General features: G+C 45.8%; 18 protein-coding genes and 4 long non-coding RNA genes across 83 annotated transcripts; 13 read left to right on the top strand and 9 right to left on the bottom strand.

The window, feature by feature from the left end:
• The first annotated feature begins 5,106 nt into the window (after positions 1-5,106).
• Positions 5,107-17,234, top strand: ATP6V0C (ATPase H+ transporting V0 subunit c). Its single transcript, XM_074841257.1, has 3 exons — positions 5,107-5,480; positions 14,965-15,148; positions 16,400-17,234. Exons 1-3 carry the CDS (start codon positions 5,405-5,407, stop codon positions 16,602-16,604), a joined length of 465 nt encoding a protein of 154 aa, XP_074697358.1. The 5' UTR covers positions 5,107-5,404; the 3' UTR covers positions 16,605-17,234.
• Positions 5,287-24,568, bottom strand: LOC141930436 (uncharacterized). The gene is made up of 3 exons (XR_012625294.1): positions 21,706-24,568; positions 6,076-6,203; positions 5,287-5,527 (listed from the first exon to the last, which is right to left on the bottom strand). It is a non-coding gene; the product is annotated as an uncharacterized LOC141930436 (long non-coding RNA).
• A 171-nt stretch (positions 24,569-24,739) lies between these two features.
• Positions 24,740-33,183, top strand: AMDHD2 (amidohydrolase domain containing 2). Of its 3 annotated transcripts, none has more exons than XM_074841255.1 (11): positions 24,742-25,102; positions 25,612-25,748; positions 26,444-26,583; positions 26,955-27,009; positions 27,434-27,646; positions 28,772-28,860; positions 29,182-29,350; positions 29,611-29,718; positions 30,449-30,517; positions 30,963-31,064; positions 31,443-33,183. In XM_074841255.1, the coding sequence occupies exons 1-11, from the start codon at positions 25,020-25,022 to the stop codon at positions 31,529-31,531; spliced, it is 1,254 nt and encodes a 417-aa protein (XP_074697356.1). In that variant the 5' UTR covers positions 24,742-25,019; the 3' UTR covers positions 31,532-33,183. The 3 variants fall into 3 exon arrangements, 2 of the variants coding, with proteins under 2 accessions (XP_074697356.1, XP_074697357.1); XM_074841256.1 differs by having other exon boundaries at positions 24,747-25,102; positions 29,206-29,350; XR_012625293.1 differs by lacking the exon at positions 31,443-33,183 and having other exon boundaries at positions 24,740-25,102; positions 30,449-30,749.
• A 239-nt stretch (positions 33,184-33,422) lies between these two features.
• On the top strand, positions 33,423-41,355 carry C15H8orf33 (chromosome 15 C8orf33 homolog). The gene is made up of 7 exons (XM_074841328.1): positions 33,423-33,923; positions 34,659-34,749; positions 36,587-36,724; positions 36,907-37,634; positions 39,093-39,183; positions 39,300-39,446; positions 39,583-41,355. The coding sequence occupies exons 1-7, from the start codon at positions 33,423-33,425 to the stop codon at positions 39,777-39,779; spliced, it is 1,893 nt and encodes a 630-aa protein (XP_074697429.1). The 3' UTR covers positions 39,780-41,355.
• A 31,063-nt stretch (positions 41,356-72,418) lies between these two features.
• Positions 72,419-89,179, top strand: LOC141930445 (uncharacterized). 2 transcript variants are annotated; one of them, XM_074841277.1, is made up of 13 exons: positions 72,419-73,447; positions 77,272-77,488; positions 79,067-79,224; positions 79,584-79,685; positions 80,486-80,683; positions 81,067-81,626; positions 82,636-82,909; positions 83,597-83,807; positions 84,981-85,123; positions 85,906-86,019; positions 86,861-87,067; positions 87,830-87,923; positions 88,897-89,179. In XM_074841277.1, exons 1-13 carry the CDS (start codon positions 72,577-72,579, stop codon positions 88,958-88,960), a joined length of 3,213 nt encoding a protein of 1,070 aa, XP_074697378.1. In that variant the 5' UTR covers positions 72,419-72,576; the 3' UTR covers positions 88,961-89,179. The 2 variants fall into 2 exon arrangements, with proteins under 2 accessions (XP_074697378.1, XP_074697379.1); XM_074841278.1 differs by lacking the exons at positions 84,981-85,123; positions 87,830-87,923; positions 88,897-89,179 and having other exon boundaries at positions 86,861-86,990.
• Positions 89,180-89,934: 755 nt separating this feature from the next.
• On the bottom strand, positions 89,935-103,649 carry LOC141930422 (uncharacterized). Of its 6 annotated transcripts, XM_074841220.1 has the most exons (6): positions 103,513-103,632; positions 103,033-103,186; positions 99,978-100,105; positions 92,547-93,585; positions 92,231-92,409; positions 89,935-90,741 (listed from the first exon to the last, which is right to left on the bottom strand). In XM_074841220.1, the coding sequence occupies exons 4-6, from the start codon at positions 92,953-92,955 to the stop codon at positions 90,364-90,366; spliced, it is 966 nt and encodes a 321-aa protein (XP_074697321.1). In that variant the 5' UTR covers positions 92,956-93,585; positions 99,978-100,105; positions 103,033-103,186; positions 103,513-103,632; the 3' UTR covers positions 89,935-90,363. The 6 variants fall into 6 exon arrangements, with proteins under 6 accessions (XP_074697321.1, XP_074697318.1, XP_074697319.1 ...); XM_074841217.1 differs by lacking the exon at positions 99,978-100,105; XM_074841218.1 differs by lacking the exon at positions 99,978-100,105 and having other exon boundaries at positions 103,033-103,244; positions 103,513-103,631.
• A 4,618-nt stretch (positions 103,650-108,267) lies between these two features.
• RNPS1 (RNA binding protein with serine rich domain 1) lies at positions 108,268-117,898 on the top strand. 3 transcript variants are annotated; one of them, XM_074841036.1, is made up of 7 exons: positions 108,268-108,333; positions 111,962-112,117; positions 112,419-112,610; positions 113,830-113,932; positions 114,726-114,879; positions 115,336-115,477; positions 116,776-117,898. In XM_074841036.1, coding segments are annotated over exons 1-7 (855 nt in total). In that variant the 5' UTR covers positions 108,268-108,331; the 3' UTR covers positions 116,882-117,898. The 3 variants fall into 3 exon arrangements, with proteins under 3 accessions (XP_074697137.1, XP_074697136.1, XP_074697135.1); XM_074841035.1 differs by lacking the exon at positions 108,268-108,333 and adding an exon at positions 108,377-108,487; XM_074841034.1 differs by lacking the exon at positions 108,268-108,333 and adding an exon at positions 111,427-111,603.
• A 215-nt stretch (positions 117,899-118,113) lies between these two features.
• On the top strand, positions 118,114-146,096 carry TELO2 (telomere maintenance 2). Of its 8 annotated transcripts, none has more exons than XR_012625231.1 (22): positions 118,114-118,397; positions 118,958-119,235; positions 119,772-119,840; positions 120,487-120,634; positions 121,020-121,122; positions 121,900-121,968; positions 122,897-123,038; positions 124,327-124,463; positions 125,224-125,312; positions 126,341-126,451; positions 127,073-127,158; positions 127,455-127,546; positions 128,584-128,700; positions 129,696-129,767; positions 130,309-130,479; positions 131,192-131,283; positions 132,087-132,186; positions 132,585-132,649; positions 133,279-133,394; positions 136,547-136,657; positions 138,403-138,496; positions 145,914-146,096. XR_012625231.1 is itself a non-coding variant. In XM_074840722.1 (21 exons), exons 1-20 carry the CDS (start codon positions 118,114-118,116, stop codon positions 136,648-136,650), a joined length of 2,445 nt encoding a protein of 814 aa, XP_074696823.1. In that variant the 3' UTR covers positions 136,651-136,657; positions 145,914-146,096. The 8 variants fall into 8 exon arrangements, 2 of the variants coding, with proteins under 2 accessions (XP_074696823.1, XP_074696822.1); XR_012625230.1 differs by lacking the exon at positions 145,914-146,096 and adding an exon at positions 138,974-139,708; XR_012625228.1 differs by lacking the exon at positions 145,914-146,096 and adding an exon at positions 138,722-139,708.
• Positions 137,938-229,549, bottom strand: IFT140 (intraflagellar transport 140). Of its 4 annotated transcripts, none has more exons than XM_074840685.1 (30): positions 228,997-229,546; positions 224,287-224,462; positions 222,857-223,078; positions 219,089-219,210; positions 218,288-218,430; positions 214,068-214,243; positions 211,562-211,653; positions 210,286-210,392; positions 209,392-209,540; positions 203,772-203,975; positions 203,333-203,405; positions 201,746-201,837; positions 200,760-200,887; positions 199,830-199,947; positions 199,249-199,376; positions 196,715-196,865; positions 192,067-192,198; positions 189,554-189,750; positions 147,127-147,304; positions 144,298-144,488; positions 143,244-143,339; positions 142,754-142,886; positions 142,526-142,669; positions 141,983-142,111; positions 141,610-141,792; positions 140,437-140,643; positions 140,002-140,214; positions 139,765-139,931; positions 139,301-139,442; positions 137,938-138,508 (listed from the first exon to the last, which is right to left on the bottom strand). In XM_074840685.1, exons 2-30 carry the CDS (start codon positions 224,431-224,433, stop codon positions 138,311-138,313), a joined length of 4,362 nt encoding a protein of 1,453 aa, XP_074696786.1. In that variant the 5' UTR covers positions 224,434-224,462; positions 228,997-229,546; the 3' UTR covers positions 137,938-138,310. The 4 variants fall into 4 exon arrangements, with proteins under 4 accessions (XP_074696786.1, XP_074696787.1, XP_074696789.1 ...); XM_074840686.1 differs by having other exon boundaries at positions 196,715-196,862; XM_074840688.1 differs by having other exon boundaries at positions 196,715-196,862; positions 229,419-229,489.
• On the top strand, positions 157,238-189,250 carry TMEM204 (transmembrane protein 204). The gene is made up of 3 exons (XM_074840723.1): positions 157,238-158,355; positions 174,494-174,649; positions 187,052-189,250. Exons 1-3 carry the CDS (start codon positions 158,076-158,078, stop codon positions 187,294-187,296), a joined length of 681 nt encoding a protein of 226 aa, XP_074696824.1. The 5' UTR covers positions 157,238-158,075; the 3' UTR covers positions 187,297-189,250.
• A 4,261-nt stretch (positions 229,550-233,810) lies between the features above and the next one.
• Positions 233,811-283,007, top strand: CRAMP1 (cramped chromatin regulator homolog 1). 3 transcript variants are annotated; one of them, XM_074841427.1, is made up of 21 exons: positions 233,811-234,201; positions 236,623-236,972; positions 243,670-243,860; positions 245,517-245,670; positions 247,380-247,463; positions 250,214-250,262; positions 257,937-258,022; positions 258,765-258,888; positions 259,977-260,058; positions 261,115-262,380; positions 264,757-264,934; positions 268,203-268,384; positions 269,050-269,124; positions 270,345-270,426; positions 271,181-271,285; positions 272,316-272,494; positions 273,068-273,148; positions 274,480-274,714; positions 275,002-275,166; positions 275,820-275,965; positions 278,405-283,007. In XM_074841427.1, the coding sequence occupies exons 2-21, from the start codon at positions 236,624-236,626 to the stop codon at positions 278,567-278,569; spliced, it is 3,978 nt and encodes a 1,325-aa protein (XP_074697528.1). In that variant the 5' UTR covers positions 233,811-234,201; position 236,623; the 3' UTR covers positions 278,570-283,007. The 3 variants fall into 3 exon arrangements, with proteins under 3 accessions (XP_074697528.1, XP_074697529.1, XP_074697527.1); XM_074841428.1 differs by having other exon boundaries at positions 243,667-243,860; positions 259,977-260,049; XM_074841426.1 differs by having other exon boundaries at positions 243,667-243,860.
• Positions 278,627-284,781, bottom strand: LOC141930501 (uncharacterized). Of its 2 annotated transcripts, none has more exons than XR_012625323.1 (3): positions 284,677-284,781; positions 280,559-280,690; positions 278,627-278,763 (listed from the first exon to the last, which is right to left on the bottom strand). It is a non-coding gene; the product is annotated as an uncharacterized LOC141930501 (long non-coding RNA). The 2 variants fall into 2 exon arrangements; XR_012625324.1 differs by lacking the exon at positions 284,677-284,781 and adding an exon at positions 283,917-283,991.
• Positions 284,782-285,318: 537 nt separating this feature from the next.
• Positions 285,319-296,803, top strand: JPT2 (Jupiter microtubule associated homolog 2). 3 transcript variants are annotated; one of them, XR_012625322.1, is made up of 6 exons: positions 285,319-285,474; positions 290,965-291,113; positions 291,603-291,745; positions 293,580-293,625; positions 294,360-296,463; positions 296,501-296,803. XR_012625322.1 is itself a non-coding variant. In XM_074841430.1 (5 exons), exons 1-5 carry the CDS (start codon positions 285,431-285,433, stop codon positions 294,542-294,544), a joined length of 567 nt encoding a protein of 188 aa, XP_074697531.1. In that variant the 5' UTR covers positions 285,319-285,430; the 3' UTR covers positions 294,545-296,803. The 3 variants fall into 3 exon arrangements, 2 of the variants coding, with proteins under 2 accessions (XP_074697531.1, XP_074697532.1); XM_074841430.1 differs by having other exon boundaries at positions 294,360-296,803; XM_074841431.1 differs by lacking the exon at positions 285,319-285,474 and adding an exon at positions 286,117-286,203 and having other exon boundaries at positions 294,360-296,803.
• Positions 296,804-301,317: 4,514 nt separating this feature from the next.
• Positions 301,318-314,394, bottom strand: LOC141930335 (lysosomal dipeptide transporter MFSD1-like). Its single transcript, XM_074841031.1, has 13 exons — positions 314,350-314,394; positions 314,091-314,191; positions 311,664-311,788; positions 311,514-311,569; positions 310,617-310,760; positions 310,003-310,161; positions 307,650-307,765; positions 306,644-306,744; positions 304,723-304,834; positions 303,986-304,123; positions 303,272-303,411; positions 303,014-303,125; positions 301,318-302,740 (listed from the first exon to the last, which is right to left on the bottom strand). Exons 1-13 carry the CDS (start codon positions 314,369-314,371, stop codon positions 302,624-302,626), a joined length of 1,443 nt encoding a protein of 480 aa, XP_074697132.1. The 5' UTR covers positions 314,372-314,394; the 3' UTR covers positions 301,318-302,623.
• Positions 314,395-318,606: 4,212 nt separating this feature from the next.
• LOC141930420 (uncharacterized) lies at positions 318,607-328,892 on the bottom strand. Of its 2 annotated transcripts, none has more exons than XR_012625291.1 (3): positions 328,440-328,892; positions 321,437-321,505; positions 318,607-318,844 (listed from the first exon to the last, which is right to left on the bottom strand). It is a non-coding gene; the product is annotated as an uncharacterized LOC141930420 (long non-coding RNA). The 2 variants fall into 2 exon arrangements; XR_012625292.1 differs by lacking the exon at positions 328,440-328,892 and adding an exon at positions 326,999-327,053.
• A 180-nt stretch (positions 328,893-329,072) lies between these two features.
• On the top strand, positions 329,073-405,497 carry MAPK8IP3 (mitogen-activated protein kinase 8 interacting protein 3). 28 transcript variants are annotated; one of them, XM_074840710.1, is made up of 33 exons: positions 329,073-329,466; positions 350,383-350,503; positions 351,181-351,251; positions 352,008-352,099; positions 355,903-355,926; positions 359,496-359,544; positions 364,924-365,170; positions 368,153-368,255; positions 370,916-371,034; positions 375,199-375,210; positions 376,584-376,601; positions 378,948-379,005; positions 379,972-380,124; positions 381,693-381,774; positions 383,553-383,704; positions 384,320-384,376; positions 384,857-385,027; positions 388,224-388,350; positions 389,199-389,294; positions 390,787-390,948; positions 391,852-392,017; positions 392,476-392,661; positions 393,278-393,464; positions 394,260-394,382; positions 394,658-394,738; positions 395,270-395,337; positions 396,770-396,918; positions 397,746-397,917; positions 398,032-398,145; positions 399,574-399,612; positions 401,416-401,595; positions 401,854-401,997; positions 402,562-405,497. In XM_074840710.1, exons 1-33 carry the CDS (start codon positions 329,149-329,151, stop codon positions 402,681-402,683), a joined length of 3,963 nt encoding a protein of 1,320 aa, XP_074696811.1. In that variant the 5' UTR covers positions 329,073-329,148; the 3' UTR covers positions 402,684-405,497. The 28 variants fall into 28 exon arrangements, with proteins under 28 accessions (XP_074696811.1, XP_074696791.1, XP_074696812.1 ...); XM_074840690.1 differs by having other exon boundaries at positions 359,496-359,637; XM_074840711.1 differs by having other exon boundaries at positions 359,493-359,544; positions 383,574-383,704.
• Positions 405,498-408,110: 2,613 nt separating this feature from the next.
• MRPS34 (mitochondrial ribosomal protein S34) lies at positions 408,111-410,233 on the bottom strand. The gene is made up of 3 exons (XM_074841205.1): positions 409,833-410,233; positions 409,712-409,754; positions 408,111-408,835 (listed from the first exon to the last, which is right to left on the bottom strand). Exons 1-3 carry the CDS (start codon positions 410,148-410,150, stop codon positions 408,558-408,560), a joined length of 639 nt encoding a protein of 212 aa, XP_074697306.1. The 5' UTR covers positions 410,151-410,233; the 3' UTR covers positions 408,111-408,557.
• Positions 410,234-412,134: 1,901 nt separating this feature from the next.
• GLYR1 (glyoxylate reductase 1 homolog) lies at positions 412,135-439,360 on the top strand. 7 transcript variants are annotated; one of them, XM_074841447.1, is made up of 17 exons: positions 412,148-412,213; positions 413,821-413,980; positions 414,367-414,403; positions 415,615-415,694; positions 423,207-423,345; positions 423,930-424,172; positions 427,201-427,287; positions 428,195-428,251; positions 429,327-429,377; positions 429,500-429,573; positions 431,366-431,465; positions 432,631-432,741; positions 433,046-433,147; positions 434,214-434,376; positions 434,793-434,972; positions 435,471-435,595; positions 435,949-439,360. In XM_074841447.1, exons 5-17 carry the CDS (start codon positions 423,259-423,261, stop codon positions 436,021-436,023), a joined length of 1,455 nt encoding a protein of 484 aa, XP_074697548.1. In that variant the 5' UTR covers positions 412,148-412,213; positions 413,821-413,980; positions 414,367-414,403; positions 415,615-415,694; positions 423,207-423,258; the 3' UTR covers positions 436,024-439,360. The 7 variants fall into 7 exon arrangements, 6 of the variants coding, with proteins under 6 accessions (XP_074697547.1, XP_074697545.1, XP_074697546.1 ...); XM_074841446.1 differs by lacking the exon at positions 413,821-413,980 and having other exon boundaries at positions 412,135-412,213; positions 432,649-432,741; XM_074841444.1 differs by lacking the exon at positions 413,821-413,980 and having other exon boundaries at positions 412,135-412,213.
• A 1,228-nt stretch (positions 439,361-440,588) lies between these two features.
• On the top strand, positions 440,589-453,989 carry ROGDI (rogdi atypical leucine zipper). 3 transcript variants are annotated; one of them, XR_012625286.1, is made up of 12 exons: positions 440,589-440,653; positions 442,995-443,066; positions 444,380-444,462; positions 445,851-445,905; positions 446,456-446,536; positions 448,973-449,068; positions 450,321-450,419; positions 450,897-451,010; positions 451,766-451,815; positions 452,360-452,486; positions 453,033-453,151; positions 453,727-453,989. XR_012625286.1 is itself a non-coding variant. In XM_074841109.1 (11 exons), exons 1-11 carry the CDS (start codon positions 440,612-440,614, stop codon positions 453,072-453,074), a joined length of 861 nt encoding a protein of 286 aa, XP_074697210.1. In that variant the 5' UTR covers positions 440,589-440,611; the 3' UTR covers positions 453,075-453,989. The 3 variants fall into 3 exon arrangements, 2 of the variants coding, with proteins under 2 accessions (XP_074697210.1, XP_074697211.1); XM_074841109.1 differs by having other exon boundaries at positions 453,033-453,989; XM_074841110.1 differs by lacking the exon at positions 450,897-451,010 and having other exon boundaries at positions 453,033-453,989.
• Positions 453,990-484,536: 30,547 nt separating this feature from the next.
• On the bottom strand, positions 484,537-492,556 carry LOC141930366 (galanin receptor 2b-like). Its single transcript, XM_074841074.1, has 3 exons — positions 492,497-492,556; positions 487,480-487,879; positions 484,537-485,275 (listed from the first exon to the last, which is right to left on the bottom strand). The coding sequence occupies exons 2-3, from the start codon at positions 487,851-487,853 to the stop codon at positions 484,537-484,539; spliced, it is 1,113 nt and encodes a 370-aa protein (XP_074697175.1). The 5' UTR covers positions 487,854-487,879; positions 492,497-492,556.
• Positions 492,557-498,701: 6,145 nt separating this feature from the next.
• LOC141930318 (uncharacterized) lies at positions 498,702-509,978 on the top strand. The gene is made up of 3 exons (XR_012625269.1): positions 498,702-499,521; positions 506,829-506,881; positions 508,630-509,978. It is a non-coding gene; the product is annotated as an uncharacterized LOC141930318 (long non-coding RNA).
• Positions 509,979-511,001: 1,023 nt separating this feature from the next.
• On the bottom strand, positions 511,002-512,792 carry LOC141930411 (ubiquitin carboxyl-terminal hydrolase 17-like protein 23). The gene is made up of 4 exons (XM_074841186.1): positions 512,724-512,792; positions 511,921-512,121; positions 511,373-511,483; positions 511,002-511,299 (listed from the first exon to the last, which is right to left on the bottom strand). Exons 1-4 carry the CDS (start codon positions 512,737-512,739, stop codon positions 511,193-511,195), a joined length of 435 nt encoding a protein of 144 aa, XP_074697287.1. The 5' UTR covers positions 512,740-512,792; the 3' UTR covers positions 511,002-511,192.
• Between the last annotated feature and the right edge of the window lie 22,803 nt (positions 512,793-535,595).

Here is a 535,595-nt window from a genome sequence, read left to right as displayed (position 1 = left end):
AGCTTCATTCACCCACAAGCATGGCACGGAAAAGAGGAAGATCAAGGGTTTTATATGGGGCAGGAAAGTCCTGGACAGAGACATGGGAAGGGAACAGGAATAGATGAGGTTAGGTTAGGCTAGGCTAGGCTAGGCTAGGCTAGGCTAGAATAGAATAGAATAGAATAGAATAGAATAGAATAGAATAGAATAGAATAGAATAGAATAGAATAGAATAGAATAGAATAGAATAGAATAGAATAGAATAGAATAGAATAGAATAGAATAGAATAGAATAGAAGGCCCCTAATGTGCCTTATCAAGAAGTCTAGCACCAGATACTGTCCCAGATAAGAAGGAGTTAACAGCTCAGGATGGAAATCAGTTAATTCAGACTCAAGGAGAGCAAGAGAAGCCTCATTTGCAAATCGCCCAAGGTCCTGACCTCCTGGGAGATGGTGTCACCCCAGGGACATGAGGAGCAGGGAGGGCCTAGGGAACAGTCCCCCCTGAGCCCCATGGCTCTGGCCGTGTGATTTTGGGGAGACACCACAGGAGACACCAAATGAGGAAATGCTCTCTCTGGGTTTGCTCCACTGCTGGCAAGTGTTTGCTGCTGAGGCTGTGGGCAAGGGTCTGCTGTCAGCTCTCCTTTTCCCTTCCCCACTGCCGGCACCAGCTCAGCTCTGCTGACCCCGACAGACCCCCTACCCCCTAGCTGAGAGCCCTTATGGGCTTGTCATGCACCAAGCTGTGGGGCCCTGGAAGGTATAGAGCATTTTTAAGACATTGACACCAAATCCGCCGAGGAGGACCGGGTGGCTGGAGCATCCCTGGCTGATGCACCACTGTCCCACAGCAACACACCTCCATGCCAACACCTCTGTGCCCGGGCCCGTTGAAGGGGCAGGGTGCTTCCAGCTGGCCTTCCAGACCCCTTCCAGCCCTGCTTCACAACACGGGCAAAGCCGCCAGCATCACTGTGATGTTTGGAAACGGGAGCTTGGAGTGGGTACAGATCCCCTGGCAAACAGCTGATCCAACTTGCCACAAACCAGCCGGGGTCAGGGCAGAGAAGCAGCCCTGGTGTCCTGGAGGCAGCGTGGAGCAGCCTGCAGCCAGCTCCTGCTCGCTCAAAGCAGCCACCTAAAGCTGGAGCCCTGTGTTAAATCCCTCTGCAGCACATCGTGTCTGTGCAGAGATGGACACACGGTCCCAGGGTGGTGGGAAAGGCACCTGCCATAAGGCCACTCAGAAAGTGCCCCCTAAAAAGGTGGTGGCACCCAGAGCCTGCATGTGCTGGAAAGCCCATCCCAACCCTCTGCTCCCTTCCTCAGGATGGGAACGGACACCATAAGACCACCCTTTGGTTGTGTTTGGTGTGGTGCCGTGCAATACCACCAGGCATGCACACGGAGCAGGGTTAATCCAGCCCAAAATTAAATGGCAAAACTGGAGATGACAAACTCACAGCCTCCACGGCGAACGTGCGCATGCATTCGGTGGCAGCCTGGTAAGCGTCTGCCTGGCAGTGTGAGGAGGATGAGTGCGAGTTGCTGTGGGAACAGTAATTTGGGTTGTTCTGCCTCTGGGTTTCTGGCTCTTTGCCTTTGATATTGCATTTTTCTCCTGGTTTTGCATTAAATTTTGTTCCCTCCTTTCATCACCCTTTTCTTGAGGAAAAAAGCATCCCTGCACCTCCACAAGGCAGAACCAGCACTGGCATGAGAGCCTCGGGCGACCCCGCTTAGGCCAGTGGCAACCTTGGGGTGGCTGGACGGGGTGCAGCACCCGGGGCAGCCCCAGCTCTGAGAAGCAGGATGAGAGGGACCCCAGCTGAACACTGTCTGGGTCTGCATGGGCCAGGAGCCCAGCTGCAGCAGCAGAGTGTTAGTGGTGGTGGAAATACCCTGCTTTTAAACAGTAATAATGTAGAAAGGATTTAATAGCATTAAATTACTCTTGGGTACCCCCTCCAGCTCACCTGGGCACAACAGGGAGCCTGAAAAAGTTACACATGCTGTCATCAGCATCCAAATGATCCTTCCCCTCCTCTGGCCCAAGTGGGCGTCACGCATCCTCACGTCCCTCCGTTGTCCAGGGTCAGTCCAGGGTCGTGTGGGGCGAGTGGAGGAGGACCAGGCGGTCCCAGGCAGATGGAAGGAGGTGGATGCTCCTGTTTCCAGCACCCAGACCTTCCCCACATGCGTACCCCAGAGAGAGGAGCACGTCTGCACTGGGATGTGTGGCAGTAACCATGCCAGCTCCACTGTGACCTCATCTTGCCTCTGCCTGGACGGTTCTAGCAGCAGAGGAATGAGCAGGGCATAGGGGGGCTAAATAAATACAGGGCACTGGAGAAAATGTAAAATGAAATATTTTGGAAGAAAGCGTTGTCAAAAGCATAAAAAAAATCCTTTTTATGAATCAGCAATTTCTGACAAAAACCCAATCAATTTATTAGACCATTAGTGCTGGAGAACTGAGACCCAGAGAGATTGAATGAGTTGCAAATGAAGAGCAGGGGAGGAGGAGAAAGGGGGAGAAGGACAAGAGGGCTTGGCTCAAAGTGCTCGTGCCCTCCAGGATTTTGGCTGCGACCGCAGCGCAGGGGCAAGGAGGCTCCTGGCATCCTGCAGTTCCGAAGGAGAGAAGCTCAGCCCTGAGGGGTCCTGCAGAGCCAGCACTCAGCCCTTCTGGAGACACGGCGTCCCCAAAGCACCGCCGCCGCCACAACTCATGAGCTTGCTGCTACAAGGAGGCTCTTTGTTCACCGGCGATGGCTGTTCAGCGGGTGGATGGGAGCAACAGCGCGGAGACGGTGCGGGATGATTTGCGCTGAGCCGCCAGGCAGCGAGGAGCGGTGGGGCTGGGGCGGCCTGCGGGTGTGGAGCCGGGCACAGGGAGAGGAGGAGGCAGAGTTACAGCACCCGGGGTAACAGGAGCCGCTTCAGGCAGCTGGGGCTGCGCAGTGGGATCCGGGATGGCATGGGGAGACCTCGGCGTCAGCGAGTGTCCGGAAGCACAGCGGGAAAAGCATCCTCTGAGGGCCCCTAAAATCCACCCTGCTCCCTCGGTCCCTCACCAGCCCAAACTTGGTGAACACACTGCCAAGGCCACCGGTGTCTGAGGGGTGAGAAATTCACCCAACGACCAATTGCTCTGGACCCCTGGGGCAGGGATTGTCCCCACCCTAGTGAAAGGCTTCCTGATGTTAATTGGGCCTGCTGGAAATGCTCATTAGTAATAACAGCCGCCACCACAGCAGCAATGACAGTAGCACGCTGACAAACTACACATCCCAGAGTGCAACACTGCAGGAAAAGAAGCGTGGTGGTGGTGGTGGGGTGGTGGGGTGGTGGCGGGGATGGTGGTGGTGGTGGTGGGGTGGTGACGGGGATGGTGGTGGCGGGGATGGTGGTGGTGGTGACAGTGGTGCTGTGCTCCACATGTGGGACCCAGAGCCCCTGCACCCACCTCTGCCAGGGCTCAGGGTGGGGTCCCCCTCTGGGGCTCTGACCCCTGCAGTGCCCCACAGCCCTGTCCTCCCCTCCCGCCAGCTCTGCGCTTCTCAGCCAGCCCCCGCCACAGGCCACGTGCCGAATGCCTCCATGAAGACCTGGCGACAGAGCCTGCTGCAAGCCCCTCTCCTCCGCTGAGCCCATGTGCCCCGGGGCTGGTCCCCGGCAAGTGCCTGTCACCTCTGCCTGCTGCTGCAACCCGGCCGTTCGTGTTCAACCAGCGGGCAGGGAATTTGCCAAGCAGGATTTCAATCCTGTTCTCACCTTCCCTGTGAGCTTTGACAAGGCTGAGGTGTCCGGAAAAGTGGCAACAACGGGAAAAGGCAGGTGGCTCTCAGTTAATTAAGAGATCTGGTATTTCAGGAGATCAGAAGATCAGCAGGATTTGTAGCAGCAACAAAAGCAGGCGCAGGCAACTATTAATGAACACCCCAAATCCAGAATTAACGTGAGTTTATTCTAGAGTAGCCTGGGGAACAGAAACTGCATCAGTCATGCTTTTAGGACAGGCTGTAGTAGTGTCTCTCTGGGATGTTTCAGGATGGGGTTAGCTCAGAGGGGGTCACCTGCACCCTGCCTGCAGTGGTGTCTGGGTGACAGTGCCTGTGGTGGGGTGATACCGGAGTTTGAGCCCAGCCCACCCATTCCCCTGCAGCCTCGGGGGGCAAGGATGGGCCAGGGGCACCAGCCACCACCTCGCAAGAGAGCAGGAGACGCTGGGGAGGGGAGCGGGGGAGATGGGGAACACCAGCAGGATGCTGCCAGCACCGGACCCCGGGAGGAGTCGGGGTGCAGGGGACCTCAGACGGGACCGAAGGCAGCAAGGCCCCGCGGGCACCGGTACATCCCCTGCGGGGAGCCCATGGCAGGTCAGCGCAGGGGCCAGCGCCCTGCATGGGGGTGGTGTATACAGGGCACGACATGCAGACAGGGCACGGGGGATGTGGCACACGGCGGGGACACGGCACACGGGGGACACGGCACTGGGGACACGGCGTGGGCGCTGTGACACCGTGGACACGGCGGATGGCAGGGGGACACAGCGTGGAGGACGTGTCAGAGGGGCGGGGCACACGGCAGAGGGGACAGCCGAGGGGACACGGAGCGGGGAGGATGGCACATGGCGCGGGAGGGGCCGCAGAGGACACGGCACCGGGGCCCGTCCCGGCCCCACCCCGCGGGCCCAGCCCCAGCGCCCCAGCCCCGGGGGGACCCTCCGCCGCGTGGGCGGGGCCGCGCCTGGACACGCCCCTTATGCTAATGAGCGCTGAATCACGCTCCGCGGCCCCGGCCGCCGGGCGGACTGACCCACCGGGGCGCGGGGGGGGGGAGAGCGGGGCGGGGGGAGGCAGAGCGCGGGGGCCGGCGCGGCCCAGCGGCCCGCTCGGGACATGGAGCGCGGAGGGAGCGGAGGGCTGCGGCCGCCCTCGGGGGCGGGACCCGCCGCGGGAGCGGGCGCCGGGCGCGGGGGGAGGCGGCGGCGGGCGGGCGGCCCCCAGGCGCGCGCGCGTGGTGGCGGCCGCGGGGCGGGGCGAGCGGGCGGTGGGCCGGATCACGTGACGGGCGGGCCGCCGCCATTTTGTCCTGCGGAGGCAGTATTTAGGGCGCAGCGCCCGGGCCGCTGCGCACTCCCGCCGGGACGGAGCTCTGCGCTGCCGCTGCCCCTCCCTCCCTCTCCCGCCCGCGGCCGGCCCCCTCCCTCCCACCCTCCGCTGCCTGCAGCCGGCCTCCACCCCGTCTCCCTCCTTTCCTTCCCTCCCCGCCCGCGCTCCCCTCGCCTCCGCCATTTTGTGGCCGAGCGCTGCCTGCGGAGGACCGGCGCCGCGGCGGAGCCTCCCGCTTCCCCCCCTCGCGCTCCCGCTCCCAGCGGCGCCTCGCTTCGCCCCGGCGCGGCCCCCGCAGCCATGTCCTCCAGCGCTAGCCCCGAGTACGCCTCCTTCTTCGCCGTGATGGGCGCCTCGGCTGCCATGGTCTTCAGCGGTGAGCACCCGTCCGGCTTCCCCGGGGGAGGGTGTCGGGGCTTGGAGCTGCCAGGGGGGGTGGAGGGAGCATGGGCTGGCTCGCCGCCGTACCGGGGAGGGGAGAAAGGCCCCCACTCCCTTTCCCGTCCTCCCTCTCCCTTGCTGGGGCGGGATCCCCGGTGGTGGGCCTGGCGCCCGGCTGGACGGGGCGTCCTCCTGGCCGCGGGGGACGGAGGCGGCCCCGGGCCCGGGGGTGGGCCGCAGCCTCCACCCCCCCCCCCACCCCCCCAGCTCCATCCGGGCTACCGGGGCGCGCCGGAGGGGGTCTACGCGAGTGACGTCACCGCGGAGCCTGCTGCCGCCGGCGGAGCCCCCGCTCCCACGTGACTGCGGCGGCGCTGCCGCCCGGACCGGCCCCGCGGGGGCGGCCGTGCCTCCCTCCCCCGTGCCACGCCGCGGGGACTCCCGTCCCGCGGGGGCCAGGTCCCCCGTTAGCCACGCGTGCGGGCTGACCTGCCGGTACGTTATCCAGCCAGAAACCCGGTGTCACTGTAGGCCCCGGTCCCGGCTGTACTGACGTGTGCCTTAGCGTGTGCTGCGGGAGGGTCTCGTACCTGCTGCCGTGCCCGGCTTCCCCCCGGGGCTTTCTCGGGGCCTTTCGGCGGTGAGTCAGCCTTTGCGAGCTCTCCCGGCAGGGAGGGTTGGTCTGGCTCTCCTGGGGCTGGGTGTAGCACTTCTCTTGCTGTAAATAGGACAAAGTTGCTTTTTAAAACATTCCTTGGATAACGCAAGACCAAAGTTTAATAGGATTGAAGCCTAAATGTGCAAGCATTTCAGGAGTGAAGTCACCTTTACAGATATTAATGACATTAAAAAGAACTGATGGGCTCGTGACCTTCCCTTTAAAATGGGCGATGTGTGAAATACAGAAAAAGGGAAGCTCTTCTAGTGGCCATCCATCTGCATCCTAAGTCATTGAGGTTCAGTGAGGAGTAAATTGGGTCAGTCTGTGATATCACTCTCCCTATTGAAGAATGTTTATGCAGAGACCTATAAATGCTGTTTTACACTAGAAAGATCATCATACGGTGCCTTGTCTCTCTTGGAGCCTGAGCAAACCTTCTGCAGAAGATGACTGCTGTTCCTGGCTGATGATATACTGTTTCCTGATAGGTGCAGACGTGCTGTTGTGTTTGGGACATAACATGGGGAAGTCTCCAGCTAGTTTTTTTTCTAAATGCAAGTGTTGCAGTAACTAGAATACAAGAACTAGGAATCAGTCCGTTTCTCCCTTCTGAAGACTTAGCCAGTGTCTCCACATGTGTGAGCATACTGACTTGTCTTTGTCTACCACCTAATTTGGCTCCTGGTTGAGGAATCAAAACACTCAAGTACTGAATTGGCTGTAACTCAAATTGTATATAGCTGTACGTGTGCTTGGAGTCTCATTATGTTAAAGTAGCCTCTGAGATGGTAGCTAGGTCTGCAAGACAAATTTGTGGAAGCTGCTCTTGATTGATTAGTGTGGTAGATTTAAGCTGTGTAAATAGCTAAGTAGACAGTTGAGAGGAAGCAGTCTAGCCATGCTTGTGATTTCACACCAGCCATGTTCATGGCTTTAATCTTGGCTGAACAAAGCCAGTCCAGCTTTTTTGTCTTGCTCAGTTTGTACCTAGTAGTGGAATGCAGAGGTCCAGAGTGCTGAGGGCAGTTAGTGGCCTGCCACCTCAGAGTTAAAATGTACTTGTATTTGACAGTTAAGGACTTTCCTGAAAAGAGTATGGCTGGAATGCTGTAGGAGCCAACGTTGGGACTACTGACCTACTGCCTCTTGGCTAATGAAGGTAATGGAAGAGTAGACTAACAGCTAAGTTACCTGTTGGAAAAAAGTCAGCTGATCACTGCCTTTTGCAGAATAGCTCGGAAGCAAAAGAACGTGGTTGGATGGCCTTTTAGATGCTAGTTTTGTGATATGCAAGCTTGCTTCAGTGGAAACGTGAGGGATGCAAACTGGAGTCAGCATTTTAATAGGAATTCAAGATGTTGCTTGCCATGTCTAAACCAGAAGTGAAGCGTTTCCTAGAAGCCACAGGTTTGATAGCATGGTACTGTGGGATTGCAAGTTAAAGGGGAAGGATTAAGTAATTAATTCAAAGTGAGTGCTTAAGCTATTTTTCTGACTTGGTAACTATGGTGTTGCTGCTGGTACATGACTGGTCTTTGATGCAGAGTCTGTGTTAGATGGTCCTAATACCAGCAGGTCTGAGCTATGAGGTTAGTCTCTTGCTAGGGCCTAAGTGCATCTGATGGGTTCAGTCACTGGAACAACAGGTTATAGATACTGCTGATGAAAAATTATTTCTTAGTGAACATTACTGAACTGCTTGTTTAGTGAAACAACCTGGATTTTTAAGGCAATATGGCAGAGGTGTCAAGATAAACTAAAACTTGCAGTGTCATGTAGCTTCCCTAAGAGGGATGTGACACTACAGCATGTTCTGATGTTAAGTGAACATTAGTTTTTTTAAAAAAAACCAACCTTGATTTAGAAGGAGCTGAGTCAGTCTGCACAAGCAGTGTAAAACTACCTAAAAAGGTCCTAAATCAGTGTTAATTAGTGCAGTGATCATGTCTGACATGCTGTATCTAAAGATCAGATTCTTGTGGAGCTTGTAATTCAGAGACCTGTTTCTAGTAAACATGTTCAAGTTCTATACTGTCCAGGCCAGTTTGATGTGAAAACAAGTGACTTTATGCAGTACTGTTTGATGTTTGAACATTAACTGCTGATGGTAAATAGATAGCAGAACTTGTTCTGGTCAGCTAGTACTGATGACAGCTAGAAAGACTAAAGCAGGCTGCTGTGACCTTGGCTGTCTTCGAGCCTGCTTATTCATTTGCTGATTACAACTTGTTCTGATAGCTAAAGTTCCCTTATTTCCTATGTAAAATATGTGGCTGGCTCAGTGTCAGGTGCTGTTGAGTGATCAAATTATTGCAGCTTTTCCATGCAACTTCGGCATGCCAAAATGGAAAAGCATGGTATTGGGCAAAGATGTCTGATTATGCACTTGCTGATGCTCCATGTAGAAAAGCATGATGTCCCAGGTACACCTGACTGTGGCCTTCTTCGTGTGGTAAGGAGTTTTACTTAGGCCTGTGCTCTGAATGGGCATCCAGTGCCTTCAATAATGCTTCACTGTCAAGCATCTGGAAGACTGCTAATGAAGAGAACTCTAGCCAGCAGTGTTAAGGTTAGTCTTTGTTTTCTCGTTGTTGCTGCAGAGCTAATGAAATAGTACTTTTTATTTTAAACTAGAGCTGCAGATACTGTAGCAGTTGGTTAGCTATTAAGGTACCTCCGTGGTGAAATTGTTGCCTCAGAACATCTAGCTTGATGCAGCTGACAGCCCTGTGCAGTCTGATTCTAGAAGACATCATGACTGTAAACAGCTTGCAGCCTTGAAGGCAAATTACACCTGTGCTTCCTGAAATACTGTCTCTTGAGGAGTGGGGAGGTGGTAGAGAGGAGAGCTGCTTGCTTCTTGATAAGGAGCTGTAGACCTCATCCTTACAGGGGCTTGTAGACTTCTTAGCTCTAGCTTGCAGGTCAGAATGAAATGACAGAACAGAGTGTGGCTCAAGGTAGTCTTCTGTTTCAAATCACTAAAGAGTACTTCCAAGGCATCATGGTATGTGCAAGAAAACTCAATGGGTCAGAGCTACCAGGCTGTCTACAGTAAAGACTAGCTTAAGCATTCATCCTTAACAGCAGGTAAATTAGTGGGCTATTAAGACATAAGTGTTGCAATAGAAGTAAACCACATAGGCAGTATTTCTACAGTTAAGTTTAAGGAAGACATCTCAACAAGGGCATCATTTCCACTCAGTAGATACTAGTCTTAGGATCATCTGAAAACCAGATTGAGCATCAGGATAAACCATTGGCTCTACAGAACTTGGCTCAAGCAGATAGGCTGCTGCTTGTACTGTGGCTTCCAGGTGTACACAATGGGACTCCTGTCTTGTCCTGAAGTTACTGTAGACTACAAAGTCTGCAGGTACTTCCCCTCTGGGAACATTCAGAGCAGCAGTGGAGATGAATGCCAGCTGCCTCAAGACCTCTTAGTCAACTTCCCTTCCTAAAACTAGCCTCTTCCATCTGTCCAGAGCCTGACTGATTTCAAGCAGTGGTTGTAAGCTGAAAAAGTCTCCAGCCTGATCAGGCTGTTCAGTGATGCTTGAAACAACGGTTTTATGGAAGTGTGTGTGCTTCCGCCTGCTTGCTGTCCTCTCCAAACGGTAAGGCATAACTTGCTGAACTCACTTCCTTCAGACAGTGAATCTTGTGAGCATGAGGCTTCAAGTCACGGTACTATGGCCACAGGAGTGTCTGCTGGATGCAGTCAGATGACCTTGGCTTTCCCACGCTTCAGAAATGAGGCAGCTTAGCTGTGGATGCCTGCTGGTGAGTGGTGTAAGCTGCTGTTAGACCAACTAGTTGAAAAGGGCTCCTGCTGACTGGTGTAACAAACTACTCTGCCAGTCACTACCTGGAATACAGTGGTCCACCCAGTCTGTGAAATGGGTCATCTTTAAGGTTGCAGGGGAGCTTGTATGATGATAAAGATAAATAACAAGTGACTGGACTTTATTGCTTGCAGAAGAGCAAGCCTGTACTGTGGTGTAAAGTGTCAGCATTACCATACTTTAAAAAAAAAAAATTGGCTTTGTGTGCTATGTCTGGCAATCCAGAGTACCAGTTGCAGCAGTCCTAGCTGCTTGGACAGTTGACTGGTAACTCCTTTGTTCTTTGGACTGTTGTTATTGCAGCAGCTTCTTGAGGAGCTGATAGATTTTTAAGTTCTCAAATTTACTGAATAAAAGTAAATGGCCTGCTAGCCTTGTGGTGGTTTTTGATAATGCTGTAAGGTGATGGTTCTAGGCTTATTTGAACTCCCCACACATCTTCAACATTAGGGAAGAACAAAGTGTGCTGTCCCTAATGCTGTAACAGGTGACTCATTAAAGATTTTCAAAGTCTACAACTTCCTGTAGGACACCTTATTTGTGTACCCTTCCAGTTATCGCTGGGGACTGGCTGTAGTCCCCCAGTCTTCGGTCAGTGTAATCTGAATTTGCATAGGTTCTAGATACAGTTCCTTTAATGTGGCTGTCTCTTCTGTGGAGGTGCAACTGGACATAGCAACAAGGTTTTTCCAAGGCAGACATGGAGTATCCATTACTGTAATCTGAGGTAGAGCTGTGTTTGTCTTATTAAATGTGGTGGTGTGGGAGGGGCCGTAGAATACTGGTGGGAAGAAGCCTGTTTCCTCAAAAATGCCCACGTTTCTGGCATGGCAAAGCAATGACTGTATTTGACATCGATATCAGTGCTAACAGTTCTCCAGCCAGTTAAGAACAACATGCTCAAGGATGAACAGATTTGAGGTGAGTTGATGCCTGCTGTCTGGTTTGAGGGAAGCCTACCTACTGCAGAGAGCAGCCCATTTCATAATGGAATAATTATAAAAGGCTCTAGATGTAAGTGCTCATCCAGAATGGTCTTTTATACTTGTTGTGATAGTAACCCATGGTATCTTAATTGAAAGTTTGAGTTGTGTTACTAGCTCACTTCCAGTAGGCAGAATTTCTCTGCATTAGGGGCTCTGGAAATCTTTCACATACTGAAGTGTGAAAACCTGCTTCCCCATGGTGGGACAGAGGAGGAATCACTGGCTCTGAATGAACCAAATGCTGCTGGTGTGTGTGTGGCTGGTTCTGAACCTCTGTATTCTTGGGCTGAGCGTGCCTGAATGTATTGCAACTGCTGAAACTGCATCTATGCAAATGGTTCCCTGGCTTGAAGGCCCCTGATGATGTGCTCACTGTCCATAGGTGCGTATCTGTCTGCACAACTGCTGCAAGGCCTTTGATAATAGCCTCTTCCTATATTGAGGGAGTGTCGCATGAAGTGACTTGCAGCTAAATAGCTGCAAGGTTAATGTTCTCAGTGCGTGACCTTACTGAGCACTGTAACTATAGCTACAAAAGATGGGCCCTAATTCTTGGACTGCCACTTGATCTAAACCACGGGCTGCTTGACTACTGACAGTGAATATCAGAGGCAAAGCTCTCCTGAAAGGTCTGACAGTGGCCAGACTGCAACTAGTCTTCAGTCCTTACTGAAGCTGTCACCTACATGGCAAGTTACTTTTTAGTTCATCTTGGAGCTGCACAGCTATACTACCTCTGCTGCCACTTTTGACTAATAGAGAGTAACAGCTGTGGCAAGGTGCTGTGCAGCGTATCCACAGCCCTGTGGGAGTGTGTTTTGCCCCCAGGAGCAGTACTAAATCAGCTCTGGTTTGTGAGTTCAAGGAGTTACTCTTCAGAAGTATTTCAAAAATCAAGTTAAGCATTGAAACAAGCTTACTGGAAGTAGTCTTGAATGATGTGTAAAGCAACTTCTTTGTATTATAACACCATTGAACTTGTAAATGACACGGTTCCTGGTTACAGACCAGAATGGCTTGCTTCTGTGATAGAGCTAGGTAGGCAAAGTGCTGCTTCTCTGACTGCCAGGTAAATGTTTTCATAGCTCTGTATGCTTTAAAGGTAGTGTTGCAGCTTAATTGGTCTGTATGTTAGAGGTGATAGAGCTGTATGATCTGAATATGTGGTGTCTTGGTGTGTAACAGTGGTACAGGTCTTGTTCCATTTTCACTGTCTTCCACTTAGATCTTGTCAAACCCTATTCACTAAAAAGATTTTGAAAAATGCCCTTCCAACTCATCAGGGGTATTTAAATGTAGCATATGTGCTTCAAACATTCGCAGCTGCCAAGAGGTAAAAGTCAAGATGTGCAGGAGGGTTGACCTAAGTGCCAGATAGCCCATAACTGAATGGCTGTTGCCATTAGATGGCTATGTCATGGTGGGAAGTGGCCATCTTTGGGGTATTGTCAAAGGTGTGAGGAGAACTTCGCAGGCCAGTGAAGAACAGTAAGACACGCTGCTGTGTAAGATATTGGAGACGCAGCTGCAGGGGACTCCAGTGTAAACCTGTTGGCCAGGATGCTGATAAAGACTTCACTGGGAGCAGATACACAGCTTCAGAGCTTGGCACTTGTGTAGCACCTGTGACTGTCTGCCAGTGAGAGTGTAATAGATCTTCAGTGCCATCTAAAACTGTAATGTGAAAACTAGCTGCCACAGAGTACATGTAGATGTTATTTGTTAGTGTGTCTAGACCAAATTCAAGGCACAAGCTCTTGCCTGTTCCCTTGAATTGGGATTTGACAACTGGGAATTGACAAACTTGTGCTTATCTGCCCCCTCCCAAAACCTTAAGCAGGCTGACTTTCTGTAAGTGGGGTTACAAAATCAGGTTCTGTAATCCATCAGTGCATTAATTGCAACACTTCAGACTTGGAGGAAGTAAAGACTGATCTAATTTTAAATAGTGAACTTCCCTCATGAGCCTCTGTTTCTGGAGAGGTTTATAAAAGATTCCAGACAAGGGAAGTGGTTTCTTCTAAATGCTATAGCCAGTCTAGAAGTATAGATAGCCTGAATCTAAGGACTGGAAGTAAGTGGAATCAAGATGCTTCATCTGACAGAAAAGGTTTCTAATTTAAGCTAGTGATTTCTTTCTAGACTTCCTAGGGGCTAGACCCTTAAACAGTACCATCACTGAAATTGCTAGCTAAGCCTGTATGCTAGTTTGCAGGCTCAGTTTACATTTGCAGGTAAAACCTGTCTTCTGCTCTTGGCTCAGGCTTCCTGCTAAGTTGGATTCTAGTTCTGAATTGAACAGCCCTTTACATCTGGCTCAGAGACAGTCAAGGTTCAGTATTGGAGCTTTACTAGTACAGGACCAATTTGTAGTTGATAATTATTCTTTCCCTTCAAGTTTTTGTAACTAAAACGGAATTTCCTTTTGATAGTGAGTCTTATGTTAGTGCAGGAGCGCTGTCTTTATTAATCTTCTGAAGTTTCCTAGTGCAAAGCCAGGAGGATTACTTCTCCATTCTTGACTGCACAAAGATAGGCTTCATGTAAATGCTGAGTGAAAAGCAGGAAGGCACAATATCCTAAACCCTTTGAATACCTCCTAGCAACTCTTTTGGGCAAGGTGCCCCATCTCACACTTGGATGCTGGTGTAAGGCAGCTACAGATTTTTGTGGAACAAGCAGCTCTCTCCCTTGTAGAAACCTTACTGTTAAGTCTGGAGCAAACTCAAATAGTAAGTCTCTGAACAATGCAGATTTTAAGTTCCCATGGTTTTAATACTCTCCAGTAGCCTTTTAGAGCAGGCAAGAGCATTTTTGTGCTAAATAGGACTGTAACCTTTGAATATCAGCCTGACTGTCTGAAAAGGGGACTTAGTCCTGGATGGCTGCTGACCTGCATATCGTATCTTGGGTGATGGTGAGTGCAGTTCAGACTTAAGCTGTACCTAAAGTACTCCAGAACAAGGTTGGAAGAAAAGGGGTCTTTCAAAGTGCTTCAGAATCAAAGAATGATGTATTTGTGGAAACTTTTGTGAGACTAACACAAAGTTTTCAAGGCAGAAGTTACTTTTTGGGGTAGTGCTTTGGGACTCTTACAGCAATTCTCAGTTGTAGGTGGTAAGCCCATGTTCTTCTTTGAAAACCAAGCTTTGGATTCCTTTGTTGGTCTCTCCATGGTCAAGTATTTGCACAGGTGGTCAGTGAACCTTAGGAGTAAGGTGGTTGTAGTCCTCTATAACCTAGAAGCCATACTCCACTTTGTGGTTCCAGTGGTTGCATTAACAAGTGTTTGGACCTGAATCCTTCACAGGTGAGGCTATTGACACATGAAGAAGGTGTCCTTTCCCCAAGGAATGAAGTGTGGCAATAATATGTGAGTTTGTTGCTATCTCAGACTGTGTCCGAAGCTTAAATGGCATGTGTTTAACCCCAGGCCAAAGCACAGGTTTTGTGAAAGAAGAGGCCATTTGAAGGTGACTTGTTAAACACTGGGTGCATCTGAGAACTCAGCCCAAGTGGCTCAAAGTTCAGTGACTGAAACCTGGCTTTCAACTGAGCCTTATTCTGCTGCAGCAGAAAGACATCCTTCGCTGTGTTTCCTCTGCAGATCAGCTGAGCAGAGCCTCGCAGCGTGGGCTGTGTGAGGGCACAACCTGTGAACTAACAAGTTAAGGTTTGGACCTTGGGTTTTGATTCCTAAACAGGGAACAAATGTCTGCTAGGGAGTGAAGCTAGCTCAGAGGGGGTACTCTGTTATCAGTACTGTTTGAACAGCACCTTTTTATTGACCTAGCTTTGATCTAGGACTCTGGATAGGTCACTTCCTCATCCCTTAGGGGAATATTCGTGGCTGACAAACCAAGTAGTCAAGTGACTATGTTAGTTTTGCACAATTCTTCCTTGTGCTGACTCAACTGTTCTAATGCTGCAGCCTAGTGAAGAAGATAGTATTTGGGGATGTGTCTAATGCATTTTTTTGTCTTCCAGCCTTGGGAGCTGCATATGGAACAGCAAAGAGTGGCACGGGTATTGCAGCCATGTCTGTCATGAGGCCTGAGCTCATCATGAAGTCAATCATCCCTGTTGTCATGGCGGGTATTATAGCTATCTATGGCCTCGTAGTGGCAGTCCTCATTGCCAATGCCCTCTCACCTTCTATCACGCTATTCAAGTAAGTTGCTGCATCTGTCAGTTTTGTTGAAGTTTGTCCTGTCACTATTTTGATGCTGCTGGGTGGGTTTTGCTCAAGACCCCAGGAAGGACTGTTGATGCTAAATGTTCCTAACCTGGGCTTACCAGCATGGACTGAATTTCAGCTGTCCTTCCTGATGCCTTAGCCTCAGTGGTAGTGCTGCCTGATTAGTTTGCTGTATTAGCTGACAGATCAGACATCCCACTGCTAGAGATAATGCAGTGTTTTACAGCTTGAAAGAAACCATGTATGGGCAGTACTGGGATAGGAGGCTAAGCTTGTTTCCTGGTGCCAAATTCTAGATCTGGAATACACAGGTCTTTCCAAGACTGTCTAATCAGACTGTCTAAATAGTTCTCCTGTTGCCTGGGAGATGCAAGTGAATAATTAATACTGGTGGTTGCTTTATGTGCTGGTAAACCAATCCTCACGCTATACATCAGGCTTCTACACCAGCTACAGTCTGAAACTTAATATACTCTTGGCTTTTGAGAATAGCTGAACCAGCTTGAGACCTCTCAGAATAAAACAATGCTTCTGAGGTCTAACAGTAGATATCTGTGTCGCTGTACAGGCTATAGCCGATGAGCAGGTGGTTGGCCTAATAAGCCATGATCTAAGAAACGGCAGGTACAAATGCTCCTTTGCAGTTACCAGGTGGCAGGATACTGATAGGTACCCCTGCCTGGAAAAGCAGACCATTCCTGTCCAACTCCTGCAGTGCGAGAGACCTAATAATCACCTGGATGTGCTATGGCTGTATAATAAAGTTGCTAAAGGTGAAGACCTTTAGCACTATTAACAGGCTACACAGCACTGGGACAGGCATATGGCAAGTGCTAGCCCACATGGCTGGAGTAAGTAGAGTGCTGGCAGTGTGCTAAGCCTGCAGCTGACTGAAGTGGCTCCAGGCAAGCTGGGTGGCCATGTGAACTCGCAGGCCCAGTAGCTTAGCTTAGTGTATGAGCCATACTCGAGTATCAGCTAAAGATCTTGCATAGCTGCCCATTTTTTTTTAAGTATCAGAGCTAGGAGTCTCAGGAATCACCTGCTTTGTGAGACATACTGTGCTTGCTTTAAGAGCTCTTTCTGCAGGAAAGAGGTTCCCTTTAAATGTTTGAATGTTAATTCTTACTCCCTTTGGGGAGAGCAAAAAAAGACTAGCCTGAAGTTGAAGGGTTGGGTGTCCTGTTGCTTGCCACTGAAACTCTTTTCATCTCTGTCCTACAGGAGCTTTCTTCAGCTGGGTGCTGGCTTGAGTGTGGGCCTCAGTGGTCTGGCTGCTGGCTTTGCCATTGGCATTGTGGGTGATGCAGGTGTACGGGGAACAGCACAGCAGCCCAGGTTATTTGTGGGCATGATCCTGATTTTGATCTTCGCTGAAGTGTTGGGTCTCTATGGCCTCATTGTTGCCCTTATCCTCTCCACAAAGTAAACGTCGTGGTATGATGTAAAGAGATGTAACAAATCCACGTTTAAAAAAGCTCCAGAATGAAAATGGTCTCTCCAATGTGTACAGTTGTCCCAATTTGGTAGTTGATCTCTTGTAAATGCGCAATGTATGTTAGTGACTTGTCTGTCCTGTGTGTACTTCAATATTAAATTGGATGGGCTGCTCCAAGCCTGCTGCATGGCTTGGGGTGGCCTGTGTGCAATTTTCCACCCATTGCTGTTAGTACTTTATGTATAAATATGAACTAGAAATGTAATTTTTTCTCTTCACTGGATGTTTATTTATAAAAGACTTGACATGTTCATACATCTATGGAGCAAGGATTTTCAATTTCCCATGCTATATATATTAATCTTATATATAGGTAGATTACACTGTGGGGTCAATTGTAAGTGCAGAGAATTCCTTGGATGTAACTTTGATTCTAAAGATTGCTGTAGTGTCCTGGTATTGGAGTATGAGAATTTTGTGTTTTATTACAGCAATTGTCCGAAACACTCCTGTGTTTCAGTAGTAACTGCGTATGCTCCGGCATCAGAGTCGTGCACCCAGTGTTGGGTTACAAACTTATACCATGTTTCCAAATAAAAATTCCTCACTACATTGCTGTAATGAGTCCTCTGCCTCTGATTTCATGCTTTTGCTGCTCCTTTAGAAGAGGAGGGGTTCCTTTAGGGGGAGGCAAGTTCTTCAAGTGTCTGAGCACCATGTAGAAGTAAGGCTATCATCACTGCTAAAGCATTCCCTTTTTCTCCTGGGCAGGTAGCAGTGCTGTTTCCAGCTGCTGCCCACGGGCAGTACCTGTGAGCAGGAGGGCAAGGCTCTTGCAGTGCTGTGCTCACCCTGATGGAGCAGCACATCTTTGCTCTGGCACATGGTAATGCCATGGCATAGGCTGAGCAGGGGCTCAGGGAACAAGGGTGCAGGCTTCAGCATGTGACTAGGAATAGGAGCTGCTCAAGAGCCTTTAGGCAGTTTGTCCTTGTGATGGCTCTGCAGAAACTTAGCTGGTTGGAAAGCTGTGCTGTTAGCAGCAATTGCCTCTGAAGTACCTGAACAATAACCTCATCAACAGAATGGGTTCATTCAAGAACTCACATTTTTAACTTGTAAATCAGGAGTGTTTGAGCTGAGAAGTTCTGCTTTTGCAGCTAGTGAGAGCTGTAGCAACCTCCTCTTGTCCTGAGGGTTTGAGTGTTGCAAAGCAATGCTGAAGTTCATATGGGAAATACATGTTGGACCCTTTCAAATGTAGAGCTTGTTCCGAATTGCTTTTGGGAAGCATATCACCTTAATCTTAGTTGTATAGTTCAGAGAACAGGTCAAGCTTTCTCGTGTTCAAGCCAAAATGTTAACGTTATGCAGACACCCAGTGCTAAGTGGTGCCTTTGTGATCAAACTTGCCTGAGGAATCTGGAGTGATGTTGTCAAAACCTCTCCTGTCACCCTGGCTGGGAATGGAGATGTGGTGCTGCTGTACATGTATTTTACTGATGTACCTGTGCTGCAAACAAATCTGGTGTAAGTACCATGAAGAGCTATGGTCAGAGCACTGAAGCTGTGCCTAACCTGGCAGGGGCATTCACCAGCCCAGGCCTGGTGGCACCTCGTGCACCTTCTGGGTAGCTGGTCTCTAAACAGGGGACTGCTTAGGAGACTTCAGCTATGTGTTTCTGCTGGTATGTATCATTCTGTATTTTCACAGACTCTTGTGAAGGTGTAGCTTTAACAATTGTGGAATGATAATTATTAACTAATTGGTTTATTCTGTTTGCTAAAAAGCTAATCTGTCTGCATTCATCTAACAGGCTGTCAGCTGCTTGGCTTTGGGGTGGGCTGAACTAGTGGTTTTGTGATTTGGAAGGGCTTCATGGCAGTCTGAGCTGTGGTGGTGCTTGGGCTGTAGAGATGTGTAAGCTGGTTTAAGGAAAATCCTGGATGTCTACTGAAGCATTACCTGGGGTAGAATTCCTGATCTGAATTGTGTTGATCATTCTTTTTTTCAGCAAAAGTAGTAGACACAACTTCTGAATTATATTTTACCCGGGGGTCGTAAACATTTATGAAAACTATAGCCTAATTCTGTCAGCACTGACTGCAGTGAGTGCCTTCCTGGTACTTCTGTGCAGAGTCTGATAGAGCTTGCAGCTGGGAGGGCATGAATCACGAATTCGGGCTCTCTGGAAAGCACGCCACGTACATCTTGCAGTTCTGGTGAGAGGAATTGTATTTTGCTTATGTAGCAGGACAGGCGAAGGTCTTGGCTGGGGCTGCAAATATGTTAAAGATTTGGTTTTACCTTCTGTGAGGGGAACCTGCTGCCAGCCTTGTTTTTTGCCAGTTTACAAGAGTACGAGCAAATTGCATTTAAGAGAGCAACTAAATGCTGGTGGTAGCCCTCATCTCTGAAGAGAAATAAGCAATTTAAAGGCACCCATCTATAGGAACTCTTAAGATCCCACTGTAGCTTGGTGACACCTTGCAGAAGGCAGTTACTAGGCTCAGGACGGTGACTGGTACTTATGTAACCGAATGCAGGCAAAATCCCATCAGCACTATTTTGGTTCATGCCTTGGAACATCAAGCCTTGCTTGTAAACCCATGCAAGTCAGGGGAACAGAGCATAGGACAGAATCTGGGGGTAGCATGCATAGGTGGAGGAATGATTTGTGCTGAGTACCTGCAGATACACCAGGAGTAAAATTTAAATCTGAGCATGTTGCCTCAGCCAAGCATTTTCTGACAGCAGTGCTCTAGATCCTCACTGATGACTCCCAGGTGAAAACTCGCATTTCAAGTCCTTCACTGATGCTATTGCATCAGCAAATTTCTCAAGTGATTCAGGGCTTTAAGAAAATTACAGACCTTTTGGTCCCTTTCCTTCATTTACTGACAGCAGTATGCTAGATCAGAGTGCAGTCCTGTCTGGCAGGGATTGACTTTGTATTTGGTTTGGAAGAGGGGAACAGCCAGCCTCAGAGTGTGAAATGACAGACTCGGAGAGTGCCTGATTAAACGAGGTGGCGTCTGCTGGCACATAAATAGTCCTCTGTAATGTGGTGGATTGTGTGACTGTGAGTGTGCACTGCAGAGTGAGTCAGCCCTGCAGAGAGAGAACAGAGCAGGGTGGTTCTGCAGCAGCAGCAGAGGGTAAATGTCCATTAGCAGTTGGTTTGGGCGAGGTGAGGTTAAGGAATGCCTGCTGCCAGATGCTGCCTGCATGGACAATGCCTTCAGAGAGCTTGCTGACCTGTCTCTTTTTTAACTGTTTCATACTGGCTTTTTGTTTTCAAAGGCTGCAGATTTTTTCTGGTTTTCATTTTTTTACTGCTCTGTTGGAGAAGCATTTTTAAGTAGTAGGATTTTTATGTGATTGCTCAGGGACTGTATTTTCCTTGGGAGACCTGGTTTACAGAGAAGCATAGTAACCTGGAAAAGTCAATAAGCTTCGGGGAAATAACCTCATTAAGAGAAACGGATCCCAGAAACTAAGCTGCTGTTTTCACCTACAGCAGATCTAATGAAAACGACTCTCTCAGTAAACCTTGTTTCTGTTGCAGCCTAATGATGGGGATACAGCTTTTTTATGGCTTTTTGCTGTTTCCATCCAGCCTTACTGTACAAACCATCACTGTTCCTCAAGTGAGAATTATCTCTGTCTCTGACACACAGGACTTGCCACCTCTGCTCTTACTGTATCTCTTTCTGCTCTACAGGTATTAACCATCTTTTTCTCTTGACATAATTAAATTAAACCCAGAGTTAGTCTTCCCAGTACGCCTTATCCTGAAGTGGAAATTTTCTGTTTCAGTGTCAAAGGATTGTATCCTGAAAAGCTTCTCCATTTTAGTTCCTCTTACTAATGAATGCTGTTCCTTTTCTCTGCAAGCCACGCTTCATTTAGCTCCTGAGACAGTCACAGCTTTGGAGCTCATATCAGCGAGTTTCTTTCAAGCTAGTTTCTGCATCACAGTGCCAAAGCACACAGAAAAAGATCTTCCCCCAGCCTTACAGTGTGTCAGGCCCAAAGCTCTCCTAGGGGCCAGAGTGCAGGGTTCTGAGTGCCTCCCAAAAGGTATCCCCAGACCATTGCTGGTTCTTGCTGACCTGTGAGAGTACGAGCTGGGTAGCAGGAGGGCAGGACAAGGCTCCTGGAGAATGAGTGGCTCCTGTTTGCCATCTTCCTTTTGCTGAGGGGACAAGATTGGCTCACCACAGGCTCAAGTCCTGGCTCTTCTGGATTTACCAAGGGGATATTGGTGGCTGTTGCAGTGCCAGACCCTTTTTTGGCACTTTGAACTGTCCTGTCCTGCTATTAGATCTGCGCTTTCCTGCTTTGCCTTCGGGAGGGGCTATAGGGGTGATCTCGAGTGGCAGGGAGTGGATATGACCACCTACACCTCACTGGTCTGCCTACCTAAGGTAGGCTGAGGACTGTCACGTCTTTCTTCGATCAGCCTCAACTTTTGCTTTCTCAGGCTGTTTTTCTTAGTTTCTCGCAGGCCTGGTTTCTTGTCCCTCACACCGACAAATCTTAGGAAATCACATATATTCCCAAGATTGGCAGTATGTTCTCAACTCATAAACAGCCTACCTGGCTCTTGTGTGCATTAGGACAATTTCTTAGACCTCTGTGAATGCACATGAAAAATTAGAAGCCAAAGCTGCATCTCTACAAGCACTTCATTTGGCAGCAATGCTAGCCCAAACGCTCCCTCTGGACACCCAGACCTTCTTTCACATCTGTTACATGCCCTCCCCGGTTTCTCCCAAGTGTGCTGGTACTTCTCATGCTGCCAGGCAATGAATCTAATTTGGGAATCGAGCCAGGTCAAAAATAACTCAACCTGGGATAAAAAACCATTTGCTGAAGAAAGTGCAAGTGAAACTACAGCTTGTGATTCCCTCAGCCTATTACTGAAGCAGTAGAGAGAAAGAACATGCAGTTATTAGAGAAGGAGTGCAATTATTAGTGACGTAAGCCAGGGTTAGTTTAATACTGAGAAATAAAAGGAGAACATCCAAAGGGATAAGACTTAAAACAGGATGGATACATGACATAAAGATGGGCTGGGTGACATACCTACAGCATCGATGAGACAAATTTCTATACCTTTCCCCTTGACACAGGCTGTTCTGTTCTTCCCAGGAGTGCAGAGAGAGTTCTGAGCCACTTTCCAGTTTTCTGATTCCGTGGCTCATTCTGGGGATTGCAGCCTAGAAAAAACTGTTGGATCTCTTTGTCACTGAAGGGTTGGTGAAGCTGTGTCAGTGGGGTGAACCCCGTGACAGGATCTTTTATAGTGGATGTTACTATCTGTAGGCATTTACTTAGATATCTCTTCCGCTGCCAAGAAATGTTACTGTCACAAGTCTGTTAGGGCACCTTCATAGGAATGTACAAGCTGTTTTGGCCACAGGCAGTTCAGGTGCTGTGTATACCTTTTGACATCAAAATTAATTTAGCAGCTTGGAAGGGTACTTCCTTGCAGTCATTTGCTCAAATAAGCAGGCCTGAGATCTGCTTTTAGGATTCATTTTCTAATTTTCCATATTTGGAGTTTCCTCGACTTCACCTGTACTGATGCCACAAATCATTCCCATCAATACGCTGCTTCATGCCCCAGATGTGGATTATTTCCGCCACGATGAGGAAAACCTGCCTGAAGCTGTTCTTGGCCTCAGTGTCCCCAGACAGTGCTGCACAGAGTTTTCCTGGCCTCAACCAGAATCATTCCCGGTTCTCCATTTCATCCTGCTGACAAGTAAGAGGCAGCTTGTAGTGTGGACAAGCACTGACATCATGGAATGATAAGTACAGCATAAAACCTCATTAAAATTCAATTCCTGGCCAGACGGGGATGTTACGTTCATGCACAATTACATTCCCCATCGTTTATCTTTTCTCGGTGTGATTCATTAGCAGAGCTCACATCAGCACCCTGCCCAGACACAGTCCTTGATGAGACACTTGACTCTCTCTGTGATACCACAGGACACCAAACGGGGTAAACACGCGAGTGAGAGCGCTGGGTGGACTGCTGCAGCACACAGCAATCCCCGTGGAGCAGACGGGACCGAGGGGAAATGGAAGCATCTGCCAGCAGATGTTCAGGAGTAAATGCTTGGACTGTGGAGGACACTAGCTTTAACTTGAACGATGCATAGTTCTTGCCACAGAGACTGCAGACATAAGGACCCTTGGTGGCATGGGCTGCTGGGGAGAAAAGGCAGGGCCCTGGCTATAGAGCACAGAACAAGCTTTCTGTCTTCTCTCCCAGGCTGCTGCTGACTTGTCAAACGACCCTAGGAGCCTGCCTACAGCAGTGCTGTCAGCTTAGAAAGTAACATTTAAAATAAGTAATGACTTAGCTGTCCAGGTTGCAGTTAACTCTTTTTTCCTGTAGCTGAGACTCAGAAAGATCCAGTGAAAGGGTGGGTGCATAAACCTTACTTTGCCTGAGCCAACAGTTCAAATTTAATTTTGTTACTGTAATTATTGTGTCCAGCCAGATTTCCAAGCAGGTACAGGCTTTGCAACACCTGTCTACCAGCTCTCAGGGGCAAGGATCTGCCAGTCCTTTATGACCGGTCCATCCAGCACACCTGGGTATGCCTGGGGTTGCCCTCAAGAAGTAAATAATCATGGGTCACATGAAGCAAGGCCTGCAGGGTTGCTTCCTTGCACAGTGGCCCCTCACGGTACGACGTGCGTGCTGTCCCGTGCACATGCGGTGTGCCACAAAGCAAGCTGAGCAGTTTCTCCTGGCAGAGTCATTCCCCAGAGAGAAACAAGTCCATTGTGGCCATTCCAGCCAAGGTTACTTATTCACAAATTCACAGATGTATAAGCCATTAGGAACCACTAATTGATCTCGTCTGACCTCTCAAGCCTTTCAACTTTGCTTGATAAAAAGTAATACTTAGTGGGTAACATTTCCTCCCCAAAAGCATTCACCTGTTGGCATGTGACATGGCTGCCCAGCTGGCGGTGACAGTGCCTGTACAAGAGCTGCATCTTGGCTTACTGAAGGCTGCAAAATCCTTGGCTGGAAGATGCTGGGTAGTAGTGAACTTGTGAAGGTGGCTTGAGCTTACTCTGGTCTGTCCTGGGGCTGAGTAATGGTTCTTGAGTAATGATATTCTAGACCAGCTGTGCTGAGGAGCTCCAGTTTGGGGTCAGTGGACTCCAGATTCTGCCCCAAACATTTCTCATCAGAGCATGAGGCAAGAGGCAGCAGGAGGTGTGTGCAGACTGGTAGGAAGGTGGTCTTCGGGAGATGGTTGTGACGAACTGAGACGTGTACAGTCAGCACAGCAGCCCTTCCGCACCCCTCTCCAGCTTCCCTGAGCTCACCACATCTGGAATTTCCCTGGATGAGACAGGTTCCTTTAGGACGAAGGTTGCTCCCCACTGGTATCAGACCTTTTCAGGAGCATTTCGTCAGCTCCACATTACACGCTGCGGCAAAACACCAGCATATGCTGCTGCCAGCCCCCACAGAGGCTCTGATAGGGAACGTTATTCATTTCTATTTAACGCTTAGTGTGATTAAACCAGATACAGAGGGTGAATTCCCTGAGACACTTGCTGCAAGGAGCAAGACGGCTGGCCTGCAGGGCAGGGTGGCCTGCCACCGTCCCTGGCTTCCCGGGGAAGTGCAGGCATCCCTCTGTGGCATCATCCCCACTGCCACCTCCAAGGCCGTGCCAGTGATGATGTCGGGCCGCAGGCCCAGCGGCCTCTGTGGGCTGGCAGGAGGCCCCAGGCCCGAGGAGCAGCCAGGGCTGAAGACAGCTGTCGAACAGAGCTCCTCCGCCGCCGGTTCTCCTCCACCACCGGCGTTCAGAGCGAGGCCGTGGCGGCGGGGCCTGCCCGCTCCCCTCAGCCCTGCAGCCGGCCCGCCTCTGCGGCGCTGCCGACCTCCTCAAGATGGCGGTGCCCTTCCCATGATGGCGACTGCGGGGTGGGGGGTGGGGGTGGTCACGTGGGCGGGGCGGGTGGGGAATCCCGGCGCGTCAGCTGAGCGGGTCACGTGACGGGGAGGCGGTGGCGCTGCGCGGTAACGCCGGCGGCCGCGCCCCGCCCCCTCGCCCCGGCCCCGCCCCCGGGTGTCCCGCGGAGCGGGGGCTGCACCGGGCCCGGCCCTGACCGGGCCCCGCGGCGGGACCTTTTCCTCACAGCACCGGTCCGGAGCCCCGGGGAGGGGCGGGGCCTATCCGCCGCCTGCCCCCGAGGCGGTGCTCCGGCCCCTCCGCCCTTTACCGGTTCCTCGTAGCCGCTCGCACCGGAGCCCGCGGCCTTGCCCTGCTCTGCCAGCTCCGGTCCCCACCCCGTGTCCCTGACCCCGGTCACCGGGGGTGTTCCCCGTTCCCTCCGCCTCCCGCGGCCTCGCGATGCCGTCCAACAAATCCGTCTCAGACGCGCCCATCGTCCAGTTCACCAACTGCCGCATCCTGAGGAGCCACCAGCTCCAGAGGTGAGGGCTGCTGGGGGGTACCGGGGGGGTGCCGGCGGTCGTGGCCAGGCCGCAGAGCTGACCTGGAGCCTGGAGCACAGGAGGGACTGTCCCCAGGTCCCCCAGTGCATCAGCTCTCGCCCCCTGTGCTCCCACTGTCCCTCGTCCCCTTCGCCTGATTTCTGAAGGAGACAAGGTGGCCCCTCTCTGCTCCCCTCTCCCTTTCCTTTGCCTCCTCTGCCAGCCCCTGGGCCCTTTGGCCAATGCCACCACATTAGATGGGCAGCCCATGAAAATCCCACTCCCATGAGTTTTGTAAAGCCAGAGGCCAGACAGAGAGAGGGCTGCCAGTCATGCTGCTGCTGGAAGAGCAGCTTTGCCCTAGGAGACATCAGAGAGCCAAAGGTGGAGGGTGCTGGGGAGGGCTGCTGCACCTGAGACCACCTGTCACCGGGGCCGTGGCCACCCGCTCCCATGTGCTCCACTGCAGACGGCACAGGAGCTTGGCGTGTGTGTGATTGTCCCTTCAGGGAGGACCTGTGGGTGCGAGAGGGGAAGATCCTCAACCCGGAGAAACTCTTCTTCGATGAAAAGGGATCTGCTGACATCCAGCTGGACTGTAAGGACAGCATCATCGCCCCAGGCTTCATCGATGTCCAGATCAACGGTACGGTGAAGCCGTGTGTGCTTGCAGAGGGGTGGGGAGTCCCAGGTTTGTCCATCCCGGACCTTCAAACCCTGCTGCATGCACACTGCCCGTGACCAAGTGCGTTTCTGCCGCTCGAGGGAGATATGCCGGGAACTAATGATAAAGAACAGTTTTGCCTATGGTTGCTGCTGTCACGTCATTGATCCCCTTTGGGTGGGGGTTTCAGCCCAGCTTTCCTCTTAACCTCATTTTTATCAACATTTTGTCCCACCCCTGTGCTGGCAGGATGCCCAGTTTCCAGCACGCAGGGAGGACAGAGCAGGACTTCTCAAGGGAACAAATATTACCTGCGATAGTTCTTTCCTGAGGGTCAAGAGGGGCTTGTTCTGTGATAGCTTATGTTGGAAGTCTGGTCCTCTCTTTAATGGGGAATCCTCAGATTTTGCTCTGCATCAAAATAAAACATTGGTGCTTGAAAAACGCTGGGATGCTGCGGGGAAAAGCACTTCATCAGGATGGCGTTGGTGGGGTTTGTACTCGCGGAGCCTCACGAATGTAGGACAGAACTGCCCATGGAGCCCTCTGCTTCTGGCCAGTGCTGTACAAATGGAGTGGCTCACTCCGGTCACGCAAAGTGTTTCTTTGGCATTTTTGGGTGGGAAAATGTCCACTGGGGAAGCTGCCGTTTCATCTCTATTTTGATCATGGTGCAGGAGGCTTTGGGGTGGACTTCTCTCTGGCTACAGATGACTTCAAATCAGGGATTGACCTGGTCAGTCAGAAAATCCTCTCCCATGGAGTGACGTCCTTCTGTCCCACTCTCGTGACCTCTCCTCCACCTGTGTATCACCAGGTAAGTGACTTTCTCCCCCTCTCATCTGCAGGGTGATACAGGGCTGAGGTTGGTACCAAGAGGTGAGAGGGCAAAGGCTGGGTCAGCAGAGACTGGGGTAGCTCCTTGCTGGAAGAGCCGTGGGCATGAGGAGCTGGACTCCACCCCTGGATTTCTTGCCCTTAACCTTTAGACTGCTGAGACAGCGATGGCTCCCAGGCCAGCTTTGCACAACAGGGCTTGCAGCTGGCTTTTTCTTTGCAGGCTGTGTTTGGCTGATGGTCCCAAGTGGTCCAGCTACAAATCTCTCTCCAGACCTGACATTTGGGTTTGTTTTGGCAGGCTGGGGTGCTGTGTCTGAGGTGCCACATCTGACAAACCCCTTTCTCTAGGTTCTCCCTCAGATCAGTATAAGAAATGGTGGAGCCCACGGAGCAGGTATCCTGGGTAAGTGGTTTTGTCCCTCACTATCCTCTCTGGTGTTACTCTAGGCAGACAATTATCTTGTTTGTTGTTAAGGGGAAAGAAGCTACTGTGGGGACAGCACAAGTGGGGGCTGGAGCTCTCTCAGTGGGAGGGATTCACAGGTGGGCACAGACTGCTTTCTCCCTCAACCTGTGCCTGGTCTCTGTCATTGTACACGCACCGCTCCATCCCTTTTGGGTCCCATGGGGTAATGGCAGTGGGGTGGCTTGGCTTGGCCAGTTGCCACCACTGCATCTTCTGCTGGGCTGAGCTCAGAGTTACCTGAGCCATGTGTTTTGCTGCAGCAGAATGGCAGGAGCTTGGCTGGAGCAGGGTGGACACAGCAGATTTCTTGGTCCTTGGTGGGGAGAGGAAGAGTCATGGCTTTGTGTTCCTCTTTGGGCAGGGGCCCATCTGGAAGGACCATTCATCAGCAAGGAGAAGAAAGGGGCACACCCGGAGCATTGCCTCCGCACCTTTGAGGCAGGTGCCTTCCAGGACCTGCTTGCCACCTACGGGTCCCTGGACTGTGTCCGGATAGTCACGCTGGCCCCAGAGATGAAGAGGAGCAGTGAGGTGATCCAGGAACTCACCAAGCAGGGCATCTGTGTCTCGCTCGGTAAGGGCTGGGGCGGAGGAGGCTCAGGGAGGCTCCGTCTCCCTGTGCCACACGGGCCAGGCAGCCCCTCTCTTGCGGCTGTGGCGTCTCTAATGGTGTCTCAGTGCGATTGGATGGGGTGGGATTTTCTTTTGCCTGGCCTGTATGGAGGTGACAGACCTGTCACAAATGGGAACCCTGCTTGATGCTGCTGATCTGTGCCCTTTGTACAGTAAGGGCCAAACTTCATCTTGATTGAGGAGCCCCTGCCATTTAACACAAGGTAGCGTTTGGTGCTGTTCAAACACAGGAAAGAACATTAATCTTAATAAAGATGCAGTTGAGAGTTAACAACGTGGAAAGGTTCAAACTCTGAAGTTCAACTGCTTTAGGCCTTGACAGGTGAAATAATTTTCCAAAGGTTACTGCTGAGTTTTGGTAACTCTGGTTTTCAACGGGAAGTGCTGTAAGAGACCTGTCCCTCCAGTGTCTTGCTGGCCACTGACTTAAAACTGGCTACATTTGTCTTGCCCTCTGTTTCACAAACTCTTCTTTGCTTCAGATCATTGAAGAAATCCTTTTTTTCTTTAAAAAAAAAGGTGGGAAGGGAGTTATTCAGGGTGAAATGAAACCTTAATTAATTTCATTAAATTCATACAGCAGAGCACCTCTTATCTCACAGCCACATAAAGCAAAGAACTACAGAAAGGCAAGGTTTGGCTACGGAGCATTAGAGCTGCTGTCAGTGTTGGCGAAAACAGAATTTTTTTTCCGGATAGTTTTATCCCCATATTCTTTCTTGGCAAAGTCCCCACTGTTTCTACTCCCTTGACACCTCTCTATAAAGCCTTTAAATATCTGAGGACAGCAGAAAGGCATGTCCTTGCATCTTTAACCCAGCCTGAAGGCAACTTTCTCTGAGCGAGGCAGCATTTGTGATGGTTGTGATGTGAACAGTGAACATGTTCAGGTGAAACAGCCACTGCCAGTCTCCCACGGTCATGGCCAGACACCTCTGTGCCGAGGCTGGCATCTCAGACCTCAGCCCCGGGTGGGCATCAGCAGAGTCCTAGTAACAGAGCGTCTTCATTAGGGAAATAAATGAAGAGATGGGCAGAAAAATCATGCGTTGATCTTTGTTCCCAGGTCACTCGGTGGCTAATCTCTCCCAGGCTGAGGAGGCTGTGCAGCACGGCGCTACCTTTATCACTCACCTCTTCAATGCCATGTTGCCGGTGAGTAGTCAAGGGCACTTGCCCTGCACTGGTGCTGCTCATGGTGCTTTCTGTCCTGCTCCCCACAGATGCATATTCTCCCCAGCTTGTTTCATAATAAGCCTTGCAATGAGGTTTGAGCACTGAACCTCTGGCTTCACATTTCTACTGCCTGATCTAAAAGAGAGTCAAAGCTGTAGCAGACTTGAAATTGGAGGAAATGCCCAGATTTGTCTGGTAAAAGATGGAGCACAGAGCTGCCGGGCACTGTTTGGTAGAGATGGCAGCTGTGTCCCCTGACGGGAAGGGTCTCAGCCCACAAGTCCTGGTTATGCTCCACAGCTTGTCCTCTCTCCCCTTGGGCAGTTCCACCATCGCGACCCTGGGATCGTGGGGCTGCTGACAAGTGACAAGATTCCTCCTGGGCGGAGGGTCTTCTACGGCATGATCTCTGATGGCATCCACACCAACCCAGCCGCCCTGCGGATCGCCCACCGAGCCCACCCCAAAGGTGAGCCGTGCCGGGCCCACGCAGCGTCACCAGCGCTGTGCCATCTCCCACAAAACCCCCGTGCAGTGCTGTGGTGTACTGCCCTCGCTGCCTGAAAGAGGTCACAGCCACGCGTGCTGATTCACCAGCCCACTTGCTTTGGTCGGATGTGGCTAGAGACACCTTGGCCCCTCTCTGGGAGGGCCGGTGTGGTGCAGAGCTTGGAGCTGCAGCAAGATCAGCTGCAGAGCTAACGCAGCTCCTTTCCTTGCGTCCCTCAGGCCTCGTGCTGGTGACAGATGCGATTGCTGGCATGGGGCTGGCACCAGGTCGGCACACGCTGGGTCAGCAGGTGGTGGAGATCGATGGGTTGAACACCTACATCGCAGGTAACTGCCTCTTGCTAAAGAGCTGGTGACAGCGCTGCCACTCATACCCGTTCCTGGAGAGCTCAGCACCCCTTGCAGTGCCTGTCAGTGTGAGGCAGCGCTGGTGCCACCCTCTTTGGTTTTGGTGCCTGATGGCTCTGCAGTATCTTGGCCCTGGCAAGAACGAGGCACCTCATAAAGAGGGGTGGTGCCCCATCTTCTTGGCATGAGGAGGACTCTGTCCATTTGTAGCTGTCTGCAACACCTTTAAACACCTCATTGCTCAGAGTCATGGATGTCAGAGGTTCTAGTGAGGTCAGAAAGGATGGAGAAATCCTACAGATATTTATTGTCCCTCATCTTTACTATAACAGTACCACTTCTCGCTAACTAAGTTCCCTAAGCTGCAAGCAGTTGGAGACTGGGAAGGTATTTCAGAGAAGGATCATTCCTTTCTCAGTTCTCTTCCCCTGTGGCAGCAGTGCCTGCGTTGTGAGCTAGTTTCACCCAGTCCAGCTGGTCTTACAGTGGAGCTGCGGGGTAGCATCCTGGTACCTCTCCCTGTGCTGCCAGCACAGGCTCCCTCTTGCCTGGTTCTGTCACTCAGCAGCAATGGTTGTGGGCCCTTCAACTCGATCCTTGTGCAGCCCAGGATTTCTGCCCCTTCTGCTCATGTTATGCATTCCCACCCTGCCCTTCTCCTTGCTGTGAGTTGTGGGACCTGCTCAGTGCTATCCTGCTCCTCTCCCAGGCACAAAGACCCTGAGCGGTAGCGTGGCGACCATGGACACGTGTGTGCGACACTTCCAGGAAGCCACAGGTGAGTGAGCCTTGTCCACAAGCTGTTGCTCCCTACGCTGACACGGGAAGAGGTCTTGCTCTTGCCAGTTGTGTTCGCTCCACCAGGGAATGTTCCCTCTCGCCTGAGACATGATGAGGAGGGCTGGGATCAGCAGCACTGGCCTCAGATGAGCACCTTCCCTTTGAGGGGAGTTTTCATTTTAAGCATAGCACTAATGAGAGGTGAACTCTTCTGCTCCTTTCTCACAAAGGTGAATGTTCTTCCCCTCCCCATACCCTAGGTGTTTGTCTCTTCTTGCTGTCTCCCGTAGGGATGTTTCCCCTCCCCAGCTCCATCCAGCTCTGGCGAGGGTGTTCCAGCTCAGGTCCCTGCCAGGCTGACAGTTGCCTTAGCCAGGGGGGGTTGGGCTGCTCTGGTAACGGGGCTGTTTACTGTCCTAATGTCTCCCCCTTCTCTGTCCAAGGGTGCTCGGTGGAGACTGCATTAGAGGCAGCGTCTCTGCATCCTGCCCAGCTCCTGGGGATTGAACACCGAAAGGGGACACTAAATTACGACTCTGATGCAGGTACTGGTATGGATGGGGACAATGGTGTGAGGGCTGCTGGGTGCTGGAGCGAAGCAGGGGCTGCTGCAAACGTATCTTCATCCTCTGCTTCAGCAGGAGCTACAGGGAGACTCTCTCTGCCTGGGATTTGCTCTGGGCTTTTGCTCCAGTGGTTTTTCCTTTGGACACGGGTGGTGTTTTGTGAGCCCTTTGGAGAGACCCCACGTCTCAGCCAAGCACGGAGCACAGCTGCCATAGCAAGGATGGCACTGCGCTGCTGTCCTGCTGCTGCGTCTGGGGTGGGGAGAAGCTCTTCCCCACTGAGCCCAGCTTTTCCCAGCCAGCTTCAGCTGCTCCATTGCTCTGACAGCTGCTTCCTTTCTCTCCTGTCCGATGCAGATTTCCTGATGCTGAATGACGGTCTGTACGTGCAAGCCACATACATTGCAGGCGAGGAAGTCTGGAGACAGGATGTGTTAGGCATGTGACGCTGGGCTGTCCTGGTGCCCTCTGAGGCTCCCTGGCACTGTGGTTAGCAGCTTTGGTAACCACCCCACTTCTCTCTTTTTTTTTTTTTTCCCTTTTTTTAATTCCTTCCTGCAACTCCCTTAAAGGAGCCTCATACCAAAGAGCTGCGTTTTCCAGCGCAACCGCTGCTTCCAATTACAGCCATGCCTGCAACAAATTTGTTGGTGCTCAGTTGGTGGAGTGGGGAAAGCAGGCAGATCTGTGTTGAGGGGGACTGTCAGTCCCTGGAGGGACCTGAAGAACTGCACAGCTGTCCTGCATGGAGTCCCCAGAGGTGCTCCTGTCGCCGTCTGACAGCAGTGTGAAGCTGTCCCAGCCTTTGCACTGTTTTATACAGCACACACTAACCTGCCCCACGCCTGAGGCAGGCTCAAGCCATTTCCATTCCTCTGGCTGCTGTTTGCCTCACTCCCAGGCAGTCGTGGCTGGTTAGACATCAGCTTCCACCAGCTCAGCTCGCAGCTCTTCACGTTAAAAGGTTCCTGTTGTGTCAGCAGAAGTTGAGGATCATGTTCTGATCCCGCGGCAGTCCCTCTGTCATGTGTCCTTGGAGCAAGGCTGTCACAGCTCGCCGACCTGGTGCCATTGTGGGGCTGTGAATCCATGTGGGCTGAATCCTCAGGGCAGAGATCAAACCCAGGAAAAATGAGGCATTGCTGGTCCTTTGTGCCTTTTCCCTGCATGGGCATTGAGTCCACAGCACGTGGTTTCGGCTGGAGACATGGACAGCATCCTGCCACAGAAAGCAATGTTCCTCTTAACGCTTTGTTCTGGCTAGATGGGTTCTGCAGGCTCCGTGCCCAGCCGTACCTGGTAGAGCCTTTGCATCGTCTGATGGGTTTGTGCATTCCTCAGGCCACAGATGGAAGCTTTTGCTTTAGGGGATGCATCCAGACTGGTGGTGACGGGCTCACAAGCCCTCGGTCCAGCTCAGGGACTGAGGGAGAAGAGAACTGCAGTGGGATTCTGGCCTTTCAAGACAGTTGCTGATAGCTCATTATTCCCATGCTCATTATTACCTTCTCCAATACTTGACTGTCAGCTCTTTTCCTGACACTTGGACACTTCTATGTAAAGACTGATGCTGATTTCAAACCTACCGCAGTCAGAAGGGCCTTGCGATAAGTCTTAGACAACCTCTGATAAACCTCAAATCAATTAGATGTTTTTTGTAGTGAGGGGAGGACTTAGACGAGGGCTAAGTCTTAGCAAGGGTGGAGGTTGTAAGGCGAGTCAAGTCTGGTCGGGATTGTCAGAAGTGTGCCGATTTTTTTCAGTAACTTTTTATAACCTTTAACAGCAACATTTGGAAGTGCTTTCCTAGCACTTTAGAGCCCTGCTGAAATAACTGGCAGCCTTGGAGAATTTCTAACATCAACTGCCAATGTCAGCAGAAACTATAACCTCCACGATTTGAAGCATTTGAAAGAGACATCAAATGCCGTGCTGCGCAATGTGACGTGCTGCGGCACTGCAAATCTCCGCGGGGGCGCTTCTGACTGCTGTGGAAAAAAACCCCAAGGGAAAAACATGCGTACGAAACAAGGTGTCTAACTTTTTTTTTAATTTACAAAATTAAATAATCAAAAGGAAATCTAAAATAGAAATGGAATTACTACCTGTGTATGTGTATGACCCGGTTTTGCCTGCTGAGAACGCGCTGTGCCCTTCCCTGGGGGGTGCAGGCTGGGGGGCGCTGCCAGCCGCCCCCTCGGCCTCGGGTCTCGGTGGGGCCGAGGCTGATGTGGGCGCTCAGGGGTGGGGGCCCGCAGCGGGACACGTGGGGGGGGACGTGGCCCAGCAGCTCCCTGGGGGGCTCAGGGAGAGGGCGCCAAGCCGGGGGGAGGGCTAATGCCCCGCCACGGTGGGAACTCGCCTCCTCTGAGCCGCCTCCCGCCGCGGCCGCCCCAGCCGGGGCCCACCCGCCCTCGGTGGAAGGTTCCGGGCCGCGGCACCCCGGGCGGCGCAGGCCCGGCGCGGGCCCTGGGGGGCCGGGCAGCCGCCGCGGGGGGGCCGGCGCTGGTGCCGGTGGCCTCCCCGGGCCGCACGGAGGGGCCGCCCCCGGTGGCGGCCTGCGCCGAGCCCCTCGGCCCCGGCCGGCAGCGGCGAACCGGCGGGCGCCCCCGCTCCCCCCTCGGGCGGCAGGCGGAACGGAGACGCGAGCGGAACGGAGGCGCGGCCGCAGCGCGGCGCGGGGAAGCGTTGGGGCGGTGCACGGCGGCTGCGGCCTGCCCGCCTTCCCCGCCCACCCCCCGGCGCCGGGCCGCCGTGCTTGTCCCAGGCCCGGCCCCGGGAGCGGCAGCCCGGGAGCCCACCCGCGGGTCTGCGGGCGGAGGCCGCGGCATGGAGCGGGTAAGAGCTTGGCCCGGCCCCTCGCTCCCGTTCTGGGGCGCCCTCCCCGAGAGCCCCCTCCCCGGCCCGGGCTCTTCAGCCCCAGCAGGTTCTCGTTGAAGGATTCCCAGGCCCTTGGCCCTGCCTTTCCCAGGGCCTGCTCACCTCCTCCTTCTGCTAAGACAAGATCTTTTCATTTTTTTCTAAGCCTTACTTCCCACCTACTCAGCAGAAGGCAGACGGGGTAAAATACAGCAGAGTCTTAGGGACTGGTGTTTAGCATAAAGATAAATCCTGTGTATTGCCAGAGCTGTGCTGGGGAGAAGTTACCTGCTGTGGAGACATGTTATGCCATAGAATAAGCTTCAGAAAAAATGACAAATCTTCCACTTGGGGCCTTTAAAAAGGGAGGAGGAGAAAAAAAAAAAAATCTGTGGGAAGTCCTGGCTCGCTAGGAGTGGGTGGTTTACTGCTAGTAACAGTTTATTGTCTAATTTTTGTAATGAATTTGGTGCCCCCCAAACAGGGAATATTGCAGGACGTGTCCCACCCTGTGCTGTGTTGATTTCTGGTATAAACTGAGCTGTTACACAACACACCTCAAGTGTAAAGCCAGAGAAGGGGTTTATGACCTGCTAGTCTGATCTCCCATAAAAGGGTAAAGGACTTCAGAAAACTCAGTTTTGGTATCGGTTTTGCAGGTGAGAGATTTGTGTTTCTTTTAAACATTGTGCCTTCCCCCCTCCCATGTCCAAGGCTCCCCAAGGCACGTTCCAAGATGAGCTGGAGTGGTGCATTTCGCAGCTGGAGACAAACCTCCTTCGCCTCAACCCAACCCCAAAACAAGGTATGTTGCCCCTTTCACAGTCTGAACCCATATTCCAACCTCAGTTCTGATTTAGCAGACCTGGACCTCTTTCTTCTCTCCCATCTGATTCCTATTCTTGTGTTATATGGGATTTGTTCTAAATACAAGACAACATAAAGCGTTGAACTTTAAGAACACTCTGTCAGGAAGCAGCTTTATCTTCCATTCCTGTGATGTTCGTTCTCCCTGTTCTCTGTATTCTTTCTCATGTTCTCATTTTCCTCTCCCAACAGCTTGCTGTTTGGTTCTGCTACAGCTATGCTTTTGTTTTCCAGTCTTCAGGAAATACCGTGTCAGTGCATCTGGCCCTTAAACACCACTAGGTTTATTTTTTTGAAGCTTGTTCCTCATTGTTCTTGTTCCAAGGAGAAATTACATGAAAGATAAAATCCTATAAAATACTTTTCAGAAGATCAGATTTTGATCTAGTCAGCCCAACTTGTAAATAAATGAAGTCACATGTCCTGCTCCTACTGATGGCTAGTATTCAGAGGAGGGGTGTGGCTACCCTTTGTAAGATGCCTAGAGGAGTGTTTGCTGGTGCACCTGAGGATGTAACAGTGATTAATACGTGCCCACACACCATGCTTGAGAATCAGACCATTTTGTTACGCCCGTTATCTTGTGCTTGGTGCCTGGTGTCCAGCAGCAGCAGGGGAAGGCTGCTCCTGGAGGGGAGGCAGGAGCTGAGCGCAGTGACAAGGCCAGCAGAGGCAACGACTTGGCCAGAAAAGGGCCTGTTTGCACAGTACCTGACCCACGAGAGCAAAGCAGTACTGATGATGGTAACTGGACTCTGCCTGGAATCCAGATCGCCAGAGGGGTCTGCAGTGATGAGCCAGATCCAGGCTCTAACCAGGAATTCAAGGTTTGGATCAATGAGGTACTGGCTGCAGCAGTGCTGTGCATGAGATCCTCAGCTTAACATAACTCCCATGTGAGGGAGGGGTTCCCCTGAAGCTTTTTCTAACTCTTTGTAACAGCTCTTACTAGCAAGCAGACGAATGCAGCCAGCTGAACTCCTTGAAGAATGGGGGAGATGTGTGCTCAGGACCCTGACACCCAGGTGCTATGAAGATACATCCCACTTTTCAGGTGGCTACAGCCCCAGGGCAGCATTTTAGCCTCACTCACACACTGTTCCTAGCATGGGACAACATCAGTGTTGGATCTGCAAGATACACCTCATTTGGAAAGTCCCAGAGAGATGCACTGCAGCCAAGAGAGATGGGTGTGTGCCCAATCCAAAATACTAGTCTAGTACATCAAGCTTTTCTGTGGCTTGAAATGTGTGAGACAAACACTAGAAGACTATGCGTATCAGGAGAGAATTTGCTCAGACACAAAGAACTGGTATTAGTGTTGTGGTCAGGCCTGTTTGTATGAGGGTCAAGCAAGAGTCCTGCTTTTCAGGGTGTGCTTACTGCTCAGATTTTTTTTCCAGTTTTCCAGAGAAGAGATACTGAGCTAGGCTCTTGGATTTTGGATTTGTCAGATGCTTTGGGGGAAGGGTTTTTAAGCCCTGTGTAGCTTCTGTGCCCCTAGTAATGCACTTACTGCAGTGTAAGATTCCTAACATATATAATAAGCACTTAAGATCTGTTGTTTTTTTTTCTTTAAGAACATTTCATGCTATTGCATCTTCTAGAAGCACTTGGAGTTTCCTTTCAGTTGAATGCCAGTCATGGATTAGTTAGAGGTGGTATGAACATAGAACATGTTCAGAGGAGACCCAGTCATCAGCATCCCACAACATGGTTTGTAAGGCCCACCATAACCTGTTTCTTGTCTCTCTTGGTCTTTTTCTTGAGAGCAGCAGAGGAGACACAGCACATTCTCAAGGTCCTGCGCTCCCGTGAGATTCCTTTTGTGAAGAAGCAACAAATGATAAGCCAGGTGTTTGGAGATTACCATCTCAAGATGGCTGAGGATCAGAAGAGCATGGAGAAAGCAGGTGGGCTTGAACTGTCCCTTCAGGGAATGGTGGTATTTTGTTCTTTTCTGTAGATTTCTTATGCTGCAGCTTTTGATTAGCTTGCTTCTCTGTGGCAGTGCCTTACAAGTTGCAGTAGCAGTGGCATCCCCGTAGTAGGAAACTGGCATATTGATAGAAACACTGTTCTTTATCTTTTCTAGACATGAAACCTGGTGATGTGGAAGGGCAGCAAAGCAATGGGCAGACTTCAGATGATGTGGTAGATGGGAAACAATCTGACCAAATCTCTGAGGCAAAGCCAAAGTGGTTCGTGTCATCTGACAACACGTTCCGATTTGATTTTGCACTTTCGGAGACTGACCCAGAAGCAACTGGCACAGCTTTGGAAGCAGTGCCTGGTGTCAGCGGTGCTGAGCAGATACAAACCAATGTAAAAGCCACTGAGCAGGAGAACTGGAATGGAGCCTTGAGTTTTGCTGCCTCTGGACAAGAACCCAGGTTTGCTTTCAACTTTGCCATCCCAGATGAAGACAGTCCTCTGGTTCAGTTAGTTCCAGCAAGCCAACATATAGAGCACACCGCGGATCATGAAGTGCTGGGAAATTCACTGCCCACTGAATCAGCAGATATGCCACAGATTTCAGCCTTGCAGAAGCCTGAATTGACTCCAACTCCAGGTAGTGAACCCAAAGCGGATAGAAGCCATGTCATGTTAAAGATCCCCCAACCAGAGACTGCTCCTGGAGATGAGACAGTGACAGAGAAATCAAGAGCAGATGGGGCTGCACAGAAGAAGAAAAAGAAGAAGAAACAAAAAACATCTGTCAGTAAAAAGGAGATGGAAGAAACTGAGATCAACAGGAAAGCAAAGGCAGAAGCTAACAGATGTCAAAATAAAGATACTTCTCACCAGGATGAGACCTCTCAGGTATTTAAATATTGATGGGAACCCATAATTTATAAACCCTTGAGCAAAAGAGAAGCTTTACCTCTTTGCATAGTTTAACAGTTAGTATACTGGCTTGAGATGAAACTGGAAAGACAAAGATTGCTGCCTGCTTCTTATAGCAGCTCTTTCTTTCTCTGCTAGACAATGGAGGAACCTAACCAGTGGAAAAGAAGTTAATGGTCCTTCATTGTCTTCTTCAGACTTGTGCTGAAACATTTCGTGTTTAGACTTGTGACAGCTAATCCTGGGAAGCTGGGTGCCACATTTTCTTAAAAAAATAAAAAATAGAGGTAACTGTCCTCAGTCAGTGCCACGCTGGTATATGTGAGTGCTGAACCAGGCACTGTACCCCTAGTCTGCCTGTTACCGGGGAGGATGAATTGCTCACATGATGCAGATCACAAAGCTGCTGTCTGTGGTAGCCGAGGCTGCGGCAGGGTCTGGTGCAAAGCTTAAGAATGCTTCTGAGAAGGTTCCCACTGTAAGGCATGACCCAGAAATCGACTGAAGTTGCAAATTATGTGTAAACACACCATTAAGGCACACCTTGAGGTTTTTTAATGTTCTGTTTAAGGTCCAGGTCTTCATTTCGTTTTTCCTTTCAGCACTGGTTTAGTCATTATTAACAAACAATGCCAGCTGAGTGATACTGAAATACAAAATTAGGAAAAACTTGTTTATGTTCTACATGGAAGTCACACTCAGTGTTCACCTGCCTCTTGAAGCATTCCATCCAATAAGCACTGATGAGTACCAGAAAGGTAGAAAGATTTGAAGGTGATGTAAAGCCCTTCCAGTCTGTTGGAAGGAGACCGTTGTAAGGAAAAGGAGACAGCCTGAGGGCTTCTGTGTTTACACATTAAGAATTGTTTCAGCCCCAGCGTGCAGCCATGCTTCCCTCTTCCTTCCACTGCTCAGTTAGCCAGCTGGCTTTGTTCGATGGGACTTGGCTTCTTCCATCTTCATGAGCTTCACCTTCCCTCTCCTCATGCACTTCTGGTTGTGCAGGCACACAGGAGCTGAGACACCAAGACTCAGCTTCTGATTTTGTCCATTGTTTGCTTTTTGATCTTGGACAGGTTTGGGGGTAGAGGTTTTTTGCTGTTAATGCTTATCCCTCCCATCTGTAACTTGATTTGACAGCTTCTTTCAGAGGAAAGGCCCTGGACAGCTTTCCAGAAAACAGCATAATCTGAATGGCAGCCAAATATTAAATCCATCAAATAGAGGCAGTGAGTTGCAACTAAATATTTGTCCAGTGCTTTAAGTTTATCCAGTGAGAAACGCTATAGACTGAAGTCTATAGAGTGATCACCAGAACATGAAGTTTGGAATAGTCCTGACTTTATGCAGATACCTTTTTTCCTGTGTAGCAGCTGCTGCTCTAATTTTTCAATGACTTGTTTCCTCATGCTCACTCTGGTCCATGTTGCATAGCAGTCAGATGACCAGCTGTGGAAAGAGGTGGACTGGTGTGTGGAACAGCTGGAACTGGGCCTGAAGACACAGAAACCCACTCCAAAGCAGGGTAAGCATTCAAGTAAATGAGAGATCTCCCCTGTGGGAAGGGTTGGAAGGCATGCAGGAGCAGAGCCAGTGGGGAGTCTTTAAATTGTGTGTTGTTTCTCCTTCGCGCTGCTCCAGCTGAGGAGGCTCTCCGTGCAATCAAAACACTGCGCAGTGACAAGGCTCCCCTGGTGAAGAAGCGTCAGCTCATGAGAGCCATGTTTGGAGACTACAGGAAGAAGATGGAGGAGGAATGGTGCAAAGAGCTGAAGCTCATGGAAGCAGGTAGGAGAACTTTGCATGGTGGGGGAAGAGAAGAAGAAAAGGCTTTGCTCCTGCCCTCCGTATTGCTTTGCAGAGTGGCAGCTCACTATATGAGATGACTGAACATCTCTTACTGCTCTTTTCTCCCCTCTTTAAGCTGCAAAATCTGCCAGGATCGTGGAAGTGAAGAAAAACATCCGCAACAAGAACTGCCAGTTCATCCGGAAGCGCTCAGGAGCTTGCAGGCAAAGCCAAGGTTCAGCAGGATCCCCTTCAGAGCCACCCAGGACACTTAACACAGGCTTATTCAAGTGCACAACTTCCCAAGAAGAGTTTTTCTTTAATTTCTTCTAGGAAAGTCTTTTAGACTAAAACTGTGGCTGAAAACTGTGCCAAATCTCCTGTAAACTTAAGAATGGTGGAAAGATGCTGTGCAGTAGACAATGTTACACAAGAATCTCCTAAAGAAAGGATCCTCTTTCAGAGTGCCTTATGTAGAGGTTTAAAACAGATCTGCTTACTACGTGTATGACCCCAGGACTCAGTCTGCATAGTACTGCTGTGTTCTCACACAGTAGAAAGGCTCCTTTGCAAAAGATCAGCACAGAGTCTATAGAAGGAAAACCAGATCCTTCCAGAACTGACATTAACCTAAGAGTCTGTCTTATACTGGGAGATTTTCCCGTTCTCCTATTGCTTTTAAATAGAGCAGACCTTTTGTAGCAGATGAGGCAGCGATGCATACAGAAGGGAATGATCTGTAGTGAAGATCCAGCTTATGTGAAGATGCAGCAGTGTAAGCATAATGGATAGTTGAATGCTTCCACACCGTATGAGTCTGTGTGGATGCATATTCTGGTATCCAGAGAGCACTGGAGTGTGCGTGTCATCGCTGCCATCTAGAAAGTATGAGTTCAGGATCTTGGAGGAAAACGGGTGAGAACCGTCCTTGTTCATTCATCTCTTCATCTGACAGGTATGAACTTAGATGAGGACTGCAAATGCTGATTTAATCTAGCCTAGGGATGTAAGGACAGTTTCCAGACAGGGAAAGATTTTTGTGGCTGAAGCCAAGTTCTGGCCAGCTAGGAAGGATGTACAATCAGTTCGTGAAAAAGGAAGTTTACTTTATAAGCAGCCCAGTTACAACCACCAGTGGCTCAGGGGATAAATCAGCTGCATGCCAAACCCTGGGTGGCAGTAAATGAACCGTGAGAGCCCAGAGACTCTCTTGCGTTTGATTTGTATTGAATGTTTGCTTTCTGAACACTGAATGTGTCTCCAGTGTTTCGATACTGCTTCAGCCACTGAACCCATCTCCTGTGTTCATGCAGAAAATCTTCCCCACTAAGCCTAAAAAAGCTGAAGGAACAGAAGTCCTTTAAAAGGAAACATGGTATCGGGTGTCCGTAGGGTGCAGTGCTTTCCTTCCTTTTTATAGTCAAGTCATCCTGTCTGAGAAGTGAGAAATGGGAGTGTAGGCAGATTCCAGGGTGTACTGAGAGCAGCTGAAGAGATGGTGGAAAACATTTGATGAGAAATACTTCAAAAAACCTGGTGTTGGCTACAAAAAAAATTATTTTATTACTAACCTCTGATGCATCTGCAAGGATATTTATTTTTAAATATTTTAATGCCTGTCTAGGCATAAGGAGAAACGAAACATGGGTAACATATCTGATGAGGAGAAATACGCAGAGAAGACTGTAAGTCTTCTGGAAATCAACAGGTTAAGACTGAAAATCAGTAGGTTAGCAGATTGTTGTTTTACTTGCCAAGGAGCACTGCTGTTACTTTTACTGTATTGAACAATGCTATACAGTATTTCTTGGATTTCCAGGATTTTATATTAAACACTCAAAAGCTGTCATTGTCAAACTTCTAGTGTTTTCATTCCATTTACTAAGATTAAAGAGCATCTTGTACGTGACCTTGGAACTACAGCTGTTTTCTTTCCTAGCTGGTTATGCAGAGTATGTCTGGGAAATAGTTATTTTTTTAACTTGTCTTGTTTCAGGTAAAGCTAGAGTTGCTAAAGCATTATAAAATTCTGTGCTGAGGGAGGCTGCAGGAGTATTCTGGGAAGCATTCTTACAAGCCTCGTGCTTATACTATTTGTTAGGCATTCACAATTAGAATAAAAATACCAGTGAGGTGGATGTTTGCTGTAACCTAATCCAGACAGTTTATCTCTAAAGAGGTCAGAGAAAAATGCATTCTAATATGTGAATGGCTCCTGTGTTTTTTCAGAGGTCTTCACGTAATGCTGACCTGCAAAGCCAGCCCATATTCCTTTCACAGTGCTTCATTACCAGCAGAAGCAGGGAGGTGACAGTCCCCCTGTGCTCTGCACTGCTGAGGCCACACCTGGAGTGTTGTGTCCAGTTTTGGGCACCTCAGTACGAGAGAGATCTCGAGGTGCTGGAGCGAGGGCAGAGGAGGGCAACGAGCTGGGGAAGGGCCTGGAGAATAAATCCTGTGAGGAGAGATTGAAGGAGCTGGGACTGTTCAGTGTGAGGAGGAGAAGGTGAGGGGAGACCTCATCACTCTCTACAGCTCCCTGAAAGGACGTTGTAGAGAGGTTGGTGCTGGTCTCTTCTCACAGGTGATTAGTGACAGAACAAGAGGGAACGGCTTTAACCTGAACAGGGGAGGTTCAGACTGGACAGGAGGGAAAAATCTTTCAGAGAAAGAGTGGTCAGAGAGTGGAATAGGCTGCCCAGGGAGGGGGTGGAGTCACCATCCCTGGGTGTGTTTAAGGGTCGTTTAGATGAGATGCTGGGGGATGTGGTGAGGGGAGAACTTTGTCGAGTAGGGCTGAGGGTTGGACTCGATGATCCCAAGGGTCTTTTCCAACCTGAATGATTCTGTGATTCTGTGACTCTATGATTATTGGAGGTCTCAGAAGGCAAATGTTCATCAGTGCCCGGAGTGTCATGTTTGACCTGTGCAGTTGAATGCAGGACCAGAGTTGTCTGGGTCAGTTCCCCGAGCTGGCTGTGTGATCTTGCACAAGGCATTTTGTCTTTCCATGTCCACTCTGTGTTTTCATAGTCAAGGTGACACCTCCTGCATTTTTGACAGATGTGCTCAAGTTATTTCATTAATGATCGGGTCTTGAAGATGCAACTCTACTATTTTTCATTTGAAATTACAGCAGTAACTTCACTCTTAAGCTTTCCAAAATTTGGAGCATCTCTGCTGCATTATGATTTGTTCAAAAGGAAACAAGCAACATTGTTACAAGTTAGTAAATGTTGTCACTGCTCCATCAGTCTGTTGCCCTTTATAGGAGCCACATTACAGCCTTAATGACATTTTTTTAAAAAATTGTTTTCCCCTTTTAGCATTTCTTTCTTTAGGATTTCAATGCTGTTCAGGGTTTCAGTGACCCTGCTGTCACTCTTACAGCAGTGACAAGTTTGGGTCAGGGCCTTGCTCTACTAGTTATTGTAATACATGTGGCTGGAAGTATGGTCCATGCCTGAAGGCATTAATGATGTACAGCAGTGAGGAAGAAAGGAGATGTTCTCATCTGCTTGGAGTTCTCTGTCCCAGTGTTCTTGCATTAAGGAAATGTAGCTCGGTTTGTAGAAAATTGAGCTCAGTTCTGACCTGCCTTTCTCTTTCTGCATCCTCTTCTCAGCTTCGTGCCGTGCATTTGAGATCAGTGCGAAAGGGGTGGCTGGATTCGCAGTATCTCTTCAGTGACTGACCACCTAAAGGTAGTGCAGCAGTGCCAGGCCCGGGCTTGCAGGCAGCAAACTGCCTACAAGATCTTCCAGCATGGTTGTGACCTCAGGAGTGAGTTAAAGACAAGGCAAAAAGGGAGTGTGAAGTACAACAGTGCCTCTAGAGCAGAACTTGCTTAATAGCATTGGTTCTGAAAAAGTAAAAGCTGAGGCTCAACTTCTAAGGTGGGTAATAGAATGAAGGAACTCTATAACTTTTCTCAGACCGTTCACTGTAGCAAAACAGATCTCACTTTTGGGAACAAAGTGAAGAATTTTAGAGTTGTTTCTGTGGCAGGGTGATCCCAAGAATATTTCCACACAGAGGCAGCTGAAATCCGGGTGTGATCTCTGCTCCTTTTAGGCTTGGCACCCTCATCTGTAAAAAGATCCCCTGAGCAAAGGTTAGGAAATGCAATCCCATTCCAGACAGACCCTGCCTCCGGAGAGCAGGCGATGGCCAGCCTCCCCCGTCGCAGACTGGCCCTGTCCTGGTGGCTGCTTGTCCCTGCTTGCATTTTGGCTGTTAACCCAGATGCTGGACACTAATTGGTAAGTTCTTCCAAGCCCTTCCCTTGGGCTTGGTCAGTGGAAACACATTTATTGGTCCCTGGGCTGCCCATCTTCTGCTCTGAGTAATCAGGGGGCAGAGTCACTGAGGAACAGCCTACAAAGGATCTCCAAGGGATCCCCACAAAGTTCAGCTGAAATTATCTCCTGAGTCCCGGCAGCTGCTTCTACGAGGACATCCTTTCCCAAGACCAGCAAAGACAGTAGGAAGCCAACAATTTGCTCCTGCTGAATCTCTAACTCGGGTGACTAACATTGTCTTCTGCCACTTTTTTTTTAAGAGTGCTGTAGGTAGACTGCAGACTCAGCATCTAATGACCCCTACAGGATAAAATATTTTAGTACGTTCCTTTGGGGAAGAAAATCTCAATCCTAATTTATCTTTTCTTTGAATTAGAAAGAAGAAAAGCTTACCACTTCAAGCAAGACAATTCAAACGCTGTAAGAGAAGGAAAGTTATTTGAAGAGCCATAAGCATTGAATCTGCAGTTCCTTAACAGAAAAAGAGAAGAGATACTGCTATTTTAAGATCATATGGAGCTGTGACAGATGATCTTGTATCTTTCTGCTGAAGTTATTTTACTCTAAGGACAAAGTTGTTTTATTTTCTTTGCTTAAAATTTTTTGCTGCCCACTGTGCTGCTTTCATATTTAGAACTGCAGGAAGGTTTGTGAGCCACACTGCTTTAGAAAATCGAATTTTTACATCAGCTACCGCAGTGCTTTGATTACTGGCACCAGTCCTTCCTGTGGATGCTGACAGCTGGGAAGCGTTGACCACCTACTTTACTTGGTCCACCTGTCTTCTTCCCTTTGAATACATCAACAGGCGCTACCAGGTCCTTGGTATCTCACCACCAAGATGGAAGAAGTCTGGGTTGTGTATCTCTGCCTGTTCTTGCTTATCATAGTGCTTCTTCTAATGAGGCATAACCCGCATGTGGAAGAGGCTAAGAAAGACAGGGAAAGCAAAATGCCCCCACCATCCTCTTCCTTTTTCCCCAGTAATGTTGGCAAGCAACTGGAGCACACCCAGGAAGAGCTGGAGCACTATCTGGAGAGGCTAACCCATGTCTTGTTTGACACAGAAGCTAGGAAAAGGGATGGCCACCATGATCAGAAGTCCCACCATCACCATCACAGAAGTGCTGATGTTATGTCTGAAACTAAGAAGCATTCAGGAAAGGAGGCAGCACACTCTCAGTATCTGTCAAGAAACACAAGGGTTCAGGTATGAGGCTTATAAAGACTTTCAACCAGACTTAGAGCTCCTGGCTGAGGTAGTGAATCCTGTTGACGTGCATAGTCCATGAACTTGAATGGGGAAGAGGTGGGGGTGAAGTCTTGCTATTCTGAAGTATAATACATTCCTATTTTTGCACTGTGCATTTCAACATTAAGTAGTCACTCAGAGGCAGCTTTATGTGACACGAGTTGTATGTACGTTACATGTGTAAGACGTCAATGTGCATGTGTGTGTATCTATATGTAAATTATTCCTTCCTATATTAATAGAAACAGGTATCATTTCTTACCTCAAGAAATTATTGTGCAGCTCTTCAGCTGTTATAAATCTCCCACTTTCCCCACATACAGCAGGGATTTGCCAGTTTGCCCAGCTAAGGATCTGGCCCGGTAGGGTACAGGAGCTCGGCAGACACCTATCTAGTGGTGAATGCATGGTATCAAGCCATGGAAAATACTTCTGTAATTCTTCTGCTGTGCGTGATGATCATGCATAATGTACTCTGTAAACACGAAAGTCGCTATTGGCAACCTGCAAAATTTTCTTTGCCTTGGCCAAGGCCCTTTTTTAGGTGATGAAACAAGATGCATGCCTTTATATTTTTATCGTTATCCTCATTGCAATACATCAGATTTTGCCCTTGAGATGACAGAGGTTCATGGCAGCTATGCGAGGCTGTGTTACTTTATGCTAGCAGCTGTTTATATTCTTCATTCTTGAGACACGTATCGTGCAGTGCCAATGCCTCGCTCTGCCACTGAGCATGTTCTAGGTCCAGGTGGGAGCTCCAGTACGAAGCCTTCACCTTAGAGGGGAGAGCCAGACCTTGATGTCAATAACTGCGCCCTGCCGAAGAATCAAGAGACAGATTTCTTAGCAATGAAGGCACTGCTGTAAACAGCCATTTCAGTGAGCCAGGACATTATAACTTCTTAAGTCTTCAGGAGCTGCCTGGGGGAATCAGTATGTCCCGTTGAAGGCAGAGGGGCAAATATACAAAACGTGAGAATGTTGTGCAGAGTACATGGGCAGAAAGAGTAATTCAAGTGGTTATTTACTTACTGGCATGTTTCATTTACTGAAGAAGGTGCTAGTTTATTAGACCTGTCACAGATCATAAAATAGCAATGATTTTTCATTATGGAAATGGATCATGTTGCAAAATAACAGTGTTAGCTTATTTTTCTAGTATGGTTAAAGATAACTGCAGAATGCTGATTGGGGAGAAAAGGTGCTGTGGTCACTATTTTCTTACAGTTTAATATGCTAATTAGCTACAGGGAACATTCACTTGCTTAGAAAAAGGGAGTACACTTTTTTCACAGACTTGATGCAGCAGATGATCCTCCTCTGGACAGTTGAAAACTTTAATATAAGTTCATTTGACATATGAAATAAACAGGAATCATGCAGAAGCAAAGTAGCGACATAATCCTTTGTTTTACCTCATTTTGTGTTTTGGGAGCAGTGAGAAAGAAGTCATCACCTAAACAAACCTAAAAAAGCACTTGTCAATAAGTTGTCCAGTGAAGTGAAACGGGAAACTTCAACTTTGCATGGAATAGTATTAGTGCCAAAACTGCTGGGAGGAGCAGGGTTTTTTTATTGCTCAGGCAAAGGCTAAATGTTGGGATAGTTTCAGGAGCTGTATTTGAGCATGGTTACATGGGTGTATGGCATGACAGAGATGCAGCCAGCTCATAACGTGACTTAGGTGCCATCCACAAATATGACATCATGTGGGTACGTACAAAGGCTTTTGGGTCTCTCCCAGGTCAAGGAAGGACAGGGATGCTTGTTCATGTTCAGGGAGGGGGTAACGTTCTCTCCCTTCTTCTGAGAATTTGTCTCTCTTTCAGAATGAATGTGGGTTGTTTGGATGTGCCAAGTTAGGATCTCTGGAAAATTAAATCCCCAACATTGTCTAGCAGAGGTAGGATGGCTTGCAGCAGAAGCTTCTTCAGTAAGTGTGCCAGTCTTCTCAACCAGCCACATCCAGCATCTCTGCTTGCTTTTCCTGCCCAGTTCTGAAAAAGCCTGCAGCTCTGCTGGCACTACTGTGCCACAGATGAGTGATCTAAAAGCTGTTATGGATGGAGAAAGAGCAAACACCACCAAGCTGGAGCCCTGGGCAAGGACATTCAGGAGCAGTATCTGTGGAAATTCAGAGTAATGTGATAGTATTGGCAAGAGGCAATACTAGTTGCAGATTTCTCAGGGGGCATTGGACTTATTCAATGGACTTTGGCCATAGTTGGTCAGTTATCAATGTAGACACCTTTGATTATCCTATTTTTCCACTGGAGGAAGCTGTTTTGTCTTGAAAACAGATATTTAGGAGGAGGTAGGGCTTTTCTTGTCATTAACTGCACTTATCTAAGCCCTCGCCTCGTAGGGTAGAATCCATATTTCCTTATGAATTTCAATTTGTTGCTACACATTAAATTATTAAATTATCTAAAAGTAATTTCTAGATTTCCCCTCATTTCCCACTGACTTCCTGTTCTCATGGAAACTGAGCAGTCCACTCATTACAGCCAGACAGGAGCAAATGAATGGATTCAGAAGTTCAGGAGGGTAAAGGCAGTAGGTATGACAGAGCAGTAAGCAGATTATTTGGGGAAAAATGTACTCAGAGGGTTTCCTGCTTCATTAAACTTAGAGCAGGGTTATTTTCAGGTTGTTTTCAGAAGCAATGAAAAATGAATGGTGGCAGATGGCAGAGAGGTGTGCACCTCCTACACGCTGGAAAAATAGATTGCCAGCCAGGCTGCGGTACGTACCACGGGTGGTAGAGCACATGTGCCTGTTAGGACAAGGCAGACGTTGGAAGTCTTTACATAGCCATGGATTTAGAAAACCCACAGTGCCAGCTTTGAGCCAGGCAGTGCAGGAAAAGCCAGGGCAAGGCCCCAGCTGATGGTGAGTTGAGAGCTGTTTCCAAAGGGGCTTGGCTGAGTACTGGTGCGTGCCCTGTGACAGCGAGAATTTGAGTTCAGAAGGAGCATGTGGAGATGTCTGTCATCAGTGGTGTGTGAGATACCCGCTGGGTACATTCATGGTAACTTGCCTCACTCTGATGGACCTGTATTTGTGTATGATGCGTTCGACACGGGTCAGGGTTCAGCAAAACCAGTGCTTCTGCTGACAGTGATTCCCATAGTCAGTAATCTCCAGTGCTGTCCTTAACCTGAATGTCTTGGAGTCGTACCCATGGAAGCTCTTGTGATGACACATCAGTGCTAATACAGCCACGGTTCACGTGAGCATGGCACGAATAGGCAGAGCTGCAAGGGAAAATAGTTATTATTCATCCACACAAGGTTGACTTCTGTGGTGTAGTACTGGGCATCCTCACTTCTTCAGGTCTGGCAAGAGTGGCAGTGCATCCATCATGGATTTTGGGTGGTTTTAACTATGCTGCAAAGGCTCTGCTCCTTCAGTCCGTCATCTGATTCAGTCTGCTGCTTCAGCCCATCACGGGCCCTGAAAACCACATAGATGGCTAACGCAGTCACGTGATTAAATGTCTTTGTGGATCTCAAGCTGCAGTGACAGACACCTTAAATGACATTACCTGAGATAATACTGTTAGGGCGTGTTTCTGTAACCCTCTGAAGACCTGCCATCATGCTGCTTTTTAAGTCTGTGTTGCAGCTGTGACTTTTCAAGCGTAGAGGTTTGTAGGCAGAGAGGATATCTGTCATTACACCTGTGGAGCTCATGTGCCTGCAAGCTTCTCTGTTGTTTTGGGGTTTTTTTCCCGGTTATATCATTTGTTCTCAGAAAAGATGATCTGTCTGTCACATCTGTGTTTCAGATCTATACCGTCCATTGTAGAACCACAGAGTGGATGAGGTTGGAAGAGGTATCTGCTGCTCAGCTAGTCCAGCCCCTCTGCTCAAAGCACAGTCAGCTAGAGCAGATGGCCCAGGAAGGACTATGTCCAGTCAGATTTTTAGTATCTCTCTCTAGATACTTGGATGTCCTCTGACACAGAAAAAATTGAGCATTTGGGCAAGAAAAACAAAACACTGTTTCTTTTGAAGTCTCTGCTTCCACCCAGGTCCTCCATCTCTGTATTGCATCTAGGTATTTCCCAATCTCTTCACTCCCTAGCACACCCTGTAACACCAGAGAAGTAACTTAGGCAGATATCAGGATGTCTATCTGAAAATGGAAGTTTCACATTTGTGCTTCAGCCTTGACTTTTAATCAGGTATATTCCAAGCAGCACATGAAATACGGTGAACTTCTAAGTTTCTCTCTTAATGTGAGGACACAGTTCTGCCTCGCTTTTCCTTGCTGGTCAGGAAGCCCAGGATGTTCCAGCAAGATGGTCAGAGGTTCAATAGGTTTCAAGCCTGTCGTCAGTAACAAGCATTTATTTGCAGGTACAGAATTTCCTTCTCCTTGAATCACTTTCCTTACCTCAACAGCTGGTGACAGTTAAGTAACAGCTATATTTGGAGTCTAGAAGATTAGGGGTTTTTTTACTTGCAAGATTTAACTTCCAGTTGGCTGAACAGTTAATTGTGGCATAGTCTTCATGTGATCCACAAGCTCTGTAAGAACCCAGCATGTCCCAGCAGTTTGTAATGTGAGCCAGCACTCAGCAATGTAGATGTGCGTGTGGATCCACCCCATATATTAGGAGAGAAGGATTGATACAGAGTGAAGAGGAGCAAGAGGAGAAGAACATGAATTTAATCATTTTGCTTTGTTAGACAGCATGTAGGAGTTGTTTTGTGGACATGCTGTCCAGGAGTTGATAGAATAATGTTCAGAGAGTGAGTCAACATTGTCATTCTGTACACATTCCCCTTTTTAGGCTTGTTGAATTGATTTCCCATTTTAGTAGCGAGTGTAAGATACAGGTTAAAGGGGATAAAAAGAAGGGTATAAGGTGACAAATTAGTAGGAATATTAGAATGGCAAAGGATAGATATTTACAGTCCTTTGTGGACCTTTGCTCTCAGAAGACTGTCCCTGCTTGAAGTTTCCAAGAGCTCTGCCCCGGCTTTTATTTATCTGAGGACATTTCAGCCTTCGGGTTATTCATAAGCTGACTGTATTGCATATGTTATCCATTTGGGATCACCACCATGCTGAGGCATTTTTAATCATGTGGCACTTGCTCATAGAGCTGGGTGAGTCAAGATGAAGAAAGACAAAGAGGGCATATCAACCCAAGAAGATATTTGGTTCTTTGGGAAAAAGAGTAGAAAGAGTTGATGTTATTTTGGGGAAAACTAATGAGGAAGAGTTCATTGTAAGAGTCTTGCCAGCTTCTGGTGTTTCCTTTCCCAGCTGTTTAAATTAGGCAGTGTTGGTGAGAGCAGGTACCACATCTGCTGCAACTGAGCTTGTGCTGAGCTTTAGACTAAAGTTTTGCCACCTGCTCATTGCCACCGTTGTCACTACCTGCTTACTCTCTCACAGCTATGGTTAGGAAGGTCATAGCATCTGTGTCATATCTGCCATGTCAAATCTGGGGATCCTTTCAGTGCTTCTGTCTTTGACCCTGCTTGTTAAACACCACTTGGGTGGGGTTTACAGGTCTCCAAAAGGCACAATCAAGATAAGAGCAGCAGAAGAAAATTACTATAAAAAAGCATATAATATAAGCAAAATCAGCATGGTTTCATCCTCTCAGCTAGCTGTGCCTACCAGTGCTGCCTTGCTGGTTTTCACTTCAGCATTTCAGTTTGTCCTCAAAGCTCTGCTTTACAGTGGCAGCGTCCCAGCCATTGAAAAATGGGAATCCGTTTAACTGAGAGGAATTTTTGATCACCATGTTCTCTGTACTCTGCTCGAAGCGTTACCGGATCTGGAGCTGGATCCCTGCCAGACTCTTAAGGTGAGCAGGAGTGACCTCAGGGGTATTTACAGTATCTAACAGACATTTAACTGAGGTGCCCTGGGAGACAGGTGTGCTTTGGAGCATTGAAGGTAGGAGCAAAAATAAAATGCCTAAAATAACCTCAATTAATGATGTGATTAACCATACACCACCTCCCTTCCATTAGCTTGTCCCTAGCTTGAACCGCTCTGACAAGCCATGACATCGCCACTGAGAAGGAGTTGAGTTGGAAGTCTTCAACAGTGCCATGCCTGCGAGTGCTTTTAAGAGTCTGACCCTAAACCTTTAGCTTGTCTAACTTGAGACGTACGTGGGAGGAGAATTCCTGTGCCCAAACTTAGGCACCTAAAAGATGTCTAAACCCTGAGTTAATTAACCATGGCTCTGTCTGTAGTCAAGGGAGAGAAACAGGCATCCTCGGAGACTGACTCATTTTGTGCATCACCGTTTCTGTTTAGATGGATTGCCCAAGCTGGGCAATGAGTCCCCTCCCTCTTTATGGCACAGCATCAGAGATCTGAGTTGGTGGTGGAAAGAGGTGGTGTGGCTCTGTAGGAATGGTGCTCCACTCAGCATTTTCCTTAGCAATTATTTTAAATTGGTAGATTTTAGATTGCTCCGCAATTTGCAGGTCACCATTTTAGAACTCTGCTTATTTCCTAGGCTCCACAGACTCTCCTGAAAGGGGCAAAAATCCCCAATATAGCTGCATAAATGACTCAGCCCACAGGCTAATGAAGGAGTAGGAGTCTTCCCATTAAGTTCAGGGTCTTGGGGACAGACTCATGTTCTGGAAAGAACATTTGATCCCAGTTAAAGAAATTACAAAGAGATTAACAAATGTATACATTAACCTTAAAACAAAATGCCTATTACTTGGTCAGGGTAGTTCTTGTCATTATTCCGTGGCTTAAAAGCAGTAAAGTAGTGGATCTTCAATGTCCTTTGTTGAGGTTTTGCTGTAAACTGACAATCGTACAAAGAGAAATCTCTTGAAGGAAAGAGTTACAAAAGCTAATGTCCTTGTCACTGATTACAGAAGGAAATAGTGGAGTTTTGTCATTTCTCCTTTGTGTGTGAACATGTTTACATTATCATAAGGTGATGAGCTGTTGCAGCTTGATGAATTCCTCCTTATCAGTGAGCTTTCTACAATGGCAGTCCAGAGCACGTTGGCTGAAATTACCCTGATGTGAACTTCATTAAGCTGTATTAACACATTTGCTTCAGGCTGTTCAGGCAGACCCTTAGTTCTGAAGGAGTCTTTCTCAAAGCCAGTCCTGCCTGAAAACACACCTGAGCACGTGCCTGAACATTTCAGGAAATTGTATGTGGACAGTAGATAGTCTTCAAGTGGATGCCTTAAATAACAGCTTCTCAGTAGTGATTGAATACTCTTGCATCTGATTTTCCAGTGGCTTCTGTGACATCTTTTTTTATCCGGTCCAGTTGTTAGTAAACACGTGTTTTTATCATGATTTGTTACCTTCCAGAGTCTTGGCACAAGCTGTGGAGTGAGCTGTTGCTGTCCGTGCCATGACTGCTTTGTGGACACACATAGGACTTTGCTCTCCGACGCTGTTGATCTTTGTGCTTCTAAGCAAACGCCAAATTCAATTTAGTTTCAAAAAGCATGAATCTAAATTTTAAATGTGTCTTGGGGAAAGTCAGATGAAGAGAATATGGTAAAGTCTGTAAAACCTGAAGGACAGAGAAGGTGAGATGGGAATGACTGTGCACTAGCTCACTTTCCCTGCAAAAATGTGGGTTAGCCAACAAAATTGCCAAACATCAGATTTAAAGCAGAGCAGCAGTCACAGAGCACATAGTTTAAGTGTGAATTTCTGCCAAAGAATGACCTGGAAACAAAATGTGTTAATTGCTTGCTAAAGGATTAAATGCATTCATAGAAGTCGAGGCCATGACAAGCTCTTAAACACTTTTGTCCGTGAATCCCTGAAACCAAAAGGACAGCTAATTGTCCTGCATGTCCTTAGTTTAAAAAAAACATAAAACACACACAAAAAAATTGTTACCTTGTGTATGTTATATCTTGGATTTGGACTGAAAAAGACTTTTCAGTGTCCCCTTAGAAACTGGGATAGTTTAAAAGTAGACTATTTCATAGGCTGAATGGAGGCAGGCCATGTCAGGTGTGCTCAATATTTAGGCTTTGGAGTCCTGCCCAAGAGGGAGGAGTTTCCTGAGTCCTAGCAAACATATAAGGTAAACTCGCAGATAAACCAGGAGAGCCATTTGTTTCATCTTTCCTCACTCCTGACAAACCAGTTTTCAAGATCTTCTGGCCACCAGAAGGGAATCCATCATGGTTGCCAGCTATCCAAATCTCAGTAATGAGCAATGCTACCAGCATTTAGAGTGACAGATTTACTGCTGGTCATATATCTGTCCTCAGGTCTGAGACAGCTGAAGGGCTTTGTGAAAAATGCTGGTGCATTTACAGAGGTGCTCTGAAAGAGCACACAGGCCTACAGCAAGGTGTGGAGCCAAGCTGGGTTAAACCCTTTGAGGAACCATTCTAAGCCTAAAGGTAATGTCCCAGACATGATAATGGCTTCTTCCAGTGAGCCAAAGGTATTGCGTTCTCGAGACTGAGGAGGTGGGACTGACCTGTCAGGATTTGGGAGCTGATGGTAAGGTATTAATATTTAGTTCTTTTTAGATTGCTGCTCTTTGGTGAGTTAGGATAGTATTGATAGTAAAAAGGATACTCGTAGCTTGGGTAAATCTGACTGTAGGCTTTATTTAGCAGAGCACTTGAGGGCAGCCCTCAAGATCAGGTTCACAAAGAGAATTGCATGTTTTCTTTTCAGATAAACACTGAACAGCCATTTGGTCACTAGTAAGTATATGCACACAGGTTGCTCATGGGCCATCTAAAGGCTTTGAATGCATGGGAGGTAGGTTGGGGAGTACACTGTGCTGCTGGGAGGCATGACCTTAGCCTGCATTCTGAAAATGAAGCCACTCTTCCCATATGTAAGAAAGCCTTAAGGAAAGGGTAGCATGGGGCTGCAAGAGGAGAAAGCATAAAGGCTCGTCTGTGTCTTTTAGCTCTTCAAAGATCAGATGAGGAAGGTGAATGACCAGGACTTAATGAAAGATTGTGTGCAGAGGCAAAGATGAGAGTTGCTAATTAATATGCTCAGGTTGTGGAGGGAGTCTGAGGTGACTGGGACGGAAAGGAAGTGGCACAAGTTCTCCCTAAGAAAATACAGGGTATGTCTATGGTACATCAGATTGACAAAGGTTATGTAGACATCCAAGAGACAATGCCTTGGCAGAGACACTAAGAAAAAACATCAGTGTAAAGGTAATAGGTGGAAATCAAAAGACTCTCCTGATTTAGCTCATAACTGATGAGAAGCAATTCAAGAGTAGAGAAGGTGGTTGCTGGCACTAGGGCTTCCAGCAGGAACTGGAAGAAAATAATTGAAGGCAATATGAGTATAGAGAGGTCTAGAGGTCTATGAGGAATAGAATAGAATTGGGTAGTAAACTGGAAAAGCAGATGAATGTGAAATGTGAACAAGAGTGTACCTGAGGAAGAATGAAAGGGGAGATATTTCAGGACAGCAAGCCAGATAGGACCAGACTTTATGGACTGGCAGACTGGTTTCATCAGGGATGGAAGAGAGGAGTCATAAGATGAATTTGAGGAGTCATGGGACAACAGGGATGGAAGGAGGAGGTCAGGAGTAGCTAATTGATCTTCCCCAGGCTGAGCAAAGAGGGTTGAAGGCCATCTCTGTAAAGGACAACTTGGACAAGGAGCTGTTAAATCCAGACAACTTCCTGGACAGAGAGAACAGAGCAAGCCCAGAGTGGTGAAAGGGACAGTGAGAAGTGATCAAAGAAGAAACTCAGTGAGGGAAATCACAAAAAAGCGTTGAAAGATTCTGTAGGTTTTACTAAAACTCCCCAGCAAAGACGCAGGAGCTATCATGTGGATGCTTTTAGCCCACCGCAAGTGTGGATATCTGGATGTTAGCTTAAATCACTCTCAAGGTGTTCTAGGTCCCTTTTCCTTTCCAATCAGGTTCAGATGCAGTAAGTTAATCTCTTGTAGTAAGTCTGAGGAAGGCTGAAGCAAAACCACCACTTGCGCTTGGCTGCGTCCGGTGACAGTGGTGCATCCATGGGTGCCACTTCTTGGCAGATACCCTTTTGGATTTAGGAAGCACAAGTTCTTGCCAGCTGGGGTAGCTATAGCTACATAACACCTAGTTACACCCTACTGAGTGAAAGGGAAGTGTTAAACCTGTGTGAACTTGCCTGGCAACGGGTACTGCTGTAAATTGTTTGCACCTGGGGGAGCTGGCTGTTTGGAGTTCAACACCACCAGTGTGTCAGACCCTCTGATCCACTCTTCCTGACTGTTCTTGTTCAACGTCTGCTCTCAAGCTTCTCCACCAACCGATGTTCCCAGAAAACCCACAGCTCTTTGGAAAAACCTTGGAAAACCTGTCAGTTGTTTAAAACCTGTCTTTGTTGTCCGAGTGTCGCCCTCGCGTGCTGCTGCCACCTGCCCTCTCCAAATGACGTCCATGCGGCACACGGCCTCTGAGCAGGAGCCAGGGGTCTTGGACTCCTGCTTCTGAAGGCGGGTTGGTGCAGTATATGGACTGCCTGACCTGGACAGTATTGATTTACAGTCAGGCCCCCACAGGAATGCAGGACCGTGCCAGTATGACCTGTTCAGATATCCCAACTGAGAGCAGGAGCCGTTGGCAGTCCTTAAACCAGAAAGGTCAAGTTAATGTCACAGCACACCTTTGCCAAAAGGAAGGCTTCTGAAAGTGTGGTCTGGGAAGCTAATAGGATATGTTTTTCCCATCTGTTCTGTATTTTTCCATTCCTTTGTTTGGTTGTTCCCTCTCCCAGATCAGCTCTAACCTGCTGGAAGAACATCAGGTTTTGGATGCTGGAGGGCAGCAGTGAAGCCCAGCCTCTCCATTGGGTGGCTCGGATGGTCTCCCTGGGTTGTTTAAAGCTCTTGGATGGGTGGCAAGGTTCAAAGACGCCTCTGGAGGGCAGGTGGCGTTCAGCAAAGAGCCCACATAGCAGTTTGGCAGTAAGTCCTGCCTTCAGGGAGGTCTGCACATTGAACAGGAGTTTTCTCAGCTCAAAGGTCAGGTCCTGTTCAGCTGCTCCAGCTTGCCATTCAAGTAGGAAATAGGAATCCTTGCACCAGCTCACATAGAAGGAAACCTAATAAGCCACAGCTGTGCTTGGAGACAAAAGAAGCAGATTAACAGGAGCTCCTCTGAGTTCAGAGAGGTTCATTTCACAGGCGTACAAGGAGTGACCGCAAAGGGTACCTGCTCACAAGAAAGCCCTGTCTGCGAGCTGACCCAAAATGCAAACCAGCTGTCAGTAGCATCAGCACCTAGGCAGCTGGACTCACAGCCCATTCAGTATAATCCATAGGCTAGGAAAACAATCCAAAACAACCTTGACACTAAATACTAGCGTGAGAGCTCAGAAGTCACTCGTGTCCGCGGTTTCTGGTTCGTCGCTCTGGTGTGTGGTTTTGTTGATGTGCTGCAGGACACTGCGCAGTCGGTGCTAGCTGCAGTCACTGAGAATGAGCAAAGCAAAGGGAGTTGGCTGGCTTCAGCCAGCAGCCCTGCAACCTGACTCCCAACTGCCTCCATCTCTCTTGCTCCGACACAGCTCTCTTCCTTTCATACTCATGTACAAGTTTACAGCATAAGCAGGGTGAGTACAGAAGATGCAAGACATGGTGGAAAGCCCACAAGAGATTTTGTGATCGATTAAAATATGATTTCTGCACCGCTTTCAGCTTCTTTCCACCCAAGGCATGAGACTCTGAGCTGGATCCTGTGGTGAGCAGGGGAAGGACAGCAAACATGCCAAACTAATGGGAGAGGAGTCACGGTGAGAAGCTACCAACAGCAGAGGGCACAGAAGATAATGGCATCATATACTTGACACGTGCACAGGACCAAAAGTGATAGCTTGCACTTGAATTAAATCAAATCAGTTTTGTTACTTTCTCCTTATGATCGTAAAAAAAGGGGGGTTCTTTATGCTGATTTTCTAAAGCTTCTTAAATCTTTTCTCTCTAGATTTTTTTTTTCTTAATATTTAAAATCTCTGTGGTGTGATTTCCTTTGTTATCTCAAATAACAAAGCACCGAATACTCCAGCACCTGTGGGATCAACGTGGTCAGTGTTTCCACTGATAAACTCTGTGAACTCCTAAGGAAATTCATAACATCATTTCACCCCATTTCCTTTCCTAGTTCATCTTTTTCTATATACACTGTGGTACCTGAGTTGAATAGATTAGAAATGACCTCTGATGTTTTGAGGTATTTGCATTCATCATTCAGCTGGGTCAAGGAAAGCCTCATCTGGTGTTACAGGTCCAAGTGAGCAGAGCGAGCGGATTCCTGGGTCTGTTCTTTTGGAGCAGGAGGGTGAGATCCAGCTCCTGGAAACCTGAATGTGTCTGGAGGCAGCTCTGATGGGTGCAGCTACAGGGGATAGCATGTGCTTAGCTGGGCTTGCAGTGCCAATGGCTGTTATCTTTAGGGTTTAAATCTTTTGTGTACACAAATCTCTAATATTTGGTTACTCTAAATAAGTAAGTATGTGTTTGCAGGTCTGGCAGCAGCATTGTTCTTCGTCGTTTCTCTGTGTGCCTGTCAGTCATGTTAGCAGTGTTTTTCAGAATAGTGAACAGTGGCTGTTCTTGCTCTTTTTCCCAATCTCTGGAGCAAACTGCCAATTTGCACAGTTATCTGAATGTTGCTTTTTTTAAGGAAAAAAAAGCCCTGAGGAGAAGGACTTAGCTCTTGAGATGGTGCATAGCAGCATAACTGAAGTACTTGCACTGCATGGGATGGACACTTTGTCGGGTGGAGTGGCTGAAGCCAGCAGCTGCTGATGTTGAGAGCAGGAGGGCAGCAGTTCTGTCCCCATGGTGTTCGTGGTGTTAATCACAGCGGTGACCAGGAAAGCCTCAGCACTTCCTATTCCTCTCTCAGAGCAAAAGGGCAGGTCAAAGGGGCATCCACCTGAGGTTGTTATTCTTTTTTTGTTTGTTTTGTTTTGTTTCTGAACAGGAGAAAACCACTCCTCCTGGAAGCACTGAGAATATTGTGGAAGAGATTGGTGAGTTGGGCCAAACTGTGAGATAATGGCTATAGAAGTCTCCTTCTCCCATGCAGGCATTTTCTTTTGCCACTTCAACCAGGAGTGACAGGGAAAATGCTCCTGGCTTTGCCATCTCATGCATGAACATCTGTACACCCAGCCAAATATTCAGGTTCCTTCTTAGCACCCAGGGTCTGGCTGTGAGTGCTGTGTATTATCTGCCAGGCAAGTGGGCATTTCCCTGCATCTAGTTTTTGAAGAAAAACAAACCTACAGGGAAATCAAGCCCAGAGCTGTCTTTAGGCATTGGTTTCATGAGGTTGTATGCCCAGAACATTCTCCTGAACACTGTGTCTATGCCTGCAGAGCCCTGGAAATGGGGTCAGTAAGCAGAAGAGGCTCCCACTGCCCTAGCGGATAGTCCTGGGGAGGCACGGCTCTGCGGCTGGCACGCTCAGCCACGGGGCACCCAGCAGGCTCTGGAGGATGCTCTCTGGCCATGCCTGAGGTCACATACGAAAGGAAAAGAGCGTGGTCCTTGCCCTGACCCACCACCACCAGGGACCTCCAAGGCAGCAGATGGGAGCGAGGATCTGGATACTCTCAGTCTTGCCTTCCCTTTCCTCCCACCAGTCTCTTCCAGGCCAGCCCGCTCCCTGGGCTCCTACTCAGTAGTGCCCTGATGCCCTGCTCTGCCCTAAAACCCTTCCCTAAGCTTTTCCCTCTCAGCCTGATTTACAAATACATCACTGACTTCAAAATCAAATTTTATATTCTCCCCTTACAAACTGACCCTTCCTTCACGCGAAGGCAGTGAGCCCAGAAGTTGAGTCATTAGTGGACAGAGCTGGTTAAATAAATGAGGGTTTGCCAGGACGAGAGCAGAGGGGGTTCATGCCCACCCCAGCCCTTCCACAGTCAGTGGGTTTCAAAACTGCCCTCCACAAAATGTCGCTGGCAATTACTCTTGATAGGAGCTTTTGGAAACTTATTGCTTCTATCCACAATTGTAACAAGCATTTTTGATGAAAAAAGAAATAATTAAATCCATGCTTTGTTTTACAAGAAATATTCAGTTGCCAAAATTTGATTTGACCGGCTCTACAACCATTTAGTATTGTGTGTGTTGAAGGGAAGGAAGCCATCCTAATTTTAGTTTCCTCTGTTTTATCACACGCAGGTAAATCTGCTTTACCCACTTCCTCATTCTGCAGTCCCTGCAGATTTATGTTTGGAAACCACAGCTTATTTATATACCTCCTTATTATGCTAAATGCACACTCATATTTAACATAATAAATATGTATACCAGTTCACAATGGACCGTGAGACACAAAAAGCACAAGGCCAGACTTTCAGCTGCGCCAGCTGGCAAGGAAGAGTCTGAACAGCAGCGAGCTGATGGCGATTCTCCAAACAGGGAGTGATTTTTGGTTTGGCCATTTGGTTTTGTGCTCTTCTGAGCTGTCTGAACCTTTATGAGAAATGCAGCAGGTAATGTGCTTCCTAGGAAAGCAGGAGGGATGGCTTCAGGTATTGAAAGAGGATGCACTGCCTTCGTATGGTGTAAGGCAGCCTTGCTGGGCAGCAGGGAGGAGAGGGAGACCAGAAGGATGTCCATGAAGTCATTTGGAGACCATTGTGCAGACAAGAGCTGTGTTTGTGCTGGAAGCCAGTGACTGTCTTGTACTGGTGGTGTGGGGCCAGGTATGACCCCGGTTGAGGGGTCCCTCACAAGTCTTGGAGAAAGCAGAAGTGATGGTCTCCTGCACTGTGCAGCAGTTGTGATCTTCAGGAGGTCAATGTGCTGGATTTCCAAACATGCCACCCAAAAAGCACACCAAATTTAAAAAGTTTAGTCCAGCTTGAGAGGATAAAGGCATTTTCAACTGAAAAAAAGAGAGGGCTGCAGTACAGGTTTTCTGGACCGTTGTACGGGATCCCAGCGCTTGGAAGTGCCATTCCATGGTGCTTAGCTCCCACTGGCAGCTGTTACCAGGCAGTCTCCTGCAGGGCTTGCTGACAACTGCGAGGAGCTTATCAACAGAGGTGTATCTTTCTTTGTCCTGCTTCCAGAGCAAGCGGTTCAGGAGACGGTAGACACAGATCTGTATGTGAGAAGACAGCGCCCGACTGCTTCCAGGAGATACCGTGAGGGTTACCGGTAAAGACAGTTCTCCATGGGCATCTTGGTTTGGCTGTAGCTCTCCTTGCCTCTTTCTTCCTTTCTTTTTCTGCTCTTCTGGACTCTGTTTCTGCTAAGCTCAGCTGTGTCATTACCAGGAGGGGGTGAGAGGACAACTGTTGGCAGCTCCTCATGGTGTTGGTGGCTCCCTGTGGGAGGTGTGCGGTGGCCCTGGGGCAGGAGTGGGCTGAGGATGGGTGAAGCTGTGAAGATGGGGGATGTGGAGGAATACAGGATGGTTCTGGGATACTTTCCCCTGTTAATGTGGGACAGGAGTTCTGGCCATGTGGGAGGAGAATTGCGGAGGAAGAGGTGGCATCATTTTCTTTCTTGACACGGGCCAGTGAAGAGACTGTCTTGTGAGTGGCCTGCATTGGCTGACATGTCAGCACAGGCCCTACTTGGCTTCCATTGTTCCTCTGCTGTGTGTGAGTGTCAGGGGGATGGGACAGTGTCTCATCTCAGGAACCTCAGTAGAAATGGAGAGGCCTTTCCCAGTCCGTTGTCTCTGGGTGGCAGCTGAGCCCTTGACAGGGCCCAGAGTCTGGCCAGCATCCTGACAGGCTGCAGCGGCCACGCCAAGGAGGACCCCGGAGGCAACACTGCAGCTTGGTCTTGCATTGTCCGAGCTGTCCTCAGTTACCATGCAGGGACGCTGCGGGCTACACCTTTGAGGCAAAAAGGAAAGATTTTATTTCTGCTGCTGAGCCGCTTCACTGCAGGCTCAGAGACCTCAAAATGAGCCATACTTATGGAGCAGAGCTGAACAGCCATTTCACAGTGGGCTTGGTCCAGCTCCAAAGTCTACCATGACCTAAGTGACAGGAAAGGAAGAAATGGGACCTATGGAAACTCAGTGTGAGCTCCTGGTACCAGGCAGCTGGCTGTCCAGCTTCTAGCCACTTCAGGAAAAGGAGGAGAGCAAGGGGATATAGGATTTATGAAAAAACAAAGAAAAAAAAAAAGGTGTGGCTCTCTACGTAGTTCAGCCATTAAAAAGCACCTGCTTGGGATTTTATTTCTCTTCCATTTGAGCGGTCAGTGCTTACACAGTCCGAGGGTGGCCCTGTAGTCCATGGCTTGCGGGAGTTTTGTTTCACACCCTGTAGTAGTGCTCGTTGTCTGGCATCATGCACAGTGTGTGGATGAAGGTATGTGTGAATATAGACGTGTGTGTATGTGTTTATCTGGAACATCCTCTGCGCAGTTCCACCTTCTTCAGCACATGTTAAACATTTGTGCTGGTTTCAGGGAATTAAACATAGTTGAAGACAGTTTACGTATGCACACTTATTGTTAGGTATCCCTGTAGGGGCATTAGCTGTATACAATATACTAGGTCATACAGAGCATATGTTGTGTGTGTGGTATGTGTATGCAATGACATGGTTTAACCTTGCTTTGGCTCTGCGAGGTAGGTCACACCAAATGCTCTGTCATGGCAATTTCAAGCTGACCAAGGGTCCCTAAGCATCAGGTTATGTTGACAGCTGAAATAACCTTGCTCAGACACGCGAAGCATCTGCTGGTTTATAATTAGAGCCCTTTCCTCAGCAGCTGCACCAGTGCAGTCAGTTCAGGGGAAGATGGGGAGTGGGGAGGAGGGATGTTCATGCCTCGTAGTGTGGGATCCTGGTTAATCGTGTCAGCCACCATCCACCACGTCAGGGGGAAGGTGGCTTGGTGGGACCTGCTCCCCCAGAGCGTTGCTGCTGACAAAGGCATGTCCTGGTCACAGGGCTGGGTCTCAACAGGGAGCAAGGGCCTGGCCCTGCCACTCCATGGGAAGATGCTCAGCTGGTGCCCAGGACCAGGCAGATGTTCAGTCAGCTTCGCCTTTTTGCCTTGAGAACATAGTAAAGAAGGGAAGTAGATTGAGAGAGTCCATCTCCCAGGAGCTGATGAGCAGGGAAGAAGATGTCCTTTTCTGTCAGGGTTGCATGTAGCTGAAAGCAAGAACTTCTTGTGCTTCTCAGTGTCAAGGGTTACGTGCATGTTTCAACCCTCTTTGATGTGCAAACATTCAAGCACTCACTGGACAAGAAGTCTCAGCTTTTCATAGCTGGGAAGCTCCTCAAGAGTGGACACCGGGCCCCTGCATGCTGGAAGGGCCTTTGACAACCTGATCTGCTGTGGCTGCTGGTTTGCTCATCTGTACTCTGTCACAGCTCATTCTGGTGTAGAGTCCAGCTTGGGGCACTGAAATCATTTGGGCTTTGCACTAGGGCAAGGAAGATGAGCATTTGGGCTGAAGCCATATGTGTGCAAAGAGCTCTGCAGCTGGGTTGACCAAAAGCTGCTCTGCTGTCCCCAGTGACCTTGGTTTGAACTGCTGCATCCTCAGCCCGTGAGCAGCATCCGCAGGTCCCACCTGGAAGCACTGGGCTGAGGACCATTGCTCTACCCCACAGAAAGTGTCCTTCCCTCCAAGGGTGACGCCACTGTTTAGTTTCTCCTCTTGCTTCAAGATGCAGTTGTCATCCTCTCACTGACTGCCGGCCTGTTTCAGTTTTGTTCTTTTCTTGCAGGCCTGAAGCAGCTGTTCAGCCTGAGACCGATACTACTTAGAGCAGTAGCTGGTAAGTGTCCCCCCATCACTCACTGCCCATTTTATATAACTCCATCAGGCTAAAGGTGTTAGGTGGCCACAGCTTGTGACACCCATCTGCAAGCGGTACGTGTGGCTGTCCTCTCTATCTGCCATGCCCAGGCATCTAGAAACTGCAGAGCACAAGGGCTGGGCTGATGTCCTGAACCTCAGATTGTGCTTTGTATTGCACCAGAAGTCCCAGTGGGCTTGGAGTCCCATTGCATGCCTCTTCCTGCCCAGCTTGTCCCTGCCTGGATGCCACCAGAGAGGAGGACTGAGGTTGAAACCCATCTGCCTGCATTGCACCACCACCACAGGGTTCCCGCCTCAGCCTTGTGTTTAGGTGGTTTCCGTGGGTATGATCTATTCACCAGTTTGAGACTCTCTTGGTGCTGCCAAGACACAGCTTGGACCTCTGTAAGAAACGCAGAGCTGACAGAGGTGTTGCTGGTCTTCCTGGAACCACGTGAACCAGCAATTGAGAAACAGTCTTTGCCACCATTATTGTCACCTGCCTTGAAGTGAAGCTGCCCTTGACTAGTTGCTTTCCTACCAGAGCATGGCCTGTCAGTGCTTACTCCTGCTCCTTCTCCTCCTCCTCCTCCCAGAGTCTGTCCACATCCCACTCCTGTGACCTTCAGCCATGTCTCATTCCCTTTTCCGTTCTGTTCCCTGACAGCTCCAGCTTCCACGGTGTGTGGCAGCAGCTTGCAGAAGTAGTGTCGTCGCAGCCCTCCTGGAGGAGACCTGGAGCGAACCAAGGGGTTTGGTGGGGTGGGATCGGGGCATCTTTGGGGGCATACCTGGGTGAGGGGAATGCTTGATGTTGCAGTTCTGTTGCAGCCAAGACAAAAAGCTTTCCCTGTGTTGAGGCCAGGTCAGGTACATTTGCTGTTTCTTGAGGGTAGACATCCCATCTTGTTTGTACAGCTGCAGTCTTCACCTAACCAGACATTTACTGGCTGAAGACAGACTGCTCCACAGCAAGCCCTTCCCTGCTCCTCTCAGCAGCTGTAGCTTCCCACCCAGCTGGTGCCCCTGGTCAGCACCACGCACACTGAGAGAAAGGGCAGTGCCTAAAAAGAGAAGGCAGCATCTCAAGAAACACCAAACTGTCTGGCCTGGCCAGTCTCTGAGCACATCAGAGCAGTAGTTGGCTGTCTCAGGTCACGCAGAATCCAAAGCTATCCCACCACCTGAGGACTGCTGGCATTTATAGCTGGTGGCTGCCTGGCCTGACCCTTCTGGCTAAGGGGAGACAGGGTTTGTACAAACTCCAGTGGAACCAGGAGGCTGGATGTGCTTCCCACTGTCGGGGTCCAGCCCAAAGCTGTCACCTGCACCTGTGAACAGAGAACGAAGCCAGAAAGTTCTGGGGCTGAGCACTGGCACACATCCTTCTTTGAAGCACTTTTTCCCTGTTCAATGGCTTTGTAAAGCCCACTCCCACATGGCAGCACTTGGAAGTCAGAGGAGCTGGATGTAACTGGTGACACTGGGAGACAGTAGGTAGAGGCTCAGTGGGGAAGAAGAGCCAATACAGCCAGTCGAAATGCTCCGGGCTGCTGATCCATCCCATCTAACCTGCTAAACCACATCCAGTGGCTTTTTCAGTCCCTTTTTTTGCAATGTAAAGGCTGTCCACAAAGCACTCTCACTTCTTCAGCATGGATCTGCAGTGAGTATTTGATGTCCTCAGGCTTTTTGTCTTGTGCCATGACCTGAAAGGGGAGGGAAGAGAGCCTTCCGCAAGGCTGGTACGGTGATGCTCCTCCAAGGCAGACTTTGACCCCTAAATCTCCTTGGCTTTTCGGGGCTGAGCTGCAAGTCCTGCGGGGAGTCTTACCCTTAGCAGAGGTGGGTGGGAGGCAAGAAACGCCCTCCACGGCTGGGCTGGAACACTCCACCAGTTAAATATCGCTGCTGCTGGGCTGGCAGAAGGGTACACAAAGGAGCATTTTCTAACTGCTCCACACCCACTGTCCTTTCACTGGGACATGTGCCAGTGAGACCCCATGGGAAGCACAGCACCGATGAATGTGGTCTGCCAAGAAAAGAAAACAACTCACAACAGATCTCTCAATTCATAACTGTTATAAGCAGTGACTGAGGAAGGAAGAAAGTTGAAGTGGATAAATAGTAAGGATTTCCTCAGGATTTTGTCTGAAGTGGATGCAGGTGAGCAGCATAAAGATGCTCAAAATAACCTCCCAGCAGACAATAACTGCTCACCCTCAAGAGTGCCAGGACGGGAGCTCTTGGGGCAGGGGTGGGTTCAGCAGAAAGGACAGGTAAGGGCCACAGTCTCACCTGGGGCAGCAGATCCCCCTGGAGGGACAGTATCCCCCAGAACCAGGCTGATTGGCTTGGGAGCAACACCTGGGTCCCATGGGACAGCATCAGTCACATGTTTTTATTCATTATCCTCTCGCATGCCAGCGCCAGTGGCTGTCAGAGTCACCTCGTGTTTGGTGCTGTCCTTTCAGGCAGGATACTGGTGGTGTTCAAAGCCACCCACCAGCCCTTTGCAAAGGGGAAGGGGACAGGGGCAGGCTGCAGCTCGCCTGACTCTGCTCCTGCGGTCTCCCCAGGCCGTGATACCTGATCCTAAGGGTGGGGAGCATCTCCCAGCTGGCTGCTCATATCTTGTCCCCCTGATGGGTACATCCCCCCCCACCCAGCAGTAAATGCCTGGTGTCTTTCAGCCTGCAAGAGGCAGTTCAACAGCTCCAAAAGCACTTTGTTATAAGCAGCAAGGAGGTCTCCAGGTTCAGGAGGGCAGCATGTGTTAGACTTGCTTTCAGCAGCAGCCTTAGAGGCAGCACTCGCTAGCTGAGACGTATCACCGCAACATAGAGTAGTGATGAAATGGAAAGGTCCTGTTAACGGCGGGGCGGGAGCTCTGCGATGTCTCTGTGGTGACAGCAGAGCAGACGGTTGGGGAGCACTGCTCCCCACGCAGGCTCAGACCGTGTCAGGTCCTTTGCCTGAGCCCCTGGTGACGGGGAGATCCCGGGCTGTGCCCCAGCCAGCACCCGCAGCGATCACCAGCACGTGTCTGCGCAGGCACCGCCATCCCTCGGCAGCGCTGGCTGAGGGGCTTTGGTACAGCCCCGCTCTGCCTGGTTGAGCAATGCTGCTGGGATGCCGGGAAAGCCTCTGAGACAGCCTGCAGCCAGGGGTGTGTGCATCTGCATGCGCAGCAGCGTCAGCTTGTTCCTTGTACAAACCATTTGGAGTGAAACCAATAAACACTGAGCTTTCTTTGCCTGCGTTAGCGAGCTGAGCCTCCTTGTGTGTCTCTTCTCTTCGCCTCCCCTCGCCCTGTCCCTGCTCCACGTGCTCGGTGGCAGCTCAGCCATGGCCACCTGACCAGCAGGACAGGGCACCTATGGCCCCAGCTGGCCATCCACACGCAATGCCCACAGCCACAGGGACGCGTCCACACCCCTCAGTGGTTCGGTGAGCACCCGCCCCACGCAGGCTCATGGTGGTTGCTGTCGCCGCAGCCACCATCCTGGGCCACGCTGGGTCTGACCACATCCCTGCCTTACCCCCAGCCCAGCGTTGTGCATCCCACAGCACCCAGTCCAGCCACGGGGTGGGAGTGGTGGGGGCCATGGGGCACCATGCTGGGCATGAACTTGGCCAAATACCCCCAGGGGCTTTGCTGGAGAGAGCTGGAGCCAGTTCTGCCCTGGCTGGTCCCACACGGGTCCCACACGGGTCCCACCAGTGTCCCTCAGCCTCAGCGGCACCAATGGGTGCTCCCGCTTGTCCCCCACACACTCAGGATCAGCCATCTCCAACCTCCTCCACTGACTGCAAGTCCCACCCCACAGTAAGACCCGTCTACTCAGGTACAGACTGGGCATGCTCCAGCACCTGAACAAAGCAGCTTCCTCTGCTGAGGGTGTATTTTTGACATGAGAAAAATGTGACCTCATACAGCATCTGACCCTTCCAGGTATTTCCTGCCTTTAACAGGCCTGTCTGAGCTTATTCAGAATAGAGGTAGGAAATACATTCTGACAGCAAGGTACACTTTTCTACTGAAGTGGTTAAAGCTTTTGCAGGGCTGTACAGGCTTGTCCTGCTGAGCTCTGCCTTGGCAAAGCTACGTCACGCTGTGCTCACTGTAGGTTGGGGACCGTAGATGTGGCTGTGCCCAACACACCCAGCCAGCAGACACAGACCCCCCAAAAGCAACAAGAGCTGCAACTTTCCTCCTGGTGAATCCTGGTGCCATGACCCAGAGTTGCCCGGTGCTGCGGACCCACCTCCTTTAGTCATCAGCCATATGTCTGAGCACGGTGGCCACAAACGGCAGGTCCTGCCCTGTCACCCCTGCACTTCTTCTGTGTGGGGGTCAGGGTCTCCCCCACCAGTTCCCGCTCACTGCATGGGCAGCAGCTCCACAGAGCCTCCCTTCATCTCGTGGCAGGACGTTTGGTCTTCTGTCCCCAAATCCCCCCTTGCTCTGCTTCCTCGCAGGCTGGCGGGCTACTGCATGGCTGGAGAAGGCACGAATGGGAGGAAGGAGCTTTCTGGGGTCCAGGCTGCGCTCCCCATCAGAAGGACAGGAGCCTGGCGGTACAAGGCAGCAGCGGGTGAAGCGAGCACCAGGGCTGAGCACGCAGCGGAGGCGGGAGGGCGTGGGAACCTGAGAGGGGCATGGGGACCTCGGGGACAGGCGTGACAGGGAGTCACTTGAGCCCGATTGCGCCACACAGATCCCAGCAAGGGATGAGTCAGGGCCCCTTCTGGGTAAGGGTGTTTCCTCTCCCCACAGCTCTCCACCTCCCTTTGTAATTCCAGAGCCTCATGATTGCATAAATCCAATGTCTCTAAAATGAGGCGGTTAAACTGAATAAACCCTGTCAGGAGGAACACTGGCTTTACTACCCTGTGGATGAGCAGCCATGCGGAGCACTCAGGCCCTGCAGTCAGCTCTGCATGCTCTGGGGGTTTGTTTGCTCAAGTCCCTGTGGGAATTGCCCCAGTGCTGCTCTGGGGACACGCACGCTGCCAGGGTCCACGCTGGAGTCTGGGGGAAAGCTCATACTGCCAAGGTCCCCCCTCCCTGCATTGGTTTACACCCCAAGGAGGACCCCTCGCAGCACAGCCTCTCCTCCAGGAGTAACTGCAGAGCCTGTGAAGACACTGGGGCTGTGGGGGCACAGGTCCCCCCAGCCGAGCTGGCAAGACCTGGGGCAAACGCAGCCCCTCTGGCAGAGCTCCCTTGCTCTGAAGCACTGGTTTCCAGTTACAAGAGAAAGGAAGACACCAGGCTACTGGGTCACGAGCAGGAGCCCACATTTGGCCCAGCCACGGGAGCAGCTGCTTTGTCAAACAGGTGTTTGGCACCAAGTCCAGCCCAGAGGCGGATCTCCGGGACCTCCTCCTGCCACAGGGTCCCTGTGTTTGGAGGAGGGGGGCAGTAACCACACACATCTCCCCATGGGAGATCCAGGGAAGGGGGACTGGACAGCCCCGTGAACAGGTCTGGGGGAGCAGGAGCCAAGAGTTGATAGGGAGGAAGAGGAAGGCCAGGCTTGCCTCCTCCCAGTCGCCCAGGCAGCAGGGTCACAGTGCAACTTAAAGCTTAAAGCTCCTCCCGGCCAGGTGTGCTAGAAAATGTGCAGTGGCATTTGCTCTTCCCTCTGCATCCAGGCAGGCTGGTGATGTGCGGAAACAGACTCTACAACTCAGAGAGAGTTATACAGCAGGTATGGTTACTCCAGCCGGGGTGCAAGGGGATTTCTCCACAAAGCTTGCACCCCAACAGCACATTTTACCAAAAACTTATCGAGTGTGGATATACATATTCATTGGATTACATAACACAAACATACATATGCATAAGGGGGGCTGGGTGAGTTCTAGAGGCTGGTGTCAGCAGTTTATGTTCTCTTTGCACCTGCCCATTGCCTCCTGGGGGGCATCTCTGGGGTCTGTTGGAGGAAGGCTCACAGTCCTCCTCTCGGAGTATGCGCAGATTCTTGTAGCCAATTTCTTGAACAAGAGTGGTTCCAGCAGGTTTACTCCCTCTATCTTATCTTTGCCGGTCAGAGAGGGACCTGGGGGTGTTGATTGCCAGCCGGCTGAACAGGAGCCAGCAGTGTGCCCAGGTGGCCAAGAAGGCCAATGGCATCCTGGCTTGTACCAGCACTAGCATGGCCAGCAGGGACAGGGAAGGGATCTTACCCCTGTGCTCGGCACTGGTGAGGCCACCCCTCGATGAGTGGGTTCAGTTTTGGGCCCCTCACTCCAAAAAGGCCATTGAATGACTCGAGCGTGTCCAGAGAAGGGCAACGGAGCTGGTGCAGGGTCTGGAGCACAGGTCTGATGGGGAGCGGCTGAGGGAACTGGGGGGGTTTAGTCTGGAGAAGAGGAGGCTGAGGGGAGACCTCATGGCCCTCTACAACTCCCTGAAAGGAGGGTGCAGAGAGGGGGGATGAGTCTCTTGAGCCAAGGAACCAGCGGCAGGACAAGAGGGAATGGCCTCAAGCTGCGCCAGGGCAGGGTCAGACTGGCTCTTAGGAAGGATTTCTTTGCAGAAGGGGTTGTTGGGCGTTGGAATGGGCTGCCCAGGGCAGGGGGGGAGTCCCCATCCCTGGAGGGGGGTTGACCCAGCGCTGAGGGATCTGGTGGAGTTGGGAACGGTCAGTGTGAGGTTCATGGTTGGACTGGAGGAGCTTCAAGGTCCTTTCCAACTAAACCCCCCCAGTTCCCTCAGCCGCTCCCCATCAGACCTGTGCTCCAGACCCTGCACCAGCTCCGTTGCCCTTCTCTGGACACAAAGGCCAGCACAGAGGCGTGCTCAGGTCCTGGCCGGGGGGTCAGTGGGGTGGGGGAATGGCTACCCAAATGGCAAACATCTGTCCGCTTAGTCTGTCCGTCTCCGTCTGTCCATCCACCCATCCCGCCCCGGGAGAAGAGCTGGGAAGAGCCAGAGAAGGATCTCCTGGGACACAGGGACCAGTGAACTTATTTTGGGGATGGAGCCTCGTGAATGACTCTCCCTCCTCCGCCTCCCCATCCCGTCCCGCCCCGACCCACCCTCCGCAGCGGGCGGCGGGGCCGGCACGGCTGTGGCAGCGAGCGGCGGTGAGTGCGCCCCGCCGGGGCACCGGCTGCGCGGGGGCTGCGCGGGGGCTGCGCGGGGGGTGCGCGGGGGGTGCGCGGGGGATGCGCGGAGGATGCGCGGGGGATGCGCGGGGGCTGCGCGGAGGATGCGCGGGGGATGCGCGGAGGATGCGCGGGGGATGCGCGGGGGCTGCGCGGCCGGCGGGGCTGGGCAGAGCCCGCTGCCGGCGGCCCAGGCTGAGCCCCGAAGCTCCGCTGCGGCCGCTCCGCAGAGCCCCGCCGGCAGCGGGCGGTAGCCCCGGACGGTAGCCCCGGACGGTAGCCCCGGGCCGCGCGGAGGCCTTGCCCCACCCCCGGCCCTTCTCATCTCCCTCCGGCCGGGGCCGGGCTCCCGCTGCCTCCTCGCCTCGGAGCCGGTTATCCCGCCCCGCCGGCCTGTCCAGCTTTGGGTTTGGGTTTTTTTTCCTGCTGTTTTCTCACATTTCTGGTGGGTTTTTTCTGTGCAGCCCCTGGCCAGGAGCTCCCCCGTGTGTTCCTCCTCCTCCTCCTGCCTGTGGCTGCAATGGGGGAGCTGGTGGGACTGGGGCACCGGTGGGGATGGGTCCGGCAGGAGAAGCCGGTGCAGGTTCTTTTTTCTTTGGAGGCTGGGCAGGAGGAGGAGTCTGCCAGAGGGCGGCTGTTGGCAGTGATTTTGGGGCTAATCTGTGCCTGAAAGGGAACACAGACCTTTTTAATAGCGACCGACTGACAGAAGAGCGAGCAGTGCCGGGGCTGCTCCTGGCTGGGAGAGGCACAGAATCACAGAAGCGTTTAGGTTGGAAAAGACCTTGAAGATCCTCCAGTCCAACCATTAGCCTAACATTGACAGTTCCCAACTACACCACGAGGCGTGTGTGTGCTGCTCCATCTCCTGCAGCCTGAGAGCAGGTGAGCGTGGGGCTCAGCACAGCCAAGGGGGGGCATTTGGAGGCAGAGTGGCTCGGGCTCATCTCTCCATCAGGGTCCGTTCTGTTGTGGAATCACTGTCCCCTTCACACTTTGGAGTTATTGCAGATTCCTCCTGTTGGTGAGGAGATGTCTGTGCACTGGCTTCAGCTCAGGCAGCCGCAATAAATGGGACCATAGAGGCTCGCTCGCAAGCCCGGGCGTTTACATCCGTAGCTGGAGGTTGTGGTGATACGGTCCCACTGCGGCTGGCACGTCACCTAAAAAAGACCGCAGGTACCACCCACACAGCTGTGAGCATCAGCCCTGACTTTGAGCAGCCGGAGGGTTGGGTCCCTTGCTGACCCGTCAGCCCCACGCAGATGCAGCACAGGAGGGGGACAGGCCCCTGGCTCCGTGCTGGTGGGCACTGCACGGGCTGGAAGCCTCCGCGTGGCTGATCGCAGCATGGCTGAGCTCAAAGGCTGCAAGGAGGGCATCTGAGCTCCGCAGGTGATGGTACGGCTGTGCGTGGAAACATCTCTGGACATGGGAAAACAAATCAGAGATTTTCTTCAAGCATCTTAAATTGTCAGTTCCTCCCCACGGCTTATGCTGCAGGCTGACTCTGCATCTGCCGGAGCCGTGGCGGTGCTGGACATTGAATGACTCGAGCGTGTCCAGAGAAGGGCAACGGAGCTGGTGCAGGGTCTGGAGCACAGGTCTGATGGGGAGCGGCTGAGGGAACTGGGGGGGTTTAGTCTGGAGAAGAGGAGGCTGAGGGGAGACCTCATGGCCCTCTGCAACTCCCTGAAAGGAGGGTGCAGAGAGGGGGGATGAGTCTCTTTAATCAAGTAATAAGTGATAGGACAAGAGGGAATGGCCTCGAGTTGTGCCAGAGAAGGTTTAGACTAGGTATTAGGAAGGATTTCTTTGCAGAAGGGGCTGTTGGGCGTTGGAATGGGCTGCCCAGGGAGGTGGTGGAGTCCCCATCCCTGGAGGTGTTCAAGAGTCGGGTTGACCGAGCGCTGAGGGATCTGGTGGAGTTGGGATCTGTCAGTGCTGGGTTAACGGTTGGACTGGATGATCTTCAAGGTCTCTTCCAACCTGGATGATTCTGTGATTCTGTGGTCGGTGTGGTGGCCAGTGGAGCTGCTCTGTGATGCATGCGACAAAAATACAGCTGAACCCATCTGTCCTCTTCTTCCCCACCCTCACCTTGATGGGGAAGATGGTTACTATCATCTGTAGTGCCATTTTGTGTTAATACCCGTGGAATAAATTGCACTCGGGGAAATAACTATTAACACAGACACCATACAACTTTCGATGTTCACACAAGTCTCAGGGTTTCCAACACTGAAAACTTCTGGCTTCGCCCCATTGCAGTCACTGTTATGCATCTTGATAAACCTCTGAAGAAACACAGGGAGGAAAAATTATGGGGCTTTAAAGCTGTTAAATGTCACTGGTGTGTTTCTGTGTTTCCTAACAAGATTCTTCTTTTCTCCCCCCCACCCCCGACTCTTAAAGCAGCTGAGCTGGGGAATCTCTTGATCAAGCCGTACTCTTCTCAGTCTGATTTTTGTGGGACTGCTGCTTTGCTTTGCAAACCAGAAGTCCCCAAAGAAGTGTGCCTGCCTCTGCCAGTGCCTCTGCCAGTGAGCATCCAGGTCAGAGGCCTTGTGTTGCTGTCCTGCAACAGCCAAGTGGTGGCAGCTTCCTTCTGGGCTCTATTTGTGGCTGTGAAAAGGACAGGTCCACTTTCCTCTAGATTTGAACTGAAACAAAAACCCCAGCCTTCATCATGGGAGATATCTGGCACATTGGATTGATGGTACTTGTGTACGTCTGGTTTCCCAAAGCTGCTGCTCAGAATCTCATAAAGAACCCCAGGGACCAGAAAACAGAGCAAACCCTCTTGATTAGTGAAGTAAATACTGACAGTCCAGGAGAGGACACTTCTGAGTTTGTGGAGCTCTACCACACCAGCGGTCAAACAGCCCGCTTGGATGGATACTACCTGGTCTTCTACAATGGCAATGGAAACCGAGCCTACAAAGTTTTAAACCTCCAGGGCAAAGTTACTAACAGCCAAGCCCTCTTTCTTGTTGGCTCCTCTTCTGTGAACCCTGCTATAGTTATTCCTAAGAACACTATCCAGAACGGCCCTGATGCAATTGCTCTATACTACGGAAAAGGGAACTACAAAGAGGGCATGAGCGTCACAAGTTATGGACTAGTAGATGCCTTGGTCCATAAGACTAAGAAGACAGACGGAGCAGATACGCTGGTCAGGGTACTGACCCCTGGCAGAGATGCTTTCTTGGAGGACTCCTCCTTCAGGACCACGGATGAATCAATAGAAAGGTGCCGTGGGGCAGATGATCAGTGGATCTTCCAAATGGCCATGCCCACCCCAGGCACAGACAACCACTGCATCCTAACTCCTCAGCTGAACGCATCTGCTGTCCTGATCAGTGAGGTCCTTGCTGCCTCTTCTTCTGAAGAGTTCGAGTTCATAGAGCTTCAGGGTCCCCACTCCACCATGCTGAGGGACATTGTTCTGGTGCTGATCGATGGTCGGACCAAAGACATTTATTTCACCATGGATGTTTACGGCAAAACCTCACTGGATGGGCTACTTCTGATTGGTCCAGCACAAAGCAGAACCCCAGGTAAGGACTGCATTTTGATAACTACCTCAGAGCTGGGGGGGCGATCAGCCAATTTGGAGCTGGAGGATGCTGTCATTTTTCACTGTTGTTTGGTGTTCTGAGAGACCAATGAAAATGTGACTCGGAGCTCAGTGGCAGATAAAAAAGCAAATCAAATGTTAGAAGTTATTGGAAAAGGAATTATATAAAACAAATAATTAAATATTAGAAATTATTAGGAGAAGAGGAAAGAATGGAGGGCATCTTTTAGGCCACTGTATAAATTCATGGTTTGCTTTCATCTTTAATTGTGTCTTGTGTGGTACAATACCTTAATCTCAGAAAGACATATTGGAATTGGAGACATTCAGAGAAGGTCAGCTAGGATGGATAGTGCTCTGGAAATGCTTCCACAGAAGAAATAACTAAGTACACCTAGAAAAGGGAAAGCTTAGGAGGGCCCTGACACAGGTTTCAGAAATGGGAGTAGCCTGAAGAAAGTGGACTGGGATCAATTGCCAACCCTTTCTCCTGGTACAAGAAATAAAGGGCATCAGAAGAAGGTAGAAGGAGGTGGTTTCGGGACAAACAAGTGGAGGTGGCATGTCTCGAAGTAGTGATAGACCTGCAGAGCTCCAGGTGAGGGACCTCGTGGAGGTCACAATACCACGTGTGCCTTTGCTGCTTGGGAGGACACGGTTCTGCTCCCAGCCCTGTGGCCAGCCTGGCGCAGGACCCTGACTGTGCCGTGTCTCCTTGAGGTGTCCCCCTTCTCTATGTGCAGCTGGGAGGTCATTCACAGCAGATCACTCCCTTCTCAAAAAAGCACAAGGGTTTTTCCTCCATGGCAGCATCTGCAAATGTAGGTCACGTGTGTATTGGCTGTGTGAAGCTGCAATCTAAACTTCCTCTCAACATTCAAAATTTCTTCCAGGCCACCAGAGGAGGAAGAAATAACTTGTTATTTTGGGCACCTCAAAAGAAGATTTTGGCATCTGGAGACACTGACTCTGCAGATGTCTTGTGTAATTCACTGACTCATGATTTCTGAGTCAGGGAGTATATTCATGCTCACAAAGCTGGTTCCCATAAAAATAAAGATACTTTTGCAATTAAAACTTTCTTTTTTTTTAAAGAAGTTGAGCTCCTTTTTACAATTCAAACTGCTCCAAATACTCTCTCACCACAAGTAGAAGAGCTGATTGTCTCAGAGCTGAGCTCTGCCTTTCTCACCGGGAGAGGTGCTCTGCTCTTACCTCTGGGTGAGCTGGGGCTCTTAGCAGTCAACAGCTAAGGGGGTGTCAAAGAAAGTGATGCAAAAGCACGACCAGCTTTCAGAATAAGCAGGAAATTGCTAACGATTATGTTTAACTCTTCCTCAAGACTCACTCAAGTCAAGAAGGTGACTGGAGATATGCTTTGGCATTTTTTTCCAATGAGGCTTTGTCAAGATGTCTCAAGCATACTGCACACACATTTTTGTGGAAGATTTTTCCCCCAAAAACACCCAATGACACTGTGTGATTAAAAAAATCATCTTAAAAGGATACTTTCATAAGTGACTCCATGCTGAGCACTATGTTAGAAGTTGATTTAACCCGACCACTTCAGATTTGGGACAGGAGCTGTTAAAATGGCCCCAGCTGTTAGCCCTGTATTTGTACGGTTTGTCTGCCTATCGCTGCAGAGAACTTCAAGCTGTGAGAGCACTAGAGAAAAAGTCCTCCCTAGACAAATGCCAGTGTGAAAACTTTCAGTTGAATCACAGACTGGTTTGGGTTGAAGGGACCTTTAAAGATCATCTAGTTCCATCCCTGCTGCCATGGACAGGGACACCTTCCACTAGATCAGGTTTTTTCAAAGACCCATCCAACCTAAGCTTGAACACTTCCAGGGCAGAGCATCCACAACTTCTCTGGGCAACCTGTTCCAGCATCTCACCACCCTCATTGTAAAACTTTTCTTCCTTATTCTTCTAATCTAGATCTACCCTCTGTCAGTTTAAAATCATTACCCCGCATCCTGTCAGTACAGGCTCTGGTAAAAAGTCTGTCCCCACCTTTCTTATGCTTGTAAGAACCTTTAAGTATTAAAAGGCTGCAAGAAGGTCTCCCCAGAGTCTTCTCTTCTCCATGCTGATCAACCCCAAGTCTCTCATCCTTTCTTCATGGGAGAGGTTCTTCCAGCCCTTGGATCATCTTTGTGGCCCTCCTCTGGATCTGCTCTAACAGGTCCACATCTTTTTTGTGCTGGGACCCCCAGAGATGGACGAAATACTCCAGGAGAGTGGAGTAGAGGGGGAGAATCACCTCCTTGACCTTTTGACCACTCTTCTTTTGATGTTGCCCAGAATATAATTGGCTTTCTGGGCTGCAAGCGCACATTGCCAGCTCACGTCCAATTTTTTATATACCAGTATCCCCAAGTCCTTCTCTGCAGGGCTACTCGCTATCCATTCATCCCCCAGTCTGTACTGATACTGGTGACTGCCCTGACCCAGGTGTAGGACCTTGCACTTGGCCTTGTTGAACTTCATGAGGTTCACATGGGCCCACTGGCGTCAAAGTCCCTCTGGCATCCCTTCCCTCAAGTGTATCAACTGCATCATTCAGCTCAGTGTCATCCACAAACTTGTTGAGGGTGACTCACTGCCCAACATTAATGAAGATACTGAACCGTACTGGTCCCAGTACAGACCCCTGAGGGACACCACTTGTTACTGATCTCCATTTGGGCACAGATCTGTTGACTACAACTGTTTCGATGTGGCCATCCAGCCAATTCCGTATCCACTGAATATTCCATCCATCAAAACCATATCTCTTCAACCTAGATAGAGACAAGGGTGTTGTGTGGGACCATGCCAAACTTGCAGAAGTCAAGATAGACGACATCAGTTGCTCTTCCTTTATCCTCCAACGCAGTCGCTCCATTGTAGAAGGCCACCAGAGTAGTCAGATGGGGAGAAATAGTCCCCTGGGCAGGGGTGCAGGAGGGCTGAGGCACAGGACTGTCCCTTAGTGTGCAGGTGCCCTGGTGGCACTTCTCAAGGAGTAACCACTTCTCCTTACCCTTCGGCCTCTCATGTGATTCCTCCTTTAATGTTTGTTCCCTGGAGCCATTTACACAGGGAGAAGTATTGAAATGTCAGCAGTCTGCTGCTTTTTAATGTCCTCAGCAGTTCCTACTGGGTGCTGGGGAAATAGCTTGTGAAGGGAACATTAAAGACGAGGAAGGAAATTGGGAAGCTCATGATATTGGGAAACTCCACCAAACCTCAACCTTAATTTTGCACGCTGGTGTCTTGGGCCTTTGCTGAATATGTGTGCATGTGTATGTGTAAGAGTGTTTGCAAAAAACATGGACTGCTAAATGGTGGAATAAAATATAAATTCTTAAATATTTTGTGTACTATTAAAGTAACTGCTACCTGAAAGGTTAGTGGATTTTGCAGATCTCTTTTAGAATTAAAAATTTCCTTTACTGCAGACGAAGTCATATCAGCACTTGCTTTCCAGCTCCTCTGCTTACGCATGAATCAGCTCCTCTGTTCACAGAACCAAAATAGCAGGATGAACTCTGCTCAGATTTCCCCCTCCATCCTCCTCTGTATCTTTGTGAATCTAGCCACAAATGGGGAAATTCAGGCTGAGCAAACATAAGAAATGATAGTGAGCAGAAAGATGGGGTAGCAGATGCCAAACCTGCAATAACCAAACAAAACCACTTTCTGAGTTTCTGTGTCCTGCACTCCAGGACCGAAGTGATGCTGGTTTCCTACGTGGTGGGTATCTCTCATGTGTTGCTTACGTGCCATTGTTGTTCCTTTCCTTGCTGGTGTGCAGTGGATCTGCCATTCCCAGAGACCACCACCCGCCCTGTCCTCAGAGGTGGCCCCAATGCCATTGCCCTCTACAGAGGCAACAGCAGCAGTCTTGTCCCAGGGAAGGCGCTGCCAGTGACCGGCCTGTTGGATGCCTTCGTGTACACGAGCAGTGAGGAACCGAACCCTGAGCTGCTGGAGATCCTGACCCCTGGCAGACCTGCCTACAAGGAAAAGCGGTGAGAGGCTGCTCACTGGGCAGGGCTGGGAGGAGAGTTTGGCACCAGAGTCACCCTCGTCTGCTGGGGTGACCCCTGCCTTGTGCCCCACACCCTGGTCAGGACTGGAAGACAAGTGCCACCTGCAGACCAGGGTGTCCCTGTGGCAGTACTGAGTCCCAGACTTTCCCCACTTCCTCATTTACGTTTGTAGGTGTCCCCCTCTCCACAATAGCCCTGGTGCAGCAGTTCAGTTGCAGAATAAAGTACTTGAGGAGGAGTTTTCTGACCAAATGATTGCTGATTCTTATTTTATAATTTTAATTATTTATTGTTTATAAAAGTGTAATGGTCAATATAATAAATTTTCCAGTACCACTTTCAACAAGTAAAGGTTATTCTTAGGTTCAGGATGGAATTTCAGGTCAAAATTAGGGTGAGGGAGGGACTTCAGTATCTCTTGCCTGACCCAGGAGGAACTCTCTGCCCTGCTTCATCCAGACCAAGGACTGGAAGCAGGGTTACTGTTCATTCTGGGTTGAGAAACTTTCTTTTTGGTTTTGGGGTTTGTTTTTGTCTTTGGGCTGAGGGAAATGTTACTAACCTCAGACTTTTGTGAGACATGAGAACTGTTTCCTTCCCATTTGAGGCATGCTCTACTGATGGGAGAAAGAGGATGACAGAGTGGGTAAAAGACAGTGGAGCAGGTGGAGGAGCAGAGGCAGCAAGGTGCCATGCATGTGAAGACGGGGTGGGGTGTGTAGAACTAGGCAATAAGCAAAAAATATCTGAGCAAGCTCTTGTCTGTGGTTTTGATGACAAAGCACCAGACTTGGCATCCGTGTAATTGTCAACTAAATAGCAATGTCCTGGCTCTGTAGCTGAAGGAGATTCACCCTTCCTGGATGGGCCTGTGAAAGGACCATTTGAGACCACACCACATCAGGAAAGGGCATAGTTTACTCCCATGACAGGGTGACCAGTTACTCACAGCATATTCCTATTCCCTTCTTTGCTCGTCTTCCTCCCACTTGCGAAACAAAATCTGCACTTGTCCCGTAAGGAGGCGGTCTCCTTCCCTGAGGAGCTCTGTGCAGCTCCTCACATTGGGGCTTCACAGAATCATAGAGTAGTTTGGGTTGGAAGGGACCTTTAAAGGTCATCTAGTCCTACCCCTTTATCCTCTTCACCTTGGTGTTGAGGGCTCTTACTCAAGCATTTCATCCTCAGGTGCTGCCTTTCCAGTTTCTCTAGCTGCACCCCACCTTTCTTCCCAGTGGTCCCAGGATGAGGACAAATGTGTCTGTACTGTCTTGCCTGTCTTCAGACCAGTCAAAAAAGCAGCCAGGGCTAGAAGAGAAAGGGTTGGATGAAGCCCATGCTTTTCTCTCTCAAGATTTAGTGAGCTCTTGGGCTTTTTTTTGAGACAAGGAGGTACTGAGGAGGATGGGATATCTTTCCAAACTTTGTGAAAGGAGAAGACTGTAAGTGCATGGTTTCTCCCTCTGATGCAGGCAGGTGTGACTGGCAGGTGAAGAGCACTCAGGTCTCTGGCTGGCAGCTCATGTTTTCTTTCATTTACATGTCTGTCTCTTGCAGGCACCAGCTGGGAGATGTGTCCATGAACCAATGCAACTGCTGCTCTGTGACCCGGGACTCCTTGTCCTACGTCCTCAGCAGGCCCACCCCTGGCAAGTTCAATGATTGCCCCAGGAAACGCTTCAGCCAGACTCTCTCCTTCTGCCTTCGTGTAGCAGGTGACCATTAGTTATTTCTGCTCCTGTAGGCAGGACCTCCTAAGGACAAGAACACAAGCACAAAGCCAGAGCTGTCCAGGAAGACCACCCAGAGTCGTGCTGGGTTGTGTGAACGTAACACCAAAGGAAACATAACTAGGACATCTGACAATTTTCTGCAATATTTTTCTTCATGGCAACCCGTGCCAAGCTGAGCTTCTCCAGGCTTCATCCCCACACCCAACTGCTTGGGGTGAAGAGAAGCCTTTTCAGGCCCTCTGAGTGATAGGCAGGAGCTGAGCTGCACCCATCCCAGAATAAGCTGGATCCCATGATGGAGGTTGCACTGTCTGGGTAACAACTGGCTTTTTGTTTCGTAGATTGCCAGGAGTGGTTGCTGAAGTCAGAGGAGATTCTGATGACTCTGGTCCAGGCGCTTGATGGATCCTGCAGCTGTGGAGTCTCTGCCGCCTACTTCAAAGGTGAGCTGGGCAGGAGCGGGGCAGCCCAGGTGCCACCAGTGGTTAATGCCCATTTGCTTCTCACTTTCAGCCTTGTGTTCCCTGTTGCATTGTGTTCTGCTGGCCTGGATCCCAGCTAATTTGAACTTGGTGCTGATGACAGCAATGATGAGTGTTAGGCAGAGCGTGGTGCTGTTCTTCCATGTTACACAGAGTGCTCTTGTCTGCAGGTCCACCAGCACACATCAGTGCTCATCTGCAGACCACCAGCTATTTTGGCCTTGAGCATCTGCAGTCAGACGTTTGTGACAACAGGGCTGACATCTCGACTAGGAGTCTGTTGCCTGCTTGAACTTATAAGCCTACTTGACCAACTAAGCCAAGTTGCAGCAGAAATGCAAGCGGACTTACTGGTCTGTGTGGCTTTGCTGCTATCCCTACTAGGTTAGTGCGTGAGTGTGATGAGCACATGCAGACACATGAAGAGAAGAGCCGTGACCTTGCACCTGCATTTGCAGTAGCGTTATGTTTAACTTGTGTTTAGGCACCCCCCAAAGAGACCGTTCTGTTCGCTGTTGGGACTGCAAGGCTTCAGAAGGGTGAAGACAGTATCTGGGCGTGCTGTGTGACTTGTCACAGGATGCCCCTTGGCACAGGCAGAGCTCACAGCGTTGTGTGGATGTCATGAGCTGCCCTGAGTCAGCCTGACCAGGAGGGCAGTGGTGGTAGAGATGAACTGGTGAGCTCTGTGTCTCTTCCAGGAGAAAGTGGGTCTTTGGCAGCATGGGGAAACTGAGGCAGTTCTCTGCTTGCCTCTGCAGAGCCAAAGGCAGCCTGCCAGGACCTGGGGCTTGTGTTCACCACTCTGCTAACTGCTAAGTCAGAGGACCAGCTGAGCAGCCTGCTGCTAGCCTTCAAGACCTTCCTAGAGACGCCCAGACTTGCACATTTTGACAGAATGAACATCACAGCAGAAAGCTCCTGCTTCAACGATATTAATGTGCCAGACTTCCCTCCAGGTATCAGTCATCATTCCTGCAGGCTGGGGATACAATGTGTTTGAGGGTGGACATGTGGGTCTAGCTCTCCTAGAGGAGGGAGATGTCCCTCCCTCCATTTCCCCAACTCTGGCAAAGATCCCTTCCAATTTCATCACATCCAGTTACTAGAGCCCATATTGCTCATTGTCTGGAATAACAGCAAGCTCTGTTGTTACAGCTGGTATTAGCCAGAGTATTGCCTGTGCTCTTCTAAGGGGTATAGAGCACACAGATGATAAAAATCTGGTCCAGCATCCTCAGTCTTCTGCTGAATTTCATCTCACCCCAGCAAAATAATGTACAACATTGTTTCCTTGGGGCTCTTGCTTAGGCCCATATTTATGACAGTTTTGCTTTCTAAGGTGTCCCATCAGAGGTACCAGAAGGGACTCAAGAGCCTGCTGTGCATGTGGCCAAGCTACTCATCAATGAGGTGAACCCAGACAACCCAGGGGGAGGAGAGGATGCAGAGTACATTGAACTTTTCTACACTGGACAGACACGCTTTGACCTTCAGGGATACTGGTTGGTCCTCTACAACGGTAAAAATAGCCGGGCCTACAGGGTGTTGGAGCTGTCTGGACACCATACAGACGAGCTGGGTTACTTCTTGGTGGGGAGCAGCACCATGAGTCCAGCACCTATGATCAGGCTGCCCCCCAACACCATCCAGAACGGGGCAGATGCTGTGGCTCTCTACTACAGCAACACCAGCCTCTACGCGGTGAACATGGCTGTGACGGCAGAGGGGCTGGTGGACGCTGTGGTGTACACGTCCCGAATGCCGGAGAGGGCAGAGCAGCTGGTCAAAGTGCTGGTACCAGGGCAGAGCATCCTGTACGAAAACGATTCTCACAGCACTGAGGATGAGTCTCTGAGCCGCTGCCACAGCCTGAGCACAAAACTGCAGAGCAGCTTCCAGGTGGGTTGGTGGCAGATGTCCTTTCTCCGTCCATAGTCACTGGGAGGGCAGCAGTCGTGTTTCAGTATGTCCTTTATTTGGGTGAGTGGCGTGTTCTGGTGAGCCACATCTACCTCCTGCCATCTGCTGATGCTCTCACCAGCCCTCACCTCCCTGGTCTGTTCACCTGCCTGTTGTTGAACAGGTAACAGCTCCCTGCCCTGTGCAGCGTAGCTCTGAACCAGGAGATCCCTGAAGACAGCTCACATGTCACCAACCCCAGACCAGGGAGTCTGCTTTTGGGCAGCATCCTGGACTCTCAGGTTACTCCGAGCCAGATGTGGAGCTGCCTCTTCACCCCGGCTTGTTTGGTGTGGGATGTGTGGTGCAGCACATCACATCCCTGAAACTCAGCTTCCTGCAGTGCCTTGGCTGCTGGTGGGATTGATTTGTGTTAATTTGCCTGAACTGCTTTCTTTTTTATTTCAAAATATCTAGTTTCAGACAGTTGCCCTGAAGGAACATGACAGAGTACGTATGCTTGTTCTGCACAAAGCGGGGTAAGGGAGGGCTTTGCTGCTCCACTGCTGGTGCCTACTGGAATCAGGCCAACACAGAGGTGTGCTCAGGTCCAAAACTGGCACAGTAAAGCTGCTTTAGAAGCAGAAGATGTCTGCTGGCAGGAGGGAGGTGCATTTGCAGTGGGAGAGGATCACAAGGAAGCGATGCCATGGACTGGAGACACAAGTGTAGAAGTGCTCCCCACAGTAGGGCAAGAAAATGGTTCCTAGTCCTGAGAGTGGGAGTGAAGGCAATGATGGGGATGTGTGGTGAGGGGACCACCACACAGGACAACCCTTGAACAGATGGTAGGAGTCAGGAGCAGCTGATCTAAGGCAGAACCACCACGTCCTCTTCAAGCCTCACCAGGGAGCCATAGGAGGCTCTTGGTAACACCATGAGCAGCTGTGGCTCCACCTGAAGGAATGGGAGCAGCAGTGGTGGCAGCAGCTTCTGTGTCTCCCTGCAGGTGACTGTGGTGACGCCGCTGGGGGAGAACTTCTGCAGCAGCTCCTCGGCGCTGGTCCCTCCTGCCATCCACATCAGTGAGCTGTGCTTGGCCAGCAGCACTACCCCCCACCGCTTTGTTGAGCTGGAGGGGATGCCTGGCACCAGCCTGGGAGGGCTCAGCCTGGTCTTCTTCTCGGGGAAGGAGGGCGAGGCACGTGCCAGCATCCCACTTAAGGGGACCATTGGAGCCACAGGGCTGTTCGTGTTTGCGCTGGATGGAGGACATGGGCACGGTGAGGCTAATGACATGGACCTGGCATATGGTCTGTCTTCAAACAAATGGGTTCAGTGGCTTTGAGGAAAGGGAAGGAGGAGGGTGCATGGCATGGGGAACAACTCTTTCTTGCCTTTTCTGTCCTTTATTCTTTTTTTTTTCTCTCTTTGTTCTGCATGGGCTGTTCCATCACACTCCAGCTGAGAAGGTGCTTAATCCTCCTCAGTGCTTCTGCTGAGCTCCCGGTGCAGGGCAGAGGGACCAGGAGGACTGAAAGCTCCTCCTGCTGGTACCAAGACAAGGGGCTTTCAGGAGAAGCAGGGTCCACCAGGACCGTTGGGTCGTTCACTGATGCCATTTCACTGATGTTCACTGAGCCCTGCAGTGCTGCTGTCTCTTCCTGGTCATGAGGTGGTGTTTCCTCAGCACATTTGTTTATCTTGATTTATTTTTTGTTCACCTTAAATTCTGACTGGGCTGCATGAAGAGGACTCTGCATCTCAGAGGAAGCTTGATCTTTTTGGAAACCTGTGTTCACAGCAAGCAGTCACTTCTTTACAGCTTTACTTGACCTCAGTCACCACCATTATTTTGTCTCCCGTTTCTGTTCTTGGAGTTCTCCTTGTTACCAGCTTGTCCTGTCAGGCTCAGGCTCAGTCTAACACTATCTAGATGTTCACCCCATCTATTCCCCTGGCATTTCCAGATGGGACTAACCTGACTTTCAAGGACATCTCTGCTGCTAGTGAAGGCTTCAACGCTATTGCTGTGTACAGCACCAGCTTGACTCCTGGTGGCACAAAGGCAACATCAGGGAACTTGGTGGATGCCTTGGTTTACACGTGTGAGCCCAGCACAGCTGCCGTACACTTGGGCTTCCTTGGACCATCTTATGCTGTGCCCTGCAAGGATGACAGGTGAGGTCGCTTCTCTGGGAAAGTCTTTGGGTTCCCTGAGCCCAGAGCCTCTGGCTGGCGTGTCGCTGAGCTTGCTGCCTTGTCCTGCCTCTTGTATGGCTGAATGCACCCACCAGCGCTGTGATGAAAAACAGAGAGGTACGTAGCACATTGCAATGGAAAGGGCTTCCCTGTTTTTGGCGTAGGGAATTGAACTTTGTTCCTCCACTGCTCACTTAACTTGCTTCCCCCAAGGGATGTGTATGGCATCCCACGAAGGCATGCAGCCTTTACAGACAGCAGCTGAATATGCGTCTTTGTGAAACTTTTTCTTTAAAGAAAAAAGCCCAGACAACAAACCAAACAAATCAGGATATCTCTGTGAGCAGTAGAACAAAACAAAACCCAACTCCCTTTCGCTCCTAGGTGGACTCAACAACAAATAGGGCTGAACCTTTCTCTTGGTGGGACTACTAGCAGAGTTCCTCCTGTCCACTTCTGTTTGTTAATTAAATCTGTCCTCCTCAAGTCCTCTGCTCCCCTGTCCCACCTGGTGTGACAGGAGGTTCTGTGTTTGTAGCCTCCGCTACAAGCACATGTGCACAGAGCACAACCCCATGTGCATGGTTTTCCTGGGAAACTCAGCTTCCAGCTGGCTGAAACATTGTACTGAAACCTCACCGGGGTGGTTATTCACGAAGTCAGGGCAGTGGTTTGGTGGGAGATCTCACATGGGCTGACTCCAGGCAGCTCTGTCAGTCCAGTCCTAAACGACCGCATCCAGAAAAGCTGCTTCCTTACACCAGGACCGAGTTTCTAAGCTCTGGTTTGGGAAAGGAAACAATAGCTTAGTGAAATGCAGGGGCAGATATTGTGTAGCTTGGAAAACATCCTGGAGGACAAACTCCTAATTTTGGGAGGCTGGCTGTAATGAGGCGGCAATCTTACTCCTACAGAAGCCAGTCAGACCAAATAGATTAGCTCTGGCCAAGCCCAGGTCTTCTCCAACTGGTGGAGTTGGCTGGACCCATTTCTGTGATGGCTCGGTGAAAGCTGATTTCAGCTCTAGCTCCAGCAAACTCTCCATCATTCCCAGCAGTGTCAGGAACTGGAGTCCAGGGGGGATTTGTGGTTGGAGGTGGAAAGAAAGGTGTGTGATGTGTTGGTGAGCTCTGACTCCTCTTCTGGGGACAGGCCCATGTCCCTGAGCCGTTGTGCCCGTGGCAACGACAGCGCAGAACTGCAGTTTGCCGTCTCGGACCCTACCCCTGGTCTGCAGAACAGCTGTCCCCAGGAGGCCTTCGCAGTGGACCTCCACCTCTGCCTCCTGACACCCAGTGAGTGGAGCTGGGTGCCCCCACTGGTGCAGGGTGGGAGGGCTGGGAAGGGGAGGCTGACCCCAGCTTCCCATGGCATGGAAGGGGGATGCTGGTGGGGACCCTGCTGCCTCCCAGCTGTGAAAGGGGACGTGCTGGAGGAGAGCTGGTACAGACACCCATGTGTGATGTGATGCCACCATTCCTAGACAGCAGCTTCACTCACAGCTTCAGTGTGTGCTTGTATGAAGGTGGCCACGTATTTCATTTGAGATGTCTCTGCTCAGGCAGGGCCAAGCCCTGCTCGGGATTTCTCTGGAACAAAGCAGTGTGGCTCAGTCCTGACTCTGGCGCCAGCAAGCAGAAGTACAGTGGGTTCTAGAGCCCCTGCAAAGGCCATGCTTGGGGCAGTCAGGACCTGGGTAAAATGAAATGGAGGTTCCTCCTCCAGTCTCCTGAGGGGGGCAGGCAGTGGACCTCTCTCTCCTCTCCCAGCACAAGAGACCCTGTACTGGCCCGTGTGGTGGGAGCTGTGGGGCATGCCTCTTCCCCACGCCCCTGGGAGGATGGTGAAGGAGTTAAGCTGGCGTACATGGTGGTAGAAGGCCAGAAGTGAAGACTCACCATGCAGGAGCGGGGGGCAGAGGAGGATGGGATGCAGAGGAGGGTGGGATGCAGACTCTGGAGGAGCTTTGCTCCTGAGCTCAGGGGTGAAGGCAAGTGTTTTGGAGGGGGCACAGAGTTGGGAGCTTATTAACAGCACTAAGCTGCACCCAGAACCTGCACCACTCCTTTTCCTCTAGACTGTTCCACGTGGACCCTGCACCACAGGAGGTTGCTGGAAAGCTTGGGAAGGGCCTTGGTGAGCTCCCTAGAGGAGAAGTGCTCCTGCGGCATCTCTGAGCTCTACCTGCAAGGTTGGTGCCCCGCTCCGCTCGGCCGGTTTGCAGTGCCCTCCTCCCTCAACCACCCACAGCTGCTCATCATCAGGATGGTCCCTTCTGAAGCCAAACTTGCGGGCTTGCACTGGAGTGAGGGGAACTGGAGGAGCAGCGGTGGGTACATGGGTTTCAGTGAAGAGAGCTGGAGAGAGCCTGACACAGGTTGCTTACTAGTGGAAGGGCAAGCTAGAGGGACCGTGAGGCATGGGAGTCTCTGATAATGCCTGGAGACATCTGCTAGCCAAACTGAATATCCTAAACCTGCAAAGCAAAATGTCATTTGCACTCTAGAGGACTCCTGTGCTCAACTCTTTTTCTATCAGACTCCTTCAGTATCCTATACTTATGCAAAGTACCTGGACCAAAAAGTCACTTCTTGAAGTTTTAGGGACCTAGAGTTTTTGAAGGATAGGAAGAAATGTTTCTTATATTTTGGCTGGTTTTGTAAGGAAATGAAGGGTTCGCAGCCATGAGTTGGCTCTCTTGCCCAAACACCTTTTTGACCCTTTGAACAATTTCAGACAACTCTCATCAATGGGTAGAGATCATGAAATTACCAAATGTAGTACAAAATAGTCTGCTGGGTTGGGAGGACAACTCCAAGTCCCTTTTGTCACTGAAAGAGAGGTTGAGCATGTGCTCAAGTTACCTGCAAGACAGCATGGCAGCGTGATTTCAGAGAGGTGAGGAGAAGAGGTTGAAGAGCATGGGAGCAGGAGGGTGTTACTGGAGCAGGGCATGAAGTCATGGGAGCAAGATGTTCCCAAACAGCTGGAAGGTTTCCGACCACCTCCCACCCGCTGTTGTTTCTCCGCAGAGCTGAACCTGACATGCACGGACTCTCTGGTGAAGGTCTGGGGCCAGGTGTGGGCTCGGCAGCCGGAGCAGCAGCAATCCATCAAGACCTGGCACCAGGGCTTCCTGGCCAGCCCCCATCCCTTCTCTGTGGATGGGAGAGTCCTGAAAACCAGTCCTGAGTGCATTGCCCCAAAAAACGCACCATCCATGTCGCAGGACAGCAGTGGTGAGTAGGAGCCAAGCACAGTGACCTGCTTCCAGCACAGTGAGCAGAATCACAGAATCATCTAGGTTGGAAAAGACCTTGAAGATTGTCTAGTCCAACCAGAGCTGGGGCTGGGGTCAGGCCATATCTCCACATGAGTAGGGCAATGAAGGGCAAGCCACCAGGGACCTCTGGTGATGCTTCCCAAACACAGCTGCCTTCTAGAAACTGGTGGGTCATTACGAGAGAGGTAACGATGGTCAGTTCCTCCAGTGTGATGGGGTAGTCAGCCCTGTCACACCAATACCACTGGAAGTTTGGGTGTCTAAATCTTCTTGTGAGACTGGGCTTCACTGAGGAGCCCCTTGCTTTTCGAGCTGTTGGACAGACAGCCCAGAAGCCCTGAAGGCCAGTTGCTTAGAGCAGCAGCTGACACCCAGGCTGGAGCTGGCCAGAGCCGGCACACCGCGGAGGATGCAGCAGGGGGAGTGGAAGAGTGGGAGGCTGGGGAGCCCAACCTGTTGTTGCCTAGAGAAGTTGTGGGTGTCCCACCACTGGAAGTGTTCAAGGTCAGGTTGGAGAAGGCTTTGAGCAACCTGATCTAGTGAAAGATGTCCCTGCCCATGGCAGGGGACTGTACTAGGTGACCTTTAAAGGTCCCTTCCAACACAACCCAAGCCAAGCCAAGCCATTCCACGACTGTGAGTCTATGACCTCCTGGTGGCACCCTGTGGTGGGAAAGGTCATGGCTACAATTTTCTGTCTCTGCCTTTGTACCCTCAGCTTCCTTTCAGGGCTGGGAAATCGCCCTGTTTGTCATGGGATCTCTCCTGCTCGTGTTCTTGTTGGTCAGCCTGGCATTTTATGTTATCAAAAGGTGAGAAACCACCTCCCCATCTGTCTTGCATCTCTCACGCTCTCCTTCCCCAGCACTTCCCTCTCTAATCGCTGCACAGGGACCTGCTCCTTCACCTACAGATGTAGGTGAACACCTACATTCAGATGCTGCACCCAAACACTCCAGTATGTTGCTCCTAATTTTTGCAGCAAAGCCCCTTTGCTTTGATGCGGCAGATTGCAGGTTCTGCGGGAGGTTAAGACAAGCACCAATAAAACCATGGATAATGCCAGGCATGTCAGTGGACACAGCGTAAAGGCCATCAATCTTACAACGTGCTGTGGTGGGAGAGCAGAAAGCTGAAGGCACATGGCATACAAGGGGCAGTGAGAGGTGGTGCTTCGGCCGCAGGGAAGAGCTCTTCCTTAGAGCAGGGTGGAAGCAATGGCCAGTTTAGGATTACCTTGATGGGAAACAGCTTTCATATGACACCACTTTAAATAATTACTTGTCATTCCCTAATGTTTGCCAGCAGGCAAACAACAGCTTAACACTTAGGCTGTATGTTTCTCTGAAATAAATGTTGCAGTGGATGGGTTATTTAACCAGCCCAGGTGATTTCTTTCCAGTAATTTTTACTGGTCTCTCATAATTGGATACGGGGCTGATGTGCAAGAGTTAGAAATTACGAAAGGTCTTAAAAGAGATTTGGGGAATAGAAAACTCAACATGTATTTTTTAAAAGAAATTTTAAAAATACCTTAAGCCAGATTTAGGGAAGCTCTTTCAGAAACCAGGGTGGTTTTAAGTTGATGTACATGTGCCAGGTGATGGCAGGTGTTCTGCTCCTGTTTTTCCCCAAAACGTTAACAGAGACCTCAGGAAACTCCGTGCCTGCTGCAGGTTGGTCATCCAGCCTCTTCATTTTAAGTGCAAAGCTGAGATGCAGATTAGCTGCTTGGTGCAACAGAGCAGAGCAACTGATCTTGCGTTTTTGTCTGTTGCTTTTCAGACATCCCCAAAATTACACCAACATCGAAATGAATGACCGTGGGGAGATTGCAGCAGACTTCTAATGCTCCTGGGCACAGCTGCAGCAGCAGGCTCTAACAGCACTGGGGCCAAGCGTGTGTCTCTGTGAGGGGCAGACTGGTTGTCCAGCTCCCCCATCCACGGGGGGTGCTGCAAGGACCTGCAAAATGCCCAGATGTATATATACATATATGTGTGTGTATACAGCTCTGTGTGTGTGTATGTATGTATACAAATACCTGAATTATTTTTACACTTCTAAATTTTGACCTCTGACTCAAGGTGTTCAAAGAAACAGGCTGGGGACCTCTTCTAGGCAAAGTTTGTGCTAAGTGTGGTGACCAGAAAGAAAGAAGCCTGCTTGGCTGATGCAGGATATCCCGTCTCCCCTCAAGTTGCACTGCTGGGTGATGAACCAAGGCTGGCAGATCTTTCCACCCAGCAGGCAAGTCCAATTTCTAGTCCCTCTGGACTCCACTGCTGCAGTGAAAGTACATCAGCCTCCCTTGAGCCCTTCTTGTCTGGGCAAGGGGGTTTTCAGCATTGTGCCCCTCTCTGCTTGAGCAGTTCTGCACCACCAGCAGCCTGCAGCAGGGAGAGCCCTTGATGCTGGGGACCACAACCCGTAGGATGCCCTGCGCAGGAAAAGAGGTTAGGGGAGAGATGCATACTCAGCTGATGACCAGGTACAACTCTTACTCATGGGGTCCTGCCCGTCTCCTGGCCAGACAGTGGGCAGGACCGGTGCCAGACTCCAGATCTACTGAAAATTTGGGGTGAGGAGGGTGGCCTAGGTGGAATCTGCTCAGTAAAAGATTGTTTCCTACACAAGTGTGATATATCCCTAACAGTGCAGCAGCTGATGTCAGGCCTCCAGTAGGATCCTTTGTGTGTGGAGTGGTGGTCTCACCTCATGGGTGCGACCCATAACAGCTCCGTGCATGGTGACAGCACCCAAGACAGATCCAGCCTGCTCATCGGTAGGGCAAGAAAGAGATCCCACACTGTTTCTAAACCATGGTGTACATAGAGTTTTTACTGAACAAGGCTCTGCAGAGGGAGGGCACAAAGCGTTTCTGTGATTGCTCGTCACAGCACTGACCCTCATGAGAGGAAGCCTTGCCTTTTCTTTGAGACCCACCTACCTGTTGTGTCTCTTAGTTGCATCTTCTGCTTGCAGGGAGCCTGTCTGTGCTGCTGAAGTCCATGGGCCACCAGCCAGCTTCAGCACCAGCCGGGTTGGGCAGCACAGGAGAAGTGAGGGCTCAGCTCTGCACTGCCCTGCCTCTTGTGCCAGGCAGCCCCTTGCAGTCAACAGGGCTGAAAACATGAGGCACCAGCGACCTTCTCTGCTGGCTGCCCCACATAATCCTCAGAAAGGTGGTTCTTCCCCGCTTCATCCCGCCCTCAGTGCGGCACTGCTAAAGCACAGCGGCGTGGCCTGAGCTCAGATGAGCTCCATCTTGAACTGGCTGAAGTTTGGCACAGTGGGCGAGGGCTCGGCCATGCTGCTGAAGGGGACGCAGGGCTGGTTCGCTGGCACGGCCCCGTGGCTCACAGTGGAGCTGAGCTGCTGCAGCGTCATCAGCACCTCCTGCTGCAGCCGCTGCTGGTGCTCCTGCTGCCGCTCCAGGCGGCACTGCCTCTCCAGCACTGCCTGCAGGGCCTGGCTCAGCTTCTGGATCTCTGTCTGGACAGCATCCAGCTTTTCGGCAATGGCATGGGAGTTGGGAGCAGGGGGAAGCGCTGGTTGGCCCCAAGCAAGGCTTTGACTGCCAGGACTCGCGGGGTTCAGCAAAGCAGTCTGAGTGCTGGCGTCTTTGACCTGGAGTAGCAGGAGGCAGGAGAGAAGGGAAGGTGAAATGTTTATCAGCTGCTCCTTCAATGGCATTTATCAAGATTTATTCTGCACTTAGCTACAAGGCATGAGAGAAAGCCATCACCTTGTTGAGGACCTCTAGACCTCACCATGCTCTGAGCTGCACTTCATCCCCACCCAGCCCCTGTGCCGCTGCTCCGCAGGAACTCCACGCTGCCCTGCATGCTGCCAGCACGTGCTCAGCCATCTGCTGGAGGATGCTGCTCGATGGCAGCTGGGCTGCCCATGCTGATGCGAGGCCTGTGTTTGCTCTCTGCAGGGACAGAAATAGAATATCTTGGGTTTTTCTTTCCAGCCCCTCCATTTTTTGTATTGCACCTTGAAGCAAAGGGCTGTTCTGCTCCCCCAGAGGATTACATGCTGGTTTTGAACCCCAGGAAGCCTTTCTCCCGGAAAGGATGTTGAACAACCTGTGTCCTCTCAAGCAGCTGGCAAAGGCCCTTGACAAATACCTGAGTGGGCTGGAGAAGGCATCTGCTGTGTCTGAGCAGAGACAGGGCTGTGGATGAAGGCTCAGCCTGATTCATAGCTGTGTTTTATACCCAGGATGAGAGAGGCAGGTGCCAACCATCCTCTGTGGGGCAAGAGCATTGCCCGTAAGTGAAGTCTTCAGAGGTCAGAGCCTGCTCTGAAGGGGTAAACCTTGAGCACTGGGGCAGCCCCACGGCCACACTGCCCTGCTGGCAGCCTACCCAGGGCTAGTCCTGGGACCGATCAGTCACGTTCACCCCATGGCTCCCCATGGCTACCGGCAGAGTTGGGCTTGGCCATAGGGCTGGCCAGCCAGCTGCATGCTCACCATGGTAGGCAGGATGGCTACAGGACAAGGACCTTCTGGGACAACACATGCATGGCCATAGCCTGGAAGTCTCATGGCACGGCGAGGCAGGGGTGTATGCATTAGGGATTACGGCAGCTGGACATGTCCCAGAGAATGGCCATCCTGGCTGTGTCACCCCGTCCTGGCTTGTCACAGCTCTTCATCTCCTGGTGTGACACCAAGCTGCTCAGCTGCTGGTGTCCTTGCGGCGGCTTGGGGAACCTCCTGAGCTGGTAGTGAAACCAAGCCTTAAAGAGGGGGTCTGTGAGCTGCAGGTTGGAGGCCAACGTTGACAGAAACCGGCATCGCTCCAGCCAGCATCGCCCAAGGGCAGCAGCGAGTGCTGGCTGCAGGCAGGTGGGCAGCACGCCCCATGGCCCGGGCGGGCAGAGGGGCTTCCCAGACGAGCTCACCAAGTGCCAGGGTCAAGCATCGCTCAAGAGTGCAGCTAGCAGAGGTGGGGGAGGGTGTTTCAGGAGCCTTTCATCCCTGATAGCCTGCCCCATCTGCATAGTTGAGATGCAGAAGGTGCTGTGTGGGGCTGCCCCAGCAGGCAGCACCGCACTGGCTCCTGCCCGAAGCAGATGGGCCCTCCCATCCCGCCTGGTATCCCACCTTTTTCTGCAGGAGGATAGCCTTGTCCATGATCTTCTTCTTCACCATCAGAGCTGGGTTCCTGGCTGAGGGTGCAACCAGCCGCCCTCGGCTGGTCAGGGCCTGTGGAGGGGTGGACGGGACCCCCAAAGGGGGGCAGCTCCCCAGAGCCGAGGGGGTGCCTGTGGAGCCATCACCGCCTGCAAGGGACAGCAAGAGAAACGCCTCGAAAGGAGACCCTTGGGGGCTCCACGGCAGGGGGTAGGGAGCCCTTTCCCCACCCATCACTGCCAGGGGTGGCCATGGTGGCAACCCCCCACAGGGAGCCAGGCCTTACCGTTCCCAGGGGGGAGTCCTACGGGCAGGGCCTCCCCGAGCTGCCCGCCGTCCTTGCAGAGCGAGGCCATGCTGACAATCTGGATGCTCTCCTTGGTGTCTTGGCTTCCAGCAGGGCAGGGTGCCCGGCTACCCACAGGGCCCTCACCCAGCACCGCGGGCAGCCGGGCGCTCGGCAGCTTGGGTGGCTCAGCCTCGTGTCCCTGCAGCGGGGGCCAGGGCTGGTCCCCGTCCCAGCCAGCTGCTGCCAACCCCGGCTCCACACTCTTCCGCTTGAGGAAGAGGTAGACGGCCTGCGGCGTCACCCGGATGTCGTCCAGCTCCAGCACCTTCTTGATCTTGCGGAAGCTCAGCCCAGCCCTGCGCAGCTCCACGATCCTCCTCTTGGCGTGGTCGTCCAGCCGCCCCATCGCTGCCGACACCGCTCCTGCACGCAGCACCTACATCCCCGGAGCACGGCCGCTGCGGGGATGCCGGCAGCCCCCCCAGGGCAGCACTCAGCCCCGTGATGATGCTGGGGCTCTGCTAGTGCTCTGCCAGGCTGCTGGCCCCAGGTCCACACCGCACCATCCCCAGCTTCCAGCAGCGACCCGGTTCCCAGACAGAAAGGGGGCACAAGGCAGCTTTTCCCACCAGAGTGACTAGGGACAGCCCCAAACCCCTCTCTTGCTCACACGGAGCCCCCTTGGAGCAGGGGGTCCAGCCTGGTTCCCCTGGTCTGCCAAGGGCACAGAGAGTGGGAACAGGCTTGGCTCTGCCCAGTGTCCCGAACTGGACATCGACTCCTCACTGCCAGCAGCACAGTGGAACCCGGAGCGGTCAGAAGCCCGAGCAGCAGCTCAGTATCCCTGGAAGCTCAGTACAAGTCCTAGCAAGCAGCCGTTCGTCGCATGAGACTGGCAGGTCCCCACCAGAGCCTCACGTCTCCTTGGCAGCCTGGAAGGTTACGGCGAGCAGAGCCGGGGGTGCCCACATTGACAACTACTGCGTGGAAACTGTTGGTGCTGCCCTTCGGGGCCGGAGACAACACTGTCCCATACCTGTGGGAGAAGCAAAAGAAACCATTTATATACCAGTTGTAAAGAAGGCACAATTATAAATGTAATGACTGTACCGCCTGTACTTCCCCTTTCTCCCCACAAACACAGCCTTGGCTGGCGGTGTCAGCCAGGGGACAGTGGCTCAGGACACAGTCACACTCACTGGGTGCGTGGCTGTGTAGCGGGGACTGCACTGCTGGTACTGCCCCTGCACGGCACTGCCTCTGGGTCATGCCCCGGAGCGAAGCAATGTGGCAGGACCAGCCCCTTCCCTTGCTGCAGGCACCACAGCAGGGCCAGGTCAGCACCGACAGTGCTTGGAGTTGTGTGTATGTGTGTACATACACGCTTACATGGGGATATATACATAAACATGTATGTGCATATACAAGTATGGTGGAGGGTTTTTTCCACTTCACAGAATCATTCAGGTTGGAAAAGACCCTTGGGATCATCGAGTCCAACCCTCAGCCCTACTCGACAAAGTTCTCCCCTACACCACATCCCCCAACAGCTCATCTAAACGACCCTTAAACACACCCAGGGATGGTGACTCCACCCCCTCCCTGGGCAGCCTATTCCACTCTCTGACCACTCTTTCTGGGAAACATTTTTTCCTCATGTCCAGTCTGAACCTCCCCTGTTGCAGTTTAAAGCCGTTCCCTCTTGTTCTGTCACTAATCACCTGTGAGAAGAGACCATCATCAACCTCTCTACAATGTCCTTTCAGGGAGCTGTAGAGAGTGATGAGGTCTCCCCTCAGCCTCCTCTTCCTCACACTGAACAGTCCCAGCTCCTTCAATCTCTCCTCACAGGATTTATTCTCCAGGCCCTTCCCCAGCTCGTTGCCCTCCTCTGCCCTCACTCCAGCACCTCGAGATCTCTCTCGTATTGAAGTGCCCAAAACTGGACACAACACTCCAGGTGTGGCCTCACCAGTGCAGAGCACAGGGGGACTGTCACCTCCCTGCTTCTGCTGGTCACACTATTTCTAATCCAAGCTAGGAGCCACCTGGCCACACTGCTGGCTCATGTTCAGCTGCTTGTCAACGAGAACTTCCTATCAGCTTCCTTCACCTGCAGGCATTTCTTGGACACTCAGTGCTGCAGCTGCTGCCTAAAGGACATCATTTTGGGTTTCACCTCACCAAAATAAATAGCCTCCAAGAATTCCCATAAAACAGCAAAACACTTCTCGGATTAGCAATGTATAATTGAGGCTACCTCAAGTGGTCGCTGCCAAGCCGATACAATATAGGAACCTTTTCCAAACCCCGCTTGCCCAGACACATGTGGACCTTAAAAAGGACAATAATGTGTTTTGCTGGCCATGGAGGCACAGAGACTATTGTACATCAGCCACAGAAAGCCACAGGGAGAAATGGAGCCACTTAATTTGACACAGGAGTTGTGCCCCTCTGCGTTTTACTTCTTCCATGGCAAAAGAGGGAGACATTGACTCCAGAGATATAGATTGTACTTCGATCCAGATCTCTTTACATCTAAAGGCTGCCCCATGCCCTGCTATGTGCATTAGGGACCTTGTGGATAACAGCTAGGGGAGACAATGTCCCTGGATGCAGACACCACAATTGCAGAGCAAGAGGAAAAGGTGAGAGATACCCAACCTTCCCCATGCCAAGGGGAGATGCTACAAGGAAACCTCCACCTTGAGCTTCCAGCGGCTGCAGGTACAGGAAGCTCAGGCCCTGGCAAGGTACTCTGCCCTCCTCTCAGAGTGTTTCAAGACACGACCAGAGGACACTAGAGCAAAAGTAAAGCAGTGCAGCTATCTGAACAGTCAGTGACAGAAACATAAGGTTTAAATAAATGCCAGGAAAGCCAGCACCCCATGCCTGCAGCCTTCATCAAGTCTCCGCTTGGGAGGAGAGATGATGAGAGGACCTTGGAGATGGTACTGACTCCACGCAGCATCTCCTCCAGCTCACGTGGTACCATCCCCAGGTGCCAACTCCTTCCTTCTTGACCTGCTCATTCCCTCTGGACCCTCCCTAGCCCTCCGCAGAGCTCCCACTGCCCTGCCTTCCCAGGCCTGGGGACAGCCCATCCCTGCCCTGCTAATCCATCAATTCGACATTCCCAATGCAGGGAGTTCCCCCGCAGCCCCCCCATTTCCCGGAGGGGCAGCAGGATGAGGAGTTTGGCTGGGACCGCTCCTCCCTTCAGCACATGGCTCCACAGGATGGCTCCGTGCCAGCAGCACACAGTTGCAGAGCCCCGTATCATCAGCACCCCAGGGCTCAAAGCTGGCTTCATCCAGGCTCCATAAGCTTCAAGAACAGTATTTGCCTCTGCAGCAGGGCTTTTTAAAAATATGTACGTACTGACCAGAGATAGACCGAGATCTGGAAACCCATTTCAGAGAAGACACTGAAAAGCAGGCTGTGGGGTCAGAGTCCAGCTGGCAAGCAGGAGGCGAGTGCAGGCAGAAGGGCAGGGCAAAATCCAGCTCAAATCCCGCTCACTTAGGCCATGAGGCTATACAAAGCACACAGCAGCTACTCTCTACCCTGTCGGGTAGGAGAAAAGGGTGGCCAATGAAAGCAACAGGTCACCCCTCCAGACAATATTCTAGCTATTTCCTCCAAAATCACAACAGTCAGCCTCTCTGACAGCTTGGGTCTGGCTCCATCTCTAGTTACACCTTTATTTACCCAGGTCCTGCTGCGAACTCACAGGTTTCCTGTACTAAACGTGTTCCCCATTTCCACAGGTGAGTCCATCACCTTCTCCTCTTTCTCCCTCTCCAGAGCAGATGTTCTCAACAGAGCTGCAGCCTGTCATGCTCACTCACTGCTTATGCAACACAGCTGCTCAAGTTACACATTCACAGAGATGAGACCTTTACACTCACCTGGCCTAAAAGATGTTTGTTACCCTCCAATAATTTTTCCACAAGGTAAAAAAAAATAAATATCAATCCAATGAGGGAAAGACTCAGGGATTTTCCTAGACTTCAGGGATTTCACATCAGGGATGGGGTTCCCTTCACTTGCCAGAGCCAGGCTAGGGGTGACACGGTTCCTCTGAAGGTTTCTTACACCACTCAGAAGTCAATTCAGTGGTGGCTTTACAGGGGGACAGGAAAAGGGAGCGCATCAGTGGAAAAAAATTCACAGCACTGCAATCATGTGAGCTTACTCTCTGCCTTTAGCCCTCTTCATTTCTGTGCATATCAGGAAAACAGAAAGGTTTCACCTTCTCCAGAAAGTCCCTGGAATAATCTCATCTGGGCTGACTCAGCCTTTGCTGTTTCTACAATAGAGCAGCACCACAAAGGCCGCTTGGCTTGGAGGTTTCCATACAAAGTACAGGCGCTGTGAGCTGTGTGTGAGCACTACAAGTCCCCTCTTCCAAAACCGCAGCTTGCCTCCACCTGCCTGGCTATCACACTGTGCACCAGCCACAGCTGCAAGTCATTCTGCAAGCCCTGATTCTGCAGTCATGCCTGTGCAGACACATCATCATTCCCCTGTGAGCTACAATAGCTTCAGTTTGACTCCTCATGGGTCTGCAAGTGTGCTTCCCCCACCACAGCCCTTGGTTTGTAGTGGGAGGGATACTCACAGGGAGAAGATGTGACTGGCACTCTTGGCTTACAGCTACAGCCAGAGAGAGCTGTCACACCGTACCACAGGCTCCACGTTTTGCCCTTCGGTGGGCTGGCTTTCGAGACCTTACCCAGCCAGCTGGACACACACATTTGTGTGAGCAGCTGCACGTTTTGTTATACAGCCAGGCCTGCAAAAGGCATTTCACTTCAGCCTGCCAGTTTAGGCATCTGTCCAAATTTCACATCAGTCACCCTTTCTTCAGCTGCTGCTGAACCCCTGCAATGCCTAAAGTCATTAAGTACTTCGTTGTAGCTGAGAAAGCTCCTTTAACCAGGCAGTGCTGCTGGTAACACTTCTATTCTGTAACTCTACACACAGTAATATCCACAGAAACACAGACCAGAGCCTGGAGCAACCCTCTCATCACCAGACTTATTTCCTTAGCTCCCCTACTGTCTGGCCCAGAAAATACTATATACAAAATGGAATAGCCTCAAGAGAGAAGGAAAAAGAAGGCAGCACTCATGCACACCCCAGAGTTCTCTTCAGGGCAGAGTGGATTTAAGGTCTGAGGAGGAGGAAGAGCATGAATCCAAGTTTCCTACAGCCCAGGTGAAGTTACCTAACCATTAGCCTTAGGGCAAGCACCAGGCTTTTCCTCTTCACCACTTGTTTCTGCACCAGTGTCGGGAGGCAAACACGAGGAAGAGGAGTGCTGCAGCATCCCTCCCGCAAGTCCCTCTGGGTAAAGCTCCCCTGCTTGCCTGCACACACAAACACCCGCTGGCTGCACTGCTGCCTGTTTCTCCCCCAGTGTTTCTGCAGCCCTGATTACCTGGGTTTGAGCACCAAGTTCCCCAAGATCAGTCGTATGACCACAGAGTTGACTCATGTCTGGGAAGATTGACCTCTCTCTTCTGTCTCACAGCTGCAAGTCTGCTCTTGGACACAGGCAGTTTTCACCCTGAGGAGGTGCAAGCAAAGCTTCTTCTGAAATTCATGCTGGGTGAAGCAGGGAAGAGTCAGATCCCTGCAGAGTTTTCAACAGGCAGCAGTGCCATGCAACTGCTTTACCCTGGGGTTGTAGTTTCTCAATGGCTATTTAAGTCATCAGGGTCAGCAGCATGACAGCACACCTGTGCTAGCCTGGCCCTCAGGGGTGGAACAGCCTTAGAGAGATGTAGGCTTAACCAGAGCAACAAGCTCCAATCTATCATTTCAGAAGCAGCACAGCCACAAGGGTAGCAGATACCAAGGTGGAGCAACATGTCTCACCAGTGAGACAAACTGTTGATGATGAGAATGGCTGTGAGCGAGGAAGAGGAAGGAATGGGAGAGGGAAAAGCTGCAACCCATGTGAGCAAGAAGGTGCAGCTCATCCTGTCCAGTCTCAGCAACTGAAAACAGACGCTTTATGATGTTAACATCCCAATGCACATTGGACTCGAGAGCTTGCTGTGCTGCAGAGAGTGCAAAATACTCTGGCCCTAACAAGGACCATGTAGGGCCATGCAGGACAAAGATGTGGGTATACCCCTTTCCTTTCAACTTCAACTGCCTTTGTACAGTGCAAGGCCGGTGTACCAGGGTATGGGACAGAAAACAGTTTGACTGATTCATAATGGATGCGCAGGGCATCCCAGGCTATGCAAACACATGAAAATAAAGAAGGGGAAAGTGTTATCAAAAGAGGATTGATCCTCATGGACCTTGTAAGGAGCCACAAGCCCAAACTGCCAGACCTCCCTTCACCCTGGGCATTGACCTCATGACCCTGGGGTCACTCCTGTTTAACATCTTTATTGATGATCTAGATGAAGGGATTGAGTGCACCCTCAGTAAGTTTGCAGAGGACACCTGGTTGGGTGGGAGTGTTGATCTGGCTCGAGGGCAGGGAGGCTCTGCAGAGAGACCTGGACAGGCTGGAGCGATGGGCTGAGGCCAACTGGGGGAGTTTCAATAAGGCCAAATGCCGGGTGCTGCCCTTGGGCCACAACAACCCCCAGCAGCGCTACAGGCTTGGGGAGGAGTGGCTGGAGAGCTGCCAGGCAGAGAGGGACCTGGGGGGGGGGGGTGATTGCCAGCCCCTGAACAGGAGCCAGCAGTGTGCCCAGGTGGCCAAGAAGGCCAGTGGTATCCTGGCTTGTATCAGCACTAGCGTGGCCAGCAGGGACAGGGAAGGGATCTTGCCCCTGGACTCGGCACTGGTGAGGCCGCCCCTCGATGAGTGGGTTCAGTTTTGGGCCCCTCACTCCAAAAAGGCCATTGAATGACTCGAGCGTGTCCAGAGAAGGGCAACGGAGCTGGTGCAGGGTCTGGAGCACAGGTCTGATGGGGAGCGGCTGAGGGAACTGGGGGGGTTTAGTCTGGAGAAGAGGAGGCTGAGGGGAGACCTCATGGCCCTCTCCAACTCCCTGAAAGGAGGGTGCAGAGAGGGGGGATGAGTCTCTTGAGCCAAGGAACAAGCGCCAGGACAAGAGGGAATGGCCTCAAGCTGCGCCAGGGAAGGTTTAGACTGGATATTAGGAAGCATTTCTTTACAGAACGGGTAGTCAGGTGTTGGAATGGGCTGCCCCGGGAGGTGGTGGAGTCCCCATCCCCGGAGGTATTTAAGAGTCGGGTTGACCCAGCGCTGAGGGATCTGGTGGAGTTGAGAACGGTCAGTGTGAGGTTAATGGTTGGACTGGAGGATCTTCAAGGTCCTTTCCAACCGACCGGATTCTGTGATTGTGGCTGGTAGCAGCTCGATGAGGTCCTCTTGCCCGCCCTTCTCTTTCCCTCTGATTTCCAGCCCTCCTTCACAGATCCCCAGCACACCTTTGGGAAGCTGGAGCAGCTGCAAGCAGCTGGGGAAGGACACTGATCCATCCTCAATGGTTTTACTGCTTTCCCACAGCATTCTAAATAGCCACTGCAAAAGCTGGCAAGATGAGTCCTTCTTCACTCTGCAGCAGCTCAGAGGGGAAAAAAAAAAAATAAAATTAAAAAGATCCTCCAGAAGCACAGAGTATAGTGCTGGTTTACACTTGATTCAGATATAGAAAAGAACTTCTTGCAACCAAGAAAGCAAGAAGCATTTCAAGTAGAGCAGAGGCAAAGATACTGTGGAAGGGGCCAGTCTGCTGCAGAAATGCCCAATGTCTTCTCCCCCTGCAGAAAAATGTGCTTTGAAGACAGCCATGCTGGACTGGAAAGCCAAGCTGATATGCAACGCTCCACTTGGTTTCTTGCCCTCAGGGTCCTGTTTCAGAGCCTGCCCAACACACCTTTGAAGGGACACAGATAGTTCTCAGCTCTTCACCTAGGTAACAGTTTCACTGCTGTACGAACAGACTGGAAAGTCTTGGCTCCATGGAGACAGGTAATCAGAAAGAACTGGCAATGTGGTTTAATGGTACTAAGCTTGGAGGAAGATTAACAGTAGTAGGTGTCCTATGCTGAAATGTTGCCAAAGCAGGAAGATCTGTGCCAGGGAAGAATGACCATTCCTCACAGGCTGCAATTGTACCCAGTGTCACTGCTTTGCAGGATCTGCAAAGCCTCATGGAAGAAATAACGTCTAACCAAATTGACTGCCACCAGCCATCCAGACTGCTGTATCCCATGTTACAGAGCCCTGCTTTTCTTTGCAAAATCAGTGAAGGAGCAGCTCTGTTACAGGTTTTATTAAGGGGAGACGGACCAGTTGAATTTAGATGGTGCTGCTGTTACCTGAGCTGTGCTGACTCCCGCTCTGAAGGGATAACCTCATAAGAAGCTTTTTAATGAACTTGGACTCCAGCTGTCAGAACAGCAGAGAAGGAGGGTTGTATTCCTGGCCCAGGATTTGGAAGTGAGCTATTGAGAGCCCAAACCTAGCTTTGCTCTGTCACCCTTGACAACTGACCAGTTCCTTTCGGCTCTGCTTGCAGAGCAGTCGAGGAGCTAGCACCCTGCCAGGCCACACTCTAAAAATTAGATTCTCAGATGGAAAATACAAAACTTTAAGGTTTGCAGTACATGCAAATTGAAGAAAGTTGGGTCCCTGCAAGGTTTCTTTGACAGTTCTGGGGTTTGCAAAACAAACTGTGAGTAGGATGATACACAGTTTGCTTTTGACCCAGACGATGCCACTACAGCTTTGTGCTAACTGGGGACGAGGGTATAAAGATAAGGTGATAGGATAAATAGGAGTGTGTACATGTAATGAGTATTAGGATTGTTTAGAGCATAGGGTAACAACTGTATAAACATAGTTTTGTTTGAGGGGAGGAAAGGAGGCATTTCAGGAATACTGAAAAATCCACCCTGATGGTCAAAGGGTCCCAAGACACACAGCACAAAGCAGTGACACTACAAAACCACGCTGATGGATGGCTTTATACAAAAAGGTTTTGCACTCAGCTGTCCTGCAGTTCAAAAACCATAGGTCAATGCCAACGCCATTTCATGGAGTCTGACAAATTCAGCATGGTTGTGATGCTGTGCCTGTACCTGGTAAAGGTCAGATTTGTATTAAGAAATGATCTGAAGGGTTCCACCCTGTTATTAAGGGCTGTGAAACCACAGCTTGAAGGAAGAAAAGGCTTTCACAAACCACCTGGAAAGGCCTGAGGGAGAGGGACAGACTGGATTTCACATCCAGGCTCAGAAATCCATCTCTGCCCTTGGACTGAACAAACTCATCAAGCTGAGCTTAAGTATTCAGACAAGAACAATAAATGCCCTGCCTTTACCTGTACAGTCAACATTAGCCTAGCCTCTCTTTAAAGTGTTTTGCAGCTTTAAGTCTCTGTTCTCCAAAGATGCAGCCCTTCCAGCAGAAAGTTGCAAAGGCTAAACCACAAACATACCTTGAATTTCTAGTGTCTTTCACATGCCTGAAGATGAAACAAATAAATGACTGCAAAGTGTACTGTGATATTTGTTCCTTGTGGTGAAACCAGGACTTCTGAGGAAGGTTGACACTGAGCAGGCATATTCCTACAGCGTCAGGGCACGCTTTGTAAGTGTTGCAGGAAAACAGAGAAAAAGTGCACCGTGGTACAGTTTTTAGGCTAAGAGCCCCGAAATACAAATGTGTGTATAGGCACACTCAGGTGCAGACAGTCCTGAAGTCTTGAGCTGCCAGTGTGCACTGCAAGAATCAGCCTCAGACCTTGAGAGAGGGCAGGGCAGATGTTCAGAGACTACAGCTGAAGACTTAATTCACCTAGAAGTTTCAGCTAAAATGCTAAATTCACCTCCATCTTCAGATTAGAGAGGAACCCCCAAAATTTCCTTTTTCTGCTGTTCCAAATCTATATAGCGACTCAACGGCGCAGTCATTGGAAACTCGGGCTAATCTCAACTCTCTGCGGAGATAACCAAGGCTGTTAGGATGAAAAATTTCCAAGCTCTCAAAAGACAAATCCCCCATCCTCTAATTTCTCTAATGAAGTCACACAGACTGTATTCTCTGAAGCCAGAGACACATCAAACCCTACACTAAAAGAGGTGCAGAAGGTGTGACAGGCTGAACAGGGGGATGGACCAAAGATCTTATTACAGCAACAGGGAAAACATCAGCATGAAGGGCTGAGCACTGCAGTGCAATCCCTACAGGCACGAAGTAATGCCTGGTACCCCTTGCACCTCACCACGATAAATGAACGTGTCGTTTAGTGCTGCTGTTGGCAGAATAACCCACGGATCACCCGGATCTTCTGGGGCTCAAGGGGAGCTCTCTGGAGCCACGTCACCATGGCTCTGCCACCCAAAGCCAAGCAACAGGAGGGGAAAACGAAGCACTCGCTTGCAAGGTGGTGTGACACACAGGGCAAGCACTCTCAGGGCATTTAGAGACACTAATTAGTCCTAACCACCATCGCCCGCCGCCAGCTGAGCGGCTCACCTGCAGAGGTGGCAGTGAATAGCACTGTTCTCAGCACCAGCCTGGAGCTGCAGGAGCGAAGGGGCAGCAGGACACAGAGGCAGGTCCACGGGCAGCGCTGGTGGAGCTCCGTTCCCTCCTCCTCCGCTCAGCCCCGGTGCCCCGGCTGGAGCAGCTGCGTGAACCCAGCACGGGCGGCTTCTGGAGCGGGTCTGCGCCTCTGCTGAGGACCGCTGGGGGGTTTCCGAGCTGCAGGAGCAGCCCGAGGGCAGCGCCCCCGCCGGGGCTCGGCTCTCCCGGCGCTCCCCCCGGGGCCCCGCGCGGCTCCAGCCCTCCGCCCCGGCCCGCGCAGCCCCGGCCGCTGCCCCCGAGCTGTCCGCCGGCCTCCTGCTCCCCGTCCCCTCCCACCCCCGCTACGGGAACCGTCTCTCCGTCCGCGCTCCCACCACCCAAGCCCGTTCCCCGGACCCCGCCGACACCCTTCCGGGCCACGGCACCAACCTGCCACCGCACCCCCCCGCCGGCCGCGGCCAGCCGGGTCCCAGCGCAGCCCCGCTCCGCCACCGCCAACTTTTCGGAAGGCTGCGGTTTGAAATGCTCCTGCCCCTTTGTTTGGTTGGGGCAGCGCCAGCGGAGGCTGCCGGGAAGGTCACCGGGAGGGGCCGGGAGGGAGGAGCCCTCCTCTTAACCCTTTCGGGGCAGCCCCCCAGCCGGACCTGCCGGCCGTCCCACCCCGGGGCCCAGCTCACAGGTGGCCGCTCGCCCTGGGCAAAGCCCGCAGGAGGCGGCGGTGCTGTCCCGAGAGGTCCCATCCAGACCTGGCTGCTCGCGGCTCGGATGGGCACACGCTTCGCTGGGTGAAAACTGGCTGATGGCCGGGCCCAAAGAGTGGTGGGGAATGGGGTTAAATCCGGTTGGCGGCCGGTCACGAGTGGTGTCCCCCAGGGCTGGGTTTTGGGGCCACTCCTGTTTAACATCTTTATTGATGATCTAGACGAGGGGATCGAGTGCACCCTCAGTAAGTTTGCAGATGACACCCAGTTGGGTGGGAGTGTTGATCAGCTCGAGGGTAGGGAGGCTCTGCAGAGAGATCTGGCCAGGCTGGAGCGATGGGCTGAGGCCAACTGGGGGAGTTTCAATAAGACCAAATGCCGGGTGCTGCACTTGGGCCACAACAACCCCCAGCAGCGCTACAGGCTTGGGGAGGAGTGGCTGGAGAGCTGCCAGGCAGAGAGGGACCTGGGGGGGTGATTGATAATGAGCCAGCAGTGTGCCCAGGTGGCCAAGAAGGCCAATGGTATCCTGGCTTGTATCAGCAGTAGCGTGGCCAGCAGGGACAGGGAAGGGATCTTACCCCTGGACTCGGCACTGGTGAGGCCGCCCCTCGATGAGTGGGTTCAGTTTTGGGCCCCTCACTCCAAAAAGGCCATTGAATGACTCGAGCGTGTCCAGAGAAGGGCAACGGAGCTGGTGCAGGGTCTGGAGCACAGGTCTGATGGGGAGCGGCTGAGGGAACTGGGGGGGTTTAGTCTGGAGAAGAGGAGGCTGAGGGGAGACCTCATGGCCCTCTCCAACTCCCTGAAAGGAGGGTGCAGAGAGGGGGGATGAGTCTCTTGAGCCAAGGAACAAGCGCCAGGACAAGAGGGAGTCATTCAATGGCGTTTTTGGAGTGAGGGGCCCAAAACTGAACCCAGCCATCGAGGGGCGGCCTCACCAGTGCCGAGCACAGGGGTAAGATCACCACCATCCTGGGGCTGCCCCGGCTGCTCACAACTCTGCAGGGAGCTGCTTCAAGGAGACAACTGGCAGGAAAGTGGGTTTTTTTTCATGGTAGTATTATTTTTTTGCTGGTCCAGTGAAGTCACCTGGCCACCATTGGAGAGAAGAGAGCCATTATGAGAATAAGGGCGTGCATGGCTTTGAGATCAGCCAGCCATTATGGCTTTGCTACAGCTGAGAGAGATGAAAATTTTACACATTGTGCCCTAAGCCTAAAAGCAGTGAGCACAGATGAGTGGGAACAAGCCTGTCCTCCAGCCCTCCTGCCCAAGGAAGCACGGCCTGTCCCGCCAGACCTTCTCTCTGCAGTAGTACTTGGGGTGCAGGCTAGGCTGGGACTGAGCACTAAAAGGCTGTCACTAAACAGTACAACCTGCTGAAAGCCATAGGTCCTGTGGGTAAGGCAGGCTGAGACTTTGGCTTGTCTTTGCAAGGCCTAATCTTTAATCCATATTGCCATTTATTGAACCAAGGTAGTGATACTTGCTGTCTTCCATAAAGCAGTTTTCAGATTTGCAGCTAAAATGTGGTATAGAAGAGGTTTGGATGTATCATGTCTTGCTCTTCAGCTGTGGCTGCAGTTGTTATCTAATGGGCACGCTCCTTAAGTATTCTTTCACTCAGTGGTTACTCTAAATATGCACAAAAATGGTTAGCACAAAAACAGGCAGCACAAAATTGCACTGAAGGTTTCAATAAAGCGCCATAAAATTCAAGAATTAAAGCTACAGTACTCAGAATTTCATGTGTAATGAGTTAGTTGGAAGAAAGGAGAGAATAACACTGTGCTGGGTCAGCCCACGGGTTCCTTGGGGTCAGCACCCCATCTTCAGTAGGCTGACTAGTAGATACCAGGGTAAGAATACAAAAGCAGTTCAAGCACGTAGTGGCTTTTCCCAAAATAAACTCCCACCAGTGCAGCACTTTACAAGAAGGCCAACAGCATCCTGGCTCGTATCAGGAATGGCGTGGCCAGCAGGACTAGGGAAGGGGTCATCCCCCTGTACTGAGCACTGCTGAGGCTGCACCTCGATTACTGGGTTCAGTTTTGGGCCCCTCACTACAAGAAGACATTGAGGTGCTGGAGCGTGTCCAGAGAAGGGCAACGAAGCTGGTGAAGGTTCTAAAGCACAAGTCTTGTGAGGAGCTGCTGGGGGAACTGGGGGTGTTTAGTCTGGGGAAAAGGAGGCTGAGGGGAGACCTTATGGCTCTCTACAGCTACCTGAGAGGAGGTTGTAGCGAGGTGGGGGTCAGTCTCTTCTCCAAGAACAAGTGATAGGATGAGAAGAAACAGCCTCAAGTTGCACCAGGGAAGGTTTAGACTGGATATTGGGAAAAATTCCTTCACTGAAAGGATTGTCAACTGCCCAGGGAAGTGGTTGAGTCACCACCCTGGAGGTATTTAAAAGATGTGTAGATGTGGTGCTCAGGGACATGGTTTAGTGGTGGGCTTGGCAGTGTTAGGTTGAGGGTTGGACCTGATGATCTTAAAGGTCTTTCCCACCCTAAATGATTCTGTGATTCTAAGGTCATCATGATAGTCCTCAGTAGACACAGTCCAGTTTCATTTTGAACCCACATAAAATTTTAGTAGGCTACAACATCCTATGGCAAGGAAATCTGCCCTTCAACAAGATGTTGTGTGAAGAACAACCTCCTTTTGTTTTTTTTTTTTCCGAACCTGCCCATCCTAGTTTCATGTAATACCACCATGGTTTTGCAGCAGAAGAGAAAATAAACCAATTCTTCTCCTTGCCACACATGATCTTACAGACACCTGCCACGTTCTCACTCATATTCTGCAGTGGAAGTAGACAGGGTATATTCTTACACTGCGTTCGGGAGGTGGAGCTGTCTTCCTCTCAGAGAGGAGCACAAGGATTTAAATCTTAGGAATTTAACAAAAATGCCTATGATCACACTTCAGCTGACTAGGACGCCTACTTCTTGGAAAGGTTTGTCATGTTTATTAAGGCCCTGCATTAGGAATGAGGTCAAAGTACACTTCTGACTTTGTTCCTTTGAAGTCAGGCAGCCAGTACAGCTGGAATCCAACGTGACCAGGTCAGAAGATCAACGCCTCCCGTGGCAAATTTCCTTCTAAGTTCACAGGACACATTATGGAAGAAAAAAAAACAAGAGAAAATGTCCTTCCCACATAAATCTTTGGATTTATGAAACGCCACTGGATGGTGCTCCATCTTAAAGATTTCATTTTTCTCCTTTTTCTTGCACTTCTGCAAGTCAAGCAGCAGGTGAGTCCCCTCTCAGTGGTACACACCCCCTTCTGCTTCCCGTCCCCGAGAGGACACATCTGCCACATCTCCAGTTACAAACTTGTATTGTGAATCTGCAACCTGGACGTGACACTGCTCCCAGCATCTACCAGTGAGGGCCTACAGCTTGCTGCGTTGTCACTTACAGAAAGTCAAGTGTTGAGGCCCTGGCTGTTATTAAGTTTGTAGGAAGACTTAACAACTTTTATTACACCAATAAGTGTAGCTGCAAAAATGGGACAAGCAAGCCCAGTACCAACAGGATAGTTGTTCACCGTTCCACGGGGCTGCACAGGTCAGACATCCCTGACTGAAGGGGCCTGGCACCCCCAGAGCTGAGGCACCTCTAGCCTAGGGGAACATCGGGTGCTCCAATAAATGAGATCAGACTTTTCCAGCCACAGAGTTTGTCCTGCCAGTCAGTGTCCTTTGATCGCCATGGCCACAGCCCATTATCACTGGAGCTCTCTGATGAGCAATTGATTTCTTTCTCTGCAGTAATGCACTGTCTGTTTTCTTCTCTTCCCACTCCTGCTCTCAGCCTGACTGACCCGCTCCCTTCCTCATCGTCAGCAGACACCCTGCCTGACCCGCTCCCCTCCTCACCCCGTCACGGACACCCTGACTGACCTGTTTCTTGTCATGTCACAGAATCACAGAATTACCTAGATTGGAAAAGCCTTTGAAGCTCCTCCAGTCCAACCATGAACCTCACACTGACCGTTCCCAACTCCACCAGATCCCTCAGCGCTGGGTCAGCCCAACTCTTCAACCCCTCCAGGGATGGGGACTCCCCCCCTGCCCTGGGCAGCCCATTCCAACGCCCAACAACCCCTTCTGCAAAGAAATCCTTCCTAAGAGCCAGTCTGACCCTGCCCTGGCGCAGCTTGAGGCCATTCCCTCTTGTCCTGGCGCTTGTTCCTTGGCTCAAGAGACTCATCCCCCCTCTCTGCACCCTCCTTTCAGGGAGTTGTAGAGGGCCATGAGGTCTCCCCTCAGCCTCCTCTTCTCCAGACTAAACAACCGTCATGTCATGTCATGTCATGTCATGTCATGTCATGTCATGTCATGTCATGTCATGTCATGTCATGTCATGTCATGTGACGTCCCCACTGACTCGCTCCTGCTCTGTCCCTTTAAGCCCGCCCGCCCCTCTGCCCCGGAGCGTGACGTCATCGCTATGCGCCGCGCGGCGCTTCTTCCCGCCCGCGCTGCGTCGATAGCGCGCGCCGGGCTCGGGGTGGCGGCAGTGGCGGGCGCTGAGGATGTGAGTGCGGCCGGGGCGGGGGCCGGGCTGGGGCCGCGGCCGCGGGGGATCGGCCTCCATCCGGCTCGGCCGCGGCGCGGAGCGGCCCCGTCGCCGCGCGGGGGTGCTGAGGGGAGCGCACCGGAGCCGCCGAGGAGGAGATGGCGGGGCGAGGGTCAGGGATGGGGCCTCGGCGCCGCGGCCTACCGCGACCGGGGGCGGGGAGGGAGGGAGGCTGGGCCGGGGAGGGGCTGGGAGGGGCCGGGCCGGGGCCTGGACGGGAGCCGGGGCCAGGGGTCTCGGCGCTCCCCGCGGCCAGGGCGACGGGAGGAGCGCTGTGCGGGCCCGGGGGCGGGCGGGCCGGCGGCGCCGGGCCTGGCGGAGGCGGCGGGCGGCGCGGGCCCCGGGGTGCGGGCTCTGCTCTGAACCGACTCTGTGCATGGTCTGTGCTTTTCTCTCCCTGTTCCTCAGCCCGCGCCTTGGCTTCGCTCATAGTATGGTGACACGTACGGTGCGGTCAGCAGCGACAAGCCCTCGGTCCGCCCGGCGCCGTAACGTACCCCATGGCGTGCGAACCGGGACGCGGAGCTGGCTGCCCCTGCGCTCCTCCGGCCCTGCTCGCTGTAGTTAGCTTGGGCGAGCGGCCGTAACTTTGCAGAGAACTGCCGAGCGTTGAACCCTCTCCTCACAGGAGGAAATCTTTTCCCCATTTTGCAAATGAGGATCTGAAGCAAACTGCCATTAAAGGACTTGCATGTAGTCGTGCAGGAAGTCCGGGGGAGAGCTGAGTTTGCTTCCTTTGCTACAGAATTGCAGCTCTCTAAGAGTGCAAATCAACTCTTTAAAGCAGAGAGGTGTGTGTGCGTGTGAAATGAATGTTTGGCCTGTGTAGATTGCGCATAGACTTTCTGGTTTGGGGTGGGTGCTGCAAAAATACTGACTTGTTAGGGATTGAGAGGTTTTTTGATTGTAGGAAAGAAGCATGTTGCTTAGAAATCCGTTGTTATGCGCCCTTGTGTGAAAACCATGGTTTTATTCTTTCCGCATTGTCCAGTGAATGAACCCATACAGGTGAAAGTGCCCACAGGCTGTGTCTCTTAGGCTGAGGTTTTCAACTGAAGCTAGGCAAGTGGCACTCTTGAGAAAGGTCCATATATTTTGATGAAAACAGTGGTTGGTTTGGAGGCTGCTTAAATGCTGCATGAACCATCATATGGAAGCTTGCTGAATATATGAACATCGTATGGCTAATTTGTCTAGTAAGTGCCTGCCCTGAGGAGTGGGGGCTGTTTAACTGAAGTATCACCTACTACTCCAGCAGCAGGCTGGATGACAGTAGAGCATGTGCTGGTCTTCATCTCTGCTCTTCTCTCTTCCCTCCTTTCAGTAGGGGTAAAACTGGAGCCAGCTATCAGACAATAATAGATAGTTTAGCATGGCTGAGCTGATTGCATCATCACTGTGATAGTCCACAGATGCAAGAGAAGTTGGTGTGTAGGAAGAGATTACACAAACCTGGCTATGGTATATTTAGGAGAAGAAAGGTGGGAAAGGAAAATGTCAAGTTTTTTGGTCTTGTGAGTCCAGAAACTTGTCTGTTCTGTTCTTCCAAGTGAATCAGCTGGTCTTATGCAGTGGCTTTCAATTTTTGAACTGCAACCCCCTCCCACTCTGCACTAGAGGCATAGAGCTGCTTAGAAATGACGTACACAGGTTTGCTTTTTTTAGTCACCTTTGCACCTGTGGCACAGTCTGTGGGCTGCCTTCTTATCACCACTGGTGTTAGAGAAGACGTTTCCTCTCCCAGCAAGCCCAGCTGGTGTCACAGTTGTGTTGTGGGTTTCTTGTTGTCCATGCAAAAAGCCATGAGTGTTTCTTGACTTCTGGATCTGCAGAGAGCTGAGTTTGCAAATGTTCGTTTGTGTTGCTTTTTGGAGTTGTATTAGGGAAAACTGTGAAGTTGAAAATCAGGAAAGCGAGTTCTGCTGTTCAGAAGTGATCTCTTCCCAAACGTAAATTTAATCGTGATTTAGAGAATAAAGTAATTGCTTACCAGAAGCTGGCACCAGAAGCATAGAAGCAACAAGACTGTTGGATGCAGTGAGCTGGAGAGTTTTTTCCTTTGTTAACTAATTTGCATGTGGAGATAAAGATGTTTCCAATATCATGCAGTACTGTGAATATTCAGTGCCACTTCAGAGAAGCCTGTCAGTTCAGACATGCTTGTGCCCACTCTTTCATTTCATGAATGTTTTGCTCATGGGTAGATAATGGTGTTACAGCAAATCAAACCTGTCTCACTCTTAGTGGTTATTAAAACATATATTGGAGGCAGCTTAGTGATGCAGGTGTGAAACAATCCATGTGGAATAGTCAAAATGCAACGACGTGTTTAGGCAGCGCAGAATATGTGATGGATGCAGCCCTCTCATGGGAAACATCTGGAATTCAACTAATGCCCAGTATTTCAGTGTTAAATAGTGGGGTGTTAAATTTGTCTTGTTTTGGACTTAAAGAGGGAACTGGTTGGGGCTAGATGAGGTCAGAATCCAGTTTAGACCTTCTGCTAAGAAGTTAAAAGTGGGATCTGCTGTTGCAGCAGTGCAGCAAACTGAGCCCTTTAATCTCGTCTTTCCAAGGCTGACAGAGCTTTGGAAGCAGCTTGTTGAGGCTGAAAGCAGCTGTAATTCAGTGCAGGGGGTTGTTCTCAACAACCCTTTCTTCCTCACAAATTGGCTTTGGAGAAAATCAGCGCTTACCCCTCTTGAAACAAGGCTGTTGTCAAGAGGCATGAGCTGCATGTACATCTTGCAGAGAAAATGGATGTCCTCTGTCTGCCATTTTTTGGGTTGGATGATTAAGGTCCTTTGTACTTCTGTGAATGTCAAAATGATAGCTTTAAACATGGTTGCAGACTTTTAGGAGGCACAGGGTGCCAGTGTGAGCAGGCACAGAGACTGGCCGTTAAGGGCCGTCTAACTGAAGTACTCTGTAGAAGTCAGGTGATGCCCAGTGTGCTGCCATTGTTGCAAAGCAGGTTTGTTGTTTTATGCCTATCTGTTAACTTCTTGTTTCTAAACCCTTTTATCTTGTCACTAGGCTGTTCTTTGGAGTTTATTGCACTCGATTAGGGATCGGTTCTCAGAATCGAGGAGTTAGAAGTGAGATTTGAGATAAGTGAGGCCCATTCGGTGCTGCTTTGGACGCCTCCGAAGGGGAAATGGAGTTATCAGGATTGAAAAAGAAGAGTTTGCTAGGACTCAAAGAAAATAATAAAAAATCCAACACTAGGTAATCATTCTGTCCGAATTTTCTAGGCTTAACAAACTGGGAATGTCATAGGGTGCTAGGGCTCTCCCAGTGAGGGTGAGGAATTGGAAATGTACCTCTTCCAGCGTGAATTTCTGTATGTGAGAATTCCTGTATGCTATAGCTGTCTTCTTCAAAGCTGCTCTGTAATGTAAAATATTTTCCCTTTTCTACAAAGTCCAAACTTGCTTATTGCTTTAATTCTGCAGTTATGGTGATCTTGAGTAACATTTGAAGTTCAATGTTTTGTGTTGCTGTTCTGTTCTTTGTCTGGGTGTGGGTTTTTTATTGTTTGTGTTTTTCTATATTAAACATTGTCTTCTGTGATTTATTCTTGAAGGGCTCCCTCACCAACCAAGCGCAAGGATAGGTCTGAAGAGAAATCGAAGGACCGGTCCAAGGATAAAGGAGCCACTAAGGAATCGGGTGAAAAGGATCGTGGTCGAGACAAGACACGCAAAAGACGCAGTGCTTCCAGTGGAAGCAGCAGTACCAGGTAGTTATTCTTACAGGTAGTAACAAATTACAGTGTTTTCAGAAACCACCAGCTTGATTTCTGGTACATGTCATTCCCTGTGTCCTGGACTTGTTGAAAGCTTGCATTGTATTAGTCACGGTGCAGTGTTGTCTAACTTCAGGGATTTTGGTTTTTTTTAGCTATGAATTTCCTTTGGAGCACCCATTTTTATTGTTCTAACTCACAGTTGCTCTCTCCGTAATTGTCAGAAGTTTTTCAGACGTTCTTTTTCTGGATACTCCACTCATTTTTATTCTGTACACACCCTGCCCCCCAACAGATCCCGTTCCAGCTCAACTTCCAGTTCAGGGTCCAGTTCCAGCACTGGTTCTAGCAGTGGCTCAAGCTCCTCTTCTGCCTCAAGCCGCTCTGGGAGCTCCAGCACCTCCCGCAGTTCCAGTTCCAGCAGCTCCTCTGGATCTCCAAGTCCATCTCGACGGAGACATGACAACAGGAGACGTTCCCACTCCAAGTGAGTTTTATTTGCCTTCTAGGAATTACCAGATGGCGGGTTAATTTCCGTGTAGAATACAAGATTGATCAGAATAGGTTGTTTTCTGAGGACCGTTTGCTTTCTCCATAACTTAGAGATCTGAATTTTCTTAGATTGGGTGTGCCTCTTTTGGTTACAATCAAAACATATGCCCTGTGGAAGAGAGATTAAAAACCTTATTTTAAAGAGTGATTTTAAATATTATATTCTATAGAGGCAGTCTTAATCAGTGTTTTCCCAATAATATGTGACTGTATGGGCACTAGATGAGAGTAAAGCTCTTTGATTCCTGTAAACTACTGCCGAGACTAGAGAAAAGTCAGGGCTGAAAATGGTGTATATGTATATTATGCATAAAAAAATAAAATTGAAGGAGGGGAGAAGGAAGCATTTTCCTGTAAGGGTAGGAATCAAGCTATGTTAATGTCCATGCGGTTTTTCCCTTGGATAATTCTGTAGGTAAGGTGCTGAAGTCTGATAAAATCTACTAGTATTATAAGCCATTGCAGGGTTTTTTAGTATATCACTCAATTTATGGACAGTAAGATTCAGAAGAAGCATAAATACAAATTTTCTGTATACTGAATTCTTTACAGATTAAAATTCCATTCCAGATTTCTTTTTTTTTTTTTTTGAAAACTACAAAGAAATTGTGATATGCAGTTACTTAAATAGTGGGGTTTTTTTTTTTTTTAAACTGTGGCATTTCTGGACCTCTGTTGTGAAACGAAGATACAGAAACACAAATCATTGGATCCATTAATTTGCCTGATTGTGATATGCTTTGGTGTTTATGTCCTCATCTTGCCACTCTAATTGTTGAGGCAAAGAATGTTTGGGCTTTTTTTTTTTTAACAACTGGTAAATTCTTTAACTATGGCCAAGGACTTTATAGCAATGTTTGCTAATTTCATGTTTGTTACCCTAGTTGCAGTAAAGTTGAAAATTCACAAAAAAAGGCTCTCAAATTCCAGAAGGTTCTAAAGCAAAAGCACACAAGGCAAATGCAAGTCCTGAGGTGTTTCTAAGTGGAACACCATCACCATCACCCCAGCACTTCCTAGCCTGTAACTTCTTAAGAAAAAAGATGCCCTCCCAAGAAAAATGGTACTTTTTAATCATGTGATAATGACTGGCTTCTTGGTTTTGTCTTGAAAGTTCCCCAAAAACTGTAAATGTTTTCTGTTGTCAAAACCAGGTCCAAGCCACCCAAGAGGGATGAAAAGGAGCGGAAGAGGCGGAGCCCGTCACCGAGACCTACAAAAGTGCATGTTGGAAGGCTCACTAGAAACGTGACCAAGGTAATGGCACTCTCCCGTGTAATATCAAGCTTGTATATCTTTTGTGAGGACGTGTGAGTGGCTCTTTTAAAGCTCTCAAAACTTTTTTTGTTGCTGGAGTGCTGCCAAGTTGTTGCTGTTGGAAATTCTTGCTTTGTGTCCAGATTGATCAGTGAGGAAAGTTTTAGTAGGATTTTACTGAGTCAAATACAGTGCAGGCTTCTGAGACTGTAGCACTTAAGAGGTCTGTCTGCTTTGTCAGCGTTCCAGACCTCGTATCCTGCCTTACTAGGAAGAAAACTGTAGAAGTTGGGACAAAGTTGAAACTACCTTGAACACATTAAAGGGTATCTGGAGGTTCTTGATAAAGAATCTGAGGAGAGCTGGGCTGGCTTCAGTTGCCTTTGCTAAAATGTAGCTTAAAGGTCTTCAGAGGTAAAAGATTTAGGGTGCTGCAGAAATGATAGGTTTTAAAAAATAATAATTGCACCTTAAGAGTTTTCAGCTGAGGGCGTTAAGTTCCCTTTTCAGGTTCCCAAGAGGATCCTTACACTAGTTGTTTTTTTGTAGCCAGTGTTGACATGCAGCAGTAGTGCTGCTAGAACTGAAGGTTTGGAATAATCTGAGGAACTGTATAGACAAGAGTAGAGAAAGCAGCAGTAATCTTTTCCACATCTGGCCAGTGAAATGTGTCCCTTCGTGACAGTGGCATTGATTTAAAGCTAATCTAATGCTGTGGATTTACTACTCTGCGCCAGCCAGACCTGGTCAGTAAGTGTGGTCTGTGTCCTTAAGACTTGCTCTTTCTCTGCAGGATCACATCATGGAAATTTTTTCCACTTACGGAAAGATAAAAATGATTGACATGCCAGTTGACAGGTTAAATCCACACCTCTCTAAAGGGTATGCTTATGTGGAGTTTGAGAACCCAGATGATGCTGAGAAGGCCCTGAAACACATGGATGGAGGTAGGTATCAAATGCTGCAAGGAGGCTGAGTGCTTTTAAAGATCTTTGGAGCAGATGAGTTTGATCTGAAAATGAGTTAGAGGTGATGGGGGAAGCCTTTGGAGAACTGATCTGATCTGTTTTCAGCCCAAATGGGTTTGGCTTTTGTGTGGTTCAGGACAGATACAAAAAAATCACAGAACTATTAAAACCTGAGGGTTTTTTCAAAACAGTAATAAAATTCTTTTAAGTTTCTGTGAAGATCTTTCCCGGTTAACATCTGAACTGCAATTTGATGGGATATTCGGTTAAGAAGTCTGGTATGTATGTGGACTTTGTCAAAGTAACCCCTGAGCGGGTGATGGAAATAGCACGTTTCAGTTCTTGTGACAAAGCTGTGAGTTGCAGTAATGTGATGTGTAGATGTTACTCTTGGAAAATACTTACTTCTTCCTGTTTCTGTGATTCTCTAAAAAGGCCAGATCGATGGTCAGGAGATCACTGCCACAGCTGTGCTGGCACCACGACCTAGGCCGCCTCCCAGACGCTTCAGCCCACCCAGGAGGATGCTGCCGCCACCCCCGATGTGGCGTAGGTCACCCCCTCGCATGAGGAGAAGGTGAGAGCTGTGACAATTGGTATTTCTTTCTCAGTGTAACAATGTTATCACTGAAAGACTTGGCATGGGGACAGTTTTATCTTGCTGGACTTGACTTTCCCCTCCAAATGACAGTAACACCTTTTGGGCATCAGTTGAACCTGGATTGTACTACTTAACTCCGTAGCACCAGGGTGACCTGTGAACACAGTCTGTCAGAAATGTCAGATACTTTCCAGCCTGTTTCCTGGAGCCTTTTCTGCCTAAATGCTTGGAGGTGAAGTGCAATGGACTTCTGGCTCCAGCCACTTGCTTTTCTGAAGCCTTTGCACCTCCCTCCCTTATTTCTGTGAATGGGCACATGACCAAAACGCAGTCCCCCTGCATCAGATGAGCAGCGTACATTGACCCTGCGATGTGAGCTGACACGCATGCAACCGTTGTGTGACTTGGGGCTGCCTGAACGTGCTCAGATAAGAAGTCTTTCACAGTCTTCCTCAGCATCTAGATGGGCTCTTCTGTCTTGGAAATGTGCTTAAACTCTTGTCACTAGTAAAAGCAGCTCCCTGTTTGAGCCACTTGATTGCTGGACAGCTTACAAACTATGGGTTTAAAAATGAGAACTAGTTGACATGGCACAAGATCCACTGCCTGTTGGTCTTCCTTTAAACATGCCATTTACTGAGGCCTGGAAAATGATTACTGAGGCCTGGAAAATGATAGATTTGGCCTTGCCTCCTCATTGTTTGCTTCCCTAGTCTAATTTTTATTATCCTGTTCAGGCTCTGTTAATATTCTATGCCTGGAACCTTAGTGTCATACTGGTGGCTGTACAGATTGATTGTGCTGCTTGAAGAGCTTGAAGCTTAACTATTTCTTTAGAGTTATGCTTCCTCTAAGATAATGTCCCTGTGGTTTGAAAGGGCTTATATAAATCCTTTCCCTGAATATCAGTGTATTTCAGGAGTCAAAAGCTGACCTTTCAGGTGAAGGAGAATCTGATGCAGAGTGAACATGAACTTGTTTTGCTTGAGGAAGAAAAGATTCTTGTCTGTCTTTGGATATTAAACATTTCTTTCCACTTCCTGAAGCAGAGGGAGAGTAGCCAGGATATTCCTGCTGTGTAGTCAGTGTTTGAATTTCCTTTTTCCTCGCTGGAGCTGGCTGTATTTCACTGGAACTCTTTTAGCATGGTGTGTGAGGGTTTTTTGGAGGGGGGTGGGGAAGTGTTTTTTGAAAAGTTGGTAGATGAGTTGACAAATTACTGGAGCCTGTTGCTTTTATCTCCTAATGAAAGCTTTCCCCTCCTCCTCTGTCAGGTCCCGGTCTCCGAGGCGCAGATCCCCTGTTCGCCGGCGATCGAGATCCAGATCTCCTGGACGAAGGCGCCATCGCAGCCGCTCCAGCTCAAACTCCTCACGATAAAGCAAAAAGACTGAACAGCTTTTTATTTTTTAACTTAAATCCCATCAGACTAAATATTGTACCTTTTTTTTTATAATGGGTCTGGGTGAGGAGTAAGAGAGAGAGATAATCCTGGCAGTGAAGGCAACCTAAGAGGAGAGAGCAACAGTTCCCGGCCGGTAGATAGCCTTTGCTGTGGGGCTTCTAGTTTCCTGGCATTGAATTGAAATTATTTAAAAATGGCTTTGATTTTAAAGGCTGCAAAAACCATCTTTTCCAGATAAGCGGAAAGAAAGATGTTACAGCCTCTATTTCTCCAGTTAGCAGGCTGCTGCTTGGTGATTTCTAAATGCTTCGCACGCTGTACAGACGAGCATGTAAATCTTGAGCTATTTCAGAAACCCTGTAGAGTAAGGCAGGGAGGCATTTATCTTGATCTCTGGGTGCCAGCACAGGATTTTTCAGAGCAGCTGGAGTCCAGATCTGCTTGAGACTTAAATACTGAGTTGTCACTTTATTCCAATTCCCAAACAGATTGTTAGTTTCTGCAGAATAAGCTTTTTCTGCAGATTAAGCTCTTCTGTAATGCATATACCAGGCAATCACCGTGGAAACAACAGTTGAGCCCACTCAACATGATACTTTAGAAAAGAAGCTGGAAATCTTTAAGAACTGATTTGTAGCTGCCCCTGTAAGTGATTTCTTTCACCTTTTCTTAAAGGGTTTTGGTAAAAACTTCCTATGCAACCCCGCAGTGAAATGGTGTGAGTGCTTCTGCTTTTACAGATCTCAAATTAGCGCCTGACCGTCACCCCCCTGGCAGCTGCCGGGCAGAGGGAGGCTGGGGGCCACGATGCTGGCTGGATTAACTGGGGTTCACATAGGCAAAGGCAAAGAATTTACCACCTGTTGTACAGTCAATACTATAAAGATTTTTTTTTGTTTTGTTTTGTATAACTTTGTAGCCTTTTGGGCCATGTTGTGTTTGTACTTGTGTAGGACGAGCGACTATTGAATAAAGCAGTAGGGTTGACAATAGCCGGCCTGCCTCGCTCCCTTCCCCAGCCCCTCGCCCCGCGCACAGGCGGTGGGGCCGCCCGCTGCCTTTACCGCCAAGGGCTCCTGTCTCTTTAAGAGCGGCGTGGGCGGGATTTACGCGCAGCGTCGAGCGGGCAGGCGCCGCTGATTGGCTGCCGCTGAGGGCGGGCGGAAGCGGGTCGCTGCCCCGCCCCGCGCTCTTGCCGCTCCGCGCCATGGCGGCGGCGCTGGAGGGCGCCCTGCGGGAGGCCGCGGCGGCGCTGGAACGGGGCGGGGAGGCGGCCGCGGCGGCGCTGGGCGCGGTGCGGGCCGCGCTGGCGGCGGCGGGGGGCCCGGCCGCCCTCGGGGAGCGGGAGCGGGCGCTCTTCGGCGCCTTCCTGCGAAGCCTGGCCCAGGCGCCCCGCGCGGCGCGCCCCGAGGGCGTGTGGCAGAGCTGCTTCCTGGAGGGGCCGCCCGGCCTCGCCCTCTGCGTCCTGCTGGAAGCCCTCGCCTCCCCGAGGTCAGTCCGGCTTGGGCCGCGGCGGGCACGGCAGGGGCTCCGGGGGCCTGAGCTCCGGGGGCCTGCTCCCCGGTGGGAGACGGGCGGGCGGGGTGGTGCCACCCGACGCGCTGGAGAGCTGAGAGGGGCTCGTCCTTCTCAGAGTCTGTCTCGGAGCGCAAAGGGAAGGGTGTCTGAGGATGCCCCACCGGTGGCATAACGGGCCGCAAACGTGCGGGTGGATGGAGATGAGCGTGAGCGTGGGGAGGCCTTGCTCTGCCCTCGGGCCCCCTGAATCCCTTCGTTTCAGAACCCACATACACTACTCATGCTTCCCGCAGAGGTCACAAAACTGTCTTCAGTCATGCTTATTGGATATCCTGAAATGTTAGAAACCGAGGAAACTATAGCGATACAAAGACGTTAAAATCGCCTTGTTTTGAATTTGATTTTGGTTAAAATTCTGTGTGATGGAGCAGCAGCATTGTAGTCATGAGACCACAACAGGAAAAACAATGGTGTGCGCATTTTTTTTTATCAGTTAGAAGGGGCAGGGACTCATTCCTGTTACTTTCTTCCAGCCCTGGCTTTCATCTGAGGGAGGTCGTTGAGGTGCTGGAACAGTTCGTGCAGGAGGGACGGATTTCAGCTGTCATGTGGGAGGTCTGTCAGCAGCAAGCCCAGGCTGGCTCACCTGACCTGCAGGAGGCCCTGCTCAACAAGATTGTGTGTTTGCCTGATCATGTGAGCAATAAACTCCAGGGGAAAAACCCACCAGTATTCTTCCCACAGAACTACTTTCCTTTCTTGGGTGGTGCAGTTATCCAGGTGCTGCAGAAGATCTCTGATTCTCTAAGAGGTAAGACTGTGCTATAGAGATGGGTTTTCTGAAGAAGTGTTTTGTGCATGGACCGCTTTGGCTGGTGCAGATAATGGGTATTGCAGAGCCTCGCGTTCATCCTTCAGGCTGAAATTTGTTGTGCTTAAAAGCATAAGATATCAGGAACGAGGAAGATGGCAAAGGCTTTTTAAAATCCCACTGAAAGCTGCAGTCCTACAGGTGGTTAAATAGCATCATCTGTTGCCAAAACTGAATTGTGGTCACTTGGTCTGTGCTGAAGGAATTGTGTGGAAGATTTAGACTGTACTGAATGAACCAGTGGCTTTGTTACCATTGAGTTAAAGTGGGACTGAGCTACTTTAGTCTTCTGACTACTGGGTGTTGTTTTGTGCCTGTAGGCAGGTGGTGGAGGGAGGAAGAGGTGGTGCTTGAAGAGAAAAATTAATCTGTGATTTCAGGCTTCAGTACTTGTAGAAGTGTATGCACCTCCTTCTGAAGGTTGTTTGAAAGATCCTGGTGATGCTTTTGTTAAGCTTGTGTCTGTTTTATTCCAGGTGGCTTGGATTGCTCAATCTCTTTTGTTTCTCATGTCCTGGGGAAGGTGTGTGTCCATGGGAGACAAGGTGAGTGTTCTACAATACTATTTGGGGGAGCTGTATTAGTGTGGAAGGATGGCTATGATGATGATCAACAGAGGGAGAAGGAGACTGACCAGTTAATACTTTGGGAGCTGGACTGTACAGGCTGCTCTCTGCTTTTTGAGGCTACTCAACTATGTATCTCATAGATGTTGATGCTTTTCTGTCGGCTCATGGAATGTGATCTGTTCTCTCAAAACTTGATGAGGTTATTAGCCTTCTCATCCTGCCATTTGGGGCATAACTGTTAAGTGCTCTTCTAGCGCTTTTCATCCAGTGGTCTGAAAGTGCCTTGTAAGTACCAGCATAAATCCCTGCCCATATGTATAACCCTCTCATGTGAGTAGCCTTCAGTCTGGCTTTGCTTAGGACTTTGAAGCCACTGAATGCAGAAGTAGTTAACAGGGCTAGGGAAGAAAAGATTTTTCTAGCTGTTTACTGTGATGAGGAATACTTGCAAGTTCCTCAGGCTGCTTAGGTTAGTTCTCACCACAGGAGCAATTTAGAACAGCAAACTGTACGTTGCATTTCTTCATCTTGTAAGGATCTTGAAATTTGCAGGCTGACCTTGAGTATCATTGCACCAGTTCTGTCCATCTGGTGTATTTGCCTGTTTTCTCTTCCACTTCAGAGGAAATTCTGAGCGTTTTGCTACCTCGCCTGACGGATCTCACCAAGTCAGACTGCATCTGGCAAAGAATATGCTGGCGATTGGTTGAATGTGTGCCAGACCGCTGGATGGAAGCAGTGCTGCTTGGGTTTGTGCAGAGAGCACCTGGGTAAGAACTCTGCTTTCCTCCCTGATCCAGAGCAAAGGCTGGAATTTTTTCACAAATACTTGCAGAATCAGCTTCTGAAAGGTGCTGATGTGTGCGTGTGTGCGCAAGCGGATGGGTGGGCGGTTTCTTACGGTGCCATTTCCTGGGAGACTCCGGGGGTAAAATAGTTGATTGTTCCCTTTCAGGTAGAACCTGCACCATTCCTTAAAAAGCTGCATCATGCCATGCAGTGAAGAAACAAGTGAAAACATCCTTTGCAATTAAGGGTTTAGAGGTGTTTTAGAGACGGTTGCAAATAGCTGCTCACAGAATTTCCTGTGATTAGTAGCAGCATGACAGTAATTACATGGATTCCTAATGTTTTGCTATTGACCTGTCTTGCTAGGGCAGATGTCTTGTCTCGGTTGCTGGGGAACCTGGTTGTGAAAAACAAGAAAGCTCAGTTTGTGGTGACACAGAAGGTGCTGCTTTTGCAGTACAGCCACACGGTAAGGACTCTGTGTTGAACAGCGGTGTAGTAATGCCTGGTTTTCCCAAGTGCCAGTGTGTTTTTAGCTGAACTTCAGGTCTTCTTGAGTAAGATTTAATTATTCATTCTGAAATCAGCCTTCAGTCTTTCCACATGTACCTGAGCTACACATCCCCTCAGCTCAATGTAATGAAGAGGGAGTGGTAGGTAGTTGCTTTGAAATCATGGGATTTGTGTGCGCTCTCAGGGTTGATGACAATTAGCAGAATTACTGTACTCTTTTTCTGGAACCAAAGGGTTATTTGCACATAATTTCAGTGTTCTGGGGAGTTGGAGACATCTAGTTAACTTACAATCTGAAAGAAGAGACTGAAGAAACCATGATCCACCCTCAGGGATAAGAATTAGATTGAAGAGATGAGACAGGGACTGGTTTGCTTTTTTCCTGTGTACCTAAGTTTGTCACAAGGTGTTAGGAAGTGTTTTGTGGGTTGTGATGATGTTGTGAGAGATGTGCTGTAGACTTTCTGTGTTCCATGTTCACTTGGGACTGTGCTGATCTGTTTTTGATGGTAAAAATACTGTACTGTGTTCCTGTCCTGTTTTTCCATGTATTTCATCAGCAACTGCATGTGTGTGTTTGGTTGTTTTTTTAAATTTGCTTACTTTTCTGTCTCTGAATGTTGTCAACCAGTCCCTCAGAATGAAAAGTTTAAGGTAGTAAAAATACACACTTGTCATTGCTGGATGACAACTTTATGCCCAGTTAAAGCAAGACTCGTGGTTTTCATTGCAGACTGCAGTGCTGCAGAACCTCCTTGGCTACCTGTCCCTGGATAGCCTTCGGCGTGCCTTATTGATCAAGGTAAGGATGAGTAACAGTGTTGGTGAGCTAGCTGATAGAAAAAATTCTACTGTGTGAGTGTGTGTATGTGTGCCTGAGGGGGGTGCACACTTTTGGTACTTCTCTAAGATGCTTCTGTTGCTGTTCATGAGAGTGAGGGAAGCCCTACCATATCACAAGTAAATTAAGTAAATTGTGATATGCAAATTGAAGACTTTCTGCTGGTGTTAGTTTTTCATAGTGAATTGGTAAATTGTCTTCCAATTTACATTGCTGCTTCCAAGAAGCAAAACTAATGAGGCTTTGATTTTGACAGATGTCCCATGTCCTCCATCCTTCTCGGCTTCCTCTGTCATCCCCTATTTGTGTGGCTGGGCAGATGGCAGCAAGGGATGAAGTTGGCTGAGAGCTGTCTCTGTGCCAAATGGGTGATGCTTCAGAATCTCTCTCACCTACCTCCTCCTCAGGAGGGGTGCAGATATTTCCCCTCTCCAAATCAGTAGGGTGATGGAACTTCTAGAAAATTTGTCTCTGTGGAAGACTCTACCATTTTATCAATTTATTGTTTTTTTCCCCTGGTTACATGTTCTAAAATTATCTGGAAGTACTGGCAGCTATATAAGATTGGACTAAAACCATATAAAACCATGTAATGCTGTTTTTTGACAATAATACATATTGCCTTGCATATAATATGTATGAAAGAATAACATATTTATCACTTTTAAATTTAAAAAAACATTATCTTTAACCACATATTAAATGAAGGTGGTGTGGAGTTCTCAGTTCATCAAACACAGTATGTTTTGGGCCCTGAAACAGTTAGCTCTGTTTGTAGGGAGTGTAAAGTTCACTGACCAAAGGGCCATTTCAGAAATGTGCTTGAAAAAGAAGATTACTTACATGTAGAAAAGATCCCTTTCAAGTCAACTTGTGTCCTCTGGTTCAGGTGCTGCTAGAACTGTTGGAGACCTGGGGCAGCAGCAGTGCTGTGAAACACTCTCCACCTGAGCAGCAGCAGTATATTAGCAAAGCCATCCTTATCTGCCTCTCCCACCTGAAGGAGCATGAAATTGAGAGCTGCAGAGAAGGTGAGGCAGTGGGAGAAGCCAGGGGTTAGATTTGTTTAACACAAGATCTGACTGTGAGTAGAAAAACATCTTGTTTTGATCTATGGATAAACAAAATTTTCCCATCTTTATCTTGGCAAACTAGGTAGCCTGCTGGAATCCTCTTTAGCACTGATGATACATAATTTCAAGTGCCTAGCTTTAGATTATGAAATTGGAGAAGCATATTTTTGAACTAAGGTTCTTCCCTGAACAGTGGTTAAGGAACCCTTAAGTTTTGTCACAGAAAGACAAGGACTGAGTGTGGGACTGGTTAGAGGAATGGTGTGATTTGCAATTTATAGGCTTACTGTTGGAGCGTTAGTAAGGCTCCAAGGGGGACAGGGGAAAGTACATCAGGGTAAAAAGCTATCTGGCTGGTCTCTGACTATCCGTGTGCATTCCTCCCTGTCATTCTGCTCCCCTCAGTGTGAGGTGAGTAGGGGTAGGGAGTTACTGGCAAGGTAAATTTCTGATCTAAAATTGCTGTTGCAGTAAGAAAAATTTCTGTCCAGTATCTGGAGTTACTTCTGTGTGTGTGTGTGGCTTTTGGTGGGAGAGAAGGTTGACTTACAAGATCCATTCATCTGCTTCATTCTAGAATTAATTCTTCTTCAGGTGAATGAGTGAGTTGTTGTTTACTAACAGTACTGTAGTTTTATAGTCTGTCTTTTATCTGACAGCTGTTGAAAAGATAAGCTTTTCTGAGTTGAAGGAGGTAAGTCTAACAGCAGTAAGCCTGCCTGGTAAAGCTGGCAACCATCATTCTGTGTGAGCTGAGAAATACTGGTATTATCTGCCTGTTTCAAATCTAGGTGGTGAGGAGAATCTCTCCTTCTGTGATCGATGTACTGGTCAGAATTTGTAGCACAATAATCCCTCCGTGGTTGTACTAGCCAGAATTTGTAGCTTCCTCAAAATGTGACTTTTCACTTAGGTGTCTTTGAAGCACTGTAAAAACAAGCTAAAGATTGACTTGACTTACCCTCTTTTTTTGTTTCAGTGAAAACCAAAATACTCTAAATTTAGAATATACTGTAATGTTTTGTTGACTTCGTAGCCCATGGAAAAGCAGGGCTTTATTATGTTGGTGCTGAAGGGCAATACTGCTGTTGCAGAAAGAGAAGTCCCAGTTGCATGGCTCCTTCCTAACTTTCTACCCATTATTGGGTGGTGAGTGGCTAAAGATGCCCTCGCAGGGAACCGGCGTAAAGATGCGGGTTTGTTTCTGTTACTGTTTCATGCACTATTTGTTGTGGGTTTTTTTCAGAGCTGCTCACAAGCATGATGGAGGGTGTGAAATGCCACCTGGACAGCAGTCTGCCACAGATACGGTGTCTGGGAATGATTGTGGCAGAGAGCATTAGTTCGAAAATAAACACTGATGGGCCTGTCCTGAAGTTTCAGGTGAAGGTTATAATGAAATTTATGTCTGGTGTGCAGGGCTTAGAGGAGATAAAAGCTTTAAACCAGATGATGCAGGGCATTATAGCAAGTTCTAACACTGGAAGTAAGGAGAGGCAGCTCCACTTTCAAAAAGAGAGGATACCTGTTTACAAAAAACAATTGTATAGAACATAGCTAGGTGGCTGAGAGTGATCTTAAGAGTGTAATCTGATGGCAAATTCAGGGTAAACTGATGATAATAAAGGACTACTAGGGGGCTCTCTTATTGCGTGAGGGAATCTGACCCATGGAACTTGAGAGGGAACTTCAAACCTAAACCAATGGTGAACATTCAGTCCCTGACATGGTGGGAAGACCTGCTTTGAGTTGAGATTTTCAAGACTGACATGGGGATATATGCTCTGCTCTTTCCAGTAGAGTTTGTAAGAATTACATAATTAAATGACATTAATTCTTTAAAAACCTGCATCATCCCTCATGTCGCATTGCCATTTACTTTAAAGATTGTAAGTGACATTCAGGCAAGGTCTGATCAGGTACTACTGTTAAATATAGGGACAAAGATTGCATATGGCACAGTTCGCTGTGCAGCATAAATACATTACTGCTGGCAGCACAGTGGTTGATACAAATGGGATTTGTGTGGGTTCATCTGCTCGTGATTCAGTCTTCATTTGCACGTAGTAGAAGGGTCAAGTGTTGAATGTTGGTCATATTTTTAATGAAATAGAGTGCAGTAACAGTTTTTCTGAATGCCTAGTATGAAGAAGATGATGAAGCTAGAGAACTGAAGTCCCTTCTGGTGCAGACTCCACCGTTCCGTGTTGTCCCCAGCCTTCCAGATGATGAGTAAGATATTGCTACTATTCATCTGCATGCCACCTTTTTGCCATTCTTCATACCTTTTTTTGAATTACACACTAGAACTGTATACAGTATTCAAGATGTCTTATATACTCTTAAGCATTATTATGCACCTTATTCTTACAATGCAGTGGAGTTGTGTTAAATTCATAATTAAAATATATTACAATTGCTTGTTTGATAGCTGCACGTGGTGCATCCATGCTGCAGGGGTCCTGTGTGCCCCTGTGTAGAATCAAACGGGCCTTTCTGTTCGCATCTTGTAAATCTCACATTTGGGCCATATGCCCCCAGCCCATTCATCTGTGACAAAAATCTAGCATATCTGTTAGTCTAAAGACTGGTTCTTTGGTGCTCTTAACTTCCATGGTATCTGCTGAGGCTCTTCGAAGCACTTAGTTTTATCAACAGATGAACGATGGGCTTCTTGTAATTAGCAAATGAAACTGTCCAGCACACCAGTGAAGTACAGAAGATTTATTGCTCCCATTTTAGGGGCATAATCAGCATAGACAGCTGTTTGAGACAGCATTTGAGAAGCAGGGAGATGAAAGGACCATGCCAAAGCCCACAGAAATAGGTACAGAGACAGAAAAAAATTTCTCAGTTATTGTATTCATCCTACTAGCAATGGTTAAAGCTGTTTCTTCCCCATTTGTTCAGTTTCATTCACAGCTTCAAATATGGTGCAGGCCATTGTGATCCAGTTATCACAGATGAGTCTTTCCTTAGCAGTCCTACATAGAGGTTAGTGCAGGGGAACACAGCAAATGAGCTAGCTTAATTTTTGTTATCCATTCTTCTTCTGTTAAGAGATTCTGCTTCTCTTCTCCCCTCATCCCATTCTCCTTCCCAGGACTTAGTTCCTTGTGTCAGCCCAGCTAGGGAGACTTCAGCAGAAAAAAACCATCTGCCATTCTGTTTAGGCAGCAAGGGTTGATAGTGCGGGTAGTTTCTTGCTTGTGAGTAAGGACTGTTACTTCATTAGTTTTAATACTTCTTGTTCCTCACAGCAGGAATGAGAAGGCAGATGCTGCACTGCCATCAGTACTGGAAAGTAACAAGAAATCATGTACAGCAGCCCCTGTGATGCCAGATGATGAGTCGGATGCTGAGCTTGACAGGTATGGGGTAAGAAACCGGCAGGAAACGGAAAATAAATGGCAGGTTCTTAAGAGCAGACGTGGGGAGAAAGGAGCTATTGGTAGCTGCATTTCTTGGAAAATCTTGTGCTTTCTGACTTTGTTCAACTGAGTGGTATGTGGCAGAGTAGGACATTGTGTAGGAAATTGCATGCAAATATGTCAGTCAATAATTTAAGCAAAGCCCACATCATGTACAACCATTGTATTTATTCCATTTGACTTAGATACATGTTTCCTGAAATTATGGATATATCTACCTATTTTAATAGTGGACCTGCCTTGTTCTGTCACTTTACCAATATATAAAGAAATCTCAGGAACCAACTTGTGTGTGAGTCCCCTGACTCCTTCCTGCACTTCACCAGGGGATCCAGGTCCAGATCTGGTCACAGAACTGCTCTTTCACTGAGCTTCAGAGTAATTCACAGAACTTCCTGAGGAGCCCTTTCAAGCCAAGCTTCAACAGTGCTGCTGGATGATGCAAGAGTGATGGTGTTATGGCAGCATGTGTGCTGGTTCTTTCCCTTTCGTGTGGATAACTGGGGAAGGGAAGAACATCTATACCCCACAGACTAACTCCTACCTTTATTTCTTTTACAGTGATGATGACCTCATCCCTTATGACATGTCAGAGGACAAAGAACTAAAGGTTAAGGCTCCTGTGTATATCCGAGACTGTATTGAAGGTAGGAGATCTTGGGCTGAGGCTTTATTTGTTTCTTACTCGTTTTGGAAGAGTCATCTCTGTAGGTTTATTTTTTCTGAGCTAATTTGAAGAAGCTGTAGGATTTCAGTAATCTGGGCTCAAGTGTTGAACTGTAATTTCTGAGTAATTTCAATTCAGTTCCTAATGCCGGTCATGCACTGGGTCAGTGATCCCTGCCTATAACAAGACCAGCTATTGGCAGAAGAAAGTTGGAGGTATAGACCCAAGCACAACCATTCTGTTAATAGCTTTTGTTTGTCTTTTGATTACCTGCAGTCCTGGCAGGATCTGAAGATGTGGACAAATGGGAAACTACAGTCAAGGCTCTTGAGAGCTTGGTTCGAAAGAATCCAGCAGCAACGAGAGAGGTGAAGTAGTATGAGCTAAGTTACCAGTGGGCTGTAATACAGCGTTATCGCATTGCCCTCATGAGGAGACTAAACGTGCCAGGAGAGCAGCAGGCCAGGCTAATGTGTACCTGGAATTAAAGCTTTCAATTTGGGAAGGGAAATAGAAGGAAATAGTTGCTTTGGAGGTGAGGCTGCAGAGCACAAAAGAACAAAGAAGCGGGCAAAGGTGTTGGCAACAGTGTGGCATTTAGCAGCTCCGGTGCTAAAAATGAAATGCATTGCAAGCAGAGCTTGTCAGTAACGTGAGGAAGCAGAGGAAGCTCCGTGCTTTGTGCTGAGCAGAAAAAAACATCAGAAATGCAATTTACAGAGCAGCCACAAATTCCACAGACCAATTGATTTTATTTTTGGATTTACTTGATTTTGAATTTAAATTGAATTTAATTGTTATTCCCCAACAAAAAGGGAGATAAAATCAAATGGACTTTCCCTATTTGCTTGTACAAGCACAATGTCTTCCCGAGGGAGTAGTTGGATTGTACTGGTCAAGATGAAAAGCTCAGGTGAGAGGAACTTGGGACAAGCTCAGTGGTGTGATGAGTGCTCACCTCCACTTGTTAGTGAACACTCGAAGGTGGCAGAGATACAAGCCTCTGCCTGCTGAGAAAGGGAAGGGGTGTAGTCTGGTAAACAATGGGTGATCTGCTGCTGCCTATCAGACATGTTACTGAGCTGGATGGGCTTTGGGTCTGGTACCGTACCCTGCAACCCGAGTGCCCCTGTATCATGATGCCACTACTTGTCCAAAAAGCCAAAGTGAACGTGGACACAGAAATCAGCATCAGGGTTTGTTCAATGTTTTGAGCAATCTGTCCTGATGGCATTTAGCTTATTGTGTTTTCTCTCCCTGCTAAGCAATGGACATGTTGCTTGTATTCCATACCCTCATTGTCTTTGCTTAAACATTAGAAATGGAAAATGGATGCTGTTGTGTAAATCCTGTGAGAAAGAAAACACCTGCAGGGATTTGATTCATTTTTTCATATTTTGAGCAGGTTAGTGTGGAGCTGGCAAAAATACTATTGCATCTGGAGGAGAAGACCTGCATTGAAGGCTTTGGGGAGCTCCGTCAGAGAGCTCAAGTAGCTGTTTTAACCACTGATCCGATACCTGTGAGTCCCTCATACTGCTTTCCTTTTTCCAGTTGAGGCACAGGCAAAAAATGAAGCAACTGAAGTCTCTTGCTAGCCTGATAGAAGCAGCTATCAGAGTGTGGTAGGATAGCTAGTTCATGTCTGACAGTATTTATGCAGAGATGGGCTGTGTACTGAAAAATCTACAATGGATGACTGAAACAATAGGCAAGAGAAAACTGTCAGAGCTGTTACGGACTGGAAGAACTGTTTGGAGACTGTTAGTATGAGTATACCTGACAAGGCAAGTTAGATAGGGACTTACTGCACTGCAGGGAGATTATTTCATATGGGAGGGAAGCTGAAGCACAAAGGGCTTCTCTAGAAGAAGACTTGACTGGGGATTGTAATCACAGAATGGTTTGGGTTGGAAGGGACCTTTTAAAGATCATCTCCTTCCAACCCTCCCTGCCATGGGCTGGGACACCTTTCACTAGATGAGGTTGCTCAAAGCCCCTTCCAGCCTGACCTTGAACACTTCCTATGATGGGTGTTTACAAGTTCTCTGGGCAACCTGTTCCAGTGTCTGCCCACCCTCATAGTAAAGAATTTCTTCCTTAGGTCCAATCTAGATCTGTCCTCTGTCAGTTTGGGACCTTTACACCTCATCCTATCAGTACAGGCCCTGGTAAAAAGTCTCTTTCCATCTTTCTTATAACCCCCCTTTAAGTATTGAACGACCGCAGTAAGGTCTTCAAAGTGCCAGAGCTACTGTGGCAGTTGTTTGGGTACCTCTGCATAGGAGGGAGAGTGGAATGGCAAAGTCCCTTCTGTCATTTACTTCCTTTGGGAGAACCTAGAAGTGGAAGTGTCTGAATTTCCCCTGTTTGCACAGCATGTGTCTTCCCTTGGAGGCTTGTTGTTAACTAACAGGAAGCAGAGCCTCTCCTGAAATGGAGTGCTTTTAGAATTAGTGGGAATGTTGTTTCCAGCCTGGGTTTGTGTTCACTGTGCCTTGATTTTTTTCTGTACAGGTAGCAAAATACTTGACCTCCCAATTCTACTCTCTGAACTACAGTCTTCGTCAGCGCATTGACATTCTCGATGTAAGTGCTCTTCTCTTCACTTCTCAGTTTCCTTGTGTCTTTGTTGCACCAGTGCTGTTTCCCTGAGATGTAATGGGGTTACCTTTTATTCCTTGTAGGAGGAGGCAGAGGCATGGGAATCTCTTACATTAGTATTTGTGCCTGGCATTCCCCCCTTGTTCATAACCCTTTCACACTCCAGTTGTACAGCGATCCTCCCCCACAGAATGCAAAACATATGATGGTCATTTGCCTGGGAGAAGCCACTGCTTCCTAATGTGTCATCAGTCTGTTATGTCTTCACTTTCTGAAAGACAGTAATCTGCCTGTGACTCCTTCCACATCATTTCACTTACTGTGTCTGAAGGAGACACGGTTCTGTTTCAGGCCTAAGTGACCAAGTGCTTGGACCCCAGAGCCAGATGGTTGGTTGGGGGTCTGTTACCTTGCTGTTCTTCGTTCTGAACCTGTTGTGCCTTGCTGTTCTTAGCAGTTTGGGTGCAGGTAACTCTCTTGTTCCCTAGTACAAGGATTAGTCCTTTTCTCCCTCTTTTTCATCTAGGTATTGGTTTTGGCAGCTCAGGAACTGTCCTATCCCAAATCCCATGGGAAGACCAAGCATTCTGGTGCCCAAAAACCTTGTATCCAGCTCCTTCCTGGAAGTGACAGCTCTAAGGACTGGAGAAGAATTGTTGATGAGAGGATCAAAAGCAAGACTCGGAGATTTGCTATGGTGAGGCCAGGGCAGAAACAAATGTCAAATGCAGCAAAAATAGGGACGCTAGGAGGTGCTGTAGTTCTATCTGGAAAGAGCAAAATACATGTGAAATTGGGCCCAATCCAAAGGAAAGACTGTGTAACTTCAAATACAAATTTATCTTAGTATCTGGCTGAATCTTTCAGTGCAGAGTACCAACTCCTGATGTACTCTCCCAGCAGGAAGAGGAAAAGAAAGCTTTACCTCCTTGCCCTGCCCTGAGGGATAGTTGTTGCTGTTCTGTGATTGTTCTGAGCTTGTCTGGCTGCTGCAGGGAGCTGTGACTGCACCTCATGGATCCAGATCATCAGACTGGTTGCCTCTGGACTGGACTCTCTCATCCTTCCTATTTTTCAGGGAGATAAATTGATGCCAGTTTCCCAGTTCCCAGAACTCCTCTGTGGTTCATCCTGGAGAACTTGCTTTCCAAAATTCCTTTATCCCTTGCATGTTCTTGTTTCTTATATCTAACCCAGCAGTACTGAGCTGTATTGTACCGAAATATTTAGATGTGGAAGAGGATCTGAAGTGGGAAGTGAGCAGTTCAGTCTGGAAACTAGTAGGTGTAGGCATAAAAGCAAGCAGTGGCTGACATGGCTGCAAGGAACCCATAGTCTTGACAGTGTCCAGTGAAGTGGAAGAGTTGGATGCTGCATCTGTGTCTATAGTTCGTTTTTCTCTTGGACAGGGTCGGTCTCAAGTGGAAGTGGCTGCTGTCCCGAATGAGTTCAGTTCTGTTGCTGGGCACTTCTTCTTTCCATTGATTCAGCACTTTGACAGGTGAGTGTGCACACCTTGGGGTGTGGGCATGGCACTGCCAGTGAGCCCTTCTGCTTGCCTTGGAGCAGCAGGCTAAACCCCAGAGGCTGTGTGGGAGGCCAGTGACACCACACCGATGCCTGGCTCATGCAGAAAGCTTAGAGAAGAGGGGCTTGTGGTCTCTTGGACTTACCCTATGAAGTCTTGTTGGGCAGGAGTACATAAGACCCTACAGAAGTGAAGATACATTATGAGGAATAACCTGTCACCAGGTACACGGCAGATGATTTTGGCAAGTACCAAACCAGTTGTCTCGGCTGACCCTCCACCTTGGGAGGTTTACACAAAACTGCAGAACTCAGACTGCAGTCTTTATCCAAAGTTAACTGTCTCAGGTTTGGGCCTGTCACCACGACTGGGCCTTGTGACCATGTTATAGGGCACAAGACATGATTTATTGTCAGTCATGTAAGTCTTTGCTTACCTAAGGAAGGCTGAGTAATTGATTCTTTTAATACCAGTCTTAATGGTTTGTTTCTAGTATGGCAGTGGTGCTACCTTTTGCATGCAGTTTTTTCTAAGTAAAGCCTCTTGGTAGAGTAAGTGATACCAGCTGTAAGAGTAGAGGATATTACTGGTCTGGGAGCAAAGATGAGAGCAAAGAGCTTGGCCAGTGTTAAATTGGGAATGACTGTATAATGACTGTCGTTGGAGGGATTCAAGCTTGTGGGGGACAGTTTGCCCTGCATAACTATCCTGCTTGTTCCAAGGATGCACTGATGGGTCTTCTCACTGCTATAGGACTGTGTATCTTGCACTTGCAGGCCTTTGACAACGTTTGATCTCCTGGGGGAAGATCACCTTGTCCTTGGAAGACTGGTCCACACTTTAGCAATCCTGATGTACTTGGCTGTCAACACTGTGGTAAGAAGGGCTGCATGAGCTTGCAGATAGCCGGGGAGACTTCCAGCCTGGGAACTCAGAGGTGCCTTCTGAAATAGCAGCGTGCTCTGGGGCCTGCTACAGCAAGTTCGAGTCGTACATGCTGAGGAGTTGTGAAAAGGGCTGGGAAAAAGTGGTCAGAAAAGAGACATGGGATTCAAGACACCCCTGCACTATCTTTTGCTGCTTCTGGCAGAAAAACTATCAACTTCTGTGGGAAGTTGGGCACATTGTTTCACTTTACTGCTTAAATTTCCTCATCTGTAAAATAAAGTTAATTGTAACCATGATCTTCACAACAGTATATCTCAAGATTCAGTTCTGTGTGGCAGTGTGAATGGGAAGGTATTCAGTGTTTCTGTCATGATCCTGTTTTGCAGGCAGTTACTGCAATGGGAAAGGCACTGCTGGAGTTTGTTTGGGCTCTGCGTTTCCACACTGACTCGTAAGTTGTAGTTGTATGTTTTCATTTTTAAAGATCAGCTGTGAGCCAGTCTTCAGCCATGGTTTGCTGTTGTCCAAGACTAGCACCTGACTGAGAATGTCAGTGACTTAATGCATTAACTCTATGCTCTCCTCCAGCCTTGTGTTCTTATGACTAAGCATTGCAAGGATATGTAATGAAGGCATTGCTTTAATGTCAGACCAACATATGAACTTGACTAGTGTCTTCTAGTGTGGAGGTATAGTAGAAAGCATGACAAATTTCTTAAGCAGCTATCCATGTGATAGTTTCATCTGTGTTTACTCAGGGAGCTCTTAAAACTTTAGATTCAAATCCAGCATTCAGCCTGGAAAGAAACTCATGTGCAGCCAAAATGCTGTAAACATCCAATTTCTGTTTTGATCTCAGGCTTGTTCAGGACTCTGAATTATGCCCGGCTCCCTGCGCCACTGCATGGCAGGGGCTCTGTATGTGGGCACTCTGCCAGCTGGTGCGTGATTACACTCCTAATCAGTAGGAATATGGCAAAAGTCATCACAGTCACAAACTTTTGAAATTAGAGAACCCCTGAGGTGAGGAAGCCAAGGTGGAGCATGAAGCTGCAGACTAACCAGTTCAGTCTTCAACAGGTATGTGCGCCAGGGTCTTTTGTCCTGTATCTCCTCCGTGCTCCTCAGTGTCCCTAAGGAGCGTCTTCTGGAAGACATGACAGAAGAGCTTTTGGAGACTCAGTCCTGGCTGGGAGGTAAGATGGGGTGGTGTAACACCAGTGGTTTTGTGGCTCTGGTCTTTGTGCAGTGTCTCTTTAATTGTGATGGTAGCAGTAATGTCTAATGTTGTGCATCAGAGATTTGCATGATAAGCATATTTCTGACTTGCCTTTAAGTTTAGGGCAAATAACAGACCAGGCTGTGTGCTGTACAGATGTATTACTGAGGTATCTAAAGCATAAGCTGAGAGCTTTTCAAAGTGTGACTATCCTCACAGACCAACCAAAAAATCTCAAAATGTAGTATGTGCCCCCTTTCTCTGTCTAAGCATCCAACCGCCCACCTCATGAAGCTGCAGAAAGTATTGTCATATTGCATATTACATCCAGGCAGTGACTTTGACCAGCAGTAACATACAAGGCTTGTATGGCCCGTGCACACGGTGTGCACAGAAAATGGGTTTCATTAGTGCTAAAAATAGGAGGAAGAAGCGCACGGCCCCATCTCCTAACTTCCTATTGCTGATGGAAAGAACAACCTATGAAAGACAGCAGATGACTTTGCATGCTGCACCCTACATCGACAGGGTTTGTGGGTTCTGGTAGGCTGGAACTGCACACACTGGTGGTCAGGTACCGCGGTGTGCTGGAAGGACAAGAGGAAATAATGCTGTGTGCCTTGTGGCTCTGAAGCCTCCGATGTATTCCGAGTGGACCTCATGTGACTCCCTGGGTTGGTTTCCTTCACCATTCTCACTCTTGGTGAGTTGGCTTCCCACGGGGAGCAGGCAGGAAGTGACAGTGTCACAGCCAGCCTCTGATCCTTGCAGGTTGTGGAGCTCTCTGCCCTGTAAAAGGAAGAGAGCTGCCTTGTGGGGCTGAAAACTTTACTTTTCCCATGATGTGGTGTGCTCTGAGGAATCTGCTTGTCTCTGCAGTTAACACCGCTATTACCAAGTAAAGCCTTTCCAGGAATGTTATAAATGTCTTTTCAGCATGAGGGTCTGCGTAATCTGTTTTTAATGAGGTTTTTTTTTGGAAGGAGGAGGACGACAGAGCTAATAGCATCTTCATATGCCTGTAGGTTGTGTAATAGCCATCCCTTTACATGTAGTGCTTTTCCATGAAAATTGCGTGGTAGATCCTGGTGGGAACGAGAGCAGGATAAGATCACAGCTGTGTGGATAGTAGAGAAGGGGAAATTGTTGTAGGAGCCATTTAGAAACCTTAAAGGATGCAACTCCAGCTCCACGTCTGGTCAGGTACGATTTAAGTGCAGTTGAAAAGGGCTTCTAGAGCTGCTTCTTGAAACACAACAGCTTCTTGGGCTATGCCTTTGCTGTTTGTTGTCAGATTGCTGGTAAAACAGCTATCACAGGGAGGCACTGGGCTCCTCCTTGCTGCTCCCAACAGGTGAAGTCAGTCACTAGGTATCTACTTTTGTGACTGAATCATGATTTTGAGCTAGCGGGCTTGCTGTTGCTTCAGGATCCTTACAGACCAGATTTGCAAGAGGTGTCATGTATTAGATCTGCTGTAGCTGGGAAAAATGACAAGCTGTCAAGCATGCAAGCCTTCTGCTACCGTGCCTAACGGCCAGAAGTCATCACTTTGGGTTTCAGCTTAAAGCATCTACATTTCTCCTGCTATGGCTAAAGCACAATGAGGAACAGTGGGCTAGAAAATGTTATCCATGAAGCATTGAGTAGAAATCTACAAATCTGCTCCGGTTTGTTACTGTATCACAGCCTGTGCAGATTGCTCTAGTTCATTATGTGAATATGACTGACTGTTCCTGCCCTTCAGCCTTTGGGCTGTAACTAGAACTGTTCCCTGTTAGAAAGTGTTCACAGTGTGGTGTAAGAAACTACTCAGTCACTGTCAGGGTACTGTCTGCTTAGTGGATGTGCTGGGACATTTCAGCTGGGGAGAGAGGTGAGGATCCACCCTGTGCTTGCTTGTCATTGCCCTTAATGCCATGCTGGACCTACTACTAAGTAGCCTAATCTTTCCTGGGGGAGGGAGGGAATACCTAAACACTTCTAGGAAACAGTTCCTTTGATTCCTCAGCAGCTGCCTTTGAGGGAATTCCCCACCCCTTGCAAGTGCTGTAGAGCTATGTCATAGGTAAGTTTGTTTTATGTAAGGACCTGAATGATACTCTGGTGCCCTGTGCCTCCCTTTCAGTGGCAGCAGTTCAAGTCCATGCTCATGGCAATCAGAAACAGTGCCAACATCAGTTTCTTAGCTTTCAAGTTTATACTCATCTGTCTTGTAGCCTCCCCCTTTTTGCCTTCTGTAGAGGGAGTGTGGAAACACCACCGTGGAGCTCTCCCCGAGGTTATAAATAGCGCTACTCATCGGAGTGAGTCATGTGTTTGGGCTGACAGTGCTTGCTCTGAGCACACCGCTTTGCGTACAGGATATCCTTACACAGGCTCTCTGCTCTTCCAGGCTCCCCCTGCTCAGACATCCTGCATGCATCCTGGTTTTCACTTTGCAGGCCCATTAAGGGCCCCTGAAATAACAGCTGCTGGAAGCAGCTTCATGCCCTCCCTTACATGCTTCATAAAGTGTGAAAGAACTGCTAGTTTATCAGAAGACTAATCTCTCGGAATGGAGAATGTGTTGAAACTTGGGGCCTGCCTCTTCTTTTCACCCATTTGAAGGGCAACGTGACCACAGATTTCAGGAGGGAGCACTGAGCATTTGTTTAGATTGCAGGAATTGACAGAGTGGAGGCTTTAGGCTTTTGAGTAAGTGGATTTCTAATTGCAAACTGCATTCATGCTAGTAGATCAGCTGTAGAAAGGTTATGTATAGCTCAAGGGCACAAGTACAAATTCCGGCATGGAGGTTATCTCATGGAATGCAAGGTCACACAGTTTCTGTAGTGTTTCAACCCAACTGACAATATTTATTTCTGCTACAAGAATGAACTGAGCGTTATTACATGTGACAGTCAGGGCTTAGCTAAACTCATACTGTTTAAGACGATTGATCTGGTTTGTGCATCTTTGCCTTCTGGTCTAACATCACTCCTGCAAGTGCTGATGTCCAGCCCAGACTAGTTGCATTTGGTGTTGCATTTAGTGCCATTCTGTGATGGTCAGTGAAACAGTAGAGAAGCAGTAGGTAAAAGGCAGTTTCTCCCCTTTTCCAGCTAACAGTGGCTTCTTCTTTTACAGATGTGGTGGAGAAAGATCCAGATGGGGACTGCAGGAGGCAGGCCTTGCAGAACTTGCTACTAATGGAGAACCTGAAAAAGAAACTCAAAGCTGTCCCTTCCTAGCTGAAGGGTAAAAGAAATGACCTTTACCTCATACTCTTGCCAGCTGGATGTGTGTAGGCACTGCTGGGGCCTCTTCAGCCGTCACCTGGCTAGAGAAGAGGAAGGAGGGGGGAAGGGTGCAGAGCTGTAAGCCAGCAAACCTGACTTGACATCTGGACTTTGTAGTGGAGGCCAATTTAGTGAGCTATTGCTATCCGGTACGGGGTGTACAGATGCAGGAAGGTAGGCGAGCTCTGCCATCCTCCCCACACCTCCCCAGCCCCCACCCTCAGCTATTTATAACCTTGGCAGGTTTGAGTGCTCTGCTAAAAATACAGGGAAGATCTCATACCAGACTTCTTGTCAGAAAAACAGGAGGGCTGGAGAGGGCCACTTACCTCCCAGGGCTAAGTCTGACATGCCCATAACAAAGGCTCCCGTGCCTTCCAGCAGCCAGCGTTTGGCAGAATATCTGCTGTCCGCAGGGGTGGCATCGTGTAGCAAATGACACCACTGATGAGGTGTAAGGACTGAATAGCTACACTAAAGTTCTGAAAATGTGCCAGACCTTAAAGGCTTGAGCTAGAGCTGTGCTGTGGTTAGGAGGGAACAAAGCAGGAGTTCTTTTATGTAATCTTAGTACAGAAATAAATTTCTATTAAAGGATAACTAACATTCAGAGTTTCACCTTAAAGTCTCTCCCCACCCTTCTTCCCTGAAAGCATACAATTTAAAAACTTCATACTCACCTCAAGTTTTGAAGCAAGTCACAAAACAGGAAAAAGAAAAATCACTAAACAGAAGGGCTGGTTGGTATGAAATGTATGAGAGTGATTTTATAAATACGCCTTCGTGGGGCAGGGTAACAGGCTTGGAGGGGAGCAAAACCTTGGTTGATTACGTTGGGCTTCACTTCTCGTGGTCCTACCTCTGCCAGGGAAGAATTTGCATCCTGAAATCTGACTAGTAGTAGCTTGACATAACTGTGGCGGTTGGAAAAGAAGCTTCAAAGTGAGAAAAAAGCTTCGCTGGCTCAAAGTGACCCAGCTTGAGCAGGGAGGATTGGATGACTTCCAGAGATCCCTTCCAAGCCCAACCATTCTGTGATTCTGAGGTTTAGTCCAGATTTCTGTAAATGGGAGTTGTAGCCCACATGACCCTATGAGGTATTTAAAAACAAAAGCTCTGGGTTAGGGGAAGTCTTCCCTTCATTTTGCAGTAGGGGAGTAGTTTTGACTTTTACCCAAGCTCCTACCCAAATGGGACAGAGATTGTTGACTTCTAGGGAATGACAAAACAGTTAGCACCTTAGCAGATCAAAGCTGTACTTGAAAAGTTTGCCAGCTCTGGAGTTTCCACTTCAGTTACTCAGCTCTTTTCAGGTGTTTTTCTGAGTACAGAAGTTACAACATGCAGTTCTTGTTGGGTTTTTTTCCCCTCCAATTTATTAAAATACTAAACCCAGCTTCATTATAGGATATACATTTTTATCTTTGTACATAGTGTTTGAGATACTAACTTCAACACTGTTGCTTGTACCATCAAGCAGGCAGAATAGATTTCTTGGTAATAACCAAAAAGCCTAGTTGCAGCAATGTGTTGACTGATAGACGACCCCTAACGAGGACAGAATAAATGACCTAGTATTAAAGTCAGCTTCGCGTTTGGGAAGTGCAGGTTGTCAAGGGTCCTCCACTTCATCAGCCACTTCTTCCACCTCCTTGTTGTCCATACTGCTGTGGCAGATCTCTGGCACCAGGGTTTGTCTTACAGGAATGCCTACTCCTCGGTGAACTGCCTCCATGGTCTGCTGGGTCACGTAGTAGCTCAGGTTCTTGGGTGGAATTCTTTTCTGCATCTCTTCCAGGTACCGGTAAGCCTAAAGTAATGCACAGAGATCACTGCAGGGGAGGGAGGGGATGTTCTGCTACAGGAGTCCCAGCAAATGGGTGGAAAGCATCCACCCTTAGTGCCTGGCTGCGCTCCTCCCCGGAGCCCAGTGCTGAAGGGTGCTGATGCTTAGCCAGGAGCTGTAGCCTTTGCTAATGTGGTGACCTTTCATAGTGACTTGTGTCAATTCTGTCTTTTTCAGATTAAAAAATAAGGGGGCTCAAAGGCTGGGTTTACATTCTCCTGACAGCTGAAGCACTGTCAAAACATGTTAAAAATAAGGTTAATGAGCACAGCTGGAGAAACTTGCACTTGGCATCCTTGTGTTTCATAATAGTGGCAGGTAACAGTTTAGTCCAGATGCTCGTGTGTGTGGCACTCCTGCTCTGAAGAAGTGATTCATCATTTCCTCAAATGACTGTAATTTTACAATTTTATTTTCTTCTTTGGCCAGGTGGCAAATGAAATTCAGTGTAATTGCTGAGATATGCACCAGACAGACCCTTCTGTTCTTATCTAATAACTGGGAATGTTTAAGACTCCACCACTATTTATGCTGTGTCCTGTGAGCTTGCTTTTTCTCTTTGGTCCCATGAAATAAAAAATATATGAATATGGATATAGTTCCTGGGGTCTACCACACCCTGCTGAGCAGTTTAGCTCCTGTAAAGGAGCCTCTACAATGGAATGTCTTCCTGTATGAGAACCATGCTATACCAAGCTGCCCTGGTGTATATGTGTGACGGGCTCTGTAGACTGGAAGAACTAAGAATTCACTTACCGTGTGGAATTCCTCCACTTGTACATAATGTTCCACCAGAAATCCCAAGACATCGCTGTGACGGACGCCGCTGTCAAAATCTTGCTCTGCTAGGAGAAGTTCACACTGTCTGACTGCTTCTTTGGGATCTTCAGAGTAAACTCTAGTAAAGAGCAAAAGGAAACTGTTACCAATCTGAGGGAGAGCCTTCAGCTTGTCATGTGAAGAGCAGGGAAGATTTCTTTACTGTGTTATCGCCTGTTGGCTACGCTTTCCTTGGTCAATACACTTGCTTATATTTCAGGTTACCTTTTCATCCTGAACGTCAACAGCACTTTTACAAAGCACATAATGCTTTCCCTGCTGCAAAAATGTAACAGCAGCTTTTAGAAGTGAGTCTGCAAATTATATACTAAACTGTAGGCACTAGTACAACGTCTTGACTTTCTGTCATTAGTTTACATGCTCTAAATACTGCAGCTCACCTCCGAGCGTGGATGAACCGCTTAATCAGGGTTATCTTGCTTTGCAGATGGGCTAGTTTGCTCTCCTGTTCCACAGGGCTTCTAGTCTTTGCTTTTGAAAGGCACTTATATGCTTCTGTCAGTGCTCCTTGTGCTTTCTCATAGTTCTGATACTCATCAATTTCTACCTGCAGGAGGAGAAAGGAGATGAATGTCTTGCTCCAGAGCTAGCAAACGAGTCACCGAAGGGGGATGTACCTGAGCACATGCATCATAGAAACCTGCCAGCAGGTCAAGGGCCCTTCCTTTAGTATAGAAGCTAATGATGTTCTTCATAATCGCAGGGTCCTTCCGCCAGTCCAGTGATTGTAGGTAGTTGGCTGCCATGATATAAATCTCTCTCTGTCTGGAAACTCCCGCAAAAAAGACAATTTTCTCAGTATCTCCAGATTTCAGCAGCGCCCTCATAGCCTAGTAATGGAAAGCAGGGCACAGGGGAAGAGGAGGAAAAATATCATTGTGAATGGAAAAACACAAGCTGTGCTAAGATGGCTAGGAGACCTCATCTGGATAGTCTACTGTATGAAGACTGTTCCAAGATTTACTTCTCAAAACACCCTTGTTTAGAGAAATCTTAGGAAGGTTTATAGGCTCAGCCTCTTCAGATTTTTTTCCCCATGTATCCAGGCTGACCTTTAGCTTGTTTCCTGCTTGTGTGTATTTCTTGGTTGCCATGTGGTAATTGCCTTGTCTCATGCAGCAGTCGGCGATTTGCTCCAGCAGCTCTCTCCGGGACTCCTCAGGTAGATCCTTAGAGTCCTTAGAGACCGTCATCTTCTCAGCCATCTCCTCTGTGATGGTCAGGTTCTGCTTCAAGCAAAGTTGCAGAGCTTCTTCGTACTAATGGAAGTGAGAAGAGACTATAGTGATACTTCACATTGCTTGTGGTGTAACCTACAGAAATTAGCTGTATGAAGGCACAAATGTGAGCAGCTGTGGATCCTCTACTAGAATGTTGTGTAGTTAAGCATCCTGACATTAACTACATGCTGTCTCATTTTGTTTCCTAAGAACGCATTTGTTCTTCTGTGAAGACCATTGATTCTCAGAGGACACTAGTGTGGCATTAAAGGTTCATCCATTTCATCTCTTTGAACATGACATTCTCAGAGAGAGACATACCAGTCAGATTCATTAGGCATGGTTGATAACATTAAGGTTTTCAGCAAATACAAATAGAAGACAGGCATTTGAAAGATTTTGTTAAATACTATCCTACTTCCTCTGTAGGAACAAATTATGAGTAGTATATGCAAATAGCCTTTTGTTCAGGAAAGAGCTATTGTACCCTTGCAAAACATGGAAGAAAGTAAGACGTAGGAGGAGCTCGTTAGAGAAGAGTGGGTATAGGACTGCTTTGGTACCCGGCGTTTCAGTAAAGGCTGAGTTGCCAGCACAATCATGAGGGCAAGGTAGAAGTGTGTAAAAGTTCAGGTGTGTAATGAAGCGCCTTAACTACGCTGGTGGTATGACAAGAGGGACAGCATTGGGGTTTTTTGACTGATGATGCTATAATTTCCCTGTCTCCAAATATGTTAGTTTAGAAAGTAGGCGTTTTTCTTTTCCCAGGAGTGCAAAATCTGCAGGTTTTAAGCCAGAAATAAGACAAAAAGTCAGGAATCCACTTTTGGGTTGAGCCAGTGGGCTAGCCCCTGATGAGTCACTGGCATGAGAGGAAACTTTAAACCTTAAAAATGTCTCTGCACATCTGTCTGCCAACAAAGATAAACGTATGTGCGTGCGTGTACACACCTGTTGTGCTCCTCTGTACCCGTGTGTGGAGGGACTGCAGAAGCTGGAGCTTACCTTTTTGGCTGTCAACAGCAACTCCATTGCCTTCTCATATTGGGCATGTTCAATAAAAAAATCAGAACAGCGGGCTAGCAGAGCTGGGTCTGATTTCTCATCCAGGTCTTCAGCAATTAGCTGTAGGGCCCCAAACTGCTGCGTGGCAAAGGCTAGTTCCAGTGCTTTGGAGAAATGTCCTGCCTGCAAAATTAAGAATGAGTCTTTAAAGGCTAGAATAAGCACTGCAGAATCAGTTTACAGGACACCCTTGAGTGGACTAATAAAGCATCACCCACCATGAAGAAATTACTCATAAACAGTACATATAGAGTAAAAACTACAGTTCCTCTGCTGTTAAAGTTTGGGGTTTTTTTACTAGAAAGACATTTACCTTGTGGTATAACATGACAGCTCTGTCCATTTGCTCCCCCTTTTCCTCATAATAGCAGGCTGCCTCTATCATGTCTTCTGGAGAACTCAGAAGAGCCAGGTTCATCAGCTGATCATCTAAATTGTTCTCCTGTTCAGAAGCAAAGATTTGGCTCTAGGTATGCAGTAAACACATCTCATAATTCTTTCTTCTGGCAAGCCTACAGCTTTATACTGTCACGCAGTAGCCCATCAACCCCCTTCTGTGTAAAATCTGTACCAACCCAAGTAACTTTGAGCTGCAATGATGACAATTTGTTTCAGGCAGTTTTCTGTTGAGATATACGAGAAAATAATGTCCCATACAACCAAGCCTTTATTGATGCATCTTTGTAGAAGATGAAGGCAGAAAGCAGGAGCATCTTCATAGTGGGCTGTCTATGAGCAGCAAGCAGTGTCTCACAAGAGGGAACGGGTACAAAAACTTGTACGGCTTTCATTCTGTATGCTGCCTAAGGATAGAACCCTGCTTTGCTTTGGGACATAAATGTACCTCTCTGCACACCTTACACAAGCGGATGGCGTTGTTAAATGCCTGGGCCCTGGTGTAGAAATGTACAGCCTGCTTGATTTCATCCTGACTCTCGTACTGGCGGGCCAAGTGATACGATGCTGCCCAATTCCCCGTTTCATTTGCTATTTCGGCGGCCTGAAAAGGAAATCATATAGCTTCACTTTGTGCCCGTACTCCTCCCAGGAGTGAGAACTCTCTGGAAGCAGATGGGAGCCTTACCTTCTGGATGTTGCCCTGAAAGCAGTGGACACGGACCAGGGAAAAATAATCCTGAGCCAGTGCGTAGTATTTTAGTGCAGATTCCATATCTGATTGGCTCTCCAGATACTGTGCCCACCATTTCCACAGGCTCCTAGAAAAGCAACAATATTAATTGCAGTAATGAGAATTGCCAAAGACTGCATTTTTCACTCCTGGAGATGTTGAATGCTAGATAAATTTTTTTAGAATGTAGACGAGGCTTTACCCCCAGCTCAAGGGTGACGTTCAAAGGTCTGTGCTATAGGGAGGTCAGCCTCGGTATCTAACGTGGCAGTTCTGGAGCAAGATGTAGCCTAACCCTGAAAAGCTGGAGGAGGATCATAATGGGTAAGGCAGGGGCTGAACTTGTGGCTGAGAGGATTCATACTGCTCCTTCCCTGCTCTCTTCACAAGTTGTATTTCAGACCTGAAAGTCCCATTTGAGAGAAGGAACAAGCACAGCACTGACTTGTCTTTCATCTTGTTGACGTAGTTCTCCAGGGCTTGTAAGTCTTCGGAGAGCATTCGGGGTACCTCAAACCTATGCGTGTCTGACTTCTCATAGCTGTAGAGAAAAAGAACGTATTAGATGTGAAATTACTACCGTCGTATCAGCTCACTTCCTGCGTAAAATTTAATGTTTGACAGCCATAGAGTGACAACGCTGGTGATGCTGCTTTGTTTGTATTATTAAATTCCTTGTAAGACCAGTTGCAGTCTGCCAGCACCATCAAAAAAGTTCAATGGTCTTGCAAGGCACCTGGAATCAGGGAGGCAATGGGATCACAGGACAGTAAATACTTTCAAAGTGCCAGTGATGGTCCAAAGAAATATCCCAGGAAGCTCCCCAGACATCAAGCACATCCCTGTCCTTCTGCCATCTGCTGCAGCCTCAGCCCCTCTGCCACTACCAGGACATCACCACACTTCTGCCACCATCTACTGCTGGAGTCCCTCCTCACCTCATCTAATGGGTCTGGCTGATCACATCAGAGCTCTGCTTTGAACAGGGTGACCTTATATTATTATTGTTGTTATTATACTGTGAGGCTTCATATGATAAAACTTACATAAAAACAAGATTTCAAACAACAAATACAACACATTAAAAATCACCTCCCCTAACTTCTCTAGGGACTTATTGGTCACAGGAGAGGACCCGGCGCCAGAAGCACCCAAGTCACTAAATCCTGCCATAGCAGTTGTGTCTGAGAAGTAAACAAGTGATTTTGTCATGGAAAAGGAAGGAAAAGAGGGCAGTGGTCTTCCACAGACAAGTACAGGATTGGCTATTAGTGGGGTTCAACTACTGGCCCTGACAAGACGCTTAATCTGATGCTAAGCTTTATTAGCCTGGGAGGGTGCTGGGAGGTTTATTGTAACAGTGCATAGAAAGCACCAGAAACAGGAAAATACTTTAATTAATTATTAGTAGATGTCACCAGACATCCTCCTTAGCCTGTCTCCAGTTTCACAGGAGAACAAGGCTCCAAACGCCCTGGGTGCAACAGGCTGGTGCTTACTGGGTGAGTGCAAGACTGTGCTCTCCGGTTGCTTCCAGGTGCTTGGCGTAGTTGTAGTAGGTGGTGCGTAGGTGAACCCGGTCGTGAGCTTCAGCTGTTTCAATGGCTTTCTGCCACTGGTTGGAGGCTTGGTAGAACTTGTTCAGAAGGTCGTAGCGTTTGCAAGCCTTGTACAGTCGCTCTGCATCCTCCTGGAAGCAGAGTACGAACACCCTGTCAGCTCCGACCGGTGTCCCAGAGGTGTCCTTCACAACAGACACTCCACTTCGGAGTAGTTTATTAGTGCAGGTCATTGTAATGCAATTAAACTAACAATAATTCAGGCAGGGGGGTTAACCAACTAAATATACGTAGCCTGGAATAGCACATTACTGGGAAACAGGATGTTTATGTGAAAATAAGGAAAGCACTCAGATCCTGGCATTTACTGCACCGTATCAATGGGGGGTGACATGAGCAAGCCATCAACAATTAAATGCTGTCATCAGGAGCGTAAACCATTCCAGAAAGGGAAGATACGCTCCTGTGGGGCTACAGTTAACAGCCACACTGCCTACCCCGAGGTGACGTCCCGCAGAAGGTCCTAGGCCAAAACTAGGGGTTTTGGTAAGAAGGCATTAACGTGCCAGGGGACCCCCTGCGGCCTCCGAGCAGGCCTCCGAGGTAGCGATGCTGTTCGTGGATAACTGAGGCCCATTCCTGTGAATAAATGCTATTCATGTAAGGCAGAATTTAAACAGGAGGATTTTGCTGATGCTGACGCAAGGGCGAGCTTATTTGGAACTATTATTTTTATGCTTTGAGAGGTACTCCTGTGGAAGGAGCATTTTCCTGCTCCACCCAACTGCTGTCCAGCTGAACACTATATTTAGTAAATTGAGATTATCTGTCCAAGACAGAAAAATAGTTTCTGTCTTTTATTGTTTCAAATTCAACAAAAGCATAGAAAGTAGAGAAGGAAGATGCCTGCACTATGATTCTGTATGAGATTAAAAAAAAAAGCAACAGAACTGCATTTGTTTTGCTACAGTTCCCCTCCACCTCTGCAAATAGATCTAAACATTCAAAAGAAGGAGGACTGACACTTCCCAGCCTCACAGCTTTCTCTGCCAGGAAGCTTTCCTAAACATTTAGTTTGAATTTTCCTTTTCTTCTTTACTTTAACTAAGAACTGTTACTCTATCTCTCTAGCATTCATATTCTTAAAACAGTTGTAGATTGCTAAACACCTTTTAAAGCCAAATTCTAATTATTCAGCTATCTTAAAGATTTCCTTGTCTGTGAAATCTTTCCAAGAGCTTAACAATTTCCACTGATTTTCTCTGAACTTTTTCCAGTTAATCAACATTTTTTTTTCTAGTACTGAGATACTTAAGGGTGAAAGTCAATGTTCCAAGATGCAGAAGTTACCAAATCAAAGCCCCAGAATGTGGTGTCTCCTCAAACACAGCCTAATGTTTGCTGTCATAGCACCTTACCATTTTTTATCTAATTTGTGATTTCCTATGAACTGTGGGGTATTTAATCAATTCTCCTTTCCCAGGTTTTCCCTCTTACAGATCATATGCCTGGATCTTTTATGGTACCCAAACTAAAAATCTCTGCTTTTCTTACAGGTCATTGATGAAGACATTAAATAAAGGTGAACGGAGTGGAATACATGCTCTTATCATTCATCTGACTCGACAGTGCTCCAGTCACTTTTTGATCCACATGATAATGCTGGTCTCAAATCCACTTTAGGTCTCACTCCAAGGGGAGTGGGTTCAGGCTACAATAAAGACACATGGGAGAGACAAGGTCCATTTTGGTGTGTATTTGGTGCCTGGTCTGGCTCCAGATACAAGTACAAGGGACAGTCACCCCGTGCACCAGAGTACAGGGAGAACAGCTTGACCACGTCCTCTGGCTGTGCTGGATGCAGGCAAGTTACTGCTCCCAGGAGAGGAGAAGCCAGGATGGAAATCTGGGTGACTGTAGTAGAGCAGGCCAAGTACAGCTGCAGTAGAGACAGCACAGGCAGCAAATGTGACTGGCCAGAGCTCTCCAACCCCGCAGGAAACATCAATTTTGCCTAAACTGCTTAAATGCCTTGAGGCAGCCCATGCTCTCTGGGAGAACACAGCTTTAGCCTTTCACTCTACAAACAAACATGTCAAAATGGAACATGAGTTTCCCATATTGGACCTTAAAATATGTTTGTTGAAACATTTTAGCTAGAAGACTTTAAAGTACATGTCAAACCTAGAATGATTAAGCTTGGAAGAATTATGCCCCAAGAAAACACTTCTTCTGTTTAATGTTTCACACATAAATCATCCTTAAAAGATGTTTCCTTCATTCAGCAGTTTCCTTCATTCAGCAGTTTTTCATATGCGAGTAGAACTCCCACATAAATTCTGTACAGCAGTTAAGAAAACAGACCAATTAATCTGCTGTACCCTTCGGCAGCTCTGGCTCTTGGTACTCTTATTTCCAGGCATCAGATTCTGCCATGCTCACTCCCATCTACTTTTTGAGGAACACAAAAAGGGCTCGGGGGGCTGCTGAACCTCTGGAGTTGAGGCAAAGCCCCTGAGGAGTGTCACGTGGGAATCGCACAGCTCGGGGTTGTGCAGTGCTGAAGGAGATGCCTGTGTCCCTCGGATAAAAACCTGACAGCAGGAAAATAATTGTCAGAACTATTCTTCATCACTCCCTGGAAACCTGGCAATAGGTCTTACTCCCCTCCAAGGTTTTTGCACCTCAGAATTTTTAAAAAATGATCAGGTTCTCATTTCTGTCCCTAGTTCAGTGGGGTGGGCACTCCTGGATGCGGGTGGGGTTTACCAGCATGCCCAGCTGAATGGCCAGCACGGCCACCCTGGCCTCCTGCTCCGGTTCTTGTTCAGCCTCCCGCAACGCCTTGGCTCCTCTTGCGTGACCCATGTTTCCGAGGCAAATTTTGGCAACATCGAGCCTCTGAGTCTTCACGCACATGCGAGCCATGCTCTCCCAGACAGCCTCACTGTGAGAAATGGGAAAGAAACGGAGAGCTGTTATGGGGTCACAGGTAAGGCTTGGGTGCTGAGCGGGCAAGATGCAAGGAAAGAGGAGAGTGTTAAAAGGAAAACCATTAGTACATGGGACACTTGCTGAATGTAACGGACTGTGTGAAGATTGAAGAGGAACAGAAATAGGCCTCAGACATAAAGGTTAGTTCTGGAGCTGAATGCCCACAGCCTTAAGGAAATACTGTGGCATTTGTTTAACCCCAATGTCTGAACAAAAGCAGTTACGCTTGCACATGTATGAACAGTTACCATGCACCCATCACTGTGGTTCTTGTGGTAGCTGCAACCTATTCACAATATCCCCATGTCGATGGTCATAATTTGAAAGTAAAACGTTAAGAAAAGTCTTATATATGTAATCCCTACACTGGACATGTCCTGCTACTGCCCTATGTAGTTCAAACACGGAACAGCCATTAGGAGCCTAATAGTTGCACTCAGGAACAGGGAATGATGCGTAGGGAACAACTGACCAAACTATCATGGTCTAATTTAAAACTTGCATTAAAAATAGCACAAAGAAAAGCTTTGTGATGCTCAGAATGAGAACTCCTCAGGGCTAAGAGCTTACACTTCACATCATTGCCAAATCCTCTGCCAAGACAGAGGCAGGGACTGGCTGAGCGCCGTGCTCCCATGCAGGAACATCGGGTCTCAGCAGGCAGCACTGCTCAACGCCAGGACCACAACACAGCTGACCATTACATGGGGTGACAAGCAAAGATTTTTGTAGATTCCCTTTACATTTGAGGCTCTTCAGAATAAAATGCAATATGTTTGACTAATAGAAACCATAAGCATTCAAAATACGGGTTTTTTTTCAGTGTGTGAACCTCAGCAAAAGTATGGTCCATACAGTTCCCAGACACCAACGCAGCATAAAATATCTCAATGATAAAAGCAAGGAAGAAAAAAAAAAAAGTTGAATGACACTTCAGGTCCTGCATCTGCAAGCAAATCCCCTACCAGTTTTCCCATGATTAAAATGTTTTTCTCTTCCCAGTTGCTGTGGGAAAGCCCTGCACAAACCAGGAAGCAGCAAAGCAGATGAGACACGACATGCTGTCAAATACACACAGTAAAGAAAGGCAGAGAAAAAATGCTTTTCCTAATTTACTGTACAATTAGATCAGCTTTTATCTGCAACTACAACTGGTATAAATTTTCCAGGTAGTAATCAGGATGGATATAGACATAAACTTCATTAAGGCCAAACAGTATAGAGAAAATACAATAGGATCAGAAGTGATAAATCAGGGGCAAAATTCAGACAGTTCAGAAGTTTTGTTTGTTTAGAAGAGCAAAAATGCATGTCTGAATATTTTACTGAATTTCTTACACGCGCATGTCCATGCTGAACGTGGTTCAAGCACAGCCTCCTCCCATGTGCTGCTCTGACATGTCCCAGTACCCCAGAATGGGAAGCCAAAAGGAACACAGAAACAGAGCGCAGTCGTTTCTGAACTGGAAAGGCCTTACATAAACTTCAGCGCTAGATCCTGCTGAGTGTAAGTCTATGCATCGCCACTAATACGGAAATGCTGACCTATATCAGCAGAAGATTTGACCTTGATAATTTTTGAAAAATTGGAATTGGTTTCTCTTTTATTTCAGCCACTGCCTGTACCTGGAACTGGGAAAAGCACAAACCCCACCTTTAAAGATCATTAAGGTTGTGTTAGATATTGTCACCTGGCTTTGATCAACAAGGACAGCGAGTTCTGTCTTTAGTAAAAGATGTCAAATCTTGTGCACGTGGGCATGGCTGTGCTTCTCCATGCATAAGGAAAAGAAATGTATTTTCCAAACTCTGTAGCATGCCAGAAGAAGTTGCCAAAGCCGTTTCACTTGGAGCGAAGGAACACGCGCCTGTGCTGCGCTTTGTCAAACTGACTAACAGCAGGTTTCTGAAAGGAAATCAAAATGTTCATTTTTCAGAGCCTTGGCAGCTTGCAGTTCCCTCAGTGCAAGATGAGAGTTCATGGGCTTGAACAGATGAACGGATGGGAAATCTTATTTAGACTACAGGGAGTGGAAACTTTTGAAAGGAAATAGACCAAATAGTGTATTTTAAAGTACAAAAATTAAAAGATAACAGAGACACCCAGCAGGACTTAGAAGATGCTACTCATCCTCCTTTGGCTGTATTATGCTTTCCTGAGTGGCAATGGCTCCTGCCAACTTCAAACCTTGGTGGGAGCTGCTGCCCCTGGGATTCCTCTTTGGCAGCTCTCGCCCCGCTCACAGCCTGCCCGAGGGCCACTCTGGCACCCATGCCAGCTGTATGCCACGGACCACCCAGATGTACCTCTGCCCTGAGGAGCTAGAGCTCTGCCCTCCCACCTCTTTTGCCTCCACTCCAAACCATTTGCAAAATCAACCTGAGAGGCTCCAGCAGCGGGGTACCGCTTGGGTGCCACAAATACAGAGGAAGAATCGTGTCCAGTTGATGTGCTCTGCATTTAGTTTTCCTCTGGCAAGCACTGCCTCCCCAACAGTCCCGGCTGGGCAGATGGTGAGCGCACATCAGAATTCAGCACTGTGGTCAAACCAGGCCAAAGGCACCGAGTTTGGGATTGTTCACAGCAGAGCAGTGCTTGTACGGGCTCACTCAGCGCAGAGACCAAAGCAGGAGACAGGCTGAGAGCAGCTCACCAGCACAGATGCCTGAGAAATGGGAAAACAGTCTCCTCTAACCATCCCTTCTCCTGCCTCTGCCTTCCAGAAGCACTTGAAGGAATGATTCATCTAACGAACGTGGCCCTGCTCTGCACAGGGGGTCCCAATCTCCCACCACTTTGTCAGTGGCTGTACGGGGGGAAGCCCACAGACAAACCTCCCCTGGTCCCTGTGGAGCTGCAGCAGAGGCTGGTTCTCTCCAGCAGACACACCCCTCACAAGAAGGACACTGCTCTGATAAGGTATTATTTCAATTTTCCTGCTGCAGCAAAATATTAGAAAACTGTTTCTGCTTTGAGAGACCAATCACTTCAGCACCACACTCCACATACTGCTGCCAAGGTATGCCAGTATTTCTGACACAGCAACATACCGTTTGCTTGCAAAGACCATCTTCACATGCATATATGATATACTTATTAAGGTATTTGTAGTTATTATTTTCACAGAATCACGGAATTGTCTAGGTTGGAAAAGACCTTGAAGATCATCCAGTCCAACCACTGACCTAACACTGACCGTTCCCAACTACACCAGATCCCTCAGCGCTGGCTCAACCCGACTCTTCAACCCCTCCAGGGATGGGGACTCCCCCCCTGCCCTGGGCAGCCCATTCCAACGCCCAACAACCCCTTCTGCAAAGAAATCCTTCCTAAGAGCCAGTCTGACCCTGCCCTGGCGCAGCTTGAGGCCATTCCCTCTTGCCCTGGCGCTGGTTCCTTGGCTCAAGAGACTCATCCCCCCTCTCTGCACCCTCCTTTCAGGCAGTTGTAGAGGGCCATGAGGTCTCCCCTCAGCCTCCTCTTCTCCAGACTAAACCCCGCCAGTTCCCTCAGCCGCTCCCCATCAGACCTGTGCTCCAGACCCTGCACCAGCTCCGTTGCCCTTCTCTGGACACGCTCGAGTCATTCAATGGCCTTTTTGGAGTGAGGGGCCCAAAACTGAACCCACTCATCGAGGGGTGGCCTCACCAGTGCCGAGCACAGGGGTAAGATCCCTTCCCTGTCCCTGCTGGCCACGCTAGTGCTGATACAAGCCAGGATGCCATTGGCCTTCTTGGCCACCTGGGCACACTGCTGGCTCCTGTTCAGCCGGCTGGCAATCAACACCCCCATTTAATATATTTTATTAAAAAATATTTTAATATATAGTTTATTATATCTTATTTAAAAACTAGAAAGGTACCAGAATAACACCACCCTGTGAAATGCAAAAGATCTGAAATACTTTACAAAAATAAACTACCACACAACACACAGAAGGTCCCACTGCTTAACAGAGGCACAAAGCCCAAGAGCTACTGCCCCCCACGGAGCACTGCAGCCAAGCCTTGGCCAGGCAACGGCCCGGACCGCAGCCCCCCAACCCCACGGGGGGGTAACGCAGCCCACCAGTGCTCCCACACCCTGGGCACTGACCCGCCACAGCTCCTGCACAAAGACCAGGGGACCTTTAGCCAGAATCTCAGTTCTACCTTCACCCTGAAAGGACACCTCCAGTCTCTCCACACCACGGCTGAGCAGAGAAAACAGACACATTGTATAATGCCAAATTCTTTTTTAGAGATTTCCCTTGCAAAACTATTCAGCTCGAGGCACCCAGCGGGTTTGTGGGCAGGCCTGCTGGCAAGGGATGGGTTTAGAGAAGAGAATGGTTCTAGAAGCATCAGCAACACGCTTCCACGTTTCTCTGTGGCTCAAGAAGACCAGCCTCAGCCTCAGCATGGCACAACCTCCCTGGCAGGCGGACACCTCCAGCACCAAGTCCTGCCCATCGGTTTTGCTGCCCCTCAGGAATGTGGGCAAATTAATGCAGGTCTGGTTAAGGAACAAGAAACAGGAGGTGCAGAACAGGCTTAAATCCCAGGCAAAACCGCGGTTTATTTCTCAGCAGTTGTTAGTGTAGGGCGAAGGACAAACCTGCCCTTGCACCCCTAAAAGGCAGCAGCACTTCTTCCCAGTCCTGGCCCTGCTGTTGCATATAAAATGCCAAGTAATGATTTACCCTGCCCCCAGCTCATGCTCTGGGAATTTCCTGTTCTTCCCCTCCTCCTCCTCCTTCTCTCCCCCCTGGAAAGCTGCTCTCATCTGCACTTAATCAGCCAAAGCTGGAAACCTAACGAAGCCCAGACGCAGCGCAGGGCGAGCAGAGCCCTGGGAGAGCGCTCCCCAAGCGCTGCGGGGGGGCAACGCCTCCCCAGGAAACCCAGACATAAATCTGCTGCTGCTGCACCCCAAACTCCCCAGGCCACAGCAGCAGTGCTGTGGATTTGGAAAGCAAACTCCCACACTTCTTAAGACTGGACACAAGTTTTACCACGTATTTGATGAAAGACTTTTTGTGCCTTTATAGCGAATATTTTGCATCTGTTTTTCCACGAAACGATGCTTGTAGCATCTAACAGTCTGACTTTACAAACCCTCATGTTCGTATATATTTTTCATTGTCCATTTTGCACGAAAGTTTGAAGAAAAAAATCCAGTAAATGGAGTATTATTTAGAAGTGCTGGAGATTTATATGTCTGAAGCATCTCACTACAAAATCCCTCTCCCTCTCGTTAATGGGGTATATTTGGAAAATGAACATATGTTCTGTCTCTTGCCTCTAAATATCTTAATCAGGAGAAAAAAAGAATCTCCTTCGGATTTGGGCCCCACTTTGCTGAACAGGCCCCTGAGCACTCTGCTTTAAATGATTACTGTATAATGCAAAGGGAAATACTAATATAATATCTACAGCACTAATATAATATCTATAACACTATGATATATATATAACAATATATTATTACTTTCCTGTAACATTATATTATAGAAAATTAATATATAATTATGTCCCTCAAGCATACATCTACCTGGAGTGGGGGGTGTCCCCTTGTGCCCCAGGCACCGCCTGGGCCGTCAAAAATGGAAATAAATCCAGCAACAGGAGAGCTTTTGCTGAGCCTACAGTGGGGACAAGGAAGCTTCACTTCCCTGTCAAGAAATTCCGAGCAGATTCTCAGCAGCTTGGCCAGCCGGCCCGCTGCAGATGAACCGTTCTGGTGCGAAGGGTTTGCTACGAGACTCCCCCTGACGTGATGTGTCTGGGCTGGCCGTGACAAACGCTGCCGGGCACTGGGCACCACCCTTCCCCAGCCCCCAGCTGCTGCCTACGTGCTGCTCAGGGGTGTTTTCTATGCAAAGGAATTTTCTGTGCAAAGGAAAAGGATGGGACAAAGCAGGTGCTACTTCCTAAAGGAAAATTAACAACATCTATTACTATTTTTCAAATGTGAATTCTTTGCCTGGATTGCAGAACTTAAAAGTTGCACCTTCCAACCCCTGAGAAAACATGTTATAATAATGTAGTCTGGCTGAAATGTGTAACAGCAGGTGATTCTGACCAAATAATTCATTTATGATCAACTTTACATATATGTGATTTAACAGACCAGTCACAGGATAAAAGCATCCTGCTGTGGACCATAACGGCTACAAGAGGGCTTGGACATGGTCAGACAAGACAAACTACACGACACCTAAGGTTAGCAGGGATGAAAAGCTGATCATTTGGATGTGCTATGTAAAGTTTTAAACACAGCTATATAAATGGACACTGATCTTGTCTTCAAACCACTGCAAAATAAACAGAGAGTTAAAATGTCAAAATTGGTGGTTTACTGTTTGTTCTCTCGTAACCCGGAAAAAACTCAGGACTTGAAAAAATGAAGTTTTCTCTGATGTAGCTAAATTATGTTAGGAGCTTTTAAAATGTGTTTATTGGATTCTAGTTATGCCTGTTCAGTGGGACTAAAAGATAAGGAACTAAATAATATATGAAAAGTTGTAACAATTCAATGAGATCCTTGATAGCATTATTCATATCAAATGAGTGTTTCTCTGTGAAACAGGTCAGGCGTTTCTCATGTAGGAACAAAACATTGACAGCTGTCTGGATTATTCCTAAAAACTCTTCCCTGGCAGAAACAGAGTATTTGATAAAGCAACAAAAGCTTTACAGAGCAGTATTTATGATATCATATTAAATCCACAGCTTTGTCTGTTCCAACCTTACCCTGATAAACCCAACACCAAGCTACTGCTCAGTGTGAATTGCATCAGACAAAACTCGTGTGTCCTGTGGAACGCAGCAAGCACAGCAACTGAACATACTGCTGCACACTGATTAGTGGAGAAGTGTTCGTTAAGGTGCTGCTTTTTTTTTTAAGGATCAGAAGGATTGCTGGACTGGTTTGTCCTGGAAGCACGAGATTTCTGAGTGAGGACAGAGAATGTCACTGACTCTGAATGTGCCAACAAGAACCATTTGATTAAAACTGTAACAAAAATGAATAACTGAGCCATTTGGGTATGAGCAGGGTAGGAAAGTTTACCAGATCTTTGAAAATCGTGTTTAATTTTGACTTAATGTGATCTATTCATTTGGGGAATTCTCCAATTTTATATCTTTAGATGTTTTTATTAGTTGAATAGAACGACAAAAAGCTATCTGTCTATTAAAAAACAATAGAAAAAAAGATTATGCCCTGCATAAACAACTGTAAACAGAATTTATTAGGTAGTAAACGGACAAATTCAGTATGGAAGCAACTACTTATCTGATATAATCTAGATTATTAAGATTCTGAAAGTAAAATTACTTTTACATAACTGATTTCTCACCCAGAAAGACCCAAAATGCTTTATAAGCCGCTATGCAAATTGTATGGAGTAATTTAACCTACCCCTGAGCAGAACCACTCTCAAGCATGGAAGAAACAATTAGCAAACAACTACTTCCAGACAAGAACAACCACCAGAAATTTTGCCATGGGAAAAAAAAAAATCATGTGCTTGCTGAATTACTGCAGCCAACAGCAGTTCCTACGCCTTGCACTGCTCCTCAGACACCCCCAGTGCTGCATTACCCGGGCGAGCTGGAGGCTGCGGTGCTGCTGGCCTTTCTGCTCTGTAAGCCATGATGGGGGGTCCCCGAAAATTTTCCATTATCACAAAAAGTCCCAAATCATTTGTGATGTGGCAGTCCCCATCAACAGAGACCACAAGGACTTAAAATTCTGCAGCCTTTTTGGAGATGGCCACCTCGCCAGAGCTAGAGGGGTGAAGCATCCGATCGAAAGCCAACTTCTGACACCAGTCCCAGTGCCACCTCCTGTGTTTTCTGTGGCAGTGAACGGATCCTCTTGACTCATCCACAGCTGTTCCCAGCTGCAACTCCCTACACAGCCACCCACTCGTCTGCAGCCACGAGAAGAGGCAGTCTGGGAGACAGAAAGATTTTCTTCCTCTGGGAAAGCTGCCCTAAATGCAAACTCATTGACTTGCATGGATTTGCCTATGAAACATGAAGAATTTCTCAAGTATCATATATCTCAAACCACAAATTAATGCCATATGACGTTTAGATCACCTGGTCCCTTTGATGCTCAAATACAAGTATGACGTAGGAAGAATTTTTTTTAATGTTGCTGGAATTCAAAAAAGAGGTTGAATATTCTCACACCAAATAATTGGAGTGGAAAGAGGAAGAGACGTGACTAAGTCTTAAATTATTACACGGATTTGTTCAGCCTTTGTAAAATACAATTGCCTTTTTTTTTTACATATAACATGCGAAGAAAGTTTGTGCCCTTCTGAAAATACATGCTCAGACTTCAACAAATCACAAAAATCAAAGACAGGAGGGGGCAGAAGCAAGGGTGCAAGTGGGTAGAAGAGATTTTCCCTAAAGATAAATCTCTCCTGGCATTAGCTGTATATGAACATCATCTGTCTTGCTGCTGAATCACAGGCTTAAAATAATGACAAATAATCCATGGGTTATAAAACACAAAAATACAGTCGTCGTTGTTAGGAATTTTCTTTGAAGAATGGCAGACACCAGTGTGTTATTTATACGGAAACTTCTAAAACCAGAGATGTACAGGAACATGACCAATCACAGGAAAAAAAAAAAGAAACCAAAGATGCTGTACTGCTGTCAAAGTACGAAGATGCTCAAAGTACCTAAAGCTTAACCCATTTAAGGATTAAAAAGGAACCAAGCGCACAGAGGAGGGGTGAATTCGTAGCCAGATTTGTACATTCAGTTCCAATAGCTGAAAACTAATTATAGGGGCATATGAACTGCACTGAAATATTTTCCACTCCTCTCAGCAACAAGTCTTAGAAAATAAAATGTTGCTTTTCAAAAAATTTCCAACCAGTTTGTCTACATGTATTGGGGCCAAATAACTTAGCAGGTAAAACAGAGATGCTATAAAATTAAATCAGTTTCTAATCTAATTTCATTAATTCCACTGATGTGAACTCTTGTCCCAACACCTCGGGTGCTGCTGTGGTGCAGATGCACCTGGTGATGCGGGTGCTGTGCCACGGCTGCTTCCTGCTCCCTCTCCAGGCTGTTGACAAGAACGTCACACCTTCATTTCACAAGATACTATTTAATACTACACCTGGTAGAGTATTTTTTCAGCCTAAAGAACAGGCTCAGCCCACGGCAGGGCACAGCCACGGGCAGTAATGGCCTGGGGGGCAGCAGACGGCAGTGGCCACCGCAGGGCCAGACCCCCAGGGACGGTGACCTCTGGCCCGTCCGGCCAGCGGTGGCACCCGATGGGAACAGCCAACAGCCGTTTGGGAAGCCTCTCTGCAAGACCCCTCTGGAAACATCCGTGCTGACAGTCTGAAACATCCTCGTAACTCTTTTTGAATCTGTTTATTAGAGCAGCTTTCCCTTCAGCTTTGCAGTACCAGTGCTGCAATGCAGCGATTTTCAACTTCATTCACATCGTGACACTTGCAACTGCCTTTTCAGACGCCTCAAATTCGTTTATCAGGTTGAGAATCTCGAGATTTTCTATTTTCTATTTATCTGCCATGCTCCCTTCTAGGGTTGCAGAGCAGAAGGGGAACGCCAGTGGACCCCCCCCACACACCACTTTCATCATGCTGTTCAACAGATAACCCCATTATTGTTTTGCTTTCGGTAAAACGCATTTTAAAATCCCTCTCCGCAGTCCGTGTCTGCAGACCTATGTTCCAAGGGTTGAGGCTGGGGATTTCTTTTTTCCCTTTTACAGAGGACTCCGATCTGCTCCCCAGGCTCCTCTGCAATGTGCAGCCCCGTCCTCCCAGCCCTGCTTTGTGCTGCCGGGAGGACAGGAGGGGAGAGGCGGGGAGGGGGGCTCTCCGAGGGGAGGAGGTACAACTTTAGAAGTCTCCATAGTCCTTTCCTTTCAGGAAACACATCCTGTTAATGTTTGACTGCCGTGGCACTGGCTCTGTTTGTTGCAGTCGACTACGCCCTGACGCTCACCAAAACCAGCCACAAAAACAGCCATTTCCTCTTCGTGGAGAGGTGGGGGGGCCTTTTCCTCACAGCAGTGGCTGTTCTCCGGGCCCTGCACTCGCAGCTCGGATCTTCAGAGAGGGACACGGCAGAGCAAACTCCTTGAGATACTCCAGACTCGCAGAGCTCCTCGGGGATGACAGCATTCACCTCCAGTTTGGCTTAGTTTTGAGAGGATGACATTTGTCGCGCTTTGCGGGATATTCTGAAGTTTGCACTTGAAAAAAAGGTTTTCGGAGCGGCGCTGGTTGACTCGGAGGACTTGGCCCGCTGCTGCTGAGCATCCCCGCCTCTGCCCCGGCACCAGCTCAGGCTCCCAAGCATCGAGTCTGGATTCTTTCTGGATTCGCCTCGTCTCACAAGGAATGGACCTCCCTATCGTTCAGTTCATCACAGGACTGGCATTACTTATCAAAGTGCAAGAAGGTGGATAAGCCAAAGCTGGGAAGGACCTAAAAACCTTCTTTGTGTTCTTATTTTATGGAATTCTCCTACCTACCTCGCAAAATTCTCATTTCCTTGATCAGAAACACCTCTGGAGTTGACTTTGAGAATGAACGGTGATGTCCTCTAGCCCTTCGTAACATCCGAGCAAAGCTGCCTCTGTTTCAAGTCCAATTTCAATGTGCTGCAGCTGATCGAGACCTCGTGTCTTCTGCAAACAGAGACTGGCAGCAAGCTGACAGTCAGATATGACTGTCCAGAAACTGGTAGCCACAGCTGTGTTGGTAGCCCTGGTCTCACTTATTCTTAACAACGCAGCTGCCTTTACTCCCAACTGGGTGTACCAGACCCTGGAGGACGGACGTAAGCGCAGCGTGGGGCTCTGGAAGATGTGCTGGCTGGCAGAAAAGAGCAGAGGAGGTGCAAGCACCAGTGCCAGGCATGGGCAAGGGGAGGAGCGCGAGTGTGAAGCCCTGGGCTGGGGTTCGGAGTCAGCTGGGTTCCAGGAGTCACGCAGTACTGTCAAACGTAAGTTCAATCTCTTGTCTTCTCTGCTTACACCAGGTCGCAACTGAGACCGTGTACGTGGTCCCCAGGAGATTTATAGCCTAGCAGAGCATCCTGAAAGCATTGTTAACCATCTGGTTCTAAACATCTCTTAACACTCATCCCCAAATAAATTAATTTGGAAAAATAGTAATGATGATGTCCACCAGTGATGAACTAAATTCCTCCTCCTCCCACCCCAAAAGCACTGACCTACATTGTCTGGTTTAAACGGAATGAGGTACTTTGAAAAAATCGTCAGTGAAGTGTAAGTGTAAAGCTTTGAGACTGCTGCTGCTCGCTTCTCCCTGCTGGGTTCCTGCTATAAGCATATCCTTTCCTGCTCAATACATTAAACCCCAACCCCAATTGCTCTCAATACCATAAAATTAAAAAAAAAATCCCAAAGAAAGTATTCAGATGCCATGCTAAGTTATTTCTCCCTTCTGTTTACTTTTGTTGGAAGTGCCAGGAACAGAAAAGACAAATAGTTTTGGTAAAAACATGTAAAATTGAGATAGGCCTTAATGTATGCAACTGTTCTTCTTGATGAAAAAACACAATTAGTATACTACTTGGGGAACATGAAAATCCCTACGCATGGTGTATTTCTCATTTTGTGAATTCACAGACACAGGGGATTTGAAGGATGCATATAGCTTAAACTGAGCTAGTTAAATTGGGTTTTGTAAGATGAGACCTGTAAGCCAACGTTGAGAATTATAAAGATGAGTAATACAAAAGTACACCTTGCTTATCACGTTCGTAATACTAACGGTGCAACCCTGCTCTCCCTAAGAAAGTAGAGCAGAACTGGCTTGGGATGCTTCCAGCAGCTGGCTCCTACACCCCTACAGAGGTCAGGGCTGTGAGCAACAGTGCCCGGGGTCCTTTGTTCAGCCAAACCAGTGCTTTAACTGCATCCTCCAAGGAACTGAATTTAATAGAACAAATGTCTGTAACGTTCATGCCTTGACAGACACTGGGATTCTCCAGAGATTTTATCATGAACAGCTCTGGGGCCTCTGAAGGACACTAGCATTAGTAACATGTGTGATTTCAGACAGATTTTTTTTTCATGATTTGAAATGTGGAGAAGGAGCAAAATGCTCTGCCTCTCCTCAGAGTCTCTTATATCCCTCTGGAGATGAAAACAAAGAAATATGAGAGGAATTTCTTTTTAAAAAATGCTTTAATGTAGACCCATTTCATATCATGGTTTCCAACAAAACTGTGCAGTAACATCTTTTGCACATTCGCTAATATTAAACCTGCATAAATCACAACCAGAAAACTTCTAAACTGTTATAAAGCCCTAAACCTAACTTTCAATTCTTTTTTAACTGAAAGAACTTTTGTAATGACAAATAATTATAAAAAGGATTAGATCGTTGGAAAAGTTCCTTGATGTGTATCTGCAGTTTCTTCACTGGAATCACTGACCCAATTAATATTTATAAGCCATGTTCTAACTTGAAAAACATGCATACCAGTCATGAATTTTAAAAGGACATGCTCTATATTCAACGGCTACAGTGAGCCCCTGCATATTGAATTTGGCTCCTGCAGCATTTTAAACGCACAACCTTGTATTTCTTGCTGTGCCCGGGTCAGAAGATGGGTGGTGCTATAAAGACTGGCACAGTGGTATCAGTTTCATGGCAGAATTGTATGGGCAGCAGTTTCTTACATGAAATGGAAGCAAAATGTGATAGAAAAATTTAAAGTTTCAAAGTAATAATTATACCATGATCAAGTCCCAGAAGAATTCTCTAACAAACACTCTTAAAAATTCTAATTTAAAGGAGGACTTTGAAGCCAAATGACTCAATTTGTATAGGAATGAAGCATTCCTCCACTATTTAATCTGGAAGCAAATAGAAAGCAAAAGGCCAATTCTGAATCTTTATGAAGCATTTAAAAGAAGATCTCACCTCTGCAGGTGTCGTGACAATCTAAGTAGGAAACAAATCTGTTGCACGTATCTTAAATATGTTTCCATGGATTGTCACATCATCAATATGAGCCTGATGCTGCATCATGGTTTTGTAATTTTAAAGAATTTCTCTAATGAGAAATCACATGTAATATATATGGCAATGCTTATCTGCCAGTTGTAGATAAATCACAGACATATATGTGTGTCTGTGTATATACATCCATATAAAAAGAATTTTCTAAACAAAGACATTCCTTCCTCAATGGTAAGAGTTAACATGGAGTATTTTGGATGCCATTTGTGGAACAATAAATAGGAAATGTGTTCTTCCAATAGCAATGCTAAAAAGTCCACAATCTTGCTCATATAAAATAAATTATATATATACACACATATATATATTTGGGGGACAAGTTATTTATCTCACAGTTCAACAGAAAAACTAAAACATTTGAGAATTTGCTTTTCCATATCCTGATGAGTTCTGTACAAGGAGGATGTAACTAACAGCCAACTAAATCACAGAACCACAGAATCGTCTGGCTGGAAAAGCCCTTGAAGCTCCTCCAGTCCAACCATCAACCCAACATTAACAGTTCCCAACTCCACCAGATCCCTCAGCGCTGGGTCAGCCCAACTCTTCAACCCCTCCAGGGATGGGGACTCCTCTCCTGCCCTGGGCAGCCCATTCCAACGCCCAACAGCCCCTTCTGCAAAGAAATCCTTCCTAAGAGCCAGTCTGACCCTGCCCTGGCGCAGCTTGAGGCCATTCCCTCTTGTCCTGGCGCTGGTTCCTTGGCTCAAGAGACTCATCCCCCCTCTCTGCACCCTCCTTTCAGGGAGTTGGAGAGGGCCATGAGGTCTCCCCTCAGCCTCCTCTTCTCCAGACTAAACCCCCCCAGTTCCCTCAGCCGCTCCCCATCAGACCTGTGCTCCAGACCCTGCACCAGCTCCGTTGCCCTTCTCTGGACACGCTCGAGCCATTCAATGCCCTTTTGCACTGCTGTAAGCAGGCTCACTCGCTGGCAGAGAAGCACATTCTTAAAACCTATTTTTCACTGACTTTCACTGCCTGCTCCTTCTCCCGCTGACATCATTGGCAAAGCTCCTTTTCAAGGGACACAGTAAAGCTGGGGTGGGTTTTTTCTCTCATCATGTGCACAGCTCAAGCAAAATCATTTGCAAGAAAAATTATGGAAGTAGCTCATTGTGTCAGGACTTGCATGTGCTTAAACTAAAAATAAACTCCAGCAAATTGAAACAAATAATAATTGAAGTTTTGCATATTTTGGGTAAAATTCTTAGTAAACGATCTGTCAAAAGATTGTGCAGGAAACAAGCAGGAAAAGTCGATGTGATGGACCATGTCTGCCAAAAGCCTCTCTGGAAACGCTAAGTCCAAATACCAAATAACCCTCTGATACAATTCCCCACTAACAGGACATCTGTGTGAATTATTTCACCGTAACACAAACCACTGGAAAAAGAGGAAAACTAAGGTGTTTTGCATCCTGTGATGTAAACGCTGTATTGAGAATATTAAAGTGTCAGTAAAGGCCCACTGGGATAAAGTGACATAAGAGACAAAGGGGGATGGTGACAGATGCTGCAGCAAAGACACACCATGAGAAAAAAAGATTAGAAATAGAAAAAAAAAAAAAAATCCAGGGACAGGAGTAAATGATATTAAAAATATTATACAGAAACAAAGTGTCTCAATGTGAACTATTTCAACAAGGCACAACACAAGAAATGTGGATGACCTGGTCCTAGGGGAAAGCACCTCAACTCTGTTCTTCAAGCTCAAGCCTCTCTGCTCCTGGAAGGGGGAGCTCTCAGGCATTTGTCTTTATCCACTTCTTTCTTCCTCTCCTTCTCACTGCGCAGTCCTGCACCCTTCATTCAACCGTCTGTGATGCTAAAAAGCTTCTGTGAGACAGTTCAAATGACTAACAGCAAGAAAACAGCCAGGTTTGGAGTGGAAGGTTGCAGGGGGAGATGGCGTTTTTGCATGGTTATTTCTGTGTTGGATTAAGTGGTGGTATCGAGTCCAACAAGTACTGCTTCTAGCACAAGCTAAGTGATGCAAGCGCGGTGACGGGTGAGATAGCTCTCTTTTAGTGGCAACAAACTATCAGATCTGAAATCTCTGTTTATGCTGAGAAGCAGAGCCCAGTTATGAGGACACCAATCAAAGTTTTTCTAACGTGGACAAACCACTAGATGAAACAAACTTGAAGGCTTCACCAAGAACTCAGATGGTACATCCCCCCTTCAAAATACTTGAAGGAAACCTAGCCAGGTAGCCTAACTCTCCTGTCATCTGAGTGAGGGCAAAGAAATTTGCCAAAGTTTATGGAGATGCAGTTTCAGAGCTGTCGAAAAATTTCAGAATATTACGCTCTTGTCTGCATCTCTTAACCCGTCAAAAAAAGACCACATGTAGTAGAAGCATCCACTTAGTAAGATCTTGGCTAAGACAGTGTGTCTTGAGTACTCAGTACTCAGCTTTGTGCCCACTTAGTGCATGAGCAGACACAGCAAGCGGAGCGATGCAGCATCACACGGGGACACACAACCTGCTTTGAGTAGTGAGAATACATAGCTACACCCCCAGTGATGCCCCTTCTCAGAGCTAACCAGACCTACCCAAAGCCACCATTACCTACATCCTGGCCCAGCACCAGGCCAGCACTGTGTTACACTGTGTGAACACACCAGATTGCTTGGAATCAGCTTAGATATTTTTAACCACGCTGCGCAATACAAATATGCCCTTAAGGCCTACTGTGCTAGGAGGCTGTCTCTGGGTGGACAGATGGAGCTGATTTATTCATTAGCCAAGGTCACAGTCTGTCCCTTTGTGTCTAAAGAACATTACGAACAATGTGGAGACACAGGAATAGGGAGGGGTTTAAAAAGATATAAAAACCTTGCTCGGTTCTTCAGGGCTCCAGAGGACATAATGCAAATCTCAACAGTGGGAAGCGTGTATCAACTACAGATGCCCAGAGTAAGATAGTTCTCATTAATTGTAGTTCTTACAAGGAAGTAAAACCAGTGCCAGGGAGAGGCACGATATCACGAGCAACTACGTGACTGCCATAGGGACCAAATATAAACACCTGTCCAGCCTAAACGTATGATTTATGTAAACACATGTACACTGTGAAATACGGTGGCTAAGGCAGGATGCGGCTCAGTGTGGGAATCAGGAGCTGACTTTTGCTTGCAGAGGCAACAGCTAATGTCCACTGTATTTCCACAAATTTCTCTGAAATTTGGCTGGATGGAAGCCAGGCTGAGTCAAGCACAGAATCACAGAACCACAGAATCATCTAGGCAGGAAAAGACCTTGAAGATCCTCCAGTCCAACCATCAACCCAACATTAACAGTTCCCAACTCCACCAGATCCCTCAGCGCTGGCTCAACCCGACTCTTCAACCCCTCCAGGGATGGGGACTCCCCCCCTGCCCCGGGCAGCCCATTCCAACGCCCAACAACCCCTTCTGCAAAGAAATCCTTCCTAAGAGCCAGTCTGACCCTGCCCTGGCGCAGCTTGAGGCCATTCCCTCTTGTCCTGGCGCTTGTCCCTTGGCTCAAGAGACTCATCCCCCCTCTCTGCACCCTCCTTTCAGGGAGTTGGAGAGGGCCATGAGGTCTCCCCTCAGCCTCCTCTTCTCCAGACTAAACCCCCCCAGTTCCCTCAGCCGCTCCCCATCAGACCTGTGCTCCAGACCCTGCACCAGCTCCGTTGCCCTTCTCTGGACACGCTCGAGCATGTTGTAGACACATTATTTTTTCAAAATATACAGATGAAGAAAGGAGGCCCACTGCATTTGGAGAAGACAGGAACTACCATCAGATTTTTAAAAGCCCCAAACCTTATTGTATACATGGTTGCCTGGTAAACTGCTCAGGCTGTTACCCAGAGATGGAGGCAGTGCAGACAGCTGGCAGCTCAGGGCTTGTGATTTCCCCTCCTAACATCTGCAATACAATCAATATTTAAGTAAGTTAAATTACTAATTTCAATATTTAAATAAGTGAAATTACTAATGCTCATTTTAACATGGATTTTACTATGCCGTGTACTTATTTTGGAAAAGTTCAAAACTTTGGGGGATTCAGGATAGAAAAATGAACCTAATATATGTTTTAATACAGTACCTCCACAGGCATTGCACAGAAACGTTCTCAGAGAAATTCATGTTTTATTACTCTCACTATCAAGACTTTGAATTCAATTAAAGCATTAAGAGTGAAAATGGCTATGGAGCTTTTGAAAATTTCAGATTAAATGCATTTATTACAGCCACCAACAGCCTAGTGATCCTTGTAAACAGGCAAACTACAACATGTAGACAACAAACATCTCAACAGGAACTATGCGACAGCCTTGTCAGTTAAAATTGATCACACTGCATAGGAGCGGTCTAAATGTTGAGTTTGGAAGATCCCCATCATTAAACAATAAGCACTTGTTTATGTTGAAAATAGTTGATGTAGCTATGTCTTCACTCCAAAAGTAACTACTGAAGCTGTTAAAAGAACCCACGCAACCAACCACACTCTTCTTCTCTCCCCAAACAAGATATGTGCCTTTCAAACTAAATAGTCAAATACAAAGTTTCACACTCAGATGAGCTCCATCGTAAAGTTCCAAAATAGACTGGTTTCTCCTCCCTCCCCTCCTTTTTTAAATTACTATTTTTATGTGAAAAAGTACAAATGGCACACTTCAGGAAGCTAGCCAGTAGATGACACCAAGCAAAGTAAGTGACTGTTCTCATTTTTCAGATATCCACCCAGCAACAGAACGTATTGAGGACTCCTTGTACCTGAAAGCCATATGGCTGCTTACAGAGATGTAAAAAGGAAAGAGAGAGGGAAAGACTTTCCTTTTCAGGATAAAGTCCTGTCCTTGCAGTAAGACATGCACATAATTCCTTATGTGGAAAGGGTGAAAACTGATGAAGAAAAAACTAGATTCAAATCTGTTTCACTTTTAAGAAATCAGCGTATATTCAGACAATCAAAATATATCTGTATCAAAGAGGCAGTGCTTTAATTAAATCTTCCCACAGTCTCAGTTACATAGTCATGCAAAGGTGCACTTAGATACTGCCAGCATTTGTTTTAGTTTTTTTCCACAAATTTCAACATATTTTCTAATTCATATTCCAAAAAGCAGTTCAAGAGATTAACAACATAAATACCACAAATTTAAATCAACAGAAGAAATTAAATGTCTAAAGACTTCATTAATAGAGCACAAGTTTGGGAGGTGTAGCATGATGCTGTCAATAAATAATTACAGTGATTCTATTTATTGTTATCTCTTAACTCTTTTAACAGTCAGTGCTGAATCTCCTGTGTCTACGTCGTAAAATGAAACGTGGTTGTACTTTGCTTTTTCATAGTGCTCTTGATATTCAAGGCACAGCTCCAGCTAATTTCCATGTCAGCTGCAGAGACTGTTTCTGCACATCTGATCTTTGCTGACAATGCTGACATCCAAAACAAGAGGAACACAGAATTAGTTGCCGAAAGTTTAGCTAAAGTAGATTTTTTTTAGAATTGTAAAGAAGGGTTTCTTCTAAAATTATTAATACAGAATTCAGTTCTCCAGGTTGGAACTCAACTTCATTTACAGCAAGACCATAAGAGTTAGCAAGACAGAAGTCCAGCAGAGAGCCGGTCTGAACAGCACCACTTCCATTTTTTGCAGAGCACTATTTCATGGGTTGAATGAATCAGAGCTCCCGTAAAAAATGGTATAAGCCTATTTAGGTAAAAAGTGTACTATTCTGGCTTTTTCCAGTGTTTGGATGCTTGGCTTTGCATTTCTGAAGTCCCTATAATGTGGTTTTTAAAAATTACTCCAAAAGGCTGAAAAAGTAGAACTCTACTATACAAAACCATGCACTGAGCCCAGCCTAAATCATGGGCAGGCTGCAAATCTTTAGGTTAAGGCACAGGCATAACTGTTACTTATTTTCCAAATGGCTTAGGAACTGGGGCAGGAATGAGAAGTGAGTTCCCCAGAGCCACGCAGCAAGGGCTCGGAGCTTGGACAGAGCAAACTCTCTGCTCTCGAGTGTGGTACCGCAGTGCAAAGACTGTCCATTGCTGGGACAGCAGAGCCATGATGTGATGAACATGCCCAGCACTGCTGGGCTTTCAGAGGATGGAGTTGCCACTGTACTGAGGCTTATCAGACTACCTACTGGAGTGAATATGAATAGAACAGCAGGAGAGCATCCCTTATCTCAGCATAACACCTCAGCAAAATGTCAAGTTCCAGAGGAAAACTGTGCACTCAGAATCTCTTGATTATATTAGAAAGAATCTAATTACTGACCTAGTTAGATTAAACTTTAACAGCAGAGCATGATCTCAGCCTGCAGGCACCCAGCCCAAGAAGATGACGTCTAGCAAAGTTAGAAGCAACTGAAAACAGGTTCTTACAAAAATTAGTGAAGCAACTTAAGCATAAGAAGCATTACCAATTCTAGCCATAATTATTTAGAAATCTCTATTTCAGAAACGCAACCATTTATGCTCCTTTCCAGAATAAAGTCACGTACGAACATTAAGCATTTATGAAGACAGTCAAGTACATCTCAGAATGTACACTCAATAACTCACTAAGTAATCAATAAACCCAAGAACCATAAAAAGGAAAGAGCACCGATAAAATACATTTTTTAAAAAATTCCTTTCATCACAAACACAGCAACCATTGAATTCCTCCTATAAAGTCTGCATTTTTATACTAACAGTGAAAAAAGGTTAGCAACTGAGTAATGTTTGAAAAGCAAGTCAATGATGAAAAGGTACTCCACTCAAAACGCTGGTTGGTTGGAGTAATTTTTAAAATCTATACTTGAAAGGGTAGCTTTTGGTTAAAAGAAACCTGAAGTTAAACACAACTAAAGTAGTTAACACCAAAACAATCAATAGAAACAAGGAAGCAAAATTCCTCGGGAGATTTAAGGTATGGATAAACTGATAGACGTAACCAATTTAGGGTCAGCCTAAGGTGGTGCTATCCTTCAGCTCAGCATAGTGAAGCCCTGCCCATCTAAGTATAAAGTTCAAATAGCATTTTTTAGATGTAACACATCTTGTGTCCCACTGCAGGGACACGGTAACACCATGCTCCCAGCCAGCTTCAGCTTAGGCAGCAGGCAGGCACTTGTGAAGCCATGGTGAGATGTTTAGAGCCACTGCTGTTCCTACACAGTGAGTAAACGTGCAGTCACTAGACTCTTCCCAGGACGGGTAAGTTAATAAGTTACACAAGCTGGACTAAAGTTTACACTAAAATTTTTGTTCACCAAAAGTGACATTCCTCAGGGGATGTTTTAAACGAATATTAGGATATCTTGGGCCATTTAGTTTCTTTCATACACAGCTTGAATTCCCACATACGATTGTTTTTCTCTATATGCAGACAGAAGAGGGGAAGCAAACCTCACAAGCAGTAAGCAATTAGCATAATCTGATTTTTCAGGGAGATCATCCTTCCTCATTATCTCAAAACACTGCAAATTAGTCTTCAATATGACTAAACTACTTCTGCAAAGCACAAAGAGTCCTGGGGCTATCATGGAATATAACAAAACAAAATTGCTGCTTGCAAATCAACATTTCTAATCCAGATGGATACATCTGGTCTAGGAAGTGAGCAAAACAACAAGGAATTTGAATTGGTCTCATCCCTGGAGTTTGGGTTTTGACCCTTGACTGATCGCTGTGTTTTAAACAAAGCAGAATTCATTAGCCAGTACCCCCAGCTGTACAAGAGACCCAGCTGGATACCCTGTCCACCAATTAACTACTTCTCAGAGTAAACTGGGATCAGGATGGGCTTCCAGAAGGAAAAAGTCAGAGACTAGCATTTTATATTAATGAACAAAAGCCACTTAGAGCAGTGTTTTGGAGCCATTCAGTGTCTATTCCCTTTCAGACCTCAACAGCCAAGCTGCATCTTAAGGGAGGTGAAGGAAAGGTGTGTATAAAGCAGAGATATACTCTGGATTGCCCTCCCTCCTTCACCTGTGTCAGACCTTCTGTATAAACACCTTCTGCAGTGTCCAGGTCTGTTCTGCTGGAAGCATCCACCTCTAGCTGTAGGAAACCCCTTTCACAGTTAAACTTCAGGAGACAGGTGACATTAACAATAATGAGTTCAAAACAAAAAAGGTAGGACATCCAAAATACAAAATACCTACGTCATGACAGTCTTAGACAATAGATTCTAGAAGCTAATGGTTAACACAAATGCTACCAGTAACTGTGCAGACATTATAACATTATAACCATTAGGAACCTCTTGTTTTACAAATTGTGGCTAACAAATCATTCTGCAAAAGCTGATGAAGTTTGTAATGGCCACAGAAAGTTACAGTGGGATCACGGCTGCTGTAAATGAAGCAGAAATGTTTGAAATGGTTGAACAAATCACCTTAAATTCATACTAATTATAAAGTCTCTAGAAAACACATCAGGACTGAAGCTGGCTACTGAGGAATTTACAACAGGCAGAGTAAAAGAGCACGAAGGTAAACACTGAATTTCACAGGTCTTACAAAAACAACATTGCAGCCGATTTTATAAGAGATGAGAAATATTTATTGCTGGATTGCGAAGTCATTCAAGCAGGGAAAGAGCTTTGTGGCTTGGCCTTCCTCAGTATGACTTACACCTTCAACGTCTTTGGGTACAGACTCTGAAGAAATGCTTTGAAATTACACACTGAACTCCCTTCCTTGATCAGTGTTGTCCGTGGGTTGTCCGCAATAGAGAGAGGCCAGAGCAACTTTCCACAACTCCCACCTTTTGGGCTGGGAGGTTTCACGTCGCAGAAGCTCGGCTTAGGGCTGCACACGTGCAAGAGAGAATTACCATGTGCTGAGCTGACAACATGCCGAGTTACAATGGCTGTGAGTAAGAAATCAGCCGTCTGCAGGGTGGCGCTTTCAGGCTGAATATAATTAACAAGCTCCACTGCAAGAAGAATGGAGTTTCTAAGAGTTACACATTACTAAAAGTTTGATCTTTTTCCCCTCTGAGGAAGAGGAATCAGTACAGTTCTAGAACAAAACCAAAAGGTGACAGATCGTACATTAAACCTGTTCAAATAAAACAATATCCTAATAGGAAATATGGAAGGGCACTCAATTCTTGTAATACCTTGTTCCATAAAAACAACTGTCTTCACATTCAGTGAAATCCTACCAGCTATTTCCTTTATTCTACCTATCATCCTCTTGCAGTTCCAACCTGGACGATGTGCAACCTTCTTTTTGGTTAGAAGATGCAGCTATGCAAAGTATCAGTTGGATTCCTACATCCCTCTGAACAGCGAAGTGTATTCGGCAAATCAGCATCCCTCAGTGTGCAGTTCTTAGAAACAGCAGTGAAGATCATCAGTGTTACACGTCCAATGCTACTGCACTCTCCAGTTGCAAGAGAGGACAGTGATCATAGAACCATTATTTAAAGACTAAATTATTAGAAATTCTGTTGGAATTCAGTTGAGTCACAGTCATAAGCTTACTATTTGTGGTATGCTATATATAATATCGTCTATGGCAAAGCCAAAAGGATTTATAACACAATTAAGTGTTACAAAGAAGTCATGAAGAACAGTGAAGGCAAAAATTTGGTGTTTGTTGCTCTGCCAAGGGGTAGTATGTATTTCTGGGATGAGCTTCACCCATTTAGAGTATATAATAACTGAGGCTTTCTTTTCTTTTTTAAAGCTCATGCATACTATATACAGACAAGGCAACAGAATTCATTATGGCTGTAAACCAACTATTTTTTTGACACTACAGATAGCTCTGTCAACAAATTAAAGAACTTTAAAAATAGTGGCTGCGAGCCTGCTCTTTACTTCATACATTTCTCCTTTGAAAGTCTTTGCTATCTCTTCAGCAGGCATTGGTCCTCCAAGTATTACAGAAGTCCATTGCAGTGGAAGAACAGAAGAACGCCCCAAATACTCAAAAGTTTTACTGATATTTACAAAGTTCAGATGTCTGAATGTGATTCTGTTACCAGCCAGTGTGCTTCACGACCTGTAAGCATTCAACATGGCAAGAGATCTAAATGCTCCCAATGCTAGAAAGGACAACTTTAAAAGTTAAACACAAAATCTTTGAGCAAACTATTTTCTTGAGCAAAATAATTTTCCTCTCTGGTCAGAGATGAACTCACTAGGAAAAACCAAAAATACTTAGTATGTTATAACATTTTATTCAATATGAAAAAGTTTAATGGACTATGGTTCTTAACTATTTCAGATACAACACAATATTTCATTACATTTTAATTAAATCATGAGTTATTACTTAGAACACTGGAAGCTAAAGATGACCTATGAGGGGAAAATAAAAGGTAAACTCATTTTTGACTCACAAAAGTAGGCCAGACTCAATGATCACCATGATGCAAGTTTACTTTTGCTTGTTTATATCAAGTTTTGTTTTCTGCACTTCCTAGCATTCTCCTTGAAAGATCAGGAGTCAAATACTGGTGGTCAGTGCACCCACTAAAAAACCAGTTAAGTCACTTTTGAAAATCTGGTGGATATTCATGTCCAGAGTCTTTCTTTTTCTAATATATGCCAGCTTAAACACTGAGCTGCTTCTATTTCAGAATAGCAACGACATATTAGCAAGAGATGTTGAACTGGCACAATGATATTTACAAATCCCACCTTTTGCTAGAGAGGAAGGAAAAGGATGAAAACAGGACATCCATCAGGTTAACAGGAAAAGTAGGAAAAAAGCCTGACTAAAAGTACCCAACTTTGCAATGAATATATTCCACTCAGTAGCCAGCTGGAAGACACATTTTAATCAGGTTTCTAGCCAGGACTCCAGATATCTATATCTGTAATAATTTCTGCATTTGTTCTTTATATTTAATTTAGAATCACAGAATATCTCGAGTTGGAAGGGACTCATAAGGATCATCAAGTCCAACTCCCTGCCCCTCACAGGACTACCTAAAAATAAACCATATCACTAAAAGCATCCTTCAGACACTCCTTGAACGGGCTTGGTGCCGTGACCACTTCCCTGAGGAGCCTGTTCCAGTCACCGACCACCCTCTCGGTGAAGACCCTTTTCCCAATGTCCAATCTGCGCTTGCCCTGACGCAGCTTCCTTCCATTTCCTTGTGTCCTGTCACTGGTCACCAGGGAGAGGAGATCAGCCCCTCCCCCTGGGCTGCCCCCCTTGAGGAGGGTGTAGACTGCGATGAGGTCACCCTTCAGCCATCTCTTCTCCAAGCTGAACATCCAGGTGACCTCAGCTGCGCCCTGTAAGTCTTGCCCTTGAGGCATTTCACCATCTTGGTCGCCCTGCTCTGGGCACACTCTCACAGTTTGATGTCCTTCCTGTATTGAGGCACCCAACACTGCACACAGTGCTCAAGGTGGGGCCGTGCCAGTGCAGGGCAGAGTGGGACAATCACCCTCCTTGGCTGGCTACTGACGCTGTGCTTGATGCACACCAGGACACAGCTGGCCCTTTTGGCTGCCAGGGCACACTGTTGACTCATATTCAACTTGCCATCAACCCAAAGCCCCAGATCTCTTTCCACAGGGCTGCTCTCCAGCCCCTCATCCCCCATGTTGTACGTATAACCAGGATTGCCCCGTCCCAGGCAGAGAATCTGGCACTTGCTCTCTAGTCTATCCAGATCTCTGTAAGGCCTCTCCTCCCTCGACAGAGTCCACAGCTCCTCCTAGTTCAGTGTCATCGGCAAACTTACCTAATGTACATTCAATTCCTGCATCCAGATCATTTATAAAAACATTAAAGAGCCCTGGCCTGAAAATTGAGCCCTGAGGAACCCCACTGGTGACTGGTCACCACCGGGATGTAACCTCATTTACTAGAACTCTTTCAGCCCAACCCGTCAGCCAGTTGCTCACCCAGGGTATTATGGACTAGCTGTGTGCTGGACAGTTTATCCAGGAGGATACTGTGAGAGACAATACCAAAAGCTTTGCTAAAATCCAAACTCACCACGTCTACTGCCTTCCCTTGGTCAACGAGATGGACGTAAGCTGGTTAAGCAGGACTTTCACCTCGTGAACCCATGCTGGCTATGACCAGTGACCGTTGTCTCTCAAGTGTTTTTCAGTAACTCCCAGAATAACCTTCTCCATAATTTTACCAGGCACTGAAGTGAGACTGACAGGCCTGTAATTACCTGGGTCTTTCTCCTTTCCCTTCTTGAAAACTGGGACAACATTTGCCAGCTTCCAGTCGACTGGGACCTCTCCAGGCTCCCAAGACTATTGAAAACTAATGGAGAGAGGTCCCACGATGACATTGGCCAGCGCTTTCAGTACCCTGGGATGAATCCCATTGGGCCCCATAGATTTATGCAAATCCAGCTGGAGCAGCAAGACTCGAACAGGTTCAGGGTTGGCTGGGAGTTTGTCATCCCCCCTCAGTCACGGTCTCCCAACACCGGGTGCCAGCGGTCCCAGGGCCCATCACCGGTGTTAAAGACAGAGGCCAGGAAGGCATTAAACGTCTCCGCTTCGTCTACATCTCTATTTGTGAGGTGACCAACCTCATCAAGTAACAGACTATTGCTATCTCTGATCCTCCTTTTGCTGTTAACGTATTTTAAAAAGCCCTTTTTGTTGTCCTTCACGGTGCTGACCGGCTTGAACTCTAATGGAGCTTTGGCCACCTTCATTTTCTCCCTGCAGGGGCAAACAGCATCCCTGTAGTCCTCCCATCTTGCCTGTCCTTATTGCCAATGTCCATACACTTCTGTTTTCTGCCTAAGCTCTAGAAGAAGATCCCTGCTCAGCCAAGCCGACCTTCTGCCCCCCTTGCATGACCTCCAACACTCTGGAAGTGCCTGCTCCTGCACTCTTAAGGCTCTTAAAGAGTGACCAGCATTCATGGACCCCAAATGCCTCCAAAAGCAGATTCCCAGGGGACCTTACTGACTAGCTGCTTCAGCACCCTGAACTCTGCTCTCCCCATATCCAGGGTTGAAGTTTTACTGGCAGTTTTCCCTCTATCACCAATGATTTGAAACTCAACTACTTTGTGGTCACTGTGACCAAGACAGCCACCAATCATCACTTTGTGCATGAGTCCCTCTCTGCTTACAAACTACAGATCTAGGAGGGCACCTTGCCTAGTCGGCTCCCTCAGCACCTGCACCAGGAAGTTCTCTTCAGCGTGGTTCAGAAACTTCTTGGACCTGTTTGTGTCCGCTGTGTGATATTCCCAGTTGATGTCTGGGAAATTAAAATCACCCATAAGGACAAGGGCAGCTGATCTAGAGATATCCCTTAATTCCTTGTAGAATAGTTCATCGGTGTCATTGACCTGGCTGGGTGGTCGGTAGTAGACTCCCACAACAACATCCACTAATATATATATATAAAAGTAACTTTTTACTTACACATGTAAATTATGCCATAACACCTCTGTCTGAACTGTCAAGCACTGACATCTTTGTAACTGTTTCCCTCATCACACAGATAGAAATATGAGGGTCTTTCTAGTGCATCCAAAAGATTAATAAATTTAAAAGAAGGAAAAGTTAAGAATCTTCTATACAAATCTCCCTTAAGCAAATAAGATGTTAGCATTAACATCCACAGGGTGTTTTCTAGGACAATACAGATGGACTAGGTGAAAAAGAAATCCAGGCTGTTAAAGATTTGTCTTTGGGGTAATTATTATTTTAGGGCCTTGAAAACCTATTTGTGAACTGAGGTTCCATTTCGGTCAGTACCACACAAATGCAAAACAAATACCATTCCTGCCCCAAACAGTTCTGGCTACTACTTACAGGTAGAATCTTCACAGGGCAAAAGTCAAGCACCTCTGGTGAGTCATCCTTTGAAATTAGCTGCTTGTTTCATAGAAGGTTGTTTTGCACTGAAGCAATGCTTACGGGATGCTGTGTAAGTAAAGGATTCAGTACACACCCTAAAGAAAATCTTTCGTTAATCAGACCACAGGGAATGCAGTTAGAGCAGCAGGCTGCTGGGAGCAGGAATAGTGTCTGAGAATCATTTTCTGTGGACTGACAGATTTCACATACCTGCTCAGCCAGGATTTTCTTTTTCCCAGTTTTATATCATGTTAACTTTATGCTTACTTCTTATGTTTCCCTAGTGCAGTTTGACATGATGCGTGCTTGTAACCTCATTGCCACTGTTGCTCTGACTGCTGGCCAGCTCATCTTCGTCCTGGGCCTGATGGAGCTACCTATCATTTCTCAGGATACCCAGTGGTGGGAGGAGGCCATAGCTGCCGTGTTCCAACTTGCGAGTAAGTCCACTTCTTTTTACTCATGGAAAATTACTTAGTTTCTATTAAATTCAGGTGGAAAAGAGTTTCTTACTTTATAAATCTTTCAAGTGACAAAGAATAGCAAAGAGGCCTAAATCTAAAAGTAAGCTCATTGTCTCTTAAAAGCTCTCCCCATGAGATTCTGCAGTACATGAATAGAAGCTTTTATCTTGGATATATCAGAATGAGTCTTCTGCCAACCATGAAAAACAAGCCTTTATTATTTCCTATGGAACCAGGAAGGCAAACATGAAAGAAATCAACTAGATGCAATGTAATCCCTCAATTTAGCAGGACAAAATATACCAAAGGAACTGTTTGAAAGCAGAGCAGAATGGCCAAGCAAATTTTTGAAGTCTTGCTGAAACATGGTTACTTGCTTTTAGCTAACTGATTTTACTCAGTGACCACCAGCTGGATTTTGATAGACAGATACGTCTGCAATCTAGCAAAGCTGAAATCAATTCATAACATTGACTGCTGTAAATAAAATTCCCACGGTAATTCTCATGGATGCAGACTGTATACAGAAATGAATGAGGAAAGGAGGAAATGGTTTTATTACAAATCCATCTTGACAGCAGTGGCAACAAACTGTGAACATTTTGCAATCACACTTTTCTTTACTCCATAAGTCACTCAGTATTTATTACACCGAGTCCAATCCTATAAAATATTCATGCATGAAACTGTCATTAATGGAGTATAACATTCAAGCTGCTTACAAGATTGGATTAAAAATATATCATTATTGTTAATGTAAGCAACAGGTTATAATAAAGGAACACAGTTTTATTTAAGATTTTAATTTCAACTTTAAAAACTCAGAGTATTTAGAATGATATAAACCTGCTGAGACCTCAGGTTTGCAATGCTGCGAGATCAGAATCTAGCCTGGGTCATTTAAATATGGTCCTCACAGCAGTAAACACCCATTAAGGATGATGAACCTGAACTCCAAACAAGAGGAGGAGTCTGCAGAGTTTCTGTAACTCTCAAAGCATCTGATCCAGCTTCCAGGTGCAACAAGACCCTCATGCATCAGTCATAGCCTTGCCCTAACAAGACCTCCCTACAGCCTCTTCATGTACACCATGGTCTTTGTAACTCTGGGTACCTTCTGGATAGCTCTCCCTGATCACTGGTGTGATGCCTGCTTTACTCTCATTCCCTCCCATCCTCCCCCAAACTCAACATGCCTGTTTTTTCCAGAGAGGAAATGCATTCTGGCCCTGTTTAGTTGTGTTGTTTCATTGACAAACAGCACAGTGGACAGCCATGTGCCTTTCTTCTATCAAGGCTGCTAATTTTAGACTGGGCGCTTTTTTCCCTTTTTTTTTTTATTTTTTTTTTTTCCTGTGCTGGAGTCTGTTTTAAACACAGTCAGAGAGAGACTGAAGGGCGCCAGGATATCCCGACACAGGAGAAGGAAATGCCTGCTATTACCTGTTATGCAAGCTGAACCTTGAAATCCCCAGTGCTGGGAGGGGAGAGGGGAGGAAAGCCAGAGTCAGAATGATTAACAAAACACTAATGAGAACGGCTGAAGAAGCTGTTGAACCAAGAAGTTCATCTGCCTACCTGTGTTCAAAAGGTGTGAAGAGATGGATCTGGCAGCTCGTGACAGTTACAAAGACAGACATAGCACTATATGAATCAAAGGTCTCCCATCTGCAGAAATAATGCAATGACTGGTTGCTATTCCTGCCCCCCTTCCTCATCCTCCTTTACAATTACGCCATGCTCTCCTTCACCATCTCCAGATGGTTTTCTGCCTTGCAGTCAGTAACATGACATTCATTTTTACATCTCATTTCTTAATAGCATGAAGTTTTATGTTTAAACAAATTCCTCCCTGATGTCTAGAACAACCAGCTGAAGTCTTCTGGAACGTATATGTTTGAAAAAAGAGGGAAGGAATCATCATATCTGTCATTATCCCAATATAAAATAAACTTCTTGAAGACCTCCCTAGTTTTCCAGGACAGTGGTACGTCAGCTGCTGACTACCTGGGTAATCAAGGGTCTGCACTCACAGGACAGGCAGTTCAGAATACAGCTTGTATGGACAAAAGAGGCTGTTTCCTCTTTCACAGAACCCAATGTGTGGTCTGTAATGTTGAGCCACTCAAACTGGCCATGAAAATCAGCCCCGTCCACCAAATTCCCTGGATTGGGCCCAGGTGACAGCATTTTATACATTAGCACTGAGATGTCTCTGATGTCAGACAAAACTCTGAGCAAGTCCAGCATTCCTGTTGCTCTGATGAAGGACTGCTGCTACCTCTAAAGACCAACATTTCTTTATTGAAGGGGAGGAGAGCGGCCGCCCCTTGTCCTATAAGCCACAGGTAATACTCAGCCTCAGAGCCTCCACTCCGAGATGGTAACCTCTCATCTATTTTCAATGTAAAGTAGCAATATTAGGCAAAACCATCAGAAGAGTGGATACAAAGCTTGTTATTTAAAAGCACTTCATCCATGCAAAACAGCCCAGGAGAAATCGCTGTGATGCTCTCCCCTACTTCATTTTAAGGATTAAAGCCAATGTACTTTAGGCCAGACAGATCGTTTGTGTGAGAAAAGCATACAATATTTAAGAATGTTTAGAATGTTAAGAATGTTAAGAATATTTAACATTGCTTTAGTACTGGCTGGGTAATTTCCATTTATTACACTTTCAAATATGTTACTGAAAACACAAGCACCCACCTCCTGTTTTTTCCTTTTCAAAATCCAAATGATCTGGAGAATTGTTCTGCAATACCTCATCCTGATAGTAATTTCAGAAAGAATTATCTTGAATCATATCCCCTCTAATTCCAACTTCTGTCTGATCTCTAACTTTTATCCTGAAATACGCCAGCAAGTGCTGAAGAGAACCGCAATGGTCATTGGTCATTCAATCCTAGAATGAAACCTAGGATTGTGGAGGGAGGCTTGGGTATATGGCTCAGATTCACAAAGTCAGCTTAGAATTTTATTTTTCATCGGAGTTTACCCACTGAAACATTATGTGTGGGTTTCATTGCAGTTTCCCAAAGTCTGAACAAAAGTCCTTTTTGTTTCAGAAAACTTAAGTGTACTAAGTATGATCTTCCAACCCCCTATCACAAGTTCAAATCAACCATCTCTGATCACACTGGAGCTTGTGATGACTCCAGGCTCCCCTGCTTTTTCACTTCTGCCACCTGCACAAGCATTTGAGAGTCATTCAAAAAGGATGGACCTCTGACAGAAAATAAAGCCCCAGGAAGCAAAGAGGAAGGAAAGAAGAGAGGAAACAGCATTGCTCCTGGGACAGCACCGGGATTCACACAGCTCCAAAGCTCTGCAACCTCACACCTTCCAGTTAACAGGAAGCTGAGCTGTTTGCTTTGGAAAAGGCATGTGGTGAAAATGGAACCAGCGTTGTATGTGGAATTTTGTGTCAATGCTCAGAAATTTCCCTCTAGAGGGTTTTGGGTTTTCTGTTTTTTTCCAAGGAACTGTTACAAACTCCATGTGCTGAATATAGGATGAGTAACAGAGCTGACAGAAGAGCAGTCAGAAAGGGAAATCCACAGGGAATAAAGAGCACTTCAGAGAATATTAAACTACTACAAGCAGTAACCTGCTAGACTGGATCAGACCTTAAGGGTCTCTAGCCAAGTCTCCGATCTTGTACAGTGGTGATTATCACAGACTTTAGAATGAAATGTTAGAAACATAATGGGGAAAATCAGGGATAAAATATGCCCTACATTAGGTCTCCTCCTAGTTTCTGGAAGTCCAAGATTAGAATAAACCTAAATCATAATGATTAATATTCTTACCAAACTGTTTTCAGCATTAAATGACTTTAATACATAATATCCTGAACACTAAGAAGTTTTGTGTTCCTGCTGAGCTTGTCACTTATGGCCAAATAAGTTACAATCTCAGCTCTCTCTTGAACATCAAGCATTGCATTCCATCTTTTCGTCCTGTGTTTTTCTGCTGACGGTGTGTTTCACTCCAGACCCCTAACGCACCACAGGAAGTCTGAGTTCACGCATACTCTCATTTCTGTGCTATTAAACCTACATCAAACACTTGTTAGACCATTTACCTTCTCTCTTCTTTCTGGGTACTACAACTTTAGATTGGTTGATGTCCAGAAAATCTTAAAGCAGAACAGACCAAGCAAAGCAGCCATTGGAGAATATAGCTGAAGATATTCATGACAGCAATGTGATTCTGATTTCTGTATTACTTCCTTCCACCTTTTTCCTTCATGACACCCTCAAGCCAGATCTGTTCTAAGATGAAATCTGTGGAGCTGTAAACCTAATACTTCCTGAAAAGGAAGCAAATAAATGAGACATTGTAAATAACCTAAAATCATAACAAAAAGAGAGAACTTGACTGCTTGATTTGTGCTAAATGTTTTCATTATTTCTCAGTTTTATTTCACCAAACTTGCTTGTTCTTTACGTGCACTGCAAACCTCACAATTTTTCACACGTTTGCAAAATGAACCACATTTGCAAAGATCTTAAAATATGAAAGCCTATCCCACTGTATGACTGCAGCAGGGAGAAGATCTGCATGTATTCTTCATGTCTAAATACTGATACGAGTAGCAGGCGATTTGTTGTAGCATCTCAATGTCAAGGGCACATATTTTGATTAGAAATATGGTAGATAAATATCATTGGGATATGCACGTATAAGGAACATGCTTTATAACAGACACAGCAGTAATGCAGAAAGAAGCATGTGAAATGAAAAGTTCTTTAATTCAAATATTCACTTTATTGCTTGTGAATATACATATTATATATACATGGAGATGTCTCCTAAAATGTCTGAAACTGAGTTGCCTACCTAGATCCACAGTTATGCAACTCCTACCCTCTGACACATCAGGAGATGGACAGAGCACCTGAAAAATGGAAGCAGAAGATGACCACTGAAACTTCCAGGAGGATCATTTGTCAGTGACTCTCTGCACAAGTTGCTTTTGCTCAGGCTGAACACGGCTCTTACTGTGTCTGATAGGAAGTTTACTGCAATCAAAAGCAGAGCTTTCATTGACTCCAGCTGCCTCTGAATGTGAGGTGCCAAGCAATGTTTGCAGCTGACTTTGAGTGTGAAAGTCTGCACATTTAGTCTTATTTAAACAGCTGCCCAACGGGAATGATGTCCAATTCATAGGGAATGCTTTTCAATCTTCAGTTCAAGGACTGGCATCATTTCTAAGGAAACCTCCAAAAAGTAACCAAAAAAAGCAAGTTCACTGTCAGTATATCTAAACTTGTTAAAACAGTGCTCTGCGCCTCCCTTTGAAGATTTCCAACCCACTTAAGTAGAATTCACTGCATTACACTGAATAAATCTCCCAGCTTATCAAGTTAAAGACAAAGAGGGACTGACAAACTCGAAGAACACCACAAGTGGAAAGCCATTGTAATTCAGTGGGGAAAAGCGAAGGACAAGAGGGTCCTATTGCCCCTGAGAAGCTTTGCTACTCATAACTTGTTTAATTCTAAGAGGTGCTACATTCTACCAGGATCTTTGGAAGGAAATTTTTGTTGGACTCAGCACAACTGTACAACTGAAAACTCAAAGGCCACCAAAGTCTTTGTGGCATCACAAACCAAAGCAAGCATACTTCTACAGCTTTCAGCCTGGTACTACAATGACTATAACACTCTATTTTGTGCCAAGCTGACACAGGAAAAAGTGCAAATTGATTAATAATTTACCTAAGTCCTATAGCAGTCACACTTTGGGAATCTGTCTCACTTTGACAAATATAGTTGAGCTCCTACAAGTAGCTTACTCAGGCTTGTGACTCATTGCAGCTAAATCATTCCCTGTAAATGTTTATGGGGTGCATAGAAAAAGGGGGTGAAAAATTTCCCCTCTCTGTTTGCAGTTCTGCTGCACGAGCGTGGGTTGTGAATTCTCAACAACAGTCTGTCTGCTCTGTTTTCCTTCTCCCTTTTCCTGGCAGCAAAAGTAATCCTATAGGACAAGCTGTAAAGAGGAGGAGTGTAACTCCCAATATAGACTTTCTACCAACCCTGAAAAATCATAATGTAGATTTCTTCAACTGCACTATCGCTGTACTAATAAAAAGGAGGAATGCAAATCAAGGGGTGCCTGGGAAAAACTATCACAGAAATAAAAAAGTGACAGCGAGAGTTCTTTTAAAATGCTAAAAATCTGTAGCTGGCTTGCAGCCAGCTACAGTCAAACAGGAAATTCAGTATATAGATCTGAAATGTAAGTTCAAAAAGTAACATTCTCCCAACCCACCCCCACTCACACAGTCAATACTGTCCCAACCAAAAGTCTTCCTAGTGAATTTGTTATCTGTTTCCTTCCCTAGCGGAAAAGCCCCCCCCCCCCCCCCCCCCCCATCCAGGCTTGTTTTGCTACGGATGGGAAACAACTAGAGATAAACAGCAGCTCTATGGGAAAATAAAGTACTTTAAGTAATCTCATCAGGATTTTTAGTAAAGATGTGGCCTCTGTGCAGACTTTAGACAATACACAATAAAATGATGTGAAATTGATTGACATACTAATGAAATTAATTCAGGGAAATTCAGCCATGCATCTAAAAGTCTTGTCATTGCTTCAAAACAGAAATGAAACTAAACCAGATGAAAATGTTTAATATTTTCATAACTAAATTTTGAAAATATTTCCCATCTGCAGCCCTCCTCAAACTGTATTGTAAATTAAGAGATCAAGAAGACTGATGGCAAGTAGAGCAATCTTCTGGTTATTTTAATAGAGTTACTTATGGGAAATAGTCTGGGAAGTCAACTGTCTCCCTCCAGGTATTTTATTGAAATACTGAAAGTTCAGCCATTTGTGCTCAATGGTACAGATATCTACCTAAAAAGTGAAAAGTCACCACAGTCAGTTTTAGTCATGGAGACAGAAGCTATTCTTAGTACAAGGTTCAATTTTATAGGTGTACTTGTAACTGTTCCGAATACAGAGCCAAATTCTGCACTGGTATATTTACATTAACAACTGAGTTATACCCATATTACACAACCATCAGCAGGAGTAGAATTCCAGCACCATTTTTCCTACACTAAATTCTTACCAAAGTGATACACTAATTGAATATTTACCAGTATTCAAAGACAACAAATTAAAATGTTGTCAAAGACTTCCTAACGCTAATAACACTCACAGTGAAGGCAGTAAGCACAACAGGAGATACCAATATCATGAAAATACTCTGCTTTAGCTGTGTTAGTAAAAATAAAACATTAGTCAAACTTCAGTTTCATTCTCCTTCCTTACAGAAACTATTATTGCATCAGTACACTAGGCTTTGCAACCAAGTGGTGCGTACACACATTCACAAGATTTCATCCAAACTAGGAAGACACTACTCCTCAGATACATTCATATAACAAAGGAATAAAAAAAAATAAAAGTTCTACTTTTCCTAAGGAAGAGGAACCACTGAAGGAGAAGGGCCAGGCTGGCACAAATAAGTGAATTGAATGTGTTTGCCCAGTCATTTAGAGAACAGACTTGCTGCCAAGGTTTCCATCTCAATTCTTGGCTGGTGTACAAGACCACTCTTAAGGACAAGGAAAACCTAAGTCACACATTGGAACACTTTGCTTCAAGAAGTCTAATTTTGATTATTACAGACAAAGTCTCTCCAAGCAAACTTTGGGGGTTTTCACACAACATCTTTACAAAAACAGCATTCATCGAAATTCAAATATCATCCTATGCAAACTCAGTCTTTTTGGATCAGTATGATTTTTTCACCCGTTGCTCTTGAGTTCCTACATTTATAAATCCAGCATCAGGTCATGCTAATATGAAATAAGAATGCTGGAAAATAATGTTCACAGTGACATTTTAATTCTGAAGCTCACACTGGCAGAACTGTAAAACTAATTATGGAAACTCTCTACAGTAACATGTTTCCAACTCTTGCACCTCTGTCATGTTTTTCTGTCTTCTTAAATGTCAGTTCCTGTCTAGCCTGCAGCAAAGTATTCCAAACAGATCCTACGTTTTTCACTCAACAGCTCCAGTGACTCACTCCTGCTATCTGCCAAGTCGGGGAGCTCTCAAACCCGTTGTCTCCCAGTTCCCCCCTGCTCAGACACTGGTGCAGAACTGCAAAAGGAGAGAAAACCTCTTGCATGACTGGCTGCTCATCTGATCAGGGTTCAGGCAAAGGGCCTGCGAAGGGAAATAGGCATGCTAGCACAAATAGTTTTATTTTGGGACCTGTAAGGAAGCCTTAGTGCTTTTTCCTGGTGGATAATTGCTCCATCAAATCGAAGGAAGCTCATGAAGGTGGCTGGTCTGGCATGGAGATGTGGAGTCATTTAGGACAGTAATTGGCCATAAGGGATACATAAGCAAGAAAGAAAAATCTAAGTAATTTAATTAAAAGCTGGGTATTTGGAAAAAAGTTTAAATATTGAAAATATTCCTACAGCATTTATTTACTTCTCATGTGCCGTAAAGGAACGTGTATAGACTGCTGCTGCTTACCTGGGCTAGATGAGCAAAGAATGGGGCAAAACTCCTGCCCAGGGGAGTACAGCTCTCACACACACCAGGAGCCAGAAGGGTTTCTCCCAGCAGATTTGCATAGCAGACCTGACTTTCAGTAAGGAAACTAGAAATGCTAATCATCCGTTGCTTCTCTAAGCTAGAGGTAATGATAGAGTAAATACCTGTAAACCTGCAGTGGGAAAGCACCAGTCACAATTCAGTAACCACAAATGAAGCTGCAAGACACAACATAGCATCAGGGTTACTCTGTGTAACTGGTGTTCCTTGAACCTAGCTCCCTCTGCCAAGAGGGCCTCAAATAATGCAAGACAGTGTAAAGTGGACTGTTCTTAATATTTATAACTACATATAAATATTATAACTAATATTTATAACTGTTAATATCTGTGTATAAACATTATAACTGTTAATATTTATAACCTGTAAGTGGTTACTAGTACAAACAGCTTAGGTTCAAAGTTCTTCCTGCTTAAGGTTTTTATGATTTGCTTCATACTTTTTTTTTATTTATTTAATGCCTTTTGGATTCCCTGTGAAAGTGTATGTAAACTGGAAAAGAGTTCTGAAAGGAAAACTGAGAAGGAAAACTGACCACACAAAGTTTTGGCATGTGCCAGACTCATCAGTAAGATGGGTCTCTTGATTTGTACCTCAAGACTCTCCTTCTTGCAGATTTTAAACCAGAAGGAAAAAAAACAGGTCCACAGCTTGGCTTCAGGAGGTGCAAGCAATCTCCCTTTCTCTCAGTTTCCTACCTTCATGAGAAATTTGGTATCTAGCATCCTTTGAAAAGTGTGCTGCAACCTGTGGAAAAGCAAAGCACTATCAGTGTTTTATCTGTATTATAAGACCTAAAGACCTCAAACGTAGATGTAGAGGCAGACATTCTCTATAAGCACTTTACAACTAACATGCTCTGCTCCCAAAGCCCTGAAATACAAAACAAAACACAGGAGAAAAAATAAGTTTTATCATCTTGGTTCCACAGATGGGGAACTAAGACATCTCAGAGAAGAGTTTAAAAAAAATGATGTATTCCACAATACAGGATCTGATCTCTCTCCTCTAGCATGTGGCTCAGGACAAACTGAACCCAAAGAATGACATGGGAAATGAGGGAAAACTATTTTGTTTCCCAGCTCTGCTGCAATCTTCTTGTATGCTATTACTGCTAACAATAAAGAATAGATAAAAGTCATACAAGACCCAGATAACACAAAACAGGGAAGTAATGAGAATTCAAGAAAACATCACAGAAAAGGAGAGCACAATTAACTGTGGCTTTGGGGACCAAAGTAGTGTTCTGTGAATGCTGAAAAAACAGGTACAAACTTCAGTGAGGATTTTGAACGCACAAAGAGAGAACATTCACACTTTCACGTGGTGATGAGCTAAGCATATGAAAATACAGAAAAATTAACTCCTTCAGAGACAGATGACTTCCCTTCAACAGCCCATCCAAGGGCAGAGGTAACATCTGCCTGGCTTCAGGAGATCCGGATTTTAAAAAGCATGCATGAACTGATACAAGGTGTGTCATCCAACAGTGATTACTGAAAAAAATGAAGATTCAAACTTAATTTGTCAAAAGCACAACTTCACAATTTTTCTACCTCAACTGTAACTCAGTATTTTTTTGAACAGGAGTCAAGAAGCAACTTTCAAACCTGTTGCTTTGAAATAACACTAGATGACCACGTGTGTATTTGGGATCCCATCTCCAACTTGGCTAACATTGAAGTGACCTCCTAAGTCTCAATCTGGGAGTGCTAGTGAACAATTATTGTATAGATCAGTGATTTCTGCAACTCAATTAAGTCAGTGTGCTTGACGTGGCCTTATTTTTCCCAGATTAAATTTGTTCATTTATAACTAAGCTGAATCATTAAATAACTACTAGACTTACTGACAAAATCAAGGAGTTATTAATTGATGTCCTCACAACTGACTCAACAGCCTAAAACCCATCCAGAATACATTAGACTTTTTTTCACAGCAAAGGCTACTGCAGAGTGGCAAAAGAGCAGGAAAAAGCTACTCCTCCTCTAAGAACCTATTTCCTCCTCGTACATCCTTAGGAAGAGACGCCTCACTTCAAACCCTCCGTGGTACATGCCATCTGTGGGACAGTGCTACTTCAGGAGGAGATGGTGTAGCAAACAACTGAGTTCCAAACCACCTTCTACGTAGACGCAAGAGAGCTGAGGATGCCAGACATCTCCTGAATTAATACTGAATTGCTTGTTTTATTAGGAGGGGGATTCAGCCTTCACAGGATTGACTCTCAGAATAGTAAAAGTGTCACACCTACTTAAGAAGTGGTTGATTCTTTTTCTCCTATTTGTATTTAATTTCCATTCTCTATTTTTTTAATCTGTATATAATTTGTGTCTTTTCCATCTTCACTGCATTACTACTACTCTTTTTACAAAAAAACTTCATACAGTGCATACTCAGGATGTGCTCTTTCATGGAAAATCAAGGACCAGAGCCAGGTGTCACACCATTTGAGAGCGTTGCCATGTATGTGTGGGAACAGTGTTTGCAAGCAGCGTGGCTGGGAAAACAGCATGGAGCCACTGGAACTTACTTGCTCTTGACATCTCCTTGCCCATGAACTTAGGAAGATGGTATCTAGGAATCCTCTGGCTGTTTATGGGCCTTTGTTTATTCTAGTCTTCCTTCATGAAGGGGTCCTTTTGTCAGTGATATTTCTTGTGTTATGGTGGTTGTTAAGGAAGTGTGTAGGAGAACAAAGAGAAAACCTTTTTTTGGTTAGTGAGACATTTGCCTCTTTCTGTATTTCTATATTCAATCTAATCACATGTATAAATTACTTCTCTTCAAAAGCTGAAAAGTAGTTTTATTTGAGAATAGGGACAGAAAGAGAGATTAATACAATAAACAGAGGGCAGAAAAGTAATTGCATACATTCTTCAGGGCAAGGGCAGTCTTAGTAACCTGAAAAAGCAGGAGTCAAGGGATCCAGATTCTGCCCCTTGTTCTAATACGGACCTCCTGGATGACTAGGAAAGTCACCCCACCTCAGCTCTGAAATGACATTACTATGTATCAGTGGTGACTATCAAAAAGAATGTGGAAAATATTCTTTTCAGTTTTTTGCAAATCACATTGTGACATCTGGATGGAAATGCTAGACAAGTGCAGTGTTATCACTCTAGTATTACCCACTTTTTAGGGAATTTACTACTGTGCTTAAGGTTAGGGAGTGGAAACATTGCCTTTGATAGCTTCTGAAGGCATGATATTAGTCCTGTGTCATATCACTTTTTTCCAGTATAGAAAAAGTAGGACCATAAAGTCCCATTTATTTCACCTTCCCTTTTTTTTAAGCTTCTGTACATTTTTTTTATTATTTCTGTAAGATATTGAACTATTCACGTTTGCAGTTTACAATAGTGGCCTGCTTTAAATAGACATTTTAAAATTTCAGAATAAGCGTACCGTATTCTGAATAACAGATTTTTATTATTATCATTAATATACCAGTTTTCTGTGTTGGCAACTGAAATAAGACGACATCTGTGTAAGTGAGACAGGAGGATGGGGAAAAAAACCACAAAGTGAAATACAGCCGAGTGGGAGTAATAAATTTAAATCAGAGTGAACAGGTTTAAATCTAACATTGAGACTCCATTTCAGGCACCCACTCCTTGCACATATCATCACGCCCAAATGTGCCTTCAAGAACATACACAGCACATCACAACAGGGATGGAAAGGCTTTACAGACTCATGAATGTTGGCCTAATGCATCTTGCCCCTAGAGAAATTCAAGAGAATAACTCGTTAAAAATAATTCTCACGTTCTCCTTGCAGGTTTTGTTCTGGTTATCGGATTGGTGACTTTCTACCGCATCGGACCATACACCAACCTCTCCTGGTCCTGCTATCTGAACATTGGAGCCTGTCTTTTGGCCACGCTGGCAGCTGCCATTCTCATCTGGAACATCCTTCACCGGCGGGAGGACTGCATGGCGCCCCGGGTCATTGTCATTAGCCGTACCCTGACCGCTCGGTTTCGCCGCGGCCTGGAAAACGACTACGTTGAGTCACCGTGCTGAAAGAGCAGACTTGAAAGGGGAAAGATCTCCAAGGAGATCTGCATTGGAGTTGTTTTCTATAAATATATGCTATAATTTAAAACTAAGGGATGAAAGACATCACAAAGCTCACTCTTGTGGGCAGAGGCCCTCAATTATTATTTGGATGGGCTCCATCTATATACATATGTATAAAACACATAATTTTATATATATTATATTATATTGCCCTCTCCCTCTGCTGTACAGCACAGAATGTTGGATTGTCAGAATCCTGACAGAGCATCACAGCTATATGTCAGCAGGGTCAGCTGCAGCAGACACAGAGTATATGCGATGAGAATATAGAAAAGAGGTAACCAAACACATTTTCTCTGTCTGAATAAAGTTATCCTCCTCCATAATAATAATGTAAAAAGCTATAGGAGACCAGTGACAATAGCTTTGGAGTTAACATGCAATCTGAGAAAGCAGAAAACTCACTATAGAGTAAGTGATGATTTTAACAGCTGTTTAAATTTAATGAAACTTTAGTCCTTCCCTCCACCTCTCTTCAAGGAACTTCTCATTAGCTGCAACACCTGCTCCCCAGCCACAGCACAGCCCAGACAGTACAAAGACAAAGCAACTCTAACCACTCGAACTGTAAAGTAAGGGAATGCAGAAGAATTAAGTTGCATTTTTTCAAACACTTCTTTTGTGTCCTGAGACAAAGGTTTGGGTTTATCCTAAATGTAAACAGACATGCCATTAAAAATGAAAAGGGTACGCAGCTACAACAGGCCATACACGTTGCTGAAAAATCTACTTCAGTGTTACAATGAGACCAAACATCTGCAGAAGGTTACCTGGGCTCCCTAATGATCACAGATACTATTAGCTTACATTATTGGAAACAATTAGTAAGCACAGATACTTCAGCCCAAATTAATTTCTCTTCTTCCCAGCTTACTTTAACATTTGCTGTGACATTTTCAGATTAGTGCTATGTCAGGACACCCAGCTCTGCCCAGCAATGCTCAGAGGCACGTAACACAGTGAATACTGGAGAGCATAACTGCCACTCAAGCACCCAAATTGGAGAATAAGACACATATACAGGACTCAAGCATGAGATTTTCAGAAGACCTGCCTGGTAACTTGATATGGTAATGAAGTAAAAATAATTAGCACCTTTGGAATTAGGCATAATGTTTCTAAGCCAGACGCGGAGAAGCACATGGGGCTCACAAAAGTCATGTGCATGTAACTTTCAGGAAGAAAAACAAAAGGTCAATAACTATTACGCAGAAATACTTATGATACAGGAACTCTAGGCAATGACAGATGTTTAAAAACTCTAAGGATGCTACTCTGAGCACAGTTACTGACAGGTTTGAAGGACCATGAGCTGTGAATATTACAAATTCTTTAGGACTGTTGTGTCGCTCCCAGCCGAGTACACTGCTTTTCTGCTTTATCAGTATTTCCACCACACTTTTCCACACTACGTTAAAATGTGATCATCAAGCTGGCTCTTGACTTCTGTTCTGCACTCAGTTCTGATGTAATAAGAAACTCAACCCCAAATGCTGCTCTGCACCATGTTCCAAGTGAGCAACACTGCAGAGACTGATGCTCTAGAACAACTGCATTGTTCTAGACTATCAGGGTAGAATACCATAAAGCTGACAAAGAGTTTCTTCTAGCAGTAGGTTTGTAAAAACCAACTAAGATTTTTATTCATTTGCCTGCATTACTTTCTGGAAAATACTTTCTAGAAATAATATGCTATGATTCACTGCAGGGTTTTTTAAAAATAAAATATTGGAATATTTAAAAGACATTATTATTATTTCTTCTAATATTGCAATATCCATATTATAATAATGTACATTTAAATTTAAAAATCAGCTATGTGGTCAGTAAATTTGTAATACTCGGTATTACTGTGATTATTTTAGATGTATAAATAAAGTTGTGAGTGTTCATTTTCTTCTAGTAATAACATGAGATTTTTTCCATTCAGATACAGAATAAGGTTGCTTGTTGCCAATTATTTTTTCCCACTTAGTGAAAAAGAATCCACAGAGCTTCCAACATCTTGTAGACAAAGAATAAGCAGAGAATACATTAAAATGTCTGTAAGATAAAGATATTTCATCTTGTTAAAAATAAAAGGGAGAATGAAATCAGAGAGGAGAAATGTAAGCAGAATTTAGGAGGATCAAAACTTCATACAAACTTTTAACAAAAATAAACTGTACCCATAAATAAATACATACAAATACTTTGGTACCTTTTTATCAGCTTGATGGATTTGAAGGCCTCATCCATATCTCCAGCAGTCAGATAGAAGCTGAAGTTCAGCATGGCATCCCGCGTGGTCTTATCACAGTCTCCTAAGCCAATGAAATCTCTCATGGGTCTTCTCGCAACCATCTGGGAGATGTTTATTGAGCCAGACTCTGCTTGTCCTTTCTCAGCTTCTCCCAGCTAAAATGAGAATGTATTTAGGTATCAAGTAGGTTGAAACTTACTCCTCTGTACATGTAATTACATTATTTCCACTGCACTCCGAGTTTTCTATTTCTGCAGGACCATGACCAGTAGTGACAATAGTTGCAATGTTTCAGAACTTCCTAGAAAATGCCCCAAAATATGGAATGTCATAGAAGAAATCAGCATATCACAACAATCACAGAACGTCAGTGATAGTTTGGAGATCGGTAAAATACCGCAGGAGAGGCAGCATCCTATTATTAGAGTCATTATTATTTTTTATATATTATTAACAATTATTACTATAATAGCAACTATTATTTTAAGTCCCCGGATTTCTGGAGATTTCAGATAAACATTTCTCTAAGGTTAGTGTCTTTTCACAAATGAGTCTGCTGTTCTGAAAGTTAACCATGTAGACCCAATTCTTTTATTTTTGTTTTCACAGGAAGCTTTCATAAATACTAAACATTTATAATACTAAAGCTCAGATTCAAACACTTCCCCATACAGTTGGCAGGTCTGGAGCCTCTGGAGCTTCAATGATACTTTTACCAGTCATTGAAAGGCAGTTCAAAGCAATTTAACCATTATTAGAAAAAGAATAAAGTCAATCCTCAATATCCAACGATCTGTCTAGAGTATAACAATGAAGCTTTCACAGGCCAAACACATCTCAGTCATGAAGGACACCAAATTTCACATATACTCTACCCCGATTGTAGAGTTAGATGAGATAACTAAATATTAAGGTTTACAGAAGCCAATAAAATATAGTAATATATTATTATACAGTGAAAGTATTAGATACAGTAAAAGACAGAAATCAAAAGTGCAAATGTGTTTGACTACAATTTGGGAAATTTCTTGAAGCAGGACAGAAAAGACATTATAATGAATAAGGAGAAACCCCAGGATGAAATTCGGTCAAAACAGACTTGTTGCATCAACTAGATTTGCTATATTTAAAGCAGACTCAGTTCACATACTAAATCACATTTCCAAAATCAGTTATTATATAACAAGTAACTAAGATACATTAACCTACTGAGGAAAGAAAATGAAAACAGAAGAAAAGCAGAGAATGAAGGAAGAGGAACAAAATAATGCAGCTACTTACAGGTTTACAGACACATCCCCTCCGAAAAAACAACTAATGGCAGCAATAATCCATACAGAATTAAAAAAAAAGAGGCATAATATCAAAGTAAAATTGCATGACACATGATGGGGGGAAGTGTTAAAAGAAAAATTAGAAAAAGCAGCAGATCACGTTTGACCTTTCAAATTAAGGGAAAAAGTAAAGTAAAATAGAGTGCAACTGTAAAAGCTAGATCTGCACAGGAAGAGTGACAACAGTCAGTTCTTTGGAAGGGGGTTAAATTGCAAAGTACTGCTCTGAAGCTAAATACATTAAATAGAAAAACATCTAGATACATTCTCCCTCTTTAACACTGCTCCTAAACTACATGAAATTAGATTTACAGGATCACATTGGCCTAGCTTATTCATAAAGATCCAGAGCATTAGAAGTCTCGTTAATATTAACTTCCTGCAGATTTTACAAAAATAAATGCCTTGGTAGAATAAACAGACTCTGTTAAGCTCTCCCTACAAGAAGGGAGCAGTGCAAACCACCATCCTAACAGGCACTGAGAAACTCAGGTCAGAGCTTAACCAGAAAACCAATCTGTAGGTAACAGGCCTCATTCATTCCAGTACACATGCTATTATTTACCTAAGATGCAACAAATTTTGGATTCATATTCAAGTTTAAGAAGTTAAAGCATGCTTTCCTGGTATTTGTAGCACATCAGGATTTGGTGATAGTGCAAGATGAGTATTCTTCCTCTCTTTGGTACTCTATGGGGATTAAGCTTCATTCCAGTAAGGAAATGGGTTGCTCTTACTGAGGCTGGTAGGCAATGTCCCCTCTTATGGCCTACATGAATGTGACACACACACACACACACACACTCACTCACTCCTTACTTGCAATAGGCACAGTGACTTCATAAAGTAGAAAGAGAATTTCTTTCACATTCCTTTTTTAGCTGCATTCCCTGGTAATTACTGTGTTTCCTATGTTTGTACATCACATCCAGTTTGCAATACCCATGAAAAGCCATTTCCACAGTACTGCCAAGTACACCCCCATTAGAATTATCTTTATGTCATTTCTCTACGTGATGCAGCAACTGCCATTGGAATTGTTCTACTTCCCCAGACGCAATTTGGTTAAATTTGACCCCTATACAGTGAAAAGTCTGAACTTACGGGAAAGGAAGGAATTGTGAAAGATTTCCTCACCTTTTTTGCAAAGTAATAGTGTGGCACCTCTATACCCAGAAGAACCTGGTAGGATGAAGGCAATGGAAAGCTGTCCTGAAGCAAAAGGCCATACTCTTCAGTACTGAAGAATGATATAATCCAAGCACCCACCTGGAAAAGGAAGCAAAGCTTTATTTTGTTTTTATGCTGCAATATCCTTCTTTCATTTTGTTTTTATTTTCCATATCAACTTGGCAGAACCTTCTCTTGAAAAATAATATGACATACACATTCATATGGACACCCCTTCTGGAGAGGGCAGAGCTGCATGCTTCCTGTAGTAGGTAGCCAGCAACTCATTCTACATTACAGTGTTCCTACTGCAATGGCACCACCTCTGCCTTTCAAGAACCAACTTCACTGCCCATAAAGAGCGAAGTCCCTGGCCACAGGCTGCTATTCCAGAAGTCTCTCTGACAGACCTGACTCGGGCCAAAGAAATACTCCCAACTGTTTTCAACAATTTTTTTGTTTTTTAATATTCTAATACTATTATTGTCTCTATATATTGTTTCTATTATAATTTCAGCAGCTCACTGACTGTTTTGAGTTCCCAAGGAATATACCAGCCATTTAAAAATAGTTTCTGGAACAGCTTAAATATTGACCTGACTCAAGTCAAAACGAAGCATTTATGTCCAACTAAAGTTAATCTGACTTCTCATTTCTTAAAGGATAAGCACACAGTTAAAAGTTCTGTTGAATAAAGCCCAAAAAGTAAGTTGCACTCCTTTTATGGCTTTTTATTTTTCAACTTTATGTAGAAGCCAAACGTTTCTACTTGTTTAGATTAGGACTATCAGGTTGAAGTGTTCTTCTCTTTACTAGAAGACCCTAGCAAGGTCTTTTGAGACATCCTTCCTTCATTCCTCCTTCCTACCTTGATCTTCCCATGGTTTTTCTAAAGTTGTTTCAACAAACAAAAGAAACAAAGATCTATCTCTAACTGGAAGAGGTTTAACTTAAAATCATGCACAAATCAGAAAAATTTAAATCAACATGGACATTTCAAATCAATGGAATATTTACGAAGAACACACAGTTCTGTACAGACAAAATGGTGAGCACCGCTACAAGCACATCAGCAGGGGAAGCAGGGAAGAATTGTTGGCCTGATGAGAGAAATCTTTGTTTAGATAATTTCTGATCAATAAAAATGAAATCTTTTTTCTAATGTAAGAAAGACCATAAAACACAACTTAGGAAGTACTATGCTGACTACAGGTCAGCAGGAGACAACCTGAAGAACAGCACAGAGGAATTCCAGCCAGTAAATCAGCTCCATCAGCAGCCCAACTTAAATGTCTCCATGAAAACAGATGTAGCATGGGGAATAAACAAGAGGAGCTGGAGATGTGTGCATGCCTGCAGGACTACAATCTTACTGGTGTCATGGAGACATGGTGGGATGACTCCTATGACTGCAGTGTTGGAATGGAAGGACAAGCAGGAGAGAGGAGGTGTGGGTGTCGCCCTCTATGTCAATGACCAGCTGGAGTGCAGGGAGCTGGGGATGGTTGAGGAGCCGACAGAGAGGTTATGGGTCAGGGTTAAAGGAAGGGCAAAGACACGTGACATTATATTGGGGGTCTGCTACAGGCCACCTGGCCAGGAAGACCAAGTAGATGAGGCCCTCTATAAACAGACAGGAGCAGCTTCACATTCACAAGCCCTGATCCTCACGGAGGACTTCAACCACCCCGATATCTGTTGGAGGGACAACACAGCAGGGCATAAGCAATCCAGGAGGTTCCTGGAGTGCACTGACGATAACTTCCTCCTCCAAGTGATAGAGGAGCCAACAAGGACGGGTGCTATGCTGGACCTCGTTCTCACCATCAAGGAAGGGCTGATGGGGAGTGTGAAGCTCAAAGGCAGCCTTGGCTGCAGTGACCATGAAATGGTGGAGTTCAAGATTCTGAGGGCAGCAAAGAGGGCGCACAGCAAACTTGCTACCCTGGATGTCAGGAGAGCAGACTTCGGCATCTTCAGGGATCTGCTTGGCAGAGCAACATGGGATAAAGCCCTGGAGGGAAAAGGGGCCCAAGAAAGCTGGTTGATATTCAAGGATCACCTACTCCAAGCTCAGGAGCAACAAAGAAGTAGACAGGCAAAAACACCAGGAGGCCTGCATGGATGAAAAAGTTGCTCCTGGACAAGCTCAAACATAAAAAGGAAGCCTACAAAGGGTGGAAACAAGGACAGATAGTCTGGGAGGAATACAGAGAAATTGTCCAGATAGTCAGGGATCAGGTTAGCAAGGCCAACACCCTGACAGAATTAAAACTGTCCAGAGACATCATGGGCAAACAAAAAAACCTTCTGTAAGTACATCAGTGATAAAAGGAAGACTAAGAAAAATGCGGACCCTCTCCAGAAGGAAGCGGAAAACCTGGTTACCCAGGATATGGAAGAGACTGAGGTACTCAATGACTTCTTTGCCTCAGTCTTCCCTGGCAAGGGCTCCAGCCACACCACCCAAGGGGCAGAAGGCAAAGGCGGCAACTGGGAGAATGAAGAACCACCCACTGTAGGAGAAGATCAGGTTCAAGACCATCTAAGGAACCTGGAGGTGCACAAGGCCATGGGACCTGATGAGATCCATCCACAGGTCCCAAAGGAACTGGTAGATGAAGTGACTAAACCACTACTCATCATATCTGAGAAGTCGTGGCAGTCTGGTGAAGTTCCCCCTGACTGGAAAAGGGCAAACATAACCCACATTTTAAACAGGGAAAAAAGGAAGACCCAGGGAACTACAGGCCAGTCCCACCTCTGTGCCTGGCAAGATCATGAAACAGATCCTCCTGGAAACTGTGCTAGGGCACATGGAAAATAAGGACGTGATTGGTGATGTCCAACACGGCTTCACTAAGGGCAAATCATGCCCAACAAATTTGGTGGCCTTCTACAACGGGGTTACAGCACTGGTGGATAAGGGAAGAGCAACTGGCATCATCTACCTGGACTTGTACAAAGCATTTGACATTGTCCCACACGACATCCTTGTCTCTAAATTGGAGAGACATGGATTTGATGGATGGACCACTTGGTGGAGAAGGAATTGGCTGGATGGTTGCACTCAAAGAGTTGCAGTCAACGGCTCAATGTCCAAGTGGAGAGCAGTGACAAGTGACATTCCTCAGGGGTCGGTGTTGGGACCAGCACTGTTTAACATCTTTGCTGGTGACACGGACAGTGGGATCAAGGCACCCTCAGCAAGTTTGATAATGACACAGAGCTGTGTGGTGTGGTCAACACGCTGGAGCGAAGGGATGTGCCATCCAGAGGGACCTGGACAGGCTGGAGAGGTGGGACATGCAAACTTCATGAAGTTCAACAAGGCCAAGTGCAAGGTCCTACACACAGGTCGGGGCAACCCCAAGCACAAATCCAGGCTGGGCGAGGAGTGGATTGAGAGCAGCCCCAAGGAGAAGGACTTGGGGGTGTTAGTGGATGGAAAACTGACTATGACCCAGCAATGTGTGCTCACAGCCCAGAAACCCAACCATGTGCTGGGCAGCATCCAGAGCAGTGTGGGCAGCAGGGCGAGGGGGGGATTCTCCCCCTCTACTCTGCTCTCCTGAGACCCCCCCTGCAGTGCTGTGTCCAGCTCTGGGGGCACCAACATCAGAAGGACACGGACCTGCTCAAGAGGGGCCTGAGGAGGCCATGAAAATCATCAGGGGGCTCGAGCACCTCCCCTGTGAGGACAGGCTGAGAGAGTTGGGGGGGTTCAGCTGGAGAAGAGAAGGCTCCGGGGAGACCTTAGAGTGGCCTCCCAGTATTTAAAGGGGCTACAGAAAAGCTGGGGAGGGACTCTTTATCAGGGGGTGTAGAGATAGGATGAAGGGTAACAGTGTTAAACTGAAAGAGGGCAGATTTACATTAGATACTAGGAAGAAATTCTTCCCTGTGAGGGTGGTGAGGCCCTGGCACAGGTTGCCCAGAGAAGCTGTGGCTGCCCCCTCCCTGGAAGGGTTCAAGACCAGGTTGGATGGGGCTTTGAGCAACCTGGGCTAGTGGAAGGTGTCCCTGCCCAGGGCAGGGGGCCTGGATGTAGATGATCTTTAAGGTCCCTTTCAACCCAAACCACTCTATGATTCTATGAAAGATGTACAATGTCTGTCCAGCAAAGCAGAAGATGGTAAGAACTGGGTGGGAAGAGTGTACTTCCCTGTTCACCTTAACAGTAGGGTCCCTGTTATTCTATCAAATTAATTCTTGCTGCTAAAAGAGGATTCAAGATATAAAATCAGCATTATTTTTTAAAAAACAAAAATAAGTATCAAACCTCTAGATTATCAATTCACCCATTAATGTCACCTGAAAAACTGTAGTCCAGATACAAGCTTGCATTATGATCATCCTTGAAATTCTAGCATAGATAAAGAAATGAACTGTTTTTCTTTGTCACTGTATTCAAGCAAGGGCTAAAACAGAAAGCTCATGTGTAGTGACTGCCTGAAGCCACAGACACCATACACACAGTTTCACTCCTCATTATTGTACAAGATAATGTATACTACCTACTCCCACATCCTTAATGAAGGACCGATGATTTGTTACTTGGACAGGGAGAACTCCACATAAACCCAGGTAAAACAAACAAACAAAAAGACCATACTGTGCTCTCAGTCTGGTTTTCCTTCTGGTCTGGAGATTGTAGGCCTGTTTCAAGAATTGCTTCACATACAAAAAGTCTTGGTTCACTCTGGTCCCAGAAATGGCAAGCAGGGATGTGATAGTGCAACTCTGGGTACTCCACAATAGACCTACTGAAAGACAAGAAAAGTAAATGTAGAAAGGGAGGCAAAATAGTTTCAGCCCATTTGGTTCATGAATGTAAATAAAGGACTAACCAAGGGATAATTTTTGGATGATGATCAGTTATCTATACCAGTACCTCTGCATTGTAGCATTAACCATATACATCATCCTACCTCCTAACACTTTATATGTGGCAATGCCACTTTTAATTTGTTCTCTATATATTAACCATGACTACAGGACACAAAGCATTTCAGCAGAAAATAGGTGGTACTGCCACAAATACAAACAGGCATCCAAAAATCTGTCTCCACTAAGATTACATGCCCTGCAGAAATACTGGAACATCCTTCAAATTATTTACTTTAGCAACTGCTACCAGCGTAGGTACTGTAACATGGGGACTACCTCAGCTCTGTCTTCTGGGTTTTACAACCTGCCCCAAGGTGCTTATTGCCAGCGCTGCTAGAAATGCCCAGCCAGGTTAAAGATAGCTTGAGTATGTGATGTGCATTTAGATAAGCAGTAAAGAGAGAGTTTCCAGTACATATGCCTCACGTTCAAATCCAGCTAAGCAGTGGTCATAGAAGATCATAACTAGACAATTGTGCTTAAAGTGATGGGGGTAAAAAATAAGAAATTCTCAGGCAACAGATCTCCTTCTACTGAGAGTTTGGCAAAGAGACCTGGGCATGCAGTGTGATTGATGCTTTGAACTGCTGAACTTCTCAGTGCTGAGGGAAACTCGAGAGTTGCAGCTGAACCTGACCTGCAGCTGGGGGACTTCAGTCTCTAGATATGGCACAGTTCATTCCCCTTCCTCAGTGCAGTGCTTGAACATCATACTGTGCATGAACAATTCCAAGGCACTGTGAAATAGCACATTAAGCACAAGGACAGCCTTTGGAAAGCCACTCTCTGGCAGCAGTTTAAATAAGAAACATTTTACTGCCTCCTCCTTCGGGCATTTAAATACTACTTCAGTGCCAGCCATGTTAAGACTCCAGACATACAGAATCAGACTATTAAGGAAGAGATTCAAAGAGCTGTAGAAATACACAATGTCCTATCCATGCCACCGAATTCAAAATAAATTACTAGCAAACTGAAAAACAGTATTTGTGTAAAAAAACTGGGCGTGTTTAGATTCTGTCTCAGGAGAAGAGAGAGAGAAGGGGAAGAAGTGTAGATTATTATTATTTTCTGATGAGTTTACTTATTCCAATTTCAAGATACTCTAAAGTGAAGCACAGATAAATGGATTATTCACAACACCATCTAGCACTTAACAATCAGTGAAATAGCATTACTAGCTTGTGGTGGCCTCTGTTGGGTTACACAAGATACTACACCTGAAAAAAACCTCCTCACTACTCATTATTATGCTGTTTGCATAACTGACCAAGACATAAGACCCCAAGTTTGCACTGTCCTTTTTTGATGAGCTGGGCAATTTCTTCTGTTTTTTGGTGATAAGAAGTGTAAATCCTTTTTTGCTTGGGATACCTATAGCAGATAGTTGCTAAAAAAGCAAACCATCTTCTATTCTAATGCTGGGTTTTTTTAAGAAAAATACAGTCAGAAAAATTATTGCAAAACAAGATGGGAATTTGTACCCTAACATTCCACCGTACTTCCATGAGAATTCCTAGTTCACTGCATTTTGCTGCCTTGCTACTAGGATTTCTAATGTATTCACCACAGAAAAGCTTGTATGAAAACAAAGCTGGCAGTTCTAAATAGTTATTTCATGAGGTTTTATCCATACAAAAACATCCTGCATTGGACTTAAAAATTAACTTCTTTCCTAGGAGGAACTTCAGCATATTCTCTTTTCAGTTTCTACCCTTCATGGGTAAACTCTTCATAGAAGCATAGCTTTCCAAGATTTTTCTTTATTTTAAGATCCAGATCCTGATTCCAGTCATATAATACCTCTCTACACATACCCCCCCCCAACACCCAGTCCTCCTCCTCTCAGACACCTCTTGAGCCAGATGTGGCTGCCGCATATCTAATAACTCTCACTGCATTTCTCTTCTATGAATTTGTCCAACACCTCCATGAACCCTTCCTTCATCATCTATAACTTCCTTGGGCAAGGAGTTCCTTAGCTCAGCCGCATGTTGTCTGAAGAACCACCTCCTCCTACTTATTTTGAGCTTGCTTTTTGATACCTTCATTTGACACCCCCTAATTGGAAGAGACAGGGATGCAGGCTGATTGACATAAAATGCACCAGTTTTAATCAATTCTTTAGAAATAATTAAATTCATACAAGCTCCTACTCAAAGACAGAAGAATGTCAGTATCAAAATGTTGCCTGTCTTCATAGGGCAGATTCCTATCTTAAATCCACAAGTAATACTTCTCGAAATAAAAGCTTCTTACTTGTCAATGCCTTGTCCAGAAGAAAGCTTCTCTCTACCATTCCCCTGTTCAGCCTTGAAATCAAAGAGCGTAACTTTGTCCATTTCAACATCATAGAAACAGATCTTGGAATCAATGTTTCCATCCACCTACAAGAAGGGAAAACAGAAGTGGCTGAAGCATGCAGTCAAAAGAAATAAAAGGTATGTTTACCTCACCTGATTCATGCTCTCAGTTTTGTTTACTGGTAATCACACAAGAACATTCTTTGGAAGAAATATTAGGAAATTTCTTGATGTTTTTCTATTCTAGCAAGTTAGCCTTTGATTCCTTTGAAATGCTACAAAGTAGCTTTTGTAACTAAAATATTGCTTCCTTTTCTGCGTCGTTGTTCTCACCAAATGTACAAAACTTTAACACACCTTAATTTTAGTGTTTAGTTATATGCTCAAACATGACGTTTCAAGACCAATACACTGCATAGAACATGTAGGTTTAATTCTGAGAAGTGAACCTTGTGTCTTCAGCAATCTTCTTGAACTGCACCAGTCTATTAACTGATGGTCAGGTCCTAGGGGGGTAAGTGAAGAGCTTTGCCTCACCTTGCTAACAAGGATGCTGACTTTATTGCCATTAGCATTGCACTTGACGGATGCAATGCCTCCAAGGCCAGGAAACAGCTCAGAGAAATTCTTGCTATTGCAGTGCACTTTTGCCTCTCTGCGGAAAGAAATAAACTTAAATCATATGGTGGCAAGCAACTGACAATACAGATCAGCCGAAACATTTTTCAAATTATGGGTAAGACTTTTAAAAACAAACTCTTTCTACCTTATGACACCACTGCCCCAGACTCCAGCTTCCTCTCCAGAGAATTGCTGCGACCTGCCTTTCTTTCAGGAAGAAGTTAATGAGACACTCTTTCCTCAATGAATCAGCAAGAATAAACTTCAATCCTCCTACAGGATTCCCAAAACAGGGCTATACAGAAAGAACATCCTACCAGAATTTTGAATTTAGAGGTCTGTTTTTCCTACCTAAGTTGAACAGTACCATGAATGTTGAATACAGCCCATCACATAAAAGTTCTGTGTATGGAAAACACACTATAGAGCAGAAATAAAGACATGTCATTGGGGGATGGTATTTATATCATCTTACTGGTCACTCTTCCTCTGTACTAAGTTCCAAAAGACTGTATCATTCACATACTTAAGTTACCCTTCACCAACCCACACTCACCGATGATCCTCCATAAATTCTCCACCCACTTTCAAATACACACAAATATCCCTCACAATATCCTCTTTCAAAAATTATTATTGTTACTTATCCCATGTTTTGTCTAATAATTCTGTGGGTCTTCCCTTGCTTTAGGGATAGGCCATCAGTTCATACAGGCTGCATGTATTGCCTCAAGATTCAAAGTGGCTATCACTTTTCATCAGATCAAAGCCAACTAAAAATTGCCCCCTCCCCACAAAATATACGCTCAATTTACAAACAAATGTTTTTAAAAGGCTTATTAATACCTGCGAGAGAGATCAAAGATTTTAAAGTGAGCCAAATCAGTTCCCACAGCCAGGAAATTTCCGCAGACATCCAAGAGGCACGGATTCCCCTCTGCCTCAGAGAACACCAGCAGCTGTTTAACGGTGCCCTGAGGAGAAACGTATAACACCAGGTTTGTGTGGTCAGGGTCTAAGTAGAAGGGACTTATTTTGCCACCAAGCTAAGTCACTAACTGCTGAACTTCTGTGTTAGACAAATCACTACCAGCAAAATGAAAGAAACTACACACACACATATGCATGGTCTCTACAAGTGCAATCTGTGTTTCCGGTTGAAAACTGGATGCATAGCCTCAAAAAAAAAAATTTAGAGGCATCCTTCTGCAACAATTTCCTCTTCAATAATACAACTTTTTCCAACTAAGAGGGATACAGAAATACAGATCCCTGAAGGTCCTTTACTATACAGCTGCAAAAATAAATATATTAATTAAATCAGTCCTTATTGTGATAAATCCCACCCATTCTTGAATACAATATTTCTTAAATAAAATTATGTATCACAGAACTCTGCTAATTAGATTTCTCTTTTTGGTTCTCATGGAGTAGCAGAGGCTGCAAAGGTTAAGCAAAAGATTTTTCAGGAACACATGGAACGTGCAGGGGATATTTTTCATTATCTTATAAGAATATTCAACATGTTCATTTTCCTGTTAGTAATATACATATACATATTCAATCTGCATGCAGTGTTGATCGTCTTAAAGTCTGGCCCCTACAGAATTCTGTTTTCTTTTATAAATACTAGTTACAGTGCAGTTGTGTTTAAACTTTTTAAAGAACACAAAATGTCAAAGATCTTTCTGCTGAAATGCTCAAAGTATTTTTTCTATGGCAAAGGTAGAGTTAATAGATTTATAGAACATCCATTTAACTATTAAGCTGTAACGCCAGTCTTTCAGAACAATAAGACATACTCATCACTTCATGGTTTCACCAGACCTTACCTGCCAGGTGCGGACCTGGACCCGATATGGCTCAACTGTGTACAGATTTTCTCCATGTACAGACAGAACTGGAGAGTCACAAAGAAAAGAGCCTGGACCAAGCACAATAAAGCCATCATTACAATAAACACATCTTTTAAAAGGAAAAAAAAAAAGAGTAATTTTGACTTAAAGCATTTCCACTGTCTTGCACCAAATCCCTATTTTAATTCATCAGTCTCTACCGATTCCCAAACTCCTTGGTGTTGCAGCCTTCTTCCATTCTGCCACTACAACCAAAAGCTGGGATTCCTACTGAAAACAGATGTTTTGTACACTCTGCCCATGAAAACAAGTGGGAGAGGAAGGGCACAGAGTTGATATGGGCAGTAAAGGAAAGAAAAAGACTAGTGCAATGTGAGGTTCTGTTAAGAGAATTCACTCCTTCCTTCATTGAACTACAGTTGAAGAGTGATAAAAGAAACTGTCGGAAAAGAAGAGTGGTTCTTAAATAATTCCATGATTATTGTAGACTGTTGGGACCTTGGTGGTAATAACGCATTGATTCGGCATGGAAAAGTTATACAATAAATGAGTAAATACAGACAAGAGAAGCCATTTCTTAGAAAGCACTTGAGATGGTTTTTAAAAGACAAAGCCTAAACTCTCAAGATTTTGGATGGGATTGATGGAATCCTGCATAACCTGTTTCTCAAGGCAGAAATATTTAGGGAGAATTAATCATAGAAAAAAACTAATTTACTTGAATTAGCTGTATATACAGCAATTTATGAAACAGATTTTCCTGACGGCTGGGACTAAAACCTACTCCTTCCCAGTTCCTATGTAAGTGCCATGTAACCTTTATTACACTTGCTCCCAAGCAAAGTAGAAAAGCCTTTAACAGCCATCGTGACCTATCTGTAGAAGGCAACAGGAGCTCTGGCTACAAAAGTAAGAAAAAAATTATGTTCTTGATCAGCTGTTGGAAGGACTTATTTAAAAGATAAAAAAAGGGCAGACTTATAGCATGTTTTGTGCAAGGCCCTATATGACACGCTAGCTCTGAGGATACCTTTCACGTCTAGGTGTGACAGTCAGGTATACATCTAATCTGTGAGAAACAGCACCAAAATGCTTGGTTTTGTCAAGGCCAGGCACACACTTGGATACCTTAGGAACTCTATGAATGAAGCACATTTAGTCTTTAGGTACTTCCAAGATTAGATTGTTGCTGAACAGAGGTTAAGAGGATATATACGTTAACTTTATGCCTACAGATGCACATCACCTTTGGTTTTACCTGTTGCCACACTGCTACTCGTATACAGAAATACCAACACAGTCTGAGGTTAACCCACACATTGTATCCCAGCATATTTAGTGAATAAAGCACAGATGTAGGAGTTGGCATCTGAGTTCTGGTTTTGTTGATGACTTTTATACACTAATCTTTCTGTTCTGCAAAATGGGAATATGAAGTCTAATTAGCGTTAATAATATTTTTCACTTTGTACTTATGATTACAGTCTGTCAGCTATCATGAATGAATGTATAACTTTAGAGGAAGAGAACCACTGCCACTCTGATCAGTGTTCTAAGTCATACCTGCACTTCTGAAGGTATCTCCCAAGAACTCAAAGACAGTAACTTGCTTCCCATTCCAGAACACTACAGCATCCTAAACCAATCAAAAAAGCAAAAGTATATATACATTCAATTTCTTTTGGAATTGTACAGAAATTCATGCAATAACACAGCAAGACCTTCCACACAATAGCCACCATTCACTAGTTCTTCTGTGTATTGAGTTGGAAGGCTTTTGGTAACCCAAAAGTTCTCTGGTCAGCACCCAGAGAATTACTGAGTCACTGTGCTATCTGAAAGTCACCTCCACCACAGCATCACTGCTACTATCATAGCAATACCTCCATTAGACAATAAATTGAATATCAAAGAAGGGTTATATTAAAGACTTAGAAAGTTTGGTTTCCCTACACCTAACTAGGCAAATGAACAAGCAAATAAATGAAAAACCCAAATTAACCTTAGTAGCGAAGACTCCATTAACATTCATATCAACACGAAGACTGTGTGTGGTTCCTGTGCTGAAGACGGTCACATTAAACAGGTTGGGAGACACCTGTACAACGGCCACTTGCTGATGAAAATGAGAAGACATGGCCTGCTCACTGAGGATCACCACTGAGCTGATGTTATTCACTGCCAGCAGGTTTTTACGGGAACCCCACTGCACACAATGGGAAGAGCAAAAAAAAAAAAAAAAGAAAAAAGGCACAACACACAATTTAATCTAAGATCTTGATTAGTCACTGCCCCCAAGACTGATGACAAGGGGTAGGATAGAATAAGCATTTTTATACATATACAGAGTCCTACTATTATGTTTGTTACCCAGGTACTCAGACACCCTTGGTCTAAGGGAGGAGCTGTTTTTTAAATTAAACCCACTTTTCTTTCCTAAGATATTATTGCACCACCTTACATTTACTACTGCAAGACAGAATCACATATTTAAAGGGCTTAATAATGCTGCGATCTATAAAAGCAAGTTGCATGCATAGTTTCTTTTCTGATTACCATATTCTTTTCTGCAGTTTTGATAGCCCTTTCAGTCAATGTAGTTCAAATTCCCCAGCAAAGAGTGCTAAATCAGATGGATAAAGGGGTCCAAAAGTACACTTCTCCCATTATAGAATCATAGAATAGTTTGGGTTGGAAGGGACCTTTAGAGGTCTTCTAGTCCAACCCCCCTGCAAGAACATCTTCAGCTAGATCAGATCGGTCAAAGCTCCATCCAACCTGACCTTGAATGTTTCCAGGGATGGGGCATCTGCCACCTCTCTGGGCAACCTGTTTCACCACCCTCATCGTAAAAAATTTCTTCCTTGTATCTAGTCTGAATCTACGTTCTTTTAGTTTAAAACCATTACACCTTGTCCTATACTACAGGCCCTACTAAAAAATCTGTCCCAATCTTTCTTGTAAGCCCCCTTTAAGTACTGGAAGGCTGCAATAAGGTCTCCCTGGAGCCTTCTCTTCTCCAGGCTGAACAACCCCAACTCTCTCAGCCTTTCCCCACAGGGACAGTGTTCCATCCCTCTGATCATTTTTGTGGTCTCCTCTGGTCCCAGTCCAACAGGGTATTGATACCAGGGGCTGCCCCGACTCAGGTGCAGGACCTTGCACTTGGCCTTGTCGAACCTCACAAGGTTCATGAGCCCACTTCTTAAGCTTGTCCAGGTCTCTCCGGATGCCGTCCTATCCCTCAGGCGCATCAACTGCACCACTCAGCTTGGTGTCGTCTGCAGATGTGCTGAGGGTGCACTTGATCCCACTGTCTATGTCATTGATGAAGATATTAAACAGTGCTGGTCCCAATACAGACCCCTGAAGGACACCACTCATCAGTGATCTCCATCTGGACATTGAGCCATTGACCACTACCCTCTGGATGTAATCATCCAAACAATTCCTCATCCACGGAGCAGTCCATCCATCAAATCCCTCTCTCTCCAATTTAGAGAGAGGGATATTGTGGGGGACCATGTCAAAGGCCTTACAGAAGTGCAGACAGATGACATCTGTAGCTCTTTCCTTGTCCACTGATGTAGTCACTCCATCACAGAAGGCCACTAGGTTGGTCAGGCAAGACTTGCCCGTGGTGAAGCCATGCTGGCTGTCTCGAATCCCCTCCCTGTCCTCCATGTGCCTTAGCACAGCTTCTAGGGAGGATCTGTTCCATGATCTCCTCAGGCACAGAGGTGAGGCTGACAGGTCAGTAGTTCCCAAGGTCCTCCTTTTTACCCTTCTTAAAAATGAGTGCAGTGTTTTTCCAGTCACCAGGGACTTCACCTGACTGCCATGACTTTTCAAATATCATGGAGAGTGGCTTTGCAACTACATCAGCCAGCTCCCTCAGGACTCTGGGATGCTTCTCATCAGGTCCCATAGGCTTATGGATGTTCAGGTTCCTCAGGTGGTCATGCACCTGATCTTCTCTTACAGTGGGAGGGACTTTGCTCCCCCAGTCTCTGCCTTGAGGTCCATCCATTCAAGAGGTGTGGGAAGAGAGGCTGCCAGTGAAGAGTGAGGCAAAAAAGTTGTTGAGTACCTGTCTTTACTCTCTGCCTGACCTATATCCCTCAGGACTCTCCAGTGCACGATCACTGCAGTCCAGGCTGCCTCCAATCCTGATGTCTCCAATTAGCTCACCTGCATTGGTGACCACCAGGTCCAGTAACGCACCTGCTCTGGTAGGGCTGTCTATTACCTGGCCTAAGAAGTTATCCTCAGTGCTCTCCAGGAGTCTCCTGGACTGTCTACAGCTCACTGTGCTACTTTTCCAGCAGATGTTGGGGCGGTTGAAGTCCCCCAGCAGGACAAGAGACTGTGAGCATGTGAAGCCCTCTGTAGCTGGAGTAAGAAGGCTTCATCAATAGGCTCACCTTGATCAGGCAGCCTGTAGTAAACACCCACCACAAGGTTCCCTTTGTTGCCTCAGTCCTAATTCTTACCCATAAGCTTTCAATCTGGTCATGGCTCTTCTTCAGAGACAGCTCTTCACATTCTATCCATTTCTTGATGTAGAGAACAACCCCTCGGCCCCTCCTTCCTTGCCTATTCCTTCTGAACAGCATGTAGTCATTGATAGCTGCACTCTAGTCATGGGATTCGTCCCACCAAGTTTCAGTAATGGCAACTAGGTCATAGCTTTTTAGCAGCATGGTGACTTCCAACTCCTTTCTTCTGGAGGAATCTCCATGTTCCAGCTAACTCTTTTCAATGAGTTCTATGAAGGTTATCTTTTCCTCCTTTTAGGACTGAAAAATGGCACCCACACAGAGCAATTCTAAAACTGAAAATACCTTACAAAATTCAATGGGAGAAAGATAAGATCTGTTTCCAAGATGGCTTGCAAAGACAGAGTTTCTAACATGCAGCTGGTGATTTCTATTATTAAAGAGAAAGCAATGCTCCCATTTTCATTCTTTCTTTCTCTATTCACAGTTAAACAAGCATGGCTGACATTATTTATGTTTATTCCTACCAAACGATGATTCTGGCCAGAAAGCATTGTGGCAACCAGCTGACTACATGTGAACTCTTTGCACACACCACGTTAACCAGAAGCGATCCAAACTCCAGTCTGGAAGCCATAACTACGTGTGGGGGCGCAGGGGTACCACACACCATCAGTAACGCTCCTTGATAAGCACAGTCCATAGTTCACTGCACAGCTTCAGCATAGGAGCTCTCTCAGGGCTGGGCCAGGGAACAGGCAGAGGAGTTTGGGGTTGGTTTTTTGTGCTTGTGGTTTTTTTAATCTACTAGAGACCATTCATACAGATATACTTTCATGAGCCAGATAAACTATAAAGTTTCTTGGAGCTGCAGAAAATCCCTTTGAAGTCCAAGAGCTTCTCTGTCCTTGCACAACTGTTACCAGCTCTATAAACTCTAGGGATATGCCAAGTCTCTAAGGTCTCTGCTCCCCTCAAAGTTATTCAAAGTTTCACATTAATTTCCTGACATACTGATATTTTGGTGGCTATACCTCTCAAACAACACTGATTTAAATAGTTGTGTTTGAAAATAATTTCATTTTATTCCAGAGCATGATCTAAGAAATAAAGCTATTTTGCATGGTTTGTTTGGGGTTTTCTTTTTAATGGTGCTTAGTTACAATTAACTAGATATTATGCTGCACAACAGATAACCTGGAGTGTATTTGCCAACCACCTCTCTTTTGAAGCCACCATATCAGGTTGAAAAAAGATGAAGTTGGCAAGGAGTCAAATTAAGTTATTGCTGCCCTTTGACCTCACCATGGTATATGACTTTCTATTCTGAGTTTTTCACGGTAATATAGGAAAAGGTTTTTATAGGAATTACTAAAAGATTCCATATGTAACAATTTTTAAAATCTTTTACAAAATATTTTTTGGAATACAGGGATTACAATAAAAAATAATCTAGTTTCCATAATTAACGACAGTTCTGTAACATGAGGTAAAAATGCAGTGACAATTGTTTGGCAATGCTTTTGTTTATGCCAACAAACATTAGAACGAGGGTTCTTTCTGGACAGTGCTCCATATTCTGTTATCTGGAACATGCCTGGATGGTCAAGCTGACATAAACACCTGTATCTCTTCCCTTCCCTCAACTTATTAGCAGATGTATGATACACCAATGGCACACACTATTTCCTATATCCTGGACCTTCTGTTACTGAAGCATCTTAACAAAAGATCTGGGTTCTCCACTTTGATAGTACTTATGTTTTAAGTTTGTAAGCAGGACTCTGAGACAGACCCTTGCTATATGCCAACCCAGAGCAAGCAAATGCCATTGCTTTTTACTTTCCATCCTTATGTGAAAACAGAATAAAACATAAAATTACTTTCTCTTGAAAGGCACCAGATATATTTATTTGATTTTCATTCCTTCCAAAAAATAATGGGTATTATTCTCACATATTAAGCACAGCAACAGAATAATCTAACTTATAACAGAAACTCTAAAAAAAAAAAATGGAAAAAAAGTAATCATAGGGTATAACAAACAAAACAAAAGATGCTGGAGAACCTAAAAGCACAAGCTTTGCCTTTTAGCAGAAGGGTGGTGGTCAAAAAAGCTGTTTGTTAATGTAAAACTTTTTAAATTTAAATTTACAATTGTAACGCTCAGCATTTCTCTTCTGCATATATCAAAATGCTAATAAGCGTAGAATGACAGTGTTTAAGCTTACTGTGACAAATGAAACTATTTCAAATATATAAAAATGCTGCACCCTGACACTTAACAGACAATGGGTTAAAAAATAGATATTATAATTCTCTGTATTGTCATAACCACCAGCATTAAAATATTGTAAATAGCAGTAGAAATGTTTTAAAGCATTGGTTTTGCAAATTTGTAAGAGAAAACTTATCAGCCACATTGAGTCTAATGCTGGCACACATAAAAATATTATCTAGCAAACAAGAAACATTTTCTGACAAAAAAAGCAGCTGAAAACATCATTATTTGTGCAAAAATATAGCATTCCCTTCTAGATGGCACATCTTCTCACCAGAGAATATTTGGTTGTCAATCCATTGTTTTATTTTTGCAACTGCCAGTAAGAGCAAACTTTACGTTGAGAAAGTGACTAAAAAGAAGAAAATTGCCTACAAATAAAATCATGCATTTAGTCAGATTTTTTTGCCTGTTATTTTAATAAATTTATATAAATTTGACATTTCTGACAATCTATCTCCCAGAAAATAATTTCAGGCTGCTGAATGCAAAGAGTTTGTCAGTGAGACATATAATGGAGAGATGTTTGGATTTAAGGATGCCATGACTGCTAATTCTCCCAGACAGAGAGATGTATTTACATTTCAGTGTGTTATGTTGCTGAGCATTTCAACCCCGCCTGTAATGGAATAGCTACAAACAGGTAATATTTCTGCCTATTTCAATTTTAAAAGTTATTTGATCCTGATGGTTTATCCTCCTTCTTCTGAAGGAGGACCAGCCTCTACTGGTGCACCTATCTGTATGATAGTGATTGTCTTCATCTGTTTCACAAAGATGATCCATTCATCTGATGTTTGTAAAGTCCTACTAACATGCAAGAAGACTCTTTCCCATCTTACCTTTATCTGAGTGATGTTTCCTTCAAGTTCTGTAGGTGCCTGCAGCTTCCACTTCTCCTTGCCCTCCAAAGCCCGTACGCTCTGATCGGATCCTGCTGCTTTCCTCCACATGGCTATTCTCCCTTTGTTTGTACCAGCTGCTAAGAGACCTGCCATTCACAAACCTTTTAGGCATTTTGTATCTTAAACTTCAGAAAAACAAACCCACATTATACAAAGTAGCAAGCAGCCTAGCTCTGGTTCTAAGGTTCCAGCAGCATCCATTTCTTTGCCTACCTGCAACCCAGCATCCTAGTCCTGAACTGGAGAAAGTTTCTGGAGAAATAATGGCAGAAGTTTCACATGGCAAGGCCCATTTTCTAAGGTACCAGATGAAGTTATCTTTTAAATTTATCAATGATTACATTTTAATCACTTTTTAATAGCTGGTTTTGTAGTCACCATGGGCAAGTCACCATTAAACCATTCTAGTGGACACTAGCTATGGCTACACTGGCAACAAGGTGACATGCTGGAGTAGCTCTGTAGGAAACATCCATTTTAAGGACCATGCTCTATATGTTTGGCATTAGCTCTAGTGTGGGCTTGTAGACTGATGCCTGTAACATCTTGGAGTGCATTAGGTGTGCTACAGGAGTACTTATACCCGTTCAGCGTCATCAAAGGGTATCCAGCTTGTGTGCCAGAAGACAACTCCACACCGAGACAACCAAATTATCTCACTGTACCTTCAAAAGCACACTCCTGATCTGAACTAAAATGCTTCTACATCACATGCTGTTACTGAAACCCTCAGTACACGAGACAAATATACTGAAATGACTACAGGCACTGAAGGCTGAGGTTTGACAAGGTTTAGGATCCAGAGATCACAGCTGCCACGTTATTTCTCACCTTTAGCACTGCAGTAAGAAACACAGTTAATACATTCTCCTCCCTCAAAGCCAAATTGAACATCTGGGGAGAGCACATAGTTCTCATCTCGGTCCAAATCCCAGAACCTAAGGCACACAAAACAAGAGTGTTAACAATGCTTTTCCTTCCAGGTGTCTTGCTAAACAGAGTTAATAGGATGCTGTACATGAAATTAATTTGCTATTTCCACAATGCCCAGATCATTCAATTTTTAAAATTAAATTGCCAGCAGCTGCCTCTGGAATGCGAATTTCTTAACAATCTCCTTCCTTTTCCTTTGACTTCTTAATCTGCAGCATGTTTTGTGATATTCTCCTATGAAGAAAGGAGTCAGAAGCAAACCCAGCTTTAAGAAAAATAGAAAACAAAAGAAGTGAGATCTAGCTGCAATTTTCCTCCTGCCTACTTATGCTTCCTCCTCTATTTTAAGAATATTCCTCAGCTAACCAGTAGTCCTTTGGATTCCAGATGTATTTTCTAGAACTAAACATTGTCATCAAGCATATTCCTTCTTGATACTTGGTCTTTATCACACTCTTACAAAATTAACAGAAGACTTTGTCTGATAGTAGTAGATGGAGACACAAGAAAGTGAACTACTGATGTTACCCCCACCCTCCCAGAAAAGTTAGAAGAAACAGGTAGAGCAAGTCATAGTAAAGACAGGGAGAAAGAAGATTTAATACCTTTTTTAAAAAGATGCTAAAAGGTAAAAGCTACAGAACATGGCACCATAGCGGCATGGCAAAGTAACATACTTGGTTTAAAGAATTAGGGATAAAAGTAACCAAAATACTTGCCTTATACTAGAGTAACAGAGAAACATCCTGAAAAGCAAGCACTTTTTTTCCTGTTGCTGATGCTATGACTGTCCTAACAATCAGACAATAACAATGGAAAGAACAGCAAAGTGGCTACCTTTTTCATGCAAAAAACATAAATGGATATATTTTCAGAAGAAAGCAATAACAGCAATCAGAAAGGAAAAGGTTTGGGTAGCACTGCCTGACAAAACAAAATATAGATATAGAGAAACAAAGATTGTATAGAATTCATTTTTATCCTCAAGGAAACAGATCGTTCATTTTATTTTTCTATTTATTTTGAGGAACAAAATTAGAAAATATTGGGAGTTTTTTTCGTTATTGGTTAAGAAAAAACAGTTCAGTAAAATACGGTCTGCAATGCAGACCATAAACCTTTTAGCTGGCACTTCTCATGGGCAACCAGAACAGCTTTAAAATAGGATCCTTACCTGATGACTGTCTCGCCTAGTGCTGTAACAACAAGGCTATGGCCTATTAAAATGATGTCTGCAGAATGACCTATCTTCCCACTCAACTTCACCTGTTAATGATAAGTAAATAAATAGATTTACAGATGGTAGGAATAACACACTGAAAGACAATAAGCATCTGAATTTCCTAGTTTGGCTAAAAAGTTAAAATATAAGAATAGACAGACATCTCTGTCAGTTCAGATAGACCAACAGTTTCTCTCAGGCAGTGTTCATCACTAAATGCATCAAGTATATGATGTATAAATTCAATAAAAGAAACCTTGTGGTGGGTTAATGAAGTAGGAAAGAAGCAGTTTTTTCTCCTGTACTAGATACTCTCTTAGAATGTGATAAAGATTGCTTTAAAATATGAAATACCAAAGCTTACTTCTACAATCTTAGATAAAAGGAAAAAAAATCTTAGGAAGGTGAAGGTTTGGGTTCCATCCCCCCAAGCAGTATTCTCCAACAGGACAGGATTTTGTTTGAGCCAAGGTAATTCTAAGTCCTGGATGAGGTCAGTTTGGGTTTTGTCCCTATACAACACTTTCTGGGTCAGTACGTTATTTTGATTCTATGACTTGTGGGTTGTTATTTTTTAAAAGCTTCCTTTTAAAAATACAGCAGAATACAGAGAAATTGTCCAGATAGTCAGGGATCAGGTTAGCAAGGCCAACACCCTGACAGAATTAAAACTGCCCAGAGACATCATGGGCAAACAAAAAAACCTTCTTGTAAGTACATCAGTGATAAAAGGAAGACTAAGAAAAATGCGGACCCTCTCCAGAAGGAAGCAGAAAACCTGGTTACCCAGGACATGGAAGAGACTGAGGTACTCAATGACTTCTTTGCCTCAGTCTTCCCTGGCAAGGGCTCCAGCCACACCGCCCAAGGGGCAGAAGGCAAAGGCGGCAACTGGGAGAATGAAGAACCACCCACTGTAGGAGAAGATCAGGTTCAAGACCATCTAAGGAACCTGGAGGTGCACAAGGCCATGGGACCTGATGAGATCCATCCACAGGTCCCAAAGGAACTGGTAGATGAAGTGACTAAACCACTACTCATCATATCTGAGAAGTCGTGGCAGTCTGGTGAAGTTCCCCCTGACTGGAAAAGGGCAAACATAACCCACATTTTAAACAGGGAAAAAAGGAAGACCCAGGGAACTACAGGCCAGTCCCACCTCTGTGCCTGGCAAGATCATGAAACAGATCCTCCTGGAAACTGTGCTAGGGCACATGGAAAATAAGGACATGATTGGTGATGTCCAACATGGCTTCACTAAGGGCAAATCATGCCCAACAACTTTGGTGGCCCTCTACAACGGGGTTACAGCACTGGTGTATAAGGGAAGAGCAACTGGCATCATCTACCTGGACTTGTACAAAGCATTTGACATTGTCCCACACGACATCCTTGTCTCTAAACTGGAGAGACATGGATTTGATGGATGGACCACTCAGTGGGTAAGGGATTGGCTGGATGGTTGCACTCAAAGAGTTGCAGTCAACGGCTCAATGTCCAAGTGAGACATGGAAATGATCAGGGACTGGAGCACCTCCCCTGTGAGGACAGGCTGAGAGAGTTGGGGTTCTTCAGCCTGGAGAAGAGAAGGCTCCGGAGAGACCTTAGAGCAGCCTCCCAGAACTTAAAGGGGCTACAGGAAAGATGGCAAGGGACTCTTTATCAGGGGGCATAGGGATAGGACGAGGGGTAACGGTTTTAAAGTGAAAGAGGGTAGATTTAGATTAGATAGATGGAAGAAATTCTTCCCTGTGAGGGTGGTGAGACACTGGCACAGGTTGCCCAGAGAAGCTGTGGCTGCCCCCTCCCTGGAAGGGTTCAAGGGTTGGACAGGGCTTTGGGCAACCTGGGCTAGTGGAAGGTGCCCCTGCCCGTGGCAGGGGGGTTGGGACTAGACGGTCTTTAAGATCCCTTCCAACCCAAACCAGTCTGTGATTCTATGACCCCAAGCTTTTGCAGTGTGAAGAACACTTTCACTATGTGAGAACTAAACCATCTTTCAGATTTGCAAAGACAATATCACCAAGAGAAGGTACTGCTCCTACTAGTATGAAAGACAAGACAGCTCTGAGCATCTGATGATAATAAAACTGAGGACGCAGATTATCAACCATTTATCCACAAGACGTTTTAACACATATTTGATTATACTAGAATTTTTAATCCTTCTCTAATTCACTAAATCAAGTTAAATGAAGTGTGAAAGGATTAACATAGGGTCAAAATTAAAGAAACTAAGAGGAAACAGGAAGGCAAGATGAAAACCTTCCTTCCAAGTTCAGTAACACACCACTCTATTCCCCTTTCAAATGAGGACATATTTTCTCATCAAGGTATGATCTGAGAAACAAAAATGAGAGTTGATTCATTTGTAAGCAAAAAAATGATAATCAAAATACCCTAACAAATACTTATAAAGATTAAACATTGCAACTTTACCCTGTAGTCTGACTCTTACCTTCATGAGCTCTTCTGCCTCTCCCTCAAGAGTAATTGCATGCAAGGACAACTGCAAGTTCTCTGTTATTACAACTAAAACATCTCTTTTCTCCATGAACAGAAGCTTTTGGACCAGACTGTCTGTGGACAATACATGCCTTGGCTTTCCTTTCTCATTCACATAATGCACAGAACCTGTAGTACATATAAACAAGGTATAGTTTTACTTAACAGTTTTTAGCTACAAAAATCAAAGTTGCTTCTTTCTACCTTAATAAAATATTCCTCAAGTGCTGAAAAGTTAAAATAACCATAATTCTTTCGTCTTCTAGTTTGTCTCAGGACACAGACTACAATAGTTGACCAGAGAAACAAACCTAAACTTACTTACTTTTTCCCCATCTAGGAAATCCAGAGGGGAATCATTTAAATGTCATCATTTAAATAATTTTAAATAATTTTAAACTACAAGTAAACTTTCTGCATCTGTGTGCATGAATGATGGCTTCTGAAATCTTCAGTATTAATAATAATTTGTGAAGGAAGAACGGCAGCTAAGAATTGGTGCGATTTACAGCAGAGTCTAGGTTACAGAAAACCGTGGATATGAAGTTTTTCATTGTTTAGAAACACTCCACCACACACTAAATACAGTTTTTCTACATTAATTTCACAAGTAAATGGGTTAGTGTCTTTCTGAGAACACTAACAACAGTGTGTGCGACTTGGCAACTACAGCACCTATCAACATTTTAAAAGCCATTCTCATTTTATTGTAATTGTAATTAATTATTGTAATATTCATTAAATTGTAATACTGTATCAATCATTCATAAATGTACCCAGTGAAACACCCCTGAATTAGTAGAGCAGTTTGCAAATGGTATTATAGAAATCACCCAAACAAATGAAGTAATCCAAATCAGACAGATCTCATGCCACACACACATACATAATTTCTTAGCAAATCATGACATTATACAAACGTGGCATTTCAAACCAGTGCAAATCAAAAAACCCTATGAAATGAAACAATATTTTCCCCCAGAAGCTGAAGCAGAAAACACAAATGTAGAAGAATGAACATTAAGGATTCACACTAAAATGTTGTACCCAAGACACAATATGATGTAACTAATTAAAAAGAATGTTTTCATTTCCAAAACTCTTGCAAATATATTATGATCCACTACATTTCAACTACATAAAAAAAATTCAAACTCCTCTCCCACCTTCTCCCACATGGCTTCATTTTCTCCCTGATACAAATCAGGTAACTTCATTCATCCCTCTTGTTAAATCACAGAATGGTTCAGGTTGGCAGGGACACCTTCCACTAGCCCAGGTTGCCCAAAGCCCCGTCCAACCTGGCCTTGAACCCTTCCAGGGAGGGGGCAGCCACAGCTTCTCTGGGCAACCTGTGCCAGGGCCTCACCACCCTCACAGGGAAGAATTTCTTCCTTAGATCTCATCTAAATCTGCCCTCTGCCAGTTTAAAACTGTTACCCCTTGTCCTAACAGTACAGGCCTTGGTAAGAAGTCTCTCTCCATCTTTCTTATAAGCCCCCTTTCAGCGTTGAAAGGTCACAGTAAGATCTCCCCAGAGCATTCTCTTCTAGGCTGAACCCCCCCAACTCTCTCAGCCTGTCCTCACAGGGGGGTGCTCCAGCCTCTGATCATCTTCGTGGCCTCCTCTGGCCCCGCTCAAGCAGGTCCGTGTCCTTCTGATGTTGGTGCCCCCAGAGCTGGACCCAGCACTGCAGGGGGGTCTCAGGAGAGCGGAGCAGAGGGGGAGAATCCCCCCCCTCGCCCTGCTGCCCACACTGCTCTGGGTGCAGCCCAGGACACGGTTGGCTTTCTGGGCTGGCAGCGCACTTTGCTGGGTCACATCCAACTTTTCATCCACCACTACCCTCAATTCCTTCTCCACAGGGCTGCTCTCAATCCATTCATCACCCAGTCTGTAGTGATACTGGGGATTGTTGGGATAGTTCTCCAATGTGGCATTTTTTATCACACAGATACCTGTTTATTGTAGTAATACTTTGCAGTAACCAATCAGCTACTGAATCTCGGTTCTATGGGATCTGTTACAAGAAACGGACAGTCCTTTGATTTTATTTGCCATCTGGTATTGTTTCATAAGTTAAATTAGCCTTCTGTACTTGGATATTACCATACAAAGTATCACATATCACACAGATAATGCTACCCACTATTTTGAAGCTACTTATGTGGTTAGAGAGAGAGTTGTAGCTTTCTGAGCAACTTCAAGAAAGTTTTCACACTGTATCACACAAGAGACTAATCTCAAAAGTTAACAAATCTGAGCTAACTAAGTAGAGGACATAACTCTGAGATTCAGAAAACAAAAAGCACCAGAAATTGTACGCTGTTTAGGAAATACAAAGGGGACCAGAACAGGATTATTACTCATGACCTAAATTGTCTGCAGTCAAGACAAACAAGGGTGTATTCAGTAAAAATCTCAGGATGACTTCCACTACTCAGGTTATGTCCCAATACCTGTGCCAGTCATCTCAAATGCTCAGTAATGAAGATGATTCATTGTGCTCACGAAACATGTTGCAAAACAACCTCTGAAAATTATCAGTTCAGGTATCTGCTCTTCAGATAAGCATCTCACGTAACATATTACCTGAATCGCATCTATTGTTTTACTGCAATGATCAGTGTTTTGGAAGCATCAAAAAATATCTAGACTAATAGAAACTTGGGAGGTTTTTTTGTTTCGTTCTGGCCTTTTATGAGGAGCTTAATTGTTTATTTAGTTTTGCTTTAAAAGATGCTATATTGTCTTTAGTCAAATTTCTTTTGATATATTTAAAAACATGCAATAAGAATGTTTAGGGGTTTTTTCATCATTTTTATTAAACAAGTTTGGACTGAGAATCCATACTTTAGAGGAAATTTGCAAGTCACATTTAAACACTATGAAAACATTAACTGATTCTGAAGTTATGACAGATCACTAAGTAGATTAAGAACTGGGTCCAAAACACATGTGCCCAAATCAACGTAGGCAATGAGTCAGCTCAAAAGAAACAGTCAGTGTCATTTGACTGAAATTTGGGAAGTTTGAACAGGAGGCCCAAGAAACAAGATGTGGACACCTACCTGCAGGATACATAGTCTGTCCCTAGATGGAGCTGTGCACCACCACAACAGTTTCTTTGAACGTGAGGGTTTAACAGGCACAGCTACCCAAAGATTTTCTCCTTGTACGTTTAACTTCCCTGTGCCCCTTTTTCATTTAAATGGTTCATATCTAGTAAAGAGGCTCGTAACTCATAAGTCAAATGAAGGTACAGCCCACTGCTGTGCAAAACAAACATACAGCTGGACAACGCCACTCCTGCAATCATGTGGAAGTTATACTGGTGTAAATGCCAGGTCTCATTCTTGATAACGTAAACACTGAATCAAACTGTAATTGAGCTGCAGAACCTGCATAACTTAAATGTTTTTCGGATTAGTAAACACTTGAATCGAGAGGATTACATACTCAAATCACCTACCAGAAACATACTCATTACAATACTTGTCACACACATTCAGGCTCCAGTCCAAAGAGTCAGCAGGTTAGAGAGATAGAACGTATCATGAGAACAACTGGGGTAGGAAGAAAATGAGCTCAGAGCAAACTAGTACCCAGAAAAGTAAAAGGGAGAGGAAAAGACAAATGGCAGGAAGAAGCGGTATCAGGAAGAAAACTAACAAAACAGAGACTCAGACTTTTTTGCTTCCTTAGACTGAAGCATCGTTTCAAAGCATGAGAAAAAAGTGAAAAAGTAAATTTATAATTTATTTTAAAAGTTATGTTCTAGCAGCATTTGCGTATTTCTAGAAAAAAACCAAAACACGTGCATCATTTTGAAGCTTTGTACAAAATGCTGACAACTTCTTATTTACACTTAGGTGTTACAGATCACTTTCCTTACACTCACTTCTTTGGGAACCTGACTAATCCAATACCTATGGTGTCCTTTTGGAAAGGACTCACCCTGAAGATGCTAAGATTTTAATAATTTTATTTATTTCTTCTTACCGAACTTTCTTTAACTCCTATGGATACTCTATCCTGTTGGATTTATAAATATGATGGATATATGGATATAGATGTTGGATATATGAAAACAGGACTCTTGTGTACTGAGCTATTTTGAAGCATTAAGGAAACAAACTTCCAGCAGACTGGAAAAGTGGTTTTGCTCTTACCATCTGTCAAAGAGATAAAGAAGGAGAGTCCTTCCTGGAGTCCCATCTTCAGAAGTGCTCCCGTTCCAGCTTTTCTCCAGTTAAACATATCCAATGCCTTCTCATCACCACTCACAGCTGCTTTTGCCAGCTGTACAAAGTCCCTGCAAACAGAGATACTTGATTTCCAATTCCTTACAGAACAGAGTACTTTGCACCTCAGAGAATGGATGAGTAGTTAATAAAACATATGGTAAAGAGAGAATACAGACACTTCATACACTGACTGGAAAAAGGACAAACTCAAAAAGATACAAAGTAAAATTTTAATACTAGTTTTCATTTGCATTGTTTCACCTTTATTTCCATAAGCATCATTTTTACAGAGACGTGAAACAGAACTGAGCCAGACAAGGAAAACTTTTTTTTACTAGAGCTGTTTCCTATTTCTTGCTTGGCGAGGAAAGAAATAATAATTTTTAAGAACTGACTTTTAATTTAATTATTCTTGCCAATAATTTCACGGATAACTGTGTTTTCAGTGTGCTTTCTGCTGTTCACAATCAGCAACATTGCTAATGAGAAGAACTAAAGGAAGAAAAGTCAACAGCAACAGAGAGAAAAGTATGGACAAAAGGAAGATGTGTTGCTGCATACAGGACACAGCTACCAGAGTGGCAGAAGAACCTGGAAATAAAGGACAGTTAGGAGAACCTTTTTTTATATCTATTTAAAAAAAGGTTTGTCTGTGAGTAGGCTTTTCTTTCCGTGGAACAGAGAACGCCCTGCTCTCCCGGCGCTCTGATACAGCACAATACTTACTCGCCAGGCGGGGGCGGTCGAAACACAGAGTGAGACAGACACTTCCCATACTCCTGTTTCAGCAGGGCAGGCCCCTGCACTCTGCCTCGCTGGTCCATTCTCCATAGAACCAAGACACCAGACTAGAAAAAGGTAACAGATCCTTCATTACCCTTTGCACACAGATGAGAATCCAGATTCCAAGTAGTCAGTGCACTTAAACATTTTATCGACAGAGCAACACCTTTCCTTTCATTTAGCTGACATATACAGTTACTCCCACTTAAAACTAAGCCACAAGGAACAAGTATTATCTTTAACGTATTATTTGCTTATTTAAAATCAAGTTGCCTAAAAGAGTTACCTAAAGGTCATATCCATTCTTAGTAAAATTACATTGCCAGAGCAATTCAATGGAACAGCCTTAGTTTTCCTCTCAAGTAGCGTATACAAATATTTGTTTAGGTAACTGCCTTTCAATTTTTTTGTTGCAAGTACTCTGCTAAAAAAAAAAATGATAAAGGATAGTAAAGCGTAAGATATGCATCCCTAACTATCGTACACACTGATATAGATGAGCATTGGTGTATGATTAGACACATGAAGTCACAGGATGCAGATAACCCAAGGAAAGAATTTCAGAATTTCTGCAGCTTTCCTCTTCTTTCAGAGTAGACATTCAAGTACAAGAAGGATTAATTTTTAGAAACAGAACTTAGTAACTAGAAGAATCACAGACGCGAAAGAAAGAAAGACTGGTTAGCTAATTAACTCAACAGTAGTCAATATGTTGAGTTACTGCCAGAGCCTGGCACGGGTGCTGAAGGTAGCGCCCGTTCTGCAGTGCCCCCTCAGAGTGTGCACCAAACCCCTGCTGACTGGAGAGAATGGAGAAGGCCCAGAAGCAAAACCAGAGTTCAGCATGACATAGACATTAACCACCCCAACAAACTGACTTATGCTACAGCCTCACAGCTGGGATTTTAAGATTATTATTTATTGTTGTTATTATGTTAGTGCTTAGGAGGAACAAAATTGCATTTGGGGGCCTTGTGTGTAAGCTTTACATGAAAAAAACAGCAACAATTTGCAATATGAAGTTCAATCTAATTTTATTTCATTAAGATAGATAACAATAAAGTGGCATTATAATTTGCTCTATTTTTCTTTATTGCTTTCAGTGGAGTATAGTCTTTCTAGAAGTGAAAGACTAGTAGCAGTGTACACTCTAAACACTTACTCTTCACAATCCTAACTAGAAGCCACACGAGATGCAGCTGAGGCCTTCCAAGGTAACATTTCCTTCTTTTTTTCCCAAGAATCAAATTTCTAACTTCTTTTCAGGAATAAGATGAGAGTATTTATACCACCCAAAACTGTTTACTAAATGCAATGCTCCTACAGTTTAAAGACTGTGACACAGCTGTGCATCTGTGAAACTGCTGTAGTCCTGTTCCAAGAGGCCACTTGTGGTTCATACACTTTTGCTGGTTACCTCTGGAAACCACAGGACCCTATCATCTGAAAGTTCATGTCCTGTTGGCTCCTTCTCTCACTTTTCTCTCAGGTTCAAATGCCACCAAGTTCCAGGGATCCCAACGAAGAATATCTGCACCATTTATAAACTGGAGGAAAAGCCTGCAGCTTTATAAAGCTGCTGACCTTCCTTCCATCCCGTGCTAGATATCCCATCCTGTATCCAGATAATCTAGCTGCAAACTCACTTCTGAGTTTTGAACATGTGAGATTGGAAATTAAAATGCTCACTACCTGTTTTAAGTGTAACTGGTTATAGAAAGGATGCAGAACTGGTCTGTTTTCAAATGGTATTTGAAAAGGACAAAGGACATTGACCGTATCATCTACAAAATTTACTCTTAAAGTACCCTGTATCTTCCCAATCATTCTTAACAACCCAAAGCTTTAGCTTCTTGTTATAAAGCCTATTTGCCTTATAAATACACTTTCATTACAGAAAGCACCTAGATCCTTAGTATTCTTGTGTGTGATCAAAACCTGGAAGTCATCCATGTTATTTGTTACTTAAAACACAAATTAAGAGCTTCTGATTTTCACAGCATCCTATTGAACTTTAAGAAGTTATTTTCAAATAATTTTCTTGCAAGCCAGGATTTATGATGACTGAATGTTTTCAGCTGAGCACTCTCAGTTATGAAGTCCCACTGGAGATCAAACAGAAACCAAAAAAGGGCCCAAATATTTATTTTCTTTCTAAAGGAACTCCTCTAATATGAGCGGAGTATGATCCTGGCAGCCCTCACCTAATGAAAGTTTCCTGAATATAAACCTTCATAGGAAACATTTTAAAAAAAAATGTAAAAGTTATTGGAAAAGATGTAGGAAATAGAGCATATCTATGCTGCACTCGGACCATGGTACAATGACGCTGAGTGTGCAACACAAGGGATGAGTGGGCCGGACACCACCTTGGAGCTAGGCCTGGGATGCTGAACGAGCTGCCTGGGCTCTGAGCAAGGCTAATTAGCTCAAGCTGGCCACTACATACACAGCTGCAGGTTTGTAAGGACCCACATTTCATTGGCCAGGGACATCAGGCAGTTCTGCTACTCCATCTGTTGAGGTTGGTCTTCCAACTACAGCGATTGAAACTACACGACACTGAAGAGCATTCATGTTAACACATGCATAGACTTTGTTTTGTCATGTATTTCCTTGAAACCACTGCTTATTCTACTTTGATTAATACTGTCATCAGAAGAACAGTTAGGACAAGTCTATAAAATTGTTAAATTTTACTATAAGGACAGCTACATCTGTTTTAAGATGTCTTCATTACTGTGATCTGATGCCAAATAAATCAATTTGAAAAACGTTTGTTGATAAATTTAGGGTTAATGTAAGCTGTGGCATCTCCATATAAATAAGACCTCGGTTATACTGTGCGTCACCTTCTTTTGTCTGGGCAGCATTTTCTCTTTTCTAATAAAGAAGAGGATAAATTCAAATGCAGCAATAGAATTTTACAAACAATGATTTAAAATTGTATTTTCCTCTGACTCATGTAGGTAAGAATTCTCAAAGAGCAGGAATTAAATTCTTGGACAAGCTCAAATTTACATCAGGGAAAATATAGAAAAAAAAATTTTTTTTTTTTCATTTGCTCACTCAGGAACTGGAAAAAACAGAATCTTCTATGAATACTTAATCCTGAATACTAAATATTCAATAGCTAGTTTGTCATTTCACTACACAAAAAGGCAACCACCTCATCAAGAAATAAAGACTGTCACATTTCAAGTATTTCCACAACATATTTTCCATACAGTAAGGCTGACTCATTTTTAGACTATTAATAAAAACAGAACAAGAGAGATTAACATGGGTTTTTTGTACTTAGGTGACCATTGCTATGCACTCACTACAGATTATGATGTTGTAGCTGGAATGCAGCTGTAGTCTGCTACAAAATTCATGCAGAGACCGGAACAAATAATTCAAATTGTCTATGCCTCAATTACCCCATCTATTAAATAGCCCTAAACCCTAACCTACTGTTCAGCCCATGCTGAGATAAGACTCTTATTTAAAGATAAATTGATAAAACAGCAACAAGTACTGTAGAAAAAGTTAAAACACTGAGATTTGATTTTACCCCCTAACAGTTTTAATTTGTACCTAAAGCGTGGAAATTTATCCCCCTTGCAACTATCCCTTCCGCTAACAATCCATTCCATAATCCCTTCCCATCAGAGGGCTTGCAACACTGTGTTCCACATCAAACACACGTTTGGCATTTCAACTACTCACCCTATCACCAGACACAAGGTGGGTACCATTTGCACTCCAGTTCAGGACTGTAATTTTGGCGTTATGATTTGGTGGTACAGCGTGATGCTCCTTGTCTTGTTTGTTAAGTATCACAACTTCTCCCGTCTCCCAGCCTGCTGCAAGAATCGGTCTGGAAGGGTGCCAGGCAAGTGATGTGACCTGAAAGCTTCTCTCAACATGTGCATCAGACACATGTTCTCCCTGCAAATCGAAATAAAGTGCAAGTGCAATCGAAACTCAGTACAAGGATGCAGCTAAAGATTTGCTCCCCAGTCAACAAGATATTTTTCTGTGATAAAGGACTGGCATGTAATAGAGCTTCCTGCAAGACATATGAAGTGGCTACACAAATTCTCTTCACAGCTATTTCACGTGCATAAAAACGTGCTACAACATGCAGTACATCCACTTGAAAATTGCTAATGAAAACACAGCAGTGCTAAGTGACTGCCTCACTCTGCTTTGCCAGGCTATTCTTCCCTCACAGCACACACAAGCAGCTCTCACTGAATATCAAGCTTTTACTCCTGCATGAAGGATAAGAAGCATTTCAAGGTAAAAAACCCAACTTTTGAAAAAGACTAAAGCATCTCACTGAGCACACAGAATAACCTAATGCTTGAAGAGCTCTTAAAAGTAGACCCTCCTTTGTGCATGGTTTGCAAAAATCTTTCAGGCAAATCATTTCACTTCTCTATGTATTTATTTTTCCATTTGTGAAATTTAGATGACAATTTTTCATAATATACTTTGAAAAGTATATATTTTATAGGCTACTTGTATTAACAGACTTGAACGTTCCCAGTACGTCTGCTGCTAGATATCTTGTAGTACCATTTCCCTAAATAGCACACTTTTTCCTGAAAATTATGCAAACCAAAGTCCTACGCAAGCCTCTTGTGTAAAGTTTAGAGTATGCAAAGGAAATATCTGTCTACAGGCAGAAACCATACTAGGAAACAACCTACTCAAATGGAACAAGCTTTGTCTAGCAAATCAGTTCAGTCTCAGGGTGGAGGAATTATTTTTTTTAATTTACACTTCTTTGTACTTTTTATTTTAAAAAAAAATTTAAAAAGCAGCATGTGTCCATTTTACTTACAGGTCTGAAATTCTCATACTATGAGAAAAGCAAGTCAGTAACCACCACAAACAAGACTTTAAGGCTGCAAAAATTAAATTTCAGTGGAAAGATCGATTTAATTTATGAAGACCTTTTTATAAAATACATTTAATTAGTAGCTGATGATTCTGACATGGCCTAGATAGCACAGGAGATGGATAATAATTAAAATCCAGAGAGAGGGATTCAGGAGAATAAGTAAGGCTGCAAATATATAGATAAAAACGTGAAGTTTCAAACCAGCAGAATTCTATCAAGCCCAACAGCCAAGTTGCTGATTATTCACCTGTTCCAGGTAGATATCCACACAGCCCCCAGATGCTGTGCTGATGGAAGCGACTGCCAGGAGCGGATGAAGTGGGTGCCATGCTATGTGAGAAGGGGAGGCAGCTGAATCGGGAGCTTCTGCTCGATGATCCACGTACACAGCCATAACAACAGAAGCTGTCACTGACTGCAAACCTGGCCAAGGAAAACAAACATTTCTAACAGGTATGTTGAAGTATATAATATATATACACTATATATATACACACACACACCATATATATATATGCTATATTATATATACTACATATAGTAAAAAGTATGCTTAAAAATGGGGAAAAAATAAAGCTACATCATCATCTTGTTAATACGCACTACACAGCCATGGAAAGGGTCACAGTGGTATTTTTAAAAAATACAGAGGAATACTGAGCCTTGTAGCCTGTAGATTCACAGTGCTCCTAAGTTAGTATGAATCTCTCACCAGTGGCTTGTGCTAACTTCTATCACAGGACTCTGAAATAACTTAGAATTCACCAGAAAGCTAACTCCAGCACCTCCTATCCAAAGGATAATGTACAGAGTGATTTTGTGTTGTAAGTCTCATATCTGGACTTTCAAAGTGAGTTTTAACAGTTGCCACCACTCTGGAGCATGTACTGTTGAAATTACACAAGATGAGTTTAACTCATACTGTTATCTGCATTTGAACTGTTACCTACATTTGAATGAAAATGCTCCATAAGTGCTGATGTTCCAAGGAAAAGAACCGGAAAGCGATGCTCTTTTCAGAGTCATGTGTCAGAAATGGAGAATGTCACTAATAATCTTTAATATCTTAGATTATTAAGATAATAATAATCCTTTAAGATTATTCTGGGTATCTGCACAGGCTGCGGAGAGGGAATTGAGGGTTCGCAGCAGCAGTTAGATTTGCCCAAGTCACCAACCGGACACTGATGCGGAACGTAAAATTGACATAAACAGACTTCTCTTTACTTCAAATATTCTGTCAGTGCTTAAAATAAATATTTTGCTTTAAGAAGGCTGTCTCCCCACCCAGAAAAAAAAAAAAGAAAAAATCAATCAGATTCAACACTTTTGATTTGACAGGTTAGAAAGGTGGGTAACATTTTTAAATAAGTTGGTAGTTCTGTATCTTGCCTCTGGTATTACAAGGGACAACATGAACTACCAGACATGAAAACAGAAACAAGTGTAGTTAGCCTAAAAACAAGCAATTTCATCTTTCAACAAGATCCATTCACCTTTATCTTCACCCTCCTTCAAAATCCTCCACGTTCCCATAGCAGCATGTGGGTCTAGTTTCATTGCCACACAAAGAAAACCCAACAAAGCATTCAAAGAAAAATTGACGCAGTTTTCATCTTTATTTCAAGTTTTTTAATAGTTTTCTTAAATCTCCAGTTGTGTTCCAAAATACCACACCCATTCTACCACTTTTGTTCTTATTTCATCTGTTTCATTTTACTCTAACAGAAGAATTTAGTCCATATTTGAATATAAACTTTAGATGGGCTCAAACTTTGAACTAATAGAGAAATTAACTTCAGATTCAAATAAAAATTTGAGATGCCTAAATGAAAAAAAAAAACCACATTTGGTATGAAATAATGGTTTTATCACACAAAACCACACAGCTGTAATGCCTCTTCTAGAGCCATCTTTTTCTGCTGTTAAGTGTTCCTTGCATCTGTAGTCATAAATATTACTTATTATTATTATTTCAGTCCACTTCAGAGAGGGAAAAAAGTTTGTCAGGCTTACAAACTGCATCTCTTGATCAGCTCATCATGGGTACATCAAGCCACGTTGTCTGCTTTGCTACAGGTGACTGTCAGCTTGTTCCAATTAGGATAGCTATGCCTTTCAGCATTAATAGACAGCAAGAACAATTTTTCAATCAATACTGTATATATTTTAAAAGGTAGTCTAGCACTTACTAAAACAAAATTCAGTGATATTGTCATGTAAATTATGGACAATCCCTAATAGAAAATACTTTTCACCATCTCAATAACTATAGAAAATTGTGCAGGAGACTGCTATATACAAATAAATAAATTGCTTGTGTAACTGGATTACTCAGTGGTATAAAAATCACTAAACCAACCTCATTTGCTTGCTGTAATCTTGGGAATTGATTATTCATGTTTATTGTTGCTTCAAGCTCATGTATTTACACTCTCTAGCTTTGACAGATGTTTCTTCAAAAAACCTTCACAGAAAAAAAAATTAAAACCCAGTAGCAGTACCTCTACAAATTATTCTGGCACCACATGTTCTATTTTTTCTAGGTTTAATAGACAAGAATTTATGAAAAAGTTAACCGCTTTGAGGCTGGGAATAGAACATGACCAAGTCCAGATATCTGATCTCAGTAGATACACCTGATGGACACTTGTGAAACAACCCACAAGCACTTCATAAAAACTGTAAGAATTCATAGAATCGCAGAATGGTTTGGGTTGGAAGGGACTTCAAAGATGATCTAGTTCTACCCCCCTGCGTGGGCAAGGACATCTTTCACTAACATCAGTTTGATCTAAGCCCCATCCAACCCGACCTTGAAAATGTCCCATGATCCACAATTTCTCTGGCCAACACTGTTCCAGTGTCTCACCACGCTCATCATAAAACCTTTCTTCCATATGCCTAAACTAAACCTACCCTCTTACAGTTTAAAGCCATTACCCCTTGTCCTAACAGTACAGGCCTTGGTAAGAAGTCTCTCTCCATCTTTCTTATAAGCCCCCTTTCAGTGTTGAAAGTTGCTCTACGGTCTCCCCAGAGCCTTCTCTTCTCCAGCTGAACCCCCCCAACTCTCTCAGCCTGTCCTCACAGGGGAGGTGCTCCAGCCCCTGAGCATCTTCGTGGCCTCCTCTGGACCCACTCGAGCAGGTCCGTGTCCTTCTGATGTTGGTGCCCCCAGAGCTGGACCCAGCACTGCAGGGGGGTCTCAGGAGAGCGGAGCAGAGGGGGAGAATCCCCCCCTTGACCTGCTGCCCACACTGCTCTGGGTGCAGCCCAGGACACGGTTGGGTTTCTGGGCTGTGAGCGCACATTGCTGGTCACATCCAACTTTTCATCCACCACTACCCTCAATTCCTTCTCCGCAGGGCTGCTCTCAATCCATCCCCAGCCTGTACAGATACCCAGATGCAGGACCTTGCACTTGGCCTTTGTTGAACTTCATGAGGTTCATGCAGGCAAACATGAGACATGACACTAATGTGTGCCCACAGAGAAAAGTTAAAGAGAGGTTTAAGGTCCTTCTCTGCTCCTGTTCTTAGCTGGCCAGACATAAGCCAGGTCTAGTCCAGACAACACACACCCATATTAATGTGGCCCTGTGCTTGGGCTATCAGGTCCTTTGGGGAAATCAAGCCTTACTTCAGGGTTTACCAGCTCACAGGTCATACACCACCAATACAGGGACCAATGCAGACTGACAACTGGCCATGGGCAAAGGATTCTGTTTGTCTGCACCCAACACAGACATGCGTACACATGAGATTTCACAAGAAATCAGTAACTTTATGAGTAGGGGAAGATTATCCTTTGATATGGGATGATTTACCTCCAGGCAAACCTCTAAATTCAGTACTTACAAGTTGACAGAGTATTAAAATAAATTACAAACCAACTAGCCTTTATTTGTTTGCTTTGAATTTTCTTCAAATTTTCTTCTTCAGGTTAGGTTAGGTTAATGGCTGGACTAGATGATCTTCAAGATCTTTTCCAACCTAGATCATTCTACGATTCTATGATTCTGGGATTTACATAGGTAACCTCAAGATTCCTATTGCTACAAACGACAGCAGTGAGCCAGAATACATGCACGTATTGCAAAAGACAATCATCTACACCCAGGGGGGGAAAAAAAAAAAAGTAATTATTCTGTCTTTGGTGACAATTCTTAAAAACTAACTTTAGTGCTCTGTATGTCTGCCGTCAGCACATTTAGCAGCTAATGGAGGCTGACTGCAGTTAGGTTTGCTCTTCTGGTGGAAATGCCACCAGCCACGAGCTTGCCAGAAAACCCATCACCAAACACATTCATAAATGAGTTTTCTGTAGGCACTGCCGTGATGTTTCCCTGACAAGACTTGACAGCTACCTATGCAAAACCAGTTTTTTCTTATAATCCCTGTCAGAAATGCTATTTTTTAAAATTTTTAAATGTTTAAAGTAGCTGGCCCCAGATGAAATTTAGAATACAAAATTGAGTTACACTTCAAAAAGATGGCTCATGACTAAATACTAGCTCCTCTAATTCGTAAAACAGTAACTAGTAAAAATCTGATTAAATCCTGACTCCACAACAAGGGGGGGGTGGACTGAGGAAGCTCGCCCAGGGCCGGGCCCAGCCGCTCCCCCAGCCCGTCTCCTGCCCGCGGGACAGCGCCTCGCGCGGGTCACCCCGGCCCAGCTGCGATCGCCGTTCGCCAGCACACAACAACCGCGGCCCCGCGCAGCCGCCGCGGCCCGGGCGCGGTAAACACGCGGCTCCCCCCGCTCCCGCCCGAGCTCGCGGCGCCTCAGGCAGCGGCCCGGCCGCGCCGGCGCCTCAGGCTCCCCGCGCCCACCGCGCTGCCGCAGGCCGGGCCCGGAGCGGCCGGGCAGAAGCCGGCCAAGGCCGCTGAGGGCTCCCGGCGCCTTCGCTCGCGCCGACGGCAGCGGGCCCGCGCCCCCCGCCCGCCCTTACCTGCCGGCAGCCCTGAGCGCGGGCCCGGCGCCGAAGGCCGCGACTCGCTGCGAGATGCTTTGCGTTACCCCTGACAACCGGGAGAGCCCCGGCGCGGAAACGCCCGACCCGGAGCCGAAGAGTCACGGAAACAGCCGAGGCGGCCGCCGGAGAGAGCCGGGAGGTGCCGAGCGAGCGCTGGGCGGCCCGCCGGGCCCTGCTCTCCGCTCGGGGCGAGCAGCGGGACGGCTCCTCCTTCGGCCCCCGGCAGCGGCGCTGGCAGCGGCCCAGCCGCCCCCGAGCACGGTACCGGAGGAGGGCTGCCCCTTCCCCGGGCAGGCCCCGCGCTCCGTCCCACCGCCCTGCCAGCCCCTCCTCGCCTGGCCACCCGCCCGCGGGGCCGCGCACCACCCCGGGCAGCTCTCGGCAGCTGCTCGCAGCACCTTGTGCATCAGCCCATGAGGAACTTCTCCTGCCACAGACGATGGACTGTGCAGCTCCCCAGCGCCCTGGAAATCACCGTTCCAACACCAGCTCTTCAGGTCCCTGAACACGTACAAACAGAGCCTGATCCAAGTGAAACTTGATGGAAAATAAATGCATATTGTAACCGTGTGTGATGATAGAGCCCACAGCTCAGTAGCCCTTTCAGCGCTTTTGCTGAAAAAGTGAGTTGGTAACATTTTAAGACCAGGTTTCTCTAGTACCACCTAAGCGAATGCCTCCTGCCGCTGCCCTCACACCCCAGCCCTGCTCTCCTCCGGCACCCCTGGGTGCAGCAGGGACAGCACAGCTCCATCTCCCGTCCTCACCAGAGCTGGGCCTGTGTTCAGCCTCCACAGCCAGGTCTACCCAACGCATTCAAGAGAGACACTTCAAGACTCAATCCTCATACGGCTGTCGACTCCACAATCATTTGTAATTCCTCTGAAGTCACAACACTACCACCCAAAGAGGTGAAAAGACACACCTCTAGCACAGCTGTGACCAAGAGTTTCTGCATGCGCTAGCTATGTTGACTCTGGCCACGTGTAACATGGATGATTTATGCAGCATTTCACACTGTTTCCCTTTTCCAAGTATTCAGCAGTTAGTGGGACCATTCTGACAAAAAAAAAAAAAAAAGGTCAGTTTTGTTAGCAAGTAGGAAAAAGTACTAGTTGGGAGGCAGACTGCATTAAAACATGCTGTGTCTCTTCCAGAGCTTAAAGACAGGCTTTAGGTAGGGAGGCAAACCACCGGCTTTAGACCTTCTTGCTACAAGCTCAGCAACCTCTTCTAGAACAAATTGTTTTCAGAGCAGTTGAATTTACAAAGTCCTGTTTCCTGTAGCTTTTTATCTCATGCTTCAATTCTCTTCCCCTTTACAAGGCATCAGCTCTAACTGTCATTTATGGCAGCTCTTCTTGGTGGGTTCTCGGACACGTAATAACACTGTTAGCTCACTCAGGTGCCACTCCCAAAGCAGAGTCAGTAATTCATTTCTTGGTTCTGCCCAGCTGACTATTTTCAGTTTGTGCCCATAGTCTTTCTGAGATCATAAGACTTGACATTGAGTATTGGAGCAGACCATGTGTGCAGATGCCCTGTTTTCTCAGCCAACCAGGCTGAGGGAACTATTGCAACTACATAGTACAATCAAGTCAGAAATACGTGGCCAGCAGAAGCCTCAAGCAATCGTCTAGTCTATCATCCCTTTCTGGACTGGAATAAAAATAATCTAAAAAACCCCCCACTGACTGTCTCTGCTCAAGTGACCATTTTTACAGCTTTCATAATTGCCCAGTTCAATGTTACACAAAATTTTGCCCAATAACTAAACTACATATCCCTACTTGTGCAGGTTCAGCTGGAAATTAAAGTTCCCTCTCCTCCAATATTCCACAGAGAAGCCCTGCTGCTGTAAAGGATTTATATCCTAAACAGACAAATGAACAGGGCATCCCAGGATCTTCCCTCCTGGGTACTACGCTCATAAAAGATGCCTAACAGCTCTGAGTCCCTAAAGTCCCCCAACAGTCAAAGAACAGGCTTCAGCAGTGTAGTCGCAACAGTTGCATTTCATCCCTTCCTCTCAGGGCTTGACCTCAGATGCTGAGAAAAAAAATAAAAGTTGCATGATTAGGTGCTTCCTCTTTAGTAAGCCATAAAGGATTAACACTAGAAGTCTGACCTTTGGTTTAAATCTTCTTACCTGAATGGGAAAGAACTTCTTTAGTAACACAAAGATCATCCATTATCATTTGCCAGATTAAACAACTTCGGAGCCTTGTAAGAACAAATGAGTTACGAATGAAATGTTTCTAAGTAACATCAAAGGAAAATACAGGACAACATCCACTATATTGGTGGCTTTTACATCTGAGATCTTTGGAAAAGTGTTTTTATGTTATAATTAGTGTAACAATCATGCACACTAGATGCAAAATTAAAACCACCTCAACATAAACCACAAGTATTAACTTTGCCTTTCTGCTGGACAGTCCTGCACTGCTTGCTCCATTTCTATTAAACATGCAATTTGTTATTCATACCTTAAAATACACAGGATGTACAAAAAATCCAAGTTAATGTTCTTGCCTAGTCTAGAAAACCATGGCAACAAACACTGAAAAATTATTTGCATCTGTGCAGGTCTGCCAAAGCATGATCATGGACCCTCCCTACTACTAAAAAAACTTCCAAAAAGTTCTTTTGACATCTCAACCTAAACCTACTCCCCTGCCTCTCAGCTCTTGTCCAACTCCTTGTTATTCAGTCTTCCTCAAACATTTACACACAGGAGCAATTTCACACCTTAACAGTCCACTCGAGGCAATGTGGCTATTTGCATACAGAGAAAATGGAAACCTTCAAATCTGAGCTCCTTGGGGTGCTGAAGATACTTTCATGTCTCTTGGTAAAGCGCCATGGAAATATATGGCACTGTAGATGCAGAATGCATCATTTCCCGTCAGTATTGTTACATCTGCTTGTGGGCAAATCAAGTGGCAAAAATAAGCCATGTGATCTTGCGCTACATTATAACAAAACTGCAAAATACTCTACCAAAAAAACCAAAGTGTAGATTTACATACAAAGCTCTACAGTGACAACAAGACCATTAAGCAATGTAGTTCTTTGTTTACAGAGTCCATTTATAGCAATACAGTTGGTTCCTCACAGATATGCTTTGCAGCGTATTTATAGGAAACGACGCAGAGACCAAGGCACGTTCAAGTTTAGTTCACCATAAGATGATCACTTGCAACGCTCTCTATGGGTCTGCCAGAATTTAGATGCCATCATGAAATTTAAATTGTTAAGACATTGATTTCTAAGATACAGTTTACAGCGTTTTTCCTCAGGAGGACTACAGCATCCTTTCCTGCTATGAGAGCCACAAAGCTTCAAAAAGAAGATGATCTAATGTTCTTTCAACAAAGAATTTATTAAAATAAAAATCTCCCACAATACTAGTTGTAAGATTTTTGAAAATCTTATCAGTTAACATGAAGTCAAGTATCAGAGCAGTCACTGGAAAACAGGCCAAAACATTAGATTAGTAAATTAAATTCAACCCCTTTAACTCAGTACATCACTGAGTAAAGCTTCTTAATCCCAAAGACAGTTTGTTTAAATTAAAAAAAAAAAATCCCATTTAAGGGTACATACACAAGTGCAAACTCTGCAAGAAAACCCCAAGTTGTGAAGACATTAGACCTTCCCAGAAGGCTTCACGTTTGTAATTGCATATATGCTATTTGTAACCTTTACGAACCATAAAGAATTTATTAAGGCCCCTCATTCTGCAGGGGCATGTTCGCGGCCTGAGGACCCCGCTGAGCTCCGAGCGCCTCGGAACACAACCAGCCCCTCGGGCGGCCTGGCCTCCCCCCACCCTCCCTCCCCTCACGGCAGGCGGGCCCCTGGCACTCAGCCACGCTCCCTGGCATTGTTTTTCTCCTTAATAGCTGCGAAAACCACCACGGAATTAGCAGGAAGCGCGTTCTCTAGCCGCCCCCACTGCGAAGCGCTGCTCGGTACCGAAGCCGCAGCCCCGCGCAGCCCCTCCCGGCAGACATCCCTGCCGGTGCCGAGGTCCGGCCCGGGAATGCACAAGGAGCCCCGCGGGACAGCGGTCCCAGAGCTCCCCCGCACACCCGCCGGGCGTCAAGGAGCGGGAGCAACGATGCGGCTTCAGCGGGCAGCGAGCCCCCGCTCCGCGAGCCACAGCTCGCCTGGGCCAGCGGAACCCTGCGGGCGAGCGGGCGCGGCCTCGGGGGAGCCCCCCGCTGCTTTTCCCGCCTGGGTAAGACCCGAGCACAGGAGCCGCGGGGGAGCCCGGCGGGGCGGGGCGGAGCGAACAAAGCAAAGCAGCAGCCACGCGCGCCGCGCGCCGCGCCCCGAGGAGCACCCAGCCCCCTCACCCCACCCCCAGCACGACCCCTCTGGGCGAGAAGGCCGCCGGCGCCAGGCCCTAAATACAAGGCCGCATGCAAATGAGCACCGCCCTGACCAATGGAGCCCCGGGCCGCGGCCGGGGCCCCGGCTATAGGGCCCCCAATTGGTTTTTCTTTCAGCCAATCAGCAGCCAGCTTTCAGGATTCGTCTCCCCTCTGACGGACACCGGCTGCGGCCTCTTCCTCTGCGTTCCGCTGTCGTCACCCGCCCCGCGCCGCGCTTTGTTTGGCTTGAGCGGGGGCCCCGGCCCCGCCTCCCGCCTCGCTCCCACTCGCCGCCAGCCAATGGGGCGCCTTGTTTGGGGTCCCGGGGCGGGAGCGCCGGCGCGCTCAGCTGGGCCCGCGCGCCGCGTCCTGCCCCGCCCCGTCGGCCCGGCGCAGGGTGACGAGGAAGCGGAACCGCCGCCGCCAAGAGCCCATCGCCACCCGCTCCGGGGCCGGCGGAGCGCGGCCGAGCCTGGGGTGCCGGGGAGCCGCGGCTCCGGCCGGGGGCGCTGAGGCCCAGCGGGGAGCCGGCCGTGCCGGGACCGCGGCCGCGGTTTCGGAGGAGCCCGGGGAAGAGCGGTCGCCTCCCCGGCCGGGAGCGGGGCTGCCGCCGCCGCCAGCAAAGCTGGGAGGGCCGCTGGGGTCCGCGGTGGTCGTAGGGCGCGCCGGCCTCCTCCCGAGCTGGCGGGTCTGGGGCGCAGCCTGGGGGTGCCTGGGGCTGCGGGTGCCGGAAGACCCGAGGCAGCCGCCGGCGGGGGAGCTGGAGCGCGGAGGCTGCGCGGCGGTATTGATGCGGCAGGTGAGACTTGGGGCGGAGGCTGGACCCTCCCGCGGGGGGGGGGGGGGGGGGGGGGGGGGGGGCGCTGCTGGGGTGGGGGGAGGAACGGCTCCTTGGGCCCCCGCGGGGCGTCCGTGTCCCCGGCGGGACGGCCCGGCCCCGCTCTCCTGGCCGGGCCGTCGATCAACGGGGCGCGGCGGCGCTGGGCTCTGCGGGGAAGAAGCATCTGAGGGGAGCCGGGCTTGTGTGGGGGGCGGAGGGAAGGGAGGGCGCCTCAGTGCGGAGGTCTAGAGGGCCAAAGCAGCGAGGTTGAGAAGAGTTTCCCTTTGGATGAAAAAGGAAAAACAGGGGTAACGTGAAAACGAAAGGAGAAGGCAGCTGAAATGGGTAAACTGGGTGCAGGGCGCTGCTGGGTGGTTTAGGCAGGACGCTGGAAGGAGCCAGCTCTTGCGAAGTGGGGCAGGTGCAGGGATTGGCTGCCCTGGTCTTGTCCCCGAGATGTGTTTCTCCTGTATCCCCTTGCTAACTGTTGGGGGATGCCAGTGGATGCATCGTTCAATATGCAGCAATAAAACTAAACTTGAAATCAAGGAGATTTAAGCCTTGCTTAAGTGAAGCTTTTGAGCACAGACTGTCAGAGCTGGAAGGTTTCTGTCCTCAAAATAACAGAAAACACTGTAATTTTTGTTGTGTGAACAAGTTTGTGTTTGTAATTAGGGATCTGTCAGGTGAATAGTTAACCGAGTTTTAATACGAGTTTAGATCCACAGTTCAAATCAGTTTATTGAGCGTTTGCAAAGAATGGAACGTTGCCCAACATAATTCTGAGTTGGTAGATTCAGTGGTTTAGCTGAAAATCATTCCAGGGAAAAACATCATTTTAATAGTAGGAATACAATCCATAAACTGTAATCACACACATTTGTACGCCATATAATGCTGATGCATCTTGTTTATTTTAAACCACGTTATTCTGGTGTCAGCCTAATCAGTAGTCATTCCCTTCTTTATTTGTGATATTCAGAATTTCATTCTCTTGTTGGCTTTTTATCTTTTCCCTTAATTAAAGTTGGACTGTGGCTCCTGCTCTGGTGATAAGGCAGCTGCATTGCAACTGCTACTTCTTTCTGTTTTGCTGGAAGTGGTTTCTTTCTTGGAAGTTGACTTCTTTTAGATATAGTGTCAGTAATAGTTTTACACTCTTTAAGAAAAAAAAACCAACCCCAAGTGTTGGGTTTTAGCAGATAGTAGGATTTAATGCCTTAAGCTTTATTGTGTGTATCTGGCATTTTGTTCCAAGTACTTAAACTACAGAATGGAGAGGGTTTATGAAGTTAGGCAGAGTGAGGGGTCACTCCAGTGGCCGGTCCAAACGTCAGATTTGGAATTAAAGTTGTTTAGTGATCCCTCTCAGAGAGTCCAGGAGTGGTCCTCTAGCAAATGATGTTTTAAAACTTTTTGCTTGGCCAAGAGGTCGCAGCATCGCCATGAGTTACATGGTCCCCACCGAGGCGAGGGGGGACAAGCCGCTGCAGACGCCTGCAGGGTTTGTTGCCCTTCAAATTAAAAAAAAAAAAATAATCAAGGGGGTGGCGTTAATTTAAAACCCCTCGGCTGGAAGGTGCGGAGCGGGGCAGGCAGCAGCGGGTGGCGGTGGGAGCCAGGCCGTCGCCTGGCGCGGGTCGCGCTGCGGCGGCCGGCGGTGACAGGCGCCCGGCCCGGGCGCGATGCTCCTGGCCGAGGAGGCGGCCGGGCTCGGGGCTGCCCTGCGGGGAGCAGCGGAGAGGTGCCGGGGCTTCGGCGGGGGTGGGGGCGGAGGGGGAGCTGGAAATCTTGGTAGCCTCGGCCAGTCCCAGCCCCAGAGACACACACACACACAGAGAGGAGGAGAAGCCGCCGCCGCCGCATCTAGGAATATGAATCCCCCCCCCGCGGCAGGTCGGATCACCTCGGCTCCATGGTGAGGAGAAAGAAGAGCCCCCCTGGGCCCGAGGAGCCGCGGAATGGGTAGGATGGGGGGCGAGCAGCCGCCCCGGCCCGGCCGCGCTGCCCCGCTCCGCTCCGCCGGGCTCGGCCGCTGCCTTTCCTCTCAGCGGCTGTCGAGCGCTTCCACACGCCCGAGTTTGGCTGGGCGATTTCTCCGCCAAAGGCGCCCCGAACCCCTTCGGGAGGGTGCCGGAGGGCTGCCGGGGGAGCCCGGCTGCCTTTTGGGCCCGTTTGGGGGGGGTTCCGGCGGGGCTTTCCCCCTCCCGCCTTCGGCACAGGTTGTTGGGTCGGGACAGCAAACGAAAGGGGATTTAGTAACAAACAACGGCGGCCATGTTGAGAGGAATTTCTGCAGCTAAACTTCTCCCCTCTCAGCCCAGGGATTTCTCTCCCTCTCTGGGGGGCTCCCTGGCCTGACTTTGTACCCCCCTCTTTTCTCTCTCTCCTCCCCAACAGGATGACAGTGAAACTGGGAGAGAGCAGCGGGGAGGAAGGGGTGAAAAAGCTGGGCAAGAGAGCAGGAGGAGATGAGGAGTCCCTGGAAGAAGAAGGGGCAGGAGGAGGAGGAGAGGCAGCTCCAGGCAGCAGCAGCACAAAGAAAGAAGAGAAGATTATTAACAACAACACTAACAGCAGCCCCCCACCGAACCCCAGTTTATCGCAGGCCCCTGCCTCCCTCCAGCCCTCCCACAGCCAGGACCAGCATCATTTTCTCAGGTCCAGCGTCAGACCTCAGAGCAAGAGGCTGAAGAAGGATTCCCAGGCATCCTCTTCAGTTGGCAGCAGTACTGCTGCAAAAGGCAAAGGTACTGTATTTTGGCATCCTTAAAACATGCAGGCGGGGTGGGGGGAGTCACCTGTGGGTTTGGGGGTTGTCATTCTTCTCCTGTAGATGCCATCTTTTGTTTGGTTTTGGGGAAGGTGTTTTGGGGCTTGTTTCTCACAGTAGCTGAAATCTTCTTTGTGTCCCAAGGCTTCAGCTTCTCTGCTGCCCACTATCCTCTTTGCACTTGCAGAAATGGGAGGTTTGGATGTGTATGTGGAGGAGGAAAAAAATTCTCCATTATTGAAGCAAACCTTTAATTCCTTCCTGCCTTTCATCTCTCGTGAGTTTTAGGCAATTCCTGTATTTTGGTTAGGAAATTAGACTCCAGCTAGCTGTGTAATCAGGTGGCCACACTCAGAATTCAGTTCTTGGATAATAACAAAATTCACTGGGTGCTAGTTAAATAAGGGAAAAAAACCCACAAGATATTGGTGATTTCCCCCAATTATTTCTAATGACCTTTTTGCCCAAAGAACTATTTTGGAAACAGCTGTGAAGTACACATATTAACATATATGTTTCTGAGATTTCATGAGTCCTGCATTACTGTTTCAGAACAGTTTGGGCATTTCCATGTAATTTGAGTTTTTGAGATTGCTTTGTATACATCTGATGTCTGTATGTACATACATGCATACACATGCTTTTTCACTTTAACATTGTAGGTAAGAATTTGATTTTTTTTTTTGAAGCTGTTTCTTACTTGGGTAGCTAGAAGGCAGCAGGGATATTTGAATATCTTGGTGCTATTGTGTGTGCTCAGCAGTTACTGGATGACACCTGGCACTGTAGTTGAGCTGTACTCGAGACTAATTTTGGATACCTTGTGCAAAAGTACTCAAACGTTATTTTCTGTTAACTTCTGAGAAGGACAACACTGAGAGATTTCTTCAACATTTGAAATAACAAAGTTTACTTGTCTGCTAAAACGAAATAAAATTCCATGTAGCATAAGCACGTCTTGGAGAGAACCTCACTCTTTGGTCCATTACAGTGGTATGCACATGCTGGACATCAGGTAATTGTTATGAATTACGATAGTTTTTTGTTGCAGTAATAAAGCAGTGCAAATTTTGATATTTTAGTTATTGCCATATCATGAAGAAATTATTGAGCTCAGTTGCTTGACAGTTAGTTTATATAATTGACTAAAGTATTTTTTAATAGTAAGTTCTCTTTAATCTCTTAAACTTTTTGTTTTAAGTGAGAAACTCCTCTGTGTGATGTTGGAGGATAGAACAGAAAGGCCTACATAATTTTTCTCCCAGTTGCATTAAACCAAATAAAAAAACCCAGATGGAATGCCCAGGAGTGTTTAGCTACAGATAATTATTTCAAGGGCTGCAAACAGTATTAAATGCGAGGAGGTGTTTCGTTGGAATACATGTTGTTCAAAGTTGACAAGCCTTTGAAATGATTCCACTGCTTTGAAAGTGTATACATGTGTGAACAAAATACATGTATGCACACGTGCACATGTATATTGGTGTTTGTATATTTATGTGTAAACATTCATTTGCAATTTTAGAGCAGCAGAACAATTTTTAACTAGGTGTATTGACACAATTGAAAAGCAAACTTCGTTTATTTTGCAATTCAGATTCCAAAATACCCCTAATAAAATTATATGCAGAATGGAAAATATTATTTCAGTAGTTGGTCATAGATAGTGCTTGTAATCACTGCACTTGACTCTGTACTTGACTGTGTTGTCAGGTTTGGGGAAACTTCTTAAATCATTAGGGGTGACAGCTGATGGCAGAATTATGGTTATGCTTTCACTTTTTGAATTGTAAGACCAGCCACAGCTCTGCCTGGCTAATTTTGATGTGAATCCATTGAAGTTGATTTCTCTGATACGGTTGAGATTATAACTGTCAGATCTTGGAGAACAGAGCTACCGAGTGGGATCCTTGCTAATTTGAGTTCTTTACATGCAGGGATGCATACTGAGAGGTTTTCCAGGCTTGTCTGAATTCTCCCTAATGGAATGTCTTGTGATCAGAATTTATAGGGCTTTGCATTCCGAGTGAAGCGTCTCACAGAGCTAGCTTCCAGTAGGGAACTAATTGGAGGGCGAAGATTACTAATAAAGATAGGACTTAAATCCTTCCACTTGCTGTCCCATCAACTTTCTCCTCCTCCTGTAAGTATAAAAATGATAAAAAGCTCAAATGCATGTGCTTTGGATCAGCTATGAAAACTGGAAGCTTTTCCATTTTGCATGTCACAGTCAAGGTGATAGCTGCAAAGGTAATTTTCACATTGGCCAGCAGGAGTGGTTAGACCAAACTTAGACTTGGTTCAGTGAAACCAGAAACTTGCTTTTATCATAGTCTTTCAACAATGCAATAATGTAGTCTTGAAAATTTTATTAAAGTGGTCCTGCTCTTAGAATCCGTGTTTTCTAAAGTGAAAACTCTTTCAAAGGCTATTCTTAAGGAGTGTATTCAGTAAACTTAATTTCTTTTCAAACTGTAGTTAGTCAGCAGGCATTAACTTGCCCTAATCATGTCTTTAAAAGAGTGTGAAAATAGTATTTTTCTTCTGACTGTTGCAGATCCCTTTTTATTTTTTGGCATTTGTGCTTTTAGGATGCTTCATTGTAGCAGACAAATTATTGATAAACTTTACTGTAAGCTGTAGGAAGAGTTTGCCCACTCAGCAGCTGCTGACTTTTCAACTTTACCTTACTGTGGTTCAGGGAAGACTGCTCATAGCAACTCTCAAATTCTGCCTAGCAGAATGTATAAGTGTATTGCTAATTTTCAGATTATGCTGATGTAATCTTTAATCGCATCTTTAGAGTCTCTTGCCTTTTGTGTACTGAGTTGTACTTTTGAGTTTAGGTCAAAAAGGTCGTAGAAAGTAGCATAGTAAAATAGTTTGAAAACTGTTTCACTTCAAACAGCCAATCCATTTTGAATTGCTGAGAGGTTTATCAAATTTCCTGCATAAATATCTGAATCTGCTTTTTTCAAGGATTATTTTTATCTTATTCTCAGGTGTTGGTCATCTCTTTATTGTATTTTCAAGTTGTAGTCTACACCTCAACTAATGCACACCATTTGAAGTATGAATGCTTGGAAGTAATTATTAAAGTAACTTGTTTGAAATCAGAGGAGGAACTTGAAGGAATAGTGGGGTGGAGGCAGTTTATTGTGAGAGTTCAAAAGCAGGGAGGTTCATTGGGGGAGAGGAAGCAGACCCGTGTAAGATTGCTGAAAAAGAAGGATTTCTGAATGTTTACTTCTCAAATATAAATAAGCCACATAGTTGCTGAGCACAGGTTTTAAGGTGTGTTTTGGGGCTTTTTCCCATGAAGTGAGGGTGGTTAGAACGTGCATTTGTATGTTGTGACCACATCGGTAAAAGCAGATGTGAAATACATTGCCATCATGTGCTGTTTAAACTAGAGTGTTCCCATTTCCATGTTTTTATCCATTTTCTGAATGAAGTCAGGAGGAAATAATAACAAAGTCTAATGGTGATGAGCTGAAGCTTGAAGATGTCTTTCACATCATTGCTCTAGATTTATTCATAAAAGGTTTAGAATGGCCCAAACAAGTATTTGGATTTGTTTTGTGGTAATAAGTAGTTCCTTCTCACTGAGATCCAGTAAGCTCTAGGGTGGATTGTGGTAACCCAATGATAAATATTACCATGCATAGTAGTAAGAAAGTTGATGCAAAGGGATGATGTAGCCAACTCCTTTATTCCTGGAAGAATTAAACAGCATATAAGATCTCTGTAGAGGTGACAGGATATTAGAATTTTTAGATCTTCATATATGATAAACAGTTGTCTGGATAGTAATATATTTGTGTTTAAAACAAGAAAGACTGTTATAAACTTCCCAGGATTACATTTGTCTTGTAGAATAGTAAGTATATATAAAGGAACAAAAGAGCAGTTACGAGCTTTGTAGGAGTGGAATCAGTGGAGTCCTTAGCATGTCCTCGATAGAACTGTTAATTTCATCTTTTACATACACCCAACTTTATAGTCTTATTAGAAGTTAAAGTCCTCACTGATACTTCTGCTTCTCATGCCTTTTAATAATGAAAACTTCATGTGTACCAAGCGTACTGCACAATCTGTAGAAAATCCTTGATAAGGTCTGAACTTCAGGCAGCTGACTTCAGGTTTTACTTATTTGAGTATGTATACAGTGATGCAAAAAAACCCCCAAACCAAACCCAACCACCCAACAAACAAACCAACCCCCCAAACCCTGCATTTGTTGTTCCTCTGAATGAGTTCTCAGAAAGTTAGAGGTCTGTGATCAGAATAGTAACTCGAATAGAATCCAGTAGCTGTGTTTTGATAAAGGACGGCTTTTGCCTTGGGAGCTAGTAGCAACGGGAGATTGTAGATTGAGATTAATGGGGACTAATGTGTTTGAGTTCCTCCTTCTCGATCGAGGATTTGAAATATTAAGATCTGCATTTCTTTACCATGCAAATTGTGATATTCCAATCTCCAGAATAAAGGAGAAATTCTGTGTCTTAAAGTTGTTGGTTTTCTTCTCAACCATCTATTAAAATGTTCAGGTTTTTCTTATGGTTTCCCTTTTTTAAAAGGATTTACCTTCACAGTACCAGAATTAAATTGCTTAACTTTCAGTTACTTTACCAGTGGCTGATGAAGGCTTTAGGAAGTAAAAGAAGCTGTTTATTTGAGAAGTTGTTTTTAAGGGCATTTTCTTCTAGATGTCAGACTCTTTTTCATGTTTTGCCTTACATGCTTCCCTGTGGTGACAGTAATTTTCTTCAGAAGGATCAAATAGTCATTCCTAGAAATAAAAGAAACATTAACCTTTTAATGGTCACAGTGTCATATTTTATATCAAGTAAATGTTTATTGTATGCAGGAAAAAAATGTACTTTCATGCATCTTACTCTCTTCCAGGTTTAATTTCAAATGTTCTTCGTAACTTGAACAAACAGCTTTTTTAGGATTTGGAGAAATACGGTTTTGTCATCCAAAAGAATTACTTTCAAATTGCAACTGAATAGTTACAGTTAAGATTTACATACAAGTCCTTCAAATCTCTAAAGCATAGTAAGCCTCTAACAGTTGATTCTTCTGACAGTATTTTTTAAATAATATTAGGATTATCAAACTGGTTCTTGAATGAGAAGGATAAAAACACTGACTTTGTCAGGCAAACAGACTGCTTCATGTAATTGAATTTGAACAGGTAAGTCAACTTTTTAAGCCTAAATATGAAAAAGAACTGTGCTAATGTGTGTAAAAGTTTGGGAAACTAGTTGTGACTGCTGTATTGTACAAGCTGGATTTATAAGCAAATAAACTAAGGCAAGCCAATTTATCATGAGATAAAACACAAACCATAAAGGTCAGTAACTGAAAAAATGAAAATGGTAATAAGCTTTCTTTTTAATGAGCAATGTATGTTCAATGTTAAAAGGCTCCCGTTCTATGAAGTACACGCCTGCATTGCTAAGGGCAGTCAAATCTTAAATAATACTTCTTAGCAAAATTGAAGAGAATGTATTTTGGAAACGCAAATTACTGAGAATGGTTACATTTTCATGAAAAAAAAAAGTGCACTTTTTGGGAGGTCTCCCTGGTTTCTGGATTAACATTCTGATAATCTGTTACAGTGTCAAACCAAGCATGATGTTTGGTTTGATTTCTGTTGTGAATAAATCACAGGTTTAAGGTTAGGGATAATGTTTTTGCTGATTAAAATGTCTTTGAAAGACTAATAATTTCAGAGGTGATTAAAAAAAAAAAAAAAGAGGTTTTTCCTTCTGAATTAAGGTGAGGGAATAGAATCTTACTGCATTATATGTAGCTCTCACCATCCTGCAGTTTCTTCATCCTATTTTCTTCCCTGTTCCCTGCTTGCATGAACAGCAAATTCTCTTAGTTCCATCAGGGTTTATTCTCATTTTAGCATTTCTGATACTTTTTTTTTTCCTGATCCATGTTCTTTGGGGTGCCGATAACTGACAAAGGTACAATCAAGATTATACTTATGTGCCTTTTTCCAAAAGCCACACCAGGATTTGGGGAAGGAGAAGGGGTTGGTACTTGCCGTCCTTGGGATACCTTGAAATATCCTAGATGGGCTAAGTGTCAGAGATGGTGCTCTTTATCCTGAGGATCAGATTCTGGAGAATACTGATCCGTTATCATGTGATGAACTAAAAGTAGACATCTTTCAGTCCTTTCTTTACCACGGTTATTTTGGAGGCAGTAAGATCAAGACCAAAGACAAGGATATGAAATTATGTATATTTTCTCGTGGCCATTAGTTTGCTTTATTGGTCACATCAGTGTTCAGCATCGCTCAGCAGTTCCTCGCAGCTGCAAGGGGCAACTGCAGAGTGCACCAGTGTATAAGCGTCAGAGTGTGTGGCCTTTTAGAGGTTGCTTTGGTATATTCCTGCTTATCTGTCTTATTTCTGCAAATACAAAATTAAGCCTTTGAAACCTTCCCCTTGTTTTTTGCTCTTTGAGATCTTAGTTCTCTAAAACAAACCTTGTTATTTGCCTGTTGTATTTCAGGTGAAATATCTTGGAAAAAACCCGATATAGATGGGAGTAGTGAAGAAGGAGAAAATTCAGAGTTCCTCCCTTATCTCTATCCATGAAATCTTCCTCTTGGTTTAATATTCACTCTGGTCATGTTTTTTTTGCAGCAGCAGATAATGGAGGGACTACATCTGGTGGCACATCAGGGATTCCTCCCAGCAATCCTGCTGGAAATTCCAAGTCAGCAGCAAGGAACCTGGGTGCCTCAGCTGGAGAGAAGGAGGAAGGGAAGAAGGTCAGACGGCAGTGGGAATCGTGGAGCACAGAGGACAAAAATACTTTCTTCGAGGGACTGTATGAGGTAAGCCTAGAGGAAAATAACAAGTTTTGATGGCTTCATTTAGTATGTGGATATTCCTAACGAAGGTTGATTCAGTTGAGATTTGCAGGAGCAAAATGCATCCATACACATACACATTTGTTTGGGTATATGTGTCTGTACACTTGGCTGTAAACCAGCTGTCAATCAAAGCCACATTTCAAAACTGTCAAGCTTTTTTTTCTCTTGAAATACTCAGGAGATATTTGTGAGTTTTATTCACGAATGTTTAATGTAATTTCAATTACTCTTCAATTATGGTTCTGTTTCAAATGAGAAATAAATAAATAATGTCCCTATCTCAGCTTTCGAAAGCAGCACACTTGTGCTGTAATTTTACCAAACAAAAAAATCTGTTCTATTCTAATAAGAATTGTAGGCACTGTGTTTAATCTTTGAGCATGAAAAGTTTTGAGCCAGTTCAGTACTAGGACTGAGAGCCAAAGAGAAGTTAGCTCATCTTATCATTTATGTCATATGATGTATTCCTGCTTGTCCTGTTCCCATGATTATTTTAAGGGTGCTTCTGTTACAAAAATACATACTAAAGGCAAAAACAAAGGATGTGGCGGTAGATTTTCTTTGCGTGTGTACATCTTTTAAATATACGGTTTTTTAGTGGTAGGCATGCTTCATGCGTATGTATTTTGTGGACAAAATGAACACTTAAACCCTTTTCTTTTTTAACTCCTCTGATTTGCAGTGATATTCCTGGGAATCATGTAATTATTAAGTCCCTTTATCACTAAAAGAAAACATTTTTTTGAATGCTGAGGAAAAAGTTCAAAAATGTGCTCTGTATTGATGGATTTGGGATTCAGTTTGGTCCCCAAATTCCATTCATTTTGTGTCACTACCTTTCAGAAGAGGTTTTCATGCTTTGTATTTAAATCAATTCCAAGCTTTTTTGAATACTAAGAAATTTTATGATAGCAGGAGTTCAGTGATAAGGTATATAAAATTAAGTTTTCTTCTTTTGAACTGCAAAGATTTTACAGGAATTGGCTAATTTTAAAGGGACACTTAAATGTCTCATTTTTATTTTTACACTGAGAATGAACTTCTGAATGACCTACAGTGTAAAAATGTGTTTTCTGTAAGAAGTTGTGGTTTGGGTTTTTTAAAATGTAATATTTTCCTTCATTATTTGAAACTCAAATTTTGTACTCCTAATAACCAGAACCTGAAACTTACTGTAAATAAAAGTGAAGCTGTTAAATATAATAGGGTTCTCATTCACCTTAGTCAGAAATGGAGGTAGGAGGGAGAGGGAGGAAAATGCAGAGGAAAGTAAAGAAAGCGAAGTGAGAGAGTCTGAATTTTACTTAGCACATTTATTAGTAAAGTTTGGGGGGGGTTTAAAAGTTTGCTAGCAACTTAAAATTTTTGATTTGAAACAATTCAAGAAATTGGAAAGTAATTTATTTGGCATCTGTAATGCATTTTATATAAAATAAAGTAAACCAGTCTCATTCTTAGGATGTTGAATTCTGATACCCAAGAATTTTGTTTATGACCACTGAAATCTAGTTTCCCACAGAGAACCCAACCCCACAGTCTCTCGTGTTGTTTGAGTGGTTGTATGACAAGATATAAGTTCGGTTTAGAGTATTTGGATTTATTTTATTTGTTCTTCAGCACGGGAAGGACTTTGAAGCTATCCAGAACAACATTGCCCTGAAATACAAGAAGAAGGGCAAACCAGCAAGCATGGTGAAGAATAAGGAACAGGTCCGCCACTTCTACTATCGCACCTGGCACAAGATCTCAAAGTACATTGACTTTGATAATGGTTAGTATGAAAAGAAATGGGCTTAGCGTAGAGCTCACAGTCTCATGAGGGTTGGAGTCCTCCTTGGAGTGCCATCGTGGAGGGTAGGAAAGGTGGAGATGAGAAAATACATACTGAATAGGATGTCTGTGAACTTGGCTTATTTTCATTAGCGTGGCCATGCGGAGGTTCATGTTTTTTGACAAGTACTTCTTAAAAACTGGTATTTGTGTCATTGCTTTTATATGAATTCACCACACCATTATAAATGCTGATCCTAGTATTAATACTGGGGAGAAGCCAGGTTCAAGGAAATGTTCTATTCTCTCTCTTAAGCTGCCTAAATCTTAGTCAGGCATGACTTCATCGAGCAAATTGACTCCAGCACTACTTTGCACTTCTTGGGGGAAAGTAGAAATAAATAAATAGTCTGATACAAGTGTAAATGGTGAAATATTTGCTCACACTTTAAATGAGCCTGAGATTATATCGTTGGTTCAGTAACTTAAGATTCTCAGTGCCATAGTCCCCTCTTCCCATTCTTTTCCCTTCTTCCCTGACTTGCTGAGTGAAATGGGAAGTCATACGAACTGCTAGTGGTGTTTTGTAACAATAATAGTAATATATGATCATTAATAATCGGTTTTTATCAGATGCATACTATTCCTTGAGAATTCAAGTCAGTTTGCGGGTAGCCTAATCTGAATAATGGGTTAAAGAAATCTATTTCAGAGTGAACAGATTTTACTAAGACACCTCTTTGGACTTTCAGGTTCTCCCATTAGCTTGTTGGCAAAGGTCTCCAAGGCTTTCCTATCCTGTTGCTATATTCGAAGCTGTATAAGTCATGGCGGTTTCATGGTGGTTGAATTTTTTGGTCTATAAACAACGCTCTTTAACATCAGGAAAAGTTTGGATAGTGAATTCATGTATGTGATTTGTGGCCAGAGCCTCATTAATGAGAAATGGGTATGACTAGAAAGAAGCTGAATGAATGCAAAGATAGTGTATGGTATAATCTCTTTATGAAATTGACATCTAAAACACCTCTCATAAGGTGTATTTTTGAGTTCCTTCTTCAAAACAAGACAGCGCTTTAAGATGAAACAAGTCATTAGTATTTTATTTAAAACAAAATGTTACAGCAAACACAGGATGGAAAAACTTCAGGAAAAAAAAAATGTCATGGAGGAACTTCATCTGTTTTCTGGATAACATAAAGTTCTGTATGTATACCTCTGAGGTCTGATATCTCATTAGCTGAAGGAATTTAAAAACTAGTGCAGTAGTCTGATTAGCTTTAGCATTGGTGGAAATATGTGTGCCTGGATCTTGAGATTAAATGATTCTGCAAGTCAAAGAGAACTGAATTATTTATGAATAGACAAGAATAAATATTTTGATCTGATTTGTAAATCTTTCCTTGCTGTCTTAGATATTTAGATCTATTAGAAATAATGTCTACGTCACGTGTGTTAATGAGAAAGGAGAAAAAAACCCTTGTAAAGTTGAATAAAATCTGTGCAATTCTTCATATAAAAATTTAGAATCTGAAATTTGCATTAAATCTCTAAAGGGCATTCATAGTGTTTGTTGGAACAGAACTTGGTCTTCCTTTCAATGAGATGTTTGTCTCATCATTGAAAATGAGTATCATTGAAATGAGTATCTACAATGTAGCTGTGTATGTGTATCTGCAGTCTGTATCTCACACCTCTTCTACTTTTCAGTGTTTTCTCAAGGGCTGAAGAAATCCTCCCTGGAGCTTTATGGCTTAATCTGCTATGGGGAACTAAGGAAAAAGATTGGGGGATGTGAGTATGAATTACTTAAAATTATTTTTATATGGTGGTATCAGAAGTGTCTACCCTTGAAGTTGGCAATGTCTAGTACAGTTTCACCTTTGAGTTATTCAGAATTTGTGTTCATTGTATTCTATTGCAGTGCCCTTTGGTATTGTTTTGTCATTAAATGTATTTTTATTTTTAAAGACATTCTTAGTCTGTTGCATTAGTCCCCTTTTTCTTTGACAGATTTCTTTAGCTTTTGCTATCTGTGAAATGCAGTGCATGTAATACCCACAGATGACAGGTAAATGTATATGCATCTTAGATTATCTGTCTGATTTATTATTCTTGAACACTAAGCAATTAAATGAGTAAACGATATCATCTACACCCACGATTATTTCTGCCTGTGCAATCAAAATCTGGGATGGTGCCTTTCTCTAAGTCATTCTCTAAATCTTTACTTATTGAACACTGAAGATGAAAAATCATTATAAATCATAGTCAGAAATAACAACTTTACTGGCTAACCAAGATGCATTCTGACCTTGTAATCCCTGAGGATGGTTTTGTCCGTAAGGATGAGTGTAGACAAAGGAGTATATGCCATACCAATGCTCCCCCATTTTCTGGGAGTCAATTAGTTGCATTAGCAAGATATCTGAGCTTAGGCTTGCTACCATGTTCATAGAATCACAGAATGGTTCGGGTTGGAAGGGACCTTTAAAGGTCATCTAGTCCCACCCCCCTGCCATGAGCAGGGACATCTTCCACTGGATCAGGTTGCCCAGAGCCCCGTCCAACCTGGCCTTGAACGTTTCCAGGGATGGGGCATCTACCACCGCCCTGGGTAACCTGTGCCAGTGTTTCACCACCCTCATTGTAAAAAATATCTTCCTTATACCTAGTGTGAACATCCCCTCTTTTAGTTTGTAACCATTACCCCTTGTCCTATCACTGCAGGCCCTACTAAAAAGTCTGTCCCCATCTTTTTTACAAGCCCCCTTTAAGCACTAGGAGGCCACTCTAAGGTCTCCCCGGAACCTTCTCTTCTCCAGCTTGACCCGCCGCAACTCTCTCAGCCTGTCCTCACAGGGGGGTGCTCCAGCCCCCTGAGCATCTTCGTGGCCTCCTCTGGCCCCGCTCGAGCAGGTCCATGTCCTTCTGATGCTGAGGGCCCCAGAGCTGGACACAGCACTGCAAGGGGGGGTCTCAGGAGAGCGGAGCAGAGGGGAAGAATCCCCTCTCTCAATTTGCTGGCCACGCTGCTTTTGATGCAGCCCGGGAGATGGTTCCCATGGTCTTTATGACTTCCGGACTAGAAAGAGCTCTGATGCTGCTAGCTTGGAGAATGGGCAGAGGAACATGCACTGCATGTGCTAGTTCAGGCACATACACCTTCTTACCTGTGTGTTTTTTTCATTTGTCCCCAAGCTTTTTGTAGAGTCAGTGTTGTATCATAGTGCATCTTCTACATGTGTTTTTAGTTTGTGAGACATGGAAAAATCATCAAAATACCTTCACTTCTTTGTAAAGTCATACTAGGTGCAAAGTGAAAAAGGCAAGAAAACTTTAATGAGTAGATATGTACAATTCCTAATAGAACCATGGTATTTTGGCAGATTGTTTTTTTACTATATTATTTCCTCAACTGGATTTATTGTAATGTGTCATGAGCGAGACTGTTGTGAATGTTCATACTGACTTTATTCTGTTTGTTCAAAGATCTCCAGTGTGCTAATTCATATTGGAGAAGCAATTTTGAACTGTTTCATGACAAAGAAGGTGCAGAGGCAAGAAAGATTGCATTGTCAGTAGAAATCAGTGTTAGTGTTTCTTCCCTATATCCACATCTTGTCTTAAAAGCATCAACAGACCCTCCTTGCTATGACTGGGAATAAGGTTTCACACAGTCACCATGGCAATGCATGCACACTTTGTGCTTCTGTCTTTTTATAACTTTGGTACTTGGTTACATATTTTACCCACTATCACTTGGAAGATTCTAGTCTCCAAGACCAAATGGGCTTAAGCTTCAAGCCTCTACACCCAGTTGATGAGAGGTCTGCTCTGCAGCTGGTGAAAGTAGTTTCTTTCTCTCGTGTTTTGGTTTGTTTTTTTTCTTTTTTAATTTCTCTTGTGGTATTCACCCAGTCCCATCTTCCCAGAAATCGAGATGACTTACATAGAGCTATTGAGACACGAAAGCATGTCAGGAATACTTTCAGCATTGCCAGAGGGAGATTAATTGTTCAGTAAATAGATCTGGGCCTAACTGTTATGGGGAATATAAATCAAGTTGCCATAATGTCTATTTAAATTTGTGCTGTATAATGCATAGAAGAAAAGTGTGGGTTACATGTGCATTTTATTATTTTTATTTACTTTTTTTATTGCATTCAGGGCTGTGAGGGCTTGATGCTTTCATTATGCTGTGCTGCCTTAGCAACAGAGATTGAGCAGGAAGATGAGGAATCTTTTTTTTTTTTTTAATACTGCAGCGTCAGATTAATGCCCAGCAATGCAAGATGACTGTAGCACCTAAACTAGGGTCATTTAATCCATGAGTGAAATACAATTTTCATGGCAAGGATGTAAAGCTTGCACATTATGAAAATAGAAACTTTTCAGAAAGGCTATGTTACAGCACATTTATGCACATTAATCCTATGTGAGAATAAAATGTAATAGCTTTGAAAACTGAACAGGACATGTAAAAAATCATGATTCTATCACTTTAAATCCTAATTCACTGTGTTATCCCATTTCATGTAAAGGTATGGATGACAAGAATGCAGCTAAACTCAATGAGCTCATTCAGGCTGGGTAAGTAAGAATTTATTCCTGAAACTCTTAAAACTGGGCTATTCAGCAACTTGATTGTTGGTCATCCAGAGTCTAGGGAGCATTTTGTACTTTTTTTGAACTGCAGTTTGACGTTTTCCATTCTTAGTTTTGTATGGGCTTTTTCTCCCCTTTTCCATGAAGCCATTAAATATCATTAGTAGGAAATGATGGGTGAAGAAAATAAGGTAATGAAATGAGAATTATTTACAGAAGTTGTGGCATTATAACTGTGTTGATTCACTATAGGGAATATAGAATCATTTAGGTTGGAAAAGACCTTTAAGATCATCGGGTCCAACCCTTACCCTAACACTGCCAAGCCCACCACTAAACCATGTCCCTGAGCACCACATCCTTCAAATACCTCCAGGGATGGTGACACAACCACTTCCCTGGGCAGCCTGTTCCAATGCTTGATAACACTTTTGGTGGAGAACTTTTTCCTAATATTTAATATTGGTGCAACTTGAAGCCGTTTCCTCTCATCCTGTTGCTTGTTACCTGGGAGAAGAGACCAACCCCCACCTCGCTACAACCTCCTCTCAGGTAGCTGTAGAGAGCCATAAGGTCTCCCCTCAGCCTCCTTTTCTCCAGACTAAACACCCCCAGTTCCCCCAGCAGCTTCTCACAAGACTTGTGCTCTAGACCCTGCACCAGCTTTGTTGCCCTTCTCTGGACACGCTCCAGCACCTCAATGTCTTCTTGTAGTGAGGGTTCATCTTCAAACAGCTCTCCCAGCAGTGCTGATGAGTCCAGACTTCCAGACCTGAAACAACACTTCCAGTACACCATAGGCCCCAGCCCTCCAATTGCTTCTGTATCTATTTGACTTTAAGAACAATTATTCTATTTCACTCCAAGAAAGAATTACGGGATTTGGGGGTTCAGTATTGGCAATGTACTTTTAAAATACAGAAGGGGTTAGAAGTTTCTGTACTATTAGAAATGAGGAAATACCTGATATATTTGTATGTAAAATTTTCTGAAGTAGTCTTGCTTTTAGAATTTGTGTATTCTAAAGTGAAATTTCTTTCAAAGGATATTATTTTAAGGAGTGTGATCAGCACTCAGCAGGAATTGGTCTACCCTAATCATGTCTTTAAAAGCCATTTCAAAACAGTGTTATTTTCTGTTACAGATGCCTTTTTACTTTAGGCATTTGTGCTTTTAGGGTGCTTCACTGTAGCAGACAAATTATCAATGTAGTAAACTTTACTGTAAACAAGAGGGAGAGTTTGCCCACTCTGCAGCTGCTGACTTCTTGACTTCACATTATGTAAAATGAATACTTCTTGTTGCATCTTTCTGTTGTTCACAAACTGAGTTTCCAAATGAGTGCTTTACAGTTTATTAACCTTCCATCTCCTGGGAGATGGCACTTTGTGCAGTGTGCTGTTGTGTTGCAGGTCTTGAATGAGATTATTTATGAAATCACTTGTTCATTCTTTTGTTAACTGTGAAGTTTGAAATTAGAAGGGAAATTGCCATTTGATTTGGGTTTTGTACAATTAACAAAACCTTAGCAGTAAGTTTTTTCATATAATAATATTATTCTTAAAGCAAATGATTTCTTTCATTTGGAGTTATCAGTTAAAATGGGCCTGAGATGAGCCTTTTTTTCCCTAGTGTCCTGAATATCTCTAGAGTTCAGGTTATAGGCAGTCATTTTGGTCTTGTGCTGGAGAGCTTTTCTAATAATGTGTCATCCAAATAGACTAAACCATAATAAATGAGACTCTTCTAATTAATTGTTAATGGAGGCTCATGATTTCTATGAAGTCTAGGTGTGTATTCTATAAAAGGCAGTGTTGTAACAAACCATTTTGAAAACAGGAGTCTTTGCATTGAAAATATTAATGCTAATCTTCTAATGAAAAACTAGATTGTACATAATATTAACATTCTTAGCCAGTTCAGAAATAGTTGCTTTTGTATAGGCTTTTTGTCTCCCAGATGGAAGACACATCTTTGCGTCCATTTTTCTCCTGCATCTCTTAGGCCATTTGGTGGCTAAACCTTGTCAGTTGAAGAAGAGTGAACTGTGCAGGGAAACAATGTTCACATTTTCGTCTTTGTTACCACCTGGATGTTGACACCATATGAATTAATCCCCTGCACGTGCAGGGCAGCCTCATATTTCACACAAGCAAACACATTGCCTATATCTCATTAGATTAAATTTTTCATCTTGCTCAGTGATGTTACAGTTCTATGATCCCCCTCTCTTATTTTTAAGCAGTTACTTTTTTCATTTCCTAAAGCGTTTCTTTCAAGTGTGATACTTCTTTTCCTCTGAGTTCAATGTGCTTTGTAGGGCTTGTCACTGTGTTGAGAGTCTTGAGTGAAAGTGAGTCCAAAGTGATTAAAAATAGGGAACGTGAACATGCATTATTCTGATGATCTTCTGAAGTACATAAACATTAGCCTCATTTAATTGGTAAAAATGTCAACAGAGGCTAAGATTGTGAGGAGCTACCTGGCAATTAATTTCCAGGACAACTCTAGACCCTGGAGTTACACATTCTGATTCAGTGCTTATTTTGTTTGTTACATATAATTTCTGGCTTTCTGTAATAATTACATGGTGTATGGAGAAACAAATGACCCTGTGAGGTGCTCATAAGAAAACCATATTTAAAATTGTCCTAGTTGAGGTTATAACCCAGGTCACAGATACTAAATAGTGCCTGAAAACTTAATCACTTGGCTGTTCCAAGTAATGGCAAAATCTTTAAGAAATGTCCCTGTTTGGTCAGTGAAATTAAGGCCATTCATTGCTGTATGTCTCTACTTGTCTTCAGAATTGCAGTAACATGTAAAATCAGGCTAGACAATAGCCTTTGTTACAGTTGTAGTTTAATGAATTGGGGATCTTTTAGAAAATAGATCAAAGTTTACATATTTATAAATGCAAGGAGAAGGTAAGAATTCCCTCAGTTGTTGTAGCTGGTCTGAGTAGTTTAGCATACTCATGTCAACAGTGGCCCACATGAGCTGCTTAAAAAAGTTTTCAGAATCACTAAGCAGGACAACTATGAAAACAAAGCTCCCTTAGAAATTATAGGGAATCTGAATCACTTTCTGTCCAGTCCTTTGTTGATAGTTTTTTATTACAGCAACAATATGTCGCTGGATTGTGTGATGAGGATGTATAACAAGAAACAAAGGTTTGTGGAAGTATATCAGAACTGCTCAGAAAGCCATTTAAATAAACCTAAGCTTCTTTGTTTTGTTTCATTTTTAGGAGTGAAACATTTTTATTTAGCTTAGGTTTTGCAACAGTCTCTACATTTAATAAAAAACTACATTTGAGGAAATATAAATATTTTCTGGATACCTTTGTAAACCTGTAGGATTTGTGGATGAGTTAAAAAAACCCCACCAACACAACAGACATGTAATTAGAGAAATACTGTAAATATGCAATAGTTAAAGCACAGTACTACTCGGTGTCTGTTAGCATATGTGGTTTTGCCCCCCAAGCTGAGAGGTTCTTAGTATCACAAGTAAGACTGTTAAAGACAGAAACTTTTAACAGGTATGGATTGATCTGTCTGGTTCAGTTCCTGGGTGTTCCTTGTGTGGAGTGGGAGGGATCATTCATGGCTTTTGATTGCCTTGTAACAGCTGTTTGGCATACTGAGGGGGAATTTGTAACTCCTTAAAAATCTTGATAATAAAATAGCAATTCATCTTAAAAAAATTGTGTACAAACCCAATTGTTTTAAGTAGGCAGAATAGGCTCTTGGTGTCAAGTTATACTAGTAGTTCTTAATGCATATTCAGTAGAATAAGATTTACCATTTTCGGCATTTGAAAACATCCAGAATCTAGGTAAGAGAAGAGGAGGAGATAAGTATTTTTAAGCTAAGAGTAGTTCTGTTGCACGCTGCCTTCTTTTTACTGTGCTTTTCTTTTTAAATTAGTAGAACTATTCTTCTTCCAGCCTCCCAGCCATGGATTTCAATTAAGAAACTATAGTCTCTGAATATATCTAATTTTATTTTCGTTTAAAGAATAACTTATTATCAGACTCTCCCAAGATTGCTTGAAGCCCATCGTACTTTATAGAAAAGGGAATTAGGGCAATTATTCCTGACTCTGCAAGCAGAACACCTGAATGCAGAGAACTGGGATGCTAGTTCTAAACATGTTTTAGGGAACAATGAAAATAAAAGTATTGATTGCTGCAGTCATGGAAGAGTGCTGTAGTGCCAGGGCAAAGACTTCATTGTGAAGTTTTTAACATTGTTACGTCAAATTTATGTGTGCTCTGTGTTCCTTCATTTACTGGACAGTGTACTTTGCTTGCTAACTTCTAAACTCAGCCATTCTCGCTCGGTACTTGGGGAAATACAGCAGTTCCTGCTCTTCTAGGGCTATCAGCAGTTTTGCATTTGGTTTTTTTCCTCCAATATGATTTTTCTCCTCGATTTTTATATTTTTTTAATCTTTTCTGTAATATACTTATGTTTTTTTATTTATTTTCTGGCTTTTATCCTAGGTTTTGGTGGGTGGGGTTTTTTTCCCCCCTCTGCCCTTTAAGCACAGCTACAAATGCAGCCAGGAGCTTATGATGCTGATCTGTTGGGTTTTGTGAGCTGCTCCGTGGTAGTAACAGATAGTGGGTATCTGTAACCCAAGGTGTAGCTGAGCAGGTGGTGGACAAACTGATCAGGAACAACTGCGAGGAAGCCTGACTCAATAATAAATGCTTTATGACCAGCTAGTTAGGCTCTTTAAGGGAAATAGAAAATATGAAAAATGAACAGCAGTGCTTTTCTTGCTTCTTGATCAAATTAGCTGAGCTGTTCTAGGTGGATCAAACAGCCTTTTGAGCATGCAGGCCCTTCTTTCAGTCACCTTCAAGTCATGTGATGGAACAATTTCCACAAAGCATGTCTGTTTTATATAGTCATACAAGTTAATCTAAGCAGAAATAATGTTTCTCACCACAAACCCCTTCTCACTTACGCCCTTACACTGTCACAGTTACAATAATAATAATAATGCTATTTCTGACTCTTCACTTGCATGCAGCTACTTCAAGGGCACATTTAAAAGGTGTTGCAAAAATCAAGATGCAGAAGGAGAGTCTCAGCTCATACAAGTAGTTAAAAGAAGTTGATGTCCTAAAGTAGTGTAAATTTGCATATTAATAACCTGTTTGAAGATGCATGGAATTACTGGATTTATTTTCACTGGCTTTACTGGATTTTTGTATGAGGCTACTATGAAACTGTGTCTTCCCCTGGAACAGGAGAGAACATCTAGGCATGTCTTCACTAAGTAAGGAAGTCATTGCAGCAGTTCTGGTTGCTGTAATGCTGTAATCAACTGCTTGCAAGAACAAAGACGACAATAATTTTGGCATATTCATGCAGCAGCATTGTTCTCTGTACAACCGTTCTATCATGTTCCCAGACTTTGCATTTCTAGTGGTTGGGTGCATTTGTGTGTCCTATCATCCCAACATGAGCTTTATAAAATCACTTACAATGCTGTGACAGACAGCATTAGTGGTAATAAACATAGCTTGCATTGAATCCCTGTAGTTAAAGGCAAAAGGTATTTGTGGTGAATTGTGAGGGATGTGCTACTTCAGTGTAAAAATATGTAACGGGAAGAGAGATTTCTAGGAGCTATAGTAAAAGGTGAAGACTTTTAGTCCTCATATGTTTTTTTCAGTTACTGTTCTTGGAGGAAATAATGATAAGCACCAGACAAAAAAATGTGTCTCGAATTTTTATTTACTGCAAATTCTCTAGGTTCTGCCCAATCCTTCCAGTTTTGTACCAGGCACTTTTAGACTAGGCTGATGTTTCTGGCTGCTGGATGAGACCAACGTTTGGATTCATGAAGAAAAGTGGAGATTCTCCACCTAAAGATTCAGACCTGAGAGGGAAGTTGTCCAAACACTGACCAGCTGAATTTGAGAGCAGCATCTGTAGTCAAGTTTCCTGTCTTTATACAGTGCAGTCCCCGTTAACTTGACATAAGTGAGTTTGGGTTGATTCCTACTGATCTTGTCCTCACTTACATTGAAATTTGGTTTACACAAAAAATCCAAGAGGGTGCTAGCTGCATAGGATTAAACTTGTTTTCAGGAGATCTATTTTCTAAAAAATGCTGATTTTCTGATAAAATCTTATCTGCACTTCAATATAATGACAAGAGGCTATTGAGCCTCACGCATTAAGGCTGAGGTGTCCAGTGCAATGACCAGGAGGAAGTTTTACCTTTCATGTCACTGATTAGCTATTCACGAGTGTTACTATGTTCTCCTCTAAGGGTCTTTCCACTGGCAGAGATTGTCTGTTGTACTTGGTGGGACCTACTGTCTTCAAACAATTCAAGTTAGAGTTAAGTTGAAAGAGGAGAGGTAACAACAGGAGAGGTAACAACAACGCTTCTGTTGGAGCAGCTATAGTGTCTGCTGTTGCAGACATGGAAATAGGAAGCACTATTTAAAGCCAGGCAATAGCTCTTGGGACTTTTTTATTTTCTCTTTAGTACTGTTGCTAGTTTCTCCACAGTACTTGAGAGCCTTCTGTTTTCATTAGTTGGGTCGTCACTACTTCTGTGTCAGAGATCGTTAGAAAGAGGGAGGGCTAACATATTCCCTTTAGCTTTTGGTAGCTCAGTGTGCATTGAGGGGATCTGCCCTTCCAGCCCTGGGATATTCTGAATCTGTAGAAGTTCACAGTTTAGTAACTGAAACTTTTGAGCTGCTTACCTTATCGACCCCTTCTCAGGTCTGGCTTCACTTCTGCTGCCCTTCTGCAAATTTCCCTCTTAGCAGTGTAGACAAGCACTCTTTCTGCCTGATGTTGTCTTCCTTACAGCATAGGAAAAAATGAGATCCTGCTGTAGGAGTATTCTCCATAATTTCTTTCATTTTACTTACAAGGACTTGTGTTCAATCCTGCTGCTTCTATGCTAGCTGATCCTTATTGCTTGAAGTATTAGGTAATAAATACTGCAATCAGTAACTTTGTTGGTCTCAATGCCTGCCTTTTAAGTCTCTTAAAAGAAAACAGGGCTGACTGAGTGAAGAAATCAAATAGTTCCACTGTGTGAAAACAAAAATGGCCTCTTGCTTTTAGGGATCTTTATAGCTGTTAATGTGGTATTGAAGCTAAAAGCCAGTGAAATCATACTGTAAAAGTTACTTTGTTTAGATTCTGCACAAGCTGTTAGACCTCATTTTTGCAACAGATGTGGTGTTGATATTCCAGAATGGAAGACTCTTCAAAAACTTCAGACTTTTTCTTCCCATAATTAAGAGTTAGGAGTATAAAGAGGAGAGAAAAGCAAAACCACTTGTCTTTTATGAAGCTGTCTCTGAGGGTACTCTTAAACTGAAGTAACATAATTCTGTTCCGCTTTATAAAATAGCAGTCTGTCTCCAAGTGGACAGCTCAGTGTTTCATGAAAGTCTGGAAGAGGAGGGTCACAAGAATAGTATTTCTATAATGAAAAGTAAAGTGATAGAAAAGATTGAATGCTCTTGTGAATTTGTGCTGCAAAACCTTACATTTCTTTGTTCATGCCTATAGCCATGATTGTATTTGACTCAGTGTCCCTAATAGGTAGGTATTCACAAACTTTTGCTAATGGTGCCTGTAAATACTTCTCTTTCAATGTATTCAGGGCTACGACCGTTCGTTACAAAGGCAGAAACCTTCGTATCAAAGCTCCGATGTGCAGGGCTTTGAAGAAACTCTGTGATCCAGATGGTGAGTAAGAGATGCTGGAACTTGAAAGCACTTTAACAGATGGTCGGCAGAATATGAGAGAGAGTAGGTCTGTTTTGATGTGTACATCACTGGCAGGGGAATTTGTGCTATTTCACATTTGTGTTGGGCACAGATATGTCCCTATTGTTTTACTTATCCTGTTTGCTTGTATAAACCAAATCACTTTAGGACCCGCCCAGCTCTCTAAATCTTGGAGTATGTCACTAGCTAAATTGAAAAGGAAATAGCTACACTAGGCAATATCACTACTGCTTTAGCAGTTGTGCTTTCACTGTGTGTGAAGTTTAGTCCCTTATGCCGGTGCATAAGCTGGCATTGAGCATTTGAGGCTTTTTTTTTTTTTTACCTTCCCTAGTTCAGCTATGTGTGATTTTTTTTTTTTTAATTGTTTTTATTCCTCTTGTTTCCCCCCAATAAGTAGAATCAGTGCAGTCTAAAGGTCTGAAATACTGTACTTGTTCAAAGTTTCCAGCCACCTGATTTTGACACTGCTTGTTCACCTGGAAGCTCCAGTATCACTGCAGTGTCCAAGGAAAAAAAAATAAACATATTGGACCAGGAGGTAATCTAAGGAAGCAGGCTCCACCAGTGGAGCTGAGCTGCCTCGGTTGTCTGTAGGTGATGCTAATGCCTGTGATGCTTTTTTTCATGTAACTGACCATATAACGTTCTGAGTTGTCCTTACTTTGACCGATGCCCTTTGTGTTTCATCTCTCTTCAGGTGTTAGTGATGAAGAGGACCAGAAGCCAGTACGTCTTCCTCTCAAGGTCCCTGTGGAGTTGCAGCCACGAAATAATCATGCATGGGCTCGAGTACAGAGTCTTGCCCAGAATCCACGGCTTAGGTAAATGAAGAACTGATTGTGGTGCTCAGACTAGAATAGGGAGATAAATGAGCAGCATTCTAGCATCATCTTCTCTCTTCAAGGTTCTTTGCCACCTGTGCAGTTTATCTCTGATAATGCAGTTTGCCTAAATGTACTTATTCTGAAGGCTTTGTCTATCCAGAGTACATGATTGTTGTAACCATGAGATACCAGACTCGAAAATTAGGTTACCATTGTTCTTTATGTCTTTTGAGTAATGATAGGAGCTACTAGAGTTGGAGATTAATGTATTTTGTGCCATGTGCACCCAGTTGTCAGAGCAGAGTGCAAGTAAAATAGTTCTACTAAAATTTGTATTGAATGTACCATGAGACACAGGCAGAGGGAAGTAAAACAATGGTCAGAGTTGCCTGCACCAAGACTCTGAACATGTCAACTGCAACACAGTGATACTAGCAGAAAGGAGGAATTTATAGCTTAATCTCCTCCCTGCAAAATGTAGCTGGTGCTGTTGTTTCAGTGTCATCAATGGCTGTTCATCCTAGTACTTACATCTAGTCCAAAACTCAGGGCAGAAAACACAAGACCTCTGTGGTGTTGATTGTTCTTTCAAATAGTGTACTTCAGTAGAATGGCCAGAGATCATGCAGAGAGGAGAATGAAGATTTTTAGCATTAGGTTTATTTTGTAAAATGATTTAAGAGCAAAAAGTACATGTTTAGGGTTTCTTTCTCTTTCTTTCTATACTTTATGAGATCGCTTTGTGCCTTGTCTGCACTTCTGCAGTTTAGCTAAATCTTGCCATCTTTTCCTGTCTTCTTCCATCTGGAGAAACTAGTATCTCGAATCATGGCAATCAGATTTATCTGCTAGGCTTTTAGATCTTTCTCAGTTGTGAGTTATCTAGATTTTAAAGTTGCTGGATAACGCATGTTTTTGTTTTTCTTGGATTTTTTCTTAGAGCTTGGGAGTGGTAGGTGTGTTGCCTGTGCTTGTATTAAAGAATGCCATTTTCTTCCCTTAATTCCCATTCTAGAATCAAGGCTGTGATTTGAACTTCTGACATTTTTTTGCCTGTTCCCTTGCTTTGTTTATCTTGCATACAGAATGATTGTGGAGTTACATCGGAAGGTCTCCAGCCTCATTGAGTTCCTGAAGCAGAAGTGGGCTCTCCATGAAGTGCGTATTGTATCCTTTTTCTGCTTAGTCTGTTCTGTATGCTGTGTCCTGGGAGCAATTCCCTTCCTATTCTAAGTTCATTTGTGCATCAGAAGTGTGGTTCTACCTCAGATTTACCAGTGGTAGAGGTAGAGGTCAGTATCTCAGCATCACTAATGGAGACTTCCATGGGAAATCCCATCATACTCCACTTTTACCTCAAGTCTTCTCTGCTATAATCCCCTGAAAAGCTAGTTAGTAGTAAATGAAGCTCCCTCCCTTTATTTCATTTCCTTAAACTGTGAGGTTACTCTCTTTCATTATAGATGAGTGACCACCGTAGTAGCCTGGGTAATAACTGTGACAATTTTGTTTCCAGTTTCTGCGAAGAGATTAAGGACAGATCTTTCCACTTGCTTTATGCAGTTTCACCAAGTGAAGGCTTAAGCTCCTTGTCTAGGTAGCTGCTGCTACCTGTTACGTATCTCTATGCTGTCTGAGCCATACGACAGTAGAGATAGCCCCGCCTCTGAGCTTTGATCCATGGAGTAAAAGGATTTGTGAGTTAACAGCCATTCTGTTCTCCTGTTGGCTAATATGCTGTATCCTGTTCTTAGTCCGTTAATTCAGGCTTTTCTTTTTAATTTAAAGAATCTGGGAGAAATATCAGCATAGCACTTAAACCTAGAAGGATGTCAAAACATGTAAGATGGAAGTTACTGCACAGAAAGGGGAGTCTGTTTTGCTATGCAGTGACGTTGGAGTTTTTTATTTGGTTTTGTTGGGGTTTATTAGTTGGTTGGGTTTTTTTATAATTACAATGATGTATGAAGCAGAGATAAGTAATTTTGTCTGGAACAGAGGTTTAGTTTGTGCTTGTAACAGCTCTTCATTGTAGTCCTTATCACCACAAAAGGACTTAATTTCTGATCATAGAGTCTTCGTATCTATGTTGAATAGAGAACATGTCCTTGATCAGCTACTGTTTGGTGGTTTTTTTTGGTTTTTAAACTTGCAAAATAGGCTACCAGGTGCTTATTTGTAAGGGGCAGATGATTGTTCTATTCTTTGACACATCTTTTGTAGCGTAAAACACTAGAAGAACGGCAGCTTCAAGACTCCAGAGACTCAGAAACAAGAGGCAGCTTCTCAGAGGAGAAAGTGATGCTCCATCTCTTTCCGGGAGAGAACTGTACACTCACTCCGCTGCCTGGGGTAGCCAGAGTGGTCCACTCCAAGGCTTTCTGCACAGTGCATTGGCAGGAAACTGGCAAGTGCAAACAGAACACAAAAGACTCTCACTTACTCCCCCCTGCACAAATCCTAGGCATACAGAGTGGTCAGGGGACAGCTAGGGGACAGCTAAAATACATGCGGGGAACAGAAGGTAAAGGTGTTGGAAGGGCAGAGAGCACTACAGAGTCAAGCAGAACCTCTCAGCCCACAGCTGAAGTTTCTGCAAGCACTGAAGATGGTGCCCCAGAGCCTGGCCTGGTGGAAGGAACAGCCTCAAATCTTGGCATCACTAATTCTCTCCAAAAACTGCCTTCTGGACTTCAAGATCCAGGAGGGAACCACGAAAAGCTGAGTTCAGTGGCCTTCTGTGTGGAGGGCAGGGAGGCCCTGGCTAGTGACCAAGCAACTGTGCTACCATCGTGCAGCACAGCTTGTGCTTGCAGTAAGATCCCTGATGTGGAGGAACTCTCTCTGCTCGATCCATTTCCACGGTACATGAAGTCCTGTCAGGACCTGATCGTCCCAGAGAAATGTTCTTGCACAGACAAACTGCATGGGAAAGACTCTACTCCAGCAGCTGCTGATACTTCTCCTGTGGCTTTTCCAAGCGGAAGGAGCACAGAGACATCTGACTCCTGTTCACAGCTACCAAGAGGTGGTGTGGTTTCACCTGGCAGTGGCCCATCCAGATACGAAACTCAGGCTAGCCACAGCCAGGGCCAGCAGCTTGATGCTAGTACCAAGGATATAACAGATGCAGTAATGGAGGATTCTCAAGAGAAGCTGGGCTCCTCGTTTCCACCTCCACCTCAGGGACAATCTAGTACAAAGTCTCTCAAGGATGACCCAAGCCGGCTCTCTCAACAGGTTAGAGAAGAAGGATGGAGTCTACGAACTTCTGAGAGCCTTACGCTGGCTGAAGTCTACCTCATGATGGGCAAACCGAACAAGTTGCAGCTGGAATATGACTGGTTGGCTGTCTTGGAGCCAGAAACCCAGGATGCTAGGGAGCAAACTTCTGAGTCAAGTGCTGTTCCCACATGTACCACCTTTCACAAGCAGAGACTCCTAAACTGCCTTTTAAAACTCATCTCTACTGAAGTCAATCCCAAACCAGTAAGTGGCTCTTGTTCATGTTGCAGATGCTAAACTCTTATTTGATCTGGGGAATAACTGCCCAGTCATGTTTTCTTAATAAATCAACGACCAGCCTTGCCATCTTGGGGATTCCTGTGTTTAAAAAAAACCCTAAACAAACAACATGACCTAGCTTGCTACAGAGCGGACTTTTCCTCAATATGCTGCATTTGCTTTTTTACACTACCTTTTAGTTTCTGGTTTGCTGTGAGTCTCAGTGGTATTACAGTGAACGTTTAATGTGACTGCTGAAGAGGTCGCTCATGAGGTTAGGTTAGGTAGATGTCTTCTATTCTGTCTCAGGTTCACAGAACCATAGAGCAGCCCAGGTTGGAAGGGACCTTGGAAGATGATCTGGTCCAACCTTTTGTGGGAAATGAAGCCTGGATGACAAAGGGAACCTAGACGATATCAATATTCGACGTGAAAACCACAACCCTTAATTTCCAGTGTTTATGTAGTTCAAGTTGCACTAAGTGTGTGAAAAGAATTTATTTCTTTGGGATAGCATAGCCAGTATAACTACGCCTGCCACAGTGATTTTCATAAAAGTTCCCTGACTCTAGGATAGTTGTTTAACAGGCCCAGAAAAATATCTTCTTCCTTAGGCAGACAACTGGGAATGAACTTGCTTTCCTTCTTGTGCATTGTAACCAATGTTTAAGATCTGCCCCTGTGATACCTGGGCAGCCATTTCCACCTAGTGCAACCCATTGAAACTTAGTAAAACATCCTCTTAAAGACCAAAAAGACCCTGAATTCGACAGATCTGGCTGAATGCCTGGGATGGAGATTTGACGAGTTAAAGATACAATTTGTGTCGTATTCCAGCATAGGATGCAAATGTATCACTGTTCCCAAACACACGTAGTTCTTTGATCTTTCTTTGTTGGTGCGGACTTAACCCCCCTTGAAGCTCCTTTTGATCCTGATTTTATAGACCTAGAATGTAGGATCTTATAAATTTAAAACCATCTTTGCTCAGATACAGCTCCAGATATAGACTTTGTTTGAACTGTGAAGACTTTTGGTCTGACATCTCACAGATCTGTGACAATGTCTCCTCTTTGGCATCTACCTCTGGTAACACACGTGACAGCCAGGGATGACATGATTAAACAATCACAAACTAGAAAGAAGAACATCTCCTTAGACTTGGGGGGAGAGGGGTAGAAGAGGTAAAAAAACCCAACAGTTACTTTTCAAGTGTTTTCCTGTCACTTTAGCACTCTTAGTGTCTTAATCAAAGCAGTGTAGTGCTACTGAAAAATAAAGGAGCTCTTTCAGATATGTACCATATCGTACACTCAAATAAAAACAAGTAATGTAACCTTTTATTTGTCAAAAACCACTTTATACTCACCGTGCTTCAAAAAAAAGAGATACTCATCTCGCAGCAGTGAATGTTGTGAGACTGATACATATTGAAGAGGTGAGGATGATATTTACTGCCTAATTGAAAGTACTGTAGACTTTCTGAAAGTTTTATCTCTTAAATCCTCTGCATTTCATCAAATAATGACAGGAACCATAATATCTTTGCCACGGGGTACTTTAACAGAGGAAGGATTGATTGTCTAGATCCCTGCTATTTTCTCAAGATAATATGTAACAAAGCCAAATGGCCAACTGTGCTGTGGTTCATTCCTTTAAATGAAGATGACCAGCATAAAACAAACTGTAGCAAATTGCATTGCACTCAAGTGTGGGTGGTAATATTATGCCTGTGGTTGCATAGAGATTCCTTAAAAAGGGAGTATTTTCTAGAAAAGCGTTTAAACAACTTAATTAAAATAACTGGATATGCCTGGAAAATGAGTAAAGCACCTTGCCGCATGCCTCTTGTTATTGCTGTATTACAGTATGAAATAGGAGAAGGGATGGGGAAAACTTCAAAACTATGGTCTCTACTTGGTTGGAATTAAGAGCAAAATATTTTTGTCCAGGTATACTTCCAAACAGAGGAGCCCTCTGCATGGCTAGAGTTTATGAAAATCAGTTTTGCACTGAATCAAAAACACCTTTTCCATTACTGTGACAAATCTCTTTACCTCTTTTTTTTTTTTTTTTTCAATTAAATCTTGGGGTGGTCCAGCACACTGTGTGAAGCTTGTTGAGTATTAACCCGATCATAACATAAATTACTGGTAGTGAACCGATGACATTTAACACTGCTAAATGCACAGGAGGGGAATTTCAGCTGCCCACCATGCACACACAGAGGTATTGGTTAGAGTACTTAAAGATATTGTAGTATGTCAGATTTCTTTTTTAAAGCTTCCTAAGTAGAGTGGGTTTAACAATACGTTTGCTGTAACAGTACACAATATTCATTTCATGTGCCTGTGTTTGTAGATGCCCGAGATGAGCTCTGTTGCCACATCACCTATAAAGCCTGCTCAAGAGGAGCAGTCACTGACTCCTCCGGGTAAGGTGATTGCCATCAGCACCAGGAGTCCAGGTTGTGCACGAAATCAATCTGCCCTTCGCAACAACAAGACTTTTTCTCCTGGTGCTGCTTCCAGCTCCTCAGGTTAGTATTCATAAAAATCCATTTCAAGAGATCAGGCCATTAGTACCTCATTGCGTGATAAGTACATCCCAGTCATGTGACACTGGCAGAATGAGTGGTTTTATTCTTATAAACTTAACTGTTTAAGAACATTAGTATGCGTTAATTTGCTTGAGAGTTGTCCTAAATTCAGTACTATGAATCTTGAAAAACAACACGTGTCAATAATGCACTTTAGAGTCCAGAAGAACTCTCACAAGTCACTCTTACAGAAGTTGCTGCTGGCATTCGTTAGGAGCTGGATGATACAGGGTTTGGGAACTCAGGAGAGTGAAGGCTTACAGAACAGGAGAGTAAATACATGGTGTAAAGTTTGTTGATGAAATAATTAGTGAAAATTTTCTGTGCCATTATAGAGTATGGAATGATGATGAATTACCTTTTCTTTTAATAGAAGGTACAGCTTGTGAGCCCTGGCCATGCGGACCAAGGATTTCAGTTCTGTTATTCAGTCCAGTTGCATTTGCCAGCACATGTTTTATGACTTCAGAAAAGTCTGAAGGTGTCAGGGTTACTGGGAACAATTGTGATTCTTACGCTGTGCTTTTCACACCTCTGCTGTAAGAAGCAATGGGCCATGAGCAATTTAACTGATGCTGTAAAGCATACTTGGTGCTCTGTGTGGTTTTCATTTTAAAATGGCATTATAGCAATTTCATCTTTGTCTAAAGCTTCATTGCACTTACTTGCAGACAAGGACATACTTACTTAAATATCTAGTAAAAAGCCAATAATTTAATAAATCAGATAAATGGTTATGTTTCAGTGAGATACACAGGCTTGAAGGACATATCTTTTTAAATTAGACTTGAAAGTAGAATCAAACTTCCTTAGTTTGTGACATTCATCTTTATGAGATTATATTTTATGCTTCCCTAATGCCTTGAAAATCCTTTGTGCAGCATTTTAAGTAAGGGTAAGGATCATCCACTGAGGATACCAGACAGAAACATCAAGAAGATAACAATACTTTGTATCTGATCCCCTAGAAACAGATAACTGTTCTGATTATGTAGAACTTTGCTGATTCAAAAACAAATACAATTATCCGTGCTGGTCTTTGATTTGCATCACTGAATTACAAGTGGAGTTGTGTAGCACTATGGTCTAACATATTATGAAGCACAGAGTCTTTAGTGCAAAGTCAGGATGTGAAAAATATAGACTTAGCTATTCCTGTTTTGTACAGTACCAAAGATAGCCAAGGTGGCTTCAGCCAAGCTGTTTGGCTTGAACAGAGGAGCAGTAAAAGTGTGTTCAATACAACATTCTGCCTAGTTAATTAGTTTAGCTTCTTGACAGTTCTGACTGGGTCATGCACTCAGCTTAGGCCTCGGGGAGTGGCGTTCCGATACCCAGCAAGTCTGATATCTTCACCCTGAGTTGTGTTGTTTTGGTAGACAAACTGAATCCCTTTGATCAGCCCTGATAAGGGTGTTCTGGATTGTTTGTGCTCTGGATTGCAACCTTCAGTACACAGTAATTGTCAAGCTTTTTTCTATCTTCACATACAGTGCTATTAAATGACTGCAGTGATTTGGTTGTCAGCAAACTGCTAGGTTCCTTTTGGTGATGAGTCTTCTAAGTGTGTTCCCTCATAGACGTTGGTCCTGAGTCTGTCTAGGTGCTAGCTGCTTTTTTTGGTTTTGTCTTTTGAGTTTTTTTAATTAAATTGATTTGGTCTTCTCAGTAGAAAATAAAGATTAGAAGATAGCCTGTGTCCACTCCAGAAGTACTGAAAGTGATGGCAAACTGACAGCTCTGCAAAAGCCACACAGCTAGCTGGAGAGACAAAAAAGAGGATACAAAGAATCATGAAAAGAGATTTAGAAAAAGTGAAGCAACAGCTGTGATGCAACATCACCCATGGTGCTTAAAATATCATTACGTAATTATAGTTGCATCCCTTTATTTTTTTAAAAAAAAAGATAATATTGTGTGTATTACTTTTAACAGTTCTCTCTTAACTCCTGGTCAGGCAGGAGGCACAAATTTTTATGTTGTTCTGCATTTAATTGATTTTTAGATACGTTGGCACACTGTAATTTTAACTAACCTTTGGAAGAACAGCAGAATCTAGAGCAGCAGGGTGGAGATGGCGATTTTGCCTTTTAAATAGGAGGATAATAAAACCTGCAGGTTTACTTGTTAGGTAAATAAAGTTTGATGTTCTTCAAAACACTTCTTGAATGCTGTTGCGTATATCTATAGCGTGGCCTCAGCTTGTGCTGTATTGTCTTCCTGCCCAGGGAGGCAGCAGGCGTGACTGGTTGTTGCCTGCATTGCTGCTTCCCCCTCTGGGCTCTGCTGCCTCCCAGCTGGGATCTCCAGCCTCCACTTCCCCTGCTGCCTCCCAGCTGGGATCTCCAGCCCAGCAGTGGAGGCTGGAGTACTGTGACAACCGTCAGTGCAGTATGACTCTGAAAATAGCTGTTGTTGTCTGTTGTAGCAAAACCCAGTGTTAAATGCACAGCGAGCACTTCCTTGGAGGAGAGGCAGGTACGCTTCTTGGTTATCTCAGAATGACATGCTAACCACACTGGTTTTCATCCTAGCTGGATGCCTGCAGAGTGGGCACAGCACTGTGAAATCCTACAATATTTTTAAAAGTTAAATGTAAGTGGAGAAGTTTTACTCAGACCAAATGCCATTATTTCAGTGTGCCAAATGTATTACTAAGACAATCCATCTTTTGGAAGGTGTTTTGGTAAATTGATCCCCACTCTTTCATTTCTCTGTCACCAGAATAATTTTATTGGGGTTGCCCATTGAATTATTACGAGGAAGGGGTAGGGAGCGTAATTAAAACAGGAACACTGTAGAATGAGTCTGTGTTTGTATTATCTTCCCCTACAAAAGGAATGGTGGATATTTAGTTTGCTTAGTGGGAAGGACCCTCAACTATTTCTACAAGCTGAACAGATAAACTGGTTAACACAGTCTGTGGGGGGCTTAAAACTGGGTTATTAAATTCTAGTTTCTTCAGTAGAGTAAAATTGCGTTTAACCCCCTTCTTTCAAGGATTTCAAAGCAAGTGAATGTTTGCAGTATCCTTGTGAAGCAGGTAAACACTGCCAATTTGCAGGTGGGAAGATTGAAGTGTCCAGAGTTTCATGATTTGAGATCACAAACAGGTGGTGGCAGAGCCAGAATCTCTGTATGATCCTTCAATTACTAGTTACTTTCTTTTTGTTTTCACTTCATTTAAATTGCTGTTAAAATCTTCTAGGTTTGAGAAACCTCCCTAGACCTCTTTTGGTGGCTGGGCCTTCAAGTTCTGGAAGCACTGATGCTGATGGTGGACTCTTTGCAGTTCCTACAACTCTACCCCCCAATAGCCGCCATGGGAAACTGTTCTTGCCTAGCAAAGAAGCAGAACTGACCTTCCGGCAGCACTTAGACACAATCAGTGTAAGTGGGGTGACTGAATGAAAAAAGTAGCATATTGTGCCTGAGCCAGCTTCCAGTAGGTATTACAGGGGCTTTTTGGCTCATCAGAAAGTATGAGCTTCCCTATGAAGCAGTGCTTCTACTGATGCTCAAGCATAACATTATATTAGCTGAGATTAGTCAGGTTTTGACTATATAACTATGCTTTGAAGTGACATCACCTCTTCAGTCCTGAATCTGAATGCCATCATGCAGCCTGATGAAACTGGTTCACTCTCTAATTAAGTTGCTCCAGCAAATATGTTTGCCAGGTTTAGCAAAACTGATATCCTTTTTATTGTACAGCTACTTTTAATACAACCTCCTTGCTGTGTTTAATCCAAATACTCATTTTGTTTTTATACGTACAGTCTCAGTAACAATTTCATAGCAAGCTACAGTAGTTAAGTAGTGAAAGGGCCTTTTTGGGAGAAAACTTTATCTCCATGAAACAAGAAGAAAAAGGTAAATACATTCCTGGTGGAAAATTTTTGTACTGTAGCAGAAAGAATATTCTACTGTCCAAAACAAAACAATATTTTCATAAATAGTTCCAACTTTATTGAAACCCGGAGTTTGGGAGGTATAATTTATTCTGTGTCTGCACACTTAAAATACTTTCTAACACATTTCCTGTTCTTGTCCAGATGCAGTCAGACTTCTTCTTGCCAAAACCAAGAAAGTTACGGAACAGGCACTTGCGGAAGCCATTAGTAGTACAGGTCAGAACAATTTGCAAAGTGTGAAATGCCTGTTTTGCTTCCTGAATAGATATCAGTAAGGCTGTAATGATTGGCAGCTAATTGAAATAAAAAACTGAACTTCCCTTATATATCCACTGAAAAAATGAAGCCAAACATATGAAGGAACAAGCTTTTTAGTCTGTATTGTAACCAGCCATGTTATATTCCCTGTATGAGGAATGTCAACAATAGTAGTAGTCCAGTGCATGAAGTAGTTTCAGAGAAGGGGCTTTTTTATTTTTTCTAAAGTAGGTTCTGCTGTTTGGGCCTGCTGGTACTGATGCACAAGCAGTGGGTGTTCATGTGGTGTCCTGGTCTGTCACTGTTAGAGCTGTCACTGCTGTTGCAACAAGATCTCCCTTTAGATATTTTTTCCTGCTTCCTACTCACTAATGACTGTTCAACTCTGTAGTGAAATAAAATATAACATTATTTGAAAGAACAATGATTTCTGGAAAAAAATGGGACTTGAAAAGAGAGGTATGGAAGAGGTAGCCTGCTGTCATGGAACTTTGGTGGCAGGCAGGCATTAACCTCCTTTAGACTGATAACTCAGCAAAAAAGGCACATGGCACTGTGAAACCAGAAGCAGGTGGAGAACATAAAAGAAATCTAAAACCAAAATAATGGAAACTTGTTTGGGGGAAACAAGCTACCAAGTGTCAATGTACCCTTTTGTCTCTTCTGCTCTGTTTAAGAGTAGAAGACCTAGAAATAATGTACATACTATTTTCTGGTGCTGAGATATTCTGGTCTATGCAATTCCATTTGTTTTAAGAGCTCCCAAGTACATACAGCTGCCTCATTAACTCCCACTTGGTTAATTGGAATGGAAGATCAGTTTGCACACAGACTAGATCCCATCCTTAAGATCAGTTCTGTAATTCTGTGGGAGATTTGAAAATTATTGCAAGTATAATTGGAAAGGAATATAGTTCTAATTAGCATTTCTCTGAGAATTGTCCATGTGGAAATTTTCCCTTATAGCAGTTTACGGAGAAAACACATGATTCATATCTGTAGCTTCTTTCTCAAGATTACACAGATTTTATTGCTGTGTCTGTTGCATGATAATCATGCCATGTAAATATTCTGCTTATTCTGGGAGGTATCATGAACTTCTGTGCCTTAGAAGATGAACTTTACCCTCTGTTCTGTGTTTAAATATGTTCTGGTTTATTGTTGTTTCTCTCACGTAGAGAACACTGCTACCCAGGCCATCTGGAAATCCGTCCCAGCATGTCTGTTCTTTTTCTATCTTATCCAACTCATCCATTACAGGTGAGTCTGCATATTTTTCTATCACTTTTATGCTGCTGTGAGAGATGGACTGAAAAGTGTCCCTTAAAACTGCGTAAAGGAGTAATGTTAAAAAGAGGAGAATATCCTTTCAAAGCTACAGAAGCATTTAACAGTTGCTTGAGTCACTTCCTACAGGATGATGGGAGTGTTCCTCTGGATCATTGTTAAGCAAGACATGATTATGATAGAAATTTTTTTCTTCCATTTCCCAGTATTGAAAGCAGGGAAGAGTAAGAAGCTAACTACAAGGAGACAAAACTTAGGTATAAAGTACTTAGATGAGAATTTTTTTGCTGTAGGGTATAATCATTTGTATAGATTTTATAATGGTCTTTTCCTAGTACCTGGGATACTGTTTAAACTTCATAATGGTATAATCAATATACTGCCCATTTGTCCTTTTCTACTGATACACTCATGAGTACAGTGGTGGTACAGACGATCCCCCATCTCGGCTTGAATCTCAAAATCAACATGAGGCCTTAAAGGTTGTCTTCAATGAAAGTAATGAAAGCAGCTTCACTAACACAGCAACACTTGCTGTTGCATTTTTGTGATAAGGCACTGGTTAGCTTGCAGTACTATTTCAAGTTTGTTTTATCATCTCCACTACTTGCATTTCTGGAGCTTGCTACTGTTTGGAATTTCTTTGCTTCCATTGAACTGTGTTGTGCTCTGCTTTAAAAATGTTAAGATTTCATTTGCTTGAGAGGTATTTAATCCTTCACCCTAGGGAGAGGTTCGTTTCGGCCAATCCAGTCCTCACTGACTAAAGCTGCTGTTTCTCGTCCAATTGTGCCCAAAGTTCTTCCAACACAGGCTACCAACCATCTGTCTAGTAAGTAATTTCTTAAACAGAATGAGAGTCACAGTCTGTTGTGATCTGTATGATGTTAAATCGTTAGTTTCTATTTCCCTAGGTAAAATTGTTTAGTGCCTTTGGAAGTTAAAAAAAATAGCTGTGTTAATGATATCTTACCTTCTGTGGCTTTGTGTGACTGCAGAAAGGGAGCAGTCAGTGGTGGGACAGTCTGAACTAGGTTCCTTCGCTGAGTCTGACCTGCAGGCAAAGCAAGGGCTTAGAATTTGTAACCAAAGTTGAGCACTTTTGTGGTGTTCTGTTGTAAGACCACTTTGAACAGGGGTTGTGACATATTTGGAAGAAACTTCTAAACAGTTTATCTACTAACGTGGGATTATGAATTCTACAAGAAGAAAACATGTCGGTGTACCCCAAGCAAATACTGTCTTGCAACAAAAGAATGGGTCCCATAATTAGAATGATTAGTGAGGTGAAAACAATGACTGCCTCTGTGTTTTACTTAGAGGAGTCTCTGTGATGGGAAGACATTCAGATGTTTTAAGTGGACTTTAAAAGATCTGGGTGAGGTTGACCCTGCAATAACTAAGGTTTTTATATTGAGTCTAAATGGCTGCTAGAGGCAAGATAACAAAATAAGGCTATGTTGGTTTTGGAGCTCCTCTAGTAAACCGTAGGAAATTTCCTGAAATTGCACAACTAAATACTTAACAATTCGCAGGACAAAAAAGGGAAAAAAAAAAAAAAACAAACAGAAGGAAAGGGCAGAGGGGGAGAACTGGTATTTTTCTCTAAACTGATTTGATATACCTGATAACATGTTAGAACAGGGCAGAAAAATTAAACATTTTAGCGAAAAGAAATGTTATACTTTGTGAAGAGGAACAACTGATACAGCTGATCAGATAACTACCATTTCGCTTTTTGCACATGTTAAGTTTTGACTGAGCAATTTAAAAAAACTCCCATCTTTTAGATGAGTCACAACAAAGTAATTGCCGGAAGAAAAGGCTTGTAATGTGTTTTTTGCTTTTTTGTTTCACAAAAGGTGCTATTGACTTAGCCGCTAAAAGTGCTGGTATTATCCCTGGTAGCCCGATGACTGTCCTGGATGCAGATGGTTTGTCAGGTGTGTCTCCACTGTCACCAGATGGAGTGACCACAGTGGTCACAGGGCAGGAGTCAACAGCAGCACATCAGAATGGAGGCTCCATCGCCACTGTAGAGGTCAGAGTCTCTTGAGCATGCTTTTGAAAGTAGTTAAGTGTCTTGCTTTTCAGTTGTGTAAAAAAGCTGTATTATTAGTGACTCCTCAATGAGCTGTCTCCTGGAGCTTGCTGTTAGAAACGTTTATCATGGCAAACACAATCTATATTGTGTAGTGTGTATTTTGGGGTTGAGGGATCAAATCATCACCACATTGAACAGATTTCCATCCCATAGAATAGCTTTCAGCTGTCAGACTGTTGAAGTTGGCTACCTGGAAGTCTGGGCTTGAAAAGAAACAGCAGCATTTCAATAGACAGTAATTCAGCAGGGAATCTGGGGCAAAACATTGACTTTTAGGGATATATTTGGAATGTAAGCTGTGACTTGTCCTTGCCATTTTTTTCATTGAGACCCAGATACATGTTAGTCCGTGTCATTTTCTCAGGGAGTTGATGGGTGACTTTGAAAGGCACAATATGTAGAAAGAGCATGCATAAAGGGAGATGTGCACTTGTCTCTTATCTCCCCAGCTATATTTGCACCATCTCATGTAAACATTTGTCACTCACATGATTTCTGTTGTGCTTCTAGGGCTCGGGCCCTGGGTGTCGTGTTCCGTTCATCAGCCTACCAACACGGCATGAGCAGGAGGCAGTTCCTGATGGTTTCCAGGTAAAGTAGTGTTGAAAGAACAGTTGTATGAAATGGGTAGTGCTCTGAAAATGCCACTGGTATTACTAGTTAAAACCCCCTTGTTACCATTGGTACTGTTTTGTGGGAATGGAAATCTCTAGCATCTGAAGAAATTTAAAGAAATTTAGGAAAGCTGCTTAAATTTACGTGGGTGCCATTCTCTAAAAAAGCAAAGCTGACAATTTCTGACCTCTGAAGGACAAACAGGTTTTATGTATTTCTTGATACATTGGAGAAAGTTATACTTGCTTTGCTGTATCATACCTGTGTATTTGAGACATCACAAAGAACGATTTCAGCAGTTGGCAGCCCTGATGCTTGTGTGTTGCTGAAGGAGGAATATTAAGACTAAAAGTGTGATTGTAATGCCACCATCCTCTTCAGAGAATCTTTATGCTGGATCTCTTATTTATGCTGGATCCAAAAGACATAGATACTTAAAAAGTAACTGTGGCAGCACCTAAGTTGTAAGAGTATTGTCATCCTATCCCCACCTTCCTTCTCCAGTGGGACCCAGGACCTTGCATTAGATACTTAAGCCTCAGAGTACAGGCTTTTCTTTTTTTTCAGTGGAAGCCTGTTCCATCCTCCCTGTGACAGGTACATGCGAAGGTGGTCAAATTAATTTGATTGGAGAGCATGAAGGAGAGGAAGATTTATTTTTTTTTTTTTATAGCACAGATGTTAGGACATGAACCTACTGGGCATTTATTTGTGTTGACAGGGCCTTAGGTTCTGGTTATTGCTCTCAGGACAGCTTTGTATATATTACATCAGAAAAAAAATCACAAACAGTTCTATGATGAGGTACTAATAACAAGACTCCTTAAAAAAGATCGGTTGAGTTTTGGGAAGTCTGGCTGTAAAGAGGAGTGAGTTAGTACTTAAAAATATTTATATACTCTTCAAGCAGTTACAGGGTTTTTTGCCTATAGAAAGGCAAACTAATGCTTAAGACCTATCTTGTATGTTCATCAAAATTAATTAATTTTATTATGCTTGTTTCTGTTATGTAGGCTGTATTAAATTTTCTTTGGAATGTTTTCATGTGTTTTCAGAGGGTATGGGCTGAAGCATTTTTTTTAATGCTTACGGATATTTTTCATTAAAATAATATAAATGTATACAATAATATATACCTAAAATTTTAGGAATATTATCTGCTGAATTATTAGTCCTCTTTTTTTTTTTTTCTTTTTTCCCCTTGAAGTCTGACTTTAATCTGATGCTTAGGAGCTAAGCTGTTGCTTTTCAGACAGATTTCCAAGTCCTTCATAAATTTATGAAGTTAACTCTGTTTCTTGTAACAGGGCACATCAGTCCTTTCTCTGTCAGAACTGACCAAGACTCCCCTCCAGAATGGTCTTTCCACCCCTCCACTTCCCTCCTCAGAGGCTTCCAGCACCCGGCTCTCTCCTCCCAATGTTTCCGCTCTCTTGGATATTTCTCTGCCTGGACCACCTGAAGATGTGCTTTCTCAAGGAGAACCTGCCACTCAAATCAGTGACTCTATCATTGAAATAGCTATCAGCTCTGGTCAATACAGTAAGTTTGAGCTTAGCTAAGTCTTCCTATTAACTTGAAATAAAATCCCTGTCATCTTACATGTCAGCAGAAACTTTTCCAGGAAGCAGTTCTTGGTTTTTGGGGGGTTTTTTAATACCTGTTGGAAATAAAATCATGTGCCTAGCCTTTACTTTGTAGCATATATAGGTAGGGGGGTTTTTGTTGGGGTTTTTTTTGTTGTTTTCTCTTTCTAAACATAAATTGGTGCAGTGTCCTGTAACTTTAACGCATTGACTGAATCGGTGATTCCTGACATTGGCTCACAGGTGAAGGTGTTTCTCTCTCACCTGCAAAGCTGAACGGCAGTGACAGCTCCAAAAGTCTTCCATCCCCATCCAGTAGTCCTCAACAGAACTGGATTGCCTCTCCCAGCCATGATCCCCAGTGGTACCCCAATGACTCCACAGACTCGTCTCTCAGCAGCTTGTTTTGTAAGTGTCAGTATGCAGAGAACTGCAACGAAAAAGCTCTTTTCTTTAAAAAAAAAAAAAAAAACAAAAAACAAAAAATGCTGTTTAGTAGAAGTGAATCCTTTGGAAAATCAGAAACCCAGTAGGAGTTTTGTAAAATTCTTCCCTTCTGCTTTCATTTCAACAGTGTTACCTTGAATACACTTTCTTTCTCTTTACAAGTCTGTTCCTGAAAAGATCCTGTGCTAGATTGGGGCCCATACCTTGAGACAAGTAATTCCTTGGCAGTTCTTTGTAGTCTGTTTGGAGCTTGACTCATCAGTTAGGTTGAGACATTTTGGTTGTTCTGCCAAAGTGAAAAGATGCCCTTGGCTCAGCTTTTGGAAAAATAGGCTTCGTTCTGTGCTTGGTCAGCATAATCTCAAAAGACATGAGATCACTGGGTTTGTTTGGGGTTTGTTTGGTGGGTTTTTTTAATTAATATTTAATGGGCCTGGTGTAATTAGTCTCTGTACTCTTAGCAGTGTGCTGATGGTGTTCATGCTGGTAACACATAATTTTTAAGAGACAGAAGAAATACGTATGTTCTCCATTTTATATTTTCTTGTCCTTCTTTTTATGCTCCTAATTGCAAACATTCAGTGCAGTGACTTACTGATGTCTGTTCTTTATAGCAAGTTTCATCTCCCCTGAGAAGGGACGAAAAATGTTGCCAACTCCTGTTGGGACTGCCAGTGGCACCTCCTTACTGGGACCCAGCCTTCTGGATGGAAATTCACGGGATTCTTTTGTGTCACGGTCTCTGGCAGATGTAGCAGAGGTATGTCATCAAATTACATTCAGCTGTCTGCTTCCTTTTTTTCATGCAGTGTTATTGTGTATGGTCCTGAGATACTTAAGGCGAAGATGTGTTGACATCTGCACTTCAGCTTAGTAAGGCAGGGTTACAGTCTTAACGGAAAGATATAAATGATTTGAGGGTATACGGCACCGGAGCTGATGCAAGAAGCTGTTGTGTGCACGTTCGACCCAGGTTCTTTTTGTGGTGACAGGTGATGTTTACCGTGGTGGATGTATCTTTGATTTGACAGAGAGAGTTGTAATCCTGTTTTGTATGTCCTGCTTCATAGAGCAGGAGTTGAAAATACTGAAGATGAGGGAAAAGTTAATACTGATGCAGCTACAGTACAGTTGGAGGACTGCTAGAAAAAATAAATAGGTCCAGAAGGAAGAAGCAGGAAAGGGTTAATACTAAATTACCTGAGGGAATGGCAGAAGGACCTGTGCTGCTGAGTTATTTTCTCTGTTGGTAGAATTATCCTCTTGTTTTGAAATCTTTTGAAGGGGTAGAGTAAAGAATAGCAGTTACTAAGGCTTTGGTATGCTTGAGGACAGAGACATGCTGGAGGAATGAGCAGGAACATTATGGAATTCAGCAAGGACAAATGCAAAGTCCTGCCCTTGGGAAGGAGTAACCCCAACAGCAATATAGGCTGGAGACTGACTGTTTCAGACACAGCTCTGCTGAGAACTACCTGGGCACGTTGATAGGCAGTAAGCTGAACATGAGCCAGCATGTTGTGCGGCAGCTAGGATGACCAGCAGTGTCATGGGCTGTTTCAACAGGGGCATAGCCACTAGACTGAACAGGGTGATGATTATCCCACTCTACTCAACAGCTGTGAGACCATGGCTACAGTATTGTGACCAGTTTTGAGCATCCATACAGGAAAGGCAGAAATAAACTGGAGCAAGTTCAGCCAAGGGCCACTAAGATGATTAGGGGGCTGAAGTGGGTGTCTGTGAGGAAAGGCTGATGGTGCTGGGCTTGTTCAGTCTGGAGAAGGCTTCAGGGTGGGAGGGACATAACTGCCTGCCTGTACTTGCAGGGAGGTCATCAAGATGATGCAGCCAAGCCCTTCACAGGGTGGTGATGCATCGTGGGAGGAACAGGCAAAAGCTGAATTGAGAAAGGTTCTGACTACGTACAAAGAAAAACCTTTTCACCCTGAGGACAGTCAGGCAGGGGAACAGGTTGCCCAGAAATGTGCAGTGTCCATCTTCAGAGCTTTTTACAACTGACATGGATAAAGCCTTGAGTAAGCTGGTCTGTCCTCCTAGGTGACCCTGCTTTGATCAGGAGATTCAACTAGAGACCTCTTCCAGTCTTAATTATCGTACAGTTTATAGTTGTTGACTCAGTTGTTGACACATGATGTTTCATGTACATTGTAACTTTGGGAGGGCTTGCCCTGATGGAAGGAAAACGTCATTGCCCTTTGGATTTGGATAAGGAGGTTCTGAACAGCCCTTGTAACCAGGAGCTGCAGCAAGCTCATGCTGTTTTAATGTGCCTTTGGCAGCTTCAGACTCCACACACAGCTCCACTTCCTGGCATAAATGTGAAGATACTGCTTACTTGGTGGTGAGAATCTGTCAAGGTGTGTGTTAATTAAAGTAATATATAATTTATTTGTGTGGATTTGAAATGCCATTGAAGCCCTTGATCTTACAAAGTGCCTTCAGAAGAAAATGGGGTAAGGCACCACTTCAGGCACACGAGAGCGGCTGTTGTGGCAGATGTGGGTTTGCATGGGCGTCTTCAGAGGAAGCAAGTATCATTTAAAAATGGCTTTAATGATGGCAGAATTTTGAAAGGCCTTTTAATGTCCTGCAGAATTAGGTTTTATTTATAAATGCATTTATAAATATTTATTTATAAAAATCTATAGAGTTCTTGTACAGTGGATCTACTAGTGCACCTTAATGCTGAATTAAGGATAGGCAGGTAAGGCCCATTGAGACTATAAGTTTTTGGGGTTTGGTTTGGTTTGGGGTTTTTTTGAGGCTTTCATTTAGCCATGGATAAGAGCTATTCTCTAACTCAGATAAAGTGAGATAAAGTGTATCTTTCATATGAGGAAAGGCTGGAAATGAAGAGGAAGCCAAACTCTTCTCAGGACAAGAGGCAGCAGGCACAAATAAAAACACATGAAATTCCACCTGAATACAAGAAAACTCTTTTAATGTGAGGGTGGTCAAACACCAAAACAAGTTGCCCAGAGAGGTTGTGGAATCTCTGTTCATGGAGATAATTCAACACCTGGCCGGACACGGTCCAGGGCAACCTGTCCTAGCTGTGACCCTACTTGAGCAGAACAGTTAGACAAAATGATCTCAAGATGTCCCTTCCAGCCTAAACAATTGTGTGAAATTTCCACTAACATGTAGCTCTTCTTTGCTCTCATGTCTCTTCTAGGTGGTGGATTCCCAGCTGGCTTGCATGATGAATGAGAACAGCATAGATTACATATCTCGTTTTAATGACCTTGCCCAGGAACTATCAATACCTGAGCCAACTCGCAGGGAAATTCTGTTTGATGGAGGAGGTGGTGGTCCCCCAATTGGGGATCTCTCACAGTGAGTGTACGAGACCAGCCGGCTGGTGTAGACTGTTCAGCTAAAGTTGGAGCTTGCAGCGCTGGATCATGGCAAGGACAGGTTGTAGAGAAGCAGCTGAGGCTCAGTTGTCCCTGTCTTGTGTGCTTCTTTCGAAAAGAGGAGCATTGTCTTCAAAGGTCTGAAGAAGTACTTGCAAGTCCTGGAATGTGCAATATGCTGGGAAAAACAAAACATGGAATTAGTGTGTCCCCTGCATCAGTGATGGAAGATGGCAGGTTTATGGGACAGGCCTGGACTTGTACTTTGGAATGGCCTAAGCAAGAAGCTCAAGCAGGGAAGAGTATTGCCAGCAGCTCTCCTACATTAATTATTTTTTGTGTAGTAATCAAATTGCTATGATTTGGGATCCACACTGAAGTTGTGGAGGATGAAGGGTGGGGGTGGGTATGGGAACCATTTTGCATCTTGACATGTCCTAGTTGGCACTGTTTTATCAGTCAGGCAAACTGAAATTTCTTGCACTCTCTTTAAAGGCGCTGCGACTCTACCGATGCTTCGTTTTTATAGACCATTCTGTTTCTTTGGTTATGTTTTGTTGTTTGACCATTCCAACAGGGGCACGTACCCACTTTCTTATTTTGTAGGGGAGCTCTGATTTACGCTAATCCCAGACTGCATGGATCCTTGGGGAGTTTCCTCAATTTTTAAACCCCATGACATGTCACAATCGTCATTATCCTGACTGCACTCATATTCTCCACCTTTAAGATTTTTCATCACATTGCACAGCTCATCCCATGAGCTGGGAGAGTGCTTTCTTGCTTTCCCTGAAGAACGGTTGCTTTATAAGTCAGGAAACACTGCAAAAGAGCTTACTGGAATCACTATGAAAGCTTTGTCATAATTAGTCTTGGCTTTGCTGGAAACCTGTATATATTGCCATCTTTCTTCACAAAAACTGAGGATTTACCTGGGAGAGGAAATAGGAAAGAATATTCTAATGTATAGAAACAAATAATACGTTAACGCTAAAGTTGCTGAGATCTCTTTTGTGTCATGAAGAGGAGCGGTGTCAAGTCCTAGCTTAATCCCTTAGTCCTTCCTTATTTCCTTCTTGTTCTGTGAATTCCAGGTGCTCTGTCGTACCTCAGGGCATCATTTTTCATTATAGTCACTCCCAGGCACTAGTGGATCTCCCTCTACTAAATCCCTATGCATTTAATGTTCGTGTTTTAGCATTTGAAAGACCCAGATCCTGATACCAGCGGGTTTAAAGGAATATAAAGTTACTTTCCGTAGAACTGGTTGTCCATTGATTCAGCCTTTATAACTCAGGAGACTTTTCCTATTTCCTTTCCTACGGGTCATGAGAGAGAATACCTTTATTGTGCCCCCTTTTTTTAAGCACTTGTCTGCTTCTCCAGAAAGAGGATGTCCCTTGGCTATTTTAAGTAGCTCTGAACTTATCGAGGGGGCTAGTTCTATATAAACCTCAACTTTATATTATTAATAAACAAACAAAACTTCTCCATCTCTTAGGCTATTATCAGGGGTTCATTTTCCCAACTTGCACTATATTTGGTGGATATAGTTCTGCCTGCCTCTGGCTACCTTTACAAGGCATTTGACTGGGAGTTTTTCCTTGTAACTTTGCTCACAGTGCACTGATTGGATTTGCTGTTTTCTCAGTCACTTTACTTCATGTAGATTTTTTTTTTTTTAAACTGCTATATAGTTTGCCTTATGCTTTCTGGTATTAAGAGAAAATGTAACAAGTTTTCTGATGTACCTTTTGTGTGGCCCAGAGCAGCCTTCCTGATTTCACTCAGAGAGTGAGATTTGGATGACATTCCAAGACCCCACGTATCAGGTTGCTACATCCTCCTCTTTGACATAGGAACCATACAGATGTGTAGAAACAGCATTAGTACAACTGGATGTTCCAACAAGGAGGCAAACTTGTATTACTAGCAAGAAACAGTCATGACTAGAAGAATGGAGAATTTCATACCTGTGGGCTAACTTCCTATTCTGACTGCTCATCATGTGGTATATTAAGTCCTTCTGTCATTATTTCTCTTCCACTGTTCTTACAGAGCCTTGTTTGAGCATTCTGATGCAATTATCAGGAAATCATGTAAACCTAGAATATAAAAAGTTGAAGGCTGTCAGAAAAATGAATGCTGAGGACTGTATTGTTCTGAGCATTCACCCTTGGTATGGAGAGGATACCCATTACTCTCAAGAGTCACTCCCTCTAAAATTTTTTAAGTTTTGCTTAGAGTTGAGCTGTATTTTGGTTCAGTCTTTCCCAGATTGTTTCCTCTTGGTTTTGGCTTCTTACATTAGTAATCATAGTAATTATCCTGTATGCTGTACCTCCAGAAATCCTTCAGACTTGCAAGACAAAAGTAGAGGGCTCCTACTGTGGCTGTGGATTACAGGACATGCAGGAGATGTGATACATTCTAATTAAGTACTGTATTAAAAAAAAATATGAACTCTCATTCTTAAACTTCTAAATGTTGAAAGACCAGCCTAATGGTCTCCAGTGTATTTAGGTAGCTTGACAAATATTTTGTCATCTTTACCCATGCTGGTAATGGAGTGGATGTGACACTGGGTTTGACTCTTAGGTTGTCTAGAATAAGTGCCAGTGTTGCTGCACCTGTATGGCAGAGCACTTCATCACGATCCGTGAAGACTTTCTGCTGATCCAGGGGGCTGTCAGGCTGCCCTTTCTCAGCACATTCAGTTGCCATAGGGGAATAACAGAATTGCAGAATGAAGTCAGCATGGTGGCTATTTTCAGTGATGCCATGAGATCCTGAATGTTTGCAATTAGGGTTGGACCACCAAGTAATAACAAAGTGGAAATGACAGAGGTCAGTTCAGCATTCAGAATTTTGTGGTTAGAAATCTGTTTGGCATCGGCCTGTCATTATGGAACAGCATTTGATTTCAGAAATGTAATGCTTTGCAAACTGCAGTTAATAATAAAGCCCTTTCAGGACAAGTAAGTCTTATCAGGGAAAAACTTGAAAATAACTTAGATCGTTGTGGTAGTTTTGAATTGATGCAGAATTTGTTACCCTTGTTATGTGAAAGGTCACTTAAATGCACCTCTGATTCCACCAGCCCTAGATTTTTAGGTGGATGTGCTTTACAATACCAGTCATCATCAGTTTGTGCCTAAGACTGCTAAGTGAAAAGTTGGGGGTGGGGGGCGTATATACACACACATATATATACACACATACCTCAGTGTATGCTTATGTGTGTGTATATATTGATTTTTTTCTTACAAAACACAAGGCTTTTCCAATTTTAATTATTTCAGCTTCCCCAACAGAAATTGGTATGTGTCACAATGTCAGCCTGTTGTAAGCAAACATTCATGCAAGTTACACTGAAATGCACACAGGATTGGTTTTGAGGTAAATGTGACTTTGTTAGCTTAATAGCTTCTTGGGGCACTGTAAGGTGGTTGGAGAAGACAAATGGACACTAACAACCTCCAGTTCTAGTATTAATTGCTTTAAGCTTTCCCCGTGTTGGTTTAGTGACACATATATAATAAGGAAGTTCTGAGTAGTTCAGCAAGGTGAATGGCAGAAAATTCAGTATTTGTTGTCATCATAGTCTGGGTGAAAAGCAGTACTACATCCTAGGAATTCTATCTACCTGTGTGTGCATGTGTGCGCTAACTGGGTTTTCTGCTGGGTGTTGCATCCTGATTACCCACACAATTCATTTAATCCTTTATCACTAAATCTACTAAGCATAGGAATACTAATTGTTTTTAATATGGCATTGTTAAGCCTTTTTTTGACACCCCTCTTTATATTTCTAAATTGAATTAAATGGCTTGGATCTAATCTATAAAGACATCTCATTTACTGACTCCACAGATCCCAGAGTGGAGATTAAATTGCATTTTGTTTTTTACACTCAGACTTCGGATGCATTTATAAGGAAAGTACTGCACTTTTTTTTAACCTTTTCAAACCTTTGACTCTCTTAATTTCACAGCAATTTGTAAATGTTAACTAAGTGAAACCTTGGCAAGCACTACAGCAATAAGTTATCATTAATTATTGAAACATGATAACTGCTTTAGAGCTTATGGTTCTGGCAGCAAAATTTAATGCTGTTTCTTTTAATAATAGTTAAGCCATATCATCTAAGGTCTCTGGCTTGTTTGAGATGTGAATTTGTTTTATAGATTATAAATATACCTATATAGTGTATGTATAAAGCAGAATGCCTGTCCTTACTGATTATTTTTTGTACCATATTGTAAATTATATTATTTATTCTTTACCAATTTTGGAAAAAGGTGTTTTGGTTATTTAATATAATATACAAAAGCTGTTAAACTTCCTCTGTTTAAATTTCCAATTCAACTTGTAAAGCTGTTTTTATTCTTGTGCATAAATACATACTAATACTTGGTCTAACTTATGTCCAGTGTGTTACTTGCTGTTCATGCCCTATCAGATTTTTCTATTTAACCTTTATTTACATAATGATGGCCTCTTGGGGGAGGGCTAAAAACTTGTCCATAAGGCCAAGCCTTCCAAGGTGAGATTCTGGTTTCGGTGAAATCAGTGGCATAACTTCTCTTGACATCTCCCATCCCAGAATTTTCATGATTTTCACCATGGTGAGAGAAGGTTTTGGTTGGGTTTTTTTGGTTGGGTTTTTTTTTTTTTCTTTGCAGCTTCCATTCCCAGTAGTGTCTGCTAATAGTGAGTGTCAGAAATGGGTCAAACCAGAGGGCTGGCTGTCTTGAATGTCCTGTCTTTGTCTGTGGTCACCAGTACAAGGGGAAGAAAGAAAAAAAAAAAAACAAACCACCACACCAAGGAAATGGGAGCAATAAAAAGGGTATTGTATCTTGGTCTGTATTTTTTTCCCTGAGCTTTTTTTCCTTCACACCTTCAGATAAGCAGGAACTTAGATGTAGAGGTCGTATTCAGGCCATCATGTTTTATATAGCCACTACCAGAAAAACTTTGTCACCCTGAGGACAATCGGGAAGAGGAACAGGTTCCCCAGAGAGGGTTGTGCAGTGTCTGTGTTCAGAGCTTCCCAAGGCAAAACTGAATAAAGCCCAGAGGAAGCTGGTCTGATCCAGCTCACCCTGCTGTGAGCAGGGGGTTAGACTCTAGGCCTGAGGTGCCTTTCAAGCTGAATTATCCTGTAATCTATGTCACTAATGTAACTTAATTCCTTTTTGTACACATTTAGGACTTTGGTCTCTGCAATATACATGGCAGCTTTAATTTTGCATTGAGAAAGTGAAGAGTGTTCTTAAACTAGATGATAAGAAATGGAAGTTTTGAAAAGCTCGACAAAAACCTTACTAGTAATATTCTTTGATGCTTCCTTTCCATCCAAAGAGGGTGGACTCCTCTCCAGCACCTGTACACTGAGAAAACTGGACTCTATGACCAAATTCGAGTTCTTTCTGTGCAGCTGTGACATGCTGTGACAGAGGCTCACAGCTAAGGGACCTTCAATTCTTTTCCACCTTCTGTCAAAGCTGGTACTGAATCCTACCACTTTTTCTCACAGATTATCTAATTTTGCCCTTAATGACCAAAACACTGTAAAACCAGAAGGAATGAGTCAGAAGTAAAGAATGATCTGCAAAACAAGAAACAAAACAAAGCAAGATGTTGCAGTTACAGTATGTATTTTGGGTGTGTGGTAGGGGTTTTTTTTTAAAAATCCTTCAAGACAAAAGCAGCACTACGGCTGCCTCTACATCTACTTCTTGACATACGGAAAGCTGGGGAGCCATTAAATAAAACCTTCAGCTGTAAATGTTAACTTGTAATGTTGTTATCAATTAAAAATATTTGGTTAGAAAGGCCATGCAGCTGTTGGCTCCCTGAGTGTAACTCCTGATTCTCCAGGAAAGCAATGGCTTCCACACAGCAGCTGCCGAGCTGCAGCCTGCAGAGCTCTGAGCAATTCACAGCCACCATTTCCTGAGAGAGGGGAAGGAGGTGAGTTACAGCAGATGGATTATGATCAGGTTACATGCTGGGGTGGATAATGGTGTGTCCGCTTTGCCTCCCCCCCCGCTGTGCTTTGTGAGACTGAGGTGCTCTGACAAACCTGGGTGAAGCTTTGGAGGTTCCTGACGGACACGATGCTGAAGTTACCAGGTTATAAAGTTGTCTCTGAGGTTACTCCTTATGATGGTCTTTCTCGTGATTTTTGCTTTACATTGACGTTTTGGGGGTAAAATGCCCGTACGAGGCCCCCAGGGGCCTGGCTGCACGGCTGAAGCACGGGCCGAGCCGTCCCCTCTCAGGGCCGTTGCAGCCCTTTGCCGCACCCCTCCGTGGACAAAACCCGGCCCTTTTCGTCCGAGAGGCAGGGACGGCTGGGCTTGTCCATGGGGAGGGGACCATCCGCTTCGGAGCCCGCCCTCGGGAGCGGTGGCGGCAGCCAGGCCGCGCCCCCTCAGCGAGAAGGCGGCCGGAGCCACCGCCCGCGCCGCGCCCCTCAGCTGGCCGCTTGCCGCTGCCTTACCTGGCCCTTTAAATACCCTCCCGCCGCTCGCCCCTCTCCTCTCTCAGCCAATGGCTCTGCAGTTCCCTCTGACGGACGCGTGGTGTTACCAATGGGAGGCGGCCAGGACGAACGACGACGCGAGCCCTTTTCAAGCTTCCCTCCCTCTGCGAGGCTTACCGGATAGGCGGGATATCGAGAGGGTGGGCTGCATGCGATAGGCTGCTCGACATGATGGGCAGCTGAGTCAACCAACGGCAGCGCAGGGCGGGCCCGTCGGCGCTACCTGCTGTCCAGGCGGCCGCGGAGGAGCGCCGTGCGCGGGGCTGCGGAGTCGAGCTCGGCGTCCGCCACCATGTTCCAGGGCCCCGAGGCCGATTCGGCCAAGCCCAGCTCCAGGTGGCGCAGCGGGGGTGGATCGGTGGTGCGGGGGGAAGCGGGAAGCGGGAAGAGCCGTGGGGCGGTGCAGAGCCGGCGGCGGGGCTTTGTTCGGGGCGCGGGAGAGGTGCAGGCTCCGTCTGGGGCGCGGCGCTGAGGGGAGGGAGGCAGAGGGGGAGCTCCCGCTGGGGCGTGGCGCTGAGGGGCGGGAAGCAGATGGGGGCTCCGGCCGAGGGGACGGTGTCCCTGCTGAGGGGCCTCTTCAGCCACGGTGGGCGGGAACGCGGCCCTCCCTCCCTCCGGTAGCCCTGGGGCAGAAGGCCGGCGCAGGGCGGTGGCGCTCGCCGCCTGCCCGGTGACCTTCCTGCGCCTCAGTTTACCTCTCCCGCGCCCCGGGGCTTGGGGTGGGGGTGATGCCGCCGCCGCGCCGCGCTCCCGGCGGGGCGTGTCGCCGTGGGCTCGGGGCCACGCGTGGGTCACGCGGAGAGCGAGCGGGCAGGGCCGGGCCCCGTGGAGTTGCAGCGCTTGCCTCCTGCCCCGGCCTGCTGGGAGGGGGGTTGAGCTGCTGCCGGCGGTTACCGAGCTGGAGAGGGGGTCCGGATCGTCCTGAGGGGGTTCCCGTGCCGGAAGAGAGGCCTTGGCGCTGTGGAGGCCCTTCTTCCCCCGTGTTGTACCTCCTGAAGGAGGGAGGAGGGCCTGGTTACGCAGTGAAGCTTTGAGAGGATCCAACACAAACGCCTACATCAGCAGGTGTTAGCTTGTTTTTACCTTACGAAGTTGAAATATATTGTTACACTTGGACGAGGGCATATATCCTAATAACTTGGAGCTGGAGTGATTAATCCATCTGCTAGGTAATCACGTGCTCGGAGGGGAAGGAAGGAACTGTTTCGAAATTGTGTAAGGGTGCTTTAAGTTTGCCTTTTATTCCAGTTGCTCTAAGCTATGACCTGGTTTTAAAAGACTTTCTGAGGATGCTCTGCCCTTAGTATAGTCTTTGAGAAGCTTCTGTTCTCATGGTGATTTTGAAGCCATGTTAAACTCCTAAATTGCGTTTCTGGATAGAGTCTGGAATCATAACTTTTTCGTTAAGAACCATCATAACTTTTTTTCAAGAGCAAGCAAAGGTGGTCTTGTTACAGCTTGTCCTCTGTCATTGTGGGTTTTCATCGTGCCTGGGGACAACTATAGCAATACACACAGCTACATAAACAGACCCAGCACAGCAAGCATGCATACTGGAGCGCTGCAGTATGTTACATTATTGGATTTTATAGAGTGGTCTCTGAGATGGTGACTATTGACATACAGCCTGTGCCATCAAAAGCGAGAAGTAGTTGGTTTAAGGACACTTTTTCCAGAGTTCATTCTATTAATTCCCTAAACAAAACTTTATTTGATGACAATGGAAATCTTTTTGCAGTTCTTGATGTGTAGAAGTTTCTCTAATTAAAACAGCCTAATTCAAAATCCCTGCAGCAACCACAAATGGCTGTGGAAGTGGGAAAAAATAACTCTTCCTAATGTGAAAATCTTTGTGAGGAAATTATAAACAAATGCTTTGCATTTTGAGAACTTCATAATACTGTATTTCTAACAAAGCTTCCACTTAAATTATTGTCCAGTGAGATATATCTCTCACGATCCAGTTACTGTGTACAGTGATCTAGCGGACAACTAGTTTGCTGAATCAAATTAACTGCCTGGTTTTATTTTATTAAACTTTAACAATGATGCTTTGTATTTTTAAGGAAGTTTTGCTTTTCCAAAATAAAACAAGGAATTGCATGTCTAAGAGTTGCTGTTGCTCTGAAAGCAAAACAGGGCAGAATTCTAACAATTCTACTGGTGGTGCACACTCTAAAGAGGGATTGCTTTTATGTATCCTCAGTTCATCTAGTGTACCAGCAGTTTCACAACTACTGTCTAGAGCTGAAAATGTTAAACACAGCCATCTTGGAAGTGTAATACACATGTTCCCCTCCTCCCCATCAGTGTTATTGCAGAACACTGCAGAGATTTCAGACCAAGAGCAAAACTGACATAACAAAGCATGCTGTTTGTTTATAAGATGAGTGAGCTATTTAATGAGCCATGAGTTTATTGATCCAACAGCAAGAGTGCCCCCAGTCACTTTCTGGTCTTTGCTTTAGAGCCTGGTGCTCCAGACCTTAACACCTGCTTTCTCGTAGGCTTTCTGCTGTGTTGGCGTTCTGTGCTGGCTCTATGGCTTTCTGCTCTCCTATTTTACCTGCTTTATTAGTACTCTCTGAAAACTGGTAGGACTTCAGTGTTTAACTTTCAGGAACAATTAAAAAAAAATAATATTTATATAGCCAGTGTCTTGAAGTAATGGATAAGTCTTGGCACCTCTTCCACAGGTCGGCTGAAAGGTTTAATGAGGAAAGGGCATTCAAATTCAAGTGTGTTAGAATGTAGGAAAAAAAGGCCACAAGGACTAATTAAAATTCTTCAAGCCTGCCAGAAAAGAACAAAGCAATTAGTAGAGGCTTTTAAATTTACAGGGTAGGGTTCTTAATTTAGCTGTTCTAGATGAATTGACAGGCTTCTAGTCTACTGGAGGGGAGGGGGAAGAGGCAGGTTTAGATTGCATAGAAGACTAAGGGTTTGGGGTAATTACTGTTTGAAAGAACAAAACAACTGATTCCCTTCCCCCCCACCTCCTCCCAAAGCAAGAAAAAAGATCTAGCTTATCTGGCTATAAGACACAAAAATATCTCTATGTAAACTGGCATAATACCAATATAAACTAAAATGACTATAAACTAGAATTACTATAAAGTGCACGTTGAATTTCCTTGTACTCTTGAAGCAGCTCACACTGGCTTATCACGTTTAGCATGCTGTTTTACTTTGGTAGGATTCACAGGCTAAAGCTTATTTTCTTATTTGGTTTGGGACACCTGCACATCACTCTGATGTAGAACTGAGTGACACAGGAGTGCAAGGAGGTCAGCAATGCTCTAGAGGCTACACACCTTTGTATTCTCCCCAGTTTTTGGCTGAAGCAAAGGAATGCAAAACCCTGTCCTATTTGCTATCATAAACTGGAAGACTTTGTTGCTGTACTTCAAGATTATTTTGGGGAATTCCTGTGAATTATTTAGACTTTTGTGGACCTGGTGTCACAGTCAGTTGAAAGTTTCTGGAATAATTGGAAGGTTGCTAGCAATTAGAAGTTTCTGAAATTGAGGCAAATCCACTTTGTGTGTGTAGAGTCAAGACATTCTTTTGGGGGATGCTGACAGAAAAGATCACCTATTATGCTGATTTCAAAGTGCCTCGATAGCACCTCAGGTGATGCCTCTGATTTATTCATTGCAACAGTAGGGTTTTCTTACTGAAAATGGGAAGACAACGGAAGATTAATTTCTTACACTGGATTTCTTCTGATGCTTAATTAAGTTTGTTAACCGAACAATAAAGACCTTTAATCATAAAATGGTTTGTCACTAGATTTTTTTCTGTAATGGATCTTAAACCCAGTTGCAGGAATGAGAAATAATTTGATTCTTATGACTGGTTGTTTTTCTTAAACAAAAAAAATCTGAGCGTAGTTATTTTGTTATTCCCCCCTACGCTTGTAGGCATGTGCTAAGAAAACAGTATGGTCAGTGGAGTGAATCTATAGTGTAAGAAACTCCATCTGTATAAATGACATTTCTCTTCCTTTCAATCTCTTTGATAGTAGACTTAGAACTCAAGAATGACTAGATGCATTAAAAAAATAGCTGAAAAGAATGGGTAAAGGCAGATATCACTTAAATTATATGAGGGATACTAGCAGACCTAGTTTTTTAACAGGACCCCCTTCCCACGCTCCTCTAGGTTTTCTTTATTGTTCCCTTTTCCTTTCATCTCCCAAGTTTAAATGCTGAAATTGCCTCATTGTTTCTGGACCATTGTGAATGATCGAAGTACATAATATGCCTATATGATGTCTGTTTTAATAGTCTTCTAAGATATGTGGAAAGCATGGTTGGATCTGTAGTCTGTTGAACACTGAACTGTTAATAAACCTTCTGCTTGGCTATGATCTTACCTGCGCGGTGGACAAGACAGTTGTCCAGTCTGCTGAAATTCTGGTTACTCCCTCAAGCTAAAGGGGTTCATTAAATCCACAGTTGTACAAAGGATTAAAATATTGAAATTGGCCATAAAGACAGTCTCTCTGAGGCTGCTTCTGTCTACATAAATTACTCCCAGACTAAAAGAGGAACCTTTTTCTTCTTCCTCCCAAGGAGCATAGAACTGCTTTCTGCATCTTGAGATCTGAAATGCTGAAAAAGCTCATTTTCTGACAGGGCAGCTGAATATCTCTGGTTTTGGAAATTAAATCTTAAATTGGAGTAGATCTTGGCTCTGAGAGGAACCTCTTTTTCTGCCTGGTGGATATCTAACCTGAAATGGTTTGCTCTGTCACAGATCTATGGAGGGAATATGTTGTATTAGTTCACTGATGTTTGAATTTTGTTCAGGTAGAGTGGGATAAAGATCCTGCAATTTACAACTGTTCTCTTTGTATAAAAGTAAAGATTAGTTTAGGTCCCAGATCAAGTATTCAGATTAGAAGAGGTATAATTCAGCTACTACTTTTGCTCAGCTGCTAAGATTGTGGGTAATTGGTCAAGTAGACATAACCATAAAGATTATTTTTGGTACCTAGGCATTCATCGGTTTCCTATGCTTTTTCTGTTAATTTTCCAATGAATTACACTGATTCTACTCCCAGGTAGTGGTTCAGTTCCTTTTCAGGGCAGGACCTGAAGTCTGTTGCACAAGGCGTAGGTATTAACTGGACTTACTACTCCAGGACGAACATGACTTTTGGTAGGTGTTAAAGAAGTCAGTCCATTCCTGCTGTAACCTCTGATTTTTATGAGGACCTGTTTGATATACCTCCGGTGCAGAGCTTTGGTTGTGATGGATTTGCATCCTGACCACTAAAAATTTGCCTTTTTGACATTCCACCTTTCTACAGCAGTTAATATGATAACTGATGGTTGAAACTCGCGATTCTTTAGTACTTATGAAATGTCTGCTTTTATTTAAAAGTCAATGGGTTTGAATTGTGTAACATGCAAAGTTGGTATGTGCAGTTTAGCAGAAAGTCTGATTCTGTAATGGTTATTTTTAAAATGCTAACTAGAGTCATATGTCTTCTCTTAATCTCCTGTTGCTTCTGGAACACCACAGATAGCACTGCCAGTTGCTCTGGTGGCACTGTTATGATGATTCCAAGTAATCGTAGATAACATAATGATCAAGTTCACTGACCAGGAGGCTAGCAATATTTGTGCTGAACTTGAGAATATTTTGTTAGAACAGCTCTTGAAAAGTAGACACTTCATGGACACAGCAGAATTACCTGAATAATCAGAATAGTTATTCATAACATACAAGGGAGAATGGGGAGGGGACGTCAAATATGTTGAATGCTGTGAATTTCAAATGAACTTTTGTCTCTGCTTCTCTCATTCTGCAATGTAGGGTATTGAAGCCCCCAGGAGGAGGTTCAAGTAATCTCTTTGGGAGTACAGAAGAAGTTTCTTCTTCAAGCAGGCCACACCGGATGGCATCCAATATCTTTGGAGCATCAGAAGAACCTCAAAACATTCCAAAAAGAACAAACCCTCCAGGTAAGAGCAGCCACCTCCTTCAGCACCACTGGGGCTCTGAATTGCAGCACAGGACTGGTTTCCTATTCCTAAAGTGAAACACTGTGATCTGTCTGTCTTTTTATGTTGCATTTTTACAAAGTGAGTGGGCTTGAACAATAAATCTATTCAGACTTCTGAATATATGAATATTTCAGTGATCTGCATGTTCACAGACTTTTTAGCACATCATCCAAGTTTAATTCTTTCCAAGTTGAGGTCTAGGAAATGATGAAAGGAAACTGCTTCTATTCTGGAGGTGTGTCATCAGTTAGCTGCAGTGAGTGCAGCTGTGAACCTGAGATCCTTTAGTGAATTCTTGTAACAAAGGGTTTCAACTGGTCTCTTCAGGCAAACAAAAGTAAGTGTCTAGGCAGTAGGGCTCTAGAAATCTTTACGTTCTTATATATTTTTTTAATATAGTGTGGTAAAGCTAAGTCATCTAGAAAAAAAAATCTAATTGCCTTTCAGGGGGAAAAGAAAGTGGTATCTTTGAGGATTCTAGTTCTGCTCAGCCTCGTCCACGCATGAATCCACCTGGTGGGAAGACAAGTGATATCTTTGGGTCTCCTGTGTCAACCAGTGTTGTGCGAGCACACCCAAACAAGCCTAAGGTATTTGTACTTCTTTCACTGTCTAACCAAGAAGCTAGCAGCTCAGTGTGTCGTCTTACAGTCTTGTCACAATTCAATGCTTGTATTCTCTTTAAGATGACAGACCTGAATTATGCATAGGGTAACTTCAAGTTAGGCAGTTATACCCAAAGTCTCTTTTTGATAGCCTGTTATCTTTGGTATATCAGATCTCAGCACGCTCTGTAGTTTGGACTGTGAATGTGTGTTCAAAAGAAAAAAAAAAAAAGAAAAACAGTCTTCTGAAACCTTTGGTCTTCCTTGTAAGTGAGGTACAGCTGGAGTTCCTGGTGCACAGCCAAGAGGCATTTAAGCTCGATAGGGAGAAGATATCTCTTTATTCTGCAGTTTGGCAGAGGTGATCTTGATGCCAACTCTGGAAAGTTGGTGAACACCAGTGAGCTACAGTCATAAATCTTCATGTGGCCTGGCTGTTCCCTTCACTTCTTAAATCTATGTACATTCAGCATGAAAGCACTTTATCAGGAGATTAAGCTTGAAAAAGTGAACTCAAGATCAGCTTTGAGTGTCAGGTCCACCATGTACTTGATTTTGTGATGTCAGACAAAAGGGTGTCATGCTGTATCAGTTGTTATTTTTTTATTTTAAAGCTGGGATGTGTAATAGAGAGACTTGTAATTTTGACCAAATCTGGTTTTGGAAAAAAGAGGGATACATTGCCAGTTACTTTGTTTTTGTGTTTAAATGCTGTATATCTGGATTTACAACCTGCTGCTTTACTCTGAGTAGATCCTATTAAGTGAGTGGCTACTATGTTGGCCATGTTTTTGACATGGCAGATAGCATGGAAACTTAACATCCCATGAAACACAGCTCACTGTCTTTGTGCTGAAAAAGTAGTAGCAGTCTCATTTTTCCTGGAACCTTAGGAAAAAAAGGTTAGTCCAATTTAACTTTTTTTTTCCCTTGTTTCCCCTTGAATTTGAAGGTGCTGGTAGTGTGCTTTTGCCTAACTTTATATGCAGACTCTGGAGTGTATTTGGGTCATAAGAAAGGAGGACAAAAAAAAGACTTTGAACTAGCTTTTTTCAGGAGTCGTACTGTTGGTGTAGGGAAGGGGCTTCGTTTTGTTCCTCTGTACCCCTTTATTGGGCTGGTCTCTGATTCTTTTTAGTTGCTTTTTTAAAAATGTAAAATGTTAGTTCCTGTGAATTCCTGACTAAATGGAGGACAACACTTTGGAAATTCCTATGTCTTCATTTAGAGCATTGCAATTGTGGGAAATACTGGGATGGAAAAGAGCATATTCGCAAAAATTACCGCAAGTTGAATTTCATGGGATTTCATGCAAGCTTTTCTGAAGTATCGCTGTGTATTTCCGACAACCAGTTGGGAAATGGTCTATAAAGGTTTTGTTAGGGTTCACTATGGATACTCACTGAAGGCAATAATTGCTGAATATAAATAGGGTGCTCAAGGGCTGCTTGTGTTCTAGTTGTGAGTACCAACTTCTGGGTGGTGGTGGGTGCTTGACAAGGATGGTAATTCCTGACATCTGGACTGCACTGTTCATCATAGACAAAGTTTTAAGCATCTCATGAACTAATGTAGTGTCTTCTGTGTTTCGATTAATTGTCTGAGATGTGCACCTTGGCATAACATAGGAGTTATCTTCTACCACTGCTTTCGGGATTAGTGGAGGGGATGAAGGGCTGCACACAGAGTCTGTTGGCTTTTACCATGATAAGTGAATAAACCGAGATTAGAAACAAAGCAAAACTTTCTGAAGGGTTTTGGGGCAGAGTTACTGTTTGAGAACGATAATATACTAAGATAGTTTTTGGTTTGTTTGCAGGATCACATTGTCTTGAAAGAAGATGAAACACCAAAGAAGCTAGAAGGTCAGCAAGAGAAATTCCTCTCTCTGTTCTCTGTGAGAAGATAAACTGAGGAATAGCTTATTATGCTTCCTCTTGAAAACATAAGGCTAAGGCTGGTGTTTAGGATAGCATAGCTGAGAAGTTTTCCTTCTGTTAGTCAGAAAGTGTCACTTATCTCAGGGAAATGGTTCTCTTCCTCTTATTGAGGAGAACACAGGCATAGGTCTTGATACTATGTGGGTGTGTATATACGTTGCTTGATACCATGTATGTGTTTATATAGATATATATGGAATATGTATATACAGGAAGACACCCTATCAGATTGCTTCGTCCTCCCTTGCAATTGCCTTCAAGTGTGTAATCTCGGCCTTCTGTCCTTGTAAATAACAAAGAGCTGACTGACAGCTAGTTATTGTTAAAGAATGATGGGAATGCTGCTTTCAAGCTCAGTGTGAAAGGATTCCTTGGTATGTTGCAGCTCTTAATTGCCTGAAACTGCCAAAGTAATTCTGAAGGTATATTGGTTAGCCTACATATCCTTGTTAGAAAGATTGCTGAAAGAAGAGAGGAGTTGTTACGAAAAGTGAAATTCTTCCTCAGCACCTGTTTCCTTCAGGAAAAATGAACAGATATAGAGAAACCTTAGGGTGCTATGGGTGGGAGATGTGGGAAATAATGCAGCCTACAGAAGATGAGGCACTTTGTGCACTACAGAATAGCAAGTTGATCTAATCCCTGTTCTTTTTATTTAGCTACAGAAAATATCAAACCACAGCTGGAAGATGGAGGCGAGAAAAAAGATCTGGGCAAAGAGGAGCGATGCAAGGACCCAGAACCCAAGATAGACAATCATGAGCCCCGATTAGGGCCAAGGCCACGCTCACACAACAAAGTTCTCAATCCGCCCGGGGGGAAATCCAGTATTGCATTCTATTAGGGTTATCCGTTCACTTTCACTAACGGAGTCTGCACAGAAACTCTTGTCTGTGGTTGCGAGGTCAGTTTATAGGTTATTGTTGGTGGATAGATTCTTAGGCAGATGGATGAGGGTTATACTAAAGTGTGTAGGAAGGATAACCTGATGATTTGGGGAGGGAGGGCTGGGGAGGGAAAGGGTGCCCTGTGGAAGATGTGAGCATTGGCCTGCCTGGGTGGGTGGCAGAGGGGGGCAGTACTGTAACTTTGTGACAGATCAGTGCTACTTTGTGGTGAGTTCATCAGACTGTTAGGTTCTTAGCTAGCTAGTGGCTCAGGACACTCTTGTGGAGTCAGGCTTATCCCTACAGTCAACACATAAAACGTTGTGAATGGGTAGGGGCCTGGAGGTCATATCTGAAAGGTTCTGAAGCACGGCAGGTAGGCCGTGCTTCCCTCTAGGCAGCAGGGTGCAGCTTCACAGTGTGAGTTGACTTGCAGTCACTGTAGTGTAAATATGTTTCCCTGGAACAAGTAGTGCTACTGTGGTTTTGAATGTCTTCAGTCTTTGGTTCTCTTTTTCTCCTTTCTTGCTTTGCAGCACATTATTGCTGATACAAGGGCAAAACATGCTGAAAGTTTTTTATACTCATAAACCATCATATGTTAATAAATATTGTGGGCTTCCCCTCCCCAGAGTATTCAGGCCTTTCTGATGCCCTCAGCAATCTGCTGATTACTACGACTAGCTCTTGACAAGTGATAGTGTCAGTCCAGCCCACTGTTTCATGTAGGTGCTTCTAGAAGACTTTTATTTAAAGTATCCTGGTTGAGTGCTTGCACATTTCTGGTAAAGATGTGGGTGCAGACTATAGCTTGATAGTACTATTTGAACTTAAAGTGTACAATTACCATAGAGAATATGGGGAGGTGTCCAGCCAGCTAGCTTTGACCCAACCTGTATAGAAATGCCTTCGCTTCTGCAAAGGTTTTCACTTTGTACCCTGTGGAAACCAGGACTGTTCTACTGTCTTCACCACAGTGCATTTTTTTGTTGTTGTTTATCTGTGCTGACTCTGTTAGTGAATTCTCTCGTCTTTGGTCAGCCTTATGTTTGCCTTTGGCTGCCTCAAGATTTTTGTTGGTAAGGTTGGGAGAACTGCGTGGATTCTCCCCAAACCACAGTTGTAATTGTTTTGAGACATGCTGTAGACTGTCCTAGTTGGAGAAACAAAGACTTTAGCAATACAAACCTTTTGGTTGTGCTGACTATCTTAAATCATGTTTGGAAGATGTGCATATTTTGCACGAACATTTGTTAGGGAGGGTAGCTCCCATCATTTGTTCTCTGAATGGACTTTCTGATCATATCTAGGGCCTTGATACATGAATGTTAACATTAGGTGCTTACTGTTCAATGTATTTAATAGTGACTTTTTAAATCTGACATATCAAAACAGGAGTTGTTCAGGTACACCAAAGAACAAGTGGCCTTATCTGCATATATCTGCTGCTGTTCTAGCCCAGGATCCCTGGGAACTGCCACTGTTCAGAGGGGACTGTCTCTGGGCCAGGTGCTAAAACACTCTGTGATTCCAGTGCTCGCTAGACTGCTCAGTTCAGCTGATGTCAGAACTGGTGGATGACTGCATGAAGACTTAGTTGCCTTTTCAGACAGGGAAAGTGAAATATATGGGGCAGTGCTAAGGGCAGAAATAGCCATGGAAGGTGGGGATTTCAGTGCCCCTTCAGAGATTTGGACCTCCCTGTTATTTGGCCCCCTAGGAGGACAAGATGGTGATTCTCACTGCAACTCTGGAATGGATTTATGTTACTTCCAAACATGTATTTCCTAGCAGCTATTCTTGAGTCTGTGCTGTCTAGCCTCTGAGTCTTGGACACATCTATTTGTTTCAGTTCCTTGTTTCAGTACTTGACAGGGTTTTAAGAGGCCACCATGTGGAAAAGTCAACCAGAGGCTGATTTCTGCATTGAAGGGCCTGGTGTAATTGATGCTGTCTGTAATACTGAGCTTAGACTTGGCATCTTTTAGTACCTGATGTGCATTGGCTACAGTGCCTGTCTTTTAAACAGCAACTTCCAACTAGGCCTTAAATTTGTTAAACTGTGTTCATTCTCTTGTATTTCTTTTTGGAATCTAAACCATGTTTTCAACTCATCAAATAAGATTGATAAGAGCATTTCTCCGGGACAGAAGGGGACTGGAAATCAAATGATAAATCATGCAGTTGTCAATAAACCTCTGTATTTTGTTACTTCATTGTGTGCTGTAGATGTCTGCTTTTATAAGTTAATTGGTAATCTAGTTCCGTGTAGATACACTGGTGAATTTTGTTATCTGAAACTGGAAAAATTGCACAAATCTTTTTGGGCCTTCTGTACTGGGGAGTACGCTTTGGAGATGCGACATCCCGCTCAAAGTTGCTCATGAGACAAGCACCTCTGTCCCTGGGAGTGTGCAGGGACGGTAGCAAGGGCAGGTTGGTCAGCTCGATGCCTTTTTGTGGGCAACATTCCGTGGTGCTCCGTACAGTGCAGGGATGCTGTTATGCTCTTCAGCAATATTGTAAATAGACTTAAATATTTTAAACGTTTAAGTCTATTTGTAGAATAGTGTAGTAATTCCCCTTGAGCAGGGGATGCTCTTTATGTGGAGAAGTCACACCCCCACTTCCACACTTCTGGTGAGTGCACAGAACTCTTTGTGCCAGACTGTCTTGGCTGACAGAGGGGAGGTAACCACGCTGTGGAAATTCCAGTTCTGGGTGAGTTGGATGTGGTGGCCTCTCCGCCAGGGTGTTCTAAATCTGCTGTGTTCATCCCTTAATGTACAGACTGTGATGCCCTGCGGAGCTCTCAGCAGTTGTTTCTGCAGTGACTTCTGTATTCTGTCTGCTCTGGGAGTTCTGCCACTTGTGGTTCAGAACTCTTCTTTCAAGCACGCCCGATGCTTTGGGTGGGATCTGCTTAGTGTGGGAACTGTGCATATCCTTGATAGATAACACATTAGCCACAAAGGATTGTCCTTCCCTTGAACTGCTGCCAAATACTAGACTACAGTAGAGTTTCACTTTGCAACTCTATACGTTACCTCATTGCCTTGCCCCTAAATTGAAGGTTTGTAGCTGGAACACTTAGGATAGGATATTATCCAGGTTACTTTTGAGTCTTGGAAGGAAAATGGTTATATCTGTTACACTGAGCTTAGCTTGGGCAGTGGCTAACAGATGACTTGCATGCTTTCCTAAGTCACGTGTACAGTTCTAGGCATAGCTGCTGCTTAGTTCCGAAACAAGTCACTGTGCCTGACCAGTACAAGACACTGCTGCTCTAATGAGCAGCCCAGCTGCAATGTGTCACCTCCTGGTCCCCTGGGAACCTCGTTAGCCCACATCAGTGCCTGTTTGCCCCTATTAAGACTGTGGGCTTCCAGGCAATACCTTTTAAGCAAGTGCTGTCTGATATTGTCCTTCTGTTCCATCACTGCGTAGCTGTTGATAAACAGCCCACGCTGCAGTCTCAATGAGAAAGATTAATGTCCTCTCTCTGTGTTTTAAGTAGTATTACTGTTGTTTTGCAGGATTTATAGAGGTTGTTTTGCAGGATTTGTAGAGGTTAATCAGACTTGGGACATCTAAAGTACATTCTTGGGACTTGTCTAGTGAGAGAACATACATAAAGTAGTGTTGTGTGGAGACAATTATTTAAGCACCAAATGAGTAACTGTCGTGGTGTGGTCCCTGAAAAATTCTGCCATTTGCTTACGTATACCGCGATGGCCCTGTGCGTGGAGGCCCAGCTACCCCGCTGCCTGTGTGATCGTCGTGCAGGGCAGTTTGGTGCTCGCCTGTCAATGCAGGGAGTGTGCTCAGCTGTCAACCTGCATCTTCAGAGCTGGGAAGCCCACTGGCCACCCAGCGTTTTGTTCAAGCCCTCTGATGAGTCTCCTGTTGCATTTCAGCTTGAAGCCCTACTGAAATGCTGCATCACAGTCCTGTCCTGGGCTAGGGAAAGCAAAAGGATACTGACCTCTGTGCGTAGGCTGTCTGCTGGTAACCAAGGGCAGGGTTAGAGAGACTTTGGCACACGATTAGCCATTTAGGTCATTACTGGTTACCAGCTGTGCAAGCAGACTGGGTAATGATTTATTGCTGGCCAAGAACTGATGCACAGGACCCCTGCAAACAGCCAGCAGACTAAGCTGGATGTCCAGGCTGCTGGTCCAGCTTGCCTCTGCCTCTGAAAACACAGTCAGTGAGCAGAAAGAGCAGATCTTAATTATTGAGCTAGATTTGCAACCCTGATCATTGTTTTATTGTGCTTCTGGGGATGAAGATTACCCTCTCTTGAATCTGGCTTTCCCTTCTTTCAAGCTGCAACTCCTGTTATTAACAGGACCTCCTCTTCTTCAAGCAGGTCAAAATGCTGGCTGTAACCAGCAAGAACACAGTAACGTGCTTTGCCCACCAGCCTCTAGCTCCAGCCAGCTTCTAATTCTGGTCTCTTTACCCTGCCACCTCCCTCCTACATAGACATGTATTTTAAATAGTAGCTGTGCTGCCTGCGGCTTCTCAGTTGTCCCTCCCATGCAGCTCCTAGGTGTATGCCCCATGCTGCCAAAGCACAAACAGCCCTGTGTCAGTGTAGCACAAGCATAGAGGTCCATCAGAAGTAACCAGGAACTTAATGTTTTGCCCCTTTTTTCACAAAGATAATCACTTTTCCCCCACTGCCACCTCCCACAAACAGGTAAACATGGGCTCCACTGCGTAAAAGTGTTTAGTGTTCTGGCTTCTGGGAGCATGCTCTGGATTAGGGTGAGCAAAAAAAAAAATTCACCTTGGTGTGAGTTGCCTGAACTAATGTCCACTTTCACGTTTCATAGTTTATATTTTAAGAGTTGCAATCCACCATGTCTCATGCAAGAGGAAGGTTCTGCCAAATATTGTTGAGCTGCTCATTTCCAGGGTTGCCCAGGGCTAGGGAGAGGGTGAGGGGTGGGGCTTTGTTACCTGCATGACATGATCGGTGCAACACTACAAAATTAAACACAACCAGCTGATCGTTTCTTTCCATTTCTTGCAGCACGTTCACCTCTGTGAATGTTTAAGCTTGTCATGAAAATAAAAGGGTGGCAAAGCAGACTGCCGTGCAATTACTTTGTGAAAGGTTTCTCCAGACTGAGCACTGGCATCTCAACAGCAGGTCTGAAGCACGAATTGGGAAGACAGGCAAAGCTGAAGGTGGCTTTCTGGTCATCAGTGGAGTAATTAGTGAAAACAGCAGTTAGGCAGGAGTAACAGGAAGCTGTTGCTAATGGAGATGAGCAGGTATAGTTGCAGGAAAACTCATTCTCTGCCTCCTTACTGTTGTTACATCAGCTTCAAGCTTTATTAATCTGAGCTGGAAGACATGAGCAGTCTTTTAAGAACAACTCTGCCTGGAAGAGGCTCCAGTAGAATCCTCCCAGCCTAAAGCTGGTCTCTGCTACAGACTCTCCCATCTTCAGATTATATGAAAGGGTTTTAAAAGCATCTGCAGGGATCTTTGTACAACGGGATCTCCCAACCCCTCTGTAGCCAGCAGAACCCTGGTGGAGTCGGCAGCAAGCCTTCCAGTGCTGCGTCACCAGGACCCTTGGTAACCGGTGGCAGATTTTAAGGAAAGTATGTCACAACTCTTCTTCAAAACAGAAGAGTTAAATTTATTTTCTGGTAATTTGGAAGTAGATTACAGGATGGCAAACAGGCTTTTGAGCTTTTACTATGAAGAAGCAAGGACAGGACTTCCAGTGGGTGTCCCAGCACTCGTCACAGGCCCAACGCCACGGAGTTGAGCTGCAGCATCATGTGGTGAACAAAGAGCTGATGACTTCCTGCCAGCCAGGCTGAAGTCACTGCTTTAAGCCAGGTGTCAGTAGTATTAACACAAAAAATCAGCTGCTGAATACTTTCATCATGCTTTCTTCTGTACACAAGCCTCCAACACGAGTATATAGTACTGCTGCGTGTGGTTTTTCATAATCACATTTGGAAATTTGCCATGGGATTGTTCCACTACAAAAAAAAATGCAACTGCAGGATTTCAGCACGGAAGAGTAGTACAGTGGCTGTAGGCTGCGGAGGGTACTTAAAGCCACAGAGTAGCAGGAGTCTGATTTACCAACACGCTGGTGAGGCCCCACACGGAGTACTGAGTCGTTTTGGGCTCCCTAGTATGAGAGAGGTGACTTAGGGAGGGTGTGAAGCGAGAGGGCACAAAGGGGGGAATGAACTGGAGCATCTTTCATAAGAATCACAGAATCATCTTGGTTGGAAAGGACCTTGAAGATCCTCCAGTCCAACCGTTAACCTCACACTGACAGTTCCCAACTACACCAGATCCCTCAGTGCTATGTTGACCCTACTCTTAAACCCCTCCAGGGATGGGGACTCCACCACCTCCCTGGACAGCCCATTCCAACGCCTGACTACCCGTTCTGTAAAGAAATGCTTCCTAATATCTAGTCTAAACCTTCCCCGGCGCAACTTGAGGCCATTCCCTCTTGTCTTAGCGCTTGTTACTTGGTTAAAGAGACTCATCCCCCCTCTCTGCAACCTCCTTTCAAGAGGAGAAGCTGAGAGAGCTGGGGCTGTTCAGCCTGGAGAAGAGAAGGCTCCAGGAGATCCTACCAGCGTGTTTCAGCACCTGCGGGGCGGCAGCGAGGACGAGGGAGCCAGACTCTTCTCTGGACAAGAGGCAATGGGCACAAATTAAACCACACAAAATTCCATCTGAACACAAAGAAGCACTTTTTTACTGCGAGGGCGGTCGAACGCTGGCACAGGTTGCCCAGAGAGGTTGTAGAGTCTCCATCTGTGGAGAGGCTCCAACTCGGACTGGACACGGTCCTGGACAACCTGCTCTGGCTGATCCTGCTTGAGCAGGGGGTGCTGGACTACATGATCTCAGGAGGTCACCACCAAACGAAAGGAGTCTCTGATCTTGCAGTTCTGTGAGTTACCACCCCACCCACCAACTTCTACATACCAGACTCCAACAGGGAAATACTTTGTCTGGGGGGTGAAATGAATTCACAGTGTAACTACAAACTCAGACAACCTCGCTCTCTGAACAGTCTCTTCAGTAAATCAGTTTAAGAAAACTTTGCTTTGATGCGTGGATTTGTCTTCTGTGACATCTGTTTAAAATGTGACTTTACTGGATGCTGTCAGTGCCTAAATTGCTTTCAACCTACTAGTGTTTATATTAAATGCAACTTGAGCAGAGCTGCTCTTTCTCTTTAGAATTTGTAATAATTTACATAAGTCATTTCTTGTACTTGGCTGTGTTAAAAGTTTACTTCATTCTTAAAGCATCCTTTGTGCTTTTGTAAACACTGTGGGAGTGTTTGTGAGCATTTTGCATAGTGAGACGGGCAGTTGGCTGAGTCAAAGAAGCCTCTAGCGTTGGTGAGTAAGAGCACCCTGGTTTAAAGGACAGAATTTCAGATCAAAACCTTTCATGCTTTTGAAGGCAAATGGCTTACAGAAGCATTTCTAGTAAAGTAATAAGCAATTAAGCTAGGCTTGTGTGCAAAAGATAGTCAACTTGATTAATTCAGTCTCCTGCCTAAACAATACTGGTGGTGTCACTTGCATGGCTATGTCATTTGTGACAGATGTGTGCTCATCCAGAGCAGTAACTGAAAGGGGAGGCCTGCCAAGGCATGTGGGTCAGCAAGTGCTGATGTACAGGGTTCTCATGCCAGGAAACTGTGGGCCAGGCAGGCACACCTGGTGGGGGCGGGCTGGAGGCAGGACTGAAGAGCAGCTGCCCCATGGCTCGTGAAGCAGCTGCAGCGCAGTTAGTGTCACTGACTGTAGTGTGGCTACTGAAGTGCCCCGTGCAGGTTTCTGTACGGTGGAGAACAAGCAGACACTTGCGTGCCCGGCGTAAGAAAGTGGAAACATTCCCTTTCCATACACAGTCCCCTTCAAAATTCCCTTTAAAGATGTTTGAAATAGGCTACAAATCCCGGGTGGGACAGAAGGCTCAGCGCGGGGTCTGGCCGCCAGCGCTGTCCTCACGCCGCAGAGGTTCAGCTGCCGGAGCCCTCGTGTCCCGTCTCATCCTGGAGCAGCGGCGCCGCGTCCGCAGGGCTCCCGCGCCCCCGCTCCAGCGCCGCTCCCTTCCGGGTGCTGTTCAGTGTGCCGCCCTGCCCGGGCAGAGAAGCCAGCAGTGACCAGAAGGAGACTGTTCTTCCTTACACAGATATTGCTACAGCTGCGTCCTGCCCTTCCCCTCGCCCTCCTGCAAAAACACCCAGCTGCCAGCAGCTCCAGCCCAGCTCGGACGCTTTAGCAGACAGTTCTCTTAACGCAGTCCCATTTTTACATCGGGGAATTGCTTGTACACACACCCAACAGCTCCGCCGTCAGTACCAGCAGCTCGTGATGCAAGGCTACTCTGCACCTTTCAGCACACTCACCTGTTTCTTGTCCACAACATTGAGGCTAATGGAGGCAACAATGCAGGCAATGGTGTTTGCCAACATAAAGATCATCATCTGTTGCCAGCGCCACAGGGGGATCTTTAATTCACTAGAAAAAGCCAAAAGAGAATAGAATAACTAGTCACTTGCTGATATTTAAGGCAGCATCAAGTTGCAGGCACTGATTTCTGTTCACACTGTTCCCCTAAAGCACTGCTGGTGTCTCTGCTTGAAAAAAAGAAAAAGCACTCTCACCTGGACTTTGTTCCTAGAATGTGTCCAACGACCAGATTCGAAAGGCCAACTCCAACCATCTGCACAGAAGTTGCAAGCCCCATGGCTGTCCCTAAAGTTGCCTGGGGGACCACGAGAGGTATGGATGGCCACATACTAGCCTGGCAGGAGTAAGGAGAAGAGGAATTAACTCAAAGCCATATTTAAAGGATGGGAGATGGTCATTGGTTTAAAAAGGAATTTGCATTAAATGTACATTTATGCTTTCTCTTCAAAAAATCTGTCGCTTATCCCTCCCAGTGTATTGGCTGGTTCCAGACTGTTCCCCATCCTTTTCAAGCAGCCTGAGACAGCACAGACAACATACGTTATCTGAAACAGGAATAACCTGATTCCAGATTTCTGAAGGGGCGTTAGACCTGATGATTTAGCTGATAAGACTCACAGGAGATTCAGGTGTTACATTCAAGGTAAAAAAGCACTAAGAAAAGCACAGATTAATGCTTCACTCTGTAGCAAATGGTCCCTTACTCTGCTTTTCATTTTGCTCCATATTGATTCTTTGGGGTTATTTGTTACTAACCAAAGTCTTCAGGACTGGGGCTGAAGCCTGGAGTTAGGCTGTGGCTGCTAAACCCGCTCATCAGGACACGGGGCAGGGAGATGTGCCACCCAGGGTGTGGAAGGAGCACAGCCACAGAACACTCAACTGCAGCAGCGGGGCTGGGAACTTACGGCAGCAAAGGAGTAAGTAATCCCCAACCAGATGGTAGAGACTAACGGAGGCACAAACGTAAACGCCAGGAGGGCGAAGACGGGCAGAGTCAGTGCAGCACAGCCAACGGCAAAGACACCCCTCAGTCCAACGTAGTCCTGGCAAAGGAAACACACAGGCGGCCTCTGACAAGGGACCCCCGCAGGGCCTAGGGACAGGAGTGGCTGCACAGAGTGGGCTGCCCCGAGTGGCGTTTCCTAGTTGTTGACTAGTTCCTCCTGCGTACTTCTGAACCGAGCCTGAAACCCCTGTCAGCAAATCGGTGTCCAGCACTCCTGTAAACCAGCAGGCTTTAATAAAGGGCGGAGCGGGGAGACACACCACTATGCCCTGACAATTAGAGAAATAAGGAAGGGAAGAGTTTGAGAAAACAGGGACTGATTACTTGCAGGTTGTCTTTTCCCATCTACTTGCAAAGCTTACTGTGATCCCTTCTGTTCCAGGCTCAGGTTTCTCAAAACACAACAGCCATTCGCCATGGTCTGAGCCTACCACAGCACAATCAAGGGACAGAGGGAAAAACAGGTTAACGTTATTTCTTGTCATTTCATTCAGACCAGTGCATCTTGCAGTTTGCAAGGAATTAAAAGACTGCTTATTCAGCAACAAGCTAAATTCTGTTGAGGGGGCTGTTACAAAGACATTTCAAAAAATCAGGGAAAAGTTATCAGCAAACACTTTGGTTTTGGGTACTCACAATTAATATGCCAACTGCTGCAGAGAGAACCAGGGAGCTGTCGTACACTGCCCCAGCAATATAAGCGGCTGCCTGCTGGCTGTAACCAGAATATTTATCCTGGATAAACTTGCTAAAAATAAAATGAAGGGGGGAAAAAATTACATAATTAGGATTCTTGATCTGGTTATTTTGACAGAAAGTTAGTCTGAGCACAAGCATATGAAACTGTGAACAAGCCTTTATTGTTTTATTTTTTTTGAATTGGTGCACACCATAGAGAAGCTGGTAGCTTAAATGGCCACTTTCACGATGCTTCTGCAAGTGCAGAGTAAAACTGCAGGTTGAAGTTGGGCATATGTTCAATTACATCAGCACAGCTCACAAGCAGCAGTTTGCTGTCACCTGTCCAAAACACAGGGATGGAGTTTTTTACGTTCCCTTTGAAAGGGCAGAAAGCATTATCAAGCCAAGGGTGAGAACGCTGAGGGACAGGAATAATATTTTTAAATAATCCATCAGCAAGGATCAGCATTTAAATTGAACACCTGCATCTCAGAAGTACTAGGAATTCCCCCCTGGCATCTTTAAGGAGACCTGGTTAAAGCAGAAAACATGTTTCCACTGTCAGAAGTCAGCCTTTCCCCTTTCCTAGGGACACGCAAAAAGGGCGTTAAAACTTAGTCAAATTCTTCACAGCATTTACAGTCATACAGTCCTAACAGCTTAGAAAGCCTCGTTGATTTAGAGATCTTGTAGCTATTTAAACCCGGTTTGGCTACTTGCACGGCTACTTACCATTAGTAGTAACGAGCCTTCATAGCCTGTGCTGTCAGCACACTGTGAAACAAGACACTGTTCCCTGAAGATTTACTGCAACAGAGTTTGCCAAAGAGCAGTGGCCTTGGCACCATTGTTTTTCAAACTGGGAAGCAATTTTTGCCAGAAAAGATGTGTGAAACATGACTCTTCGTGTCTGAACTTTTGTTCCACAGGGAGCAAAAAAAAAAAATAATTCTGCAGAGAGGCAGAATTGCAGAAATGAGGATTCTGTGTGATCAATAGACACCGTTTTCAGTTAAAATGAGAGGACAACTGATATACAGCCCATCTCATCAAGGCCTTGATGATCCTTGCCACCTTGAATGTCTGTATTGTACTAATAAGAGGTCACTTCTACATTTGTTATGACAATGTTGATGACATTTCTTCACTCCCCATTTCACAGTGTGTTACTATACACCACTAATGAAATACTACCAAAATAATTTTCTTTTTTCCTGCAGGCCTTTGCTAATATAAAAGTTCATATTCATTAGGTGATAGAAGCTGCATCATCCACAAACAGGAAAAAAGCAGCAAAATTACGAGTCTGTGGCAGAGCTACAGGACAGAAGCAGGAGTCCCAATTCAGTTGGGCAGGTTGCTTCCTTGTTTTAAGCAAATGAAGGCATAAAAAAGGCAGTCTGCAAGCCTTGCACTGGGATGCAGACGCTTCCTCCCTTACAAAGGCTTAGCTTTGTTCCATACACAGCAGACAACATGCAGGAGCTGCAGGACAGAACTGCCCCAGGCCTGTGAAGCTCACGCCCCACCCAGCTCAGAAGACAGCCACTTTGTTGGACTATCACAAAGGTGGAATGTCTACAGGCCATTTTTTGAGTAATGTATTTCCTCCCCTTCTCCCAAATCCTTCTGATCCTCCTTTTGCCATGTTCCAAGCTTTAAAGATTGGATGAATTATTTCCCTTTAAGTTATTTTTGCTTTCCTTCAGAAGCCTCCCTCATCTCTGAAGGGAAAGAAAGGTCAAAGAACCCTCACATCTTTAACTAGGTGTTAAAGACATGTTTCTCTGTGTTTCATGAGTGGAAGGAACAAGCATTTACCCTCATATTTCCCCGGCTTGTATCAGTCAGGGGGACTACAGCCACAGAGCAATACCTGGCGTCTGCCACAAAGGGGAAGACTCCGTTGTAGAAGAACATGATGGTGAGGACCAGGAGCCAGTAGCGAAGGGGAAGTCGCTGGATGTCCTGAATCCGCTGCAAAGATAAAATGTGCCCTCACTCACCAGGAAACAGTCTTCAACTTCACATTAATGTCACTTTCTGCAAGCCATTGAGGGTCACAAAAAATTTCAGTAACAGCAGGTAAAAGAGAATTGAAAGGCAGCTCATGTACCTCTATGCAAAATTTGGCACGTGCTGACTTCAAAGCACTCCTTCTTTAATGCTATTCAGCAAAGAAAACAAAAAAGCTTTCATCTTATTTCTATAAAGGTTATGGCTGCAGGAGCATATTCTAAGCAACCTCTATTAAGAGCCTACTGCAAAACTTTAAGTGAAACACAGTGGAGAGACACAATATAAACAGGAGTCACAACACTGAGACCGGGAAACCAGTAAGAATGCTGTCACGAGAAGGAAGCTGTCTAATAGATTTAAGTGCCATAAAAATTGCAACCTCTTGCCTGTAATGCTTGCTCCTAGACAGAAGAACGCAAGGAGGAATGGAAGATAAGGGCTGGCAAACAATAGTTCAGTACTGACCAGATTAGCTATTTTCTATCAATGACCGATCCTGTGAGCCACAGAGCAGTCCCAGAGAGAGGCTACTGCCTAGTTTTATGCACAGAATCCTCCTCTGAGCCGTGTACAGTCACAAGTGACTGGCTCAAAAAAGTAACGCCGTTCAGAGTGCTAACTCGGCTCTCTGGGAGGCTGCAAATACATAAACAGAAAATTCACACTTGCCCGGTGGCTTGCAGATGCAATATCCTCAGATGGACCTGAAGAATTGCTCTGCAAGATTTAACCAGGGGTGTTAATGCCACCTTCTGGCCGGGAGCAGCTCTCACTAGTGCAGCCCTCCCTGACTGCAAAAGCCGAGCTCATGCACCCCAGGCTCCCAGAGGCCGAGATGGCAAAGCTGTCTGCACACCACATACCACTTTTTTGGATTCTTGCTGGATAACCCCGTCCAAGCCCAGTTGCTTCATGCCCACTTTATCTAGTACGCTGACTGTGAGGGCTGAAACAAAACCAAGCACACAGAGCAGGGTACCTGGAAAAGACACAAGAGGTGTTAGAAATTCCTCAGTGTGGAGAGAGCTGAATGACAAAACCAACTGCATGTAATACGTGGAATTCTCTGTGACTCCCACTCCTGGCTTCTCTTAATGTTTAAGGGTCTCCCTTACTGCAGCCATATAGTGAGACCATTTAACTCTTACCACCCCCTCAGAGTCCGTGAGCTCTTTGCCCACTAAGCTTCCAGTGCCCTGCAGAACTGCCTGAGGCCAGTGAAGCTAAAGCCCTACTGGTGTCCAAAGAGAGCCACTTTGTTGGACTACGGGCAGAATGCTTTCTAAACTGCAGCAGGCCTGTGCCTAACAAACCAGACATTAAGAAACTTCCATGGTCCCCTGAGCAGGAGAGGTATGACACACAGGCTGGTACTGGAAGCCAAGTTACACCTCTTCGTTTATGTGACCTACTGCAGTCACTCCAGCAATCTGACCTGTTGGCACACTCAGCTCCACAGAAGTGAGTCAGATTATGCTGGATATGCCAGAAGCATATTTGGCAATGGGCATCTGCTGCGGACGTTCTTCTTTCAGAAAGAGATCTGTATCTGTTTTGTTTTCTAAAGAGCCAGAACAATCTCTGTGATGCATACACACTTTGTATGATGTATTTATCCCCTCACGGACTACTGAAGTCACGGTGCTGTGCTTGCAAATGCTGCCTGAGCATGAAACTAATAGTGTCAGATGGGATGTAACACGCCATGCTCATGTCACTGCACTGAAAAGAGGACAGAAATTCCAATCTTCTAAAAATATGAGCCCTAGAACAGATTCACACTAGGAAACGTGTAACTCAGATCCTGCTTCTCATAGTAATTTATACGTACAGTTTTGACCAGTGCATGTGCAAGGCATCTTATGCTGAGACCAATACAGACGCTACTACAGAACCAGCATGTTCTGCTAGCTAAAATATGGAAGAAGAAACACATTAGATTCCTCTTTTGTTTCACTCTGAAGTTTCTGTTCTATGGGATTAAACCTACATTAAGTACTGACTACCTGTGGCTGCAGAGTGGTGTCCTTAGGGGTCGGTACTGGGACCAGTGCTATTTAACACCTTTGCTGGCAACATGGACAGTGGGATCGAGGCACCCTCAGCAAGTTCACTGACAACACTGAGCTGTGTGGTGCGGGGACACACTGGAGGGAAGGGATGTGCCATCCAGAGGGACCTGGACAGGCTGGAGAGGTGGGATGTGCCAACCTCATGGAGTTCCACAAGGCCAAGGGCAAGGTCCTGCCCATGGGTTGGGGCAATCCCAAGCACAAATCCAGGCTGGGCAAGGAGTGGACTGAGAGCAGCCCCAAGGAGAAGGACTTCAGGGTGTTAGGGGATGGAAATGAGCCAGCAATGTGCGCTCACAGCCCAGAAAGCCACCCGTGTGCTGGGCTGCATCCAGAGCAGTGTGGGCAGCAGGGCAAGGGGGGGGATTCTCCCCGTCTTGTGAGACCCCCCCTGCAGTGCTGTGTCCAGCTCTGGGGGCACCAACATCAGAAGGACACGGACCTGCTTGAGCAGGGCCAGAGGAGGCCACAAAGATGATCAGGGGCTGGAGCACCTCCCCTGTGAGGACAGGCTGAGAGAGTTGGGGGGGTTCAGCTGGAGAGGAGAAGGCTCTGGGGAGACCTTAGAGTGGCCTCCCAGGACTTAAAGGGGCTACAGGAAAGGGGGGAGGGACTCTTTATCAGGGAGTGTAGTGACAGGATGAGGGGTAACAGTTTTAAACTGAAAGAGGGCAGATTTAGATTAGATAGACAGCAGAAATTCTTGACTGTGAAGGCCCTGGCACAGGTTGCCCAGAGAAGCTGTGGCTGCCCCCTCCCTGGAAGGGTTCAAGGCCAGGTTGGACGGCGCTTTGGGCAACCTGGGCTAGTGGAAGGTGTCCCTGCCCAGGGCAGGGTGGCTGGAAGTAGATGATCTTTAAGGTCCCTTCCAACCCAAACCATTCTGTGATTTATGATTCTATCTTAAAATATCTCAAGAAAACTGCAGATAAAACTGTCAAGCTGACACTACAGCTCTAGAGAAGGTTTTCAGGCATCAATGAAGAAAACACCACTCCATTGCATACAGAAAGCAACAGGAAAACCTGGAAAATAATGTGCCTCCTCCTGCTAACTTCCCTCTTTCAGGTACTTTTCATAACTGGACAAAACAGGCTACCCTCAGGTCTAGAAAACAAAAGGCCAAAGCACCAAAGAAACTCACCTCCCCAAAGTGTCCACTGCATTCCAAATTTTGCCTCAAACTGCTGGGTGAAGAAGAAGTTGAGGACGCTCCCAAGACGTGAGAAAGACAAAGTCAGTCCAAATGCCAGTGCCAGTTCCTTCCCCCTGAACCAGAAGGCTGTGATACGATTCTGCACAACTTGGAGGAGACAAAAATCCTTGTGGCCAAGAGCATTGCATAAAAGGAACAAACACAGCCTCTCGATCTAGAGTACCTGAGCCGGGGTAAGAGACCTCCATGCATCAAGTGGAGGTAGTGTCAGCTTCGCAGTCCATTTTAAAACATACTAAATCATGCTGAGACATGGGAGGTGAGCTTAATAAAGCAAGCAAAAATACCTCTAAAGGCATAGCAATCACATGTGAGTCCCCACCCCTGGGAGAAGGATAAATTTGTTAGAGGGGAAGACTTTTAAACATCTCAGCACACATTAAATCCATGCAACCCTTCAAGGAGCAGTATTCTTCTCTTAGCAAGGTAGGTTCCCAGTGCAAAGCAGGTGAAGCTGACTGGTAGGACAAGGGTCTAGGTGACAAATTAAAAATGTATCATGACCCTCTAGTGAGGCGTAATTAAGAATGTGAATTCCTTACTAGTAAGTGACCCATTCCCAGAGCCAAAGAGCAGTCTTCCTGTTAGCATCATTGGTAGGAGGTATGGCGACCCCTTGAAATGTGAGCCTAGAGCAAAGATTGATGATCCCAGCACAGTCATAAGAGAGAAAACAAAGACACCAACTAGGGAGAAAAAAAATACACAAACCTCAACAGACATGCTGAGATCAGGACAAAAGCATTCTTTGTCAAAAAGCAAAAGAGCAACCTCAAAACACGCCAGTGAACCTGTGAGCTCCCATCAGTTTACTCTCATTTTAATTTTGTAAAAACCGGTCTCTTTATAAAATGACCTGGGAATCCTCAAAATAATGATGATTTTATCATGGTGGAAGGTTAGAGAGGCAGAATAAGTCAAATAGGGGACTCTGAACTCTATATAGAGTCCCTGTTCCCATCCTGAGCTCCACTGCAGACTATGGCCTAGAACAAGCAATGTCCTTCTGTGTGCCTCCGTCTCCTCATCGGTAAGATGTTTACCTCTAGAGACAGAGCATAACTCCATTTGCTGGGACTGCTGGGTCTTAGATTATGGCACACGCCAGAACAAACATCAGAGCAGGGAACAGAACACTATTTTGTCCGATCAAAACCAGATAACGCTACTCCCTGTTATGTGCATGCCAGAGGAAAGCAGGATTACTGCACTGCCGTGTAAATTCAGGTAAGTCAGTGGTCAAAGGATGAAAACGTCTCAGTTGCCTTCATGGAGCTGCTCAACTAAGCATCACGCACTCTGTACACAGAGCTGTCCCTCCTCTCCCATCCCTCTGTTATCTTCCTGAAGTGGAACCTTTGACCGTCCCTTTGCACTGAAAGAACACCCTGAAATCCCACCTCACTACAAGAATAAAGGAATCAGTCCTCAGAACTTACAGCGATTTCCTAGTTTATCAATCAGGAATCCAGCCAGAATAACCACTACTGCATTTCTAGGAGAAAACAAGAACAGAAACATTTGTGTCTTGCTGCTGGGAAGCAACTAGCAAACTATCCCGCCCCACCAAAGCAAGAGAAGTGACTTACGTCCACGCGTAGATCGCGTACAGCAGGTTGTACTGGGCAGGTGTCATTCCCAAGCCTTCCACACAGCCCAGCAGGCTGTCATGCCCGGTGCTGTTATGATGGGTTCCATTGGGGCAGGTCAAGTTCTGCGTAACAAGTCACAGAGCCTGTGTTAGGCAGCAGACACAGAAACCCTACACATTCCTTTAAAAATAAAGTTAATTTCTTGCTTACTAGATGCCTATTTCTCCTACTCTGTTCCCACTTCCATGACCAGGAATTAGTGGACTTGTGTCTTCTCCCAGGACGCCAGCCCTTGCCAAATGAGAAATGACTGGCCATCAGCACGTCACACCCTCCCTTTCTCTTTCTGCGGCAGTAGTGGCAGGAGCTCAGCACTTTTATACACATTTCAGTCCAAAAGAAAACCCAGGAGACTGCACCACGAGGTTTATCTGATCCCTTAGTTTCTTGCCTATAGTTTAGTTTGATCTGACTCTTCATTATACTATAAAGTCTTAAGCAGTGTGTAAATATGAAACTTAGTAGTAGGCCATATTAATTCACAGCTATAAAGTATCTGCTGAACAGTAGGAAACTGGTAGTCCTGGCTTGATTTCATAACATCATTTTTGCCACTGAAAAGCAGCATCTCCTCAACACCATATGATCAGGAAGAAACCCTAGATCTTCCAGCTACTAAAAATGTACCTACATTAGGAAACAGACGCTAAGTTTTCCACACCAGTAGGCACAAGCTTAACATCTTGAATAAGCACAAGAAAAGCGTGATTTTAACCACATGGTTTTTATATAGCCATCATATTTGCAAACCTGTCAGATCTGCTGTAGGGAGTTGTCTGAGGCTGCAGGGAACAGTTCTCTAGAACAAAGTGTTTTCACTGCAAGCACTGGTGTTAGATGTCTGACTACCACTGTACCTCTTGTGTAAGGCAGGTAGAGACTAAATTCGCCAGAGTAAAAATATGATGGGAGTGTCAACAGATAAAAACATGGTTTGCACAGTACCTAACAGAAAAATATGGCTTGGCTTCACTACCCTATAAAGTTACCTAGGCAACGAGATATGACATAACCTTCCCTTTACTCCATAAATAAACAACTCTTCTCCCACAGACCTATGAAGTTGTGGAGGATCAACGAATAAATACTGCCCTTTTTTTTCTTATTAGTGCTGTTTGCAATGACAAACTGCGCCCAACTTAGCCTGGACATCACTGTCTGAATGATACGGATTAATTGCATTTAAAAAACCCCCAAAAGTTACATGGAAGCTAATAGGTATTTCTGCCCTTGCTACTGAAGCACAGAACTGTGAATCTCAGCCTGCACATACTAACCTACCAGCAGATGGCACACACGAGTAAAATCACCTCTCAAAAGACGTGAAAGAAATGCAATAATGAGATAAAGGAGTCAAGAATTTGTCAGGAATTCAGGTAAGAACTCTGAGACTTCGGCATTCCTGGAAAAATCCCAGAAATAACTGGGATGTCAGTCTGAACCCTGAACAACAAAATTTTGTAGCATTTGAGAATACAACTAGTTTTTATACAACGGTTGTCCTGTGATCTCCCTGCACAGCTCTCTTTCGGCTAGCAAACTAACACATTATGGGATGCCTGCAGTATCAGGAGGTATCTGAAGGCCCAGAAAGCCTTTTTTAGTCTCCTATATACAACATCACTAGGCTTCCAGTCCAGCGTGGGACTAATCATAGAATGATAGAATCACAGACTGGTTTGGGTTGGACGGGACGTTAAAGACCATCTAGTTCCAACCCCCGTGCCCCGGGCAGGGACACCTTCCACTAGCCCAGGTTGCTCAAAGCCCCGTCCAACCTGGCCTTGAACCCTTCCAGGGAGGGGGCAGCCACAGCTTCTCTGGGCAACCTGTGCCAGGGCCTCACCACCCTCACAGGGAAGAATTTCTTCCATCTATCTAATCTAAATCTGCCTCTTTAAAACTGTTACCCCTCATCCTGTCACTACACCCCCCGATCAAGAGTCCCTCCCTCCTTTCCTGTAGCCCCTTTCAGTCCTGGGAGGCCGCTCTAAGGTGGCAGTTCCCTCCCTGGAAGGGTTCAAGGCCAGGCTGGACGGGGCTTTGGGCAACCTGGGCTAGTGGAAGGTGTCTCTGCCCAGGCAGGGGGGTTGGGACTAGGTGATCTTTAAGGTCCCGTCCAACCCAAACCATTCTGTCACTGTCCCGGGTTCGTGCATCTTCTTCACAGCAAACACACCAGCAACAACACACACCCCACACCCCCCCCGCTCCCGGAACAGAAGACCCAGAGTGTGACTCCTATTCCAACACCGTAAGAAAAGGTTTTGAAACTCCACCAGGGAGAGCAAACTCTCCGTTTTGCTGGTTCTGCCTTTTTTTGCCCTCCCGCTGCCAGGCTGCAGCCCGACGCCCAGCACTCACCCCCTGGAACTGCTCCTGCAGGACGCTGGGGATGTCGAAGCAGAAGTAGGAGCCGAAGGTGAGGAGGCAGTTGAAGAGGAGCACCACGAACCTGAAGGCGGCTGCGGGGCAGAGAGGAGCCACCTCAGCCCACCCGGCACCTCGCAGCGCGGCCCGGCCCGCCCGCAGCCCCCGGCCGCGCCTCTGCCGGGCGGGCCCAGGGCTGCGCCCGACCCCCCCCTCCTCCGCCCGCGGGCCCCGCGCCCCCGGCCGCGCTCACCGCGCTCCGCCGCCGCCGCCATGCCTCAGCCCGCCCCTCCCGCCGGCCCCGGCCGCTGCCCGGCCCCGCCCGCCCGCCGCGGGGACACGGCCCAGGCCCCGCCGCCGCGCCACGGGGGGCGCCGGCGGTAGGCCGCGGTATGAGCCGCCGGTAGGCCGCGGGACGACCCCGCGCCGGGGCCTCCCCCTCGGGGTGAGCCAGAGCCGGAAGGGCTTGAAGAGAGGCTGGAGGGAAGGATCCGGTTTTGAAAAGCAGCGAATTATCCTCAGTCAAAAAGAGGAAATGTAGTCAAGAGAGTTAAAGCTAGTGCATGTAAAAGGAAGAAGTCAAATGGGTAACTACGAGATGGGAAAGAGCCGACTAGGGAGCAGCAGCACAGAAGAAACTGGTTTGTAATGCATCATAAACCGAAGACAAAAATGCAATGTTTGGGGGGAAAAACAGGGCTATCTTTGAGGGTGTGTTAGTAGAAGTGTCTCATGTAACAAATGGGGAAAGGGAGCAGTTACTTAAGCTAGTAAACAATACTGCACAGAACAGAGAGAAACCTGCCAAGCATAAACTAGAATTTTCTAGTTATCACAAGAGCAGAGTCCTGGTAACAAAAAGAGGAAAAGGAAAGAAGAAAGAAAAAACCAAACACACACACACACCCCAACCCCCTATATGATTGAAAGGGTTAAGTATATTTCTCTTCCTGTTTGAATATATTCTACCTGAACAAGACATGAAGAGCCATCAAATAAGGCAAACCTCACAATGGCAACAGCGAGGGCCAGCACCTTACCTCATTTTAAAATAAACCTTGATAAATACACAAATAAAGCTATGTGGCATGGCTGTCCACAGCAAGCAGCAGGACTTGAGAATCCCTAAGTTTCTTCCCATTCCTGTGTCAGTGGGTCAGGGGTACACACACAACAGGAAAAGGTACAGGATGAAAAAATAACCTTGAGCAACCCGGATACAGGTTGTAAAATGTTCATTGTGCTCACGTTACAGGTTTGGTAAGCCTAAGTTTATTTGGGTGGCCAGTGCAATGCTAAACACAAGTTTTGCAGCAGTGGTGTGTGACTGAAAATAGTTCAATAACTAACAATTTTAGGAGCATCTGATTTGTGGACAGAGTCAGACTACAAGATACCCTTTAATTTTATCCTACCCTATGATTTCGCACTTTCTTGGGCTGCAGGTGTGGAGGATGCTGAAACAGCATCATTCCCTTATGTGCAGAGGATGCTTTACGTCGCTGGCCTGTGTTTCCTTACCTAGCAGTGGTGGGCTGACCCCGACGAGCAGGTGAGCCCCCACCCAGCTGCTCACTTCCCCCAGTGGGATGGGGGAGAAGATCGGAAGGGCAAAAGTGAGGAAAAAAACACAAAACCTTGTGGGTTGAAATGCAGACAGTTTAATAAGTGAAGGGGGAAAAAAACAAGGGAAAAAACCCAGGTGATGCACAAGCAGTTGCTCACCATCAACAGACCGATGCCCACTCAGCCCTCAAGCAACCTTGGAAAAAACTACACCCCCCAGCTTTCTTGCTGAACTCGATGCTACACAGCATGGGGCATCTCTTTGGTCAGCTGAAACACGGTTGTGTTACCAACGTTGTTTTCCTCATGAGCCTGAAGCACTGCACTGTATCAGCTACTATGAAGAAAATAAACTCTTTTCCAAGTAAACCCTGCACACTAAGAACTGGGTCCTGAAAGGCATTCTTTTGACCAAATAAAAATGTTTTATAGCAGCATTTAGCAAAAATAAAAAGTGTCTGGATAGCAATAACGTTTTTATGTACTTTTCTATGTGTGTATATATATGTGTGTATACAAAAATATGTGTGTGTGTATATAAAACATGTAATTTTGTGTGTGATTGATTTGAAAACTAGGGTTAGAGCTTTCCTAATGATTTGCAGGTTTTCAGAAACTAGCTGGGGTTTGATTCTAGGTACTTCCTTACAAAAGCTATGAAATGCTCCCAAGCCCAGTTCTAACAGTGCTGCCCCTCATTTCATTTCTGATTTATGTCTTCATGAAGGACGCCGGCTGGCAAGTATCGTTAAAATGGCATCTGGGAGAGACTTTTCAGCTATCAATATATTGCAACAGCACTGCTTTTTAAATTCAAAGAATGAATCTAAGATCCCAGACTTGGAAACAATACATCCGTGCAGGGTACTAAAGCCCACAGATTCTCAGGTTCTATAACCATTACTAGCAGCAGCAGGGGTGGGAGCAGCAGCAGGTTCCTGGGCTGTATGAAGTTTTGTAGCACCTCTAAGATGTGTTTGTGCCACTAATGGTTGGCACACACCTCAGGAACCTGTGTGGCAATCACATTGCTAATGAAAAATGCTATATGCTGGACAAAATTCACTGTGGTGCCAAAGGGCTGGAAAGGAAAAATACTGTCAGCATCCTGCTATGTAAATAATAGGTTAAAGATAGTGGATTCCTTTGCATAGTGAGTCTGGACACACACTTCCAATTTTCTCCCTCAGAAGTGTTTTGTTTTCCATATATGTATATATGAAATATCTTCTGTGTATATATGGAAATATATATATTCTATATATTTCATAATATTCCATGTTATATATATGGATTATATATATTTTCCACATATATGAAACACTTCCCCCTCCTTCCTTTCAATCTTTGGCTAACAGGCTATGTGAATTTGATGTGTTAGAATTAATTAATCTTTTCAATTTTACTCTTTTCCCCCCTTTTAGCTCCAGCTCGTAAATGTTCTGGAGTAGAGATTGGAAGTATGTTCAATTCCTGAGCCCTTAATACGAATTAGTATATAGGACTACTGATGGTGAGATTTGCAATGGTGGCATGAACGTTTGTCCAGATGCAGGTTACTGCATGTCCAGAAGAACCTTTAGGCTGTCTTGAGGAAGAAAAGGGACAGGCATTAAAATACTTTAGGTGTCTTGTCAGTTAAAGATAACTTTCTGAGCATGGTCAGGTGAAATACTTTCCTGCTGAATCTGTATGTCAGCAGCTCTGGTGGGTCTGCTGTTGCTCAGAGCTTCCTAGAAGAGAACCAAAACTAATAGACATGACTAATTAAAAATCTGTGATCCAGAAGTCATTTGGGAACACTGAACCTAAAGACTGTTGTTATTTCCATCTTCCATCCAGTAAGCAGTAGAAGAGGTGTGGGCTTACATCGCAAACAGAGTAGGAAGATCCAAAAAACTTAAAACTGAAGAAGCAGCCGTATGTCAGAACCAGGGGCAAGAACCAGACCAATTCAGACAGAGGAGAGAAAGAGGAGACCTTTGTTTCCATTACTGCTTCAAGGAAAATAGTTAATATTTGATAAGAAAAATCAATTAGCTGACAAGATGGAGATTCTGAACACAACCTCTGGAAACCATCCTTGAAGAAAACCTTTAATGTAGAGGATATCTGATGGCTTTGTGAGTTCTGGAGCATGGTTGTGTGTAGCTGGTTGACTCAAGGTTTGCTTTAGGTTCTGCCTCGTAAGTATATCTGTGATATTAATATTGTCTCCTGGCTATTAGATCTCTTATATTTTATCAAATTCTGTTCATCTTAACTTGAATTTTTAGGTGTTCAGTCATTCTGATTTTATTTGAATGATTACCTGGTTCCCATACCTGTGCATCCATAAATGTATCATCATAACATTTTGCCTTGACTGTAAATTTATTCTTTTGTTATTTCCTGAAGTCCTGATTTTAGTCCTCTCATAAAACCCACACAGATAATTGTAAGTTTTACAGAAAGCTTACTGAAAGTAGTATCAAGTCCTTCTCCTGCCGTTGAAGTTCTTGTACCAATTTTTTCTGATTTTATAGCTTCAACTTTCTATCTTAAAACAGGCAGTCTAGTCTGGTATCTGTTTCCTCTTGTTTAGCTGTATTTTTCATCACCAAGATCTGAGTCTCAGGGACTCCTTGAGTACTCTGTGGACAGTCCCGTGAGTTTAACACTTAACTTAGTAAAGCATGTGTCATTATTTGCATTCTGTTTCAAGGCATTGCCTTACATGAGAGAAAACAGTGACATTGGTTTTGTGACAATTTGTGTTCAATCTTTTTGAAAAAAAAGCATACTGTATTATTTCTTATCTCTTCAGTCATAAACAGTCAGGTAAAAGTATAGCTGTAGTAAGTACAACATTTTCAAGCAGGCAAGTGATTTTAATTTATCAGGTGTTGTACTTTGCTTTGCAATGAATTGCATATTTCTTTTGAAAAAGGAGGAAACCAGAGTATTAATATGTAGACATTTAATGTATTTTGTCATATCCTTCTCATGACTGCGTATTTTTCTTACTGACCAGCCAGTGTCTTCTCCCAGGCTCGCTGGGTCCCCAGAGACTCTTCTGCTGCCAAGCTCCGTTGTTTTGCTGCTGCTGCTGCCAGAGGCTCTGTCACCAGATGCTGCGTGACCAGATGATGCTGCGTGACCAGATGATGCTGCGTGACCAGATGATGCTGCCTGACCAGATGCTGCGTGCGGCTCCCGCCGAGGCTGAGGGAGGAAATTCCCCAATGCAGGGGGTGAGCAGCAGGGAGGAGGAGGGTTCACAACACGGCAGGAAGAGCCCCGCTTGTGTGTGATTGCTTACTGCAGTGTCTGAGGGATGAGCTGTTCTTTTTTTCTCTGTAATGTCCTGCAGTTGCGAGAGAGTTCTTTAATATAGTTAATGATGTAACCTTCCCTAGCGTTACTGCTCCATTTGCTGATGTTCACTCCAGCTAGCTTAGAAGCTGTCCCTCCCAGGGCTTCAGGACAGAGCTTAAAACCCACCATGGATTTCATACGGCACTAAACTCAGGAGTCCTGTTAGTTAATGATATTCTTTGCCCTTGTCACAGAGGCGGAATTTTCCCTCTTTGCTGAACCACTAATGAAGGCAACCTCACTCTTTTGGTACTTGTACTGCATCTCTTATTGCCTTATCTGAGCATCTGTTGGTCACCTTAAATTTGTACTGAAGGTCTCTTAAATGTAGCTTAGGTTTCTAGAGGCTCTGCAAGAGTCTCTCTTCTACTTAATAAAAAGCAAATGGAAAGAAATGGGGGAGTTGATGTAAATCTAAGCACTAAGGTATGTGCAGCTGCCCTTTTCTGCTTGAAAAGATTGTCCCTAGCCAGGCATGTCCCTGCACCTGCAGTTTGTCAGCTGAAAGCATGGGAGTAAAAATGGGGCTGGGGTTCAGGTCCAGGACACGGGAAGAAAGCAGCATGCTAGTACAGAATATACGTGGCAAAACTGACATTTGAAATATCCCCTCCCTTCTTGTTTGTCTCTCACTGGCATGGAAGGATACCAGGTGCAGAAGGGCTACTACAAAACATACAACAGTAGCCAGTGTTTCTGAAAACATCACGAGCTTCTGCACATTTTACTACGCTTCTACTCTATCTTAATTTACCACGAGATACCCTTCCTTGCAGTGGCTATGGTTTTCACATAATATAGCTTGCTTGGGGGTTTGGGTGGGGTTTTTTTCCTCTCTATAGTTTATAGGGCAGAGAGTAGAAGGTCTGAGATCAGCAGGCCAGGACATCCTAGCCTCATTCAAGAAATCTTTTTTGCCTTCAGTTCAAGGTCTACTCATTGATTGAATATGCAAGAAAAAAATAATTAAGCCCACATGCAAGTTAGTAAAAAACCCCCAGCCCCGAACTCGCACTTTGCATGCATTTTTGGTGTTAATATTCACCATGAATGTAATTGTCATCTCCCCTGAAAAGCACACTTGGATATCAATAATAAAGCAATGAGAATTAATAAAATACAGAGATGGAAGATGAAACTCTGATCCTACGATAGTTAGGGCAGATCACCACTGCCATCAGTGGTTTGGTAATTAGCACAATACTGTCTTAAGGAAATACTACACCATTTATGTATCATGTCCTGCTGTACTGCAGAGCTCTCAAGTGAACTTCAGCTGTGAGTACAAGGGACAAGTTAGTTAGTGCACAAATTGAGCAGTTTATTGTGACAGATCAAAGTAACAGGGTATATACTGACTTTGGAGAACCATGTCAAAAAGACATTTGCTTTAGGCAAACATGCCATTTTTAAAACTGTGTCCAGAAAATGCTTCTGGAGTGCACTGAAGAGAGATAGAGGAGAAATTAACTTTTCTGTTGCTAAACCATGTCATCGCAGCAATGAGTAGTGCACTTCAAAAACCAGCAGATTGGAAGAAAATTATGTCAGATCTTATAAATCTGTTTTAATCAAAATACTGTCAAAAATATAATTACTTAAAGCATTTCAAAGACAGAATCACGGTGCTAATAGTGAGTTCATCTCTGTTTTCTTATGTTCTATAAAGAACTCAAGTAAAATAGATTACAGAAAGGAAGTGGAGTTGCCTTCAGGGATGCAGACATCCGTGTTTGCGGATCTCAGGGATTTCAACCAGAATGCAGGTTGCTTTTACTAATGTTTTATGAACAAAAACTCTCCTGAGCCTTCCTACAAAGCCTGACTTCCTCCTCTTCTATTCACCATCATCTGAAGAATTAAGGCTCTGGTTACAGTTCTGCCAGAACCTTCAAAACGCCTCCTTGATTAGCCATTAGGATTGGATAGGGAATCACATTATGTGGTCCCTAACAACTGTCTGAGTTCTTGTTTGGTATTTGCACAGTCCTGCCTACTGCTCCTTGATTGAAAATGCTTTTGTTTGTTTGTTTGTTGTGCATATTTATACTAGTGCCATTTAAACTACTGAAGAAATGTAAAAGATTAGAGAGGATGAACCGGTACGCCTGTTTCTCCACAGGTTACAGAGCCAAGCACTACATCAAAGCAGTTAATTAAATTTTGACTAGATGAGAGTATTATTTGTAAAACAATGAGGGAGCTCTCAGTAGGGTGAGTAGATGTACACAGCTAGTCTATACAAAAAATTCATGGTTGTGAAGGTATCCAATATGTAGTTTTATCTACCTTTTTTTTTTATAGTCCATTTATTTAATAGACACTCTGTGTAATAATGTAGAAAACTACATGCAGTTTTCTTCAGTCAGAAGAGAATTGAACAAACAGAAATCTGAGGGTCTGTGGACTATAAGTACCTACCAAGGAATGGCATCTGATTCAAGACAGCTCCCAAGTCCTGTAGAAGGTATATTAAGACCCCGTGGCTGTAAATTAAAAATAAAAATTGTAAAGCTGGAAATACCAGTAAGGTTTTCCACGAGATATAGTAGATTGTCTGTTTAGATTGTCTATTTAAAAATGAAGGCTGAATATCTCTGTAACATACATTCTCTGGACAAAGCACAAATCATTACCACAGTTCAGAAATTACTGGGTGAATGAGGTTTTGTAAAACCACCAGAATGTTTTTTTCCTGATCTTAACAAATATGGAAGAAGCTTCTGTAGCGGGAGATGACCTCGGTGGTCTTCTGTAAACATTGTCTTTAAAATGCTTATGCAACTCCATGAAATTATTTGAAGCCAAATCAAGCATTCCTCTTAAACTTAAAAGGAATACCACTACACAGTTCTTATGCTAGACAGAGATAAACCTCTTTAAAAAGGTTTTATATGATCCATTCCTGCAGCTAGATTTCGCCAGTCAACTCTCCAGATACTGTCTTACAGAAAGGAAGCACAAGTAGTTTCTGCTGTACAAGTATTTTTAAATGAGAATAATCATGTAAAGAAAGTTTGGTTTACAGAAATCCTGTCTCTGCTACAACTGTCATGTTGGTACTATGATGCCATAATTTTCTGCAGAAACAACACCTTGGATTTCAGCTGAATATTATTTGAAGGTAAATTCTAGCCACTAAAAAAATTTAGTATTTTCCTTGGCCGTGTGCTATCAAGATAAAAACCTAACTTTCACACAGCAAAGTTTTGACTGTCCAAAAGGAAAAAAAAATCTAACTGAAGATCGTGTTGTTATTAACAACCAATCCTTGTTTTTACTTGCTTATTCTCGGCATTTCTATCCATTTGTCACTCTTTGTGTGTTGCCTTTGTATTATCTACTTGGAAAAGTAAACTCTTTAGTAAAGGGACCTTGCAGTCGTATCTACAGAACAATTAGTTTTTAGCATATATAACATAATAACAATTTGAATCATATATAAGGTCCTATGCTAGATGCAATAAAAAAACCAAGAGGGATAGAATAAGCAAATATTTTTCTTGCCAACTTTCATTTTGAAGTGGTAATTTTAACTGTTTCTCACATGTGGCAGCACCTAGCATTTCTGCTGTGCCTTGACTCATATCTAGACTTTAAATTATTTATGGATTTATAAATACAGGGATGTATATTTTAATGTATAATTTAACTTAAGGCAATCACCCACCTTTTTCAGTAGGAGCTTTAACAACATTATAGGACTTGAACAAGTTGTCGTTTGTAGAAAGGAGAATGTAATTAAGCTCGGATCACCTCACTCAGGGATGCCTGCTGCACCTCCTGAGGTTACCGTCAAGAAGTGTGAGCTCATCAGGCTATGCAACTTAATGGGTTTTAATTAATGTTACTCCCATTGTTTTAGTTTCTTATGTATATGGGCAAAACACAAGAAAACTTTACAAATGTTTTTTACATGCCCTCTAGATTACATGAAATTATAAGTTCACTGTAATGAGGAATGAATGAAAATAACTTGGCAAATAAGCCTTCTCTCACCCTTCACCTGCCTTATTTCTCTCTCTCTTCACTTGACGTTGTAAATTTTTATTCATAACATTTAAAATGCAATCAAGCATTTAATCAAGCATGCAATCAGGTTTGCTGGCATGCTATTTTTGTTGTGAATGACAGTACAACTTTTTGCCTATATAGTTTCCCATACAAGACAGTGTGAGTCAAGGCCCAACATGTTGCTCAAGTTTTTGAGTTTAAAATTTTTCAGGGGGATTTTTTGCATTCACTTATATGTATACACCCATTGCATCTGCTGCACTCGACTGGACCTGCTCTATGTGGAGAACATTTGAAAATCTGGCTGTTACATTCAGATGCCTCACAATTTATTGGTGATCATAACTACATATCCATAACTACACCTCAGACCCAATCCCTTCCAAGTGAACCCTATTCTATTCTATTCTATTCTATTCTATTCTATTCTATTCTATTCTATTCTATTCTATTCTATTCTATTCTATTCTATTCTATTCTATTCTATTCTATTCTATTCTATTTCTATTCCATTCCATTCCATTCCTACTTCTATTTCTATTTCTATTTCTATTTCTATTTCTATTTCTATTTCTATTTCTATTTCTATTTCTATTTCTATTTCTATTTCTACTTCTACTTCTATTCTATTTCTATTCTATTCTACTCTATTCTACTCTATTCTATTTCTCCTTTTTTGGGAGACAAATGGATTTTTTGCTATAAATGCACCTGCCTCTAAAAGCTGTCATGCAATGAATTATAGTATACTAGCAATATAGTTAGCTATAATGACATAACATAGAATGAAACAGTCATAAGACTTAGAACTGTTAATTACCAATGAGATGTGATATTCTCATTGCAATTATGCTTTCTGCGTAGGGTTAAAGTTCTTTCCCTTTGTGTAATGTGAAGCTCCTAGGGTCATTGCTAATCACAACTTTGGAATTATGCTCTTCTTCAAGAGCTCTAAATCAAATGTGTATGTCAGGACCCTTTTCACAAATTAACACCTCATTTCTCTATCCTGCCAGGTTGGACTCAGTACAGAGAAGATGGCTTTCTGCTGCCTTCCTACTTGAACTCCACAGTCTAAGATCAGCTGAGCCCAAGATCTGACTGACTGCTCTGAGGTTTGCCTGCAGTGGTTTTCTGTAGCTGTGCTGCAGAAGGCAATAGCTGGTCCCTATCCAAGTACAACCCTTTTGGCATTTCCCTTACCTTGATAACTCTATTACGGTCAGGAAGCAACAATGCACTAAGGCAGACTGTCAGCCACAGCAGTGCTTCACACTGCCACAGAAAGATGAAAACACAGGTCAAATGCAGACTCCGAATCTGCATTTAGCCATCAAAAACTCCTTTGCTCTAATCCCAGCTCTGAAAGTCCTTCCCTGTGTGGCCTTTATGGGTCCATTTAACGCTTCTGCCTCAGTTTCTTGCCTCTCTAAACCAGAGATGATATTCAGAAGAAGGTGTAAGACCTGATTAGCGTTTGTAAAATGGGAGTTACTGAGTATATTGCTGTGGATCTGTGGACTCATACATGCCAAAGACAGATATTTCTTACATAAATCATTAATACACATGCTGCTGTAATCCCATTCAGTTCTGTATGAGTTCTGCTTGCAGGATATAGAATCACAGAATCATTTAGGGTGGGAAAGACCTTTAAGATCATCAGGTCCAACCCTCAACCTAACACTGCCAAGCCCACCACTAAACCATGTCCCTGAGCACCACATCTACACATCTTTTAAATACCTCCAGGGTGGTGACTCAACCACTTCCCTGGGCAGTTGACAATCCTTTCAGTGAAGAAATTTTTCCCAATATCCAGTCTAAACCTTCCCTGGTGCAACTTGAGGCTGTTTCTTCTCATCCTATCACTTGTTACTTGGGAGAAGAGACTGACCCCCACCTCGCTACAACCTCCTCTCAGGTAGCTGTAGAGAGCCATAAGGTCTCCCCTCAGTCTCCTTTTCTCCAGACTAAACACCCCCAGTTCCCCCAGCAGCTCCTCACAAGACTTGTGCTTTAGAACCTTCATCAGCTTCGTTGCCCTTCTCTGGACACACCCCAGCACCTCAATGTCTTCTTGTAGTGAGGGGCCCAAAACTGAACCCAGTAATTGAGGTGCAGTTGAATATGCCTGTACATATGCTGCTATGTACAACTGACTGCCTTAGTATTTAGTTTTCATTTCTTGTATGGGAAAATTCCCAGTTGCCCATGTTTTTGCAAGACTTTTTTCTAGATTTTTTTCCTTGATCACACATTCTGGATGGGGCCATTTTTTACCTTACTGCCTTGTTTGCCTAGTGTTTAGTATGCTCCTGTTGTGGCTTGTACTTAGGGAGTTTTACATGCTATGTTATTTACTGTCAATGGTAAAAAAAATGACCCTGTTTAGGTGATGAGAATTTCATCCACTTAAAGCGCTGTTTAGTTTACATGGGCTACAGAAACATTTTTCAGTTGGTGCTGGGGGTAATCTTTGATTATAACCAGGCTGATCTCCTTTCTCTTCTGTGAAAGTAAGCAATTCACTTTAATCTTCTGTTTCACTTTTTTCCCCCACATGCTAACTCCACACATCTATCTATAAATTCTGATGAAAGGAACATTTAAATCCACATAAAATTATGTTAAATTGGACTGTTTACAAAAACACGAAGACACTCATTTGTGCAATTTTAAAACATTTTTTTCAAGAAAAAGTTTGAGATCTGAATTACACTACTATATCTTTTTAAATTAGGACCTATTTGAAAGTAGGACATATTTCTTCATTACATCTGACACAGTGTCTGAAAAAACAGTTGGATTTATCTGAGTTAGTACTTACTGCATGTATGCAGGGGAAATAGCTACATATAAGTACAGGCATAGTGGTTTCATGGATATTTCTTTTCTAGGTATTTAATAAGCAAGTTGGAGATTCAGATTAAACATAATTTTCCCATGTTTAGAGGAGAATATGAATCAACAGAATCAGAAGGTTACATTGGGTATGCTTATTTGATGTTGTTAGGTAGGGAAACTTGTTTTATAACACATCTGTAGAAATGGAATTGGACGTCTCAGTTCATCTGTGAGCAAAATGTTCCATGTTGTTTTCTATCATGCCAGTTTTATCCCCATGCCTAATAACAACCACTAATATTGGGATGATATTCTGCGTGATTGAACCATTGAATTTTCCAACCATATATAACTTTGGAGCGTATCCCTTTGTTGTCATGGTGTTTAGACTATTTGCTGTAACCTTGTGCAGTTGAAATTCAGAAAGGCTATCTATACTTTGCATTGTTCAGTTTGTCTAATAAAATCCAGTATTTGGGACTCTAGTGATGTAAACTATTCAAAGGCAGCTAGAAAGATAGAAATGAATCTTTACTGCTGTGAAGTATTGCTTGCCTACAAAAGCAGACGATAAATTATCTTGTTTTAGTCTAAACACAGCTGTATTGCAAAATGCAGGTTTCAGTGGTGTTGTAAGACAGGTATGTCTTTTTTATCCAAGTTTTCAGCCTTTAATAAAAATACCAAATCTGAAAATCTATTTCTGATTTCAAGCTGTTAATTTAAGCAGTTGTGTGGGCTCCTCCTTTTAATACCCAAACTGAAAACATTTCTTTATAGTGAAGGGTCTGTATAGTTCTCCTAGATTCTCTTTATCCATTTTTCTTTTAATTTTTTTAAAACCACTGTACAAAATGAGCTTTTTAAAGTGACAGCTTTAAAGTTCCGAGATCCTAAACAGCTAGGTTGCTCAATAATTGTAAAAATCTGAGGAAGGAAAAGTATGACTGGACTTGGATGAATGACTCCTGAGCAGCCACACTGTAGTCTCCTGGGTGTTAATATGCAATAACACAAATGAGCACCATTGGCATGAAGTCCTGCATCCACTCATTAGGCTCAGGCTGAAGTGTTGCCCCAGTGATGAAAAAATACACCCCTAATGTCTGAAACCTTACTGCAATATCAGTTTGGACATTCATTCTTCCTGGCTGATGAGCTCTTGGAGGCTGTTCTGCACCCCTAGAAGAGGCAAAAATAAACACTGCTGAAAGGCGGTTGATTACCGGAGGAGTGGAATCTGGGGTGCTACAAAGGAAAGTTTAACTCCTGAAGAATGATTTGGACATACTTTCTATGCATAAATTTGCCCCGTAACTTTGAAATATTTTGTTTAGAAAATTAGAAATGGCAACTATCACAATAAACCTCTAACAGTTTTGGTTTAGAATTAAAATTCTATTAGTTGGAAATCCCCTGGAAGTGGAAAGAATTCTTCAGAGAACATTAGAGATACTTTATTTGAATATTTCTGATCATTAGGTGACTGAACAGTCATTTTGCATATAATAAAATCTTTTTTGGGGCTTGATTTTTTTTTAAAAAAGAGAGTAACAGCTTGGCTAATTAATAAATCTCTTTTTCTCATTTACCTATGCTTATTTCTTCCAATGACGCAAATCACTTACCTAGTTTGTAAACCATTTTGATTTCTGATTGGAATGCATAAATGAGATGCTTTTGAATTTCAAATATATGTAAAGAATTTATTTGCCTTTTCTTTGTTAAGAATAGTAAAGTATGTCCTTGATATTCCAGAATCTCTCTACTTTCTCAGCTAAGAACGTGAAAAGCAATATCCCTCACAAGTAGGTTATTCACAAGGATATTTTGCAAAAGGGCATTGAGATGAATAACAATGTCATGAAGTGTTCTCGTCACAGCAGTGAGAACTGGGGGATGCTGATAACACAGGCATTTTGGAGCAGCATTTCCCACTTCCACCCCATTGTTAGACCCCATACAAATGTGTGACATAAATGAGGATCATATGCATCAATTTGCCTTTTGTAATATATGCTGTGGGTGCTGGAGTCTGCCTCCCATATCTGGGAGCACGCTGCTGCTTATAGAAATCTACTGACGAAGTTTTGCGATTGTGCAGCTACTTTCAAGGGCTCACATGCTGGATTTCTTTTCAGGACTTAAGATGCCACTTTTGGCCTCTGATTTTATCTGTCAATTCATCCCTGTCTGAATAGGTCTTTGTCTCCTTTCACTGTAGTAGCTATGGCTGCCTTATCTTGGAAATACAATTTAGTAATTAAATTGAAACAACTAACATGTATGAAGCAAAGGAGTGCCCTGATTTTCATGGAAGAGACTTGCAAGTCTGAAGGTGTTTGGAGGTCTTTCATCAGTAACTGGGTTGTAAAATTAGGTTCTAACACTCTTCTGTCTGGAAGTTGTCTCCCTCCCTCAAAAAAGTCCTTCCAGATCAGGCCTCAGGTTGAACAGCATCCAATGTAGATAACGCTTCTTATGTTTCTGTCAGATGATGCGGAATTTGAGAGTGTAAACAGGAACAAATCGACTCGTTTGTGACTTCAGACCACTTACCTCTCCAGTTTGTAGCTTGTTAACATATGCAAGCCTGGGACAACCTGTTTTCCCTAAATCCTTTGGTTTTGGGGTCCGGATCAGGACGTGGAGACTCGGGTTTGGATTTCGGTTAGGACAAACCGAAGGGACCAAAGCGCCGAGCTGGATTTTCTGAGCCTTTGGCAGGGCTCCCAGAGCCGATGGCTCTCCAGCCCGCAGCGATTCGGAGCTGGTGTGGAGGTGCAGGATCCCGCCCGCGCTGCCGCTGCTGTCACGCGTGGCGGTCCCGCGTGGTGCCGGCGCTTCACCCCGTTGTCCGGTGGCGGGTGGCGGGGGGAGAGGCTGCCGGGGGCGGCTGTGACCTCAGCGCACCCCCGCGGCGTGTGCCACGCGTGGGGGGCGGCTCGATGGGCAGCGGCGGCTCGTGGAGGGGCCCCGCGTGGCCGCGGCGGGAGGGGCGGTGATGTGCCGGGAGCCACGCTCTCCGCTCGGGGAACGGCGCGGCCGCCCCCAGCCCCCGGCTCCCGTTCCTCGGCCGCGGCCCCGGGCGAGTCCGGGCTCCCGGGGCGGCGCCACCGCGCTCCGCCCCAGCCGGTCCCCGCGGCCCGTGACGCGGCGGGCGGGGCGGGGGCGGGGCAGAGCCTGGCGGCGGCGGCCTGGGCAGCGGCGGCGGCGGGGAGCGGAGCGGAGCGGAGCGGAGCTGGGCGGGGGCCCGACGGCCGGCAGGATGCTGGAGATCCAGCTGGACGATGGCGGCGTGGGGGGGTACCCGGGCGACGATTACTGCTCGGGGTCGGTGATGTCGGAGCGGGTCTCGGGCCTCGCCAACAGCATCTACCGCGAGTTCGAGCGGCTGATCCACTGCTACGACGAGGAGGTGGTGAAGGAGCTGATGCCGCTGGTGGTGACGGTGCTGGAGAACCTGGACTCGGTGCTCACCGACAACCAGGAGCACGAGGTGGAGCTGGAGCTGCTGCGGGAGGACAACGAGCAGCTCCTCACGCAGTACGAGCGGGAGAAGGCGCTGCGCAAGCAGGCCGAGGAGGTGAGCGACGCCGCCCCGCGACCATCTTGGCCGCCCGCCGGGCGGGGGCACCGCGGCGGCTGAGGGGCGGCGGGGGCGGCGGGGCCTGTGGCGGCGCCGCCTGCTCGCAGGCCTCGCTTTGGTCTCGGCGATCGGCTGCCGCCGGCGGGTCCCCTCGCGGCGAGGCCCGGGGCGGGGCGCTGGGGTGGCGGGGGAGCCCCGGGGCCGCGGCCGGCGGTACCTTCTGGAAGGGGAGGGCGCGGGCGCTGAGGGACGCGTCCCCTCGGCGGGGGGCGGGGGGCGCGGGGCTGGGGCCGCCCTCCCCGGGCGGGATCCCCGCTCCTGCGCCGGGAGGCCGCGGGGCGCACGGCCCGGCCCGGCCCCTCCCCAGGGCCTCTGCGGCTGAGCGGCCCCGTGAGAGCAGGAGGGAAAAAACCCGACCCAAAATAGCTGCAGTCCAGGGGATGTGAAGAATTCACTTCGGAATGGCAACAACGCACAGAGGACTTGACATTTATGCTAATTTGTGGTTTAAAAATTACTTCTAGAAACTGACAATTTCTGTGCGGCTGTATGGCTGACATTTTTTAATGTCAGCAGTAAGCTGTTTAATTGGAGCAAGAAATTACCTTTAGAATATACCATCAGATTTTTGAAACTTGTTTGTAGCAGAACTACCTCTGGAGCCCTGATACAAGAGTTCCAGAGTTACGTCCGCCGTGTCCTGGGCTGGGGCTTCATCCAGTCAGAGCCATGTCAGAGCTGCTCAGCTGGAGGGGGGGTTGGAAGGGGATCAGGAGAAGAAGCAGCCCCTCTGATGGAAGGGACGACAGTCCTTGCGTTACAAAGGCTCAGATGTAGCCAAAACAGAGAGGGGAGGTGACTTGCACTCTGCCTCCTTCCTACATCTGCGCCTGCCCCTGCTGAAATCAAGATATTCCTTTCAGCCATAACTGAGGCCTGGGCACCACAGGGTTCGCTCTTCAGCCTCTTGAAGTAATAGTCTGTGAACTGGGATAAAGCCTTGGTGGTGGAAAAGGTCCGTCACCACCACATCAGCCTCTTTTCACTTACAGAACTTCTTAAAAAGTGGGTTTTTTTTTCCATCTTTTAGTCTAAGAGCAGAAGACTTAAGACTCAGTAGTCTTACTAGGAGTCAAGTTCTGATTTGATAAGGGGTGATTAATGAAATAACAGCTTTTGAATTGGAGAACAGTGTAAAGCACCATGCGGCATTTTCACAGACGTGTTCTTGTTGCTTAATAGTTGTGTGGAAGAATCTCACTGATTTGATGAGGAGGACACTTGTGGTCCATTACTAATACTAAAAGCGAGAGCCAGTCAGTTAAAGTTTTAGTTTTGATTAAGTATTAATGGCCTAATAAATAATCTTCTAAAATTCTTTCGAATCCATATAGGGATTGAAAAATGATTGTGAGTACATGAGACTTACTAAATGTTGCGTAGAGACAGTATTTTGCAGCTTCTAAGAAATAAAATTTTTAAAAAGTGCACTATTTATGGGTGAAAAAAATGAGACTACAGATGGGGAATGGAACAGTCCAGTTGGAATGATCTTGCATCTTTGGACTTGGGTGGATTTCTGTTCTTGACTTACTAGATACAGGATGTATTTTCTTGGAAGCAAATGTAGTGACAAGTTACATTTCCTGCAAGGAAACTCAGGAACTACAGCAGGGTACTGTTTGCTGAGATGTAAAAAGCACCGATAATGATGGTACTCTGTCACTCTTATGCACAGCTCGGTGTAGGTTGGGAGAAAAAGTGTCTACAAGGAGACTTGTTACTAAAAAGGAATAGATAATGTGCTTTTCATGGGAGCAAATGAGTGTTCTGCCTCTGCATAATCCCTGTTACAAGATCATCTATGGAATATATGGCTGTTATTCCCCTCAGCATATAACAAAAAGTACATTATTTATCTGCACCTGTTTCCCATATGCTGCTTACTGTGTGGTAAATTACATGTTATGGAGGTGAAAATCAATGTATTACAGAGAATTCTGCTGTCCACCGGATAATTGTAAACAATCAGAAAATAGAAAAATGATTTTCCCACCAGAATGTGAATTCCTGTTCTCAAGCAGCGTTCAGCCTCCTGTGCTGCGCCTCAAGTCTTGGGGTGAGATCTTCACTTTTAAGCGGGAGGATCCTCCTCTGGGAACAGGATTTGACCCCAGTCTTGATTCCTCTCTGCATATGAGTGTTAATTACAACACTTAAAGTTACACTGAGAGGTTGGGACTTGGAGATGAAAAACCGATCTGATCCTCTCTCACAATACCAGGTCAAAATACCTTGAGTTATAATTACTTTATATTAGTTTATTAATTTCAAAGTAACTGAAACCACAAGTGGGCATTGTTCTCTGGAGAAAAATTTTAGAGTTGTGTCATCTTGTTATGCAGCTGCAGAACCATCAAATCATGTTGTTTTGTCTTTATGCAGAAATTGTGCACAAACAGACTCCATAGGTATGTTTGGTTAAATTAGGCTGTTTCTGACAACTTTCATTTCACCTTTGCTAAATGCTATAAAGGAAAGTTTTCCTTCTCATTACTCTTCTGTCTCTTTCTCTAAGATGATTTTATATATTATCTTTTAAAACAATCTTTGCCAAAAGCAAATTATTGCTTTATTGTCTAAACACTTGGGCTGCAGAGTGACTCCGTATTTTGCAGTTGTCCTAAAATAGGACAGCAGAAGCACCTAGGCAAGTGGATTGAAAATAGAAGTTCCTTGAAATAAGGTGGTGCTGTCAGTCTTTGTGATTACAATGCTTAGTACACAACGCTTCAGTTTTCTGTGACCCGCGAGCTCCTGAAGGTGTGGGATTGCACCAGATTTCTGGTGGTTTGGTTTTCTTCCATCTGTTTTGTATTATGTATGAACATAGGGTGATTATTGCTTGCATGGTATAGTGTTTCATAGAATCGCAGCATTGTCTAGTTTGGTGGTGACCTCCAGAGATCATGTAGTCCAGCACCCCCTGCTCAAGCAGGATCAGCCAGAGCAGGTTGTCCAGGACCGTGTCCAGTCCGAGTTGGAGCCTCTCCACAGATGGAGACTCTACAACCTCTCTGGGCAACCTGTGCCAGCGTTCGACCACCCTCGCAGTAAAAAAGTGCTTCTTTGTGTTCAGATGGAATTTTGTGTGGTTTAATTTGTGCCCATTGCCTCTTGTCCAGAGAAGAGTCTGGCTCCCTCGTCCTCGCTGCCACCCCGCAGGTGCTGAAACACGCTGGTAGGATCTCCTGGAGCCTTCTCTTCTCCAGGCTGAACAGCCCCAGCTCTCTCAGCTTCTCCTCTTATGAAAGATGCTCCAGTCTGTTTACTGCCTTTGTGGCCCTGGTATTTGTGGTGGTGTATACTAACACACGGTGTTTTATTTATTTATTTTTACTGGCTAAGTATTGGTTTTAGCTTGATTTCTTAAGGAAATGAAGCTAATATCACCACTCTGTTAGGCAGTCACCCCCAATAACAGGAAGCTGGTCATTGCTCTCAGCTGTATTTGTAAAAAAAGGGCTAGTTATAATTTTTTTTTTTTTTTGATGAAAACCATAAGAGAGAAGGGCCAAGCGGAGGTCCTGCCTGGAGGAGAGACAGGCAGAGCTTGCCAGCATGCAGGTTGGCAGCGGGACAGTCGGCGTGTGGGTCTGGGGCTGGTGGGTCCAGCGTGCAAACACCAACTGTTCCTGGTGTCTGCTCAGAAGGCAGTAGGGGTAGAGTTGGGATGGGATAAAGACTAGGGGAAACCAGCAGAAATCCCCAGGGAAGACAAGCTTTATTGGATCCACTCTTAATGAGACATTTTGTTTTATATAAGTCACTTCCTAATGTTCTGGATTCTTCTTTTCTTGAAGAAAACCACCACTGTGTGCCCTAAGTGCTGATTTCTGCAGAGATTGTCAATCAAGTTTGGGCACTAATTCCAAGATTAGTGTGCACGTGTAAATACGTATAAAAGCTTTCACAGACAAGAAGCACAGAAGCGTGGGGACGGTTGGTGAACACTAGCATTGCTTCCTGGAGGGCAGAAAAGCAAGGCAGATCCCTGCCGCGTGTGGAGGTGGTCTTCTGACGTCTGGTTGCATGAAAACTGCTTCCAGTGAAATTTCTTACATCTCAAGGGAATGGTGGTGGCTGTCCAAAGAAACAAAAAGTGCGTTAATAGGAAAGTAAGGTCTTGGTCAATTGATTTGCAACATCGGTTAATGCTCCTTAGAATTTTTAAAGTGGATGCTCATTTAACATGCATACATGTACGGTATAGCGATAAGTACCTAGTGCTGGTTAGGAGGTCTGACCCCCTCCTGAAAGGCTTTTGTAGCTCGTGTTCTGTGCTATGGCAGTCCAGCTCCTGAAGCAACCTCCTTTGGAAGGTGGTGAAGGAAACCTCTGTCTCAGCAAATGTGGCTGTTGTTTCTAAATGATGGCTCTTCTGCCTGTGGTGGTAGGTGTGTTTCCAGGCTGCAGGCGTTGGAGGGCAGGTGATGCTGCCCCTGTCAGCGTGGCTGGGCCTTTGCTTGGCTCTGGGAGCGAGGAGACAGTGTGTGACCATGTGGCAGAGCCTTCCAGGCTGCAGTTCTCAAAGATCGATTTTCTTGCCGTTGGACCTCACCGAGGGATGGGCAGTGCTGCTCCGAGCTGCCCGGTCAGGTGACGCGAGCTTTGGCAGCACAGAGCACCTTGAAGCAGCGTGTGCTGCCGCGTGTGACATTCCCAGTGGGCTGTCTTTTGAGTTGTCATCTTCTGGACTTCCCCATGGGTGTATCTGTGCTCTGGGTGCTTTCACAGAATCACAGACTGGTTGAGGTTGGAAGGGATCTCTGGAGGTCATCTGGTCCACCCACCCTGCTCAAGCAGAGTCACCCAGAGCAGGTTGCCCAGGACCATGTCCAAGCAGCACTTGAATATCTCCAAGGATGGAGACTCCACCAGCTCTCTGGGCAACCTGTGCCAGTGCTCAGTCACCCGCACAGTGAAAAGGAGTTTCCCAGTGTTCAGAGGGAACCTCCTGTGTTCCAGTTTGTGCCCACAGCCTCTTGTCCTGTCACTGGACACCACTGGGAAGAGCCTGGCTCCATCCTCTCTGCACCTTCTCTTCAGGTATTTAGAGACACCTGGTGTCATCCTTTCTCACTTCCAAAAAAAATCAACATCTCCATCTTCTGATGGCATGTTGCCATAGCCATCGCTTCCTCTTTATGGCTTGCTATTTGCATTGTTATTTTGCATGAAAACCATGTTCACTTACCAGTATTTATTTTTATGTAATAAGATGCCTCCGGTGTTTTGTTTGAAAATCAGTGGGCAGTGTTTTGGGAAGAAATGGTGCTTTGTGAGAGGCACAGACTGTAGTTGCCACAGGTTTCTGTATGGCTTGAGGTACATAAAGAGCTTGCCAACTCGGTGACAATATTGCAAGTTCACTAGCTCATATCTGCATCTCAGACAACAGAAAGGCTTTTGAAAATCCACTCCCCACTTTTGTTAAGGAATACTTTGAGTATTGTCCTTCCTTCGTACACTAATTCCATTTAAGAAGATGGTGAGGAAGGGTGATAGTAGGGATGCTCTGTGCTCCAACCTCTGCTGTTCTCCACTGTGAGTGCTTTTTCCATTTCTGCCTTGTATTTTCTTTCTCTGTGAAATGAATCGCAGCCTGGGAAGGCACTTTCTGTTTCCCTACCCTGAAACCTGACCTCTCAAATAGCTGATTAATGGTAGTTTCTGCAGCTTGATGGTGACCTCATAGCATCAGAGGAGGAAAGCATTTGGGAATAGCAGATACCAGATAAAGAAAGGCTTTGCGTATCACGTGGATCCTTTCCACTATATGCAGTTGAAAGTAACTGGCAAGCATGAAATGCAGACTTACTGCACAACCATCTGTGTGCAAGATCTGTCTCTTTATTCTTCAGACCCCTCTTCATCCATTTCTAGAGCCTGCGGGCACTGCTGGATTGCACCAACAGAATGGGCGGCAGAATCCGTGTCGTTATTAGAGGGTTCTTCCAATCCACCTTGGGTCCACTTTTGCAGTTGTCTTGATTTACAAAAGCTGTCGGTCCCGGGGAAACTAGATTCTTCATTTTCGTGAAAAGTACTGTGATATTTGTAATGATTTTTTTCTACGGAGCATACAGATGTTAGATTTTATATTAATGATATTTTCCTCCTTGTTGTAAGTTTCCAAAATATACCCATTTTAGTTGTTCAGAGGTAAAAAAGCAACGCAAGTGTGAGTGTCTGTAAAGTGATCCTATATCTTCTGGGTGAGACAAACCTTAAGTCATTGGGATATTAATAATGTTTTTTCTTTTTTCTCTTATGTCTGTTGTCAGTGATGTCACTTGAACATAATTCAGAATTGATTGCAATATTGCAGGTTATGATTAAAGCTCAGCAACTGAAGATAATAAAATTAACTCCATACATTTAAAAAGTAAGCAACAACAAAAAATGTTTCTGGAGACCTTTGTGTTTCAAATTCATATCTAAGTAGGGAGGTTTAGTTATAATGATTCTAACTTTCTCCCTTCCCTCTTAAATGGTAAAATAAACTTACTAGCCATCCTTACCAGTAGTGACAATCTCGTCACTGCTTTGGCCTACAATCAGCATGTCCACCATGTGAGGGACGGTTATCTTTAGATCTGAGTGTGCCTTTCCTTACATAAAAACTGTAGCAATAAAACTAAATTGGATTGTAAGCCAAAGATTTAACATTCTGTTGCGTGTCTCCTGATGCAGGACTAGGATGGATGTTAATGCAAATAACTGTGATAGAGATCATTCTTTCCTTTCCTTGAAGGTGAGCTAGGGGCATTTGCTGGGAAATCGTTAAATGGTGCCTTTTCCCTACTCAGATGTGAGGGTTGAGAGCTGCCTCTGCAAGCGGAAGGAGGGTTTGCTGCAGTTCTGGATTGTTTCCTGCCCTGCCCCTACTCTTGTGAACGTGACACCAGGAAGAGGCTCTCTGCAGAGGTTTAAGAGCAGCAGCCTTTCTCTTCCGTCTCCACAGTGTGATTTTAGTATTATGACAGTCTGCCCTGTTTTAATTTGCTTCCTTCTTTGTGCATCACTCCATCAGGAGTAAGGCGAGTCGGCACGTGATAGGATGTGGACCGGGGGCAACGGCGCAGATGAAACCCAGGCTGGCAGCAGTGCGGCATCATGAGATGCAGAATGTGCCGGTCTGTTCCCGGGACCTCGTGTCCCACGGGATCTGTCTTGGTGGCAGACTAGTCAGCACTGGTTTTGAGATGCAGGAGAGAGATGTGTTCTGCTGGTGAGAAGCCAGACTGGTCTGATGGAGGGGTACCAAATGCAGACTAAGAGCTAAAATATAAGATGTAATGCTTTGGGGTCAGGCAGAGGAAAAAATGCTCTTAGAAATGCAGTAGCAGCTTGTCCTTCCCTTTACTTTTTTGATCTTCTCTCTATAAAAAGTTTGTGTGCAGAATGCTTTTTTAAATGGAAAAACTAGAATGTTAAATGTAAAAACTATAGAATTTTTTTAGCACGTTAGAGATGTTGTTACAGGACAGTTGTTGGAAAGTCACTTGCTAAAAATGCTTGATTAGTTATTCTGAATGTTTCTGATAAATGATATGAAGCCTACACTGATCAGATTAAATTAATTTGGATACTTGTCGGTTTACAAGTTTTATTAATTTAAAGAAAGCTAACACAATTGATTTGTGACAGGCAATAGAAACTGTCCATATGCTACCTATCTTTAAATCACTTTTTAATGAGGAATCAGGCTTTCCAAACATATCAGTTCCCATCGCTCCTTGCCATCATGTCTCATGAGTTGTCCTCTCTGTGGAGGTACCGGTCCAGCAGAACACACGCCCCGTGTTCAGCTTCAGGGACATCACAGGCTCCGTTGACTGCCACGCTGATCGCGACCATGGTGTTGGGGTTGTTCATCTGGTGATGGCTGTCAGCTTCCTTCCTTCCTTGGTGGCTGTGGCTTCAGCAGGGGCTGTACCCCTATCCTAGGGCCCTGCCAGCACACCTTGCCCTTCCTACAGGCCTGCTACCTGTTCTGCTGGAGTCTCGATGGCTGCTCTGCTGCTCACCTGCACAGTGGTCCCTGGCAAATCTGCTCACTTTGTTACGAATTTTTAAATCCATAAAATAATATTTTAACACATCTCAGGATAGTTATGTGGTTTAACACAATTTTTCATCACAGCCACCTTTTGTAGCAGCATGAAATGCAATTGCAGCATCTTTGTAATTCCAGTTATTTGAAACACTGCCTACATTTTACCAGCCCCACCTTAGTCTCACCTCCATGGTTTCCTTCTTACTCATTCCTTGAGCTGGGTGGCTTTTGTAATGCGTAGGATGAGCTGGATTGAAATTGCCACATAATTTGCACCATAATTCCAGATACAAAAATATATACAAATATATTTTAGTCCTCATGAAGTTTACATTACTAGCTTGCATAATTTTTTTTTTTTTTCTTTTTAAAATGTTTATTCCATTAATACTTGTTTTATTATCGATGTTATCCATGCTCTGTTTCTGTTCAACATTTAAAAACAGTACATCAGTATCTTTTATCTCCCTAAACTGAGGTTTGGGCTAAGCCATGCAGGAAGCAGAAAACTGTGACTTCAATAAAGTAATATCATACATGAAAGAATTTAGAAAGAAAGAAAAAACAGGGAGGCAAGATAGTGGTTGTTGGGTGCTCTCCGCTTGCTGCACTTGTGGTATGATCATCTCTGTGATTTGGGAGAAAATTAACATCTACACTCTTGAAATAAGGAAATTTATCTTAAACTAGTATTAACCATGTAATTTTACTGAGAATGCCTCGGTCCACTTGTCCAGCTTCTGTCGTACAGCCTGTTGTGGAGGCAGTGTGTGAAGCAGGAGGGCTGTGCGTGTCACAGCGTGATGGGTGTCCAGCATCCACCCAACCTATTGTTTTAATACTGAATGGTCTATTACTATATGTTTATACACACACATAAGGTAATATTAGCATTAACTATGTACGTGTCGTGGTTTGGGCTCAGAGGGCATCTGAGTACCATGCAGCTGCTCACTTCCCCCTTCCCCCCCCAGCGCTGGGAAGGAGAAAATAAAGCAAAAGGCCCAGGAAATAGAGAAGGACAGAGAGGAATGATCTCATCCATTATGGCACAGGTAAAAGATAGACTTGTTAGGGGAAGAAAAAACATAAAATTTCATACAGACACTAACAACAACAACAACACCTAACAGACAGAGTGGGACTGTGAGAAGCATTACCACATGCTGAAAACACCTTCCCCCAACCCTCCCTTCTTTGCGGGCTCAGCTTTGCTCCCTATACCTCTGTCCCCCCCCTCCTCCCCCAGGCGGCACAGGGGGCAGGGAATGGGGGGTGCCATCAGTCCTGCTGCTTCTTCCACTTTTGGGGAGGGGGGAAACTTGTGGCATCCCTCCCCTATTCCTGCGTGGTCCCCCTCTCATAGGAGACAGTCCTCCACAAACCAGCTGCAACATGAGTCACTCCCACGGGTGTGGGTCACCCCGACATGTTGCTCTGTGTGTGTGTGTGTGTGTGTGTGTGTGTGTGTGTGTGTCTCTGCTTGGGCGCACCTTCTCCTCACAACTCCCACAACTCCTCCCAGGTTCCCCTTAAAATACCTTATTGCAGAGATGCAGCTAATTGGCCTGGCCTTTGTGCAAAGGCGGGTCCGACTTGGAGCTGGGGCAGCTTTGAGAAGCTTCTCACAGGGGGTCACTGCTGTAGCCCCCTGCCCTGCTATCAAAAACTCCTGCCACTCACTCAAACCAGGACAGTGGGTAACTATAGTGTGTGTAGTTATAGCTCTGGGGACTATCTTGGGTTAAGGTGAGTTGCTCCAGATTTGATCCCTATGGGCTTCTTACCGCATGGTAATTTTTGCACCAAATCTGTAACTGTTCTGCCTCTAGCATTCTTAGAAAGACACCCATTCTTAATTAAAAACTTAGGACAGTAGCACTGGAAGGGACTTCCTGAGTCAGCATGTCCAGTCTCTTGGTATTGCAGGCAACTGAGTTATATAATTTGTTTCATAAATATATCAAGCTTTGTATTAAAACCATTAGTTAAATCTCCTGCCTCTGCTCTTACCTTCTTCTAAATTGCAGTGGAGTTGGGTTTTTTTATTCATGGCCTGGTTTTACTGGTTTGTTCTTGTGCCAGCATTGTCCTTTAGTGTTAGGAAGTTTTTACTGTATCAAATATTTATGTCTTTGCTGTGTTAATGGAAACTGGTCCTGTCCTATCTTGGTCTGCATTTGCTAGGTGTTGGAGCCAAGCTCTCTGTTCCCTCATCGAAGAAGGCAGGTGAGCTGGCCTGTGCCATGTGTCCTGCTAGCATGGAGGTGTCCATGTGTCACCTGGCCAGCCTAGTCTTGTTGTACAGATTCCCTCATCCCCCTCTTCCTTGCGTAACACTTAGCCGTATCTGGTGCTTGGGTTGATCCTCCCTGAAGGGGAGTAGAAATGATGAGTGGTTTTCCAGGTACATCTTACCAGTGCTTCGTACAGTGGCATGCATGCTCTCCTACGAGTGTCCCTGTGTCACACCTCCTTTCTCAAAGTCCTAGTAATAAGATTTATCTGAGGGCTGTCACCTTTGTTGGCATGGTCCAGCGCAGTCAGCATGACATGGCGTGGCAGAAGGCGGCAGCATGTCTGTCTCCTCTCTGCCCTCCTCACACTGCAGTTGCACCTGGCCTAGAGCACATCACTGTGGGGTCTGATCAACTAATCGTTCTGTCATCAGCTCCTTCCTCTTGACCCTCCTCATCACAACAGAAATGGCTGTTCCTGTGTGTGTGCCCTTGCACTCATGTCCTGTTCAGTCCCAGTATTGCTCTGGTTTTCAGCATCATCCAGTTCTTACCCTGTGATAGTTTTGTTCTCTTCAGTGCTGATGGCACCTCCCAGTCTTGTGGAGGCTGCAGAGAGCTGGGGATGAGTCTCTTTAACCAAGTAACAAGTGATAGGACAAGAGGTAATGGTCTCAAATTGCACCAGGGAAGGTTTAGACTGGATATTAGGAAGTATTTCTTTCCAGAAGGGGTTGTTGGGCGTTGGAATGGGCTGCCCAGGGAGGTGGTGGAGTCCCCATCCCTGGAGGTGTTTAAGAGTAAGGTTGACCCAGTGCTTAGGGATATGGTGTAGTTGGGAACTGTCAGTGTTAGGTCAGTGGTTGGACTGGATGATCTTCAAGGTCTTTTCGAACCTAGATGATTCTGTGATTCTGTGATCTGCAAGACTTCACAGTCACACCTCCTATTTTGTTGGCCATGCTTGCCGATGGGAATACAGATGAGGCTGTTCTCAAGGCAGTTTTGAAAAGAACTCTGCTGGCAGTCCATCCCTTTGTGCATCTCTTTCCTCCAGGACATCTTCTGTCCCAAGTAAGCATGTTGTTAGTCCCACTGGGAGATGTGAGTGGCTGAATGAGCAAACTGTCTCGGGCAGAGCTGGAGCAGGGCTGAGGGTGTGGGAGGATCCCCTTTGCCTCTCCTGGCTGTGCTGTAGGACCAGGCCTACTTCGTGGAGAGCATCTTAAGAGGAAAGTGATCTTCCTTTGAAAAAAGATTCAGATCTCTTGGAAGAGGAATATAGGAGATGGTATCAACAAAAAAATAAAAAAAAAATCAACAAAAAAGACATTTATTTCACAGAAGGCATTCAAAGACCAATCTGTGACTACAGAGTATCTAGCAGATAAAAGATGTCTTTTTGACTTCTTGAAGTTAGCAGCAGGAACAAAAATCTTTATCTCCAAGCTCTGCAGATTTAAAGGAAATGCTATTTCACTAGAAGGTTGTATGCTTTTATGGAGATGGAAAAGTTTCTTCAGGAGTGCATTTGTCTTTGAAGAGGATAGCAAAGGTTCAGACACAGGGCATAGCTCAGAGCATCTTTCCATCATAAAGCTGTGTACTGTGTGTCCTCCTGGACTAATAAATTCTAAAAACTAAGTTAAAAATACAGTTAAAATGGCATTATAATGTGTCAGAAAAAATGGGAAGGAGGAGGAAAGGGTTGTTCTCTTTTCAGTGTTTTGGCTGTTCTGCTAATAAATGGCCTTCTTCACTGTCAGATTTTTTTGAGGTCAGAGACCTCAGCCAAAGAAGGCTGATACTTATTTTTCCATATTAAATGCATATCTGTGTGTAAACATCTTCATGTAAATCAGTGTTACGTATCTTAAGTATTCAATATAGAATTATTAATATAATCATGCATTCCTAACATAAAACACCTCCTGGTCCCAAGGCTAGTGTGACAAGTTGTCCTGTGAATGTGATTTGAACTTCAGGCCAAGCTCTGCAATGAAAATGTCAGGGTTTTATACCACAGCTATCACAACTGTGATTGCGTAATTGCTGAATACACTAGAAATGGGAAACCATACAGAGTAGAACAAGAGGTGTTGGAGAACACAGTTGTGATTTGCTGAGTTTTGTGATAAGTCCAGGATAAGATTTTGAACAAGCATGAAATTTGAGATGGTAAATTAATTATCTGTGAGTTTCGAAGTGTGGTGTCGTCAGGGGTTTTAAATTGTTGATTGTTTCATTTCACAGTTGCAGCTGAACTTCTTTTCAGCTTGTGGACTGTCTGCTGTTTGTGACTGCACTTGTGGGAGTGTTATAGTTTGGTCTTTTGAACTACGTCTTATAAAACTAATACTTGAGATAGCATCTTCTTGTTTGTGGCAACTAAGACCCTTCTGAGATGGAGAAGTTATGGGCTATTATTAGAATATACACTTTGTGTATTTTCATGTGGCACAGTTCCTGTTTGGGGTCTCTTTTATATGGGTTACAGTTGTATTGGGGTTTCACTGCACGTCAGTACTGCTGGGGAGCATCCAGGGTGCAGGGGGATCCGGGGTTCGTTCTTCAGGTGCTGTGACTGGGATTGACCTGGGTCACCTGGAGAAGGGTCTTCTGAAGGCAAGGGCCTTCCAGGAGAAAGGGTAAGCTTTGCTCAGAGCACCCTCAAATCCATGGGTCTGTCACCTCACAGAATCACAGAATCATCTAGGCTGGAAAGGACCTTGAAGATCATCTAGTCCAACCGTTAACCTAGCATTGGCAGTTCCCAACTACACCAGATCCCTCAGCGCCATGTCGACCCTACTCTTAAACCCCTCCAGGGATGGGGACTCCACCACCTCCCTGGGCAGCCCATTCCAACGCCTGACTACCCGTTCTGTAAAGAAATACTTCCTAATACCTAGTGTAAACCTTCCCTGGCGCAATTTGAGGCCATTCCCTCTTGTCCTATCACTTGTTCCTTGGCTCAAGAGACTCATCCCCCCTCTCTGCACCCTCCTTTCAGGGAGTTGTAGAGGGCCATGAGGTCTCCCTTCAGCCTCCTCTTCTCCAGACTAAACCCCCCCAGTTCCCTCAGCCGCTCCCCATCAGACCTGTGCTCCAGACCCTGCACCAGCTCCGTTGCCCTTCTCTGGACACGCTCGAGTCATTCAATGTCCTTTTTGGAGTGAGGGGCCCAAAACTGAACCCAGTCATCGAGGGGCGGCCTCACCAGTGCCGAGTCCAGGGGCAAGATCCCTTCCCTGTCCCTGCTGGCCACGCTAGTGCTGATACAGGCCAGGATGCCATTGGCCTTCTTGGCCACCTGGGCACACTAAAGGGCATTGAAGAGCGAGATGAGTGATTATCAGGTGAAATGCAAGGAGTCATTTTTACGTGTTAGTGAAAGTCTGCTCTCGGGGAGCCAAAACTTTTCTGAAAATCATGCCACGTTAGGAAATTCAGGTATGCTTTTATCACTATGTGTGGGCTGATGGCCGTATTTTTCTGGTTTTGTGAGGGTGTTTCAGCTGTTGAAACCAGCCAGGGAGAGTGGCTTTAAATATTTGCAAAACCTTTGTTTTCACAAGGGAAACACTAAATATGTCTGTACTGCCTCTCTTCTTGATAGAGACTAGGAATGTTTTCATGCAGTGAAGTCAAGTTAACATTGATGTAAGGTAGACAAGACTCAATTCCTTAATCTTCTACTTCAGCTTTGCTAAATAAATGACTTGACTTTATATAAAATGCCTATAGGGATAAAAACCTGAACATCTATTCATAGTTTGAGATTTTTAACTATTGGTTGATTCTTACACAGCTCTCTCATGCTCTTCTAAAAAGTAGCTGCATCAATGTAGGCTGGCTTACAAAGTGAGAAGCAGAATTCCCTCGATACTGACTATTGAAAAGGAAGTCATTTCCTGAGGAGCCTTTCGCTGATGACCACCATAATTGTGAGAAGTGGCTTAATTTAAGGATCCTTTTTCTGATTGTCAAAGTGAAAAGATTTAGCACTCCGCTCCTGAAGCTCTGGCATTGTTGGTATCCAACAGTCCATTGCCTGTACAGGAGCTACAATAAGAAAGTGTGACTTGCTGATTTGAGTGCCATACACTTTGTGGTAGACATCTGCTTCGTAAGGAAGTAATTGCTCTTCCTGAAGTTGCTGTTGAGTGAAATGGCTCTGGTTAACAGAGCAGAACAAGGTCTTCGCCTTGAGGAGCATGTAAAAGTCAGCAGCAGCAGGGCTGATAGTGGGGCTGGAGACTTTCGAACAAGTCAGGTTTAAATAGCCAGGAGTTGGCCTCTTTCTTTGTTGTGCTTTCTAAGACAAAATATTGTCAACACAACCCCCTAAATTGCCAACCTAATTAGGTGCTGCCAAGAAGCTGTGAGGTGGACTTCACAACCAGCATTGCCTCCCTCGTCTGTGGGCTTCCTGCAGGTGAGGTGACCTCCCCTGGGAGGCCGCGTGCGGCACCCACTTCACCAGCAGACCTCTGTTTCCTGGCCTGTGTCTCTGCCAGGTGTCTATTCCTCGCTGCTTCTTCGTGCATCGCTGCTTTTGCACCCCCAGCACTGCCATCTCCTGCCAGCGAAGGGACGAGGTCTGAGAGTGAACCCCGATGCTGCCTTCAGCTGCAGTACCATTGCACAAACTACCACTCGCCACAGATCAAGGCCACATAATGAGATTTCTGCATATATGTGCATCTTTGGCTCTCTGCTTGATTTATCACTGATGTGATGATTTCTGATTATATGCTACTATTTTTAGTGATTTTCTTCCTTTGCAGAAGGCAGTAAAGCAGGAAGCCAAGCAGCCTGCATTGTACCACTGCTTTTCAGAGGCATACTCATTTTTTTGTCTTAAGGTGATTTTATGCTAGATATTTTCCCTGTAAAGACTAGTGTGTGTGAGCCATTGTTGTTTGTCATAATCCTGGGTTATTACAGACCAGTTATCCTGCTTGAAGTCTGCGGATAGAGGCTAGCAGATAAAAAATCCATGTGACTAATTTTTATATATAGCAGTTTCATACTCCAGTTTTCTTAGATCACTGATGTGATTAACTGTTTAACTGTAACTGTTCATATTTAGAAATTATTATTTGAAAGCAAGCATAAAGGCTCTGGAAAAAAATAGTAAAAAATGATAAAAATAGTAAAAATATTAACACTGTGGTCAGCCTTGTTATTGAGAACTACTGGGAGTGTGGGCTGTTTCTTCTTCCACTGTACCCATCTACTTTGTCATAGTGGGAATCAAAAAACAATGAAAAGAGAGTACTTTTTCTTCACCACCAGTGGAATTATCTGGTCCTTCTTATTTCTGTTTTCTAAATGTCTTACTGCATCTCCATAAAGAGCTGTGAAATCACTGAGGTGTGAGCTGAGCTCCATGCCATCAGAGAAAATCAGTTGCAGTACCTGGCTCTGCAAACAAGAAACCCCTTGAAACCAAGAGCTGCTCACAGAAGCAAGTTAAGCCCGTGATTCTTCGCCAGCACCATATTGTTTTTGCCTCTTGGCACCACTAAATTGAAAGAATGCAGTCAGCAAATTTGCATTTCAGTTTTTATACTTAGTACCCTGGGCATTTTAATTCATGGCAGAGTTTTTTGTAAATAGCGTATCTCGGTTATTTTAAGATGTCTTTAAAAAGCATATAAGGCTATGCTTTGGGTGGGTTTGTTTTGGCCCACTCTTATCCTGTTAAATATTTTAAGTTTATAATGAAGCAAGAGTAATAATCTGCAGTATCTGCTTTCAGTAAGACATTGGAATTTGTACTATTTCTGAAGCCCGAAGTATGAATTTGATTTGTGTGAATATTCTTTTCCCTTATGAAGGCTTGTTGATTTTAGTTAGCACCCCCAGAGATGCAGAGCTTCACCTTTGTACATGGAACATTTGTGCAGCATTTAGATAGGATTGGCTGGGCACAAACTTAGGTGAAAAACACAAGAAACACGAGTAAACCAGAAGGATTCTTTTTCTATTATAACTGGTTTTGCTGCTTTTTGTAAATATTACAGACAGAAAAAGCTTAGATGGGAAGGAGACTTTCAAGTTAGTGTCCCCTCTGCCTGTTAATTTTTAGGAGGTTTAAGAGGTCAGAGTGAAATCTTGGACCTCTTCAAGTTCCTGAGAACATTCCCACAGCTTCAATAGGGCCAGGATTATACACCCCCACCCCAAAAGAAATGGAAAACGTGAAATGCCTGTGGTTGTTTATTTACTGAGCTGCATTCATTCAATAATATGTGCCTGGTTTTAAAGCATAACTGTCTTTGAGTCTGGTTAATAAAAAATTAAAAAAAAAAATTAATTCACTTTGTGTTCTCTGCTTCTCCTGCCCTGGTATGCATTTCTAGCAACATGGGAAGGCAAGGGTTGGTGGGGAGATTTGCTGTGTGCTGGGGGATGCTCCTGGCAGGTTGAGTTCTGGCAGGGGAGAGACGGTAGCCAGCCTGGGCGGTGCTGCTTGCCTGGGCCATCTGCAGCCCTGTATCGTGGTCTGTGAGCCGCAGCTTGAGGACCATGGCACAGCGTCATGCTGTAGACGAAGTGCTTGCCTCTGCTGTCTGTGGAGGCTGTTGTTCACAAGAGTAGGACAGATGTACCTGGAGTGTCTGTTTTCCCCAAACTCCTGGCACTGCTTAGTTGTACTTGTGGATGTCATATTCCTGAGCAAGGTCGTTTCAATCTCTGCTGGTTTTAATGACTAGTAAGGCTCTTCCCTGGATGCTGTATGAAATGTCTGCTTCTGGTTTATTTGAAAAAAAATAAAGCCTGCCTGAATACCCTGATGAGAACTCACTTTGTACCACGAAGGATGAGTGGCAGTGACAGTGTGTGCTAAGCCGCCTCCTCAGTCAGGAGCGCGCTTTCCTTGGGGACAGCCCTGGCAGTGAAACCTCCTCCTCATCCCGCTGGTGTGGCTGTTCACTCCTCTCGGAATCTGGGACTTTTCCTGCTCTCAGCCCTTTCAGATCTCCTGATGCACAGGGAGAACCTCAGGTGAGATGGTTTCTGATGCCAGAGCAGCCAGAAGGTGTTTTCAGAGACAGGGAGAGTAAACAGCCCTTGGGTCCCTGCACACAAATGTCACTGTCGGTCTCTTCAGCAGACAGGACAGGATCTACTGCAGTACATTTATCTGAAATGCTGTTCTTCCTTGAGAATACTTAGGCTAATATTAATTTTTAATGCCGTTGCCTCCGTGTCTCTTTCTTCTTCAAATGGTTAATTGATTTCTAGTTTTCTGTTTCTTTGATTACTTTTAGGTTGCAAAATAGACAGGACTGAATAAGAAGACTGAGCCGTATTTGTAGAAGACTTAATCTTCCAATCAGTTTCCTCTGAATTAAACCAAAACAGCAGTAGCAAATCCAGGAATCCTATTAGAGGTGACCTACATAGTGGGAATAAAATTGGGCTTGTACCTTCTTTTGCTTCCTAATTTACTGTCAAGAGCTCTGAATATTTTCCTTTAAGCCCATTCGTTTTTTATTGCTGCTAAAAACCTCATTCCTGGCCTGGGTGGCATGCTCTTGGATGGAGAACTAGGAGAGAAGGGTATCTCAAGCCAAGAGGGTGGTGAAAGCTGAGCCAGTGCGATGTGATGGGGATTTAGCCCTTGGCTGTAATTAAAAGGGTTCGTCACTAGAGCTTTAGCACAGAGTGGTTCCACCAAACCCTGCAAGGAGATGGGAGGTTATACCATGAAGATAACTCTTCTGTCAGTGTAGCTTCGATCAGTTCTCCAAGTGGAGCACGTTAAACTGCTGCTTCTCTAGGTCCATTGCTTGGGGTAGCTGTGTTGGCTAGGAATTTGTTTTCCTTTTTACTCATTCTAAAATTGTATTATTATTCTGGAAAATGTTTCAAGAATAAATCTGAAAATTTACAAAGCAGATTGCTTTATAAATTCCTCAAAATCCATAAAACAGATTGCTGGATATTTGTGAGTAACTAAGGGAGTTCAATGTTTAATTGACATCTCAGAGAAAAAATGCTTACTTAAAAACTAAAACCTTGTACAGTCTTAAGATATAATTAAAAAGTAAATGTTTAGCCTCTGAGATGACTTCCTTCCACTTCTTTATAGTGGAAGAAAGGTATTGGCATTTCTGCTAGTTCTAGAAAATACTGCTGGAAAACAACCATAAGGGGCTGGAAAAAAACCCCTTATTACAATACAATACAGCAGGAAGGAAAAGAAAGTTAAAAGCCCAGTTAAAGATTAAAGGCACTGCAGAACACCGAGTGCAGAAAAATGAGATGTGGCTAAAATGCGTTTGATTGTTTCTATAAATACAGGTATGTAGGAATGAAAACTGACTCATTGTTCAGATGAATTTACTGCACAGTTTTAAAAAAAAGTATGCAAGAATAATAAATGATGTAGTCTTTCAGTTGTCCACAGGGAGAAGATCCAGTTCACGAACATAATGATGGCTCCAGTGTCTCTACTAATTATACCAGTAAAAGTAACAGGAAGTGTGCACAGGGCTTATCCTGAGAATGCAGTCAAATACTGTGCATATTGTTTCATGGGCAGAATTTAACAAAATAATCTTACTGTGCATTTAAATGCATTCATTTTCCTGGGAATCATATCCAAAAATGATTTTCACCAGAGTCTGTCTTTTAGAATACAATGAAGCTTTAGTTTGTTAAATTAAAATTGCCATGCCCTCTTGAGCAACATTATTTGTGGAGAACAACACTTCCCCCTGTGCAGAGTACAGAGGAGGGTGAGAGGAGGCTTTTCTTCCCCACTCTTCATGCTTTTAGAAAGAGGAGGTTTCAGCAAGCTGATGTGCGTGTGCTGCTGGATCTGTTAGAGCTTGACCTAAGGAGCATTTTGCAAACAGACGGAGAGGAAGAGAGGCAGGGCCAGGAGCAGAGCACCCTTGTGAGCTCCTCATAGCCCTGACTTATCTGCTGTGGGCTCCTCCTGTTCTATAAACATCTTAAAGGTAAATTAAAGCCAACTTGGCTTTATTGTCTGCTCTCTCTCTTCCTCTGCAGCTCTGAATCCAGGGCTGATCCTGGCCCCAGTTGTGCTCTTGCCGCCCAGCTGACGGGTTTGTGTTTTAATTACTGGACCGATTGGTGCAGATGATGCTGTCGTTTTAGCTTCCTTGGATGTAGCTGTTTAGGAGTAATGTAACGAGACTAGAACTGGGGGCTTTGTAAGGCCAGGAGAGCACTTATTCTGAAGCTAGTGAGATAGCTTTAGTATGCTTTGTAAGCATGGTAGTACCACACTTTAGACTTGGTTTGCTGTGGAGAGGATGTATGTGGTTAACAGAGCAAATGTTTTTTGAGCTTCGTGGATTTTTCCACCAAGTTTGTGTCAGGGGTGTTACTAGAACCAGATCACTTTCTGAGTCCAGAAGTATGGATTGTGGGTCATTATTGTGTATGGGTGTGTGTTAGCGTTTTCTGCAGGAAAGCTCTTGTGACCACGTACAGCACAAGAACTAGGCTTGTTTAAGTATACTCAGAAATGTAAAGGTGCTATTCACTTTTCAAGGCCCCTGTTTAGTTTAAATATTTCATGAAAATGACTGTGACTACAGCTCGTATCAAGAGTAACGTTTAATATCAGTTCACTACAGCGAAGCTAAATCAAATGTTTCATGTCTTTGTCTTTGCTGCGCATGCTAGTATCCAATGCAGAGAGTGACTAAAGCTCACAGATCAAAAGTGACATTTTACAGAAATAATAATCTGAAATTTGGTATTTTTCGGTTGTGTTTTCATCATGAAATGAGTATATCTCTAAAAATCTTTCCTTTGGCCCCGTGTTCTGTGCAGCTCCCATTTTGTTGTTGCTAATGGGAGTTAGCAGCAATGATCCCTTCCTTCCCTTCTTCACCAAGAGCAGTTAGCCAAGCTTTTTCTTGCTAGATGTAAATTTGTTAAATTCAACTGTGAGAATCTCCTCCTCTGCCTGTTTCCCTCCTCCATCCCTCGGCTTCTGCATACCACAGAGCCCTTCTGGAGTTTGCTGCTGGGGCAGGTCACCATCTCTGGATACAGGGGTTGCTCTCAGCTGCTTGGAGTTGTGACTAAGTTTTCCAAAAGACTTGCACGTTTCTGTAAAACTTACCCACCACGTGAATTACAGGCAAAGCTTTCTAAAACTGCACAAATAGAATAGTTTGTCTGAAGGTTTCTGACATATATATTTGTAAATGTATGACTATGGAAATAGAATTTGTCAAAATTCAGCCTGGCGTGAGGAAGAACAATGTAGTTGAAGATTACAGAGTTGCGCTGGTTTACGTAACTCATGTTGGACTGTAGTTTATATATTAATTATACATTAAAGATAGCTAATCTTTCCTCATATAAAATAGTCTCTTCATCTTGATTAACTGCTATTATACTAATTACAGTACTTGAAAATTTTTATTTCCTGTTTTGTAATTTATATTCTCTCATTTTTCCTTGTTTTGTGAGGAGAGGAAAAGTCATATAGGTCAAATATATTTTACATTTATTCCTCATCTGTGCTTCCTTCTCTTCTTCTTCCCTATTCAGAAGTTTATAGAGTTTGAAGATGCACTGGAGCAGGAGAAGAAAGAGCTACAAATCCAAGTGGAACACCTTGAATTTCAGACTCGACAGCTGGAGCTGAAGACCAAAAACTATGCAGATCAGAGTAAGCAAAGTTGTACACTAGACATGATTATACACTTTGCATTCCACATACATATACTGCTACTTTGAAAATATTTTTCATACTTTTTGTTTTAGTGTAACTTACACAAAGCCTGGAATGTCTGGTTATCCCTTACCTCGGTATAAAATTCAGAGCCTTCTAAAGGATAGGATGTAGCCACATTAATTTAGTAATGGCTTCATTGCTTCTCTTGTGTGGGGCATGCTCAGTCTCTCGAGGTGCAAGATTTTGGCCATTGGTGAAGCTTTGGAACCTGGTTTCCACTTTCTCCTTGTCCCTGAATAGAACCTCACATTTTTTCCTTACAGAAACTATCACATTTGTTTGTTTTGTCCTCAAATAGCCAGAGGTGCCCATCCCAGAGGATGATTTAAATTGTTGTCAAAGCAGGACACTTATGGAGCACCAGGCTACTGCTGAAGAACTCTGCTTCTTTGGTCTTAGTGCACTATTTGGTCTGCTCGTTTTGGGAACATGCAGGTACCCGTGAATTGAGTTTGCAGTGAAGACCAGATCCCACAGTATGCATTATTATGTTTCTGTTTGTTTTGTTCAGTAGGTATAAATTAATTTCTAACAAAATAGGATTTGAGACTTCTAGTTTCTTTTGAGAGCCTGATGTGTGTTAGCTAATGGTTGAAATCTTCGCTTGGTAGTTTCACGACTGGAGGAACGTGAATCAGAAATGAAGAAAGAGTATAACGCTCTACATCAGCGTCACACAGAGGTAGGATGTCAGCTCATTATTTCTAAATAAATAAACTCTTAGCCTATATGTAAAGTCACGTCAGAGAATTCAGCTTTACAGTACTAGTGATGACTAGAGCTTCTGAACTTTAGGAGCATCAAAAATATCTTAGTGGAGGGTGTAAAGAGGATGGAGCCAGGCTCTTTTCAGTGGTTCCCAGTGACAAGACTGGAGGCAACTGGCAGAAACTGGAACGCAGAAGGCTCCCTTTGAACATGTATAAAAAGTTCTTTACTGTGAGGATGATGAGCACTAGCACAGGTTGCCCAGAGGCATAGTGGAGTCTCCGTCTTTGGAGCTATTTAAAAGCCACCTGGACGTGGTCCTGGGCAACCTACTATAGGTGGCCCTGTTTGAGCAGGGACGTTGGACCTGATGGACCCCAGGAGGTTCCTTCCAACCTCAGCTGTTCTGTGATTCTATGAACAGTGCCCCACTACCTCATCTTCACTGCTAACGAGCCTCCAGGATATGTCTTACGTTATTTTTGGATATGCTCTTTCATGGCTCTCCTGTTACGGTTTAGGTCATTTCTGACACTATTTGCTGTCAGATTTGCTGTCAGATTAGTCCATTCATTTACATCATCGGCTTAGAAGACAAGAGCAGAGACAAGGAGATGTGCAAAAAAATAGAAAGGGAATTGGAAATGGATGCTGGAGAAGATCAAACAAAAGCAGAAAATGAGTCTTTTCTTCCCCTCTGTTTGGCTCATGGATTTTTCTCTCCTCACAGATGATCCAGACCTACGTGGAACACATTGAGCGATCCAAGATGCAGCAGGTTGGGGGAAATAATCAAACTGAGGGCAGTCTACCTGGGAGAAGGTAGGGCCATAACCTCTCCATGTAATGTATGCCACCTGGGGACTGACAAACTGAGTGCCTGTATTTGAGAGAGAGGAACCAGACGCAGGATCTTTCCCTGTGGGCATGGATTGTAGTTGAAGCTTTTTGTAATGGGTTATAGATGAGTTGTGGGTACATATTCTAATGCTTGGTGACGAGGAGCTTTGTGTGTTCTGTTACAAAGCTTGGGCTTTGTCACACTGCTATTTATGGGGGGGCTCTGGAAAAATACATTTGTATTCTCAGGTAGCATGTAAAAGCTTTTTCTATGAAGCAGATGGAGGTGTCAAATAAAGTATCTCTGTGTGTGTGTGTGTGTGTATGTGTCTTTGTATGTGTGATAGCCAGCAAAACCATAGCTATTAAATGCGTTCCCTGTTCCTTCAAGGGAAGCTTTCTGTAAGAGTCCCCAATAGACATGCTTATGTCCACGTAATTGATTTTCCTCCCTCTCTGCTCCTCCCCTGTTTTTACAGCACCAAACCAGTAAGAATCAGCCTTTGCTTAAAGAAGGCAGGGGTAGGAAAGAAGTTCAGTGTATAGAATAACTAGTCTTTTGTAGTCTTAGTACAAATTTGAAGCACAAAAGTTGCAGTTACATTGATTTCAGTACAGATACACCTGGTTTTAACTGGTATGGGAAGGAACCAGATGCTTTCTGTCTGATGAACACTATATACCAGTAACATTGGGTGAGAAATCGAAGTGATGTTCCATAAATACTGGTTAGAGAAGTAATAGATCACATAACACATAATCAGATTAAGCATAATCTGTTAAATCACTCAGCCATAAAAAAGATGTTTTCTGTCAAAGTTTTTGTTCATGGTAGATTAGTATTTGTGTTAATGATCACATGCTAATGAGATGATTGTGTTAATCATCACATGCTAATGAGATGATTAACACTATAGTGACACTGTCTAAGCCAGGAAGTTTTAAACTAAAACAGGGAAGCAATATTGACCAAGTAATGTGCTGCAGGAGATGAAATCTTTTTGTTGACCTTTTCTGTCTTTTTTTTTAAACTTTTTAACTTTTCTGGCCTTGAGGAATGTTAAAAAGTTTTGCACACATGCGGACCACAAGCCATGGGAGCTGTTGGTCTGAAAAACAGACAGACAGTACCAACTGTGCAGGAGTACTTGGAAAAGAGTGCCTGCTAGGTGTGTCCCCCTTGTCTCTTACAAAATATGTCTGACTGATCTTGGTTAATATCTGTGAACTTCAGCTGGTTAATATCACTGAACTTCACTCAAAACTGAAATCTTTGGGAGGCATTAGGCTAAGAAAAGGAGTGGGGTCGGCATGTCAGACTATACACAAAGGGCAGCATGGGGAAAGACGGAGATGAAAATACAGGGAGAACAGATAAATGGAAAACCATGAAGGTTTTTGTAGTGTCATCTGGTAGGGATGATGAAAATGCAAAAGAAGAGCATTGAGCAAAATTTGGAAATGAAGAAAGAGCAAAATTATTTTAAATTAAGAATAAAGAAATATATTAATAAAGGAGGAATAAGTGAGGATATTTTAGTAACTTGTATTTAGGTCTGTAACACTTAAATACCAGAATGTCAGTTGTTTTGGGGGTAATGTAATAGAAAAGAAATTTCAGGTCTTGGCATAGGACATGTAAATACCTTCATGTCTGCTGTGGCTCCCTGTTGCTGGATTGGACTGCTCTGGAAAAGACTGAATTCAAATTGCTAAAGTTCTGGCTGTGTATTGTAAGAAAGAAAAGGGGAGAGAAAAAGAGACCAAACCCCTCCTTGTCAATGAAAGAGGCTTGAAGGATGGAAAGGGAGTAGTAAAAGACATGAATCTTCAGAAACTTTGGTAACTAGCTTGGTACTCCTGCCGATTCTCTGCAGCCTTAGTGTCATACAATATCCTGAGTTGGAGGGGGCCCATGAGGATCATTGAATCCAACTCCTGACCCCACATAGGGCAACTTAAAGGTTAAACCATGTATCTAAGAGCATTGCCCAAATGCTTCTTGAACACCAACAGGCCTGGAGGCGTGACCAAGTCCCTGGGGAGCTTGTTCCAGTGCTTGACCACCCTGTCAGTGAAGGATTTTTTCCTATACTGTATATTGGCTATTACATTACCTCCCATAATAATTAAAGATACTTCTGTAGCCTCGGCTACAGGAATATCTTGCAGCTGGAAGATACTGGTATCTCAAAGAAAGATCCTTGATTTATTTTGATTGAGTTGATAAGGTTTTTATACTCTCATTTGTAAAGCTACCAAAGCCTTACATAAGAGAAGACACAGTTATGTGTGTATCAAGGGGGACTATTTACCCTTCCTCTTCTGATGGTCAAATAGTCCTTTCAGAAAAGAGTCTCTTACAGTATTTCTTCTAGAGAGGAGTGACTAAAGGCTGTTGTGGTTGTTGAGTGAGCTGCATAGTGAGTTATTGCTGTGCTCTGTTTTCTGCAAAACAGTACATCAGTCTTACAGTAATTACAGAATACAGTGTTTGGGGTCTGGCTAAAATTGGATTGTCTAAAATATAAAAATCTATTGGGAAAAAAATATCAAAAGACAGATGGCAGCCTTCCTAGGCAAAAGATACAGGTATGAGGGGTGCAGGAACCAGCAGTTTGTAGGTGTTCTTCTGTTGATAAAATCTCCCTTATCAGACTGTTCTGCTTCCTTCTCCTCTCCACTTTGCAGTCTGGAAGTCCACAGTGAGCTCCCAGAACATGGCCTGATCCTAGTGTTACAGCTGAAATGGGATAAGTGTGTTAGGGTTGTTTCCCTTGCCCTTCTGTAGAAGTACTTACAGAGTAAAATATGAAAGTACTGTAGGCAAAAGCATGCTTAGAGCCTCTCTCTTTTAAAGGGTGGTTCGTGTATGCATCTACCAAATTTGGGTTGGACTGCATGGTAGAAATTGATTTTCATGAGATCTTGCTTCCCTAACTTTTAGAGCAACTAGTGTTAATTATGGCCTTATATTACCATTCTGTGAAAGAGATGCAGTGAGAAGCGTTACTGGTTATATCTGCAAGACCGCTGTTCTCTGGGATGAAGGGCAAAATTTTCATCAAGAATAGCTTCTCCATATTAGAGAAATTAGTCTTTTACCCTTGTAAGTGTGGCGTATTGCTAGTCTCCTTGGACAGAAAGCCAGAGAAACGCTGTATGTCTATGAAAGCACCTGATGGGGCTGTGATCCGAGTTTGTAGGAACCACCAGTGGGAAATGGGACTTTTTCCTTCATTTCAAGCTTTGCACTGTTTGTGTGTGTGCGCGTGTGTGTGTAGCTCTGTGTTTGTATACGCTTGTGCACAAGCACTTGGGTCAGAGGTGTGTTTTCGTGTCACTGCACAGCTGGGTGGGGGTGAACACCAGCGTTTGTGTATCTTGGTGCACTGATGTGCACTGTGGGGGGACGTGGGCATAATTTCTCACGGCCTGTCACACAAATTTGAGTGCATTTATTTATTTTCATCTGTGGATGTGCTTGAGTGTGTTAGCCTACATAGGGGTGTATATTTGCATAAGACCGTAAGTACACTGAGTGTGCCTGTCACCTGGGAGAAGTTTGTGCAAGAACTGATGGGGGGGGTGTGTATTGAGCACCATCCAAGAGGGGTAGTGGGTACAGTGCAGACTTCCACGTGGTGTGGATTACAGTGCATGCGTACCCCGTGTCTGTTGTAGGGCTGCATGTTTGCATGACCTTTGCTCTCTAATGGTTGTTTTTTTGTCTCGCTTTTTGTGCAATTGCTGCTCTGTTTTGGCTGTTATGTTTGTCACTGCAGTCATCGCCAGTCATGGAGGAAAAGGTAAATCCTATTGCTGCATCTTAACTTTGTTAATCCTAGTTTTGGAGGTTGCTGTTGAGTGGCAGCAGTGTGGTGCTGGGAACGTGCTGTACTGGCGTGTTTGCCCTCTTTGTCTGCTGGCAGCTGTGTTAGATTTGCTCATCTGGGTGAGGCAGAGGGAGCCACCAAGCTGCTGGGATAACACATCAGGAAGAAGCTTGTGCACGCAAACCTAGAAGACACGGGAGTTTGGTCCCAAAACAGGATCAGTCCTCTGTGATTGGACAGTTACACTTCACACCCCAGAATGTTTTAAAAAGTCATCTTTTCTCCCTTATTTTACTGTAGAGTACAAGGCATGCGTATTTTCTGAGCAGGGCAGAAAACACTTGTCACTGTTAATAGCTCTCTGAAGGCACTTCTGACTTTGGGCTAGGCAGTGAATTCAGTGCCTGGAGCCTGCAAAGAGAGCAGTTCTCATCTTAATGCTGGCAAAAAAGCATAGTTTTGTTATGTTTTATAAGCTTTAGGATGTTACTTGTAGAGCATCCAGCATCCCAACCCCAGGTTTTGACTACTGCAAACCTTTATTGAGGAGTTTGCTGTTTACCTGGTAACCCAAGGTGAGACTAACCAAGTGTTAAGAGTCACTCTGTACTGGATAGAATTGGGTGTATGAAGGTTACTCCAGCACTCAAAATTTAGACCAGCCCTGAGGATACTCTGAGTTCCTTTGAAGACTGGTAGTCAATCCAGGACTGTAAAGATGAAGTTAGCTTTTCTGTGGTGCTTGCTCTTTCCGTTTCCCTGGCAGGTTTAGGAGAGGATGGAAAGTGTTTCCAAAGAAACTCAGCAAGAAAATTCCCTAACAATCTACATTAAAATCCTTTCCTGAAAATCCTACAGCTTCTGATACTACGGAGACTTTGTACCTCTGTTCTCTGTTAAGCAGGGGCTGTGAAGTTGATACGTTCCCTGTACATTCAATGGGGTGCTCTATCTCCTTGCATGTTGAATAACGTGCCTGTATTTGCATATGAATGTAGAAATAAGCTATGGGTTCCCAAAAGAAATCTCGTAGAGATTACCTAAAGAGGAAGTACAATTCAGTGTCTCTCTCAGCATACGTTTCGGATGGCTCACATTTCTCAGTGCTGCCAGTGAGTTATGCAGGCCACCCCAGCATAGTCACAAAAGTGTTTATATAATAGCATGTCATGACTGCACTACTTGTTTTGAAAGGAATGTTTTGCAGTTACAGGAAATTTTCTCTAGCTACATACATCTGTGAAGCATGACTCCCTTAAGACCATCATTCTAATCTGAAGACAAGGAAAGATGTGAAACTAATGGTTAAAGCAGGTCAAAATACGGCCTGATTTTTTTTTTTTTCCCTCCCTGAAAAGCATGATTCTTTTGAATTAGAATCTTTTGGACCCTTGAGTTATTTCTTTAACTGTACAACTAGGAATTTTCTGTCTTTGTCACATAAAGTTCTAATTTCTAGTTTTGAATCTCTTCATCTCTTATACATAACTGACTATACTTTTTGTGGCTTTTAGATCAGTATGGTGCCAGGGGTGAAGATTTCATATTAGGAGGAAAATCTCCCTAGTATGTTATTTAAAAACTTAAACCACAGCTGTTAGAAGCTTTCAGGGTCTTGGAATGATAGCAGTAGGATAAAGAGAGGTAAATGCAGGAAGACAGACAGAGGTAAGAGTGCTTCGGCATCAGTAGGGGCATGTGTAAATGGCAGGGTAGAGGTCATAAACAGCAGTGGAATGTTTCCTATGTTTTCTATAAACCTTCAGTGATTGTTAATATTTAAAAGTAATAAGCACCAAAGTGCCTTTTGAGTGGAAAGGCTACAAGGAAACTGATAATCCCTATCATATAGAATCTGGTTTTGAATCTGTTGAAAGATGATTACATCTTCTCTGTAAGAGAAAGTAAGGTTAATCAAGTTGTGTCAGTGATCTGTGTTCCTCTAAAACCCAGTTACATGCTGCCTCTGTAAGGGGGTTTGTCTATGAAACTTGAATGTATGGGTCTTTAGGATCTTCACGAAAGGATTTTAATGCAGATTCCTAGGAAAAGTGCATCCCAAATCTCCTTGCTGGGCCACACTGGAAACACCTTTCTGCCCCTTCGGCCTGTCCAAGACAGGCCACAGCAAGTGATTATTCCTCAGCACGAGCGACCCTGACACAGCAGTGCAGCACAGTGGGTTGGCCGAGCAGTGCTGAGAATGGGAAGGTTGGGCATTCTGGTTTTCTTCACAAACATTGTCTTTTCTGCTAGACACTCCACCTCTTTCCTTCGTAACTGAGCTGGGTCATGCACCATCTCCTGTGTTAGTGTGTTTGCATACGTCCTGGTGGGCCTTAGGTCCTGCTGTAGTCGCTTTGCCCGCAGTCACAGGTGAGGTGGTTGAGGTGGTTGTGATGGTTGCCTAGCCTGGTCATCAGACCAGTGCTGATGATCATTAAAGAAAGGCACATGGAAGTCTACTGTTATTAATAGTGGTGTACAGAAGGACGGATTTCATCACCCCACACCAATGAGCAGAAGCTCCATGCCAATGTAGGTAAAGCACCATCACTGAACACCTTTGTGAGTGCATGTCACCCAGAGGATCAGCTTAGTTCATCTCTGCAGGGCCACTGCAGAGCGGAGCCTGCTGGGGATATACCCGAAATGGATGTGTGCTCTGTCCCTGCAGGTCAGCTTCTCTGGCACAAAACCGGCTGCCAGTTTTGGCATCCTACTGCAGCCTTTTCCACCTCCACTGCTTGCTCTAGATTTTCCTGCTGGAACTTGGTGTCTATATTCAGAATCAAACCCGCAGCTAGCTAGTCACCTGCAATTACCAGAAAGAAGAGGATGAAGAAAATGTAATTACAGACAATTTGCAAAATGAACGATGCATTCATTTATACCTTTGTTTAATTTCTGAACTTTGAGTGCATTGTAATATGGATATGGAGAGGGGATCAGAGAGTACAAATATTTTTCTTGCTTAATATTGCAAGTGATCCAAAACCAACTGGTTTCTGCTGTTGGAGGTAACCAGATTTGAAGTGGAATGTACAGAAGTGCCACGTAGATGACTCTTACTTAAAAACCTCTTTCCTGACCCAGTGATGACACCTCTAGGATCTATGGGAGCTTTTTTTTTTGCTGTGAGAGTTGTTTGCTGTGACTTGTTTTCCCACAATACCTTTGTTTCTCAGAAGATACACTGACTTCAATTGGCTGATGGTTCCCTGCACTTTTGCATTCCCCCAAAACTTTTTGTCCTGATGGAGAAGTCAGTCATGCCTGTTGTGGTCACTTGACGCCTTCCCTCTTAGATTCTCCCTGGGAAGAGGTATGGCTCTAGCAGTAGATGCCATGAGTCTGAGTAGACAACACCATGGAAGTGTGGGAGTTGGGAGTTCATGCAGCTGCTGCATGAGGGGAAGGAGTGCAATTTGATTTCTAGCAACTAATATTTCACATAAGCTAGTGTGCTGTTTCTTTTCTATAAGAACCTTGTAAGTGGCTAACAGATTGGTTTCCCCTCTCTCTGTTTCTCTGTTTAGCAGGAAGGAACGTCCTAACTCTCTGAATGTCTTCCCTCTCGCCGATGGCATGGTACGTGGGCAGATAGGGGCCAAGATCGTCCCAACACTGGACCACTGGCACCTGAGTGACCTCGGCCAGCTGCAGTCCAACTCCAGCTACAAGGTTTTATAGACCATCACGGAGCAAGGGTTTCCCACTCTCCCACTGTCAACAGCATTCCATGTTTTCATTAAGATGGAGACCAATATGTGTCCATAACCCTTTGCAGCCTCTCCCTGCTGTGCGTCTGCTCCCTTGGTAGCTGTGCTGTGGGAGGATATTCTTTTGCAGATCTGGCATATGGTGCGGGAGGGATTTGACACAGCTCCTCATGCTTCTTGTCTCAGTGATAATCTCCTTTACTTGGCTGGCCCCAAGTTGAGAGGAATGTGTGGGGAGGCAGTTAGAGATTTAGGGAAGATAAATCCTTCACTTTTTTATAGTATATTTGGGAGAGGAAATGGAACCTGTCCCCTCTCTCCCCCTCGCTAAGAGCAGTGCTTTTACACCTGAGCTGGGACCAGGCACTGGGTTGCGCTTGCTTTCCAGTGTTTGTCCTTTTTGACTGATCACTGTTCTGGTCTTCCTGTCTTCAGTAAACAGGTCTCCTAATCCTCTCTGGATACCCAGGTCTTGCACTGTGCTTAAAGGTCCTCAGTTCCTCATAGATCTCATCATTGCTCTAGACTTGCATTGTCTATCTTCAGTACACTTGTCACCTTCAGTGCGCTGCTTTCTGCCCTGGGGCTTGCCAGAAAACTCACAGCACTGCAACTGCACTGAAGCAGCTGCATGGTTCTGCCTGTTGCTTGTGGTGCTCTGCTCTGCCATTCAGAGACTGGTCTGAGCCCAAGGGCCCAGACGTTGTGCTCTTAGCTGACACCTCACTGCAGTTGTTCAGTTTAGACTACACACAGTGACCCACATTTGCTACGAGCTATACTTGTAGAAGACTTTGAGAAGTCTTTGTGCTCAGGATACCACCAGATTCCTCTCTGTGAATGATGTTCCACCAACGCCTGGTGACAGACCTGAGAGCCAGTGGTGCATCTACCCAGGATGGCTTACAGTTTGTCCACCGGTATCTCAGAGAGCTTCTGGTCTGCTTTAAAAGTGTCTGGTAAAATTTACTTTCTTTCTGCCTGGAATTTGTAGAACATCAGGTGTTCTATGTCACAGCTAAGGACTGATCTCTTTTGAGAAATTGTAAATCACTAATCCTGTAAAATACATTGAGGCAGTAAAGGCAAAGAGGAGGGAAAAAAGCAAAGAAAGAAAAAACCCAACTTCTTGTTGTGCCCATTCTGCATGTCTCCAGATTACATTAATGGTACTTTGGCCTGAGGGACTCTGCAGGAGTGGCCTTGATGTGTAGCACAAGAAACTTAGACAAATTAAAAGTTTATGCAGAAAACAAAGCAACTTCCCTTTTTTTAACACTCCTTTGTAAAGTAGCCAGGCCTAGCACAGTGCAAACTTTAGCACTTTGTCAGCCCTCTGCCATCATAGAAGTTGGAAATCCAAAAGCAAGATCTTCGGATAGGGCGGAGACAGTTCTTGGAACCCAACCCTTGCTGTAGTGTTAGAAGCACAGAAGTTTGGGAAACATAGCAACTTGCAGAACGCCAGTCAGGTACTACAGCCGTTTCTGGAGAGCTTTGCCTGGAATTAGGGAATGGCAATTCCACAGTGCAATAATGTAATTAAGGATGGTGGAAGCAAAAATTAGAGCATGAATGTGTTTCTTCAGACTAGTGCCATGCCAACACAACGCTGCTGCAGGGACACAGACGGCAAATGCACAGAGACCAACCCACTTCTGGTTCTGGAACCAGTTTATTCCTTGAGATCTCCAGGCGGTGCTGTACACTATGATGTGAACGTGCCCTCGAGCTGTCTAGTGATCAGGTGTGTGCATCAGGGGTTAGTTTTTAGAGAAGAGCTGGGAGGACATTGGGAAGATCCATCTTCCACAGACTTGCTAAGGCATAATTCTTGCAGAACTTCTGAAAGAAGTTGAGTGGATCTCACTGATAGCCCAGCGTCTGCATCGCAGGGTAGTGCAACAGGAACCCAGATAAATTGGAAGCTTTGATGTCCAAGTTCAGGCAGTGGAGGGTTACTGACTGGATCTCTTGGTGATTTGTTGGTGGTAGTGTCAGGCAAAAAATTCAATTTCTGGTTAGAAGAAAGCTTTGTGCAGAAGTAGTAGTGTGCTACTCCAAACATATCTGATGACAGGTAGTGCTGGGATTTGTGTTGGTGCTTGTTAGGGAAACTCAGAAGTGGGATGGTGGGTTTAAGGACACTAGCCAGTAGGGTGGAGTTAGAGAGCTTGGGCTGTGGAAGACTTGGATGGGGTGGCGTGTTATGGAGGATTTCCTAAGAGTATGGAGCAAACCTCTGAATAATTAAAGGATGTGATTGATTGACTGACTTCCTAGATTTGCAGTTTGAAATGGAGATTTTCCTCCTGCAAGCTTCTTGCACACTCTCTAACTGGAATGCTATTTCTTAAATATTTTGCATGACTGAAATCTCGGCAGTATTGCTCATGCATTCCCCGCCTCTTCTTCAACAGCTCTGATATTTCACTGACATCAACTGCACACACATGACTCACCTTCCCAGTATGTATATCCTGACTTTTCCAACTAGTTTTCCTTCTTCATGGGGCCATATTAGAGTTATATTTTTTATATTTTAAGTGTCCTTGTATAGTTATTATTACTATTTTCTGTTTTAGTTGCTGTCATTATATTATTTTATTTTTACATTCAGTTGTACATTTATTTTATATAATGTTTTAGAGATGAAAGTCCTTAACGTTTTTGTTTCTATGTACTATGCTTTCAGTGTTATAACCATACAATTGTGGCTTCTCATGGTGACATATGACTGCTATGAATGTTGGGCCTTTGCAATGCATTTTGGAGGTCACTACTACACATTTGATGTTTAGGAGGTTGACAGGTATGGTTGTAGGTAAGTGGTGGTTGTGGAGAGTATTCTTTGGGTGAGGTATGGGTGATGGAGAATGCCTCCTATGCTGTAGAGGAGAGCTGTACACGTAGTGGAATACTTAGCATTAACAAAGCACTCAGGACAATAGAAGGAAGATACCAGCAAAGATTAATAGAGCTTCTGGACTGTGAAGAGGAGCACTGTAGTAGTATTTATATTTGGGAGGAATTTCTCCAACGCAGGCTGGTAGGTTGATAAAGTGTGTTTGCTAGGTAAATATAAAACTTGGATGTATAATCAAAGAGTAAGTGAAAGACCAGGGTAATTACTCACTGATGTGTTCTGAGTGGGGCAGATTATGTCAATAAACAAGAAGTTACAGGGTATTTCTGATACAAATATATTGCCCTATAGACACTGATGATTCAGGGGTTCTGAATGACATCTAGTTCCTAAGAACAAGGAGTGAAATGTGGACCCACCTGGGTGTCTCTTACAGTGCTAAGATGCTCATGGACTTTGGTTATGCTTATGGACTTACAGTGGGTACAAGAACATCTCTGAATCCTTTCATCCAACAGGAGTTTTTGTTTGGGGAAAGATGTTTTATGGTTGCACTTTATACTCGATACTCTCTGTCCCTTTGTACATTAGAAAGCACAGCAAGCAAACTGCAGCTGAAGTAGTACAAGGCTTACTGGATCATATTTGTTCTCAGAAACCCGGTTTGGTTTTTTTTCTCTTTACATATTAGGAAAGTATCTCCTGAAACAGGATATGAAGTAGAGGTGGGAAGTGTGGTTTTCACATGTAGCATCCTAAGTGCAAAGTCCCCATCTCAGTCTTGATGCTAAAATCAGTAAATGTGCAGGGAGATGATCTGAATGTCCATGTGGGAATGTGGGTGCTGTTTGGACTGACAATGCAGAAACTATGTACAAAATGTGGATCATATTTAAAGGTAATGGAGTTTTAAAATATCTTAATTTCCAATATGAATGCACAGATGCACTGTAAAACCTTTGACTTTCACAGTGCAGTGTACCGCAGGGTATTTTAAGATAAACATACAGAGGCCAGTCTAATTAAAGGAAGATCTTAAGATTCCAGATTTTTAAAAAAATATGGCTGCAAAGGGTTAAGTCACCATTTTTATCAGTCTTCTCTCTCATCCCATTTTGATTTTTGTCATGTTGTGAAGTTATTATTAGAACAAGAGAATGAGACTTCCACATCAGTGAAGTGAAACAGCGTCACAGCTCCAAGGTTGGGAGGCTCAGAGCAGCCTCTGAGCAGAATCAGGATCTTTCTAGTACTTGCACGGGAGGGGAGAGGCAAGTAGTAAAGATTAAAGCTGGGATTGGATGTGCAGATGCTGAATGTCACTGCACCCAGTTGCAACTCATTATCACATATAACTCTCAACATTAATTTTGTCATCTCCCTGCAGGCAGTAATTAGAGTGGGCTGCCGTGAAGAATGGGGAGATCTCATTTGGGTCTGGGAGTGATCACAGCATTGGTCAAGACGTTGATTGGCTGACTGTGAAGCAGGGGTGCTTTAGCTGACAAACAAGGGTCACAGTATAAAATTCTGACAGAGCCTTGAAAGGCTCCCATGTTTTTCAAGAGGTGGTATTACAAGAAATGGGGCTGTCATGTCTGTAAAACAGAGCCATTTGTGTGCATGTCACACTGGGAATCCATCTCCTAAGTTAAATTTGTGAGCTTCAGATTTTTGAATTCATGTTGTCCTGTCATTTGAAAGTGGGGAGAGCACACGTGTTTCTCCTGTGCTGTCAGTCTGGACCCATGCCTGGCTAGCTTCTGCACAAGGTGGTGTGGGGACACAGGTCTCCTGCGCTGGCGAGGTCACACCATCCTAGCTTGGTATCCGCTTTGCTTCTGCAGTTTAGTGTCAAAACCACTTGGCTGTTCTCTCATCCAGGTTGTGTTGATGGCTTACAGGTCTTGGATGATGTCATTACTGTCAGAGGCCACTTCAGATCCTTCCCAGGCAGTATCCATGTTGCCTTCCAGTCTTGGGAAATGCTGGCCTGGCTTACACAAGTGCCAAAGCCCTTCAGCTTCCGCTATAGTCAGTGTGAGCTGCAGGTGCTTTTCACGTACGATAAGGCCACCTCTCCTGAGATGCATGACAATGAATCACATACTGATGTGACTTGTGAAGAACAGTGTTTAGTAGTAAAGGAGAAAGGATACCAGTCCTTTCACAGGTGGGATTTGCTTGCTGAGTTCAGCACGAGAACTCACTGCTTCATTGTGGTTGCAGTGCCTGCTGTCACTGGCAAGCGCTGGTACAGCGAGCAAGACTCATTCTCCATAATGTTTTAAGGCAGCCATACACCAACAAATGGGAGATTAATTGAAATATATAGCTGTGCTTTTCCCTTTTTGTTCTTCCCTCACCCTGGAATTGCCATAGTGCCCCCAAGATGAAATGTCCGAATCTGGGCAGTCCTCAGCAGCTGCCACACCGAGTACCACTGGAACCAAGTCCAACACTCCCACGTCATCTGTGCCCTCTGCTGCTGTCACACCCTTGAACGAGAGCATCCAGCCCATCAGCGAATATAATGGCACGACCAAGAGCAATAAGAGGGCACGAGAAAAGCGGAACAGCCGGAACATGGAAGTCCAGGTCACGCAGGAGATGAGGAATGTCAGCATAGGTATGGAGCTGGAGCTTGGGTACTTGGTCATTAAAGTAATTGACTTCCCAGTGCTTGTGTCCCTCTGTTACAGGAAGAGGCTGGGAGACTGAGGGGTAATCAGCTTCATAAGCGTAGAATTTGAGGTGGTCTTACTTACAGGGATACGTGAATGAGAGTGCAAATTGGGTGTTAGCAGTTTTCTGGGTAGCAAGTTTCAAAAATGTTGGTAATACAAATGGTTTCACAAATATACAGGATGAAAATAGGTTATTGACTTCAGTCCCCTGCAGTTGCATTCATGCATGTCATAGAACCTCCTTCATGAACAGTCAAGTCCCATCTGAGTCTAACCTAGCTTTTGGAAAGCTGTTTCTGGACCTCATCAATGTGATAGTTAAAAGCTTCCACTTAGTTTTCTTTCTGGACTTCTGTTCATAAGTATTTTATATCCAGTTGTTCATATGCCAGATTTGTCAGTCAGATGAAATAATTATTTTCTGTTCTGTGTGTTTATCCACACCTTGATGTGTTTAAAAACAGCAATTATGTCCAGCTGTTTTTCTCAGCTAAATAAGCTATTTTCTTTTAGTTTATTTCTCATACAAGAAACTCCCCAAATCTTTGGAAGTTATAGTTGTTTTCTCTCCACTTCCTTGGAGTCCTTTAGTAATTTGAATTAATGATTTCTTGTCAGGAAAGCCATCACCTAAGCCTTTAGCACCATGCTGTTTAAATAAAGAAAGTGGTGCAATAACATGATAAAAGCCCCTTTCTGTGCTTTTTCATGTAGCTAATCCAAGGTAGTGTCTGAGCAACTCCCAGCCTGTATTGCATTTAGATTTGCAGAAGCTTTCAGAAGGGAGAAGTGGCCTGTTTTACAGGTCATGAACTTATATACAAAAGGACTGTAGAACTAGCCGAAGACCACAGAATCACAGAATTGTCTAGGTTGGAAAAGACCTTGAAGATCATCCAGTCCAACCACTGACCTAACACCGACAGTTCCCAACTACACCAGACCCCTCAGCGCTAAGTCAACTTTACTCTTAAAGCCTCCAGGGGTGAGGACTCCACCACCTCCCTGGGCAGCCCATTCCAACGCCTAACCACCCTAACCACCCGTTCTGTAAAGAAAAGCTTCCTAATATCCAGTCTAAACCTTCCCTGGAGCAATTTGAGGCCATTCTCTCTTGTCCTATCGCTTGTTACTTGGTTAAAGATCATAAGGAAAATCTGTGCAGGAGCACAGGCATGAGCCTAGCTCTCTGAGGTTAGCATCTGAACCATCTTTTTTCCTAAGTAATACAGAAGAAATTCCTCTGCTAACATTCACAAGCTGGTTCCTAACAAATTAAGACTATAAACAACACGTTAACATCTTTTGTTGTAGGATTTGAATGAGAATTGCTGTGACTAAGTGCCATTCTGTATTCATATTAGCAGCTGAGGGGGTTCCAGGGTCACAGATGTCAATGTGCCAGAAACTAGTGTAGTTCTGCATAAAAACGTATGGCTTCTGCATAACCAACTATTAAATTGTGGTCTGTTCGGTGATCCTGGCCAAGGCAAGTCAGTACAAGCATTGGTATCCGAGAAATTGAGCACGGATGTCAGTATTTTGAATGACCTATAAATACTTACCCTTATTTTTACAGTTGCTGCTTTACAAGCTTGTTTACAAGCTTTCTTGGGTCAAAGTCTGCTTTCTTCTGTATATGTGCAACTCAGATGTCATCGTACATGTGAAAGCTTCTTTCTCCTTGGTGGAAGTATCATTTTGTGGAGTCTGGTCAAGGCAGATAGTTGTATCTTTCCTATGCTCTGCATATTCAACCTTTCAGCTAGTTCTCACGCGTAACGCAAAACCAGATCTCCATGCTGAGCAGAAACACAGATACTTGAATTTTAATTATGCATTTATGCATCTGTAATTCAAATGTCTCTCAGTGATGCAAATGCCTTAGAGATGAACTACCAAAAAAAGGTACTCAAAGGTATTTGCAGAAAAGCTTCCCAGCTTGAAAAAATAAAGAAAAGGAAGCTTCTGTTTCTGTGAGCTTGAGAACCACTGGTGTAGGGATGCCTACTTTGGCAACAGATACACATCATGCTTTGTCTTCAAACATGGCATTTGTTGCCAGCTGGTGCACAATGCCAGCCTAAAAGAATAAAATCAACACTCAAGTTGTCATGGGCTTTGTATTTTTGGCTACTGAGGCAGTTTGGAAAGGTCAAAAATTTCACATCTAGCATTGCTGAGGAACTAATACAGTTTACAAATTAGGTCTTTAATCCTTCAAGAATTTCTTGTGTGAACAGGCACTGTGTTCATATTGCTTGTTTAGAATAGGTGCACGTCTGAGCTTTTGAACAGTTTGGTGTCCAAGAAATGTGACTTGTCAAGAGGAGGAAGTTCCTTCAAATATTGGCTTCAGGCTGTAGATTTTACAGAAACCAGAGTAGATTTCATGGATTGGTTTTTCAAGTGAAATTTCACTGTAATGGTTTATAAACCAGTTGCAGATTTGAGAATTGGTATGGAAAAATTATTTCTATTAAAACTAAATAGTGCTAATTCATAACTACAGCAATCTCTATGAAGCTATCCAGAAAATCACTTTTGTTGTCTTTGATCTCAGCTAAAGCTGCATGGTGATTGAAGAGTTTTTACTGAGAGATAAAAAGTTTATTTGGAATTTATTTTATTGGATGAAGTATTTCTGGTTATCACATTTTAGTGAGGATTCAGGCCAATAACCTTGGTGACACTGTGGTATGGTGGGGGCGAGGGAATGCCTATGGTCTTCCTGCTCTGCAGTTGAAGGCACCTTCCCAGCACTGGTGCAGTTGTGACTCTAGATGATCAGCCACTTTCTGTTCCTATTTTAAGACTTTGAACACAACACTGTAAAGTTTTGAAACCTCAGCATTTAAAGCTGTGAAAGGAACAGCATCCTGTGAAATCCTGATCCTATAAATCATATGTATTGTCTTACCTAGGAATGGGCAGCAGTGATGAATGGTCCGATGTTCAGGACATCATAGACTCTACTCCAGAGCTGGATATGTGTCAAGACCCCCGGCTGGAACGCACTGGTAACAGGTATCGATTGTGACTTTTCACTGTGTGCTCTTTTGCTTGGTTTTATCAGGAGTGAGGAATGGATGCTGTGGCTCACACTGAGTTCAAGATGCAGCTGTTCAAGAAAGTCTGTATGTTCTGCCTAGTGTGACTATGAGGGGTTCTGACCTTCTTTGGGTTCTCCAGAGAAGGGAGATGTCTGCGGGTAATCTGCAGAAGGATCTGTCCAGTTGACCCAGAACTGGGCTTGTTTGCCTTGCTGGATCGGGGAGGACGGAGAGGTGGAGCAACAGGAAGTTTAAGACAGGCAAAGAAGACATGGGCTTAAACTAACAGGAAGAGGGAAAAGATGCATTTGTCTAATAAGAGCTCAGTTCTGAATTCAATTTTGAAACCTCAAGCTTTTTTCAGTTTTAATTTTTTCAAGTATTTGAAGATCAGGAGCAGGGCTGCTCCACGAGGGAGGACAAGCAGGAGTAATCCCAGTGATCCCAGTCCTGCAGGTTCTGAGCAGAGAGGGCAGACCACTGATAATGAGCTCCATCAGCAGCCCCAGACAAGGCAAGGGGATGAATTGGGTCCTGGTGCTACCCATGAGCAGCAGGAGACAGGGCTGAAGACAGGTACAGCTACAGTGTAAAGAAGGACTGAAGGCACAGGCATGAGGTTAAAGGGAGCCCCTGGACCAGTGGGTGGGTGTGGGTCCCAGGTGAGGCTGCTCAGAGCAGTTTTAACCCATCAGTGCACTCAGGGCCTCCACAGAGTTCTCTGAATTAGCAGATTTTTACTGAACTACTCTGCTGCTCTTGTTCCTGTCACTCATTTTGTGCTAAATAGGAGGCTCCCTAAAGGCTATTAATTTTGACACCATATTTCTGTGAGGCATGTATTAGTCTAGAATTATTAGGCTAGCTACCTTGATTCATTTCTGCTAAGGTCAGGTGGTTAATTTTACAGGATTCATTAATTTTTACCCTCATCCAGTGGGTAATTTGGCACCACAGCAGCAAAAATAACCCCCTAGCTCTTGCAGGTATGCAGAAGATCATACCCTGACAAAGTCAAGGCAAGGTTTTCTCACAGTCCAAATCTGGACGGGATTTGCCCTGTTGAGCACCCTCATTGGGAAGAGGATGAACAGCAATAACAGATGTGTTTCTCAACTGTGAAGCCACACACAGTTAAGCTCCCCTCAGAATATGTAGGAGGCATGGGCAGTTTTTAAGGTCAGATGCAGGAGGAATGTGGGTAGCTGAAACAGCTCTGTGTGGGGAAGTCAGAAGTGACTGATGAGATCAGATCGAAAATTGGTCAAAGCCAAGGAAAAGAAAGGAGTGGAGAGGATTGCTGTGCTGGGGGCTCTTCAGGCAGTGATCTCTGATCCAGGTAGTGACACTGAAAGCTCCAGGAGACACAAGCTGACTCAAGCTGTTGAACAGTGTGCTTGCTGCTTTAAAAGCAGAATGCTTTTGATATACACAGATTCTGAAAGTTGAGTGTTGAAGAGGTAGATTCCAGCTGATTCAGGTCTTCAGGTCAGATGCTGAGTGCTGGTTGCTTCTTGTCAGTTATGCTGGCCATTAGACTGCCTGAACTGATGACTTCTGGTGCAGTCAGAGCACCCATTTGTAACTCATCAATTCTCTCAGATGTCTGGGTAGCTGTAATTTCTCTGTAATTAAAAAAAAACCTGTATTTTTTTTCCTTTTCTCTGCAATGTGCTGTAACTCTGCAATAAGGGAGGCAGCTACCCCACCCCATTTGTAACCTCCAGACTTTATCACTGAGACTTGATTTATCTGAGAATGAAGCCACCCAACTTGAGATAATCTCAAGGTCAGTGGTACTGACCTTTCTGTTAGACTGCGGGAAAAGTTGCCCAGCCTTTCTGCATGCTGGCTGATTCCCCTCATACAAGGCAGGGCACTTAGAAGTGTTTATACCCACATTAAGACCATTTTTTAGAGTAGGCAACAACAATCCCAGAGGTTGCCTCACCCTCACCTCCTGTAACAGCTATTTTCTGTTTGAGCCTTGAGACTGTCAAGAAACACAAGAAGATTCTTGATGGTACCAAAACCATTAAGACCTGGAAATGTGCTCCTGTATGGTATGATTAGAACATATTAACTTTGATTTACCTTTAATGAAATACATTTTGCTGATATGTGAAGAAGCATTTCAGCACACAGACTCACCCAAAAAAGAAACTAACCCTCAGGCTGCTTTCACTTACTAGTTGGCGAAGAAAAAAAGACCATTGCTGTTTTCAGCATTTGAGTCCTTATCTGATCTTACTGCTATCTTAAGGCTGCTATCTAAATTGACAGGAATGTGGGAATCCTTGCAGAGTCTAAAAAGCCAGAGCTGAGCGCTTCTGTGAGTTGAAATTTTTCTATCAGTTATTGCATAGTCATTAACTATTATGATTTAAAAGGAAGTCAGCTGGGTGAGCTTTGAGGTTGTGCTTGATAGGTACTTGTCCTTGATATGGGGAATAAAACGTACTTTTTTTTCTTGACTCAGTATGTACCCTGAATCAGCCCATGGTGAACAGGTGGAATGTGCTCTCAGGGTTTTGTTTGCTATGGCCTGGGATGCTCAGTATTTCAGAGAGGAATGTTCTAGTTTAAATGTTGCCAAGTAACAAGAGTCCTTATTTTTTTTTCTTCCAACAACAGCCCAACACAGGGGATTGTGAACAAAGCATTTGGCATCAACACAGACTCTCTGTATCATGAACTTTCCACAGCAGGGTCCGAGGTTATTGGAGATGTTGATGAAGGAGCAGATCTGCTAGGTAAATCTTGTTCAGAACCATTCTCTTTTCTCTGGTACAATGACAACTATATTAAGCTTCTAGAAGCCCTTAGATTATCTTTTTTTTTTTCAGAACTTGGATGTTTAGCTTTTTAAAAAATGGCATGGAATTTGAGACATTATGTGACCGAAATATGTACCTGCAGTACAGTAATGCTTACGTAGAAAATAACTTAAACCGTCGGGTGACTTTTATTTGGGTTGTCTTTATGTGTGTAAGTTGCTTTTCTATAGGATTCTCCCACACAAACGGTTCAAAGACAAAATTTGTTCCTTCTGCTTCCTCCCCAAAATTTCCCCCACCCAGTAACTTTACACACTAACAATTTCATTTGGAATAAAGAGTTTGTTTAAAATTTGCAAGAAAGTAACTCCTTTTGTTAAGTTTTTGAAGTTTGAATAGTATGGAAATATTGTGATGTGCATTGCAGTTTTTACCCTTTAATAGTCAGTCTAAGAGATGTAGTAATTCACTTTTTAGGCTGATTTTGAAGGAGTTTGTAATACCTGAAGTCTGGTTGTATTCCACATTCCTGACAAGGACTTTGAAGCAGTCAGAGAAGCAGCTTTGCCTCAGGTGGCAGTCTGAGCCCTTGCCATACTTTTTGGTGTGGGACTCTTTAGTATCTAGATCTTAACTGATGACAGAATTTAATCAAGTTCTTAAGTCCTGCTGACTGTTTTCCTGAATCAGGACAATATGAATGGTCTTTGCATACTCAGACAACACAGGCAACTGACAAAGTCTGTAACTGTGTAGCTCACTTTCTGGTTTACTGCTTGATTTAAGGGAACCTTAGAAGACATGAGGGCTCCAACAATATGCCTTTTATGGTTTTAGTAGCAAGAGATCTGATCTGAAAGTGTACATTTCCTTTCTGGTGATTACTGATGTAAGAGCTGCTTATGGATGGGCTTGTAAGTTTGGTTCTGTATTTATGTCCAGAACAGGATGAGCTGAATCATGTCACAGATTTGCAGCAGCTCACCTTTGCAGAAATTAAATTAGGGAGATACTTGTATCAGCTCTCAATATGAGTCTTGTATCAGGACCCTCTAAAGGGGTATGTTTCTGCAGAGGATACACTTTACCCTATTCACCAAAGACTTGACCATGACGGTGTGAAGACTGGAAAGAAGGTTAATACAATACTTCTTACTTTATCTGAGACAATATATCTGCGAAAGTGTTGCTATTACAGGCAATAGAGTGACCAGAATGTAGAAACAAGATCCCGACTATCATCAGAACACTTGCAATACCTTTTTGATATGGAGAGGTGTGGTTTCTTTTTTTAGAAGCATGGTGCTAGCCCTGCAACATGCAAGGGAGCTCTTGTGCATGGATTGATGACCATTGCCTGAAGTGCTAAAACATCTATTGTTTCACCTCAAATTCGAGATTGCCAGACGAAAGACATCCACAGAAGATTCAGGATGAATGCACAGGCTTTCTCTGCCTGCAATTGGAGCCCCGGTGTGCAGATACTTACAAAATTAAGAATTTAAAAGGAAAAGCAAGATTTCCAGGTTTGAGAATCACCTGGATGTTAGTCATTGCAGAAGTGCTGGGACTCCTGCTTAAAGTGAAGATGACAAAAGGAAGTACATGTGATGGTTGAAGCTTCACCTACCTGCTGTGGAATGAATTTTGAGTAGCCGGACCCCATACGTTGTTGGGAACTCTTCCGAGCAGAATCAAAGCTGACAATCTTGCCATTGCCCATCTATTTTATCTTGGTCTTCAGGTGCTTCCTTATCTAAGGATGGTTGATTATATGGCTCTCTTCCACTAATCACTGTGCCAGCTGCTGCTTTCCTTCTCTCCCCAGAATGGCTGGGGCATCAGGAACTGTCAGCTGCTAGGAGTTACTATTCAGGAAAACTATTTGCTTGGTGTAAGAACTGCTTCAGACAACCTGTTTCCCACTTGTGGAAGCCTGCCTTCTGGGAATCCATGTCCCCTCTGGATCACCCTGTAGTCTGACTCAGTGATCAGTGAGAAATGCAGACTGTTTTCAAAGAGCCAAAGATTTTAGTTGCCCAAACCTTGCAAGTTTGATCACCACAGCTTCAGTTAAAGTCAAAGGTGCTTCACCTCTTCCCATAATAAGGCTGCCCAAAGACCAGTGATTGATTTTGGGTTGCAAGATGTCTGTTGTTTGGCAGTTACCCCTTGTAATAAAAGCATACAGAGACTGTTAAACAGTGCCCATGTAAGTGTGGCTTGTGAAGTGTACATTCCTGTGCTGGGACAATTTTCTGGTTTGAGCAGAGCAGGAGAACTCCTGCAGGTGATCATGCGGAGGGCTAGCAGAATAGGAAGGCTTCTCCTGGTTCCTTTTCAAACCTGAGAGATGGGCTGTGAGGAAATCAGATAGTTCTGTCAGTTTCTGCGAGAAATGTTCCTTTTGTTGAGGTCTGGCTTATGACTTTGTCCACATAAAAGTGTTCTTTAAAATGAACACACATGTTGCCAGGATTGTACAAAGGGAAGAAGACAGAGAGAGATTTCAGAGGTCATGTTTCTGACGAAGAAACCAGATATTTTTTTTTTATTTTTTTTTTTTTGCTTTGTGCAACAGAGTGCCCTAAGAAAGTCTGATAGGGGTGGAAGCAAAAGGCTAGATCTTAGTACTGACAAATCTGTCAACATTATTCAAAATGTTGCCTTTTTTTGTTAGATAATTGTTCTGTCTTCCTGCTGTACCTCTGAGTCTGAAGATCCACAGAGGAGGACGTGATGTAAGAAACAAGATCCACAAGCCAAAAGAGTTCCCTCTCTGGGTCATATTTGGAGCTCACTTCTCTTTGTAAATCGAAAGAATCAATGAAGTTTACCCCATCTAAATTAATTTTGAATACTTCTTCGAGTCTCTCTCAAAACTTGGCAACCAGTCTTCAAAGAATATTCTCTTCTTTTGGACTCAGTTTCTTAAAGAAAGAGAAGTCTCATTAAAGAGGACTTTAAAATAGAAGGATCTTACAGAAATTACCCTTGAACAGTAGCTGGCAGACAAGTCTGTTTCCTGAATGAAAAATTTCACTCATTCCTTCTGGATATCTGCAAAGTGGCAAACATTTCTTGGTACAAAATTAGCACTCTTCATCACAATTTTTGAATATAAAATAATAAATAAAATATGTGGGTTCCCCCCCCCCCCCCCCCCCCCCCCCCCCGGCCTCTAGTACAACTTTACATACATGAATCTGTATAGGAAGTATTCTGGAGAAAAATGTGGAGTGGTAATTTTAGACCAAATTCCCTTCTTTCTCACTACAGCCTTAGAAATGCTAGTTGGCTGTTTTCCTGTGTATTCACTTGTTAATCGCAGGTTCTTACCTCACAATCCTGGGTAGGCTTCCCCTTCTCCCTCCTCCTGCTCTTCCCTATCCCAAGAGTTTCTGGATTCGAAGAAGCACTAGCAGTTTGGTTGTGCATTATGGGCAGGTCCTTCCTTTCAGTTTTAGGATGCCCAGTTGTGTTTGCTTTGGAGATTAAAACTTCCCTTCAAATAACGGGGGTTTTGTGGTGAAGACAGAAATTCAGCTGTATTAGCGGTAAGTCTATGTATAGTTCTTTGTACAGAAGTTGAAATGGGATTATCAAACTGAGTCTCAGCACTGCACTGTAAAAAAGAAAAAAAAATTTAAAATGCAACAAATTGTCTTTTGCGAGCTGAAGTATCACTGAAGAGCACGTTTATTATCAGAAGATCTAGTTGCTAAAATCACAGAGGTGGGGAAATGAGAAGGTAGTGGGAACTAGCTGTTCTGCATTTGGTGGTACATGACTAAATAAAGAGAAAACAAAGACAAAATAAAGGTTTATCCAGTCCAGGAAGATGTGATTGCCTGAGATTCATGTCTGGAAAACTGAGGGTAGCTGAGGCATGTGGTTGCAGTTGTACCACAGGTTACCTTCCCTTGATTTTTTTTATGTCCTGTATGTAGAGTCATGCCATCTACAGTCATGGCAGGTCCTGTCCTTACTATTTCATGCCTTTTGACATTGAAATGGCTGAATCATTGTTAATTTCTTTTGAACAAAATTTTTATTTTGTTGGTTTCAGTCACTGATTGATCCTTTTTTCACTTCCTTTTTTCCCTTGTCTCTCTGTGCTTCGCTGGACATGGCCCGTAGGGGAGTTCTCAGGTGTGTATCTCCTCTGCTCAGTTTCCTTTCTTGTTTCTTTTTCCCTTGTTGAGGTCGAATGACGTGGTATACACATGTGATACTCCCCTGCTCTTGTCCAAACACGGTTGGCTTTGCAGACTTCTCCTACCTTCGCCTCGCTTGGTTGCCTTGCACCGGTGGGTCCCTGGGCAGCAGGACATCCTCGCTCTGTGTTCACACGCCTGCTGCGTTTCAATAAGCTTTTCTTGTGTGGCTTTCTGCAGGTTTGCTCCACTGTGTTACTCTGGCCTGTCACTGAAGGTCTTGGGGCTCAAAGTGCTTTTTTTTCTGTCAGGGTGGGTGCTGTGCTTGGAGCGGAGCTCGGGTGGGCACAGGGCTGAATCGGGTTGCCACTGTCCTCTCAGCGAACCGTGCTGAGGAACCCCTCCATGTGCGTGGTGGTGCTGTGGGTTAGTTGATGCATACTGGCCCTCCTGGAATAGCTGTAGTGACATTAAAGACACTTTCTTGATGGATTAGAGTGGCAAACCCTCTGTCTTCCGTGGAAGCTCTATCTTTTGTTTTGGTGAAGAAGACTCACTGCCTTAGGGTCACACTCTTGTTGTCAGAAGGTTTGCACCTTCCCATAAAATGCACCGGGGACATGATGCAATTTCAGATGAAGTCAAGGGGATCTCTTTTGATTTCACTACAAATTTGATGAAGTTTTCCCTGTAGTAAAGGCAGGTAACTTACGCAGATGCGATAGCGTAGTGCTGTGTGGCGATGAGCTCTGTCACATTCCTTTGGCTGACACCTCTTGGTGTTGGCTCTGTGAGGTTGCAAACGAAAGGGATGGATGGCATCATCCTTTCTTTTAGCTCAAACTGTTTGCACTGTAAGCCACTTCTTCACTGTCCTTTCTGAGAAAACCTCCTGCTGAAGCTGTGTTGGAGTTTGTCAGAGTATGGAGGTGGATTTTGGCCTGTACAGAAAGGCCAGATGAGAGCTTTGATATCCCCTCCCCCTTTTGTTTTACCTCCTGCCCCTGTCCTTCCCTCACCCTGTTCATAATGTCTGTTGAACTACCTTTGTTGTGGGGATAGGAAACCCAAAGATGTGTAGTCCAGGGGAAGTTATGAAGATGGAAGAAAGAGATGAGCTCATCTCAAACTTGTCCTGACATCTCAGTTGTAAACCCCTGTTAGGCCAGGCTGTAGCAGAACAAGAAGTAGATAAGTTACCACTGAGCATTACACATGCGAGCACCACACACAGATGTACACGTGCTGATGAGCTGCTCTGTTTGCTATTTACAGACTGGTACTTAATGGCTGCTTTTTTCTCTTCCTTTCTTCCCCTTTGTCCCCATCTCTTTCTGTTCCCTTTCTCGTATGGGATGGCTCTCATAGTACGGGATGATTTCTTTGGTAAGGCGAAGGCCTTTTTTCTTTTTTTTTTCCTTTCTTTCTTTCTTTTTTTTAATGTGCATTTTTTTTTTCTAAATTTCTTCCATTCACTCAACATCCCTCCATATGTCTTGCATTACCTTGGTTTGTTTTTTTGTGATGGTGGTATCACCTCTCCAAGAAGCAGGACGCAGCTGGTCAGTAGTGGTGGTTTGGGGATTCTCCTCTGTTTCTGGTAGCTGATTATCCACTTTGATGCTTCACACTATTTGCCTGGCTGTGGGAGGTGACAGTGTAGGATGTGCTCTGTTAGACAGGGTGCTGTCCAGACCTCTCTTCCCTTTTCTCCACACCAGGAAGGGGTGAAGAGATCTCCTTTTAGTCACTCCACAGTGGTTGTTTTTTTTTTTTTCCCCATGAGCAGGGCTTTCCCATTACAGTCTGCATAAGGTTATCTCACAATGTCCATTCTATGGCTCTGGGATGCTTCATCCATTTCTTTATTGCAAGACTAGCCCTTCAGACCTCTCCCTGACTGAAGCATTGGGCTGTCACTTTGTCACACACAAATTGGGTGGAAGCTGTGGTGAGGATTGCTGATGGTTGGGACGCTGCATGGCTTTGTTTGGCATGATAGCTCACCCTCTTCACCAGAGTTTCTTTCTCTCCCAAAAAGAGCTGCAGAGAGGCATAGATGACTCACGAATGAGAAGGAAAAAGATTTAGTCTAAAAAACTCAGGATGAACTCTTCCCCTTGATGTCCCTCAGCACCTGTAACATCCTTGTGCCATTTTAATTAATGTCTTACTGGCTAAATATTTGATGATTTGTAGAACAACTAAAAAGGAACAAAAAAATCATTTAATAAACAGATGACTTCTTGGTCTTCCAATCAACATAGGGCGTGCCACAAAAGAAGGGGCTATAGGTCGTTCACCTTACCAAACCAAAAATACACTTCAGTTTACACTGCAGTTAGTGTCTCTCACTTTTTTGCTGTTTGCAGTATTCTTTGACACAGCATCACATTGCCTGAAACATCAAAGTGATTAATTATCTCTCCACTAATTTTTCAAAAGTTATTTGAAAATGCTGCTTCTTACTCATTCTTGCTGGGAATTTGCTTTTGCCATCATAAATTCATCCCATTTAACTGTGGGAAGAGGATCTGTATGTTGGAGTGTTGTGATGTGTTCTCACTTCTTGTATGCTACCATGTTTCTCTAACTTCCATTTACTTCAAGTTTGTGTTGTTTTTATTTTATTGTAAATATTAATTAATCAGCAAATAACGGATCATGAAAACTGTTGATGTCTTTGCTGTAAAGGAAGAGGTAGTTCAGAGGCAGGACAAGGAGTACTTCAGCACAAACACTGATGGTTGTGAGACTTCTTCATGCTCTGAGACCTGTGGTGAGAAATGAGCTGCAGCCCTCAGCACTGTCCCCCGACAGGGAGAGGCCTCTTTGCCTTTAGTTCTCAGGTGGCCTCTGTTCCCCACTGGAAGACTGAAGCTGACCCTGGGAGTCTGCAAACAATCCAGATGTGCTTTTGGTCCCTAAATTCCTTTCCATTTGGTTTTATGAAATACTGAATTCGACCTTCACTCTCAGCCCCAGATTTTTCAAAGTGCTTGCAACCCAGCCTGCATATTGCAGTCATTGTACGGTGATGCCCAAGTGCAAGTGCAGTGTGTCTGATGTAGGTGTTTTCTTGAGTGTGAGTCTTAAGTGATGGGACTGAGACTTCAGATTTTAAACATCTGTGAGAAAACTGGTAAAGGTAGATAGAGATATGGGCAAGGTAAAGTCCTATTAAAATTGCTCTAGTGGGAGGCTGATAATGGGAACTGAACTGATCACAACCATGGTCCCAAAACTGCATTGAGAAACAGAAAATTTGGCTTATACTAAGAAAGAAAGAAAATCATTGATGTGCAGATCTGGCCAGCAGTTTGGACAGTGTTCTGCTGTCCTCTGTGAAAACCCCATGAACTTCTACCTTCTTTCCATATGAGTGATGGTAAAAAATGGTTGCAGTAGCTCATGGCTGAACCAGGAGTTACTGTCTTGACTTCCCCTAATTGGCATTAGTGAAGCTCTCCTCTCTGTTCCTATCAAGGGAGTCTGTGAAAGTTGGGGTAAGAAGCTAGGTCTGCATTTGGGCTCTTCACAGGACACGTGGGTGTCTTTACTTGTGCTGCATGGTCTTTCAGCAAGAGGTACTCCACTCTCCACAGCAGAACACAGAAGCCTAGGGAAGCCTAACAAAAGTGATTTCTTTTCCTCAAGCATGAGTCAGGCAGTGCCACACAAGCTTCATATTCCTAGGAGAGCAGGTGAAAACTGCCTGGCTTTTCTTTTCAGGAATGGGCAAAGAAGTGGGGAATCTGCTGTTGGAGAACTCACAGCTACTGGAGACCAAGTAAGGAACTGTTGTGTGCTCTGAACTGCCTGCCTACTTATAAATGAGATGCTGTCCTGAAGTAGGTCTTGGCCTGAACTCCTGCCTCCCGGGGGCTTGCTTATTTATCTAATAGGTTCTCTTGAATACTTGTTGTTTCTTCAGTTGTAGAAGAGGAATTGCTCTTCTGAGAGACTTTCCTAACTGTTTACGTTCTGCAGGCACTTGGGTGAAGTCTCTGGGCATGTGCTGGTAGGGTCTGATCCAAAGCTTTTAATTAACTTCAATGGGAATCTGGATGTGGGTCTGAGCCTTTGTGAGAATATTGCTGTTTATAAGTTTTTATTTGCAAGGTTTGCTATTGGAAAAGAAAAGGGTTTTTTTAATAATAAAGGAGAAGCAGACAATGTAACGGACTTACTTTTTTGAGAAGGGCTGGCAAACCAGATACTAAAGCTAAGCAGCCAGGAAGAGGAAGGCAAAGTACTCCCAGGGGAGAGTTGGAGAACTTACTATGATAGGAACCTGATGATTTTAAAGATTTTAAGCTATTTCAGAGCTGATTGGAAATGCTTATTTGTATCACCATCATCCACAGTTATGCACAATTGCAGGTAACAGCAGTTCTGAAAGGTGTGTTTCAGATCTTCATTTTGTTAAGAATAGATTTGAACCTTATTCAGGTGATAGGTTACCCTACACCTGCTTTCTGCAGTATTCTGCCCTCTTCTTGAGGAGATACTGGTCTGTGAGTCAGGATCCAGGACTTGACAAACTTCACCCTGACCAATGATGGTGATTTCTGTGTTCTTCAGCAGCTCCTTCTTGCCAAAATCTAATTTTCCATGAGTTATAGCTGGACTGAATTGTTTAAATATACTTGTTTCAACTCTCCTTGTAGTGCCTGTGACTTTAGTTTCAGGTCTCTCTTATGGACAGCTGCTGGTTTTGGGCATTTTTGCTTATTGTCCCTTTCACACCTTTAAGAAATGCTTTGAACGTTGTGAAGAATGATTTGATTGCCAAGGTGGACCAGCTGTCTGGAGAGCAAGAAGTGCTGAAGGGAGAGCTTGAAGCAACAAAGCAGGCCAAAGCCAAAATGGAAACCAGAGTCAAGGAGCTGGAGGAGGAGCTGAAAAGGTGAGTGATTCACACCCTGTCCCAGGGAGCTGGGAGGACACAAGTGATAAACCCACCTCCCCTGTTAGTTTTACTGTTTCCCTCATGGAGGTTAGCATTGGAATTCAGAGGTACCTTACAGAGTACTTCAAGGCTGATGGTAGGTGGCTGAGGTATTTTTAGTGTTACGTTGTTTTTATTGGATTGAAATGGATTATTGAACCTTAGAAAACCTGCAGGATTTTCTTCCCCAGGTCTGGGATTCTGCAGCAGCCACTGAAAATCCAGGTTCCCTGAATTGAAGCGTTCAGAGTTTCAATTTGCAATTTAAAAAAAAACAACAAAAAAGGGAATTTCAAAACCAGTAGTTTTGAAGGAAACTCTCAAGAGCTTGATCCTTGCAGCAGCCAAGACAGCACTGAGAGGAATGAATGCCCATTCATTTAATGAAAGAGCTAATACAGATTCCCACAAACAATATTTAAATGGCAGTATTGTTAATTGTTTCGTTGTTCATATTAAGAATGAGAAGAAGAGGCAGAAGAGATTCTAAAGTCCTATAAAGGTAACATTTGTAGAGATCCCACTTCCTATTTTCCACTCAAACTAGAGAAATCGAAGCCTGAATGCCTAGCAAAGCCTCTGATGGTTTCACATCCATAAAACTCAAGATACCCCATGGGACACAAAGCAACATAATTACATTTGGACTAGCTGTACATTGCACTGTGGCATCTCAATTCAGAGGACAGTGTTTATTTTGCAGCTGGAATCTGGAAGGTTGCCTCTGTAAGCTGAGCACAGAATCACCAAGAATAATGCGGACAGGTCTCTTCATTGTTCAAAGTGTCTGAAGTGAAAGTAGTCTCACAAGCAGTGGAAATAGGTCTGATTTTTTAAAATGCCTTTTGAGTCTCTCATATATAATATATATAATATGTATTATGCAGTAGAGACGTGGACTTTTAACTGGCAAGCGTGTCTTTTTAGGAGATGGAGACAGCATTTTTTTCCCACGGTGTCTTTGCTGTTAATAAAAGTGCTTGTAATTCAAAAAAGACTGCACGACTGCACCTCAGTATGGAGTTTAAAGAAATTAGAAGCACTCAGTTAAATAATTCCAAGTTTTTTATTAACATGAATTTGGTGTTCTGTTTTTTACCATTATGGCAAACTGAGCTTTTTTCACTGCATTGCAAACACAAGCAGCCCAGAAGAAGGACTTCAGCCAGTGTTTTCGCTGCTGATAGTGGCTCAGTTTTCCCATGGTTAAGATCTCATCAGACATTTGAACATAGATTATGGCTCTGAAAGAGAAATGGGCTGGACTGTTCCAGTGGTCAGTATTTTGGTGCTTACATCAAATGTTCCAAAGGAATGGGGTGATATCAGTGAAGCTGTACAGAGTAACATGCTGCAAGAGAGGGGGAAAAATACCAGAGAAGCATCTCATAATTTGCACAGTTTGAAAATGTTTCCTTGTGCTGCATGCAGACAGAGCTTCCCATAGGTGGTTCTCCTCTCAAAACACCTCAGGGCCAGCCATGGTATCATTTGCTGGTTTGATGCCTTTTTTTCCTGTTTCCTAGAGTGAAATCTGAAGCGATTGTTGCCCGACGAGAACCCAAAGAGGAGGTGGAGGATGTAAGCAGCTATCTCTGTACAGAATTGGTATATTACATTACTAAAATGCCTGCGGGGAAAGGGGGTTTATATACTTACTCTATATTACTTCATATATGTGAGCCCTGAGATGCAGATTGGTCTGCCTTTGTTAATGATGAGGGCAGAGCTGATGAACTGCAGGTTGCTGTGGGTGAGCATTGCTAATAGATGCTGTGAGAGTACTTCTTCATACGACTTTCGAACCGTAGGGGGACAAAGATCAGCAGCTGACACAGCGGCAGTACTGTGCACGATGTGGTTTCTGCAGAACAGTGCTAGAGCAGTGCCCTGCTCTGCACCTTCCCATTGCATCTGGTTCTCCCCAGTTTTGAATTAAAGTCTATTGTGCAGTGTGGTTGCGCTCAGGGTCTTGTGATAGTCAGGCTTCTCCAGAAGAGCTTTTCTCCACGTCGGCAGGGAAGCTGTAAGCCAGGAGAACATTGTGCAGTGAAATCCAGGTTATACAGACAGCTTTGCAGCAGTAACTGCCTTCCTTTACTAGTTCTGTAATCTCAATCTTGCACCATTGCTTTTCTCATTACTTCTGTTACATAAACCAGTACTGCCTGTTACAGGGAACGGGCAGAGAAAGCTCATGGACTTCGAAGTGTTTTGGCTGAGGTAGAAGCTTTTCAACAAAGACCAACTGTAACCAAAAAAAAAAGGCAAACCAAAGTGCTAGCAGGGATTTTCCTTGTAAACGTCACACTGCTAGGACAGAGAATTAGATACGCTTCTTTTCAATGTTACTGTGTTCTTACTTTTTGAAAGCTATTGAAGCAGGTTCAATTCTAGCCTAATTTTCTTGACTTAACTGGGGTGAACTTGGTCTGTTGAGAATTCAGGTAGATTGGAACATTTTCAAGTTGTGCTTGTGAAATGCTGAAGAGGGCTGGATTTCTTTTAAGCTGAACTGACAGGAGGTCTGTTTTTTGAAATTTAAAAATGTTCCTTTTCGCTTATACTCTTCTTGTTTTGACTGGTCATACAGCTTTATTCCAAGTCCAGGGAGGCTGGAGAGGGATTTGGTTAATTTGTGCTCTTCCAGCTCTCAGCAGTGCTCACCAGCCAGGCTGAGCTTGGGAATTGCCACAGTCTAGGCAAACCCAGTGCCACTTCCTAGTAATGAGTTCCCCAAATCCTTATGATTTCTTTTTGGGCAGATATTTTCCCCAACTTAGCCATGTTCTCATTTTCCACTCCTCAAAAGAGACAAACAAACTCTTACTCCTACTGCCTCCTAACCCAAAGCCGCATGTGCCCTCATGGGAAGGCCAAGTTGTGTCACCAAAGAGGAAAAGGCCTTTCTTTAGTTTCTTGTGCCCCACACCTTTATCAGTGTGTACTAACAGAACACTCCTTCCTAGTCCTCTTGAGGAGATGGATGGCATTACATGGTGTTCCCTGCTGCTTGTGACTGGCTTTGCTAATGAACTAAAATTCTGTTTTCCAAACTTATGGACCAACGGACCACTGCCAGTTCTCATAATTCCTTGCAGACTATCAAAGCACCTTGCTGGCAATAGCAGCCTGGGTGGGGTTTTCAGTTTGGCTGAAGTAGAGGCAATTGGCGGTGGTTCTGATTCTAGTTTCCATGGTTTGCAGAACACCCCAGAGGTCCGTGGGCCATAGTTTGGACCTCACTTGTCTAGGATTAGCACCTCATGTGAGGAAATCAAGGGGTAATCAAACAGAACAGGAGGAGAACTAACAAATATGTCTTTTCTGTCTCCTGACTCACCCTGTACTAACATCAATCCCCTTCCATCTTTTGTTGGCTGAAGCAGTGCTCCTCCCCCCTGCAGGACAACATTCCTATAGCTCAGCGCCGCCGCTTCACCCGCGTGGAAATGGCCCGGGTTCTGATGGAGCGGAATCAGTACAAAGAGAGGTTGATGGAGCTCCAGGAGGCTGTCAGGTGGACAGAGATGATCAGGTGAGACTGGGTGTTGGTGAACATTCCTATTTAGGACAGAACCTGACCACGTTTGACCTTGTGGTCAATGGAACCCCTACCAAGATATGTGTGGAGAAGTGCTGTAACTTGTCCAAACTGGAGATGCTTCTCTCCTAGTACCTAATTCTTTCTCTTTTATTCCTGAACCTGTACTACAAATATCGTGTTGCCATACTTACTTGGAGACACTGGGCAGTTGTTTGTCTTGCTTGTTTCTTGTGTGCTCATTAAGCTAGGAGAAGCTTTAGGGAAGAGGGTTGCTTCTAATTAATGAATTCTAAAGGCTATGGCTCGAAGTGAATATAATGCTGGGGTGTGTAGTTACCAAACTAGTACTGTGGCAATGATCATGTTGCAGGGAGTTGATAGAACTTCTATTGAACACACTTACTTGCACTTCATGTCAACACTGAGAGGTTGGGTGTGCTTACATTAAAGACCAGTGCCTGTCACTTCCTCTGTTGTGCTTTTGAAACATGTTAGAATGAATTCTGAATTTTGACATCGCTTCCTTGGTGGAAATGGCCTGCTGGTTGACAGAAACTTGGGTAAGAGATGCTGAAATTAATTTGCTTCTGATGTGTTTGTCCTCAGAGCTTCCCGTGAGCACCCATCCGTGCAGGAGAAGAAGAAATCCACCATTTGGCAGTTGTAAGTTCTTTGGTGGTTTGTGTAGGATTAAGAAAAGGGGAAGTGTTGCCATTTCTACTTTAGACAACAACTTAATAGACTCTGACATTAATGAAAAGTCAGCTAAAATGTTATTAGCTGAACCCTTCTGCCTTCAAGGGTTTCCGTTGTCCTTAGTGAAATTAAACTGAGAGCTGAACATCCGCATTGTTCTTGTTTTACAAGCTGAAAAAGAACTTGAATATCCTGGAATGGAAACATACATACACTCACAATCTGTTTTAATAAAGGGCTGTTTTCAGAAGGTATCTGTTTCTGGAAGCTAAAAACACCTTATGTCAATCAAACTGAGGACTTAGCTCTGTGTTTGAAGTAGGACAGTTTTCCTGAAGGGCTTGCAGCCCTTGATTGCGTACCTCTTGCTTCCCCTGTTGTGAATCTATGCTGTGTTGTCTCCCCAGGCACCTTTTTTCTTATTTGTTGGCCTTTTTCTGTCCCTAGCTTCAGCCGTCTGTTCAGCTCTTCCTCAAGCCCCCCACCAGCAAAGAGGACCTACCCATCTGTGAACATCCACTACAAGTCTCCAACCACAGCAGGGTTCAGCCAGCGTCGCAGTCACACCATGTGCCAGATCTCCTCCAGCAGCCGCACCCTGGAGTTCTTCCCTGAAGAGTGAGTTGTGTGCTGTGTGCCAAGCCAGGTCCCCCTGCAGCTCTCCCAAATAGCAGCTTTTCTTAAAAGAAGCTCTTTTCCGCTTTAAAAAAAAAAGTCTGGGTGGTGTTAATATGTTTCTGTCTCTTCTGGTTTATCTCCCTGATCTTTTACTCATCAGTTATCACGTGGATGGGCTCAGCAAACTTTGTCCTCCCAAAGATATTGCTGCCGTGGCTTTCTAGGCCATGATGGTTCATCTCAGCAGGGACCACTGTAGACTTGAGTTGGCCTCATCCCTAGTTCTGCACTCACGTTTGCAGACCGTGTGACAGAATGAAGTAGGGCTTTTGTGGTAGAGTGTGATGGCAGCAGTGGGGCAGCAGGATGGATTGTCTTGCCCAACCCTGTTGGTGAGTTTAAATGAAGACAAAGAGTTCTCTCAGCAGTACATTTAGGTTACAATAGTTGGTTTTAATCTTAACCGTGTGTTGCTACTGAAGAGTCTTCTCCCTATTCTTTATGTCTCTGACATGAGGGAGAAAACTCTTCTGTGTTTTACTTGACTTCAGAATTCATGGTACCGTTACAAGGTTGTACAGTTTCATATTGGTAAGGTTTTGTGGAAGGACTTTGGAGAATGTGTTGGTAAAGTATTATAACTTCTGCAATAAGGAGGATTGTCAGAAAAACACTAGATCAGAAGAAAGAATGTCTTCAGAAGGGTAAATTTATATTTTATAGATACTCACTGCCTTTATTCTGGTTTTTTTTTTAACTGATTACAATATCATAGTCATTGTGTGGTGTCTGAGTGCGTTGCAGCAGTGCATTAAACAGTGTGACTAACTGCTGTCAGAAGCTGGTTATTCTCTCATCCTCTCCCCAGGGGAGGAAGCATGTGTAGGGAAGTATTTTGTTTTAGCAGGGAGTTGTTTTTGTTTATATGTCGTAGTGTATGTTGTGTATAGGGGTTTTTGTTTTGGATTGGATTTTTTTTGCTGATGTTGTTTGTACCTTGGAATGATACTTTAAAAACCTGTTGAGAACTGGAACTGATATTCAAACAGCCTTTGTTTATATTAAAACATCTTAAGAGCTCACAGATCAGTTTTTCTTTTAACCTTTGCCAGTGCAAAGCTGAAGTTGTTCTGTTGAAACCAGCAGTTGCAACAGCAGTTAGTGCATATTTTCCTTGTCAGCAGAGAAAGCTTTAAAATGGACAGAAAAATAAATAGTTGACTATAATCATAGAATCACACAATGATTTCAGTTGGAAGGGACCTTAAAAACCATCTAGTTCCAACCCCCCTGCCCTGGGCAGGGACACCTTCCACTAGCCCAGGTTGCCCAAAGCCCCGTCCAACCTGGCCTTGAACCCTTCCAGGGAGGGGGCAGCCACAGCTTCTCTGGGCAACCTGTGCCAGGGCCTCACCACCCTCACAGGGGAGAATTTCTTCCTTATATCTAATGTAAATCTGCCTCTTTCAGTTTAAAACTGTTACCCCTCATCCTATCACTATACCCCCTGATCAAGAGTCCCTCCCCCCTTTCCTGTAGCCCCTTTAAGTACTGGAAGGCCACTCTAAGGTCTCCCCAGAGCCTTCTCTTCTCCAGCTGACCCCCCCCAACTCTCTCAGCCTGTCCTCACAGGGGGGTGCTCCAGCCCCCTGAGCATCTTCGTGGCCTCCTCTGGACCCACTCGAGCAGGTCCGTGTCCTTCTGATGTTGGTGCCCCCAGAGCTGGACACAGCACTGCAGGGGGGGTCTCAGGAGAGCGGAGCAGAGGGGGAGAATCCCCCCCCCACCGCTGCCCACACTGCTCTGGATGCAGCCCAGCACACGGTTGGCTTTCTGGGCTGTGAGCGCACATTGCTGGCTCATGTGCATCCACTGCTACCCCCAAGTCCTTCTCCTTGGGGTTGCTCTCAATCCACTCTTTGCCCAGCCTGGATTTGTGCTTGGGGTTGCCCCGACCCATGGGCAGGACCTTGCCCTTGGCCTTGTGGAACTCCATGAGGTTTGCATGTCCCACCTCTCCAGCCTGTCCAGGTCCCTCTGGATGGCACATCCCTTCCCTCCAGTGTGTCCCCGCACCACACAGCTCAGTGTTGTCAGTGAACTTGCTGAGGGTGCCTCGATCCCACTGTCCATGTTGCCAGCAAAGATGTTAAATAGCACTGGTCCCAGTACCGACCCCTAAGGACACCACTTGTCACCACTCTCCACTTGGACATTGAGCCGTTGACTGCAACTCTTTGAGTGCAACCATCCAGCCAATCCCTTACCCACTGAGTGGTCCATCCATCAAATCCATGTCTCTCCAATTTAGAGACAAGGATGTCGTGTGGGACAATGTCAAATGCTTTGTACAAGTCCAGGTAGATGATGCCAGTTGCTCTTCCTTTATCCACCAGCGCTGTAACCCCGTTGTAGAAGGCCACCAAATTTGTTGGGCATGATTTGCCCTTAGTGAAGCCATGTTGGACATCACCAATCACGTCCTTATTTTCCATGTGCCCTAGCACAGTTTCCAGGAGGATCTGTTTCATGATCTTGCCAGGCACAGAGGTGGGACTGGCCTGTAGTTCCCTGGGTCTTCCTTTTTTCCCTGTTTAAAAATGGGGATTATGCTATCCCTTTTCCAGTCAGGGGGAACTTCACTGGACTGCCACAACTTCTCAGATATGATGAGTAGTGGTTTAGTCACTTCATCTACCAGTTCCTTTGGGACCTGTGGATGCATCTCATTAGGTCCCATGGTCTTGTGCACCTCCAGGTTCCTTAGATGGTCTTGAACCTGATACTCTCCTACAGTGGGTGGTTAATGAAGAGGGGAAGAACTCAAAATGCCTTCCTGATGGAGACCGTATATCAGTAAATTGTAACAGCTAAGGAGAAATTGGTATAATCTCAGTAGATTCATAGGTCTTATGGAAAGTTGATTCCCTGTTTCTGAAGGGCTCTTGGAGCATAGAAGTGGAGATGACAATGATTTGGCCTGCCACATCGTTCTGGTAACTGCAAGTTAGAGATTAGGGATGCCTGTGTCTGCTTCTTAACAGAGTTCTTCTGTCTCCGATTTCCTGCATCTGTTCTCAAAGATGGATTTGGTGTGCTCTGTGTTTTGTCCCCCTGTTACGGTGACACTTACTTAATCTTCAGCTTCTGTTTCTAACCATAGTTTGAGAAGTAACGCTGCTGCTTCTCTCCTCAGTGACTGTACGTCCTCAGCACGTCGCGAGCAGAAGCGGGAGCAGTACCGCCAGGTCCGGGAGCACGTGCGGAACGATGACGGGCGATTACAGGCCTGTGGCTGGAGCCTCCCTGCCAAGTACAAACAGGTAGGGGCCACTCTCTGGACAGGCCGAAGGGACATCATCCCTCACAGTGAAACCAGTGAAGACCTAACTCTTCCACTGGTACCCTTAGCCTTAGTCCTTAAGTATTTCATTTAGAGGTATCATATGCATGTTTTATTTCTATAATATTTGTAGGCACAGATCAAATTCATGTTTTCTCTATCTCTGCTGAAGTCAATGGAGGGGGCGTTCCTCTGCACGAAGGTGCTGAAAGAACCTACCCTAAACCAAAAGTAATTAATCTTCTTTGTCCAGAGCACAGTACTTTTTTATTTCCTTTGTTATTATAATTGGGCTTGAACATTACATATTTCATGTACACTCTGAGAACTTTACCAGCTGTTCAGTATAAAAATCAAATGCAGTGCACTTTGCTCCCACTTCTCCCCAGCAGTAATACAAAACCAAATGTCATCAGCCTTATTTCTTGGCCTATGACTCATTTAACTGGTCAAAGACCAGAAGGAAAGGAGTCTTGCAGTGTGGCTTGAAAGTGGGTGAATTTCAGGCCATGCTGAAAGGGAATGCCAGTGTTATAACTTATTTGCAGGGAGCACCTGTTACCAACCCTTTCTCCATCAGCAGTGCAGCATATAGCCCTGTTGTCCATAGCTGGGGCACCGTATCATGGTGAGAGAGGCAGTCTCTTGGGCAGGCTGCTTCCATCCCTGTAGGGACTCTGTTTCATACAAGCTGTGAGATGGAAGCCTCAGCAGCACCCGTCTCTGAGGCTAGTAAGTTTGGTTCTGCCACATTGGTTACATCTCTCTTATCATAGCCTGGTGTTTACAGCTTTGTACTGTCTTTCTTCATCTTCTCTTCCTCCCCAGCTGAGTCCCAATGGTGGTCAGGAAGACACTCGCATGAAGAACGTCCCTGTGCCTGTCTACTGCCGCCCACTAGTAGAGAAGGACCCAACCATGAAGGTACATTGTCTCTGCATACCATTCCAGTCCAGGAAGGGGACATGGAATAAGCAAAGAATTTGGCTGCTACATGTGCAATTTTGACAACAGTCTGTTTTCTGTACATTCTATATTCCAAATTCTATTTTCTGCCTTTTTTTTTTTTTTGAATAGTGGTTTCTAGTGTACATAGGGAAAAGTACTAGAAAGTAGGGAAAATGTCGTCTCTTATGAGGATGGAATTCTCAGCTGATTCTGTTTGCCAGGTCCCATGCTTCTGTCTTACATCTTACGCTTTTTTGAGACACCTCTTATATAATATCAGCAAGATTTTATGCTTAGAAGGCTTTTGCTAAGACCCATTAGGGTATAATATAGAACAGTATAAAAATCCATGAAAATGAGCAGGTGAAAGGTAAAAATGCATTTCATCAGTCTTTTAGATTCCATTGTTGACCAGGATTCACTGGTAACAGGACGATATTATGTAGAGCAGATTTTTGTGAAGCTGTGTCTATCAATACTAGAATATTTTGAGTAGAATTACGGTTGAGAATAGACAGTCATCTCTCTGCAGGTAGCACATTTATCCGCTCTGATTGTTTTGAAGTAGGCAGTTTCTCATTAACTTCATTCAGAGCTGATTTTTAGATGTCATTCTGATGTTTAAGTTGTAAGAAAATTCATATGCTGTTAGTTGTTTCTAGACGATTGGCATGATCTTTGGATAATATTCTGCTCAGCATCTTTCTTTTATGATTTTGGATAAATCCAGTATTTGTTTCTGTAGGCCTGTTCCCAGCATTCTCCTAAAAAACTGTCTAGAAATAGCTCATAGGAGGTTAGCTAAATTTGATTTCAGAAAATATGCAGTGTGCTTCTTTCACTCTACACTTGTTACATAGGGAGATAAATGAGCATATTTTTTTCCTTTTACTTTTTTTCTTTTTACTTCATTTTTTGCTGTCTTAGTTCTTTAAATAGCTCTCTAAGATCAAACACTGGTTTTTGGGAAAAGGAGTGTGTGAGGAAGCAGAAGAGTGCAAGGTGTGGGAGGGGGGCTAGGGAAGAGGAGTGCACTGAATGTGTATCCTCCATCAAGCAGTCACTGTCAGTTTTAGTTCAGCAGTCATGCTTATTGTACCCCAAGCTGGTAACATCTGCCATGTTCTGCTTCCTTTGCTACAATGACTTGGGAACCCCAGAGTCAGAAAAATTGAGGACTTATTATTATTATCAGTTATGCACCTGATTTATTATCTTTATTTTCTTTAAATCTTGTAGGCACATCTGTTAAAAAAGCAGTGATTTTTCTAGGTTACAGAGAACCTTTATCTTACCTCCATCAAATCTGACTATGTCTTCTAGTAGAAGTCAACAAGATCTGTTGTTTCCAACTAAATATTTTAGGTGTTTGACACATGTCCACAGTTCTCTACAAAGGTGTCTGAATTTAAAGAGACCTCGGAGCCTCCAGGATTCTAAGTTTAAGATTCCTCTTTTTGTTACTTAGCTGTGGTGTGCAGCTGGAGTCAATCTCACGGGATGGAGACCTTTGGAGCAGGAGCCTGGGAATGGGCAGAAATTGGATCCTGGACGGGATCCCCTCACCTGTGATAGGGAAGTGGAAGGCGAGAACAACAAAAGCAACCATACATCTCCTGAAAAGAAAAAGGTCAGAAGAGAAAATGCATTTTTTTTTTCTCTCCAGTGTGTTTTCTCATTCCGTCCCTGACATGCCCCCTCTCTCAATACATTGTATATAATGCTCTAACTTGTACTTCTGAGGCATCCTCTTGGGCAGGGTTGTGGTGTTCTGGCTCTTCAGTAACTTTCTGTGTGATTTGGGATAAATAATCCAGGATAAAATTTTCCAACTTCTACTTTTGAAACGTTTGGAATTTTGAAAAAATTCCTAATAATAAGGTAATTAGGTGTTTGATGAGGTTGCTAGGAAGATTTTGGAGCCCTCATCACTGTAAATTAAAAAAATCACAAATAAACTCAGGCAAAGCTTTGTTAAAAAGAACATAGATGTAGCAGAGTCCGTGAGTCCATTTGTTTCAGAAGTTGAAGCTCTTGAGATTTATTCCAGCTCTGTTTCTTAAGTCTTAAGTGGTGGGTTTTTTTAAGACCCAAGCTGTAATTTGCAGATAATAATACAATGTGTTATCCTTTCTGGTTTGTGTTTTTTTTTCTCACAGCTATCTTATGCTAATGCCCTGTAGTCTTCTGAGATCAGCTTGCTTAAGCTGGTAGCTTGAGTGCAGCCCAGCTCCATGGCATTCTGTCTGAAGTGAATGTTCAGTGATACACTAGTCAGACATCTCAGAAGAGAAATTAATGGCCAAACTCCTCTTGCCCTAAGAAGCCAGATAGGTTCTTTGGACAATGTTCTAGATACTGGTGAAGCAATGTGAATGAAATTTGCGTAGCTGATACTGTTTATTTGCATCAGCTAGGAAGAGACTTGGCTCTTTGAAGCTGGCATTGTGGTATTTGCATGTGTAAATGTTGCCAAGCACTAATATGCTCAGTCAGAAGCACTGATTCTGCCTGTGTGTTTGCTTTCCTGAAGGCAAAAGAGCTCCATGAAATGGATGCCACGTCCAGTCGCGTCTGGATCCTCACTAGTACGCTGTCAACGAGTAAAGTTGTAATTATTGATGCCAATCAGCCTGGCACAGTGGTGGACCAGTTCACTGTCTGCAATGCTCATGTGCTCTGCATCTCCAGCATCCCTGGTAAGTGGGGCCCAGGCACTGGCTGTGATCTGCACAGGGTCACCTGCTCCACTGAGGAGTGACAAATGTAGTGTCCTCACTTCAGAACTAACTCTTGGACCCTGCTGCATTCTGTAATTGTCCCTCCAAACCATAACTTGGATCTTGCCTTCTTGTAGGACCTTTCTGTGGAGATCCCTCACTGTTGAACGTTTAGTAAGTCGTTCCTTTGTCTGTAAAGGATGGTTCTTGGGAGCAAGAGTGAGCTTTGCCCAGGTTTGGGAGGGCTCTGTAGCTGGCCTGATGCTAGGGATGAGGGGATTCGCCGTGATGTGGACTGATGCTGTGGTGCCTCCCCAGGGCAGTGAACCCTGAGGGTCAGCATCTTCCATTCACCTCAGGTCACCTCAGGAGTACTGCTACATTTAAATTAGCAATGACAGCTAGATTTATGGGAGAATCTGTTCTTTGCCCTTCAGCGGCCAGTGAGAGTGATTATCCTCCAGGCGAGATCTTTCTGGAGGGAGATGTAAATCCTGAAGAGTCTTCTGGAACAGATGGTGTCTTGGCAGGAATCACTCTGGTGGGCTGTGCAACCCGCTGCAATGTGCCACGAAGCAACTGTTCCTCGCGTGGTGACACACCTGTGCTGGACAAGGGACAGAGTGAGTTTTGGGACGGAAAACTTAGCGGCAATCCAATTGTAGCTAGTCCCATACGAGCTTACAGTTTTACAGCTGCATCCTCCTGTTCCTGAGTTAACTACTTCAGAGGCCTCAAGAAGTTTCTTAATGTGGTACAAGGAAGACCAAAGGCCCTTTTGGAACATTTCTCTTTAGAGCCCTCTTTTTTTCTGTGAGTGATCCACATCCTGCAGCCTGGTTGCAGGGACCATGTAACAGAGTACTTTGGACAGGTGATGCTTGCCCTGCTACAATTGCTTCTGTTCTCATTGCTTTCTTCTGTGAACCATGTCTTCCTGTGAAGTCAGTTAAGCCCATATGAAAGCTGTAATGATGCCCTTGCTGACTCCGTACTGCAGTGGGCAGCCCTGGAGAGCTTCTCATGTTTTGCTAGTCACAGATTTTGCCTCACTTTAAAATAGCCTCTGTTCCCCATCCAAGCAGAAAAAACCACTGGATGATCTGCTGCCTGTGGTGCAGGCTCAGGGCTTGATGAATCTGGCAAGGAAGGATAAATTAAAAAATTGACAGCCTGTTTTCTGTATAGCTAATTTACCAGCTCATTATCGTGTGTCTTACACTGTTCTTTGTCTTTTAGGTGAGGTGGCTGCTGTCTGCAATGGGAAGATCAACCAGTCCCAGTCTACTGAGGAGGCAACAGAAGCTACGGAGGTACCAGAGAATGGTACAAGTGAGGCAGAGCCTGCTCAGGCCCGGCCTGGGCCCCTCACGGAGCACGTGTTTACAGATCCAGTCCCTGCACAGGCGCCTCTTAGGCAGAATGGGTAGGCAGTCTGGGGCCAAAGTGCCAGTTTAGTTATTTATCAGCTCTGTTTTTGTGAGTTTTTTGATAAGAGAACCAGCCTTTTCTTCTGATAAGGTGTCAAACTTTTTTTCAGTTTTGTGCCCAAACAGTATTACAGATGGGATGATAGAGAGAGAGAGAGAGAGAAATGAAATGAAATGAAAATAAACGTGGTTCAGCCTGCAGCAGACTTGTCAGCTGTTCAAGTGCACATACTTGATCTCTCAGTATGAATTTAGACCTGCTGTTAAGACAGATCTTCCAAAGTACATGTACGCTTAATGTTCTTACTGAAGGAGCTTATTGATTCGTGTGTAAAAACAACAACTGATTTATTCTAGTAGTACCTCTAATGTGCTGTAAAGATAATGAAGAAAGCATATTCACCACCCAAAAATTCTTAAGACGTATGAGTCTGATGTGATGGCCTGAGGAGCAAGGTGGAAGTCTTGTTCTTAAATCACCAAGTTGTTCTAAGTTGTTTCTGTTGAAGTTGGAAATGAACAGAGAAAATATTATTTATGTAATAGTACTGCCAAACACTGAGTTAAATTCTGTAGATTTGAAGTACTTGCTATTTGTATTGGTGGGGAAAAAAGAAAGTTTTGCACATTGTGGATTTGGGAGTCAAGCAATTGAAAAAGACTGGAGAGAAGGAAGCGATTTGGGTATACGAGGGCCCTTACCTGCGTGTGAATGCCAGACTGTGAGCTAGATGAGCATTCTGTCCATTGCTGCCCCTCAGGCCTCTAACAATGTTCTTTTGCCTCTTCAGGGAGAATGGGCAGCTGAAGACAGAGTCAAGCACAACACTGCCAGATCAGGAGTTGAATGGGGATGCTGCTGGGACTTGCACCAGTGCTGCCCCCACCATGTGGCTGGGAGCACAGAACGGCTGGTAGGTTCCCTTTGGGCTGACAGATGTCTCTGTCACCTCGGTTCTCTGGGCTCCACGTCTCATATCCGCACACCTTTAGTTCACTTCTTGTTTCTGGTGTAGGTTTTCATTGCTCCTTGTTGTTCTGTGCCCTCAGCTCATCATAGGCACAGGGATTTAACCTCACTTTCTTACCTAACCTCCGTCTTTCCTACCAGAAGAAAAGACTCAAGCCTAGTCAGGCTGAAGGTGTGGGGCCTTGCTGCTAACCCTCCCCGATTTGTCCTTTCTCACAGGCTTTATGTGCACTCGGCTGTATCCAACTGGAAGAAGTGTCTGCACTCGATAAAGCTGAAGGACTCTGTACTGAGTCTAGTGTAAGTGTGCATGCCAGGGGCTGCTGAAGGAGAAGGTTCAGTGCCTAAGTGATATTTTAGATGGGGGTAGCACCTCTTTGTGAGTCATCTTTCTCTTTGCTCTTCTAATTGCATTGGTTTGTGAGGAAAGTTTCCCAAGTTTTTTGTTATTGAAATGCCTCATACTGAGCTGTTTTCCTGCTCAACTGCAGACCTGACCCAATTCAGTGAATAAGGTACTAAATGTATCAGGAGGAAATAAGTGGGGAGGAGAAAGGCAAAATTTCACTGGGATGTAAGTTAGGTGGAATTTGTTGAAATTGATGAAGTTTGTAGTGTGAAGGAGAAGTTAACCTCAACAGGAAATTTATGGATGATCTTACTACAACGAAGGTAAGAGGTATGACCCTTGGCCCTTGCAGGATGTTCCTGCAAGTGCTAAACTGAATAGGAATAAAGAACATAAAGATGGTGTGTGTGGATGTCAGAAAGGATTTGTTAGTCCCTTACTCCTACAGATTTTTGTAAGTATTTACTTTTCTGTGATTTCAGGCATGTGAAAGGGAGGGTCCTTGTTGCTCTGGCTGACGGAACACTAGCCATATTCCACCGGGGAGAAGGTAAGAGTCCATGTAATAGAGAAAACTAAACTTGGCCAAAAATGTAGGAATGGATTAAATGCTATTCTGAGTTGAGAAGGAAAGGTGCTGGCTTGCCAGAGTACAAACATATGGTTAAAATGCATAGCAATTATACACATGTAATCTCTATCCTGAAACATCTATGGCATGCTTTAACACCATTTCCTGAGCTTTTCTGAACGGAAACGTGTGTGTGCTGTGTTGCACGTGCAGAGTAAATGCAACGCTTTTAGGAACACATATGCTGTGCAGTTGTTTGAGGGGTGCTTGGTAAGTTTAATGCATTTGGGCCATATGGGTGTTACTGTGCATTCCCAAATCAGCTGTAGCGGGGCGTGCACAGGGAGCTCCACACAGCTCAGGCTGTGCCCGAGCAGATCCCCTCTGCAGTTGCAGACAGGCCTGATGCTTCCCAGAGAAGTTGGACTCCGTGTAAGTAGTGGCACTGATGACTGCATGCACAGCAGGCAGAGCTGGGGTTGTCTGGAAGTCCCAAATAAATGGAGCCCTTGCATTACGCTTGGTCAGTTTTTCTTGTTTCAAAGAAGAGATGACTGAGTAATCTAATGTGCCTTAATCTTGTCACTTCAAGATACCTTTTGAATTCTGTATTTCTTGTCCTCTTCACTATTGTAGGTTTTGTTTCCCTATGACTTGAGTAGTTCCTGAGCTGTGTTCGTGCCTGAAAGTACATGGGAATTTGCTAACTGTGACTAATGTTTGCATATTAAGAACTTAGTTATTCACTGTGTAGCAGTTTATCCAGCAAGCTGACATACAGAGATTTCTGGTTTTGTGCAATCTGAATTTTGATTCACCCTTTGTCATGAGTTCAAGCCCGACCCCTGACACATAAAAATTGTTCCCATCAGAAACAGGCTAAAGCTCCATGACATAGAGGCCACCTGTCTGTGAAGAGCACAGTATCTGCCAGGGTAGTTAGAAAATAAGCATGAGAGAAGGAAGATTGATTCCTTATCCTAGATTTGACACTTCAGGGAAATTATGTTGTCTTTCTGTGGTAGGAGGAAGCCTCACCACAAGATCCATTTCCTTTCAGGTCTCTGCATATAGCCTTGTTAGGCTGTCTTTCTTTTTCCCCTGCTGTTTTTGTTGTACTTGTTAGAGAAGCTTGTTCACTTCATTACAATAAAAGAACGTTTAAATTAGCCTGATTTGGAGATCTTTCAGTCCACCAAACTAAACTTTATTGTTATGTGTTTCGTAAGTATAAGGCTGTGCCCGAAGTAGTATTATGGATTCATGGGTAGTTCACAGACATAAGCAAAATGAGCATTTGAGTATTAGCTAAGCCTGTATACCTGGATATACCTGGAACGGTAGATGATTCTGTTGTATACTGACATGTCATGAAGGAGATGCATCTTTCCACACTTGTTTTTCACCTCAGATGGTCAGTGGGATCTCAGCAATTACCACCTAATGGACCTCGGTCACACTCACCATTCCATCCGCTGCATGGCTGTTGTGTATGATAGAGTCTGGTGTGGCTACAAGAACAAAATCCATGTTATTCAGCCTAAGACAATGCAGATTGAGGTAAGAAAGCAAAAGTGTGTATGTGCATGCACATGCTTGTGTTGTATTTATTCTTATAGCTGTTTTCTGCAGCAGTGTATGGAAATGCAGAACCTTTGTATTGTCATTGCTGACTGTAGGATCCAAACTGCCAGGGGGAGTATTTATTCCTTCCTGCCTTTGCAGAGCTTAAATCTTCAGATAAGTCCAAACTGAGCACTTTCTTTCCCTTTACTTGTCAGTCAGTGAGGCCCCATACTGTGCAGATGTACATGCCTGCTCTGCAGCTACCCTGCATATACGATCTAAGATTTCTCCAGCTGTAGGCATTGTGGCACAAAGGAAGAGTACAGTTAGCAAGCCCTGGTGATTCCACTTGCCTAAGAAAAAAATGATGTTTAGAGCCTTTTGGTTGAAATTCAATACAGTGGTGTTGGTACAAACCTATTTGACAATTCTTGGAATAATTCTAATCAAAGGGAGAAGAAGTGCTGAATCTGAAGTTGACATCGCTGAGCCAAGGCAGTTTGATCTTTGGAATTTATACTGGAGTTGTGTGTTTTCCTTTTCTATCAAGCACATTGAAAGCTCTTGCTTTCTAATGTTCTTGCTCCTGAATTGGTCTGCAAAGACCATAATCTCTGCAGAGCTGCTGTACAACTCATCACTTCAAGTGAGGGATTTTCTGTATACTGTAGTGAACTTCTGAGGTCAGCTGGCATTAAGATATTTTCTCCAAGAGCTTTGAAAACCAAACAAGTGATCTCAGTTGAGGAAAGTGGCACCTATGTGTAGATAATTGCAAAGCTTTTGTGAACTCACATTGGTATGCCTGTTTGGCGTTTCAGAAATCCTTTGACGCTCACCCTCGGCGGGAGAGTCAGGTGCGCCAGCTGGCGTGGATTGGAGATGGGGTGTGGGTTTCCATCCGCCTGGACTCCACTCTGAGGCTTTACCATGCCCACAGCCACCAGCATCTGCAGGATGTTGACATTGAGCCTTACGTCAGCAAGATGCTAGGTGAGGCAGTAGGGGCTGTCAGTGAATGGTCTGTTGCTTACTGAGATCAAAGAGATATCAAAATCCATTAGCCGAGCCGTAACTGACTCTCCAACTCTCTCACATTCTCACTAGGCACTGGGAAGCTGGGCTTCTCCTTCGTGCGGATTACAGCCCTGCTCATTGCTGGCAACCGCCTCTGGGTAGGGACAGGGAACGGTGTCGTCATCTCCATTCCACTGACTGAGAGTAAGTGACGTTTCTTGGAGATACTTCTGCCCCCTGCCCGCCCGCCCCCCCCCCCCCCCAAAAAAAAAAAAAAGTATGCCTTTGCATGTTATTTGTGCAGCCTGGCAGATGGCTTCGGCAGGTTAATGCTTTCCGGATGTTTTTACTCTAAAGCTGACACACCTTTGATCATAGCAGTGTTCAGAGAGAAGAGCCCCGAGTACAAGCAGTCCTGAACTTGTTTTAACTCTTCCTTATTAAAGAATTAAGTGTTCAGTTGAACAGACAACCTGTTTAAAACCAAATAGTATTTGTTACTGTCCCTTTCAGTTCAGTAGAAGTCATTTCCTTCTTGGGGAACCAATGACATCTCTACCATCCATACAGTCTTCTTTTCTGAGCATGACCTTGCCAGAGCAGACTGATTCTGTAGCTGCTGGAAACCAGGAGAAACAAAGCTTTGGGAATTGTAGTAAGTCTCTGAAAGGAGACCATGGGATGAGAAGTCACCAGGAAGATCTCCCTGGAAATTTTGTTTTGACATAGACATCTAAACGTCTCTGTAACAGTATTTTCCAGAAACTGACCTTAGAAAAGCTTCATTTACTCAAACTAGGGCTCAGCTTTATCAGTCAAGTAGAAATTGGTATCCTGGGCCAAATCCACCCTGATGAGGAGACCCAGCAGTAGTAGTTAATAGGTGTATCTCTGGAGCTGGAAGGTTAGTTGAAGCTCTTAGTGATCCTGTTCTGTACCTGCCAGTCAGCATCTAATTTTGCAGGTCTGTTCCATATTATGGGGGAGTAGGACTTGAGGCCGATTGCAGCTGCTTTCAACAGAAAACAGCCAAATGAACATTTTCTCACCACTGCTAGCAGGAAATCTGAGAAGCAAATGGCTCTTGTATAAGAGGAGCAAACCTGTTGTAACCCTTCTGAAAGTCAGGGCTGAGATGGTCTCCTCTAAGGCTAGGGGATCTGGAGATGCCTGAGGCTGACACCAGGAAGCCAGTGACACAGTTGTGCATTGCAATCGCGGTCTCATTTCTGAATCCCTGTGTTAAAGTCCATTCTTTCTGGACTAGGCTGCTGTCCTAATTCTGAGTTAAACTTGTTCCCTGCAGTAAACCAGCTGCATTATCTTCTGGTGTTTCTGTAAAAATGTGGTAAGCAGTAAGATCTCACTGGAAACTTAGCAATGGCCCCTTGGGACCATGGTCCCTCTCTCATCTCAGATGTTACATTTGTCCTTGTAAGATAAGAGGAAATTGAGCAAGAACAGTGTTGGTATAAATTGATCTGAGCCTGTAGCTCCTGTTGTGGTTTCTCTAGGTTTTTTACATTTCTGTTGCTCCCTGAATTTTCTCCCAGTAATCACCTTTTTCTTCTTTCCCGTCCTGCCTGTCTCTCCCTGTGCCCTTCTGTGTTCCCACTCCTTGCCTGTGCCTAGCTGTAGTCCTCCACCGAGGCCAACTCCTTGGGCTCCGGGGTAAGTCCATTGCCTCCTCCCTTCAGCTTTCACTCCTTTTGCACCCATTCACCTTTGCAGTCGCTTTCCCACCCTTCCATCCTGCCATTCAGCTCTCTCCATCCATATTTCCTCATCACTCTTTCATTTTAAATTGCATCTGAGAAAAGCGACCAGAGACAGTAATGTAAATATCCTCATTTCCCATGGCTAAAACCACTTTCATCCATCTCATCAGCCATTCCTCTGGGTTTTTTTGTGTTTAGAGGACTTTTCTTCATCAGTAGTTCCCTGATTGTGGTAGGCCAGGTTTGAGATAGGACTGTAAAGGTTCATTCAGTCAGAGAGTTCCAGGAAGCAGGAGTAGACTCTTCTTCCAAGGTCTTCCTTGGTCATCCTTGGTTTTCCAAGGATGCTTCTCTCATCAGCTCCAGGCCAATGGCAGTAGGTGCTGTGACACCTGCCAGCTGGAAGTAATCAACCAAGACTTTTAATCAGAGGGGACTTCGATAAACATTAAGAATTGTTTGGTTTTGTGCTAGTTAAGGCAGGCTCTGAGTTCAAATTTATGCTTATCTTTGCCTTTCCACGGTCAGAAACGAGTACTTTTTTCTCATAGTAACACATGTCTGTGGCTGTCCAGAAGCGTTGTCAACATGTGTCTCCTCCTTTTAAAGCATCTGATATTGGTTTGCAGTAAGAAGCCAGATACTGAACAAGAAGAAGTGCTAGTACCAGCCCTGTCTGTCAGTCAGATGAACTCATCCAGTCATAGCTGCTCACAGCAAACCAAAGCACAGAGGTGCAGAGAGCCTTCATTTTGGGGATCTTCCCCCTGCACACACTGATTTTCCTTCTTCCATCAAAATATTTGTACTTGTCTCGCCATCCTGGCTTGAGCCTGATAGGTAAAAGTCTCCTTTGTCCAAGTTACTTAATAATTGAAATCCAGCCCAAGCCATAATACGGATAATTAAGCAATTCAGTTCTCTCACAGGAAGTGGAAGCTTCTGATTTTAGTACTGTTTCTGTTTTACTGATGTGGGTGCATGTGGAAGGAAAGCATCACCCATCCTGAGCTCTGAGCACTGGTCTCTGTTCCTTGGTGAGTGGAAGCATTCACATTCTGATGCCAGCCCCTGAGCCCACCTTGAAATCCTTGGAAGCTGTGGATGGTGAACATCTTTCAGATGATCTTCTGGTGTCACGGCTAAAATGAAGGACTAAGCAACGACCTCCACTGCTTGTGACATTTACTGGGCTGAGAGGCCTTCACCAGGCACAGCTTGGCGTAAGCAAAGGACTTGACTTGGAAACTGAGCAACTTCACCAATCCAGAAAATAGCAGTAATTCTCCTCCAGGTGCCCTTAATGTCTCATGGGTACAGTGGACATTTTTGGATACCCTGCCAGGTACAAAAGACCAAGGTTGATCCTAGGACTGTAGGTCATTTCTGGAGGCTGGAGAGGATTGCTGCTGTTGAAGAGGCCTTCAGTGGGACACCTCAGAGACCTTGTCTAGCTTGCCCTAAGGTCACTCTTGCCCAGCACCTCCAGGGATGTGTGCCTCATTAGAAGGCAAATACTAGATTGGATGAGAAAATAACAGTTTGTTATTATGAGTGGATTGTTGCCAGCCTAAGAGAGAGGGACTGTATAGTCTAGTGTGGTCTCCTCCATCACATCCTTTACACAAGACCTTTAAAGAGACCTTCACCTTTAAAGGTTTTCCTTCATGGCTCATGAGTTTTCTCTTTGATTCAATCCTTTCTGTAAATGGGACTCCAAGCCATTGCTGACAATATTCCTCCTCCCTGTCCCCAGCCAACAAGACCTCACCAACCTCTGGAGAGGGCAGCCGCTCTGGCGGGGTCATCCACGTCTATGGTGATGACAACAGTGACAAATCTGCCAGCAGTTTCATTCCCTACTGCTCCATGGCTCAGGCACAGCTCTGTTTCCATGGCCACCGTGATGCTGTCAAGTTCTTCGTCTCTGTGCCTGGTAAGGAGGAGCACAGCCCTTCCTTGTGAGGGCCTTGTGCTGCCGTCCATGCTGCGGCAGGAGCTTGAGCTGATCTGCAGCAGGCGGCTGTCTGTGCCATTTCTAGCGCTTGCAGATCCCTGTGGCTCAGACATCAGGAGTTTAAACAGCACCGACTTCTAGATTTCGTGTGTGTGTATGTGTGTGTGTGTGTGTGTGTGTGTGTTAACTGCCTGGAGGCTGAGCAGAGGCACTGACAGCACCTCTGTCCTCTCCCAGGCAATGTCCTAGCAACCCTGAATGGGAGCGTGTTGGACAGCCCCTCGGAGAACCCCAGCACAGCGGCCACAGAGACTGAGGGGCAGAAGCTGAAGAACGTCCTGGTGCTGAGTGGAGGAGAAGGGTACATCGACTTCCGGATCGGTGAGCGCCTGTGGTGTGAGGTATCCGGAACGGGGAGGGCTGCAGGGCCGTGGTCGTGGAGAGAGGGATTGCTTCTGTGGGGAGCGAAATCTGAAAAGTACTGCTCTCTGTTTCTCCTGCCTCTGGCTGTGAGGGCAGAGAGCAAGCACTTTCCTTGCATGGCACAAGGCTGCCAAACCCTGTGCCCCTGCCTGTGCCTGCAGTGCCACACAGTCTGCGCTAATGGCCCTGGAAATAAAACTGTCTGTGCCACTGACTTCAAACATTGCTGCCTCACTGTGGTCGCCTGTGCTGCCTGTATTGTAAACATTGGCTTCCCCAAAAGGAAGGGTGGTTTTTTCCTAGTACTGGAGATGGTTTGTTCCACCAATACAGTCCTGCTTCAGAAAAGCACCATGTTGCTATAAATGTTCTCCAGGCATAAAGGAAGGTCTCAGCTCATGCTGGCTGTTGTCAGACTGCCGAGACTCTAACAGGGATATTAGCCTCTTTGGAAGCATTCCAGAGCAGTACAATTTGGGATTTTCTTTCTTGCCTTTTCTACTCTCTGTTTTCTGTCTTCAGGGGATGGAGAAGATGATGAGACAGAGGAGAATGCAGGAGACGCCACCCAGGTGAAGCCAGTACTTTCCAAGGCTGAAAGGAGCCACATTATTGTGTGGCAGGTATCCTATATCCCTGAGTGAGAATTTCTCCTTTCCCACCAATCTAAGTGTCCCTCCTCCCGCCTGAATGCCAAGATGTACATACAGAATGCCTGCATTATACCTACTGCTGGAAACCGACCCCAGACAACTGCAACGGCTCCTGCCTCGGACTGTGACCCCCTTCTAACCTCTGAACTTGCAGCTTTCATCTTGGGCCTGTGCGCTTTCTGCGTGGTTGGATTATTGTTCTGCTCTAGAGCTGGCATCTACAAGGAGAGACATGGCAGCGCATCGATGAAGTGGAGCTTGGAGCTAGAACTGTGCAAAGCCTTTGCCCGGCGCACGGGAGCTGGCAGCTGGAGGGGTGGTGGCTCAGGTTCTCCAGCAGGTTGCCTCACTCCCACCTGCATGAGAAAGAAGTACGTCCCCCTGGCATCTCCCCCAAAGCACTGATGGTGAATCACAACTTCTACAGCACCCTAGCAGAAATCCTTTCTAGTTCACCAGTGGACTCTCCACCTTATCCACCTGTAAGCACAGAATAATGTCCCACGGACTGAGAGCAGCCAGGTCCAAGGAACCCTCAATAGACAGGAGTACCAGGGTTTGGGCAGCGCTTCTGCTGCTTGGCTGGAGAAGGCAGCAGTGCCATTACTGTGGGGAACACATCCTCCATACCTGCAGATGGAAAGTCTACCTCCTCTGCTGTCGTCGTCTCAGCAGTCATGTGCTGAGTGACTGTGTGTGTCCAGAGAGGATTGTTTGGTAGCCTCAGATAGGAGACGGGTGTTTGATCATGGAGGCCACAGGGCCTTTGGAAACTGTGGTAGCAAAGGGGTACTGGAACTTTGCTTTTTTAAGAGCAGAAAAGGCAGCAATACGTTTAACTCCCCCTTCCAAAAATGCTAGGCGGAAAAGAACTCTTGAGCTCATTCTGAAAGGTTCGGGAGAAAGCTATCTCTGCATAGCGTTTGTTGGCTTTTAAAACGTCAGGCGAGGGCAGATGATGTTGGTCTGCTGTGAATTCTGCATTAACACGTTGAGATCACCTTGACTCATAGGTTGTCCCCATCCCAGGAGCTGCTGGAAGGAGATGTCTGTTTTCCTTCACACTGTGGCTGTCAGTTAGGAAAGACTGTGTAGGTGCAGTCGGGGTATGTGTGTCTCACCTGAGGTCACAGAGAAAAAGGAATTGAGGCCAGGTCTCCCGACCTTTTTTACCTGACATAGCGAGCACTGACTTTGTTACTGAGTAGTTTGAAAAGCTGGAAATTTCTGACTCCTGAAAAGGATTGACAACCCCTGAGAAAAAAAATCTCATGGCCCTCCTTGTGTAAGCAGTTCTAGGGGACTGCAAATCTGCATCCTGCTTACAAGAGAAGCAGCAAAAAATGGGACCAGGGAGAGCAGTTTTGAGCTCCAGATGCAGAACGTGGCAGCTCCAGATGTAGAGGCAACGGTTGGTCCTCCCTTTCTGACAGTGGTAAGAGTCTTGTCTTCAGAAGGACAAGTTCCGTTTCCTTTGAATACTCCCTCCTGCATGTGCAGGACTAGAGTGAGTACCAGTTGTTAGCGATGAATTTGGAAGCTTCTGGTGGTCATCTTGTTTCTTCCTGAGCTGTGCAACACTCTGGGGTTCACAGGGATGTCCTTGTGCCAGTGGGGTGGTAGGGGGACAGCTGGGGGAAGCCTCCATCTTCTGGAAAGCTCCCAGCTGTGTCCTGTGCTTGATGCCACAGACCAGGCTGCCCCCAGGTCTTGTGGTCTAAAGCTGCTTGTGTGCTGCAGGTGTGCAGTATTCCCCGGGGAAGCTCTGACACATGGCATCTGTCCCGATGCAGCAGCACTGAAACGATTTTTGGATCCACAGTTGAGAAAAGGCTAGGGTATATGTTTCCCCTGCAAGGAGGCAAGAGGACATCTCTGGAGAACAGAGGCCTCTGGAGCCACCGCGGTGCCCACGCTGCCTGTGAGCAGTGCTGGTGACACTGTCCTCCAGCCACAGGCACACCCGGCTGGGGGCTGGCCTTTGCCTAAGGGACGCCTGGAGCCGCCACCTGCATGCGGGGGGACCTCTCACCAGGAACATTTCTCCAGGGCATTGCTGACCGTGCCAGGCTTCTCACTTTCCCAGAATGCTTTCTGCTAGGAAGAACTCTTCGGATCACAAGTCAAGAGTGCGTTAGAGTTAACAAGATCAACATTTAGACCACAGAGTCCACAGATACGTAACAGTTCACCAGTTAGGGCCAGGTAAACTTCATAATTTGGGCTAATTAAAGGGGGGGGGGAAAAAAAGCCCTAGTAGGCCCAGTTCTTTAGCTCTATCAACTCTTCCATAGGAAAATACAGAATTGCAACATTCTTACCTCTTACTGTTTGTTCTGTATCTGGTTTTAGCAGTTGAAGTGACAGTACTTGGTCTCCTGTCACCCACTGGGCCCTGGCAACATAAGGAAACCAGTCTTGGGCCTCTACCAACAGGTTCCTTTCCAGCTCAGTGCATGTTTTCCTCCAAGAGAAGCACATGTCCGAGAGGGGCAGCTACAACTAAGTAGAACCAGCCTCTGCTGTCAGCTCCTGTGGGCATTTGGTGGCTGCTGGGCAGCAAGGTGAGAACTGACTGGCTTCAATACACTTCCCTGTCATATCTCCACTGTGATGTATGTAAAGTATCTTGTATGTTACAAAAGGATTTTAAAAAGTGTCTTAAGGCCTGTAAACTCCGCTATTTGGTCTGAAGATGGCATTCTGTAAAGAGACTGCTGTATGAATATGTTCCCATGCTTTGTCCCCTATGCTATCAAACAACAAACCATATCTGTTCTGTATGTAATAAATGTGTTAACATCAGCAAGTGCAGGACATCTCATTCCTATAAAGGCACCGGGATTTACACTCAGTCTTTAATAACAAGAAGACACTTAAAAGGGTGGGAATGGCAGCTCATGTTCACCACTGAGCAGTACAGTGGCAAGAAATGAGGTGCGGATTGCTTACTGCCAGAGGAGAGGAGCTGCTCCTGCAAGCCACGGTGCAATCTGTAGCTTCTAGTGTCAGAAATAAAAGGCAGAAAAGACAAGTGTTAGGTGCTGGCTAGCTGCAGCTGTCCTCCTGGTGTCCCCTTCGGGGTTAACACATCAGGATCAGCTTTCAACACTGGAGTTGCTGATGTTCCCTGTCAATACAGGGTGGTACTTCACAAAGTCCCACAGGAATCGGTGACATTCAGCACTGCTGGAAGTGAGTTCCTCTTAGTCCCAGCAGCACTTAGACACATTTGTATTTATTTTGTAGAACTGCATTAACTCAAGGGCTGTACATAGCAGTAATAGACAAGGGAGCTACCTCCTTATGCCAGGATTGGCTTCTGCCCTAAGCAGGGGTCGCTAAGGTGAGTCACCTCCACGACTAACAGCTGTGCTGCTGTCCTGTGCAGGCCAGGGTGAAGTACAGCAGGCAGTGCTGCCTGGGTTCATAGAAGCATCTCCACAATGTTTGGAAACAGGCCCTGGGACCCCTGGCACTGCACCCTTTGATACAGCCAGGAGCAGTTTGAGCAGGGCACTGGGTGCATTGCAGCCATGTCTGGCACCCGCCCGGGTGGCTGAGGAAGGGGCTCACCACCATCATCCTTCAGCCAGCCACCCCCGTGCTGTTAAAAGATCCAGGAGATTAATGCACAGGTTTGAGAGTCCTGGCAGAGCTCCCAGCATATTCCAGGCATTGAATCCAACACCTGGCAAATGAGGGCTGTGCCGCTTTCCAGAAGGGGACCTTCATAACCACACAGGGCTTTCAGGCTGCCCAGGGCTTTGTGTGAAGACACCCCCCTAAGTGTTACAGCCCTGAGGTCAGCAGCAGCAGCCCCACCTGGGCCCCCACCCATACGTGGGCCCTTTCCACCCATGGCCCAGGCGGCTCATCAAAGCACCAGCTGCAGCCTTCAGTCTTTGCCCAAGCCATGCTGTGACTGTGCCTGGATGCACCCCTTGGACTGGGGGTTTGGACTAGATGATCTTCAGAGGTCCCTCCCCACCCAAGCCATTGCATGATTTTATGCCTTACGGTGGATTATCTCCATGTGCTTTTGCTCCTGGATGGACCCCGGTCGTGGGTCATTTCTTGCCTTGTCTGGGGCTGTTGGTGGACCCTGTTACCAGCACTTGGCTCTGCCCACTGTAGTCAGACTGTGGGCCTGTGTGCTGTCAGGGAGGGCACTGCCTGTGCTGGGGTTGTGTTCAGCTCCTGGCTGTGCAGGACAGAGGACTGCATTGTTCTACTTCTCCCATCTAACATCTACACCTCCTTCCCCACCTCGCTCGTCCTCGGTTTCTGTGCTGGTTCAGTAGCACCTCAATCACGGTAAGGACAGGAAGGCACCAGCTCAGCCCAGCAGCTGGCAGCAGAGGCTATGAAAACCAGAGAAGCTCCTTTCTATTCAGCTGCAGTGGGATGTCACACCCTCAAACTGTTTGTGCTTTTAGCAACACTCCCAATTTTCCCTCCCCTGGCCTTTCCCCTGGCTTCTGAAGCCAGAGAACCGGCCCTGGCATGTGCCCTGCAGCACTCCTGCCACAACACAGGGACAAGAGCCCAGCTCTGCCCAGCCTTCTTGCCTTGTCGTAGGACTGGCTTTTACCTCATGAAAAGCCTTCCCTCTTATCCCATAGGATCCTCTGGTGAGGAACCTCAGGTAGCCATTTTGTTGATCCATTTGCTTCTGCCTGGTGACAGCCTTTTTCCCGTGTTCCTGTCCCACCCAGGCCCGCCAGGCACACTGGGTAGGGCAGAGTCCAGTTTTTGCTCTCCCTTAGTAAATCTCTTCAGGCTACTTGTGATTTCAGGATGCTGCAGCAAATGGAACAGCACCTCTTGACTACCCACTAGAGCAGATGAAAGAACCAAAGAGCTGCTTCTGCAGAGAGCTGATCTGTGGGGTTACAGAGCAGAACAGCTCTGGTGCCCCCTCCACCCACACCCAGACTAGGGTAGCTCCAGCAGTTGCTGACACAGCAGCAGAATCCACAGCCACCACAAGAGAAAATGAAATGCTAAGAACTGCACTAAGGAGTTGCATGTTTGTAACGTTCAGCACAACACACTGCACTGGAACTGATGGTAATTTGACATCGGCTTCAAATAGCAAGAGCCAATCCTGTATACTTCACATCACCAGAATTAAAATGATTTCTCCTATCTCCTGACAGCCATCTCCGGGAATAGGAGATGGATAGCTTCGGATAAGCTTAGTACCCAAAGTAAAGTTGTGTTCCTCCTGTGTTCTTCATTGCTATCGTATGTAAGTAACCCAGATGATTCTGCAGCAGTTAAGAGAAATCTGAGGCTGTACCTGTTATTTGTAAGGTCTCTTAAACCTTGGTAAAGAGTCTCTTAAAAAGCTCTGCGTTTGGACCTCACGATGATCTCCATGCGCTGAAAAAAACCCTCACGTTTTCTTAGAACTGTGCTGCAGAAATAAGAAAACATTTATTTTTGTTAGTAGATACATTTGTACACAGCTCTCTGAAATAACGTTATATTCTCAGTCATTTTTCTCTTTTATATGCAGGACCCAAATTATCTGAAAAATGTTCTTAAAAACCTAATTTTCAGGCTGTAAGGGCAACTGCTCCAAAGCATTGTAGCTGGATGACAGGAGCTATGCATTCAGATACTATACAGGCAACCAAGAAGGTTCCTCTGCTGACTGAGACCAAAGTTATGGAAAAAAAAAAATCTGAGCGTATCTGCATCTTTCCTTTCAGATGAGGTGGCTGTACAGGGCTGGGGGGAGAAAGCTAGGACACCTGGACACACCACACCACAGTGGACAAGGGGATCTTCTGTAAGATGATCTGCTTCTAACAAACACTGAGAGCACGTAGGCAGCTCAGGACACAGAACAAGTCTTTATACGGGTGTCCCTGTAGCTTTTTTCTTTGCACGCTGACGGGGAGAGGCCATGACCTTCTCCAAATCAATCATTGGCTCCTCTGTGATTGGTTTTCCCTCTTTCTGCCACTGCGCAAGGATCATGGCTCGGAGCAGAGGTGGGTATGGAAGGTACCGAATGGTCTCCTCCAACACTGGGGTGAATTTCTTGAAGGATTCCTCCTCATGCTTGGGCACCATACGCCAGTCATGGTACATGGGTTTGTCGATTTCTCTCACTTCTTCTTCGGTTTTGCCTGAGAAAAGATGATGAACACCCATGGATAACACTACTGACAATAAACTCCCTCCAGGAAATGCAGCAAGTGTCAACACCCTGGTATCAAAAATGCTGCAACAGGCAATAGTAAAGGAAGTTTTCAAAGGATCAGACAGTATCTTCCCTGCTCTGTCCTTGGAAATCCACACAGAAACAGGCTGAAAGAACTACAGGCAGTTGTTCCAATTCTGTGGCTGACTCCCTCTCTTAATTTAAAATGTCACTTCATCTCTCTCTGGTTTAGTTTTCACGGCTAAGGCACAAGAGTAGTTTCTCTCTACACTTGATGAAAGTTCCCTGGGAAATTTAATGTCAAAAATACCCAACAACTTAAAAACCTTTGAGAAATGTTTCAGAAACTCTAGTAAGCGACAATTGTTTGCCTGATATAAAGCAGCTTTTAAAAGGGAAATTCACTCACTGAACTCCAAGCATTAATTTTAAATCCCAGTAACATAAGTTTACTTGCCATCACTCCTGTTTTACTGACGAATTTACCTGGAATACCTTCACGTGTTCATTGTGTGTCTTGCTTTCTAAGTCTCAAAAGCGTCTTGTCACCTCATCTCATCCCTTGTTGGTGCACTCCTTCCTCCGGGTCAGCCTGCACTGCCTCTCACACTACGCTCCTTAGCAATGCATTCAGTGGGGGCTAGACCCCAGCATTTGAAACTGAAACATGGAGAACTTCTTTTCTGATTAGCAGATCTGAGAAAAACAAATTTCCCAAGCAGGAAGGCTGCGGTTTTGCTGCAGCTCTCCCCCCCCCCGCCCCGTTATTCTCGGGTCCTGCCTACCGCTGCTCTCTCCAAACCTCGGAAAGGTCAGGTAGCCCCAAGGCAGCCGCTTTTACCTCGGAAGGTCAGGTAGCCCCAAGCTCTTCCATGGTCCATGTTCTGCAAAGCAAACAAGCACCGGTGAGGGCGGGAGGTGGCGGGGAGGGGGGTGGGGGCCCCGGGCGGGGCGGCGGTTACCTCGGCCGTGTAGTCCACCTTCACCTTGGTGATGACCCAGTAGCAGGGCTCGTCGTGCGCCCACAGCCAGGACTTGCGGGTCACGGTGCGGCCCACGCCGAAGCGCGGCAGGCGGCAGAGCAGCGCCAAGAGCCGGTTCTCGTTCCGCACGTCCTCCCAGGCCCGCACCGGCAGCCGCTTCTGCGTCAGCGGCCGCCGCATGGTCTCGTAGTCCAGCGCGAAGCGCTGCGACTCCCGCGGCCGGTTCTTCAGCGCCCGGTACTCGCGGATCTTCTTGGCCATGGCGGCGATGGGCCGATACAGCTTTTTGCGGGCCATGGCTCCGGCCGACCACGCCGGGACCCCGCCGCGCCGCCCGCCGCTTCCCGTGTCGCCCGGAAGCCGCCCCGCCCCGCCCGCCGCGGCGGAACGGGACGGGACGGGACGGGACGGGGCGGAACGGCACGGACGCTCCCCGTGCCGCGGCGGAACCCTTGTGCCGCGGAACCGCCGCCCCGCGGGGCCGCGGGCAACCAGAGCGGCTCCTCGCCCCGCCGCCCTCGGGCCGGGCCCCGGTCCCCCGAGCAGCCCGGGGCTGCCGGCACGGCCTCTGTCCCGCTGCGGGTGAGAGCCACGGCTGAAACACCCGGGCTCTCGGCGCGGCTCAGGGACACCCTGACGTGTCAATGTGCTGGGCAGCCCCTTCGGCTCAGCACCCTTGGGTGTTGAGGTGGATCCGAGTAACTGAAAGCCTGCGACAGAAAAATCTGTTTGAACAGATTCACCTGTTTCAGGCCCTGGAGAAGGGAACTTTCAAATCCAGAGTGTAAATCACTCAGGTGGGTTTTAGGAAGGTTAAAGCAGTGTTGAAGGTCTGCCTGAGGTTGGAGTCAGAAGCTGAGCCAAGAGCTGGGTCTCCAAACTCTGTCCCCAGGGGTGAGACAAACTCCCCCTTGCACAAACCGCTCCAGCCACGGAGCACCAGTGCGACACAGCCGTGCAAACTGGAACCACTGCCAGCAGCAGAGAGTGAAAAATCCATAGCCCCTGGATTCTGGCTACAGGCTGGTAAATTAGACCTGCCAGGAGAAAGGGTTTTTTCTTTCTAAACCCGTATCTTATCTTGAAGGAAACACATCCATTCCAGTGTTGCTGTAGAGTCCTTTACTGAAGGCATTCAGGCATACAGAGTGGTTTTTGTCAGCAGCCAAGATCAATGTATGGAGGAAAAGTCAGAGGCAGGGGGTGTGTGCTACACAACAAGTAAAACACATTTTAAAGGCTGTTAATGCTCTTAAAATACTTTATCCTCATAGGGTGCATCTCTTGAAAAAGGACAGGGGAGTTGTAACAAGGACAACAAACCTGATTAAGTTGACAAACACTGATTTAGAGTAATACTCGACCTCAATCTACGCAAATCTGGGAGAAAAAGCAGAGCAATTAAACCACTTATTTCAGGGTACAGAGTGGGTAGCTCATATCTAGGGCTATGCAGCACAGATATCAAGCTCGTGCCCTTTAAGGCACCTACATTCAGGTTTCTGAGGGCACAGAGCAGAAGAGGACACAAGAATACTTGAAAAATTGTGAAACTGGCTTAGTCAGATGCACAGAAACAAAGGGCAATGCCAACCACAGCGAGTCATCTGCAAAAACTTGATACAACTCTACAACAGTCGGCTAGAGACAGCATCTCCTGGTTGCTACAGCAGGAGAGTGAGCACAAACCATGTTCTGAAACCTACCGCCTCCCGGTTTGGCTTAATGGGGTCACTGGGAGATACAAGTGCAGGTCACAAATGTCTTCTGGGATCCAGACACCCTGAAGAGCCGGCACCCTGACAGCAAGCCGTCTGGGGTAGCAACAGGATCCTCTGTTTATTGTTCCTTAAGGTGCAATCTCGTATTAAAGAGAACCCCCTCACTCTGGGGATGCTGTAGAGACCTTCGCCGCAGGTGCCCAAGGAACAGCCCTTTGCCACAGCGGGAAGCCCCCGGCACAAACACGGGCGTCGCCGGGGGCGGGGACGGCAGCCCCCACTGGTGCGGCCTGGCGGAGCAGCAGCGACCCACTGACCGCCACAACCACTTACCCCGACGTGCTGCTTGGCGGCTCCCGCCGCACCGCCGCCGGGCCGCGCACACCGCCGCGGCCTCCCGGGCGGACCCGCCGCCATCGCTGCCCCGCGCGGCCAATCGGCGCCGCGGCCGCGGTCACGCCTCGGGGGAGCGGCCGCTGACAGCCCGCGCGCCCACGTGACGGGGGCTGGCCAATCCCCGCTGCCGCTGCCCCCCCCCGCGGCGGGCGCCGTCCTGTCCCGGCAGGCCTTGCGCGGGGCGGCTGGTGGCTCTGTCGGTAAGATGGCGGCCGTGAGTCTGAGGCTCGGAGACCTGGTGTGGTGAGTGGCGGTGCGGGCCGGGCGGTGGCTGGGCAGAGTGAGGCGGTGGCCGCCGGCGGCGGTGGACGATGGATGGTGGGGCAGACACCTCTTGCGGAGTGAGCCTCAGGCTCCGCCTGTGGCAGCGGAGGCGCAGGCGGGGCGGCGGCGGGGCTGTGCCCGGCCCGGGGGAGCGCGGCGCGTCGGGAGCCGAGACGGGCCGGGCCGGGCCGAGCGCTCTCACCCCGTAGCCGCGGGGGACTCCGGGGTGCGGCTGCGGGTAGGGAGGGGCTTGGCAGGGCCGGCGGCGACGGGGCCGCGGCCCGGCCGGCGGGTATCGCCGCCGCCGTCCCTCGGGGGCGGTGTGAGGAGGGGCGGGGGTGGCGGCGGGAGGCAGCCTGGTGCCACGGGGCTGGAGCGGGCCGAGGGGAGGCAGGCCTGGCTTTTAGCCGGGCCGGCACTAGAGGAACAGGAGGCAGCGCATAAAAGAACCTGTGTAAGACGGAGCGGGGGTGAGGGGAGCGGGACAGAGGGGCGATCGCTGCGGGGCTCGGTTGGAAATACGGTCTCCTCCCAAGGGAGGTGAGGAGGGACATAAGTGAGCAGGTGTTTAGGGAGACCAACGATAGCATTTCTTGGCCGCGCTTTAACGAAGCGACACAACAATCTGTGAAGACAGAGGGTTTTTTGCAGGTTAGGATGTCCCCGTTGAAGCTCCCAGAAGCCATTTCCCCTTGTCAGTTTTACCCTTAAATAGTCAGAGAGCTGTGACTTTGTATTTCCTGATCAGGAGGACTGAGGGGATTCTGTCAAGCCCTGTAAGGACTGATTTTTAAGTGCATAGACTCTACTGTACTTGATAGGCTTGGATGTCCTGCTAGGGCTTGCAAGAAATAGCTAATCCCCAAGACGCAAGTGCATGCATTTATATTTATATCCCACGTAAAAAAGAAGTGTGTGCTCCAGGCTGTGACAACTGCAGTTTCTCCTCTGAAAAATTGACAGTGCTGTGAAGTTGTCTAATTTATATAGTTAAGTAAGTAAAGATTGGTTCCTTTTAGCAAATTTTCTTTCAAACAAGGATTTGGGGAGTGCGCTGCTCTCAGTGTTGGAATGCAGATTATCCTGCTTTAGTTTTCTACATGACAACCTAGACAGGTACTATCCCTAGAGCCATTGCAGAAGAGCTGTAACAATAAGACAGTAACATATAAAAGGCTTTGATGAATGTCTTGTTCAGTACAAGAATGGAAGCATCGAATATGAGACACTGTCACGGTTACACCTCTTGGCAGTGTTCCTGCCTGACCATCACTACTGAATCCTCTGTGTAGCCTTGCCATCTCGGGAGCCACTTGTTGAGAATTTTTGGTTCAGAAGCTGGCAGGCTCCACAGGTTCTTTGACAGTCTCTTGCAAGACAATGACTGTTAAGGTTTTGTGAGAGTACTGTAGGCCCGAGTAAAGGACAAGGGTAAGATAATGATAAAGCCACCATGTTGAGGGCTAAGGGTAATGTCTCTTCCTCCTCTGTGAAGAAATAGTTTTGTGTAGTTTTTGTAATGGAAACAGATGCAAGTGTAGGAAATAAACTTTTCTGCTTTTCTTATGGCTCTTTCATCTCTTTAGCATTAGTCTCAATGTGGTGGTGAGCACCTGAAGAAGGTGATAATGGCACACCTGTTCAGGGGATCCTGGCATTAATGCTTTCCTGTGAGAACCTCTAACAATCTCAGTTCTGTGATCTGGAAATCAGCGGCTGCCCTGCTCACTAGACTGTTCTGTCCAGGTGGATATAAGTTACCAACCTGAACTTTGGTTTGACTGCCTGCATCAATACGTTTTTCAGTTCTTTGTGAGGGAATATCCAGTCTCACACGAGTAATAAGCACTGTAGCACTGTATCTCCCAGGCAGTAGCTATGCTGCTGCTGTTCTGTTCACTTAAGTTCTGATAGCCCAGCGAGTTCATGCAGACTGTTTGGAGGCTTAGTTTAGGTGCAGGTATCTGTCAAAATAATGCTTGTGTGTCAACTGCGTGTCTTGCATTTCACAGTAGGTTTTGACTGTAAGTTGTCACTCTTAATATGAAAAATATGATGTAATGCAAAAACTTAGAGATGGGATAGTTGTTTTTTCTCTGGTTCCAGTGCCTAATTCTTTCTTTTTTCCATAGGGGGAAGCTGGGCCGGTATCCTCCATGGCCAGGAAAGGTGAGGTTTGGTGGTTTTTTGTTTTTTTTTTTCTTATTGTTGCTTTCTTAGTTTTTGGTTGGGATTTTTTGTTGTGGTGGGTTTTTTTTTGTTTTGCTTTGCTTTTTCCTTCTGCACGGGGAAAGCTTTGCCTGAAAGCATTTCAGTTGAAGATGAATATTTTTTGTTTGTTTGTTGTTTTTTTTTTTTTTTTTTTAAATACATACCCCACAGATCTAAACTGTGAACCAGTTTAGGGCTTTATTTGATCTAGAAGTTCACTAACAGCTGTTAGTTCGGATGGAATGAAAAGCGACAGAGCAGTTCATCCAGCTCTGGAACTGATTGTGTTTTCCAGATTTGTTTAATCCATATCACTTTCTGCAAGACAGGTTTCTTTCCTCCCATAGTAAATTGGTTAAATGCACTGTGTTAAATAACAGAAATAAAGAGTCTGGCTTCTCAAGACACTGTTTTAGAGCTCTGTTCTTTGAGTAAAAATTCTGGGGGTAGGGAGTAGTTAAACTTTCTCTTCTGGTTTGGTTATTTCTTTTCTGATGAAAGGCCAGAAAGGTTTTAAAAAAATAATTGAATTATATGTGCCATTTTTGTTATTTCTACTTCTCTGAAAGTACTTTGATTTTATTTTTGGTGTAGGTATGAGGACTAAGCATGCATGCTGAGATAACAGCATGCAACAGGGAAGAGTGTTGTCAATGTGGCTGACAACCATAAACGTTTGGTTATTGGATCAGATTTAAGTCCAGGCTCCCCTACAGGCTTTCAGGTGTCACCTGTGTAACTGAATGACAGCTTTTCTCTTTACTAATATTTTAAACTTTATAAGCAATCTTTTCTGGAAGTAAAGACAAAGCTTTAGATTTAAATTTTAAGAGTTTCCTAACTGGAACAAACTTTTTTTAATACCCTTTGGCTTCCTAAATTTTAAAAAAGTTTGCTAGCTTATCTATTGGGCATAGGGAGAAGAAACATCACTATGTTCTTAGGTTATCGGTGGAGTTTGGGTACTTTTTCACTCCGCTGCAGCATACCCATATCTAAGGAAACAAAGGGGTTGCATATTTACTTGAAAGACTTGTAATAGATTCAAGTTCTCTTCCTAGTCAGATTAAACAAAATAAATTTACAATAGCTGTAACACATGACAGTAAAATCACAGAGTATAAATTTTCATTGTGTGCTTTTTAACTTTCATTTCTAATCACCTTCAGATTGTTAATCCACCTAAAGATCTGAAGAAACCTCGTGGAAAAAAGTGCTTCTTTGTGAAGTTTTTTGGAACAGAAGATCAGTATGTACCTGCTTGTTTTAATCTGGTGAAAATACTGTGCCGTATCATACGGATCTTTCGTGGTAGAAATATTGACTAATGCAGTGCAGTGTAGCTTTGCAAAGGATTGTCTGTGATGTACACGCAAAAAAAATTCAACTATTATTGCATGCTATAGCTGCTCATGTGGGTGTATGAAGACTATAAAGACTTACATACTTAATCAGGTTAAGATTTTAGTTGCCACTGTGAAGGAAAGTTCTTGGTAGCTCGCCATTTTTAGGGGAGTAGGTATGACATGACTGGGTTAGATTTTTAGCATGTAACCATGTATGATAAAGGTATAGCTAAGAGTATACATTTGTTTTTCTACCAGAAGACTAAAACAGCTATATACTTGCCGTTTCTAAAAGAATAAACTGCCATATCTGGTGACTGAAAACATTCTTGCTGTGCTTTGGGAAGACTTTGCAGTATAGGAAAACCAGAACTGTTGTAGACTACCTTTTTGCAAGGCAGAATTTATTGATTCCAAATATGTGTACCACATCATAGTTGTCTTAGATACTTACAAACTGGAAAAAAAACCCCAAAACCTGAGAACTTGGGTATTTCATGAAACTGAAAATTATTTTGCTAATTTTTCAGTTTTTTCCCTTTATTTTCTGCTATTTTGCATTAAGTCATGCAATAAGGGAGAGAACTACAAATATCTGCGGAAGACTAGAAAACCCTTTAGTTTTTGGAAAAAAGGTAAGAAGAACTGGGACCGTTTAATGGATGTTTCTTAAGGAAATTATTTTTGGCTGCTAAATTATTTTTGTTCAATATTTAAAAACGGAGTAGAAGTGAATGCTGCATACTAATAGGAATGTTTGTTGGATCTCTAGTAATGTAAGGCAGGTGAAGGTTGATTTCAGGGCAGAGAGTGTTTTGTGGTGGTGGTGTTAAACATGGTTATTTGAGGTAATCACGTTCTAAAAGTTGAGGAGATTGACTATTTCTGTCCTGATTGTTTGTTCTTGATTCTTGTATTTCACGTTATCGAGTCAAATACAGAGATATTTTGTATTAAGACAAGTATGAAAAAGTGGTCATATGTCTGGGGCACAGTAGCTGAGACTAGCAGCATGATGGCAAATGAAGAGTTCAGAGCTGCAAAATCATTGGGTTTTATTACATGATTGTAGAGCTCTGGCTAGGGAAAATCCAGTTGTCTGGCACAGTAGGGTAGTACGGTAGTTGTCATGTATCTCCCTCCCCCCCATCTCCAGCTTGTGAAATTTAATAATTTCCTACTAGGTAATTGTGATTTAGAAATTTGCTCACTTTGACTGGCATACCCTACCTGAAAATTAAATAAAATAAATACAGTCCCCTTTGTTCTTCTTTTAAAAAATATTGATGGAAGAGAGAGAAGCTTGTTTGCCTGTTCTGTCCTGATTTGGAACTTTTAAAAGAGTGTGTTGGTTAGAACTGTGCTGCTCTAACCAGTGTGCTTCTTGAGAAAATTCTTATCTTTGAGTGTAATCATCAAACCAAATCAGGAAAAATTTAAATGATTTCACTTAAAATGTGAGCATGAAGAGACAATCCCTTTACTTATTTTGTGCAAGTAAACTAATGTATTTTGCAAATACTTTTTTCTAGGTGTGTATAAACAGTAAGTGGAAATATGTAACTGACAAAGTGTCACTACTCCACATAATGAATAGGAGGGTGCAAAGCTCCGTCACTGACTGTAGTCTGTGGTGTGATGAGTACACTTACTCATACTGATATTCTAGTGCACACTGCTTCTGTTTTCTAGCACTTTGCTCTTTCTGCCACTTTCAGGTTTGTAAGGTGACGTTACTATACCACTGATCCTTTTTTACAGCTCCTCTATTATTGCCTTGCTCTGTCAAGGTTTAACAGGTGAGGATCTGCATATCAACTATTCACCTATGCTCCAGTGTGTGTAAGGTGGAGGTGATGCTAGTTTCTGGGTAGAATCCCTTTCACAAACTTCTGAGGGTGGTTGCCAGCTAGTTTGTCAATGGGTAGGCAGTCTCAGACTTGATAGTTGTTTTTTTTCTTTCTGAGGATTCCCAGGTGACTGCTGTGGCCAAAACCGCTGCTGTTTCGGGCTAGGTAAAAAGCGTTCACTCCTGATTTACGTGGCTCTAGTTTGCCATACCAAAAATTAAGGAGAAAGCTGCTCAGAAGTAAGAACTGATGTGCCTGCATCTGAGCAGAGTGGAGGGGTGAATAAAAACATACTGATAAGTTTGGAAGTGGTTTTGGTGTAGTGTATATATAGATTTTGGTTATTTGTGAAATCTTGAATAGCTTAGGATACAGCACAGAAGAAAATGCATTTTTCTTTACCTGTGAATTGAATACTAATACTTACTGGCCCAGTGTGATGCTGCAGTGACTAAGGAAATACATTAACTGGAAAACTGTAAGTAGTTTTGGCCAAAGACATAGAAGTGAGAGCATGAGTGCATTAAGACTGCTCTGAGACCTGGCTTCTGATAAAGTTTCTACTGAGCTCTATGCTGCTTATTTTTATTGTGTTGGTGGAATTAGTTGCTTTTGTCACTTTCAAAGTAATAGGATTTCTGGAATTTAAGGATTCTCTACCCATGGAGGAAGAATTTGATTATTTGTTTAAACTGTGAAATGCACCTGTGCTTTACCACTGTGAAAGCCACCTTGATGTTCATAGCAGTAATACAATATCCATGTCCTATTCTAAGTGATTGCCTTAGTCGTGATGCACATACTCATGTAATGTCTCTTATGAACTTGTTCTCCAAATTGATAAGGAGGTTTTTCTAGTCTGCCTAGGAGTTCTTTTTCTGAGTGTCTCTTCTTAGAGTAAGTCACATTAAAAGGATTCTTCATCTAAAATCGAGAAGAGTTGATGTTTCCTGCCCATAGGCATAGCAAGCATGTAACAACATCTAATTACGGGAGTATAAACAAGTGCAACTTAGTCTTTCAAATAGAAGTGGAACTTTTGACCTGTTATCTCTGTTCCTAACTGTGCTTTTCAGATAGTTTTTAAGATCCCCTTTTATTTCCCAGGCTACAGTCTTGTTCTAGGAAATCTTTGTAGATCATTCCAGTAGTCAAGTACTGCAATGGAAGAACTTACACATTGTTAGATACGTGCATTTAGTGCTTTGAGTAGTTAGAACTAATAGACTGGCAGGCCCGTAGCCTACAAGTCTTTCTTGGTGTGCTTCATCCAGTTCAAAATATTCTTACATTTCATGGCCTGCTTGGGAATTCATTGAGACATTTTTCAAAATAAAAAATTTTTGCTTTGAAGGTATCTTTCTACTATAGAAATACTAGGGAGAGTCCTGCAGTTAGAGATGTGTATACACACACACACATTCACCTTCTATCCCACCCTCTTCCCCCCTTAGATACTCTGCAATAGCCACATGGTCTTGCAAGTCACGTATATCAAAGTCTTAACAGGAAGCTGGAGCAGTCCATTCTTACTCATAGCACCTTTTTGAAGCACCAGTACAAAACTGAATAGTCTCACTAAATGTGATGGGGTCAAGGAGCACATCCTGACTTGACATATTAAGGAAAAATTGGAGGAAGCTTGCAATCCAAGATAAGTATAATAGTCTGCAGCCTATTTCCATCAGGCACAGGGATTTTGGCATAGCACTCATTGTACTCCCATCCCCTATATCCTGTTGGGATGCAAGCACCTACCCTCCTCTTCTGCCACCGTTCTCTCTGGTTTTCAAGGAGAGAGAAGTTTCTGCATGTAGTCTTTCTAAAATGTCCTTTCAAGTCCTGAAATCAGAAAACACTTGCTTAAAGTTTGCCAGGTGTTGGACATGGTACTCTTTGGCAATCTGAGGAACCAGGGGGTGTAGGCTAAAGTGACCGAGAGGGTGAGCTTACCGTGCTGGTGTTTCTCAGTTAGGCAGATTATCCCATGCAGAGCTCTGTGGTGCTGTAGCCAGACTGCTGTATAGCAGAGCCAGCTGGAATGTTTGTTAGACATATCTGCAGGCAGAGTGCCATAGCTGAAATTATTATAGTCAAAGCTTTTCCACCTCTTACTATTATCTTTGGATGTGTAAGTATTCTGCAAAATTTTTTTTATTGCACAGATTTTAAAAATCTAATACTTAGAATTTATTTCACTATTGTCCTACTGCTTGTTTTCTTTTGTTAAGTATCCCCTCCCTTTAGCTGCATGGACATTTATTCTCATTTAGTGTGATCATTTTTGTATTTTTATTTCCATGAAGAAGTTTACATATCACATTCCAGAGTTCAGTTATTTGAGTTGTTTTACCAAATGAAAATTGGGGCATTCCCTTTTAACAGCAGGAAACCTGTCTTGATTTCTCTGTTGTGTGCTCACACACTGGGCTTGTAAATAACCAAGCAATTTTCTTTTGACTTTCAGAATTGGTTGTGTTAGCATTTAGTGTGGGCATCTAAACTGCTACAGTGTAAAACTTCATCATTTTTTTCTCAGGCTGTAGTAAGTAATAGAAATTTGGAGATACGGTGCCACTGTTCTCCATCTGTAACTTTAAAGCTTGCAAAAAGTGAGTATTTGTGGCTATTCCTCCACTTTCATTTCTCCAGTTTATCATTAGGAATGGATATCTTCAGACTGGAAGAGAGTGGCTAGAAAGGTGGGGGTTTTAAGGTCTCCTTGCTGGTGCTAAACTCATGTCATGGATTTGAATCTGATATCCCTAGTTGCATCTCTTCTGTGCTGCTGTTTTCCATGCAGCTCCAGGTCACATTCGTACTTGCCTCTGCTTTACAAGCATTCTAAGTTTTGATTATTATTTGTGAATAGAATGTGGATTTTACATGAGTAGTGATTTTTATAAGAAGGATATTTTGGAGGGAATGAGGAAGGGTATGGAGAAATGAGCAGAGGAAATCATTACTAACATTTTTGGGTTTTTTTACATCTTTTTACTTTCGATTTAGCCCATTCTTTACAGATACCAGATGATTCCGTGCAGCAGTATGAATATAATTTCATCTTAAATATATCTTCAGTAATGTAATCTCACTAATGCTTTTCTAGGGCATTAATTCATTGCTGAGTCAGGAGAGAAACAGTAGTTCCTTTTATATGATGTATCCTAGAGACCTCTTATCTAAATGTTGGCCTTTATTGGCTTTGAGGTTATTGCTTAACAGAGAGAGATCTTGATGTAAACATGAATGATTTTGTTTGGTAGAAAGTTCTTTTGTTTTCAAGTGTTTGAAACATTGCACACAAATGCTTTATGGACATCTGGTGTCAAAAGACATGTTTGTATCTTATAGAAGGTTGTCTGGGTAGGTGACACAAAGAATAAACTGGAAAGGAAATGACAGATTTAAAAAAATTTTTAGATTTATTTTTAACCCTGAGGCAGCATTTAAGACTGTCTTTCACTTACTAGATTGTCTCTGAGATCTCTAGCTCTTTGTCCTGGGGGATCACAAGTGCCAAAGATGCTCCTTTGAAGACAGGAGCCAGAAAGCTTTGTGCTTCAGACTTTCTCCATACAAAGGAAAAGTAATGAGAAAGGAAGGTAATGAACATGTGCAGTGAGGAGGGATGGGATGTGCAGAAACCTAAGAGAATGCCTTGTTAGAAAAAAAAAAGTTACTTTTATTTAGAAATTCAAATCTGGCAACAGTGTTTAACATGCTTTATTATAACGTACTCCACATTTTCTTTCCGTTATGTATATGAAGGAAACGCTTCGCATGAGCTGACGTTGTCGAGTACCTAGGGATGCTTTGTTGCTGAATGTCAGAGTTGTACAGTATAAGAGAATTTTAAGATATGTTTCACTATAATGTCTGGGCACCTATGAGGAATTCTCTGAATACCTCCTCAATGGTAGGCTCTAGTCTGAAAGTAATGATTTGATGTGCTATGTTACGTTAAGTCAGTTGTTATGAGGAAGTTGTAAACTAAGCAAAAGGATTCAGCTTTGTGTGCAAAAGAATACTGGGTTCTACTTCCAAGTTATGGTGGGATGATGGTGTAGGGCTATACTGGCAGCGTGGAAAGGATGCTAGGATTTTTTTGCAGTCAGTTCTAGCAGGAGGCCTTATATCTCCAAATGTGACCCAAAACATTTCAGTTGACTTCATGCAGGTTGATTCCTGACTACAAACAATGGCTAATGCCAGTGAAGAGAAGGATCTCTATGAAGTTTTAGAGAGTTTACTGGGCTTTACTCATGAAGAGAGGACAAGCAAGATCCAGCAAAGCGTTATTGCTTTCACCTCTACGTTCAGTTTAGCTGTATGACATGATGCTTACAGTGTTTGAAAAGGCAGCGATTAAACCATTTCACATGCTTGCAGGAGCTAGACTGCTCTGGAGAATATTTAAAACCTATAATCATGGCTAGTCAATGTTTGTAACATAAAAATGGGACCAGAGAAAATCAGTTTGACTGGTTTTTACTGCATGCTGGGCTGCTGTATGCTAAAAAGCATTGTTGGCCATCCTAGCTCAGGATTTCTAAACAGCCATCCTAGCTAGCCTTTCTAAAACTTCTGCGGGTCTGTTTTCAGTAGGCTGGAAATAGCTTTGTAATAGTGTGACTGGTAAGCCTGGGCTTGAATTTGGAGAGAGGGAAAGGCTAGTCTAATTGCTGCAAGAGCCACCAGGAATGTTGAAAGACGAAGGCATTCCCCTAAGCTTCAGTGAAGGAAAGTGGAGTTGTCACCCTGCACTGGACCACTTAACCATTTGGTAGATGTCAAGAAGTCCTATTTAGCAGCAGTACAACAGGGAAGTCAGTTGAGTTTACTCACAGGACTGTAGTCAGGTTAATACTCTGCTACTGTACCAGTTTATCTTAAAACATCAACAGTGAAGAAAACGGTTCTTTTTTCCTCAAAAGTGAAAATGTTGTTTTCATGCAGAATATCAAGGTACATCAGAAATTTGTTTAGCAATGAGCTGTGATGCTTGCACTCACTTTATTTGTGGTCGGCTATGTTGTGAGATATGTGATTTTGTTGGTTTTCTCCAGTTTTTGCAGATACTTACGTATGCACAGTATGTTTGAAGAAGGGATTGATGGCTGAGAATTGTTATGTGGCCTCCACTTTTCAGCAATCTCTTGAGCAGTTTCATAATATTGGCTGCCTTATGTGGAGCCATGTGGTTGTGGATATTCCTCCTGGTGATACAAGAGCAGTCACTGGGCTGCCTGTGTTCTAAACAAGTACCTATGATCACATCCCAAAACTGTCTTGCTGATAAAGAATGAATAACACTTAGAGTGGAGCACTGCTAGCACAAGAGGATATAAAACTTGAGAGAGAAACCAAGTAAAAGTGCCAGAAGAAAGTTCTCAGTGAATGTGCAGAAATCGCAGCCCTTCAGGCTGTAGAAAGCAAGTGAGATTGGACTGCTACTGTCAGTTGCTTCAGAGAAAAAAAGTGTATCTTTGTGGTTTCTAACAGTGAGATGGTTGAGAAAGTTGCTGTTAGAAGACTATAACTTTTTTGTTTGTTTATTTCTAGTGCTTGGATCAAAGTGGAGCAGCTGAAGCCTTATCACCCTCACAAAGAGGAAATGATAAAGATTAACAAGGGTAAGCGCTTCCAGCAAGCTGTGGATGCTGTAGAGGAGTTTCTTAGAAAAACCAAAGGCAAGGACCAGGTGAGTGGGTTGTTTTTTTTTTTTACTGTGTGCCTCAAAACAAGTCTTGGCATGAATGATGATCAGGTGCATTTTTATGTGAAAGGAGTTTGTTGCCTCTGGCAAGTTGAGGGGGGGTTCACTTTCATTCCTTTGGTTTTTTTTCCTATCCTCTCTTCTTTCCCATTCAATCTTGTTTGGTGGGAAAAAAGTGTTGTTAAACTGATGGAGAAACTGAAGAGGCGAATTGATCTGCTTATGATGATTTGATAAATCAGTCTTAAGTCTTGGGCTAGAATTTGATATCTACTAATCCCGTCTTTAGTATATTGGAAGTGCATATATGTGCACACACTCCCAGCAAGTCTTCAAGTGGCCTGTTCTGTTACTTGCTTGCTTAAACTGATGTATTTTTTCAGGAGAACTAACCAGGAACTTCACTCACCGTCTGCAAAGGACTAACAAATACCTAGTTTTCAAGTTACTGTGCTGTTGTTTTGCTTGATAGTAATCAGCACAGGGTCCTTCACATCCTTGGTTTTGCATGAAAATCATTCCAGCTCTTCTCTTCTTTCCTTACCATCTTCTATTCTGTAATCTCTCAGGCATCTTCCCATAACTCCAATGAAGAGAAGAATCGGCGTAATTCCAGTGAGGAAAGAGGCAAGCAATCTGCTGGTGAAGAGAAACGCAAAGCCAGTTTGTCTGAAGGGAAGTTGAAGAAGGGCACAGGGGAAGGAAAAAAGAGGGTCTCTTCTGTATCGTCAGAGAGAGGATCAAAATCACCTTTGAAAAGAGCCCAGGATCAGAGCCCCCGAAAGCGGGGGCGTCCACCCAAGGATGAGAAGGTTTGTGTTGTGCATGTCCGCCAGTGCCCTGTGGACTTTGCAGATGGACTCTAGGGTTGACTGGCGCCTTGACTAACAGGCCAGCAGGAAGAGTCACTTCAGTAAAGGGTTTTTTTAAGCTGTTCCATGTTACTACTTCTAGACCATTTGGCTGCCTGATACCTTTGGCAAGCAAAGTTGATTCTTCCTGTAATTTTTACCAGTTAGTTATTCTGAGTGGCTCTATTCATAACTTGGAGAGGGCTTTGAGAGCTGTATCATGAGACTTCACCTTTCATCTTGCCATCCCTCAAGTTCAGTTTGTGTGGGAAGGATTAGTGAAGAGATGTGGGTCTTCGTCTGATTCCTGACTTCTCCCATCTCCTCTGCTTTGTATGATGAAGTGATTAGTAGTCACTCAACTTCACCCTCAGTACTTACAGAGGTTGGGGTATTCTTAAGGGCTAGGGCTTAAAGAAGAAACTCTTGTAGCCTGGGGAATCCACCAGAAGAATTATATTAATTTCAGCTTCTATGCTATAAGATGTATTTCCATCCTCCATTATAAAGGTCCAACCTTGGAGCATTATTATTTTATCCCCATTACTTCCCTGTTATTTCTGGATGTTGTGGCAGCAATGATAGCCACCAGTACTTTGTCTACCCTCATCTAGAGTTCCAGTCTTTTTATTTATTGTGGAACTCACTGTTGTGGTCCAGATCTTCCTTTTCCAAATGGATAATTATTTCAGTGGATTATTACAATGCACATGCTCCATTGGAGACTACACCTGAAGACCATTGGGAGACTTCAGCTGATACACCATGCGGCAGCCTGCTTGCTCACCTGTGCTTCAAAGGGATCACTTTATGCTGTGCTTCACAATCTTTGCTTTCAGTGTACTTCAGAATGCAAGTCAAGATGGTAGTCTTTGATCTTCAAAATTGTGAATGGATTGGCCTTCACTGCTTGAACAGCAAATTCTTTCTTGACGTGGTAAAATGAAGCTGATCATCTCAGATACTAGCTATGAAGGAAATCCTGGCTTTTTTTTTTTTAGAGCCAGCTTCTGTTAAATCAGGCTGTACAACAGAGCCCATCAGTTTCTCCTTTTTGGGGGGAGTTGGAAGAGGGGAGCAATGGATGCGTATTTGTGAATTCCTACTAATAATTACAGAACTTGTGACCTGACTTGCAGTGTTGCCCGAAAACACTTTACTGGCAACATACTTTCACCTTTCAAAGTGTCTTGCTATGAGCATGTTGTGTCTTCACATACTTCTGTTACAATAAGCCATGGGGTCTTTTTGCCATTCGCAAAATGCTTTTGTGTCTTTGAGCTAGATTCATTCCAAAATTGATCTAAACTAATGACTGGGAGAATTCTGATCATGCTGACACATTGCATCCTTAGGTTTTACTCTATTGGCTACCTGAGGGCATCAGAGTGCTTTGAGTTAATTGTGGTAGTAGAAATTATTTTATTGGCAAATGGCAAGTGGAGTGGTTTTAAACAGCTTATCGCAAAGAGGTGGCCAGCTGTGTGATAAATGTCTGGCCACAGACCATGAAAATAAGCAGGCTAATGTAGGAAAGTAGCCTTATAGCTTCTGAAAAGTAATGTACTGACAAATTAAAGAAACTGCCATGAAAATGTAATAGTACTGCCTTAATAATATTTTTCAGTCTGTGAAATAATGTTAAAATCTTGTTGTCCTCTTTCCTGGTTCTCATAATTTCCCCAAATTCTTAGCCCTAGGTTAGAAAACATTTATGTCACTATCCTGAATTACTGCAGTGTTGGGATTTGGGGGTGTTTGCCCTGTCACAGTCTTGAAGTTCTGACTTTCCAAGTAATAAGGATGCACAAAATTCAAGAATTCAGTTGTTGCTGAAGTGTGCTCTATCTGGAAATGCTCTGTAGGCATACACGATCATTCAAATACTCTCATTTTTAAGTTTATATTAATATTTTCAGAGGATCAACGTGACTTCATAGGTATCGGAGCAGGTTTCATCTATGCTTCACCAGTTGAAACAGTAGTGTGATCTCTAAGGAGGGAATTTTAGTGTGCAAGGCTCTCCCTAGACACTCCAAGGTTGCAGATGTCTAAATTGTCCCTGCTAACAGATGAAACAGTTGCATCGAGTTGGGTTACCTCCAGGAGTCTTGCTCTGACCTGTTTTGCAAACAGTGCTCTTCTCTTGTGGTTCTGCACAGACACTAAGGTGCGTTGTGCATTTTCAGGAAGTAATTTTGGAGGGGAGATAATGCGATTCCATTTCTGAACCCTCATTTCAGGAAGATGACACGTACTATGCAGAAGTCCTGCACATTCTCTTCATGTAGCATAAAGACCTATATGTTTATAACATGTGTCTATGACCTATAGCATAAAGACCTATTTTTAGCCTATATATCTTGGGGAAATAAGAAATAAATTTTAATCTGCTCAACACTAAAAAACCCGATGGCATTAAGTATTATCATGACATTACAAGTCAGGGCCTGTTGAGTAATGGGGCAGTCCACAGAGTAGTTTGTCTCATGGATTCTGCAAACTTGAACAGATGTGACTATCAGCCTTATGCTTTGAAGGTTTTCCTGTTAACAGGTAGGCTACTTTTTTTTGTGACACGGGAGGATTACAAGAGTTCAGACCTCTGACTGTGGTGATGTTCTTCACCCATTTGTTTAGCTTTTTGCATCCACCGGAGGAAAATGCTGGATCAAGTGTGTTCATTTGCTTCTCTGCTCATTGCGTGATTACACAAGTGCAGTGATTCCTCTTACATAATGAAGAATGGATTCTCCGGAAGCTGTAACTGGTTGAATTCCTTCATAGGCAGTTCATGTTTTCGTCACCTCACCTGTGTTGATAATGTGCTTTGTGTTTAAATATAAACACTTCATGGAAAGGCATGTGAAATGGAAGGCATTTATAGTGCTTTTCAAAACTCTGTATGTGTGTTCATATGATCAACATGCTGTGGCCGGCTGCTGAACCAGGTTGTAAGCTTTTTCTGATCCGCCTTCTGTCTCCTCAGGACCTCACAATTCCAGAGTCAAGTACAGTGAAGAGAGTGATGACTGGAACAGTGGCTGGTTTTAAATGGCCACCAAGTGTCAGTGAGGTGAGAAACTTTACAACATATGTGATCTAGGAACTGAGTTTGGAAGCAAGTCTAGAACCTGTTGTCTGGGCTGTAAAATAGCATGATCTTCTCATCTTCCTCGAGGAACAAAGAAAGATGCTCTCGTTCTGTCACACTGTAGTGTAACAAAGTTAGACAATATCCTGCACAATCAAGAATTGTGCTGGGAAGTGAGATTTCAGTCTTGTGGAACCATTTGCGGATTCACACTTACCTTGCTGCACTCATTTTTGCACTTTTTTCAAACGTATTTCTGGGTCTGGCTTTCCAAAACTGGAGGAGATGATGTGGGTAGTCTCTCCCCGTCACATGGGATACTGTCATATGGGGTCGTTGCATTTGATTCATAGACAGGTTTTGGAAACTTCTCATTTTTGCGCATAAATAAGTGATCAGTAAAGCAGAGTTAGAGCACTGTGGCTCTAGGCTATTGCGTATGATACTCATCAGGGAGGTGAGACACCTTGGCCTACAGTCCTTGTTTCTGTTAATGTGGGTTTGCCTAGCATGTGACAGTGCTAGGTGTAATCTCCAGACAATTCCCAGAATGCTGTTTTAAGGAGTTCCTTAAAAACTGGAAAATAAGTGTTTTCATTCCCTTGGGAAGAAGTGGGGATACAAGATCTCTTTCTCCCATGTTAATCTTACTCATAATCTTCTTTGGTTTTCCTACAGATTTCCAAAAATGAGAAATTTGACTTGAATAGTTTTGTGAATGAAAAGATGTAAACTGCTTAATTGAAACAGGCTGCTTGATACAGCTGATACACTTTATATTTCCACCTTAAGCTATTCTCATGCAGCTTGGGAGAAGAAAGGAATTTTGCTGTGATTGTTGAGTGACCCTCTGGGAATGTTTCTGAGCCTGTACTTTCTTCCTTTGTAGCCTGTGAAGGACAGTGATCCACACTTTCATCACTTCCTGCTGAGCCAGACAGAGAAGGTGAGGATTTGGCAGGCAGGATCGTTTTGCTTGTCTGTCTAGCTTGGCATCCTGCCCTTTGCTGGGACTAAGTACGAGGAGTATGTGTAAAGAGCTCTGAAATGCAGTTCTTTGGGAGCTGGCTGCAATTGGATTCCCATCTACAATCTTGTAGTTCAATTGCTTCCTAACCTGAAGGTTTAGAATGATTTAGCATTTAGTACTGTGAATAGTTTAGTGATTATCTAGCATCAGGATTTAAGAGATCTGTTGTAGTAAATTCTATAGATTGAACATTGAGGGGTAGGAAAAGCTGTTTTTCTGTTTAAAAACTCATGTTATTTGAATGTCTTTGGTTGTCCTACCAGTTTCTTCATCTGAGTGAACTTGTCGATTAACTGAATATGGCAGGAGAATTTCCAAGACCAGAAAAGCTCCATGTAAAATGTGGCCAGTTTATCTCCTCAGAGTCAGAAGCCTTGCACGATTTTATCTTCAGCAGTGAACATCAAGAGGAAAAGAAAAGATCAAATTGAATGAAAAAGTATTTATTATAGCTGAGGATTCTGGGCAGAGCCAGAAGTATTAAGAGCAGCTAACGGTTTTAATCTAGACAAGCTCACAATAAGCAGCATGGGAAGGAGCAACCTTCACCTTCATGTTCATTGAAAGCCATGTGCCTTCTCAGATTAACAAGAAGGTTTTGCTTCCACAGCTGCATTGACATACTGGATGTGGATATGAGGCAAGGCGCTCTATGGCAGGCTTTAGAGATCTCTGGATTTTTTTGGACCAAGCGTGAGAGTAGGGATGCCCTGGATCCTTGCCTGTAGAGGAGCCTGTCCTGTGAACTACAGAAAGGAGTTTGCAGTAGACAGGCTGAATTGCTGGGGCAGGGTGGGAGAGGAAGAGCTTAGTTTCAGTAGAGTTTTGTTTTTATTTTCTTCCATTGAGGGAAGGCTGAGAGTTTTCCCTCTTTGCGGATGGTGGTGGGTGGGTGAGCTGCTTGTTTCTGTGTAACAAGGATATGGTCTGTTTGCTCAGCAGTGCAAATCAGCACTGTCCTTCCCCTGAATGCTTTGTCTTCTCCATACAGCCAGCTGTCTGCTATCAAGCCATCACAAAGAAGTTGAAGGTTTGTGAAGAGGTAAGGCAAATCTTGGTTTTGATGGATTATCCTTATTGTCATGAGGACTTGCAGTTCCTCCAGAGCTGTGCACTCTATTTTTTTTTTCTCTTCCTCCCCCTCCCCCTGCCTCCCCTCCCCAGGAAACAGGATCCACCTCCATCCAGGCAGCAGACAGCACAGCAGTCAATGGCAGTATCACACCTACAGACAAAAAGTAAGATCTCCAACGCACTTCAGCCATTTCCCTTCCTTTTTCTCCTTCCCAGCTCATACATGCAGCCATTATCCAGCTTGTCACTGACAATAAATAAACCTAAATTTCCCTCTACAGATCTCCTCTGTCCTTGTGTGAAACTCTGATTTGGGGGGGCAGGGATGGAGGGAGGCAGCTAAAAACAAAGAGGGCTTTACAGTAGAAAAATTCAGAGAAAGGTCTGGCCTGAATACGTTTGCAATTCAGGGCTTTTCTGCAGGGTATACTGCAGAACACTAAGCAGCAGTATTTCTGAATGCTGTATGTGGCAGAAAGATAAAAGGGTATCTTTCTCCAGTAGTGCTTGGCAGTTGACCGGGGTTATTTAATCGCTCTCCTGAGCATATAGAAGACAAGAGGAAGAGGGAGGCGTGTTCTCCCAGCGCAAGAGCTTTGCTGTGTAGCACGTGAGCTTTCTGGTTTCTGCTAACGTCCCCCTTCTCCTTTCTAGAGTGAGAGAAGCCTAGCTTGAGCTTCCTGTTTCACTCTGTAACTTCCGCTCTGTTCAAATTGAGTTCAGGCCACAGCTTGCTGTTTGCCGTTGGGGTCGTTCTTATGGGATGTCAGTTCTCAACTGTACTCCAGGGGAACCAAAATAACAATGAAGCTGTTCAGGTAAAACAGTCTCTCAGGAAAGTGTGGCTCAGAGGTGGGTTGGGAGAGAAAGAATATTTTCTCTGTTTTAGAGACTCGAAAATAGGTGGCCCCTGTTTGGGCTGTTTAAGGAGCCTATAGTGACTTGCTCTGACCTGTCTAAATTAGTTTGCTCTAACAAAAGGCAACATTGCTAGCTGGGAGAGCGCAGGTGGCTTGCGAAAGCCACAGCGCATCTGTAGTGTGGCTAATTCTGAAGAATTAACTGGGGAATTGCCAGGCAGATTTCGTTGTGAAGTTGTATCAGACATGTAAGTGAACACTTCAGAGTCTCCTACTAGAATTGTGGCTTGGGTATGAAGCTGACTGCATGATGTATAAGAGGGTCCTTGCAGCAATGACTGCGAAGGAATTCCTGTTGCAGGTAACTGTAGCGTGTTGTCTTTTTCTTGAAGGGGGAGAGCAAAATTTGCCAGCTTTGAGGAGGTGGGGGGGGAAGCATGGGGGAAGGCAGCTGGTATCTGGGACTATTGTATTGTCGCTCATGGTGACCTGTATTGGCCTGTCACTTCCTTTCTTTCTGTGACTGTCCAAAACCACAACTGTAGAGCAGGGACTAGGACTTTGGTCTGTGTGTGATGTTTAGCCCAGTAGTCCTGGATGGGCTTTATTAAAATAAAGGTTGTGGTGTCTCATTCAGTAGTATAAGCAAGTCACTGGACATGTAGCTTAGTTTAAAAATCAGAAGATTAATTAGAGAAGCACCTGTTGGTCTCTAAATGGTCCCTTTATCTTCAATAAGGCATGGCTGGCAACAGGAAGCACAAGAGCAGCAGTTTTAATAAAATGAACCAACAAACCAAAAAACCCCAGACTGCCCAAACCTTTTAATATTTAGATAGTTGTCTGAAGCAGACTAAAGACTTTCTTCAGGAAGTTGTTAGGGATGCTTGGTAACCGAAATAAACAGCAGCTTGGTTTTAAAGCACGGTATCTGCTCGTTCTAGCTGTGACTGCAGTGGAACATGTTTGGTTTTGTTGTGATTTGGGGATTTTTTTGCTGGTGATGCTCCAGGGTTAGCTCTTCATCGTTTCCAAGACCATGAGAGGCTGACGCCAATTGCTTTTTGTGGCATTAATGTTTCTCTCTTCCCCTCAGGATAGGATTTCTGGGACTTGGCCTGATGGGAAGTGGCATTGTCTCCAACTTACTGAAGATGGGTCACACCGTCACTGTCTGGAACCGGACAGCAGAGAAGGTAGGCATGTGCTTAAGGTACAGATGATATTTAACCCTTTCTAAACATGTAGTTATCACCTCTAGCTCAGGAAGGCCTGGAGTCACCAATCCGTGGTGCCTGGGAAAGGATGTCGTAGAAACACAAGTACATGCTTGCCACCTTATTCTGTTATTTCTTAGGTGCTTGTTGGTGGCCACTGTTGACTAGATGAAGCTGTAGTCTCTCCTGGTACGGTCACTCTTATGTGACAGTCCCCACCCCACTGCCATTTTGTATGAGATGAGAGAGTTGCCAGAAAAATTACAACGTTGAATATGTGTTGAGGAATGTAGTGTAAAGTGCCTCTGGAAATACTGCTGATGTAAATAGCCGTGTCATTGTGTCATGGAGCTGGGCAAAAAGACCAGCTGCTGGGGAGTTGATGCTGGGAGTGGTGTGGTAAGATGCACTGCTTGACCATAGCTTCATCTACACATCTATTGTGCTGTTCATGTTGCAGTAACAAAGGTGCTGTTGAAAACCTGCTTTGTCATAAGACCAGGGTGAGAAGGGTTTTATAGGTGTATTCAAAAGGAAAATGGAGCTTATTATGCTTAGCTTCTAGCCAGTGTTACTCTTTGTAGTACAGGAGGAAAAGTAGGTAACTGGGGAAGTTGTGGTACTCAGGTGATATTGTGAAATATCAAAGGCAAGAAGGACACTGTAGTTACTTTGTTTAAAAGTATGAAAAGATTTTTTTTTTTTCTAAACTGCAAAACATGGATGGTATGAGGGGATAGGGTAAGAAGGAGCTAAGATTTTTGAAGCTGCAGCCCACTAAAACATGTCAGTCTCAGGTGTGTATATTCCTGTTTACTGTCCAGTAACAACTTTTACTATGTCTGTTTACCAATTTTTTTCCCCTTATCTCTCCTCCAAAGCCCACAACATTCAATCTTCTAGCATTCTTTTTTCCTGTGTCTTTCTTTTGAAGTTCTTCACCTGGGGGTTCAGAAAAGCTGCAGAAGAGCCCCGTGTGTGTGTATGTGGACAAATCAACAGAAGATAACCCAGTTGCTATGTAATTAATATGCCTGACTCATTTTGAGTTGGTCCAACAGCAGAGTTTGTTTCAGCAAAATGCTAGAGAAACCATTTGCTCTGTACTTAATTTTTCTTATGTTTGGATTTGTGAATTTTGCAGTGTGATTTGTTCATCCAGGAGGGGGCACGGCTGGGAAGAACCCCCGCTGAGGTTGTCTCCACCTGTGACATCACCTTTGCCTGTGTATCAGATCCAAAAGCAGCAAAGGATGTAAGGATTAGCTCTTATTTTTCCTCCACCAGCTAGACTGCAAGATACAGTCACTGAATGCCAGTTCTGATTCCTACTGACCGTGGTAGCCTTGGGTAATTGTAGATGCTGGGCAGTGCAGCTGTGTAAAAATAAATGTCCCAACAAAAATCATACTTTAAAAAAATAATCCCTGGGGGATGGGCTTTGATATCCTGCTAGGAGTCTGCCACTGCAGTGCCAGGCTCAGTTGAACTGCTGTCCTGCAGGATTGGACTTTCTTTGCAGACACCCTATTGCTTTACCGCTCTTCTGTTCCCCACAGCTGGTACTTGGTCCGAGTGGAGTGTTGCAGGGGATTCGCCCAGGGAAGTGTTACGTGGATATGTCCACTGTGGATGCAGATACAGTCACAGAGTTGGCCCAGGTAATCACGTTGAACTGAACTTCCAACATCTGTGCTTCAGCAGCAGTACTGCAGTTCTTGTTGCTTTAGGCAGTAAACTGTTGATAATAAAGATGCTTCTGAAGATTTTTGGGCTTCTTTAGGAGGCACTCAAGTCCCAGGGAAATAAGACAAAATAAACTGTCAAATCTTGACCAGCAAACAAAATGGGATGAGATGTTCCCTGGTGATAACAGCAAAACTTCTAGATTTGCCAGGGCTGTTAGCTGGCATCAGTGCAAACAACTGGCCAAATTTTGATCCCTTAAGAAGTATTGATAGTTGGCTTGGTATTCTGTAGCAAACTGGAGGAGTAAGCACTGTCTGGATAAATAACTGTCCTTAAATTGATAAAATGCATAATCTGCTTATTTTAAATGCTCTGGTTGGGAAAAAAAAGAACGCCTTCATGTTTCGTTCTGTAGAAGTATTTTAGAGAGGATTTCTGTAGAAGTGTTCTGATTATTTCTGATGTGGTATCTTTGATTTCCTCTTTGGCATCGTGATTGTTATCCCCTGTCCCAAAGGCAGTGTGTGGTGTTGCACAAGGCAGGGGAGCTAGTTTTCGTGAAGCAGACATATTGGTGATGCAGTAGTGTGTAACGTGACTTTGGAGAATGAAGAGTCATACATATTAGTAAACATCTGGCTGAAGAGATCTGTCAGAGGCCTCTCCTCTTTGGGGAAAAGAGGGGAAAATATCGTAACAGTCAATCCTCTGAGATTACTACACCACATGCACAACTTCTGCACTGGTTCCTTGGCCGTTACAGGGTGCCACGGGCAAAGCACGTAAGTTCAGCCACTTAAAATGCGCACAGTAGCGATGGGTGCAGGGAGGTGTTGCTGTTGGTCTCGAGTACTCTTTGCAGGATGCAGCGCATCACATTAGTGCTTTCCTCTCCTGTTTATGTCTGAGCTATATGTTCTGCTTTAAAACTCTGTCCTCAGGAACAGAAATGTCCTAAACAGCATTTGTGCTGCACTGCCTACTTGGCATCGATGCATGCTGTTCACGCACAACTAACCAGTGGTGCTCTTTTTCCAGGTGATAGTGTCCCGGGGTGGTCGCTTTTTGGAAGCACCGGTCTCAGGAAATCAGCAGCTATCTAATGATGGGATGCTCGTGATCCTGGCAGCTGGCGACAGGGGCTTATATGAGGACTGCAGTAGCTGTTTCCAAGCAATGGGGAAGACCTCTTTTTTCCTAGGTAATTGAAACACGAAGGGCTTGATATCAGTTTCTTAGTCAGTGCAAGGACTGGGAATTCCAGCAAGGAGTCTGAGAGGCATGTCTGTCATCTGTTTCTTGTCTCCTTGGACAGTATGGGAAAATGGCCTGCTCTTCTGGAACGTGTCCAATTTCAGAGCCTCCAGCCTAAGTGTTCTTTTTTGAATACTGGCTCATTTTGAAGGATCTGTGATGCTTTTTATTTTAAATCATACTTTGTTATGATTTTTCCCTTCCTTTGAGTGCTTGGAAAACGGGTAAGTTGCCTGAAGTCTTTCAGGGGAAGGGAGAGCTGCCAAGTGCTTGAGTCTAGTAGTGTTAATACTGTGTGGGATGGGGGAGCAAGGCTGCTGTATCTCTTCTGGAGGAATGCCCAATGGTGTGTCTCGCTCCCAGGTGAAGTAGGCAATGCTGCCAAGATGATGCTGATTGTGAACATGGTCCAAGGCAGCTTCATGGCAACGATAGCAGAAGGACTGACTTTGGCTCAAGTGACTGGCCAGTCCCAGCAGACCCTTCTGGATATCCTCAATCAGGGACAACTTGCCAGCATCTTCCTGGATCAGAAGTGCCAAAGTAAAGTTCTCTTACATTGTTTTATTATAGGATATTGCCACAACCTAGCAGCATTTCAGATTATGGCAGAAGGGAGAAAATAACTGTCCCATCTTCTTCAGCCTGGGATTCTGGGTATTTTAAGCATTGTGAAAATGAAGAGCTGAGTTCCAGTCCTTCCCCTTGATAGCCAGGGCTTCTGAGAATCCATCCCAAGCTCTGCATTGTCTACAGCCTGCTTAGGACTTGAGTTCACAGTGAGGATTTCACTGGGGCAGGGTAATAATTAAAATGGAGGGCAAGCTGCTTAGAAATCCGAGCTCACTTTGTCAGTAGGCGGTAGTGACATTATCTGCTGTGGCCAGATGAAGATAGAGAGCAGAGACAGAAGAGCTAAAAGCAATGTTCCTTCTGATCAGCATGGGAAAGGGAAGTTTGGTGTTGAGTTGCCTGCTCTTGCAGTGTGGGCTTGATTTACTTTTGTCGTGCTTATTTTTTTGCATGCATTCCTCTCGACAGATATCTTGCAAGGAAACTTTAAACCTGATTTCTACCTGAAATACATACAGAAGGATCTTAGATTAGCTATTGCACTGGGCGATTCTGTCAACCACCCAACTCCCATGGCAGCTGCTGCCAACGAGGTGAGAGTTACTCAGTGTTCAGATGTGTTACTCAGCATTTCTTCTATGGAGCCGTTTGTCAACAAGAGACAAAAATCTAAGAATTATGTCATCTCTAAGACAAGGGAACGGCAATTGAAATAGATTTTGATTAGGATGGAATTGGATTTGTTTTGATTGTAGAAGCCCTTAGAATGTCACATCAGTAAACACAAATGGCCTCAACAAGACCTGGTGTGTTCTGATCTGCGCTGCTCTAATGACTTGACATACTATGCAGTTCTCTGGTTTGCAGTGGTCAGCAAAGTAATTTTTCTGCTGAAAGGCTTTGCACAAGAGCAGGCACTGATCTTTTTCTAATTTCTCTTTTCTAGGTCTATAAACGAGCAAAAGCATTGGACCAATCAGACAACGACATGTCTGCAGTGTACAGGGCCTACATCCACTAGGCTGCACCGTTCTTACTGTTAATACTATGATTATTGATTAATATTATTATGATACTGGGTTTTAACTCTGGACCAGTCCATCTCTGTCTCTCCATTTCCTTTTATACACAGACTTTGAGATCTGCCACGGAGGCAGCTGCTGCGGTGAGCCTTCCCCTGGTGGCAGAAGGGGGGGAGGAGGGGGCTCGGATTGTTGCAGTCTAATTAGAAAAATCCATGCCATGCACTGACAGTCATGGAACAGAACAGTGGCGGCTTGTTCAGAAGCTCTGAGGCAACTCTGCCAGAAATCTGCTGCTTGGCTGCTTTTATTTTCCTCTTTGTATGCTTGTCCAAGATGCTGTTTCTAACGATCCCTTTTCTCCTTTGCTGTGAAATAATGCGTGTGTTGGACTCTCTGCATCAAGGAGACAGGTGACATACATCCCATCTACCTGTGAATAGCACTAAAGTCCTTGGTCCCAAGTAAGGTGAGGAGCATTTCTGTTATTCAGCCACTGTTAGAGAACAAAGCACCTCCCATGGAGGAGAATGGCAGTTCCAGAAGGTAACGGGGTTGCATGCAACACTGTCTTGATTCCGTTTCTTTTTAAACTTCCACCTCCCCAGCACCCTGATGGAGGAATTCCTTGTATTGTTAAGAAGAACAGATTGCATCCATGTCTTCCCCTGTACAGACAACTATAGCTTAGGAAATGCCAGTGTAAATAAGCCTCCTAAAAGGCTAATCACCGCTGCCCATCCTGCAAACAGCATCGGAGATCAACACATTTGCATAGAAAACTGCAAAAGAAACATACAGCCTAAAACTGGGCCAGAGATACTTTATTTGGGGAAGGAATAAACCTTAGGGTTGCTTCTGGCCTTAGCTTATGTTGCTTTACTACTTTTTTTTTTTTTTTACCCTTGTAGCCAATAATTACAAACGTGTCTTGGATTGTAGCAGTGTCACAAGCAGAGTGATGAGTCTGAAAGGGGTGAGAAGAATGATCGTAGAGCCAAGAGATTGAGAATCGTGAGCTCCTTTCCACACTCGCTCTCTGGCCTTTGCATGGTGGTTATATCTCTTAGCCTGTTTGCCCATCTTTAAAGGTGGGTGATGATTACCTACCTCACAGGGATATTTTTGTGTACTGATTAGTGATCTTTATACATGTCAGGTTTTCCATACGTGTTCTTAGTGTTACTACTCTGAGTACAACACTAGCACAGCATTAGACTTTTCCCTGTACCTGTGACTCTGCTTGTGGCCAGATACCAACTTTTAGCAAGACTAGTAAATAAAATGGAAGGCTAAGACCACTGCTGAGCTTTAGTCTAGAAATGTGGGAATTGAACTGCAGATGCCAAGGCTAGAGAGCGGAGATGCTCTCTGTGTTGATAGCAGAGCAACCCAGAGTCCAGAGGAGGCCTGTCTCTAAAAATGCACAGAGCATGGATTGTTTGTTTGTTGTTGTTTTTAAAAATTGTTCTCAGTATTAGCCTTTTAGGAGGGTTCTTGCATTTTAGATTTGAGAGTTAGTAAAATGCCAGTAAGAAGTTTTATTGGCCAAAATCACTTCTCAGTGGCACAATCTCCTCCCTTGGGTTGGGATTCTGAAAGGAAAGAAAGCAAATTCAAATTAGACCATGTTCCTTTTAATCTGTGAGATCTGCCCCTCTTACCATCTTATTTTTCTAGGAGCTTAATGGCTGTGTAGGGAAATTTTCCTGTGGGTTAGGATTTCTTACCAATCCTGCTTTGTGCAGCAAGTGCATATGGCTCAGGGGCACCGTATTAAGACACAGAGAAAGTGAAAGTATCAGATACTCATTATGAATCATAACATCTAATGCCTAATGCTGTAAATGTTACTCTGTTGAGTATTTCACCTCCTGTGATCACTATTATTTGTGGGCTAAGACTGTGTTATGCATTACGTCCTGTGGTGAACATCTAGTAATAGATCTGTTAGACATCGCTTTGCCCATTTGTCAGTGGTATATGTAAACAATACTAGTTACACATACATGTTTCTTTGGCAGTGCAACTGTCATCCTGCATGTAGATATTCATATTAAAGGCACATATAACTACCCAGGATAACCAGCCATTAGCCTGCTTTTGACACACTTGTGCTTCCCCCATCCAGAAGAACTCAGCTGTTAGCATCAGAAGTCCTTGGTTAAACATGCCGCAGTTAGGAATCATTTACATGAATTGTGTATTGAGGGCATCTGGGGGAAATTGTGGTTTGGGGGGCAGGAGATAAGACCAGAGGTTTTAGAGTGTAAGAAATCTTTTGGGAGGAAGAGGGAGGTACTGTCTCAGGTCCAGTTGAGAGTGGAACTGTGCTGAGCCAGTGCAGCAGCATCCCAAACCTGCCCCTGCAGAGGTCCCTTAGGCCAGAGTGAAGGTGAATGGCTCTGAGCAAAGGTAATGGAGGATCTCCCTTTCTTTTTGTTAACTCTGTGGGCCTCTGGATAGAAGCAGTATGCAAAAGGAGCTCTCAAGTTGTGATGTGTATTTCATAGCGGATTCAAAGAACTGTATTTGTGAGAGGAAGAACCATTCCTTAGGCAACTCACTGCTGCAGGTTTTGTTTTCCAGCAATACTGTAGTTCTCTAAACGGAGATTGTTATTTTTGTGGGAGTGGCAGGTACGGACTAGTTAAACACTGTAATTTATCCTGGGAAAGTCTGACTGCAGCTTTCTGGTGATGTAGGGTGGCTGGAGGGTGTGGTGCTGCCCAGCCAGCTATACAATCACAGATACTCCAGGGAGGAGCAGAAGGAGACCGAGAGCTCTGACGTGGATGTGAAGTGAGGAGGAGGGATGGAAATGGTGAAAACAGGACTGTTTCAGATGCTGTCTGAGATTGACTCGTGTCAGTCTCACTTGGATTCTTGTATTTATGTCTGTAGCCTCTGAACATGGATCTTAATCTGTTCCTAGGCCTGAGGTTCGGGGGAGGGAAGTGGGGGAAGCTGTGGATTGAGAGATGCTCTAATAAAACTGGCTAGTCAATGTTGTCTTAATATTGTTGACAATTCTGTAAAGTTCCTTTTTATGAGGATTTCTGTTTTAGCAATTTGCTTTTTTTGACTCCCTCCTTTTTAAAGAGAAAATGTGACACTTGTGAAAAGCTTGTAAGAAAAGCAGTTTCTTTTTTCCTCAATGATAGATCCTATAGTTAATTAAGGTTGTGAATTTTTATTTTTTTGCCTTGTTTTTAATTAACATTTGTCATTCAGAATAGGATGTGTGAAAATGTTTAAATGGCAAAACAAAAAGATTTTTTTGTGCAATTAACAAAGCTACTGGCAAAAAGAATAAAACCTTTCTTGGTAACACAATGTTCTTGTGGCAGTTTCTAAAGCCTATCAAACGTGTATTGTGGCATTAAAGAAATAATGTTCCTTAAAACACTCAAAAATCAAGAGTTGCTGAAAACCAGCAGCATGCCCGAGAGCATTTTGGTCATTGCAAAAGCCTGATCTTGTCAGTGAGGCACTACAAAGGATGAATTTGGATAAATTCCAGCCTCCCTGTGCAGAGGGCTGTGTGCTTCTGGACTCAGAGGAGGGTGAAGGTTTAAAGCAAAGAATGCTGAGAGATGGAGGTCCAGGAACCTTCTGGTGTTCATGACTTGTGTTGCCTGAGCGTTGGGAGCCTGGTGACCTAATTGCTCTGTGTGAAGTATCCTTCCTCCTCATGTTTGGGGTTTTTTGAGCACTAACCCAGCAGCAAGTGGGTTTTCCAAGACAAGATCCCTTAACTGAAGTGTTTGCAAGCTCCAGAATATTGGTTTTTGGTGATCCAGGCAGTGTTTGCTGTCCCGAGAGTGGTAGATGTTCATGTACTGAGGCATAATGGGCTAGAACTGTTTAAGGGTGTGCTTTGGTTAAAATGAATTACAGGTGTTAATGTAAGGAAAAACTCTGCTTTAGCGCTGTGATTAAAAGCAAGGCCACTGAGTCAGAGTTTGCTCGCAGCAGAAACTGGCACGATGAGAAGTGAATGAATAATGCCTTCCCTTGCACGGCCCACCTTGCTCATGGGATGAAGATGATGACGTTTCCTTGGCCACCCCTCACCCGCAGTACATCCACTCTGAAAAGGAACCCACCAGCTTTAATGCAAAGGCTTCCATGCCAGTATAAATTTATTTCAGTTCCAAAATTTGAGAAGAAACTGATGACACTTCCACATCGTTACCTGTTCTTGAGGAATTGTAGCTCAGTTTATGTTAACTGGTATGCAGGGGGCTCTGGCTGGCAGTAGTGCAGACTGAAAAAATTCTTCCTGCTGCACCAGCGGAAGCACCTGCAGTGCCCCTTGCAGGCCGTGCTGGCGGCGGCGAGGCGGGCCCGGGGCGGTGAGGCGGGGCGGGCAGCGCCTCCCGGGTCCCCGCTTCCCCTCAGCCCCCCCCGCGCCGCCTCCCGCCGCCAGCTCCCGCCCGCGTGACGTCACGGCGCGCTTGCGGCGGTGCTGCCCAATCAGCGCTGCCCCGGCCGCGTTGCCGGGCAGAGGCCGCGCCGTGGGGGCGGTGCTCGTAGCCAATCGGGGCGGTGGGGGGCGGTGCGAGGGGCGGGGCCGCTGGCGGGATGGCGGCGGCGATGGCGAGCGCGGCGGAGCGGGCGGTGCTGGTGAGTCGGGCCGAGGGCTCGCCGTTGCCGTGGCAACGGGAGCGAGCGGCAGCGGCCTGGCCCCGGGCGGTGGCGGCCCTGCCGGGACCCTCGCAGGCCCGTTCCGGGCGCGGAGGCGCCGCTCCCCGGCTGGCCCCGGCCGGCGGCGAGGCCGTTCCCTGGCCGCCGGCTGCCCCGCGCCTGGGCCGAGGCGCTCCGTCAGGGCCGCCCGGTCACCGCGGCGTGGGCCGCGGGGCAGCTGCTCCGGCGGCCGCGGCGGGACCGCAGGGCGGTGCCCAGGTGCCCGGCCGTGCGGCCGGGACAGGCTCTCGGGCCGGCCCCCGGCCCCGTTGCCGTGCCCCCTCAGGCCCGCGGCCACCGGGCAGGCCCCGCTCTCCTCCAGACTCGCCCTTTGGCCGCCTCACTGCTCCCCGCTTTGGTGTGCTCCCCCTGAGCAGTGCGAGGGTGCGTTGCCATTGACGCCACTCCTTGCGATGGCCTCGGGCGAGCCCAGAGGCAAGTCGGAGGCTGTCCTGCTTACGCTAAACAGTGGAGCGCGTTACATGACCTTGGATTTTTTCCTGGTCAGTCCAGCACGCTGTTTGATGGAAGACCAGACCGAGCAAATGGCAGGCGAGCATGGCAAAGCTGCCTTGTTGACTTGATAAAGGTAGAAAAGACATAGACCTGCTGACATTGCAGACATCCCCAGGGACATGAGCTGCAAGAAGCAGTGAAAGCTTCCTATCGCGGGAGGGAATTTTAGAGATGCATCTGGGCGAGGCGGAAAGCCTCATGTGAAAACCAGGTTTTTCTAAAGTTAATGTGATTTAGAATGATATGGCTAGCATTCCTCAAAACCAGGTGTGTAGTGCACAGGTGTGTCTTAGTCTGAAATTAATACGGGGGGGGGGGGGGGGGGGGGGAAGATCTGCTGTTACTAGGGGAATGAAAGACTCCAGTGATGATTTGAAGTAGAAACATCTGTGTGGGGACAGTGGGGTGGTGGAGGCCCTAAAGGCATCAGCTTTACATGGGTGATTTCTGTTCCTTTGGGAATCTGGAGGAGAGTGAGTGTTACAGAGAACAAAAGAGCAAGGAATCCAGTATGTCAATATGACACCCAGAAATCTGAAACAGGATTAAATGGTGAAGGTTAGTGGTCCTGCACCCACACTGGTTTGAAGGATAACAGCGAATCCTACCTAGGTTTGTTGTGTGTACCTGCTTTGGGTGAATATTTGTTGTAACAAAACTGTCCTACTCTTCCTTGAGATAACTCTTGCATAAGATGATGACACATCAGTGAGTAGTTATTTTGTGTTTCTCATGGTGAACAGAAACTGTCTAGCAGAAAAACCACAGGCTTAAATTTCTGAGTTGACCCCACCTTTCCATTTTACTGTGGGCAACCTGCTCAATTCATTCCCTTCCAGTACTTGCCACGTGGAAAATTTCTCCTCTCTTACAAGGTAGCAAGTGTCAGTCTCTTCCTTGCCCCTTGCTTGCTTCTATCCCTGCTTCTCTGAGGATCTTCTGCATGGGGTCTTGTGGTTTAACAGGAGTTCATAGCTGTAGTTTGAGGATCTGCTTTATAGAGTCTTCTCTGTAGCAGACAACTGATTGAGGCCTGAGGTGGTGTGTCATCAGATCTGAACCCGTTTGTTACTGAATTTGCCCAAATGATTGGGAGTCCTCAGCCTTTCTCTCCCCCCACCCACTTTTCAGTTTAGCTTGCTTTATTTTTAGGCCGCTGTTGCTTGGTAAAATGCCACTGTGGGAGGAGGAGGAGCATTTTAGCGTTTGTTTTTCATCATCTAATTGGCAACAAATTTGTCCGCAAGTTGAGTCTGTTTTGCCCATGTCCATAATTGGTGAGCAATTGCCTTGTCTTTTATCTTGACCTATGAGCCTTGTATCTTATTTCTTCTCTGTATTCTGTTGAAGGTGGGCAGTGGGAGAGGCTGGGTGGGTGTCTGGCAGCCGGCCAGCCAAGGTAAGCCCACTCCAGCAGTTAAAAAAGATGCCCCAGATTTTGAAGCAGCAGGATCTGTACTTTGCTCTGAAATTCACATCCCATGCTGCCTGTTTCATAATTCTGTGATTATTGGTACAGTGGTTTGTATGATTACTGCTTTGTTAAACAAAGCCAAAACAAGAATGAGGACAGTTCATTTGGCTGAGGTGGAGAAGTGAAGAGTAAGGCCTTTCAGCAAATTAGGACCTCTCCTACCAGCATGTGATTTAAACAGCATGGACATAGCAGTATACTTAGAACTTAAATAATTTTCATATGCGTCTGAGAGTTTTATTTCCAGTGTTTGACTTCTCATGATTCCACTGCTATATTTTCACAACATAGGAAGAAGAATTTAAATGGCTTTTACAAGAAGAGGTCCATGCTGTTTTGAAACAGCTGCAGGATATTTTGAAGGTAAAGTTAATTTGCTTCATCTGTTTTTTGTGTTGTGGGATTGTTTGCTCTCCCATGTGAGGAATGGTGGTAGATTTCTCCTGGAGGAAAAAATTCTTGGTAGAGGGTGCACAGAAGGGTCCATCACTCATGTCCAGTGCTGTCCCAAGTGCTTGCTTGCCCTCTGGTCTTGAGAATTCATAATAAAGCTGATTTCCCCTAGATAGCTCTGTTATTGACTCTACTCTCTTTGCTGAGAGAACTGATTTGAAAGGGGTGTGGAGGCAGACAGACCTGTCTGCCAGGCATTTGCCTGAGATGTGAATATTTTCTGGAACAGAGAATCTGGATCTGCCTGTAACTCTTATCATGTGATGGCAGAAACGAGCACGATAGCCTTTAGCTGACAAGCTACTACTTGTGCAGTAATTAGTAGATGCACTCTCCTTATTCAAAACCATCCTTCCCTGGATATACCCACTTCTCTGATGGTACCTGCCCCTTTCAGAGGCGTGAAGTGTTCAGCTGAACCAGGCCTGCAGCACCTTTTGCCAGCCTGAGCATGGGCTGCTGGCTTTGGCTCTTTCCAGGCAGCCAGGCAGTGAACCAGCCAAAAGGGATTGTGTGCAAGCTTTCCTGCTAGGTTAGTTTTCCACAGACCCAGCCCCTTAACAGGTTTTGGTGGGGCTTAGTGGGTGATGCAAGAGTGGGGGCAAAAATGTGGAGGTGAAGGGCGGGTGCCAGAGGGGATGGGAGTGCCATAGCGCTGACCCAGGACGTGACTCACGCAGGTTGTTGTTACCTGCTACTATCTGGATAAATAGTATCTGTTTTGAAGAACTCATTACAGTTTTAAGGGTGAAGTGCGATTAAAGGACAGTCACCAGCCAGTATAACCAGTCAGGAGGTCTGGTTTTCACTCGTGGGTAAGGGACCCACTGTGCAGCCAGGGCAGCGAGTGAGCTGGGAAAGGGGCAGCAGGACAGTGCTTGGGGGCATGCAGGGCCGGGCTGTGTGGAGTGCCCCTCCTGCTGCAGGCAGCTTGGCAACCCTCTGGGCACTGCCCACCTTGCCTGGCTCTGGGCCACAGAGCTGGAGTACAGGATTTCTGATGCCTTTAGCCACGAGCTGCGTGCTCTGAGCCTTCTCGTGGGCTGTGCCTGTCCTGCAGGAGGGTGAGGGAAAATCTATGTGCTCTGCTAGGTGGGTTGCAGGAGGCATTTGGCCACTTGCCAGTGTCTGCATTTCTGCTTTTGCCTTGTCTTTGTTCCTGGTCTGTGGTGGGCTGGGTGGGGGTGGAGGCTGTAGCACTCACTGTGTCCTCTCTTGGGCAGGAGGCCTCTCAGCGGTTTGCGCTGCCGGCCGGCGGCTCGGCGGGAGCCCTCAAGCAGCAGAACTTTGCACTGAGCACGTCGGGGTAAGTGGTTGTGGCGGTCAGTGGGTCGCTGCTGCTCTGCCAGGCCGCACCAGTGGGGGCTGCCGTCCCCACCCCCGGCGATGCCCGTGTTTGTGCCGGGGGCTTCCCGCTGTGGCAAAGGGCTGTTCCTTGGGCACCTGCGGCGAAGGTCTCTACAGCACCCCCAGAGTGAGGGGGTTCTCTTTAATATGAGATTGCACCTTAAGGAGAACAAGCAAACAAACTCCTATGTCAGCTTAATGTAACAGTCTGTAGCCAAGTTCCAGGGCTTGCCTTAGCCAGACTTGTGCTGTTTCCTGCTGACACCTATAATATACTCATCGATTCCCAACCACACGCTGGTGTGTTGCATCAGTGTGTTACTGTCAGCGGTTTTGCCAGGGGGCATATTTTTGATTCTGGGCACAGGGATTTGCAGTTACAAGACCTGAATTCTGCTCTTGGCTCAGTTTTTGACTCTTGACTATGGATGAATCTTAACCTTTGTCGTAATCTCCCTAAAATAGCAATAATAAATCTACCTGGCACAGAGCAAACTGAGACCTGTGCAGAAGTGTGCACTTCTTCTGAAATAGCTGTCCATTTTTTGATCTTTAGCATCAGCCTCAGTCTTGAATAGTTGCACTCTGGCAGAGGTCACAAGCTTGTTGCAAAGTAGGAGACCTTGGTCCTTAGAAGCAGCATGGTGAGCATTTTATGGAATGATGTCGTGATTCTGTATCAGGTTTGAAGGTTGCATTCTTCAGATCTTAAAGTATACAGTTGATTCTAGTTTTCATTCATTGTTGCAAGGTAGATCTTAAAAAATGTTGATCTACAGAGTCTGTGTCTAGTGTATTGAAATGTAAAGTGTTGCTAAACTGAGTTCTTGAAGGCCCGGGTGCTTGAGTCTTCCCCCACTGCTCATTGTAGATGTGAGCCATCTTGCAGGACCTTTTAAAGGGTTTGGGGTGTGGGTTTTTTTCTTGTTGGGGAAAGCGGGGTGGGTTTGTAGTTTTCAACTCCCATATGAGTCATGAAGATCTCCAGTGTCATGAATTCATCTAATATCTTATGTTTGTCCTTGCTAGAGCTGTTTGTAACAGCAACCAAAGTGTTGATAAGTAATACATGAAATAAGCATGGGATAAGAAATTAATGTAATATCTTAGGTAGGGCAGGTAGGGTGAGGTGGCTTATAAATAATAGGACAGCAGCTGGCCACAGGCCAAGAGCTGGGGACTTGAAAGTGTGTGTGGAGTTCATCTGCATCCCCCAGCTGACCCCTGGAAGGAAGGGAACGTGGCTAGCTAAATGGGACAGGGAGGGGCCGTGTCAGGTTGGCAGTTTCAATAGGTGTCTCTTGCCTTGTGTGACTGGTGTTGCCCAGATCCTTTTTCTCATTCCAGCACAGACCAGGTGAAAGGTGTGTTGACACTGCAGGGAGATGCCCTGTGTCAAGCTGTGAGTACTTGCCGTGCTGCTGGCTTTCTAATACCATCAAGGGGCGGGAGTCATCCTTATTACACTTTGATGAGCTCAAGGGAGAGGTCATCCTTACCATGCTTTACCAGTGATTGATAAGTATGCTTTGTCAGTCTTCCCTAACAGCCCTTAAAACCTTAACATTTCAGCAACTGTTGAAATTTGTCAAGATTCAGCATCTAACCCCCACCCCCAACACACACACGCTGTGGTGAGTGGTGGAGTTGACTTTTATGAGGATTCCTTGCTTTTACTGCCTTTGTTGTGTAATACCTTTGTTGTGTAATTTCCTTGGGGGCCTTCTGAGATGAGGCCATGTGTCCTGCCTGGATCCCCTTTCACTAAATGCCTATCAACTTATCCTTTGTATTAACACCTTCCTGTAGGAAGACTGAAGTTCTGGCCATGCCAGAGCTGCTGAAAGCATCTTGCCAAGACAGTCTGGGAGACAGAGTGAAGAGGGACTGGCAGTCTCTATGTTCTGCATAGGGGGGGTGCTTGGTCTCATGTGTTTGTTTCTTTCTTCAAGGATGTTAATCTGAAAATGCCCAGAAATAATCAGCTCCTGCACTTTGCATTTCGGGAAGACAAGCAGTGGAAATTGCAGCAGGTACTGTTAACTTTAGATGCCTACCCCTCTCTAGTATCTGCACCCTCCAAGCAGTAGCTGTAGGCCCTCGCTTTCCAAGAGAGAAGGTTATATCTATCCCATGTTAGCTCCAGTGGTGAAAGCTAAGGGAGGAAACAGATGCAGTTAAATTCAGCTATGGGGCTAGGAGAGAGAGGTGGGTTCTGCTTGTTCCTGAAGCCAGTGAGCTGAAGGGTGTCTGCATAGCAGTCATCATCCTTTAAAAGGAGTGCCTAGGGTGCCTGTGCACTACTGACCTTGTGCCTCCTTGTAAAACCCAGGCTAGCAGGGTAAAGAGCAACTTCAGAGACTTTGAGTAGCTTGCTGTCAGTCTCTTAGGGAAGCATTTCTTTATGCTGAGAACAAATTTCACTGCATTGTGCTCTTGTAGCATAGCTGAGTTCCCTCAGTTAAGGAGTTAAAGGGTTGCGGCTATCCAGAACATTGAATCTCTTTCCCATCATTTTGTCGGGACCTGATCTAGTGCCTGGTCTTGAAGACATAGTTTCCCACAGTTACTTTGTCATAGCTGAGTAGGCTGGAGAAGGATGTATTCCATGTGCTTCACTGCTCCATGGCTCAGACGCTTCTAGGTGATCAGTGCATTTGGTCTTGAGTGCAGTTTCCAACAGCTGCTTTGGCAGCAGAGTGAAAGCTCTACCTGGTAACTTTGTAAAAATCTAGAAAATTGTGTACTTGAGATGTTAATGCCAAACTTGACTGAGTTTATTTATGCCTTGCAACAAGGCAAGGAAGATGTTGTGATAACACTCAGCAGTGCATCCTATTTTGTGGGTGTTTTGTGCTGCTGCCTGGTTGATAGGCTTCTACCAGCTTTTATGGAAAACACCTTCCTCTGTTTACTTGGAAGAGCTTTATGTTCTAGTGTTGTTCAGATGTGGAATGTGAGTGCCTAAAGAACTCTGAGCAGAAGCATTTACAGTGATTATTTAAGAAGATTACAGTGATTATACAGAAGATTTACAGGAGATCTTTGTCCTGTCTGAATTAAAAATGAGCATCTTGAAGTATTGTTTCTTCCCTTAGTGAGTGGTACCAGTTGGAGTTTTGTTTCTGTGCAAAGTAAAGTCATCGGTAAGAAGTTGTAGTGTAGGCACATTTTTGAGGAATGCAGGTGCAGGCACACAAGTTTTGAGGAACTTGATTAGAAAACAGCAAAATCAAGGGGGAAGAGGAATGAAACAAGTTCTCATAATAGCAGGATTGTCATTGCTGGGTTGGGTAACACTGCCAGGGTAACTTAGCTTGCTTGAAAGCATCTGGGAGATGTAAAGGCTGGAGGTGGTGATATTTGGGGATGCCATAGCCCAAGTACCTGCAGAATCTCTCTGCAGTCTGGCAGTGGACTTTATAACCTCTCTCTTCTTCCTGTAGCCTCCAGTGCCTTGTGCTTTCTAAGAGCAGAACTATTCTGTGATCCTTGAGCTCTGGATAAGAAGGAACTAGTGCCCAGATCTGTGGCAGAGAGGTCTCTACAAGGCTGAGCTGGGATCTGGGGTGACTGGGGAGCAATGAAGGCTGTATCAAACTACTAATATCTGAAGATGTATTATCCATCTCCCATCAGCTACCTCTCATACAGGCTTCCCTGCTTACGTTTTTCATTTATTACACCCTCTGATTTACCCCTTTGCTTTTTTTTCAATTTTCCTGCTGCTGCCTGGAACCGAACACAAGTTACTTTCTCGCAGGGCCATCTTCTTCTTCCTCTGGTTTGTCCTTGCTCCCATAAAAGCACTGGGATATAGTTATCAACCTTGCTTTGATAATTGTCTCCTGGCTGCAAGCAGTCTTGCTGAAGAGGGACTTAAGCTAGCTGTGTCCTGAGTGTGGTGAAGTTCCACACAAGCAGTGTGATGGCAGCCTCTTGATGCTGGAGATAACTCTCAACTGCAACAATTATAGTTTAGAAGGACTTTGGAATACTGCCAGAGATGCTATATTAGGAATCAATGTTTGCTGCTATTGATGTAATTTACGTCATTGGTTTTAGCTCTAATAGTTCCTAAGGCAGAAATCATTCGTGTTGCTAGACCTGACTACCATATACCATCAACAATGAGGATTTCTACCTGAACAGCTGTGATCAGAGTCCTCCCAGGATGAGTGCCTGCTATCACTGTTCCTTCAGGGCAGCAGCAATATTTTAATTGGCAGTTCAGGTTGTAGCTATCAGACTGGTTTGCATCTCCAGTCCCTGAGTGAAGAACCCAATAATACATCTGGGCAGCAGTGGTAGATTTGTGTTAGCGAGTGTCTGGTACTCAGAGAAATGGCCTTAACATTTGAGAAGTCAGCATTTTCCTAGGGCCAACAAAATAATGAGGGAAACCTCTACTTCCTAGTGTATATTATAGAGAGTGTGTCATTAATAGGGCTGCATTTGTACCTTTGCAGATCCAGGATGCTAGAAACCATGTTAACCAAGCCATTTACCTGCTTATGAACAGAGATGTAAGCTACCAGTTCAAAACAGGCTCGGAGGTTCTCAAGGTGAGGAGAAAGCCCTCTCTACTTGGGTAGGAACGTGCATTTTTCTTCCCTCCATTTGTTGTTTTAAACAGTTAATGCACATTATTGTCTTGAGTCTCTTAATGGAAAAATTGTACCCGTATGTACCTGTGTCAAGGAGTGTCCATGCCTCATATTTGATATGAATCTGTACCAGTTTAGCATCAGTAACAGGGCTGTACATCACGATGAACAGTAATCTGAGCAGTCAGTGCCCTGTTGCACAGCAGTGATATTCTGGGAGTGCCTTCCTTGATCTTTTTCGGATGATGCAGTTACACAGCTCATGCTTTTCTCTGTCAGTCAGTGCTTTTGGTGAGAGAAGAAATGAGGCAGTCATCAACAAACAAAAGATTACAGTTAGTACTCATGATTTACTGATGATTTGAAAGTGACTTCTGGCTTGCTAGTAGTAGTTGATGCAGTCTGATACAGACCAGCTGCTGCTTGGAAATGTGCTCTGAAACTACCAGAGTTTTGACTTACTCATTGGAATCCATCACAGTATCAAAGATGAGAAAGCTAAACTTTTTTAGTCTCCACATCGGCAAGGGCTGCTAATAGGAAGAAGCTAGGTAATAAAACTATTTCCTTTTTCCTTTTGTGTGGAAGTAGGGGGTAGAAATTAGTCATAATATAAAATGCCTTCATCTTAGGAGTCACGAGCTCTATAACAGACATATGTTGCTTCCCACTTTTTTTCTGGAAAAGGAAGTCTGCCTGAATAGAGGCTTTGAACTGTGGTTTCTGGCAGGATTGGACTCACAGTGAGCTGGTTCTTTTCTCTAGTGCCATAGCTCACAGGTTATGAATGGGAGGGCCCATTCTGCAGGTGTTGTACCTGTGATGTGGGAATGGGGAGAACTAGAACACAGCTTGTTGTTTTTCCTTAATGCCTTCTCTTCAGAAGAGCTGATGATGAGTTTGTTGATGCTTCTGTGGCATCAGTAATTGATCTCATGTTCTCATTCTTATAATGAATAGCTGTTCTCTCTTCAGTCCCTGGTATTAAATACTCCTGGCCTGTCTCACAAGTGTCTGTGATGGTGGTAACAGTTAAACTGCATTTATGCAGGAGCCACCCCTTCCCACTAAGTCCCTGTATTCCTGGAAGGGTGAGGGGGTGGTGATGCTGGTTGTTGTAACACTTGCCAAAGGCTGTAGGCTTCTGCAGCACTCTGTCCAGAGCTGTCCAGGGATCACCGCTCAGCAGTGTACGTACCTTATCTTGTAGCTTATGGATGCTGTGATGTTACAGCTCTCAAGAGCCCGAAATCGGCTTACCACTCCAGCCACTCTGACTCTACCGGAGATTGCCTCCAGTGGTCTCACAGTAAGTATGTGGTGGTCTAGATCTCTGTACACTCTGGCAGCATGCAGCAGTTGGGACATTGTGCTGCATCCTGGTGGAAATGGGTTTCTGAAGTGTCTCCAGAGGCAGAGAGAGCTGAAGAAGGTGCAAACACTGAGCATTTTTGGCTGTTCTGTATCTTCCTGTGGGAAAGCAGATGACTTGGGCATGAGGACTCTGGTTCTCAGAGAGTAAGTTCTGTTCTCTGCCCAGGAATCTTGCCCAGGGATGATTTGTCCTTGTGAACACTGCTCCATCCCCTCCTGTCACCATCGTGCACACACCGTTTGATCAAGCACGACGAACAACCATTGCTTGCAAGCTGCTCAGTCTTTTTTTTTTTTCTAATGTCCCTCTCACTGTGGGGTAACTAGTATGACTTAGGAAAAGGTAATGATTTCCCAGCATTAGAAATAATGGTCCTTTCACTGACAAAGAAACCACTTATTTCCTCACCAGAAAATGTTCACCCCTGCTCTGCCTCCAGACGTCCTTGTGAATTTCTATATTAACCTGAACAAGCTGTGCCTGACTGTCTACCAACTCCATGTGCTGCAGCCCAGCACGACCAAGGTGATGCCTACTATCCTTGTTTATTTACCTCTCCCTACATCCCACTGTAAGGAGAAGATTGCACTGCTATATGGTGCAATGTTATATGCGTAAGATAATGCAGAAATAACTGTAACTGGTGTTAAGTGTCTGTGTTTAGATCTGCCGCAGACAGAACACTGGCTCTAAATCTAGTTTGGGGCACGGCCACTTAGCCCAGAAGAAAATACCAGTGCTCTGGAGAAAACCAGTAACTATTTTTTGCCAAGTAATGCTTTATCTTACAATATAATGTGATAATTTTGCATAATTTTGGAAGGGCATAATTGTATTAATCCAGTTTACATCAAAGTAGCATCTTGGGTTTTCTGAATGGAGTTTTGATGGATACTTTTCTGCTTTACCTGTTGCATTTGGGTCAGCTTGATGTCCCGTGACACCAGAATTAAACTCTTTATCTTTATGAAATGCAGACCTTACATAAGGATACTTTTCCCAAAATCTATCTTTTGTTTTTCTTCTGGACCTTGTCATCTTATTTTTGTGGTGCTAAAATTTGGAGCTAAGTTGGACTCATCCACTGTGTAGAATTTTTTTCATGGAGGAGCAGGAAGGGATCAAATGACATGGATTCCATATGAATGGAGTATTCAGGTAGATACAGTATAGGCATTTCTTGATGTCAGGCTACTGAAAGTGCAAATCTTAAAACATCCTCCTTCTCAGGACTTTGTTTACTGCATCAAAAGCCTAATAACCTTTTCCTTCTCTTCCAGAACTTCAAGCCTGCTGGAGGGTCCATTTTACACAGCCCTGGAGCCATGTTGTAAGTATAGTCACTACAAGGGCTGTGTAACAGGTGTAGGAGTATGCTGAGGATGAGATCCAAATGTCTGTACTCATTTTTGATTGTAGCATCTGTTAAGTGGAGAAGCTGGACTGAGTCACTTGCTGTGGCTGTGCCTGTGAAGGCACAGGTGCCTGTAATAGTGTTTCTTTAATGACTCAGTGATAAAGGCCCAAAGATGTGACTTCTCGGGATACAGCCCACACATACAGTGCCATGAGTTTGTCTGGAGATGGGAGTTGTCAGCCAAAATGAACATTAGGTTATTGGCATTGCTATCTGCATTTTCTGCCTTTGTGCCTCTCTGGAAAGCGTTAAAGTTTATACCTTAACCGCATTAGATTTAGCTTAACTCTGAATCTGATCCGAGATAGACTGAGAGTTTGCATTCTATTAACTTTACCAGGTGTTGTTTTAAATATAGTAGAAATCTTAGTGATCTCTTCCGTGAGAGTGGAGGAGAGTTGAGTTTTGTGTTCTGTGCTGTTGTGTGTAAATCTGTGCTTTTTTTCCCCCACCCCAGTGAGTTTGGCAACCAGCGGTATGAAGTCAGCCATGTCCATAAAGTGGAATGTGTTATACCATGGTTAAACGATGCCCTTGTCTTCTTCACAGTTTCACTGCAGCTTTGCCAGCAACTGAAGGACAAGGTAATAGCCTTAGAGAAGGGGCTTTGTTTTTAACTCTGGACTCTGAGAGGACCTCAGATCTCCTAAAAATCTGATGTGTGGTTATTCTGTACAACTTACGTATAAACTGAAAACAAACGATGAGTCAATGCTCTGGAGCCAGGGACGTGGCTGGCACTGCCTAGCAGGCAGCCGTCTGGGATAGGTGTAGTAGTGTGGCAGATGTGTTTGCTGAACTAGTGACCTGATGGAGAGGAGCAGGTAGCCACTTGTGTTCTCTCAGTCATGAGCTGGATGTAAGGAAATGCCAGGGTGCTGGAGAGGAGGTATGGAGACCTTGGCAAACTAGATTCCAGTAGACCAGTGTTCAGTTCCAGCTCTGCAGCTGACCTGGGTGCCACCTTGAGCAAGCCTCCTCAGTGACAATAGCAGCAAATCTGCCCGTGTGCAGTGCGGTGCTGGAGTGTGTAATGCTGTAAAGCTCAATCTTCACACACCCATTATATGCTCTTTCTTCTGTGGCCCAAAGGATACAGGAACTTACCTGCTTTTCTTCTTGCTTTCCAGATCTCTGTTTTCTCCAGTTACTGGAACTACAGGCCATATTAATTCTCTGTGGAGTGTCCAAGCCCTTACGGCACTTCCAGTGTCTCCCTGTTTGTTTTCAACATGCCAGCTGAGTCCAGGTCAGCTTGAGGAGTGCTGTGCTTTACTACCAGGTGGCCCTCCATAGGTGAGGGTCAGCATATCCAGAGACACAATTCTAGTAGCCTTGTCTGGGACTGCTGCATAAGCAGGGCAACAAGCAATGCTGTGTGGCTAGTGAAAGCTTCTGCCTGTCTGTTCTCATATGCGTTGTGTGGCTTGCACTTCTTCAAGACTGATGAATTACACTAGCTCATTGCAAGGGATGGGGAGCTGTGGGCTTCTCACACTAACTGTATTTGCACACAGTGCTGTAACTAACTGCTGGACTGTGAGCTGGCTGGGAAGGGATGAAGGCAAACTAATTTAACACACCACAAAATGTGTAGGGCATGTTGCTCCATGTAGTGGAATATGTTGTTATGATCTAGTTCAGCTGTGGTTCTGACTAGCACTGAGCTTCTCCCTCTCCTATCTGTTCTGTCCGTGCCCATGTTATTGATTCCCCTTTGGGGATATTCTTACTTGCTGCTGTTTGAACTCTTCTTTTTCCCTGGCATCAATGTGATCACTTTTTTTTTTTCCTAAACCAGTTGGACCAATTGGTTTTTTTCAGGTTTAGTATCTTGTTTTCACTGCCAGCCTTTGGAGCTGCCTCAGTACCTTGAGCACAGCTGTGCAGTCTCACATCCTGTCATTAAACCCAAAGTGAGTACCACGTTGTTACTACTATTTGCTGCCTACCTATGGATGCCACAGTATGTAACTCATTCCTCTAGCCATTGATAATTGTAAAATAAAGATCCTCAGACCTGCCATTCTCCTGTGGGCTGTCAGTGCTGAGAATAAAAGAGTATCAAAGATGATGTGCTCTTACAAGTGAGTGGCTGTTATTAGTTATGCGTGCTGGATTACTGTTTGCCTTACCCGGAGGACAGCAGTGGTCTCTGGGCAGAGCTGGGCAGCTCTTTGAAGGCTGGGCCTGGTTTGTGTAGCCTCAGTTCAGTGCTGTCTGACACCCTAGTACTACCGGAAGTACTTTTCCAAACTTCCCTTGATGGTCATGGAAGAGGCTCTAGGTGCTGAGACTGGGTTGGGTTGGCTCGTGGAGCTGGCTGTTAAGTGATGAGTAAGCATCACCTGCCTCCTGCTTGGCTCCGGCGAGCCCTGTCAAGCCTGTGTTTCTGGTGGCTTTCCTCTCTGGAGTACCTTACCCAGGAGCCTATGTGTGTGCTGAGGTGAGGACTGCAGGCTCACCGAGGTCCCTACAAAACGTCAGGGCCGTTGCAGCCTATCTTCACAGCTGTCCAGGGCGCTGTGCTCAGAAGGAAGAGATCACGGTATCACAGAACGGTTGAGGTTGGAAGGGGACCTCTGCAGTCTGTCTGGTCCAATTCCTCTGCTCAGGCAGGGCCACCCAAAGCTTGTCTCCCAGGATGGTGTCCAGATGGGTTTTGAATAGCTCCAAGGATGGAGACTAGAGATAAGTATGTTGCTTTGATTTTTTTTTTTTTTTTCTTTCTGCATGGACCACTGCTCTGGGCATGTGTGGCCTACCTTGTCTGTGACCTCCCTTTCTGTCCTTCTGTGAGATCCCTCAGATCCTGAGTGGGTTAGTGCCAGCTTTGTGACTGCTGCAGCCTCCTCTAAGGACTTGACACTTGGTGCTGTGCTCGGTCTAACGCGTGCTAGTATTACAGGTTGCAGGCAGTAACAGAGCCTACAAATGAGTATCAGGCTGTGACTGATGAATGTCTAAGTAAGTAACAAAAGGCGGAAGGTAGCAAGGCTGGATGGGCTGATGCAATAGCAGACTCATTACTGATTCTGGTCAGTTAGCCTTATGACTCTCTGTGGTCATGACCCTGGGTATGCATTTACCAACCCTTGCTCTGTTCCAGACCATTCTCTGCTTAGAAGGTGGTTGTACATGTGTGGAACTGCTCACTATTAAGAGCTTCTTGGATGAGAGTATTTTTATAGTTAATAACCCCTTCAGAGCTGTCTGTGCTCTTCTTTAACCCTCCCTGTGTGTTGAGAAGGCTCCTTTTTTAATTCACACTAGTGTGTGCAGTCCAATCAATGTTGCCACATCCTCTCCAACTCAGGTTCCTGCTGATAGGGATATAACGTGCAACCCAGTGTGTGTTGTTTTGTTCTGATGAAAACAGTCTTCAGTTGAGGAAAACCTGTCCTGCTTCCAGCTCTGATGTGCAGTGGCTGTGTCTGAGGACTGCTAGGTGGCAGTGGTAGCTGCTACATGACCCTGCCCGGGTTACTGGTACGGAACAGGGTAACAGCAAGCTAGGAGAGGCTGGCCCTGAGCTGGTGCCCAGTGATTTGAAAGATAAAACAAGAGTCCACCAACTAAAAGACTTAACAGTCTATCTCTTTTTCCCACTAAACTGAGTGCAGAAGAAAATTTACAAAGCCCTAAGGGCTTTTGCAGCCCAGTGAGGTTGGTACTGGGATAGCTGCTGGCAGCCCACCCCTCCCTTTGCAAATGCAACTCAAATGTGCTGTGAGCCACAATCTTTGGCAAGTGCTTGGCAGCACAAGGTGTGTGTGAAGTTTGGGCTGCTCTGCAGTGCTGCAAGGGCTTTTCATTGGTACATGCACTGATGAATGCTGCTGTGCGCCTGGAACAAAATGAAATAATCAGATTTTCTGCCTTTTCCTGGGCTGGGTTTTTATGATTTTTTTAGCTTCCTCTGGGGAAGCTATAGTTCTTATGAGCAAAACATTTCCTGGTGGCACTTTTCTTTTTCCTTTTTGCCCAGGGAATCTCTCCTTAGTCTTCAGGGGATAGAAGTCTGCTGCTTAGACCCACTGCCTGCCTGCTTTTGATGCATCTAGCAGTTGAGTTGCAGCTGCCTGGGTGCTGCTGGTTTTGGAACCACAAAAGACCCATCAGCCTCTACTGCTGAGCTTCTACATGCCCTTCAAAAAGGAGTTAGAGTTGCCTGAACTCAGATGGAGAAGACACTTGCTAGGCAGTTTTCAACAACAGCACTGCAGCAGGCTAATGACAGAGCAGGACCACAGACTAGGAGAGTAATGAAGAAAGATTATTTTATGGATGCCTCTAGTCTTTCTCAATCTGAGCAGCTATTCGGCATTGTCCACAGAGCAGTGACAGACAGCAAACAGAATCCCATGCTTCTTCCCAGCATCTCATCACTGAGCAGACAAGAATGTCTCTTTGCTGAGCTGAGCTAAGGCTAAATGTAAAGATACAGTCATTTTTTCCTGGAGTTGGAGTTGAAACTACAGGTATTTGTGTGTGCTGCTGCCAGTCTGCTCAAGTGTTGCCACTGCCAGGACTTGCTTGGAATTGCACCTAATATCCCTGGCCTCATCCTGCCTTCCAGCTATGGTGGAAACATTGCAGGGCTTGTACCACCACTCCCATGCATGGGTAGGTGCTTGGCTGCCTTTCAGGGTGCCACCTTCTGGAGTTGGTGTTGTCAGGACAGAACCAGACCTTTCTCGTTCTGTATGTGCCCCAGCAAAAAGGGTCACCCTGCCCCATCGTGGCATCACCTATGGGGACACAGTGTCAGCCTAAAGCAGAGGGACTGTACCAGTTGAAAAAATGGCTCCACCTGGGACTGTACGGGTGCTAAGTAAGTGGGTGATGCTGTTCAAATTGGAGGCATTGATAGGCTTCAGGACGAAGAATGTGCTTTCTCTTTGGTGCCCCAAGCATCTTCTGCAAGGCCATAGGGAGGAGTGAGCCACTGCTCCCTTGCACAGAGCAGTTTCAGCTTCACAAGCTTTTGTGTCCCCTGGGAAGAGTGAGGTAAACTGTTTCTAAAGTTGATGCAGCACATAAAGGAAGCTATATCATTGATGACATGCTCCAAATGTCTCTACAGGGACTAAAAGAGTTCTCAGAAGCTGTGACCGTGCTTTGAAGCATCTTCAGAGCCTTGTGCTGCCTCTGTTAATGGCCAGGGACAGTGCTATGCTTTGCGTTCAGCCCTGCTGGAAATTAAGCTTGTAATGGAAGGACTGGAACTCAAAACCCTGAAAAGAAGCATAGCTGGGCCTCTCATTTGGTCATCCCAGAAGAGATTTTAGTGTGACGATGCTCCACAGGATGTTTTGGTGATCAGCAGGTGTGAGCTTGGAAGAGGCTTCTCCTGCTCTCTCCTTGCCCTCACTCCCTGGCAGTTCCCCTGGCTGCTGCCTTTGCATGGGGCAGCACCTGTTCTCCACTTTGGCTGCAGTAGCTGAGGATGATCTATGGCTTGTAGCTGAAAAGTCTGCATTAAAGTGCTGTATCTTGCGGGGATTGTGGGGTGGACTGACTCCAGTGGGTATATTGGCCTATGATGGCATTGCAGGTACCGTGCAAGGGGTTCACGTTCATCCACGTACAGAGAATAGGAGGGGCTGTGGCTGAGGTTGTAGAGGAGGCTGGAAATGGCTGGGCAGCTCTTGGCACTTGAGGTGAAGATTGAGTCTGATTTGTAGGTGCAGCAGAGGGAAGAAGCAGGAAGAGTCATTCTGTCCACCCATGAGGTGGAGATGGGTTTAAGGCTCCATTGCCAGGTCGTCTATGCCCACTTTCCTCTGGGAATCTTGGAAAATGATGTGTCATTGTAAAGAGGAGGGGATAGAGTTTGCACGTGTGTGAACACACAGTCTCTGTGCTTTGTCCGTGCTCAAGCCCAGGTACCACTTCCCTCCCCCAGAACGGTGGGGCGTGTCTGTGCCTGCTCAAGCACACCCAGCCTGTTCTCTCTTCCCCATCACCTTCCGCGTGTGAACGTCCCCCCTTGGTGGCTGGGCTGGGTTTCTCCTGAGACATGAGCGTGTCTCTGCAGGGAAGAGCAGGGTCTGTGCAGTGCTCTGCCCACTTTCCTCCCCTGTCCCCCCATTTCGACAAGCAACACAGATACTGGAGGGTGGGCTTCAGCCTTGGGAGCTCCTGTGTGTCCTGGGTCATTCTTGGGTGAGTGGGCTGGGTTTTGTCACCTTGTATTGTTTGAGGAGTCACAGTCACAGCAGCAGCAGCGGGTAAGTGCCAGGAGCAGCAGTCCCTGGAGAAAAGTGAGCAGTTACATCAGCATCAGCATGTCTCCCTGATGGCACCCCGCATTTCAGCGAGTACCCTCTTGGCTGTCTGCTCCCCTTTCCCCCCCGTCAGCCCTGCAGCACTTTGTGTGAAGTGCTGTGCATCACACAGGGCACGGCAACCCTGCAAACACCATCTGAGCTGGCTGGTCAAACCGTGCTAGCACTGGACAGGTGGTGGCATGGCTATGAAAGTGGTCTTGCAACCAGGGGAGGTTACACAGGGAATGTTTCCTCCGGGCCCTTGTATCTTTGCTGCTGTTGCAGCCCTTGTCTGCTGAATGTAAATGGAGCGGCCGCGCTCTGCCACTCTTCATCCAGGGCTGTGCTGCTGGGGGGCTGCATGAGTTGCTGGGGTTAGGGCAGCTGCCTGCCAAGCCTGTCGCTGAGAAAAGCTGTCTGGCACGTGCCTCGTGCTGAGCTATGCACTCACCCACAAAGATGAAGGACATGGCAAAGGCAGCAATGTCCCACTCAGTCTTAGAGAACCTTTTTCTTGCCAGCCGGCTCAGGAAGTCATGGATCTCATTTTCCAGGTCTGGGCTTTGGCTCGTCATTTCCGTTTCTGCTCGGAGCTTACCTGGGTGGCTGACCTGTGGACCTGCTGGGCTGTAAGACAGCCCCTGCTAGCAGGAGGGACTGGAAGAGAAATGCAGCTGCATGCTCCTGGTCCCTCACTGGAGGACACAGGCCATTGCCTGGGGACAGGGTGATCCTTCAAACCCTGACAGTGAGCCGTGGCTTATTGCTGTCCTTGTAGAGTGGGAACACCCTTACCCATCCAGCCAATATCAGCTTAAGGCAAATAATTTAACTACCATATTGTAGAATGAGCCTATTTTTTTTCTGAATTATGACAATTTTTAAGCTGGTAGTCCTGCAGGGAGTTGGACTTGATGATCCTTATGGGTCCCTTCCAGTTTTTGAGATATTCTATGATTCTGTGTAGTTCAGGGGTGCATGGTGTGATCATGCCTGCTTTTTATCTCTCAGTCTGCAAAACAGCCTAGCTCTCCTGCATAGGTCCTGCGAGGATGTCTCACCACTGGCCTAACTCAGTGTCCCTTTATGTGGTTGCATTCTATTTGCTTTCCCTTTTTCTTGCTGAATTCACATCTACGTAAAGCGACTGTAGCAGCACTCATACTTCCCGTGTAAGGATGTCTGTGTGTATATGCTGAGGGGCAGCAAATCCCTGATGACCTGAAAATAATCTTTCAGATCCTTGTGATATTGACCAGGCACATGGTCTTAAAGAAGAGTCTTTCAGAGGATGCTGTGGTGGTGGATAACCCCTCTGCCCGGGTTGGTGTGGGTGTGCCTGCCAGGGTGGGTCCCTGGGAGCCGGCCAAGGAAGGTGGCACCCAACCCCAGAGCTCGCCTTATCCCTGGCCTGTCAGCAAACCAGCCTCTCTCCGACTGTCCTCTGCCAGCGCTGGCAAAGATTGATGGGTGAGAGGAGCAGGGCCTCTACTACTCACCTCTTGTGGAGTGGAAGTCCTGTCCCCGCTCCTGGCCTGGTTGCAGATAGCCCTTTCCAGGCATCTGGGCAGCAGCTGCCTGCTGGCTCCAGGGCACAGGGAGCTCTGAGCCAGATAGGGCTCATGTCTCCTCAACTGCAGTGGGCAACAAGGAGGATGAGGAGCTGGGAGGTGACATCCTCCAAGGGATTAGCCCAGCATGGAGGCTCAGGAGCCCTTGCACATGCCATTTCTGCTGCTGTCGCCCATCTGTGGCACAAGCAGTGACCCACAGTCCTTACTGGGAGCTGCTTGCACCTGTCTGGCTCAAAACCTTGGCCCCAGCTGATGCAGAAATGCCCTTCTAGAGTCTCAGGGTTTTTATTAGAGCCATGGCTGGGAGGACTGCCCAGGGGGAGCTGGACACAGACCAAAACCAGCCAGGAGGGCGAGACTTGCTTTTGGCAGCTTTTGGTCCTAGAGTGAGTGGTTGATGCCATGCTTCACCCCTGTAGTCCTCCAGGCTTGGTGCAGCAGGGACCAGGTCCAGGAGGATGGATTGTAGTTAGCAGTGTCCCAAGAGGAAATAAAGGAGCCTGGGTGTATGGTGGGGGGTTCTTCACACCATGGAGGAAAGCAGTTCAATCCCAAGCAAACCCTGCTGTTGGCTCCTTTCTGCTACAGCCCTGTGGGGCTGGAGCCGGGGCTGCAGACCCTTGGTTTCAGACACCAGCCCAGTGGGGGGGTCCCTGCCCTTTGTCAGCATCTCTGAGCTCCATGGTCCTGCTACACTTGCTGGGACAGGCCTGGCCTGGGGGCCAGCCAAGGCTGGGGAGGCTGATGGGGAGCTGCCAGGCAGTGACAAGTGGTTGAGGAGGTCACAGTTCTCCCCTTGGTCCGCTGTTATCAGGGGCCTGGCCCAAGGCACTGCTGTCAGTGGGAGCTGCCCAGCCACCCCAAGGGCTTGTGGAGGCCAGGGGCAATTCTCTGCAGTGTTCCCCACCTGCTCCACCAAACACAGCCCCTTTTGCTTCCCACTGGGCTGCTGACACAATTTCCATTTTTGTGGTACCCAGTGTACTGGGGGTGAGGTCCTGGGCAGAGATGTTCTCCAGGCCCTGGCTTTCTGCTTCTGAAGCTGTCCTAAAGCAGCTCCCAAGGAGGAGCTTCTAGTGTGGGTTGGGATTATAAGCAGGATAATGCTGCTGGCCGGGCTGGAGGGAGCAGGCTGGAGGCCTTGCTCCAGCTGGTCAGCCCTGTACCCCCATGTCCCTTCTCTTGCAGGGTCAGAGAGCAGCACCCACAGGACCTGCTGCAATTTATTTTCCCCTTTCTTGACAATGTTTTCTGCCTTTACTGCTGCTCCATGTTGTTTTGCATTAAAAGGTGCAAAACTAATTTTTAAATTCAGACCATGCTGCTCTTCACCAAGGCTATAAAAATCTATTCCTTATAGGAACCTTGTACATATTACTGAGCAGTACAGTAGTCCTGAGGGAATGCTGCTCACAGACAGGAATGTCTAATACCAGAGAGTTGCTTTTCATTTTTGCACAACAATTAAAAAAAAATCACATAGCAAAAGCAGTTTGCTAGAACAAGCCATCCCACTGGAGCAAGGATGTTGTGTGAGGCAAAGATGTGTGTTTAGAGCCAAGCTGAGCAGTCCTGAGACCTTGCGACTTTAGCTGAAGTTTTGGCTCCAGTTTACAAGGCCTAGATGTTTAGCTGGTGGTAACTCTCCTAGCCTCAGCTAACGGTGTTGAAAATGTTTTTGGCTTGGTTTTTCTGGGTGTGTGTCCCAGGAAGGCAGTGTAGGGTAAGAACAGCTCTGGTGCTATGGAAGTGCAGGTGGGATGGTACTTCCCAGCAGGGTGTGCTGGTGTGGTGCCGATGAGGAGAGGCGTCCAGGGCCTCTGCCTGCCTGCTGCAGGGCCGAGTGCTGGCAGCCCCACTGCCTGGGCACAGTCCCCCATGACACCTGGGTTGGGGTCTGTGCCTCTTCACAGAAAGCCTGGGGGCCGAGACAAGGATTTTGCTCACGCACCCCCCACGATTGACAGCGCTTGTGTTATCTGAAATGGCAGCAGGCAAGCTGATCTGACAGTTGGGTTTTTGCTCCACAGAGTCACAGTGAAGCACAGTTTCACGCCTGTCTGTTCCCATCTCCCTGATCCTCAGCAGGAGGGAGGAGGTGGTGCAGAGGTTGATGCATGGCCTCCTGGTTTGAAGGTGACTTGCTGGGCAGAGCCGATGCCTAGGTCTCAAGGTGTTTGGTCTAGCAGAGCTGCTATTCCTTCTGATGTCCCCCATTTTCAGGACCTGGCTCTCATTCCTGAGGTGGTGCGCTGGGGAGGGAAACCTTGGTTTGTTGGTCATTTCCAGGAGCCTGTCTCTGCTTGCTTCTTGTAGAGCAGTCTGGTGGATGGAGGCATCATGGCAGGGCTGTGTAATCAGCTTTGGGATACAGGGGAGGATGCATGTGGGTCCCTGGGACCAGAGCTAGGAAAAGCCCAGTATACCCCGCTCCCAAGGAGCATTGATCAGCAACAGGCCTGTGCACGAGGTGCCCTGCCGGCATCAAAGGAGGGAAGTGCAGGGCTGAGATGTGCGTTGGCTTTGTTCCTCTAAACATTTGAGCCTGAATATGACAGTGCTGAGCTGCATCCTGAAGTGATGGCTTAGACGGGAGGGAGCTACTGGCATTTCAGCAAGCCAAGAAGGCAGTGTTAAAATAGTGAAAGAGCTGGGTCGGAGGGAAGGCCCACTGCAAGGCTGCCAAGAGTGCTTGGGTGTCTGGAGCTTTTTGGGGCAGCTGGTGAGAGGCATTGTCTGTTTGGGTGGGGGATGCTCTGACAGAGCATGTACTAGATAAAGTATTGGGCATTGATTTCTTGCTTCTATGGTTTGAAAACCCCCAGCTACTTTCTATTTTTAATAAAGCACACCTGTTTCCAGGCTGAGCTCTGACTCAAGAAAATTATTAGTGTTCAAAAGGACTAACAAGACCTTACAAGCCCCCATGCAGAGCGGTTAGGGGATCGTTATGGGTGCTGTTTTGGTGATATTATTGCTGCTATTTTTTTATTAAGAGAGAAGCTGAGGAACAATGAAGACCCTTGGTGCATGCTTGGAGCGGGAGAGGCTCAGACCTAAGATTCCTTTGCTGTCTAGTGATCTGGAAGGATTTCTGGCTGGTCCTGCTGCTGTCCTTGCATTAACAGGCAAGGGAGCCATGTGCATTGGGTGAGGCTGTGTGTAGATGTGGTGCTGAGTCCTCGAAGGCTTGGGCAGTCTTCTTAGTGCTGCCTGGGGGGGGGAGATCTGAAGAAGAGATAGATGCACCGTTCCACAAGGACCCACAGACTAATATTCCTTTCCATCAGCCAGGGGCTGTGGTGAAGCCACAGGAGATAGGAATGCTTCCAAACCAGGTACCCTGCACTTTTCATACACAGACTCACTGAACGTGCCTCATTTATTGTCCTTGCAATTTATATTCAGATGGCTGCTTGCTGTGGCAGCTGTAGTCTCCTAACCACCTGCTGTCCACTGCAGGTCCCTCAATTACACCATTCCCAAACCGTGGTGGGCTGTAATGCCTGGAGACATCCACCTGGAGACTCCCCAGATTTGGGCAGTGGAAGGCACGATGTAATCAGTCAGCCTCAGCTGCAGAGTGAGAATTGAGTTTGCCCTGCCGCCACCTCCTCCTGCCTGCTCTGGTGACATCTTTCCCCATGGGGAAATCATTGGCAGAAGCAGGAGCACAGTTTTGCCTGTGCTACACTTCCTGCAGGGAACTTTTCTGTGTGTCCCACCAGGCAGTATCACCCTCATCCCTGCTGCGGGCTGGCATCAGGCTGCCAAGGACACCATCACCCTGAGGAGGGAGCATGGGGCTCCACCTGAAATCTGGTGCTTCATGTCTACATGGAGTAAGATCTGGGGGGAAATTTTGTCCCATCTGAGATGAGAACTTCCACAGTATCGATACAAATCTTTCTGCACAGAACAAGAGTTCTGTGCAGAACTCATGGATAAGGTTGTAAAAGCTTGCCTTCTCTGTCTAGGATGTTTACGGGTGCGCATGGAGCCTGTCCCTTGGCTGTCCTCTCAGTGGTTCGTTGCACATGTGCGATATGTCCCCGAGGAGCAGGGGGCACCTAGGTGTGCGGGAGGACACAGGCACCCGTGTGGCATATTTGAGGCAGGAGACAGAACTGGTTCTGTTTGCTGGCAATCTCTGCAGAAGGTGGAACTGCTTGTCCTGATTGCTGTGAACAGCAGCACATACAATATGTCCCTGCTTCTCTCTCCAAAAATCTAATTAGAGCCAAATTCCACCACCACTCAAAATGTGGTGTCAGAATAGAAGCATTTGCAGTCGACTCAGGCAAATGAATGTTTTACCTCTTGGTTTCTTATCAGCAGGGTCTATAGTTCACCTGAAAGATACTCATGTGAGCGGATTCATTGCCCAGAAACGGGAATGGTGTTTATATCTCACTGTTGGGCTGCTGTCCGTGAGAGCTGGGATGGGGGCAGCAACACCAGAGGAGACAGCGGCTGGATAAATCTGCCCGCATGGCCAGCTAGATGACTGAGTGCAGGCAGATGGAAAGTGAGCTGGGAAGGTTGAAAGCTTGAATGGGCAAGAGGCAAAATGCTGCATTTAGTTGGTGAGTAGCTAGATAGGTGCAAATAGACATGAGGAAGAACTAGGTTAAGCAGCTGGTGAAAATGGAGAGATTGTGCCTCACATGCCTCTGGGTGCAAAAATGATCTGTGGTCCTAGAGAAAACAGTCTCCAAATTGCTGGAGCCAGAGTGGGAGGTGGTGCTTGGCTTCCGAGTGCCAAAATCACTCAGCATCGTGCTGCATCTTCTCATGCTCATTCTGCTCCTCCCTTGCTGCATTCCCACTGCTCGTCCAGCTGCTCTCCCTGTCCCTGAGCTGCCCTCTTCCCCACTAAACTTTGGGACTGGGACACTGTCTTGCTGGGCACCCCCAGGAGAGTGTGCTGTGCTTTCAGCAGCTATGACTGCTGAGTATTTGGACGTGCAAGATAGATGCGAGAGCAATTTCTCCTTCTTTAAGTAGATCTCCAGGCTGTGTGCTTTGTAGTCGTGTGGGTGATGCTGCTCAGGTTATCAGCATGATCAGCCCACACTAGCAACACAGATTTGGGGGTCAAATCCCATGTAGGGAGTCAGATCATGAGTGAAGGGAATACAGACACTCATACCAACGCATAAGAGGGGCCAAGGGAGCTACTTGGGGACCTTCTGCTCAGGTGAGCTGCCCATCAAGAGGATAATTCTAGCCCTAAGCTCAGCCCAGAGAGCCTGGATGGCCAGACAGCATGCTTTGCTCCTCTGCAAACCTAGGGTTGCACAAGCTTCTGCAAGCCCCATCGCTGGGGCTGATCATTAGCTTTTCTTCGAGAAAATCTTTGACTTGAGCTCGAACATTTCCACTGTTGGGGTAGAGGATTTGCTGCCAATTCTAACGACTATCATCTTGCATGGTAAAAGAAATGCATGCTTTGGTTCCAGCCTGAGTGCGTGCAACTTCCATTTCCAGCTAGATCTGAGATCCCAGCCTGTAAATGGGGCTTCTCTTTTTTTCTTATCACAAGACGACAATATTCAGCTGGATTGAAATGCCAAATGCTTCCCTTCTCCCGGCCTGCCAAAGATGGGTGATGAAGGATCGCACATCACTAGTGGTACTCACTCAGCAGTGATTCTCCCTTTCTAGCTGTAGTTTGTGGCACAGACATTTTAACGGGGTTTTAACCCTCTTAGTGTGCATTATTCTGATTTTGTATTGTTCTGGTGTGTTAATCAAGCATTCAGGAATCATCTGGTAGACAGGGACAATCAAAGCTCTTATCAAAGTCACTTCATATTTTTCAATGCAAGTGGATATTTTATGTAAGAAGACATCTGTAAAAGCTCTGCCCTACCATCACATGACATATTAGTTGAAGAATCCTATTTCAGCTTTTCTATTATTTTCCTGAGTTGGCATTAGGCTGATGGCTGTATAGTTGCCTGTGTCCTCCTGCTTCCTGTTGCAAATCTCTCTGCCAGCTCTGAGACATTCTGAAGAGTTTGAAGATTTACTGAAAGCCAGTGTTGGCTGGCCTGAGAGTTCCTAGAAAATTTAAATGTGAGTTTTCTCATCCTGCTGATTAAAGCCTGTTTCTGGGGTTTCTGTTAATTGACAGGTTTCATTACTGCTGGGGAGTATTTCAGCATCCTGTGATAGGAACACATTATGACCACTTGCTAAGGGGGAACAGAAATATTCATTAACTTTCCTGTCTGTGCTAGTATTGCAGCTCCTCAAGGTAATTCAGTTGGTTATAGCAACCTCCTTCCTTCCCTTATCAGCTTTGGTCATTTATTATACATTGACTGGGGAGCAGTTCATTCTTAACTGCTTCCATTTTCTCTCCTAACCAATCTGCTTTGTGGAGTGCTTTCTTTCCCCTTGGTTTTTCATATTTCCTCAGGTAGTCTTCTTTCCTGACTGTGGAACTTGTATTTTTTAGCCACGAGTAAAACATCCTAAAAAAAAAAATGCAGTTATTATATTTTGCTGTTTTGATTCTTTCCCTCTGATGATCTGGTGCCTGTAAGGACTCTCTGTGCAGAGGAAGTGAGTGCTGTCTTCTGGTTATACATCTAACTACGTTTAACTTTTCTGCTGCGCTGTAATAAATATACTCACCTCACACTTCCACACAGCAAAGCAGTTGACAGGTCTTCTAAGACTGAACGCTGCTGTGTCAAGCTTAAGTGTGATATATAATCTGCTCATGCAGCACTTCAATTTAGGAAACTATTGTTGTCTCTTCTTAGGAAGTCCAGGGATATTTCACTTCTGGCAGGCAGAGCATGCCACTCAGCAGAATTTCCTGTGATGCAGTGGCTGTTTCAGGTGTTGGCAAGACAGGGAGATTCACAGCTGCATGTGTTAAATGCTGCTCAAGGATCTCCTGTTCACTCTGCTTTAATCAGAGGAAAATATATTTTGGAAAATCCAGTTCTCCCAGCAAAGTCCCTCCCAAGCCAGCTGGGATGAGATGCTGGAGAGCAGCAATCCCATGCTGGTCCTTGCCCAGGATAAGCAATCGCCCCAGGGCCAGGGTACTGCTGCTCCTGAGTGGTTTTAGGGTTTGTGTTGCTGGGACTAGGGGATGACCAGTCGCTGAGCAGTCTCATCTCACTCTTGCTCACAGGTGTGTTGGTTCACTTGCTCTCTGCCATTAGCTGGTGCAGCAGTTAATTCACAAACCCATTCGCTTTGGGGCTGGAGCCGGTTGCATTCAGCACCTGCCAGATGCTGTCTCTTTGGGCAAACATACTGTCTTTTGCTGTAGCAGAACCCAGCAGCAAGGGCTGCTCCCCACTCGCTCCAGAGCCAGCCAGGGACGGGAGTGTGCTCTGCTCTCCCTGATGGTGCCTGCTCGGCGGGCTGCTGTGCTCAGGATCTCCTCCACCAGCACAGCCAGATCCCCTTGCCTTCCCTCAGCTCCATGCCCATCCCCTTGCTCCCTATATATATATACACATATATATATATCTACAGAGAAAGCCTTGTGGTGGAAAAACCAGGAAAGGCGTCTGCAAACTCTGTAGTGACCTGGGTGGTGCTGAGGTAGTGCTGCCATGGGTCACTGCTGGAAGGATCTTGGCATGTGCTGGTGGAGGTTCTCAGAGGACATGCCTGTCCTCTCTGGTCCCAGAAGAGGACACTCAGGAAGCACAGTGTTTCTCTTCTGCAGTGTAGCCAGTAGAATACAAGGTAAAGCTGGGCAGTCCTGGTTTCCATTTCCTTCCTTGCTGGAGAGCTCTGCCTGCACTGCACTGCTGAGGGCTCTCCTGGGGAGATGGGGAGGGGGATGCACAGCCCTTGCTGAGGAGCTCCCTGTGCTGAGCAGTGTAGCATGGGAGGAGGTAACGGACCCATGACACTGCCTGGCCGTGTCTCGGGTACAGCCCCAGGCTGAGGCTGGTCAAGGATTGCTCTACATTGCTACAGGTAAGCCTTAAACCTTTTGAGTGATGACTATAGATATTGTGGCCCCCTTCTTGGGAAAAGTGATGTGTTGATGTAACCTCTGAATGCAGAGCAGCCCTCTGGCAAGCTTTGACAAGTTCATCTGTGAGGAGCAGGGCTCAAGAGCTTGCAGAAGAAGGGCAGAGGTAGATCTGGCCTGTAACTTTGTCTTAGCTGTCCTAGGGCTGCATTGTTTTCAGTCTTGTTTTGTTCCACCCGCCCCCCCTGCCCCACAAAAGAGTCCGAAGTGTGGTTTGGTATTGCCTGGGAGACTCCTGCAGTCACTGGGTAGGGGGAACCTGGGAGGACTTACACTGTGAGTACCTGCAGTTCTGAAAATCTTGTACCATTCTTGGAGTAAGCCTTTCTGCCTTAACTCCGCTTCACCTGGGGAGATGTTTGCAAAGCCCTGTGGGGCTGAGTGACAGATGCTGCCTTCTGGAGGAAGGTAGCTGTGATCCCAGAGGAGCCCTGGGGCAGCAGAGCATCCTGAGCTCATGGGGATGCTCTCTCAGAGGACTTGACTAGTGACAGGCTCCGTGGAGCAAGTGGGATGAGCTGCATCAGAGTGGCTTGTGGGCAAGCTGGTGCTTGTTGGCACAGATGCATGGTGAAGGTACAGGTTTCCATCCCAAGAAGTATTTGTGTCACTGGAAGGGAACAGCTCTGTCCGACGTCACTAACATGTCCTAAGCAAGTCAAGGGGATGCTGCAGCTTAAGCCTGGTCCAGCAGCTGGTCCACTAGGTCTGTCTGCCTGAAGACAATAAACGGGCCTGATCCAGCGCTTTACAGGAGCTAAGGGGACACTCCCTATCAAGGGAGAAGATGTGAAAAAGTGCATTTAACCCTGTGGTAAATGCAGGAGCTGAGCTCTTCTGAGGAAAGTCTCAAATCCCTGAGCTGAGACAGTTCTGTGGGGCTGGGGGTTGCACAAGGGTAGGTGCTGCTTTTGGCTTACTGCTCTTCCCCAGGGAGAAATGAAGAGCTTTCTCTCCTTGGACTCTGTCAGGAACATCAGGAAGTCTGACTTTCATATGCATGTACCTGTCAGCATCAGTCATCAAATCAGTCTCTGAAGTTGTCAGAGTGACCAAGGGCCTTTGGTGTACATCAGGGAGCAGGGCAGAACTTCTGAACAGCTAAAATAGGGTTTTGAGCATGTGGTCTTAAGTCCCAGGTCTTCCATGGTGATCTCTTTTGCATCTCTGGGCCTTCTCCCCACCTCAGAGGCAAAGCTTGTCCAGGGAGCGTTGTGCTGAGAACTGGTTTTGATGGTGCAGTTCTTCAGCCTATGGCAGAAGGGTGCAGGAAACTGTTGAAGTCTAGTTTTCCCTGGGGGGAGCAAACCTCTGCTTCTGGCTCAATCTCCTGCTCTGCAGAGATGTTTGCTGCTCCTTGGGTTTGAGGGCCAAGGAGAGCCTTCAGGAGCATGCTGCCAGCGTTCAGGTAGTCTGAGCATTGCCAAGCTGTGGTGTTCAGGTGGGATAGCTCCTTCACCGCACCAGGTCCTGTGCACAATGGCAGCAGCTTGTGGTGGAGTCAAGGCTCAGGGGAGAAACTCATGTTCTTTTAACTGTGTGTATTTAGGTCTTCCCCTGCTTTAAAATCATATCTCTCCAGGGAAGTTTTTTCATTAAAATCTTCAAGGAAAAGATGCAAGTGGCTTCATTTAGAACAGCACCAAATATTTGAGAAAAATTTAAGCTAAGATCAATTTATTCTAGATTTAGGTATTGGCTAGGGCACCAGCCAGCTGGGAGTCATTAGTACGAGCAGGAAGGACATGGGTAGGTGTTGTGGGCGGGAAGCTGTACAGGACACCGTACCAGGATTTTGCTGTCTAGCACAAAGTCAGTTTGAGCACTTCATTAAAAGCAAGCTGTGTAATGTTCTAATATTAGCTGCAAAGAGCCTGCTCCGTCTGCAGCCTTTGTGCAGGCTGTGCTCTGGCATGGCATCCCCGTGTCTGACTGTGCTGGGGGCAGCCTGCGTGCCAGGCTGGGAGTGCAGAGGTCTGGGCTGCTGCTAGCAGAGCTCCCTGCTGCGTGGGGCCGCGCTAGGGGCTGCCGTCCCTTTGCTCAGACACCCAGCAGGTGGTTTTCAGAGGCAGTGGCACTGACAGGTACTGGGGAGATGCAGCGTGGGAAAGCCTTCAGCCTGCTCCATGTGGGCCTTGCGCAGGGGTTTGTGCTCACATCTTCCTGTGTTGTGTATTCCCCCCAGGTTCTGCAGCTCTAATTTGTGAAGTCTCTCTGTTGTTGTCAAGTGTATTCTGTTTCTGGTTTTTGGGCAAGAGCAGCTGATGAGGTGGCTTGAGCACAGGATGAAGTAATTCTGTTAATGGAGAATGGTCCCTAATGGAAAATATGTCTCATGTGTCAAAGCTGCTGGCATGAATTGATTACGATGCATCAGGCTGTTAGATGGCACTAAACAATTTGTGTTTAAATATCCCTTGAAATATGTGCCTTTCTCTGGGAGGGCCTGGGCCAGAATCCAGCCCAGCAAATTGGAGCTTGTCCAATGGACTCCATTTGGATCCTTTTGTCGATGCAGTAGTGCAAGTTAGTGTGAACTTTCAGGCAGTTGCAGCCCACAGAACAAATGGATACTAGGACTGTGGAGCTGAGAAGATTGTTTTGGCTCAGTCTTGCAGGGAGAGTTGTGTCTGAAGGCCCCAGCACAAGGAATGAGCTCAACCTGGCTGTCCAAGAAGGGGCAAGGTCCCATGTTAACCTGTGGCTACTGAGATGAAAAGAAGCATGGGTGGGTTGAGATGGCATTATCCTTTGAGGAGGCTGGTGTCTTCTGTGCTCAGTCCCAAGTGGTGGCAGAAGAAATGGAAGATGTGGGACCAGCTCTTATGTGCTTGTCTTGATGTTATTGAAGATGAAGTTAAAATTGGTGACTGCAAGGCAAAAAATCTGGCTCCATCTCTAGTAGGAGCTCACAGTTGCCTTCCCTACAGCTGCTTCCAGAGCTGTAAATCCTTACCTTGGTCTCCCAGTGCCACTCCTTAGCTTACTCTGGTGCCTTTAGACTAACTAGGGGAGCTGCCTGCTGCGGTGCATCTGGCAGTAACATCCTGCTGTGAGGCTCCCGTAGGTGCTCATGGGCCTCTGAGGGGTGGGCAGAGGGGTGTGTGAGGAGGGGTGCCAGGTGCCTGAGGTGCTGATGGGGAGTAGGTGGGCTACGTGGGAAGGGAGGGTGAGTAGAGAGGGACACTGTAAGCTAAAACTGATGTAGGGCACACCTCTGCTAGCACTGGGGCAGGGGATTTTCCCTTTCACCGTGGGCCTGGTGCTCCCCCAGGCTGGCATATACAACAGAATAATTGCAGAGAGGAGAAAATCAGCTCTTCTCTTCTTCTTCCCTGCCACCAGCCTTTGCCACCTATTTTGTGATGTCCCCTAGACTACTTAGACTCTGATGCTCTCTTGCTACGCAGTAATTCCACCTTTATACTCACTGCAGCCCCTCCATCCACCCATCCCAGAGGAAAGCTGGTAGCATACTGTAGCATACTGTCTCTTGAGTGTATTATGTCTGCCCACAGGTACCCTCCATGCCTGATCGCCCGATTGCCCCCCCTGGCCTCAATTCAAGACTTGGCAATCTGGGAACAGTTTGACTATTTCCACTGATGCTTTCTGGCTACATGGGGAAAAAAAAGATGTGACTAACACAGGATTATGTATATGGCAGTCATGTGGGCCTTGAAGCTAAACCCAACTCATCCACTGAGTGCAGTTTTGTAAAGAAATTATGTGTCCACCCAGAAACGTCAAGCAGAATAACAAGCCTTGTATCCGCAGCACAGCTTCTTTTTCCATTGACTGGAGCATTATTCATCCAAATGAAATTATTGCTTTCTGAAAGTTGAATGCTCTTGGTCAGCAGGGAAGGATAGACTTGCTGTAAGAGCAGATGGAGCCATTTATTTCTGCCTGGGTTGATAGTCATTGCTCTGAAGGCATCTGGAAGCATTGTGACTCCTGTCCTGAAGCACTGACTATGTCATTTTAATGCCAGGTCGTGCTACAGGCTCCCTAATCACACCATTTACATAAGTGATATATCTGGGAGGATGGAGAAACAGTCATGGGAGAATGCAGCCCAGCCCATGCGGAAAACAGGCTCCGTGCTCAAGGGAGATGTCTGCCTGCTCATGTCTTTACTGACCCCAGCTGAAATCTCCAAGGACTCACATCTCCTCGACTGTTTTACCGTTGCACTTATTAAGGGTTCTGCCAGGTCCCTGCACAAGACACCCAGCTAAATGATGGTGCGTGTCTATGTCAATGTACTTGAATTAGTACTGGTCTCTGTCTGATGTTAGGAGAAAGAGATATAATTAAGGTAATTACAAGCCATTCACTATCAGTCAGGGAGAGCAAACTGTCTTTCACATAAGAAAAACAGTGTGTTAGTCTGCCCAAACCATCACAACACAGAACAAAACCAGAGATCTCCAGCCAGCCCCAGGAGAAACCCCTGGTGACAGTCCTGTGTGGGCTCTCTTCCCAGGACAACCAAACTCGACCCCCAGGATCAGATGAGCTCCCAGAACGTCCCTCAGAGCGGGGTGACTCCTGGCTCTGCCATGACTGGGGCTGGGGTTGAAATGGGTGCTGTGGTCTTTGTCTGGGTGCCTGGTCAAATCTCGAGGCATTACTGTTAGCACTGGATGATGATGAATTCATCCTGTCCAGCAAAACAGATCCAGATGACAAAGAAGCTCAAAAAAATTGCTCACTGTCCTTTACGTCAGGAATAAATGAGATCTGTCAAGTTATTTACAACTGTTGGACATCTGTAGATAACTTGACAAATGCAATCCCCTTCCCAGCGCTCCTGGGTGCCACAGCTGCTTTCCAGAAAGCTGCATACTGCAGAGCCTGCCGGGAGCCTGGGGTGCAGTCTGCTGTGTGGGGTGTCGTGGTCCGTTTGGATCTCACAAATTTACGGGACAATGTACTTTCTGATTTAAACTTTATTTCATGAGCTCATTAAGAAATTCGGTAAAGAAACACAACAAACAGGGGCTCAATCCCCTTTTGCCCAGACTACACATGAATTCACTTATTCACCATTCAAGTCATAAGGTTTCATAACCTGCAACTCTTAATATTGTGCACCTATGAGCAAAACAAAAAGAATTAGTTCCCTAGCCTATGGTGAGTGTGCTCGTCCTTCCTCCTTGTCATGATGTGAGCATCCCCTGCATCACACCAGGAAGCAGGAAAGCCTCAGCAATCCAGCTGCTGTTGGATCTGCTTCAAAAGCTTTTTGGGTAAGCTGATGTTTTATACCCTCCAGCTTGGAGGTTTGGTCTATGCCTTTTCCATAAGTTAGTGGATTCTGAGGAAACTGCCAGAAAAAAGACGATGGCTGCAGGAGACAGCCAGCTGCAAGTGGTAGTGGCTGCATCAGGGTCCTTCATCTCTTTCTGGCCACCTGTCCTGCCTATGTGGTGTTCTCACTTTGACCTAATGGCGCTGCTCCCAGCATGAGCTGGGTTAACCAAAATCTGAGCAGGAGTTGAGTGAACAGTCACAGAGGGGTGACTGCCAGGCACGGCCAGCGACTGTCTCTGCCACAGAGGGCACCTACCTAGCAGTTAGGGCTTACTGATGTGCTGCTGAGATGGACAGCTGGGGGATGATGCTTGGGGCCAGGCATTCACCTCCTGCTGCTCCTGCCGTGTCTCAGATAGCAGGGCTCCTGGTGGCTCCTGCAGATGACATTTGTCCTGAGCCTCTAGGTGGGTGCTGACCCTCACTGCAGTGTAGGGAAGTAGCTGGGAATCTGGGCTGTTGTGCTTGACAGTGGGTGAACCTGGGGTGCCTTGCAGCGAAGGGCTCATGGCTCTCAGGGCAGGACACAAGGATGCTTCCAGATCCCCTCCAGCTCTTTCCCCTGGTATTGGCTTCCTCAGAGCAATCGGTACCATCCTCCTTGGCTGCAGAGCAAGCCTCATCTCCCTCTGAGAGCTGTAAAACTCCCTGTGGGGGACAGGAATCTCCCAGAAATGAATGATGTGCTAAACAGGGCCAGATTCTCTCTTTTGTGGGCTCCCTGCCTCTTTCTGTTACTAGCACACCTTCCCTAACTGCCGAGTGCTGCTGTGGCCTTCCCTTCTAGCTCAGGAGGGAAGAACCACTACCTGCTTCTGAAATCTCTCCTACTTCTCCCTGTCAAGCAAACATACCCTGGGGCTGAACGGGGATTTCACTTGACCACTCTTTTGCTACTGCAGCTACGCTGGAGGGACCTTTGCTGATGCTGCCTTGTGTCACGTGCAGGCACCTCTGGTGCTTGGAGTGATTGCTCTGTTTTGGGGAGCCCCACCGTTAGTTGTGGTTTGCCTTGCTGGAGTAATGATTTAGGCACATCAGGTTATGCACAACTGTATTGTGTGTGTCCTTGTTGCCTGAACTGAGAGCATGCACGTGGGCCCTCACCACCCAGTGTCACGGATGGAAATATTAACATGGTAATGATTTAGCAGCAAATCAAGATTTATTAATGTCTAGCAGCACTTAATCATTAACCAGTTTAAGGATTTACAAAATAATTCAGTAAAATACATTCCGATTAAAATAGTGACTTAACTACAGATTCAAAAATGACAAGATTCACACTAACTTACTGTAAGGTATCCTAAATCCCTCCCTCTATATATATGTATATTCATAAACACAAGATGTACAAACACAGACAGACAAAAACATTTGGACCCAGTGAGATACGTATGTACCCACCCTTGTGAAAACAACTGGGTATTTCCAAACACATCAATAGGTAGAGAGAGGTGGGTGTAAGAGAAGCTAGCCTGCAGTTAAAATTTCCCTCTTCTCGAGTTTAGAATCAATACTCACAATTCATTGGCATTCCTCAGTGGGGGATAGCTGAGACTCGAGGGGGTTGACTTTGCCCTTGTTGGCTTTGATGGCAGATGGTACCTCAGGGAGATGCTGCTGACAGTCCCGCTGCGATCCAGGAGAGCTCAAAGGGTCTCACTTGGGGTCACTATTTATAGAGCCCAAGACTTTCATCGGGTACCTTTCCACCCCGGCCCAACTTGAGGGATGAAATACTCTGGTGTTTTCCACCAGTTGCACAGGCCCGGAACTTGCTGGATGTGCGGTTCAGTTACCGCTCTCCCTCCGCCACGTCCCAGTACAGCTGTACTGGGCTGTCAGGAGGTGATGGGCTGTTACTGCTGCTCCCAGGCGATAGGGAGAGCAGGAGCCAGGCGTGTCACTGAGGTGCCTTAACACTCTGGTCCTCTGCCATTTGCAATCTACACCTCCCTCGGTCGGTGTGTGGCCCAGGAGGGGGGTTGGAATCACACCAAGCACTGAGTGGCCCAGCAAGGTGGGGGAGAATTGCACCAGAGCCCTGCCCCAGTGTGCTGCGATACAAGGGACTCAGCTGTCTGCTGCCGTGGGATTGAATGGTTGTGGCTGAGATTTGTCTGTTGAACCCTAACACGTTACCTGAAGGTTTCTCTTGGCAATATTGTGCTGTTTGTGGGATTATTTTCTTTACTTTTAATTGAATGTGTCTAGATAAAATGCAGTTGCTTTTTCACACAACTGCATTTATTTCCTTTCAGTCTCTTGTTCTCTCCCCCACCACCCCTTCCCTCCTCTCCTTAAAAGACCTTGCCAGACTCTGAAGTCCTGGCTCTTTCTAGTGAATAGAAAGACATCTGCCATGGAGGGGGAGAGCGAGTTGTGTTCTCCCCAGCACGGAGCAGGAGGGACCGCTGCATCTCAGAGGTCACTGGTGGAAGCTGCTTTGTGCCTGGTTTGTTATGCCCAGGTGGAAGTGGGTGGGGTGCTTGGGCATGTAGATTTGAGACGTGACCCTTTGTACTTGATGTAGAAAATTATTTTGACTGACTGCATGAGCTAAGAACAGCACCCATATGTGAGCAGGCAGATCCCGTGGCATTGCAGGAAAAGTGTGTGAGATGCCTGTTTGATGGATATCATTAAAACCTCATGTCAGGGTGGAGAGAGGTAGAACAAGCAAAAGCCTAAAAAAAATCTGATATGTGAGGGAAGATTGATTGAACTGGGGTTCTTCTGTTTCTGTCCTCCTTAGTCTCTTGAGGCTGAAGCCTTCATATATGGCAGTCAGTGCTGCAGTGCGGAGGTGATATCTTTTCTCCACCTCCAGTCAGTGAGATGAAGTCCATGGACTTTGATTTTCTGAAGGACAGATTGGGCACTAAAAAAAATTGTGATGGAAAAGCTGGGAGAGCTCTTTGCAGGGAGGTTTGAAGTACAACTGTCAGTGGCCCAGGCATGTGGGGCCTCTCCATGGTTTTGTTCCCCGTGGTTCTGGTTGCAGCTCATGTACACTAAGCCAGCTACACCTGATAATCAGTACAAACGAGGAAGCAGGTCAAGCCCTGTTATAACCAGCTTTTTTGTGTTTTCCCCTGGGGCACCATGTGCAGGGGCTCGCCTTTGTGCCAGACCTTTGCTGGCACTTCCCAGTGGCTTTGGGCAGGCGTCGAGTTTGATTTCTATCAGGATTCCCAAAATAGAGGTGCTTCTTGGAGCTCTGTTCAATTCAAGTGTTCTGCCCAATCTTGCTTTCTGTCATCTTAAGAAAGAAAAACAAAAATAAGTGAAAACCAGTCAGAGCAAACAGTCAAACATAAAATGACTCATGGACTGTACAAAGTGTTCTCCACCATTAGGAACAGCCTTTTAAATCTCAGAGCTTGTTACTCTCCTGATTTATTCTCTTCCTAACCAATTTCTGTCCCTTTTTGTCTCTAATGAGTATTAACATGTTTTTCCATTTTCTTCATCTGAATGTGCTGATGATTGAGTTACTGCAGTTCAGGAAACAGTGTGAATTGAGCTGAGCGTGCAAGACGGACGGTAGGAGACCATTAGCACCCACCACTGACTTTTGTACAGATCCTGCGTTAACACGGTCACCTTTCTGCATGTCCTTTTCTGGTGGGAACTGAACTGGGATTGTGAACAAACTCAGTTCTTTGGGAGATGGATCCTCCCATAGACTGCTTGTGCAATGGAAAGTTAATTCTCTCTGGTAATGTGGGAATGATACAGGACAACCAAACACAGGGATAAAGCATGATCCAAAAACCACTGAGTAGTGATGATCTTTCCTGGCAGTGAGGCACTCGAGCCAGACCTGGAAGAGCCATCCTGGGAGCAGAGAGTCCAGTCTGAGACCCACTGATTTGGTTTGATCCTTCAAACCAGAGAGAAATGTGCAGGCAAAGAGAGAGCCGATGAAGGCTGCCCTTGGCTGGGAAGCCCTGGCTGGAGGTGGCAGAGGCTGTGCTGGGCAGGTTTTGCAGAACTGAGGCTGTTTCTCTGTAACAGCCTGGTCTTCTGACCCCACTAGTTCTGGCACAGAGGCATTTTGAGGAGGGATTTTACTCTAGGAGAAAAACCTCTCTGCTGACAGAAGTCCCTCAGACCTCCCCTAACCCCTGTATATCTTCCATTCCTTAAAAATAACATGGAATAACCAGAAAACAAGTAGAAAATAAATAGTTGGTAAAACCAAGAGGAATCTGCACAGGAATAAGCGCAAGTATACACTCAGATATACCCAGATACATCCAGCCACAGACAAACTAGCACAGATAGGAGGGTGCACCTTTGCTGTAACCCTAAATCCTGATTTATAATCTTGATTTTAGAGCTTGATGCTTGGAACAGCCCTTTCACAGCTCTGCCTGTCCTGTTTGCTGGCTACTCTGACCTGAGGTTTGCTAGTCATCCCCTGCTGCACTCAGGACAGGTCTCTGCAGTTGCTGGCACACAGACCCCTGGGACCCAGAGCCCCACGTGGTGTTTGCCCCGTAGCTGGCACCCAGACACAGCCCCACATGGAGCTGGCTAGTGGTCCATGTGCCTGGGCTCAGAATGGGGACCTCACACATGCAGGTGACTCTGCTCTGGAGAGAGGTACTTGGGGCCAAAGGGGTTGGCAGGGTTTAAATCTTTGAATGGGATGCCTTGAGGAAGGAAACATCCCCTTCCTTTTACTGGTCTGATTTGGTTCTGAGTGCTGAGCCAACAGGTAAGTGCCTGCTTACTGGTAATCAGATCTGGTCATTCTGGAGCTGGCCTTACTGCAACTGCTCCATATGTGGGGATTGAATTTGGGGATGCTGTGTAAAATAGGAGATTGCACAGCTATGGCACCAATCCTGATGACAGTGAGTTCACCTGCTGCCCCTCTGTGTCTCTGCTGGGCCCTGGCCCCAATTTGAGTGTCCCTTCCCCAGCACAGAGGAGCTGAAGCAGCTGGTTCTCTCCAGGAGGAGCAGGTACAGCACCAAGAGAGGAATGGCAGCCACCCAAGTCATGCACCCAAGGGACCTGCGGCAGCTCTTTCTTGTCATCTCCAGGCCTTCCTGAGAGAGCTGTGTGTGACCAAGGGCTGTGGGAAACCAGGTCTGCTGTCCGCCCCAGCAAAACGCCAAGGGGTGGCCTGTGCTGTCTTGTAGACATGTGTGAGAGGTAGGGCTTAACTGCTTCCCTTCAGTGAGAGCTTTCAAGGGCTCCGGCTGAGCCCATTTTACAATAAGCAGAATTGCTTTATTTATTACAGCAGCTGGGGAGCCCAGCCTACATATGGTGGGCTCCTGAAATCCCTGTGTGCGCCCCTTTCTGAGTGCTGCCTCTGCCAGCAGAGTTGCAAGGGACAACACGGATAATTGCGTGGGATAATGCACTTCTGTGACTGGGTTTTCTCTAAAGAGCAAGTGTGACTGTAGCTGAGCTGGGATCTACACAGGGAGCGAATGTTTTCTGCCAGCTTTTGGGTTTGGGAGGGAGGAAATTATCTACCTTCTGCAAAACAAACAAACTAAATCCAGTTTTCTTTTGGTGGGAAGAAATACACAGTTTCTTTAGACTGAACTCTTCCATTCAAATCACATTTGAAATGGCTCTCCTGGTCGGAGCATACCAGGAGCTCTTCTTGTGCTGCCAGCTGAATTTTCAGTCAGTCTGAGGAGCATCTTGAGAGCATTTCTGTGTTTAAAAAGAATTAGTTACTATTACAAGAAGCATCTTTTCCATCTTGCTGTGATCTCTTTCCGAGATGCTCTCTTTTGATCTTTGCAAACTAATGTGGATTTCTATTTTGAGAGGAAGAGCTTTTCCTCTCTTTGAGCAGACACGGACACTGGTTAATCACCTCTGTGCGTTCTAGTATGGGGAGCTCACCAGCAGGGCTAATGAGCAATGATAGATGCACCCCAGTTTCTGGTGGCTCCTGCACCATTTTTTTTTTTCTTCCCCCCAGGAGAAGAGTTCTGGTGAAAAAGCTCTAACAGTAGCTAGAGATTTGCTAAAGGCCATGGCTATCAATCTAATTTGAGCAGAGAAAAATCAGACCTGGTTCCTTAATGATGAAGGTGAGGCAGAAAAGGCGTTTCCTGATCAGCTGGAGCAGCTGCAGGCTGTGTGGTTGGCTGCAGAACTTCACTAACACTAATGAAGGATGGGATGCAGAGGGACTGCACTGGAGTTGTCACCTTTAGAGCTCACACATGTTCATGGCATCAGAGCCTGAACTAGAAATCTCAGTCCTTGGTGATCAGCCACAGGAGAGGTTGCCTGCTGTGCATGACTTACACTGGTCTCAAAGCAGGCACCACAAGGTGATACCACATAAAAAGCCTATCAAGAGCCCCAAAGAGCCCCCATGTCCTGCCAAGGCCCTTTACAGTTGATCAGACTGGAAGGAAGCAGCTGCTCAAAATGGAAGGGGAAGATCCTGTTTCATTAGCAAGACCTCATGCAGCATCTGGTTCTCCTTCTCCTGAGCCCAAGGTTTCCTCTGCCTGGTTTGCTCCTGAGCTGGGTCTAGGGGTGTTGATGCACTAGGCCTGCTCTGACTGGCAGAGGTGGGAGTTGTAAACTTTGGAGTGGCTACTGCTTTTCTGTTGTTTTATGAGTGTTGACTAAGTGTTTCTGGGCTGTGGGAAGCTCTCTGTCACTAATTACAGCTGCCTGGCAGAGGCACCAGGGGATTCCTTCCCAGTCAGAAACCAAACCAATAAGTAGTTCGTTCATGGCACTCACCATTGGGTAAATTTACTACAGCAGCCAAGAGCAAATCCTGAGAGTCCTGTATCAGTTTCAAACAGGCTGGAAATTGCTCTCCAGCTTGTTAAGTCAAACTCTTTTGTGAATGAAGGAGAGTGAATTGCTGTTCATCCCCTCAGCTTTACCAGAGGGGCCTCAGGAGGCTGCCCTGATGGTGGAGGAGCGGGGAAGGATAGGAGAGGAACGTGTTCTTCACAGAGGACAGAAGAAAGTAAGACTTTGTACCAGGGGCAGGGGTTTTGCATATCTGAGAAGTTTCCTTAAGAATCAGGATGGTAACTTGCCAGAAGCACCTGTGAGAGGACACTCCATTGCTGGAAGTGCTCCACGCTGTCCTGCACCCATGCTTGCTGGGTAGGCTGCTGCCCTGGATACCCTGCTCTGCCAGCCAGACTCCTGCTGCCTGGCGCTGGTTGAAGTGTAGTGTCTTTGGGATAGGGACCACCTCTGCCTTGTCTTTGAGACAGGGATCACCTCTGCATTCTGCATGTGTGGTGAGGGCCCATAGCTGGTATTTCCAAGCTGTCCTGCAGTGTCACTGGTAGTGATGATGGACAAGTTGCAGGGCTTTGCCAGTGGGGCTGGGAAGGTGCACAGAGAATGTAGCAGGCTGGTTTTGAGACCCAGTTTTGCTCTGTACAGGTCCTAGAGCTGGAAGGAAGGTATGCATTATCCCAATGTCTGCCCACCTCTGCAAGATTAGGATCATCTGTTGGAAAGGCGGGGTAGCCCCTGAGTTAGTGAGGAGAGTTGGTTGGACTATATTGAGCACAGCAAGGAAGGAGCGGTAAGTTATTCCTGGTTTTGACCGCCTAGGTCCTAGCCTCTGGTGTGGAAGTGTCTTACGCTTACAGATTTTGGCCTCACAAAGCTTGGCTGTTGTGCGTTACCATCAGTCTCAATGAGATGCTTTTCAGATCAAGCTTCTCAGTCAGCTGGAGTGACTTTTGGTGGAGATCCTCTGGGTGAGCATGAAGGGGAAAGCAAACAAAGCAGATGTTGTTGTGGGAGTCTACTACCGACCACCCAGCCAGGTCAATGACACCGATGAACTATTCTACAAGGAATTAAGGGATATCTCTAGATCAGCTGCCCTTGTCCTTATGGGTGATTTTAATTTCCCAGACATCAACTGGGAATATCACACAGCGGACACAAACAGGTCCAAGAAGTTTCCGAACCACGCTGAAGAGAACTTCCTGGTGCAGGTGCTGAGGGAGCCGACTAGGCAAGGTGCCCTCCTAGATCTGTAGTTTGTAAGCAGAGAGGGACTCATGCACAAAGTGATGATTGGTGGCTGTCTTGGTCACAGTGACCACAAAGTAGTTGAGTTTCAAATCATTAGTGATAGAGGGAAAACTGCCAGTAAAACTTCAACCCTGGATATGGGGAGAGCAGAGTTCAGGGTGCTGAAGCAGCTAGTCAGTAAGGTCCCCTGGGAATCTGCTTTTGGAGGCATTTGGGGTCCATGAATGCTGGTCACTCTTTAAGAGCCTTAAGAGTGCAGGAGCAGGCACTTCCAGAGTGTTGGAGGTCATGCAAGGGGGGCAGAAGGTCGACTTGGCTGAGCAGGGATCTTCTTCTAGAGCTTAGGCAGAAAACAGAAGTGTATGGACATTGGCAATAAGGACAGGCAAGATGGGAGGACTACAGGGATGCTGTTTGCCCCTGCAGGGAGAAAATGAAGGTGGCCAAAGCTCCATTAGAGTTCAAGCCGGTCAGCACTGTGAAGGACAACAAAAAGGGCTTTTTAAAATACGTTAACAGCAAAAGGAGGATCAGAGATAGCAATAGTCTGTTACTTGATGAGGTTGGTCACCTCACAAATAGAGATGTAGACGAAGCGGAGACGTTTAATGCCTTCCTGGCCTCTGTCTTTAACACCGGTGATGGGCCCTGGGACCGCTGGCACCCGGTGTTGGGAGACCGTGACTGAGGGGGGATGACAAACTCCCAGCCAACCCTGAACCTGTTTGAGTCTTGCTGCTCCAGCTGGATTTGCATAAATCTATGGGGCCCAATGGGATTCATCCCAGGGTACTGAAAGCGCTGGCCGATGTCATCGTGGGACCTCTCTCCATTAGTTTTCAATAGTCTTGGGAGCCTGGAGAGGTCCCAGTCGACTGGAAGCTGGCAAATGTTGTCCCAGTTTTCAAGAAGGGAAAGGAGAAAGACCCAGGTAATTACAGGCCTGTCAGTCTCACTTCAGTGCCTGGTAAAATTATGGAGAAGGTTATTCTGGGAGTTACTGAAAAACACTTGAGAGACAACGGTCACTGGTCATAGCCAGCATGGGTTCACGAGGTGAAAGTCCTGCTTAACCAGCTTACGTCCATCTCGTTGACCAAGGGAAGGCAGTAGACGTGGTGAGTTTGGATTTTAGCAAAGCTTTTGGTATTGTCTCTCACAGTATCCTCCTGGATAAACTGTCCAGCACACAGCTAGTCCATAATACCCTGGGTGAGCAACTGGCTGACGGGTTGGGCTGAAAGAGTTCTAGTAAATGAGGTTACATCCCGGTGGTGACCAGTCACCAGTGGGGTTCCTCAGGGCTCAATTTTCAGGCCAGGGCTCTTTAATGTTTTTATAAATGATCTGGATGCAGGAATTGAATGTACATTAGGTAAGTTTGCCGATGACACTGAACTAGGAGGAGCTGTGGACTCTGTCGAGGGAGGAGAGGCCTTACAGAGATCTGGATAGACTAGAGAGCAAGTGCCAGATTCTCTGCCTGGGACGGGGCAATCCTGGTTATACGTACAACATGGGGGATGAGGGGCTGGAGAGCAGCCCTGTGGAAAGAGATCTGGGGCTTTGGGTTGATGGCAAGTTGAATATGAGTCAACAGTGTGCCCTGGCAGCCAAAAGGGCCAGCTGTGTCCTGGTGTGCATCAAGCACAGCGTCAGTAGCCAGCCAAGGAGGGTGATTGTCCCACTCTGCCCTGCACTGGCACGGCCCCACCTTGAGCACTGTGTGCAGTGTTGGGTGCCTCAATACAGGAAGGACATCAAACTGTGAGAGTGTGCCCAGAGCAGGGCGACCAAGATGGTGAAATGCCTCAAGGGCAAGACTTACAGGGCGCAGCTGAGGTCACCTGGATGTTCAGCTTGGAGAAGAGATGGCTGAAGGGTGACCTCATCGCAGTCTACACCCTCCTCAAGGGGGGCAGCCCAGGGGGAGGGGCTGATCTCCTCTCCCTGGTGACCAGTGACAGGACACAAGGAAATGGAAGGAAGCTGCGTCAGGGCAAGCGCAGATTGGACATTGGGAAAAGGGTCTTCACCGAGAGGGTGGTCGGTGACTGGAACAGGCTCCTCAGGGAAGTGGTCACAGCACCAAGCCTGTCAGAGATGAAGGAGCGTCTGGTTTATTTTTAGGTAGTCCTGTGAGGGGCAGGGAGTTGGACTTGATCATCCTTATGGGTCCTTTCCAACTTGAGATATTTATGATGTTACGATTCTATGATCTGCAGTGATTTAGCAATGGCAGGAGGGCACCCACTTGCATCTGATCAGGAGATAAGAGTTCTCCTTCCTGAAGCTCCAGGGGGTCAAGTGCATGCTTAGATCCTGAGGCGAGGTTCAGCATTCCCTGAAGAGCATCTGCTCCACTATGGAGAGTGAGCCTCCTCAATTCCCTGCACGAGGACTGTGCCATGCAGGCAGGAGGAACCATAACTGAACTAACTGCTTAACCCTGCCTCTGCCCACTGGCTCCTTATGTGCCCATGGGACCTCTGAAGCGTGGTGGTCAGGTAAAGCTGCTTTTATGCACTGAAAGTAGACTCCCAACTGTGGAGGGTGGAGGTCATTTATCTTGGGAGAAAAATATCATCTGTGCACTGACCTGCACAGGGACCTGGCAACTGTGTCAGTAAATACGCTGTGAGAAAGGAGTGGGGACACCAGGCAGGATTTGGCTCTGCAGACTCTGCTCAGTGCTGGTTTTCATGGTGCACTGTGATTTACACCAGTTAGGAAAAAGGCCCCATTCAGGTATGGGGTAGCCCATCCCCACCACCCCACATGACCACTGCAGGCCCCACTATTGCTTGTATGAGGGAAATGCATTTATTTGCTCTGGGTTAGAAAGACATTTCTCTAGTATGTACAGCAGCAACATCCCACACATGCAGAGAGCCCACAGCCGCCCCACAGTCCAGGGGAGGACCCAGTCACTGGGAGAGCAGCACAGCCAGCACCAAAGCCATCACTGCAACCATCCACGGGCGGTGCTGGGCTCTTTCCACACCATCTTTGCTTGCCTGGCCCTGCCTGAACTGCTCATCTCCCTTGCCATTCCTGCTGTGGGAGCCAGTCTGGTGAGATGGGGCATTGGGAGGCAGAAGGGACTCTTTGACAACTAACCAGTGTGTCCAGAGCAGTGGGGCCACAGAGCAGAGGAGTTTGAGGGATGGTAGCCACAGAAGAGCTGGAGCTTTAGTCCTTGGAGTCCAGGTGGTTTGAGGATCAGGGGCAAGTCTGGGTCTATTCCTTCCCTCGCATGCAGCATGTTGTGGGAAGATGGCTCAGTTGGCACAGGGAATGGGAAGGAACGACAAGGCCAGAAGCAGTGTATAGCAGTTTCTGGCTTGCTTTTCCAGCATCCTCTCTCACTCAGTGGGAAAGAGTGGCCTGAAGCTGGTGACACAGCTGAGCTGGCAGATGGTGTGGAGCTTGGCCACTAAGAAATATGAAGGGGCTTGGAGGAACTGGAAGGGACTGCCATGGAGGCTGGGTTCATCTCGCACCTGTTATTCTCCTCGTGCATCTGGGACACTTCAGTGGAGCCTGCCTCAAATCCAGGCACAATGTGGGCAGCGTGCACCGCATGCACCTTGTTGCGGTGCTTTTTCCTCAAGAGACAGCTGAAAACCTTTTTGAAGCCCTTTCGGAAGTGCTTGGAGACCAGGGCATAGACGATGGGGTTGAGGCAGGAGTTGGCATAGGCCATGCAGTGGGAAAGCAGGCGGAAGGCGTAGGTGGCCTGGTTGAAGGGAAAGTCTCCATAGAGGTATCGGAGGATGACTACATGGTAGGGCAGCCAGCAGAGGCAGAAAAGGATGGTTACAATGATGATCATCTTGGTTACCTTCCGCTTGGCCTTCTTGGACTCTGATATGTCCTCCAGGGGGTCCACTGCTGTCCACAGGTACTTGATGGTCCTGGTGTAGGAGAGGCTGATGACCAGCACTGGGATGACATAGCCGAAGGCAAATGTGCTGGTGTCCATGACCTTGCGTCTCCACTCCTCCCAGCCAGGCATGCAGATGTAGCTGGACTCCCACTCAATCAGGTCATAGTAGCTTAGGTAGGGCCCAGCAAAGACCACAGAGAGGCCCCAGATCACAGCCATGGCAGCCACTGCGTTGTAGGGGGTCCGCAGCTCCCGGGAGCGCAGTGGATAGCGTATGGCCAGGTACCTGGAGGGGAGAGCAAAGTAACCAGCACTGAGATTTCAGCCAAGCTCTGCCTGGCCACACAATCTCCAGGGACAAGAGTTTCCTTCATTCTCCTGAAGGTCCCTGAGCAGTGGCCCTACATGTTATCTCACACCCCATTTGAGGTACAGTCCTGGGTAAAGCAGCTTTTCTCTTTCTAGCAAGGATGCTTCTCCTCCCACAGGCTTAGGCTGGCTCATCCCTCTGTACATGGTGGGTTGGGTTATGTCCCTGAGCTAGGGCCAGAGAGGTGGTACTGTGGAGACCATGCAGCTATCCACTGCTTGGCAGAATTTATCCAGCAGAAAGTTTGAGCTGAGGATTCAGGAACTGGGGAAGCTTCACTGGGTGATGGGCACTGTGCAGGCCCCTGCCCACTGAAGGTGTATTTCCAGCCTTGTCCAGCCTGGCAGGGGTGAGATTTGCTCACTGGAGCTGCGACTGCCTCCACCTTGGTACCAAAGGGACCGGGGGGGCCCTTGCCTTTTGGCACTGTCTGCTTTCTCAGGCCAGCCCAAAGCAGGCAGTGATGGTCTGTCTGCTCCCTCCAGCAACAGTGGCTAGATGTGGTGTGATGGGCAGCTCTGCTCCCCCACCTCCAGGCAACACCATAGGGCAAAGCTGTCAATGTCAGCAAGGAGAGAAGGTGGCTTGGTGCTTGTGGTTAGGGGATGGAGAGGAGCTGTCAGCACAGACAGGAGCACAGCTGCTGCAGCCTCAGTCTGCCAGCGTCCACAGAAGGATGCTCATTTGATGCACTGTAAGGCCAGCAGAGCAGGTGGATAAGACATGCAGCTGGTGTGACAAAACTCTCGTCGCTTGCTGGTCCTGTCATCCTGAAAGCTGCTGGCAGCTCAGCGAGAATCCCTTCATGTCCTACTGAAATGCAGCCACCTCTTGGGTGGAGCACTGCACTACAGCACACAAGTGCCACCAGAAAGGGAGAGAACGGAGGCACTAGCACATTGCCAAAATGTCCTTTCTTTTGAGATACTGTGCCTGGTTCTGAGCTGGCTGGAGAGGCAGACTGCACTCGTGTGATGAAGGTGCAGGGAAGCAAGAGGCTTAAATCATGAGAAATCTTGGGTCTTCCTCATGACAGCAGCCAAACTGTGTAACCACTGGAATCCCAGAGGACTGGGATATTTTTGCCGGGGATTTCGCGTGACCCCCTCGCCCCAACCAGGAGATGCCCATTTCTGCAGGTGGCACCTGGGAGCTGGACAAAGTGGAAGGGGGCTGAAGAGTAGCCCAGCCACACTTTTTGCTGGGATTTCACCCATCCCAGATACTCCCTGGTACTGAAGGTTCCTTCTGCCTACAGTGCTGTGAACCTCTTCACTGCAGAGGGCTGTTGGGCTCTATCTTGTCTTGGTACCTTGGAAGCCAGTGCAAGGGGCAAGACGGGACAGGACATGTTCCCTGTGGCAGTCAAGGCTTACCCCAGTGGGGACCTCTTCCTCATCCTGGACCGTAAGCGCGGGCTCCGTCAGAAGTGGGGCAGCTGACAGTCGCCTTTCAGAGTCCTTGGGAACAATGTAGGTGGTACCCATCGGGGCCAGAGCACCCTGGGTGACTTCCCAAGAAGGGACTCGGCTCACAGTGCAGGTGCCCTTCTGCGCACAGTGCCGGAGGGCTGGGGGCGGTGGGGGAACAGGAATTGCTAGATGACAGGTTTTGCCTGGGCTGGCAGCCCCTGGGGAATGGTATGTTTACTGCAAGACTGGGATCTCTCTCGGGTATTTATGTGGCTTCTCTTACGGTGCCCTCTGACCACCTTGCTGCCTGCACACGATGCTTTTCTGAAATGGTGCCTTGGGGATAGCTATTACCCTCCGAGCGGCGTCTCTAATACAGAGCGAGGTGACTCAGTGGGAGTCTGTGGCACAGCGGGGAGCTTAGCTTGGGTCTCAAATGCTCTAACTGCAAGGCAGGTCTTTCCTGCAGAAAGCGCAGACAGGAGCAGCATCAGCTTTGCGTTCAGGAGATCTGAAAGTGCTGCTTGGGGGTTGTTAGGGCAAGAGAGACACGACTGGTCTCCAAACTGCCTTTGGCACGGATCGATACCACCGGGGTTTGAACCATCGGCCTGAAGGTGGTGGGCCACGATGTTCCCATGCCCTCACTCACTCCAGCTTCGCAGACTGCCCTCCTTCCCCAGCCCAAGGGCATCCTTAGACTGTTACCTGTCCACAGAGACGGCAGCCAGAGTAAAGCTGCTGGCATACATGGTGAGGTAGATGAAGAAGTGGACAGCCTTGCAGATGAAGGAGCCGAAGACCCAGCCCTCAAGGGAATAGATGGTGGCCTGGAAAGGCACGCAGAAGACAATGAAGAAGAAGTCAGCCAGGCTGAGGTTGAGGATGAAGAGGTTGGTAGTGTTGTGGCCCATCTGCCCGTTGCGCAGCAGCACTGCTAGCACCAGGCTATTGCCCACTGTGCCCAGGAGGAAGATGAGGGAGAAGACCACAGGGACAATGACACTGGCAGGGCTGAAGTGGTAACTGTCAGAGGAGTTCCAGTACCCAGCCAAGCTTGCGAAGTCCTCATGCTCCGTCATTCTGTGTCGTGGTGAGACGCTGGAACCTGGGGCAACACAGGGAAAGATGTGAGAGACTAGAGAAACACTGCTTAGCCTGTTAACTTGGCTGATGGGCCTGTTGGCTCACTGGAGACACAGAGCCCCATTTTCAGCTCACTGACCCACATGATTTTCAGCAGTTTCCTCTGGACACTGCTGGCCTGGAGGACAGGTAGAGTTAGGCTGGGGGTAAGGGGTGCCCTGCTGCCCCATTCTGGCCCTGGAATGAATGCACAGCCCATGTTCACAGAATCACAGAATCATTCAGGTTGGAAAAGACCCTTGGGATCATCGAGTCCAACCCTCAGCCCTACTCTACAAAGTTCTCCCCTCACCACATCCCCCAGCATCTCATCTAAACGACCCTTAAACACACCCAGGGATGGTGACTCCACCCCCTCCCTGGGCAGCCTATTCCACTCTCTGACCACTCTGTCTGGGAAACATTTTTTCCTGATGTCCAGTCTGAACCTCCCCTGTTGCAGTTTAAAGCCGTTCCCTCTTGTTCTGTCACTAATCACCTGTGAGAAGAGACCATCATCAACCTCTCTACAACGTCCTTTCAGGGAGCTGTAGAGAGTGATGAGGTCTCCCCTCAGCCTTCTCCTCCTCACACTGAACAGTCCCAGCTCCTTCAATCTCTCCTCACAGGATTTATTCTCCAGGCCCTTCCCCAGCCTCGTTGCCCTCCTCTGCACTCGCTCCAGCACCTCGAGATCTCTCTCGTACTGAGGTGCCCAAAACTGGACACAACACTCCAGGTGTGGCCTCACCAGTGCAGAGCACAGGGGGACTGTCACCTCCCTTGGATTGATCCTGCTGGGGTGAGGTCTGGGGGAGAGGAGAGATGGCATCTGTCCCCGGCTTCCTTCTCTGAGGGAGAATGGAGCCAATATCTTCACCCCCCAGCTGGCCCAGCTGATGGCAGAGGGGTGTGATGTTCCTTCCCAGCAATGGAACTCCCGCCTCAAACTGACCAGCTGGACGAGCCAAGGTGTTTGCTCCCCCGATACTGATATGCGGAGTTTTATCCCTCCCCTGCTCCCAGCTCTTTTGGTACCCGCTCCTAGAATAAACCTTGCACACTAGGCGCGGGGCTGGAAATGCTTTTGGCATGACAGCTACTACACGGCTCCATGTTGTGCCCAGGTGGGGACTTTCTGAGGGGGACAGCTCTGATGGGACCACTCCTGCTTTGGTTTCAGTGACCCAGATATATATTCCCTTTCTGTGTTTCACAGGGCAGTTCTCCCCAGGACTTGGGCTTTTTGTATCATTCCCCTGCCCCCAAAAGAAGCATTTGGACTGAAAGCAGAAGGTGAGGTTGTGCATGGAAACACTAGTTTCTCTGCCACAGTCATAGAAATCTGTCTGCGTGTTTTTGAGTTCTGGAGCTAGGGGAATATCACATACAGACACGGGCACAGCTTCCCTTGAATAAACCCGTGGCTTGGGTTCTTCCCCTTCTGCGCTTGTAGGGATGTGCTGTGGTTACCAGAGTGTGGCCCAAGGCTGGCTCACCATGGGTATGGAGATTGCAGGGTCTGTGCAAGAAACCAGCCTCTAGCTTGTGCATTCTCTTTCAGGCTGGGGAATTAGCAAGTGCCCCCCGGAGCAAGGAGCACTGGCAGTGAGAGTGCCTGACGCAGAAGCACTGCAAGGGACTATGAGCATGGGTCCGTGGCTGCAGGTGGTCCTGGTATCAGTGCAGATACGGGCATGCCAGCAAGCTGCATGGAATCACACCGAGCCCTGTTCAGCATTACTGCAGCTGTAACGAGACCATTCCCGCATAGTTGCAAGTCTCCCCAAAGGCAAGTGCCAAAGGCTCATAAAGTCTAGGAAGCAGGATGCATCTTTTGGTTGGCCTGTTGTGCACTGCCCAACAGTTGGTACAAGTCAAATACCCTGCTTGGCATGGCACCCTCTCCTCTGTCTGGGCAGCAGGAAGCTCATGCTGCTACCTGGGATCTGGACTCTGGCACCCGACAGGTCACTGCACCTCATTTGTGAACGTGTGGATTGGTCCAACAGCACCTACCCAGCCTGAAGCAGGGGGGATTTCACGGGGATGGCTTCAGTTGTTACGAGTGTGAATTTGCCTTGTGGCAGGTGCAGCACAGAAGTTTTATGTTTGGCTTAGACTCCTCTGTTTTATAGTAACTTTGAGCTCCATGAATGCTGCTTGTGTGGCAGAGGGATGAGCTTTCCTCTGGAAAGCTGGGATGGCCAGTTCTGAAGTGCATGCTACTTGTTTCTGCTAGCTCTGCCTCGGTGCACAAAGAAAGTCAATTCAGTAGAGGCAAAAGTCCTCCCGCAACCACCCGAAGAAGAAAGTACCCCATGCGGTATGGATGTGCGGGAAGCAGGGGAGCTTACACAGGCCCTGGCAGGAGAGGGAGAGATAGATGGATGGGGGCCTGCCAGAGGGTCTGGTGCCAGAGTCTGGTTGAGGACCTTGGGCTCTTCTCATACTGCCTAACCCCTCTGGGACCGGGGAGTTTCCCTGTATGCGGGGGAGAGCAGCTCAGGATGCCACTGGTGTTTTAGTCTTACTGCCAGTTGATTGCACTGACTTAGGCTGTGCTCGGAATTATACCCCGTGAGAGGCTGTGGCACAGAGATCCTTCTTCTGTGGGGCTGAGAAAGGTATTAGCAAAACTGGAGAAGAACTGACAGCTCAGCTAGAAACCAACTTCATCTTATCATCCACCCAGACAGTGTCTGTGTTGCCTGGTAGAGTCTCTGGCTGCTTCACTCTGCATCCCGCTCCCCCCACCCTTCTCATTGCCAAGTGCCCTTTCTTTGCTCTCTCTGGCAAGGCAGATGAGCTGCTCCTCAAAGGCTGTTCTAAAGAGAACAAAAAGACAGGGAATACCTGCGCACCCCCCAGGAAATCAAGGAAGGCGACCCTGCAAACGTCCCCCTCACTGGTGTGACTTGCACTGAAATCACTTTGGAGTACTGGCACATCACAGCCTGGTTGCAGTCCAGATCTGACATACTCTGATGTGCACGTGGGTGGCTCATGCTTTACTTGGAAAAACTTTCTGGCTGTCAGGGAGCCACTGCTCTTGTCATTCACCACTCGGCTCCAAGCTTATTTCTTGAGCCTGTAGGAATGGGAATTCAGGGAGCTTGGTGAGTTCTTTTCAGGGACAGGCAGTGGCCAGGAGCAGAAGTGCCAGGAAGGATGTGGTGGCAGGTTGGACACTGTACTCTTGCACAGCTTTGAGGTTCTCCCTGGTTGACTGTGGATCATGACCCATCTACATGAAGGCAAAGCAGTGCTTCAGTCCCCTTTACAGATGGGAACTGAGACACAGCGAGCATGAAGAGGTGGCTTTGTAACTGGTTGGATCAGGGAACTCACTGATTCAGCAGAGAAACAAATCTTTATCCCTTCTGGGTTAGCTCTGGTCCACCCATCCGTGCACAGGACAGTGATAGAACAGGCACAGAGTGAAAGCGGGGTCTCTTAGGTGACATATACGAACAGTGACACTGAAGCTGGGGCACTGGGATGCTAAGAGACTCTCACGGAGGCATTCAGAGCATCTCTGGCAGAGTGGGATGTCTCCAAGTCCCTATTTAACATCTTCTCAGGAAGCTGCCACTCATCCCCACGGCTCTGTTGTCCCTTGGAAGCATTTTGCAACCATTTCACACCCTACCATTTTGTGAAGCGGTTTATGACAATGCTCCTGAGTTTCACTTGGTTCTGAATAGCCTTGACTAGCAGTGAGAGGGACAGCGGCTTTGAGCAGAGGGAAAATGGAGATAATGGGTAACAAGGTTCCTCTCCCACATCTGCTACTGAGGGTTAGCAGGGACAAAGGCAATGTGACGGAGGCGGTAATATCCCCAGGGATGAGAACCCAATCAGTGGCAAAGGTGGGATTCAAGAGACCTGATTTTTCTAACGAGGGTTCAGTAAAGGATTGGCAGGGAGAATGGTTCCCAGTACCTGTCTGATGGGGGGTGACAGAAGGAGCAGCACAAAGCCTTGGTGGGGGCAGGCAGCAGGTCATGCCAGGGATGCCAGCGAGCCAGCACAGGCAGCTCCTGTGCCAAGGGAAAGTCAAGAAGGGCAGGAGGAGGCAGGGTAAGGGGACAGACACAGCAGTGGGGGGGGGACACAACACAGACCCTGCTGGTCTGGCCAGACAGGAGCAGGGAGAGGAGAAGGGGACAGGGAACAGGCAGTTTGAACTCCCTGTTTCAGTGGCCTGGGCGCCAGCGCCCCCCGGCCCATCCCGCTCCTGCCGGCGCCCTGGAGTGCCTCCGCTTCCCCATCCGCACAGGAGCTGCAGTCCGGCGCTTCATCCGCTCCGCCAGCGGACAGGGCAGAGCCCCCGCCTTGCTGGGCCAGCGCGGGGGCTCAGCCTGGGAACCACCGCTGCCCCCCAGCACCCCGCCAAGCCCCCCCCCCCCGCCCGCGCCCAGCCGGGCCACAGCCCCCTCCCGGGCACCGCGCAGGGTCGGGCGGCCCGAGCGCTGCCCCGTCCTGCGGCAGGGACGGCCGCCGCCGCGCCGTCGGGGCTGCCAGAGGCGGCGGCTCAGACCGCGCAGGGTCCGCCGGCCCCCGCGCCCCTCTCCGCTCCGCGCCGGCGGGACCTCACCTGCCCCCGGCCCGCGCCGCCGCTCGCCCCGCCGAGAGCAGCTGCCCGCAGCCGGTGCTGCCGCCGCGGCCGGTCCCGCTCCCGCTGCCGGTGCCGGCTCCGCCCCTGCCCCGGTGCATCCGCGGGCACTCGCGGGCACACACGCACCCGCTGCGCTGCCGCGGGCCCTGTGCCGGCAGTGACACACGCACACTCCGGCACACGCACGTGTGAACACCTGCACCCCGCAGCGCGCCCCCGCCGCTCGCAGACACGCTCAGCACTCACTGATAACAGCGCACACACTGATAACATCCCGCACCCAGCACAAGCCGCTTGAGCGCTGACACCGAGAACAGCCTGCTGCTCCTCCCCCTGCACACCCAGCGCCCCGCACACCCGCACACCCCCTTACACACACACGCAGCTCCCTCAGCACCAGCCACCGCTGCCCCGTCCCAGGCGGGCACCCAGGAAGGCTCCAGGGGACTGGAGGGGCCGCTGGAGCCCCCCCAGCAGCTCCCCTCTGGGGGGTCTTGAGCACTGGGCAGAGGCCGGCTGGTCGTAAGGGAACCCGGGGAGGCACCAGCTCCTCCGGGACACACACACAGACACAGACACACAGACACACACACAGACACACAGACACAGACACACACACACACAGAGACACACACAGGCACAGACACACAGACACACACACAGACACACACACACAGACACACACACACACACAGACACACACAGGCACAGACACACACAGAGACACAGAGACACAGACACAGACACACACACACACACAGACACAGACACACAGACACACATACAGAGACACAGACACACACACAGAGGCACACACAGACACAGACACATACACACACCCCCAGAGGCACACACACACACAGACACACACAGACACACACAGACACACACAGACACACACACACGCACACAGACACACACACACGCGCACACACACACGCACACAGACACACACACGCACACACACACACAGACACAGACACACACACACGCACACACAGACACAGACACACAGAGACACACACAGGCACAGACACACAGACACACACACAGACACACACACAGGCACAGACACACACAGAGACACAGAGACACAGACACAGACACACACACACACACAGACACAGACACACAGACACACATACAGAGACACAGACACACACACAGAGGCACACACAGACACACACACACACACACACCCCCAGAGGCACACACGCACACAGACACACACAGACACACACAGACACACACACACGCACACAGACACACACACACGCACACACACACACGCACACAGACACACACACACGCACACACACACACAGACACACACAGACACACACACAGACAGACAGACAGACACACACACAATTTCAGGCCGCTGGGCCCTGTCAGCAAGCCCCTGGAAGCTGTAGGGTCACAGCAGAGCTGCCCCCCAGCCCCTCTCCCGGGGGCACCCGGGCACCTTCATGGCTCTTCCCTCCCTGCTCCCTGTGGCTGCTGCGGGCGGCTGCAGCACCCGGAGCCATGGAGCTGCACGCCCCTCCACACCCCCGCCTAAGGCCACTTGGTGCAGCTTTCTCCCCCCTCCCCAGGCCACACACCAACTCGGGATGAAAGGGGAAAGGTGGGGAACCAGAGCATAAAGGTACGTAACTGACTCCTACCTCCCTGTTGCTTTGGAATGGACCACATGCCAACTCGGATGGCTTGGGAAAGGCAGTGGACCAGAGAATTACGGCACTCCTAGCCCACCCACAGCCTGACCCCCTCTCTTACCATTTAAAAACCCAATAAGAACCATCAGTTCTTTCTGGCAGCCTAGTACCTCTGTACTGGGTTGTGGCCCAAAGGGGGGTGATACCAGAACTCCAAGATTTAGCAAGTTCTGGGCCTGTGCAACTGATAGAAAGTTCCAGAATGTTCCATCATCTGAGCTGGGCTGAAATGGAAGAGTACCTGATGAAAGTCGGTTGTCTCGGACCCTATAAAGAGATTCTAAGTGAGACTCTTTGAGGTCTCCTGGATCGCAACAGGCTGTGCCCAGCATCTCCCCTGACCTGGGATGCCTCTCAGGCTCAAAGCCCTCCAAGTTTGAAGATCATCTGCCCACAAAGCTGATGGAAGGCCAGGGTGAGGTCAGACTTCTTGAGTCTCAATTATCGCCCATTGAGAAATACATTGTGAGTATTTGCTCCAAACTTGAGAAAAGGGAAATTTTAACTATAGGCTAGCCTCTTCCATCCACCTCTTTACCCATCTATGTGCTTGAATATGCACATTTGCCTTCACAGTGTGGATGTGTATATATTTCACTGGCTATCCAAATATTTCCACACTGTGTGTGTGTTTTGTGTGTTTATACATATATGCATATATTTATATTTTGATTTAGAATACCTTGTAGTAAGTTAGTGTAAATCTTGTCATTCTTGAATCTGTAATTAAGTCGCTATTTTAATCATAGTATATTGTACCAAATCACCCCGTTAATCTTTAAATTGGTCAGTCATTAAGTGTTGCTAAAATTCAATCTTTTGATCCACCTCACACCATTAATAAGTCTTACATTGCTATTAAGTCATAACTGTGTGAGATTCTTTCATCCACGCCAGGAAGGGGGTGCGGGGGTTTGTGCAGCATGAGGTGTGACAGGAGACCCCTGTCCTGGCCTCGGCGGGGGGGGTACAGTGGAGCTCTGTGCTCCAGACCCCCGCCCTCCTCTCTGTCTGTCCATCTCATCTACTGTGCTGTTCTTTGTCCCTCCATCTCTCTCTTTGCCTATCCAACCACCTATTGGCTCCCAACCCTCACTGTTCTTCCTTCTATTTTGCATCCTGCTCCCATTCCTTCTCTTTCTCTACCCTCAGTCCTGGTCCTGTGGCTCTCTCTGTCCTTCTCTCCATCCCTAGTTTTGCTTGTTCCATCTCTGTCTTGATCCCCATAATTGGTTTTTTCTTTCTTCATCCCCCTGACACACTCCCTGCCCCTCCTTTTTTCTCTCTACCCTCTGTTCTGCTCCTCATCCCTATATTCCTGTCTCTACCCCTCTGTGCTGTTCCCTGTCCTTTATTTCTCTAATTCTCTGATGTTGTCCCTGTCCCTTTATTTCTCTCTCTATCCCACTGTCCTGCTCCTTGTCCCTGTCTTTTTCTCTGTATCCCATTTTCTGGCATTCTGTCCCTCAACTTTTTTGTTATCCCTCTGTTCTTCTTTTTTCTTCTCTCTCCCTCTGTCCTTCTGCTTGTCCCTCTCTTTCCTGCTCTATTCTACTGTCCTGTTTCCCATCAGTATTTTTTCCTTCATCTCTCTGTTGTGATTCTTGTCGTTCTTTCTCTCAGTCCTGCTCCCCATCCATGTATTTTCTTTCTCCATCTCTCCTGAAGCCCATCACTGGTTTTTGCTTCTTCATCAATCTGTCCTGCTGTCCATCACAGTTCTTTCTTTCTCCATCTTTGTCCTGCTCTGTCCCTTATTTTTCTCTCACTCTGCCCTTCTTTCTTCATCCCTGTCCTGATCCCTGTCCCTTTTTCTTATTCTATGCCAGTGTCCTGCTCCATGCCTCTCTTTCCCTTTCTGTTCCTTTGTCATTCTCCCTCTCCTGTTTTGTTGCCTATTCCTCTGTCCTGCTCTCCGTCTGTTTTTCCTGTCACTATTCTTCCTGCCCCTTTTCTTTCTCTCTACCTCTCCCCTCTGCTTTCTGTCATTGTCCTTGTGTCTCTCTCCCTCTGTCCCACTCCCCATCCCTGTTTTGTCATGCTCCATCTGTCCAACACTATTTTTTTCTCTATCTCTGTCCTGCTTCCTGTCCCTCTGTCTCTCTTATCCCAGTGTGCTGCTGCATGTCCCTCACCTTTTCTCACTATCCCTCTGTTCTGCTCCCTGTCTCTATTGCTTCTTCCTCCATCTTTGTCCTGCAGCCCATTGCTATTTTTCATTTCTCCATCCCTTTGTCCTGATCTGCATCCCTCTCTTTTTTCCCCTCTATCCCTCTGACTTGTTCTCTGTATTTATTCTTCTCTCCCTGTCTGCATTTCCCACTCTGTCCCGGTCTTTCTCTCTCCATCCCTCTGTCCTTCCCATTGCTCTCTCTCTGTCTCTATACCTCTGTCCTGTACACTGTCACTATTTTATCTTTCTGTACCCCCTGTCCTTCTTCCCATTCATGTTTGCTTTTCTGTCCTGTGTGCCATCTATCCGTCCTCCTCCCTGTCCCTGTCTTTTTCTGTCAGTTCCTCTGTCCTGGTTCCCGTCCCTCTCTTTCTCTCAAACTTTATGTCCTGCTCTTTCTGCTTTTTTTTCCCTCTGTCCCCGTGTCCTGCTCCAAGTCCTACTGATTTTCAATTCTCATTATATCCCTCTGTCCAACTGGCTGTTGCCATTTTCTTCTCTCTGTTCTTCTGTCCTGCTCCCCATCCCTATTTTTCCTTCCTCCATGTCTGTCCTGCAGCCCGTCACTGTTTTTACCCTCTCTGTTTCTTTATTCTGATTTGCATCCCTCCCTTTTCTCAATCCCTGTCCTTCTTTTTCTCTCTGTATGTCCTGCTCTCTCCCTCTTTATTCCTCCTTCGTTCTTCTTCTCCTTCTTCCTTCTATCCCTCTGTCCTTCCCCCTATCAATATTTTTTCTCCATCCCTGTCTTGCTCCGTGTCGCTGTTGTTCTGTTAATCCCTCTGTTCTTCTTCCCATCCTTTTTGGCTATCCATCTGTCCTGGTGCATATCACCATTCGTATTTCTGCATCCCATTGCCCTGCTCCCCATCAGTATTTGTCTCCCCAGCTCTCTGCCCCACTCCCTGTCTCACTCTTCCTTTCTATCTCTCTGTCCTTCTCCCTGTTTTTTCTTTCTGCATCTCTCTCCCTTTCTGTCCTTCCTTCTGCTTCCCTGTACCTCTGTTCTTTGAATTGTGTGCTGCGCCCTGTTCCTCTCTCTACCCCACTGCCCCGCTCCCCCTCCCTCTCTTTGCCTCTCTACCCCTCAATCCTCCTCCCTATCCCTGTTTTTTTCTTCCCCTATCTGTTCTCCTGCTCCCTGGCCCTCTTTTTCTCTATGTCTTGCTGCCTGTCCCCTTGTTTCTTGTTATATCCCCCTGTCCAGCTGGCTGTCCCTTTTTTCCCCTCTCTCTCTCCTGCTCCCCAGCCCTATTATTCATTCTGTCCTTGCCGCCCTCCAGCCCATCCCCGCAGGAGCTGACCGCTCCTCGCCGCCGTGGCGAGCGCTGCTCCGGTTACGGGTGCTCTGGGGGAGGGGGGAGCGTAGGGGCAATGAGCTCTGGAGCGGTTCAGCCACATGGCCTACGTGTGTTTAAAAAGGAATGGTCGCTCTTTTCTTTGTACCCGTGGCTGTCCCTGCAGCCCCTCGCACTCAGCCAGCGGCCAGCGGCAGCCGCAGTGTCCCGGGAGCAGGTTCCGGTTCGCGGGGGGGTGGGAGGTGATGGCCCCGCCTCGCTGATGGGCCGCGGCTGTGGCCCGGGGCCGGCCGAGCCCCAGAGGTGGCCGGGGACAGTGATGGTGGGGACGGAGTGAAGGGGGACGGAGTGAAGGGGGACAGCTCGGGGCTGTCACCGAGCGCTGCCTGGGCCCGCGGGAAGGGGCCGGGGCCGGGAGCCGCCGGCGCTGTGAGAGCTGCGGGCACAGCGGTACCTGCGGGCGGGCGGAGCGGGGCAGCGCCGGGACGGGGCCCAGAGCGGTGTCGCGGTGCCGGGGGGGGGACACGGCCTGGGCGGCGGGGGGGGCACCGGGAGCTCGGGGCCCAGCTGGAGGCCGCACAGCCCGCGGGCCCGGCCCAAAGGCCCGGCGGGGCGGCGCTGCCGCTCCGGGTGCGGGACCCGCAGGGGGCCGCGGCCGGGCGCGCACACGCGGGGGCAGTGAAGGGATCCAGGCAGAAGGTGCCGCTGGCAGCAGAGAGCCGCCAGCCGCCCCCTCGGGCGAGGAGGGACCCTCTGAGCAGTTCCCGGCAGAGCGGGTCACCGGCACCACCGCAGGGTCTGTGGATGTCACCGAAGGGGCGGTACAGCCTCCTGTGGTAAGACACCAGTGTATTCTCTGGCCTGGTTGACAGTCAAGCGACCAGAGCTACAGAGGAGGAAAGGGGTCAGAGAGAGAGACCAGAGGAAAAGGTATCAAAACTGTAAAATTCTCCTGGCACCCCTGAAAACAGGAGCTGCCGTCCTCCTCTTCATCCTGGTCTCCCCCTGCCCCCCACACCCCTTCTCCTCACTGCTGTAATTTTTTTTGCTTCCCTGCACCTCTCCTCTTCTCTCTGCTCTTGTGTCCTGCTCCTTCTCCCTCTCATTCTCCAAGTCCATCTCTTTCTCTGTCATTCTACCTGTCCCTTCTCTTTTATCCCTGTCCCACTGTCCTGCTCCCTGTCCCTCCTTTTTTTTCTTCCTTCCTCTTTGCTGTATATCATGTGCCTTTTTTTTCTTGCTCCATCTCTCTCTCTCTGGCTCCCTGTCCCTGTTTATTAACTCCTCCCTGCTGCTCACATCGTCCCAGACCCTTGCTGCCACCCTCACTGATGCCTAGGCACATGGCCGGGCCCTGCTCCACTTGCTGCCCGCCTGTGCCCAGCACCTTCTCCCCAGTGCTGCTCCCCAGCCCTTCGGCACCACCACCGGGGCAGCCTGTGAGCTGCACAGGGTCCCTCCCTGCTGTCCCAGTCCCGCTGGATGGTGGCTCTGCCCTCGCGCCTAGGGACTGGCTCCCCGGTTTTGTATCTGATATGAACTTGAGGGTGCCCTCTACCACCAGCTCCAGATTGGTGATAAAATTACCTTTGTGTTTGTATTGCAGATTGCTGTGTGAGCTAACAATAATGGGGTTGTCGACTTTCCATTCCTCCGGAATGGAAACTTCTCATTGTTATGACAATAGGAGGACCTGGCACTTCTGGCATGCCTGGATCTTGCCTTTTCAGGGTCTTGGCCTCTCTTCTGAGCAGCTTCCTACCCCTGATGGAGGGAAATCTACATACTCAGTCCAAGATCCCAGAAGAAGCCAAGGTAGGGCTAAGGCTTTGAGTCCATACATTTGCCAATGCCATTGGAAATGAAAATGCCTAACAAGTAATACACAGGAAGACTAAGTAAGAACGTTCCAGCTTTGATGGAACGGTTTTGCATTAGGTCACAGGTGACTTTTAAAAAATACCATTTTATGGTAAGTTCCTAAAAAATATTCAACATCCTGCTAATTAGGAAGAGTTCCCTTTCAGAGAGATACTTTTGAGTTTAACCTCAAAGACTCTGGGTTCACATCTCCACTCAGCTCAGTGGCAGTTGCGAAGAAAAATACATTGCCTGCCTGAAGGGTGAATGCTGGTCTCGTCACCACTGAAGCTATGGGGACCAGCCAGTGCAGTCATCTAGCAGCCCATCTGCTAGCCATGATATTCTAGTGGGGACAGACCAGAAATATTTCCTGTGGTAATATATGCAGGAAATACAGTGCTGAATGATGTATTATTTGTCATGAGCCAGACATTCGATTAGCATTCATTGTTTTTGGCTTGTGCTTGGTGCTCCTCAAGCTATAGATGGCCTTTGTCCAAAGTCTGTTAAAGTCAGTGTGAAGGTTTTCACTGAAGTCTATGGATTTGCTGTTGGTGCCTCAATGGGGAGCTTTTCTTTAAAAGCATGTTTTCCTAGATTCTTAAATCAAATAGGATGGTGCCCATGGCACTAGCCTGAAACCTGAATTTTTAAATCAGCTAAAAACTATGTGATGTTTAACTTAAAAAGCCGGGCAAAATTATTAGTTCTCTAATTGCTTTGTTAACATTAGAAGTTTGGTCTAAAGCTCATCGACAATAGCATGACTTTATGGTAAATAATAAGTTTCTGACTGGGAGTTAGAAATACCTAAGTGTAACTAAAATGGAAGTTAAAAACAAAAGAAAGGCCGGAAGGGTTTAGACTCTCATGTTTTACAATTTATAACAGCTGGGGGGGGGGGGGAGGTGTGGTTAAAAAAATCTGCTTAGCTAGTGAGGCTTGTATCAGGAATAGAAATTCAGTCAAAACAAAGTTCTGAAAAAATATTCCTTCTTGTCATTTGCTTTTTCTACTTTGGTAAGGAAAATGTTATGTGAAATCCAAGCATAAGAAACAAAAAGGATGCCAGGGAGGTAGGATCTTACTGCAAGCTTATACCAGGTTCTATAACTAACTTATGAAACTGGTTTCTAAATCTGCTGTGAACGTGAAGGCAGGCAGCAGAGGTAGCGTGTCGTTTGTCAGCCTCACCGTGGTCAATGGGAGTTGCAGCCGGATAAGACCACAGTAGACTGGAAACTAACTCACCCCTTTTCAGACTTTTATTGATATGCCTTTCCTTTCCCAAAACAGGTTGAGATGTAATTGCTGCAACAACAGTCATTCTTTGCATCCCTTGCCACATTCAGCTCCAGCTGTGCCTTGGCCTTCCTGAGCCCATCCCTACCCGGCAGGGCAGTGTCCCTGTCCTCTTGCCAGGATACTTGTCCCTGCTTCCACTGCCTGGGCATTTCCATCTTGCCCTTTCGTTTGACCCAGCAGGTCTCTGGCCACCAGGTCCTATAATACCGTATCTGCTCTGGTAGGGCTGTCTATTACCTGGCCTAAGAAGTTATCCTCAGTGCTCTCCAGGAGTCTCCTGGACTGCCTACAGCTCACTGTGCTACTTTTGGGGTTGAAGTCCCCCAGCAGGATGGGAGACTGAGCACGATGGTTCCCATAGCTGGAGTGAGAAAGCTTCGTAAATAGGCTCACCTTGATGGGGTGGCCTGTAGTAAACACCCGCCACAAGGTTCTAGGTTGGTAACTATGGTTTCAGGTAGGTTATCCTTCTTCGAGTTTTGATTGCATGGCTGCTGAACGTGCTTGATGATTTTTCTTTTCCAATACTAAATATGCTGTTGCATTTATTACAAACGAAGCTCTCCTTGCACCTTTCTCAGCAACGTTGTCCTCCTGGCTATGAAGCACGAATTGAATTCTGTGTGCAGGCACACCCTCCAGTGGTTGTTTTACTACAGCACAGGGTTTGCGCTTTTTTATAAAGGACAGTTTATGTTTCTGTCCACATTCCTGTTATCGCCAGTAAGTTTCCAGCCATTACTGTGTCTTGTTTTCTCAGTCTTACTCTGTCCAGTGACCAGGATGTAACCATGCCAGGAGTATTCAGGTCCTTCAGGGGCTGTGGTGAGTGGCCTGGCAGACATATGGCTCCATAAAGAAACAAACTCTTTTTTTTGTGTGAGCCGGGGTAGAAACGAGCAGTACACAGCACCCAACCTCAGTGCAGTGCTCCAGCCGATGAAACCTCTCTTAGACTGCAATGACTGACAGAAAAAGATTTAACGTCCCTTTCACAAGAACCTTTAAACTTTTCTTTAGAATAAAAGCTTATCTACTAATTGATTTGACCCCTGATCCACCTGTTCAATAAAGGAATTCATCTTTTAGCCATCTGGCTGAGCAATGGTAGCTCTCACTGAGCGTGTGAATGAGATTCTTTTTTTGTTCCTGGGCAACACACTGTTACACTGATCGCAAAACCCCTACAGTACCGTTCATAAAGGGATTTGTAGTCATAAATCAGAGTCTTTATTTGATATTTAAGGGCATTTCAAGGAAGATAGTAATTAAAAAGGAAAACCAGCTGTGCTTGATCATCCATTTAAAGACTCTCAGAAAGGATTGATAATTTTCCTGGCATTATAATAGCTTGATTTCTGCTGGCTTTACATCTCTTTACATTATTTTTGCATCAATGACTTTTGAGGTATTGTTTCTAGGGTAATTTTTTTATAAGATTTCGTAGTCTCATACTTGGTGACAAGTGTCTGCAAGTCTAAATGGGGTTGCAGTTCCCAAGAGGATGCTTGTTAGAAAAGAGTTTATGTGGTGCTATCTCAACTAGAGCATTCACTTCATCTGAATCTTGCAGGAACCTCTGGAGCCTGACGTGCACAAGCCTCACTCTTACCAGTTCATGAGAGTGATGTGTGACAGAATTAACCCCTTGATGGTGGAGCTTCTCAAAAGAAGAGAGGATTTATGCTGTCTGGCGGCAGATCAATGGCGGCAGTAAAGTGGGAAGAGCAGACCTTGGACACCATGCAAGGGCAGTGTCTTGCAACACTGGGTTGTGGCAGTTGGATAAAAAGAGGGAGTGGGTGTGTATGCATGTGTGTGAAGGTGTGTAGGCTCATAGAATATAATCAAAATGAAAAATGTGGCCTGAAAAAAAAGAACCCGAAGTGGTTGCATGGGTTTTTTGTTTGTTTGTTTGGGTTTTTTTGTTTTCCATTGTCCTGTAGAGAAGTTGAGCCTTGTAGAGGAAGTATACAGCTATTTCATGCAGAGATAAATAGTGATGTTCACCTTATCTTACCCAAGTCAGAATTAGAGACTAACACAGCTGCAGATCTATTTGTTTGCAGCTGGAGAAGAAACAGCCTGCAATATCAAAGTTTTGAAAAGTCGGAAGAAATCAGTAGAGACTCAGAGGGTGGGACTGATAGTTTTATACAGCTTTTCAGATTGTAGTTCATCTCATTTGATCTTTGGTAAAGCTAGAAGTTCTCAAGGCCCCAGCTACTGTCCTTCAGTACTCAGAGCTCTCCAACCACTCCGAAATGTTTTTGTCCTCTTATTTAGAGTTGGTCCCCATTCTTTGCTCTGTATTGCATCCACTGGGATAATGAAGCAAGCCCTTCCCTGACAATTCTGCAAATGACTCCTGAAAAATCTTGCCCGTTAGAAGCCAATCCTAGCAGTTAACCATGTTTGGGAACCTACTGTGTGAAGTGATAGAGAAACACAGAGCAGGTCTGGCCCTACAAGTTGTGATAGTTTCTTTGGTTTAACATTAGCACATCCCTTTCCTGTGAGACAGGTACTGTCTGCCCCAAAGCAACCAGCAGTAGCGACTCTCCTTGTGGATTTCTCTAAAGGAAAGTGCAGTGTTTCATGAACTGTTACTTTCACTAAGGCACTGGGGGTGATTCTCCATTCTCTTTGCAAGACCTTGGAGAAGGTATGTTGCATTGCTGTGTGTCTCAGTTTCCCAAGGAAACAATCCATTTAATATTTAATTACTTGAGGCAGGCTCTGATCTACCAGCTGAAAGCTGGCAGGAATACAGCACAGCAGGGAAATATCAGTTTGTTATGAAGCTGCCCCTTAAGTGTTTCGTGTTGGCCACTGTTGGAGATAGGATGCTAAGACAGGTGCATATTTGCTCTGATCTGTTCTGTTTCTGTGCTCATTTAATGTACCTCACCTAGCAAGTATGATCTTGATGAAGATTTCTCTGTACTTGTGCCATTGTCAATTTCTTCAAATAAGGCAGAGAGGTGCTTCAAAAGCATATAGAAAAGCTTACTTCCTCACCTCTTGCGTTAAATAGCAAGTAAAAGTGCTTGTTAACACAGCTGTAAGTCCAGCAACCAGAACAGTAAGAGCTCATGCTAATGGCAGAGATGGCCTTTACTGCATGGCATAAACTCACAGTGCTGTGTAAGAAAGTACAATTGCTAATGAAAGAGCAGTGACTTTCCAGAGCCTAATGTCACTTCTATTTTTTTTAATGACTTTCCATTATCTCAACTGCTGCCAGAGTTGATGTAAGAAGAGCAAATTTCCCATAAATAAACATGATTGTCCAGGAATTTGGAGGCAACTGGACATGCAAAAAATGCCTCCTACCTCTTCCATACTTGTGCCTTTTCTGTGCTTTGGGAATGAAAGGATTCATACTCCATGTTCTCCAAGCCCAAAGCAGGTGGAAGGCTGTGGGGACTGAGCCCAGAGCCCTCAAATTCCATTTTTGTACACTTACTGTATGTATTTACAGCGGAATTCCCCTCAGAAAAGTGTGTGAGTTAAATATGCAGTAGAGACAACGGTGCTTTAATGGAGAAGAAAAGTTAATGTCTGCTGGAAGGAACGGTGTGTGGGAGGAGGGGAGTCGATGTGGTTCTTGTGTGCAGCTCAGAGCTTCAGTGAACACCTCCTCCGTCTCCTGCGGTGTGGGTGCCGGTACCCCTGAGTCCATGGGCTGTAGGGATTGCTTCTCTTGTGACAGAGGAGTGAAGACAGCAAGTTCTGTGTCTGAGACTTGCTCCCTGTGCTCCTCCTCCACCCCCCTTTGGCACACAGGTCATCCCTCCACGTTGGCCAAAGCAATATAGAACAATTCACCTGGATGCCAAGTGATAGCTTAACAATTCCAGAGGTCTTGTTGCCATTTCGGTATACCATCTAGATTCTCACTGCAGCCTGCCATCCCACAAAATCCCATGCTGTTAGGAATTGTGAAGAGAGTTCCAGTGACACCTCCGCAGGGTAATGCAGTGGCACATTGCCATGTCCCAGAAGACAGGTGCAGGGAGCAATGGTGGGGAAAATGGGAGTGTGGGGAGAGAGTTGTACGCAGCAACGAAGAACAACTTTGAATCTTGCTGTCTTGCACGATGCCTGGCCAATTTCCCAGTGACCCTCCCTAGGGTTGCCTCAGAGATTTAGTCCTTGTCCTTCTAAAACTACTTTTTTTTTCCTTCATTGAACTGTCGTCTGTGGCATGTGTGCTTTGGAAGACCCGAGTTTTACCCATAGAAAATCAAGTTTAAAACGTGTTCACTTTGACCAAATAAAATGAAGGCTTTCTTCTGCAGTGCAATAATAGTACGCCATGTCCTGTTAACTCACTTTAGGTGGTGGTTATTATTCTAGAGTTTAACCAAAAAAAAAAACCAAACCAAAAAAAGGAAAAAAAAAAAAAAGAGAAATAAAGAAAAAGCTTACTAGTTGTTGCTAAGTTACTGAAGAATAGTTGGACAAACACAGGCTAAAGATGGCAGAAAAAATTCCTTGTTAAGGTAAAGAGGTGGGAAAAAAACCACAAATGAAACCAACCATGTCATCCTCTTACCTACCCTGTACATAGAGAGAGATTCCAAGCCTTTGGTTTCCTGTCTGAGAGACTTGTGATCAAGGCTTTTTTCCCCATAGCTCACTTACTGCAATTTAGAGGTGCTGTGTCAGTGTGAGTAACGAGGTTACAAAGATCGCTCCTTCACACAGAAATGCCCTTGTCCTACACACCGTGATTGTCTTTCCGTGTGTCAGCTTGTGCTTTCTGTCCGAGTGCTTTTGGCATAGAGCGGTAACTCCCAGCTGCTGTTCCGATGATGGATTTAACTGATGGCTTTCTCCATTTCTTCATTGCAAAGGGGCCCCAGGCTTGGTCCCCAGCGTTTCAGATAGTAACATCAGGTTATAAATGGAGAATGTCCCTAGGTTCTTGGGTTGAAAGAGAGGCCTGGTGTCTCGGCCTGATTTAGGACCAGCCTTCAGGATTTCTGGATTCTGACTTGTGCTTGGCCACTGACGCAGCGTGCAGTGTGCAGGTAACTCATGAGGGCTGCAGTTACAGCTCTGGTTAAAGTCAGCATGGTCAGCATCCCTCAGTCAGGCTCTGCAGGCTCTGGAGGCATGTTCTGCTCTGTCTCGTGACTGGACAGCAGGTGTGTGTGCTGTGTTTCTGCTTCTGAGTGGATGTGGGAGAGAGGCAAGTCAGCATCGGCCCGTCAGCTCTGCGCAGGCCCGGGGAAGCAGCAAGGCCTCGATGAGTCAGCATCGGCCTGTCAGCTCTGCGCAGGCCCGGGGAAGCAGCAAGGCCTCGATGAGAAACAGGCCTTGGGAGAAAGATCAGAAACTGCCAGGCTGTGCTGAGGTGGCAGGGAAAAACAAGGGACAGCTGCAAGGCTGAGCTGTGGAAAAGTAGCAAGATGTCTGAGACAGGGCGTATGGACAGTGAAACTAGTAAGATTGGTGCAAGAAACAATGTGTCTGTTCAACAGTTCCCCACTTGCTACAGGAATCTAAAGCAAGCTCTTCTGCAAAGCAAGCGTTCCTGTTACCAGTTTGGAAGAAATCAGTGTACCATACAATTAAATGTTTACCTTCAGGTACTGGAAAGCAAAGAGCAAACACAACTTCTGAGGCCTCCTATAATATTTTGGTGACAGCTATGTGCACAGGTCAAAGTTCCCTTCTCAGATTTAAATTTACAGTGGAAGAATGAGATCACTATAAAGAATTGAGATCAGGTAGAGACGGATGGCACATTTCAATGCTTAAATACTTTACTGGACTGGGACTCTGTGTTTCTGAACTCTCTAGCCAATAGTCCTTCTTTCTGCAGTCTCGGCTCTGGTACCCTCCAGACACTCTGACAGGAAAATTTGATGTTAAATTCTAGTATTTGAAACTATTTTCTCCAAATTAGCTCTCACTTCCATCCTCCCTCTGGTATCCTGCAGGGAGCATGCCCGGAGAGAAACTCACCTGACCGGCATTTCAAACACATTCCAAGGTGAGCAGAGTCTACCTGAAGCATAATTAGTTTTTAGAGGTACCTATGGTAAGAGAATCCCATTTTAAAGTGATAATTGTGGTGTAGTTGAGAGGAAAACAGACAAATTGAAACCTGTCATGCAGATATTGGGAAGTTAGGTGAGAAGAGTCAGGTGCCCTTGTTACTGAAATGGAAGGTAGAAAGATACCTGGAAATGTGAGAAATAAAATTCAGGATGTTTTTATTTAGTTGTTTTGTTGGAGCCAGATTTTAAAATAAGCAGCCCTGGGTGCAGGAGCCAACTGGGAGCTGCCATTGGAGGGCCTTGGAGCTGCCCCATCCTGGAGGACTTGCTCTCCACCTCCTCCTCCCCCTCACAGAATGGTGGTGCTCTGTGTGCTCCACAAAATGGCTCTGGAGCTCATAGCCCTGCCGTGGGGATCTGCTGCGCACTCTCTCCCTTGGCAGGGTTCGCTCCCGAGCAGCCCTGGGTGTGGGAGCTGGTGTGGAGGAGCCGCTGTTCTCTGGAGAGTCCTCTGTGCCCACCGCCACGTCCTGCAAAGAGAGCTGTGAAAAGGTCCTGCCCTTTCCTCCTGAAAGGACCACAACCATGAGGAACCCCCAGAAGCTGTGGGAGGGGACAGCTAAGGGCCTCCCAAAGGCTCTCCGGGAGGGCTGCAAAGGCACAAGGGCCAAAAGTGGAGAAATGGGATGGGTCTAGGCGGGATGCTTTGAGAGGGAGCAGTGGTGCAACTGTGAGGAAAGCTGGAGTGTGGCAGGGAAAAGAGAGCAATGTCAAGATCCCGGAAAGAAATCCCCCGTCCATCTGGTACCCTGACCCACCTCCCCAGTTACCTCTGTCTGACGAGGCAGACCCTGTGGTTCCACAGAACCCTCCTGTTTGCTGCCAGCCACCCCCTGACTGAAGAAGGAAGAGGCAGATGATAGTGCTGGTGAGGAAGAAGCCCCTTCTTCAACTTGCAATTCAGAGCACCTGGAGAAAAAAAGAGTGATCTCTGTTTAGGGCTGTTCTTGCAGCCTCCTTTGGGGTTCAGTCATTTTCTTGAAGCAGTTTCTACAACAGAGAGAAGACCTAACCAAGACTACAAATGGGATGTTCGATCGTGGTCTTCCCACCAGGTCCCCTGTGACCTCGATTTCATAGAATCATAGACTCATGAATTAGTTTGGGTTGGACGGGACGTTAAAGACCATCTAGTTCCAACCCCCGTGCCACGGGCAGGGTCGCCTTCCACTAGCCCAGGTTGCTCAAAGCCCCGTCCAACCTGGCCTTGAACCCTTCCAGGGAGGGGGCAGACACAGCTTCTCGGGGCAACCTGTGCCAGGGCCTCACCACCCTCACAGGGAAGAATTTCTTCCTAGTATCTAATGTAAATCTGCCTCTTTCAGTTTAAAACTGTCACCCCTCGTCCTGTCACTACACCCCCTGATAAGGAGTCCCTCCCCATCTTTCCTGTAGGCCCCCCTAAAATGCTCTTCTCTCTCTTAGCCAGCTTCAGAGAGCAGACAAGTAGCAGTTTACACCAAGGCAGCAGCCTAAAGCCCAGCGAGGAAAGATAAGGACCGACATGGGGTAGTTCAGATTTGACAGCACTGAAGGACACAGGTAGTAATTGTCTCTGATGACAGAAAGAGAAACATAGAAATAGAAACAGAAAGAGGATGAGAAGAAAAAAAGCAAAGCCAGGAAAAGGAAATGTACTCTGATCACATTTTAATATTTGTTTTTACCTGACATAAAACAGCAAATAGGCTTGCTGACTGAGGACTGTGTCGAAGTCACAAGGATCCACAGACTCATCGTTCATCTCGTACCACAGTCCATTGCTGGCCTGTAAAAAAAGGCATCGATACCCGGAGATGAACTGCGTGGTTCCTCAGCAAAAACACAGGCAGAAAACTACAGAACCAAGAGTACATCAAATCAAAACAAATCCAGTCCAGCTCCTAAGGAGACCTTCTCCCCCAAAACCTTGGCTGCCAGTAACACTGCCATGAACAACTGTCGTCCCCAGCACACGTATTTCCTTTGCGAGGAAGGATGTTGATCTTTACCTTCACGTAGCAGTAGAAGTGTCCTGTGTGACAGGTGTCACCACGATGTACCAGGACAGCATATAAAGAGTAGATGAGTGGTTCTCCAGCTGTCTGAGACGTGTACGGGCGAAGATCCAGGTACTGGGGATACTCCACAACCTACGGAGAGACCGAGAGGGCTCAGAAATGATCCTGAACTACTACATGAAATAGCCTTCCAAGATCAGGGGCCAGAGGTGCATAAATACAATTTTGGGGTTCATGAATACTTGGTTTTCCCTAAAGCAACATGTCATGGTTTGGGGAGCAGGAAACTGTTCTTGGCCAAAGCAGCTCTGTTGGAGCAGAGTACGTGCTGGTCTTCCCACAGGAACTCTCCCCTCCCCAGAAGAAAACGAAAAACTCAACACGAACAGCTTGTGAAAGAGCGCACTGCTTTGGGAGATCTGCTCCAGGAAGAGGAAGTTGCACTCCCAATTGCATACACACCTTGCTGATCTTCCTGCCGGTGAAATCTGCACACCTTTTCAGCCACACCGTGAGAATCCTGGGTACGTGATGGACCGTAATCTTCTTGGAGGCAGCAGGCGTCTTATCACACCTTGAAACCAAGCACAGAGCCAAGTGCTGAAATGCTCCCTGTCTTGCCCCAAGAAGGCCAGCTAACCTTCCATGGCTCACACATCCTCATGCTATTTTAAGGTTATTCAGTACCGTAATGTGGGGATTCGGAAGGAGTCCCTGCAAGAAAATGGACGTGTGAGCAATCCTGCATATGAGCAAGACTGGTAAAGCCTCAGTGTCGGCAAGGACATAACCCGGAAAGAATGAAGAAGAACACAGGAAGTTAAACAACTTCAGGGTGTGGGTTTGGGCGGAGAAGGAAGTTTGAACAATATCAATGTGGCAGTTTTCATCCAAACACAAGAGAGAGCTTAAGGAGCATGTGCAAAGCTAACTGTTCAATCAGAAAGAATTATACCATGTGATTGTATCATGTGATTCTCACCTGCATTATAAAAGGCTTGCATCACCACAATAAAATTGGCATTGCTTAATCACACTGATAGTCTGCACTGCCCATATCTCCCGCACCGTAAGGCCATATTAAAAAAAAGCTGCGTCTCATTATGGTGCATTAAACCTATGTGAAAAGACGACGTGTGATAGATGACATACAGCACCTTCACACACAACCTCGTACTAATGTGTTCTTAGTAATCATCTTACTTGCTACATTTAAAGCACTTTTCACGATCCAGCTGCTGAGGTTTCACAAAATTCTCCAGAGCTGCAGTGACAGATGATGCGGCCTGGAGGAGTGAGAAAGGAGAGCACTGAGCTGCGGGAGATACCCTCGCCCAAACACTGACTAGTTTACACAAACACCCAGCTAGGTGATGCTGAGGAGAGCCACTGTGAACCCGCAAGGAGTGTCCAGAATGAGGCAGAAAGAGGGTGTTATGCTCGACATTTCCCTCATTGCCCAGGGATTCACGGGGCTATCAAGAGCTGCATCTCTGTGCCACCGCTCAGTTGAAAACAACACAACCCGTCAGCCTAGGAGCCAGGCGGGTGTTGAGGAAGAGCAAAGGGAAGAAGGATGAGAGTACATCAAGGGTGCAGAGAGGAGAACGTGTGCTTGTTCAGCTTAAGGCCAGCACCTACAGGGAGACCACTGCCATGGCCTCCCCAGAAGCATACCATCCACTCCACCTCCCACCCACCACCAGGCTCTCCTGCGTTTGCGGGATACATTTTTAAGTCAAATCTGTTGATTCAGGAAAGCTACAGGGTCTTGGGACATCCCAAAGCACAGTTACAAACCCTCTTACTTTTATATCCAAAGGAATATCCAGGAAGGATCTGTAGGAATCGGAAACCGCGTTGCAGCTCAAGCACGTGACTGGAAGGCAAATCAAGATGTTCAGTAACAGGGGAAGTCAATTGACTGTGCCAGTTTACGTCCTCCATAGCTACTACGCCAGTCACACCATCAGCTGTTTATCACAGGCAGACAGAAGGACACAGACAATTCCAAGGAGAGCAATGGAAAAGTACCTCTGGATCTCAGGGAGCCCATAAATATTTGATGGACAATGGTAGTTGATCGAGAAGAGATGTCCAATCTGTATCTAAATGGTAAGGCAGAGAGTTAGCTCCTCCGAGTTTTTTGCTTTGTCTGAAAGCTCTTGGTGTGGGGTTTCCTTGATGGGAGTACATCAAGGTGATCAAAAAGCTTGAGAACATTGAAAAGTAATTTGCTTATGCTTACCTGCTTCTCCGACTCAGACAAGCCTTCTGCATGGTGTTGACAGTACGGTGTAAGCATTGGCGGGCGTCTCCCTCCATGCCAAGCTGGAAATCTTTTCCTATTCCTAAAAGAGAAGTTAGTAGTTCTCTCCTACAAGAATGGAAAAAACCCCTGTAAAAGCAACTGAAATGACTTACGTGTGAGAACACGCACGACAGCCCAAGGCTGGATGGCAGTGTCTGAGGATTGCAGGGCCTCGTTAACGTGCTCTTCCATACTGCACATCATGCAGAGGTCTTGCCGATGACCTGAAGAGGGAGGGAAGCAAGCTTCTCCGGTTAGCAAAATACCCATAGTGATGGGAAACCTAATGGAGATCTTGAAGTTATAAGAACAGTCTCCACTCCTCTTCTCCCAAGCTGCCAATGTCCCAACAAGCCCGGCACATTTTGGTGCGTAGAAAACATTCTTCAGAGGGATGCTAAACTGTCGTAAGATTTCTTTTGCAACAAGCAAGGAGAGTTTAATTTGCAGGAATGGGGACCCAAGTCTAGAAAGAGGTGCCTTTCTGAAGATGAACACGCCTAGATACAACAAGAGACTTCTAGGCTTGAGTGTTCAAACACCACCAACTCGGGGGGTTGACAAAGAAGGGCTGCCTTTCTCCGAAATCAAATTCCAGATTCTGGGAATCCCTGGGAAGTGTCCAGCAGATTTACAGGGAGATGTTCCTAAAAGCACTCACATGACTGGCTGTGCTCCCGAGAGAGCAGGTAGTTGGCCAGAGGGGGTGTGTATGTCAGGCACTGCAGGGCGGAGTTGAGGAAGCACGTATTGCCCAGGTTGTAGAGTCCTGCTCCAGCTCTCTGCCGCTGCTTCCATTCCATGGAAATCTTCTCCGGAGGATAGAGGATCCTTTGTGGCGGAGCCATTCCCTCAGCAATGACTGCAGGGGAATGACATTCGAAAAGAGATGAGACGATATTGTTGCACAAAAGCATATTTGAAAGTCGAGTTCCCTACAGGAGCACCCAGTACAACCAACTCTACATCCAACCCAGAAGCACTGGGAGAAGCCTCACGCTGACATTGAAATTTACTGGTCAAGAAACAGTTTTGGAAAATAGTCTGTTCCCCTGCTTACTTTGCCGAAAGCCCAAAAAACCCACGCTCTGATTTCTGTGCCTCAGGCTACCTTCCTTTCCCTCTAGAGTCTTGAAGTGGATTATCAGGTCAAGTCTTCCCTGATCTTGATTGTATCTTGGTAAAAACAAGCATCTAGCCCAGAAGGTAACCCTACTGATGTCCGATCTTTCTACGAGCAAGGGCATCTTTCCAAGTCTCGTACTAGTGGCAGAGGAGTGATAAAATGTGTTTTCCTCTGTGTAATTGAAAACACCTGGCTAAGTCTGACTGCTATCAGGAAAGGCCCCAGAATTCACTCTAGGTTGTCAGCACACCAACACTCAGGGCTGGAGCACCAGCCACGTCCATTGCCTTTGGGCATTCCCAAAATCCCGACCTGCTGGGGAAGCTGTTACTACTCACGGGAGTCGTTCCCCATTGCAGCCACCGCTCCTCTCAGGGACAGAAGGGAAACCTCCGGATGGCAAATGATGTTGGGGTGCTCTCCAGAGAGAGAAGATCAGTGCAAATGCCTGATTGCAAAACAATGATTGAAGCTCAACAAAATGTTCAAAGAAACCCCAAACACAACCCACAGAAGAGCATCTTCCCACAAAAGTCTTCCAGTGGTACTTGTGGCTGATGCAAGCTGCAGGCTGAGAGCCCTACTGTCCCTGCTACCCCCCTACTGACAGCAATTACAAAGGCCCTCTTGACACTTTTATCCCCTATCTACCTACTCTTTATGATCTGTCCTGAAAGCCAAATCATAATTACCTTGGAAAGAGGATGGAAGCTGAGGAGAAGTGGGAAGGAAACGATAAATAGTTGGAAAAAAGTAGTCACGCCGGTTCCAAAGGAAGGAGCTGAGTTACCCCGGAGGCCAACTCAGCCCAACTGGCTTTTGCTGGCCCACTTTTCAGAATCTCAAGTCCTGGCCAGGTGAGATCACAAGTGCCGGGTGGGTGTTGCATCACTGCCCCTTTGTGACACGGGCACGCGCCATGGCAACGCAGCTGCCACAGCCCCAGCAACGCCCGTAGCCAGCATCTGGCAGCCCCTGGGCTTCCCCGCGCACTGCTGGTGAAGGGCTGCTCCTCCGCGGACAGAGCTCCCACCTCTTCCCTGAGCTGCACCAGCCAGAGGAATGGGAACCTGCCCAGGGCTGTAAGCGTGCCTCCTCACAGCTTTGGCTGGCACATTCGGGTTGCTGAGAGTTTCTTTTCTACTCTTCGAGGTTCAGACTGTGTGCGTGAGACTCATGGAGCAAAGCACCTGGTCTCTTACAGGTTCATCTCCAAGGAATTTTACCTGCCTCCCAAGATACAGCCACAGGTTGACTCTGAACTAGCACTACCAAAGAAACACCTGCAGCATCTGCGCTGGGTTGACCTTGGCTGGCTGCCCGGCCCCCACCCAGCTGTGTTCTCACCCTCCAGCTCCGAAAACCGTTCCTGTGCAGATTTTAAGCATCTGCACATTTTCAGCTGCCTCCAGGAGCTTTCTATCAGCCCCAGCTTTGCCAGATTCCCCCTCGGGGTGGCTGGAGGCAGTTTTGTAGCTGACCCGCTTGGCTTAGGTAGGTTTAGGCTGTTAGGACATCTGGTATAACTCCTTGCTCCTGCTCAGCAGGCAGTTAGTATTGCTCCTGCCCCAACAAAACAGCTTCTTGTTATTCCTGCCCCACTTGAGCTGGCAGGTTTGGCCCCTGCCCCTCCTGGGTCATCTAGTTTTCCTCGGTCCTGCTTGGGGCGGTGAGTTGTACTCCTGCTGAGCTCAGGACAGTTACTTTTGCCCCTGCTCCACTCAGGGAAGAGTTCTCTTTCTATCCTCCACTTGGGGCATCCAGTCTGGCCACAGCCTTGCTTGGGTGGCTTTTTCTCATCATGTCCCTCTCAGGACAGCTGTTTTTTCCCCTCCCTTGCTTGGGGAAGCTAATTCTTTCCCTTCTCCACACAGGGTACCTGGATTTAGTCCTGCCCTGCTCAGGTGGCTCTTTATGCCCCTGCACAAATCAGGGTGGCTAGCTTTGCTCCTGCCCCGCTTGTGGTATTGAGTTTTGCCCCTGACTCTGCCCTGCTCGGCGTGGCCATTTTTGCCCCTGCCCCAGCAGGACCAGTGAGGCTCCAGCGCCATTTTCCTGGGACCAGCCAGCAGCCGAGTGCTGTATTTAATTGTCACACCGCAGCCTCACCTTTCAGGACAAAGTCAGCTTTGCTTCCAGGCCCCCTCTAGCACCGCTCCTCCAGCTGCCATCTGACATTCAGAGGTGCAAAGTTCCCTCCCTGTTGAGCTCATGGCAGGGTCAGGGCCCAGGAGCTGGCAGTGCCTGATGCCACCCGGGATGCAGAGGATCCTGGCAGCTGACTGTCAAGCAGGGTGTGCCGCTGCTGCCTGCTCCTCACGCACACACTTCAGCTACAGCTTTTGTGCTTATGCAGCGTGGCTTTCGCCACCTTCACAAAACACCACGGCAGGCGGGCTCGGTTGGGTGAATGAGGCTGAAGAATTCCTGTGCCCCAAGAGGCTCCTTTTACGGAAGGCATCTTGTCCGTGAGACCACCTGGACAGAGTTTTTTCTTATTTGACCTTTTAGTATTATTCCTCTGAAGATGCCTGGGGAAAAACAGAAAAAAAAAAATTAAAAAATAATATATATCTATTTCACTGCTGTTATTAGTAAAGGCATCAAGAAGCCTGACCAGGACCAGCTGCCAGGGCTTCCAGGCTCTAGGAAGCTCTGGCAGACCTGTGCAGACTATGTCTGCCCACATTAGGCATTATTGGCAGTGGAAACACCAAGTGGCAAAGCTATCTTCAGACTTGTTCCATTGCCCATCCCTGTGGTATCTAACAATGCTTTAACTGAGATAAAGAAAAAAAGAAGGGCTGTCTTTGTTTACTGCAAAAGCTGCTGCAGCGATCCAAAGCTTGATGCTTTGGGATCGTCTTTCTTCTTCAAGAAGATTTACTCTCTGGGTGGATTTCAAACACACATTATGTCACCTGAGGAGGATCTTCTTGGCCAAGAAGTTCTGTCACCTCTGTAGCTCTCTGCAAGTTCAGAGCACAGAAGGAGACCCAACTAGTCTGTGATGCTCCTGCCAGGCACCATGAACTGTTCACTGGCACCGCTGGAACCCAACGACTTTGCTAACCACAGGGATGACCGTGCAGCCGAGGAGAGGATCTGCCTTCCTGCTCCTTTGCAGCGCCCCAACATTTTGCTCCAGCCCCTCCAGGCCTCCGATGCCGTGGGGACCGAGCCCAGAGGAGTGAGCACAGCAGGGCGGCAGGAAGGGGCAGCTTTTTAGACCTCTTTCAACAGACTTCTTTTCTGCCTCTTTGGCCTGAGGATGTGTAGGAGCCTCGGGGCTGCCTGACTGTGTTATGTCTTCTCCCTCTTTGATGACCCTCTTTGCTGGCTGCAGCAGGGCTGCTGGCAAGGTGCACAGTGGAAAGACAGCAGTCATGCCTTGCCCAGCGATGGGGTAAGGACAGCAGATGCTGAACATATTCACCCAGGAAAACTCTTCCGCTCTCCTACTGCCTCCAGCCTGTCCCCTGCTGTTCCTCCCCATCCACTCCAGGTCCCCTGTGGCCTCCAGCCCAAGCAGGTACAGCTACGGCAAGCCAAGATGTGACCCAATCTGCAGAGGGTCCAGGTGATTAGGAACCATAAGCTAAGCTGTGCTGTAAAATTCAGTGCTACACTAATAAAATGTGCTACACTGATGCTGCTTGTAGAGATCTTGTGCTATGCTGATCATAACATTATGTTAAAAAAATACAGCTTTAATTGTAACTACGACTTAGTGCCGTCATCATTCTGCCCAGGATCCCCAGAAGTCTGTCTGTCCCCATAGTGCCAGGTGACAGCCCTGACCAAAAGGAGACAGAGGGAGACGCAGAATGACTGTCCAGAAATGGCATTTGGCTCAGGGGGTGTGCAGGGCAACAGAGACCCAGATCAACTGATAACAAGTCCCCATGGTCACCTTTTCCTCCTTTTCCCCTCCCAGGTGACGCTGATCAATCCCCAGGCACCTGCAGCCATGTTTTGAGTCTTCCATTCGCTGTACACACGCTGTATATTCAGAAAAATGTGGCTCCAAAAGCACTTCCCTGAAGGGTGGTGGTAGTTATTTATTCAGCGCTGGTGCTGGCACCAACACCCCAACATCTATTTAGAGAGCTAGATTTGATCTCCAAACGTAAGGTCTTATTTCTGTTTTCTACCTAAAGTGAAACAAGCAGTGCCTGTGAGGACAAATGGTCCTCTTCTACATCTAACCAAATGGGAAATATTGCCCAGGCTTTCTGGGAGAACTTTATTTAACCTTGACCACCACAGTTCCTGTTTATAAGCAACAGGTTTGTCTTGTTCGCTTAGTCACATAAAACACATGCAGACACACGGCACGATGGAATATTAGCTGTGGACAATAGAAATGTAGAAGAGAAGCCATGAGTGTAATCTAAGGAAGAAATTCTGTATTTGTTTGTAGCCTGCTGACTTCTAAATGCCTGTAAAGTGTTTCTTGGATGGGATTGCTTATCCATAGTAGGGCCTTCTGCCAGAAGGATCTACAAGTAACTGAATTAACTAACCATTTTTTCATTCTTCTTCTCCCTTCCTTTCTGTCTTCTGGTGTGCCACCGAACTATTTTCTCCTCTGTTCATTTAAAATCTAGATCTCATCAAATACTTCCCAGTCGTCAAGTCCTGAGCCAGTAAAGCCCAGTGGGAAGTGGGTACTCTTCCAGCTGGCAGAGGTAAAGTTACACCCATTAGTGTCACAATGGGAAAATGTGTGCATCTTTCCCCCCCAAAAGTATGAATTGCGTAAGGTTTGCTCTAGTATCAAAGTTAGTATTTCCAGAAGCACAAATCAGTAAATAATGGAAGAGTAAGAGAATTAGGCAGTGGCAGTGGCCCCAGGGAGCTCGCTTTTCTTTATACACTTGCCAATGTGCATAGTGTCTTGAAGATCATACAGAAGAAGTTACGCTTCTTTTTAGAAAAATTAGCCTCATAACTATAATAAAAACAATGCTCAGGACAATGCCATTCTTCTTAATGAGGAGCTGGATACCAGGATTCAAAAAGTAAAGCACATCCCTGAATTGGGGGAAGGGAAAAGTAGACTCTGAGATCATCAGGGATCTGTATGAAGAGTTGGAAATTGAAGGAGTGCATGGGGATTTGCTCTGCACTGTCTCCCTCAATGAGGTTTTCTTCCGAGCAGCCCTGGGTGCAGGAGCCAACTGGGAGCTGCCACTGGAGGGCCGTGAAGCTTCTGCATCACTTGGTACTTGGTCAGAATGTGGAGGAATTGCTCTCCACCACCTCCTGCCCCTCACAGAGTGGTGGTGCTCTCTGTACTCCATGAAATGGATCCAGAGATGATAGCCCTGCCATCAGGATCTGCTCCACGCTCTCTCCCTTGGTGGGCTTTGCTCCCGAGCAGTCCCGGGTGCAGGACACAACTGGGAGCTGCCACTGGAGGTCCCTGGAGCTGCCTCATCTCTTGGGACTTGGTCACAATGTGGAGGACATGCTCTCCACCACCTCCTCCCCCTAACAGAGTGGTGGTGCTCTCTGTGCAACATGAAACGGCTGCGGAGCCAATAGCCCTGCCATGGGTATCTGCTCCGCGCTCTCTCCCTTGGTGGGGTTTGCTCCCGAGGAGCCCTGGGTGCAGGAGCCAACTGGGAGCTGCCACTGAGGGCCCTGGAGCTGCATAACCTCAGGGAGAACAGTCACAACTTGGAGGACTAGTTCTCCTCCTCCTCCTTACAGAGCAGTGGTGCTCCATGACCACCTGGAACCAGCTGCGAAGATCACAGCTGTGCAGCGGGGATCTGCTCCGCTCTCTCTCCCTTGGTGGGGTTTTATCCTGAACAGCCCTGCCTGCAGGAGCCACCTGGGAGCTGCCACTGAAGGGCCTTGGAGCTGCCTCATCTGTTGGGACTTGGTCACAATGTGGAGGATTTGCTCTCCAACACCTCCTCCCCCTCACAGAGTGGTGGTGCTCTCTGTGCTCCACAAAATGTCTCCGGAGCCCATAGACCTACCATGGGGATCTGCTCTAAGCTCTCTCCCTTGGTGGGGTTTGCTCCCGAGCAACCCTGTGTGCAGGAGCCAACTGGGAGCTGCCACTGGAGGGCCCTGGAGCTGCATCACCTCTGGGAGAAGAGTCACAACTTGGAGGACTAGTTCTCCTCCTCCTCCTTACAGAGCAGTGGTGCTCCATGACCACCAGGAACCAGCTGCGAAGATCACAGCTGTGCAGCGGGGATCTGCTCCGCTCTCTCTCCCTTGGTGGGGTTTTATCCTGAGCAGCCCTGCCTGCAGGAGCCAACTGGGAGCTGCCACTGAAGGGCCTTGGAGCTGCCTCATCTCTTGGGACTTGGTCACAATGTGGAGGACTTGCTCTCCACCACCTCCTCCCCCTCACAGAGTGGTGGTGCTCTCTGTGCTCCATGTATCAGCTGCGGAGGCCATAGCCCTGCCGTGGGGATCTGCTCTAAGCTCTCTCCCTTGGTGGGGATCTCTCCCGAGCAGCCCTGAGTGCAGGAGCCAACTGGGAGCTGCTGTTGGAGGGCTCTGGAGCTCCATCACCTCTGGAAGAACAGTCACAACTTGGAGGAATAGTTCTCCTCCTCCTCCTCACAGGGCAGTCGTGCTCCACGTCCTCCACGAACCACCTGCGAAGATCACAGCTGAGCAGCGGGGATGTGCTCCGGGCCCTCTCCTTGTCACCGTTCCTCTGGCAGGCGGAAGAAGGGCTGAATCTGTGCTCTTCTATGTTGCTCTCGTCTGGCACGGTGTCCAGCACACGGCCAAATGACTGAGAGCAGAGCGAGCACACAGTTTCCCTCCTGGATACCAGCCTTAGACATCTGCAGATGAGGCAATGCAAGGAGGAGCCCACGCAGGAGGCCATGCCTAGCTGGCCTGGCCAGACGCAGCTCAGCCAGCCTGAAAATGCCTCCCATGCCCCTGCCCAGGTCAGCCAGTTGGTGCTGGCTGGTACGGAGGAGCCGCTGTTCTCTGGAGAGTCCTCTGTGCCCACCGCCACGTCCTGCAAAGAGAGCTGTGAAAAGGTCCTGCCCTTTCCTCCTGAAAGGACCACAACCATGGGGAACCCCCAGAAGCTGTGGGAGGGGACAGCTAAGGGCCTCCCAAAGGCTCTCTGGGAGGGCTGCAAAGGCACAAGGGCCAAAAGTGGAGAAATGGGATGGGTCTAGGCGGGATGCTTTGAGAGGGAGCAGTGGTGCAACTGTGAGGAAAGCTGGAGTGTGGCAGGGAAAAGAGAGCAATGTCAAGATCCCGGAAAGAAATCCCCCGTCCATCTGGTACCCTGACCCACCTCCCCAGTTACCTCTGTCTGATGAGGCAGACCCTGTGGTTCCACAGAACCCTCCTGTTTGCTGCCAGCCACCCCCTGACTGAAGAAGGAAGAGGCAGATGATAGTGCTGGTGAGGAAGAAGCCCCTTCTTCAACTTGCAATTCAGAGCACCTGGAGAAAAAAAGAGTGATCTCTGTTTAGGGCTGTTCTTGCAGCCTCCTTTGGGGTTCAGTCATTTTCTTGAAGCAGTTTCTACAACAGAGAGAAGACCTAACCAAGACTACAAATGGGATGTTCGATCGTGGTCTTCCCACCAGGTCCCCTGCGACCTCCATTTCATAGAATCATAGACTCATAAAATAGTTTGGGTTGGACGGGACCTTAAAGACCATCTAGTTCCAACCCCGCTGCCACGGGCCGGACACCTTCCACTAGCCCAGGTTGCTCAAAGCCCCGTCCAACCTGGCCTTGAACCCTTCCAGGGAGGGGGCAGACACAGCTTCTCGGGGCAACCTGTGCCAGGGCCTCACCACCCTCACAGGGAAGAATTTCTTCCTAGTATCTAATGTAAATCTGCCTCTTTCAGTTTAAAACTGTCACCCCTCATCCTGTCACTACACTCCCTGATAAGGAGTCCCTCCCCATCTTTCCTGTAGGCCCCCCTAAAATGCTCTTCTCTCTCTTAGCCAGCTTCAGAGAGCAGACAAGTAGCAGTTTACACCAAGGCAGCAGCCTAAAGCCCAGCGAGGAAAGATAAGGACCGACATGGGGTAGTTCAGATTTGACAGCACTGAAGGATGCAGGTAGTAATTGTCTCTGATGACAGAAAGAGAAACATAGAAATAGAAACAGAAAGAGGATGAGAAGAAAAAAAGCAAAGCCAGGAAAAGGAAATGTACTCTGATCACATTTTAATATTTGTTTTTACCTGACATAAAACAGCAAATAGGCTTGCTGACTGAGGACTGTGTCGAAGTCACAAGGATCCACAGACTCATCGTTCATCTCGTACCACAGTCCATCGCTGGCCTGTAAAAAAAGGCATCGATACCCGGAGATGAACTGCGTGGTTCCTCAGCAAAAACACAGGCAGAAAACTACAGAACCAAGAGTACATCAAATCAAAACAAATCCAGTCCAGCTCCTAAGGAGACCTTCTCCCCCAAAACCTTGGCTGCCAGTAACACTGCCATGAACATTTGTCGTCCCCAGCACACGTATTTCCTTTGCGAGGAAGGATGTTGATCTTTACCTTCACGTAGCAGTAGTAGTGTCCTGTGTGACAGGTGTCACCACGATGTACCAGGACAGCATATAAGGAGTAGAGGAGCGGTTCTCCAGCTGTCTGAGACGTGTACGGGCGAAGATCCAGGTACTGGGGATACTCCACAACCTACGGAGAGACCGAGAGGGCTCAGAAATGATCCTGAACTACTACATGAAATAGCCTTCCAAGACCAGGGGCCAGAGGTGCATAAATACAATTTTGGGGTTCATGAATACTTGGTTTTCCCTAAAGCAACATGTCATGGTTTGGGGAGCAGGAAACTGTTCTTGGCCAAAGCAGCTCTGTTGGAGCAGAGTACGTGCTGGTCTTCCCACAGGAACTCTCCCCTCCCCAGAAGAAAACGAAAAACTCAACACGAACAGCTTGTGAAAGAGCGCACTGCTTTGGGAGATCTGCTCCAGGAAGAGGAAGTTGCACTCCCAATTGCATACACACCTTGCTGATCTTCCTGCTGGTGACATCTTCACACCTTTTCAGACACATTGTGAGAACCCTGGGCACGTGATGGACCGTAATCTTCTTGGAGGCAGCAGCCGTCTTGTCACACCTTGAAACCAAGCACAGAGCCAAGTGCTGAAATGCTCTCTGTCTTGGCCCAAGAAGGCCAGCTAACCTTCCATGGCTCACACATCCTCATGCTATTTTAAGGTTATTCAGTACCGTAAGGCCATATTAAAAAAAAGCTGCGTCTCATTATGGTGCATTAAACCTATGTGAAAAGGTTACGTGTGATAGATGACATACAGCACCTTCACACACAACCTCGTACTAATGTGTTGTTAGTAATCATCTTACTTGCTACATTTAAAGCACTTTTCACGATCCAGCTGCTGAGGTTTCACAAAATTCTCCAGAGCTGCAGTGACAGATGATGCGGCCTGGAGGAGTGAGAAAGGAGAGCACTGAGCTGCGGGAGATACCCTCGCCCAAACACTGACTAGTTTACACAAACACCCAGCTAGGTGATGCTGAGGAGAGCCACTGTGAACCCGCAAGGAGTGTCCAGAATGAGGCAGAAAGAGGGTGTTATGCTCGACATTTCCCTCATTGCCCAGGGATTCACGGGGCTATCAAGAGCTGCATCTCTGTGCCACCGCTCAGTTGAAAACAACACAACCCATCAGCCTAGGAGCCAGGCGGGTGTTGAGGAAGAGCAAAGGGAAGAAGGATGAGAGTACATCAAGGGTGCAGAGAGGAGAACGTGTGCTTGTTCAGCTTAAGGCCAGCACCTACAGGGAGACCACTGCCACGGCCTCCCCAGAAGCATACCATCCACTCCACCTCCCACCCACCACCAGGCTCTCCTGCGTTTGCGGGATACATTTTTAAGTCAACTCTGTTGATTCAGGAAAGCTACAGGGTCTTGGGACATCCCAAAGCACAGTTACAAACCCTCTTACTTCTATATCCAGAATAATATCCAGGAAGGATCTGTGGGAATCGGAAACCGCGTTGCAGCTCAGGCACGTGACTGGAAAGCAAATCAAAATGTTCAGCAACAGGGGAAGTCAATTGACTGTGCCAGTTTACGTCCTCCATAGCTACTACGCCAGTCACACCATCAGCTGTTTATCACAGGCAGACAGAAGGACACAGACAATTCCAAGGAGAGCAATGGAAAAGTACCTCTGGATCTCAGGGAGCCCATAAATATTTGATTTGAATTAAAGGGGTTTTAAAACATCAGTTGATTTGGGGATATCCACATTGGATGGGACATCAAACATATTGTGTGCGTTCAATACAGACATCAAACGTGTTAACCGATTCATCATTCTCCAGGTTATGACATACAGTACTACTGACAAAACCAAACTGATCCAAACCAATACAAGGGAACCACGATGGGATGACACAACTTGTTCAGGATGCCTGTAGCAGTAGGCAACCATCCAAAAAGTGTGTCCCACCATTTATGTACTGCATCCTTTTGCACTCTTTCCAAAACTCAGTGTATTTCTTTCACATTGTGATGAACAGTTATTAAGGTTTTCTGTCCTTTTTCCCTAATTTTTTCCAAAATCTCAATCAAATCCTTGTGTTGTAGTAACTGCTTTACCAAAGTGAGATTCATTCCAATGGGTGTAGGCAGCAATTCATGAATCAACGTGTAATTAGATTGCTAAAGTTGGTGAGATGTGACCGGGGCTGAATAGGAAAAGTCACATCCGATAATCTCAGTAAAATTACAAACACAGAAATTTTAATGATTTTTAGTATCTACAACTACCTTGTCCACGGATATAAAATCGCAAACAGTCCTCAGACATACACAGCCTTTGCCAATGTATATGAGTACTGTTTCAGGGTTTTCATTATGATGAATCTCGAAATGACAAATATTTTGTTCAGTATCTAAACAAATATCTTGTGCCTCAGTTGCGTTGCCTTCACAGATAAATCCTTGTTGTTCTCGTACAATGCAAGATTCCAAATTGACAGTTTGCCATTTTTCATTCACCTTACAGGCCCATACTCTATGCTTAAAAAGATAGAGTATAGTTCCGTTGTGGTTCAACCCTAATGCAATGACAGGATAAATTGGGTATAGGGTAGCATTATATATAGTAAGCACAAAGGTTGTAGCTGTGTTTGCGATGGGGTCATAGGTAAAGCTTACCAGATTCCACCAGGATTGGAGTTTCTTCTCAAAATCGGTGGCACTGTCCCAAATGATTTTCCAAATTTCGGTGGGGGGAGTGCCTTCTTCACCTTCTCTTATAATTGAGGTGGCTACTGACTGCATCCACAGTTGAGCCTGGATACAACCGAGAGCCAAAGAGAGGTTATTTTGGATCACACCAAAGGCATCTGCAATCAATTTGTGGTCCTTTACATTTACCTTTTCCCATTTTGGTAATATATTTGACAACAGGTTAGTCCCCGAAGCCAATAAGGAAGATCACAAAAACTGTTGTAAGTTAGCCAAATTGCTAATTGAGGTAGCCAATTTGTTCATTATTACCTCCGAATCGATACTATTTAAAACTCCCAATCCTGTTCCCAAAACACCGGTTAGGTCTCTCCGTGTTCTTCTCGTGGAAAGAGTTCGTTTTTGCAGCCAGGTTGTCCATCCCTCGTAAGAAGTCTTTGGGAAAGGTGAGCAAGCTGGCTGAATGTCCGAAACATTGTTTTGCGTCAGCAATTCAACTCGTTTGAGAGACCATGCCGGGTTAAACAACATTTGTTGTTGGCCCGTATTCCTGATTACATATGGTCCAATTCCAAAGGTTTTTGGGCTAAGCACAACAGTCAGTTGGGTAGTAGGTATTACAACATCTATTTTGAGTTTTCCCCAGTATTTGGTGTTATTTTTACCACACATAACTTTATGGGCGTACTGTACAGCAGTCAAATTTAGCCAACAATCTAGGTTTTGATTTTTACACAACAAAGTAGGGCCATGTAGTCCAGTTCCATAACTGTTTGTGGGTTCAGTGTGGGATTCAGTGATCAATCTGCATCTTATTGGGATGTTATCCCCTTGTACCACCATACCACAGTGGCTACTTTTGGGAGACGGTCTTTGGGATAGTGTCCTAGAGTGCTAGTATGCTTGATGGTAGCTTGGGACCATGGCCATTCTGTATTCTTTTGGTTACAGGTTAGTGGTAAGATGCAGAAAAGTACTACCAATCCAATTAAGTGATTCATGTTATTCTTGGTGTCCCTCGGAGTTCTTCTGCAAGAATAAAACAGAACTCGCCTCTCTGAGGCAAAAATTAAAACCAGACAGAAAATTAGAATGATGGAATTATCCGGCGAGTATTTATCCAATGCTCCTTCCCTAGGACATTGAAGGCTAACCTCCCTTTCATTTTGCTCCCAGAAAGGGAGCCATTCAGTACATCCTTTAAACACTGCATAGGAATCAGTGTATATGTGGACAGGGGAAGTGGTTTGTGCTTCACGCTGGAAAACGCTCCATACTGCAATTAATTCTCCTCCCTGGGCACTCCCTTCTCCCTCTGTTATTATCTGTTCATCGGTAGCAGTGTGGAGAGCTACTGTCTGGTATTGCCACACTTTTCCTTCTTGCTCTGCAGAAGCGCCGGTAAACCAAGCATTCACTGACTGATCGTGAAAGAAAGGAGGGGCCACTCGAATGACCGAGATAGGTTTGTCTTGGCTGCTGTCCAGGCTCTCTGTTTCTTGGACAGCTAAGTTTTTTAAAGCTCCTTCAGTCACTGAGAAAAGGTTACAATAGTGTTCAGTCTGGGCATACCACTTTCGTACCGAGGCTCTCTGGGCCACCCCGTCAGGAGGGGGGGTCCCGCTAGTGACTGCTTTAATAACTTTGAATGGGCCTCTTAGCACGATTGGTTGTTGACGTGTGATCTTCTCCACTTCTTGTGAGGGCTTTTGGATCTTTTCTAGGGGAATTTGCAAACACAAGTTCTCCAAATGAGAGATTATGTTCTGTTGGGTTGCTATGCCTTCAGCTTTTGGTATTTTCTCCAGTTTTTGGGCCAAAGCATGGTGAGCTAGTGTAGGGGAATGTTTGTATCCCTGAGGCAGCCGGGTAAAGGTAAATTGTTGACCCTCCCACGTAAAAGCAAAACGATCTCTGTCTTCTGGTCGCAAAGGTATCATGAAAAACATATCTTTAACATCTATGGTTGCCATGATTGGATGAGCTTTAATTGTTATTACCAGTTCAGCCATTTTAGGGACTGTGGCAGTTAGAGGCTCTGTGTTAGCATTCAGTCTCTGAAAATCTACTGTAAGCTTCCACTTCTCCTTAGGTTTTCTCACTGGCCACACCAGAGAGTTGAAAGGAGAATGGGTATTTATCACCACTCCTTGCTCCTGAATTTCCTGCATAACTGGTTTGATGCCTTCCTTTGTTCCCAGGGGGAGGGGATATTGTTTGACATTAGTTACTTTGCTAAGCGGCAGAGGGGGTGCAGTTTGAGGTAGCCTGATATTCAGCTGCGGTGTCCCGAGAGTCCACAGCAATCCTTCTGAACCCTTCCACCCCCTTCCTTTAAGGGCATCTTTTAACAAGTGATTTTCTTCCTCTATCTCTTCCTTTTCCTTTATCTGCTGTTTTAACAAGCAAATTACTTTCTCCTTTTCTGCTAACTGCTCTTCTTTCTCTGCTAATTGCTCTTCCAGGTTGGAGATTCTTTTCTGCAAAAGTTGTACCAAATTTTCAAGGGATACTATGATTTGTTTTTCATGGCTACGCCGCTTATAGCGGTCTTCAATTGCTGCGTCCAGGCTGGCTCCAAGGACTGCGCAGATTATCACTTTGCCTTTACCTGACCATAATCTAGCCTCATTCTGTATGGAAATCACCCGGTCTGTTACACTCTGTAAATTTGCCCAATTGTCTCGAGCCCACTCTTCCCCAGGTGGGGAGGGTCGAGCTCCATACTTTACCAAGAGGGCATAGAACGAGTCAAGATTTTTTACTAATGGAGAGTTTTGATAAACATCCTTTTCAGTCATTCTTATTATGAAGGGGCCGAACTCACTTCGGGGAGGAAAACTTAGTTACACCACAGACGCAACAACTGCTGCATCGCCCTTCTCTTCCCCGAGTAGCTGAAGGGATCAAAATCTACCACGGGGAGGTTAAACTTAGTTGCAGACTTTCTCGGCTTGTCCCTTTCACTTCCCCAGGTAGTCGACCTCATTTATTGAGGACAGTTCCCCCCTTTGCACTAAGAGATCCTTGCACTTGATCCTGACAGACAGAGCCCTCAATTCAAGTTTGGGGTGCAATACACCGAGGTGTGTGTGGTGTGCGGGAATCTCGAATCGCCCCCCTTGCTTTCTGGACACTCTCATCATTTCGGGTGTAGGGCCAGGTGCGGCTGGAGCAAAACGTTCTTTCCCTGTTACAGACCACACACAACCTGCACCCCCCTGCCTCTCAGGATTCTGTCTGTGACGCCAGTTTAATGTCACGGTCCACTCGGTGGACTCGTGATGGTTCGTTTGCTACGATCTCGAAAGTGCAAAATTAAGGCGACCAACACCAAAGGGGATAGCAGTAATCAAACAGTGAAACTTTATTGTGTTGCCTGTGAAGCGGCACGTGATACTTAGAGATGGGTGAAAGAAAGGAGAAAAGTAAAGTTAAGTTTAGAGAGAGAAGAGGGAGAGAGGTTATAGCTACCACCACTGATCTCACGACATCCTAACGGTCCCGGGTCCAGCTGATGCTGCGTCGTTGATCGTCGTGGTCCTTGGTGGGGAATTTTCCAATTTTCGTTATCCAGAAGTCATCTTTTATGCTCAGTAACACACCTTGCTCCACCTCTGCCTCAGGGGTCTCTGTCCTTCTCAGAATTCAATTATCATCTCTCCGCCCTTCTCGAGCGAGGCCATCACGCGTGTGCAGGGGGGAGTGTCCGAGGTGTGGTCAGTCTTGGAGGCGGGTAGCCTTCGACCAGGAGGTGTGTTTTGGTATTATAATGAGGCAAGTTCATCTAAGGTTCATGATTTCTTCATCGATGTTATGGCAACAGTCGCGATCCATCTTTTTGACAGTGGCTATGCAATTATCACTAACAGCTCTGGCTAGGCCCAGGTACCGAACAATAGCACAGCACTCTTTGTACTGCACGGCTCAGGCACCGAAGAACAGCACTGCACTGCCTGCACCACACGGGTCAGTGCTCAGGAGAACAGCACTGCACTGGCTGTGTCACACAGTTCTGTATTCAGGAGCCTCTGCACCACGTTCCACTCCAGGGATCGGCAACTGCGCTCCAAACAGGCCGTTGTCGGGTACCTCACTGTCCATGTCCCTGATGACAATGTTGAGACAATGCTGATCTTCTGACCGACTCTTACACCATCCTAATCCACTAAAAATCTTTCCCAGCCAATCTTCAGACATATCTTCTCGAATTGTTTCTGTTTCTTTTTCAATTTTGCCTAAGAGATCTAGATCATGCTCTACATCCTGAGTGACATTAGGAATATGAATGCAGCAATGATCTAAGCTATCCTTGAGATATCGACACACTCCATGCTCCTTTAGCAGAAGCATGTCTAATGCCATCCTATTCTGAAGTGTCATTTGGGAAGTTGCCTGTAATTGAATGTTTAATTCTTTAAATCCTTTCCTTGTGACGTTGGCTAATTTTTCTACTTGTCCTGTCAACTGATAGAGCCATTCTCTGTTTCTATATGAAACTATTGGGTTCAAAAGGGACTCTAAGGCCCAGCCAATTTTCACTCCTGTTGATGGTTCATTCCATGTGTCATTATCTGTCTCAGACCTCTTGGCTCGTTTTAATTTTAAATTTTCTAAGGGTCCTTTGAATGATGATTTCTTCCAAATTGGACACAATGTTGGCAGGCCTAAAGTAACTTGTTTCACCTTACCGTCTACTGGCAAGTGAGTTGTCCAGGTTCCATCACTTAATGCCCAAACTAAATGTCCTGGACCCTGAATGGTAGATTTCTTACAACTAAAAAAGTATCCTCTCTTGGGTGTACTTGTCAAAGTGAGGATATTATGAAAACCTCGACAGTAACAACCAAACTTCAAAGCAGCTGCTAAGGGAGGAATTCTTTGAATTATTGAGTCTGCGTTGCTGCAATCATATACCTTTTCACACTTCCACCATGGTACTACATGTTCCTTTTCTATTTGTGTAGTACCTTTATCTACTACTGAAGGAAGAATTGCGAATACACCTTTAATCCAAGGACCGTCCCAAGTAAAACACCAGGGAGTTCTAGCCATGTACTGAAACTGAGAAAATATGGACATAGACCATACAGAATCCCACTGTGCCTGTTTTTGTGTATTTTGACCAGTTTTGTTACACTGCCATTCCATGATACTTCTGCTTTCATTAGTTTTGATCTGTACATCATACGAGCACCACCCTAACAACCCCTGTTCTGGACCTACTTCTAACCCTAAACCTAGATGAGTCATTGGTGTAAACTGATGATTCAATAGTTTTAGACAATCTGCCTCTCTGCCCACCGATTTCCATTGTTTTCTGATAACCTTCATTTGCTCAGACCATTGAGTCACTGGCCTTTGCTCACAATAAGTGGATTCGTTCTTATGTTCCAGGTTGGTCAAATTCATAGTTAAAATTCCCCAAGGAATAGATTCACCTACTGCTCTTGGTATTGATAAACAAGCAGTAATCTGTGTAACATTCTGCAAATTGGCAAATCCCTTAATCAATCCTAACATCAAATTTTCCTCAGATATTTCTTTGGGAATGTTAATTGTTCTGTGTCTTCTTGTCTTTTGTTTCTAGCCACCAAATCAGTCCATGATCCCACCAGTATCACCTTCCAAGCTAATATAAAGAGAACAATCACAATCTGATATAAAAAATTAAACATGTTTCAGAGTCAGTTTTAAAGTCTTTGGGTCACGGCTAATAATCTTCCATGGAGTGGGCGCCTTCTTCACCTGGGTATAGTGTATCCAAGCATCTGATTCTGCAATCTTGATAGCCGTAAAGGTGGTTAACAGTATCTGGAAAGGTCCTTTCCAGCGTTCTTGCAAGGGTTTGGAAGTCCACGTCTTCACATAGACATAATCTCCTGGTTGAAAGTCATGGACCGGAGTTTCCAGGGATAATGGTCTATTCCACACTACTGCACTCCGAATTGCAGTCAAAGTTTTTCCTAAAGAAAGCAAATAATTATACACATCTTGTTTTCCTTTTACATACATATTTGGATTTGGTTCTGGGGATTCATAAGGTTTCCCATACAATAATTCATAAGGACTGACTGAGGTTCCACTGTTTGGTTGTACTCTAATTCGTAATAATGCCAATGGAAGCGCTTGAGGCCATTTTAAATTAGTTTCTTGACAGATTTTACTTATTTGTCTCTTTAAGGTTTGATTCATTCTTTCTACTTTCCCACTGGATTGTGGCCTCCATGAAGTATCCAAATCCCAAGTGATACCCAAAATTTTGCTAACATTTTGGACTACTTCTGCAACAAAGTGTGGACCTCTGTCAGAAGAAATTCCAATAGAACTCCAAACCTTGGAATTGTTTCTCGTAGTAACCACTTTACTACTTCTTTTGCTTGTGTGGAGCGACAGGGAAAAGCTTCTGGCCATCCTGTAAAAGTATCAACCCCCACCAGGATGTATTTGTACCCATTTTGCCTAGGTAATTCTGAAAAATCTACTTGCCAATAATCTCCAGGTTCCGTACCAGATTTTAACCTACCCATTTGGACTCTTTTCTTGATCACTGGATTATTTTTCAAACATACTTCACATTTTGCAGTTATTAATTTAGCCATGTCCATCACCTTCACTGATATAACTTGTTTTTGTAAAGATGTTACTAGAGCTTCTGCTCCCCAATGACATTCTTGATGTTTGGTTTGCATTATTTCTCTCATTAACAAAGGTGGAACTACTACTCATCCATGAGGAGTTATCCACCATCCAGCTAAATTTTTCTTGGCATTAAAAAATTGACCTAGTTTCTCATCTTCCACCGAATATTCTGGCTTTTCTCTAGGAAGGGTTACTGCTTTGGAGGGAATTAATGCCATTTGGAATGCTCGTTCCTTCGCTATTTTCCTTGCCGTTCGGTCGGCCAAATTATTTCCAACAATTTCTTTTGTGTTCCCAATTTGATGTGCTTTACAGTGCATGATTGCTACTTGATCTGGTTTTTGAACTGCTTGTAATAATTATAAAATTTCATTTTGATGCTTAATATTTGATCCCTGAGAGGACAATAATCCTCTTTCTTTCCACAAAGCTCCATGGACATGTACTACCCCAAAAGCATAATTTGAGTCTGTCCAAATATTTACTTTCTTCTTTTCACTTAGTTCTAAGGCTCAAATTAGAGCAATAAGTTCTGCTTTCTGAGCTGATGTGGTACCCGTCAATGCCTTTGCTTCTCTAACTGTGGTGTCTGTTGTTACCGCATATCCAGCGTATTGGACCCCTTGCTCCATAAAGCTGCTACCATCTGTATACAGTTCCCAGTCTGGTCGCTCCAATGGTACGTCCTTCAAATCGTCTCGACTGGAATAAACATACTCAATGGTAGCCAAGCAGTCATGTTCCAGTTGCCCTTCTTCCTGTGTGGAACTTAAAAACACTGCAGGATTTACCAGGTTAGTTGTTTTTAGAATCACATCATCTTGTTCAGTCAGTATTACCTGGTACTTCATCATTCGGCTCGGAGACAGCCAATGTCCCCCCTTCTGTTCTAAAACAGTTATCACCATGTGTGGGACATAGACTGTTATTGTTCTTCCCAAAGTCAATTTCCGAGCTTCTTGTATGAGCATCACTGTTGCAGCCACTGCTCGAAGGCAGTTCGGCCACCCTTTACTCACTGTGTCCAGTTGTTTGGAGAAGTATCCGACCGGTCGTTTCCAGCTTCCTATTCGCTGAGTCAGCACACCCAACGCCAGACGTTGTCTCTCATGGACAAACAACTGAAAATCTTTGGTTAAATCCGGAAGTCCTAAAGCAGGTGCAGACATTAAGGCGCGTTTTAATTCCGTAAAAGCCTTTTGCTGTTGTGGGCCCCATACAAAAGGAAAGTTTTTTTGGGCCTCATACAATGGTTTAGCTATTAGACCGTAGTTCATGATCCAAAGGCGACACCACCCTGCCATTCCCAAGAACGTTCTGAGTTCATGAATATTTTTCGGCTCGGGTATACTACAAATAGTCTCTTTGCGATCTTTTCCTAATTGTCGCTGCCCTTTTGAAATTTCAAAGCCCAGATAAATCACAGTCTGGCAGGCTATTTGGGCTTTCTTCCGAGATACCATGTACCCATTCAGTCCCAGAAAAATTAAAAGGTCTATTGTTACCTGTATGCAGGTAAATCTTTCTTCTGTGGCAATCAGTATGTCATCCACATATTGTAAAAGTAAATGTCCAGGCCTTGGTTTGTCCTGTTCCCAGATTTCAAGCTCTTTTGCCAGCTGATTTCCAAAAATCGTTGGGCTATTTTTAAATCCTTGGGGTAGTCTTGTCCATGTCAACTGCATTTTTCGTCCTGTTTGTGGATTTTCCCACTCAAAAGCAAACAATTTCCTGCTTTTCTTCTCCAAAGGTATGCAAAAGAAAGCATCTTTTAAATCAAGCACTGTAAACCACTGATGAGTCTCCTTTAACGCTGTTAACAATGTATAAGGATTTGCCACCACAGGATATATGTCCTTGACCATTTGATTTACTGCTCTCAAGTCTTGCACTAACCTATATTCACCTGAGGGTTTTCTAACTGGTAGAATAGGAGTATTATACTCAGATTCACATTCTTCTAAAATTTTGTACTCCAAAAATTTATCAACTAATTTCTTCAGCTCCTGTCTGACTTCTGGTTTGATTGGGTATTGCTTAATTTTTACTGTCCCTGCACCTTCTTTTAAATCTATTTTCACAGGCTCTGCCAATTTTAATTTGCCAGGAATATCTGTTTCCCATACTGTAGGAATCACTGCAGAATCCACCTCTGGTGGAATTTCTTGCTTCTTCACTTTTTCCTGTATCATCAGGATTTCTCCTGTTTTTGATTCAGGTATTTTCAAGAAAAGTTCTCCTTCTTCAAAAACAACCTGTGCATTTAATTTGGATAACAAATCCCTTCCTAACAAGGGTATCAGACATTCTGGTACATACAAAAATTCATGTGTAATTATCTTATTTCCAAATTTTAAATCCAGGGGTTGCAGGAATGGCCTATTTTCCTCCTTCCCTGTTGCTCCTATTATGTTTGCTGGTTTTGTTCCAATTTTTCAAGTATTCAATACCAAAAATGTTGCTCCCGTATCCACTAAAAATTTAACTTCTTTTTCTCCCAGCTTAATTACAACCAGAGGCTCAGCTGGGTTCCTCTCTGGTCCCCTTCAGTCATCTAAAACCATCAATTTGGCTATTTCTTGCTGAGCATTCCCGTTTCTTGGGCAGTCTCTCTTCCAATGTCCTTCTTGTTTACAAAAGGCACACTGATTCACTCCTAAGGGGGTATTAAAGTTTTGATTACCATAGTTCATAAATCCTCCCCTTCCACCAACTCCTCGTCCTCTTCCTCTGCCCCTTCCTCTGCCTGCTGTCCCTGTCATTACAGCCAACAATCTACTTTCTCTGGTCTTCCTTTCCTCTTTTTCCCTGTTGTTATATACTTCCCATGCTGCTTCTAGCATTTTATTCAAACTCCTTGAATCCTCTCCTTCAAGTTTCTGGAGTTTCTTTCTTATATCTGGTGCCAATTGTCCCATAAAAATCAAAGCCAACTGTATCTGAGTTGCTTCCGTTTCTACTCTTAAATCACTATATTTTCAGGCAGCTTCCTTCAATCTCTCCAGAAACACTGAGGGAGATTCATTCTTATCTTGTCTCACCTCATATAATTTAGACCAATTCAGAGACTTAGGCATGGCATGTTTAACTCTATACAAAATCCATTTCTGATACCGACTCAGTCTTTCTCTGTGTTCCACATTATTTGGATCCCACTGCGGATGGAAAATTCTGCTCTACTGTTCCACCTGTTGTCCCACTCAATACAGCCACTTCTACCTGTGCTTTGCCAGTCTTCAATACCATCTGCTTTTCTGTATCATCCAGTAAATTATTCAAGATCACCTGTAAATCACTCCAGTCTGGATTCTGTGTTCTGATTATAGTATCTACCACTCTGCCTACTCTTTCAGGATCTTCTCTCTATATGCCCGCTGCCTGCTTCCAAGCCATCAAATCCATAACTGAAAAAGGCACTTTCACATACACTGGCCCATCATTACCAACGCCCTGCCGTAGAGGAGCTATTGTTTGCACCTGCTGCTGAGTTCTTCGGGAGACAGGAGTATGAATTACAATCTCAGATGGCCCTTCCTCCACATCCTCTATTCCACTACTCTCTGGTTCCTCTACCTGTTCCCTATATTCCTGCCCCTGATGCCTTTCTCTCCGTGTAGGGGATATATCTAATTCTGGCCCTTCATCCTTTTCAGCAGAAGCAATTCTTTTCTTTAAACAATCTTTTCCAAGCTCACACGTTGAACAACACTTTTTCACTTTTTTATCATCAGAAGTTATAGCCATTCCTAAATTATCCCTACTAATCAACTTACATTCTTTCTGCCAATCTTTCCTCTGTCTTAAATAGAAAAATAAATCAACATATGGCACTTCACTCCATTTCCCTGCCCTTCTACAGAACAGCATTAACTGCAGAATGGTGTTATAATTCAGTGTCCCATTCATAGGCCATTTTTCCTGATCTTCCAAAGTATACAGAGGCCACCAACGATTACAATATTCAATCATCTGATTCTTTCACAAATCATCATGCAAATCTCCCCAATGTGCTAACAAACATCCTAACGGAGAAGTTTTCGGAACTTTGTCATTTGCAGCCAGATTACCCATACTTTTACTTCTAAACAAATGAGTCAGCTTAGATGCCATAATAAATCACTTTGCAGTACAATATACAATCAATCACTTGAATCTGTCGCTTCATTCTTCTCCGGCTGCACCCCTCACGGGATGACAGAACCGCGGATCCGAACTCCGCACTTGCTTCGTGCTCAATTGCACGTCTCACACTTACAAACACACTCACACTCACACCTTTCCACAACTGTTACTATATACAAAGGTATATAACACAATATTACACAATTCTTAATTCTTATACAATACTCTACTGAAGAAATAAATAATTTTACAATATAACACATGTAAAACTTCTAACTTCTTGTTAGAGGCACTTCCTTTGAGAACGCTATAGCATATAGGTTCTCTTGTTTCCCAATCCACAATTGTCCAACCCTGCAATAGCTTTTGCTTATGTCTTACGGGCAGACCTAGGCGTCCAATACACGAGGATCCTCTAGCCCAACCCTGCGCAGCTTTCGCCGCGTCTGACAGGCAGGCTTATACAGTGGGACTCTAACCCACTGTGTGGGACTCTAACCCACTTTCCAAGGGTGGGACTCTGACCCACTCCTGAGTGGGACTCCAACCCACTTTGCAAGGGTGGGACTCTAACCCACTCCTAGTACAAAAAGAAGTGTCTTACCAAAATCCAGGGAACATCGCGAAGAGCCTTATGGATTGGGGATTGATGGGTATCCTCGAGGAATCCTCGGTGCCGGCTGGAACCGATCAGGTCCCTGATTCCTCCGGTCTCTCTCAGCGAGGTCCCATCTGGGTCGCCAAAAACTGTTACCGAAAATCCGGAATAAAGAACTTATCAACACCAATTTGATGCAGATAAGCAGACACTTCTTTATTGACGGCCAGACGCGCAGGGGAGTGTTCTCACCAACAGCGCGTACCAAGCACTAAAATCATACATCTTATATAGAACTTATTCATGTATATTCATTAAGTGTTCATACATAAATATACAATTTCCAAGAAATCATTAACATACTATCTGCCTGCTTCTGATTCTGCGCAGTAAGGATTAGAAATGCCTAGAAATGAGTCTGGGGTGTAATGTGAGTAGGTGGTTCATGGGTCGGTGGTCGCGATCTTGCCCTGCGAGAATTACCTTTTGCTTAAGGACACAGTTTTCTTGGCAGGTACTTGTAAGCTGTTACGGTTGTTTCCCCCAGTTCCCATTAATCCTAGACTTTGACAACTACTTGCATTCTCCTAGTCCTGTATATGTATTATAAATCAACTTACAAATCAGTTTGTGTTT

Source organism: Strix aluco, chromosome 15 (assembly GCF_031877795.1).
Source record: "Strix aluco isolate bStrAlu1 chromosome 15, bStrAlu1.hap1, whole genome shotgun sequence".
NCBI lineage: Eukaryota > Metazoa > Chordata > Aves > Strigiformes > Strigidae > Strix > Strix aluco.
The sequence above is the reverse complement of the archived record's forward strand: the minus strand, read 5'-3'. Positions and strand labels throughout refer to the sequence as shown.

Coding starts and splice junctions, on each gene's coding strand:
- ATP6V0C (XM_074841257.1), top strand. CDS start 5,405: ATGTCCTCCAGCGCTAGCCCCGAGTACGCCTCCTTCTTCGCCGTGATG. Junction 5,481..14,964: donor GGCTGCCATGGTCTTCAGCG/GTGAGCACCCGT, acceptor TTTGTCTTCCAG/CCTTGGGAGCTGCATATGGA. Junction 15,149..16,399: donor CCTTCTATCACGCTATTCAA/GTAAGTTGCTGC, acceptor TCTGTCCTACAG/GAGCTTTCTTCAGCTGGGTG.
- AMDHD2 (XM_074841255.1), top strand. CDS start 25,020: ATGCCGTCCAACAAATCCGTCTCAGACGCGCCCATCGTCCAGTTCACC. Junction 29,719..30,448: donor GTTGAACACCTACATCGCAG/GTAACTGCCTCT, acceptor CTCCTCTCCCAG/GCACAAAGACCCTGAGCGGT. Junction 31,065..31,442: donor AAATTACGACTCTGATGCAG/GTACTGGTATGG, acceptor TGTCCGATGCAG/ATTTCCTGATGCTGAATGAC.
- C15H8orf33 (XM_074841328.1), top strand. CDS start 33,423: ATGCCCCGCCACGGTGGGAACTCGCCTCCTCTGAGCCGCCTCCCGCCG. Junction 36,725..36,906: donor GAAGAGCATGGAGAAAGCAG/GTGGGCTTGAAC, acceptor TATCTTTTCTAG/ACATGAAACCTGGTGATGTG. Junction 39,447..39,582: donor GCTGAAGCTCATGGAAGCAG/GTAGGAGAACTT, acceptor CCCCTCTTTAAG/CTGCAAAATCTGCCAGGATC.
- LOC141930445 (XM_074841277.1), top strand. CDS start 72,577: ATGGGAGATATCTGGCACATTGGATTGATGGTACTTGTGTACGTCTGG. Junction 82,910..83,596: donor GGATGGAGGACATGGGCACG/GTGAGGCTAATG, acceptor TGGCATTTCCAG/ATGGGACTAACCTGACTTTC. Junction 85,124..85,905: donor CCTCTGCCTCCTGACACCCA/GTGAGTGGAGCT, acceptor CTTTTCCTCTAG/ACTGTTCCACGTGGACCCTG.
- LOC141930422 (XM_074841216.1), bottom strand. CDS start 92,955: ATGGGGCGGCTGGACGACCACGCCAAGAGGAGGATCGTGGAGCTGCGC. Junction 92,410..92,546: donor AGGACTCCCCCCTGGGAACG/GTAAGGCCTGGC, acceptor TGTCCCTTGCAG/GCGGTGATGGCTCCACAGGC. Junction 90,742..92,230: donor CTATCCTCCTGCAGAAAAAG/GTGGGATACCAG, acceptor CTGCTACTCCAG/GTCAAAGACGCCAGCACTCA.
- RNPS1 (XM_074841034.1), top strand. CDS start 111,533: ATGGAGTTATCAGGATTGAAAAAGAAGAGTTTGCTAGGACTCAAAGAA. Junction 113,933..114,725: donor TCACTAGAAACGTGACCAAG/GTAATGGCACTC, acceptor CTTTCTCTGCAG/GATCACATCATGGAAATTTT. Junction 114,880..115,335: donor CCTGAAACACATGGATGGAG/GTAGGTATCAAA, acceptor TTCTCTAAAAAG/GCCAGATCGATGGTCAGGAG.
- TELO2 (XM_074840722.1), top strand. CDS start 118,114: ATGGCGGCGGCGCTGGAGGGCGCCCTGCGGGAGGCCGCGGCGGCGCTG. Junction 120,635..121,019: donor TTTGTGCAGAGAGCACCTGG/GTAAGAACTCTG, acceptor CTGTCTTGCTAG/GGCAGATGTCTTGTCTCGGT. Junction 128,701..129,695: donor TAACCACTGATCCGATACCT/GTGAGTCCCTCA, acceptor TTTTCTGTACAG/GTAGCAAAATACTTGACCTC.
- TMEM204 (XM_074840723.1), top strand. CDS start 158,076: ATGACTGTCCAGAAACTGGTAGCCACAGCTGTGTTGGTAGCCCTGGTC. Junction 158,356..174,493: donor GTCACGCAGTACTGTCAAAC/GTAAGTTCAATC, acceptor ATGTTTCCCTAG/TGCAGTTTGACATGATGCGT. Junction 174,650..187,051: donor TGCCGTGTTCCAACTTGCGA/GTAAGTCCACTT, acceptor TTCTCCTTGCAG/GTTTTGTTCTGGTTATCGGA.
- IFT140 (XM_074840685.1), bottom strand. CDS start 224,433: ATGGCTGTGTACGTGGATCATCGAGCAGAAGCTCCCGATTCAGCTGCC. Junction 142,670..142,753: donor TTCAGGGCAACATCCAGAAG/GTAAGGCTCCCA, acceptor TTTCCTTTTCAG/GCCGCCGAAATAGCAAATGA. Junction 139,932..140,001: donor TCTATGATGCATGTGCTCAG/GTACATCCCCCT, acceptor CTCCTCCTGCAG/GTAGAAATTGATGAGTATCA.
- CRAMP1 (XM_074841426.1), top strand. CDS start 236,624: ATGACAGTGAAACTGGGAGAGAGCAGCGGGGAGGAAGGGGTGAAAAAG. Junction 243,861..245,516: donor TCTTCGAGGGACTGTATGAG/GTAAGCCTAGAG, acceptor TTTGTTCTTCAG/CACGGGAAGGACTTTGAAGC. Junction 250,263..257,936: donor AATGAGCTCATTCAGGCTGG/GTAAGTAAGAAT, acceptor CAATGTATTCAG/GGCTACGACCGTTCGTTACA.
- JPT2 (XM_074841430.1), top strand. CDS start 285,431: ATGTTCCAGGGCCCCGAGGCCGATTCGGCCAAGCCCAGCTCCAG. Junction 291,114..291,602: donor AAAAAGAACAAACCCTCCAG/GTAAGAGCAGCC, acceptor ATTGCCTTTCAG/GGGGAAAAGAAAGTGGTATC. Junction 291,746..293,579: donor CACACCCAAACAAGCCTAAG/GTATTTGTACTT, acceptor GTTTGTTTGCAG/GATCACATTGTCTTGAAAGA.
- LOC141930335 (XM_074841031.1), bottom strand. CDS start 314,371: ATGGCGGCGGCGGCGGAGCGCG. Junction 307,766..310,002: donor GCAGTGGACACTTTGGGGAG/GTGAGTTTCTTT, acceptor TGTCTTTTCCAG/GTACCCTGCTCTGTGTGCTT. Junction 304,124..304,722: donor CAGCAGTTGGCATATTAATT/GTGAGTACCCAA, acceptor TTCCTTTGCCAG/GACTACGTTGGACTGAGGGG.
- MAPK8IP3 (XM_074840689.1), top strand. CDS start 329,149: ATGCTGGAGATCCAGCTGGACGATGGCGGCGTGGGGGGGTACCCGGGC. Junction 398,146..399,573: donor CTCCATTCCACTGACTGAGA/GTAAGTGACGTT, acceptor GCCTGTGCCTAG/CTGTAGTCCTCCACCGAGGC. Junction 401,998..402,561: donor GTACATCGACTTCCGGATCG/GTGAGCGCCTGT, acceptor TTCTGTCTTCAG/GGGATGGAGAAGATGATGAG.
- MRPS34 (XM_074841205.1), bottom strand. CDS start 410,150: ATGGCCCGCAAAAAGCTGTATCGGCCCATCGCCGCCATGGCCAAGAAG. Junction 409,755..409,832: donor AGGTGGACTACACGGCCGAG/GTAACCGCCGCC, acceptor TTTGCTTTGCAG/AACATGGACCATGGAAGAGC. Junction 408,836..409,711: donor GGGCTACCTGACCTTCCGAG/GTAAAAGCGGCT, acceptor ATCTTTTCTCAG/GCAAAACCGAAGAAGAAGTG.
- GLYR1 (XM_074841444.1), top strand. CDS start 412,176: ATGGCGGCCGTGAGTCTGAGGCTCGGAGACCTGGTGTG. Junction 424,173..427,200: donor GTCCACCCAAGGATGAGAAG/GTTTGTGTTGTG, acceptor CTGTCTCCTCAG/GACCTCACAATTCCAGAGTC. Junction 432,742..433,045: donor ATCCAAAAGCAGCAAAGGAT/GTAAGGATTAGC, acceptor TGTTCCCCACAG/CTGGTACTTGGTCCGAGTGG.
- ROGDI (XM_074841109.1), top strand. CDS start 440,612: ATGGCGGCGGCGATGGCGAGCGCGGCGGAGCGGGCGGTGCTG. Junction 449,069..450,320: donor CAGGCTCGGAGGTTCTCAAG/GTGAGGAGAAAG, acceptor CTTATCTTGTAG/CTTATGGATGCTGTGATGTT. Junction 451,011..451,765: donor TGCAGCCCAGCACGACCAAG/GTGATGCCTACT, acceptor CTTCTCTTCCAG/AACTTCAAGCCTGCTGGAGG.
- LOC141930366 (XM_074841074.1), bottom strand. CDS start 487,853: ATGACGGAGCATGAGGACTTCGCAAGCTTGGCTGGGTACTGGAACTCC. Junction 485,276..487,479: donor GCTGCCGTCTCTGTGGACAG/GTAACAGTCTAA, acceptor TCTCCCCTCCAG/GTACCTGGCCATACGCTATC.
- LOC141930411 (XM_074841186.1), bottom strand. Junction 511,484..511,920: donor TCGGGAGCACAGCCAGTCAT/GTGAGTGCTTTT, acceptor CTCCCTCTTCAG/GTCATCGGCAAGACCTCTGC. Junction 511,300..511,372: donor TGTCGTGCGTGTTCTCACAC/GTAAGTCATTTC, acceptor CTTCTCTTTTAG/GAATAGGAAAAGATTTCCAG.